This window comes from Anomaloglossus baeobatrachus, chromosome 5 (genome assembly GCF_048569485.1).
Source record: "Anomaloglossus baeobatrachus isolate aAnoBae1 chromosome 5, aAnoBae1.hap1, whole genome shotgun sequence".
In the NCBI taxonomy this organism is placed as follows: domain Eukaryota; kingdom Metazoa; phylum Chordata; class Amphibia; order Anura; family Aromobatidae; genus Anomaloglossus; species Anomaloglossus baeobatrachus.
In genome coordinates, this window is record NC_134357.1 from 547,205,850 (window position 1) to 547,782,565 (window position 576,716).

General features: G+C 46.5%; 4 protein-coding genes and 1 long non-coding RNA gene across 6 annotated transcripts in view; 4 read left to right on the forward strand and 1 right to left on the reverse strand.

The window, feature by feature from the left end:
• The first annotated feature begins 10,554 nt into the window (after positions 1-10,554).
• Positions 10,555-213,524, forward strand: LOC142312245 (uncharacterized). Of its 2 annotated transcripts, XM_075351168.1 has the most exons (9): positions 10,555-10,672; positions 60,130-60,266; positions 60,396-60,575; positions 60,659-60,782; positions 60,866-60,963; positions 61,161-61,251; positions 68,101-69,772; positions 136,931-137,952; positions 210,781-213,524. In XM_075351168.1, exons 2-9 carry the CDS (start codon positions 60,189-60,191, stop codon positions 211,530-211,532), a joined length of 4,017 nt encoding a protein of 1,338 aa, XP_075207283.1. In that variant the 5' UTR covers positions 10,555-10,672; positions 60,130-60,188; the 3' UTR covers positions 211,533-213,524. The 2 variants fall into 2 exon arrangements, with proteins under 2 accessions (XP_075207283.1, XP_075207282.1); XM_075351167.1 differs by lacking the exons at positions 10,555-10,672; positions 60,130-60,266; positions 60,396-60,575; ... (3 more) ...; positions 68,101-69,772; positions 210,781-213,524 and adding exons at positions 109,323-109,627; positions 109,709-109,832; positions 109,916-110,013; positions 110,211-110,301 and having other exon boundaries at positions 136,597-138,237.
• Positions 213,525-223,635: 10,111 nt separating this feature from the next.
• Positions 223,636-223,960, reverse strand: LOC142312289 (uncharacterized). The gene is made up of 2 exons (XR_012754353.1): positions 223,874-223,960; positions 223,636-223,790 (listed from the first exon to the last, which is right to left on the reverse strand). It is a non-coding gene; the product is annotated as an uncharacterized LOC142312289 (long non-coding RNA).
• A 5,293-nt stretch (positions 223,961-229,253) lies between these two features.
• On the forward strand, positions 229,254-439,708 carry LOC142312957 (uncharacterized). The gene is given in 25 exon segments (XM_075351946.1): positions 229,254-229,309; positions 250,577-250,655; positions 250,785-250,964; positions 251,038-251,161; positions 251,245-251,342; positions 252,924-253,014; positions 264,125-264,279; positions 307,747-307,811; positions 307,813-307,891; positions 308,021-308,200; positions 308,282-308,405; positions 308,490-308,587; positions 315,408-315,498; positions 332,426-333,950; positions 348,258-348,309; positions 364,548-364,692; positions 364,978-365,226; positions 402,114-402,196; positions 408,173-408,198; positions 424,523-424,631; positions 424,761-424,925; positions 425,007-425,130; positions 425,215-425,309; positions 425,506-425,596; positions 437,653-439,708. Coding segments are annotated over 24 exon segments (5,490 nt in total). The 5' UTR covers positions 229,254-229,309; position 250,577; the 3' UTR covers positions 439,116-439,708.
• A 79,216-nt stretch (positions 439,709-518,924) lies between these two features.
• LOC142312958 (uncharacterized) overlaps positions 518,925-576,716 on the forward strand; it is a 66,641-nt gene continuing 8,849 nt past the window's right edge. The window contains 17 exon segments of the mRNA XM_075351947.1: positions 518,925-518,980; positions 530,015-530,159; positions 530,290-530,469; positions 530,543-530,666; positions 530,751-530,848; positions 531,046-531,136; positions 548,053-548,990; positions 565,692-566,800; positions 567,828-568,700; positions 569,028-569,100; positions 569,593-569,726; positions 573,940-573,991; positions 573,993-574,091; positions 574,221-574,394; positions 574,477-574,600; positions 574,684-574,781; positions 574,949-575,039. Coding sequence (XP_075208062.1) covers positions 530,088-530,159; positions 530,290-530,469; positions 530,543-530,666; positions 530,751-530,848; positions 531,046-531,136; positions 548,053-548,990; positions 565,692-566,800; positions 567,828-568,700; positions 569,028-569,100; positions 569,593-569,726; positions 573,940-573,991; positions 573,993-574,091; positions 574,221-574,394; positions 574,477-574,600; positions 574,684-574,781; positions 574,949-575,039 — 4,330 coding nt within the window. The 5' untranslated portion in view covers positions 518,925-518,980; positions 530,015-530,087.
• LOC142312267 (oocyte zinc finger protein XlCOF29-like) overlaps positions 556,821-576,716 on the forward strand; it is a 259,631-nt gene continuing 239,735 nt past the window's right edge. The window contains exon 1 of the mRNA XM_075351199.1: positions 556,821-557,061. The gene's annotated coding sequence lies outside the window, so the exon portion shown is untranslated. The remainder of the gene's footprint in view (positions 557,062-576,716) is intronic.

Here is a 576,716-nt window from a genome sequence, read left to right on the forward strand (position 1 = left end):
TAAACCCAGTGTCTCATCCTCTGTTAAACTCCATTCTCTGGAAACTTACCAAGATCAGGTCCTCCTTTGTGGCCAGATATACCTCCTGGATGCCCTGGAGACACGTTCTAAATGTAAGGGTACTTTTCAAGAGATTCAGGATCTTGGTAGCAAGGGCAATATACCTGGGCATGGGGAAACTTAGGACACACAATAGTTAGCTCCAGGGGGACTCTGTTGGCCATAATGTCTGCAGGTCTATCCCAATAATCCTGCATACGGCAGGGGTGCTGAAGGAGGGGAGGGAGGTGCAGGTTTTGCATCAGTTATAGAAACTGCAGGGTCCCTGGGCTTTTATACTATCAAAGATTACATGCACAGCGCCATGAACGGTTTAATCTGATTTATGGTCCCATACTTTACCACATTTCAACCTGTTTTTTCTTATCTTTCAAACAGTCTTCACATTTGCAAAAAAACTTCTCCCATCTTAAAAAAATTCCAATAACATTTTGCATCAATCCATTGCTTCCTTCCGTTATAGTCTTTCTTCTATATCCTTTGTAGGGACATGGGTGGTACCTCTGAGGCTGATTACTTCCTATAGCTGCCAGTCCTCTGACTGCAACTTCAACGCCCACAGTTAACCGAAGAACATAAATGGACCACAGAGTCTCAACCGCAGAAGACTCTACTCTTCTCCCAGCACCAATTTGCTCACAAAAGAAGGATTTCTACTCCCAGAACCACTGTTCTCGCAAGAGAAGGATTTCTAGGAAGCATTAGGTGACCAGGCCTTTGTACCCGTACAATTCTGAGACAGAACCAAACAAAAAACAATTCAAAAACTCTACTACCAACAGTTATTGGGATTACTTCTACTTCTCAATATAACATATCATGGGAGAATAAGCTAATTTCCTACAAAACCCTCATCCAGCTCTGACTCAAACAGATTACATCAAGCACAAAAGAGACAGTGTATCCAGACCAGAGCATATCAGATTTCAACTACTCAAACAAGTTCCCCTTCTTATCTTGTAGAGGGCGCAGCTCCAAAAATAAAATCTACAGTACGTTTTCCCTCTCTGGCTATATGTTCTTTGGATAAACTGGATGATTAAAAACTACAACTCCTATTATGCCAATTCCTATATTAAATTCACATACAAGAGAACATTATTATTATTTATTATAGTGCCATTTATTCCATGGAGCTTTACAGTCTAAGAGGGTATACGTACAACAATCATTACCAGTACAAAACAGACTGGTATAGGAGGAGAGAGGACCCTGCCCGCGAGGGCTCACAGTCTACAGGGAATGGGTGATGGTACAATAGGTGAGGACAGAGCTGGTTGCACAGTGGTGACTGGACTGAGGGCTATTGTAGGTTGTAGGCTTGTTGGAAGAGATGGGTCTTGAGGTTCCTCTTGAAGCTTTCCATGGTAGGGGAGAGTCTGTTATGCTGTGGTAGAGCGAACATTGATACATATACTATAATAGATACTCTATTATTTCAATCATACACACAAAATCCAAACACTGGCAGAGGTTTGATAAGAATGGTCTTGTTGGACCACTACGTACCCATCTCGGAGTTGATTTTTTGAGGAACACACCAGAAACTAAACTGTCTAGACTGGAGGCTATAGGGAGATCCTTTAACCCCTTCACGACCTTTGATGGATCTAGCCGTCATGGTGCCCTGGTACTTAAAGACCCATGACGGATACATCCGTGATGGCGGAATCGCGGCACCAGAGCACCGGGCACCGCGATCGGGTTTAAAAAACTGTAGATTTGGGAAGGAGAGGACTTGTACCTGACCTCAGGAGGGGTGGTGTCTCCTTCCCGAACCTACAGAGGCTGTGATTGGCTGACGAACGCCGCTCAGCCAATCACAGCCAGTGTTATGTATCAGCCATTGAAAATGGCTGAAGCATTGAAATCCAGCTATGTCAGTGCAGCTGCAGCACTGGCCATTGGCTGGAGCTCAGTGAGCTTTACTGTACCCGCCCCCAGCTCTGATTGGAGAGATCGGCCTTGTGACCGATTTCTCCAAGCAGCACCGTGCATCTGGGACCGGGTGAGTTCGCTGTAGGAGATCGCTCTCCTTAGCTTCTCCCTCCGTGGAATCTGAGGAGAGCGATCCCTGCGGGCGCCCATCTGTGAGTCACAGCCCCCGATCCACCGCTGCCCTGCTCCATGTGCTTAGCCCCTGCTCTCCCGCTGCGCTCCTGCACGTGACGCCGCTACTTTTCCGCTTCGCCCCTGCATGTTACGCCGCTACTCAGCAGTAAGAGAGCAGCGGCGTCAGATGCATGGGGGCATCTGACGCCGCTGCTCTCCTCACGCTGCACCCCCCCCCCCCGCATCTGACGCTGCTGCTTTCTTTCTGCTGCCTGCTTGTATCTGCCGCTTCACCGCCCCTGCACTCTCCCCATCAGCCGCTCCACCGCCCCTGCATCTGCCACTGCACTCTCCCCATCAGCCGCTCCACCGCCCCTGCATCTGCCACTGCACTCTCCCCATCAGCCGCTCCACCGCCCCTGCATCTGCCGCCGCACTCTCCCCATCAGCCGCTCCACCGCCCCTGCATCTGCCACTGCACTCTCCCCATCAGCCGCTCCACCGCCCCTGCATCTGCCGCCGCACTCTCCCCATCAGCCGCTCCACCGCCCCTGCATCTGCCGCCGCACTCTCCCCATCAGCCGCTCCACCGCCCCTGCATCTGCCACTGCACTCTCCCCATCAGCCGCTCCACCGCCCCTGCATCTGCCGCTGCACTCTCCCCATCAGCCGCTCCACCGCCCCTGCATCTGCCACTGCACTCTCCCCATCAGCCGCTCCACCGCTCCTGCATCTGCCGCCGCACTCTCCCCATCAGCCGCTCCACCGCCCCTGCATCTGCCACTGCACTCTCCCCATCAGCCGCTCCACCGCCCCTGCATCAGCCACTGCACTCTCCCCATCAGCCGCTCCACCACCCCTGCATCAGCCGCCGCACTCTCCCCATCAGCCACTGCACTCTCCCCATCAGCCGCTCCACCGCCCCTGCATCTGCCGCCGCACTCTCCCCATCAGTCGCCGCACTCTCCCCATCAGTCGCCGCACTCTCCCCATCAGTCGCCGCACTCTCCCCATCTGCCGCCGCACTCTCCCCATCTGCCGCCGCACTCTCCCCATCTGCCGCCGCACTCTCCCCATCTGCCGCTGCGCCCCTGCATCTGCCACCTCACTCCCCTGCATCTGCCACCTCACTCCCCCATCAGCCTCTGCGCCCCTGCATCTGACACCTCACCCCCCCATCATCCTCTGTGCCCCTGCATCTGCCACCTCACTCCCCCATCAGCCTCTGCCCCCTCCCTGATCTGCTGCCTGCTCTCTCACATCCCCTTAATCCTCTGCCCCCTTCCTCCCTCCCGGATCTGCTGCAATCCTGCTGCCTAGATCCATTCTGTAAGGTAGCTATCCCCAATCTCACATCCCACTCCCCTTCCACCCTTCCCCTCGCCCCCCCATTCCTCCGCCGCTCCTGCATCCGTTGTGCCCTCACCCATCCTCCGCCGCTCCTCCATTCGCCACGCCCTCTCCCATCCATCCGCCGCGCCCTCTCCCATCCTCCGCCGCGCCCCCTCTCCCATCCTCCGCTGCTCCTGCATCCGTTGCGCCCTCTTCTATCCTCCATCCATCTTTTTTCCATCCCACCTAGTCCCCCCCTTTTTGCAGCACATCCGTGCGTTCGTCCTAATTTTTTTTATGTAAACTAAGAAAGAAATACAAATAAACTTAGTTTAGGGCCAGTAAAATTATACTGTAGTAATCGTCAACTACAGTATTTTTTACTGAATATTTTAAGGGTCAGCCCAGTGCCACACATGAGAGCGATGCACAAGTCTCACATCGCATCATCCGGCATGGTCGCTCTCTTCCAGACAGGAGTGTGCGGCTGTGCCGCGTGATGCGTTACGAGATTCGTGCATTGCTCTCACGTGTGGCACTTGCCTTAGTGTCAGTTGCAGGCGCTCATATATATATATATATATTTTCTTTTTTTTACTGACGTCTATATTTTTTATTTTGCCAAACTAATATTTCTTTGTATGGGGGGGGTCTAGTTTCCAACATGGGGTCACATGTGGGGGAGCTCAACTGTTTGGGCACATCAGGGGGATCTCCAAACGCAACATGGTGCGGCTAACGATTCCAGCTAATTTTCCATTTAAAAAGTCAAATGACGCTCCTTCCCTCTGGAGCTCTGCCGTGCACCCAAACAGTGGTTTTCTGCCAGATATGAGGTATCAGCGTACTCAGAACAAATTGCCCAACAAATTTTGCTGTCCATTTTATCCTGATACCCCTGTAAAAATTAAAAAATTGAGCCTAAAATAACATTTTTGTGGAAAAAAAAGTACTTTTTTGTTTTTATGCCTCAATGTATGAAGCACCTGAGGGTTCAAAGTGCTCATTACCCATGTAGATTTATGCCATGGGGGTCTAGTTTCCAAAATGAGGTCACTTGTGGGGGAGCTCAATTGTTTAGGCACCTCAGGGGGTCTCCATACGCAACATGGCGTACGCTAATAATTCCAACCAATTTTGCTGTGAAATGGCGCTCCTTCTCTTCTGAGCCCCGCCGTGTGCCCAGACAATTACTTTCCACCACATATGAGGTATCTGTGTACTCAGGAGAAATTGCACAATACATTTTATGGTGCATTTTTTCCTGATACCCTTGTGGAAAAAAAAGCTACCTGGTTGAAATAACAATTTCATGGTAAAAAAAATATATATATATTTTCACGGCTGAACATTCTAAACTTTTGTGAAGCCTCCAGGGGTTCAAAGTGTTCAGTAAACATCTAGATAAATTCAATGAGGGGTCTAGTTTCCAAAATGGGGTCACTTGTGGGGGAGCTCCATTGTTTATTTACCTCAAGGTGTCTCCAAACACAACATGGCATCCACTAACGATTCCAGACAATTTTGCTTTTGAAAAGTCAAATGTCGCTCCTTGCCTTCCGAGCCCTGCTGTGCGCCCAAACATTTGATTTCCACCACATATGAGGTATCTGTGTACTCAGGAGAAAATGCACAATACATTTTATGTTGCAATTTTTCCTGATACCCTTGTGAAAAAAAAAGCTACCTGGTTGAAGTAACAATTTCGTGGTAATTTGTTTTTTTTTTTATTTTCACGGCTCAAAGTTATTAACTTTTGTGAAGCCCCTAGAGGTTCAAAGTGCTCAATAAACATCTAGATAAATTCCATGAGGGGTCTAGTTTCCAAAATGGGGTCACTTGTGGGGGAACTCCATTGTTTAGGCACCGCAGGGGGTCTCCAAACGCAACATCGCGTCTGCTAATTATTCCAGACAATTTTGCTTTCAAAAATTCAAATGATGCTCCTTCTCTTCCGAGCCTTGTCGTGCACCCAAACAGTTGATTTACCCCACATATGAGATATCTGTGTACTCAGGAGAAATTGCAGAATTAATTTTATGGTGCATTTTTCCTGATACCCTTGTGAAAATGCAAAATTTTATGGCTAAAGTAACATTTTTGTGTAAAAAAGTAAAATTTTCATTTTTTCCTTCCACATTGCTTTGGTTGCTGTGAAGCTCCTAAAGGGTTAATAAACTTTTTGGATGTAGTTTTGAGCAGAGTGAGGGTTGCAGATTTTAGAATGGGGTCACTTTTGGGTATTTTCTGTCACCTAGGTCTCTCAAAGTCACTCCAAATGTGATGTGGTACCTAAAAAATTTTTTTTGTAAATTTTGTTGGAAAAATGAAAAATTGCTGATGAACTTTGACCCCTTCTAACTTCCTAACAGAAAAAAAAATTGTTTCGAAAATTGCGCTGGTGTAAAGTAGACAAGTGGGAAATGTTATATAGTAACTATTTTGTGTGACATATCTCACAGATTTATGGGCATAAAATTTAAAATTTTGAAAATTGCGAAATTTTCAAAATTTTCGCCAAATTTCCAAAATTTTCACAAATAAACGCAAAAAATATCGGCCTAAATTTACCACTGACATGAAGTACAATATGTCACGAAAAAACAATGTCAGAATCGCCAGGATCCGTTGAAGCGTTCCAGAGTTATAACCTGTCAAAGTGACACTGGTCAGAATTGCAAAAAATGGCCGGGTCTTTAAGGTGAAAATAGGCTGGGGGCTGAAGGGGTTAAGAACCAACTCTAATCTAGATGCAACCAAAGTCTTAGTGGCTAAAGGAGCTGTGATGACATCTGGCCCATGTACACAGACTCTTTTTTGGAATTAGCAAAATGTAATGTGTCATGTGACCCTTGACTCCTCCCCTCCATGTGACATCATTACAGGTCCTGTAAGCATGTTCGGCTGCATTTTGAACATCCCCCTATCACATGACAAATTACATCATACCTGAAAGGAGCCCGTACATTCTAGCATCTACCATATATCCAGTGTGAGGCTCTGCAGGAGGAGGTATGTGGAGATTCCCCATTACTGGGGCAGGGGGCATTAACCCCTTCAGTGTTTAATCTTTTTAGATACATTTGTGTTAGTGAATTTCAATATCTATAATGTTTTGAGTTTTTTTCACTTCCTTTTTGAACATGGACACACAGGACACATATTCCATATCCCTCACCTTCTGTATCCTCACTCATCCCTTGTAGACAGCCTGTGAGCCCTCGCGGGCAGGGTCCTCTCTCCTCCTGTACCAATCTGTGCCTTGTTTATGATTATTGTACTTGTCCGTAGTATGTGTTCCCCTTTTCACGTTTAAAGCGCCATGGAATAAATGACGCTATAATAATAATAATAATAATTGGAGTTATTTGCTAATAATATTATTTCACCTACTAAATATTGGGATAGGATCTTGGAGCTAGAAATAATCCTTTAATGACCAAAACTCAATATTAAAATCTGACCAGTGTCACTTTATGTGGTAATAACTCTGGAATGCTCCTAAATAGGGTGGTGATTGCGATACTGTTTTTTCATGCACATTGTAGTTTATGTTAGCGGTAAATTTAGGACAATATGTTTTTTTTCATTTTTGTGGAAATATTTGACATTTTGAAAACTTAGGAATTTTCAGACTTTGAATATTTATATCCTTAAACCAGATAGTCATACCACACAAAATAGTTAATAAATTACCTTCCCAATATGTTTAGTTCATGTCAACAATATTTTTCAAACTACTTTTTATTTTGTTACAATGCTAAAATGGGTAAATATATTAGCAATGTTTCATTTTTTTTCCATGGAAATTTACAAATCCAATGTTTTACTTTTCAGTTTTGAAGGGACTTTGAGGGGCCTTTTTGATCCCTACCCATTACTAATCTCAGGCTTGATGACAGCTGTAATTTTTGACAAACCACAGCTGTCATTAACCCCTTATATTACCCCGATTGCCACTCCACCAGGGAAATCAGGATGAGCTGGGTAAAGTACCAGGATTGGCGCATCTAATGGATGTGCCAATTCTGGGGCAGCTGCAGACTGCTATTTTTAGGCTGGGGAGGGCCCAATAACCATGAGGATACCAGCCCCCACATGTCTGCTTTATCAAATTGTACAAAAATACAGGGACAGACATATCAATAGTGCAATTTGTGCAGCTGCACAGGGGTCCAAGAGTTGAGAAGGCCCATTTCCACTTTCTAAACAGGTGGAATTGTGCATTTTCATGAGCTATTTGACTACAAAGGACTCATATATTGTTCTTGTACAGGGGCACTTTTCTGTCTGTGATTCTAGTGCAAAAATCATATAACACATCATTATTATTAATTGAATGAGAAAGGGAAATTACTTTAGAACTTACAGTATTTTTTGGACTATAAGACGCACTTTTAACAAGAAAAAAATCTTGCTAAGTGAGTGCCTCTTACAGTCCAGACACAGCTTCTTGTTACAATGAAGAACGTTAAGATAGTGTCCTTCCCAATTCCCAATCACTGAGAGAACTGTTGTCAATATTTGTCTAAAATAAAAAAAATGTATTTTAATATTAGATTATAAATACAATGCGTTTCGGCTGCTAACAGCCTTCCTTAGGTGTTTGTAAATGAAATGAAGAGTTGGACTCTTATGCATCTCCTCAATAGAAAAGGGTGTAGTTAATAAGTAAGAAAAAAAAGAAAACAATATAGTGTTATTAACACCACCCTTTCCTATTGACCAGATGCATATGTGAGAGAATACAAGTCATTTTGTATTATATAGAAACCATCTTGTCTTATAACTGCATGATGTCATAGGGTTCAGCTAAGGCTGCTTTCACACATCCGGTTTTTGCTGAGCGGCACAATCTGGCGCTTTGCAGAAAAAACGCAACCTTTTTTTTTGCCGCCGGTTGTGTTTTTTCCGCATAGACTTGCATTAGCGCCGTATTGTGCCGCATGGCCTTGCGTTCAATCCGGTTTTTGCCAGATGCGGCATATTGAGCACATGCGGCGGCAGGATGGAACGTTGCCTGGCACGTTTTTTTGTGCGGCGAAAAAACCATATCGCATCGGGAGCGGCGCTGTGCGGCATGGTGCATAATGAAAATCTATGCACGCCGAATCCGGTGGCATGCATCAAACGCCGGAAGCATGTACCGGATTCGGTTTTTACTTCTGAGCATGCCCAGAAGTGATCTAATTCATTGCTTGTCAGAAAATCATTCTCTCTCTCTCTCACACACTGACTCACTCACCGATCACGGGCGCCTCGCTGCACGGCTGTCACACTGACTCACTCACTCACTCTCTCTCACTCACACTGACTCACTCACTCACTCTCTCTCACTCACACTGACTCACTCACTCTCACCCACTCACCGATCACCGTCGCGGCGCTGCATGGCTGTCACAAAGCTACGGCGGCTTCTCCTGATTTGAAAAAGCCGGCCGCCCATTCAATCTCGTATTCCCTGCTTTCCCTGCCCACCGGCACCTATGATTGGTTGCAGTCGACACGCCCACACGCTGAGTGACAGCTGTCTCACTGCAACCAATCACAGCTGCCGGTGGGCGGGTCTATATCTTGCAGTAAAATAAATAAATAAATAATTAAAAAAAAACGCCGTGCGGTCCCCCCCCAATTTTGATACCAGCCAGGGTAAAGCCACACGGCTGAAGGCTGGTATTCTCAGGATGGGGAGCTCCACGTTATGGGGAGCCCCCCCAGCCTAACAATATCCCCAGCCTAACAATATCAGCCAGCAGCCGCCCAGAATTGCCGCATCCATTAGATGTGACAGTCCCTGGACTGTACCCGGCTCATCCCGAATTGCCCTGGTGCGGTGGCAATCGGGGTAATAAGGGGTTAATCATGGCAGGCGTCTATGAAACACCGCGGTGATGATGCGTGCGGGAGTGCCTGTGTATGTGTGGGGATGATGAGTGCGGGAGTGCCGGTGTATGTGCGGTGATGATGAGTGCGGGAGTGCCGGTGTATGTGCGGTGATGATGCGTGCGGGAGTGCCTGTGTATGTGTGGGGATGATGAGTGCGGGAGTGCTGGTGTATGTGCGGGGATGATGAGTGCGGGAGTGCTGGTGTATGTGCGGTGATGATGCGTGCGGGAGTGCCTGTGTATGTGTGGGGATGATGCGTGCGGGAGTGCCTGTGTATGTGTGGGGATGATGAGTGCGGGAGTGCCGGTGTATGTGCGGTGATGATGAGTGCGGGAGTGCCGGTGTATGTGCGGTGATGATGCGTGCGGGAGTGCCTGTGTATGTGTGGGGATGATGAGTGCGGGAGTGCCGGTGTATGTGCGGGGATGATGAGTGCGGGAGTGCTGGTGTATGTGCGGTGATGATGCGTGCGGGAGTGCCTGTGTATGTGTGGGGATGATGAGTGCGGGAGTGCCGGTGTATGTGCGGGGATGATGAGTGCGGGAGTGCCGGTGTATGTGTGGGGATGATGAGTGCGGGAGTGCCGGTGTATGTGCGGGGATGATGAGTGCGGGAGTGCCGGTGTATGTGCGGTGATGGTGCGTGCGGGAGTGCCGGTGTAGGTGCGGTGATGATGGGGTCTCTCTCTCTCAGCCTTTAAAAAAAAAAAAAAAACGGATCCTTTTTTACCGGATCCGTCACATCAGTTTTTACACAATAAGAGACGGATCCGTTGCATCAGGCACAAACCGGATTGTGCCTCATTGCAAAAACCTGATGTGTGAAAGCAGCCTAACACTGATGGGCGGGGAAGTTTCACATTTCTACACACACCCCTGTGGTTCTTATTGGTGCATAGTTATTTCTTTGTTTGGGATACTATATAAACTGTTCACATGATGTAATAAAGCAGAAACCTTCAGTACACCACAAAGCATGTGTGTTGTTATGATTTCCCAAACACTTGTAAACAAATCTTATTAATTCAGAGTTCCAATGGCATAGGAGGGAGTGTATTTCGCTCACACATAAGAGGGTCCAACTCTTCATTTCATCTACAGGCACCTGAGGAAAGGTTGTTAACAGACGAAATCTGATGGGTTTTTTTGCCTATTTTTAAATTGAAAAACTTATTGGAGACAAATTTTGTTCACACTCCATTGATAGGTTGCCATTGTGACAGCGCCATACACCTGGATCTCCTTTGGAGGAACTTCCTGCAGCACACCAGGTTGTCGACACTCCACTACATCTTGGGCAAATTACTTTTACTGTTGTGCCTCAGTTAGTACAACTTATTCAGGTGAGCTTTCATTCTATGTTCCACCTGATGATTGTATATTTACCGTATTTACTACGCTTAGAGAGCACCACATTTCTCTCCTTTCTTCAAGGGATTTCCATCATTTTTACAGATTTGGAGGTTCCAGTTCTGCATCATTCTGAGCCCTTTGTAACATTTCTAGTTTTAGTCTCTGGTGACCTCTGTTCCATGTCAGATCTGTAGGGGTACACATTTACACGGTGAATACGATTAAGCGGGAGCCAAATAGGTGCATTATGTTCTATGTGCAGTAAATGTGGTATTAGGAGCATTATTATCAGGTTCATCCTTCCTACATCAGATAACAATATTTTTTCCACACAATGATTCCGTGTTATAAGTTTTGCAATAACGTTTGTAGGTTTAAGTTCCCAAAGTCTAATGGGAATCTACTGACTTTTTTCCCTGGATAATTATATGGTTGTACACATTCGGTGTGATCACCATTAAACATCAGTGAAGAAAGTTCTAACAGATCAAAAAGTAATAGAACTGGTTTATGTCAGTGCATTCCCAGCCTGAAAAGCTTTCCAATGCAATCTATCTGGGGCCCCGATCTACAGAAAATCATGTTTATTCATACACACATGGATCAGCTCTGAACACACACAGCCCAGCTCCGTACACACACGGCCCAGCTCCGTACACACACGGCCCAGCTCCGTACACACACGGCCCAGCTCCGTACACACACGGCTCAGCTCTCATCATACACAGCCCAGCTCCGTACACACACACAGTCCAGCTCAGTACATACATGGATCAGCTCTGAACACACACAGCCCAGCTCATTACACACAGCCCAGCTCATTACACACAGCCCAGCTCATTACACACGGCTCAGCTCTCATTACACACGGCTCAGCTCTCATTACACACGGCTCAGCTCTCATGGTAGCACAAGGCATACCTTAATATAAATAATTCTTACATTAATAACACTACAATAGTAAATAAAAACAGCAAAGTCAATAATGGTGAAAAATGGCCGTGATGTTTTATTAAGAGTTTCGTAAGAATTAAAACAACCAGAAACATAGAAAATTAAATATTCAAAATTCCACCTTTTAACTGAATTAATAACAATTTTTTCAACCATATATCTATTTAATAAAAAACACCAAATCCACCCAGCAAAAACTGGGTGATTTTTCCCACCAGGACACGACTACACAGGCGTGGCCCCCCCCACAAAACCACACAGCCATTTTTCTACCATTGATTGGAGGCCAAGATTAAAAATGTCCATTCCTATATCCGACAAATGAACCCAATCATGTCTAAATAATCCCGGCGTAAAACCTTCAAGATCTAGGTGTCTATATGTAAAGCCACCTAACAATTTGAAAAACTTCTCTAAATCTCTATTAACCCTCTGTTACGGGGGGACCGGCAGATTAGGACCAGGGGGTATATATCCTAATCGCCAGTCGGGGCCCACCGTGCTCCAGATGACAATGGAGCTGCTGGCACCTGAGGGTTAGGCGGAGACTATAGAGCTGGATGGCTCTGAGATAACCCAGGAACTCTGGGAACCGGTCACGTGTGTTGGGACACGTCAGACCGGACGACAACCCGATTAGCGTTTTGGTGCACCTAGCGCTACACCAACCACGTGTGCAGGAAACACGTCAGGCCGGGTGGTAACCAGGTAGCGTTGACCGGAAGACCGCCACGAAAGCGCCCTGTCGGCCACGTGTGTAGGACACGTCAGGCCGAGCGGTCCTCCGATTAGTGTTTCTGGCCACCTCTCGACTGGCCACGTGTGTGTAGGACACGTCAGGCCAGATGGGTACACCAGTAGCGTTGACCGGGAAGCCGAGGAAAATAAGGAACACCCTGTTAACTCCACAGGGGTCCTGGAGTACGCTGTCCGTGCGCGTAGGGGGCACAACCGGACAGGTGGCGCAGCAGGTGCGTTGTCCGTGTGCGTAGGGGACACAATCGGACAGGTGGCGCAGCAGGTGCGTTGTCCGTGTGCGTAGGGGGCACAATCAGACAGGTGGCGCAGCAGGTGCGCTGTCCGTGTGCGTAGGGGGCACAATCGGACAGGAAGCACAGCAGCCGCAGCCCAGTTAACGCCACTGGGCTGCTATAGCAAGACTGGAACGGCAGGAGGGAAGCACGGCGCCTGACCCTGATGTGCCGAGCCACGAATCTTGGCGTGACAGGCACCGTTCGCCTAACCCTACCTACCGCTTCCCAACATAGGCTTATGCCGCAATGAGGCTCTAACATGGAGGTGTGCTCTGACTGAGCAAATGTGAAGACTGCGCACCATGTTGTCTCCAGCCCCTTTTATAACCTGGGTCTGCCCCAAACCCAGGGTGGAACCACCAAGGTCCAATAGCAGAGTGCCATGTCATCAGTGACGTCACATGCGACCTATCCGGAACCGCCATGTCATTGATGACCTCATGGCAGCCACGCCCCAAACACTTCATCAGTCATCGTCTGACGACCAATACTGAGGTGCCAGATCATAGGGGCGGGCCTCTGCGAGCCAGTCCGGAGTTGCCACGTCATCAGGACACCTGACACCCTCTGCCCTATCAGGACCTGCCACCTCACGGACATGCTCAGTGAGGTCCTTACCGGACCTAGCCTCTGATGCACTAAGTGCCTGAGCATGCTCAGTAGCCTGAGCCACAGGCTTAGAAAGCAGACTATCAGTTTGAGCATGCTCAGTAGCCTGAACTGAGGACTTAGTCTCAGACATAACACAAACAGGCTGAGCATGCTCACTAGGCAAAACACCGGGCTTAAACTCTGGCTGGGGTAAATCGGCGCACGCATGCGCACTAGCCGCCTCTCCACACTTAGACGTGGTGGAAGGAACAGCCAACTGGACGACCCGAGGCACGGCCAAGAACGGCAGCCGGCGCCTGGGCGCAACAGGAACTGCAGCAGGCTGCTTGCGGCTATGGCGGCGCCGGTTCGTAACACCCTCTTTCGAATTTTATCCATAAATTGCACTCCACCCAATTTCCACGCTAACCGCGGGATTATTTCTGAAAAAACTAGACATGTATTGGGAAAATAATTTTTTAGGGCTTCAAGGTCTCTATGCATTTCCCATAACAAATTTACAGTATTTACTTTACCTATATCATTCCCACCAAGATGAATAATGATCACATCAGGGGAAGGATAATACAATAACAACTTCCTTATTTTACCCATTAACTGTGACCAAACCATGCCTCTATAACCAAACCACAAAACCTGAATAAAGTCCAAATCAAACGACAAATTCTCTGTATATTGCCGCTGACTCGCTCTCTTCTGTGCCCAATGAACGTAAGAATGTCCCAAAATCCAGACAATTATTGGGCCTAAAAAAATGAGGATCAATTAATTTAGTAAATTAGGCCTGACATATAACTTAAATCTATTAGACTGCCACCGCCCTATAGCTTTAATACTATCCTCACTGAGACCAAACCCTGCAGCCATTGTAGCTGCACCTATTCTGAATGAGTGTGATGAAATGTTACACTTACCCATGTTCAGCTTCCATAAACATTTCTTCAATACGCTATTGAATTGAAATATTGTAGCAGGGTCACCTCCAATATGTACTAACAAAGGCCCCTTACCAACAGGCCGTACCTGAAGCCACTTTTTAAGATTAGCAATCGGGCAAATAGATGTGTAAAGCAAAGGATTCAACTTTATTAATGACCCTCTCCCCATCTGATCCGTTTTAGATCTTCTAATATTAATTAACAACTGAGTGTTAACAAAAGCCACGTCCTCCACTCTCAGCCCTGAAGGACGACTTTTGCTAGCACTAAGTAATTCACCGACTCGTAATGCAGCAAAAAACATTAAAATGAATGCTGTCTGAAACAAACAAGTCTCAAACTCATTCTTACATACAAAGTTCAAGACCTCCCATAACCGATATAATAAATCAATGGATATAGGTCTTCTTGTATCCGGCTGAAAATTCAATCTTTTCAGCCCTTTCATCACTTGCACAATTGAGAACAAACCGCTCAAAGGCTTACTGCCACTAAGCTTCAGAAAAAAGGAAATACCCGCTATCAATTTTGCCAATGAAGCATAAGTGACACCAGCCTCAAGCAGTTCATTAACAAATTGCAATGCTGACACAGAATTAGTCACATACGGATTAATATTGTTCAGAGCACAAAATTTTGTCCATTTAACCCATGCCGATGCATACCCCTTCCATGTACTATGCGCTACTGAATTTTGAATAACCATGGGAATCAGTCCCATAAAACCTGCCAAAGATGCGGTGGGCAGGCTGTATTGTCTTGATCTGCCTCTGGGCACACCCGATGAAACTCCTCCCACTGCTGGCGAGAAAGAGAGTCAGCCATGACATTAGACTTACCCTCAATATACTTCGCTTTCATCCAAATATTGAATTTAAGACAGCATAACACTATCTGTCTTAAAATCCTGACAGTCCACCGACACTTGGACCCCAATGTATTAACACTAAATACAACACCCTGATTATCTGAAAACAACAATATCCTCTTGTTTGCTAGAACACTACCCCAAAGCACTAAAGCCACTAAAACTGGAAATAATTCCAATACTAAAATATTCTTGGTAACACCTTGTCGAACCCAAGACTCATGCCACAACTCCGCTGACCAATGATTACCCAACAATACTCCATAACCAACACCTCCGGCTGCGTCAGAAAATAAAGATAACGCATCTGACGACTGAAATTCATCCTGCCAACAATTAATCCCATTGAAATTCTCCAAAAATTCCAACCAAACAACTAAATCATCTTTCATATGCTTCGTCACTCTAATATGACACCTATTAGATTTAACCCCTTTTGTTGCATCATACAAGCTCCTGGAAAAAACTCTTCCCATTGGAATGATTCTCAAACTAAAATTCAACAATCCTAGCAGAGACTGCAATGTTTTCAATGTCACTTTTTCCTTTCCAAGCAGCTCCAACACCCGCTCTTTTAATTTCACAATCTTCTCTATTGGTAAACTGCATTCCATTTTTGTAGAATCAATCAAAATACCCAAAAATTCTAAACTAGTACAAGGAAAGACTGTTTTTTCCTCTGCTAACGGGATACCAAAGAGACCACTCATTGCCATAAATTTAAAAAGCAGCTCTTGACAACACGTCGAACCAGCCTTACCCACAAATAAAAAATCATCAAGATAATGAACAATTCCCCCTATAGGTAACTCAAACTCAACCACCCATTGTAGGAAAGACGAAAAAGCCTCAAAATAATAACACGACAGGGAGAAACCCATAGGGAGACAACGATCAAAATAAAAATAACCATCAAAAGAAAAACCTAAAGAACTAAAACCATCAGGATCCACAGGTAACAACCTAAATGCCGATTTAATATCTGATTTTGCCAACAGAGCATCCCTACCAAACCTCCTCACTAAATCAACCGCCATATCAAATGACGCATATTTCACTGAGGCCACCGATGAATCTACCTCGTCATTTAAAGAAAAACCACTTGGGTAAGAAAGATGATGGATAAGCCGAAACGTACCCAATTCCTTCTTTGGCACCAAGCCCAATGGAGACACTCTAAAATTGACAAATGGTGGCCCTTCAAAGGGCCCTGCTACTCTACCGGCTTCAACCTCCTTTGCAATTTTATCCCTCACTATGTCCCTATTCTCATTAACTGAACGCAAATTTTCAAACATTAAACAACCAACCCCATTAAACCTTGGCACCGGAAAACCTGACTTAAAACCATTCAAAACAACATTACGCTTCTCCCTGTCTGGAAACATTTCTAACCATGGCAGCATGTTTTCCCACTTCACTGGCGTCACTGCTTTTAGAAATGTGTTCTTTAGTGTTATGCACCTGCTGTGTAGATTGGGATTGTTTCTTAAAACATTTTGACATGGAGTGTGCTCCGCCGCAAAACGAACACTCGTGCCGAAAACGACAATTGTTTAACCAGCGACAAGCGGATTCGTTAAAGGCAAAACACACTCCCTTCCTAATTGTCTGATTAGATGTTTGTCTCAATCCAACATTCCTTTGTGGAAGCATTAGATTGAGCCAAAGCCCAACATCCTTTACACCCCATGTTAAACTATGATGAATTGCTATTTTTTGACGAAAAGATTCATCATAATTTAACCAGGCCAAACCGCCAAAGTTACGGAATGCCTCCAATATTATATCTAAGTGCTGGAAAAGTCCGCTGCACAGCTCCGGACGTTTTTCACCTAGAACAGCAGCATAAATGGCAAACGCTTGCACCCAATTATTAAAAGATTTGTACACCTTCCTACCCTCCAAATCCTGTTTCTCATCTCTCTTATCTGATTTATGCTGCTGTTCTCTAGTACAAGGCAACAGGGAGAACAAATCAATGAACTCCCTGTTCCATATTTTTTCTTTCAAGGAGACACTCAAATGGAAACCTAAAGGAGAGATTTCACAAGTAAGTGTCTCCTTAAAACAAGTGTCCGCTACACCCGAGGGTCTGTCCTTACGTAAGGCAGACACCTCAGATGCTTTTTTAGTACAAACCCTATTCTGCAATACATGACATACAGCTTCATTCACTAATTCCCTAAACTCCATAGCATCAAAACTCGTATTTGACACATTAGACATTGTATGGGTGTTCTTACCCTTTCCATCTGTCGGCAAGCCACGGACCTCTTCACCCCTATTCACACTGGGGGCCGCGTCCAGGATCACCGGTTCTTCCTCCACGATCTGCTGCCGCCCTGTGTCCGACCGGCTATCGCTCACCGCTGTTGCAGGCGCACTGCCTGCCCAGACCCTGAGCGCCGCCGCTGCCCCAGAAAGGCTCTTTTGCATGGGCAGCGGCGCGACACTCCGGTCTCTGCAGCGGCCGCGTTCGCTGGTCGCCGCCATCTTCTTCCGGTCCGCGCTGCTTGATGACGTCGCACTTCCTGTTGACACGCCGACCGTCGCTTTTCCATGACGACTCTGTTCACGCGATGCGTTGTCCTGATCTCGCCGCCTCCCAGACGTCTTCCTGCTTGTCGTCTTCCTCGCTGGCAGCGGCGGAGGTGAGTAAACATCCCGACGGCTTCTTTTCTTCCGCAGGTTCTTGCTAGTAGCCGAATCCATACGCGGCGCGACCTCCTCTTCTTCGCTCGCTTCATCCATCGCCGCTGTTTCATTCACTTCAGGCTCGGGTAACGGTGCCGCAGTAGAGAGGCACGCCCGCAGCCAGTCTTCTCCGCCTTCTTCCCCCGCTCTCCGCACCAGCTCCTGCAGCATTTCTTCCATGCTTCTTGCTTCAGTCAGCTGGAACTGCACAGCTGACCCACGGACACTGCCTTAAATATAATTCAAATTCCCGCACTTTTTACATTCAGCCAATCAGGACCTAGAAAAACCCAAGCGCGCAACAGCTGGACAAAACCAGTTTATTCCAGCTGTCCGTGTTACCAGGTAGATTACTCCATATTATGAAATCATCAAATTAACCCTTAATGAACCGATATATTTAAAAGCTATATACCGGATGCCTGTGCGACCATGGAAAACCCACTGCTATCCGCTGTGTGGGTTTTTAACATGGTAGCACAAGGCATACCTTAATATAAATAATTCTTACATTAATAACACTACAATAGTAAATAAAAACAGCAAAGTCAATAATGGTGAAAAATGGCCGTGATGTTTTATTAAGAGTTTCGTAAGAATTAAAACAACCAGAAACATAGAAAATTAAATATTCACTGCTATCCGCTGTGTGGGTTTTTAACATTACACACAGCCGAGCTTCGTATACACACGGCTCAGCTCTCATCACACACAATCCAGCTCAGTACATACATGGATCAGCTCTGAACACACACAGTCCAGCTCCGTACACACACGGCTCAGCTCTCATCACACACAATCCAGCTCAGTACATACATGGATTTACTCTGAACACACGCAGCCCAGCTCCGTACACACACGGCTCAGCTCTCATCACACACAATCCAGCTCAGTACATACATGGATTTACTCTGAACACACACAGCCCAGCTCCGTACACACACAGCTCAGCTCTCATCACACACAATCCAGCTCAGTACATACATGGATTTACTCTGAACACACACAGCCCAGCTCCGTACACACACAGCTCAGCTCTCATCATACACAGTCCAGCTCAGTACATACATGGATTTACTCTGAACACACACAGCCCAGCTCAATACATACATGGCTCAGCTCCGACCACACACAGTCCAGCTCAGTACATACATGGCTTTGCTCCGAACACACGCAGCCCAGCTCCGTACATACATGGCTCAGCTCTGATTACACACAGCCCAGCTCAATACATACATGGCTTCGCTCCGAACACACACAGTCCAGCTCTGTACACACACGGCTCAGCGCCGACCACACACTGTCCAGCTCAGCTCAGAACATACATGGCTTTGCTCTGAACACACGCAGCCCAGCTCTAAACATACATGGCTCAGCTCCGACCACACACAGTCCAGCTCAGTACATACATGGCTTTGCTCCGAACACACGCAGCCCAGCTCCGTACACACACGGCTCAGCTCTCATCACACACAGTCCAGCTCAGTACATACATGGATTTACTCTGAACACACGCAGCCCAGCTCCATACATACATGGCTTCGCTCTGTACACACACAGCCCAGCTCCAAACATACATGGCTCAGCTCCGACCACACACAGTCCAGCTCAGTACACAGTACATACATGTGTACCGCCCCGTGGAAGCAGCCAAGCTGCTCGATCCGGGTTCGCTGTGGCTCGAGGGTCTCCGGACCCAGGGGTCATTCGGCCACTCGAGTGAAAGTGGGGTATTTACAGGGGAGTTATAGTTCGTGACGCCACCCGTGGTGTGTGCTAATTGGGAGTACCACCACTGACGTTGCAAGTACCCGGGGATGATGGAGCGGGCACAGCAAGGTGTTGTAACCGTCCACGGGTAGGGGGTGCCCCAGGACTCGGTGAGGGGTGCCGTGTGGTGCAGGGGTCACTCTTGTACTCACTCAGTTCATAAGCAGACACTGACAACCGGGTAAACCAAGTCTCTGGGTACCGCTAACACTGAGGGGAGCTCGTCCGGGTCCCGTCCCCAAGTGATTCTGCCTGGTGATCCGTGACCTGCCTCCTGGCACTTAGTTTGACTTCAACTTGATGGCCCGGTAGCATGGAACTAGTCGGGCCCCGCTCCCTACTATGGCTAAGTATGGGAGCTTGCTCTCAGGGCTCACGCTTGGGATTTTTTGGATCGTTTTGGTTGGAATGTCCTATCCCCCTCGTTGCGCTAATACCCCGATTCTGGAGCGGGTGGGAACGGATCGTAAAGGCTCTGTTCTCCTCAGGTAAATTGTAGGGCTGCCTGAAGCTACTCCCCGGCCTAGGGTCCGTGTACCCCGTCGTGCCTTCGGCCCGGACCGGTGATAGTGCTAGGCTGCCGGCAGTCGTCCTCGACAGGTCCGAGCACCTCGCCACAATTCCCTGCGACCGGGGGTCCGACTCCTCTAGGCCCAGACCACATTCTACAACCTAGGCAGTTCCTTCAGGAGCCACCACTCACGACATCCTCTGAGCTCCTCTCAGCTCGAGGGCTACTCCAACTCCCTCTCCACTCACAGACAGACTTGACTCACTACACTCCTCTCCTCCCCTCCCTGACCCCCCAGGTGGGCGACTCTATTCCACTCAAGCCATCCACTGGTGTGTCAAGTGGGTGTGGTGCAGGGTGTCTCTAGGGTTTGATTTGCTGTTGGAGGCAACACCACTTAAGTAGGGACCCAGAACCAAGAGGGAGGCGGAATACTGCATGGAAGGGCAGCTTGTGCAGTACCCTGTGACGACCTGATAGTCCAGGGGCGTCACACATGGCTTTGCTCCGAACACATGCATCCCAGCACCATACATACATGGCTCCACTCAAAACACACGCAGCCCAGCTCCGTACACACATGGCTCAGCTCCGACCACACACAGTCCAGCTCAGTACATACATGGCTTTGCTCCGAACACACACAGCCCAGCTCCATACATACACAGCTCCCCTCCGAACACACGCAGTTCTGCTCCAATCCAAACACACGCAGCCCAGCTCCATACATACACAGCTCCGCTCCGAACACACGCAGTTCTGCTCCAATCCAAACACACGCAGCCCAGCTCCATACATACACAGCTCCGCTCCGAATACACGCAGTTCTGCTCCAATCCAAACACACGCAGCCCAGCTCCATACATACACAGCTCCGCTCCGAACACACGCAGTTCGGCTCCATACATACATGGCTCCAATCTGAACACGCGCAGCTCAGGTTCATACATACATGGCTCCAATCTGAACACACACTGCTCCACTCTGTACAGAGGTGTCTCCACTCCTTATACGTTATGCATATGCATCTCCGCTTTCTACATGTACACACAGCTCCGCACACGTCATACACACACAGCTCCACTCCAAACATGCCGTGTACACACGGCTCCTCTCTGTACAGCTTGTACACACAAAGCTCCGCACAAGTCATTCACACGGCTCCTCTCTGTACACATTGTACACACATAGCTCCGCACACGTCGTTCACCCTGCTCCTCTCCGGACACATCGTTCACCCATGGCTCCACACACGTCGTTCACACATGGCTCTGCACACGTCGTTCACACATGGCTCCGCACACGTCGTTCACACATGGTTCCGCACACGTCGTTCACACATGGCTCCGCACACGTCGTTCACCAATGGCTCCGCACACGTCGTTCACACATGGCTCCGCACACGTCGTTCACACATGGCTCCGCACACGTCGTTCACACATGGCTCCGCACACGTCGTTCACACTTGGCTTTGCACACGTCGTTCACACTTGGCTTTGCACACGTTGTCCACACATGGCTTTGCACACGTTGTCCACACATGGCTTTGCCCACGTTGTCCACACACGGCTCCGATCATGCCATATACACATGGCTCTGCTCCGTACAAACATGGCTAAGCTCTGTACAAACTTAGCCCCGCTCTGTATACACGCGGCTCCTCTTTGTGCATGTACACACTGCTTTGCTTGTCATACAAGGCTCCGCTTTGTACATGTTGTACACACGCAGCTCACACACGTACATACTCAACTCCGCTTCAAACATGTCGCAAACCAACAGCTCCGCTGCACAAATGTTGTACACTGCTCCGGTCCACTCACATCGTCCACACACGGCTCTGCTACATCCACACTGTAAATCCCTCCTGACCCCACACATAAAGTCCATACTTCCCAACCATCCTGGATTCTGTGGGACTGTCCCGATTTGAGGGCTCTCTCCCGCAGTCCTGCGGCTCACAGCTGATGTCCTGGCTCCTCCCCTCAGTGCAGTGAATAAATTAAATTAAATTTTCATCTTCTCTGGTTTACTGGGACAGCCGGGACTGGAACTCGTGAACTCATTGTCCAACTCTGCTGTTTTGGTGCTTTTTTTTCTCTGGAGGTTTCTATGTGGAGCTTAAGAAAATGCAGGAAAAAGCTTCTCTGTACAATAAAAACACTGAAAAAGGCAGATTCACATCTGAACCAAAAACACATTAAATAATGGAGGAAAGGCAGAAAAAATGCAGCAAAAATGGAATAATCAGAGAAGATTGTTATTGTGTAGTTTGGTGCAAACAGTGGCAGAAACAAAAAACCACTGAATTTATGCAACGTGTGAACACTGCTTTATAGGCCCAAATAAGCAACATGTCATATAGTGACGCATATAAATATAAGAAAATTCTGGCTGCTATGAATATGAATGAACAGTCCGGGGCATCTGCTGAATGACCCTTACTGACAAATGAGTGTGGCTAGGGGCGTGGTAAAAATTTGCGGCGGTGCACAGATTTTGTCCCGTTTTCCTCTTTTCAAGAGTTGGGAGGTATGCATAACCTTCACCTCATCCAGCATCATGACAACCAGCACAAGCTAGACCGATTAATGCCAAGATGGAGGGTATAATATAGTGTGTTAAAAAACTATCACCATATATAAAAATAGGCTATTATATAAATATAAAACCGATACATAGAAAAACAGCCAAATACCAATAAAATATACATTTCTTTATTAATAACATAATTAAAAACAACAATTTATAAGCAAGGATAATGATGACAGGAGAAAGCCCACAACACAGTACTATTATATAAAAATCCAATAAATATTAAATAGACCATGAAAAGGCCACCAGATGGCAGCAAGGGCTCAAAGCAGGCGAGCACACATGGTAATGGCTGCCACAGAATACCAATATAGATTAATAAATATATATAAAGTGCATGTGCTATAAAGTATACATAAAGTGCACAACAGTGCTGATAAAGTGTATGATAATAATAAAGTGCACTATAATAAATAATATATATTATGGCAGCAAGTTCCATGTAAGGTCACATGCAAAGACACAAAGCCAGCCACCTGGGGTAAAATCCACAGATGCTCAGTCAAAATGGACTACATAAAGTGCAATATGCAAACAAGCAAATGTAAATACATTAGTCTAAATGGATATACCTGAGGCCATGAGGACCGTGTATAGGCAGCCTCCAACCCACCCTACACGTGTTTCGGCATACCTTCGTCAGGGGAATGTGTATTGAGACAGCTGGTATGGTCTCCTTTTAAACGGCAACAAGCCAATCAGCTGTTTAAAGCAATCTCCACCGCAATCATTACAGGGCGCATGCGCGGGTGGAGGAAAGGAGAGCGTCATCCGGCCAAAGACGTCATCCGGAGTCGGGGAGGGTGACGCGAGCGGCGAGCACCATATAATACGTCACGCGGCCCAACACCGATCACGTGACCCGGCCCACGTCGGATAGAGACGCCCCCAACCATGACGCGCCCCTGCTCCATCCCCGCATGCGTGCAATCACGGAACATAAGGGTATGGAAGAATAGGAAGACAAATTAGCTTAAAATAAAAAGGAGTATCATGTTGGTAGAGGAATATGTATACCCTGGAATAACAATGAAATTACTATAATATATATAGATATATAATAAGTTAATAATCACAATTAATGCATGCCAGAATAAATAGATAATAAATAAGCAATATATACACAATACTATATTAAGTGTAATACAAAGTGCATAAAAATAAGTAACCATATTTACTAGTGAAAATAGATATATATAAAAATATATATAAAAGTATAAATATATATATATACATATATATATGCATAAAAATATACACACACATGTATATAATGTGAAAAAATGTGAAAATGTGTAAAAATATTAAAAATATATAAAAATTGTGAAAAATGAAAAATATGAAAAAATATATAAAAATGTACACATTATATATATATATATATATATATATATATATATATATATATATATATATATATACACATAAAATTCCATATATATCTATATAGGTGAATAGTGATCAATTAGATATAATACACATAATACAACATTATATAAAATTACAAAAAGGCATGTATAAGAAAAAAACTCTCAATATATCAAAATTGTTTTTATATATAAAGATGTTAAAGTCCATTGTGCTCCAAGGTATAAAAATCCATTATGCTCCAAGGTGGATAGATCCAATATAGAAAAAAGCGGGGTCCATCAATAAATAATAAACTATAATAAACAAAAATAAATATTAGAAAAAATACAAAAAAATAAAAAAAATAATAATACAAAATTTATAAACAAAATTCACCATACCAAGTTAATCCACAATACATTTTAACACATAAACATGATAAAACAAAATATTAAAAATAATTTAAAATTGTTAAAATAGTGATCAGGATAAAATTCTATTGCCACAGAAAGATATCAAAGAACAATTCATCCTATTGGTTAGAATGCAAAAAAGGTCCAAAACTAATTGTCTCATTTAGGTCCTTAGGGTGTATAGTATCCAATAACCATATCCACCAGCATTCTTGTTGGGTAAGTCTCCTCGTAACATTACCACCTCGTATCCCTGTGATAATATGGTCTATGCCCCTTACTTTTAACAACGACGACTCCCCTTGGTGATATTCCAGAAAATGTCGAGGTATTGTTTTTAATGTACTGATATCTGAAGCTGTGTTAGCAGCATTAATGTCACGGACATGCTCACGCACCCTTACTTTAAGTTCCCTAGATGTGAGGCCTACATAAATGAGTGGGAATGGGCATGTGGCGTAATAAGTTACAGCCTTAGTCGTGCAAGTGATACTATGAGTGATTTTGTATCTCTTAGGCTAAGTTCACATTTCCGTTGTTTTCCATCAGTCGCATGCGTTGCTTGACGCATGTGACTGATGCGTTGTACAACGGATGACAACGGTGACAAAGAAAAGAATTTCTTTGTCGGACTCCGTTGTGTGCGGGGGTGGAGTTCGGGGGGCGGAGCTGAGGACGTCAGTGCCGAGGTCTGCATGGCTGGGGACAGGTGAGTGAGTGTGTGTGTACATGAATGTGTACATGCGGAGTGCGGGAGGGGGCGGAGCCGAGCGGGGCCGTGGAGCTGAGGACGACAGTGCTGCGGGGGCTGCAGGGCTGGGGACAAGTGAGTGTGTGTGTGAGTGTGAGTGTGTGTCTGAGTGTACACATGCGGAGTGCGGGAGGGGGCGGAGCCGAGTGGGGAAGTGTCGGCCTCCTTGCACACTGTATCCAGGGTAAATATTGGGTATAAGCAAAGCACTTTTTGCTTGGTTACCCGATATTTATCTTGGATACCAGCTTAGCGCGGTCTCCCTGCACCCGTAACCACTGTAAATATCGGGTAACTAACCGAAGCGTATTGCTTGGTTACCTGATTTTTACCCTTGTTACGGGGGGCGGGGAGCCAGAGAGTGCATGCGCAGCGAAATCCTACGGATCGCGCTGCTCAAAAAACGTTACAGGCTGCATTGCTCCCGCCCGGCGGTCAGTTAAAAAACGACTGACCGCGACGCAGTGGATGCAACGCAGGGTCATCAGTCACAGTCCGTCACTAATAGAAGCCTATGGGGAAAAACAGGATTCCTGCAAAATATTTTGCAGGATACCGTAATTCCTCAAGGCTACGGATTGTGACTGATGCAAAACAACGGAAGTGTGAACTTAGCCTTATTACCAGAGGAATCAATAAAGTCCATGGCAGTTTCCACGTTCGGGCACGCCACACACTTGCCACAAGGTTTACAGCCCCATTTAGGTCCTAGCGATGATGAAAAAGGTTTACTAATTGTCGGGGCATAATGACTACATGTTAAAAAGTCCCCAATATTACGACTTTTCCTCGCCGTAACACTCATTTGTGGCATGATATATTGTTTCACAATGGGGTCTGTCATAAGGATGGGCCAATATTTCTCAATGCACTGCTGCATCATTCGCCAATGTGAGTGGTAATCCATGACTAACCTCACAGGACCAGAATCACCCTGTTTTCTAGGAATATACAAAAGATCGTGCCGATTGGAATTCCTGGCCCTCTTGTATGCATGATCAATAACTCGTTGTTTATAGCCACGGCTTTTGAATCTTCGTTTTAAATCACTGGCCTGAGCTTCAAAGTCCACGTCACTGGAACAAATTCATCTAATTCTCAGGAATTGACCAGTGGGTATCCCTTTTATAATATGTGGAGGATGTGAGGATCCAGCATGGAGAAAAGAGTTCACTGATGTTTTTTTACGGTATACATCCGTCTGAAGAAAATTTTTTTGGTCACGTTTAATGGTGACGTCCAGAAATTCAATTTTTGTTGCACTATACTGAAATGTCAGATGAATATTAAGACTATTCTCATTAAGTGCCTGAAAAAATCCTCCAATTTAGCAGATGACCCATTCCAAATGAAAAAAATTGTCATCAATGAAGCGGGTCCTCCTGACCCCACACATAACCTTCCCCTCACCCTGCACCATGACACCCAGCACAGCAGAGTCCTGCATACACTGAGGAGCTGATCATGTGACCCCTGACTCCTCCCCTCCATGTGACATCATCACAGGTCCTGGAAGCACAGAGCTATATCTAGTGTAATGTCTACGCAAAAAGAATTGACTTGGTGCATATTCAAAAATGCAGCCAAGATGCAGCCAAAAACAGATGCCCAGTGCGGACAGCAAAATAGAAATCTCATAGACTTTGCTGGGGGAAGGAAATGTATGCATTTAAATGCATCTTTATGACCTCAAAAATGCAACAAAAACGCAGGAAAAGATGCAGTGTGTGAACATAGCCTAAATCCCAGTGGACAGAGGTACCGCTGATGACATCATGCCCATGTGATCATAAGGGGCGGAGCCTCCACCAACATTGCTGATACCAGGAAGTAATATTATTTTTCTAAGTCCAGGTGGGCAGAGAGTTGATTCTAATAGAAGCGGGAGTCTGGGGGTAAGAGCTGCAGATGGGTGGGTGGAGGGGGCGCTAAGCCTGCATGAGTATAGTGGAGGGGGAAACATTGCCATGCCCCCAACCAAGCCGGTCACGCCCAAGTTCGTTCTCCCCCCTGGAATTTAACCATAACCCTATATCCAGTGTGCGGCTCTGCAGGAGGAGGTATGTGGAAATTCCCCATTACTGGGGCAGGGGGCATTAACCCCTTCAGCTCTGAGACTTTCTTGGTGTTTTTCTCTTGCTGATTTCTGTGAAGTTTGAGGTTTTTGTTCCTTTTCCTCTGATAGATACAGACGCCCCAACTATGAGAGGCAGGAAGAGAGGAAACCCGTCTGCCCTCAGTCCTCAGCCCCTTTCCTGCCCTCAGTCCTTGGCCCCTTTCTGGCCTCAGTCCTCAGCCCCTTTCCTGCCCTCGGTCCTCGGCCCCCTTTCCTGCTTTCGGTCCTCGGCCCCTTTCCTGCCCTCGGTCCCTTTCCTGCCCTCGTTCCTCAGCCCCTTTCCTGCCCTCGGTCCTCGGCCCCTTTCCTGCCCTCGGTCCTCGGCCCCTTTCCTGCCCTCGGTCCTCGGCCCCTTTTCTTTCCTCGGCCCCTTTTCTTTCCTCGGCCCCTTTCCTTCCCTCGGTCCTCGGCCCCTTTCCTGCCCTCGGTCCTCGGCCCCTTTCCTGCCCTCAGTCCTCGGCCCCCGGGCCCTTTCCTGCCCTCGGTCCTTGGCCCCTTTCCTGCCCTCGGTCCTCGGCCCCTTTCCTGCCCTCGGTCCTCGGCCCCTTTCCTGCCCTCAGCCCCTTTCCTGCCCTCAGTCCTCAGCCCCTTTCCTGCCTTTGGCCCGTTTCCTGCCCTCGGTCCTCTGCCCCTTTCCTGCTCTAGGCCCCTTTCTGCCCTCTTCCTCCCCTCAGTCCTCTGCCCCTTTCCTGACCTCAGTCCTCTGCCCCTTTCCTGACCTCAGTCCTCGGACCCCTTTCCTGCCCTCAGTCCTCGGCCTCTTTCTTGCCCTCGTTCCTTAGCCCCTTTCTGCCCTCGGTCCTCAGCCCCCTTCCTGCTCTCTGTCCTCGGCCCCCTTCCTGCTCTCTGTCCTCGGCCCCCTTTCCTGCCCTTATTTCTCGTCTCCTTTCCTGCCCTCATTCCTCGCCCCCTTTCCTGCCCTCGTTCCTCGCCCCCTTTCCTGCCCTCGTTCCTCATCCCCTTTCCTGCCCTCGTTCCTCGTCCCCTTTCCTGCCCTCGTTCCTCGTCCCCTTTCCTGCCCTCGTTCCTCGTCCCCTTTCCTGCCCTCGTTCCTCGTCCCCTTTCCTGCCCTCGTTCCTCGTCCCCTTTCCTGCCCTCGTTCCTCGTCCCCTTTCCTGCCCTCGTCCCCTTTCCTGCCCTCGTTCCTCGTCTCTCATTCTCTTTCCTGCCCTTGGTCCTGGGCCCCTTTCCTGCCCTTGGTCCTCGGCCCCTTTCCTGCCCTCAGTCCTCAGCCCCTTTCCTGCCTTCGGCCCCTTTCCTGCCCTCGGCCCCTTTCCTGCCCTTGGTCCTCTGCCTCTTTCCTGCTCTCGGCCCCTTTCTTCCTTCTTCCTCCCCTCAGTCCTCTGCCCCTTTCCTGCCCTCAGTCCTCGGACTCCTTTCCTGCCGTCAGTCCTCAGCCCCCTTCCTGCCCTCGGTCCTCAGCCCCCTTCCTGCCCTCAGTCCTCAGCCCCCTTCCTGCCCTCGTTCCTCGCCCCCTTTTCTGCCCTCGTTCCTCGCCCCCTTTCCTGCCCTCGTTCCTTGTCCCCTTTCCTGCCCTTGTTCCTCGTCCTCTTTCCTGCCCTCGTTCCTCGTCCCTCGTTCCCTTTCCTGCCCTCGGTCCTAGGCCCCTTTCCTGCCCTCGGTCCTAGGCCCCTTTCCTGCCCTCGATCCTTGGCCCCTTTCCTGCCCTCGGTCCTCGTCCCCTTTCCTGCCCTCGGTCCTCGTCCCCTTTCCTGCCCTCGGTCCTCGTCCCCTTTCCTGCCCTCGGTCCCTTTCCTGCCCTCGGTCCTCGGCCCCTTTCCTGCTCTCGGACCCTTTCTGCCCTCTTCCTCTTTCTCCCCTCAGTCCTCAGCCCCTTCCTTTCTGCCATCAGTCCTCGGCCCCTTTATGTCCTCGGATCCTTTCTGACCTCGCTCCTCGGCCCCTTTCCTACCCTCGGTCCTCGGACCCTTTTCTGCCCTTGGTCCTCGGTTCCTTTTCTGCCCACAGTCCTCGGCCCCTTTCTGCCCTCACACAGTGTAATATTATAGTTGTAGCAGCTGGAACTTGTTCATTTTCATGGAAGATTCTCTATAGGATTTTTTGTGAGACAAGAGACAATTTGCCAAACACATCTGTAAGGTCGAGTTCACATGTAGTGGAAATGCTGCAGTTTGTCTGCTGCTTTTTATCTGAATGTGTTTTTACAGATGTACACAACAAACTACACAATAACAGCGTCTTTTATGCATTTCTAATTATATGGAAAACCTTTGATCCTGCACTTAAAAAAATACAAAATATTGTGTTTTATACAAGCGTCTTTGACATTTTTTCAAATTCAGTTTTATATACGCAATAAATAACAAGTAACAATTGTCACAAATAAGAACAAGGCTGTTGACAAAAAAAACATATATGGGACAATTGCATGAACTTTGGATATGAGAAAGTAAACTGGGAGAGTGATGAAGGTAGGATGAGGAATATATAAGGGCAGCGTACTAGTGGATTCTGGCAATCATAGCCTTCTAATCCTAGAAGATATCATTGGAAAGCGGGTACTGAAGAGAGAAAAGAAGAGAGACCTTCGAGCAAAAGGAAACATCATGGTGTTTCCCGGTAAGATAGACTAGTCAGGAAATGTATGCAGAGTAGAGATGAGCGAACCGGTCCCGGTTCGGCTCGAGGTCGGTTCGCCGAACGGAGGTCCCGTTCGAGTTCGGCTCGTCGAACGTTCGACGAACCGAACTCGAACTGCATAGGAAACAATGGCAGGCAATCACAAACACATAAAAACACCTAGAAAACACCCTCAAAGGTGTCCAAAAGGTGACAAACAACTCACAACACAACACAAACACATGGGAAAGTGACAAGGACATATACTCATGCGAAAACAAAACAGCTGGACAAGGAAAAAGAGGAGGACACACAGATATAGGCATGGCACGCCCTTCTAAAATCATGTAAAACACCGCAAGGTGACTCCAAGCGTAGTCTCCCTTTTTTTCCAAAAATTGGGCCCCACACACACCCACCCATTCAGTGGCAGCACTTGTGCCCTAGTTGTACACTTCACAGCTAGATTTGCATCAAGCACATTCAAAAATACGCCATACTTAACCGTCCCCAGGATGACTCCGGGGTAGGTAGCAAAGTCTTTGCTGAACCATGACTTGTTCATCTTGGCTCCTTTTAAAAAACACAGCAAGCAAGGGTTACTCCAAGCGGAGTCTCCCTTTTTTTCCAAAAATTGTGCCCCACACACACCCACCCATTCAGTGGCAGCACTTGTGCCCTAGTTGTGCACTTCACAGCTAGATTTGCATCAAGCACATTCAAAAATACGGCCTAATTAACCGTCCCCAGGATGACACCAGGGTAGGTAGCAAAGTCTTTCCTGATCCCAGCTCTGTTCATCTTGGCTTCTTTTAAAAACACAGCAAGCAAGGGTTACTCCAAGCGGAGTCTCCCTTTTTTCCAAAAATTGGGCCACACAGACACCCCATCAGTGGCAGCACTTGTGCCCTAGTTGCAAACATGATGTTTTGATTTGCATCAAGCACATTCAAAAATACGCCATTCTTATCCGTCCCCAGGATGACACCGGGGTAGGTAGCAAAGTCTTTCCTGACCCCAGCTCTGTTCATCTTGGATCATTTTTAAAAAACACAGCAAGCAAGGGTTACTCCAAGCGGAGTCTCCCTTTTTTCCAAAAATTGGGCCCCACACACACCCACCCCTTCAGTGGCAGCAGTTGTGCCCCAGTTGTACACTTCACAGCTAGATTTGCATCAAGCACATTCAAAAATACGCCATTCTTATTCGTCCCCAGGATGACACCGGGGTAGGTAGCAAAGTCTTTCCTGATCCCAGCTCTGTTCATCTTGGCTTCTTTTAAAAACAATGTAAGCAAGGGTTACTCCAAGCGGAGTCTCCCTTTTTTCCAAAAATTGGGCCCCACACACACACCCACCCATTCAGTGGCAGCACTTGTGCCCTAGTTGTACACTACACAGCTAGATTTGCATCAAGCACATTCCAAATCCACAAGCATTTACTCTCCCCAGGATGACACAGGGGTAGTAAATTCCTTCTGGATCCATGACTTGTTCATTTTGATGAACGTCAGTCTGTCCACATTGTCACTGGACAGACGCGTGCGCTTATCTGTCAGCACACACCCAGCAGCACTGAAGACACGTTCAGAGACAACGCTGGCAGCTGGACACGACAAAATCTCCAAGGCGTAACTGGATAGCTCTGGCCATTTTTCTAGATTTGAAGCCCAAAAGGAGCAAGGCTCCATTTGCAAAGTCATGGCATCGATGTTCATTTGGAGATACTCCTGTATCATCCTCTCCAGCCGTTGACTATGACTCGCCCACCCCAGGGCTATGGGACACCCGGTGCCGGGCCGGACTAGTCCGGGGGTAATCAGTGGTGGCGGGGCCCGACTCCGTGGCCCTGGTGGGTGTCAGTTAAATATGGCTGATGACTTGGGGTTTGTGTTCGTGACGCCACCTGTGCTATGCGGCTATTAAGCCGCCGCTGCTGTGTGAGGCCTCCGGGGTGATGATATGGCAGCAATGGTGGTACTGCTCCCCACAGGTGGAGCGGTGCCCCGGGGACACTGTTGGTGCTTATTCGTGTCTATGCAGAGAAATAACTGAGGCAACACCAGGGGTGCAGTTTCAAGGTCTTTACTCACAGTTCTTGTCAAGGCCTGCTGGAGCCTTTGGACTGCTGGGACCACCGTCAGGGACCTCCGCTGATCCCGGGTAGATCTGGGGGTTGATGCCAGTGCACCCCTCTAATTGTGTCCTTTCTCAGCTGACTTCACTGGCCACCAGCTCTGAAGCTATCTGTGGCCCTGGAATCCCTTCGTTCCCTGCTTGGTGTCACCTGGACCCTCCGAGTCCCAGGGTCTTCACCAGGAAGCGTCACTTTCTTCTTTCTTTAGCTCCTGCCTGACTAGAGCTCTTCTTCTACTCTCTGTTTCTCTCCTTCTCTGTTGCTTTCTTTCTCTGTGCGGACACTCTGAACTCACAGAGCTCCTTTCTCTTTCACAGATACATGCTGGCCCCTCACTCTCTGAGGTAAACTGAAACTCTGACCATCCTCTCTGCTCTACACTCGGCTGGCTCTCCCCACCCCCCGGTTGCTAAGCTACCACCCTATGGGAGCAGGGATGGGTCTTACGACCCCTCCCAGCATGCAGCATGGGAGGGTTACTGCCACTATCCCTTGTCCCAGTGTGTGCCTAGCAATGGGTGTAGTGCAGCTTTACCTGTGAACTGGCATGTACCCCTTTCCTTACCCAGGATGGGACATCACACCTCTGACTGGGGTGCAATGTCTCTGTGGCGACGGAAGCTTCAGGGGCGCCACATTCCCCCACAGCGAATCCCAGCACGTCCTCGGGCTGAAACAACAAAAACAATGGAAGAAACTGCAAAATTTTGTTATGCATAAAACATTAAAACTTTAGGACATTACATCCCTTTATGGGAGGCACATAAATAACACATTCACCGGGGACCACATTCCAGTCCAGTGGCCCGGTAACACATAAACAGGGGGGGGTCATCCTCAAAAAGAACAGGGGACAAGGATTCAGGACTAGGGTGTCATCTTCGAAAAGAACAATGGGCAGACATTCAGGGGCTATGTACTGTCCTGACTCCATTAACTCCTTGTCGTCCTCCACCAGGGGCTCCGACCCTTGATGGCGCCCACTGGGACTCTGACCCAGCGACGGTCAACAAGTCAGACAAGGTCCTCCTCCTTCCACCTCTTGTGCTGGGTGGCGTCTCCTGGAGAACTTAGGGACGTTCAACAAAGGCAGGAAGCATTATTTCTGGAGCAGGTCCTTTAAAACTTTCAACTCGGACGTTTAACTTCAGGGGTTATATACAGTTCAGCATCTTCTTTCCTTCTTCATTACTTGTGAGGATAGATGCGGGGGTCCCACTCTGGCATTGCTCCAGGCAGCGGGTAGGCCGAGGAGATCATCATCTGCGTCTCCTGAGTGCTGGTCGCTGGCCTACTACGGGGCGCTGCAGCCTGGGTAGGAGTGGGGCTGCTGTGGGGTGATGGTATCGGAGCTGCGTCCTCCTCTGGATGTTCAGGGGTCTGCTCTTTAGCCACAACAGTTGCTGGGATAGACGGCGTTGTGGCCTGGTCTGATCTGGCCGGATAGGGTGTTTCTGCGCCGGACGTCTCAGCAGGGACTTCAGTCAGGGTCGCAGCATGGACCTCAATGGGCATCGCAGCAGAGACCCCAGTCGGGATCACAGCAGGGATCGCATTCGTGATCGCAGTAGGGATCGCACTCGGGATCGCAGCGGGGATCGCGGCGGGCATCGCAGTGGCCTCTGGTAGTAACGCCGGCGGGGTCAGCACACCCGATCGGGCAGGGGCAGTATAGGACTCACCCAGGGTTAGGCCGGAGATGCTCTGCAGCAGGATCGCCATCGCTGGTGTGGGCTCCGGATGGTCGTGGGCGGCACCTCCACACAGGCCTTGCTGCACAGACACCTGCAGCTTCCTCATGGCCAGTACCATCTCCTTCCCCCACACGGCTGTCTCCCGTCCGCTCTGCTCGTTCATCCTGTCAGCCGTTCCCCCGACTTCAGCCTCCAGCTCAGCGGCGGTCACAGGCCTGATCCAGGTGAGGTCCTCCTGGCCTCCGCTTGCAGGAGCCATCTTCTTTCTTCCTCCATACAGCAGCATTCTTAGCGCGCCATTTTTCTCTCCTCCGCTCTGCATAGCGGGCACTGCTTCGCGCTCTTTTGCCAAGACCAAGGGGGCGGGGCTTCTCTTCGCGCCCTTTCTTCTGACACGCCCCCCTTCTTCCCGCTCTCAGCAGCGCTAATGGCGGCGGTTTCCACAGTAAAACACACAGTCTTTTTAAAGGCGCACAGTACCCGGTGGGCGCCGGGCACGAGATCCTGTTCGTGACGCCAAAATTGACTCGCCCACCCCAGGGCTATGGGACACCCGGTGCCGGGCCGGACTAGTCCGGGGGTAATCAGTGGTGGCGGGGCCCGACTCCGTGGCCCTGGTGGGTGTCAGTTAAATATGGCTGATGACTTGGGGTTTGTGTTCGTGACGCCACCTGTGCTATGCGGCTATTAAGCCGCCGCTGCTGTGTGAGGCCTCCGGGGTGATGATATGGCAGCAATGGTGGTACTGCTCCCCACAGGTGGAGCGGTGCCCCGGGGACACTGTTGGTGCTTATTCGTGTCTATGCAGAGAAATAACTGAGGCAACACCAGGGGTGCAGTTTCAAGGTCTTTACTCACAGTTCTTGTCAAGGCCTGCTGGAGCCTTTGGACTGCTGGGACCACCGTCAGGGACCTCCGCTGATCCCGGGTAGATCTGGGGGTTGATGCCAGTGCACCCCTCTAATTGTGTCCTTTCTCAGCTGACTTCACTGGCCACCAGCTCTGAAGCTATCTGTGGCCCTGGAATCCCTTCGTTCCCTGCTTGGTGTCACCTGGACCCTCCGAGTCCCAGGGTCTTCACCAGGAAGCGTCACTTTCTTCTTTCTTTAGCTCCTGCCTGACTAGAGCTCTTCTTCTACTCTCTGTTTCTCTCCTTCTCTGTTGCTTTCTTTCTCTGTGCGGACACTCTGAACTCACAGAGCTCCTTTCTCTTTCACAGATACATGCTGGCCCCTCACTCTCTGAGGTAAACTGAAACTCTGACCTTCCTCTCTGCTCTACACTCGGCTGGCTCTCCCCACCCCCCGGTTGCTAAGCTACCACCCTATGTGAGCAGGGATGGGTCTTACGACCCCTCCCAGCATGCAGCATGGGAGGGTTACTGCCACTATCCCTTGTCCCAGTGTGTGCCTAGCAATGGGTGTAGTGCAGCTTTACCTGTGAACTGGCATGTACCCCTTTCCTTACCCAGGATGGGACATCACACCTCTGACTGGGGTGCAATGTCTCTGTGGCGACGGAAGCTTCAGGGGCGCCACAACTATGTGTCAGACTTGTTGTCTCTGGTGGCCTTGCAAAGGAGGGTCTAAAAAAATTATGAAAAGATTCCATAAAATTGCTGTTACCAGCACCAGATACGGTCCTACTGGTACGGGTAGACTGTTGAAGATGACGAGACCGTCCCATGTTTGTCAAGTTACAACTGGGAGATTCACTCCCTGCACCTGCACGGTTGTTTGGTGGAAAAGCCGATCTAAGATCGAGTAACAGCTTCTGCTGATACTCCTGCATACGTGCGTCCCTTTCTATGGCAAGAATTATGTCACAAAATTTGGACTTGTACCGGGGATCTAATAGTGTGGCAAGCCAGTAGTCATTATCACTTCTAATTTTGACAATACGAGGGTCATGTTGGAGGTAGTGCAACAAGAAGGCACTCATGTGTCTTGCGCAGCCATGCGGACCAAGTCCACGCTGTGTTTGTGGCATAGAGGTGCTAACCGTTCTTTCTTCCTCTGACATCTCCCCCCAACCTCTTTCAACTGAAATTTGACCAAGGTCTCCCTCATCTGCTGAGTCTTCCATGTCCATGGACAGTTCGTCCTCCATTTCTTCATGTTCTCCTGCACCTTCCTCAACATCTCGCCTGCTACCATGCGCCCTTGTTGATCCCTGTCCCCCATGGTCCCATGCCTGGCGCCTTGGTGATGATGAACGTCTGGACCTTGGTGATGTTGTTGTGTCTTGCACATATGAATCCTCCTGTAGTTCATCCCGTTCCTGTTGTCCCACCCCCTGACTCCGAATAGTGTTTAGCGTGTGCTCCAGCATGTAAATGACTGGAATCGTCATGCTGATAATGGCATTGTCAGCGCTAAACATATTCGTCGCCATGTCGAAACTGTGCAGAAGGGTGCATAGGTCCTTGATCTGAGACCACTCCATCAGGGTGATCTGCCCCACCTCTGCATCTCGTTGGCCCAGGCTATACGTCATGACGTATTGCACCAGGGCTCGGTGGTGCTGCCACAGTCGCTGTAACATGTGGAGAGTTGAATTCCAGCGTGTCGCCACATCGCATTTCAGGCGATGAACCGGCAGGCCGAAAGACTTCTGGAGCGATGCAAGTCGCTCAGCTGCGGCGCTTGAACGGCGGAAGTGAGCAGACAGTTTTCGTGCCCTGTTCAGAAGGCCATCTAGGCCGGGATAGTGTGTTAAAAATTGCTGGACGACAAGGTTCAACACGTGAGCCATACAAGGTATGTGTGTCACCTTGCCCAGGCGAAGGGCCGCACCCAGGTTTGCAGCATTGTCGCACACGGCCTTACCAGGCTGCAGGTTGAGTGGAGACAACCATTTATTAAACTCGGACCGCAGAGCTGACCACAACTCCTCAGCTGTGTGACTCTTATTCCCAAGACATGTCAAGCTAAAGACCGCCTGATGCCGTTGCGCTCTGCTGCCAGCATAGTAATGAGGGGTGCGTGATTCCTTCTGCGCAGTGAGAACGCTGGTGGCCTGACCAGGCAGGCTTGGGGCGGAGGTGGAGGAGCCAGATGAGGTGGAGGATGCAGAAGCAGTGGCGGAACTTGGACAGACAGAGGATTGACACACAAGTCGTGGGGACGGCAAGACTTGTGCAGCAGACCCTTCACCATCTATCACCATAGTTACCCAGTGCCCAGTCAGCGACATGTAACGTCCCTGTCCATGCTTACTGGTCCAAGTATCGGTGGTGAAATGCACCCGTTCACACACAGAGTTTCTCAAGGAAGCGGTGATGTTGTGTGCGACATGCTGGTGTAGCGCGGGCACACCTTTCTTAGAGAAGTAGTGGCGACTAGGCATCTGGTACTGGGGCACAGCGACAGACATAAGGTCTCTAAAATCCTGTGTGTCCACTAGGCGGAAAGGCAGCATTTCGTTAGCCAACAGCTTACAGAGGGATAGAGTCAACCTCTTAGCTTTGTCATGGGTCGCAGGAAGTGGCCTTTTATTTGACCACATCTGAGGGACAGAGATCTGGCTGCTGTGTGTAGACGGTGTTGAGTAGGGTGTCCCTGGAAAAATGCAGGTTTGTGAGGAAAGTGCAGGCGGAGACATGATGTTGCCTTCATCCAACGTTGGTGCTATCGATGTCTGAGAGAGCTGTACACACTCACTTGTTTCCCCTTCCAAACCAACTGACGACCTACCAAGCAAACTGCCTGTTGCGGTTACAGTGGTGGAAGTTGTGGGTGGAAAAACAGGTGTGACAGCTGTCCCCACAGTCCTAGAAGATGACGAGCGCGCGGATGCACTGGAAGGGGCAGGCGGTGGATGGTTCGCTCCGCTAGGCCGCATTGCAGCACGGTGAGCTTCCCACCGGGCCATATGATATTTATTCATGTGACGATTCATGGAAGAAGTTGTCAAACTGCTGAGGTTTTGACCTCTACTAAGAGAACCATGACAAATTTTACAGATCACATAATTTGGGCGATCTTTTTCTATGTCAAAAAAGGACCAAGCTAGGCAAGGCTTAGAGGCCATGCGACCTGTTGATCCACCCCGAATAATGCTCAGAGGCAGAGTGGTGGCTGAGGATGCAGTTGTAGACGTGCTACCAGTACTCCGACTGTGTCCAGGAAGGCGCAAGGTAACTTCGTCATCAGTTGCATCCTCCTCCACCACCTCTGTTGACCTCCTCGAGTGCCTGACTGTGGGTTGACAGTAGGTGGGATCTAGAACTTCATCATCAATTGTTGTGTTTGCACTCCCCTCCCCCTCAGACCGAGCCTCTTCTTGCCCTGACCGAATATTTAAGTTGTCATCCCAATCGGGTATCTGCGTCTCATCTTCATCAGTATGTTCCTCATTGTCTATAACCACAGGTGTTACAGTTTGTGACAAAGGGTCAACATTATGCTCAGAAACTTGGTCCTCATGGCCTGAATCAGAGTCACAAAGGTTCTGGGCATCACTGCAGACCATTTCCTGTTCTGTACTCACTGTAGCTTGGGAGCAGACCTTTGATTCCCAGGCTATAGTGTGACTGAACAGCTCTGCAGACTCAGCCATCTCAGTTCCACCATACTGTGCAGGGCTGATGGAGACTTCAGAGCTGGGAGAAAGCAAGTTTGATTGGGATGACAACTCAGAGGACTGGTGTTTTTTGGATGCGGTACTTGAAGTGGCTGAGAGGGCACTTGTTGGACCACTTGAGATCCATTCAAGCATTTTCCTTTTTTGGCCATCATCTACCTTTGTTCCTGTTGTTCGTGTCCGTAAAAAAGGGAGCACATCGGATTGTCCACGGTAAGTAGTAGACATCTTACTTTTGCTGGTAGATGGTCTATCTTCAGCAGATGATAATGGAGCTTTGCCACCTTCCCCACGGAAAAAACCTTTTTTGCCTTTTCCACCACGCCTCTTCCCCTTTTCACCAGCATCTGTCATTTTGCCACTCATGTTGATTGTGACAAGATTGTGCACTGAAAATGTGGTAGTAAAAATTGAGAGGTGGTGTAGATTGCAGTGGTGGTCTAGCTTTATTAACAGCAGAATAATAAAGAATAAATATCCCTGACAATGCAACTACGGCCCTTAAACTGGCAGCAAAAATTGCTAGTATAATGGCTTAGTTATAATGAGTTGGAGTGTGCAATGCAGGTAGAGGTGCTGCAAATGTCTTTGCACTAGTGTGACTAGACAAAAGTCCAATAGCCACGTTTAGGATGCCACTAGGTACACTGAGTGTTTGCTAGTATAATGGCTTAGTTATAATGAGTTTGAGTGTGCAATGCAGGCAGACGTGCTGCAAATGTCTTTGCACTAGTGGGACTATAGCAAAGTCCAATAGCCACGTTTAGGATGCCACTAGGTACACTGAGTGTTTGCTAGTATAATGGCTTAGTTATAATGAGTTGGAGTGTGCAATGCAGGCAGAGGTGCTGCAAATGTCTTTGCACTAGTGTGACTAGACAAAAGTCCAATAGCCACGTTTAGGATGCCACTAGGTACACTGAGTGTTTGCTAGTATAATGGCTTAGTTATAATGAGTTTGAGTGTGCAATGCAGGTAGAGGTGCTGCAAATGTCTTTGCACTAGTGTGACTAGACCAAAGTCCAATAGCCACGTTTAGGATGCCACTAGGTACACTGAGTGTTTGCTAGTATAATGGCTTAGTTAAAAAGAGTTTGAGTGTGCAATGCAGGCAGACGTGCTGCAAATATCTTTGCACTAGTGTGACTAGACAAAAGTCAATTGCCACGTTTAGGATGCCACTAGGTACACTCAGTGTTTGCTAGTATAATGGCTTAGTTATAATGAGTTGGAGTGTGCAGAGGACAGGAGGGTACAGTGCCAGGATTGTGGGGCTCTGGGTAGAGGAAAGGAAGCCTGCCTTTCTATTCCCTCCTAATGGGGAAATGCAGCGACGAAATCCCTGACCTTAGCTACACAGACGCTGTCGCTGTTTTCAGGACCTGTCACCTATGGCTCTGACCCTGCCGGTACGAGCCCTTAAAAGGACTGATGGAAAGTGCTATCCCTATGCTGTCCAGCGCTGTGTATGGAGCGCATACAGCTGTATCAGCGATAGGACTCAGGACGGAGCTGCGCCAGTGATGTCTGACACCAAGGACGCAGAAGAGATAATGGCGTCCTGGAGGAAAATGTCCGGTTTTATAATGCAGGGACATGTGACATGGACATCCTATCACACATGCCGTTGCTTCTCTGGCTAAAAGTCCACTTAGCTGTGTGTGTGTCTGGGATTGGCTGACATGCTGGCCCGCCCCACAAGACGCGCGCGCTTAGGGAAGGAAGACAAGGAAAAAAAAAAAAAAATGGCGATCGCCATTATACAAACAGCAGTGATCTGAAGGCGCTGTTCACGCACACTATACACTGAAATGTCATAATAGTGTGAGTCACAGAGTGACTTACACTATTACAGCGGAAAGCCAGCTAGGAATTAGCTGTTTTTTTGCTGCTAGAACCGTTCTCGAACGTTTCTAGAACTATCGAGCTTTTGCAAAAAGCTCGAGTTCTAGTTCGATCTAGAACAGGCCCCAAAATCACTCGAGCCTAGAACTGGAGAACCTCGAACCGCGAACCGCGCTCAACTCTAATGCAGAGCCTAGGGGACTCGATACCACCTTGACACAATTTTTATAGCTGGTTTCTTGAGACTTGGTGCCTATTACTGATTCATGGGATGTGTCAGAACAATTGAACAATCAAATTATTCCTAAGTAATTTATAAATTTATTAAATATAAAATTTGATACCACACCATTTAGTGAAAATAACAGAACATCAATTTGTCTCAGGTTTTAACCCAGTTATTGGTCACCCCTGGCCTTGAATATTAAGGACAGGGTTTACATAAATATACCAGATAAATTGATACAATTCAGATGCATATAGAATACAGGTTCACACAGAGGAACAAAGGGAATCACACCATAAGGTCAGACTTAACTTTAGGACTGTAAGTATTCTTCAGGCAGAACATTAATATAAAGATCACTTAGATAATGCAATCCAGATGAGTCCAAATAGGTCACAAGGCGTATGATATCCAGTCCCACTAACAATAGGATGAACCGCCGACCATCAAAAACAGTTGGAATCAGTCTCCACCTCGACGCGTTTCACCACAGACATATGTGGTTCATCAGGAGGCTATAAAAAGTCAGAGCAGTCTATCAGAATTCAGACAGATATGGACAAGCACAGTTCACAGAAAATTAACACCAAACACGTGGATATAGTTAACAGAGAAGAAAGATGGTAACAACTACTTGCCAAAAAGGAAGATGTCAGACATGCAGATCCATAGCGCCTTTCTTTATCCAGATCAGTAGTGGCACAGAAAGATCCTGTACTGATATAAATCCACCACCGTCCTCAGGAGCGTCATGGAGCTGCATGTCCGGAAAGCATTTAAATAGCCCGCAGTCACCACATCAGCTGCGGACCATTCAGTCAATTATGCAGAGAGTGTCACCCATATCGCAGGTGCGCATGCGTGATATAGCGTTACCAGTGCGCACGCGCGATACGGAAACACACCAGGGACATAAAGAATATACACACAGGCTCATCACGCATGCGTGAGATCCCTGCTATTGCCACAACCACCGCTGCATAAGCTGCAGTCACATGATGAAAAGGGGGCGTGATGTCCTAAAGTCCACGCCGCAGCAGTGAATCAAGCACGGGACTTATCAAAGTTCCCCATCACGCACACTGCGCATGCACGGATCAAAAAGTCAAGGAGATCTAAATAGGGGCTGAAATAGCAATAACACTATGTAGAAAGTGGCATTATACCAAGGGATCCTATACTTACAGAGGCGCAATAGGTCAGAATTAATCACAATATAATGGGTACAGTTTTTTACAGGATTAAGGATATAGTAATCCGATAATTACAGGATTATGAGGACACAAGGTGATGTCACAATATTAACCCACATTCTCCTGTATATGATGAACCCACAGAAAGAATATGGGTAGTATATGTAGAATCAATATCCCACTTATGAATTCATTGTCCCAAACATTCCCAAAGGCAAATAGATAATATGAAATTAATACCCAGCAATGTGGGCAGTTCCATAAAGGAAAAACTTGTCCCAGAAGTATGCCGTAGTTGAATTACAAAACGGTAAGGGTCCCTTAATATCTATGTGGGTAGAAAACAATTAAAGGAGAGTTGCTCATTGAACCCCCCCGGGGTCAAGGATCCCATTCTAAATATCCATGCAGATTCTTTCTGAAGGAGTACCCTATCGAAATCATCCCCCTCGGGCTACGTCTAACTAATTGTAAAACTGAGAACCGGATATGTTTAATATCACCTTGATGCACAGTATTCATGTGTCGGGAGATGGGGGTATCCCGTTCATTTCGGATGTCCGACAGGTGCTCACCCACACGTCTCCGGAGTTCACGCAGGGTTTTCCCTACGTAATCGAGGGGACACGTGCAAGTGGCCCTGTAGACCACCCCTGCCATCTTACAGTTACTGAAATCCCGCAACAAAAATATTCTTCCCGTTGACGCACTTCTAACCATCCTACATTGCTCCATCGAGTCACAATAGCTACAATTCCCACAGCGGAACATGCCACATGTTTGTCTATCTAACCACGTACCTACCGGACGGGGACCCTGGTACATACTATGCACAAGTTTATCCCCTATTGTGCGGCCCCGCCTATAGGCAATACATGGAGCCTTTGGAATAAATTTCACCAGATCCGGATCCACCCTTAGGATATTCCAGCGCTTTTTGATTACTCCAAAAACACGTTCAGACTGCATGTCGAATGTGCCAATTATACGTGTAATATTGGGGTCGTCATTCCTCACCTTAGGGGTCATAAGTGTGTAACGGGGTGCCAGGGGTGCCTCGGGGGTTGTAGTCGTGGCCCCTTTTTCTGTCAGGCTTACCCCCGGCTCCGCCGTCACTATTGGGACAGGAGATTGCTTGGTGGGGCAGAGTGTGGTGATACAGAGAACGCTGTCAGACGTATAAAGATTTTGCTGACAAAGATCAGTTGAATCAGAAGGCACGTTTATTGCACACATCTTCACAACAGTGGCAGTAAGCTGATAGCGTCGTTCCACAACTCCTGACGGGGGACACCTCTTCTTTTCGTCTCCTCTCGTGGGGATGTGCCCGGCTACTCTACTTCACCTGGGCTCCCACTCCGGCTACTGCAGACCTGACCCACTCAAACCTGTTTCACCATAGAGGACACTTTCTCTTTCTCTGTTCTTCGTACGCTGTTCACCTAGCTCCCACACCCTGCCCCCACTGCTCCTTCTCTCCTGTCCCGGACTCGACTGCCTCAAACTCTCACTGCTCTCTCTACCACACACTCTCCCTCCCCCTTCTACTGCCGGCTCCTCCTTTCTCCTACCCTGTTTCTATGGGGACAGCCGTCCCACCCGGCCACTAGGGGAACCCACCTATACAGTGCAAACACAATAAAACATAAACATCAACATAAACAGCTTTGTCTACCCCAGCGGGGGTATCTTCCGGGGGGAAAACTGTGCCTCCTTGTAAGGTTTCCGTCCACCCCTTACATTCCTCCCCTCTTTTTGCCTTAGCCTCCCGGCAAGGCTCGTATCTGTAAAACACAATCTTAGCAGCATGCAAACTTTGGATAAAACTTTAAAACTTTAATGAGAAAGAGACAACCACCGACGCACAAATTCTGCGCCCGGAGTCCCTCCAAGGGAGCTCCCGGTCTTTGTAGACAACGTGCCCGGAGGCCTTCGGCAGGCACTCCCGGTCTTTGCTGGCCTTCTGCCCGGAGACTATAACAAGCGCTCCCGGTCTTTGAAGGCAGGAACACAAACAATAAAGTCCTCCGTAACATCACAGAGGGAGTCCTCGCACAGTTCAGCATCAGGCTCCTTCCGGGCTCAGTACCTTAAACATGGTTACAACCTTTAAAACTTCACCGGTTCTTCAACACTACCGGTACTTAACACAAATATGTCCCCCTTCTCCGGTCACGGGGGTTCACACAGGGTGATAAGCTCGGAGCCATTCGGCCCGCTGGGCCCGCACATAATCAGAGAGTGACTGACCTGGCAAGCGGCGCAGCCTCCGGAATGGTTCGTAGTTAACCGGTGTCTCCGATCCTTCGGGCTCCGGCTTTGGCCCCTCAGCTCCCGGCGGAGGTGACGGAGTAGCGGGTCGGGACGGCTGTGGACTTCCCACGACGACCACCGGGTGTGTCACCATACTTTGACGAATCACTAACACCACCGGCGTCTCCTTTTCCGGCTCAGCTAACAGTCCGGTAGTGACTTCTGGCGACACCGCCAGCGTGTTCCTCGGCCGGGTAGCCTCGGCCAGCACCGGTCTCCGCTGTGTACGTCTCCGGCTCTGACACTCTTCCCATTCAATTTCTTGTTGCCATAGTGTGGCCTCTTGCGCAGTGGGCATCCGGGTCACTCCTACTGCAAATAGGCCCCGGCATCCCACTTCTCTCCGGAATTTCACTTTTTCTCCCGGGTATAGGGTCTGCAGGCGTTGGGGCAAGCCCTCAGTGTCCAGGTTAACCCGGTTGTAAAAAAAATGATCCCCGGTCTCTTCATCCTCTATAAATCCATAGCCTTCCGCCTGATTGAATTTGACCACGGTGCCAACGGTGCATTGCCGATCAAACTCGTCGCTAAGGGGACCGGCCATCATCTCACGGGCCACGGTCTCGGCCAGCAACCTTTCCTGCACTGGATCAGTTTCAGGCGGTGGGGACTGTCGTCGGGTCAGGGGCGACGGTTTTACTGGATCCCAGAAGAACCCCCATTCGTCCTCCTCCAACTCCGGGGCATACTGCTCTCCCGAGGTAGGAACTTCTGTAAGGACTGGAGGTCCTGCCTGGTCGGGCGCAACCACCTCCGGACTCTGGAGGGGTGTTCCCGGTATCTCGCTTCCCGGCTGTAGTATTGTTTTATAGGTGGCCCGGACTTCCGTGGAGGTTTCACCGGTCACGGCATCCCAGGAAGTGACCCACGTTACTTTCGCGGGCCGCTCCGGGCCTCCTGGCACAGCCGGTAGTTTAATAGTCAGGGCTTCCTCGACTGTAGACTTCTTCGGGCGTCCTCTCCCCAGGATGGTTGCCACCAGCGCGCCCGCTGCAGCTCGCTGCTTCATCAGAGTCTCCATCTCACTTGAGGTCAGTTGTTGAGTTGGCGTCTCTTGCAGCTCTTTCTGTAATGGCGCCGGGGACAGTGGAGATGCTGGGGAAGGTGGAGGCGGGCCTTCTTTTCCCGCTCTTGCATATACTCCACCCCCAGTCTCGCACATCAAATCGACCCAGCATAAGCAACTCTTCTTTTTTTCTGTACTGCCACCCTCTTCACATGTTTTCAGCAACATCTTAGGGCCAGCACCTCCCCTCTTTGGACGGCGTACTCTGTACTTCTTTTTCTTCGCCGGCCAGCTCAGGGTTCTTCTTTTGGCGCCAATCTTCTGCGCACCCACTGTGTTCGTGAAGACGGCGGTCATCTCAGCGCCATCTTGTGCCCGGTCCAACGCCTTAGGCACCACTTGTTCTTCCCAATATGGAACCGGGACCCTTCGCAGATAGTCCGGATCCTGCCGACTACGCCACATGTAACGGGGTGCCAGGGGTGCCTCGGGGGTTGTAGTCGTGGCCCCATTTTCTGTCAGGCTTACCCCCGGCTCCGCCGTCACTATTGGGACAGGAGATTGCTTGGTGGGGCAGAGTGTGGTGATACAGAGAACGCTGTCAGACGTATAAAGATTTTGCAGACGAAGATCAGTTGAATCAGAAGGCACGTTTATTGCACACATCTTCACAACAGTGGCAGTAAGCTGATAGCGTCGTTCCACAACTCCTGACGGGGGACACCTCTTCTTTTCGTCTCCTCTCGTGGGGATGTGCCCGGCTACTCTACTTCACCTGGGCTCCCACTCCGGCTACTGCAGACCTGACCCACTCAAACCTGTTTCACCATAGAGGACACTTTCTCTTTCTCTGTTCTTCGTACGCTGTTCACCTAGCTCCCACACCCTGCCCCCACTGCTCCTTCTCTCCTGTCCCGGACTCGACTGCCTCAAACTCTCACTGCTCTCTCTACCACGCACTCTCCCTCCCCCTTCTACTGCCGGCTCCTCCTTTCTCCTACCCTGTTTCTATGGGGACAGCCGTCCCACCCGGCCACTAGGGGAACCCACCTATACAGTGCAAACACAATAAAACATAAACATCAACATAAACAGCTTTGTCTACCCCAGCGGGGGTATCTTCCGGGGGGAAAACTGTGCCTCCTTGTAAGGGGTCCGTCCACCCCTTACAAGTGTATGCCTATTGATATTCTTGGCATACGCATAGGATTGCTGTAGGACCCGTTTTGGGTATACTCGGTCTAGGAACCTACCAAACAGATCCGACGCTTGTATCCTAAAATCTAACTCCCTAGAGCAGTTTCTGTGCAGTGTGCGCGATGGGGAACTTTGATAAGTCCCGTGCTTGATTCACTGCGCCGGCGTGGACTTTAGGACATCATGCCCCCTTTTTATCATGTGACAGCAGCTTATGCAGTGGTGGCTGTGGCATTAGCAGGGATCTCACGCATGCGTGATGAGTCTGTGTGTATATTCTTTATGTCCCTGGTGTGTTTCCGTATCGCGCCTGCGCACTGGTAACGCTATATCGCGCATGCGCACCTGCGATATGGTAACGCTCTCTGCATAATTGATTGAATGGTCTGCAGCTGATGTGGTGACTGCGGGCTATTTAAATGCTTTACGGACATGCAGCTCCATGACGCTCCTGAGGACGGTGGTGGATTTTTATCAGTACAGGATCTTTCTGTGCCACTACTGATCTGGATAAATAAATGCACCATGGATCTGCATGTCTGACATCTTCCTTTTTGGCAAGTAGTTGTTACCATCTTTCTTCTCTGTTAACTATATCCACGTGTTTGGTGTTAATTTTCTGTGAACTGTGCTTATCCATATCTGTCTGAATTCTGATAGACTGCACTTACTTTTTATAGCCTGCTGATAGACCACATATGTCTGTGGGGAAACGCGTCGAGGTGGAGACTGATTCCAACTGTTTATGATGGTCGGCAGTTCATCCTATTGTTAGTGGGACTGGATATCATACGCCTTGTAACCTATTTGGATTCATCTGGATTGCATTATCTAAGTGATCTTTATATTAATGTTCTGCCTGAAGAATACTTACAGTCCCAAAGTTAAGTCTGACCTTATGGTGTGATTCCCTTTGTTCCTCTGTGTGAACCTGTATTCTATATGTATCTGAATTGTATCAATTTGTCCGGTATATTTATGTAAACCCTGTCCTTGATATTCAAGGCCAGGGGTGACCAATAACTCCTGAGACAAATTGATGTTCTGTTATTTTTACTAAATGGTGTGGTATCAAATTTTATATTTAATAAATTTATAAATTACTTGGGAATAATTTGTTTGTTCATACGATTATAATATTCCCTAGACTAAAGGGGGCTTTACACGGTAGCGATATCGCTAGCAATTTCTAGCGATATCGAGCCTGTAAGTACCCGCCCCGTCGCGCATGCGATTGTTTGTGATCGCTGCCGTAGCGAACATTATCGCTACGGCAGCGTCACACGTACTTACCTGGTCGGCGGCGGCGAAGTGGCTGCCGAACAATCCCTCCTTCAAGGGGGAGGGACGTTCGGCATCACAGCGACGTCTCCGCAACGTCACTAAGTGGCCGGCCAATCAAAGCGGAGGGGCGGAGATGAGCAGGACGTAACATCCCGCCCACCTCCTTCCTTCTGCATTGGGGCCAGCGGCAGGTAAGGAGACATTCCTCACTCCTGCGGTGTCACACATAGCAATGTGTGCTGCCGCATGAGCGATGAACAACATGGATAAACAACCCTTACCGATTTTTGAGTTTGGGACGACCTCTCCATGGTGAACGATTTTCACCATTTTTGAGGTCGCTTAAGGTCGCTGGTCAGTGTCACACGCTGCGATATCGTTAATGACGCCGGATGTGCGTCACTAACAACGTGACCCCGACGATAAAACATTAACGATATCGTAGCGTGTAAAGCCCCCTTTAGAGTCTTCTATGATATATATGATGTGTCAGAACAAACCTGCTGCACTACTCCAGAGTAAATGTCTGATGGAGTTCGGTCTCCCAAGCTCCGCAAAAGGGTTGAAGCGCCTTTGAGTCTGAGGGTCACAGTAGTTTGTATCTGAAATGATGTGCTGAGTACCAGAGGAGGTTGAGAACATTGACTCAAATGGGCTTATAGACCTTGAGAGCATAATAGAACTGTCAATTGACAGTAGATAACAGGGCTGTGGAGTCGGTAAACCAAACCTTGACTCCGACTCCGACACCTCAACTTCCCTGATTCTGACTCCAACTCTGATTCCTTCATACAATTGAAACCAGAAGTTTACATCCACTATCTATAAAGACACATCTGCAGGTTTTTCTCACGATCTGACATGAAATCAGAATAAACCTTTCCCATTTTAGGTCAATTAGAAACTAAAATTATTTATATTTGCCAAATGCCAGAATAATGAGAGAGAGAATGTTTTAAGGCATTTTTATTACTTTCTGCAAAGTCAAAAGTTTATATACATTTTATTAGTATTTGGTACCATTGTCCTTACCCTGTATGACTTAAGGAAAATGTTTTGGATATCCTTCCACAAGCTTCTTACAATAGTTGGTAGAAATTTGGGCTGATTCCTCCTGACAGAACTGGTGTATCTGAGCCATGTTTGTAGGTCACCTTGCTTGCACCGGCCTTTTCAGCTTTGCCCATACATTTTCAGTAGGATTGAGATCAGGGTTTTGTGATGGCCACTCCAAAACATTGACTTTGCTATCCTTAAGCCACCTTGTAACCAGTTTAACAGTATGCTTTGGGTCACTGTCCATTTGGAAGACACATTTCTGCCCAAGCTTTAAGTTCCTGGCTAATGTCTTGATATATTGCTTCAGTATTGCCACATAATCTTCTTTCCTCATAATGCCATCTATTTTGTGAAGTGCAACAGTCCCTCCTGCAGCAAAACAAGCCAACAACATGATGATCTACCAGTTTTATTATAAAGTCAGCTTGACCTTGGCTCGGGGCATACACATTAATTATAGTAAAGATTTGGCTTCAAATGGACCACAAGAGAATTAAATATCTGACTTCAATGTCAATCGTGCAATCCATTATTTGATGTGAGAGAGATTTGTGGATTGCGATAGATACTCCCATAAGCGGGTTTTACATGCTACAATATATCTAACGATATGTCGGTGGAGTCACGTTGTAAGTGACGCACATCCGGCATCGTTATTGATATTGTAGTGTGTGAAACCTATGTGCGATTGCGATTGAACGAATAAACGTTGATCGCACGCACGTCGTTCAAAACCTAAAAATTGAATGTCGGGTTGTTCAATGTTCCCGAGGCAGCACACATCGCAGTGTGTGACACCCCGGGAACGATTAACTGCAGCTTACCTGCGTCCCGCGGCTCCCGCCGGCTATGCGGAAGGAAGGAGGTGGGCGGGATATTTACGTCCCGCTCATCTCTGCCCCTCCGCTTCTATTGGCCGGCTGCCGTGTGACGTCGCTGTGATGCCGAACGTCCCTCCCACTCCAGGAAGGTAATGTTCGCCGCCCTCAGCGAGGTCGTATGGAGGGGTAAGTACGTGTGACGGCAAATAATCGTTTGTGCGACACGGGCAACAAATTGAACGTGCCGCACATACGATGTGGGCGGGTCACATCGCATACGATATCGTATGCTTAATTGTAAGGTGTAAAGCAGGCTTTAAAATGGGATCTGTGCACTTTTTTCAGGGGTGCTGATCCCTCTCTTGCATTGTAGGAGGCAATGACCATGTCCACCATTGGTGTCCTGTGGAGGGTGATTCAGAAAATAGTGTAGGGTTTCGTCCAGGTGTTGTGGTTCAAAAAAAGACAAAAGGGAGAGATTAGGGGAAGAGAAAACATAAATGAAAACAGTACAAGTATGAGCAGAGGGACAGACTCTGTAAAGGTAACTTGTGGAATAAAGTAACAATTAAGAACCATGTACGCCTTCCAGAGACATATCAGAGGCTCTCGTCCTATATAAAGCAAGGTCAGACATGGTAAAGAGGATCCCCAAAAGGGTTACTATATACTATTGATCGTAATCACCGGCATCCTGGTGCTCAGAGTGGTAATTCACAAGTGGTGAGTACAGTAAATGAAGTAGAGTCCCGCTATAACAGAAAAATCTATTCAGTTTAAAGCATAAACATAGTAAAACTAAACAACTTGATAAACATTTCATAGGTTGAAAACGGTAGAGACGACTACTTCCTATTGGGCTTTAAGGGGGCTTTACACGCTACGATATCGTTCATGTTTTATCGTCGGGGTCACGTCGTTAGTGACGCACATCCGGCGTCATTAACGATATCGCAGCGTGTGACACTTATGTGCGACCTAAAACGATCGAAAAAGCGGCCAAAATCGTTTGCCGCGGAGAGGTCGTCCTAAAACAAAAAATCGTTTATCTCTCATTAGCGATGTAGTTCCTCGTTCCTGCGGCAGCACACATCGCTATGTGTGACACCGCAGGAGCGAGGAACATCTCCTTACCTGCCTCCATCGGCAATTCGGAAGGAGAAGGTGGGCGGGATGTTTACGTCCCGCTCATCTCCGCCCCTCCGCTTCTATTGGCCGCCTGTCATGTGACGTCACTGTGACGCCGCACATCCCGCCCCCTTAGAAAGGAGGTGGGTCGCCGGCCAGAGCGACGTCGCAGGGCAGGTAAGCCGTGATGGGGAGCGCGATTTTGTGCGCGACGGGCAGCGATATGCCCGTGTCCCACAAACGATGGGAGCGGGTACGCACACTAGCGATATCGGTATCGATATCGCTACCATGTAAAGCCTCCTTTAGTGTTATATCTTGGTCCCCGGGAGTTTTGCTGTGGGCATCTTCCATTAACTCACCTTCCCTCTCTTGGGAGAAAACTTGTGCTGGATGGAGCTGTGGAATTGGTAAGCCAAACCTCTGACTCCAACTCCGACTCCTCAATTTCCCTGATACCATGACTCCGACTCCCTCATACAGTTGAAACCAGAAGTTTCCATCCGCTCTCTATAAAGACACATATGCTGGTTTTTCTCATTATCTGGCATGAAATCAGAATAAACCTTTCCCGTTTTAGGTCAATTAAGAACCAAAATTATCTATATTTGCCAAAAGCCAGAATAATGAGAGAGAATGTTTTAAGACATTTTTATTACTTTCTGTAAAGACAAATGTTTACATACATTTCATTAGTATTTTGTACCATTGCCCTTACACTGTATAACTTGGGTTAAACATTTTGAATCTCCTTCCACAAGCTTCTCACAATAGTTGGTAGAAATTTAGTCCCATTCCTCCTGACAGAACTGGTGTAACTGAACCATGTTTGTAGGTCGCCTTGCTCACACTGGCCTTTTCAGCTTTGCCCATAACTTTTAAATAGGATTGAGATAATATATAATATTTATTCACGTATATACCGTGTTTCCCCGAAAGTAGGACCCCCCCGAAAGTAAGGCAGGGTGGGGGTTTCGGGGGGGTCCGCCAATGTAGGGCACCCCCCGATTGTAAGGCAAGGTAGCGGGGGGGCCCGGGGAATGTAAGGCCGCCTATGGGTGGTGGTCGCGGCGTAATGTAAGGCCGCATATGGGTGGGGTCACTGGGGACAGTATGGCCGCATATGGGTGGGGTCCCTGGGGAAAGTACAGGAACTTACCGCTGCCGCTGTTCCCTCGCTCCATCAACGCCCTTCCTGCTCGATGCTGATTGGCCGATCAGCCTGTTCGTCACAGGCTCCCTGCTGGCCATCAGCTCGAGCTGTGATTGGCCAGTCAGCCGGCTCGCAGCTGATTGGCCGAATCAGCCGCGACGTCACCGCCTGCAGGCTCGCTCCGATTGGTCCAGCGTCCCCGGCATCCGAATCGTCAGCCCGGCACCGCAGAGGAGATCGAAACAGAAGGAAAGTAACGGTAAGTTCCGAAACTCTCTCTCTCTGTGTGTGTGTGTGTGTGTACGGTATGTGTACGGTATGTGTATGGGTGCCGTATGGGGCTGTATGTGTCAGTGTGTGTGTGTGTACGGTACCGGTACGATATGTGTGTGGGTGCCGTGTGGGGCTGTACCGGTACCGTATGTGTCAGTGTGTGTGGTGGCAGAGTGGGGGGCAGAACCACTATATGGGGAGGCTGCAGGGGGGAGGATGGGGTGGATGCCGGACTCTCAAACAATGGGGAGGCTGCAGGGGGGAGGATGGGGTGGATGCCGGACTGTGAAACAATGGGTAGGCTGCAGGGGATGTTGTTGAAAATTGTTTTTTTTTTCCAATGTAAGGCCTCCCCCGAAAGTAAGGCAGGGTGGGACTTTTGGGGGTAAAATTAATGTAAGACAGGGCCTTACTTTCGGGGAAACACGTAGTGCTATTAATTCCATAGTGCTTTCCATACATCAGCAATCAGGATCTTGTGATGGCCGTTCCAAAACATTGACTTTGTTATCCTTAAGCCACTTTATAACCAGTTTAGCAGTATGCTTCACAGTTGGTAAGGTGTTCTTAGGCTTCTTAGTTTCTCCCTTTTTCCTCCAAATGTAACGATGGTCATTATGGCCAAACAGTTGAATTTTAGTTTCATCAGACCACAGGTCATGTCTCCAAAAATTAAGATTTGTGTTCCTGTGTGCATTTGCACACATTAATCTGTCTTTTTTATATTTCTTTTGGTGTATTGGCTTCTTCCTGGCAGAGTGGCCTTTCAGCCCATGCTGATACAGTACTCTTTCACCATGGTTAATGACATAATCTTACCAGCTTCCGCCACTATCTTCTCAAGGTCTTTTGCTTTTGTTCTTGGGTTGATATTGTGATGGGGGTGTACAACAGAGCAAAGGATGGACGAGGCCGAGGGACGATCCAACAGGTTTATTAACAGGAATACAAGAACAGCACACGATAAGTCCACGTAAAACAGATTCGGGGGCCCTTCCCGACAATCCTCGGACCGGATAACAAAGCAATCGTCCTTACAGTAGTCCAAAGAGTTCCACACAATCCCACGGGCCGCCACACAGGCCTAGCTCCGTCCGTGTCCACAGCCACCCAGGCTGGGGCTCCTGCTCTCTTCAAGTTTCAGCTCACTCTGAAGTTACAAAAAGGGAAATGCATTGTCTGTGCTCCTTGACCAGCCCACCATGTTCAGGGGGTGGGGGTCACACATCCTATCATCAATGGTTTGGTCCATCACAGGGCTCCAATATGTCTGCCAGCCACAGTAGATGAAGGGATCCCCTGCTGTGCAGAACAATGACTATTCCTTCACTGGCCAATGCAATTACAGATTAGATACACAACTCTGGAAAGAAGAGGACAGGCTATTTACATAATCACATTAGATGCCAAGACTACAATTGTATGAGAGAGACACATTGAGACCAGTAGCTTCCCCAAGGAAATACATGAATTACAACTAATACAACCAGGGAAATATACATATCATGACATAGTATCACAGCATATACAGGGAGAGGGTAAATTACATCTTCACAATCCCTCCCCCTCCCAACTTGTGTACGTACTAGGGACCTCTACAGGTCACTGGTTAAGTACACACAGGCATAGCGTTACTTACATGTGGCTTCATGCAGCCACGAATTGGCATCGTAGCTCTCCCACATCATTGCCCAGGAGAACAGCTGCAGGCAGACCACCCATCACCCCAACCACACATCGCCTGACCCCAAAACCAAAGTTCAGATCCACAGTGGCTGTGGGAATAGTCCTCCATTGTCCACCAGCCAGTTCAATGACAATCCCAGGTCCTCTATGGATTGCCTCAGGCCGAACCACTCGGGGATCAGCCAGTGTGAGGAAAGCACCCGAGTCACAAAATCCAACAAGTCTCTGTCCATCCAGCACAACCTCCTGCAAGTGCTTACCTCGATGAGCAGAAGTCGTCATAACTGCGGGTCGCACCCCGTAAACTCCTGGTGGTGCAACATGGGGGGCTGAGTCACTAGGCCAGTCCTCACATAACGGTGCCACATCTTCCTCCATGGCACTGGGCTGTAAATAATTAACAATCCGATTGGGTGCAGGATCAGTCCTCATTTGAACAGCTGGGCAGGAGACTTGCCGATGCTCTGGCTGTCCACATTGATAGCATCTGAGCTGGGTCTCCCTCCATCCAAGGCGTCCTCTTGGGTAAGGGGTAGGGGAACTTGGAGGCCGGCTCCCACCTGAAGGTGCTGTAGGGGTTTGAGGATGATTCCTCCATGGCCTGGCTGGGCATGAGGCCTGCAAATGCCCGGGATGCCTACAAACATAACACCTGCGCTCTGTTACTTCCTCTCCCCGGCGTATTCCAGAAAGTGCAGTAGAAGCAACTGGAGGCACATTAACACGGGTATCAACATGTGGTGGCTTAGAGGAACGGGGAACAATGGGGACAGAATAACTGGGGGCATCCGGTGTTGTGGAGCTGTTAGGCGTCTCTCCATCCTCCAACAGAACCCTCCACTGAGGCTTGATGGTGAGAGCCTCATCAGCGAGAGCAGCAGCTTCCTCCACTGTCGCTGGTTTTCTCTCACGCACCCATTCCCGGATCTCAGCGGGGCACTGGGCAAAGAATTGTTCTTTTAGGATGACCTGCAGGAAGGTCTCCCAAGATAAGGCCTCCTCTGCCTCCAGCCAGCGATTACATATTTGTTTGAGTCTATGAGCATATATCTTAAAAGACACTTCCCCATCACAGGCTAAAGCACGGAACTGAGTCCTGTAAGTGTCTGGGGTCACAGCATAATGTTTTAGAATAGTCTGTTTAATCTCCGCATACTCACAGTTCCACCGAGGGTCCATAGCTCTATAGGCTTCAGCAGCTCCCCCCTCTAGGAGCCCAACCAGATGCCGGACACACTCCCTGTCCGGGACTTCCATTAATCGACACTGATGCTCAAAGTCCTGGAAGAAGCCCTCAATGTCGCCTGCAGCCTCATTAAACGGCTTAAAGTCTTTGCGGGACACCCTGCGAAGTTCCCTCATGATGGGTGCTGGGGTTACAGTCTGTCTGGAACCTCTCGCGGCTTCCACAGCGAGCTCCTTATCCAGCAGTGCCATCTCCTCCATCCTGCGCTCCTTCTCTTTAGCTCCACGCATGGCCTCCCTCTTATCTTCTATGGTGGTCTCCTCTCCCAGCAAGGCCATCTCCTCCTCGTACCACACAACCCACTGACTTTTTTGGGTATTTACCTCCGGCTGCCGTCTTTCTTCCGTTTGCTGTGAGGATCCTTCCTCCACGTCATTTTGCGAGCAGACTCCTTCTAGCGCCTCAATCAGCTGCTCCTTGGAGAGTCCTTTGAAACGAACTCCTACTTCACGGGCCTTTGATTGCAGGCTCCCCAAAGTCCAGGTCTTGTACTCTGCAGTGCTGGTTCCTGATGTTGAGCCATTGTCCTCCATTCCTTCTGCTCTGATCCCACCGCTGCCACCAGTTTGTGACGGGGGTGTACAACAGAGCAAAGGATGGACGAGGCCGAGGGACGATCCAACAGGTTTATTAACAGGAATACAAGAACAGCACACGATAAGTCCACGTAAAACAGATTCGGGGGCCCTTCCCGACAATCCTCGGACCGGATAACAAAGCAATCGTCCTTACAGTAGTCCAAAGAGTTCCACACAATCCCACGGGCCGCCACACAGGCCTAGCTCCGTCCGTGTCCACAGCCACCCAGGCTGGGGCTCCTGCTCTCTTCAAGTTTCAGCTCACTCTGAAGTTACAAAAAGGGAAATGCATTGTCTGTGCTCCTTGACCAGCCCACCATGTTCAGGGGGTGGGGGTCACACATCCTATCATCAATGGTTTGGTCCATCACAGGGCTCTGATATGTCTGCCAGCCACAGTAGATGAAGGGATCCCCTGCTGTGCAGAACAATGACTATTCCTTCACTGGCCAATGCAATTACAGATTAGATACACAACTCTGGAAAGAGGACAGGCTATTTACATAATCACATTAGATGCCAAGACTACAGTTGTATGAGAGAGACACATTGAGACCAGTAGCTTCCCCAAGGAAATACATGAATTACAACTAATACAACCAGGGAAATATACATATCATGACATAGTATCACAGCATATACAGTGAGAGGGTAAATTACATCTTCACAATCTGCACATGTCTGACCAAAACACGTTCATCTCTGAAACACAGAACCAGTCTCCTTCCTGAGCAGAATGATGGCTAGACATTATCATCTTGTTTGTACTTACATATAATTGTTTGTACTGATGAATGAGGCACCTTTTAGGTATCTGGAAATTGCACCCAAGTATGCACTAGACTTGTGCAAATCCACAATTCTCTTCCTGAGATCTTGGCTGATTTCTTTTGACTTCCCCATGATGCTACACATAGAAGCATTGTGTTTCAGGTGTGCATTAAAATACATCCATAAGTGTGTCTCTAATTAACTCAGATGTTGCCAATAAATCTATCAGAAGCTTCCAAAGACATGACATCATCATGTGGGCTGTCCCATATTGTGTACAGGCATAATACTCTAAGTGTTTGTAAACTTTTGACTTTGCAGAAAGTAATAAAAATAGTTTAAAACATTCCCTCTCTTTCTCATTACTCTGGCATTTGGGAAATATAAATAATTTTGGTTCCTAACTGACCTAAAATGGGAAAGGTTTACTCTGATTCCATGTCAGAGTGAGAAAACCATGCAGATGTGTCTTTATAGTTAGTGGATGTAAACTTCTGATTTCAACTGTACATAACTGGTGGAGGAAGGTTGAACTAGATGGACCTAGGTCTTTTTTCAACCTTAGTAACTATGTAACTCATGTTTGTGATAAATTTACTGTAGTAAAATGGTAACATCACTACTTATATCATATACCTAAAGTACAGCACAGATTGATCTAAACTTAAAGCCTAGATTCTTTGATGAGAAATAGAATAGACATTTATAGGACATTTCTTAACTTTCTGTAATACTATTGTATGTACTGAGGATTTCGATTGCGTTAGGGCAATGACAACCAGAGACGGGTTCTTGGTGCAAAGACGTTTTATAATATGTAACCACAATATTTACACAGAACAGAATATACACAGTAGAACATAAAGACAGAAAATACCTGCCAGGTTAGGAGCAAAGGGGAATTCCCGGGACCGCGCACCGGACTCCCCCAGGGAGACCACCAGGAGCGAACCCCTATACAGGGGCTGTCTGGCAATCACCCCAGAAGGCCTAAATGCACAGCAGCCGGGACACGAAAGGGCAACAGGTATAGTCCAAAAATGTCCGTACGTGATGTGAGTCCTAGGGTGGATATGAAACGGAAGGGACCGGGCAGAAGTGCCGACCAGAGACGGCAGACAGAGTCCGAGCACAGCTTGATGAGACAGGTGAAGTCCAGAGCTGGTGTCGGGTGGTTCAACAGGATCCAAACAGCAATCAGGAGATGAGAGCAGCAGGGCAGGAGTACACAGGAAGCAGTATACTCAGGCAACTAGACTAGGCTTAGGGGCGGGCTTTTAAACAGATGAACAGGAAGTAGGGCAACAGAACAGAAAACTCCATGTTAATAAAGGGCAAGATCCTTCAGAAGAAAACTGGAAATCCCGGAACTCTGACACTTTCTCAGATTCTTATGAAAAAATATTCAGCACATTCTGCATTGAACCGCTGTACCCAATTTATTATATATATTAGGAGTCAGTCCATTTTATACCGACTCCACCAAAATGGACACCAACTCTGACTCCACAACCCTGGCTGGATCGAGTTGTGACAAGGACCATGGGGGGTCTTCACCTTCCTTTCGCGTCTTGCATATAAGGTATCCTGTGGAACCATTGTGGTAAGGAGATCTTTGGCAGGCCAAGACTGGAGAGGAATACTAGTAAGTCCTCTGCAGAACATAGCATACGAGTCTGTGTCCCTCTCCGGACTGACAGCCAAAACGGGAACCCCCCGAAAGAGAATCCCTTTGTCTCGCAGGATGTCCAAAAGGGTTTTGACTGCTGAGCGTAGTGCCAGCATGTGGCGTGAAAAATCTGGCACTATCTTTGACATATTTTTTTACAATCTCCCCATAGAAGTCTGTAGTGAAAGACAAACAAACCCGCACAGTTCAATAGTGTTTTTAATTGTAAAGTGGTCAGGAGGTTTCATGAAATCATATCCACTTTACTTAGTTAAATGCAACAGATTTGTTGTACAAAACAGCGTACTTTGTTCCTATGCTAACATCCCCCCACACACAGTATAATGTTCCCACAGTACCGCCATCCACCCACACACAGTATAATGTTCCACAGTACTGACATCCCCCCACATATAGTATAATGTTCCTACATTAACGCCATCTCCCAACACACGGTATAATGTTCCCACAGTACCACCATCTCCCCACACACAATATAATGTTCGCACAGTACTGGCTTCCCCCCACAAACAGTACAATGTTTTTACATTATCGCCATCCCCCCACACATAGTATAATGTTCCCACAGTACCGCCATCCCCCCCCACAAAGTATAATGTTACCACATTACTGCCATCCCCCACACACAGTATAATGTTCCCATAGTACTGCCATTGCCCTCACTCATTATGTTAATGTCCCCACACTATGGTACCATCCACACCACTGGCTATAAAGTAAATCCTTACTTATCCCCATTCTGGATTTAGATACAGATGAACCTGGCATATAACACCGACCTCCTGGATCAGTTTCCCAAGTCTGGAAATCTGTGATGATTGGCAGGTGCTATAGATGAATGAGGAGCTTTTTTTTCTTTCCTTTCTTTTTCAAATAGTATAACAGATGATTTTTTTCAGTTACCTAAAATACAGTATATGCAAGATGTCTTCTCTCTTTATCAAGAACGGAGAATGTTCTCTTTTATTTCTTGGTGAAAATGAAAAACCTTTTTAGACTTTTTTTAGAAGTCCTCATTTCGTGCGATCATACAACAACCAAGCCTTTAATTGCTCAGGTGAAACACTGGACTACTGTAGTGTAGAGTATTATCCTTCCCTATCCACAGAATACTAAAGGCCCCATACACCTGAAATAACTGTTGGCTGAAAGATCATTCATCTGACGTCTATCTCACCCGACTGCGCATATACACAACTGTTCTACTTGGTAGGGATTTCCTGTGGTTTCTATGAGACAGTAGTTGGCAGACTTTAACGGAGGATTATCTGCAGGGAGAACAAATGAATCATGATCTGAATTTCAGCATGCTAGTTCCTTTTTTATCTGACATCATCTGTCTTGAGACCCTATGCATGTTATATAGTAGACCAATTCTTACTGAAATGAGAAGTGTCAGGAAACTTTAGTCTGTATGGCAGCCTTAAAGGTAAACAGAATGTTGGAAAATATTTAAAATTAACACATCTGAAACTGACCCAGCCGGTTCCTGTACAGACTGGAGATTCAGACTCCGTGGTCCCTAGTGTTTCCTTCGTGGACTGGAATAGCCCTAACCCCAGACTAATCTATGGCAATTCAGACCTATGATGACTGAATGGCCATTGAGTGCTTCATGTTCATCCTAAGGAACTGGAGGGCAGAACAGAGTATAATATACGTACAGAAATGAAGGAGTGCTGAGATAGAAAGGGTTCCCACATTGAGTTAAAACAAACCGCAAAATAACAATTTGTAACGCCCTATGCCTAAGTAGAAGCATAAGATAGGTGCATGGTGAAAAGCAAAGTGAAATAAATCTCTAGCTGGTCTGTCTGACTGGCATAAACATCGGCAGTATGGCTGAACATTCCACATAGAATATCACCTGCAGGAAATATCTACAGAGGGAAGGTATTTATAGCAGCACCCAAAAGGTGACTGGACAGATGAATAAGTAAATGAAAACAGCTGTTAACCTAAAAGACTAAAGCAAGGATAACAGATAATAAACACCCAAAGTAAAGGTGTATCTGCTGTTGCTCAGTGTACAGAGAAGCCGAACACAAAGCACAGACTCTCAAGAGTTCGAACCCCAACACGTGACATGTTGCTTGGGGCTCCCACCAGTCTCTGTATTTCCAGGTCAGCCCCAAAGAACTTGTGATTCCTATGGCCAATCAGTTGCTAAAACAGTGACCAACATAGCCAGTGATTGGGAGCATGGAGGAGATGTCTTAGTCAGCAATTCAAGTTGTGTTCCAATCTGTATGAGACAAGAGAGAATATATAATCTACACATTCTCTCCTGATGTGTTCCTCTTTGTTGTCTTTACTAATTGTGTTATTACACGGGATTCTTTATGATGTTATATCATCATCTTTTCCCCATTCAGGTCCCTGCAATATTGGGTCCTTTCATTGGAGATCTATATAAGACAATATTTCTTAAAGGATGGATACGGACAGGGACAAGATGGTGGAGAGGATATTACACCTCACCCTAGAGATCCTCTTCCGGCTTACTGGAGAGGTGAGAGATTCTGATGACGTCACATTACACCATTCTTATCTATGGGAATAACAGATGGACAGAACTGGAGAGGTGAGGACTCTGGAAATGTCTGTAGTGAGATTTATTACTGTGTCTCTCCATAACCAGGATTACACAGTAGTGAAGAAGACCTCTAGTGAGCGCTGTCAGGCCTCTGTGTCTGAGGGATGGGGAAGACCCCTGAGCCCAATCACGGGGCCTTCACCTCACCCACCGATACCTGAGGACATCAATGACCAGAAGATCCTAGAACTCACCTACAAGATGATTGAGCTGCTGACTGGAGAGGTGACACTGCTGGGAAAGCTGGGATATTATACAGTAACACTATGAAAGGATCGGGGGGGTGACGGTATCATTGTATGTGTCAGGTTCCTATAAGATGTCAGGATGTCACTGTATATTTCTCCATGGAAGAATGGGAGTATTTAGAAGGACATAAAGATCTGTACAAGGACGTCATGATGGAGGTTCCCCAGCCCCTCACATCACCAGGTAATAGACAGGACTAAATACACACGGCCTATAATTATTTGTATGCAAGGAATAAATTCAATCCCTGTATGTGTCTCCTCCAGTTCTATCCAGTAAGAGGACAACACCAGAGAGATGTCCCCGTCCTCTTCTCCCACAGAACTGTAAACAAGAAGATCCCGATGTTCCTCAGGATCATCAGGTAGATGGAGAGAAGGTGACATGGAATCTCCCTATGATATGTAGACGGCTGTGAAGGTCTTGTGCTAAGTCTTGTTTTATCCTCCAGTATTATATGTGTTATACTTGTGTAATGAGAGCGGTGGAGATGGCAGGATTAGAGCTGATCATAGATGTGACTTCTCCATCTGTCTGTGACTTTTACAATATTTGTTTCAGGGTGAAGATCTGACCCATATTAATACTACAGAGAAATATGTGAGGGGTGATGAGTGGTGTAAAGAGGAGACTCCTACATATGGCTACCCAGGTGAGTAATAACCACTAAGTACAGAGAAGTCAGATTCTTCTCTCTTCTCTGCCCGGGTGCTGATGCCCTGCTTATGTGTGGTTTCTGCTGTTCTGGCACCTCTGGGGCTCTACCAATGTGATATGACTCTATTCCAACTTTATCTGCACTCCAATATTGCTCTCCTTCCATTCTGAGCTTTTCACTCTGCCTCAAAAGTTGTTCTGAATTTCATGTAGGGTATTGGTGAACTCAGGAGAAGTTGTACAACAAACTATGCTGTCCATTTTTTTCTTATTAACCCATATAAAAATTAGAACCTTGGGGCTAAAGCTACATTTTAGTGAAAAAAATGTGAACTATTTTTATTTCACTGCTCAATGGTATAAAATTTGGTGGCACACCTGTACGGCCAATATGCTTACTGAAGCCCTAGATTTATTCATTGAGGGGTGTACTTTCTAAGGTCACTTATGGGGGAGTTTCTGCTTTCTGGCATGTCAGTGGTTCTGCCAGTGAGACATGACACTACCAAACCATTCCAGCAAAATCTGTACCCTAATATAGTGCTCCTTCTATTCCGACCTTTGCATTGTGCCTCAGAAGTAGTTTTCGACCACATATGAGGTATTGGCGTACTCAGGAGAATTTGCTCAACAAATTGTACCATCAGTTTTCTTCTATTACCAGTTTGAAAATTAAACCTTTCTGCCAAATCAACAGTTTAGTGGAAAAAAATTGTAATTTTTCATTTACAGAGCTCAATGTTATACAATTCCTTGAAACATCTGTGGGTTGATGATGCTCACTGCACAACTAGATGAATTTCTTGAGGGGTTCAGGTTCCAAAATCAGCTCACTTTTGGGTGGTTTCTGCTGTTTTGGCATGTCAGGGGATCTTCACATGTGACATAGCGTCCGCAATCTATTCCAGCCAAAATGGCACTCCAAAATTCAAGTAGTGCTCCTATTCTTCTGAGCCATACTGTGTGCCCAAACAGTAGTTTCCAACCATATGTGGGGTATTGTTGTACTCAGGAGAAAATTGCACAACAAATTGTGTGGTCCATTTTCTCCAGCTACTTTGGTGAAAATGAAAAATTTGGTGCTAAAGCAACATTTTTGTGGGAAAAAAAAGTAATTTTCACAGCACTATGTTATACAATTCTGTGATTCATGAGCGGGTTAATGATGTTCACTGCATCTCTAGATAAATTGTTTAAATCCAGAATTCAAATGGTGCTCCTTCCCTTCCAAGCCCCGCTGTGTGCCCAAACAGTCGTTTTACCTACAGCCATTCTCAGTAGAGATTTCACAAGAAATTGTCAATTTTCTTCTGTTACCCTTGAAAAAATTTGGGGCTAAACTAAAATTTTTGTGAAAAATAACTAATTTTTCATTCTTTGTTTCCACTTTAAGTCTTCACATGAATTAAAACAAACTTCATAAATATGGTTTTAAATACCTTGAAAGGTGCAGTTTTTGAAAAGGGGTCAATTTTGGTATTTTTTATTTTTTTTAACATAATGGCTCCCAAAGGTCAAGTTGTAAATTTTGTTGGAAAAATGAAAAATTGCTGCTAAAATTTTAAACCCTTGAAAATAATGCTGATGTAAAGTTAACATTTAAGAAGTGTTATTTATTGATTATTTTTAATGATATGACTATATGCTTTAGGGTTCAGTCATACGAGCGTTTAAGATGGCTGAGTGATATCCAATGCTTTGCCGTATAGCACTTGGACCCATGTTATACTATGGGCAGTGCCGACTAGTGGTTTTTTTTTTCCATGTTGATTCGCCATGAGAAAAAGTTTGCTGCATGCTGCAATTGGCAGCATATATATTGGATGGCGCGCCTATTGAAGTCAATGGGTGCATTCAAAACATCGAACTGAACTCTGATGTCATCCAAATACAATCTGATATATGCTGATATAGTTGATTGTGAATATGGAGAAATTAAGATCTCCATCTTCTCCTCACATGTGCTCTGATTCTTGCATAAAAGAAAATTGGATCACAGTAAACTGACACTCAGCTAAAACTCAAGGCCCCGTTACACGCAACAACATCACTAACGAGATGTCGTTGGGGGTCACGGAATTTGTGACGCACATTCGGCCTCGTTAGCGACGTCGTTGCGTGTGACATGTACGAGGGACCACCAACGATGTAAAATACTGACCAAATCGTTGTTTGTTGACACGTCATCCATTTCCCAAAAATCAATGCTGGTGCTGGATGCAGGTTGTTCGTTGTTCCTGAGGAAGCACACATCGCTACATGTGACACCCCAGGAACAACAAACAACACCGTGCCTGCGTCCTCCAGCAACCAGGTAACTGTGACTTCCATGCGGCTGCTCTCCGCCACTCCGCTTTTATTTGACGCCTGCCGTGTGACGTCGTTGTGACGCCGCATGAACCGCCCCCTTAGAAAAGAGGCAGTTCGCCGGCCACAGCGACGTCGCTAGGAAGATAAGTACGTGTGACGGGTACTAGCAATTTTGTACGCCATGGGCAGCGATTTGCCCGTGATGCACAAACGACTGGGGCGTGTGCTTGCACGAGCAACATCGCTAGCGATGTCGCTGTGTGTAAGGCGCCCTTCAGATCAGAGTTTGAACAGAGTGTCAGTAACATAATTGGCTAAAAAAATCTACGGCCATCTGAGCAAGCCCAAAAGGCCATAATTATTCAGACTTCCAAAAAATGAAAATGTTTTAACATTTTCATCATGTTTTTGCATAAGTAAATGCAAATCATATGTACCTAAATTTACCACTAATATGAAGTACAATGTGTCATGAAAAAACAAACCCAGAATCGCTGGGACGAGTCAAAGCTTTCCAGAAGTACCACATAAAGTGACATTGGTCGAAATTGAAAAATTTGGCCTGGTCAGGAAGGTGAAAACTGGCTTTAGCAGTAAGAGGTTAAAAAAGGTCTCCATTGCCTGACAAATGCCCAATATCTACATTTAAGACACCTCAGTTCTGCACTAATTTAAAACGTTTTCCTTAAATGTCTAATAATTCTTCAAGAAACTCATGACTGAAAGTATTACCCCTAAAATAGTTTAGATCACCAAGAGCCACGTACTCTAATTTCTCCAGAGATGTTTCACCCTAGTTACTAATATTTTACTGATGTTGAGTTTGATCGTTTCAGTAGATTTGTTATTGTCTATATTCGCTGTTTTTTACTATAGTAGTTAGTGCCTAAAATACCGTATTTTTCAGTTTATAAGACGTACCTCAAATTTAGAAAAAAAGGTAAAAAAAAAATTAAAAAATGGGGTCCAATTAATAATCTGGTGGTGTCTTACTGGTGGGGAAGCGGAATCGGTGGTAGAGCGAGGTCACAGGAGGCAAGGGCATTAGTAGAGTAGGGCAAAGCTGCGGGTGGTGCGGGTGGTGTGAGGCAGAGGCAGGCAACATCCAGAAACTGTTGGCGGTGCGGGCTCCAAAGAAATGGCACCCGGAGTCGGCGCGTGCACAGATTGAGCTATAGGCTTGATATAGAAGGGTTAATAGTTTCTCTATTTCTGCATTAAAGATTTATTGTTATTAGTAAGTATATCTGATGGTAGTTCATAGTCATGGAGCCTACGGAATAAGAGACAGGCTCAAGGATTATTATGGTCTCTAAATGTTCTTCTTATCTTCTTCTTATCTCATATGCATGACTCTACATTTTTATTTTGCTAAAACTTAAAGGTCATATGAGCAACTAGTAAAGTTCAGCTAGAAGTTTTTTTTCTTTTTCTTTTGCAATATCACATTGATCTGTAAATGGTATAAATAAACTGTACTTTGATTAAATAAACAGAAGAAATTGATCATGCCCACATGGATGCTGGTCTTTTCTCTCCAAGCGCTCGATCTGGATTAAGGTCTGAAGAGGCCTAATTCAGAGGACCTCACTGGTGATCCCATAAGCTGACTTGTGACAAAACAGAACAGCTACAACAGGCTCAATGACAAGTCGAAATCTCATCTGCACACCTCCGGGCGCATGCGAAAATGAAATCTTGAGCCGAGAGCCCCAATTCCGGGCGCCATTATTTGATGCCCGCACCGCCGACTTAAGGATGGCCCCTGCCTTACCGCCCACAGCACAAAGGCCCGTAGCCTGAGCACAGTGGCGCGCACCCCCAAAACATTACCAGCAGCCCACAGCATTGCCCCTGCCACCTGCTACCCCTCTCCACCACCTCCCGGTAAGCTGCATTCGGATTATAAGATGCAGCTCTCATTTCCCTCCCAAATTTTTCGGAGGAAAAGTGCATTTTATAATCCGAAAAATAAGGGACTCTGATTTAATTACTTTCCACAGTCTAGTTATTTGTCTCTAATCAGGCCCCATTTTTCAAATCTAAAACGTGTCATTTTATGTGGTGATAGCTTTGGAGGCTTCTTCTGATTCCGGTGATTATGAAATATTTTTTTCTATGACATTGTATTTTGTTACTGGTTATTATGTTGATATATTTTCCATTTTTTAATATACCTGAAAAGTACCAAATAATTTAGAAAGATATGTAAGTTTCAATCTTTACATTTGTATACTCTTAGAACAGATAGTGACAATACACAAAATACTGTCGGTAATAAATAACATTTAATGTATTTCTACTTTAGGTCAGCAGCATTTTTCCAACATCCCCTTTTATTTTTTAACAGTTTTTCTTTTTTTATTGGGATGATAAAAGGATTACAAGTTTAGCAACAAGTTTTATGTGCTCAGATAAATTTACAAAACCTATTTTTTTTTTCTTTTTTAACAAGTCAGTTTTGAAATTGCCTTAAGAAGCCTGGATTTTAGACAATTCTTTTCATACTATCAAAAAAATCACATTCAAGAAATACCACAATGTGAAATGCAAAAAAAAGTGTGTTTTTTTCACTAAAATATTGATGTATCCCCAATTTTCATTTTCAGAAAAGGGTAATAAGAAACAATTTGACCTTAGAAATTATTTTCCAACTTCTCCTGAATCTGACAGTAGCTGATACATGGTCATACAGTACAGTCTGGGCACATGGCAGGGCTCAGAAGGGAATGAGCAGCATTTGGCTATTAAAACGCAGATTTTCCTGGAATAGTTTGCAGGCACAATGAAACAGGGTTACTCTTCATGATCACCTGGTAGCACAAAGTATGGCTACCATGAACCGGAATGGTATTGCATTGCTTTTCACTCACCCCTATACATGGATCTGGACTTACAGAGGTAAAGGCACGACTAATCAGTAAACAGGTCATAGTCACAACAGGACACAAACCCGGAGCTGAGCACAAAGGACTGAACCAGAGGAGAACAAGGCTATATCTGGCAGCGTCTGGCAATATGTTTTGCGCTTTAGTTGGGTGTGGGTAGGCTGTGCTGCTTTCCATATTGGTGAAGCAGGGAGCTAAGTACTCCAGCTGGACTGCACACACACCCATACTACCAGACTGGATGGTAGAACAGGTCTCAGCCACCTTAATCTTAGTGGCTGGACAGATTTTGCACTACCCACAGTTTCTGGTAGTGATGAAACTCCATCACCAACGCCACTCGCAGAATGAATAAGGCCGCGCCTGGTGAGAGAAACAGATGTCACAGGAGCAGATCCCACAGGAGATGTGATACAACCTTTGCAGAAGCCCCAATGTGACAGAATGACAGGAAAATAAAGCAGTCGAAAACCCCATAAAGTGACTCCATTTTGTAAATTATAGGCCTCAATTAATTAATCTATAGCTGCAGTGATTATTTTGACTCTACAGGCACTTTCCGGACATTAGCACACAGTGGAAGTTGGATAGTAAGATTGCAAATATCCAATTTTATTTCCCAACACATAGTGTCAAGCTTGTGCTTAATGAGACAAGCCCAGTGTAAATTCAGTGGGTTCTTTTCTTTACAGCAATGGCTGAAGCATAGAGCGGATTACTCCAGCTGGACTGCACACACACCCATACTGCCTGACTGGATGGTACTATAGGTCCCAACCATCCTAATCTTAGTTGTTGAACAGAGCCTTCGCTGCCAAGAGATTTAGGTTTCAACGTCTCCACCAGCACCACCTGCAGAATGAATAAGGTGGCAAATGTCGCTGAACCAATCCCACAGAAGACAGGACACATCATTTGCAGAAGCCCTAATGTGACAGCATGGCAGAAAATTAGAGAAGTAGACAACCCTGTAAAGTGACTCCATGATAAAAATTATAACCGTCAGTGAATTAATTTATAGGCATAGTGACTGTTTTGACTTCACAGTCACTTTCCAGAAATTAGCATGCAGTGGATGTTGGGAGAGAAAATTGCAATATGCCATTTTATTACTCAACACATAATGCCCAGATTGTGTTCCAGGAGACAGGCACACCGTACATTGTGGGCTATTCTCACTAGAGCAATGCCAAATACAAGGTACAACCCAAGGCTTAAAAACAGGGGAAGAATTGACTCTGGGAGAGCGGATTTTGCTGGATTGGTTTATGGAAACTATGGTTCTATTCAAGAGCCTTTGACCAACTCTATTTTTCCCATTGACAGATGATGGAACTAAATGGATGATTGTTTTCTGTGGAATGAATAGAAATTTTTATTGCCACCATTTTGTTCTAGAAAACATTTTTGGTGGCTTTTTATTCCAATATTTTGGAGACAGAATGAACAAACAATTCATCACCACGCTGGTGTTCCACTGGTTCATGCCATAAGAGCTACTAAACTGCGAACTGTCATTATCTTGGTAAAGAATTGTATTTTGTCACATAACTTGTTATTTTTACTGACATTTAAAGTGGAAATGTTGAACAATATAAATTTTAATTATTTTATTCAAAAATAATAATTGGATTTATTCTTGGCAGATGACTGTACCAGAAGATCAGAGGATCAACTGACATCTACAATTTATAAAACAGATGAAATTGAGATCTCACAGAATATAATTGAAGCAAATGACATTACTCAGATTATCCCAAGCAAGGACCTATCATCTCATCCTTTGAAACAGGTCTTATCAAAAGAACCATTTTCATATTCGGAATATGGAAATTGTTTTTCCCTTGAAAAATCTTTAGTTCAACATCAAAAAATTCACACAGAGGAAAATAGATTTTCTTGTTCCAAGTGTGGGAAATATTTTAACCTCAAATCAAGTTTTGTTAAGCACGAAAAAATTCATAATGAGGAGAAGCCACATTCATATTCAGAATGTGAAAACTGTTTTACAGACAAATCAACTCTTATTAGTCATGAGAAAACTCACACAGGGGAGAAACTATATTCATGTTCAAAATGTGGGAAATGTTTTGTACAAAAATCAATTCTTATTAGACACCAGAAAATTCACTCAGGGGAGAAGCCATTTTCATGTTCAGAATGTGAAAAAACATTTAACCAGAAATCTCATCTTGTTAGACATCATAGAACTCACACAGGCGAGAAGCCTTTTTCATGTTCAGAATGTGGAAAATGTTTTATAGAGAAAATAAGTCTTATTAAACATCAGCGAGCTCACACAGGGGAGAAGCCCTTTTCATGTTCAGAATGTGGGAAAACGTTTAACCAGAAATCTCATCTTGTTAGACACCAGAGAACTCACACAGGGGAGAAGCCTTTTTCATGTTCAGAATGTGGGAAATGTTTTACAGAGAAAATAAATCTTATTAACCATCAGAGTACTCACACAGGGGAGAAGCCATTTTCATGTTTAGAATGTGGGAAAACGTTTAACCAGAGAGCTTATCTTATTAGTCATCAGAGAATTCATACAGTAGTGAAGCCATTTTCATGTTCAAAATGTCAGAAATGTTTTGTACATAAACATGTTTTTGTTAGACACCAGAGAACTCACACAGGGGAGAAGCCTTTTTCATGTTCTGAATGTGGGAAATGTTTTACAGAGAAAACAAGTCTTATTAAACATCAGAGTACTCACACAGGAGAGAAGCCATTTTCATGTTCAGAATGTGGTAAAACTTTTAACCAGAAATCTTATCTTGTTAGTCATCAGAGATCTCACACAGGGGAGAAGCCATTTTCATGTTCAGAATGTGGGAAATGTTTTGTATATAAGCATGTTTTTGTTAGACACCAGAGAACTCACACAGGTGAGAAGCCTTTTTCATGTTCAGAATGTGGGAAATGTTTTGTACAGAAACCTGTTCTTGTTAGACACCAGAAAACTCACTCAGGGGAGAAGCCATTTTCATGTTCAGAATGTGGGAATATTTTTAACCAGAAATCTCATCTTGTTAGACACCAGAGAACTCACACAGGCAAGAAGCCTTTTTCATGTTCAGAATGTGGGAAATGTTTTACAGAGAAAACAAGTCTAATTAAACATCAGAGGACTCACACAGGAGAGAAGCCTTTTTCATGTTCAGAATGTGGAAAATGTTTTGTACAGAAATCAGTTCTTGTTCAACACCAGAAAACTCATTCAGGGGAAAAGCCATTTTCATGTTCAGAATGTTCTAAAACTTATAACCAGAAATCTCATCTTGTTAGACACCAGAAAACTCACACAGGGGAGAAGCCTTTTTTCATGTTCTGAATGTGGGAAATGTTTTACAGAGAAAATAAGTCTTATTAAACATGAGATGTGAAAAGACACCTGGTGCAGTTAGCAACTAAACCACTAGGTGTTGCTAAAGTACAACCAAACAGGATATACTAGCAGAAACCCTAGGAGGAGCAGAACCCAGGGGAGAGTAATCAAAACAGGCCAAGGTCGATGAACACAGAGGTAACGTCAGGACAAAAGGGGAAAACTGAGACAGTGTCAGAACATGCCGAGATCAGTAAACCAAGAAGTCAGTCAGAGGGTAGGGACGAGAATGGACAACAGAGATGGGAAAGAAAGGAGAAGGAGGGTAAGACAGCTGGGGGTCTATGGAGGGAGACATGGACGGAGGAAGGCAGTCAGGGGGGCTGTAGGAGGGGTGCGATAGTGGGACAGGATCAGGGAAGACACAAGCAAAGCACTAGCTGAGCACTAACCAAAGCCAAGCCAGAAATATCACTGGCAGCGTGACAGCAGGGTCAGCTGTGCTATAAAGTGAAGGAAGGTCCAAATCAAGGTTAGAAGGACCCCTCCCCAATGGTCAGGAAGAGGCTGAAAACACGGAGGGGATCACATGCGGTAAGCCAGCTCTGCAGGGGGCCAACCAGCAGGTAAAGGCTAGAAACTGTCTCTGCAGGATGACAGGCCTGCAGAGCATGGTCATGACATCAGAGAGCTCACACAGGGGAGAATCCTTTTTCATATTCAGAAGGTGGGAAATGTTTTGTACAGAAACCAGTTCTTGTTAGACACCAGAGAACTCACGCAGGGGAGAAGCCTTTTTCATGTTCAGAATGTAGGAAATGTTTTGCAGATAAATCAAATTTTGTTAAGCACCAGAGAACTCATACAAGGGAGAAGCTGTTTTCATGTTCAGAATGTGGAAATTATGTTACAGATAAATCATAGTTTGTTAAGTACCAGAGAAGCAATAATCATGTCCGGAATGTAGGACATGTTTTATCCAAAAATGGTATCTTCTTAACCCCTTCACAACATATGACACACATTTACGTTGTATGTCATGTCGATGAATTTGAGTCCACATCTTTCCTGGCAGATGATGGCTATGACAACGGCATTAAACACGCAACAATATAGGGCACATCAGTTTTTGCGCCTATCAGTGATCCTGTGACATGATCACGGGGCACCGATTTGTTGCCATAGCAGCTGGGGTCTGCTGAAGACCTCCATGCTTCTGATAACTATTATTTTGTGAAAGCCAGCCTGTAGCTGACATTCATAGCAGATTGTGATATTCAGTATACATAGCAGTGCCAATGTACTGCTATAGATGAGATAAGCGATCAGACGACTGCGGGGCAGGGACTCGAAGAGGACTAAAATATAAAAAAAAGTAAAAAAAAATGGTTTTACAAATGTATGAAAAAAATAAAAGTTCACATCATCATCTTTTGCCTCATTAAGAATAAAACAATAATTAAAAATACACATATTTGGTTTTGCTCTATTTGTAAAATCCAATGTATCAAAATGTAAAGCAAATTACTCCAATTTGTCACCAACATAATAGGAAAAAAAAATCAAATCTTCAGGATTATGCTTTTTTTAGCCCGATGGCAACATTGCAGTAAAAATGCAATAAGAAGTGATAAAAACATGGTATCAGTAAAAACAACAGCTTACGAAGCAAAACAACAAGATATCACACAGCACTATATATCAGTGTAAATACTTTTATACCCAAGAATAACAAAAGTATTCTAGGAGGGATCCCTTTATTGACTAACCAGAAAAAATATCACTCATAGAATATTTGTGTCATTTTTTGAGCATAAAAGTATTTTCATTGATTTTTTTTCTGGCTAACACAGTACCACAATATAATCTTGTATTGTAGAGCAGTATATATCGAAAGTTGAAAGCGTACCGGGTATCGAAAAATGGCGACTCAAGCAAAAATTTCCAAATTTTTTTTCACCACTTAATTTAAAAAAAAAAAAATACAGAAAACCATACACTTTGTGTCTGCGTAATCATACATACTTACTTGGAGAATCATATTGCCAGATTAGTTTTACCGTATAGTGAATATGGTAAAAATAAATAAATTGTGAAACTGCACCTTATGTGTAGTTTTAATGCATTTGGAATTTTTTTCCCGCTTTCCAGTATATCATATGTTAAAATGAATGTTGTCATTCAAAATTGCAATTCGTCATGCAAAAAAAAGGCTCTCATATGGTTGTGTATGTAAAAACAAAAAATGGCTCTATAGAAGAAGGGAAGGAAAAAAACTAAACCGAAAAAGAAAAAAAAAATGTTAGTGAAGGGTTAAATATAAAAAAATTCCCCACACTGAGGGAAGTCATTATCCTGCTTACAGTGTGAAATAATTTATTGGAAAATCCACATTGAGAGACCCTATTATCCTACCTACAGTATGAAATAATTTACTGCAAATCATAGTTTGTTGCCCATCAAAAATAACTCACTCGAGGACAAATTATATATTTTATTGACAAAGTGTACAAAAAGAAAATTCAAAGGGACTCTGTCAGCAGGTTCCTGCAATGTAATCTGAAGACAGCATGCTGTAAGAGTTCAAACAGAAAATTCAGCCCTGTGTGTCCTATCCCATAGTCTGCTATTTTACCTGCAATGTTAGTTTAAACCCCTTATCTTTATCATTAGTGGGTCTCAGGGGCGGTTAGCTATAGTCCAACTCCACCCCTTCTGTGATTAGCAGCTTCTGTCTATGGAAATATACACTGGAAACCTGGTGTGGAGGGCAGCTGTCAGAGCTCTGCTACATAAAAAAAATAAAAACTTCACTGTGTCGGAATGGCTGCATCCACTAATCTAAGTTATACATTGTTGAATTCGGGGTCTATTTGCCTACATCATACTGCTCTCACATGAGGTAGCAAAAACCTGCTGAAAGATTCCTTTTAACCCCTTAACGACCCATGACGTACTAGATACGTCATGGATCGTGTGCCGGTAAGCCCCGCCCCCTGCCGCCGGCAGGCGGCGGCGAGACGCGCACATATCAGCTGTTATCAACCCATCAAGCCATTAACCCCTTACATTTCGCTGCCAAAGTCTTGGCAGCGATATGTATATGGGCGCCGCCATGACAGTGACTTACCCCGCCCCCACGGGAAGTCACGTGACATGATCACGTGACTTTCGGCAGTTGCCATGGTAGCACAGGGTCATGTGATGACGCCTGTAGCTAACATGAGTCACTTCCTCTCAATGCCGGAATACAGCCGGCATTGAAAGTGAAGCAGCAAATCTGCAGTTCTCAGCTCTGTAGCTGAGATCTGCAGATAGTGCAGAGCGATCGGATTGCTGATCGCAATAGCCCCCTAGGGGGTCTAGTAAAATAAAAAAAAGTAAAAAAAAAAGTTTTAAAAAATTTAAAAAAAATAAAAAAACGTAAAAGTTCAAATCACCCCCCTTTCACCCCATTGAAAATTAAAGGGTTAAAAAAATAAAAAATACACACATATTTGGTATCGCCACGTTCAGAAATGCCCGATCTATCAAAATATAAAATCAATGAATCTGATCAGTAAACAGTGTAGCGGCAAAAAAATTCCAAACGCCAAAATTACGTTTTTTGGTCGCCGCAAATTTTGCGCAAAATGCAATAACAGGCGATCAAAACGTAGCATCTGCGCAAAAATGGTACCGTTAAGAACGTCAGGTCGAGACGCAAAAAATAAGCCATCACTGAGCCTCAGATCCTGAAAAATGAGAACGCTACGGGTTTTGGAAAATGGCGCAAAACGTGCGCCACGTTTTTTGGACAAGCTTGTGAATTTTTTTTAACCCCTTAGATACAAGTAAACCTATACATGTTTGGTGTCTACAAACTCGCACCGACCTGAGGCATCATACCCACACATCAGTTTTACCATATAGTGAACACGGTGAATAAAATATCCCAAAAACTATTGTACAATCCCACTTTGTTTGCAATTTTTCCGCACTTGGAATTTTTTTGCCGTTTTCCAGTACACTATTTTAAATGAAACCATAAGTTTTACCAAAGTACAACTCGTCCCGCAAAAAACAAGCCCTCATATGGCAAGATTGATGGAAAAATAAAAAAGTTACGCCTCTCGGAAGAAGGGGAGCAAAAAACAAAAACGCAAAAACGGAAAGTGCCCGGGGGCTGAAGGGGTTAACAAGATAGTCTTATTATTATTATTAATAGAGTAAAATAAATTACTTTAGAACTTATAATAGAATTCAAAATATATGCAGGTACTAATATATGTTTCATCCAAAAACTAACTAAAAAGCAAAATTCAATATGCATTGATTACTTCACATTGATATATATATATATATATATATATATATATATATATATATATATATATATATAAAAAAAGTTCATCCATCGGTTTTATAAATTACTCATTTGAAAGCTGAAACCCTCCCAAATTTGGTTTAGGTTATGAAAACAAAGTTGCTGAAATATTGATAATTTAATGAATACAGAAAGGTCAGATTTTGGCAAGACAAAAGTTTTGTCGCCCACAGAGATTAATGTGAAATTCAATCAAATAATTAACTTCTAATACAAAGATATGTTGCATAACATTGGTGAAGTTGTGGTGCTATTAAAGCCATATTTAATATTTTGTGTGACTTCCATGAGCATGAAGGACTGCAGCCATGTGGTTCAACAATGATTCATACAATTTATTAATGAAGTCATCAGGAATAGCAAAGAATGCAGTCTTACTTGCCTCCCAGAGTTCATCTAGATTCATGGTTTTGTCTTCCAAGCTTCTTCTTTCATCCTACCCCAAACAGGCTCAATAATGATCATGTCTGGTGACTGGGCTGGCCAGTCCTTGAGCACCTTTATCTTCTTTCCCAGGAAGAACTTTGTTGTAGAGATGGATGTATGAGATGGAGCACCATCCTGCGGCAGAATTTGACCCCTTTTATAATTGGGAATGTAAGAGGTAGCTAATACTTCTTGATATTTAAGGCTATTGATATTGCCTTCCACCTTGCAAATGTTTCGCACACCCCCATACTGAATGTAACCCCAGACCATGATCTTTCCACCACCAAACTTAACTGTTTTCTGGATCCATACGGCTCCAGTAGGTCTCCTGCAGTATTTGCGGTGGCTGTGGTGTAATTCAACTGAAGATTCATCAGAGAAATACACCTTCTGTCACTTTTACAGCGTCCATCTGTTTAGCAGGCTGTGGGTCTTGGAAAATGCCACACGGTTTTTAATTGCCTTTTGTTTAGTGCTGGCTTCTGGGCACTGATTCGACCATGGAGGCCATTTCGAGAGAGAATCCTACAAACTGTTCTAGTTTACACAGGGACTTGAGGTGACCAGGCCTTTTGGAGCTCTGCTGCAGTGGAAGAGGGGCTGGCTTTGGATTTTCTAACCAACAAACATTCCACCTGAGCAGTTGTCTTGGGGGGTTTCCCGGACCTGGGCTTGTCAAAAACATCTCCAGTCTCTTCAAATCTTTTTTTAATTCTTTGTACTTGACGCTGAAACACATTAAAGGTGCCAGCCACCTCTGCAGTGGATTTGGTCTTCAGCCTCTTGATAATCAAGGCTTTGGTCACAAGGTGGATTTTTGGCATGTTGTCAGAGGTCAAGTTGCAGTTCAAGTGAAGGTCTGGGGTGCTGGTTTTTTTTATACACACCCACTAATTAACCGATCATTTAGTGAGCACAGGTGAGGATGTAAACTAGGATTGGGTGCATTATATGACAAGGCGACAAAACTTTTGTCTTGCCAACATCTGACCTTTCTGTGTTCATTAAATGATCAATATTTCAGCTTTGCAGCAACTTTATTTTCAAACCAAATTTGGGAGGGTTTCAGCTTTCAAAAGAGTAATTTATCAAACCAATGGATGAATTTAAAGTCAGGTTATAAGCTTTTATGTACATAACATGGATAAGCGACATGACTTCTGTCAGTTACTGTAGATGTATGTACAGTATATATATAAAAATGTGTATGTACATATGTAGACTACATAGAGAAATATTGCAACCTCACTCCACATCTCCATGTCTGAACAGTGTCTGTAACATCTCTACACGACAATAAGAAACATGTTCATATTACAAATTACTATTTACATTTACGATCCATTCCTTCTTTGAAACATTTGAACATCTCATAGGATCCCTTTATTAAATCCCTTTTCCTGCCAAGTATAGTATTCTTTTACCCATCATTGGTAACTGATTCCTTTCAAGACAAGGTATGGAACTTGATGAGTCGCCAATTTCATCCAAACCTGCTGATTCACAAGTTTCTGAGCTCTCAAGGCCATGAAATAAACAAGGAAATTCGGAGATGCCCATCCTCCCTCTTTTGTAGGCTTTTGGAGATGAAGCATCTTCAGGCTCCGCTCTTTACTTCTCCACACAAGGTCCTTGAACATATTTTCTAAGATTTTAAATGCTTTTTCTTTTGAATCCAAATTGTAATGTTTGAGGAAAAAAAAAAAAATAATAAAAAATATTATTTAAAAAAATGGTTCATTTTTCCACCATTTTATTTAAGGCTGAAGAGGTATTACTCTATGGCAGACGCTAGAGCACACACAGGAATCCGTTTCTTGGGCTCAAAAAAGTGAGTAGTTAATTAATAGCGATGGCTGAGCACTGTCATCCTCAGGTGCTCGGTACTCGTAACCAGCAGTTGGACTTTTCCAGGAAATTTTCCTGGGAAAATGCTTGAGTTCACCATTAAATTCCAATATACTCAGGAACTCGAGTTGCGCTTATCCGAGCATCCAACTGCTTGTTATGAGTAGCGAGCACCCGAGCAGAGAGTCATCACTATTTATTAACAGTCCACAAACTGTTGCAGCTCACAAAACAAAAAGCCTGTCTTTTGCATAAAAGGTATAACATAAAAATAAGATGATAAACAGTTCATACCTCAGGTTTTTAGTTCCAGACTCAGTCTCTAGCAGAGATTAGCTCACTGGAGGATTTTTTTCACCTCCTACACGCACCTCTTCCAGTCGTTCCTAAAACCCTGGTCCATTAAATAAATCTATCAGCACTATTAAAGTTGGAGCGTTTTCTCCAAGTTTCACATCACCAGGGCTTCGCACCCTGGTGACACATAGACTCCATCCAGGACTTGTCCCGCTGTCATCTTAAAAGAGAAATCACAATGAAATGTCCTTTAACCACTTTTACATTCTCCCCATCCAAAATGCTGGGGTACAAATATCTGTGTAGAGACCCCCTGTACAGTACATTTTTCTGAAACGCTCTTTACTCTTCAAAATTTCTCCAAAGCTCTACGTTTAGTCGGTTCAACCCAATCAAGGATGGACTGCACCTTAACGCGATCTATTTGAAACCCTGAAGCAGAAACCAGAAGACCTAGAAATTTGACCTGCTGTACTTCAAAAACACATTTCTCCAGCTTAGCAAATAAATTCTTGCCACAAAGAATCTGGAGGAACTGCCGGACATGTCCCCGGTGTCCCTTCTGAGAACATGAGTAAATCAAAATGTCAGCAAGATAGATCACCACAAATCTATCCACAAGAGAGCAAAAGATGTAATTTATGAGATTCTGAAAAACCACCAGAGGAGTCAAACCAAACTGTATCACCAAAATTTCAAAATGACCCACCGTTCGTCACTCTGGTGAACACTTATAAGGTTATATGTCCCCCTCAAGTCGAGTTTAGAAAACCATGTTTTGGCAGTAAAAAAGCAGTTGAAAAAAAGCAAATTTTTTATTGTGTTTGCACGTTTTTTCAAATGCGTTTTTCCTTACTTTTCTTTAGTCATGACGATTGTGGGGGTTCCTGCGCTGTACTCCTGTGATTGCCTCTGGGTCTCCGGCTGATGTTAAAGCTGGGACCTGGCTTTCACTGCCAGGAGTGGTGCCTGCGCTACTCCCAGTATTTTAACTCTGTGAATGCTGCGATCAATGCCATCACAGCATTCAGGAGGCAGGGAGAGGAATCGCTTACCTATCCCTGTCGATCGGGTCCCTGTAATGCAATCACAGGGACATGATTGCTGCCATGGCAACCCTGGGTTACTGAGCTAGGGATCGCCTCACAGACCAGCTGGGGGGGAACGGGCACCGTGCCTGACTGTGACAGCCAGAGCTTGGCTATTACTTATGCCGAGCTCCCAGGCTGATTGTGTGGGCACAGCTGCCGTGCCCTGCGTGATCGCCATGACGTAACCTACATGTCATCAGTCGGGAATCCCTATCTGACCATGATGGCATCACCACAGTGAGAGCCACTAAATTCTCTTAATAGCTCCCACTGGGCGTAATATTCTAGTGTCATGGCGATCATGTATTATATATTTTATTAACAAATTGTACAAAAACTCACGGACAGACATATCATTGGTGCAATTTGTGCTCCACACAGGGTTCCCAGAGGAAAGAAGGCCCATTTCCACCTTCAAAACAGGTGGAATTGTGCATTTTCTTGAGTTATTTGACTACAAAGGACTCATATATTGTTCTTACACAGGGGCTCTTTTCTGTCTGTGTCCACTAGTCCAAAAATCATATAACATAATTGAATGAGAAAGGGAAATTACATCAGAAATTACCGTATTTTTTGGACTATAACACACACTTTAACAAGAAATAAAAGCTTGCTAAGTGAGTGCCTCTTACAGTCCAGACTTCGCTTCTTGTTACGATAGAGAACACTGAGTGTCCTTCCTGCTGTGAATATCATCAGAGATGGTGCTGTTCCTGAGAGTGTTTCTGGACTCCCTCTGGTGGCTAGTGTTGGTAGTGAGTCTGATTCTGCATCTGTAACTTAGACAGGTGCAAGAGATGATTGCTGTTTCAGGGAGCCTATGGAGTCCAGCTTTGGGGGATATAGGAAGGCAGTTTTTGTCAAACCTTGGCCGGTGATACTGTTATGGTCAGGAGACCTCAAAAGATCTTGCAAAAATCCCATGAAAAATAATAGAAGATAATTATTATTATTATTTATTATTATAGCGCCATCAATTCCATGGCGCTTTACATGTGAAAGGGGTATACATAATAGGGCAAGTACAATAATCATAAACAATACAAGACACAGACAGGTACAGGAGGATAGAGATAATGCACAAGAGTAGTTGGAAACTTAGCTGGCTGCAATGCACTAACTACACAAACACAACTAGAAGTAGCAGTGGAGCGTTCCTAACAAACCTAGACACCTCGTCACTGCCGGAGAACTAACTAACCTCAAAGATGAAATGAGGAATCCTGACTTGCCTCAGCGCAGCAAAGTGAGGCAAGTCAAGATTCCTCATTTCATCTTTGAGGTTAGTTAGTTCTCCGGCAGTGATCAGGCGTCTAGGTTTGTTAGGAACGCTCCACTGCTACTTCTTGCCTCACTTTGCTCAATTCTATATCTACCATCTGTTTGTTGTTTTTTCTTACATCACCGTTGTTATATGTTGGGGGCTTTTGACTTTCTTTTTTTGGCTGCACTGAGGCAAGTCAGGATTCCTCATTTTATCTTTGAGATTAGTTAGTTCTCCGGCAGTGACGAGGCATCTAGGTTTGTTAGGAACGTGCATTATCTTCTATCATTTTTCATGAGATTTTTGCAAGATCTCTTGCGGTCTCCTGACCATAACACCTTCCCAATCACTGAGAGAATTACTCTGACTCAATATTTGTTTCCAATATATATTTTTTGTATTATTTTAATAACAGATTATAAATGCAACGCGTTTCAGCTGCTAATAGTCTTCCTCAGGAGTCTGTAGATGACATGAAGAGTAGGACTCTTATTCATCTCCTCAATAGCAAAAGGTGTAGTTAATAAGTGAGAAAAAAAAAGAAAACACTACAGTGTTATTAACACCACCCTTTCCCATTGAGGAAATACATAAGAGGGTCCAACTCTTCATTTCATCTACATACACCTGAGGAAAGGTTGTTAGCAGCCGGAATCCGATGGTTTTTTTACTCTATTTTTTAACTGAAAACCTTTAATTGGAGACAAATTTTGTTCACACTCCATTTATAGGTTGCCATTGTGACAGCGCCATACACCTGGATCATCGACTATTATTATGCACTAATCTCCTTTGGAGGTTCTTCCTGCAGCACACCAGGTTGGCGGATACACCATCACCTTAGGCAAATTAATCTTACTGTTGTGCTTCAGTTAGTACAACTTATTCAGGTGAGCTTTCATTCTATTTCTCACCTGATGATTGTATATTTACTTACTATGCTTAGATAGCACCACATTTCTCTCCTTTCCCCAAGGGATATCCAACATTTTAACAGATTTGGAGGTTCCAGTTCTACATCATTCTGAGCTCTTTGTAACATTTCTAGTTTTAGTCTTTGGTGGCCTCTGTTCCAAGTCAGACCTGTGAGATAAACATTTAGGCCCAATACACACGTCAGTGATTCTGGTACATATATGACAGTTTTTATGTGTACCAGAATCACGGACATACACAGACCCATTAAATCAATGGGTCTGCGCTAACATCAGTGATTTTTCACTGATCGTGTCTCCGTGTGGGTACATGCATGTCTGTGATTTCTGCATGGAGACTTGTCCGTTTTTTTCTGGCATCACTGATGTCCCATGGACCACACTATGGTGTGATCTGTGAAACACGTACCAGAAAAAAACGTACATTGAAAATAAAAAGCCTTTTATACTCACCTTCTCCAGCGACGCTGTCTCCGGCTGCTGCTCTCTCCTGCTTCCAAGCAGGCTATTTATTCTCATGCATATGCATTTATGCACTGCACAACTGACCCGGAAGTAGCTGCAGAGGGGTAACAGCGGTGGCCGGAAACACAGCAGAGCTGGAGATTCAAATACGTGCATTATGTAGTAAGTGCAGTATCTGTGGCATTAGGAGCATTGTTATCAATTCAGTCTTCACACTACACATAAAAATATATTGTTCGACACATTGATTTTTTTTTATTATTTTTTTTGCAATAACGTTTGTAGGTTCAAGTTCTCAAAGTCTAACATGAATCTATTGACTTTACTCCCTGGATAACTGTGTGATTGTACACATTCGGGGTGATCACCATTAAACATCTGTGAAGAAAGTTCTAACTGATCAATAAGTAATAGAACTGATTTGTCAGTGCATTGCCAGCCTGAAAAGGTTTACAAAGCAATCTATCTGGGGCTCCGATCTACAGAAAATAATTTTTATTCATACACACACAGCTCCACTCAAACATGGATCAGCTCAGAACACATGCAGCCCAGCTTCGTACATACCGTACCGTACACACATGGCTCCACTTTCTACATGTACACACAGCTCCGCTCTGCACATGTCGCACACACACAGCTCCACTCCTAACATGTCATACACTTGAAGAGGGGAGCCAGGTGATGGCCAGCAATGCTTCATTCCCTTTTCTCACTCCGGTGTTGTGCATTTGTTCCACCCCGGCTGGGGGGTGCGACTCATACTTACATCTTGAACGGCTTGTCTACCTCCCCGTCACCGTTCACGTCATAGATATCATACTTGGGCAACACATCACAGAAACAGTTTTACTTGAACTCAAACTTTAACTTTTTTTGTTCAGCATACAAGCTTTCTGGGAGAACTCTTCAGAATACACATTTCGATCTTCATATTAACCTACTCCTGGGTTACCATTCTGCTGCCACTGCTCAACAGACTAACCTTCTGTCCAGCACTCGCCCTGGGCAATATTCCTCCAGCAGCCAAGTCTGACTTCTATGGTCCCTGTCTCTTGCAGCCGTGTCGGTAGGACACAATGGAGGATTCCTCCTGAGGACTGGACAAACTCTGGAACAGAGCTCGTGGTCCCAGGACCTCCTGTGTAGCACAGAACTGCATTTTCACTAAACTGAACTGACTCATCTGGTCTGTCTGCCTCAGCAACCCTCTCTTTACTCCACCAACTGTGCTCCATCTCCTTGGTTACTATTGTATCGATTTCTAGCTGGTCTGCTAACACCTGAACTTAGCTTCTAATAACACACCACAATCTACCTCTGACTTCCTCCTGCATGCTGTAACTATGTTGTACTAAATATTATCTAAACATCCTGTCTTAACATTCCTATGCTTGTTACTTACTATGGTTTACTCCATATTATCCTGTAATAAAAATCCTTATATAAAACATGTTATACTCCTATACATTACATTCTATACACTAGAACACCAGTCAGGATAGAGTTTAGAGAAGAGCACTACGATGCAGCACAGTTACATTTATATGAACACTATAACTTATTGGCCACTAGATGGCACCGACTGCTGTGCAACTCCGGCTTTGCTACATCCCTGCACCAATATACATTTAACATCAAGCACAATTACACCGTGTGCAGAATTATTAGGCAAGTTGTATTTTAGAGGATTTTTTTTTATTGTTGATCAACAACTATGTTCTCAATCAACCCAAAAGACTCAAATATCAAAGCTTAATATTTTTGGAAGTTGGAGTAGTTTTTTTTTTATAGATTTGGCTATCTTAGGAGGAGATCTGTTTGTGCAGTCAACTATTACTGCGCAGAATTATTAGGAAACTTAATATAAACCAAATCTATTCCCATCTCACTTGTTTATATTCACCAGGTAAACCAATATAACTGCACAAAATTTACAAATAAACATTTCTGACATGCAAAAACAAAACCCAAAAAAAATTAGTGACCAATATAGCCACCCTTCTTTATGATGACACTCAACACCCTACCATCCATAGATTCTGTCATTGCTTGAGCTGTTTACAATCAACATTGCGTGCAACAGCCACCACAGCCTCCCAGACACTGTTCCGAGAGGTGTACTGTTTTCCCTCCCTGTAGATCTCACATTTTATGAGGGACCAAAGGTTCTCTATGGGGTTCAGATCAGGTGAACAAGGGGGCCATGTCATTTATTTTTTCATCTTTTAGACCTTTACTGGCCAGCCATGCTGTGGAGTAGTTGGATGCATGTGATGGAGCATTGTCCTGCATGAAAATCATGTTTTTCTTGAACGATACCGACTTCTTCCTGTACCACTGCTTGAAGAAGTTGTCTTCCAGAAACTGGCAGTAGGTCTGGGAGTTGAGCTTCACTCCATCCTCAACCCAAAAAGGTCCCAAAAGTTCATCTTTGATGATACCAGCCCAAGCCAGTACCCCACCTCCACCTTGCTGGTGTCTGAGTCAGAGTGGAGCTCTCTGCCCTTTACTGATCCAGCCTCTGGCCCATCCATCTGGCCCATCAAGAGTCACTCTCATTTCATCAGTCCATAAAACCTTTGAAAAATCAGTCTTAAGTCTTGGCCCAGTCTTAACGTTTCTTGTTCAGAGGTGGTCGTTTTTCAGCCTTCCTTACCTTGGCCATGTCCCTGAGTATGGCACACCTTGTGCTTTTTGATACTCCTTTAACGTTGCAGCTCTGAAATATGGCCAAACTGGTGGCAAATGGCATCTTGGCAGCTTCACGCTTGATTTTCCTCAATTCACGGGCACTTATTTTGCACCTTTTTTGCCCAACACGCTTCTTGCGACCCTGTTGGCTATTTGCCATGAAACGCTTGATTTTTCGATGATCACGCTTCAAAGGTTTGGCAATGTCAAGACTGCTGCATCCCTCTGCAAGACATCTCACAATTTTAGACTTTTCAGAGCCCCTCAAATCTCTCTTCTGACCCATTTTGCCAAAGGAAAGGAAGTTGCCTAATAATTAAGCACACCTTATATAGGGTGTTGATGTCATTACACCAGACCCCTCCTCATTACAGAGATGCACATCACCTCATTTACTTAATTGGTAGTTGGCTCTCAAGCCTATGCAGCTTGGAGTAGGACAACATGTATAAAAGTATCAATTGATCAAAATGCTCATTTGCCTAATAATTCTGCACACAGTGTATATCACAATACTGTAAATCAGGGAAAACACTGTATAGTAGGAGGGGGTGCGAATTGACTACCTCCTATACACACACGGCTCTGCTCCGTACAAACATGGCTCAGTACACATCGATAACACATGTCTCTGCACACAGTTTCACTCTGAACATGTTGCACACACTGTTCCGCTAGGTACACATTGTACACATGCAACTCTGCCATTTACATGTACCCACAGATCCAAACATGTATATACTCGGCTCTGCTCCATACATGTCGTACAAACGCGGCTCTGTTTTGCACACACTTCGCACACATAATGCTCTGCACACGTCAGACACCCATGGTTGTGCTCCTCACACATTGTACACATACAGCTAATCAATGTTCACACACGGCTCTGCTCTGTACACCTCGTACACACACGGCTCTGCTCTGTACACCTCGTACACACTCGGCTCCGCTCCGTACACCTCGTACACACACGGCTACGCTACGCTCTGTACACACACGGCTCTGCTCCGTACACCTCGTACACCCACGGCTCTGCTCCGTACACCTTGTACACCCACGGCTCTGCTCCGTACACCTCGTACACACACGGCTCCGCTCACCTCGTACACACACGGCTCCGCTCCGTACACCTCGCACACACACGGCTCCGCTCCGTACACCTCGCACACACACGGCTCCGCTCCGTACACCTCGCACACACACGGCTCCGCTCCGTACACCTCGCACACACACGGCTCCGCTCCGTACACCTCGCACACACACGGCTCCGCTCCGTACACCTCGCACACACACGGCTCCGCTCCGTACACCTCGTACACACACGGCTCCGCTCCGTACACCTCGTACACACACGGCTCCGCTCCGTACACCTCGTACACACACGGCTCCGCTCCGTACACCTCGTACACACACGGCTCCGCTCCGTACACCTCGTACACACACGGCTCCGCTCCGTACACCTCGTACACACACGGCTACGCTACGCTCTGTACACACACGGCTCTGCTCCGTTCACCTCGTACACACGGCTCTGCTCCGTACACCTCGTACACACACGGCTCCGCTCCGTACACCTCGTACACACGGCTCTGCTCCGTTCACCTCGTACACACACGGCTCTGCTCCGTACACCTCGTACACACGGCTCTGCTCCGTTCACCTCGTACACACACGGCTCTGCTCCGTACACCTCGTACACACGGCTCTGCTCCGTTCACCTCGTACACACACGGCTCTGCTCCGTACACCTCGTACACACGGCTCTGCTCCGTTCACCTCGTACACACACGGCTCTGCTCCGTACACCTCGTACACACACGGCTCCGCTCCGTACACCTCGTACACACGGCTCTGCTCCGTTCACCTCGTACACACACGGCTCTGCTCCGTACACCTCGTACACACACGGCTCTGCTCCGTTCACCTCGTACACACACGGCTCCGCTCCATCCACACTGTAAACCCCTCCTGACCCCACACACAACCTTCCCCTCATCCAGCACCATGACACCCAGCACAGCAGAGTCCTGCATACACTAGTGATGGGTAGCTCCTGAACGAGCCGGCTCTTCATAGTGAATCATATGAGTCGGCTCCTGGCAGGGAGCCAATTGAAATGTAAACGGCTCTTTGCCAGTTCCATTCCACAGTCAGTCCCCTCTTGCCCCGCCCCTCCCCTCTTGCCCCGCCCCTCTCGGCCCCTCCCTCCCGGCAGTAGTCACTCTGATCTTATCCAGGAGACTGAGAATGCATGCTCCTCCTGCTGCCGCACATAGCACTGACTCACAGCCCCGCCCCCTCCAATCTGTGACAAGCAAGCAGCAGTCAGGTAGTCACAGCCCCGCCCCCCTCCAATCTGTGACAAGCAAGCAGCAGTCAGGCAGTCAGGCACTTTATTAAAGGAACACTGACATCTGGATTTAGCCTGATTCTAGTTATTTACCGCCAGCTTGTACATCCTCGCTGAGCGAGGGAGAAACAGCGGATGTAAATGTGCGTCCCTTGTTCTCTCCCATTCACTTGAATGGAAGAGAACAAATGATCCGCGATGCTGGATTGAGCATCACTGGATCGCAGGCTCGGGTGCTGCAGCGACTGTGTAAATGCACCATTAGCTAGTGCAACTTGGAATGGTTCTGTTGTTTCTGGTGAATAACCTCCCAGCAGCCCCTGTTACATGATAGCAGTGCCAATCTGAGGGACCAACCTCATGCACAGAACTAGTCCTATACAAGGCAGTGCAGCCTCTCACATCACATCCGATTTTGCATACAATTGCCAGTAGTGTTGAGCTAATTGAATTGCACTTGTTTGATTTCTGCACTTTTTTTTATCAAACATTGTGTTTGTTAAAGTTTTTACAGCAAATAATATAAAATCTGGTTATTCTGGAAACTATTCTGTTTTATGTCATAAATTGGCACAAGTGTAGATTTTTACTAAAAGGTATACAATCATGGGTTAAAACATACCAGAATTGGGCTTCAAATTTAAAGCCAAAGGTAATAGGAAATGAAGAGCCGTTTTCGGAGCCAAAAGAGCCGGCTCACCAAAAAATCGCATTTTACCCATCACTAATACACTGAGGAGCTGATCATGTGACCCTGACTCCTCCCCTCCATGTGACATCATCACAGGTCCTGGAAGCACAGAGCAGCCATATATCTAGTGTGCGGCTCTGCAGGAGGAGGTATGTGGAGATTCCCCATTACTGGGGCAGGGGGCATTAACCCCTTCAGCTCTGAGACTTTCTTGGGGTTTTTCTCTCGCTGATTTCTATGAATTGTAAGATTTTTGTTCCTTTTCCTCTGATAGATACAGACGCCCCAACTATGAGAGGCCGCAAGTGAGGAAACCCATCTGCCCTCGGTCCTCGGCCCCTTTCCTGCCCTCGGTCCTCGGCCCCTTTTCTGCCCTCAGTCCTCGGCCCCTTTTCTGCCCTCAGTCCTCGGCCCCTTTCCTGCCCTCGGTCCTCGGCCCCTTTCCTGCCCTCGGTCCTCGGCCCCTTTTCTGCCCTCAGTCCTCGGCCCCTTTTCTGCCCTCGGTCCTCGGCCCCTTTTCTGCCCTCGGTCCTCGGCCCCTTTTCTTCCCTCGGTCCTCGGCCCCTTTTCTGTGCTCGGACCCTTTTTTGCCCTCGGTCCCTTTTTTGCCCTCGGTCCTCGGACCCTTTTTTGCCCTCGGTCCTCGGACCCTTTTTTGCCCTCGGACCCTTTTTTGCCCTCGGACCCTTTCTGTCCTCGGACCCTTTTTTGCCCTCGGACCCTTTCTGTCCTCGGACCCTTTTTTGCCCTCAGACCCTTTCTGTCCTCGGTCCTCGGACCCTTTCTGCCCTCGGACCCTTTCTGCCCTCGGTCCTCAGCCCCTTTTCTGTCCTCGGACCCTTTTTTGCCCTCGGTCCTCGGACCCTTTCTGTCCTCGGACCCTTTTTTGCCCTCGGACCCTTTCTGTCCTCGGACCCTTTTTTGCCCTCGGACCCTTTCTGTCCTCGGACCCTTTTTTGCCCTCGGACCCTTTCTGTCCTCGGTCCTCGGACCCTTTCTGACCTCGGTCCTCGGACCCTTTCTGCCCTCGGTCCTCGGGCCCTTTCCTGCCCTCTGTCCTCGGACCCTTTCTGCCCTCGGTCCTCGGACCCTTTCTGCCCTCGGTCCTCGGACCCTTTCTGCCCTCGGTCCTCGGGCCCTTTCCTGCCCTCGGTCCTCGGACCCTTTCTGCCCTCGGTCCTCAGACCCTCTCTGCCCTCGGTCCTCGAACCCTTTCTACCCACACACAGTATAATGTTCCTCCCTCACACCGTGCTCCTCTCTATTTTTCTCCTCGCCCCTTGTCAACATTCTTTTTTTTTTTCGGATGCAGTGAGGGGCGTTCAGTAGACGCCGGGGACAGCAGAGTGCAGGGAGAAATCAGGGAGCGTCCTCTGTATCCAGGATGATTGGGACCTGGACATTAGATTTTTTTCATTCATAGTTGTAGCAGCTGGAACTTGTTCATTTTCATGGAAGATTCTCTGTAGGATTTTTTGCTTTTTTTGTGAGACAAGACAATTTGCCAACCACTTCTTGAAGGCCGTGTTCACGTGTAGCGGAAATGCGTCAGTTTTTCTGCTTATTTTTATCTGATTTTATTTACAGCGGAACCTCGGTTAATGAATAACCCGGTTTGCGAGTATTTCGCTATACGAGCAAAGCTTGCTGTAAATTTGTAACTCAGTTTACGAGCAAGCTTTGCCATACGAGCAAATACTCACGGCACACACTTCCGGTTCCGTACTTCCACCGCGCTCTGACCCGCTCTTGCAGTCCGCACAAACATGCACAAACACGCACGCACACACACACACATATTATGCTCACCTTACCTTCCGTTCCATCGCCGGCCTCCCGCTACTTGTAGTTCGCATCTGTAGGCTGTATATCGGGTAACTATCGCGACGAGGGAGGAACTTCCGCTGTCAGCCGCTACTCAAAGGCAGCACGCTGACCAGTCAGAGGCAAGTGGCTCATGCCTTTGACGTCAGCGCGCTGGCAGCAAAAGTTCCTCCCTCTTCGCAATGGTTACCCGATGCACATCTTGTACTGGCGAACTACAAGAACTATGAGGTCGGCGAAGGAACGGAAGGTAAGGTGAGCATAATTTGTGCGTGTGTGTGTGTTTGTTTGTGTGTGTTTGCATGTGTGGAATGGCACAATAGAGGGCCAGGATGTGACATTGAACAAGTTGTGGAGCGAATTGTCTGCATTGCAATAATTTCCTATGGGAAATCTTGCTTTGCTAGACGAGTAACTTGGTTTACGAGCACACTCCTAGAACGGATTGTTGTCGTAAACCAAGGTTCCACTGTATTTTTTTTTTTTACAGATGTCCACACCAAACTGCACAATAACAATCTTGATGCAGTGTTTTTTATGTATTTCTATTTCTAATTATAGAAAAAAACTTGATTTTGCACTAAAAAAAGTGTTTGTTCCAATATTTTTTCCAAATGTAGTTTTATATAAGCAATAGATAATAAGGCACACTTGTCACAAATCAGAACAAGGCTGTTGGCATAAAAACAACAAATTTAGGACAATTACATGAACACTGAATATGAGAAAGAAAACGGAGAGAGAGGAAGGTAGGATGAGTAAAGCGGGCTTTACACGCTGCGAGATTGCTACAGTGATCTCGTTGGGGTCACGGATTTTGTGACGCACATCCGGCCGCTGTAGCGATCTGCGATCTCGTGTGTGACTCCTAGGATTGATGCAAAAACATCCAAAATCGCTCCTCGTTGACATGGGGGTCCTCTCCCAATTATCACTGCTGTCGCTTGGGCGAAGTTGATCCTCGGCTCTGCGGCAGCACACATCGCTACGTGTGATGCCGCAGGAACGAGGAACCTCTCCTTACCTGCCACACGCTAGCAATGAGGAAGGAAGAAGGTGGGCGGGATGTTCGTCCCGCTCATCTCTGCCCCTCTGCTTTGATTGGGCGGCCGCTTAGTGACGTCGCTGTGATGCCGAGCGAACCGCCCCCAGCGACGTCGCCGAGCAGGTAAGTACGTGTGACACTGCCGTAGCGATAATATTCGCTATGGCAGCGATCTACACATATCGGCATAACGATAGGGGCGGGTGCTATCACGCTCGCCATCGGCTAGCGATGTCACAGCATGTAAAGCCACCTTAAGACATAAGGAGCAGAGTAGTAGCGGATTCTAGAAATCAAAGACCACGAGGACCAATTCTATTACTAGAAGATATCATTGGAAAGCGGGTCCTGGCGAGAGAATGGAAGGACCTTCGAGCAAAAGGAAACATCACAGTGTTTCCCGGTAGAATGGACTAGTCAGGAAATCCTCCCAGTGGAGCCATCTATTCGCAATTGTTTCAGTATCTGTTTGCGATTTTGCCCTTAACCTCTCCTTGTGATGAATAAAGATGAGTGAACCGGAGGTTCGGTTTTCGAACCGACCACCAATTTAAAAAAAAAAAACAAAACAAACAAACAGAGCTCGGATGCTTTACATGTGAACTTAACATCGGTATGCTCGGGGACGCTCAATGTCCAGCCCTGTGCGAGCCTCTTGCAGTGTTTAAATGACGCACACAGGGGGTAACAACAGGATGATCGCAATAAGTATGCAACAACAAAAAAATAAAAAAGTTGTTTGAAAAACAAATTAAATTAGGCCCCTGGTGAGAATTTCGGAATGTTTTTTACACTAGGAGTAGATATTATTTTGAGGGTTTGATTGATACTGTGGAGCAGGATTTTTACATAGTTACATAGTTACTAAGGTTGAAAAAAGACCTAGGTCCATCTAGTTCAACCTTCCTCCACCAGTTCTACATTTGGTCACAAAGTAATTTATAACCAACAATATTGTGTGTACTGAGGAAATCATCCAGCCCTGATAAAAGCTGTTATAGTATCTGCCATTACTACCTCTTGTGGTCGGCATTCCACATTCTGACTGCTCTAACTGTAGAGAACCCTTTCCTATTTAGCTGTCGGAATCGCTTTTTTTCCACTCGCAGTGAGTGCCCCCTGGTCCTTAGTATTGTGTTCGGAAGAAATAAGTCATGTGCCAGTCCTTTATATTGACCACACATGTATTTATACATATAAATGAGATCTCCTCTGAGACGTCTTTTTTCTAAGCTAAACATATCTAACTTTTTCAACCTGTCATCATATGGGAGGCCTCCATTCCTTGTAGTAGTCTAGTTGCCTGCCTTTGAACTGACTCTAACTTCTGAATGTCCTTTTTAAAATGTGGAGCCCAAAACTGGATACCATATTCCAGATGTGGCCTTACAAGTGATTTATAGAGGGGTAACAATACGTTGGGATCATGAGATCTAATCTCTCTTTTTATACACCCTAGAATCTTGTTGCTTTAGCAGCTGCTGCTTGACATTGAGTGCTGCTGCTCAGCTTATTTGTAATGAGAATACTCAAGTCCTTCTCCTGTTCTGTAGTCCCGAGTTTACTTCCATTTAATGTATACGCAGTTATAGGATTCCTCCGTCCTAGGTGCATTACTTTACATTTATCAACATTAAATCTCATTTGCCAAGTATCTGCCCATTCTGACATCTTATCCAGATCTTTTTGTAATATTATACTATCAAGGTCAGTTTTTAATATCCTACATAGTTTGGTGTCATCAGTAAAGACTGACACTTTACTATCAATCCCATCCACAAGGTCATTAATAAAGAGATTAAAAATAATTGGTCCTAACACAGATCCCTGCGGCACCCCACTGCTGACTATGGCCCATTTAGAGAATGTTCCATTTATGACTACTCTTTGTTTCCTATTTTTTTAGCCAATTCCTTACCCAGTTGCATATAGTTTCCCCTAGTCCTTGCTTCTGGAGCTTTAGTATAAGGCTATTATGTGGTACAGTATCAAATGCCTTTGCAAAGTCCAAATAAATCACATCAGCTGCATTACCAATATCCAGGTTTGCACTTACCCCCTCATAGAACCCCAACAGGTTGGTTAGACACGATTTATCTTTCATGAATCCATGCTGTCTGTCAGTTATTATATTATTTTCTGCAACATATTTTTGCATGTCATCCCTTAAAATGCCCTCAAAAACTTTGCATACTACTGATGTCAGGCTTACTGGACGGTAGTTGCCTGGACCTACCCTCTTACCTTTTTTAAATATCGGTACCACATCAGCAATCCTCCAATCCTGAGGCACCAACCCTGTTACAAGCGAGTCTAAAAAGATGAGATACAGCGGTCTGTCAATTACGGAGCTCAATTCCCTCAATATTTGTGGATGAATGCCATCTGGCCCTGGGGATTTGTCAATGTTTAATTTACTCAGACGTAGGCGTACTTCTTCTTGTGTTAAATTAATTATATCGGGTGGTGAACTTTGATTTTTCACTTGTTGAATGATGCCTGGTACAGTCAGTTCCTTGGTGAACACAGAAGAGAAATGCCTATTTAATATCTCAGTCTTTTGTTTGTCCTCTATAACTAACTTGTTATTATATTTTAAGGGGCCAATACTATCCTTTGTTTTCCTTTTGGCATTAATGTATTTATAAAAGAATTTGGGATTTATTTTAATGTCATTGGCAATTTTTGTTTCAGTAGCTGGTTTTGCTTGTTTGATTTCTTTTTTGCATTGCATATTGATATCTTTATACTCCTGAAATGCTATTTCTGTATTCTCAGCCTTCAAGATTTTAAACGCCCTTTGTTTTTGTTTTATTATACTTTGTACAGTCCTATTTATCCATAGTGGTTTCTTTTTATTCCTGGACATTTTATTACCAGAGGGTATAAGCTTTTTACAGGACTCTAGCAGTATATCCTTAAACTTTCCCCATTTATGTTCGGTATCCCCAGTCACCATGACTTTGTCCCAATCTACACATTTAAGCTCTTCCCTTAATTTGTTGAAATCAGCTTTCCTAAAATTCCAGGTTTTAGCATTTCCCCTTGAAATGTTCTATTGAATATTACGTTGAAGCTTACCATATTATGATCGCTGGTGCCCAAGTGCTCCCGGACCTGTAGATCTGAAATTGTATCCGGTCTATTTGACAGGACCAAATCTAGCAAATTATCTCCCCTCGTCGGTTCATCTACCATCTGAGAGAGGTAATTGTCTTGAATGGTAGATAAGAATTTACAGCTTTTAGCAGAACCAGAAGATTCTATGTCCCACTAAATGTCTGGATAGTTGAAATCCCCCATAATAAGAACCCGATTATTATTATTAGCTGCCTTTTCAATTTGTTCCAGCATTTCACCCTCTATTTGTTCAGGTATGTTAGGAGGCTTATAGCAAACTCCAATTAGCATTTTTCCATTATTCCCCTCCCCATGTACATTTACCCATACTGACTCTACATTGTTGCAGTTCCCCCCAATGTCATCATTCAACACAGGTTTTAGGTTAGATTTGATAAATATACACACCCCACCACCTTTTTTGTCTTTCCTGTCCCTCCTAAATGTACTATAACCCTGTATGTTTGTCACCCAGTCATGGCTTTCATCCAGCCAGGTTTCCGTAATGCCCACCACATCATAATCCATGGTTGACATAAGAGTCTCCAATTCATTCATTTTGTTTGCAAGACTTCTTGCATTTGCCAGTAGACATTTAATCCTATTAACACCTTTATTACTCCTAGCCTCCCTACGTTCCTTGCATGTCCCATCCCCCCCTAATCCTTCATTGACCCCTACCATCTCACTGTCTCTATCTGCTGTATCTATCCCCTTTTTTGCTCCACTACCCTCCCTCTCCCCAGATCCTAGTTTAAAAGCTCCTCCATCCGTCTGACCATTTTCTCCCCCAGCACAGCTGCACCTTCCCCATTGAGGTGCAGCCCGTCCCTACCGTAGAGCCTGTAGCCGACTGAGAAGTCAGCCCAGTTCTCCATGAACCCGAACCCTTCCTTCCTGCACCAATTTCTAAGCCACGTATTTATCTCCCTAAGCTCCCGCTGTCTTTCTAGTGACGCTCATGGCACCGGTAGTATTTCTGAAAACACCACCTTGGAGGTCCTGGACTTCAGTTTCTCTCCTAGTTCCCTGTAATCATTTTTAAGGACCTTCCACCTGCCTCTAACTTTGTCATTAGTACCAATGTGCACCATGACCGCTGGGTTTTCCCCAGCCCCACCCAGCAATCTGTCTATCCGATCACCATCTGTCACCAGCAGTCCGGTAGGCCAATCTTTAGCACGCATCAGAATACTGCTCCTAATCTTTAAACAGCCTGAATCCCAAATGAACAGTCTAATTATATGCAGGATTTTATTCCAAAAAGACGAAGGAATGTACTTTGGGATGGTTTTTAGTAGATATAAGATTCTAGGTAGAATTGTTATTTTTGATTATATTAACCCTTCCAAACCAAGAAAATTCTCCCCTGTTTCACACCTTAAGATCCTCTTCCAGTCGTGAAAAAAATTGTTGAAAATTGAAATGAAATAGTCTGTAAAGATCAGAAGGTATATGTATGCCTAGGTATTTTATTTTGTTACATAGGGACCGTTTAAATGGGAAATTTAGATTTAAAACCGTTACTAAGTTCTGTGATAAGGATATGTTTAGGGCCTCCGATTTATCCAGGTTGATTTTAAAATTGGACCAGTCAGCTCGAACATTAAAGACGGAAGAGTTATTAGCGGCTTCATAATATAAATTAAGAGATCAATGGCAAAAGCGGAACATTTATATTCCTGGCCCACTATTTTAATGCCGCGTATGTCTAGATTGGCTCGTATGGCATCAGTTGCTCCATGACCAAAATATACAACGAGGGGCGGAGAACACACCCTTGCAGAGTCATATTATTTATGAAAATCAGAGTAGATATTGAAAAATTGATTTTTAATTTTGCTGAGGGAGAATAGTATAGGGCGACTATCTTCGATATGAAATGGGGGTCCAGTCCAATATGTTTTAGAGTTTGTAAGAGGAATGAGAGTCTATCGAAGGCCTTTTCGGCGTCTAATGATAGAATCATCAGGGGAATCTTTTGTGAGTGTGCATAGTTAATAATATCCAGTGGTTTTAAGGTGTTGTCACGAGCCTCGCATCCCGGTATAGATATGAACTGGTGCAGGTGGATGAGGTGCCATAGAAGGAGTTTCAGTTTGTTTACTATAAGTTTGGCGCAAAGTTTCAGATCAACGTTTAGTAGGGATGTGGGGCGGTAACTTCCACAAGAGTAAAGGGGGCTTTACACGCTACGACATCGCTAATGCGAACTCGTTGGGGTCACGGAATTGGTGACGCACATCCGGCCGCATTAGCGATGCCGTTGCGTGTGACACCTATGAGCGATTTTGCATCGTTGCAAAAAAGTGCAAAATCACTCACCGGTGACATGGGGGACCATTCTCAAAAATCGTTACTGCAGCAGTAATGAAGTTGTTCCTCGTTCCTGCGGCAGCACACATCGCTCCGTGTGACACCGCAGGAACGAGGAAGCTCTCCTTACCTTCCTCCCGGCCGCTATGCAGAAGGAAGGAGGTGGGCTGGATGTTCGTCCCGCTCATCTCCGCCCCTCCGCTTCTATTGGGCGGCGGTTCAGTGACGCTGCTGTGACGCCGCACGGACCGCCCGCTTAGAAAGGAGGCGGTTCTCCGGTCACAGCGACGTCGCCGGGCGGGTAAGTATGTGTGACATGTCTGGGCGATGTTGTGTGGCACGGGCAGCGATTTGCCCGTGTCGCACAACAGATTCTGGATGCGATAAAAGCGGCAGCATGCTGCGATTTGATCCAGAATACGTCCGAGGCTCGCCAATACAAGTCAATGGGTGCGAGGAAAAATCGGATGTCACACGGACGGCACACGGACCATCCTAGTGACATCCGTTTTTCTAAATACAATTCTATCATGTACTCCCTGACGAAGCGAACACTTCACCATCGTGAAACGTACGTTGGAGTCTGTACTGGGGGCTCACCCTCCCTGTCACCCCTGGTTGGCTGCACGTCCTTTGGTATTTACAGGTTTGCGGTACTTGTGGACTAGGTCCACATGCTTTTGGCTTGTCCCGGTTTTTCCTTTTTTATACTGAACCCTCATGGGTCTATCTATATAATAGGGGCCGCCCGATGCAGGTGTTCCCTTAGTATGACCACCGCTTGCCTGTTGTTTATCCTCCGTTTGGGCCTGGGTATCCATCAAATAAATTTTGGCTGTGCCTTTGATAAATGAGCCCACTGGGGCCCTTTTTTTGCCTTGTTGGATACATATGGCCTGGTGGATGGAGATTTGATTTCCCCCTAGTGACGGTCGTGCAGCCCCCAGGTGTTATTGCCTTTTATATCATCTTTTCCTCTTGTGCCTGTTTTATCTAATCTGACACTGTATATTTAATAATTTGTCAATAAATTATTTTGATATTTTTTGAAGCAAATTTACTCTGTTCTCCTGGTTTTGAAATTCTATCATGTAGCACAGAACATTGTAAATTCTCCTGTACATGACTGTAAATGAGTAACAGCTGCTGTGCAAAAAAAACGGATTGTATACTGACAGCATACTGACAGCACACTGAGTGCACACTGATGACAAGTGAGAAAAATTCGTCTGACTCTCGCAAACGAGAATGGGGCCGTTTTTTAATACGTTCGTGTGAGTCCAGCCTAATAGTTGTTTACTTCTAGCCTAGCTTAACCCCTTAGTGACGGAGCTAATTTTCACCTTAATGACCAGACCAAATTTTGCAATTCTGACCAGTGTCACTTCATGAGGTTATAACTCTGGAACGCTTCAACGGATCCCGGTGATTCTGAGATTGTTTTTTCGTCACATATTGGACTTCATGTTAGTACCAAATTTAGGACAATATTTTTTGCGTTTATTGAAGAAAAAAATTGAATATTGGCAAAAATTTTGAAAATTTAGCAATTTTCAACTTTTGAATTTTTATACCGTTAAACCAGAGATTTCTGTGACACAAAATAGTTAATAAATAACATTTCCCACATGTCTACTTTACATCAGCACAATTTTGGAAACAAAATTTTTTTTTGTTAGGAAGTTAGAGGGGTTCAAAGTTTTTCAGCGATTTCTCATTTTTACATCAAAATTTACAAAACCATTTTTTTAGGGACCACATCACATTTGAAGTGACTTCAATAGGCCTAGATGACAGAAAATACCCAAAAGTGACACCATTATAAAAACTGCACCCCCCAAAGTACTCAAAACCACATTCAAGAAGTTTATTAACCCTTCAGGTGCTTCACATGAACAAAAGCAATGTGGAATGAAAAAAAGCAAAAATTAAATTTTACCTAAAAATGTTGCTCTAACCCAAATTTATTCACTTTTAGAAGAACTAACACAACAAAATGGACCCCAAAACTTGTTCCCCACTTTCTTATGAGTGCGCCGATACCCCACATGTGGTCAGAAACCTCTGTTTGGACAAATGGGAGGGCTCGAAACAGAAGGAGCAATATTTGAATTTTGGAAAGCAAATTTGGCTGAAATAGATTGCGAGCACCATGTTGCATTTACAGGTCCGCTAAGGTACCTAAACAGAAGAAACCCCTCACAAGTGACACCATTTTGGAAACTAGACCCCTCAAGGCTTCTATCTAGGGGTATAGTGAGCATTTTAGATCCACAGGTACTTCACAGATTTTGTTAACGTTACGTTGTCATATTGAAAATTTTAATAATTTTCTCAAAAATGTTGCTTTAGCATCAATTTTCTCACTTTTTCAAGAGGTAATTCCAAAAATTTGACCTCAAGGTTTGTTAACCACTTTTTTATGAGCGCGGTGATACCTCACATATGGTCTGAAACCTTTGTTTGGACAAATGGGAGGGCTTGGAACGAAAGGAGCAATATTTGAATTTTGGAAAGGAAATTTGGCTGAAAAAGATTGCGGGCACCATGTCACATTTGGAGGACCCCTAAGGTACCTAAACAGCAGAAACCCCACACAAGTGACCCCATTTTGGAAACTAGGCCCCTCAAGGAATTTATCTAGATGTTTGGTGAGTACCCTGAACCCCCAGGTGCTTCACAGAATTTTATAACGTTGAGCCATGAAAAAAAAAAAAAAAAAATTTACCACAAAATTGTTATTTCAACCAGGTAGCTTTTTTTTTTACAAGAGTAAAAGGAAAAAATTCAGCATAACATTTATTGTGCAATTTCTCCTGAGTTTGGCGATACCTTATATGTGGTGGAAATCAACTGTTTGGGCGCATGGCAGGGCTCGGAAGGGAAGGAGTGCCATTTGACTGCAAAATTGGCTGGAATCAATAGCGGACGCCAGGTTGCATTTGGAGAGCCCCTGAGGTGCCTAAACAGTGGAGGTCCCCCACAAGTGACTCCATTCTGGAAAGAAGACACCTCAAGGCTTTTATCTAGGTGTATAGTGAGCAGTATGAATCCACGAATACTTCACAGAATTTGATAAGCTTAGGTTGCCATATTGAAAATTTTCATTTTTTTCACAAAAATGTTGCTTCAGCATCAAATTTCTCACTTTTTCAAGAGACAACAACAAACCGTGGACCCAACAGGTTGTTATCCAATGTCTTATGAGCACAGGGATACCCCACATGTGGCCAAAAACCTCTGTTTGGATAAATGGGAGGGCTTGGAATGGAAGGAGCACCATTTGAATTCTGGAAAAGTTGAAATAAATTGCGGGCACCATGTCACATTTGCAGGGCCCCTTGGGTACCTATACATTAGAAACCCCCACAAGTGACCCCATTTGGAAACTGGATTTTATTCAGGAGTATAATAAGCATTTTGAATCCACAGGTACTTCACAAAAATGTTGCTGTAGCAACCAATGTCTCACTTTTAGGCTATGTGGCCATGAGCCAGCGACACGGCGTCTAGTACACAGTGTCAGCCTCCTGCAGAGATGTGAGTGTTGTCCACGGGAGAACGCAGCTGCCCATGCCCACGATTTGGGTTCAGGCCGCTGTGGAGCTCTATGCTACCTGCAGAGAACACTCATCTCCGCAGCATAAATTGACATGCTGAGGCTCGGGAAGCTGCGCCACAGGTCAGTTTATGTGGCGGAGAAAAGAAGCACATTGGGCAAGCACATTGGGCATGGGATTTCTAAAAATCCTTCCACTGTGCTTCTACTGCACAATGCAGCGTTATGGACGCAGGGAAAACACTCTGCGCCCAAAACGCTGCAAATCCCGATTGTGGGCGCACAGCCTAAAATGCTACAATGGATGAATGGATACATGTCAAACATATATAACGTCCCACCCCCTGCATATTCTAAGCTGGCGCCCTTTAGTGCCTTTCATGTGGCACTAAAGGGTGCCTAGCCTTGTATTTAGCCCCCCAAAAAAATAATAATTAAAATAAACGACGTGGGGTCCCCCTCATTTTTGATAGCCAGCTAGGGTAAAGCAGACAGCTGTAGCCTGCAAACCACAGCTGACAGCTTCACCTTGTCTGGTGATCAATTTGGAGGGCTCCCCAGGCGTTTTTTTTAAAAAAAAAAAAAACGTGGGGTCCCCCCCAAATTAGATCACCAGCCAAGGTGAAGCGGACAGCTGGGGTCTGGTATTCTCAGGGTGGGAAGAGCCATGGTTATTGGACTCTTCCCAGCCTAAAAATAGCAGGCCGCAGCCGCCCCAGAAGTGGCGCATCCATTAGATGCGCCAATCCTGGCGCTTCGCCCCAGCTCATCCCGCGCCCTGGTGCGGTGGCAGACGGGGTAATATATGGGGTTGATACCAGCTGTAATGTCATCTGGCATCAAGCCCTGGGGTTAGTGATGTCACGGCATCTAAACAGATACCCGACATCACTAACCCAGTCAAGTAATAGACAAAAAAAAAAGACAAAAAAAAAATTTATTTGAAAAAAAAACTCCCCGAAACATTCCTCTTTCCCCAATTTATTGAAAATAAAGAAATTACGGTCGCTGTAATCCGCTGTAATCCGTGAGGTCCCACGCCGACTCTGGATCTTCTAGAATATGGGGGGCACGTTCAGGGAACGTATCCCCCATTTTCTGGAAGAGCAAGCTCTCCATGAGCAGTGTGGGTGCAGTAATCTGAGAATACTGCACTCACACTGCCCCGGTCCAACTTAGGGCAGAGTGACCTGCAGTAACCTCATTCCAGAATATGAGGGGCACGCTCACAGAACGTACCCCCCATTTTCTGGAACAGCAGTCTCTCCATGTGAGGACCACACTCCTCACATGGAGAGACTGCTGATTACTGCACTCACTCTCCCCCGGTCCACAGTGGAGCAGCCTGTGCATCAGCGACGTCAGCGTCCCTGCAAGACTGACGTCGCTGATTTACAGGCTGCTCCACTGTGGACCGGGGGAGGAATCCAGCTGACAGCCGCTGTCTGCGCATGCGCCGTCAGCATTCAAGAAGGAGGCGGCGTGATCGCGGGACGGATCACCAGACAGGTAACGTATGACCGGGGGCTGGGGGGCTGGGGGGGGTGATGGGGGGTGACCTAGTGGGACCTGGGGGGACCTGGGGACACCTTTCTGCCGCATGTGACGTGTCACATGCGGCAGAAAGAGCAGAATGAATGCGGGGGAGGGGGGGTGGCTCTGGAGACCCGGAGGGGGCTCCGGTGACCAGAGGGCTCCGGTGGACCGGAGGAGGGGTCAGGGGGAGGACATTTCCCTCCGATCTGAAATGTTTGATCATTTCAGATCGGAGGGAAATGAATGCAGAGCCGGCGGCGGCAGTTTTCAGCGCGCGTCGGCGCCATCTTGCACGCTCCGGAGGGGGGCTCTGAAGAACTGGAGGGGGCTCCAGGGACCAAAGAGCTCCGGTGTACCGGAGGAGAGGTCAGGAGGGGGACATTTCCCTCCGATCTGAAATGTTTGATCATTTCAGATCGGAGGGAAATGAATGCAGAGGCGGCGGCGGCGGGAGTTTTCAGCGCGCGTCGGCGCCATCTTGGATTTTCCGGAGGGGGGGGGGGGGGGTTGGATGGATTTCTCCGGTACCGGGGGCTTTGGGGGCACTAAGGGCTCACATTTATTTCTCATCTGACATGTTTGATCACGTCAGATGAGAAATAAATAAATTTTACCAGCCATTTTTTTTTTTTATGTTGTCGCCGGTATACGGTGTATACCGGCGATCGCATTAACGGGGTGCATACAAAACACCCCGATTCATAATCTGGGGGGTCTCAGCTACCCCCGGTAGCTGAAACCCCCGAGATTTTTCGTCACTGGGGGGCGCTACAGGGTTTTTCCGGCCTGACGTCTCAAGACGTCGGAACAGAATAAGTACCCTGTTTTTCCGACGTCTTGAGACGTTAGGCCGTCGCTATGGGGTTAAGGCTATGTGCATACATTGCGTTTTTTGTTTGCACTTTTACTTGTATATTTTAATCAATACTGCAAGGAAAAACACATCCCAGCAAAGTCTATGAGAATCCTTACTTGCTTTGCACACGCTGCTTCTTTTTTCCTTGCAGATTTTGTTGCTGAAAAAAAAAGCAGCATATCAATTTTGTTTTCTTTTCTGCGTATCTATAATCTACTGCTGTGCTTTATCACTAGGCCGGAGTCACACTTGCAAGTGTCTCGGGCGAAGCTCGTTTCGCGACACCCGGCACGGCCGCACATTCTACGTATGTATATCTATGCAGTTGACACGCTCCTGTCCAGAGAGGGTCAGGCGGATGCATGATGCATCAGTGCCCTACTCTGCTCCACTGACCTTACTTCCGCCACATGGCTACTTTGCATGCAATGCTTTAGAAGGGATTCACATGCAAATTAGCCATGTGCAGTGGCTGAATCGAAACTGCTAAGCCCCTCTGCTGCAGCTGTGATTGGAGCCTGTAGAAGAGGGGGGCCCAGGCATGGCTCGAGGCTTAATAAAGTTAGGTAATTACCCTGAGCCCTGGCCCCATACACCACTCATGGTTGTCATGCCCTGATAATGGCCCTGGGTGGGTACAGTAAATGAAATAGAGTCCCGCTATAACAGCAAAATCTCTATTCAGTTTACACCATAAGCATAGTAAAACTAAACAATTTTATAAACGTTTCGTAGGTTCAAAACAGGGGAGAGGTGACTACTTCCTATCGGGCCTTAGTATTAGGCGGAACTATTCCCATTACACTGTAATTTCATTAAGTTACCTCTTGTGCCCCGGGAGCTGCACCGTGGACATCCCCCATTCATTTGTCTTCCCTCTCTTGGGGGCAGACTTGTGCTGGATGGAGTTGTGGCCAGAACCAGAGAGGGCCTGCTCCTTTCTTTCACGTCTTCAATGTAAGGTATCCTGTGGGACCATTGTGGTAAGGAGATCTTCGGCAGGCCAAGGCCGGTGAGGAATACTGAGCAGTCCTCTGCAGAACGTAGCATATAGGTCTGTGTCCCTCTCCGGACTGACAGAGAAAATGGGAGCGAAAGAGGATCCCTTTGTCACGCAGGATGTCCATAAGGGTTTTGAGTGCTGAGCGTACTGCCAGCGTGTAATGTAAAAAATCCAGCATTATCTTTGACATGTTTTTTTTTACAATCTCTGCATAGAAGTTTGTAGTGAAAAAATTAAAAACCTCACAATTCAACAGTTTTTAATTGTAAAGTGGTCAGGGCTTTTTCATGAAATCACATCCACTTTACTTAGACAGTTAAATGCAACAGATTTTCGTACACAACAGCGTACCTTGTTCCTATGCTACCATCCCCCCACAGACGGTATAATGTTTCCACAGTATCGCCGTTCCCCCCCTACACTTAGTATAAGGTTCCACAATACCGCTATTTCCTACACATAGTATAATGTTCCCACAGTAACGCCATCCCCCACACACAGTATAATGTTCCCACAGTACCGCCTTCTCCCACACATTATGATGTTCCACAGTACTACCATACACAGGATAATATTCCGACAATACCGCCATTCCCCCACACACAATATAATGTTCCCATAGTACCAACATCTCCCCACAGACAGTATAATGTTACCACAGTATTGACATTCCCCCCACACACAGTATGTTCCCACAGCAGCGCCATCCCCCATTCACAGTGTAATTGTCTCACAGTGCTGCCATCCCCCCACACATAATATAATGTTCCCACAGTACCAACATCCCCCCACACACCGTATAATGTTCCCACAATAACACCATCCCCCTCAGTGTTACCACAGTACTGCCATTCCACCCACACACAGTATAATGTTCCACAGTATTACCATCCCCCCACGCACAGTATAATGTTCCCACAGTACCGCCATCAATCCACACAGTATTATGTTCCCACAGTCCCGCCATCCCCCCACACACAGCATAATGTTCCGACAGTACCGACATCCCCACACACACATACTGTATAATGTTCCCATAGTACCGCCATCCCCTGACACAGTATAATGTCACCACATTACTACCATCCCCCCCACACACAGTATAATTTTCCGACAGTACCAACATCCCCCCCACACACAGTATAATGTTCCCACAGTACCGCCATCCCCCCACACACAGTATAATGTTCCCACAGTACCGCCATCCCCCCACACACACAGTATAATGTTCCTACAGTACCACCATCCCCCCACACACAGTATAATGTTCTGACCGACCCACCGACATCCTCCCACACACAATATAATGTTCCCACAATATCACTATCCCCCTCACGCAGTATAATGTTACCACAATATTGCCATCTGCCCACACACAATATAATGTACCCACAGTAATGACATCCCCCTAAACACAGTACAATGTTCCCACGGTACCACCATCCCCCCACACACAGTATAATCTTCCCACAGTACCGCCATCCCTCTACACATACTGTTTTCATAGTACCGTCATTCCCACACATAATAATTTTCCCTCAGTACCTCCATCCCCCCACACACATTATGTTGCTACAAGAAGCCCCCCACACTATAGTACCATCCACACCACTGGCTATAAAATAGATCCTCACTTATACCCATTCTTGATGTAGATACAGATGAACCCGGCACATAGCACCAACCTTCTGAATCAGTTTCCCAAGTCTGGAAATGTGGATCTGTGATAATTGGCAGGTGCTATAGCTGTATGAGGAGCTTTTTTTTTCTTTCTTTTCTTTCTTTCTCAAAATAACAGATGATCTTTTTCATTTATCTCAACTATATGCAACTTGTCTTCTCTTTTTCTCTTCATCAAGAATGGAGAATGTTCTCTTTCTTTCTTGCTAAAACTGTGAACTTTATTTTTCAGTTATAAACATTTTTAGACCTTTTTAAGAAATCTTCATTCGTGCGATCATACAACAACCAAGCCTTTCTTTGCTCAAGTGATTCACTGCACTGCTGTAGTGCAGAGTAAAAATATATAAATAAATTGGCATAGGGTTTTATGATACCCAGCACAGATAAAGCATATGACTACAGACTGCAGCACACAGCCGTGCGTTTATCTTGGCTGTGTAGCAAGATAAGAGGAACCGCATGATGGGCTTTTTTAAATTATTTAAATAAATAAAAAACAGCCTGCGGTTCCCCCCAATTTTGATACCCAGCCAAGATAAAGCTGAAAGCTGAGGGCTAGTATTCTCAGGCTGGGGAGACCCATGTTTATTGGGCGCCCCACCCAGCCTAAAAATATCAGCCTCCAGCCGCTCAGGATTGTCGCATTCATTAGATGCGACAATCCCAGCACTTCACCTGGCTCGTCCCAATAACCCTTGTGCGGTGGGAATCGGGGTAATAAGGAATTAAACGCAGCCCATAAGTGCAACAAAGCCCTAGGTTAGTAATGGCAGGTGTCTGAGACACCCCCATTACTAATCTGTAATAAGTGAAAAGAAATAAACACAAACACTGAAAAAATCCTTTTAATTGAAATAAAAAAGCACCCTCTTTCACCACTTTATTAACCCCATAAACACCCCTGCAGGTCCCACGTAATCCACACGAGATCCCACGATGATTCAGCTATGCTACGTCCAAGTCACAGCGAGTGGTCAAAGAGCATAACCGTCCGCTGTGAGCTACAGGGATAGAATGAAAGAGCAGCGAACAGCGGTGACGTCACTCAGCTGATTTACGGTCACAGCTGGAGATACCTGTGACCACAAATGGCCTGAGTGATGTCACCGCTGAAAGCAGTAAATATGGAATGAAGGTAATGAGCAGCTTGGGTAGTGAAAGAGGGGCCATGGGAGTATACAGCCGCACCGGTGATTCGGTAAGTATAGCGCGCCTGCTCCAATCCCCCTGTCCTTTCCACCATTTTTAAGTGCCGGCTTCTGGTCCTCAGACCGGTGTCCGAGCAGATACCCTGGATCAATTACAGGCCGGAATCGTTTTGTTTTTTTTTATTATCCCGGTTAGACCCGGGTATCTGCGAGTCCACCCATCACTAGAGTGAAAAACCAAGGCAAAACTGCTGTAAAGAATGGACATGTTCATTCTTTAAAAACTTGACCCAAAACGCAGCTATTTTACAAAACAGTCAGGAAAAAATCCAGAGGTGTTTGTATGTGTGTGCAAGAGATTACAGAAATCTCATAGACTTTGCTGGTACTATAGAAAGCAGCGTTTTATTAGCATGGATTTGCATAAAACCAAGGCAATGAAAACGCTGCAAAAACTCCCTGTGTGAATATAGTCTTGCGTAGGATTACTTTCAGGCAGAACAAACAAATCATATTATGAAATTCAGCATGCCAGATCCTTTTTTTATCTGACATCATCTATCTTGAACCCCGTACATATGTTATATACAGTCGACCAATTCCAACTGAAATGAGACTTTTCGGCAAACTTTAGTCTAATCTGTATGGCAGCCTTAAAAGGTAAATAGAATGTTGTAAAATAATAAAATTACCACAACTGAAACTGACCCAGCCGGTTCCTGTACAGACCAGAGATTCAGACTCCGTGGTCCCTAGTGGTTCCTGCGTGGACTGGAATAGCCCTAACCCCAGACCAAACTACGGTAACTCAGCCCTATGATGACTGAATGGACATTGATTGCTTCATGTTCATCCTAAGGAACTGGAGGGCAGAACAGAGTGTAATATACATACAGAAAGGAAGGAGTGCTGAGATAGAAAGGGTTCCCAGAGTGAATAAAAATAAGCCATGAAATACCAATAAAAGGATAAGTGCATACTGCCAGAGAGTATGCCGATAACTTCCTAACTAGAAACAGAAGATAGGTGCAGGGGGAAAAGCAAAGAGAGATAAATCTCTAGCTGGTCTTTCACTGACTGGCCTAAACATCGGCAGTAGGGCTGAACATCCCAAATAGAATATCACCTGCAGGAAATACCTGTGGGGGAAGGTATTTATAGCCGCACCCAATAAGTGACTGGACAGATGAATAAGTAAAAAAAAACAGCTGTTAACCTAAAAGACTAAAGCAAGGATAACAGATAATAAACACCCAAAGAAAAGATGTCTGCTAAGCTCAGTGTACAGAGAAGCCGACCAGAATGCACCGACTCAAGAGTTCGAACCCTGACACATGACATGCTGCTTGGGACTCCCACCAGTCTCTGTATTTCCAGGTCAGCCCCAAAGAACTTGTGATTCCTACAGCCAATTAGTTGTCAAAACAGTGACCAACATAGCCATTGATTGGGATCATGGAGAAGACATCTTAGGCCCCCTTCACACGTCCGTGATACACGTGCGTGTTTGGTCCGTTTCCGTATATACCGGAGACACGGCCAAACGTGCACCAATGTTAATCTATGATTGTGGTCACACGTGCGTTATTTCATTATGTCCGTGTGTGCGTGTCCGTGATCCGTATGTGTTTGCGTTTTGCACAGATGCATGTCCGTTATCTGTACGGAGCACGCACACGTGGACACAATGAAAGTCTATGGGTATGTGCACACACGTTAGTAAACACGTATGCATCTACCTATAGTCCGTGTCCGTTTGGTGTTTTTATTTCTAGTGATGTCGGCTATTCTTTCTATTTCTGTGTATGTCGGTCAATCTCCCTGAGTCCGTCGGTCGGTCTCTCTGTCGGTCTCTCTGTCCCTCTCTCACAGTCTGTCGGTCAGTTTACCCCCTTCTCTCATACTTACCGTTCCCCGATCACCGGCGCGGCGCTGCACGGCATTCACACTGCTGCGGCGGCTTTTACTATTTTGAAAAAGCCGGCCGCTCATTAAACAATCTCCTATTCCCTGCTTTCCCCACCCACTGGCGCCTATGATTGGTTGCAGTGAGACACGCCCCCACACTGAGTGACAGGTGCCTCACTGCACCCAATCACAGCAGCCGGTGGGCGTGTCTATACTGTGCAGTAAAATAAATAAATAATTAAAAAAAAACGGCGTGCGGTCCCCCCAAATATTAATGCCAGCCAGATAAAGCCATACGGCTGAAGGCTGGTATTCTCAGGATGGGGAGCTCCACGTTATGGGGAGCCCCCCACCCTAACAATATCAGTCAGCAGCCGCCCAGAATTGCCGCATACATTATATGCGACAGCTCTGGAACTGTACCCGGCTCTTCCCGATTTTCCCTGGTGCTTTGGCAAATCGGGGTAATAAGGAGTTAATGGCAGCCCATAGCTGCCAATAAGTCCTAGATTAATCATGTCAGGCGTCTATGAGACACCTTCCATGATTAATCTGTAAGTTACAGTAAATAAACACACACACCCGAAAAATCCTTTATTAGAAATAAAAAACACACACATATACCCTGGTTCAACAATTTAATCAGCCCGAAAAAGCCCTCCATGTCCGGCGTCATCCAGGATGGTCCAGCGTCGCATCCAGCTCTGCTGCATGGAGGTGACAGGAGCTACAGAAGACACCGCCGCTCCGGTCACCTCCACACAGCAACTGAGGTGAGAAGCGCGATCAGCTGAGCTGTCACTGAGGTTACCCGCTGTCACTGGATCCAGTGACAGCGGGTAACCTCAGTGACAGCTCAGCTGATCGCGCGGCTGTCTTCATTTGCTGTGTGGAGGTGACAGGAGCGGCGGTGTCTTCTGTAGCTCCTGTCACCTCCATGCAGCAGAGCTGGATGCGACGCTGGACCATCCTGGATGACGCCGGACATGGAGGGCTTTTTCGGGCTGATTAAATTGTTGAACCAGGGTATATGTGTGTGTTTTTTATTTCTAATAAAGGATTTTTCGGGTATGCGGCAATTCTGGGCGGCTGCTGACTGATATTGTTAGGGTGGGGGGCTCCCCATAACGTGGAGCTCCCCATCCTGAGAATACCAGCCTTCAGCCGTATGGCTTTATCTGGCTGGCATTAAAATTGGGGGGGACCGCACGCCGTTTTTTTTAAATTATTTATTTATTTATTTATTTATTTTACTGCACAGTATAGACACGCCCACCGGCTGCTGTGATTGGGTGCAGTGAGGCACCTGTCACTGAGTGTGGGGGCGTGTCTCACTGCAACCAATCATAGGCGCCAGTGGGCGGGGAAAGCAGGGAATAGGAAATTGTTTAATGAGCGGCCGGCTTTTTCAAAATAGTAAAAGCCGCCGCAGCAGTGTGAATGCCGTGCAGCGCCGCGCCGGGGATCGAGGAACGGTGAGTATGAGAGAGGGGGGGAAACTTCAGTCACTCGGGGGATTAGCGGTCACCGGTGAATCCTTCACAGGTGACCGCTAATCAGTACGCGGCACACAGACAGAGCCGCGGTATGAGGATGAAGTCGGGTGAAGTTCACCCGAGTTCATTCTCATCGCGCAACTCTGTCTGCTGTCAGCCGACATTTATAAACGACATTGTGCATCACACACACGGAGATTCCACACGGACATTCCACGTACACATACACGTTAATTCCACACGCACACACGGACGTTCTACACACAAACACGGCTAGCATACGCAATTCACACAGATGCCACACGGACCATAAAAACGGACACAAAAACGGGACACGGACCCGAAAAACGGCCTGTAACACACGTGCGTGTTTTTTACGGACGTGTGAAGGGGGCCTTAGGCTGTGTGCGCACGTCTGTGTTGTGCATGCTTTTACGCTGCGTATTGCAGTACAGCATAAAAGCATGTGTCTGGCATCCCCAGCACAATCTATGAAGATTGTGCAACTTCCATCTGCACTTTGCATTTTAGAACGCATGCATTTTAAAAAGCAACATGTCACTTCTTTTGTGCGTTCTGGATGCTTTTCCCACTCTGTCTATGGCAGAGCAAGCATCCAGAATGCATTAATTCTGCAAGAATTCTGTATTCATAATGCATTCAAAACACATTTTTTCGGCTGCGTTTTGAAATGCACATGCAGTGACTTAAACGCTGCGGAATAGAACGCAGACATGCGCACCTACCCTTAAGGCTACTTTACACGCCGCAATATCGGTCCCGATATCGCTAGTGTGGGTACCCGCCCCCATCTGTTGTGCGACATAGGCAAATCGCTGCCCGTGCCGCACAACATCGCGCAGACCCGTCACACATACCTGCCCGGCGACGTCTCTGTGACCGGCAAACCGCCTTCTTTCTAAGGGGGCGGTCCGTGCGGCGTCACAGCGACGTCACTGAGCGGCCGCCCAATAGAAGCGGAGGGGCGGAGATGAGTGGCCGGAACATCCCGCCCACCTCCTTCCTTCCTCATAGCGGCCGGGAGGCAGGTAAGGAGAGCTTCCTCGTTCCTGCGGCGTCACACATAGCGATTTGTGCTGCCGCAGGAGCGACGAACTACATCATTACTGCTGCAGTAACGATAATCGAGAATGGACCACCATGTCACCGATGAGCGATTTTGCACGTTTTTGCAACGATGCAAAATCGCTCATCGGTGTCACACACAGCAACATCGCTAATGCAGCCGGATGTGCGTCACAAATTCCGTGACCCCAACGACTCCGCATTAGCGATGTCGCAGCGTGTAAAGCCCCCTTTAGTCAGCAATTCAACTTATGTTCCAGTCCGTACGAGACAAGAGAGAATACATCATCTACACATTCTCTCCTGATATGTTCTTCTTTATTATTTCCACTTATTGTTATTACTTGGGATTCTTTATGATGTTGTATCATCTTTTCCCCATTCAGCTCCCTACAATATTGGATCCTTTCAGTGGAGATCTATATACCATATTTCTTAAAGGATGGCTATGGACAGGGACAAGTTGGTGGAAAGGATATTACACCTCACCCTAGAGATCCTCTTCCGGCTTACTGGAGAGGTGAGAGATTCTGATGACGTCACATTACATCATTCTTATCTATGGGAATAACAGATGGACAGAACTGGAGAGGTGAGGACTCTGGAAATGTCTGTAGTGAGATTTATTACTGTGTCTCTCCATAACCAGGATTACACAGTAGTGAAGAAGACCTCTAGTGAGCGCTGTCAGGCCCCTGTGTCTGAGGGATGGGGAAGACCCCTGAGCCCAATCACGGGGCCTCCACCTCACCCCCCAATACCGGAGGACATCAATGACCAGAAGATCCTAGAACTCACCTACAAGATGATTGAGCTGCTGACTGGAGAGGTGACACTGCTGGGAATGCTGGGACATTATACAGTAACGCTATGAAGGGATCGGGGGTGACGGTATCATTGTATGTGTCAGGTTCCTATAAGGTGTCAGGATGTCACCGTCTATTTCACCATGGAGGAGTGGGAGTATTTAGAGGGACACAAAGATCTGTACAATGATGTCATGATGGAGGTTCCCCAGCCCCTCACATCACCAGGTAATAGACAGGACTAAATACACACGGCCTATAATTATCTGTATGTAAGGAATTAATTCAGTCCCTGTATGTGTCTCCTCCAGTTCTATCCAGTAAGAGGACAACACCAGAGAGATGTCCCCGTCCTCTTCTCCCACAGGACTGTAAAGAAGATCATCCCAATGTTCCTCAGGATTACCAGGTAGATGGAGAGAAGGTGACATGAAATCTCCCTATGATGTGTAGACGGCTGTGAAGGTCTTGTGCTCAGTCTTGTTTTATCCACCAGTATTATATGTTTTATACTTGTGTAATGAGAGCGGTGGAGATGGCAGGATTACAGCTGATCATAGATGTGACTTCTCCATCTGTCTGTGACTTTTGCAATATTTGTTTCAGGCTGAAGATCTGACCCATATAAATACTGCAGAGACATATGTGAGGGGTGAGGAGTGGTGTAAAGTGGAGACTCCTACATATGGCTACCCAGGTGAGTAGTAACCACTAAATGCAGAGAAGTCAGATTCTTCTCAGTCATCGGCTGTGGCTGCTTTATCGGTGGTGTAGTCCGGCCATATCATAATTGTGTAATCACCAATTTGCCGCTAGACCACAACATTCTCTTCGTCCCAGAATTGTTCAAATTTCTTTGGGCACTAAAAGCCCTTCATATAGAGCTTACATTTTGAAGGATCCACCTACGTCCAGGAATTAGAAGATGCTGACCCTTAAGCGGGGTTTACACGCAGTGATATCACTTGCGATATCGCTAGCGAGCGTATCGCCCCCGTCCCCCCGTCGGTTGTGCGTCACGGGCAAATCGTTGCCCGTGGCGCACAACATCGCTAACACCCGTCACACTATACTTACCTGCCTAGCGACGTCGCTGAGGCTGGCGAACCGGCTCCTTTCTAAGGGGTCGGTTCGTGCGGTGTCACAGCGGCGTCACTAAGCGGCCACCCAATTGAAGCGAAGGGGAGGAGATGAGCGGGACGAACATCCCACCCACCTTTTTCCTTCCTCATTGCGTGCGGCCGCAGGTAAGGTGAGGTTCCTCATTCCTGCGGTGTCACACATAGCGATGTGTGCTGCCGCAGGAACGACGAACAACATCGTACCTGCAGCAGCAACGATAATCGGGATAGGAACGACTGTACAACGATCAACGATTAGGTGAGTATTTTTGATCGTTACCGGCCGTTCCTGCGGTGTCACACGCAACGTGGTCGCTAAGGAGGCTGGATGTGCGTCACAAATTCCGTGACCCCAACGTCATCTCGTTAGCGATGTCGTTGCGTGTAAAGCCCGCTTTTGCCTTTCAGATCCGTAAACTTCAAAGCCAAATGACCGCGTATGTAGAATGTGTTGACAAGTTAGAAAATCCCTCGAAGAAAAATATTATGATGGGCCTCTAAGAGAAAGCGGAGGGTGATGACGCTGTTTCCTTCCTAGAATCCTGGCATCGAATAAGATGAATCTACCTTCTCTCTTATTTTGTAGTGCTGAATGTGGTCATATGGTCCCTACAAGACCAGCTCTGGAATTTCTGCCTAAACTTTACATTTATGACCGACAACATTACAGCGGGCTTTACACGCAAGGACATCGCTAACGAGATGTCGTTGGGGTCACGGAATTCGTGACGCACATCTGGCCTCGTTAGTGACGTCGTTGCGTGTGAAACGCAGGAACGACTGTTAACGATCAAAAATACTCACCATATCGTTGATTGTTGACCAGTTGTTCCTATCCCGATTATCGTTGCTGTTTCAGCACGCAGGTTGTTCGTCGTTCCTGCGGCAGCACACATCGCTATGTGTGACACCGCAGGAACGAGGAACAACATCATACCTGTGGCCGCCTGCAATGAGGAAGGAAGGAGATGGGCAGGATGTTCAGTCCGCTCATCTCCGCCCCTCCGCTTCTATTGGGCGACCGCTTAGTGACGCTGCTGTGACGCTGAACGAACCGCCCCCTTAGAAAGGAGGCGGTTTGCCGGCTACAGCGACGTCGCTAGGCAGGTAAATACAGTATGTGTGACGGGTGTAAGTGATGTTGTGCGCCACGGGCAGCGGTTTGCCCGTGATGCACATCCGACGGGGGTGGGTGCTTTCACCAGCGACATCGCTAGCGATGTCGCTGTGTGTAAAGCCCGCTTAACACTAGAACTACTGAGGTAGTCATTTTCACTACTTTGCACCATGTATTTCTATATAGGTGTCACGAGTCCAGTAGTTCTAGTGTTAAGGCTATGTGCACACGTTTTTTGCTGTTTTTTTTTTTTTCCATGCCTTTTTCCTTACAGATTTTAATCAATACTGCAAGGAAAAATGCATGCCAGCAAAGTCTATGAAAATCCTATCTTGCTGAGCATATGTTGCTTTCTTTCTACTTGCAGATTTTATTGCAGAAAGGAGAAGCAACATGTGAATTGTTTTTGATTTTTTTTCCTGCTTTTCTATAATCCACTGCAGTGCTTGATCACTGCACTGGATTATATCTGTCAGGCAAACACTCACAGCACTGACAATTCGCCTCACACACCATACATATGGCATGGTGTGTGAGGCGATCCGTAGCTCAGTAACCTGAGGTCATCATGGTGACATCTGCAGGAGATGTGCTAGCCATGGCTCTGGCTCTGGTTTATGGCATCACTCCACTTCAGAAACTCCATTATGTCTTTGATCCTAAGGAATTTCAAAGTACAGCACATCACTCCTGGAATGGGAAGCACTAATACTTTCTTTACTTTTCTGGTCAGCATCAGAGCCTGCTTCTGAGGCATCTGCTTCTGTCATCAGTCACCATCGTATTCACTCTGTAGGTGGTGCTTGTGATAGAGGAAAAGTCAGAGCCAGAAATTATGGACAGCATAGACTCTGCCTATACACTAAGGTTAGAGTGGCTGGGACCTGCAGTACTTTCGAGTCTGACAGAGTGGGTGGGTGTGTTGTTCATCTGTAGTTGTCAGCTCCTGGCTTTAGCCTATTAGAAGGTACCACACCCTACATAAGCTTCCAACTTTGTGCTGGAACCTAGATATACAGTGAGGAAAATAAGTACTTCACTGACAATTTCGCAAGTTTTCCCACCTACAAAGAATGGAGAGGTCTGTACTTTTTATCATGGGTAACTTAAACTGACCAGAAAATTACATTGTATGATTTTAAAATAATTAATTTTACATTTTATTGCATGAAATAACAATTTCATACAATAGAAAAACAGAACTTAATATTTGGTAGAAACCTTTGTTTGCAATTAGATGTTAGATGTGTCCAATAGTTTTTGACCAGGGTTCCACACACTGCAGCATGGATTTTTGCGACTGCTGCATACAGATCTTCTCCAGACCTTTCAGATTTAGGGGCTATCACTGGGCAACATTGAGTTTCAGCTCCCTCCAAAGATTTATTATTGGGTTCAGGTCTGGAGGCTGGCTAGGCTACTCCAGGACCTTGAAATGTTTTTTAAAGGGAACCAACCTCCAGGATTTTGCTATACGAAGTAAAGACAGTGCCATATTGGCACTAAGGTACTGATTCCAAGCATACCTGTTGTTCAAAGATGGGATGCTTGGTTGCTGAAATATCTTTAATCAAAGTTACAGAAATGCACCACACTTTGATTGACTTATGCATCAGGAGCAGGCCTTTGTGGGTCGGGTCATTGGTGTATATTCCTGCTCCTGTGTCTTTTATTGCACACCAACAGCAGCAATGGCGGTGTGGCGTGATATTTAAATAAAGAAAAGGAGGCATGCAATACAAGACGCAGGAGGAGAAATATACACCTAGGACCCGACCCATAAAGGCCGCCCGCAATGCACATGTCACAGTATTTCTGCAACTTTGATAAAAAATATTTCAGTTACCGGCCATGCCTTGGGTCGGGAGCTTTTTCCCGGCTTCTTTGAGATCTCACCCCCCCATTGGCGCTACCCTGGAATGCTGTTCGAGGGGAGAGGTTCGGCGCCTCCTCCTGCCGTTGCCTTCCCCCATGTCACCAATTATAGGGGATCCGGATTTCCGTCCTGGCCTCTCGGACCCAGTTTTTCGGAGTTGGGTACAGGGGGGCAGATTCAGAGCTTAGATTTCTGGTAATGGCCGCCAGGTCTTGTATCCCGCTTGGCTGGTAGTCTTCTACCCCCCCCACACTGGCACAGTGGGTTTCAAGGGTTAACGACCTAAGACACATGGAGGACCTGACATCCTCTCTCAATGACAGTCAGGAAGATTTTCGTAGGACCTGGTTCCCATGGTTGGAGTTCACTTACTCGGAAGATTACGCCAGATTACTCTCTGTTCCTCGGCTGCTGTGAGGCTCTGGAGGAGCACTCTCCCCCCCCCCTCCCCTTCCTTTTTTTTTTTTTTTTTCTTCTTTTTTCTCTTCTCTCGCTTTCCCTTCCTCTCACTTCTTTGTCCCCTATCTTCTTCTATTCTCCCCTCCCCCTATTCCCCTTTCTACCTCTTTCTCTTATCCTGTTCTAAATTCTTTTCGGGCTTTGCTTTCTCTTTCTATGTTCTGTATTCTACCCTTGTTGGGTTGGTTCATAAAAGGATTAAATTGGGCCTGACTCGAGCAGTTGCAGTAACTAGATATGTACAGGGGAGCGGAAAGGTGGGCTACATGTCAATGTTAAATATTTGAAATCTGTTATTTTGCTCTTTGTGGAGCAGTTGTTATTTTGTATGTTCTCGAGTCGGTCTTTAAAATAAAGAATTTAAAAAAAAATAAATATTTCAGCAACCAAGCATCCGATCTTTCAACAAAAGATATGCTTAGATTCAGCATCCTAGTGCAACTATAGCATTGCCTTTACTTTATATAGCAAAATCCTGGCCGTTGGTTACCTTTAAGGAGCCACTCCTTATTTTCCCTGGCTGTATATTTCGGGTCATTGTCATACTCAAAGACGCAGCCGCAACCCATCTTCAATGCTGTTACTGAGAGAAAGAGGTTGTTGGCAAAAATCTCACAATACATGACACCATCCCACTGCCCTTCAATACGGCGCAGTCATCCTGTCCTCTTTGCAGCAAAGCCTCCCCAAAGTATGATATTTCCATCCCAATGCTTCACAGTTGGTACGTTGTTCTTAAGATTGTACTCATCAATTTTCCTTAAAAAAAAGCCAAGTGGAGTTGATACCAAAAAGTTCTATTTTGGTCTTAACTGACCACATGCCTCCTCTGGATCACCCAGATGATCATTGGCGAACTTAACATGGGTCTGGACATATGGTGGCTTGAGCAAGGGGACCTTGTGTGCCTTTCAGGATTTAAATCCATGACGGCGGCATAGTGTGTTACTAACTGTAATCTTTGAGACTGTGGTCCCAGCTCTGTTGAGGTCATTGACCAGGTCCTCCTGTGTAGTTCTGGGCTGATTCCTGACCTTTCTCAGAATCCTCCTTACCCTACGAGGCGAGATCTTGCATGAAACCCCAGAGCAAGTAAGAATGACAGTCATCTTGTGTTTCTTCCATTTTCTAATAATTGTGCCAGCAGTGGTTGCCTTCTCGCCAAGCTGCTTGCCTATTGTCCTGTAGCTCATTCCAGCTTGTGCAGGTCTACAATTTTGTCTCTAATGTCCTTAAACTGCTCTTTGGTCATGGGCATGGTGGAGAGGTTGGAGTGTGACTAAGTGGACCGGTGTATTTTATACAGGTTAGATGTTCAAATAGGTGCAATTAATACAGGTAATGAGTACAGAGTAGGAGCTTGTTAAAGAAAAAATAACAGGTCTGTATGAGCCAGAATTCTTGCTGGTTGGTCAGTGATCAAATACTTATTTCATTCAATAAAATGCTAATTAATTATTTAAAAATCATACAATGTGATATTTCTGTATTTTTTTTTATTCTGTCTCTCACAATTGAAGTGTATCTACAATGGAAATTACAGACCTCTCCATTCTTTGTAGGTGGGAAAACTTGCAAAATCAGCAGAGGGTCAAATACTTATATTTTCCTTACTGTAGCTTGTCCTTCCCTGATTTTTAGGTCTCCTGCTGATTATTGGTGTTTTCCTGTTTGACTTCAGTATGTTTTTCAGATGCTTTTCCTGCCTGTCGATTTTGTAAGTTACTGTCATCTCGATTTTGGCACGGTTCACTGACTACTCTGTGGGATTCTGATTTTTTTTCCTTTTCGTGACCCCTCCGGCTTTGACACTGTTTGGCGATCATTCCTGCCTCTGGTTCGTACCTCTGGACGGCAGCCCATCCGTAGGCAGTAATCTACTGGACCCCGTTGTAATTCCAGATCCCTGCAGATGGGCTAAAAGGCATCAGGGTTTATCGGGATTCTGTCTAATTGAGTGGCTTGTGCCTAGTCTGTCCCACATACCCGTTTTGAGTTAGTGGCCTCAGACAGACATCAGAAGAACTCATAGCTGCTGCAATGGTCCATCTTACTGTCACACGGTGTTCAGAATTAAACTGGCCAGGTGTCATGGCGCTGTCTTACCCGGTTGACACTGCAGAGTCTGACACACCACCTGGTGCTTTCGAGTTGGTTAGTTAGAGCCAGGTGTCGAGCTGTTGCATGCACATTAGTGATTGATCTAGCAAGAGTTAATTTCTGCTGGCCTGTGAATTACTGCTAGGCTCATGGATTTCTGGAGACCTATCATGGCTGTCTCCTCACTTTTAAAAGATGGTATAATCTTCTCCTTCATGCTGATAATTGCTTTTGTGTTTCCGGTCTTTGTGCATGGTGATCCAGCTTCTGGTGAACTGCTGTATGCTATTCTGGTTTGTTGTGGAAATGCTCTTGTCATTTGATTATTTCCTTTATTTTGTTTATTTCCTTCTGAGCATATTTTGTTTATACCGCTGTGAGTGATTGCTGGGAGTTTGAGTTCTGTTTTCCCCCAGTCTGTGTTTCTGTGTGGGATTTACCACTCCAGTCCCAGTTCTCTTCTGGGTTGGGTGAGAGGGGGTATTAGACCTAGAAATAATCAGGAATCGGGGCTACAGTGGCCGTCCAGACCTCTTCACCTTCAGAAGTATCTCTGGGATAAGGGACAGCTAGAGCTATCTAGCCTGAGGGCCAGTTTAGGAACCCCTATTCCCAGTTACTACCTTACCATTGTGACACATACATTAGTGCAACTTAAAAAAAAAAGAAAGGATTGTCAGCTCACTATACCACAGTTGAGTTTTAGAGGACTCCAATCAATCCAGGGAGGTGCAGGGAACTTGAATCCGGAAAATCAAAATGAACATGGTGAACAGGTCGAAAATTCCAGCAGCTCGTCCAGGAGTATGTAAAAACGACTTTTATTTCGTAGATTAAAATATTTTGCAAACCATGTTTAACAAAACAACATATGGTTACCACTGAAAAACAGTCCTTACTCATAGCATAACAAAATTCAATTAAACATGTCTATATATACGCATAGCTGAAGAGAGAACGAATGAAAAAAGGAAGAGGGGAAGAAAAAGAGAGGAGGAAATGGCAGAAGAGAGAAAAAAAAAACATTTCCCAAAAGGTATACATTCAATAAGTCTAATCAATAAATATACAATAAATCTGTTTTTAAATTCATACTAAAAAGATGTTGAGTTTTTAGGTTAAAAATCCACATGGCTTCCTTGCGTTGTAATTCTTTTTTCCTCTCTCCACCTCTCTTTGGATTAGGGACAATTTCTATTACATTAACCCTACATGTGCTGAAATAAAATGCTGAGAAGCTTCAGAGGGGCTCCTAGTACTTCTGTTACATGAATCATATAAATGTTCAGAGACCCTTCTCCGTAGTGGACGGGGGGGTGTTCCCTACATATTGAACACAGCACATCTCACATGTAATAAGGTAAATTACATATGTGGAGCTGCAATTGGCGAACGTATTCATAGAATATTCTTTATGTGTGATCATGGACTTGAAAGTATTCGTGTTGTACATAAACTTACACAGACCACATAATTTTTGCCCACAACGGTAACTGCCTATAGTGGACAACCAGTTGGAATTTTTTATTCCATAAGGAAATCGCACAGTGTGATCACTGGGTGATAGAATACTGGCAATCGTATTTCCTTTTTTAGGGATAAAATTACTGCCTTTTTCTAGTATAATTCTTAAAGTGGGATCAACTTTCAGAATAGACAAGTTAGATTTAATAATTTCGGAAACCTGTCTGAACTGATTACTGTATTGGGCACATATTGTATATGAGCAGGAGAACCAAAGGAGGAGTAGAAGAAAGGAGGAGATGTATGCCTCTCAGCAGTCACAATACAGCAATTAGGCCTTGTGCGCACTAGGCGTTTTTGCCGCGTTTTTAGCGGCGTTTTTTACCGCGTTTTTGTGCTGAAAACGCAGTGACATTGCTTCCCCAGCAATGTCAATGGGTTTTCATAAGTGCTGTCCTCACACAGCGTTTTTTTGTAGCTGCGTTTTTGTGGTGACCACAAAAATGCAGCATGTCAATTATTTCTGCGTTTTTCACTGCGTTTTTCACCCATTGAGTTCAATGAGATGTTCAACAACGCAATGAAAAACGCATATAGCCGCGTTTCTATGACTAAAAATGCAGCTATAAACGCAAGGGGTGGGCAGTATAGTGACGTGTACAGGAAGAGGATTCCTTCTGTTGGTAAACACAGAAGCATGAATCATCCCGGTACCGTCACCGCTGCGTCCACCTCCCGTCCTGTGCATGTCAGCTCCGTGCGGCGCCGTGTCTGGGCGGGAGGTGGAGGCAGCGGCGAAAACAAAAGTGAACAGTAGAAAAAAAAAATGTCATATATACTCACCTGTCTGCAGGGTCCCGGTGCCATGCCCGCTCCCATCTCCTCCCGGTACCGCCGCTCTGGCTGTGTGCAGTCTCCCCGGGGCAGGACCTTGCTTGCAGGACCTGGCGGTGGATCACCTGATGCAGTCACCTGACGCATCAGCTGATCGTAGTCTCGCCGGCTTTTTCGCGCCCGGCCGGCTATCAGCTGATCCTGCCGTCAGGGGACTTCATCAGCTGATTACCGGCAGCTGCTGCAGCGATCGGACAGGATCAGACTCCTGTCCAATCGATCGCTGCAGGAGCTGCCGGTAGTCAGCACATCACATAAGTGAGTATTATTTTTTTTTTTTTTTTTTTTGCACTGATGCTTCAGCTGATTGTATAATCGGCTTTTATACAATCAGCTGATGTGTGATGTGATTCACGTCCTTTAACCTGACACATCATCTGATCGCTTTGCCTTCCAGCAAACCGATCAGATGATATTGGATCCGGATTGGACGGCGCGGGACCCTGACCCAGGATTACTGCGGAGGGGGGGTTCTTTGTTTCAATAAAGATGGAGTCACTAATTGTGTTGTGTTTTATTTCTAATAAAAATATTTTTCTGTGTGTTGTGTTTTTTTTTTTTTATCATTACTAGAAATTCATGGTGGCCATGTCTAATATTGGCGTGACACCATGAATTTCGGGCTTAGGGCTAGCTGATAATATACAGCTAGCCCTAACTCCATTATTACCTAGCTAGCCACCCGGCATCAGGGCAGCTGGAAGAGTTGGATACAGCGCCAGAAGATGGCGCTTCTATGAAAGCGCCATTTTCTGGGGTGGCTGCGGACTGCAATTCGCAGTGGGGGTGCCCAGAAAGCTTGGGCACCCTGCATTGTGGATTCCAATCCCCAGCTGCCTAGTTGTACCCGGCTGGACTCAAAAATTAGGCGAAGCTTACGTCATTTTTTTTTTTTTAATTATTTCATGAATTTCATGAAATAATTAAAAAAAAAAGGGCTTCTCTATATTTTTGGTTACCAGCCGGGTACAAATAGGCAGCTGGGGGTTGGGGGCAGCCCGTACCTGCCTGCTGTACCCGGCTAGCATACAAAAATATGGCGAAGCCCATGTAATTTTTTTTTTTTTCTTTTTGGGCAAAAAACTGCATACAGTCCTGGATGGAGGATGCTGAGCCTTGTAGTTCTCCAGCTGCTGTCTGCTCTCCTGCATACACTAGTTCTATAGCTGTCTGTCTGCTCTCCTGCATACAATGAACATTTTGAAGAAGGAAATGACATCAGACCTTTTTTTTTTTCTTTCATCAACAATCTTTAATGGCATTGTGCACTGATTAAAAACGCAGTGAGCAAAAACGCATCAAAAAACGCACCAAATCGCGGCAAAAACGCATGCGTTTTTGCCGCGTTTTTTTTTAGCCGCGGGTGCGTTTTTTGAGACAAAAACGCACATAAAAACGCAGCGTGAAAAAAACGCCTAGTGCGCACATACCCTTAATGTAGGCAGGTTTATCTGCTGACACTGTGGAATGTACCCAGAGAGTGTGAATCTGCCCCTTCTTCCCAGGTCAGCAGGGAGAGCAAGTTTGCATGTTTTCCAGCGCTCTCAAGGGGTTAATGCAGCCTCCAGATTATTTTTTTAAATCAGATCTTTTTTTATTAAATCATTAGGGATCAATACAGAGAGTATTTCACTTTTCATATAACTGATAACAATAAACAGATAAACACATATGATTTATAAATCAGGTTCTTTCTCTGCATATATGTAAATATAATAATAGAGTTCTCAAATCATAATTATATTATATAACTTGAGCCTACAAACCTCGTGGCTCTACAAATAAACAAAACTTAAATTATGCAATAATGCCTCAGACTAACAGGAACACCTCCTCCATCAGCCGTGTCGCTCCACATCATATTGCTATACTCTCCTGCTCCTCCCTCTCCGTGCAGTCATCCATGAAACCATTCCAGTCCTCTCTCACCTCTTCATTCAAAGTCCATTTCGCCACAGAAAAAACTAGTTTTAATTCCCTTCCTCACACATGCCATCACTGCAGGCACAACAGTAACCGGTCCAGCATTGCATCCCGAACCAGTGCACTAGAGGGTAGGCCCGGCAACTCCATCCATGGCCGCCAAATGTTGTAAAACTTTTTCAATGTTTTTCTTTTTAAATAAACTCCCCTTTCCAATCTTATGACGTTATTTAATTTGTTTTTGAGCTCTGGTAATGTTGGTGGTAGAGGGTCTAACCAGTGATATGCAAGTAGCTTTCTTGCTTGGTACAAGATACGTGCTATTCCCAGGGCTGTTGGAGAATCCGGATCCGCTTCTCCTTCCCATAGACTCAACAGGCACAGGCGGGGCGACGGTGGTATTGTGATATGATATATTTGACCTATAAGTCCCAGGGTTTGGTTCCAGAAATCACCAATGTGTCCACACTCCCACATAACATGCATCAAATGGGCATCATCCTGTCCACACCTAACACACTGTGTGTTTGGTCTGAGTCCCATCTTAAATAGTAGACTGGGAGTTTTATATACCCTGTGGATGAGATATATTTGAGACAGCTTTTGGCACTCCGATACCGCCAGTTTAGGAACTTGTTCCAATATATCAGACCACTGGCCTTCCGTCAGGGGACCGACGTCTCGTTCCCATTTGCTTTTAACAAGCAATGGATGTGTTTCCAGATGGGCAGGTAGTAATTTTTTATATAGTTCCGAAATAAGACCCTTAGAGGACTCAGATGTAAGCAGCCTATGTAATGTTTGATTATGTGTCACTGTGACCGGGTTTGTCCTCCCCTGTCTTTCCAGTGCGTGTCTCAGCTGCAAATAACTGATAAAAGAAGACATGCGGGAGGTGAAACTCCGTTCTCAGTTGTTCAAAGCTTTTAAGAGTATTATTTTGTAGTACTTGTGACACTAAATGGATCCCTTTATCCTCCCATCCTCTGAACCCTACTAATTTTTTAATTTCTGGCAAGTCGGGGTTCTGCCACAGTGGCTAGAGCTCTGTAGGTCCGCTTATCCCCAAAAGAGACTTACCCCTGTCCCACACCCGGAATATCATAGCCAGTGTGGGATATCGTGCCCCATTTATCTGTCTTTGTCCCACATCCAACCGGCAACCTGGGTACTTCCATACTGATCCCTCTCTCACTAGATCACCACTGGTATCATACCCTCCTTCTTTGCCCCAACCCCTCATATGTTGCATCTGGGAGGCTATATAGTATATATATGGGTTTGGTACCGCCAGTCCTCCCTCCTCCTTTCCCCGCTGTAGCACTTCCAGTCGAATCCTAGTTTGCTTTTTCTTCCAAATAAGTTCCCGGAATATTGTATTAATTTTTACAAAAAATTCCCTACATATCCACACTGGAGAATTATGTATAAGGTATAGTAATTGTGGCATCATTACCATTTTAATTAAATTGGATCTGCCGACATTTGATAGCGGCAAACGGCACCAGGTATGCACTTTTGCTCTGAATCGCTGTAACAGGGGTTCCAGATTTAGGGCCTGGAAATCCTTCGGGATTGGGCTGACAATTACTCCCAGATATTTAAACTCCCGGACCACAGGAACTGGAATCTGTAAGTCCGAAAAGTCCCCCGGAAGGGGGTCCAACGGCATTAAAGCCGACTTGGACCAGTTGATTAGTAGACCAGACCTCTGTCCAAATTCCCGAATGATATTCATTGCCGGCAAAATCGAGGAACGTACACTGTCTAAATATAAGAGTAGATCGTCTGCGTATAATGATATCTTTTGTTCCACGGCTCCACACCGAAATCCCTCTACCTCCCTGGATTTCCGTATTGCCACTGCCAACGGCTCCACTGCAGTCGCGAATAGCAAGGGTGAAAGCGGGCACCCCTGTCTAGTACCTCTTCCAAGAGGAAAAGACTCGGAGACCCTGCCATTAACCCTAACCTTTGCCACCGGTGAGTCATATAGCAGTTTTACCCAATTTATGAATCTATGTCCAAAGCCCATTTTCCGAAGTACAGCCCACATATATTCCCATTCAAGGCTATCGAACGCCTTAGCGGCGTCTAATGACAAAATTGCCCTTTCCCCCGGTACCTCAGAACTATGTTGAATTCCCAAATATAATTTCCTGAGATTCATAGATGTGGCTCTGCATGGAATGAAGCCTGTCTGATCACTCTGCACTATAGATGAGATGACTCGGGACATCCTATTGGCGAGCACCTTGGCCAGCAATTTAATGTCTGTTTGTAGGAGAGAGATTGGGCGATACGAATCCGGGATCTCTGGATCTTTTCCAGGTTTTAATATTAAGACTATTAAGGCTTCCCTCATAGAGGGCGGGAGGACCCTCTGCCTTTCAGCCTCTTCAAATACCTTAAGTAGTTTGGGTAGCAGTAAGGGTGCATACGCTTTATAAAACTCTCCAGGCAGGCCATCCGTTCCCGGAGCTTTTTCATTTTGTGTCTGGCCAAGCGCTTCCTCCAGTTCTTCCAATGAGATGTCCCGGTCCAGCAATTCCCTGTTTACATCACTCAGTGAAGGAAGAGAGAGAGCATCCAAATACCGCTCAATCTCAGTCTCCGTGAGGTCACAGTCTGATGTGTATAGCCGCATATAATACCTCTTTATTTCTCTTATTATATCCTCGCTTTCTGTTACAAAGTCACCTGATTCCGTCTTTAACCTATTTATATAAGAAGATCCTTCCTGTGCTCTAATGACTGTGGCCAGTAGGTGCCCCACGCCCTCCCCCGCCATAAAATAATTTTGTTTAAGGAAATAGCGTTTATTTTCTGCCACCGACATGAGATTTTCTTTGAGTGACATCTGTGCCTTCTCTAGAGTGTTTTTAGTTTCCACTGTTGGGTTGAGCACCACCGCAGCCTCCGCATCAGATACCTCCTGAATCAGACTCTGGGTGTAACATTTGGTTTGATTTTTGCGTATGCATATTTCTCTAATATATATGCCCCTTACCACAGCTTTCATAGAGTCCCAAACTATGTGTGGCGGTGCAGAGCACTCATTAAGATGAAAGTATTCCAGAATGTTATCATGTAAAGATCCCCCAATAAGCTGGATCCAGAAGGGATTAAGTTTCCAGATAGGCCTGGGCAGAGTGACGGGGTTTCCCCATGCAAGCGTAACATGTAATGGTGAGTGATCAGATACGCTTCTAGGTAGGTAGGCCACCTTTTGTGTATATGAGGCCATAAGTGCGTTTCCAATAGCCAGGTCTATCCGTGACATGGTGTGGTGGGAGCTAGAATAACAGGAGAATTGTTTGGTTGTGGGGTGTTGGGCACGCCAAAGATCTACAAAACCCAGCTCCGTTAGCATTCTAGCAAATGAAGTCGGGGCGGCGTTCTCCGATATGTTTCCCGAGTGTAACTTATCTAGATAGGGATGTAAGTAATTATTAAAATCCCCTATCAAAAGCGTCGGCACAGATGGAAGGGAATCTAAAATAGACAATATCCTTTTTACCGGTTCGACTGAATATGGTGGAGGGATATATATCGCAACCAGAATAAATTGTATACCATACAGCGTGCAAAGCAGACATACAAATCTGCCCCCCGGGTCAATCACTGATTTGGTACATGAGAACGGGATGGATTTGTGCACCAACACACTCACACCCCGTGCATGGGTCGAGTATGTGGAATGATATTCATGCGCGATCCATCCCTTCCTCAGCCAATGAACATTATCCCTGACCATGTGGGTCTCGGAGAGACATAAAATAGCCGGTAAAAGTTTCTGTAGATGAGTAAATATAGCACATCTTTTGTTCGCATCTCCGAGCCCTCTAACATTCCACGCTACAATATTTAAAGATGTCGCCATAAGCGTAGACTAAGATATGATCCGGACGGATACTTCATACCTGGAGGAGAGAGGCGTTCTCCACCGATTCTCAAAAACATTAGGTTGAGCGACACGACTGAGGCACACCACACTTCCCAAACAGATTGCATCATACAACAATAAACAAGAAAAACAAGGAGAGAAATAGGGCTCCGCACACCAGTGCGCAGTGCCCCTGCCCTCAAAATCAAGTGTATCTTACACATTTCTCCCAAATAGAGAGAATCAGGGCTAAAAACACGCCCCAAGTCCATGCAGGGAGGGGGTCCACAACTCGCTAGTGCAGCGGGTGTCCACAATGAACCGGCCGTCTCCCAACCTGGATCCTAGATGAATTTAACTGTAATGAGCTCATCGGCATAGCGTCCCAAACAAAAACAACGCCTGGCGGCAGAAAGGGAAATCTCAGGTATTCTTCCTCCTCAGGGATCTCTCATTGATATCCAGCCAAGACAATGCCGCCCCAGCCGTATCAAAAAAACGAGTCTCTCCGTTCGCAGCAATCCGCAGCTTAGCAGGGTACATCATGGAGTATGGCACTTGCAGGTTGTGCAGTCGTTTTTTGATCTCAATAAATTGCGCTCTTTTACGTTGCACTTCCATGGAGAAATCAGGAAATATTGATATCTTCCTCCCATCAATTGCAAGTTCTTTGATATCTCTGGCTCTGCGCAGGATAGTGTCCCTATCTTTATAGTGCAGTAGTTTAATCAGAATAGGACGTGGGGGTGCTCCCGGCTGTGGGGCACGCGCAGGGACCCTGTGCGCCCTTTCAATGGTGAAGAAAGAGGATAGTATGTCTTTTCCCATGGTGTCTTTAAGCCATTTTTCAAAGAAATTCAGTGGGTCATTGCCCTCCATCCTCTCTGGGACCCCCACCAGTCGCAAATTACTTCTGCGGGAGCGATTTTCCAAATCATCCACCTTGTTTAGCAGTGTGGAGATATTTTGCGTGGCCTTTCCCCATACCTCCCAACCGTCCCGGATACAGCGGGACAGTCCCTCTTCTGAGCCTTTGATCCCGGGTCCCGCCCGTGAGGCTGTTTGTCCCGGGCTCCACCCACCCACTGTAGCCCCGCCTCGCTGTTTCTCTTCATTACAGAGCCGAGCGCGCACCTACTCCTGTGACTGCTGCTGAGGTATGAATCACCCCCTGCAGCAGAGCGACCCCCCTGCAGCAGAGCCGCCCCCCCCCTGCAGCAGAGCCGCCCCCCCCTGCACCAGAGCCGACCCCACCCCTCCCCCAGAGCGGACATCCCCAGCCCGGAGCTTCCCTGCAGCTGTTCTCTGATTCCCCCGTGTGCGGCTTCTCACTGCTGCAGATACACGGGGAATCAGGAAGCTGAGGAGACCGTGCAATCAGCACTTCTCTCTCCTGCAGATAGCACTGGCCAGTAATAACCTATGCAGAGTGACATCTGCAGGCTTCTATTAGCTTACCGATCAGTGGTCTCCTGCCTGTGGAGCTGCTGGGTCCTAGCTTCCCAACAACTTCAGCTCTGCTTTATCCTGGCTCCTCTACCAGTTAAAGGGAACCTGTCAGCAGAAATTTCACAATAAAAATAAAAGATTCCCCTCTGCAGCTCCTGGGCTGCTTCTAGAAAGGTTCCTGTTGTTATTGTGCCCCCTTTGAGACCTACAAAAATACTTTATGAAGTCTTACCTTTTTGTATGCAAATGTGTTTTTATGGTCACGGGGGCGGGCTGTCTGGCGTCCGTTATTCCCCCTCCTGCCGCTTTACGCAGTCCCCCATTGCTCATTTACATACACAAGGACGCCTTCCTCATGTAACTGTCCTCCCGAAGTTTTGCGCATGTGAACGCTTTTTCAGGTGATTGCGCAGGCACGAGATTATGGGCGGCGCTGTGATTGTCATCAGCAGCGTTAACCAAGTACCCGCCCATAATCTCGTGCCCGCACTTTTCCCTCTGACTCCACTGTTATGCGCAAGTGCTGGCCATATGAACCATGTTACCTATTACTGCTTGCACGAGATTATGGGCAGGTACTTGGATGACGCTGCTGATGACAATCACAGCGCCGCCCATAATCTCGCGCCTGCGCAATCACCTCAAAAGCGTTCACACTTTGCACAGTGCTCAGTCCGGCGAGAGTGGCACTGGGCATGCACAAAACTTCAGGGGGACAGTTACATGAGGAAGGCGTCCTCATGTATGGAAATGAGCAATGGGGGACGGCGTACAACGGCAGGAGGGGGAATAACGGACGCCAGGCAGCCCGCCCCCGTGACCATAAAAACAGATTTGCATACAAAAAGGTAAGACTTCATAAAGTATTTTTTTAGGTCTCAAAGGGGGCACAATAGCAACAGGAACCTTTCCAGAATGCAGCCCAGGAGCTGCAGAGGGGAATCTTTTATTTTTTTTGCTAAATTTCTGGTGACAGTTTCCCTTTAAAGGGAACCTATCAGGTGCAATCTGCACTCAGAGCCAGGAGCAGTTCTGGGTGTATATTGCTAATCCCTCCCTAACCGTCCCTGTATACACTAGCATAGATAAAGGCATCTATAGAAAAAGTATTTTTAAAGAGCTTATATCTTATGCTAATTAGCGCGGGGACTAGTCCCAAGGGCGTTACTTCACTTGGCTAGTCGGCTCACATAGCGTGTTAGTACTCACACAGGGGCGTAATAACATGCTAACATGCTATGCGAGCCGACTAGCCAAGTGAAGTAACGCCCTTCGGACTAGTCCCCGCGCTCATTAGCATAAGATATAAGATCTTTAAAAATATTTGTTCTTGATCTCTTTATCTATGCTAGTGTATACAGGGACGGTTAGGCAGGGATTAGCAATATGTACCCAGAACTGCTCCTGGCTCTGAGTGCATATTGCACCTGACAGGTTCACTTTAAAGGGAACCTGTCACCAGATTTGGGGCCTATAAGCTGCGGCCACCACCAGCGGGATCTTATGTACACATTCTAACATGCTGCATACCTCCCAACCGTCCCGGATACAGCGGGACTTTCACGCTTTACGTTGTTTGTCCCGTTGCCACGGGCGGGACGGCCGGCTCCCGGGCTCCGCCCACCCACTCTCTCTCCGCCTCCCTGCTTTTCCCTCCTACCATCCTAGTAGACGTGGCATAGAGAGGAGCGCTGCCTGTGCTGCTGCTGGTACAGTAAACTAATCTCCCCAGCGCTGATTTCCCTCCCTCCCCCCTCACCCCCGGCCGGAGCCTGTCTGTGCGGTCGGCCGGCCGCCTGTCTGTGCGGTCGGCCCGCCACCTGTCTGTGCGGGCGCCCCCCTGCCGCCTGTCTGTGCGGGCGCCCCCCTGCCGCCTGTCTGTGCGGGCGCCACCCGCCGCCTGTCTGTGCGGGCGCCCTCCTGCCGCCTGTCTGTGCGGGCGCCCCCCTGCCGCCTGTCTGTGCGGGCGCCCCCCTGCCGCCTGTCTGTGCGGGTGCCCCCCTGCCGCCTGTCTGTGCGGGCGCCCCCCGCCGCCTGTCTGTGCGGGCGGCCCGCCGCCTCATTGTGCGGGCGGCCGGCCGCCTCTCTGTGCGGGCGGCTGGCCGCCTCTCTGTGCGGGCGGCCCGCCGCCTGTCTGTGAAGGCGGCCGGCCGCCTGTCTGTGAAGGCGACCGGCCGCCTCACTGTGCGAGCGACCGGCCGCCTCACTGTGGCTGCCTGCGTGTCCGTGCTGGAGGCCCGCCGGCTGCCTGCGTGTCCGTGCTGGAGGCCCGCCGGCTGCCTGCGTGTCCGTGCTGGAGGCCCGCCGGCTGCCTGCGTGTTTGTGCTGAATGGGTGTGGATGGGGAGTGGATATGGGCGTGACTGGGAAATGGGTGGGTAGTGCCTGTCAGCAAGGCCGGTGTGCAGGATAATTCAGGATCCAGGCAGGAGCTCACCCACGCTGCTTCCTCTCTACATGAGGTCCAGGCCACGCCCCCTGCCTCCAGATTATTATCTCCCCACAATATGTTGCAGTCTACAGGCCAGGGAGCCCGATCCACAGTATGTAAGAATAAAGTGACGTGCAGGAGAGGGGGGAGTGATTTTTATCCCTTTAGAGTATTATGAAGTCGTGCTTTCTTTCCACTGTGGGGTCCCCACCATGTGTCTCACTGTCTTGGCATCCCTTCACACAGCCTCAGAATGTCCCAGAACAGCACACAGGAAGCGGAGAATATAGAAGGAGGGGGAAAGTGCAGCAGGCAGGATCAACAAGATGGCCGGCGGGCTGTCTTTGCAAGTGTGAGGGGAAAGTGTGGGACCCATTTTTCAGGGCACACACCGCATTACCTCGTCTCTGCCGACGTCCGTCCGTTCACCGACTCTCCCAGGCAACTCCTCAAGCACAGGGAGGGAGGAGAAGCCGGTCGCCCAGACTGCAGCGTCTCCGCAGCGCGCAGGGAAATGGCCACCGGCTTTAGATGTCATACACACCACCGCTCTGTTTGCGGGCCCCGACGGGCCGGATCATCCAGGACAACTCCCCGAAGCTAGAGGGGGTTACCGCACACCCCAGGGGAAGGCGTACAGGAACCGGTAAGATGCTGAAGTATCAGATCTGTTCAGAATGGCAGCAGGATGGCAGGAGCTCCCTCACCATGCGACTGTTTTTCTCGCTACATCGCCCTGCCCCCCCACTGATTACTATATTGGGTAATAAAACAGGTTGTTTTTTTTAAAACTAGTCTGTTTAGATTTTTCTACCAAATAATCATCACGAGTATTTTTATCCGCTTTAATTGAATGTATTTATACCTTTTGGGAAATGTTTTTTTTGGGGGGGGGGGTTTCTCTCTTCTGCCATTTCCTTCTCCCTTTTCTCCTCCCTTTTTCTCCCCCTCCTCCTTTTTCCATTCATTTTCTCTTCAGCCATGCGTATATATAGACCTGTTTAATTGAATTTTGTTATGCTATGAGTAAGGACTTTTCAGTCTGAAACGCGTAAGCGTGTTTTTCAGTGGTAACCATATGTTGTTGTTTTCAAACATGGTTTGCAAAATATTTTAACCCCTTAGTGACAGAGCTAATTTTCACCTTAATGACCAGACCAAATTTTGCAATTCTGACCAGTGTCACTTCATGAGGTTATAACTCTGGAACGCTTCAACGGATCCCAGTGATTCTGAGATTGTTTTTTCGTTACATATTGGACTTCATGTTAGTATCAAATTTTGGACAATATTTTTTGTGTTTATGTATGAAAAAAATTAAATTTTAGCAAAAATTTTGAAAATTTAGCAATTTTTAACTTTTGAATTTTTATACCGTTAAACCAGAGAGTTCTGTGACACAAAATAGTTAATAAATAACATTTCCCACATGTCTACTTTTACATAAGCACAATTTTGGAAACAATTTTTTTTTTTTGTTCGGAAGTTAGAAGAGTTCAAAGTTTATCAGCAATTTCTCATTTTTACATCAAAATTTACAAAACCATTTTTTTAGGGACCACATCACATTTGAAGTGACTTTGAGAGGCCTAGGTGACAGAAAATACCCAAAAGTGACACCATTCTAAAAACTGCACCCCCCCAAAGTACTCAAAACCACATTCAAGAAGTTTATTAACCCTTCAGGTGCTTCACCTGAACTAATGCAATGTGGAATAAAAAAAGAGCAAAAAATAAAATTTTACCTAAAAATGTTCCTCTAACCCAAATTTATTTGTTTTTAGAAGAAATAACACAACAAATTGGACCCCAAAACTTGTTACCCACCTTCTTATGAATGCGCCGATACCCCACATGTGGTCAGAAACCTCTCTTTGGACAAATAGAAGGGCTCGGAACAGAAGGAGCAATTTTTGAATTTTGTAAAGCAAATTTGGCTGTAATAGATTGCGGGCACTATGTTGCATTTTCAGGTCCGCTAAGGTATATAAAGAGCAGAAACCCCTCACAAGTGACACCATTTTGGAAACTAGACCTCTCAAGGCTTCTATCTAGATGTATAGTGAGCATTTTGGACCCACGGGTACTTCACAGATTTTGATAACATTACGTTGTCATATAGAAAATTTTTATTTTTTTTCTCAAAAATGTTGCTTTAGCATCAATTTTCTCACTTTTTCAAGTGGTAGTTCCAAAAATTTGACCCCAACATTTGTTACTCACTTTCTTATGAGCGTTGTGATACCTCACATGTGGTGTGAAACCTTTGTTTGAACAAATGGGAGGGCTTGTAATGGAAGAAGCAATATTTGAATTTTGAAAAGGAAATTTGGCTGAAAAAGATTGCGGGCACCATGTCGCATTTGGAGGGCCCCTAAGGTAAGTAAACAGCAGAAACCCCCCACACGTGACCCCATTTTGGAAACTAGGCCCCTCAAGGAATTTATCTAGATGTTTGATGAGTACCCTGAACTCCCAGGTGCTTCACAGAATTTTATAACGTTGAGCCATGAAAATAATAAAATAAAATTTGACCACAAAATTGTTACTTCAACCAGGTAGGTTTTATTTCACAAGGATAACAGGGAAAAATTCAGCATAAAATTTAATGTGCAATTTCTCCTGAGTTTGGCAATACCTAATATGTGGTGGAAGTCAACTGTTTGGGTACATGGCAGGGCTCGGAAGGGAAGGAGTGCTATTTGACTGCAAAATTCGCTGGAATCAATAGCGGACGCCATGTTGCATTAAGAGAGCCCCTGAGGTGCCTAAACAGTGAAGCTCCTCAACATGTGGCCACATTTTGGAAAATAGACCCCTCAAGGAATTTATCTAGATGTTTGATCGGTACCCTGAACCCCCAGGTGCTTCACAGAAGTTTATAATGTTGAGCTGTGAAAATAAAAAAAATACATTTTTACCACAAAATTATTACTTCAACCAGATAGCTTTTTTTTTTTTTTACAAGACTAAAAGGAAAAAAATCAGCATAAAATTTATTGTGCAATTTCTCCTGAGTATGCTGATACCTTATGTGTGGTGTAAATCAACTGTTTGGGTGCACAGCAGGGCTCGGAAGGGAAGGAGCGGCATTTGACTGCACAATTGGCTGGAATCATTAGCGGACGCTATGTCGCATTTGGAAAGCCCCTAAGGTGCCTAAACAGTGGAGGTCCCTCACAAGTGACTCCATTCTGGAAACAAGACACCTCAAGGCTTTTATCTTGGTTCATAGTGAGCATTTCACGAATACTTCATACAATTTGATAAGCTTAGGTCGCCATATTAAAAATTTTCATTTTTTTCCACAAAAGTGTTGTTTTAGCATCAAATTTCTCACTTTTGCAAGAGGCAACAACAAAAAGTGGACCCCACAGGTTGTTGTCCAATTTCTTATGAGCGCAGGGATACCCCACATGTGGTTAAAAACCTCTGTTTGGATAAATGGGAGGTCTTGGAATGGAAGAAGCACCATTTGAAGTTTGGAAAAGTTGAAATAAATTGCGGGCACCATGTCACATTTTCAGGGCCCCTTGCGTACCTATACAGCAGAAACCCCCCACAAGTGACCCCATTTTGGAAACTGGGCCACTCAAGGATTTGATTCAGGAGTATAGTAAGCATTTTCAATCAACAGGTACTTCACAAAAATGTTGCTGTAGCAACAAATTTCTCACTTTTAGGCTATGTGGCCATAATCCAGCGACACGGCGTCTAGTACACAGTGTCAGCCTTCCTGCAGAGATATCAGTGTTGTTCACGGGAGAACGCAGCTGCCCATGCCCACGATTTGGGTTCAGGCTGTTGTGGACTTTAGCTCTATTCTACCTGCAGAGAACACTCTTGTCTCCACATCATAAATTGACATGCTGAGGCTCAGGAAGCTGCACCACAGGTCGATTTATGCTGCAGAGAAAAGAAGCAGAGTGGGCATGGGATTTCTAAAAATCCTTCCACTGTGCTTCTACTGCAAAACGCAGCATTATGGATGCAGGGAAAGCAATCTGCGCCCAAAACGCTGCAAACCCTGATTGTGGACACATAGCCTAAAATGCTACAATGGATGAATGGATAGATGTCAAACATATATAACGTCCCACCCCCCCTGCATATTCTAAGCTGGCGCCCTTTTGTGGCTTTCATGTGGCCTTGTATTTAGCCCCTCCCAAAACATAATAATTAAAATAAACGACGTGGGGTCCCCACTATTTTTGATAGCCAGCTAGGGTAAAGCAGACAGCAGTAGCCTGCAAACCACAGCTGACCGCTTCAACTTGGCTGGTGATCAATTTGGAGGGCTCCCCAGGCTGGTTTTTTTTCATTATTTATGAATAAATAATTAAAAAAAAAAAACAAAACTTGGGGTCCCCCCCAAATTAGATCACCAGCCAAGATGAAGCTGACAGCTGGGGTTTGGTATTCGCAGAGTGGGAAGAGCCATGGTTATTGGACTCTTCCCAGCCTAAAAATAGCAGGCCGCAGCCGCCCCAGAAGTGGCGCATCTATTAGATGCGCCAATCCTCAATCCTGGCGCTTCGCCCCAACTCATCCCGTTGCCCTGGTGCGGTGGCAAACAGGGTAATAAATGGGGTTGATGCCAGATGTATAATGTCACCTGGCATCAAGCCCAGCAGTTAGTGATGTCACGGCGTCTATCAGATACCAGACATAACTTGTTGACAGTAATAAAAAAAAAAAGATAACAAAAAAAAATATTTGAAAAAACACTCCCCAAAACATTCCCTCTTTCACTAATTTATTGAAAAAAAAAAAAAATAATCGAGTGCCCTGTAATCCATTTTGGAAGTCCCACGACGATTCTGGACCTTCTAGAATATGGGTAGCACGTTCAGGGAACGTATGCCCCATTTTCTAGGAGTGCAGACCCTCCATTTGAGGAGAGTGGGTGCAGTATCATTGCACCCACTCTTCCCGGGTCACAGCAGCAGAGTGCGAGCAGCAGCCAGCGTTTCTGAAAGCAGGAACCTGGCTGTCAGCTGCTCTGCACATGTGACCAGCATGCACTGTGAAGGAGGAGGGGCCCGCGGGGGATCAGCGCTGCACAAGGTACGGGGGTCACCGGAGGACACCGGGGGGGGATAGGGGGTGACCTGGCAGGGCCTGGGTAGCAGTTTTCTGTCGCATGTGCCATGGCACATGCGTCAGAAATCAGAGGAAGAGGATGAATGCGGGGGGTGCGCTGCTGTGCGCGCGGCCATCTTGGATTATGGAGGGGGGTTGGGGGTCGGGGGGGGGGGCACTTTCACGACACCGGGGGGGACCGGGGAGGAGATTTTTCTCTCATCTAACATGTTTGTTCATGCCAGATGGGAGATAAAGCACTTTTTACTGGCGCTGTCATTTGCTGTAATGTGATCATCGGTATACAATATATACCGGTGATCACGTGATCGGGGACCGGAAAAAACGGCCTGAATCATGATCTCCAGGGTCTCAGCTACCACCGGTAGCTTAAACCCCGGAGATTTTCTGTCGCTGGGGGGCACTACAGGCTTTTTTTGGCATGACGTCTCAAAGCGTCGGTACAGAACAAGTACCCTGTTTTTCCGACGTCTTGAGACGTTAGGCCGTCGTTATGGGGTTAATCTACTAAATATAAGTCGTTTTTACATACTCCTGGACGAGCTGCTGGAATTTTCTACCTGTTCACCATTAGTGCAACTTCAGTCTAGTGTTTGAAGTTCTTCCCATGATTATATTTTCTTGTTTGGGACATATTTTCTTCCATGTCTTCTTTTTTCTAATTCCTTCTGTATGTTACGTTTGATTATGGTGCAACTCATCAGAAAATATTACCCCTACGATAGTTTAGATTGCCTAGAGCCACCAAGATACATACTCTAATTACTCCAGAGATGTTTAGCCCTAGCTACATATTTTTTACTGATGAAGACTGATGAGTTTGATCATTTCAGTAGATTTCTTATTATCTATAGTCACAAATTTTGACTACAGTAGTTAATGCCCAAAATACTATGGTATAACTACTTCCTGTAGCCAATTTTGTGTTCCTAATCAGGTCCCATTTTTCAGATATTAAGTGTCATTTTGTGTTAATAACTTTGGAGGCTTTTTCTGATTCCAGTCATTCTGAATTTTTTTTCTGTAGTACATTGTACTTCTGGTTATTTTAGGTTGATATTTTGCATTTATTTTTGAAAATACTGGAAAATCTACAAATAATTTAGTAAGATTTGTAAGTTTCAGACTTTACATTTGTATTCTCTTAAAACCACACAACATATTAAATATGATTTACTGTATTTCTACTTTGGTCAGTAACATTTTTTCCCAACATCCCCTTTTATGTTTCTAACATCCTTTTTTACTTTTTAGGATTATAGAAGGTTTACAATTTAGCAACATGTATTTATATGTTCCATTAAATTTACAAAACCTATTTTTTTAGGTAACAAATCCCTTTTGAAATTGCTTTGAGGGCCTAGCGTTTAGAAAATTGCACTCTTGATAGTATCAAAAACCACATTCAGAATACTACTCTGTCTGAGCACATGGCAGAGCTCAGAAAGGTAGGAGCACTATTTAGGGATTGAAACAGAGAATTTACTGGGATCGTCTTCAGGGACAATGTAATGGGAGCACCGTTTGTGGTCATCTGCCAGCTCAAAAGATGGCTATCGCAAACAGGCTGGTAACAATCTTCTCTGCTTTCCTGGACCTCAGGCATTGCCTCGCCCTTCACCCTTTTATCCCGTTATATGGATCTGGACATAAACATGGACCACTAGGCTGGGGCTACGTAGTATGTTGCTCTTTGGTGGTGTGCAATGGAAAGCGTAATATTCAGGTAACCAGGTCAGAACCAAGAGGACAAAGAAAATACAAAACCAGAAGATACATAAGTAGTCCATAAATACGTCAGGGGTCACAACAGGAAAGAAATATACAAGCCAGGAGCTGAGCACAGAGAAGTGAACCAGAGGAGAACAAGGGAAGTGGCGAACACACCCAGACTGAAGGACATTGCTGGTCTCTGCCACCCTAATCTTTGTGGCTGGTCAGATCCTACACTGTCCATGGCTTCTGTTTCCAATGTCTCCTCCAACACCAGCACCACAGAAAGTAGGTTGTGCCTGGTGACAAAAGCTGACATCAGAGTAGCAGAGCCCTGAGAAGATGTGACACTCCATTTGCTGAATGTGACAGAATGGTAGAAAAATAAAGCAGAATAAAACCCCGTAAACTGACTCAATTTTGGAGTTTATAACCCTCAGTGAATTCATCTATAGGAGTGGTGACTCTTTTAACTCCACAAATTTCGGGAAAATAACATGCAGTAAATGTTGGACAGTGAAAATTACAAATATGCCATTTTATTACCCAACACATAGTGCCCAGATTGTGCTCCAGGAGAGACGCACACAATAAATTCAGTGGGTTCTTCTCATTACAGCAGTGCCAAATACATGGACGTCAAGTGTAGATTGGGCACACAGCAAGGCTGAGAACGAAGGGAAGATTTTGCTGGATTGGTTTATGGAAGTCATGTCACTTTTCAAGAACCTCTTAGCCACTAATAATGGGAAACCTGCTTTTCCTTTCAGAGATTACTTACGTTTCCAGTATTTTGGAGGTGGAATGAACAAACAGTTATAATAATAATAGTTTTAATTTATATAGCGCCAACATATTCCACAGCGCTTTACAATTCAGAGGGGACATGTACAGACAATAAGAGACATTACAGAATAACAATATTCCGATACCAAGAGGAGTGAGGGCCCTGCTCATAAGCTTGCAGTCTGAGGAAATAGGGGAGGCACAAAAGGTAAATTGGGGGGGAGGGGGACTTGTCATATATGGTCCAGCCATCAAAATAATAGGGGATTCAAAACCAGCTGCTAGAAGCGGTCATCGGCCACAATTTACACAAGTACAGAGTGTGAAAAAGTACATGAATAGGACTGCAACCAGAAGATACAGGGGACAAGAATTGGAAGTAAATTTTGTGAATAGCAGAATGGGAATAGTTAGATGAGGAAGGTGAGGTGATAGGCTAGTCTAAATAAATGCGTTTTTAGGGCCCTCTTAAAAGTGTGGATGTTGGGAATTCAACACAACACTCTACTGGTTCATCCTATGAGGTCTTCATTTAGTCTGTCATTGTTTTGGTGAATTTAATTTTGCTACAAAAAATGTCCATGGAAATGGAAAGTTAAGTAGAAATATTCAAAAATATACATTTTTAGGATATTTTATTCAAAAATAATAATTGCTTTTATTTTTGGCAGATGACTGTGACAGGAGATCAGAAGGAGAACTGACATCTTCAATTTATAAATCGGATGACCTTGATATCACACAGGATACAATTGAAGTGAATGACATTATTCCAGGTATCCCATCATCCCTTCACATCAAAGATCTATTATCTGATTCTATGAAACAAGTCCTCTCTTCTGATTCATCACAGACTAGTAGGAAATACGGAAGTCTCAAAAGAGGCATTAAAAAACAAACTGATCTTAAAGCAAAGCAGTCAATTTCAAATTCTGAATATGGAAATTGTTTTCCCCTAGGAACATCTTTTGTTAAACATCAACAAATTCACACAGAGGACAAGAGATATTCTTGTTCTAAGTGTGGGAGATATTTTAATCATAAATCAGTTCTTTTAAGTCATGAGAGAATTCATACTGGGGAAAAGCCATATTCATGCTCAGAATGTGGGAAATCTTTTGTACAAAAATCAAACCTTGTTACACACCAGAGAAGTCACACGGGGGAGAAACCCTTTGCATGTTCAGAATGTGGGAAATGTTTTGTACGTAAATCAAATCTTGTTACACACGAGAAAATTCATACAGGGGAAAAGCCTTTTTCATGTTCAGAATGTGGGAAATGTTTTGTTCAGAAAACAGTTCTTGTTACACACAAGAGAAGTCACACAGGGGAGAAGTCCTTTTCATGTTCAGAATGTGGGAAATGTTTTGTGCGTAAATCAAATCTTGTTGAACACCAGAGAATTCACACAGGGGAGAAGTCTTTTTCATGTTTAGAATGTGGGAAATGTTTTGTACATAAAACAAATCTTGTTGAACACCAGAGAATTCACACAGGAGAGAAGCCTTTTTCATGTTCAAGATGTGGGAAATGTTTTGTACGTAAATCAAATCTTGTTGAACACCAGAAAATTCATACAGGAGAGAAACCTTATTCCTGTTCAGAATGTGGGAAATGTTTTGTACAGAAATCATATCTTGTTATACACAAAAGAAGTCACACAGGGGAGAAGCCATATTCATGTTCAGAATGTGGGAAATATTTTCGACATAAAATAAATCTTGTTGAACACCAGAAAATTCACACAGGGGAGAAGCCATTTTCATGTTCAGTATGTGGGAAATGTTTTGCACAGAAATCAAATCTTGTTGAACACCAGAAAATTCATACAGGGGAGAAGCCATTTTCATGCTCAGCATGTGGGAAATGTTTTGCACAGAAATCAAATCTTGTTGAACACCAGAAAATTCATACAGGGGAGAAGCCTTTTTCATGTTCAGAATGTGGGAAATCTTTTGTACGTAAATCAAGACTTCTTATACATCAGACAATGCACGCAGGAGAAAAGCCTTTTTCATGTTCAGAATGAGGCAAATATTTTATCCAGAAATCGGATCTTACTATACACCAGAGACTTCATACAATAATGAAGCCATATTCTTACCTTGATCTTGAAATCTGAATTATTTGAAAATTATATTTTGCTTACCATGAAAAGTAACTTGCACGGAGAGAAATTATATATTTTTATTAACAAATTATAGAAAAAAAATGACTGTTGTATAATTAAATGAGAAATAAAAATTATTTTAGTACTTAGTTTATTTTTTTGCACTATAAAACGCACTTTTTGTAAGGAGAATCCCCTCCTATCAACGGATGACCAGAGAGACCTCGGAGTTGTTCGTAAAAGTAAAAAGGTTTATTATCTCATATATGAGAAGACAGCTAAACAAAAATCACCTTTTAAGGATCAATATGCAAAGAGTGTCTGAATTTCAGGTGTTGCATTTGCTTTTTTATAGCAAAACATTCAAAGCAGAGCTCCAAAAAGTTACGTAGCATGTTAACCTCAAGACATGAGACAGATAAGGAATTTGTCCATTTAACCCTAATCTATTTGAGAAGCGTTCATTGCTCATCTTTGCATACATCTTCCAGACTTCAGTTATATTATCTGAGAAGGAGACGAACATACGTAAATGAGTAAATAATGAATACAGACAGTTAAGATTACTTATTCAGCTATTAAGAAAATCAATACAAAGCTATGAAAATTCGTATAACATTCCCTCCTGTTATTTACTATTTAAATCAGTCTATTATTCTTCAGGTATTTTAGATCCTTCAGGTTTCACAAGCACCATCATTGTTGAGGATGAATTTAGCTCATGGTAGGGAGCTCATCTTTTTCTTGGCACTACTGTAGATCTGGTTCCTATATTATTCAACATCAAGGCAGGTGTCCTGTAGTTCGGTGTCGTCATAAAGATCTTCGATGAGGCTTAGGGGTACTTTGCACACTACGACATCGCTAGCCGATTGTAGCGATGCCGGGCGCGATAGTCCCCACCCCCGTCGCAGATGCGATATCTTGTGATAGCTGCCATAGCGAACATTATCGCTACGGCAGCTTCACGCGCACTTACCTGCCCTGCAACGTAGCTCTGGCCGGTGACGGGCCTCCTTCCTAAGGGGGCGGGTTGTGCGGCGTCACAGCGAAGTCACACGGCATGCGGCCAATAGAAGCGGAGGGGCGGAGATGAGCGGGACGTAAACATCTCGCCCACCTCCTTCCTTCCTCATTGCAGGCGGGACGCAGGTAAGGAGATGTTCCTCGGCTTCATACACAGCGATGTGTGCTGCCGCAGGAACGAGGAACAACATCGTACCTGTCGCTCCAGCGAAATTATGGAAATGACCGACACTACACAGATCACCGATTTACGACGCTTTTGCGATCGTTTATCGGTGCTTCTAGGCTTTACACGTTGCAACGTCGTTACCGGCGCCGGATGTGTGTCACTTTCGCTTTGACCCCGACGATATCGCAGTAGCGATGTCGCAACGTGCAAAGTACCCCTTACTTCTTGGTACATTGTTTTGGTTACGTCTGTATTAATCTTTGAGCTAATCCTCCGATACAAGGTACACAACAGCAACCACAGGTGATCAGAATAGTGACCATTAAACCTATAGACATCAGTACTGAAGTAATTAACCCAGTCCATCTTCCAAACCAGTTTTCTAACCAATCAGAAATTGGATTATTTATTCCTGCATGTTTTACTAGTTCCTCAGTAAAGGATGTCAATTCTTCGAGAGCTTTGATTATGCTACCATCAGGGGTAGTGTTCTTAGGGATGAAAGTACAACAAAAGGTTCCAAACATCTTAAATACTCTACCAAGCCTGGATCATGAAGCGGGGGCACAACAAAAACAGGGAGCGGGCAGAGAAGAGTCAATGAATGATAAGGGGTCAAGAAACTTAGATCAGAACACAAACACAAGCCAAGAGCACAACTGCAGAACCAAAGAGTATGACTGGTGAAGTTCTGGGAGAGCATGCTCAGTGATGAAACAGAGCAATTAGCAGGAAGGTGGAACACCTGAGTAAAAGCACCTCCCAGAACCTGCATGGAATCCTGTGCTGTCAAACAACCTGTGAGCTAGTGCTCACTGAAATACAGGAGAGCATGCAAACTGCTCTGCACAAAGGAATCATGTCACCGGGGTCGGCCTTAGCCTGAATGGTGCCGTGTGCAAAACTGCCCTTTGGTGCCCCCACCCTACTAATTTTTTTACCCAGTTTCCCAGGAAACAAACGAGGACCAGAGGCCATTTTTTTTATATCGTAACAAAAAGAATCTCTTCAAATGTACAATAAACTCCTCCAGATTTTTGCTGGAGAACCTGCATCTCAAATCAACATTAATATCACCACGTCTGATTTCGTTCTTATAGGGGGTCTTCTGATTTCAACCATTTACGCTGTATCCCTGGATATTACATCATGGATGGTACATGCGGATCTCACCAATGGGGCCCACATGTATCTGGAGAATGAGGTGCTGCTGCTCTTCGTGGAGAGATGGTATAAATTCCTGTACACTTAGGTGGGAGTTCTGTCATCTCTGGACTGAGAGTGGTGCACGTCGTGGCCCCATTGGTGAGATCAGTATCTACTATACAAATCCTGTGGATAAATGTACAAGATGATACCAGACAAAGCACCATGGAGCCAGCAGCCGATGCTGCATGTACTCCGGACCAAAAAATCCAAAATACAGATGTTAAAGGTGAATGTAAGTTAGAAAAAATCTCTGCTTTCTACATAATAAAGAGTCCTCAGGTTATATGTGTCGCTGCCTCTCCGCTTCACTGACCTGAACACACTGAGGTGCAGTACCACATACACACCATAAGGACGGGGCACTGTGTATGTGTCACTGCCTCTCAGCTCCATTGACTTGAACACACTGAGGTGCAGTACCACATACACACAATAAGGACGGTGGGTGCTGTGTATGTGTCGCTGCCTCTAAGCTCCAATAACCTAAACAGACTTAAACTGAGGTGCAGTACCACATACACACCATAAAGACGGGGGTCGCTGTGTATGGAAGAACTATGGCATATATACTGTAATCCCTTTATTAATCAGTCTGGGTTCACACCAGCTGTCAATGCTACAAATAATTTTGTTGGAAAAGTTGTAAGATATATCCACGCCGAATTCTGCAGAATATTCTGCTTCTACCTGCTCTGCTGCCCTAGACTGACCAGTGTCTCCCCTGGGTTTGACATTCTGCATATTGACCGGATCTCCAAAGTGTGTAATATACACTGTCAGGATTTCATTTGCAAATTTGAGTGGTCGTGTGATCGCTCACAAGTGATTTTCAGACTCTGTGTCATCTGCAGAATGACATCTCCTCCTATTATTATAATCTTCAATTTGAGAGAAACAGGAGGAGACGTCATTCGGCAGATGACCACACATTGCAAATCACATGTGAGCGATCAGATGACAACTACTTGAATCGGCTTGTGAAATCCTAACAAAGCGCATATTACACACCTTTAGGATACGTGACAGGTACAGGGCATATGTAGGGTGTATAATAAATATATATGTATCTATTACCCCCTACACATGCTCTGCAGCCACTCTGACCGCAGCTGCAGGGCCCACTGGCATCACGTCACAGGATGCCTGATGTCATTACACCTATCCGGGGCCCACAGCTACAGAGCAAGGGCGAAATAGGGAGCCACTGGCCATCTGCTCCTTAATGGTGTTCAACCATGCATCCGAGGAAATAGCAATGGCCACCATCACCCACAGGCCCAGTCACTGCCACTGCATAAATTACACCATATACATGACACACACATAGATATGAAAGATAATTGGATGCAGGGTTGGACTGGGGTGTCTGGGGTCCACAGGAGTTAAATCTAAAGGCCACACTACAACTATATGCAAATACCTGCAGGAGCCCTCAAACAGCCTCCTATGCAAAGCAGGAGCCCCCACACAGCCTCCTATGCACAGTAGAAGCCCCGATTCAGCCTCCAATGCACAGCAGGAACCCCCACACAGCCTCCTATACACAGCAGGAGCCTCCACACAGCCTCCTATGCACAGCAGGAGCCCCCACACAGCCTCCTATGCACAGCATAGATAATAGATCAATAGATACAGATAGATATATATATAATAGATCCAGCATATAGAAGAACAAGGCGGCAGCTCACTCTGTCAGTTACACAAAACTTTTTATTCTGCGGTTGCAGACATATACAGGAGCAGTGAAGGGGGAGAGAGGAGTGCAGGGGTGAGGAGCGGACGACAGCCTGTTTCGCGCTGTATAGCGCTTTGTCGAGTCCTAGAAAGTGCTGACAGCTGATTCTCTTTATGAGTCATCCCAGCTGACATAAGTGCCGTTAAAAAGCAGATCAAAGCTGCTAACAAATAACAAATGCTATTTGTTAGCAGCTTTGATCTGCTTTTTAACGGCACTTATGTCAGCTGGGATGACTACTAAAGAGGATCAGCTGTCAGCACTTTCTAGGACTCGACAAAGCGCTATACAGCGCGAAACAGGCTGTCGTCCGCTCCTCGCCCCTGCACTCCTCTCTCCCCCTTCACTGCTCCTGTATATGTCTGCAACCGCAGAATAAAAAGTTTTGTGTAACTGACAGAGTGAGCTGCCGCCTTGTTCTTCTATATGCTGGATCTCTGAATTCTCTTCATGCTGCTGGCTGAGCACCACTCTGCAAGGCACTATCCACACAGGCGCATGTGCATTCCTGGAACAGCTGAACCATAAAACCTGTGAGTACGGCTCCACTGCCCGGCAGACCTGCTCTGCAGTGCCCGATCTTGCTTTGTTTATATATATAATAGAGATACATAGATATAGATAGATATATAATAGAGAGGTACTCTGATGCACAGCAGGAGCCCCCACACTGCCTCCTATGGACAGCAGGAGCCCCCACGCAGCCTCCTATGCACAGCAGGAGCCCCCACACAGCCTCCTATGCACAGCAAGAGCCCCCCACACAGCCTCCTATGCACAGCAGGAGCCCCCACACAGCCTCCTACGCACAGCAGGAGCCCCCACACAGTCTCCTATGCACAGCAGGAACCGCCACACAGCCTCCTATGCACAGCAGGAGCCCCCACACAGCCTCCTATGCACACCAGAAGCCCCCACACAGCCTCCTATGCACACCAGGAGCCCCCACACAGCCTCCTATGCACAGCATAGATAATAGCTAGATACAGATAGATAGATATATAATAGAGATACATACAGTGCCTACAAGTAGTATTCAACGCCCTGCAGATTTAGCAGGTTTACACATTCGGAATTAACTTGGCATTGTGACATTTGGACTGTAGATCAGCCTGGAAGTGTGAAATGCACTGCAGCAAAAAAGAATGTTATTTCTTTTTTTATTTTTTTTTTAAAATTGTGAAAAGTTTATTCAGAGGGTCATTTATTATTCAACCCCTCAAACCACAAGAATTCTGTTTGGTTCCCCTAAAGTATTAAGAAGTATTTCAGGCAGAAAGAACAATGAGCTTCACATGTTTGGATTAATTATCTCTTTTTCAAGCCTTTTCTGACTAAGACCCTCCCCAAACTTGTGAACAGCACTCATACTTGGTCAACATGGGAAAGACAAAGGAGCATTCCAAGGCAATCAGAGACAAGATCGTGGAGGGTCACAAGGTTGGCAAGGAGACAAAACCCTTTCCAAGGAGTTGGGCCTACCTGTCTCCACTGCTGGGAGCATCATCCGGAAGTGGAAGGCTTATGGAACTACTGTTAGCCTTCCATGGCCTGGACAGCCTTTGAACGTTTCCACCCGTGCCGAGGCCAGGCTTGTCCGAAGAGTCAAGGCTAACCCAAGGACAACAAGGAAGGAGCTCCGGGAAGATCTCATGGCAGTGGGGACATTGGTTTCAGTCAATACCATAAGTAACGTACTCCACCGCAATGGTCTCCGTTCCAGACGAGCCCGTAAGGTACCTTTACTTTCAAAGCGTCATATCAAGGCTCGTCTACAGTTTGCTCATGATCACTTGGAGGACTCTGAGACAAACTGGTTCAAGGTTCTCTGGTCTGATGAGACCAAGATCGAGATCTTTGGTGCCAACCACACACGTGACGTTTGGAGACTGGATGGCACTGCATACGACCCCAAGAATACCATCCCTACAGTCAGGCATGGTGGTGGCAGCATCATGCTGTGGGGCTGTTTCTCAGCCAAGGGGCCTGGCCATCTGGTCCGCATCCATGGGAAGATGGATAGCACGGCCTACCTGGAGATTTTGGCCAAGAACCTCCGCTCCTCCATCGAGGATCTTAAGATGGGTCGTCATTTCATCTTCCAACAAGACAACGACCCAAAGCACACAGCCAAGAAAACCAAGGCCTGGTTCAAGAGGGAAAAAATCAAGGTGTTGCAGTGGCCTAGTCAGTCTCCTGACCTTAACCCAATTGAAAACTTGTGGAAGGAGCTCAAGATTAAAGTCCACATGAGACACCCAAAGAACCTAGATAATTTGGAGAAGATCTGCATGGAGGAGTGGGCCAAGATAACTCCAGAGACCTGTGCCGGCCTGATCAGGTCTTATAAAAGACGATTATTAGCTGTAATTGCAAACAAGGGTTATTCCACAAAATATTAAACCTAGGGGTTGAATAATAATTGACCCACACTTTTATGTTGAAAATTTATTAAAATTTAACTGAGCAACATAACTTGTTGGTTTGTAAGATTTATGCATCTGTAAATAAATCCTGCTCTTGTTTGAAGTTTGCAGGCTCTAACTTATTTGCATCTTATCAAACCTGCTAAATCTGCAGGGGGTTGAATACTACTTGTAGGCACTGTAGATATAGACAGATATATAATAGAGAAATACTCCTATGCACAGCAGGAGCCCCCACACAGCCTCCTATACACAGCAGGAGCCCCCACACAGCCTCCTATGCACAGCAGGAGTCCCCACACAGCCTCCTATGCACAGCAAGAGCCCCTACACAGCCTCCTATGCACAGCAGGAGCTCCCACACAGCCTCCTATGCACAGCAGGAGTCCCCACACAGCCTCCTATGCACACCAGGAGCCCCCACATAGCCTCCTATGCACAGCATAGATAATAGATAAATACAGACAGATCTGTATATATAATTGCCTTATTCTGTCTGTCTGTCTTGCTCCAAAATGACGTCATTACAGTGACAACCGTTGCCACAGCGCGTGCGCTAAAGAGCCTGCGACCAACGGCTCAGCATAAGGGTGTTTTACACGCTGCGACATCGGTAGCAATCTCGTTAGCGATGTAACATGCCAGATCGCACATACGATTTGCCGTGATTGCATATGTGACCGGCGCTACAATATGACCTATGTGCGATCTCCGCAAATCTTATCTGCGATCTGGCGTGTCACATCACTAACGAGATCGCTAGCGATGTCGCAACGTGTAAAGCACCCTTAACCCCTTAACGACCGCGGGCAGTAAAATTACGTCCTAAATGTCATAATGCTACTGCCCGCGGTCCTCCGGCGGCAGCATGCCACGATCGGCGCACATCTCAGCTGATTTTCACAGTTGAGATGTGTGCCTGCTAGGCACGAGCAGAATCGTTATCTGCTCGTGCCGATTAACCCCTTAAATGGCGCTGTCAATACGTGACAGCGCCATTATAAGCGCAATCGTTGTAAAGTTTTACTTACCGCCCAATACCGGAAGTCACGTGACGCGATCACGTGACTTCCGATAGTTGTCATGGTAGCACAGGGTCATGTGATGACTCCTGTACTACACATGACTTGCTTTCACTTTCGCTGTGCCAGCAGAGAGCGTATCTGCTGTTTACAGCTGTGTAGCTGTGATCAGCAGATACTGCAGAGCGATCGGATTGCTGATCGCAATAGCCCCCTAGGGGGACTAGTAAAATAAAACAAAAAAAGTTAAAAAAAAAGTTTTAAAAATTAAAAAAAAACCTAAAAGTTCAAATCACCCCCCATTCGCCCCATTGAAAATTAAAGGGTTAAAAAAATAAAAAATATACACACTTTTGGTATCGCCGCGTTCAGAAATGCCCGATCTATCAAAATATAAAATCAATTAATCTGGTCAGTATACGGCGTAGCGGCAAAAAAATTCCAAACGCCAAAACGACGTTTTTTTGTCGCCACAACTTTTGCGCAAAATGCAATAAGAGGCGATCAAAACGTAGCATCTGCGCAAAAATGGTACCGTTAAAAACGTCAGCTCGAGACGCAAAAAATAAGCCATCACTGAGCCATAGATCCCGAAAAATGAGAACGCTACGGGTCACGGAATATGGCGTAAAATGTGCGCCACTTTTTTCGGACAAACTTCCGATTTTTTTTAACCCCTTATATAAAAGTAAACCTATACATGTTTGGTGTCTACGAACTCACACTGACCTGAGGCATCACACCCACACATCAGTTTTACCATATAGTGAACACAGTGAATAAAATATCTCACTTTTTTTGCAATTTTTCTGCATTTTGAATTTTTTTGCCGTTTTCCAGTACACTATATGGTAAACCTGATGGTTTCATTTAAAAGTACAGTTCGTTCCACAAAAAATGAGCCCTCACATGACCATATTGACTGAAAAATAAAAAAGTTACGTCTCAGAAAAAGAATGGCGAAAAAAAAAAAACGGAAAGCGAAAAATCGGCCGGTTGTGAAGCGGTTAAGACTCCCGTATAACTTGTGTGTCCTGTATACTGTGCAATATCTACCTACCTGTCTGTCTATGTATATCTATTATCTATCTACTTATTATCTATCTACCTAGCTCTCTCTCTCTCTATTATATATCTGTCTATATCTATCTATAAATCTCTATTATATATCTACTAGAACGTGGCCCAATTCTAACTTATCGGGTAGTCTAGAATGTGTATGTAGGTTAGCAGATTGAATAATAAGGTAATGAATGGATTGGATGGGTTAGGTTTAATTTAGTATTCTTATAATTGTTTATTGGTTTTAAAATGACAAACAGAAGGAACAGTTTTAATAGCTGATGTTTAATGATGTCCATGGCTTTTAATGAAAGAAGTACATGAACAGTGTAAAGTTAAGTAAAAATATGCTGATGCTGTGATGTGGCGCAATGCTGGTATGTGCCCCTATCGTGGTGCAGCCACCATCCTGACATGTGCCCCCATCCTGCGGGGTGGGTAAGGGCACTTTCACACTTGCGTTCAGTGCAATCCGCCACTATGGAGAATAGCGCAGTCCGTTAACGCACTGTGCTATTCTCCATAGACTTGTATTGACGACGTACTGTAACGCAAGTGTCTGCGTTGCATCCGCTGGACGATGCTGAGTCGTTATTTTGACGCAGCGTCGGGCGGAGGAAACGCTACATGTAGCCTTTTTTGGGTCGTTAAAATAACGCACATTGACAGATTCCGTTGGAATCCGCCAAGGTGCCAAGATTGTCTATGGTGGCGGATTCTGCCGCTATGCGCTAAGCGGCGGAATCCGCTGATAAATTCCATCACGTTCTACTGAGCATGCTCAGCATGTCCAGCAGAATGATCTAAACCGTTTAAAATCACTCCTGTTCTCTCTCCCCCCTCTCCCCACCCTCTCTCATACTCACCGATCACGGGCGCAACGCTGCACGGCTGTCACAAAGCTCCGGCAGCTTTTCCTCTTTTGAAAATGCCGTCCGCTCATTATTCAATCTCTTATTCCCTGCTTCCCCCCGCCCACCGGCGCCTATGATTGGTTGCAGGTAGACCCGCCCCCACACTGAGTGACAGCTGTCTCACTGCAAGCAATCACAGCTGCCGTTGGGCGAGTCTATATCGTGCAGTAAAATAAATAAATAATTAAAACAAAAAGGACATGCAGTCCCCCCCAATTTTGATACCAGCCAAGATAAAGCCACACGGCTGAAGGCTGGTATTCTCAGGAAGGGGAGCCCCACGTTATGGGGAGCCCCCCAGCCTAACAATATCAGCCAGCAGCCGCCCGGAATTGCCGCATCCATTAGATGTGACAGTCCCGGGACTCTACCTGACTCATCCCGAATTGCCTTGGTGCGGTGGCAATCAAGGTAATAAGGAGTTAACCGCAGCAGCCCACAGCTGCCACTAAGTCCTAGGTTTAATCATGGCCGGCGTCTCCCCGAGACACCTTCTATAGTTAACCTGTAAGTTAAAAAAAATAAACACATACACCCGAAGAAATCCTTTATTGAAATAAAAGACAAAACAAACCCCTCTTTCACCACTTTATTAAACTCCCAAATACCCCTCCAGGTCCGACGTAATCCACAGAGGTCCCATGATGCTTTCAACTCTGCTACATGAAGCTGAGAGGAGCGGCAGTAGAACACAACCGCTGTCTATCAGCTCCATGCAGCAACTGAAGTGAGCCGCGCGATCAGCTGTGCCGTCATTCAGGTGAGCCGCGGACACAGCTCTCGGGTAGAGGACTGCAGCTGTGGCCGTGGGTCACCTGAATGACGGCACAGCTGATTGCGTGGCTCACTGCGATCACTCAGGGGATTTGCGGTTACCTCTCTCTTTCTCCTCACGACCGCAAATCTCCTTTTCCTGGCGAAACATTAAAAAAACAAAAACAAAAAAACCCCGCAAAACGTTCTTTTACAGGAATCCGTTACTTTATTAGCACACTATTTGCAACGCATCCGTCACATGCGTCACACAACGCACTGTGACGGATGCCTCACAACGCAAGTGTGAAAGCAGCCTAATGTGTGCAGGGGGCGGAGTGCAAGGTGGGTGGGGCCATGGCGCTGAGGACGTCACTGCCGAGGACTGCATGGCTGGGGACATGTGACTACCCAGGTGTGTGTGTGTGTATGTGTGTGTAGTGTATACATGCGGAGTACGGGGGGGGCGGAGCCGAGCGGGGAAGTGTCGGGAGTCGTCCTGTCGGCCCGTAGTGCGGGCTGTTCAGTTATGCTCCCTGCACACGTAGCCAGGGTAAATATCGGGTAACTAAGCAAAGCGCTTTGCTTGGTTACCCGATATGTACCCTGGTTACGTGTGCAGGGAGCCTTAGCTGAGCCGTTAGTCGCAGGCTCTTTAGCGCACGCACTGCGGCGACGGTTGTCACTGTAATGACGTCATTTTGGAGCAAGACAGACAGACAGAATTAGGCAATCTAATATATAAAGCTGAATGTGTGTATTTATGTGTGTGTGTATGTATGTATGTATGTGTGTGTGTATGCCCGGGATTGGCATATGCACTGTCGCAGCTACAGCCACAAAATTTTGCACACTCACACTTCTGGACCCCGAGAGCGTCATAGGCTATGTTTTGAAGGGAAATTTTAACCCCGCGCTTTACAGTTATTTACCCAAAAACCTGCCTCCATTAGGCTTTGCTGGCTGATGTTGTGTACCTGGATGTGGGGTTTGTGTTGGAGGGTCAAGGAGGAGGGAATCCTGCACCTGGAAGAGTGGTGCAGTCATCTGTGACACCCTGATTTTGTCAGGGCGTCACACTCCCCCTTGGTAGAACACAGCCCGTCCTCGAGCTGTCCGGCCACTGACTTTTATTAAACTGCTTCTGTAAAAATGTGAAAAGGTAACATAAAACAGGCACTTCACTTAAACATTGCAAACATTTTTGTTTCACCAGTCCACCCCAAAGAGTCCCAGTGTCCCAGAACCCTCTGGCCTGGAGCTTAGCCACTGTTTTTTCTGGTGACTGAGCCTCGACTGACTCTACCGCAGGCCCTTCCTCCAACCAGTCCTCTCCAGTGGATGTCACAGTCCTGGTGGGCAGAGGAACAAGAAGGCAAAAGGGGGGTATGTACACGAATCCAAGAAAGTTTTTGGGAGGCCTCTGCCAGTCCTGAGGCCATGGTCCATTAAAAACAAGCAAGAGTAAGGCTGGGTTAAAACAGGAAAGGGGGTAGCCGGGTTCCGCTACCTATTTACTCCTTCTCATTTTGGTGAAGGTGAATGTGGGAGGCGAGGCATGGCTTCTCATTAACCATTGCCCATTTCTTCACATCGAGGGCAAACCACCCCCGCTCTCCACAATGCCGGGTGTAGCTTACTAAGGGTACCTTCACACTTAGCGATGCAGCAGCGATCCGACCAGCGATCTGACCTGGTCAGGATCGCTGCTGCATTGCTACATGGTCGCTGGTGAGCTGTCAAACAGGCAGATCTCACCAGCGACCAGTGAACAGCCCCCAGCCAGCAGCGACGTGCAAGCGACGCTGCGCTTGCACGGAGCCGCCGTCTGGAAGCTGCGGAGACTGGTAACTAAGGTAAACATCGGGTATGGTTACCCGATGTTTACATTAGTTACCAGCGCACACCGCTTAGCTGTGTGTGCAGGGAACAGGGAGCCGCGCACACTGAGCGCTGGCTCCTTGCTCTCCTAGCTGCTGTACACATCGGGTTAATTAACCCGATGTGTACAGCAGCTACATGTGCAGAGAGCCGGAGCCAGCACAGGCAGCGTGAGAGCTGCAGAGGCTGGTAACTAAGGTAAATATCGGGTAACCACCTTGGTTACCCGATGTTTATCTTGGATACAAGCTTACCTCAGCTGTCAGACGCCGGCTCCTGCTCCCTGCTCGCTTCATTTGTCGCTTTCTCGCTGTCACACACAGCGATCTGTGTGTCACAGTGGGAGAGCGCCTTTGAAGAAAACGAACCAGGGCTGTGTGTAACGAGCAGCGATCTCGCAGCAGGGGCCAGATCGCTGCTCAGTGTCACACACAGCGAGATCGCTAATGAGGTCACTGCTGCGTCACAAAAAGCGTGACTCAGCAGCGATCTCGGCAGTGAGCTCGCTGTGTGTGAAGCACCCCTAAGTCCCCGGGTTCCAGATCCCGATCTGGATGGCCGGTTGGCAAATAAGGGGCTACATCTCTCCGGGACACGAAAATCTCAGCCTACAGTCCCGGTTTGTAGATGAACCCCCACCCTCTTTGGGGGTCAAAATGGCGGATCTGTCCTCTGTATGCCAGGCCCCTGACCCGTAAGGTGGCCTGCCGCAGACAGTCCTTTTCCCGGTAGGTCCCCCTGCGGAGCTGCTGCCGCTCCCAGTATGGGGCACAGTCCCAGTGCTCCTTCCTCCACTCGGGAGCCGGGCCCGCTCGGATGCCCTCGGTGCCGGCTACAACCGGCTTCACATATTGCTGTGGGCACCATCGATCAGCGGGCTGCTCCTCACTCCTGTAGGGACACACTGGCTGCTCCTCAGCCGGAACGGGAAGCCTGAGAGCTATTGACGCTGCAGCTGGGGTAAAGACAGGAATGGGTACCGCCTGCGTAGTGGCCTGATTCGGTGCTGTGATGGACGTCATCAGCACTGCGGCCTGGCTCGGGGCCGGATGAGATGTCATCGGGGCAACGGCCTGGCTCGTGGCCGGGTTAAGTGCAGGGGTGGTGATTTGGATAGGGCCGGAGGTCCCAGCAGCTGGATCCTCCTCTTTAGAGGCTATGGGTTCCGCTGCCGCAGGCTGAGGCAACGGGTCGGTCGGGACTTTGGCTGCGGGCAGGGGTGGCGAAGGAAGTGGCGTGGCGGACGGGAGCGGGCCTGGTCCCTCAGCCGGGCAGGCCGGTTCCTGGGGAACATAAGGGCATGGGCCTCCGCTTACCCGATCCTCAGATGTCGTCTCCACTTCACGCGCCCGGATGGTTGCAGCAAGGTCCTTCATCTCCGACGTCCACTCCGATAACATAAGGTATACTTGGGCCCTGACCTTCCGACACATCCTCTTAGTTTGCTCCTGCACCCAGTCAGCGGTCCCGGGGACGGGACTTTCCAGGCACCATCTGCTGGGCTGCACTGACATCCTGCTGCCTCGTTATCCAGGAACAGGTTTCGGCAGAGTCCTGGCGTCTCTGCACTTTATCAGCTTTGATCACATGCCGTACTCTTGCCCTCCCCCTTGGTTTTCAGCAGCAGTCTCTCTCTCAACCTCCTGCTCCAGAGATCACCGGGTTCTGACTGCGCTCACAGGAAGGTGGGCGGAGCTCCAGATCCGTGGTTTTTTTGGGGATGAAGATGGCGAGGTTGTCCTTTTTGGCGCCAAAATGGCCGGCAAGATGGCGGCAGTCCGAAAAATTGCAACCGTTCACAGGTCAGCAGTCCAGGAGAGGCGCACTTCACCCAGGTTAGTGGATGTGGTAAGTATCCTGTTCATGACGCCAAATTTGTTGCGGGCAGGGGACAGACCACGGCAGGGGGCTGCTCGAGACGCTCGGATCCGGGATCGTAGTGGTGGCTCGTGGGGAAGCCGGACTCGGGCCTGAGCACCCATCCGTCGCCCGCAAGTGAAAAGGGGATTTATTATATGAGGAGGGTTTTGTCAGTGACGCCACCCGTGGTGTGCAGTGATGGTTGGTGACACCGCCGCTGCCGCTAAGGTGATGCCCGGGACCAGTGGAGTGGGGCAGCTGGATGTTATACCCTCCACGGGTAGGGGAGGTGTTGTCCCAGGGCCCCGTTACAGGTGGGATTGTACTGCAGAGCGCAGTCTGCAGGGTTGGACCGGGTGGTATTAGTGTACTCACAGTTCTTGAATGAATTCACACAGAGTCCAGATGGTAAACCAAATTGCCAGTGACCTCCGGAGGCGTGTTCAGGTCCCACACCCTGGTACGGCAAACAGGGGTCCCTTCCTTCTGCACTCAGTGTTTGTGTCCTTAATTTCTGACTACTCCGCTTGAAACGGGGAAGTCCACTCCCGGTGATATTGCGTGTTGGGAGCTATGGCCCGCGAGAACTGACCCGTGGGATCTTAGCAGGCAATAGTGGAGCCCTATCCCCCTCGTTGGGCTTCTGTCTCGCTCTATCTGGGCCTCCTGTGGGACAAGACCTGAAATATTGTCCCCGGCTGGTCAATTAGTAAGCTGCCCTTGCTCTAGGGTCCAGGTACCCTGTCATGCACGGCCTCTGGACCGGATTCCCGTTGTCGATACCGGTGGGCTACAACCCTGCCCCGGTCCACTTAAGGTCTGCCGTGACCGGATCTCCGTCGCCTGTGGGCCTGTCTGCCGACTTCCACCTAGTCAGTACTCCAGTAGTCCAAGGGCTCCAAACCCTGACTACTCTGTCACTTTTCACTCCTCTCACTTTCTCTCCCTCTGTCCAACTGTGTCTCACTCTTCACTGTTCCACTTCCCTCTCTTGACTCTCTCTGCCCCTCCCATCACCCCTAGGTGAGCGTCAACATCTGCTTGGCTACGCCCACTGGTGTGTCCGTATTGTCATGGGGGGTGACTAGGCTTTGCTGGCTGATGTTGTGTACCTGGATGTGGGGTTTGTGTTGGAGGGTCAAGGAGGAGGGAATCCTGCACCTGGAATAGGGGTGCAGTCATCTGCGACGCCCTGATTTTGTCAGCGCGTCACATACAGACAAGAATCCAAACTCTGGCAAAGGTTCACAGAGTTTGCCTTGTTCGGACCACCAATTACGTGTCCTGGATCCCTCTAGGTAGCACTGAATTATTAGTAAGACAATGGATTACTCACTGTGGATTTATTCAGTGTTTTCCTGAGAAATCTTTGTGGTTGGATCCAAAGAAGGTCCACTTGCGACAATATCAGAGTTTCGTACCATATAGAATCGTGGAAACCCCCCTTTAGTGAGGACATTGCGGGAGACACTAAGGGTTTCAGCACATTTGCCAAGTTTGTCCAAATTAGAGCATTAATTTGTTGGACACAAGCAAAAATATACACTGTGTGCAGAATTATTAGGCAAATGAGTATTTTGATCACCTGATAATTTTTATACATGTCCTGCTCCAAGCTGTATAAGCTTGAGAGTCAACTACCAATTAAGTAAATCAGGTGATGTGCATATCTGTAATGAGGAGGGGTGGGGTGTAATAACATAAACACCCCATATAAGGTGTGCTTAATTATTAGGCAACTTACTTTCCTTTGGCAAAATGGGTCAGAAGAGAGATTTGACGGGCTCTGAAAAGTCCAAAATTGTGAGATGTCTTGCAGAGGGATGCAGTAGTCTTGAAATTGACAAACTTTTGAAGCGTGATCACCGAACAATCAAGCGTTTCATGGCAATTAGCCAACAGGGTCGCAAGAAACGCGTTGGACAAAAAAGGCGCAAAATAACTGCCCATGAATTGAGGAAAATCAAGCATGAAGCTGCCAAGATGCCATTTGCCACCAGTTTGGCCATACTTCAGAGCTGCAACGTTACTGGAGTATCAAAAAGCACAAGGTGTGCCATACTCAGGGACATGGCCAAGGTAAGGAAGGCTGAAAAACTACCACCTTTGAACAAGAAACATAAGATAAAACGTCAAGACTAGGCCAAGAAATATCTTAAGACTGATTTTTCAAAGGTTTTATGGACTGATGAAATGAGAGTGACTCTTGATAGGCCAGATGGATTGGCCAGAGGCTGGATCAGTAAAGGGCAGAGCGCTCCACTCCGATTCAGAAGCCAGCAAGGTGGAGGTGAGGTACTGGTATGGGCTGGTATCATCAAAGATGAACTTTTGGGACTTTTTTGGGTTGAAGATGGAGTGAAGCTCAACTCCCAGACCTACTGCCAATTTCTGGAAGATAACTTCTTCAAGCAGTGGTACAGGAAAAAGTCGGTATCGTTCAAGGAAAACATGATTTTCATGCAGGACAATGCTGCATCAAATGCATCCAACTACTCCACAGCGTGGTTGGCCAGTAAAGGTCTAAAAGATGAAAAAATAATGACATGGCCCCCTTGTTCACCTGATCTGAACCCCATAGAGAACCTGTGGTCCCTCATAAAATGTAAGATCTACAGGGAAGGAAAACAGTACACCTCTCAGAATAGTGTCTGGGAGGCTGTGGTGGCTGCTGCACGCAATGTTGATCATAAATCAAGCAACTAACAGAATCTATGGATGGTAGGCTGTTGAGTGTCATCATAAAGAAGGGTGGCTATATTGGTCACTAATTTTTTGGGGTTTTGTTTTTGCATGTCAGAAATGTTTATTTCTAAATTTGGTGCAGTTATATTGGTTTACCTGGTGAAAATAAACAAGTGAGATGGGAATATATTTGGTTTTTATTAAGTTGCCTAATAATTCTGCACAGTAATAGTTACCTGCACAAACAGATATCCTCCTAAGATAGCCACATCTAAAAAAACACTCCAACTTCCAAAAATATTAAGCTTTGACATTTATGAGTCTTTTGGGTTGATTGAGAACATAGTTGTTGATCAATAATAAAAAAAATCCTCTAAAATACAACTTGCCTAATAATTCTGCACACAGTGTATACTGTATATCCTAATTGAAACATTTTAAAATTAGGATTACTGTACATGTACACTGGTTACAGTCAGATTATATCTTTTAAGTTATGGTAAAAATTAGATCTATCTATCTATGGATACGTTGGGTATTCACAAACAATATGGCCCACTGAGTATTCCCTTTTCATTCTAAAAGACAGATCCTCCGGTTGGCAATTCATAGTTGTGACAGACTGTAACTTTCCCTCAGCACTTATTTAAATGTCAGTTTTTCTTGTTCAGGTTTTATCGATAGAATTTGTTTCAATTATAGTCTATGGAGTTAATCACATTTCTTTGTATTTTTGCAGACCAAGTGGTCTACACAAAGTCAGCACCACAGTTTGCAGATCACCCCACAGTCAGCGGTCTGAACCTTCCTTCATTAAATTTGCCATTTTCCAAAGTGGCTAATGAATCCGTATACTTGAGATTTTGCAAGATGTCACCACTAACAGCCATTCCTAGTCCCTATTTAATTCAGGCTTTCTGAGCCATGGATTTGGAAGTGCCAGTCGTGCTTTAGCCTCTGGTGACCTCTGTGCCAAGTCAGATCTTTGAAATCCTCATTTGTATGGTGAAAATGATTAAGCAGGAGCCAAATAGGATCATTATGTTCTATGTGCAGTAATTGTGGCATTAGAAATATTATGAGGTTCAGCCTTCCCACCACAGATACAAGTATTGTTTTCCATGCATCTATCTTTGGTTAAACGTTTTGCAGTAATGTTTGTAGGTTCAAGTCCTCAAAGTCTAATGGGAATCTATTGACTTTATCCCATGGATATTTACAGTTGTGCTCAAAGTTTACATACCCCAGCAGATTTTTTTGCTTTCTTGTCCTTTTTTCAAAGAATATGGATGATAACTTTTTTCCACTCATGGAGAGTGGTTGGGTGAAGCCATTTCTTGACAAATAACTATGTTTTTTCTTCTTAGATCATAATGACAACCAAAAACATCCAAATGACCCTGATCAAAAGTTCACATACCCCAGTTCCTAATACCGTGTATTGCCCCCTCTAACATCAATGACAGCTTGAAGTCTTTTGTGGTAGTTGTTGATGAGGCTCTTTATTTTCTCAGATGGTAAAGCTGCCCATTCTTCTTGGCAAAAAGCCTCCAGTCCCTGTAAATTCATGAAGTCAGGAATACACTTGACCTGATTTTCTCCCGACTCTAATCAGATAATGATTTTACTAACTCTCCCCTCCCGCTCTCTGACCACAGCCTTCTATTAACTCAGTGAAAATTCGCGACCCAACATCAGACCCCCACTACATGATGCTCATAAATAAGTCAATGAGCCATCAACACCCAATAACTATACCTGCAGATTGTACATGTGTGGGGGTTCATAAAGTTATAAGAGCCACTCAGATCTGAAGTGGGAACGACACTGGAAAACTTTAAAGGGCACCTGTCAGGTGCAATATGTACCCAGAACCACGAGCAGTTCTGGGTGCATATTGCTAATCCCTGCCTAACCGTCCCTGTATACACTAGCATAGATAAAGAGATCTTTAGAAAAAGTATTTCTAAAGATCTTTTATTGTATGCTAATGAGCGAGGGTACTAGCCCATGGGCGTTACAGTACCGCACACTTAGCGACGCTCCAGCGATCCCACCAGCGATCTGACCTGGCAGGGATCGCTGGAGCGTCGCTACATGGTCGCTGGTGAGCTGTCAAACAGGCAGATCTCCATAGCGATTAGAGATCAGCCACCAGCGACCTGTGTAACGACGCTGTGCTTGGTAACAATAGTACACATCGGATTACTAAGCAAAGTGCTTTGCTTATAGTTACCCGATGTGTACCTTGGCTACGTGTGCAGGGAGCCGGCTTCTAGAAGCTGCGGATGCTGGTAACCAAGGTAAATATCAGGTAACCAAGCAAAGTGCTTTGCTTGGTTACCCGATGTGTACCTTGTAGTGATGTGTCAGTCGTGAACGATCGCTAAATGTCTCTTTTCGCCGCTGAAACCCCGCCCACCCACGTCTAAACCCCTCCCACTCCGCGATCTTATTGGTCCCTTGTAAGTGGGCGGGGTTTAGCCACGGGTGGGCGTGGTTTCAGCGGCGTCACTAGACTGCCGAGACCCACCAACCGGTTCCCCCTCCCCACCGCGCAATGAAGGAGACCACACATGGAATATCTTTCTTTTGTTCTTTATTGAAGGTATCCACGTAACACCATTCAATTTTGATATAAAAAGGGGGTTGCTTGATATTTTGGCCACAGCTTTTACCACAGGCACAAATCCGCCTTAAACCTGAGGGAGGAGGCCCGATGCCTACGGCCGTCCGTGGCAGGTTGGCTCTCACCAAATCCCTCTTCCACCGGCTGTGACTTCCGAACTTGTAACAAAACCTTCTTAAGGGAGGGAGGGCGGGCGATGCTCACCCTGAGGGCAGATGTGGTAAGAGAAAGGAGGGACTCCGGCAGCTGTTTATATGCCCTGTAGGAGGTCCCAGCAGGGAAGGGGGGCAGCGGGAGGCATTGCACAGTGGGGAGGAGGGAGAGGTGACCATGGGGGGGACGTAGTGAGGGGCTCAGCAGTCAGGGGCAGCGGCAGCGGCCGCAGTGCCCTGCAGACTGCCGAGACCCACCAACCGGTTCCCCCTCCCCACCGTGCAATGAAGGAGACCACACATGGAATATCTTTCTTTTGTTCTTTATTGAAGGTATCCACGTAACACCATTCAATTTTGATATAAAAAGGGGGTTGCTTGATATTTTGGCCACAGCTTTTACCACAGGCACAAATCCGCCTTAAACCTGAGGGAGGAGGCCCGATGCCTACGGCCGTCCGTGGCAGGTTGGCTCTCACCAAATCCCTCTTCCACCGGCCACGGAGTGGCGAAGGCCCACGCCTGAGCTGCGACCCCCACACAGGGCCCTCATGGCCCGCTCAACCCCGTCCTGGATGTCTGACAGGAAAATATCCAGACCTATGTCATTGAGGCTAAAACCATCCTCTAGCACCAATCTGCTGATCTCTGATTCCAGCAACTCATGTCCCAGCACTATCCCTCTTCCTGATGCTATAAATTTGGCGATCTGCATATTGACATGCCGCCTTGACCTCTCCACAGCCGCTATGTTCCTTGCCCCTATCCAGCATAATCTTGGTAATATACTGGACCATACCACCACTACGTTGCTGAAGAAGCCGCTAAACCTATCCAGGTCTGCTTGCATGACCGCAAGCAGTTCCTGGATCCTCACATTTACCAGGTCGTTCCCACCCGCGTGGATGACTAACACTACTGGGCCCCTGGCTATCCTTGCTATGTTCACTACCTCGGGCAGGACCTGTGTCCAGGCCATGCCCCGAACTCCTCTCCAATGGAACTTGAGGTGATGAAATCCCAGCTCGCTTCCACCTGGTCTCGACTCGGCCCGCCGTGCTGCCCAGAATATGTGTGAGTGACCTAGGATCCAAATGCTAGGTCTCGCCGGATCTAGGAAGAAAAGCTGTTAGCAACTGTACTCAGCATATTTATCATAGTGTCAGCGTCCATCATTGTATTAGTGTTGTCATAGCTTTTGGTGGCGGAACTACGGGACTGAATGGTTAGCAATGATTAGTTATCTGAGATGTGGAAAGATGTAGTGCCTGCCGAGGCTGGTTCGAGGTTAAGACTTGTGTAAAATTTGGTGGTTTGCAGGGATCGGGGGGTTAAATTAGATCTGGCCTAATATAGCAGAAGAAACAGTCTGATTTCCAACGCCCTATCCGCTGTATCTCCTCGTTCGAGAAGCCGGCCCTTGCTGCCTCGGTTGCTGCGCCTATGCGGAAGGAGTGTGTGCTGTAATCCCCTGGCTGTAAGCCCAGGTTGGAAAGTGACGTTTTTAGCAAGGCTGAAAACTGCGTTGCCGTGAGCGGGGATCCATCCGCGTGCTCTAAAAAGAATTTATTGGGAACCCGAGACTCTAAGTAACACTGCAAGATAAGGATGGGACAGAGGGGGCCGGGAAACGGGAAAATGGGGAACCAAACCCCTCTACCGAGCTGATCTGTTTTAGAGCGCCTTATGCGAACCCGTACTCCACCATTGCAAATTATAACATCGTCGTGGAGCAGACCCCCGGGACGAGCTGATGATCTGCTGACTAATTCACTGATTCGCAAAGCCCCAAAGAATGCAAGCGAGAAGGCAGCCGAGAACAAGCGGACCTCGCTGTCATTGGCACATACGTCGCCTAGCTGGTTTATTATGCCTGAGAGAATGGCAAATGAAATGGGCCTTCTGCTTTCAGTGCACTGACGCTTCCGCTTCCAGCCTTTAACGGCCTGCGTAAACAAGAAGGCCTTGGTGACATCAGGCCATCCACGAACCCGGAAGTGAAAGGCTATGCCTGCGAGCCGCTGCTGCGCTACAATACCCGACACGCCATTACTATGCAAATGCGCTATATACCGAGCAACGGAGTTGCTGAGAAAATAAGCAGACACCTGGCTAGGCAGCGGTTGTGCTATATTTAACCATTCGTTCCAAGCCTTACCGTACGAACGCCACGTAGATGGAGCTAGAGATGCCTGGACCAAAGGCATCAGCTGTCCTCGGGGACCGTCCAAAGGAACTGTGGACAGTTCTGGCCAATGCTGTCCGCTTCCGGATGTAATACACGAAACTTCTGAAATTCAAAACGTGATAAGGCATCAGCAATAGTGTTATCGATCCCTGGCACGTGACGGGCCCTGAACCAGATGTTATGCTCGAGGCACTTGAGGACTAAATAGCGCAGTAAGCTGATCACTGGCGGGGAAGAAGATGCCAGGTGGTTAATGGCGTGGACGACACTTATGTTGTCGGTCCAGAAGCAGATTCGTTTATTCGCCAGCTGATCTGCCCAAAGATCCGTAGCTACAATTATAGGGAACAGCTCAAGTAAAGTGAGGTTTTTTGTCCAACCTGACAAGTGCCATTTTTGGGGCCAGCGACTAGCGCACCACTTGGGACCAAGGAAAACTCCGAATCCGGTGGACCCGGCAGCATCCGAAAATAGAGATATGTCAGAGCTGGAAACCTCCTGTTCCTGAAAACACGTGCGTCCATTGTAATTAGCTAGAAAAGACCTCCATACACGTAGGTCCTCCCGTAGGGCGCTGGTGATGCGAATCCTGTGGTGGGGGGCAGCTATGCCCCTAGTGGCCAGGCAAAGCCTACGGGAAAAGATCCTTCCCATAGGCATGACTCTACAGGCGAAGGCGAGCAAGCCTAATAAAGATTGCATTTGCGCCAGGGTTACCTTACGAACCGCACAGAACCCGTCGATGAACGATGTTGTTTTTTGGACCTTTTCCAGTGGTAACCGAAACATCATGGTAATTGAGTCTATTTCAATTCCCAAAAAGGAAAGGCATGTCACAGGGCCAACTGTTTTTTCGTTTGACAGCGGAACCCCGAATTTGTCCGCTAGTGCCTGGAATGAATTTAACGCAATAGCGCATGTTTCCGAGTTGGCGGGGCCAACGAACAGGAAATCATCTAGATAATGGGTGACTGATTTGATCTTTACCACGTCCTTAACCACCCATTCTAGGAAGGTGCTGAAGAGCTCGAAGTGAGAGCAGGATATGGAGCAACCCATGGGAAGACACATGTCATAGAAGAATTTTTTGTTGAAATAGCACCCTAGCAGGTGGTGACAATCAGGGTGCACTGGTAGCAGGCGAAAGGCGGACGCTATGTCCGATTTAGCCATTAATGCTCCTTGCCCTGCTTTGCGTACCAGTCCGACTGCTTTGTCAAAAGACGCGTAGGACACTGCTGAGTCCTCTGTGGGGATGCCGTCATTTACTGACCTCCCGGCCGGGAAGGATAAGTGGTGTATGAGGCGAAATTCACCCTTTTCTTTTTTAGGCACAACCCCTAGGGGTGAAACGCGAAGGTTTGGGAATGGTAATTTAGTGAATGGGCCTGCTACGCGGCCTAGTGCCACTTCCTTGAGTAATTTGTTTTCCAGGACCTGTGGTTGGTCCCGGGCAGATTTCAGGTTTGGGGCAAAGGTTGGTTCTGAGGAGAAATTAAAGGGGATAAAGAAACCGTGGGTGAAACCGTCTCTGATGGTGTCAGCCGCCGCCTTATTGGGGTAACGTTCGAGCCATGGCTCCATCTCGTGCACGATCACTGGGGTCCTTGGGACCTGATGGTGCATTTTTTGCATGGTGCCTTGTTGTTTGCTTATCGCATTTGGTGGAGGTGTGATTTCCCCCGCAGGATGAACACTCATGCTTGTATTTGCAGAGACCTTGATACCTGCAATGGCCTTCGTTGAAGAGCCAGCAGCAACCTGGTCTGCGAACATTTGCGGCTCCCGGTGTGCCGTGGTTTGGGGAAAATTGGCCTGGAAAGGACTGAAAGGACTTTTGCGCCATCATGAGTCTGAGCCACGAATCGGTTGCCTTTACACCCCAACCCAATTGTGGTTGGAGTGCCAGGCGTCTCCTAAATTCTTCATCATACTTCCACCACGCTGATCCCCCATGGGTTTTATAGGAGTTGTAAATGGTGTCGCAGTAAGTGAAGAGTTCTGAGCATCGTTCGGGGTGCTTCTGACCCATCACGCACCCCATAACGCAGAAAGCCTGCAACCAATTATTTATGGTCTTGGCTACGGTGGGTTTTTTAGCGAATTGGCGGTCGTTGCCTCGTCTTTCCTTGTCGACGGTGTTTTGATCCGCAGATATTAGGGACCAGATATCCACATAATCATTAGCCCAAATTTTTTGGACTGTTTCCGGGGTTAGGTGGGTTCCAAGCGGTGAAACACCACAATAGAACATGTCCCTGTGTAGGTCAGGGCGCTGATGCGCTATGTCTTGGCGTTTTACGAACGCGGGGTTAACTAGAACTAGTCCCGACGGTGAACGAACCGCTTCCCTCATTACTCCTGGATGGGTCCCCCCTGCCCAAGCGCTGGTAAAGCTGTACTCACCGGCCGATGTGGTAGGTTGGTCCTCTGGCGCCGCCATCTGGGGTAGTTCTTCGGGTAGTGGTTCGCTGCCGTGGTGGTGATTAGCAAACCTTTCGCCTGGAGGGCCGCTTAGTGAGCGGCTGCGGCGAGAGTCGGATGACGCGGTGCTGGATGGCGTGTGGTGTCTCCTGCGGGATGATCTCTTGCTGCGGTTGGATGAACGGAACTGGTGATTGTGCCGTGAGCGCCGGGAGTGACGCCCGTGGCTATCTCGGCTTCTGCTGCGGGAAGTGGACGGTGATCTTCTGTGGTTATGACCTCTAGGGGGTCTACGATGGAGAGCTGATGATCCTGGCTCGGCTGACCCCACGCGTGATGAGTGCCTTGCTTCTACCTGCGGTTGGCTTACTGGCAGGATGGGCGATGGATGGATTGCAGGGGTTGGCAGGGGGTGCAGGGGGGGTAAATCTAATGGAGGAGTACCTTGGATTTCCTGCGGTTGTAGCTGTAGGTTGGAGCATGGCGGTGTCAGGGGTAAGGATGGATCCTCTTCACCATGGAACTCATTGTTCTTGCTAGGGTCAGATTGGGGAAGGTGCCCATGATGGTCCCTGCATTCCTGGTGTGAGTCAGAGTGTGCTGATCCCTTGGCTGAAGAGCTTCTGCTTTCTGATGCTCCCATAATGTGGCCTGGATGCTGATGTGTGATTAGAGGGCAGTGGAGATTGCTGGCTGGAGGGTGGGTGCTTGACTGCTGCAGACCACCACGTTCGCTTTGTAAAGAATGCGAACGCTGGGCAGGAAATGCGGTTATAAAGCATGTTTGTTTATGACTGCATTTCCCTTTAAATTTGCCGCTTTTACTTTTAATGACATCACTTCCGGTCCGGGGGCCGAAAACCGGAAGTACAGTATAGTCACATGGTTGCCGAGTCACAGGAAGTGACTCGGCTGCCATGGATACCGGATGTGACGCAGCCTCAGCATGGAGCGGTAAGCAACATGAGGGGCGCGTCATGCTGGGCGGTGCAGAGTGCCTGGGGGGAGGCGCTCTGCATTGTGGTGGCGAGCGTGATGCCAGGGTGGGGGCAGCATTCCTGAGGGGAGGGGGAGCATCGCTGCGCGGCGTGGACGAACGCGATGCTCGGTGGGGGGCAGCATGCCTGGGTGACGGGGGTGCAGCGCTGCGAGATATATGTGAACCCGATGACCGGTGGGGCAGGGGATAGGTGGCCGGGGGTGAGAGCGGACCGGACCTTCTGGACCGGGCCGCCCTGCGCCTGGGGTCTGTTGTGGGGCTTAGGCGCTGCGGTGGACGGGAGGGTCTGGAAGACCTGCGCCCACCGCTGCTGGGAACCGGCAGGAGGGAGCTGGTGCCCACAAGGGAGGCAAGCCATTCGGCTCCCTCCCGTCCGATCCTTTCTCTTACCGCTGCTTCCAGGGGGTCCATCGGCGATGCTCACCCTGAGGGCAGATGTGGTAAGAGAAAGGAGGGACTCCGGCAGCTGTTTATATGCCCTGTAGGAGGTCCCAGCAGGGAAGGGGGGCAGCGGGGGGCATTGCACAGTGGGGAGGAGGGAGAGGTGACCATGGGGGGGACGTAGTGAGGGGCTCAGCAGTCAGGGGCAGCGGCAGCGGCCGCAGTGCCCTGCATAATCTTAAATATGTGTTCGCCTGGGGTGAACACATATTTAATAAGGAGCCGAGAACGATCCGGATGAGCCAGCTCTTTTTGGTGAGCAGAGCCATGGGAACCGGATCACCAAAAAGAGCCGGACTGCCCATCTAGGTTACCTAGGTTACCAGCATCCGCAGAAGCCGGCTCCCTGCTCATTCAGATCGTTGCTCTCTCGCTGTCAAACACAGCGATGTGCGCTTCACAGCGGGAGAGCAACAAACAAAAAATGGTCCAGGACATTCAGCAACGACCGTCGACCTCACAGCAGGAGCCAGGTCGTTGCTGGATGTCACACACAGCGACATCGCTAGCAAGATCGCTGTTGCGTCACAAAAACCGTGACTCAGCAGCGATGTCGCTTAGTGAGACGTGGCCTTTAGTTCCCTTGGCTAGTTGGCTCCATTAGCATGTTAGCACGCCCCTGTGGGCGTACTAACATGCTAATAAATACGCAGCGTTAGAGGATGAGCTCACTCACCTCTCCGCCGCCATCGCGTCCTACGGGGGATTTCTGCTCAGTGCGCATGACCCCGGAGTTTCGATCATGTGCACTACTTCAGTTTGAAGCCAGGACGCGTACACTCGGCTTCATAGTGCGCATGACCGAAACTCTGCGGTAATGCGCACTGAGCAGAATTCCCCCGTCGGACGCGCTGGCGGCGGAGAGGTGAGTGAAATCATCCTCTGACGCTGCGTATTCATTAGCATGTTAGTACGCCCACAGGGGCGTGCTACCATGCTAATGGAGCCGACTAGCAAGGGGAACTAACGCCCAGAGAACTAGTGCCCTCGCTCATTAACATACGATAAAAGATGTTTAGAAATACATTTTCTAAAGATCTCTTTATCTATGCTAGCGTATACAGGGACGGTTAGGTAGGGATTAGCAATATACACCCAGAACTGCTCGTGGTTCTCGGTGCACATTGGACCTGACAGGTTCCCTTTAACAATACAGTGGAACCTTGCTTAACGAGAACAATCCGTTCTGGGACTGTGCTTGTTAATCAAGTTACTCGTTCAGCAGAGCAAGATTTCCCATAGGAAATCATTGCAATGCAGATAATTCGTTCCACAACTTGTTAAATGTCCCCATCCTGGTCCCCTATTCTATCATTCCACAGATGCACAAATGCACACAAACATGTACAAACACACACAAACACAAAAGCACATATTATATGTTCACCTTACCTTCCGTTCCATCGCCGGTCTCCTGGGACTTGCTGTTCTCTGGTGCAGACTGTGTATCGGGTAACCATAACGACGAGGGCGGAATTTCATCTGCCAGATCGCTGACGTCAAAGGCAGAGCCGCTTGCCTCTGATTGGCCAGCGCTCTGCCTTTGAGTAGCGGTGACAGGAAACAGGAAGTTCCTACTTTGTCGCTATGGATGCCGATGCCTGGAGTGGAGCGAAGCGGCGCATTACAGGACCCAGGACACCGGCGATGAAACGGAAGGTACACATATTATATGCTCACCTTACCTTCCGTTCCACCGCCAGCCTCATGGTACTTGTAGTTCGCCGCGAGGACGTCGCGATGTACCCGGGAACTACAAGAACCATGAGACCGGCGGTGGAATGGAAGGTAAGGTGAGCATAATACTGTATGTGTGTGCGTGCGTGTGTGTTTGTGAGTACATGTGTGTGCATGCGTGTGTTTGTGTGGACTGCAAGTGCGGGTCAGAGTGCGGTGGATGTACGAAACCGAAAGTGCGTGTAGTGAGGATTTCGGTCGCACAGCAAAGCTTTCTCATAAAGCGGGTTACAAATTTACAGAAAGCTTTGCTTGTTAAGCGAAATTCTCGTTAAGTGGGTTACTCGTTAAGCGAGGTTCCACTGTATGTCTATAATCGTGAAACATTTAATGCAGGATAATATCTGGGATGCTCAAAGCCGCATCACAAATGATCTGGTCACAAAAAAGAAAGATCCATTTAGGAAATTTCTTGCTAAACTGAGAATCCTTCTAATAGCCTAAAAACAAAGAAAAAAGAAATTTAAAATAATAACACCGTCATATAATAGATGATCGGTATCTGGTAATATTATTTGTATCATCTAAGTCGAGAAAATCCACAGATACAGCTCTAGAGAAGGAGGAGCGGGGAATGAGGGACACCTCGTACACACACGGCTCCGCTCCCCGCACACCTCGTACACACACGGCTCCGCTCCGTACACCTCGTACACACGGCTCCGCTCCGTACACCTCGTACACACACGACTCCGCTCCCTGCACACCTCGTACACACGCGGCTCCGCTCCGTACACCTCGTACACACGCGGCTCTGCTCCGTACACCTCGTACACACGCGGCTCCGCTCCGTACACCTCGTACACACGCGGCTCCGCTCCGTACACCTCGTACACACGCGGCTCCGCTCCGTACACCTCGTACACACGCGGCTCCGCTCCGTACACCTCGTACACACGCGGCTCCGCTCCGTACACCTCGTACACACGCGGCTCCGCTCCGTACACCTCGTACACACGCGGCTCCGCTCCGTACACCTCGTACACACGCGGCTCCGCTCCGTACACCTCGTACACACGCGGCTCCGCTCCCCGCACACCTCGTACACACGCGGCTCCGCTCCGTACACCTCGTGTACACACGCGGCTCCGCTCCGTACACCTCGTACACACGCGGCTCCGCTCCGTACACCTCGTACACACGCGGCTCCGCTCCGTACACCTCGTACACACGCGGCTCCGCTCCGTACACCTCGTACACACGCGGCTCCGCTCCGTACACCTCGTACACACGCGGCTCCGCTCCGTACACCTCGTACACACGCGGCTCCGCTCCGTACACCTCGTACACACGCGGCTCCGCTCCGTACACCTCGTGTACACACGCGGCTCCGCTCCGTACACCTCGTACACACGCGGCTCCGCTCCGTACACCTCGTACACACGCGGCTCCGCTCCGTACACCTCGTACACACGCTGCTCCGCTCCGTACACCTCGTACACACGCTGCTCCGCTCCGTACACCTCGTACACACGCGGCTCCGCTCCGTACACCTCGTACACACGCGGCTCCGCTCCGTACACCTCGTACACACGCGGCTGCGCTCCGTACACCTCGTACACACGCGGCTCCGCTCCGTACACCTCGTACACACGCGGCTCCGCTCCGTACACCTCGTACACACACGGCTCCGCTCCCCGCACACCTCGTACACACACGGCTCCGCTCCGTACACCTCGTACACACACGGCTCCGCTCCGTACACACGGCTCCGCTCCGTACACCTCGTACACACGGCTCCGCTCCGTACACCTCGTACACACACGGCTCTGCTCCGTACACCTCGTACACACACGGCTCCGCTCCGTACACCTCGTACACACACGGCTCCGCTCCGTACACCTCGTACACACACGGCTCTGCTCCGTACACCTCGTACACACACGGCTCCGCTCCCCGCACACCTCGTACACACACGGCTCCGCTCCGTACACACGGCTCCGCTCCGTACACCTCGTACACACGGCTCCGCTCCGTACACCTCGTACACACACGGCTCCGCTCCGTACACCTCGTACACACACGGCTCCGCTCCGTACACACGGCTCCGCTCCGTACACCTCGTACACACGGCTCCGCTCCGTACACCTCGTACACACACGGCTCTGCTCCGTACACCTCATACACACACGGCTCTGCTCCGTACACCTCATACACACACGGCTCCGCTCCGTACACCTCGTACACACACGGCTCCGCTCCGTACACCTCGTACACACACGGCTCTGCTCCGTACACCTCGTACACACACGGCTCCGCTCCCCGCACACCTCGTACACACACGGCTCCGCTCCGTACACACGGCTCCGCTCCGTACACCTCGTACACACGGCTCCGCTCCGTACACCTCGTACACACACGGCTCCGCTCCGTACACCTCGTACACACACGGCTCCGCTCCGTACACCTCGTACACACACGGCTCCGCTCCGTACACACGGCTCCGCTCCGTACACCTCGTACACACGGCTCCGCTCCGTACACCTCGTACACACACGGCTCTGCTCCGTACACCTCATACACACACGGCTCCGCTCCGTACACCTCGTACACACACGGCTCCGCTCCGTACACCTCGTACACACACGGCTCTGCTCCGTACACCTCGTACACACACGGCTCCGCTCCCCGCACACCTCGTACACACACGGCTCCGCTCCGTACACACGGCTCCGCTCCGTACACCTCGTACACACGGCTCCGCTCCGTACACCTCGTACACACACGGCTCCGCTCCGTACACCTCGTACACACACGGCTCCGCTCCGTACACCTCGTACACACACGGCTCCGCTCCATCCACACTTTAAACCCCTCGTGCATACACTGAGGAGCTGATCATGTGACCCCTGACTCCTCCCCTCCATGTGACATCATCACAGGTCCTGGAAGCACAGAGCAGCCATATATCTAGTGTGCGGCTCTGCAGGAGGAGGTATGTGGAGATTCCCCATTACTGGGGCAGGGGGCATTAACCCCTTCAGCTCTGAGACTTTCTTGGGGTTTTTCTCTCGCTGATTTCTATGAATCGTGAGGTTTTTGTTCCTTTTCCTCTGATAGATACAGACGCCCCAACTATGAGAGGCCGGAAGTGAGGAAACCCGTCTGCCCTTGGTCCCTTTCCTGCCCTCGGTCCTCGGCCTCTTTCCTGCCCTCGGTCCTCGGCCCCTTTCCTGCCCTCGGTCCCCGGCCCCTTTCCTACCCTCAGTCCCCGGCCCCTTTCCTTCCCTCGGTCCTCAGCCCCTTTCCTGCCCTCAGTCCTCAGCCCCTTTCCTGCCCTCAGTCCTCGGCCCCTTTCCTGCCCTCGGTCCTCGGCCCCTTTCCTTCCCTCGGTCCCCGGCCCCTTTCCTACCCTCGGTCCTCAGCCCCTTTCCTGCCCTCAGTCCTCAGCCCCTTTCCTGCCCTCAGTCCTCGGCCCCTTTCCTGCCCTCGGTCCTCGGCCCCTTTCCTTCCCTCGGTCCCCGGCCCCTTTCCTACCCTCAGTCCCCGGCCCCTTTCCTTCCCTCGGTCCTCGGCCCCTTTCCTGCCCTCAGTCCTCGGCCCCTTTCCTGCCCTCGGTCCTCGGCCCCTTTCCTACCCTCGGTCCTCGGCCCCTTTCCTACCCTCGGCCCCTTTCCTGCCCTCGGCCCCTTTCCTACCCTCGGCCCCTTTCCTGCCCTCGGTCCTCGGCCCCTTTCCTGCCCTCGGTCCTCGGCCCCTTTCCTGCCCTCGGTCCTCGGCCCCTTTCCTGCCCTCGGTCCTCGGCCCCTTTCCTGCCCTCGGTCCTCGGCCCCTTTCCTGCCCTCGGTCCTCGGCCCCTTTCCTGCCCTCGGTCCTCGGCCCCTTTCCTGCCCTCGGTCCTCGGCCCCTTTCCTGCCCTCGGTCCTCGGCCCCTTTCCTGCCCTTGGTCCTCGGCCCCTTTCCTGCCCTCGGTCCTCGACCCCTTTCCTGCCCTCGGCCCCTTTCTGCTCCCACACAGTGTAATGTTCCCCCCACACAACTCTACAGCAGTGATGGGACACACCGTGCTCCTATTTTTCTCTCCTCGCCCCTTATCACCCATTCACTGTTGTGAATACTTTTTCCAGTTTGGGGCTCCCTCTTGTGGTCAGTGCTGGCGGTGCCTTCCTATCCTTTTCTATAAATATAGTTTAGGCCTCACTTTTGCTGAATTTGTCTCTTCTGGCTTTGTATTGTGTATTTCTATATCATTGTAGCATTTACATGTGGGGGGCTATCTATCTATCTTTGGGGACTGCTCCGAGGCAGATTAGCTTTCTCATATTTCTATCTGTGAGAATATTTAGTTGTTTTAGTCGAGATGACTAGGTCATCGTAGGCTCGTCCCACGGCTACTTCTAGTTGTGTGTCAGGATTAGGTCTGCAATCCGTTAAGGTTCCAGCCACTCTGTTACTATTTGAGATTCTGCATTTTTTTTTTTTTTTTATCCTCCTCGGTCCCTGAATCATAGCAATTCACCATTTCTCCCCCAGCAGGAGGAGTTGTCAGAGGGTCGGATGCGGTGAGTGGTGTTCAGCAGACGCCGGGGACAGCAGGGTGCAGGGAGAAATCAGGGAGCGTCCTCTGTATCCAGGATGGTTAGGACCTGCACATTAGATTTGTTCAATCATAGTTGTAGCAGCTGGAACTTTCATGTTAGATTCACTTCAAGGTTGATAAGTCTTTGACTTTGTGATCTTTTTTTGTTTCTATGGTAACTAACGTTTCATCACATGAAAGCCTTATGTGTCTAATATAAGTTTTCAAAATTTTGTGGTTGTTGCTTATGGCAACAGTGTTCTACACACGTGGGAAAACAAAATGGCGGCGTCTAATGCAATATTCACAGCAATTGAGAGCAGAGGAGTGATTAAATTCTTGCTTCTGCAATTAAAGTCCGTGAAGGATATTCATGGTGATATGTCGCAGACATTGGGGGATCAATGCCCTTCATATTTCACAGCTAAGAACTGTGTTGCCAAATTTAAAACAAGCCACTTCAGCACCAATGATTAGAAATGTCCTGGACGACCGAGAGTGGTTTGTGCTCCGGAGATCGTCGATGCTGTGCACAACCTCACACAGGAGAATTGATGAATTTCAGCTAAAGCAAAAGCAGACATGAGGACTTCCCATGAACGTGTTTGTGTCATTATCCATGAACATTTGGACATGAGGAAGCTATCAGCCAAGGGGTCCCCAAATGTTTGACCACAGATCAGAGAAGCATGCGAGTGAAAACTTCCCAGTCCATTTGTCAGCGTTTCCGAATGATGAGAACTTCTTGGATCGACTGGTCACTGTGGATGAGACCTGGATTTATCAGTATGACCCTGAAAACAAGGAGCAATAAAGAGTGGAGGCACTGGTGTCCACACCCTTGAGGTAGTGGGTGCCACAAATGTAACCCGTGAAAATCCAAACCCCGTCATAATCCGTGCCAGAGCAAATGCACCAGCACCTTCAGACCACACACCCAACCCCAAACACCACACTGGGAGACTGCCTAGTAACAGGTAAAAGGGGAGGGCACTGATTGGATAGTACCACCCAGCATGTAGGGAGAGACCCAGCGAGGGGGAGCAGCCAGTTGTCAGTTGGAAAAAGGCAGGAGGAAGTGGTGTGCAGTCTCTTAAGCCCCCTTCACACGTCCGTGTCTCCGGTACGTGTTTAGTTCCGTTTCCTCACGTGCCAGAGACACGGGCAAACGTAGACCCATTAAAATCGATGGGTCTGTGCTCACGTCCGTGTTTTGCGTCTGTGTGGAGCATACGTGTGCCCATGTGCTCCATACATAGACCTGTCCGTTTTTCTCCGGCATCATGGGTGTCACACGGACCGCACACGCACCGCATGGGTAGGATAGTCAACCCAGGTCACAGCTGGCACGGAGAACAAGGGGAGCGGATACACCAGAGCCCGGCACACCGTGGGTTCAGGTACCACCACAGAAACAGTAAACAAGGCAAATTAAACTACATTATTGGTGTGGACTGTTTCCTTGACGGCGTGCACTCACATAGGACTGTTTTCCCACTACAAACCCCATCATCCACTGCTGGGGCCTGTCCTTGCTTGCGGAGGGCTCTAACGATCCAGGCCTGCATCACTCCCATCAGCCCCAGCAGAAACCTGCAGCGGCGGCCCCACATAACCTGGCTGAACACCGCAAGTGGCGTAGTCTACAAAAACTCTATTTATTTTCTTTTATTTAAAACCCCCCTTTATTATTTTCTCCAAAAGACACCACCAGGGTAACGGAACCGGACCCCACCACGGCTGACGTGCCCGGACTAGTCCGGCCCGGTTCTGAGTCCCCCGACCCTTGGGCGGGCGTGTCAGTGGTTTTCCTCGTCCAGAGAAGTTCAGGATCCAATAATTAGCCACTAAGATGATGGTGTCTGTGTTATGGGATAAGGAGGGCGAGCTGCTAGTGGACTACCTTCAAAAGGGTTCCACCATCAATGCAAGGTATTACATTGAGCTTTTGGCCCAATTAAAGGCAGCTTTGAAGGCCAAAAAGGCGCATCAAGCTGTCCAAAGGAATCTTGTTCCTGTAATGCAATGCTTCACAACGCTTCAACGCACAAGCGACCACGGCAAAACTGGGCTTCCAGCTGGTTGACCACCCACCTTATTCACCAGATCTAGCTCCCTCTGACTATCATCTGTTTCCAAACCTGAAGAAACGCCTCAAGGCTATGTTCACACAGGATGTTTTTTGCAGCGTTCTTTTCCTGACCAAAACCTGATCTTGTGGTAGGATTTCTCCTGGGAGTCATCTGCGGTTTTTGGTTCAGTTTTTTTGGCTGTTTTACTGCTGTTTTTACGTTTTGTCAAGACCAGCAGGGGTTGAAAAGTACCAGAGTGCTGGGCTGGGCCAAGATTCACCTGGATCCGACACTCGGGCAGTAAAAAAAAAAAAAAGTAAAGCAAGCGTGCTATACTTACCAGTCTCTGGTAAATGCTAGAGTGTATGGGCTCCTTACATGTATGAGGTCATTCAACAGGCCCCTATCACACTGTGGCAGGAGGTGAAGCATTATTGTACTAGAAGCGAGAAAACATTGCTAAGCTCACCCAATCAAGCCATTCACACCCCACTAACCTGGAAGGAGCCCATACATTCTAGGCTCAACCGTACTGCTCCTGCGGCCCCTCCTACTTTTGGTGTCGCTCATTAGCTCATGCATATTCACTGCCCCCCCCCCAACGGAGTCTAAGATTGGTTGCAGTCAGACGTGCCCCCAGCCTGTGTGACATTATCTGACTGCAACCAATCACAGACCTAGTTTGCGGGTCTATAGTACAGTAGTAAATAAATAAAAAATGATGTAGGGTCCCCACTTATTATGATAAAACAGGCTGCAACCCTTAGATGTGTGCTTATCTTGGCTGTGTATCAAAATAAGAGGACCATGCTTTTTTTAAAATTATTTAAATAATAAACAAAATTTAAAAATAGCGCGTGCGGTCCCCTCCACTTTTGATAAGCAGCCAAGATAAAGCCCACAGATGGGTGCTGGTATTCTCAGGTTGGAGAGACCCAGCCTAAAAATATCAGCCTGCAGCTGTCCGGTATTGGTCGCATCCATTAGATGCGACAATCACAGCACTTTACCCCGAATTGCCCTGGTCCGGTAGCAATTGGGGTCATATCAGGGGTAATCGCAGCTCATGGCTGCTACTAGATTGGTAATCGCAGGCGTTTATGAGATACCTCCATCACGAATCTGTAATAAGGGAAAAGAAATAAACACAAACACCGAAAAAATCCTTTATCTATAAAGGTGAGTGTATGTATGTATGTATGTGCGTATGTCCGCTAAAGGAATTCCTACTGCCGCATGTACAATCACGAAATTTTGCATAGACACTCCGTTTTACTCAGGGAACATCATAGACTATGTTTTGAGGGGAAATTGTAATCCCACGCTTTAGTTATTCGCCAAAAACCTGCCTCCATTAAAGTCAATGGAGTTGGGAGCCACAGTGCAGCCAGAACTTCAGAAGAATATGCAGTCACACCCTTAAATAGAATGTTGGCATTTAACAATGCAGCCAGGGAAAGACACAGTTAAAGAGACAGACACAGGGAAAGAGACACAGGCAGAGACTGAGAGAGAAACAGAGACAGTTACTATGCCGAGCAATGCTGGGTGCTGCAACTAGTTTGAAATAAAATACAAAAATCCCCCTCTTTTACCACTTTACTAAACCCATAATGAAACCCCTGCAGATCCGACATAATCCACATAAGGTCCCACGGTGATTCAGCTCTGCTACATCTGAGGATCACAGCGAGCGACCATAGAACAGGACTGCCCGCTGTGAGCTCCAGAGAATGAATGAGCACGATCAGCGGTCACTTCACTCAGGTGATTTCCGGTCACAGCTGGCGATACCTGTGACTGTAAATAGCCTGAGTGATGTAATTGCTGAATGCGCGGTTCACTCATTCTCTCTACACTAGACCCGCAGACCAGGTCTGTGATTGGTTGCAGTCAGATGCTGGCTGCAACCAATCACAGATTAAAGCAGTGACTATGTAGTGAGCGGGAAAGTGGAGGAGCCTCGAGAGAGCCGCATCGGTGATTCAGTAACTATAGCGCGCCTGCTCCAATCCCCTATCCCCACCTCCATTTTTAAGTGCCAGCTAGATACCCTGGATCAATTCCGGACCAGAACCGGATTTTTTATTAACCTGGTTAGACCCGCAGATCCAGGGTATCTGCGAGTCCACCTGTCACTAGATTGAAAAAACCGTGGCAAAAGCGCTGAAAAGAATTGACATGTTTATTCTTTTCATAATGCAGCAAAACCGGAGGTGGTTCACAAAACCGTCAGGAAAAAATCCATGAAAAAATCAATGTTTTTTTATGCATTTTTCATAATTTTGAAAACTTTTGATTCTGCATTTGAAAAAAGTATGTTTTATACAAGCATCTTTTGACATATTTTTTTTACCGGCTCCCCATAGAAGTCTGTAGTGGAAAATAAAACATCAAAACCGCACAATTCAACAGCGATTTTAGTCGTAAAGTGCTCAGACGATTTCATGAAATCACATCCACTTTATTTACACAGTTAAATGCAACAGATTTTCTGTACAAAACAGCGAATATCATTCCCATACTACCATCTCCCCCACACAGTATAATGTTTCTACAGTACCGCCATCCTCCCCACACAGTTAATGGTTTCTCACTCTTCCCCCCCCCCCGTCTCTCGCTCTTCCCCTCCCCCCGTCTCTCGCTCTTCCCCCCCCCCCCGTCTCTCGCTCTCCCCCCCGTCTCGTCTCTCGCCTCCCCCCCGTCTCTCGCTCTCCCCCCCGTCTCTCGCTCTCCCCCCCGTCTCTCGCTCTCCCCCCCGTCTCTCGCTCTCCCCCCCCGTCTCTCGCTCTCCCCCCGTCTCTCGCTCTCCCCCCGTCTCTCGCTCTCCCCCCCCGTCTCTCGCTCTCCCCCCCGTCTCTCGCTCTCCCCCCGTCTCTCGCTCTCCCCCCCCGTCTCTCGCTCTCCCCCCCGTCTCTCGCTCTCCCCCCCGTCTCTCGCTCTCCCCCCCGTCTCTCGCTCTCCCCCCCCGTCTCTCGCTCTCCCCCCCCGTCTCTCGCTCTCCCCCCCGTCTCTCGCTCTCCCCCCCGTCTCTCGCTCTCCCCCCGTCTCTCGCTCTCCCCCCCGTCTCTCGCTCTCCCCCCCGTCTCTCGCTCTCCCCCCCGTCTCTCGCTCTCCCCCCAGTCTCTCGCTCTCCCCCCCAGTCTCTCGCTCTCCCCCCCCAGTCTCTCGCTCTCCCCCCCCCAGTCTCTCGCTCTCCCCCCCCAGTCTCTCGCTCTCCCCCCCAGTCTCTCGCTCTTCCCCACCCCCCCGTCTCTCGCTCTTCCCCCACCCGTCTCTCGCTCTTCCCCCACCCGTCTCTCGCTCTTCCCCCACCCGTCTCTCGCTCTTCCCCACCCCCCTCGTCTCTCGCTCCCCCCCCCGTCTCTCGCTCTTTCCCCCCCCCGTCTCTCGCTCTTCCCCCCCCGTCTCTCGCTCTTCCCCCCCGTCTCTCGCTCTTCCCCCCCGTCTCTCGCTCTTCCCCCCCGTCTCTCGCTCTTCCCCCCCGTCTCTCGCTCTTCCCCCCCGTCTCTCGCTCTTCCCCCCCGTCTCTCGCTCTTCCCCCCCGTCTCTCGCTCTTCCCCCCCGTCTCTCGCTCTTCCCCCCCGTCTCTCGCTCTTCCCCCCCCGTCTCTCGCTCTTCCCCCCCGTCTCTCGCTCTTCCCCCCGTCTCTCGCTCTTCCCCCCGTCTCTCGCTCTTCCCCCCCGTCTCTCGCTCTTCCCCCCCGTCTCTCGCTCTTCCCCCCCGTCTCTCGCTCTTCCCCCCCGTCTCTCGCTCTTCCCCCCCCGTCTCTCGCTCTTCCCCCCCGTCTCTCGCTCTTCCCCCCCGTCTCTCGCTCTTCCCCCCCCGTCTCTCGCTCTTCCCCCCCCCCGTCTCTCGCTCTTCTCCCCCCCGTCTCTCGCTCTTCTCCCCCCCGTCTCTCGCTCTTCCCCCCCCGTCTCTCGCTCTTCCCCCCCCGTCTCTCGCTCTTCCCCCCCGTCTCTCGCTCTTCCCCCCCGTCTCTCGCTCTTCCCCCCCGTCTCTCGCTCTTCCCCCCCGTCTCTCGCTCTTCCCCCCCGTCTCTCGCTCTTCCCCCCCGTCTCTCGCTCTTCCCCCCCCGTCTCTCGCTCTTCCCCCCCGTCTCTCGCTCTTCCCCCCCGTCTCTCGCTCTTCCCCCCCGTCTCTCGCTCTTCCCCCCCCGTCTCTCGCTCTTCCCCCCCCGTCTCTCGCTCTTCCCCCCCGTCTCTCGCTCTTCCCCCCCGTCTCTCGCTCTTCCCCCCCCCCGTCTCTCGCTCTTCCCCCCCCCCGTCTCTCGCTCTTCTCCCCCCCGTCTCTCGCTCTTCCCCCCCCCGTCTCTCGCTCTTCCCCCCCGTCTCTCGCTCTCCCCCCCCCCCCCGTCTCCCGCTCTCAACCCCCCGTCTTTCGCTCTTCCCCCCCCCACCGTCTCCCGCTCTCAACCCGTCCCGTCTTTCGCTCTCAACCCCCCCCCCCGTCTCTCGCTCTTCCCCACAGTCTCTCGCTCTCCCCCCCCACCACAGTCTCCCGCTCTCAACCCCCCCCCCCCCGTCTCTCGCTCTCCCCGTCTCAAAATTCTCCATTCTTTGGTAAACTCTGACTTCAGTGGAGACTTTCCAATCACTGAGATAGATGATGAGAGTTGCTACTTATAAGATTCTATCTAGATAAAAGGGAAAGGAGCTCTGCCTCTAGGTCCTCGCTCTGCCTCTAGCTCCTTCCTCATCCGGTCTACATAGAATTCTATCCATAGCAGCTCTCATCTCCTATCACTGTAATACATAAGTCTTCACTGAATACGAACTTTTCCTCAGAATTGAGAATTTTAATAATAACTGATCAATTTTGGCAGAGAAAGAAGCAGATTTATCGGATAAGATATATTACAAAGTTGCTTATTTTCAGGTATACTATTGAGTTATGACATAAAATTAAAACGGCGGTAACTTAAACAACTCAATGTAACTCCAATTCAATCACACTTCTGTAAAATCAACCTGTCCAGTTTTGAAGCAACACTGATTGTGAATCAATTTCTCTTGCTGTTGTGCAAATGGAACAAACATGTAGAAATGATCGGATATTAGCAAGACAACCCCTATAAAGGAGCGATCAACGGGTGGTGACCACAGACCATTTCTCTTTTCTCAGCCTTTTTGGTGGCTGTTTTGGTCACTTTTGCATTTTGTCATTGCTCTCACCCCTAGAGGTAGCATGAGGAGGTGTCTACAACCCACAGAAGTGGCTCAAGTAGTGCAGCTCATCCAGGATAGCACATCAATGTGAGCTGTGGAAAGAAGGTTAGGTTAGCTGTGTCTGTCAGCACAGTCTCCAGAGGACACTAGGAGACATGGAGGGGACCAACAACCCAGGACCGCTACCTGCTTTGTGCAACAGGCGGAGCAGTGCCAGAGCCCTGCAAAATAACCTCCAACAAGCCACTAATATCCATGTGTCTGCTCAAACTGTCAGATACACACTCTGTGAGTGCGTTGCGCTTGCAGTCCAACACCGTGCAGGGTGATTGGCATTTGTTAGAGATTAATAAAAAGGAGAGAAAGTACTGCACACGGAATGGGTGTTTCATGCCGTGTCATTTGGGTGTGTTTTGTTTTCAGTGTTTTTAACTCATTTTTGCTACAATAAAGGTTTTGCTTTTATGATAACTTGGTTGTGCTTCCCATTCCGTGTCCAGTACTTTCTCTCCTTTTTATTAATTGATGCTTCATTACTGTACTACTGCTTTCTTGGCGGTGCACCCGTTCTGCTCTTGTCGTTGCCATTTGTTAGAGAACACTAAGATTGGTAGATTCAACATTGGCACCCAGTGCTCTTCACGGATTAGAGCAGGTTCACACTGAGCTTATGTGACAGAAGTAACATTAGTAAGAGTCTGGAGATGCTGTGGAGAACGTTCGGCTGCCTGCAACATTCTACAGCTTGATTAATTTGACAGTGGGTCAGTAATGGTATGGGAAGACAGCTCTACATGTGCTAGCCAGAGGTAACATGACTGCCAATAGGTACTGGGATGAGATCCTCAGACCCATTGTGACAACATATGCAGGTGCAGTAGGCCCTGAGATCCTTCTGATGTATGACAATGCTAGGCCTCTCAGCAGTTCCTGCATGATGAAGGCATTGATGCTATGGACTAGCCTTCTTGTTCCCCAGAACTGAATCCAATCGAGCACATCTGGGACTTCATGTCTCATTCCATCTACCAACACCACGTTGCACAACAGACTGGCCAGGAGTTGACTGATGCTTTAATCCAGGTCTGGGAGGAGATCCCTCAGGAGAACATCCGCCTTCTCATCAGGAGCATGCCCAGGCATTGTAGAGAGGTTATAAAGGCATGTGAAGGCCGCCACACACTACTGAGCTTCATTTCCTTGACTCAAAGCATTTCCTCTGAAGTTGGATCAGCCTGTAATTTGATTTTCCACTTTGATTTTGAGTATCATTCTAAATCCAGACCTCCATGGGGTATTAATTTTGATTTGCATTGATAGGTTTTATGTTCTATTGTGCCCAACGCATTCCACTATGTAATGAATAAAGATTTGCAACTGGAATATTTTATTAATTGATATCTAGAATGTGGTATTTTAGTGTTTCCTTTATTTTTTTAAGCAGTGTATATGCAATGTCTTCTCTCTTTCTCTCCATCAAGAATTGAGAATGTTCTCTTTCTTTCTTGCTAAAACTGTGATCTTTATTTTTTTAGTTCTAAACTTTTTTTCAACTGCTTTCAGAAATGCTCATTAGTGCGATCATACAACATACAAAACAATTATTACTCAGGTAATACATTGCATTATTGTAGTACAGAGTATTATTCCTCCTGTCAGTGTAATACTAACGGCCCCATACACAGAAGTTATCTGTTGGCTGAACAATCATTCATTTGACGGCTTCTCACCCAACTGCTTATACACAACCATTTTACTCGGCCAGGATTTCTTGTGGTTTTTTTGAAACAGTAGTTTGTAGACTCCTGTAGTGGATGATTATCTCCAAGGAGAACAAACAAATTGGCTTCTGAAATTTAGTATGCCAGATCCTTCTCTCATCTGACATCATCTTTCTTGAGGCCACCACACATGTTATATAGTCCATCAATTCCAGCTGAAATAAGCGGTTTCAGGAAACTTTATTCTGTACGGGAGCCTTAAAAGGTAAATAGAATGTTGTAAGATAATAAAATTACCAGCTCACATGAGATAAATAGGTAAAACACTGAAAATACTGCAGCTGACCCAGCCGGTTCATGTACAGACTAGACATTGGGACTCTGTTCTTCCTGTGTGGACTGGAATAGCCGTAACCCCAGACTAAACTATGGTAACTTGGACCTATGCTGACTGAGTGGCCATTGAGTGCTTCATGTTCCTCCTAAAGAACAGGAGGGAAGGTCAGAGTGTATTATACCTACATAAAGGAAGACGTGCTGAGATAGAAAGGGTTCCCAGAGACAGTTAAAACAAGCCACGAAATACCAATAAAAGGAAAAATAAAAGGAAAAATATACTGCTAGAGAGTATGCCGTCTACGTCCTAACTAGAAACAGAAGATAGGTGCAGGGGGAAAAGCTTAAAAAGCAGAGAGAGAAAACCCCAGCTGGTCTTTCACTAACTGGCATAAACATCAGGAAATACCAGCATTGGGATGGAATTTATAGCCAAAAAGTGACTGGACAGATGAATATGTAAATGAAAACACATGTTAACCTTAAAGACTAAATCAATGATAACAGATAATAAGCACCCAAAGAAAAGATGTATGTGCTGTGGCTCAGTTGACAGACAAGCCAACCAGAAAACACAGTCTCAAGGGTTTGAACCCTGACACATGACACGATGCTTGTCTCTCCCACTAGTCTCTGTATTTCCTGGTGAGTCCCAGTTAATACAGAGACTTGTGATTCCTACATCAAATCAGTTGGCAAAGCAGTGGCCAAAATAGCCAACGATTGGAAGCAATTAAACTTATGATCCAGTCTGTATGGGACAAGAGAGAATACAATCTCTATATGTTGTTCTTTACTATCTCCTGTTATTGTGTTATTACACAGGATTCTTTATGATGTTTTATCGTCATCTTTTCCTCATTTAGATTCCTACAATATTGGATCCTTTCAGTGGATCTTCTGACACTTTTTCAAATTTTCTTTAAGGGTGAATATGGACAAGGACAAGATGGCGGAGAGGATATTACACCTCACCCTGGAGATCCTCTTCCAGCTTACTGGAGAGGTGAGAGATTCTGATGACCTCACATTACATCATTCTTTTTTTTTAAATCAGATCTTTTTTTATTAAATAATTACCGTATTTTTCGCTTTATAAGACGCACCGGAATATAAGACGCACCCCAAACTTAGACATAAAAAAAGGTAAAAAAAAGAAAAATGGGGTCCGTCTTATGCTCCGGTGTTCTCTTACCGGAGGGGGGCAGCAGTGGTGGTGAAGCGGGGTCACAGGAGGCACAGGTTGTGCTGGCAGGCGCGGCGGATCAGTGGCAGCGGGGTCTGTGGTTGCAGGTGCCGTGGCGTCTGTGGTTGCAGGCGCGGTGGCATCCGCGGTGGCAGGAGCCGTGGGGTCCGTGGTGGCGGCAGCAGCCGTGGCGGGTGAACCGTGCAGCAGGCCGGTGCAGTGAGTGTCCGCGGTCCCGGTTCAGTGGTGGCAGCGGCAGCTCAGTGGTGGGAGCGGTGGCGACTGCTCAGTGGTGGCAGCGGCAGGGACTGCTCAGTGGTGGAGTGTGTCCGCGGTCCCGGCTCAGTGATGGGAGCGGCGGCGACGGCTCAGTGGTGGGAGCGGCGGCGACGGCTCAGTGGTGGCAGCGGCAGGGACTGCTCAGTGGTGGAGTGTGTCCGCGGTCCCGGCTCAGTGGTGGGAGCGGCGGCGACGGCTCAGTGGTGGCAGCGGCAGGGACTGCTCAGTGGTGGAGTGTGTCCGCGGTCCCGGTTCAGTGGTGGGAGCGGCGGCGACGGCTCAGTGGTGGGAGCGGCGGCGACGGCTCAGTGGTGGGAGCGGCGGCGACTGCTCAGTGGTGGCAGCGGCAGGGACTGCTCAGTGGTGGAGTGTGTCCGCGGTCCCGGCTCAGTGGTGTCAGCGGCGGCGACGGCTCAGTGGTGGGAGCGGCGGCGACGGCTCAGTGGTGGCAGCGGCAGGGAGTGCTCAGTGGTGGAGTGTGTCCGCGGTCCCGATTCAAGTAATGGCGCCCGGAGCGACGCATGCGCAGATGGAGCTCTCATCCAAGGGCTCCACCGGCGCCATCATTTGAAAGTGGGACCGCGGACAACTGGTAACATGCTGCACAGCCGCCCGCACCGCATGCACAGAGTGGCAGCCAGCAGACTGCCCGCCCACCCTGCGTACAAGCCGCCGGGTACCTGTGCTTGCGTGCGGTGGCAGCCGGGTACCCATGGCTGTGTGCGGGCGGCAGCTGGGTGACTGTGTGAGGGCGGCAGCCGGGTGCCTGTGTGAAAGCGGCAGCCGGCTGCCGCCCGCACGGGCACCCGACTGCCGCTCGCACACAGCACCCGGCTGCCGCCCGCACACAGCCATGGGTACCCGGCTGCCACCGCATGCAAGCACGGGTACCCGGCTGCCGACCCCACACAGCACCCGCTGCCGCCCGCACACAGCCACGGGTACCCGGCTGCCACCGCACGCAAGCACAGGTACCCGGCCGCTTGCATGCAGCCACAGGCACCCGGCCGCCCGATCGCCTCAGACAGGACCCCCCCACCCCCGGTACCGCTTTATAAGACGCACCCCCCATTTTCCTCCCAAATTTTTGGGAGGAAAAGTGCGTCTTATAAAGCGAAAAATACGGTAGTTATCAATACAGAGAATATTTCACTTTTCATATGACTGATAACAGTAAACATCAAATAAGCACATATTGTATATAAATCAGGTTCTCTCTCTGCATATATGTAGAAACAGTAATAAGGTTCTCAAATCCTAGTTATATTATGTAAATTGAGCCTACAAACCACGTGGCTCAACAAATAAACAGAACTTAAATTATGCAATAATGCCTCAGACTAACAGAAAAACCTCCTCCATCAGCCGTGTCGCTCCACATCATATTACTATACTCTCCCGCCCCTCCCTCTCCGTGCAGTCCTCAATCAAACCCTTCCAGTCCTCTCTCACCTTGTCATTCAAAGTCCACTTCACCACAGAAAAGACTGGTTTTAATTCCTTCCTCACACATTCCATCACTGCAGGCACAACATTAACCGGTCCAGCATTGCATCTCAAACCAATGCATTGGAGGGAAGGCCCGGCAACTCCATCCATGGCTGCCAAACGTTGTAAAACGTTCTTATTGTTTTTCTTTTTAGATAAACTCCCCTTTCCAATCTTATGACGTTATTTAATTTGTTTTTAAGCTCCAGTAATGTTGGTGGTAGAGGATCTAACCAGTGATATGCTAGTAGTTTTCTTGTTTGGTACAGGATACGGGCTATTCCCAGGGCTGTTGGGGAGTCCGGGTCTACTCCTCCCTCCCGCAGACCCAACAGGCACAGGCAGGGCGATGGTTGTATTGTGATATGATATATTTGGTCTATGAGTCCCAGGGTTTGTTTCCAGAAATCACCCATATGTCCACATTCCCACAGAACATGCATCAAATGGGCATCATCCTGTCCACACCTAACACACTGTGCGTTTGGTCTAAGTCCCATCTTAAATAGTAGGCTGGGAGTTTTATATACCCTGTGGATGAGATATATTTGAGAAAGCCTTTGGCACTCAGAGACCGCCAGTTAAGGAACCTGTTCTAAGATATCAGACCACTGATCTTCCGTTAGGGGACCAACATCCCGTTCCCATTTGGTTTTAACAATCAATGGGTGTGTTTCCAGATGAGCAGGTAGTAATTTTTTATATAATTCCGAGATAAGACCCCTAGAGGACTCAGATGTAAGCAACATATGTAATGTTTGATTATGTGTCACTGTTACCGGGTTTGTCCTCCTCTGTCTTTCCAGTGTGTGCCTCAGCTGTAAGTATTGATAAAAGAAGACATGCGGGAGGTGAAACTCCGTTTTCAATTGTTCAAAGCTTTTAAGAGTATCATTTTGTAATACTTGTGAGACTAAATGGATCCCTTTTATCCTCCCATCCTCTGAACCCCACTAATTTTTTTAATTTCTGGCAAGTCGGGATTCCGCCACAGTGGCCAGAACTCTGTAGGTCCACTTATCTCCAAAAGAGACTTACCCCTGTCCCATACCCTAAAGATCATAACCAGTGTGGGATATCGTGCCCCGTTTATCTGTCTTTGTCCCACATCCAACCGGCAACCTGGGTACTTCCATACCGATCCCTCTCTTACTATATCACCACTGGTATCATACACTCCTTCTTTGCCCCAACCCCTAAGATGTTGCATCTGGGAAGCTATATAGTGTGTATGTGTATATATATATATATATATATATATATATATATATATATATATATATATATGGGTTTGGTACCGCCAGTCCTCCCTCCTCCTTTCCCCGCTGTAGCACTTCTAATCGAATCCTAGCCTGCTTTTTCTTCCAGATAAGTTCCCGGAATATTGTATTAATTTTTGCAAAAAAATCCCTACATACCCACACTGGAGAATTATGTATAAGATATAGTAATTGTGGCATAATTACCATTTTAATTAAATTGGATCTGCCGATATTTGATAGCGGCAAGCGGCACCAGGTATGCACTTTTGCTCTGAATCGCTGTAACAGGTGTTCCAGATTTAGGGCCTGGAAATCCTTCGGAATTGGGCTGACAATTACTCCCAGATATTTAAACTCCCGGACCACAGGAACTTGGATCTGCAAGTCCGAGAAGTCCCCTGAGAGGGGGTCCAACAGCATTAAAGCCGACTTGGACCAGTTGATTCGAAGGCCAGACCTCTGCCCAAATTCCTGAATGATATCCATTGCCAGCAAAATCGAGGAACTTACCCTGTCTAAATATAAGAGTAGATTGTCTGCGTATAATGATATCTTTTGTTCCACGGCTCCACACCGAAATCCCTCTACCTCTCTGGACTTCCGTATTGCCACTGCCAACGGCTCCACTGCAGTCGCGAATAGCAAGGGCGAAAGCGGGCACCCCTGTCTAGTACCTCTTCCAAGGGGAAAAGACTCGGAGACCCTGCCATTAACCCTAACCTTCGCCACCGGGGAGTCATATAGCAGCTTCATCCAATTTATGAATCTATGTCCAAAGCCCATTTTCTGAAGTACAGCCCACATATAACCCCATTCAAGGCTATCGAACGCCTTTGCGGTGTCTAGGGACAAAATTGCCCTTTCCCCTGGCTTCTCAGAACTATGTTGAATTCCCAAATATAATTTTCTGAGGTTCATTGATGTGGCTCTGCATGGAATAAATCCTGTCTGATCACTCTGCACTATAGATGAGATAACTCGGGACATCCTATTGGCGAGCACCTTGGCCAGTAATTTAATATCTGTTTGTAGGAGAGAGATCGGGCGATACGAATCCGGTATCTCTGAATCTTCTCCGGGTTTTGATATTAAAACTATTAAAGCTTCCCTCATAGAGGACGGGAAGACCCTCTGCCTTTCAGATTCTTCAAATACCTTAAGTAGTTTAGGTAGCAGTAAGGGTGCATAAGTTTTATAAAACTCACCAGGCAGGCCATCCGTTCCCGGAGCATTTTCATTTTGTGTCTGGCCAAGCGCTTCCTCCAATTCTTCCAATAAGATGTCCCGGTCCAGCAACTCCCTGTTTTCGTCAGTCAGTGTGGGGAGAGAGAGATCATCCAGATAATGCTCAATCTCAGTCTCCGTAAGATCACAGTCTGATGTGTACAGTCGCATATAATACCTCTTTATTTCTCTTATTATATCCTCGCTTTCCGTTACAAAGTCACCTGATTCTGTCTTTAACCTATTTACAGTCATATGAAAAAGTTTGGGCACCCCTATTAATGTTAACCTTTTTTCTTTATAACAATTTGGGGTTTTGCAACAGCTATTTCTGTTTCATATATCTAATAACTGATGGACTCAGTAATATTTCTGGATTGAAATGAGGTTTATTGTACTAACAGAAAATGTGCAATCCGCATTTAAACAAAATTTGACTGGTGCAAAAGTATGGACACCCTTATCAATTTCTTGATTTGAACACTCCTAACTACTTTTTACTGACTTACTAAAGCACTAAATTGGTTTTGTAACCTCATTGAGCTTTGAACTTCATAGGCAGGTGTATCCAATCATGACAAAAGGTATTTAAGGTGGCCATTTGCAAGTTGTTCTCCTATTTGAATCTCCTATGAAGAGTGGCATCATGGGCTCCTCAAAACAGCTCTCAAATGATCTGAAAACAAAGATTATTCAACATAGTTGTTCAGGGGAAGGATACAAAAAGTTGTCTCAGAGATTTAAACTGTCAGTTTCCACTGTGAGGAACATAGTAAGGAAATGGAAGAACACAGGTACAGTTCTTGTTAAGCCCAGAAGTGGCAGGCCAAGAAAAATATCAGAAAGGCAGAGAAGAAGAATGGTAAGAACAGTCAAGGACAATCCACAGACCACCTCCAAAGACCTGCAGCATCATCTTGCTGCAGATGGTGTCAATGTGCATCGGGTCAACAATACAGCGCACGTTGCACAAGGAGAAGCTGTATGGGAGAGTGATGCGAAAGAAGCCGTTTCTGCAAGCACGCCACAAACCGAGTCGCCTGAAGTATGCAAAAGCACATTTGGACAAGCCAGTTACATTTTGGAAGAAGGTCCTGTGGACTGATGAACCAAAGATTGAGTTGTTTGGTCATACAAAAAGGCGTTGTGCATGGAGGCAAACAAACACGGCATTCCAAGAAAAGCACTTGCTACCCACAGTAAAATTTGGTGGAGGTTCCATCATGCTTTGGGGCTGTGTGGCCAATGCCAGCACCGGGAATCTTGTTAAAGTTGAGGGTCACATGGATTCAACTCAGTATCAGCAGATTCTTGACAATAATGTGCAAGAATCAGTGACGAAGTTGAAGTTACGCAGGGGATGGATATTTCAGCAAGACAATGATCCAAAACACCGCTCCACATCTACTCAGGCATTCATGCAGAGGAACAATTAGAATGTTCTGGAATGGCCATCCCAGTCCCCAGACCTGAATATCATTGAACATCCGTGGGATGATGTGAAACGTGCGGTCCATGCTCGGCGACCATCAAACTTAACTGAACTGGAATTGTTTTGTAAACAGGAATGGTCAAATATACCTTCATCCAGGATCCAGGAACTCATTAAAAGCTACAGAAAGTGCCTAGAGGCTGTTATTTTTGCAAAAGGAGGATCTACAAAATATTAATGTCACTGTTATGTTGAGGTACCCATACTTTTGCACCGGTCAAATTTTGTTTAAATGTGGATTGCACATTTTCTGTTAGTACAATAAACCTCATTTCAATCCAGAAATATTACTGAGTCCATCAGTTATTAGATATATGAAACTGAAATAGCTGTTGCAAAAACCGAAATTGTTAGAAAGAAAAAAGGTTAACATTAATAGGGGTGCCCAAACTTTTTCATATGACTGTATATAAGAAGATCCTTCCTGTGCCCTAATGACCGTGGCCAACAAGTGCCCTACTCCCTCTATAAATTATTTTTGTTTAAGGAAATAGCGTTTATTTGCTGCCACCGACATGAGATTTTCTTTGAGTGACATTTGTGCCTCCTCTAGTGTTTTTAGTTTCTACTGTCGGATTGAGTACCACCGCTACCTCCGCATCAGATACCTCCTGAATCAGGCTCTGGGTATAACATTTAGTTTGATTTTTGTGTATGCATATTTCTCTGATTATAGATGCCCCTCACCACGGCTTTCATAGAGTCCCAAACTATGTGTGATCAATAGAAATAAAGAAATTTTGTCAGCTCACCCCTCTTCACTCCTGGACTCCACACCGATGCAAGGAACGCCCTGGCCCGGCCGGAGATGAATGTAGCAAGAATCAAGTATCCAGCATCATGGAGAGTTGAAAAAATAAAACTGACATTTATTTGTATACATATAAAAACATGCAGACTGTGCAGTGGGCACAGAGGCACAAGTGCAAAAGGGTGGATTTATCCGACGTGTTTCGACCAGAGAGTCTTATTCATGGCATGTGTTTTATCCAGACTGATTCAGTATTTAAAAGGTACACATAACACGTTGGGGGGTGGGATTAGTGATCAATTAAAACTAAAAGACGTGCAGGTGTGAAATTTTTAGACAACACTACCATCAGTTACGTAACAAGAATAAAAACATACATGTAGGAATCCACAATGAAAAAATTGATAAATAAGTATCACATCAGAAAATGTTGTATGAAACTGGAGTTCTCTCTCAAAATATACATGCTTGGTTGATTAAGCTAAATATAGGAGAGCATTAATAGGTGTCCCATGTGTTACCTTCTCCGGCTGAACATAGAAAATGAATAAGCCTGAAAAAATACTAGAGTAAATGTAATGATTGCATGTGCCAGGCACCAAAAATTGGAGAATAAAAACACATGAGGCACGCATTATTATTAAAAGAGAAGAAAAAAACAAACAAAACAATGATTTGGACTATTGTTCAGACTTAGCAGCAGGAGGAGTTGGACACATTAAAGAAGGAATCGTTCCCCAGTAACAGATAGATGAAAAATCTTTAGTTGGATATGCAGTCCTGGACAGGTAAGAAGCTCTGGGTCTTGCTTTCCCATATTTATTTATTCATACGGAATATTAGATGTAAAAATATATCTTCAAGTTTTGAGTAAATTTTGATATTCCATATATGAGATAAATTGGGGATTTTATATAAACAAAGTTTGTAACTGTTCATAGCAACAAGGGGAGATGAAAGAAGCCAGGGGGAGGAGAACCACGGGTGGTGTATTTGTGTATTGAATGATTAGATCATGTCTATCATGAATGATTAGATCATGGTATTCAGACCGTGCGGCACCCTCGTGCCGAACCTGAATATCCAGAAGGATTCTCTGTTCAAAAGTTTTCTTCTGTGGTCTCCACCCCTGTGAGGCCTGTTAACCCTCTCGATACCCATGAATGTGAAATAGTCAGTACATCTATTGTGTATACTGCAAAGTGCCGTGAAACCGCAGAGATGTTAAGCGCATTCACATTCAGGGTATCTGATAGGTGTCGCCTAATTCTTTTCTTTGAAGGATTCCCAGTACATCCTATATATTGAATTTTGCATGCTGTGCACTCAATCAAGTATACAACATATGATGTATTGCAATTGATATAATTTTTGACATTATATGAAAGACCCGTATGAGTAGAAACAAATTGCTTATTAATTTTAGCAAAGTTGCATGCTGTACATTGATTGTGACCACAGCGGTAAAAACCTGAACAGGAAAGCCAATATCCTGTTATTGCACATTTTCTGTTAGTACAATAAACCTCATTTCAATCCAGAAATATTACTGAGTCCATCAGTTATTAGATATATGAAACTGAAATAGCTGTTGCAAAAACCGAAATTGTTAGAAAGAAAAAAGGTTAACATTAATAGGGGTGCCCAAACTTTTTCATATGACTGTATATAAAAAGATCCTTCCTGTGCCCTAATGACCGTGGCCAACAAGTGCCCTACTCCCTCTCCCTCTATAAAATATTTTTGTTTAAGGAAATAGCGTTTATTTGCTGCCACTGACATGAGATTTTCTTTGAGTGACGTTTGTGCCTTCTCTAGAGTGTTTTTTGTTTCTACTGTCGGATTGAGTACCACCGCTACCTCCGCATCAGATACCTCCTGAATCAGGCTCTGGGTATAACATTTAGTTTGATTTTTGTGTATGCATATTTCTCTGATATAGATGCCCCTCACCACGGCTTTCATAGAGTCCCGAACTATGTGTGATGGTGCAGAGCACTCATTAAGGTGAAAGTATTCTAAAATGTTATCATGTAAAGATCCCCCTATAAGCTGGATCCAGAAGGGATTAAGTTTCCAGATAGGCCTGGGCAGGGTGAGGGTTTCCCCATGCGAGCGTAACATGTAGTGGTGAGTGATCAGATACGCTTCTAGGTAGATAGGCCACCTTTTGTGTATATGAGGCCATAAGTGTGTTCCCAATAGCCAGATTTATCCGTGACATAGTGTGGTGGGAGCTAGAGTAACAGGAGAATTGTTTGGTTGTGGGGTGTTGGGCACGCCAAAGATCTACCAAACCAAGCTCTGTGAGCATTCTAGCAAATGAAGTTGGGATGGCGTTCTCCGATATGTTTCCCAGGTGTAATTTATCTAATAGGGATGTTAATAGTTATTAAAATCCCCTATCAGAAGCGTCGGCGCAGGTGGAAGGGAATCTAAAATAGACTATCTTTTTTACCGGTTCAACTGAATACGGTTGAGGGATATATATCGCAACCAGAATAAATTGTATACCATACAGCGTGCAAAGTAAACAGACAAATATGCCCCCAGGGTCAATCACTGATCTGGTACATGAGAAAGGGATGGATTTGTGCACCAACACACTCACACCCCGTGCATGGGTCGAGTATGTAGAATGATATTCATGTGTGATTCATCCCTTCCTCAGCCAATGAACATTATCCCTAACGATATGGGTCTCGGATAGACATAAAATAGCCGGTAAAAGTTTCTGTAGGTGAGTAAATATAGCACATCTTTTGTTCGCATCTACGAGCCCTCTAACATTCCACGCTACAATATTTAAGGATGTCGCCATAAGCGTAGACTAAGATATGATCCGGACGGATACTTCATACCTGAAGGAGAGAGGCATTCTCCACCGATTCTCAAAAACATTAGGTTGAGCGACACGACTGAGGCACACCACACTCCACAGACAAATTGCATCATACAACAGTAAACAAAAAAACAAGGAGAGAGATAAGGCTCTGCACACCAGTGCACTGTGCCCCTGCCCTCAAAAGCAAGTGTAACTTGCACATTTCTCCAAAATAGAGAGAATCAGGGCTAAAAACACGCCCCAAGTCCATGTAGGGAGGGGGGGTCCACAGCTCACTAGTGCAGTGAGTGTCCACAGTGAACCAGCCATCTCCCGTCCTGGATCCTAGATGGATTTAACTGTAATGAGTACACCAGCATAGCTTCCCAAACAAAAACAACACCTGTCGGCAGAAAAGGGAACCTCAAGTATTCTTCCTTCTCAGGGACCTCTCGTTGGTATCCAACCAAGATAGTGCCTCCCCGGCCGTATCAATAAAGTGAGTCTCTCCGTTCGCAGCAATCCGCAGCTTAGCAGGGTACATCATGGAGTATGGCACTTGTATGTTGTGCAAATGTTTTTTGATCTCAATAAATTGCGCTCTTTTACGTTGCACTTCCATGGAGAAATCAGGAAATATTGAAATTTTCCTCCCATCAATTGCAAGTTCTTTGATATCTCTGGCTCTGCGCAGGATAGTGTCCCTATCTTTATAGTGCAGTAGTTTAATCAGAATAGGACGTGGGGGTGCTCCCGGCTGGGGGGAACGCATAGGAACCCTGTGCGCCCTCTCAATAGTGAAGAAAGGGGACAGTATATCTTTTCCTATGGCATCTTTGAGCCATTTTTCAAAAAAATTCAATGGGTCATTGCCCTCCATTCTCTCTGGGTCCCCCACCAGTCGCAAATTACTTCTGCGGGAGCGGTTCTCCAAATCGTCTACCTTGTTTAGCAGTGTGGAGATATTTTGCGTGGCCTTTCCCAACGCTTGTGACATTGGTGGTAATTTATCCTCTGTTGCACTCACTCGCTCCTCCAGCTCCCCCACTCTGACAGTCACCCCCTGCAGCTCACGTTTAATACAGGCTATATCCGAGGTGACAGTTCCCATCTGGCTGCTTAGAGTGGCCAAAGTGGTATTACAAGACTTAATTGCTGTCAGAATGTCCCTCAGTGTGGGCTCAGTGAGGATAGGTCCTGTCTGCTCCATATCTCCCCCTCCTCCATCTGCCAGCGCAGGCCTCAGTGTCTGCAGATCTTGTGCTACTAAGCTCACAGGGCCCAGGGTACTCACAGTCTCCCCGTCAGGTATATCATCTCCCTGCTCCAGGGCCCGTTCAGCGCCGCCATCGGGTGCCTCGTCGGAGGTAAGCTCCGTGCCAGGGGCCACTCTGGCAAACCGCTCCAGGCTGCCCGCTGCTCCCGCTGCTCCACTGCGGGACGGTGTGGACGCCGGCGGCGCCATGTTGGATTCTGCAGAGGCGCGCTCCTGCGCGTCTCTGTCCTTTTAACTGCTGCTGCGGGCCGGCATATCTCAGCGGTTCTCGCTTCCCCGGGTGTTGTGAGCAATATTGCAGCCCTTCAGGGTCAGTGGTGCTTGCCAGCAAGGCCGGTGTACAGGATAATTGAGGATCCAGGCAGGAGCTCACCCGCGCTGCATCCTCTCTACATGAGGTCCAGGCCACGCGCCCCCACATTACATCATTCTTATCTATGGGAATAATAGATAAACAGAACTGGAGAGGCGAGGACTCTGGAAATGTCTGTAGTGAGATTTATGAATGTGTTTCTCCATAACCAGGATTACACAGTAGTGAAGAAGACCTCTATTGAGCACTGTCAGGCACCTGTGTCTGAGGGATGGGGAAGACCCTTGAGCCCAATCATGGGGCCTCCACCTCACCCCCCGATACATGAGGACATCAATGATCAGAAGATCCTAGAACTTACCTACAAGATGATTGAGCTGCTGACTGGAGAGGTGACACTGCTGGGAATGCTGGGACATTATACAGTAACGCTATGAAGGGATCGGGGGTGACGGTATCATTGTATGTGTCAGGTTCCTATAAGGTGTCAGGACGTCACCGTCTATTTCTCCATGGAGGAGTGGGAGTATTTAGAAGGACACAAAGATCTGTATAAGGATGTCATGATGGAGGTTCCCCAGCTCCTCACCCCACCAGGTAATAGACAGGACTAAATACACACGGCCTATAATTATCTGTATGTAAGGAATGAATTCAGTGCCTGTATGTTTTTCCTCCAGTTTTATCCAGTAAGAGGACAACACCAGAGAGATGTCCCCGTCCTCTTCTCCCACAGGACTGTAAACAAGAAGAGCCAGATGTTCCTCAGGATCATCAGGTAGATGGAGAGAAGGTGTCATGAAATCTCCCCTTGATGTACAGTGAAGTAGATAATTATTTGATCCCTTGCTGATTTTGTAAGTTTGCCCACCGACAAATACATGAACATTCTATAATTTTAAGGGTAAGTTAATTTTAACAGTGAGAGATAGAATAGCAAAAATAAAATCCAGAAAATCACATTGTATAAATTATAAAAATGTATTTGCATTTTGCAGAGAGAAATAAGTATTTGTTCCCTTTGGCAAATAAAACTTAATACTTGGTGGAAAAAACCCTTGTTTGCAAATACAGCAGTCAGACATTTTTTGTAGTTGATGATGAGGTTTGCGCACGTCAGGAGGAATTTTAGTCCACCCCTCTTTGCAGATCATCTCTAAGTCATTAAGATTTTGAGCTTGGCAACTCTGAGCTTCAGCTCCTTCCATAAGTTTTATATGAGATTCAGGTCTGGAGACTGGCTAGGCCACTCCATGACCTTAATGTGCTTCTTTTTGAGCTACTCCTTTGTTGCCTTTGCTGTATGTTTTGGGTCATTGTCATGCTGGAAGACCCAGCCACGACCCATTTTTAATGTCCTGGCAGAGGAAAGAAGGTTGTCACTAAGGATTTTACGGTATGTGGCTTCATCCATTGTCCCATAGATGCGGTGAAGTAGTCTTGTGCCTTTAGCAGAGAAACACCCCCAAAATATAATGTTACCACCTCCATGCTTGACAGTGGGGATTGTGTTCTTTGGGTCTAGGCAGCATTTCTCTTCCTTGAAACACAGCGAATTGAGTTAAGGCCCAAGAGCTAAATTTTTGTCTCATCTGACCACAGCACCTTCTCCCAATCACTCTCAAAATCATCCAAGTGCTCATTGGCAAACTTCATTTGGGCTGACTGCACATGGGTCTTCTTGAGCAGTGGGACTTTGTGGTGACTGCAGGATTTTAATCCATTACGGCGTAATGTGTTACCAATGGTTTTCTTGGTGACAGTGGTCACAACTGCCTTGAGATCATTAACAAGTTTCCCCTGTGTAGATTTAGTCTGATCTTTTACCTTCCTCATGATCCTGAATACGCCGCGAGGTGAGATCTTGCATGGAGCCCCAGATGGATGTCGATTGACACTCATTTTCTATTTCTTGCATTTTCTTACTATTACACAACCAGTTGTCTTCTCCTCACCCAGCGTCTTACTTATGGTTTTGTAGCCCATTCCAGCCTTGTGCAGGTCTATGATCTTGTCACTGACATCCTTAGAAAGCTCTTTGGTCTTGACCATGTTGTAGAGATTAGAGCCTGACTGATTGAGTCTGTGGACAGGAGTCTTTTATACAGGCAACGATTTAAGACAGCTGTCTTTAATCTCTTTACGACCACCGTACGTATTAAAATGCGGTAGTAAAGGCTACTTATGCGAGATCGCCGTTTTAAAACGGAGGTAAAAAAAATATGGATAGCGCCCCCCAGCGTCTGAAAATCTCCGGGGTTTCTGCTACCGGGGGTAGCGGAGATCCTGGAGATCACGATCCGGGCTGTTTTTTCCGGTCCCCTGTCACAGGATCATCGGTTTACACCGTATACCGATGATCATGTTAAAGTAAAGGATAGCGCCGGAAAAAATCATTTCTCTCCCATCTGGCATGATCAAACATGTCAGATGGAAGATAAATCTTCCCGGGTCCCCTCCGGTCCCTCGGTGTCGCCAAAGTGCCCCCCCAACCCCTCACGATCTTTCAAGATGGCGTCGTGCACAACCAGCGCGCCGGACGCATTCATCCTCCTCTCATTTCTGTCGTGTGTGACATGTCACATGCGACAGAAAAGTCGGGTATCTGTTAGATTCCGTTACATCACACCTCTGGGCTTGATGCCAGGTGACATTACAGTTGGTATCAACCCCATATATTACCCCGTTTGCCACCGCACCAGGGCAAATGGGGTGAGCTGGGGTGAAGTGCCAGGATTGGTGCATCTAATGGATATGCCAATTCTGGAGTGGCTGCGGACCAATATTTTAGGCTGTCCGCTTTACCTTGGCTGATAATTCAATTTGGTGGTGACTCCACGTTTTTTTTGTTTTGTATTTTTTTAATTATTTATAAATTAAAAAAAAACAGCCTGAGGTGACATCCATTTTGGATTACCAGCCAAGGTGAAGCTGCCAGCTGTGGTCTTCAGGCTGTAGCCGTCTGCTTTACCCTAGCTGGCTATCAAAAAAAGGGGGGGGACCCCACGTCTTTTTTTTTAAAATTATTTTTTAGCTAAATACAAGGCTAAACACCCTTTAGTGCCACATGGAAGTCACTAAAGGGTGCCAGTTTAGAATATGCAGGTGGGTGGAACCTTATATATGTGTTTGACATTTGTCTATCTATCCATCCATTCTAGCTTTTAGGCTGTGTGCCCACGATCAGGATTTGCAGCGTTTTAGACGCAGAGTGTTTTTGCTGTGTCTATAACGCAGTGCAAGTACAATACAAGCGCAGTGGAAGGATTTTTGGAAATCCTGTGTCCACTGTGCTTCTTTTCTCTGCGGCATCAACTGACATTCAGCGTGGGTTCCTGAGCCTCAGCATGTCAATTTATGCTGCAGAGAGTAGAGTGTTCTCCGTGAGAAGAATAGAGCTAAAGTCCACAGTGGCCCGGGCACGGGCAGCTGCGTTCTCCCATGGACAACACTCACATCTCTGTAGACCTAAAAGTGAGAAATTTTGCTACAGCAACATTTTTATTAAGTACCTGTGGATTCAAAATGCTCACTATACCCTTGAATAAAATCCTTGAGGGGTCTAGTTTCCAAAATGGGATCACTTTTGGGGGACCTCCACTGTTTAGGCACCTTAGGGGCTCTCCAATTGCAACATGGCGTCTGCTAATGTTTCCAGCCAGTTTTGCAGTCAAATGGTGCTCCTTCCCTTTCGAGCCTTGTCGCGCGCTCAAACAGTTGATTTCCACCACATATGAGGTATTAGCGTACTCAGAAGAAATTGTACAATATATTTTATGGTGCATTTTTTCCTGGTACCCTTGTGAAAAAAACCCTACCTATTTAAAGTAACAATTTTGTGGTAAAAATGTATTTTTTTTTATTTTCACGGCTCAACACTGTAAAATTCTGTGAAGCCCCCCGTGGGTTCAGAGTTCTCACCAAACATCTAAATAAATTCTTTGAGGGGTCTAGTTTCCAAAATGGTTTCACTTGTGGGAGGTTTCTGCTGTTTATGTACCTTTTGGGGCTCTACAAATACAAAATGGTGCCCACAATCTATTTCAGCCAAATTTGTGTTCCAAAATTCAAATACTGTATTGCTCCTTCTGTTCCGGGTCCTCCCATTTGTCTAAACAGAGGTATCTGACCACATGTGGGGTATTAGCGCGCTCAGAAGAAACTGGGTAACAAATTTTGGGGTCCATTTTGTTGTCTTATTTCTTCTTTTAGAATACGTTTAGTGAATAAATTGAGGCTAGAGCAACATTTTTAGGTAAAATGATAATTTTTATATTTTTTTTTCATTCCATATCGCTTTAGTTCCTGTGAAGCACCTAAAGGGTTAGTAAACTTCTTGGGTGACTTTTTGAGCAGTTTGAGGGGTGCAGTTTTTAGAATGGTGTCACCTTTGGGTATTTTCTGACACCTAGGCCTTTCAAAGTCACTTCAATTGTGATATGGTCCCTAAAAAAATTATTTTGTAAATTTTGTTGGGAAAATGCTGATGAACTTTCAACCATTCTAACTTCCAAACCCCACAAAAATTTGTTTCAAAAATTGCGCTGGTGTAAAGTAGACATGTGGGAAATATAATTTATTAACTATTTTGTATGACATAACTCTTTGGTTTAAGGGCATAAAAAAATAAATGCTTGAAAATTGCAAAATTTTCATCAAATTTCAGATTTTTTTCACAAAAGCAAAAAATATTACATGAAGTACAATATGTCACGAAAAATCGGAATCACCGGGATCCGTTGAAGCGTTCCAGAGTTATAACCTCATAAAGTGACACTGGTCAGAAGTGTAAAATTTGGCCTGGTCATTAAGTACAAAACTGGCTTTGTCCTTAAGAGGTTAATGCAGGTAATGAGTTGATTACGAGCGTCTAAGTGAGGGGTCTCAAACTCGGCTAAGTATAAGGGCCGCACATAAAAAAAAAATAATTTAGAGGGTGCATTCTTTGCTAGACCCAGTTACCTTTCTAGTGATCGCATATTTTTTTATATACACCTTTTGGATAACGTTTTTTTAACATTTTTCGCTTGTTTATTATAATAAATGTGTACTTTTTCTATTTCAGTTTATATATTAAATGTACTTTTTATAGTAAAAAAAAATAATTCCTTATTTATTTATTTTTTATTATTGTTTTTACATTTTATCCCCTTCTTGTAAGTAATGTTGTTTTACAATTACCACCATATAGTAATTTTGGCCATCATATTGTAGTTATATTTCCATCCTGGTCCTCATCTTTTAGTAATGTCCCCATCCTGTACTAATTTGCCCATATTACCCCTTTGTAGTAATGTGCCCATATTACCCCTTTGTAGTAATGTGCCCATTACGTCACCATCTTGTAGTAATGTGCCCATATTGTCCCCTTGTAGTAATGTGCCCATATTGTGCCCTGTAGTAATGTGCCCATATTGCTCCCTTGTAGTAATGTGCTCATATTACACCTTTGTAGTAATGTGCCCATATTGTCCCCCTGTGGTAATGTGCCCATATTGCCCCCTTGTACTAATGTGCCCATATTGTCCCATCCTGTAGTAATATCCCATTATGACGTTATTCACATTAAAAAAAAAATTCACTTTTTCTTCGTTCGCTCTGTGTTGTTCTTACTTGCTTGCAACTTAGCAGGCACCTAGACCCTGTGACGATCGCTGCCCAATACATACACGAGGCCGCCGCCATCAGTGTTTTTCTACTGGTCCTCCCGCTCAGTGAGCTGGGCATTTCATTCTATGCATCCCATGGCTGTGTGTCCTGTTGGGACCCAGTCAATCTCTGCCCTTATTCACATTGAGGCCTATTTTGACCCATGGTATGGTTTTAATATTAGAGAGTGTAGGTACTATCCCAACTGGGTACACCTGGTCACTGGTGGGACGGCCTTATGCTTTTTTTTTAATCAAAAACAGTGTTTACTAAGTACCCAATGTTTATATGCACTATGCTTTTATTCAGTTACAGCAGGGTATACGTCCACAATTTTTTCCCCTTGGTTTTTCATTCGTAAAGCTGTGTAGAGGCGTGCTTCTCTGCACGGTGCCGCAAATGACACTCGCTGGAAGGAAAATGCTGACTGCGGCGGCCCCGTGTATGTACTGGGCTGCAATCATCATGAGGTCTAGGTGTCTGTGGGCCACAAGAAGCAGTCTCAAGGACCGCGTGCGGGATGCATGTTTGAGTCCTCTGGTCTAAGTGGTTTGTAGGAGCCAGAACTTTTAATGGTTGGTAGGGGGATCAAATACTTATTTCTCTCTGCAAAATGCAAATACATTTATATAATTGATACAATGTGATTTTCTGGATTTTATTTTTGATATTTTAGCTCACTGTTAAAATTAACCTACCCTTAAAACTATAGACTGTTCATGTCTTTGTCAGTGGCAAACTTACAAAATCAGCAAGGGATCAAATAATTATTTCCTTCTATGTATAGACAGTTGTGAAGGTCTTGTGTTCAGTCTTGTTTTATCCACCAGTATTAGATGTTTTATACTTGTGTAATGGGAACGGTGGAGATGGCAGGATTAGAGCTGATCATAGATGTGACTTCTCCATCTGTCTGTGACTTCTACAATATTTGTTTCAGGGTGAAGATCTGACCCATATTAATACTACAGAGACATATGTGAGGGGTGATGAGTGGTGTAAAGAGGAGATTCCTACATATAACTACCCAGGTGAGGAGTAACCACGAAATGCAGAGAAGACACAGATTCTTCTCAGTCACCAGCTGTGGCTGCTTTATCGGTAGTGTAGTCCATTCATATCATAGTCATCTGATCACCATTTTGTCACTAGACCACAACATTCTCTTCAACTTGGAATTAGTCAAATTACTTTGGGCACTGAAAGCCCTTCTTCTATAGAGCTTTTGTGCTTCTGAATGTGCTCATATGGTCCCTACAAGGACAGGTCCAGAATTTCTGCAAAACTTTGCATTTCTGATCATCAACTTTAAATGTGGAGAGAGTCAAATTTGAATTTCTGTACAATAACAACAGATTTTCACTTTATCCTGACTTTTTAATTTCTTTTAACCTCGATTAACTACCAACCAGCAAGAATTTTGGCTTACAGACCTCTTCATTTTATTTTATTTTAAGAAGCCCTTCTAGTCTGCACTCAGTTCCTGTATTAATTGCACCTGTTTCAACCTGTTACCTGTATAAAAGACACCTGTCTACACAATCAATCACACTCCAACCTCTCCACAATGGCCAAGCCCAAAGAGCTGTCTAATTACAAATGAGCAAAATTGTAAACCTTCACAAGGCCGGGATGGGTTACAGGACAATAGGCAAGCAGTTTGGTGAGAAGGCAACAACTATTCGAGCAATTATTAGAAAATGGAAGAAACAGAAGATGACTGTCAATTTTACTCGGTCTGGGGCCACATGCAAGATGTCGCCTCGTGAAGTAAGAATGATACTGAGAAAGGTCAGGAATCAGCCCAGAACTAGACGGCAGAATTGGAATGGCTTTGATTGGCCAGCACACCCAGTGACTCGGTCTGTATAAAGGCTGGAACTGGGGTCGTGCAGCTAGTTTGCTTTGACTAACGTAGGGACAGGATACTATTGGAGTGAGGGAGAGTGATAGGTGCAATTCATCCAAAATCTGTTACAGCACTGCATCATGTAAGCACAGGTAGAGATGGTATATCTTTCTAACTGCACACTGGGTAAACATATTGGAGTTTGGGCATGAGGCGCAAGGTGTTCAAGCGCATGTCCTACCACCACCTTGGATTGCTGGACACTTGTCAGTCAGTGTTACCTCCTCCTACTCCGCTTCCTCCACATCTAGTCACAGTAAAACCTGCGGCACAAACTTTAGTACAGCCAGGAGTAAACGACAGCAGGTTGTTCTTAAACTCATCTGCCTGGGGGACAAACCACACACCGCGCCGATGTTATGGACTGGCATAAAACAACATACAGATGAGTGGCTGTTGTCGATGAACCTCAAGCCCTACCTGGTGGTTTGCGGACACCACTAGGTCTTGGTGCATGTGCTGAATTTGGTGGTGCAGAGCTTCCTCAAAATGTACCCACATTATATCAGAGCTTTTGCTGAAAGTGTGGGCACTTTCGATTTGCTCATCCTAATGCTCCTTGCCTTTCGACCTTCCCGCTCACCTCCTCGACTTTGCATATAGTGGAGAGACTGTGCGAGCAGAGCAGGCAATAGTGGAGTTTCAGCTGTAGTATGCATGGCAGAATCGGTCTGTGGACCAACACCACTTCACTACCAACGATTGTGCCTCCATGCATGACCTGAGTGCCGTGTTGCGCTGCTTTGAATGCTTTACCAACATGGCTAGCGCTGATGACACCATAATCAGCATCACTATACTGATTTTTATGCCTGCTGAAAAAAACACTGCACGCTATGATGGACGAGGTGGCATGGGAGGAAGAGGAGTAGTAGGAAACAGGGCTCCGAGGTTGGATTCCTGGCCCGAAAACTGGTCATGTCCCCAATTCTCTAGCCAGGGGAAAGTTTCAGAGAAGGAGGAACCGTCTGCCCAGCAGGGTGGTCGGGAAGTTAGATCAGGGGCATCACTGCAGCGTGTGTGGGGGATACAGAGGAGCCAGTCTACACACCTGCATTAACCTGTAAGTTAAAGAAAATAAACACATACACCCGAAAAAATCCTTTATTTGGAATAAAAGACAAAAAAAAAGCCCTCTTTCACCACTTTATTAAACCCCCAAATACCCCTCCAGGTCCCACATAATCCACAGAGGTCCCACGACGCTTTCAGGTCTGCTACATGAAGCTGACAGGAGCGTCAGTAGAACATGACCGCTCGCTATCAGCGCCACGCAGAAACTGAAGTGAAACGCGCAATCAGCTGTGCTTTCATTCAGGTGACCCGCGGACACAGCTCTCGGGTGGAGGACTGCAGCTGTGGCCGCGGGTCACCTGAGTGACGGCACCGCTGATCGCACGGCTCACTGCAATCACTCAGGGGATTTGCGGTTACCTCTCTCTCTCCTCCCGACCGCAAATCTCCTTTTCCCGGCGAAACATTAAAAAAAAAAACAAAAAAAAAAAAACGCAAAACGTTCCTTTACAGGAATCCGTTACTTTATTAGCACAATATTTGCAACGCATCCGTCACATGCATCACACAACGCACTGTGACGGATGCCTCACAACGCAAGTGTGAAAGCAGCCTAATGTGTGCGGGGGGCGGAGTGCGCAGTGGGTGGAGCCAAGCGGGCCCATGGCGCTGAGGACGTTACTGCCGAGGACTGCATGGCTGGGGACAGGTGACTATCCAGGTGTGTGTGTGTCCAATGTAAACATGCGGGGGGCAGAGCCGAGCGGGGAAGTGTCGGGCGTCGTCCTGTCGGCCCGTAGTTCAGGCTTTTCAGTTAGGCTCCCTGCACACGTAGCCAGGGTAAATATCGGGTAACTAAGCAAAGCGCTTTGCTTGGTTACCTGATATTTACCTTGGTTACCAGTGTACACCGCTTAGCGCTGGCTCCTTGCACACGTAGCCAGGGTAAATATCAGGTAACTAAGCAAAGTGCTTTGTTTAGTAACCCGATGTGTACCCTGGTTACATGTGCAGGGAGCCTTAGCAGAGCCGTTGGTCGCAGGCTCTTTAGCGCACGCGCTGTTGCGACGGTTGTCACTGTAATGACGTCATTTTGGAGCAAGACAGACAGACAGACAGAATAAGGCAATTATATATATAGATGTTAGTTGTATCCCCAAGTAAGTCAAGGATGTATTGTTGTAGTTGTAATTTTCTCGCAAAGAGGACACCCGCGCCTGCGGAATATTAAATATAATTAATATTATATCCGTTTTGCTCTGATTGACCTTATACCCTGACAGCCTTCCAAATTGTAATAATAGAGTATGCAAATTCGGAAGGGTGATATGTGGATGGGACAATATCAATAAAACATCATCTGCATATAAAGATAAGTTAAACTCTTTGTTTCGCACCAATACCACACGGATATTAGGGTCCATGTGAATAGCAGCAGCCAATGGCTCAATGCACATAACAAAGAGAAAGGGGGACAACGGACATCCTTGACGAGTGCCGTTGTGTATCTGAAACGGTTGTGATGTGGCATAAGGAAGCTTGACCGAAGCTAAGGGGCATGAATATAGACTTTTCAGGGCAGTTATAAATGCACCCGAAATTCCAAAATGACGCAACGTCTCAAATCAATGGCCACCCCATACAGTCAAACGCCTTCTCCGCATCCAAACTGAGAAGGAGTGCCTCGTTCTCCGTCTTATTGACAACCTCCACTAAGTCAATAATCTTCCTGGTGTTGTCCCCTCCCTGTCTACATGGGACAAAACCCACCTGGTCTTTATTTATTAGGTGAGGGAGTAGGACCGAAAGGCGTAGGGCCAATCATTTAGTAAAAAATTTTAAATCAGCATTAAGGAGTGCTATAGGCCTGTAATTGGCACATTCCATAGCATCCTTCCCTGGTTTGTGTATAAGTGTAATATATGAATGCAACATACTTGTGGGTATAGGGGAGCCCATGAGGAAACCATTAAATAGTTTAACTAAATAGGGGGTGAGTCGATCCGCAAATGCCTTGTAATAGAAGTACGTCAGACCGTCTGGACCCGGCGACCTCCCATTAGGAAGTAATTTAAGCACCTCTCCCACCTCTTCACCCGTGATTTCTTCATTCACTGTATCTATAGCACTCCTAGTAAGAGTAGGTAGCTTACACTGCTCGAGAAAAGAGTGAATCAATTCCCTCTGTTTTCCTGGGTCTGCGGAAGGGAGCTAGGCAAGGGATACAGTTTAGACAGATAATCCTGGAAGATCTTTGCAACTTTAGTAGGATCATAGAGGATATTCCCCCCCACATCTCTTAAGGCATAAACGGATGAGTTCCCTCTATCCTCTCTAAGTTGATGAGCTAAAAGGGAATGAGATTTATTTCCTTTGTCATAGTATTTATGCTTACTATAAAGTAGTAATTTTTCTGTTGTATTGACCGCTAGGTCCTTCAGTTGGTCACGGGGTTTTACTATTTCTCTGAGGGTACGTATTGATGGATTAAGGGTCATCCTATTTTCTAATTCTCTGAGACTTTGGAGGAGCTGGTCTCTCTGATAATGTTATAAATGTTACCGGAAAAGAGCCATGCCCCAGGCAAAAACCTTCACCCCCACCCTCCCCGGCCAGGGCTAAAGAAGAAAACATTTCTATAATATAAAGCTTTAGCAATATCTTAATCCCTAACCTCCTTTACCGACTCTTCTTTAGGAGGAACCAGGGTAACTCTAACCCTATAAGGGGGTTGGCAGCTATGGACACTTTACGACCACAGCTAGTGCCAGAAACTAAATTCAAACTAACAGAGAGGGGAGTAGTCAATTTCCACCATCCTAACAGCGAATCAATGCAAATATTATGAGGAATCATAAACAAGATATACTAATAACGAGAATGTGAACAGCTACTTATAAAAAAGAGGGCAATTCAGAGACCCGAGAATAAACAAGGGAGGGCATGGAGCACACTTCCCACTACCCCCAAAGGGGCTGCAGTTCAAAATCAAAGTTTCAGACAGAGGGCTCCAGTGCCCAGAGAACAGTTGTCTCAACTTGGAATTAGTCTTGCCTTAGACCGGGATGAGGGGGATCCCCCCCTGGAATCCACCTGTTGCCAGACCGGACCGGGTGGGTTGGTTGGTAGCTCTAAGTCCCAGTCTGCCAGGGAAGGAGGAGAGAATCCCAGGTCGGTGCAGAAGGTCGGAAGATCCCGGGTAGAACGCAGCACAGCAGTATGACCATCTTTGGAAGCTATGATAGCAAACGGAAACCCCCATTGATACCAGATGCCTCTGTCCTTTAAAGAGGCAAGGAGAGGCTGTAGGTGTCTCTCTTCTGTAGGGTAATCCAAGATAGGTTAGGAAATAATTGGATCCGAGTCCCTTGATATTCAATTCTCTCCATGGTGCGAGCTTTAGCCATGATGGACTCTTTCAGTTGGAAATCATGAACACAACATATAATATCACGGGATTGATTTTGGGGCCCCCTAGGGTGTAATGCTCTATGTGCTCTGTCCAATTTTATCCTATGAGTTGCAGGGCGTTCCAGCACAGTGTTGAATATGGTGTCAAGTATGGCATGGACATCCTCATTGCCCGTGGCGTCCGGGACACCCCTCACTCGAATATTATTACGGCGGCCTCTGTTTTCCAGGTCTTCCAGGTGTTTGTTAGTGTCACTCAAAGCTTGGGCATAGGAAGTCACATTTTTCTGTAGTTTTATAATATATTGTCTGGTGACATCGTGATTCCTTTCCACAGAGTCCACCCTATTCGCTAATAGCTTAACATCCTGGCGAATTGAGTTAATTTCTGACCTACAGGCTTCTTTCACTTCTGAGATCAGGGATTTCAAGCCCTCTTTGGTAGGAAGAAGATCCAGATACTTTTTCAAGTTTTTATGGTCAGAGTGATGCTCCATATCTCCTGACTCAGTCTCTGATGGGGAGTCACGTGACCCTCCCCCGTCCTCCTGTTGAAACACCAGAGCAGACAGCGAGGGCGTAGAGTCTAAGGGGTACTTTACACGCTGCAACATCGCTAACGATTTATCATCAGGGTCACGGTGTTTGTGATACACATCCGGCGTCGTTAGCAACATCTCAGTGTGTGACACGTATGAGCGACCTTCAACGATCGCAAAAGTGGTAAAAATCGTTGGTGTTGGAGAGGTCGTCCAAAAACCAAATATCGTTGTCTGGTGAGTAGCGATGTTGTTCGTCGTTCCTGCGGCATCACACATCGCTATGTGTGACACCGCAGGAACGAGGAACATCTCCTTACGTCCGTCCACCAGCAATGAGAAAGGAAGGAGGTGGGCGGCATGTTCCAGCCGCTCATCTCCGCCCCTCCTCTGCTATTGGACAGCTGCCGTGTGACGTCGCTGTGATGCCGCACGAACCGCCCCCTTAGAAAGGAGGCGGTTCACAGGCAACAGTAACGTCGTTAGGCAGGCAAGTCCGTGTGACTGGTCTTAGCGATGTTGTGCGCCATGGGCAGCAATTTGCCCGTGACGCACAATCGATGGGGGCGGGTACGCTCACTAGTGATATCTGTCCCGATATCGCAGCGTGTAAAGTACCCTTTAGTCTATATACAATAGATCTGCCCACGCTGTTTTATTTTTCGCCTGACTGCCTTTATGGGTTGATTGTCTTTGTGACTTTGGTGGCATAGGATCTTCCACAGCACAGTCTCTCTTAGTAAGAAACTTGTCTAAGGGGGTCACAAATGGCTGTCCGCTTCGTAATCTGTATGACCAGCCTGGTCCTCTTCTCCTTCTCAGCCCAGCCAGATTGTCACCCAAACAGTGCAGAGTATAATGTCTCCTTCCAATATAGCTTATTGGTATGATGCTATTAAAATTGTAGCTGTCTACTTATGTCCTCTATACGGACGGTAGGGCAGGCCTCCCCCTCTATGCAGACATTATGCAGGGACGCACATCTCCCTCCTGTGCTCCCCTTGCAACAGGCTAATGTCACAGTGACCACCAGGTGGCGATAGAGTGGTACACAGGGAGCGAGGAGTTGTAGATATAAAAAAAAGGCGGGCTCTGAGTAACTTCTCTGAAGCTCTGTCCCGAACCCCCCCCCCCTCTCTTCTCCACTCCTGTGTCTAGGGGAAGGGAACCGGAATGTCCCCACTATATACCGCTACGAGGCAATGTCAGGGCCTCCAGGCTAGGCCAGTGTGTGGCCGTGCTACAGCTTCTTTTCAGCCCCGCTCAGGGAATCAGAACTGTCGCTCCTCACTGCTGCACTCAGGGCACCTGCTTGCCCCCCTCCTCAGATGTATTGTATTGTTCTCTGCAGGGGCTCTGCTCACCACAATTACACTCCGGGACTTTCCCTCCTCCACATGTACTTTCCAGGAGACCAGGCTTTCACGGGGTGAGTAACACGAGCGTTCCTCCTCTTCCTCCCGTTCAGCTGACGTTCCCACTCGGTGTCTCATGTCAGCCAGAGGTCTTCTAGCTGTCACTAGATGCAGATTTCAAATCCAGGAGGGTCACAGAATCCAGTAAACCGGCAATGTGTACAGGAGTCGAACTAACGTGCGTCCTCTCTGCTCTGTGTCCAGGCCACGCCCCCCCAGAGCTGTAACTTTTTGATTTTTCTGTCAACCTTGCCATATGAGCGCTTGTTTTTTGCAGGATGAGTTGTATTTTTCATTAAAACCATACGTTTTAATATATAGTGTACTGAAAAATGGCAAAAAATTGTGCAATTGCATGATTGTTTTTGAGATATTTTATTCACCATGTTCACTATATGGTAAAACTGATGTATCGGTGTGTTAACTCAGATCAGTACGAGTTCGTAGACACCTAACATATATAGGTTTACTTTTATCTTAGAGGTTTAAAAAAAAATCAGAAGTTTGTCCCAAAAAAGTGGCACACTTTTGTGCCATTTTCCGCAACACGTAGTGTTCTCATTTTTTGGGATCTGTGGCTCAGTTACTGCTTATTTTTTGTGTCTTGTGCTGATTTTTTTAATGGTTCAATTATTGCGCAGATGCTACGTTTTGATTGCCTGTTATTGCATTTTGCGCAAAACTTGTGGCGACCAAAAAACGTAATTTTGACGTTTGGATTTTTTTGCCAGTACTCAGTTTACCAATCAGATTAATTGATTTTAAATTTTGATAGATTGGGCCTTTCTGAACTCGGCGATACCAAATATGTGTATTTTTTTTTTTTTTTTACCCCCCCCTTTTTCAATGGGGCGAAAGGGGGCTGATTTGAACTTCTTTTTTTTTTTTTTCTTTACTAGTCTACCTTGCGGACTATAAGGATCAGCAGTGTGATCGCTCATTCTTTTCTGTTGATCAAAGCTACACAGCTGAGATGAGCAGAAAGGCTCACCTCTTGTCACTGGCAGCAAGTGGTCAGATGAAAGAGGAAGTGACTCATGCTAGCTACAGAAGTCATCAAATGACCCTGTGCTACCATGACAACCATCGTCTCACAGTGATCACGTCACTGCGACGCCGATGGCGGCCGGTAAGTACAGATTTACCGCGCCGGGAATAAAGTGTCTGTCACATTTTGACAGCACCATTTAAAGGGTTAACAGGCACGGGCAGAACGTGATTACACTCGTGCCTGCTAGGCACACATCTCAGCTGACATGTGCGCGGATCCCTGCCGGCAGCAGTCGGAGGGATCAGACTATGACCGCTTAGGACGTAATATTACTGCCCGCAGTCGTTAAGTGGTTAAACTTCTGCGTCTGTGGGGGAAGTCTGGCAATCTCGGCTGTGTGAGGCAACTGTTTAAAGGGAACCTGTCACCTAGAATATGCGTTCTGACCTATCAGCAGACGCATGTGTGCCCTAACTACACCTCCCTACCCATCCTTGTGTTGTAAAATTGTATAATATGAAAGTAATAAGAAACGTTTTATTACCTTCATATTTCCTATGCAAATTAGAGAGACGCTGGCCACATGGGCGGCGCCTTGCCCTATGGACGTCTGCATACTTTCCGTGGTACCACGCCCCTGTGGGCGTGATACCATGGAGTCACATGAGCGCCGTCTCCGTCGCTCATTCTATCCTGCGCACGTTTATACTTACCATTGTGGCAGGCTTCTCTTCCGGGTTCTCCTTGTCAGTTTCAGATGCGCACTGCGCATGCACAATGCGCGTCTGAAGCCGGCGAGTGAACACCCGGAAAAGAAGTCTGCCATAATGGTATCTAATATCTAATCCACTTTCCAGGACCCCAGTGATTGCCTTGCCCTTCACCCTTTAACCCCTATTCATGGATCTGGGCTTAAACAGGGAGCACTACCATGGGAGTTAGCCACGGAATTAGTTGCTCTTCAGTGGTGTGAGACGGCAAGAAGGATATTCAGGTAGCTGTGTCAGAAGATGCAAGAGTAGCCAGTAAACAGGCTGGGATAACAGCCAAGAGCTGAGCACAGAGGACAGTACCAAAGAAGAACAATGCTAGAGGAGAACACACCCATACTGCCAGACTGAGTGACATTACTGGTCCCTGCCACCCTAATCTTTAAGGTTGGTTAGAACCTACACCGTCCAGAGCTTCTGTTTCCGATGTATTCTTCAACACCAGCACCGCCCGAATAAAGTAGGCGGTGCCTGGTGGTAACAACTGACATCACGGGAGCAGATCCCAAAGGAGATGGGACACTCCATTTAATGAATGTGACAAAATGGCAGAAAACCAAAGCAGAGGAAAACCCCGTAAGTGACTTTCTTGTATAATTTGTAACCTTTAGTGAATTCTTCTATAGGAGTAGTGACTCTTTTGACTCCACACACAGTTTCTGGAAATTAGCATGCAGTAAATGTTGGAGAGTGAAAATTGCAAATTTGCCATTTTATTACCCAACACATATTGCCCATATTGTGCTCCAGGAGACAGGCACACCGTAAATTCAACAATGGGTAAAGGAAGAGAAAATCCAGCTCACCTACCGACTCAATTGAAGCAAGTAATCTCCGTTGAACCAAATGTGAATATCCAGAAATGAAGAAAAAATTCCAGTTCTAAATTCCAAATGTTTAAAAGCTTTCATCATGATTTTATTATCCATATTTTTAATAAACTTTTGGAATTTTAGAAGCTGGAATTTTTTTTTTGAACAACGTAAATTCAGTGGGTTTTTCTCACTACAGCAATGCCAAATTCATGGATGCTAAATGTGGTTTGGGCACACTGCACTTGACTTTGGGAGAGTGGATTTTGCTGGATTGGTTTATATAAATTATCTTGCTTTTCAAAAGCCTCTAAGCCACTAATAAAGGGGAAACCCTCTTGCATAATGAACAAACAGTTGGACACCACTCTCTACTGGTTCATCTTATGAGATCTTCTGTTAAGGCCCCGTCACACTAAGCAACATCGCTAGCAACATCGCTGCTAACGAACAACTTTTGTGACGTTGCTAGCGATGTTGCTGTGTGTGACATCCAGCAACAACCTGGCACCTGCTGTGAGGTCGTTGGTTGTTGCTGAATGTCCTGGGCCATTTTTTAGTTGTTGCTGTCCTGCTGTGAGGCACAGATCGCTGTGTGTGACAGCGAGACAGCAACAACTAAATGTGCAGGCAGCAGGAGCCGGCTTCTGCGGAGGCTGGTAACCAATGTAAACATCGGGTAACCAAGAAGCCCTGTCCTTGGTTACCCGATATTTACCTTTGTTACCAGCCTCCTCCGCTCTCACTGTCAGAGCCGGCTCCTGCTCTGTGCACATGTAGCTGCAGCACACATCGGGTTAATTAACCCGATGTGTGCTGTAACTAGGAGAGCAAGGAGCCAGCGCTAAGCGGTGTGCGCTGCTCCCTGCTCTGTGCACATTTAGCTGCAGCACACATCGGGTTAATTAACCCGATGTGTGCTGTAACTAGGAGAGCAAGGAGCCAGCGCTAAGCAGTGTGCGCTGCTCCCTGCTCTGTGCACATTTAGCTTTAGCACACATCGGGTAATTAACCCGATGTGTGCTGTAACTAGGAGAGCAAGGAGCCAGCGCTCAGTGTGCGCTGCTCCCTGCTCTCTGCACGTGTAGCTCCGTGCGGTGGTAACCAAGGTAAATATCGGGTTGGTTACCCGATATTTACCTTAGTTACCAAGCGCAGCATCTTCCACGTGGCGCTGGGGGCTGGTCACTGGTTGCTGGTGAGCTCACCAGCAACTTGTGTAGCGACGCTCCAGCGATCTGCCAGGTCAGGTTGCTGGTGGGATCGCTGGAGCGTCGCAGTGTGACATCTCACCAGCAACCTCCTAGCAACTTAGCAGCGATCCCTATCGTTGTTGGGATCGCTGGTAAGTTTCTTAGTGTGACTGGACCTTAAGGCCTGTTTCACACGTCAGTGATTCTGGTTCGTATGTGACAGTTTTTATACGTACCAGAATCACTGACATACACAGACCCATAATCAATGAGTCTGCTTATACATCATTGATTTTTCACTGACAGTGTTTCCATGCGGCGTACATGCGTGTCCATGTGCTCCACACGGAAACATGTCCAGTTTTTTTGGCATCACTGATGTCCCACGGACAACACTATGGTGTGATCCATGAAACACGTCCCAGAAAAAGACGGACATTGAAAATAAAAAGCATTTTTAACTCTCCTTCTCCAGCGACGCTGTCTCCGGCCTCTGCTGGCTGCTGCTTCAGAGTCGGCTAATTACTGGCATGCATATTCATTTATGCAGCCACAGCCAAACGGGAAGTAGCTACAGTGGGGGCGGAAACACAGCAGAGCAGCAGAGCTGAAGAGTTCAGCACCATGGACTGCAGGAGCAGGGACAGGTGAGTTTATCTCCATGTGCAATCACGTATCACGGCGTATGGATGACGGATTGCACATGGACAACCCACTTGTGACGTGAATCATGGCACACGGAGGGCCATATGCGTTTTTAACACGTCAGCGAAAAACGTCTGTTTTTCACTGACGTGTGAAACAGGCCTTAGACTGTAAGTTGTCATTGTCATAGTGAATAAAGTCCGTAAATGGCATGCACACAGATGGGGATGACTAGGTGCAAGTGAATAGCTCAAAAAAAGACCAGACCCAAGTCACAGAAAATCACTGCACACACAAATTTTGAGCAAAAATCTTTTTAAATGCAATCTTTATTTGTGAAATTGTGAACAAGAACAACAGTCTCTGATGTTTTAGCCCTAGAGGCCTTGATCACAGGGTTACTAAAAAAGGCATAATTTATATACAATAAATATACAAAAAAAATAAAAAAAAATGTACAATATATACAAGCGAAAAAAAATAATGTATCAGTTCATAAGGCAAAATGAAAATTAAGAAAAGGCAAAATACAACTTGAAAACATTGTGTAAAAGAATAGATCTGTCATAATGAATTCAATTGTGCTACATAAGATGTTAATAGAAATGGAAAGTTAAGTAGATTCCCCCCATAAATTGGAAGTATTTTTCTGTAATGTCGGTGTTGGAAAAAATCTAAAAAAATATGTTGTACAGAAAGTTAAGTAGAAATGCTCAAAATATAAATGTTAAGGATACTTTGTTTAAAAATAATAATTGGTTTTATATTTGGCAGATAACCGTGAGAAGACATCAGAGGGACAACTCACATCCTCAATTTTTAAATCAGATGACCTTGAGATCATACAGCATACAAATGAAGTGAATGCTGTTACTCCAAATATTCCATCATCCCTTGACAGCAAAGATCTATCTAATCCTCTGAAACAGGTCCTCTCTTCTGAATCATTACACAGTACTAAGAAAAAGAGAAGTCACAAAAGAGGCATTAAAAAACAAACTGGTCTTAAAGCCATGAAGAAAATTTCACATTCAGAACATGTTAAACATAGAAAAATGCACACCAAGAAGAGATTTTCTTGTTCCAAGTGTGGGAGATACTTTAACCAGAAATCAGTTCTTGTTAGGCATGAGAGAATTCATAATGGGAAAAAGCCATATTCATGTTCAAAATGTGGGAAATGTTTTGGATGTAAATCAAACCTTGTTGAACATGAGAGAATTCATACAGGGGAGAAGACTTTTTCATGTTCAGAATGTGAGAAATGTTTTGTTCAGAGATCCACTCTTGATACACACAAGAGACGTCAGACAGGGGAGAAGCCTTTTTCTTGTTCAGAATGTGGGAAATGTTTTGGACATAAACATATTCTTGTTGACCACCATAGAATTCACACAGGGGAGAAGCCTTTTTCATGTTCAGAATGTGGGAAATGTTTTAGACATAAAACTAATCTTGTTAAACACCAAACAATTCACACTGGGGAGAAACCTTTTTCATGTTCAGAATGTGGAAAATGTTTTGCACGTAAATCAATTCTTGTTACACATCAGAGAACTCACACAGGGGAGAAGCCTTATTCATGTTCAGAATGTGGGAAATGCTTTGTACAGAAATCAAGTCTTGTTAGACACCAGGCAATTCACACAGGGAAGAAGCCTTTTTCATGTTCAGAATGTGGGAAATGCTTTGTACAGAAATCAGGTTTTATTGCACACCAGACAACTCACACAGGGGAGAAGCCATTTTCTTGTTCACAATGTGGGAAATGCTTTGTACAGAAATCAAATCTTGTTGCACACCAGACAATTCACACAGGGGAGAAGCCTTTTTCATGTTCAGAATGTGGGAAATGTTTTGCACGTAAATCATATCTTGTTGAACACCACAGAATTCATGCAGGGGAGAAGACTTTTTCATAATCAGAATGAGGCAAATATTTTATCCAGAAATCGGATCTTATTATATGAGCTCATTTCCACTTCTGTACCGCTTCCGATGAGGGAGCATCGGAAGCCATATGCTAATGACCCTCTGTTGCGGGTGTCAGCCGAGGGTCATGCAACTGTTACGCGATCTTGCGATCGCATCACAGGATCGGAGAAGATGGAGGGAGCACTTTCTCCTCTTGTCTGTCTCTGCGTGCACCGCACTGCAGCCGCATAACATGTGAGTGCAGTGCGATTTTACACACGCGTAAGCCGAGACTCTGTGCAAACTGCAGCATGCTGCAATTGCACCGAGAGCATGATTCGTGTGGAGAAAAAACAAGACAGAGGAAACTGCTTCATTGATTAACACTTGTGCGAGTGCAATCCGATTTTTTTTTTTATCGGATTGCACTCGCAGATGGAAAGAGCCCTATACCTGAGAGTTCACACAGGGGAGAAGCCATACTCCTACCTAAATTTATAAATCTGAATTATTGGAAAATCATATTTTGTTTACCATCAAAAATAACTTACACAGGTAGAAATTATATATTTTGACAAATTGTACAATAAAAAATAAGACTGTATAATTAAATGAGAAAGGAATATTATTTTAGTAATTACTGTATTTTTTTGCACTATAAAATGCACTTTTAACAAGAAACAGTTACTGATAAGTGAGTGCCTCTTCGGATATGTGCACACAGTTAGAATTTGGTGCAGAAATTTATGCATCTCCTGGCAAGAAAAGTGTTCGGTTTTGCTATGTTTTCAGTGCATCTTTTCCTCACGTTTCTAGTGCAGATTTTTAACATTCATTAGGTTGGATGAAATCTGCAAATAGAAAATACTTAAAGGGGTGGTTCACCCATTTTTTTTATTTTCTCTATGAATGTACCTTACCATTATAGGCGTTTTCTGCATTGCCTTCTATTTGCACTTCTGGCACTGAGCGGCGCTATCCTGCACGCTCAGTGCCGGTCACATGACCCCCTGGTGCTGCGGCTGCTAGTATCCTCTTACGTTCCGTCAAGTTCCGGGCTCTCAAACTTGACGGTTACGTCAGAGGATGCTGGCACCATTCACATTGATTGATAGGGCTGTGGGCGGTGACTACCGCACGTCACAGCCCAGCATCGAGGGGAGGATCCGGAGGGCGCCAGTGTGGAGCGGTGAAGACAGCTTAGCGTCCGGCAGATGGTGAGGCACGGGGCGCCTGTGTGGAGTACAGGGGGGGTTCTTCATCTGAAATCCCCCCTGGTCACGTAAATACTGATCTCACTCTCCACCCGCCCGCTCTGCTGCGGTGTCAGGAGAACGGGCGGTGTCGGGCAGGGTGATCATGTGCTCCTCCCACCAGCACTACAGGACACAGCAAGACACTGACAAGCTGGTGACATGCAGCACCGCATGTGTCAGAGCAGAGCATGTCACCGCTCTGCTCTATCACCTGTCCAGCTGCATGGGACCAACTGTCTGCACTCTGTCACCTGCACCACAAGTCACAGAGTGGAACAAGTTGGTGACAGAGCACCTCTCTCCCCCCCTCTCTTCTTTCCCCCCTCTTCTCCCCCCCTCTTTCTCCTCCCCTCTTCTCTCCCCCCACTCTCTTCTCCCACCTCTTTTCTCCCCCTCCCCTCTTCCTCCTCTTCTCTCCCCCCTCTTATCCCTCTCTTTTCCCTCCCGCTCTCTTTTCCCTCCCGCTCTCTTTTCCCTCCCGCTCTCTTTTCCCTCCCGCTCTTTTTCCCTCCCTTTATCTTTTTCCTTCCCTTTCTCTTTTTCCCTCCCTTTCTCTTTTTCCCTCCCTTTCTCTTTTCCCTCCCTTTCTCTTTTCCCTCCCTTTCTCTTTTCCCTCTCTCTCTTTTACCTCCCTCTCTCTTTTACCTCCCTCTCTCTCTCTTTTACCTCCCTCTCTCTCTCTTTCCCTCCCTCTCTTTTACCTTCCTCTTTTACCTCCCTCTCTCTACCTCCCTCTCTCTCTCTTTCCCCCCTCTCTCTTTCCCCCCTCTCTCTCTTTCCCCCCTCTCTCTCTTTTCCCTCCCTCTCTCTCTTTTCCCTCCCTCTCTCTCATTCCCCTCGCGCTCTCTCTCTTTTCCCTCCCTCTCTCTCTTCCCTCCCTCTCTCTCTTTTCCCTCTCTCTTTTCCCCCCCTCTCTTCCCTCCCTCTCTCTTTTACCTCCCTCTCTCTTTTACCTCCCTCTCTCTTTTACCTCCCTCTCTCTTTTTCCCTTCCCCTCTTTCTCTCTTTTCCCTCCCTCTCTCTCTCTCTCTCTTTTCCCTCCCTCTCTTTCGCTCTTTTCCCTCCCTCTCTTTCGCTCTTTTCCCTCCCTCTCTTTCGCTCTTTTCCCTCCCTCTCTTTCGCTCTTTTCCCTCCCTCTCTTTCGCTCTTTTCCCTCCCTCTCTTTCGCTCTTTTCCCTCCCTCTCTTTCCCTCCTTTCCCTGCCTCTCTTTTCTCTCTTTTCCCTGCCTCTCTTTTCTCTCTTTTCCCTGCCTCTCTTTTCTCTCTTTTCCCTTCCTCTCTTTTCTCTTTTCTCTCTTTTCCCTGCCTCTCTCTCTCTTTTCCCTGCCTCTCTCTCTCTTTTCCCTCCCTCTCTCTCTTTTCCCTCCCTGCCTCTCTTTTCCCTCCCTGCCTCTCTTTTCTCTCTCTTCCCTGCCTCTCTTTTCTCTCTCTTCCCTGCCAGTACAGAAATCTCTCGATCGTAGAGGGGTGAGAGGGAGTAATAAACATGGAGTCCCTACTGTGTCTGTGTATTTATATCTAATAAAGTTTTTTTCTCTGTGTGATGTATTTTTATTTTTTTTTAAACCCTTTATTGGAGATTCTTAATGGCCAGGTCAAAGTTGGCTTGACATTAAGAATCTCGGGCTTTATACCAGCTGGTAAAACATAGCTGGCATTAACCCCTTATTACCCAGCGTGCCACCTGCCACCAGGGCCACTGGAAGAGTTGGATAGAGCGCCAGAAAATGGTGCTTCTATGAAAGCGCCATTTTCTGGGGCGGCTGTGGACTGCAATTCGCAGCGGCCACCCTGCACTACGGATTCCAATCCCCAGCTGCCTAGTTGTACCTGGCAAAACATAAAAAAAATGAGCAAAGCCCACGTTTTTAAATTATTTCATGAAATTCATGAAATAATTTAAAAAAAAGGGCTTCCCTATATTTTTGGTTCCCTGCCGGGTACAAATAGGCAGCTTGGGGGTTGGGGGCAGCCTGTACCTGCCTGCTGTACCTGGCTAGCGTACAAAATATATGGCGAAGCCCACGTCATTTTTTTAAAAAGTTTTTAGGCAAAAACCTTTCTAAAAAAAGGCTTTCCTGAATTTTCCATTGCTAGTGAAGGTAACACCAAGCAGTGGGAGTTAGCAGCCAGTAGCTGCTTGGGTTACCCTTAGCAATAGAAAATACAGCGAGAGCCCCCACTTTTATTTTTACCCCTAACCCTAGGGTTAGGGTTATGTGATTGTTTGGTTTTTTGTTTTTTTTTTATTTTTAATGCATTTTTTTAAAAAAAAAAATCGACATGGGCTTCGCCCATTGAGCACCAGAGCATTTTACTGCTCACTCATGCCTACTCCTGACCACAGTGCCAGCAGAACAAGTACTCAGATGACTCCAGTGTCGGCCGATTACTTGTTCAGTGTCCCCCTGCATCCATTGCAGCATGTGCGGGCTGTGAGGTCACCTGAGTTCAGTCCAGCACTGGAGTCAGCAGATCTGAACTCAGCTGAACTCCAGCCCGCACACGCTGCGATGGATGCAGGGGGACACAGAACAAGTAAGGCCTAAGCCACACGGCGAGAAAAACTGTGCGAGTGGAGTGCGATAAAACATCGCATTCCATTTGGACCAATATTAGCCTGTGTATCAGCGCACATGAGCAATTATTTTCTCAGCCCTAATCAGACCGAGAAAACAATCGCAGCATGCTGCAATTGTAATGCAAGACTTTCTCTTTTACCCATTCAAGTGTATGGGGTGAGAGAAAAATCGCAATGCACTTGCGGTACATCGGTGTACCGCGAGTGCAGAGTGAGAATCGCAATAGCCGACTACAGAGGAGAGAGGGAGAGGAATCCCTCCCACCCCTCCTCAGTGCCGGCCCGCCCCTCCTGAGTGCCGGACCACCCCCTACAGCTGAGGTCTGCCCGCACAGTCAGACCTCAGTCGCAGGGACACACGCATGACACTCGGCTCACGCTCAGTACAGCAGAGCTGAGTGTCATGCGAGGGGATTGTAGTAATCCCCGTGTGAACCCAGCCTAATCGGCCGACACTGCAGTCAGTTGATCTGAACTCCTGTACACACAGCCCACACATGGTCACATTTGATCGGCAGCAGGCAGTGACTGCTGTTAAGGCTACATTCACATGACCATTCCGTTTTTGCGGGCCGCAAAAAACGGTCCTTTTTTTCACAGATACATCCGTGTGGCATCCGTGTGCCTTCCGTTTTTTTTGCGAACCGCAAAAAACGGAAGCAGCAAGAAAGATAAATAGATGAGTAGATATAGAGATGGATAGATATAGAGAGAGAGAGGGATGAATGAATGAATGGAGGGATAGATAGATGAGAAAGACATATAATGTCCCACCTCCCTGAATATTCTAAGTCAATGTCCCAGTCAGTGAAGAACAGAATGTTCCCCATTGGCTGAGAGAGACGTGCAGTGACCTGAGCTAACATCAATAGGTCAGCCCAGGTCACTGCAGGGCATGACAAGTGCTGCTGTCAGGAGGTTAGCGAGGTACATTACCTGCGGTGATCGCTGAACTGATTTTAATGATCACAAACCAAGTATCGTCACCGCTAGTCACAGTCTCGGGTCGACAGCGAGAGGTGATGTGACAAGCAGCGGGCATAGAAGGCAGTGACGAGCGCTGATGTCAGGAGTGCAGGACTTCATCACCGCAGGTAATGAACTTACTAACCTCCAGACGGTAGCGCTTGTCATCCCCCCGGCTGCTGACACTGCAGTGCGGGCAGCTGCTGACACTGCTCTGCGGGCAGCCGCGGGGCTGGGGCTGGAGCGGGACACAGACTGCACGGGCACCCGACAGAAGTCACACGGAAGTGCTTCCGTGTGGCTTCCGGGAATTTTGCGGACCCATTGACTTGTATTGAGTCACGGTCCATTATTACGGAACAGAATAGGACATGTTCCATAATAACGGAACGGACATACGGCATACGATGTGTTTTTTTGTAGGATCGGATGCACATGGAAGTGCTACCATGTGCCATCCGATCCTACACAAAAAACATTGAAAAGATGGTCCTGTCCATGGGTCCGCAAAAAAAACAGGAACTGACGAGGACAAACGGAACAGTCATGTGAATGAGCCCACCTGCAGCTATTGCAGCGTTTGCGGGCTGTGAGATCAGGCGATAAATTCTGTGTCCCGCTGCAGAAGGATCCGGTAAAATAACAGTTGCATGCGTTGCACATTTAATCCACAGGATCCGGTCATATGCAGTTTGCGTTTTTTTACCTACAAGCAAAAAAACACTGATGTGAAAGTAGCCTGCAAAATGCATGCCACACGAATGATACGGACGACACACAGACTAGGCAAGAGGGAAAAAAAGCAATCTCATGACCCATTCACTTTTTTTCCCCTTAATTATTTTTTTCACATGTTGCGCCGGCTAATAATCATAATTTCTGTACACACACACACACACACACCTCTATATGAGAACAAGCAGAAGATAGCCCCTTTCCTCCCCTGGTTGTGCAGAGCTTGGAGCTTTGGCTGTCTCTGCTGTGATTGCTCTCAGTGCATCCACACTGGGAAGAGGCTGAGTGGGTATGTTAGACACAGTGGGTGTGTTAGATACAGCCCAGAGCCACAAAGAATTATGGGAGTTGTAGGAACTGAACCCAGGAAGTCAGAAGAGAGATTAACCCCATCAGAGCTGGAGCCAGCAATGAGGATGTGCTGCTAGAACACAATAAAAGGTAATATTGCTGAAAAAACATAATAGATGTGTGGAGAAGCACATATTAGCAAAGATTTATCAGAAAAAAAAAAATCAGTTTTGGTAACTGGACAACTTCTTTAATGCGAGAATTAACCTACAGGATTCTCATAGACTTTGCTGGCATCAGGAATCCATACAGGCTTTGTGACTAATTTGCACTTAAAAACGCGATGAAAACGCTACTTGTGCACACAAGGTCAAAAACATGCAAAAATGCTAAAAAAAATTGACATGCTTCAGATTTTTTTCTACATCAAATCTGCAAGGAGAAAAAGCTCAACATGTGCACTACACTTCAGGTTCCTCATTGACTTTGCTTGGATTACAATTTTCTTGTAGTTTTGGGACAAAGCTGCACTAAAAAATGCATAAAAAATTAGTTAAAAGCACAGCCTTATAGTCCGGAGATGTGCTGCCCCCACGTCAGTAGCAGGCGGGCTGCTCGGATCCGGATCCGCAGTGGCTCGAGGGATTTCCAGACCCGGGGGTCGCACGGACACTGAAATAAAAGGGATTTTAATTTGTACAGGGGATTGTTGTAGATAGTTCGTGACGCCACCCACAGTGTGTGGTAATGTGGAGTACCACTGCTGCTGTTGGGGAGCACCCGGGGGCGATGGAATGGCAGCTGGATGTTAACCCCTCCGTGGGGAGATGTGGATGCCCTGGGGCTCAGTGTCCAGAACACGGGAGGTGATGGCTGTTGGTGGTGATGCACCGGGCCGGACCGGAGGGTGTTGGTGTACTCACGATTGAATAAATACACACAAGTCTGCTGTTAAGGTGTCAGGGGCCGGCAGCCGCTTCAGGGTGTATACGGTTCCCACACCCGGCTGGTATATCAATGTCTCTTCCTCCGGCACTTTGTATTTTCCTTCCATTTTAGACCACCTCGTATGGAACGGGGAAGTCCACTCCCGGTTTGGTTTTGGTTGGGAGATGTGCCCGCGAAAACTGACCCTTGGGATCTCAGTGGGTTGTTGTGGATACCCTATCCCCCGCGGTGGCCTGCCGTTTCGCTCTATCTGGGCTAACACACTGGAACAATGGCTGGAACCTTGCTCCCGGCCTGGTTAAATAGAGAAGGGGCTTGCAACCGTCTTTTAACTAGAGTCCAGGTACCCCGCCAGTGCACGGTTTCCGGACCGGATCTCCGCTGTCGGTACCAGCGGGCTCCAACCCTGTCCTGGTCCCCTTTGGGATTTCCCGCGACCGGACTCCCATCGCCTTTGGACACGGTCCACTGCTTGCCACCTAGCCAGTAGGCCAGGGCCACTCCCCTGGCTACACTTCACTAGGCTCAGACTTCCACTTGAACTCCCACTTCAACTGCACTCAACTCAACTGGCAGGTTCCCTCCCCCGGATCCTCAAGACCCCTAGGTGGGCGCTCCCAATCCGCCTGGTCCTGCCCACTGGTGTGTGCTTCCTACCCTGAGGGGGGTGGTAGGATTTTGTGGCTGATGGAACCTGGTGTGGGATGGTGTTGTGTGGGGTGTGTGTTTTTCTGTGACTACCTGGCGGCGCCAGGCCGTCACATAAGCGCAACACCCACTTGTGGATGTCAGGTCCTCATACCACGCTCATGGAGTCTGTTTCTGGTAATTTGAGCAAACACATGTATATTAGTGGCCTGCTGGAGGTTATTTTTCAGGGCTCCAACCTTGTGGAGAAACAGAGGTTCATACAGTTAGGTCCAGAAATATTTGGACAGTGACACAAGTTTTGTTATTTTAGCTGTTTACAAAAACATGTTCAGAAATACAATTATATATAATATGGGCTGAAAGTGCACACTCCCAGCTGCAATATGAGAGTTTTCACATCCAAATTGGAGAAAGGGTTTAGGAATCATAGCTCTGTAATGCATAGCCTCCTCTTTTTAAAGGGACCAAAAGTAATTGGACAAGGGACTCTAAGGGCTGCAATTAACTCTGAAGGCGTCTCCCTCGTTAACCTGTAATCAATGAAGTAGTTAAAAGGTCTGGGGTTGATTAGAGGTGTGTGGTTTTGCATTTGGAAACTGTTGCTGTGACCAGACAACATGCGGTCTAAGGAACTCTCAATTGAGGTGAAGCAGAACATCCTGAGGCTGAAAGAAAAGAAAAAATCCATCAGAGAGATAGCAGACATGCTTGGAGTAGCAAAATGAACAGTCGGGTACATTCTGAGAAAAAAGGAATTGACTGGTGAGCTTGGGAACTCAAAAAGGCCTGGGCGTCCACGGATGACAACAGTGGTGGATGATCGCCGCATACTTTCTTTGGTGAAGAAGAACCCGTTCACAACATCAACTGAAGTCCAGAACACTCTCAATGAAGTAGGTGTATCTGTCTCTAAGTCAACAGTAAAGAGAAGACTCCATGAAAGTAAATACAAAGGGTTCACATCTAGATGCAAACCATTCATCAATTCCAAAAATAGACAGGCCAGAGTTAAATTTGCTGAAAAACACCTCATGAAGCCAGCTCAGTTCTGGAAAAGTATTCTATGGACAGATGAGACAAAGACCAACCTGTATCAGAATGATGGGAAGAAAAAAGTTTGGAGAAGAAAAGGAACGGCACATGATCCAAGGCACACCACATCCTCTGTAAAACATGGTGGAGGCAACGTGATGGCATGGGCATGCATGGCTTTCAATGGCACTGGGTCACTTGTGTTTATTGATGACATAACAGCAGACAAGAGTAGCCGGATGAATTCTGAAGTGTACCGGGATATACTTTCAGCCCAGATTCAGCCAAATGCCGCAAAGTTGATCGGACGGCGCTTCATAGTACACATGGACAATGACCCCAAGCATACAGCCAAAGCTACCCAGGAGTTCATGAGTGCAAAAAAGTGGAACATTCTGCAATGGCCAAGTCAATCACCAGATCTTAACCCAATTGAGCATGCATTTCACTTGCTCAAATCCAGACTTAAGACGGAAAGACCCACAAACAAGCAAGACCTGAAAGCTGCGGCTGTAAAGGCCTGGCAAAGCATTAAGAAGGAGGAAACCCAGCGTTTGGTGATGTCCATGGGTTCCAGACTTAAGGCAGTGATTGCCTCCAAAGGATTCGCAACAAAATATTGAAAATAAAAATATTTTGTTTGGGTTTGGTTTATTTGTCCAATTACTTTTGACCTCCTAAAATGTGGAGTGTTTGTAAAGAAATGTGTACAATTCCTACAATTTCTATCAGATATTTTTGTTCAAACCTTCAAATTAAACGTTACAATCTGCACTTGAATTCTGTTCTAGAGGTTTCATTTCAAATCCAATGTGGTGGCATGCAGAGCCCAACTCGCGAAAATATATATATATATCCCCTATAGATAATTCATAGTTGTGACAGACTGCAACTTTCCCTCAGTACTTATTCAAATGCCAGTTTTTATTGTCCAAGAGCTCGTATCTATTATTGTCTAAGGAGTTATTCACATTTCTGTGTATTTTCACAAACCATATCAAACTGGTCTATAGGAGTCAGAACTCTTAATGGATGGTAAAGGGATCAAATGCGTCTTTCTCTCTGCAAAATGCAAATAAATTTATATAATTTATACAATGTGATTTACTGGATTTTATTTTGGATATTCTCTCTCTCTCACTGTTAAAATTAACCTACCCTTAAAATTATAGACTGTTTATGTATTTGTCAGTGGGTAAACGTACAAAATCAGCAAGGGATCAAATAATTATTTCCTTCACTGTATGTTCTATGTGCAGTAACTGTGGTATTATGAGCATTATTATCAGGTTCAGCCTTCCCACTACAGATAAAAATATTTTTTCACAGGAATTATTTTTTTGTTAAACGTTTTGCAATAATGTTTGTAGGTTCAAGTTCTCAAAGTCCAATAAGAATCTATTGCCTTTACTCCCTGGATAATTATATAGTTGTACGCATTCGGTGTGATCACCATTAAACATCAGTGAAGAAAGTTCTTAGAGATCAATAAGTAATAGAACTGATTTATGTCTGTGCATTGCCAACCTGAAAAGCTTTCCAAAGCAATCTATCTGGTGTCCAGAAATACATGTTTCTTTCATATGTAAATTAAGGCCGCTTTACACGCTGCGATATTGGTACCGACATCGCTAGCGTGGGTACCCGCCCCAATCTGTTGTGCGACACGGGCAAATCACTGCCCTTGCCGCACAACATCGCCCAGACCCGTCACACGTACTTACCTGCCCGGCGACGTCGCTGTGACCGGCGAACCCACCTCCTTTCTAAGGGGGCGGTTTGTTCAGCATCACAGCTGCGTCACTGAACCGCCGCCCAATAAAGCGGAGGGGCGGAGATGAGCGGGACGTAACATCCCGCCCACCTCCTTCCTTCCGCATAGCGGCCGGGAGGCAGGTAAGGAGAGGTTCATCGTTCCTGCGGTGTCACATGGAGCGATGTGTGCTGCCGCAAGAATGAGGAACAACTTCGTTACTGCTGCATAACGATATTTGAAAATAGACCCCCATGTCACCGATGAGCGATTTTGCACGTTTTTGCGACGATGCAAAATCGCTCAAAGGTGTCACACGCAGCGACATCGCTAATGCGGCCGGGTGTGCGTCACCAATTCCGTTACCCCAACGACTTCGCATTAGCGATGTCGTAGCATGTAAAGCCCCCTTTAGACTTGCAAGTGCTCTGGTGGGGGTATCTGTGCACTTGCAGTCCTCAAGTTTTCTCAGCACCACTAGTAATGTTAAAATATGTGCGCACTGAACACAGATTATCAGGGAATGGAGAGCAAATGATTTGTCCCAGATCAGTTTTGACTATTTATTTTGTTGAGTTGCTTTGTGCTAGGCTGTCAGTCTGAACATTGGTGGTGTGGAGGGTAGATGGAGGCACAAGATTAAATATACAGCTCTGGCAACAATTAAGAGACCACTGCAAAATTGTCAGTTTTTCTGATTTTTCTCTTTATAGGTATATTTTTGTGTAAAATGTAAATTGTTCTTTTATTCTTTAAACTACTGACAACGTCTCCGAATTTCCAAGCAATAAATTTTGAATTTATTTTCTGAAAATGAGAAATGGTCAAAATAAAAAAAAATGCATTGCTTTCAGAGCTCAAATAATGCAAAGAAAACAAGTTCATAATCATTTAGAAATAACAATACTAATAATGTTTTACTTCCGGAAGAGTTCAGAAATCAATATTTTGTCGAATAACCATGATTTTTAATCACAACTTTCATGCGTCTTGGCATGCTTTCCAACAGTCTTTGGGGTACTTTGCACGCTGCGACATCGCTAGCAATCTCGTTAGCGATGTGAAATTCTTGATCGCAAGTGCGATCTTTCGAGATCGCACATAGGTCATTTTACGTATATGCGATCTCAAAAGATCGCACTTGCGATCTAGAATTTCGCATCGCTAATGAGATCGCTAGCGATGTCACAGCGTGCAAAGTACCCCTTTCACACTGCTTTTGGGTGACCTTCTGCCACTCCTAGTGCAAAAATTTAAGCAATTCTTCTTTGTTTGATGGCTTGTGACTATCCATCTTCTTCTTGATTGCATTCCAATCCCTGCATGACTCTGTAAAAAGCACCAACATGCAGGGAAGGGGAGCCAAGCATGTGCCCGAGCATGTCGCCGTTACACGGCGCTCGACGAGTCATAGCCATGTGACCGGTCTGTAACCAACGAGGTAATACAATATTCACACCTGACTGGTCACATGGCTATGATGTCATGGAAGGTCCTATCGTCAGTGCTGGTCACTGGGAGGGCACAGCGATGATTGGATGCAGAAGCGGCGGGAGACAGAGTCTGTAGGATGCGTCGCGGGACCTGTAAGTATAATGACAATGTTTATTATTAGTTATAAAGATGGACACTAGTGCTCCCACAAGGAATGGGAAAGGGGCTATAAATAACTCAGGGGGTATGGAGGTGATGCCAGGGAGGGGACACAGGACTGACGGTATCTGTGAAATAAAAGGGGGGGGGGGACGAAAGCTGCAGGCAGTTGGCAGGGTCCGCGTAAACCTGTCTAAAAGAAGAAATAATTAAAAAACTACCGCGCTAACTGGATGAGTGGGAAAAGGGAGTGAATGGGTAGACCTAAATTTAGGTATACAAATATGTAGAGACACAACAGGGAATTAGTAAAATGTATACTGCTTTATTGTATAATAATTTAAGATAAAACATAAGGTTTTAAAATTATAGATAAAAACAAAACAAAAAACCTCTGCATGGAGGTATTGTTGAGAGGGTCCTGGTCAGGAACTTAGGGACAGAAGGGGAGACTTGGGACCTGTTAGGAATATAAAATGGCAGGAATGAATGCAGGTAAACTGATAATAGGAAAAATGAGGATCTGGGTTAAATACTAATTACCTGGTGGTTATGAACAGATTCAGGATGAACATCTAGAATTTGTGAAAATGACAAGAGGAGGCGAGAACAACTTTTGGTGTTTCATCTTTATGTAGGAACCTGTAAACCAAAGTGAGTAGATTAATCTGTGCTGACCGTAAGCTCCACAGTGTGGGGGCTTCCTAAAAGGGGGGGAGGGGAGAGGGGGAAACCTACCACTCTTTTGAGTGCCTATGTATTTGCTTTTGGAGACCTGATAAATTAGCAATATTTGGGAAAATGTCCTGAAAGTATTAGTAAATTGAAATTAGTATTAATAGATGAACCACAGGAATACGAATGTTACTGGTGGTGATAGGAAAAAGACCTGATGAGATGAAGCGTGTCTATAGGATATAGTATGTAGTGCTGGTTTCAGCAACTACATAGGATAAAGATTGTAGTATCACCTGGTAAAAATGGTATAAGATATTAAAAGAGTATGAATGAAAATGATATAATCACATGAAATAACCATAGGAAAATAAGGGGCAGTATAAAAATTGATATTAATAACGTATAATAAGTGTAAATACCTGATAGGGTGTTTGTTTGGTGAATATAAAGAGATAAAAAGAGATGATGTTCATATGATTACTGAGACTGGATAATTTAGCTGGTGCCACCTATTGAAGATAGGCAATACAGGTCAGAGTTGAAAATGGTTAATACAACTTAGACTAGTGCTGTAAATAAAACTAGGTGATGAATTCGAAGTTACCTGTCAATAAAACTAGGTAGTGATTTCAAAATTACCTGTCTGTGAGCACTGAGTACAGCTGCAGAAAAATGCTTGGGCGAGCACCTTGTACCAGCGAGATGCACTGACAGTACAGTACCTTGAATGACGTCATAGCCATGTGACCGGTCTGTAACCAATGAGGTAATACAACATTCACACCTGACTGGTCACATGGCTATGACGTCATGGAAGGTCTTATCGTCAGTGCTGGTCACCGGGAGAGCACAGCGATGATTGGATGCAGAAGGGGCGGGAGACAGAGTCTGTAGGACGCGTTGCAGGACCTGTAAGTATAATGACAATGTTTATTATTAACTATGCTCTTTATTTTACGGTCCCCCGCCCCATCCCATAACTGTAAAGTCCAAGTTCGGTGTTCGGACGCAAGTTCGTGTTATCTCAGAACCTGAACTTTACAAAATGTTTGGGCGAGTCTCCTGAACACAAACATCGGGGGAGGGGGGGGGGGGTGTTCACCCATCACTAGCTATTGCACCTAGAAAGGGGTCGATAGGCTGTTATGAGCTCAGCCTGAAAAGGTGTGGGTTGCATTTGCCAGAGAAAGGAGGAACTGATAAGTTGGTCAGTAAAAAACTGTGTCCTCGGTACCCTGGTGTAAGCAATTTACAGTGAAGAGATGAAAAAAAAGGGATGGCAGAAGATTTTATTTGCCTTTTGTGTTCTAGGGAACGTGTATGTAGAGAGGAGGTTGGAAACCCTTACTAAAGATGGCGCTGGAGGCATAGTTTGAACTGAGCATGCACGGATAGTATTGTGGTCATTGGTGCAGAGACAAGTCTTATCATTTTTTTTTAGTTAGCACATCACTTCCGGGACGCTGCACATGGAGCGTGCTCTGAAAGTTTGTTGTCATGACGGGTGAGCAGTTTTTAGATTAATCATCTTTCAGCTGTGCAATAATTGTTGATTGATTGATGGAATTATGTATTTTTGCAGAAAAAGCACTTTATGTATAAGCACATGTTGCACTGTGAATTTTGGATAATGTAATGCTGTTTGTATCTATAGCAATATGAACAATGTATGCATAAAAACTTTTATGATATTTAAAAATTTGACATAATTATGGTTGATGAGCAATATGTAAATGAGTCACTATAAAAAACTCAAATTTTTGTAACCAAATTGTCAGAAGAAGGTTCAAGTGAGATCCGAAACGTCACTATGCACCTATGTGACTAATAAAGGTGAAGTAATTAAAAAAATTTTGCAGTGCTGCCTGCCTATTGTTGTCTTTTACATGGATGGCTATCTGAAGAAACCGCAAGGTGGGAATATTGCACTTTAAAAAGTTTTTTGTTTTTGTGCTGCTCCAAACGTTTTTTTAATTTGTTTTTTTTTTTTAGATATATAGATAGATATATACATACAGTGTTGGCCAAAAGTATTGGCACCCCTGCAATTCTGTCAGAGAATACTCAATTTCTTCCTGAAAATGATTGCCATCACAAATTCTTTGATATTATTAACTTCATTTATTTTGTTTGCAATGAAAAACACAAAAGAGAATGAAACAAAAATCAAATCATTGATCATTTCACACAAAACTCCAAAAATGGGCCAGACAAAAATATTGGCACCCTTAGCCTAATACTTGGTTGCATAACCTTTAGCCAAAATAACTGCAAACAACCGCTTCCTGTAGCCATCAATGAGTTTCTTACAATGCTCTGCTGGAATTTTAGACCATTCTTCTTTGGCAAACTGCTCCAGATCCCTGAGATTTGAAGGCTGCCTTCTCCAAACTGCCATTTTGAGATCTCTCCACAGGTGTTCTATGGGATTCAGGTCTGGACTCATTGCTGGCCACTTTAGTAGTCTCCAGTGCTCTCTATCAAACCATTTTCTAGTGTTTTTGGAAGTGTGTTTTGGGTCATTATCCTGCTGGAAGACCCATGACCTCTGAAGGAGACCCAGCTTTCTCACACTGGGCCCTACATTATGCTGCAAAATTTGTTGGTAGTCTTCAGACTGCATAATGCCATGCACACGGTCAAGCAGTCCAGTGCCAGAGGCAGAAAAGCAACCCCAAAACATCAGGGAACCTCCGCCATGTTTGACTGTAGGGACCGTGTTCTTTTCTTTGAATACCTCTTTTTTTTCCTGTAACCTCTATGTTAAAAAGCTCTACTTTTGTCTCATCTGACCAGAGAACATTCTTTCAAAACGTTTTAGGCTTTCTCAGGTAAGTTTTGGCAAACTCCAGCCTGGCTTTTTTTATGTCTCGGGGTAAGAAGTGGGGTCTTCCTGGGTATCCTACCATACAGTCCCTTTTCATTCAGACGCCGACGGATAGTACGGGTTGACACTTTTGTACCCTCGGACTGCAGGGCAGCTTGAACTGTTTGGATGTTAGTCGAGGTTCTTTATCCACCATCCTCACAATCTTGCGTTGAAATCTCTCGTCAATTTTTCTTTTCCTTCCACATCTAGGGAGGTTAGCCACAGTGCCATGGGCTTTAAACTTCTTGATGACACTGCGCACCGTAGACACATGAACTTTCAGGTCTTTGGAGATGGACTTGTAGCTTTGAGATTGCTCATGCTTCCCCACAATTTGGATTCTCAAGTCCTCATAAAGTTCTTTGGTCTTATTTCTTTTCTCCATGCTCAATGTGGTACACACAATGACACAGGACAGAGGTTGAGTCAACTTTAACCCATGTCAACTGGCTGCAAGTGTGATTTAGTTATTGCCAACACCTGTTAGGTGCCACAGGTATGTTACAGGTGCTGTTAATTACACAAATTAGAGAGTCCACCCCCTTTTTTATGTTTGTGGAATTATATCCAATTTGGCTTTATGACAATTTTTTTTTTCATTGAAGACAAATTAAATGAAGATAATAATACCAAAGAATTTGTGATTGCAATCATTTTCAAGAAGAAACTGAGTATTATCTGACAGAATTGCAGGGGTGCCAATACTTTTGGCCAGCACTGTATAGCTAGCTAGATAATAGATAGATACATACATGATTCATAGATAGATGTTTGAAAAAATAGTGGAGTACTGCCTGCCTATTTTTGTCTTTTATCTATATATCTGTCCCTCTATACATCTTGTATCTCTCTATCTATCCGTTTATCTATCATCTTTGTAGCTGAATAATCTGGTTCTGGATTCTCTACTGTAATACAGAGGTCAAGATTACCAAATCTTCCTATGTCTTGCAGTAGCTCAGTGGTAGAGCTGCTGCCTATGGACACTGAGTTCACGAGTTCCAGTCCCGGTAAACCAGAGCAGATGAGAATTTAATTTAATTTATTCACTGCACTGAGGGGAGGAGACGGGACATCAGCTGTGAGCCGCAGGACTGCAGGAGAGAGCCCTCAAATTGGGACAGTCCCGCAGAATCCGGTTGGGAGGTATGCTGTAAGGCTTTGTGCGCACGCTGCGTTTTTTGCCACATTTTTGTACGTTTTTTGGGTGCAGTCTTGGTTCCAAAACTGCATGCATTTCCTTCCCCAGCAAAGTCTATGAGATTTCATTTTTTTTGGCTGAGTCTTTGTGGTGACCACAAAGATGCAGTATGTCACTTCTTTCTACGTTTTTGCCAGCGTTTTTGAACCCTTCTAGTCAATAGATTTGACACTTGCGTTGTTTTCCTTCAGTTGCAAGCCGCCATTTTGGAAAACAGCGGAATCCGTTAACGGATTCCGCTGTTTCCCATAGACTTGTATGGACGACGGATTGCAAGTAATGGACCTGTGTTGCTTCCGCTGGCCGACGCTGCGTTGCTTCCACCGGTCGGAAGGAACGCAGCATGTAACGTTTTTGAGCAGGGGAATCCTTAAGATTTTGCAGCTCATGCTCTCTGGCTCCCTGCACACGTAACCAGGGTACACATCAGGTTAGTAAGCAAAGCGCTTTGCCTAGTTACCCGATATTTACCCTGAGTACGTGTGCAAGGAGCCAGCGCTAAGCGGTGTACGCTGGTAACCAAGGTAAATATGGGGTAACCAAGCAAAGTGCTTTGCTTAGTTACCCGATATTTACCCTGGCTACGTGTGCAGGGAGCCCGGCACTTCCCCGCTCGGCTCCGCCCCCTCCCGCACTCCGCATGTACACACGCACACAGAGAAGAACACACACACTCACCCGTCCCCAGCCATGCAGTCTCCGTGGCACTGATGTCAGCTGATCACCCGGCAACCGGCTGCTGTGAACGATCGTTCACAATAGTCTGCCGCCGGTAACACTGTAAAGAAAAAAAACAAACAGATTCCGTTGTTTTGAACAATCTGTTGCATCCGTTGTGCCATATGCAACACATCCGCACACAACGCAATGCAACGGATGCCGTTCAACGCAAGTGTGAAAGTAGCCTTAAAAAATGCACTAGGCAAAAACGCTGTAAAAAAGCGCATTAAAATGTGGCAAAAAATGCATATAGAGGGAGCGTTTCTTTGGGACCAAAAATGTGCATCTTTCTGGTAATTACAACAGCGTTTGCACAGCCACAGCCCAAACCCCCCCTGACCCCACACATAACCTTCCCCTCACCCAGCACCTGACACCCAGCACAGCAGAGTCCTGCATACACTGAGGAGCTGATCATGTGACCCCTGACTCCTCCCCTCCATGTGACATCTTCACAGGTCCTGTAAGCACAGAGCAGCCATATATCTAGTGTGCGGCTCTGCAGGAGGAGGTATGTGGAGATTCCCCATTACTGGGGCAGGGGGCATTAACCCCTTCAGCTCTGAGACTTTCTTGGTGTTCTTCTCTCGCTGATTTCCATGAATCGTGAGGTTTTTGTTCCTTTTCCTCTGATAGATACAGACGCCCCAACTATGAGAGGCCGGAAGTGAGGAAAACGTCTGCCCTCAGTCCTCGGCCCCTTTCCTGCTCTCGGTCCCCGGCCCCTTTCCTGCTCTCGGTCCCCGGCCCCTTTCCCGCCCCCGGTCCCTTTCCCGCCCCCTTTCCTGCCCTCGGTCCCCGCCCCTTTCTGCCCTCGGTCCTCGGCCCCTTTCCTGCCCTCGGTCCTCGGCTCCTTTCTGCCCACGGTCCTCGGCTCCTTTCTGCCCACGGTCCTCGGCCCCTTTCTTGCCCTCGGTCCTCAGCCTCGGCCCGTTTCTTGCCCTCGGTCCCCGGCCCCTTTCTTGCCCTCGGTCCCCGGCCCCTTTCTTGCCCTCGGTCCCCGGCCCCTTTCTTGCCCTCGGTCCCCGGCCCCTTTCCTGCCCTCGGTCCTCGGCCCCTTTCTTGCCCTCGGTCCCCGGCCCCTTTCTTGCCCTCGGTCCCCGGCCCCTTTCCTGCCCTCGGTCCTCGGCCCCTTTCCTGCCCTCGGTCCTCGGCCCCTTTCCTGCCCTCGGTCCTCGGCCCCTTTCCTGCCCTCGGTCCTCGGCCCCTTTCCTGCCCTCGGTCCTCGGCCCCTTTCCTGCCCTCGGTCCTCGGCCCCTTTCCTGCCCTCGGTCCTCGGCCCCTTTCTGCCCTCGGTCCTCCGCCCCTTTCTTACCAGTCTCCAGTAGATGCTAGAGTATATGGGTTCCTTCCAGGTATAACGTCATTCAACAGGCCTCTATCACACAGGGGCAGAGAGTGAAGCATGATTGTAGTGGAAGGGAAAAAACATCGCCAGGCTCACTAACTAAGCCATTTCTGCCCACTAACCTGGAAGGAGCCCATGCATTCTAGGTTAAACCGTACCTGCTCTTACAGCCCCTCCTACTTTTGGTGTCGCTCATTAGCCTCATGCCTATTCACTGCTCCCCCCCAACTGAGTCTGAGATTGGTTGCAGTCAGATGTGCCCCCAGCCTGTGTGACACCGTCTGACTGCAACCAATCACAGACCTGGTCTGCAGGTCTATGGTACAGAAATAAATAAAAAATTACGTAGGGTACCCCCTTATTATGATACCCAGCACAGATAAAGCCCTCAGCTACAGGCTGCAGCCCCCAGATGTGTGCTTATCTTGGCTGTGTATCAAAATAAGAGGTACTCAATGCTTTTTCTTTTAATTATTTAAACAAATAATAATTTTTTTAAAAAAAAAAAGCGTGCGCGGTCCCCCCCCCCCAATTTTGTTACCCAGCCAAGATAAAGCCCACAGCTGGGTGCTGGTATTCTCAGTTTGGAGAGACTCAGCCTAAAAATATCCTGCAGCTACCCAAGATTGTCACATCCATTAGATGTGACAATCCCAGCACTTTACCCAGCTGTTCCCGAATTGCTCTGGTGCGGTGGCAATCTGGGTCATATCAGGGGTTAATCACAGCTCATATCTCCAACTAAGCCCTAGATTGGTAATGGCAGTCGTCTATGAGACAACTCCCATCACCAATCTGTAATAAGTGAAGTGAAATAAACGCAAACACCGAAAAAATCCTTTATTTGAAATAAAATACAAAAAGCCCCCTCTTTCAATACTTTATTAACCCCATAATCACACCCCTGCAGGTCGTAATCCACATGAGGTTCTACGTGATTCAGGTCTGTTACGTCTGCAGGTCACAGCGAGCGACCATAGAACAGGACTGCCCGCTGTGAGCTCCAGAGAATGAATGAGCCACACGATCAGCGGTCACTTCACTCAGGTGATTTCCGGTCACAGCTGGCGATACCTGTGACTGTAAATAGCCTGAGTGAGGTCATTGCTGAATGCGCGGTTCACTCATTCTCTCTACACTAGACCCGCAGACCAGGCCTGTGATTGGTTGCAGTCAGATGCTTGGGGCGCGTCTGTCTGCAACCAATCACAGATGAAAGCATTGAATCAGGGAGCGTCCTCTGTATCCAGGACGGTTGCAAACTGGACATTAGACTTGTTCATTCATGGTTGGAGCAGCTGGAATTTTCATGATAGATTCACTTCAAGGGGCTGTTGATAAGTCTTTGACTTTGTGATTTTTTTTTTTTGTTTCTATGATAACTAATATTACATCACATGAAAGCCTTATGTGTCATATATGTTTTCAAAATTTTGTGTTTGTTGCTTATGGCAACAGTGTTCTATGCACGCGGGAAAACAAAGTGGTGACGTCTAAAGCGGGCTTTACACGAGACGATAGATTGTGCGATATGTCGTTGGGGTCACGGTTTTCGTGACGCACATCCGGCATACCGCACGACGTGGTTTCGTGTGACACCTCCTAGCGACGTAGTATCGCTCACAAATCGTGAGTCGTGTACTCATCGCTAGGTTTCATATAATTGTTTAATTAAAATGGCGGCGGTTGTTAATCGTTTCCGTGGCATCACACGTTGCTCCATGTGACACCACGGGAAGAAGAAAGACATTACTGAACTTGAAAGGGTTCAGAGGCGGGCTACTAAAATAATAAATGGAGTGGGTGCATTACAATACACGGAAAGGTTATCAAAATTAGGTCTATTTACTCTAGAAAAGAGAAGTCTTAGGGGAGACCTAATAAATATGTACAAATATATCAGAGGGCCATATAGAGATCTCTCCCATGATCTGTTTGTACCAAGGACTATGACAAGAACAAGGGGGCATTCTCTTCGATTGGAGGAAAGAAAATTCCTACATCAGCATAGAAGAGGGTTCTTCACGGTAAGAGCAGTGAGGCTCTGGAACTCTCTTCCTGAGGAAGTGGTGATGGCCAACTCACTGAATGAATTTAAGAGAGGAATGGATGTTTTTCTTGATAGCAAAAGTATAGAAGGTTATAAATAGCATAATCTTACAGGTAGATAGAAGAGCGACCAAGATTATTAGAGGAATGGGTGGCCTGCAATACCAAGACAGGTTATTAAACTTGGGGTTATTTAGTTTGGAAAAACAAAGGCTTAGGGGGATCTAATCACAATGTATAAATATATGAGGGGACAGTACAGAGACCTTTCCAAAGATCTTTTTACACCTAGGCCTGCGACTGGAACACGGGGGCATCCGCTAAGTCTTGAGGAAAGAATGTTTAATCATAATCACAGACGAGGATTCTTTACTGTACGAGCAGTGAGACTATGGAACTCTCTGCCGCATGATGTTGTAATGAGTGATTCACTACTAACATTTAAGCAGAGCCTGGATGCTTTTCTTGAAAAATATAAAATTACCAGTTATGTATATTAGATTTTATGACAGGGTATTGATCCAGGGAACTAGTCTGATTGCCGGATGTGGAGTCAGGAAGGAATTTGTTTCCCCATTGGAGCTTGTTTGACACATTGGGGTTTTTTTGCCTTCCTCTGGATCAACATGTTAGGCTACGGGTTGAACTAGATGGACTTAGGCGGGCTTTGCACGTTGCGACATCGCAAGCCGATGCTGCGATGTCGCACGCGATAGTCCCCGCCCCCGTCGCAGGTACGATATCTTGTGATAGCTGCCGTAGCGAACATTATCGCTACGCCGGCTTCACATGCACTCACCTGCCCTGCGACCGTCGCTCTGGCCAGCGACCCGCCTCCTTATTAAGGGGGCGGGTCGTGCGGCGTCTCAGCGACGTCACACGCAAGGCGGCCAATAGGAGCGGATGGGCGGAGATGAGCAGTATGTAAACATCCTGCCCACCTCCTTCCTTCCGCATATCCTACGGGAGCTGCAGTGACGCCGGTAGGAGATGTTCCTCGCTCCTGCGGCTTCACACACAGCGATGTGTGCTGCCGCAGGAACGAGGAACAACATCGGACCGTCGCGTCAGCGTAATAATAGATTACGCCGACGCTGCACCGATGATACGATTACGACGCTTTTGCGCTCGTTAATCGTATCATCGAACCTTTACACACTACGAAGTCGCATGCGATGCCGGAAGTACGTCATTTTCAATTTGACCCCACCGACATCGCACCTGCGATGTCGTAGTGTGCAAAGCCCGCCTTAGAGTCTCCCTTCAACCTTAAAAACTATGAAACTATGAATATGTTAGGAGCGGGCAAGTGGAGGAGCCGCGGGAGTGTACAGCGGCGTCGGTGATTCAGTAAATATAGCGTGCCTGCTCCAATCCCCCTATCCCCACCACCATTTTTAAGTGCCAGCTAGATACCCTGGAACAATTCCAGGCTGGAATCTGGATTTTAACCCGGTTAGACCCGCAGATCCAGGGTATTTGCGAGTCCACCTGTCACTAGGTTGAAAAACCGTGGCAAAAGCGCTGAAAAGAATTGACATGTTTATTCTTTTCATAAAGCAGCAAAACCTGAGGTGGTTCATAAAACCGTCAGGAAAAAATCCTGACATGTTTGTGTGTGTGTGTGTGCATGAGATTTCAGAAATCTCATAGACTTTGCTGAGACTGCAAAAAGCAGCGCTTTATTATAATGGATTTGCATAAAACCAAGGCAAATCCGTAGCTAAAAAAATGCTGCAAAAACGCCCAGTGTGAACATAGCCCAAGGGTACCAAATTTCACACCTTTTCTGATGCCATGGCTGCTACGGATGCCTGGTTTTAGGCACAACCGAAATCCTTCTTTTTGCTAGGCTTAGGCGGCTTTCACACAACGTTTTTTTAACATGCGTCCTGAACGTTTTTTTAACGCAGAAATGGATCCAGTGCAAATGCGTTTTCATTTCAATGCATTTGCAATGGACTCGCGTTAGCATGCGTTCACCTGCGTTTGCGTGCGTTATAGTGAGGATCCAGCGACTTGCAGTTTTTTAACATCTTTCAAAAACGCTACTTGTAGCGTTTTTGAGCTGCGTCCAACTTCTGCATATTGCTGGATCCTGACTAAACAGCATGCAAACGCATGTGAACGCTGGCATGCTGATAGGCAGGATCCTGCTTGCTCTACTGAGCATGCACAGAAGCCAGCCTCCGTGATCAGTCCCTCTCTCCCCCTCCCTCTGTCTCTCCCCCTCCCTCTCCTCCACCTGAGCGCTGCGGACACTCGTAACCAAGGTAAATATCGGGTAACCACTTATCTTAGTTACCCGATGTTTACGTTGGTTACGTGTACAGGGAGCCCGGCTCCTAGCAGCTGCAGACGCTTGTAACCAAAGTAAATATCGGGTATCCAAGCAAGTATACCCGATGTTTACCTTGGTTACGAGCCTCGCAGCTGTCAGATGCCGGCTCCCAGTCTGGCACGTTTAGTTCCCCTCACTCCCGATCACATGACTCCAATGCCCGCCCCTAAACATCCAGTGACAGGATCCTGCAAAGTAACACATGCGTTTGCATGCATTTTTTGCTGTAAAAGCAGGATCCGCTTTTGCAGCAAAAAACCGTTCAGGACGCATGTTAAAAAGACGTAGTGTGAAAGCAGCCTTACAGGACTTGGAATACCGATGTAAGAAGTGTGTTGACATCAGTGGAGAGTATGTGGAATAAATGTAAAGTTTCATCCTATCTCATTTCTTTCTGGTGTGAGACTGTGACCGGGGTTATCTATGACGGCCGGTATGTCTCGCCCCGGTTGTGCTCACTCCATGATAGAAAGTAGATCCACTCTAGGGTTAATGCTGTTTCCCTACAGGCTGAAGGAAGGGTTAAATGGAAACAGGAACGAGGGCAGGTGTGCCGGGTGTGAGGGAGTGAACAGAACTCCCTGAGTCTCTGCTGGAGAGGCACATGTATATTGGTGTGGACTTTTGTTTGGACATTAAAACCGTGTGCTGTGAACCTTAATGCCTGGATCCCGTGTCTTCTGCTGCGCAGCCGACCGTGCTACCTCACATATGGTGGAGAATCGGCGGGCATGACAGCCGGTGAGGTGTAGCTTCCATCCCTGGTGACCCAGTAGCACATGTCCTGGATTCGAGCGGCTATACTACAGCCCAAACCCGGTGACGCCATGGAGGACATACTAAAGCAGCTGGCTCAGGCTACTGCACAGCAACAACAGATGAATACACACCTGATCCGGACGTTGGATCATCAGCAGCAACAGCACCAGCAATCCTTGCAAATGCAGGAAAAAAAACTCCAAGAACAGATGGATCAGGCCAATGCACGTCAGCAGCAATCCTTGCAATTGCAGGAAAAAAGGCACCAAGAACAGATGGTTCTCCTGGCCAAGTCGATCCGTGCCGGACCGGCAGCAACAGCCCCGGGACCGGGTGACGACGGCAGCGTCCGGAAAGCGGTGAGACAAGCGTTGCAAAAGATGACCCCGGGGGATGATGTGGAAGCGTTCCTGGCGGTGTTTGAGCGGGTGGCCGAGTGGGAAAAGCTGCCGACCCCGCAGTGGGCTGAGGTATTGTCGCCCTATCTGACGGGGGAACCCCAAAAAGCGTACCTGGACCTCTGTACCGAGGACGCCATTGACTATGTGACCCTGAAAGCCGAAATACTGGCTCGGTTGGGGGTGAATACCTATGTACGGGCTCAGCGGGTAAATCAGTGGTTCTTTGAGGAAGCCAAACCCGTACGCTCCCAGGCCTATGACTTGTTGCATCTTGTAAAAAAGTGGTTGCAGCCTGACACTCTGAGCCCGGCGCAAATGGTGGAAAGGGTAGTAGTGGATCGTTTTGTGCGCACTTTACCCGTCACCGTTCAACGGTGGGTGGGCCAGGGCGACCCAAGTACCCTGGATCAATTAGTGTCCCTGGTAGAGCGGCATGTGGCTACGCAGGACTTGATACGGGACACTGAGACTTTGCGTACAGCCCGTCGGTCCGGCCCCTCCAAGCCTAGGGCCAAGGACCCACCGCTGACAACGGTGCAGGAGTCCCCTACCGTCCCGTCGGAGGCCGCGGCCGCCGTTCCTGAGGTCCGGAAGGTTCTGTACCCTAAACGACAACCCGTCAAGGGGGTTTCCGTCCCCATTAGATGTTGGCGGTGCCAGCGGGTGGGACATATGGAAGCCCAGTGTCCACTCACCACGGAGCCCATGGATTGTGGGGTTACCCGGTGGGGTTCAATGTATGCTCAGGTGGTGTGTACCGCTGACCTGGTCTCCCCAGAGACGGAGCCCCACTTGTGCCAAATAAAGGTGAATGGATGTCCGGTTACAGGCTTGTTGGATTCCGGAAGCTTAGTGACCCTTGTGCGATCCACCTTGAGGGCTAAAGTAAAGGCCACAGGACGCACCGTGGGGGTGGTTTGCATACATGGGGACCGCTGCGACTATCCCACGGGGATTGTCACCATCACAGCACCTTGCGGTCAGGTGCAACATGAGGTGGGACTTCTTAACACTCTTCCTTATGACGTGATCCTAGGAAGGGATCTGCCCTATTTTTGGACTTTATGGAGGGGACCCCCTAAGTCCCCTCAGAGATTGGTCGGTCCGGGACCTGAGCCCTACAATCCTGACTCCGGGACACCTGCCGTAGGGGTCACCATGATAGGGACAGAGTGTGAACCCGATAGGTCACCCCTAGAGGTATTGGCAGGAGAGGCTGAGACGGTCGAGCCCATCCCGGAGTTGGAGGCGTCCCCGGATACGTTTGGGACAGCCCAACTCCAGGACCCTACGTTAATACATGCCCGGAGTCGGGTGACAGTAGTTGACGGGGTGGCACAGCTGCCCGGTGCCCAGGTAAGGTACCCCCATTTTGCTCTTAAGCAGGATTTACTCTACCGGGTAGATGAAATACGGGGCGTGGGGGTAGAACAGTTGGTGGTTCCCCAGCCGCATCGCCGGCGGGTCCTCGACTTGGCTCATAAACACCTGATGAGTGGCCACCTAGGGGTCAAGAAAACGCAGGAGCGAATATTGCAAAGGTTCTATTGGCCCGGGGTCTTTGGGGAGGTAAAACGGTTCTGCGAAACCTGCCCGGAGTGTCAGCTTACCGCACCCCTGACCCATTTTCGCAGTCCGTTGGTACCGTTACCCATTATAGAAGTCCCTTTTGAACGGATAGGGATGGATCTGGTGGGGCCCCTCGTAAAGTCCGCTCAAGGGCACCAACACATCCTAGTGATAGTTGACTATGCCACCCGGTATCCCGAGGCGATACCTCTCAGACATACAGCAGCAAAGCTTATAGCTCGGGAGTTGTTTGCTGTGTTCTGCCGGGTGGGGTTGCCCAAGGAGATCCTTACGGATCAGGGGACCCCATTCATGTCTAAAGTGACCAAAGAGCTATGCCAGCTACTCCAGATCAAGCAGTTGCGTACGTCTGTGTATCATCCTCAAACGGATGGTTTAGTCGAGCGTTTCAATAAAACCCTGAAAACCATGCTAAGAAGGGTGATCTCCAAAGACGGGAAAGACTGGGATATGATGCTTCCCTATTTGATGTTTGCCATACGAGAGGTGCCACAGGCATCCACGGGGTTTTCGCCTTTTGAATTGTTATACCGGCGACATCCCCGGGGATTGTTGGACCTGGCAAAAGAAACCTGGGAGCAGGAGCCCACCCCCCATAAAAGTGTGATTGAACACATTTTGGGTATGCAGAACCGCATAAGCGCGGTCATGCCAATTGTGAAGGAGCATTTACAGGAGACTCAGGCCGCGCAAAGCGGCCGCTACAATAGACAAGCCACCGTGCGGACCTTTAAACCCGGGGATCGGGTGTTGGTATTAATCCCCACGGCGGAGAGTAAATTCCTGGCTCAGTGGCAAGGCCCCTACGAGATAAAGGAAAGAGTCGGGGTGGTTAACTATAAAGTATTGCAGCCCGGTAGGCGGAAACCTGAACAAATATACCATGTCAACCTATTAAAACCCTGGCAGGAACGGGAAAGCCTGATGGCTGTTTTTTCCCCATCTCCCTCCTCTTCGGGTCGTTCACATCCGGCTCCAGCGACCTCCGGAGAGGACGAACCGGAAGTAAGGATTGGAGAAGCCCTCACCAAGCAACAGAGGCGAGAGGCCAGACGGCTGGTTCAGCAGAACCCCGATGTCTTCTCTGAGCTGCCCGGTAGGACCAGTCTGATACGACATGATATTGTCACCGAGCCCCACCTGAAGGTACGCCTGAAGTCATACCGGGTACCGGAGGCTCGACGACAAGCCATATCGGAGGAAGTAAAGACAATGTTACGCCTGGGGGTCATCGAAAAATCCCGAAGTGAATGGGCTAGTCCGATTGTCCTAATACCAAAACCCGATGGCTCCTTAAGGTTCTGCAATGACTTTAGGAGATTGAACGAAATATCCAAGTTCGATCTCTACCCCATGCCCCGGGTGGATGAGCTGATTGATAGGCTGGGACAGGCGCGATATTTCACCACGCTCGACCTGACCAAGGGGTACTGGCAGGTGCCACTGACGGAGTCCGCCAAGGAGAAAACCGCTTTTGTTACGCCGGAGGGTCTCTTCCACTATGTTGTCTTGCCTTTTGGGTTACATGGCGCTCCGGCCACGTTCCAGAGGTTGATGGACTTAGTGCTGGAACCCCACCAGGCGTATGCATCAGCGTACCTGGATGACATCATTATTTACAGCTCCGATTGGCAGACCCACTTGGAACAGGTACAAGCGGTGGTGGACGCGCTTCGAACAGCCGGATTGACAGCCAATCCCAAGAAATGTGCGTTGGGACTCACGGAAGCCCGCTACTTGGGCTACGTGATAGGCCAAGGAGTGATTAAGCCCCAAATTAACAAGGTTGAGGCGATCCAGAAGTGGCCTAGACCCCTGACCACGAAGCAGGTTAGGGCCTTCCTGGGTATCGTGGGGTACTACAGGAGGTTTGTAAAAGATTTTGCGGGACTATCAGCCCCCTTGACGGACCTTCTCAAAGGCAAGAAGTCCGTCATGGTGCGCTGGACTCCGCAGGCCGAGGACTCCTTCCGGGCCCTGAAGGAGGTCCTGTGCGGACAGCCCGTTCTGGTCAACCCTGATTTCCGGAAGGAGTTCATAGTACAGACTGACGCCTCGGAGGTCGGCCTGGGGGCAGTGCTGTCTCAGGTGGTCCAGGGGGAGGAACACCCCATCACCTTCTTAAGTAGGAAGCTCACCCCTCCCGAGCGGAATTATAGCGTAGTGGAGAAGGAGTGCCTGGCGATTAAGTGGGCCTTGGAGTCCCTACGCTATTACCTGCTGGGACGTCAGTTTCGCTTGGTGACGGATCACTCTCCACTGGTCTGGATGAGGTCCGCCAAGGAACGGAATGCCCGAGTTACCCGGTGGTTCCTTTCTCTGCAGAACTTCCGGTTTACGGTTGAACACCGGGCCGGTGGGTTGCAGGGCAACGCCGATGCCTTGTCCCGCGGCCCGTGTTTGATGGCAGGAGTTCAACCCCGCACGCTTGAACTGAGGGGGGGGGTATGTGAGACTGTGACCGGGGTTATTTATGACGGCCGGTATGTCTCGCCCCGGTTGTGCTCACTCCATGATAGAAAGTAGATCCACTCTAGGGTTAATGCTGTTTCCCTACAGGCTGAAGGAAGGGTTAAATGGAAACAGGAACGAGGGCAGGTGTGCCGGGTGTGAGGGAGTGAACAGAACTCCCTGAGTCTCTGCTGGAGAGGCACATGTATATTGGTGTGGACTTTTGTTTGGACATTAAAACCGTGTGCTGTGAACCTTAATGCCTGGATCCCGTGTCTTCTGCTGCGCAGCCGACCGTGCTACCTCACACTGGGTAAAGCCAAAGACTTAGCAGCAGCCCCTCGTACATAATTTCTTGATTTTTTTTGTGTGAGATAAGACACAATTTGCAATACACATCTGTAAAGCCTGCTTTACACGTTGCAATTTCGCATACGATGTCGTATGCGATTTGCAACGCCCCCATCATATGTGTGGCACTTTCAATTTGTTGAATGTGCCGCACAAACGATTAACCCCCGTCACACATACTTACCCGTCCATACGACCTCGAGGTGGGCGGCGAACGTCCACTTCCTGGAGTGGGAGGGACGTTCGGCGTCACGCGGCAGCCGGCCAATAGAAGCGGAGGGGTGCAGATGAGCGGGACGTAAACATCCCGCCCACCTCCTTCCTTCCACATTGCCGGCTTGAGCCGCAGGATGCAGGTAAGATCTGTTCATCGTTCCCGGGGTGTCACACACTGCGATGTGTGCTGCCTCTGGAACATTGAACAACCTGACGTGCAATTCGTCAGGATTCAACGACGTGTATGCGATGAACGTTTTAACGTTCAATCGCAATCGCATGTACCTGTCACACACTACAATGTACCTTACGATGCCGGATGTGCGTCACTTACGACGTGACCCCGCCGACACATTGTAAGATATATTGTAGCGTGTAAAGCGGGCTTAAGGCAGAATTCACATGCAGCGTAGATGCTGCAGTTTTTCTGCTGCTTTTTATCTGAATGTTCTCTGCAGGTGTCTGCATCAAACTACATAATAACAATCTCTTCGGGTTATTCCATTTTTACTGCATTTACTTGTGGAGGGTTTCTTCATGGCATTATTTCATGTTTTTGTTGCAGATTTGAAGCAGTGCTTTTTATGCATTTTTAATAAGTTTGAAAATTTTTGATTCTGCATTTGTAAAAAGGGGTTTTATACAAGCATCTTTTGACATATTTTTTTTTTTTACCGACTCCCCATAGAAGTCTGTAGTGGAAATCAAAGCCGCACAATTCAACAGCGTTTTTAGTCTTAGGGCGGCTTTGCACACTACGACATCGCAGGTGCGATGTCGGTGGGGTCAAATCGAAAGTGACGCACATCCGGCGTCACTTGCGATGTCATAGTGTGTAAATCCTAGATGATACGATGAACGAGCGCAAAAGCGTCGTTATCATATCATCGCTGCAGCCTCCGACATTTCCATAATGCCGGTGCAGCGACAGGTGCGATGTTGTTCCTTGCCCCTGCGGCAGCACACATCGCTGTGTATGAAGCCGCAGGAGCGAGGAACTTCACCTTACCTGCCGCCGGCTGCAATGAGAAGGACGGAGGTGGGCGGGATGTTTACATCCTGCTCATCTCCGCCCCTCCACTTCAATTGGCCGCCTGCCGTGTGACGTCGCTGTGACGCCGCACGACCCGCCCCCTTAGGAAGGAGGCGGGTCGCTGGCCAGAGGGACGTCGCACGGCAGGTATGTGCGTGTGAAACTGCCGTAGCGATAATAATCGCTACGGCAGCTTTCACTAGATATTGCACGTGCGACGGGGGCGGGACTATCGCTGCAGCATCGGTAACACATTGTTACCGATGTCGCAGCGTGCAAAGCCCGCCTTAAAGGGCTCAGAAGTTGTTATGAAATTACATCCACTTTCTTCAAACAGTTAAATGCAACAGATTTTCTGTACAAAACAGCGAATATCATTCCCATGCTACCATCCCCCCACACAGTATGATGTCCCCAGAGTATCACCATCCACCACACACAGTATAATGTTCCCACAGTACCGTGATCCTCGCCACACACAGTATAATGTTCCCACAGTACCGCTATCCCCCCCACACAGTATTATGGTCTTTCGCTCTCCCCCCGTCTTTCGCTCTCCCCCCGTCTTTCGCTCTCCCCCCGTCTTTCGCTCTCCCCCCCGTCTTTCGCTCTCCCCCCCGTCTTTCGCTCTCCCCCCCCCGTCTTTCGCTCTCCCCCCGTCTTTCGCTCTCCCCCCGTCTTTCGCTCTCCCCCCGTCTTTCGCTCTCCCCCCGTCTTTCGCTCTCCCCCCGTCTTTCGCTCCCCCCCGTCTTTCGCTCCCCCCCCGTCTTTCGCTCTCCCCCCGTCTTTCGCTCTCCCCCCGTCTTTCGCTCTCCCCCCGTCTTTCGCTCTCCCCCCGTCTTTCGCTCTCCCCCCGTCTTTCGCTCTCCCCCCGTCTTTCGCTCTCCCCCCCGTCTTTCGCTCTCCCCCCCCGTCTTTCGCTCCCCCCCCCCGTCTTTCGCTCTCCCCCCGTCTTTCGCTCTCCCCCCGTCTTTCGCTCTCCCCCCGTCTTTCGCTCTCCCCCCGTCTTTCGCTCTCCCCCCGTCTTTCGCTCTCCCCCCGTCTTTCGCTCTCCCCCCGTCTTTCGCTCGCACTCTCTCTCCCACCCCCGTCTTTCGCTCGCACTCTCTCTCCCACCCCCGTCTTTCGCTCGCGCTCTCTCTCCCACCCCCGTCTTTCGCTCGCGCTCTCTCTCCCACCCCCGTCTTTCGCTCGCGCTCTCTCTCCCACCCCCGTCTTTCGCTCGCGCTCTCTCTCCCACCCCCGTCTTTCGCTCGCGCTCTCTCTCCCACCCCCGTCTCGCTCGCGCGCTCTCCCCCACCCCCGTCTCGCTCGCGCGCTCTCCCCCACCCCCGTCTCGCTCGCGCGCTCTCCCCCACCCCGTCTCTCTCTCTCTCTCTCTCTCTCTCTCTCTCTCTCTCTCTCTCTCTCTCTCGCTTATCAAAATTCTCCATTCTGTGGCAAACTCTGTCCTCAGTGAAGACTTTCCAGTCATTGAGATAAAATCTTTTAAGTAGCAGCTCTCATCATCTATCTAGATCAGGGGTCTCAAACTCAGCTGGATGTATGGGCCGCACATAGAAAAATAAATTGAGGGGGGCCGTATTCTTCGCACATCCTTGTGCCCTGTAGACTGTCTCCCATTCTTGTGCCCTGTAGTATTGTGCCCATCCTTGTAATATTGTCCATACTTGTTACCTGTAGTATTGTGCTCATCCTTGTGCCTTGTAGTATTCTGACAATCCTTGTAGTATTGTGCCCATCCTTGTAGTATTGTCTATCCTTGTGCCTTGTAGTATTGTTCTCATCCTTGTATTATTTTGCCCATCCTTGTAGTATTGTCCATACGTGTGCCTTGTAGTATTGTGCCCATCCTTGTAGTATTGTGCCCATCCTTGTAGTATTGTGCCCATCCTTGTAATATTGTGTCTATAATGCCTATAAACTCAATTGCATAGAATAACACACATAGAAAACCTAAGTATTCGGCTAAAAATATTTTTTTATTGAAAAAACTTCATTAAAAATAGTGTTCAATACAAAAAGGCTGCTAATAAAAAGCCATAAGGCCCGTTTCACACGTCAGTGAAAAACACAGATGTTTTTCACTGGCGTGTAAAACACGCACATGTCCCTGCGTGTGCCGAAAATCACGGCACACGTGGGTTGTCTAAGTGCAATCCGGGCTCCGTTCTCCGTGGCCCGTGATTGCACTTAGAGATTCACTCACCTGTGCGCGCTCCCGCTGTCCGTGGTGCTGAATCCTCCCGCGGTGCAGCATCCGGCCGGCGGTGACCCCCGCAGCAGCTGCTTCCGGGTCGGCTGTGTTGCGCATAATGAATATGCGCGACAGTAATCAGCCGGCACAGAAGGAGCAGGGAGAACGGGCTGCAGAGGACATCGCTGGACGCCGTGTGAGTTAAAATGTTTTTTATTTTAAAAGCACGTTTTTTTCTGGCACGTGTTTCACGGACCACACCACTGCGTGGTCCGTGGAACATCAGTGATGCCAGAAAAAATGGACATGTCTCCGTGCAGCAATCACGCACACGCGGGTACGCTGCACGGAGACACGTGCAGTGACAAATCACTGACGTGTGAGCAAACCCATTCATTATAATGGGTCTGCGTATGTCAGTGATTCTGGTACGTTTAAAAAAAAAAGCACAAACGTACCAGAATCACTGACGTGTGAAAGGGGCCTAATATGGTGGAAGTTTACCGTAAATCATTCCAAATAGATTACACATATATAAACTGGCACCATCTATCATATATAAAGTATAGTACTAGTGCAGAAAATATATATATTTTAATTTGGATTCCTAAAAGTGTATACCAGTATATAAAAATATACAAAACAATAATAATAAATAACAATCACTGTGAGAAATCAAACTGCAAAGTGCAAGTTATTCTTAATAGGAAAAATAGCCAGTGCTAAATTAATGGTAATTAAAACCAATTCAAAAGTGCATAGTGCATGTATTATGATGAAACAGAGTTACACTTCTAGGAATAAGCTGACCACCAGACCCGGCCACTACAACATATGTTTCAAAAGAATCTTCTTCAGGAGATGAGGGTTTGGTTTTTTGTTTTTTTTAGCAGCCTTTTTGTATTGAACACTATATTTAATGAAGTTTTTTCAATAAAAATGTATTTTTAGCTGAATAATTAGGTTATTTATGTGTGGTATTTTGTGCCCTTCCTTGTAGTATTGTGTTCATCATTGTGCCCTGTAGTATTGTGCTCATCCTTGTAGTATTGTGCCCATCCTTGTAGTATTGTGCTCATCCTTGTAGTATTGTGCTCATCCTTGTGGTATTGTGCCCATCATTGTGCCCTATAGTATTGTGCTCATCCTTGTGGTATTGTGCTCATCCTTGTGGTATTGTGCTCATCCTTGTGCCTTCATCCTTGTCCCCTATTATGCCGCTCTTCACAAACGCAAAATAAAAAAAAAGTCTCCTCACCTGTCCTCTGTTCCCTCCTATTAGGCTGTGTGCTGATCAGTGTTTGCAGCGTTTTGGAGGCAGTATGTTTCAGATGCGTCCAGAGCGCTGGGTTGTACAGTACAAGCAGAGTGGATGGGATTTCTAGAAATCCCATCCACTGTGCGTGTGCAGCCCACAGGAAACACTGACCTGCGGTGCAGCTTCAGAGTCGCAAGTGTCCTCCGTACTGAGCATACAGCGAAGAGACCATAGCTGTTCGAACCCAGATCGTGAGCATGAGCAGCAGCAGTCTCCTGTATTCTCCTGCGGAGGAGACTTGCGGCCCCGCAGTGAGGACCCGCCGTGTCTAGGACACAGCGGGCCCTGATCGTGGGCACATACCTGCTTTTTGCGGCCTGGAGACCCCGTTATGATCGCAGCTTTTGCGGTGCCACGCAGAGGAGCTCTGAGCTCTATACCAATGGCTGCCGCCGGCCAATCAGATGCAAGGAGGTGGCGTCATACAGTGACATCACCTCCTTGCATCTTATTGGCCGCATCATCCATTAGTATAGTGCTCAGAGCTCCTCTGCGCAGCACCGCAAATGATTCAACTGTACTATAAAACCCTGCCTGCCGGCGCCGGCTCCCTGCCTAGAGCTGCGTTCGTCACGGGGTCTGCGGGCCGCAAAAAGCAGCCTCAGGGGCTGTATGCGGCCCCTGAGTCGCATGTTTGAGACCTCTGATCTAGATAAAAGGGAGGTGAGCTCTGTCTCTAGGTCCTCCTCCTCCCTCTAGCGCATCCCTCATCCGGTCTACATAGAATTCTATCCATAGCAGCTCTGATTTCCTATCTCAGTAATGGGAAAGTTTTCACTGAATACAGACTTTACCTCAGAATTGAGAATTTTGTTATTGTCTAATCAATTTTGGCAGAGAAAGAAGCAGATTTGTCTGATTAGATATATTACAAAGTTTCTTATTTTCAGGTATACTATTGATTTATGAAATAAAAATTAAAACGGCGGTAACTTAAACAACTCATTGTAACTCCAAGTCAGTCACACTTCTGTAAAATCAACCTGTCCAGTTTTGAAGCAACACTGATTGTGAATCAATTTCTCTTGCTGTTGTGCAAATGGAACAGACAACATGTAGAAATGATCGGATATTAGCAAGACAACCCCTATAAAGGAGTGATTCTGCAGGTGGTGACCACAGACCATTTCTCTGTTCTCATCCTTTTTGGCGGCTGTTTTGGTCACTTTTGCATTTTGTCATTGCTCTCACCCCTAGAGGTAGCATGAGGTGGTGTCTACAACCCACAGAAGTGGCTCAGGTAGTGCAGCTCATCCATGATGGCACATCAATGTGAGCTGTGAAAAGAAGGTTAGTGGTGTCTGTCAGCACAGTGTCCAGAGCACACTAGGAGACATGGAGGGGGCCATAAGGGGGACAACAACCTAGGACCGCTACCTCCTTTGTGCAACAGGCGGAGCAGTGCCAGAGCCCTGCAAAATAACCTCCAGCAAGCCACTGATATCCATGTGTCTGCTCAAACTGTCAGAAACACACTCCATGAGTGTGTTGCGCTTACAGTCCAACACCGTGCAGGGTGATTGGCATTGGTCAGAGAACACTAAGGGGTACTTTACACGTTGCGACGTCGCTAGCATTTGCTAGCGATGTCCAGCGCGATAGTGCCTGCCCCCGTCGTATGTGTGATATCTGGTGAATGCTGCCATAGCGAACATTATCGCTACAGCAGCTTCTCACGCACATACCTGGTTGGCGACGTTGCTGTGACCGCCGAACAATCCCTCCTTCAAGGGGGAGGTGCGTTCGGCGTCACCGCGACGTCACTAAGCGGCCGGCCAATAGAAGCGGAGGGGCGGATATGAGCGGGACGTAACATCCCGCCCACCTCCTTCCTTCCACATTGCCGATGGAGGCAGGTAAGGAGATGTTTGTCGTTCCTGCGGCTTCACACACAGCGATGTGTGACGCCGCAGGAGCGAAAAACAACATTGTATCTCCTGATGGAGCGACATTATGGAAATGAACGACGTTACACAGATCAGCGATTTTTAACGCTTCTGTGCTCGTTCATCGTCGCACCTAGGATTTACACGTTGCGATGTCGCTACCGGCGCAGGATGTGCGTCACTAACGACGTGACCCCGACAATATATCGGTAGCGATGTGTGTAAAGCCCGCCTAAGATTGGTAGATTCGACATTGGCACCTAGTGCTCTTCACGAAGGAGAGCAGGTTCACTGTGAGCACATGTGACAGAAGTAACATTAGTAAGAGTCTGGAGATGCTGTCGAGAACATTCGGCTGCCTGCAACATCCTACAGCTTAATTAGTTTGACAGTGGGTCAGAAATGGTGTGGGGAGGCAGCTCTCCATGTGCTAGCCAGAGGTACCCTGACTGCCATTAGGTACTGGGATGAGATCCTCAGACCCATTGTGACAACATATGCAGGTGCAGTAGGCCCTGAGATCCTTCTGATGTATGACAATGCTAGGCCTCTCATTGCTCTAGAGTGTCAGCAGTTCCTGGATGATGAAGGCATTGATGCTATGGACTAGCCTTCTTGTTCCCCAGAACTGAATCCAATCGAGCACATCTGGGACTTCATGTCTCATTCCATCTACCAACACCGCGTTGCACAACAGACTGGCCGGGAGTTGACTGATGCTTTAATCCAGGTCTGGGAGGAGATACCTCAGGAGAACATCCGCCTTCTCATCAGGAGCATGCCCAGGCATTGTAGAGAGGGTATAAAGGCATGTGAAGGCCGCCACACACTACTGAGCTTCATTTCCTTGACTCAAAGCATTTCCTCTGAAGTGGGATCAGCCTGTAATTTGATTTTCCACTTTGATTTTGAGTATCATTCTAAATCCAGACCTCCATGGGGTATTAATTTTGATTTACATTGATAGGTTTTATGTTCTATTGTGCTCAATGAATTCCACTACGTAATGAATAAAGATTTGCAACTGGAATATTTTATTCATTGAGATCTAGAATGTGGTATTTTAGTGTTTCCTTTATTTTTTTAAGCAGTGTATATGCAATATGTCTTCTCTCTTTCTCTCCATCAAGAATTGAGAATGTTCTTTCTTTCTTGCTAAAACTGTGATCTTTATTTTTCAGTTCTAAACTTTTTTTAGACCTTTTTCAGAAATCCTCATTAGTGCGATCATACAACATACAAACCTATGTTGCTGACGTAATCTACTGCGTTATTGTAGTACAGAGTATTATCCCTCCTGTCAGTGTAATACTAACGGGCCCATACACTGGAGATATCTGTTGGCTGAACAATCATTAATCTGACGGCTTCTCACCTAACTGCCCATACACATAACCGTTCTACTCGGCCAGGATTTCTCATGGTTCCTATGAGACAGTAGTTGGCAGACTCCTGTAGTGGAAGATTATCTCCAACTAGAACTGTGGCGCCCCTGACCTGGTCAGGCACCACTGAGTACTGCACCCATGCTGGGGACAGTACAATACAGGTAATCCAGAAGGCTGACCGAGGTGTGACTACACAGGCGCATAGTGATCAGGTCTCACACATGTACCTATGAGAGGACCCCTGGGGATCCCAGGAGGGGGAAAAGCCTTCGCCTCCACTGGAATAGTGGAGGGGGCCAAAAGCCTCCATCTCCTCTCAAGGGGTGTGGTAAGAGAATCTGGTTGCTAGGTGGCGTAGGCAGGCACAAAAGGGAAAAGAGAAGGAGGAGTAAACAGTCTGCAGCAGAGTGTGGAGGAGTGAGGAGCAGGAAAGTGAAGCTCTGACAGGAGCAGCAGTGAAGGTCCCAGATGTGAGCCGGTTCAGAGCAGAGTCCAGGGAGCTCCGAGGAGAGCTGACCCCTTCCCCTGGGCTGCTGTAGTCTGACAGCGTCCGCGCAGTGGCTACCGACGGGGGAGAACGGTCACCTAGGAGGGCTACCCGAAACCCATCTCCAGCTAGAGAGAGAGCACAGAGTGGGAAGTAAGGAGACTGCTAGGGAGAACCAGGCCCAAACGGGCGGCAGATCCCGGAGCGGGGATAGATCCACCTTTCCCTGCTAAACCTGCCGGTGTGGGGCCCTCAAAGCCCACACCACAACACCTAAAAGCCGCAGCCACGTAGCCACAGTTAGGGCCCATAGTTCACAGGAGGCAAGCAGCTGGAGTGATCTGGCCCAGGCAACAAGCAAACGGCAATCGAAGGGGAGAGAGGCTTCAGCAACTTCCCTGGGTGACCCCCATAGGGACTAAAAGTCGGGGTTACCCCAAATCACCAAGGGCTAAGGAAGGCGAGTTGGTAGTCACCATCAGAAGTCAGCCTGAAGGATACCTGGTTCCCGCCTGGTTCATCCCAGCTACGCCCGGGTTACTCACCCTGCCACCTGAAGTGAGTAAAACCCCTGAAAGACATCCTGCGTGTGTGGAGTTATTCTGCGCCTTGTGGTACTACGCACCTACATAGGGCCCTGGGGCTTGCCTCACTCTCAGGAGGCTATTCCAACTAACTGCACTCACCATCAGCCCCAGGCGTCCCTCAACCTGCAGTGGCGGTCCCCACTGACCGCAATACTGAGAGTGGCGTCACGACAAATAGAAGATTCCCTACCTGTGACGAGATCCAGCCGAGTGGAGTCCCTGAAGGTAATGCACCGACACAACACCCGTGGGGCTTCACAGAACAAACAAATTGGCTTCTGAAATTTGGTATGCCAGATCCTTCTATCATCTGACATCATCTTTCTTTAGGCCACCACACATGTTATATAGTCAACCAATTCCAACTGAAATCAGCGGTTTCAGGAAACTTTAGTCTATTCTGTACGGGAACCTTCAAAGGTAAATAGAATGTTGTAAGATAATAAAATTACCACAGCATTGTCAGCTCACATGAGATAAACAGGTAAAACACTGAAAATACTGCAGCCGACCCAGCCAGTTCATGTACAGACTAGACATTGGGACTAAACTATGGTAACTCGGACCTATGCTGACTGAACGGCCATCAAGTGCTTCATGTTCCTTCTAAGGAACAGGAGGGAAGGGCAGAGAGGAATATACCTACAGAAAGGAAAAAGTGCTGAGATAGCAGGGTTCCCAGAGTGAGTTAAAATAAGTCATGAAATCCCAATAAAAGGATAAATGTGTACTGCTAGAGAGTATGCCCCGTACTTCCTAACTAGAAACAGAAGATAGGTGCAGAGTGAAAAGCTTAAAAAGCAGAGAGATAAAACCCCAGCTGGTCTTTCACTAACTGGCAAAAACATCAGGAAATACCAGCATTGGGATGGAATTTATAGCCAAAAGGTGACTAGACAGATGAATATGTAAATAAAAACGCATGTTAACCTTAAAGACTAAATCAAGGCTAGCAGATAATAAACATCCAGAGAAAAGATGTATGTGCTGTGGCTCAGTTGACAGACAAGCCGACCAGAAAACACAGTCTCAAGGGTTTGAACCAAACATATGACACGATGCTTGTCTCTCCCACTAGTCTCTGTATTTCCTGGTGAGTCCCAGTTAATACAGAGACTTGTGATTCCTACATCAAATTCAGTTGCCAAAGCAGTGGCCAAAATAGCCAACGATTGGAAGCAATTCAACTTATGATCCAGTCTGTATGGGACAAGAGAGAATACAATCTCTATATGTTGTTTTTTATTGTCTCCAGAAATAGTGTTATTACACAGGATTCTTTATGATGTTACATCGTCATCTTTTCCTCCTTTAAGTCCCTTCAATATTGGATCCTTTCAGTGGATCTTCTGACACTTTTTCAAATTTTCTTTAAGGATGAATATGGACAAGGACAAGATGGTGGAGAGGATTTTACACCTCACCCTAGAAATCCTCTTCCGGCTTACTGGAGAGGTGAGAGATTCTGATTATGTCACATTACATCATTCTTATCTATGGGAATAACAGATGGACAGAACTGGAGAGGTGAGGACTCTGGAAATGTCTGTAGTGAGATTTATTACTGTGTCTCTCTATAACCAGGATTACACAGTAGTGAAGAAGACCTCTAGTGATCACTGTCAAGCCCCTGGGTCTGAGGGATGGGGGAGACCCCTGAGCCCAATTACAAGACCTCCACCTCACCCACCGATACATGAGGAAATCAATGACCAGAAGATCCTAGAACTCACCTACAGGATGATTGAGCTGCTGACTGGAGAGGTGACACTGCTGGGACATTATGCAGTAACTTTATGAAGGGATCGGGGCGTGACGGTATCATTGTATGTGTCAGGTTCCTATAAGGTGTCAGGATGTCACCGTCTATTTCTCCATGGAGGAGTGGGAGTATTTAGAAGGACACAAAGATCTGTACAAGGACGTCATGATGGAGGTTCCCCAACCCCTTACATCACCAGGTAATAGACAGGGCTAAATACACACGGCCTATAATTACCTGTATGTAAGGAATGAATTCAGTCCCTGTATGTGTCTCCTCCAGTTCTATCCAGTGAGAGGACAACACCAGAGAGATGTTCCCATCCTCTTCTCCCACAGTACTGTAAACAAGAAGATCCCAATGTTCCTCAGGATCATCAGGTAGATGGAGAGAAGGTGTCATGAAATTTCCCTATGATGTACAGTGAAGTAAATAATTATTTGATCCCTTGCTGATTTTGTAAGTTTGCCCACTGACAAATACATAAACAGTCTATAATTTTAAGGGTAAGTTAATTTTAACAGTGAGAGATAGAATAGCAAAAATATATCCAAAAAATCACATTGTATAGATTATAAAAATGTATTTGCATTTTGCAAAGAGAAAGAAGTATTTGATCTCTTTGGCAAACAAAACTTAATACTTGGTGACAAAACCCTTGTTGGCAAGCACAGCAGTCGGACTTTTTTTGTTGTTGAGGATGAGGTTTTTTGCGCACAGGTCAGGAGGAATTTTGGTCCACCCCTCTTTGTAGATCATCTCTAAGTCATTAAGATTTTGAGGCTGTCGCTTGGCAACTCGGAGCTTCAGCTCCTTCCATAAGGTTTATATAGGATTAAGGTCTGGAGACTGGCTAGGCCACTTCCTGACCTTAATGTTCTTGTTTTTGAGCCACTCCTTTGTTGCCTTTGCTGTATGTTTTGGGTCATTGTCGTGCTGGAAGACCCAGCGACGACCCATTTTTAATTTCCTGGCGGAGGGAGGGAAGTTGTAACTCAGGATTTTATGGTGTACATGGCTCCATCCATTGGCCCATTGATGCGGTAAAGTAGTCCTTTGCCCTTAGCAGAGAAACACCCCCAAAACATAATCTTTCCACCTCCATACATGACAGTGGTAACAGTGTTGTTTGGGTCATAGGCAGCATTTCTCTTCCTCCAAACATGGCGAGTTGAGTTAAGGGAAAATAGCTAAATTTTTGTCTCATCTGACCACAGCACCTTTTCCCAATCAGTCTCAGAATCATCCTGGTGTTCATTGGCAAATTTCAGTTGGCCTGCACATGTGCCTTCTTGAGCAGTGGAACTTAACGAGCATTTTGAATTTCTTCCATTTTCTTACTATTGCACCAACAGTTGTCTCCTTCTCACCCAGCGTCTTACTTATGGTTTTGTAGCCCATTCTAGGCTTGTGCAGGTCTATGATCTTGTTGCCGACATCTTTGGATAGCGCTTTGGTCTTGCCCATGTTGTAGAGGTTAGAGTTTGACTGACTGAGTCTGTGGACAGGAGTCTTTTATACTGGTGACAATTTAAGACAAGTAACGAGTTGATTAGGAGCATCTAACTGGTCTGGAGGAGCAAGAAATCTTAATGGTTGGTAGGCGATCAAATACTTATTTCTCTCTGCAAAATGCAAATTAATTTTTATAATTTATACAATGTGATTTTCTGCATTTTCTTTTGGATATTCTATCTCTCACTGTTAAAATTAACCTACCCTTAAAATTATAAACTGTTCATGTCTTTATCAGTGGCAAACTTATAAAATCAGTAAGGGATCAAATAATTATTTCCTTCACTGTACAGACAGCTGTGAAGGTCTTGTGCTCAGTCTTGTTTTATCCACCAGTATTATATGTTTTATACTTGAATAATGAGAGCGGTGGAGATGGCAGGATTAGAGCTGATCATAGATGTGACTTCTCCATCTGTCTGTAACTTTTACAATATTTGCTTCAGGGTGAAGATCTGACCCATATTAATACTACAGAGACATATGTGAGAGGTGAGGAGTGGTGTAAAGAGGAGATTCTTACATATGGCTACCCAGGTGAGTAGTGATCACTAAATGCAGAGAAGTCACAGATTCTTCTCAGTCACCGTCTGTGGCTACTTTATTGGTGGTGTTGTCCAGACATATAATCATGTGATCACCAATTTGCCGCTAGACTGCAACATTCTCTTCCACTTGGAATTTTTCAAATTACTTTGGGCACTGAATGCCCTTCTTCTATAGAGCTTACAACCTGGAGGACGCACCTACCTCCTGGAATTAGAAGATGCTGACCCTTACCTGCCCAGATCTGTAAACTTCAAAGTTAAATTATAGCATACCTAGAATGTACTGAGAAGTTAGAAAATCACTTGAAGAAAAGTACTGTATTATGATGGGCCTTTAAGAAAAAGCGGAAGGTAATGACACGGTTTCCTTCATACAATCCTGTCATCATATAAGATGAATCTACCTTCTCTCCCTTTTGTGCTGCTGAATATGCTCATATGATCCCTACAAGACCAGGTCCAAACTTTCTGGCTAAACTTTGCATTTCTGATCAACAATATTAAATGTAGAGAGAGAGTCAAGTGTGAATTTCTGTGCAATAACAACAGATCTTTCCTTTATCCTGACTTTTTAATTTCTTTTAACATTGATTAAATACACAAAAAAACATTTCACCTACGCCATGATACAGTGGGGAAAATACAGTATTTGATACACGGACAATTTTGCAAGTTTTCCCACCTACAAAGACTAGAGAGGTCTGTAATTTTTATCATAGGTACACTTCAACTGTGACGGACAGAATATAAAAAAATCCACAAAAAACACATTGTATGATTTTTTTTAATAATTAATTTGCATTGTATTACATGAAATAAGTATTTGGTCAACTACCAACCAGCAAGAATTCTGGCTCACAGACCTCTTAATTTTATTTTAAGAAGCTCCCCTAGTCTGCACTCAATTCCTGTATAAATTGTACCTGTTTCAACCTGTTACCTGTTTAAAAGACTCTTGTTTACACAATTAAGCACACTCCAACCTCTCCACAATGGCCAAACCCAAAGAGCTGTTTACTTACACCATGAGCAAAATTATAAACCTTCACAAGGCCTGGATGGGTTACAGGACAATAGGCAAGCAGCTTGGTGAGAAGGCAACAACTATTACAGCAATTATTAGAAAATGGAAGAAACACAAAATGACTGTCAAATTTACTCAGTCTGAGGATCCATACAAGATTTCGCCTCGTAGGGTAAGGATAATTCTAAGAAAGATACTCCACGGCAGAATTGGAATGGCTTTGATTGGCCAGCACACTCAGTGACTCGGCCTGTGTAAAGGCCAGAAATGGAGTCGTGCAGCTAGTTTGCTTTGATTAACGTAGGGACAGGATGCTATTAGAGTGAGAGAGATTGATAGGTGCAATTCATCCAAAATCTGCTACTGCATCATGTAACCACAGGCATAGATGGTATATCTTTCTGACTGCACACTGGATAAACGTAGTGGCATTTGGGCATGAGGCGCAAGACGTTCCAGCACATGTCCTACCACCACCTCGGATTGCTGGACACTTGTCGGTCAGTGTTACCTCCTCCTCCTACTCCGCTTCCTCCACATCTGGTCACCGTAAAACCTGCAGCACTAACTTTAGTACATCCAGGACTAAACGACAGCAGGTCATTCTTAAACTCATCTGCCTGGGGGACAAACCGCACACCGCGCAGAAGTTATGGACTGGCATAAAACAACATACAGATAAGTGGCTGTTGTCGGTGAACCTGAAGCCCTACCTGGTAGTGTGCGGCCACCACTAGGTCTTGGTGCATGTGCTAAATTTGGTGGTGCAGAGCTTCCTCAAAAATTACCCACATATGTCAGAGCTTTTGCTGAAATTGTGGGCACTTTCGACGTTCTCATCCTAATGCTCCTTGCCTTTCGGCCTTCCCGCTCACCTCCTCGACTTTGCATATGGTGGAGAGACTGTGCGAGCAACATCAGGCAATACTGGAGTTTCAGCTGTAGCATGCATGGCAAAATCGGTCTGTGGACAAACACAACTTCATTACCAACGAGTGGGCCTCCATGCAGGACCTGAATGCCGTGTTTCGCTGCTTTGAATATTCTACCAACGTGGCTAGCGCTGATAATGCCATAATCAGCATCTCTATACTGTTTTTTATCCCTGGTGAAAAAAAACACTAAAGGCTATGATGGACGAGGTGGTGGCACGGGAGAAAGAGGAGCAGTAGAAATAGGGCTCTGTGGCTGGATTCCTGGCCTGAAAGCTGGTCATGTTCCCACGTCCACCTGATCCTACTTTGTCCTTCTCTAGGTTCCTTTTTTAAGTTTTGGGGGGATTAGAGCTTTATGTAAGTAATGTTCAGAAACAAAGGTAAAACCTAAAATAATTTAAAAAAAAATATTAAAATAATAAAATACATTCGCCCTTCTCTAGCCGGGTTTGTGGCTTTTTTTTTAAATTAACCCCTTCATGACCGCGGGCAGTAAAGTTACGTCCTATTTTAATGTGACTTAATGACCAGGGACGTAACTTTACTGCCTATAGTTCATTTGATTGCTGTGGCCATAACAACGGCTTTCAAATGATGTCCCCTGCTGTTTCTTACAGCAGGGGACCTTTGCTTGACCCCAGGGGGGTGGCATCGCCACCCCCCATCGACGATCGTTATGATTGGCTGTTCAAATCTGAACCGCCAACCACATCGATTGCACTGGTTTTGGCTATAACAATGCCTGAACCAGTGAGATTCTGAGAGATCCTGCTATGAGGTGCTGCAGCAGATCATAGCTGGAGCTCAAACACGGTGGCCCCCAGCCCCTGCAGCACTGATTTGGAGCGATCGTGCTATGACGCGCAATCGCTACAATCAATGTGCAGTGGGGTGGTCTGATCTGGAGGTGACCGCCCTCCCCTGGCTTGTGTTGGTCTGGAAGCCCTCCCCCAACATGTCTGCAGCGTGCAGCGGCTGGTACTTGTAGTACCACGCCGCTGCTCGATTGTCGCTCCAGGTGAGTATGGCTCCCCCTGATGGCCCCCTGCACGCTCCCGTGATGGCCCCTGCCTGTGCCCCCCCGCGGTCTGCCCCAGACATCCCGATCTGCTCCCCCCGCAATCTGCCTGCCTCCCCCGTGATCTCTATTCTGCTTCTTTGCTTCTGCCTCTACTTCTCCGGTCTCTCCCTCCCCCTCTCCATCTGCTCTCCCTCTCCGATGTCCTCTTACCTGTCTTCACCGGGTCGTCCGAGGTCTTCACTGGCTCGATCATATCTGCCTCCATCGCTGGGTCCTTCCTGGGTCTTCTGATAAGCTGTCCAACCTCCTGCCTGCTGCTCCTGTAAAGCTTTCCATCTCGCTGCCTTCTATTCCTCCTGCAGTTCCTCTGGTCAGTGATCCTCCTGCTAATCCTCTGGGTCCTGTGAGTATAATTTTTTTTTTTTTTTCCTGTATCTCCTCTCCATTTTTATACCTCATCCGTCTGTGCGTTCCGCCGAGCGCTGATCAGGGATGCAGATAACGTATCTGCATCCGTAGTCAATTTTCGGCGGGACTTTTTTTTTTCCGTATCCCCAACGCTTTTTGTATCGCATCCGTCCGTGCGTACCGTCAAGCGCTGATCAGGGATGCACATAACTGATCGGCATCCCTGCTCAATTATGCTCAAAAAGCTACTTGGTTGAAGCAAAAATGTTGTGGTTAAAAAAAAAAAATAATTTTCACGGTTCAACGTTATCAACTTCTGTGGAGCCCCTGGGGGCAAAAGGGACTCACCAAACATCTAGATAAATTCCTTGAGGGGTCTAGTTCCAAAATGGGGTCATTTGTGGGGGAGCTCCACTGTTTAGGCACCATAGGGAGTCTCCAAACATGACATGGCGTCTGCTAATGATTCCAACCAATTTTGCTGTCAAATGGTGCTCCTTCTCTTCTGAGCCCCGCCATGCGCCCAAACAATTACTTTCCACCACATATGAGGCATCGTCGTACTCAGGAGAAAATGCACGATACATTTTATGGTGCATTTTTCCTGATACGCTTGTGAAAAAAAGCTACCTAGTTGAAGCAACAGTTTTGTGGTTAAAAAAAATGTTTTTCTTTTCACGGTTCAACGTTCTAAACTTCTGTGAAGCCCCCAGGTGTTCAAAGTGCTCACCAAACATCTAGAAAAATTATTTTAGGGCTCTAGTATCGAAAAATGAGGTCACTTGTGGGGAGCTCCATTGTTTAGGCACCTCAAGGGGTCTCCAAACCCGACATGGCATCCGCTAATAAGTCCAGCTAATTTTGCACTCAAAAATTCAAATGGCGCTCCTTGCCTTCCGAGTCCTGCCGTGTGCCCAAACATTTGATTTCCAACACATATTAGGTATCTGCGTACTCAAGAGAAAATGCACAATAAATTTTATGGTGCATTTTTTTCCTGATACGCTTGTGAAAAAAAGCTACCTAGTTGAAGCAACAGTTTTGTGGTTAAAAAAAATGTTTTTCTTTTCACGGTTCAACGTTCTAAACTTCTGTGAAGCCCCCAGGTGTTCAAAGTGCTCACCAAACATCTAGAAAAATTATTTGAGGGCTCTAGTATCGAAAAATGAGGTCACTTGTGGGGAGCTCCATTGTTTAGGCACCTCAAGGGGTCTCCAAACCCGACATGGCATCCGCTAATAAGTCCAGCTAATTTTGCACTCAAAAATTCAAATGGCGCTCCTTGCCTTCCGAGTCCTGCCGTGTGCCCAAACATTTGATTTCCAACACATATTAGGTATCTGCGTACTCAAGAGAAAATGCACAATAAATTTTATGGTGCATTTTTTTCCTGATACCCTTGTGAAAAAAAGCTACCTAGTTGAAGCAACAGTTTTGTGGTAAAAAAAATGTTTTTCTTTTCACGGTTCAACGTTCTAAACTTCTGTGAAGCCCCCAGGAGTTCAAAGTGTTCACCAAACATCTAGAAAAATTATTTGAGGGCTCTAGTTTCCAAAATGGGGTCACTTGTGGGGGAGCTCCATTGTTTAGGCAAAAATTTTTTTTAGAAAATTGCGCTGATGTAAAGTAGACAAGTGGGAAATTTTATTTAGTAACTATTTTGTATGACATATCTCAGATTTATAAGTATACATTTTCTAAGTTTGAAAATTGCAACATTTTCAAAATTTTTGCAAAGTTTCCGAAATGTTCACAAATATGCGCAAAAAATATCGGCCTAAATTTACCACTGACATAAAGTACAATATGTCACGAAAAACAATGTCAGAATCGCTAGGATCCGTTGAAGCGTTCCAGAGTTATAACCTGTCAAACTGACACTTGTCAGAATTGCAAAAAATGGCCCGGTCATTAGGGTGTTTTAGTGGCTGGGGTGAAGAAGTTAAAGCTATAGCTACTATGCATCAGGATCTGTCCACTTAATTTGTCACAAAAAAAGTTCCTCTTACCACTGTGCAGCTACCTCTACTTATCAGCAGGCTCTGTGGCCTTAGGTTTTAACAAAATTCTACCTGTTGCCAGTGCGCAGCCGGGTCTATGGCTTCAGTTAAAAAAAAAAGAAAAAAATTAGTAGTCACTGTGCACCAGATATAGTAAGCTTAATCTGTCACAATCCTGTAACTATACTGCAGCAGGCACAGTGTTGCGGAGCTCTGAAAACCATCTGTATTACAGCACTGTGCGAAAGTGTTGGATCTAGGGCAATCTTGGCTACTTACGTGGGGGCGGCACACTAACACCACTGAGGATTGGAGCACATTTCTCTGTCCATGTTGCCTCCTTCTCCTACTCCGCTTCCACCACGTCCTCCAAATCCAGTCAGTGTAACACCTGCACGATTAACCTCAGCCAAGCCAGGGGGAACCAACAAAAGCCATTCTGAGAAATCACCCACCACACCAGAGCTTTGGAGGGAATCCGTATGGGCCTTTTTATACATGTTTCTTGGAGAGGCAATCTTAAAATTTTAAAGGCAAAATGGCTGGAACTGACAGTAGGAAGTCTAGCTGGCGTAACGCCAGCTTAATCCCAAATCAAACTACAAACTTTTTAAATGCAAAAAAAGTTTTAAGAAGTCGTGCTCTGCTTAAAGTGCAGAGTTGGCACCTGAGGACAATGAGCATGTTTCTTCAACATCACCCCCTTGAAAACGTGCAAAGCAGTGTGAGCCTCAACAAGTCAGACACCTGTCACTTCTGTTTTTTGACCACTCCGTTGATTGGGGTTCTTTGACCAATCTGTTTAAAATTGGGGGCTTCCTGTGTGGAGGATCTTATGCAATGTTAGCTGTGAATGTCAACAGGGTAAGGAAGTTGTTTAGGGGCCTTTTTATACATTGGGTACTCTGTGGTGGATCTCGGGCAATCTTGGCTGTGAGGGTTAACCGGTTAAAGAGTGTCACACTGCTCTTGTAGGGGCACTGAAATTTTAGTCATCAGGCCAAGTCAGCACCAGGATGTCAGTGAGAAACCAGGGGGAGATGCAAAACGTGGTCAGGCGCTAGCTGAAGGTCGGGAACCAGGAAGAGTCACTCCAATGTCAGGAGGGAGAAGTGGAGCCGAAGTAAAGTACAAACAAAGCAAGGTCAGAGGCCTGGAGATCAGAGAAACACACAGGAATGGGAACGGGAAGTCAGGAGAGGCTGGACAGACAGACAGTACAGGGAGATGCAGGAATAGGAGAGACACAGGACGGGAGAATCACAGGATGGGACTGGGAAGTCAAGGGGGTGAAAGACAGACAGGCGGTTAAGGGATGGCATAGGTCAGGATGGTAGCTGGGAGGTAGGATGGATCAGGGAACACTAATGGGAGCCAGACTCACGTGCTGCAGAGCACAAACTATTACTGGCAGCGTTCCAGTAATGGCAGCACAAGAATATAACGTTCTGCCCACCGAAACGAGGCAGGTAGGAATAAGCCCCTCACATGGCCTATAGCCCTGGGGAGAGATACATGTCATGGCTCAGTGGTCTCTGAGCCTGACACGAATCATGACAAAGAGGCTATTTAGGGGCCTTTTTTAAAATTCGGTGGTCTGTGGTGGAACTCAATCCTGGCTGTGTGAGTAAACTAGGAATACAGGTTACATGGGGCAAAATTGTTAACCCCTTCACCCCCGGCCGATTTTCTGGGGGTTTTTTGCTCCCCTTCTTCTGAGCGCCGTAACTTTTTGATTTTTCTGTCAGTCTTGCCATATGAGCGCTTGTTTTTTGTGGGATGAGTTGTACTTTTAAATGAAACCATAAATGTTACCCTATATTGTACTGGAAAATGGCAGAAAAATTGCTAAAAAAAAAGTGCAATTGCATGATGGTTTTTGAGATATTTTATTCACCGTGTTCACTATATGCTAAAACTGATGTGTTGGTGTGATAACTCAGGTGAGTACGAGTTCGTAGACACCTAACATGCATACGTTTACTTTTAATGTAAGGGGTTAAAAAAATCTAAAGTTTGTCCCAAAAAAGTGGCACACTTTTGCACCATTTTCCGCAACACATAGCCTTCTCATTTTTTCAGGATCTATGGCTCAGTGTCAGCTTATTTTTTGTGTCTCGAGCTTACGTTTTTCATGGTACCATTTTTGTGCAGATGCTACGTTTTGATCGCCTGTTATTGCATTTTGCATAAAATTTGTGGCGACTAAAAAACTTAATGTTGGCGTTTGGATTTTTTGTTACCGCTACTCCGGTTACCGATCAGAGTAATTGATTTTATATTTTGATAGATCGGGCAATTTGAACTCGCAAATACCAAATATGTGTATATTTTTTATTTTTTTAACCCTTTTTCAATGGGATGAAAGAAGGCTGATTTGAACTTTTAGGTTTTTAATTTTTTTAAATTTTTTTTATAACTTTTTTTTTATTCATTTTACTAGTCCCTCTAGGGGACTATAAGGATCAGCAGTGTGATCGCTCATTATTTTCTGTTGATCACAGCTACACAGCCGAGATCAGCAGAAAAACTCACCTCTTGTCACTGGCAGCAGGTGGCCAGATGAAAGAGAAAGTGACTCATGCTAGCTACAGGAGTCCTCACTTGACCCTGTGCTACCATGATAACCATCGGCTCACAGTGATCACGCCAATGGTGGCCAGTGAGTACAGATTTACCGTGTCGGGGATTTAAATGGCTCTGTCACATGGCTCTGTTGCAGTCCACTAGCCCTTACTATGACCATTTTACAGCACAGTTGGGTCCCCATAGACTTGTAGGTGGTTCCTTGTCCAGGTTCAAGTTTGATTCCCAAAATGAACTTTTTTTTTTTTTTTGTACTCCATGCAAGTTCGGTGAACCCGAATATCCACAGGTCAGCTCATCACTATTCAGGACTCATGGCAGCTCCAATGGTCCATCATAAATGAGTGCTACTCCAGTTTAGTGTTGGAGTTCTCCCCCCTCGATTATACGTTCTTGTTTTGGATGTTACATTTTTACTAATTTTTACTGCTGAATAAAGACGGTTGAGTTTGATTATTTCAGTAGATTTGTTATTATCGATAGTCACAGATTTTGACTACAATAGTTAGTGCCAAAAATAGTCTGATTTTACCACTTTTCGCAGTTTTGTTTTGTTTTTTTTAAACTTCGTTTTTATTAACAACTCAAACACGGTACAACTGATATTTGTACATCATGAATCAATCAAGTACACGGATGGTGACATTTGAGACATAGTAGTACAGTCATGTATTTTCATGCCTGCTATACCTAGAATAAAATAGTGTTGTTGTCTATACCCCTAGCATTTACACATTTAACAGGCTTATATTAAGTATTCAAACAACTTAATCAATCCGATCAAATAATCTAAACAAAACAAAATATAACAATAACCGCTACATAGCATCTAAATATCAGTGTCAATGCACCGCTGGACAGCATTCTAACGCCCAAAGGGATCTATCAATATCACAATGATTGCGTTTAAGCCTCTGTGAGTGTGTCGGGAGAAGAGTTCCACAAGCTCCATACTTTGTTGAATTTTTCTGGGCATCCCCTTTTATAATACACTACCCACTCATAGAGTATAGTTGAATTAATTAATTTGACCCAGGCATCCACTTTTAGATACAAACTCCCCATGCACCTTATGGCTATCATCATCCTAGCCATAAACAAGGTCTCAGTAAGAATTATTTTCTTGTAATGATCCCATGACTCCTCCACAAATGGTTTTTTGTTCCTAACCATGCCCCATTTTTAATTTCTGACATGTCACTTTATGAGGTGATAACTTTGGAGACTTCTGATTCCAGTGATTCTGAGATTTTTTCTGTTATACATTACACTTCTGGTAATTTTAGGTTGATATATTTTACATTTATTTTTGAAAGTACCAAAAAAATTAACAAATAATTTAGAAAGGTTTTTAAGTGTCAATTTTTCCATTTGTATGCTCTTAGAACAGATAGTGATACCACACAAAATAGGTAATAACTAACATTTACCGTATTTTTTTTTATTTTTCAAACATTTTTTTAGGATGATAGAAGACTTATAGTTTTATTAACAAGTGTTCAATTACATTTACAGAACTTATTTTTTTTGGAGTAAGAAACCACTTTTGAAATTGCTTTGAACGCCTAGATTTTAGAAAATAGCATTCTTCATAGTATCAAAAAACACATTGAGGAATTAAAACAAAGTGGAAGGCAAAAATTTAAAAAAAATTGCCTTTAACCCCTATACATGGATCTGGACTTAAACAGGGAGCACTACCGTAGGAGTTAGCTATGGAGTTAGTTGCTCTTCAGTGGTGTGAGACGGCAAGAAGAATATTCAGGTACCTGTGTCAGAAGACGCAAGAGTAGTAAAGAGTAAACAAGAGTAAACATGTTAGGGTCACAAAGGGATAAATTATACAATCATGGAGCTGAGCACAGAGGACAGTACCAAAGGAGAACAAGGCTGGAGGACAAACCACCCATACTGCCAGACTGAATGACATTACTGGTCTCTGCCACCCTAATCTTTGAGGCTGGTCAGAACCTACACCGTCCAGAGCTTGTGTTTCCGATGTATCCTTCAACAGAAGCATCGCCCGCAGAAAGTAGGCGGTACCTTGTGATAAAAGCTGATGTTGCAGGAGCAGAACCCAAAGGAGCTGTGACACCACTCCATTTATGAATGTGACAGAATGGCAGAAAACCAAAGCAGAAGAAAACCCCGTAAAGTGACTCCCTCTTCTAATATATAACCTTTTGTAAATTCTTTAGTAGTAGTGACTCTTTTGACTCTACATACAGTTTTTAGAAATTAACATGTAGTAGATGTTGGAGAGTAAAATAGCAAATATGCCATTTTATTACCCAACAAATAAGGCCCAGATTGTGCTCCAGCAGACAGGCACACCATAAATTCAGTGGGTTCTTCTCACTACAACAATGTCAAATACATGGATGCTAAATGTGGTTTGGGCGCAATGCAAGGCTCTTTCACACTGCGTTATTATCTATGTTCACTGGTGCCGTCGGGGCTACCGTCCGAACTCCCAGCAAAACGAGTTTCAGACGCATGCGCCGACGTGGCCATTCACTATAATTGTGCAGACACAGTCACTGTGTGCTCTGTCTTTCACCCTTTTCGGGCGTATACACTCTCTGCAGGTGGACACCCAGACGCAGTAGACTGCGTCTGGGTGTCTGCCCACAGAAAGCGTATACACCCAAAAATTGTGCAAGATCGAGAACACGGTGACACCATCTGCACCATTATAGTGAATGGCCCAGTCAGCACATGCGTCCCAAACCCGTTTTGTGGTGGGTTCTGATGGAGGCCCTAACGGGACCAGTGAACGTAGGTAACAACGCAGTGTTAAAGCAGCCTCAGAAGCGAGGGGGATATTTGACTTTGGGAGTGATGATTTTGCTGGATTGGTTTATGGAAACCACCTTGCTTTTCAAGAGCCTCTGAGCCACTAATAATGGGGAAACCCTCTTGCATAATGAATAACAGTTGAACACCACTCTCTACTGGTTCATCCTATGAGGTCTTCTATTAGTCTTTGAGCTGTCATTGTCATAGTGAATTCAATTGTGCTACATAAGATGTCCAAAGAAATGGACAGTTAGGTAGAAATGCTCAAAAATATAAATTATAAGGATACTTTGTTTAAAAATAATAATTGGTTTTATATTTGGCAGATAACAGTGACAAGAGATCAGAAGGACAACTGACATCCTCAATTATTAAATCAGATGACCTTGAGATCATACAGCATACAATTGAAGTGAATGTTGTTACTCCAGATATCCCATCATCCCTTGAGAACAAAGATCTATGTGATCCTATGAAACAGGTCCTCTCTTCTGATTTATTACACACACCTAAGAAAAAGAGAAGTCACAAAAGAGGCATTGAAGAACAAACTGGTCTTAAAGCTATGACGTCAATTTCACATTCAGAACATGTACATAATTTTCTCCTAGAAACATCTTTTGTTAAACATCAAAAAATGCAAACCGAGAAGAGATTTTCTTGTTCCAAGTGTGAGAGATACTTTAACCAGAAATCATATCTTGTTAGGCATGAGAGAATTCATAATGGGAAGAAGCCATATTCATGTTCAGAATGTGGGAAGTGTTTTGTTCAGAAATCCGGCCTTGTTGCACACAAGAGACGTCACACAGGGGAGAAGCCTTTTTCATGTTTAGAATGTGGGAAATGTTTTGGACATAAAACTAATCTTGTTGAACACCAGAAAATTCACACAGGGGAGAAGCCATTTTCATGTTTAGAATGTGGGAAATGTTTTGTACAGAAATCAAGTCTTGTTAAACACCAGACAATTCACACAGGGGAGAAGCCTTTTTCATGTTCAGAATGTGGGAAATGTTTTGGACGTAAATCAATTCTTGTTACACACAAGAGAAGTCATACAGGAGAAAAGCCTTTTTCATGTTTAGAATGTGGAAAATGTTTTGGACATAAAACAAATCTTGTTGAACACCAGAAAATTCACACAGGAGAGAAGCCTTTTTCATGTTCAGAATGTGGGAAAGGTTTTATACGTAAATCAAGACTTGTTCTACATCAGAGAACGCACAGAGGGGAGAAGCTTTTTTCATGTTCAGAATGAGGCAAATAGTTTATCCAGAAAATCGGATCTTATTATACACCAGAGAGTTAACACAGGGGAGAAGCCATACTCGTGCCTAAATTTTGAAATCTGAATTATTGGAAAATCATCTTTTTTTTACCATCAAAAATAACTTACACAGGGAGAAATTATATATTTTATTGACAAATTATACAAAAAAAAGCAAGACTAATGTATAATTACATGAGGAAGTGAAATTATTTTAGTTCTTACTGTATTTTTTTGCACTATAGGATGCACTTTTAAAAAGAAACAATTGCTAATAAATGAGTGCCTCTTCGGGTATGTGTACATGTTTAGTATTTGGTGCAGATATTTCTGCATCATTTCAACATCTCTTGGCAGGAAAAGCACGCAGTTTTGCCATATTTTCAGTGCATCTTTGCCTCACATTTTTTGTGTAGCTTTTTCCCATTCATTAGACTGCATGAAATTTGCTGCAAAAAATGACATGGTGCAGATTTAAATCTGCACCAAACCTGCAAATAGAAAATACTCAATGCGTGCATTAGACTTCAGGATTCTCATTGACTTTGTTGGCATCAGGGTTACTTTCTACTACTCGCATATTCGTTCCAAATAGCATATGCAATGCAAGTCAATGGGGAATACTCACAATGTAACAAGTAACCCGAATTCCGCACTATTCACTACTCGCATGAATAGTACAGCATTCGGATTACTCGTTACTTTGCGAGTTTTTCCCCATTGACTTGCATTGCACGCGCTAATCGGAATGAATACGCGAGTATTTGACAGTACTCGTTATGAGTATAGCGAGTACGAATAGTTAGGTACTCGCTCAACTCTAATCAGGACTTCGTGCAGGCTTTCTGACTAATTTGCACTCAAAAACGCAACTTGTGCACAGATCATCAAAAACATGCAAAAATGCTCTAAGAATTGACTTGCTTCAGATTTTTTTCTACATCAAATCTGCAAGGAGAAAAAAACTGAACATGTGCACTGCATTTCATGTTTAGCATTGACTTTGCTTGGATCAGGAGTTGCTTGCAGTTTTAAGAGAAAACTACACCAAAAAAATGCATAAAAAAATAGGATAAAAAAAGCATTGTGTGCTCACAGCCTTATACACGGTGTGCATAATTATTAGGCAAATGAGTATTTTGATCACATGATAATTTTTATACATGTTGTCCTACTCCAAGCTGTATAGGCTTGAGAGCCAACTACCAATTAAGTAAATCAGGTGATGTGCATCTCTGTTATGAGGAGGGGTGTGGTGTAATGACATCAACACCCTGTATAAGGTGTGCTTAATTATTAGGCAACTGCCTTTCCTTTGGCAAAATTGATCAGAAGAGAGATTTGAAGGGCTCCGAAAAGTCCAAAATTGTGAGATGTCTTGCAGAGGGATGCAGCAGTTTTGAAATTGCCAAACTTTTGAAGTGTGATCACCGAACAATCAAGCGTTTCATGGCAAATGGCCAACAGAGTCGCAGGAAGTGTGTTGGGCAAAAAAGGCGCAAAATAACTGCCCATGAATTGAGGAAAATCAAGCGTGAAGCTGCCAAGATGCCATTTGCCACTAGTTTGGCCATATTTCAGAGCTGCAACGTTACTGGAGTATCAAAAAGCACAAGGTGTGCCATACTCGGGGACATGGACAAGGTAAGGAAGGCTGAAAAATAACCACCTTTGAACAAGAAACATAAAATAAAACATCAAGACTGGGCCAAGAAATATCTTAAGACTGGTTTTTCAAAGGTTTTATGGACTAATGAAATGAGTGACTCTTGATGGGCCAGATGGATGGGCCAGAGGCTGAATCAGTAAAGGGCAGAGAGCTCCACTCCAACTCAGACGCCAACAAGGTGGAGGTGAGGTACTGGTATGGGCTGGTATCATCAAAGATGAACTTGTGGGACCTTTTCGGGTTGAGGATGGAGTGAAGCTCAATTCCCAGACCTATTGCCAGTTTCTCGAAGACAACTTCAAGCAGTGGTACAGGAAGAAGTCGGTATCGTTCAAGAAAAGCATGATTTTCATGCAGGACAATGTTCCATCACATACATCTAACTACTCTACAGCCTGGCTGTCCAGTAAAGGTCTAAAGGATGAAAAAATAATGACATGGCCCCCATGTTCACCTGATCTGAACCCCATAGAGAACCTGTGGTCCCTCATAAAATGTAAGATCTACAGGGAGGGAAAACAGTACACTTCTCAGAACAGTGTCTGGGAGGTTGTGGTGGCTGCTGCATGCAATGTTGATCGTAAATAGATCAAGCAACTGACAGAATCTATGGATGGTAGGCTGTTGAGTGTCATCATAAAGAAAGGTGGCTATATTGGTCACTAATTTTTTGGGGGGGTTTTCTTTTTGCATGTCAGAAATGTTTATTTCTAAATTTTGTGCAGTTATATTGGTTTACCTGGTGAAAATAAACAAGTGAGATGGGAATATATTTTGTTTTTATTAAGTTGCCTAATAATTCTGCACAGTAATAGTTACCTGCACAAACAGATATCCTCCTAAGATAGCCAAATCTAAAAAAAAAACCTACTGTAACTTCTAAAAATATTAAGCTTTAATGAGTCTTTTGGGTTGATTGAGAATATAGTTGTTGTTCAATAATAAAAAAAAATCCTCAAAAATACAACTTGCCTAATAATTCTGCACACAGTGTAGTCCGGAAATAGCTTCCTGTAATGATGAGAGAATGCGGAGACAGTTTCCTTCCCAATCTTAAAGAACTGTTCTCTCCTCCTAATTTATATGATCGGTGCAGAGCAGGAGAGGACGCTACTGAAACCTCAACAGACGCTGCATTTTCTGAGTGAGCAGCTGAAAGACCTTCCACCAAACTATGTCCAGATTCTTTCAGGTTATGTAATCCCCTTTTTCTATTTTCCCAATCCAAAATGCTGATGGACAACTATCTATACACAGGTCCCTGTATAGAAATATCAGGGTTACAGAAATATCACATATTTTATACAGGCTAATAGCACTATATCCATAGTTCTTTATACACTGCTCAAAAAATTTAAAAAAAACCCCCACTAAAATAGATTTCAATGAATTAATTATTCCAGTTGCACATCTTTATTCATTACATAGTGGAATGCGCTGAGAATAAGAAAACATAAAAATAATCAAAATTAATATTTCATGGAGGTCTGGATTTGGAATGATACTCAAAATCAAAGTAGAACATCAATTACAGGCTGATTCAGCTTCAAATTACAGATGAATCCAACTTCAGTGGATATGCCTCAAGACAGGGAAATGAAGCTCAGTGTGTGTGCCTGTATGACCTCTCTACAACACCTGGGCATGTTCCAGATGAGGAGAATAATGATGTCCTGAGAGATCTCCTAAACCTGGATTAAAGAATCAGTCAACTCCTGGACAGTCTGTGGTACAACGTGCCACTGGTGGATGGAAGGAGATGTGATGTCCCAGTTGTGCTCAATTAAATTCAGATCTGGGGAATGGGCATGACATTGTATCAATGCCTTCAGCATTCAGGAACTGCTGACACATTTCAGCCACATGAGGCCTAACATTGTCCTGCATCAGAAGGATCTCAGGGCCTACTGCACCTGCATATGGTGTCACAATGGGTTTGAGGATCTCATCCCGGTACCTAATGGCAGTCAGGGTACCTCTGGTTAGCATTTGGAGGGTTGTGAGGCCCACCGAAAAAATGCCTCCCCACACCATTACTGCACCACTGCCAAACCTGGAGAATGTTGCTGGCAGCAGAACATTCTCCACAGCATCTTCAGACTGTCACATGTGCTCAGTGTGAACCTGATCTCATCCATGAAGAGCACATGATGCTAATGTTGAATCTGCCAATCTTGTTGTTCTTTAGTTAAGGTCAATTGCCCTGCAAGGTATTGGGTTGCAACATCAACACTCACTTGCGGACGTTGGACCCTCATACCAAACTCATGGAGTCTATTTCTGATAATTTGAGCAGACAAATGGATATTAGTGGCCTGCTGGAGGTGATTTTGCAGGGCTCCGGCACTGCTCCTCCTTGCACAATGGAGAAGACAGCGGTCCTGCTGCTGGGTTCTTGCCCTCCTACGGCCTGCATCACGTCTCCTGGTGCACTGGCCTGTCTCCTGGTATCTGCTCCATGCTCTGGACGTTGGGCTGACAGACACAGCTAACCTTTTTGCCACAGCTCGCACTAATGTGCCATCCTGGATGAGCAATTTCTGTTTGTACACACCGCCTCATGCTACCTCTAGAGGTGAGAGCAATGACAAAATACAAAAGTGACCAAAACAACAGCCAAAAAGGATGAGAACAGAGAAATGACCTGTGGTCACCACCTGCAGAACCATTCTGTTATAGGGGCTATTTTGCTAATTGCCTATCATTTCTCCCTATTGTTTGTTCCATTTGCACAACAGGAGGTGATATTAATTCACAATCCAATCAGTGTTGCTTCATAACTGGACAGGTTGATTTCACAGAAGTGTGATTGATATGGAGTTACATAGTGTTTAAGTGTCCCCTTTATTTTTTTGAGCAGTGTACATGGACATATAGATCAGACAAGCTCCTCATATTTAGGCAGTTTTTAGTTGACTCAAATGATTTTTAGATGAACAAAATCAGTGAGCCTCATTATACAGAGTAGAGAAGCTCCAGGGACAAAGACCCCGTCTCATAACTAACACATAGGAAGAAGTATCCAACATATCATGTGCCCAGATTCTCTCATTTAACCTGAACTTCATTTAAAGTCACCGATTTGCAGTTTGGATCTCTGCCCACATGCAGCCAGCCATAAACAGAACACTTACAGGGGAGGGAGGGAGTTTAGTTTTTTCCCCATTTTTTGTGTGTAGTACACATTACATCCAATCACGCTACTGTTACCTTGAGTGCGAACCGCTCAAACACTGCAAGCGGCTCACATGGGACCGAGTATACCGAAGCACAGCGATGCTTGCGCAAGTGGGTTACATGTGTAAAACATACAAAGGGTAGGTTAAAATTAACAGTGAGAATATCCAAAATAAAATCAAGAAAATCACATTGTCTAAATGACTTATTTCTCTCTGCAAAATGCAAATACATTTATATTTGATTTCTGTCTTAAATTGTCACCTGTATAAAAGACTCCTGTCCACAGACTAAATTAATCAGTCAGACTCTAACCTCTATATCATGGGCAACACCAAAGAGATTTCTAAGGATGTCAGGGACAAGATCATAGACCTGCACAAGGCTGGAATGGGCTACAAAACCATAAGTAAGACGCTGGGTGAAAAGGAGACAACTGTTGGTGCAATAGTAAGAAAATGGAAGAAATACAAAATGACTGTCAATCGACAGCAAAATCTCACCTAGTGGGGTATCCAGGATCATGAGGAAGGTGAGAGATCAGCCTAAAAGTGGCTTTACACGCTACAAGATCACTAAAGCGGTCTCGGAGTCACGAAATTTGTGACGCACATCCGGCCGCTTTAGCGATGTTGTTGCGTGTTACACCTATGAGCGATTTTGAATCGTCGCAAAAACGTTCAAAATCACTCATCGGTGACATACCCCCCTATTCCCAAGTATCATTGCTCCTGCAGTGTTGTTGTTTGTTTGTTGTTTGTTGTTCCTGCGGCAGCACACATCGCTATGTGTGACGCTGCTGGAACGACAAACATCTCCTTATCTGCGTCCACCGGAAAAGGAGGAAGGAAGGAGGTGGGCGGCATGTTCCGGCCGCTCATCTCCTCCCCTCCTTTTCTATTGGGCGGCGGTTCAGTGACGCTGCTGTGACGCTGAACGAACCGCCCCCTTAGAAAGGAGGCGGTTCGCCAGTCACAGCGATGTCACAGAGCAGGTATGTGCGTGTGACGCTGCTGTAGCGATAATGTTCGCTACGACAGCGATCACATATCGTGCCACTGACGGGGGCGGGTGCTATCGATGTCGCAGCGTGTAAAGCACCCTTAATACTACATGGGGGAAACTTGTTAATGATCTCAAGGCAACTGGCACCATGGTCAGCAAGAAAACCATTGGTAACACATTACGCTGTAATGGCTTAAAATCCTGCAGTGTCCGCAAAGTCCCACTGCTCAAGAAGGCACATATGCAGGCCCATCTGAAGTTTGTCATGAACACCTGAATGATTCTGAGAGTGATTGGGAGAAGGTGCTGTGGTCAGATGAGACACATATTGAGCACTTTGGCCTTAACTCAACTCGCTGTGTTTGGAGGAAGAGAAATGCTGCCTATCAGGGCTCTTTTCCATCTGCGATTTTCATGGGCGAGTGCATTTGGATAAAAAAAAAAAAATCGGATTGCACTTGCACCAGTGTTAATCAATGAGGCAGTTTCCTCTGTCCTGTTTTTTTTCCATATGAATCGTGCTCCCAGTGCAATCGCAGCATGCTGCGTTTTGCACCGAGTCTCGGCTCATGCATGTCTAAAATCGCATTGCATTCGCATGTTATGCGACTGAAGTGCGATATATGCAGAGACAGACAGCAGAGGAGATGGGGAGAAGGTGTTCCCTCCCTCTTCCCCGCTCCTGTGATGCGTCCGCAGCAGAGGGTCATTAGCATATCGCTTCCAATGCTCTCGCATCGGAAGCGGTACGCAAATTGAAAAGAGTCCTAACCCAAAGAACACCGTCCCCACTCTCAAGCATGGAGGTGGAAACATTATGCTTTGGGGGTGTTTCTCTGCTATGGGCACAGGACTACTTCACCGCATCAATGGGACAACGGATGGAGCCATGTACCGTAAAATCCTGAGTGACAACCTCCTTCCCTCCGCCAGTAAATTAAAAATTGTGCATGGCTGAGTCTTCCAGCACAACAATGACCCAAAACATACAGTCAAGACAACAAAGGACTGGCTTAAAAAGAAGCATGAACTGAGAGCAAATGATCCATTCCAGATCAGTTTTGACGATTTATTTTGTTGTGTTGCTTTGAGCTAGGCCGCCAATCTGAACATAGGGATGGGGGTGTGGAGGGTGGATGGAGGCACAAGATTAGTGATATATGCAGTCTATGGAAGTGTGGAGGAAAATTTTTATATGAGGCCTACTTGCATAGTGGAACCTTTGGGATGCCAAGGATGGAGTACAGACCTACAGTGCAGTGTCCATGAGCAACAGCTGCCGGGTCAGTCAGAAAACAGCAGTTCACACTACAAATTCAGGAAATAAAAAAACATGATCAAATAGACAGAGATTTTGGGCAGGGAGAAGACTGAAGAACGGGATCAGGGACAAGCCAAGTCTTTACCAGTCCCAATAAAGAATCAACTCTACACACAATGAAAATCACAAATTCCTGAGGCCAGTTTCAGATGTCCGTGTTTAATCAGGTACAAGTCACACGCATGGTTATGGTCATACGTGTATCACACGTATGACATCCGTGTTTGCATATGTGTCACATGTACTGGAGAAAACATGGGTCTTTTACAGAAAATTTTCTATATTTATCTGTATCCAGAATTGTTTTCTTTGGCTCTGCTGCCCCCCGCTCCTGACCGTCGCTCATTATATTCATTGATTATGCACCGCAGTGAGGAGTTGGGAGCTGGAGCATCGCGGGGACAGCGACGCCGAAGACAGCATCACAGTGACAGGTGAGTATTCAGGGATGTCCAGGAGGTCATTGGAGTTCCCAATGAACTCCTATGACATCCTGATGACACCCCCACGACACCCGCGCTACAGTGAGTGTTAGGATGGTGACTTCATTGGTTCATCAGGGTTCTTTGGGAACTCTGATAAGTCATCGATGCTGTCCCTGCGATACTCTGGTTTACACACACACCACACACATATAGCACACACACATGTATACACTGAGCACATATACACACACATACACACATGCATGTATATACTGAACACACAAACACACACGTCTTCACACACACACACACACACACACACACCTGGATACTCACCTGTCCCCAGCGATGCGGTCCCCGGCACTGAAGTCCCCAGCATTGCCCCGGCTTCCAGCTCCTCAGTGGAGTGAATATTCAGTGAGTATAATGAGCGGCGGTCAAATAGCTTATTTTATTAAAATGATAAGTGATATAATAGTTATGGTTCAAATAACATTAAATTATTGATTTTCATTAATTTAATTGTCGGACTATGTGTGTGTGTGTGTAAAGGGACATATCATGCCCTTAATATACTGTCAAAAACGCATGCCTTTATTTTGTCAAAAAGCATACTTTATGCATCTAAAAAGCATGTCAAAAACGCTAGGATTTTTATTTAGGATGCATTTTGAACTTCTCATTGACTCCGTTAGCAAAACGCTGCCAAAATGGCAAAAACAATTGACATGTTGCTTCTTTAAACGCAGAGATTTTGACAAATTTTCTGCAATTGAAATGCTGCGTATTTAACAGCATTGTGCGCACAAGAAAGCCCTATTTCCCATAGACTTTGCTTGAAAATCAAATCGCATGCATTTTTGCATTAAAACGCTGCAGTTGAAAACGCTGCGGAAACCCATCAAAAAAAGAAAAGTGTGCACACAGCCTAAGGCCTCTTTCACACGTCAGTATTTTGCATCAGTGTTTCATCAGTATTTGGATGCCAAAACCAGGAATGTCTCCAAAACACAGAACACGTGTCAGTCTTTCAATTATAGTTGTTCTAGTAAGTTCCACTCCTGGTTTTGGCATCCAAATACTGATGACACACTGACGAAACACTGATGCAAAATACTGACGTGTGAAAGAGGCCTAAGGCTCTGTGCCCACGGGGAAAGTGTCCTGCGGTTATATCCGCAGGACATTCCGCAGGAGCTCACAGAAAACCGCAGCACAACTTTGTCTGTTTCCATGCTGCGGTTTATTTGCGGAAGGTCCTGTGGATATGCTGCGGGCATTCTGCATTGAGGATACAGTACCATGGCTTCGGCACTGCATCTTCAATGCAGAACAAGTGCTGAGTGATCGGGTGTTCATACTTACCTCCATCATGCAGCACTTCACTTTCCGGCGTCTGTCAGCGTCTGCACTGTCCAGGAGAAGGTGGGCGGGCCTGAACTAGCTCTGGCTGTCACATGACTGGAGCTCGTGCAGGCCCCGCCCACCTCATCCTTCCTGCTCCTGGCTCCACCGCGCTCCTGTGCACCGGAAGAAAGTGACGGGTGTCTGCTATTAAGGCAGGCAAGTATGGGACCAAGGCAGATTTCCGCAGGTAATTCCGCAGGAATAATTGACATGCAGTTATGTGCGGCTGCGGGACATCCGCAGCATATTCCGCAGCCGCACATACCGCAGCATGGACACAGTACTCTCCATGTCCCATAGGGTAACATGGGGAGTGTCTGTACTTGCTGAATCCTGCGGATTTATCTGGAAAATCCAGATAAATCCGCAGGTTTTCCGCAGCAAAATCCGTAGGGCCAAGCTGCCGTGGGCACATAACCTAACTCGCCAACTCATGAAGACAGGAATACACTGGGCCTGATCTTCTCCCGACTTTGCACAGATAATGATCTTACTAACTCTCCCCTCCCGCTCTCTGACCACAGCTTTCTATTAACTGAGTCAGAATTCACCACCCAACATTAGACCCCCCCTACATGCTGCTTATAAATAAATCAATGAGCTATCAATACCAAATAACTATACCTGCTGATTGTACATGTGTGCGGGCATAAAGTTATAAGAGCCGCCCAAATCTGAAGTGGGATTGACACCGGACAACCCCTTTAACCTCTTCACGACAGATGGCGTACTGGGTACGTCATGGATCGTGTGAGGTTAATTACCGCTGCCTGCTGTGGGCAATCTGCGGTGATCCGCGCACATATCAGCTGATTTCAACAACTGACTTGTGTGCCTGCCAGGCACGAGTGGAATCGCGTTCCACCTGCGCCTATTAATTCCTTACATCTCGCTGCCAAAATCTGACAGCGAGATGTATCAGCGCGCTGCCATTAGCATAACTTACCCAGACCCATTGGAAGTCACATAACGTGATCATGTGACGTCCGGTGGTTGCCATGGTAGCACAGGGTCATGTGATGACTTCTGTAGCTGTCATAAGTCACTTTCTCTCACTGCCGGCAGACTGCCGTGTGTGAGAGGAGAGCTGCTTTTCTGCTGATCACAGCTACACAGAATGGAATAGCGATCAGACTGCTGATCGTTATAGTCCCCTAAGGGACCTAGTAAAATATATATAAAAAGAAAAGTTAAAAAGTTTAAAAAAAAAAACCCTTAAAAGTTCAAATCACCCCCCAATCGCCCCATTGAAAATTAACGGGTTAAAAAAATATAAAACATACTCATTTGATATCGCCATGTTTAGAAACGCCCGATCTATTAAAAGATAAACTCAATTAATCTGATCAGTAAATGGCGTAGCGGCTAAAAAATGCCAAACCCAAAAATTACATTTTTATGTTGCCACAAATTTTGCGCAAGATGAAATAAGAGGTGATCAAAACGTAGCATCTGCGTAAAAATGGTACCATTAAAAACGACAGCTCAAGACACAATAAATAAGCTGTCGCTGAGCCATAGATCCCAAAAAATGAAAACGCTGTGGGTTTCGGAAAATGGCGCAAAATGTGTGCCACTTTTTTTGGACATGCTTGTGAATTTTTTTTAAACCTTTTAGATAAAAGTAAACCTATACATGTTGGTGTCTACGAACTAGTACCATCCTGAGACATCACACCAACACATCAGTTTTACCATATAGTGAACACTGTGAATAAAATATCCCAAAAGCTGTTCTGCAATCGCACTTTTTTTGTTTTTCCACACTTGAAATTTTGTTGCTGTTTTCCAGTACATATAGAGTAACACTTATGGTTTCATTTCAAAAAGTATAACTTGTCCTGCAAAAATCAAGCCCTTCTATGGCAAGATTGACAGAAAATAAAAAAGTAACAGATCTCGGAAGGAGAAAAAAAAAATGGAAAAGCGCCCGAGGGTGAAAGGGTTAACAAGATTTCTAAAATCATGAGGCATTTAATGCAGGCAAATGTCTGGGCCCTCAAAGCCACATCACAAAAAGAAAGATCCATTTAGGAAATTTCCTGCTTAACTGATAATCCTTCTAATAGCCTAAAAAAATATAAAAAAGAAATTTAAAATGATAATGCCGCCATATGGTAGCTAGAGTTGAGCGCGGTTCGCGGTTCGAGGTTCTCCAGTTCTAGGCTCGAGTGATTTTGGGGCCTGTTCTAGATCGAACTAGAACTCGAGCTTTTTGCAAAAGCTCGATAGTTCTAGAAACGTTCGAGAACGGTTCTAGCAGCAAAAAACCAGCTAAATCCTAGCTTGGTTTCTGCTGTAATAGTGTAAGTCACTCTGTGACTCACACTATTATGACATTTCAGTGTATAGTGTGCGTGAACAGCGCCTTCAGATCACTGCTGTTTCTATAATGGCGATCGCCATTTTTTTTTTTTTCTTGTCTTCCTTCCCTAAGCGCGTGCGTCTTGTGGGGCGGGCCAGCATGTCAGCCAATCCCAGACACACACACAGCTAAGTGGACTTTGAGCCAGAGAAGCAACGGCATGTGTGATAGGATGTCCATGTCACATGTCCCTGCATTATAAAACCGGACATTTTCTTCCAGGACGCCATTATCTGCCTTCTGCGTCTTTGGTGTCAGACATCACTGTCGCAGCTCCGTCCTCCTGAGTCCTATCGCCGATACAGCTGTATGCGCTGCATACACAGCGTTAGACAGCTTAGGGAGAGCACTTTCTAGCAGTCCTTTTAAGGGCTCAAACCGGCAGGGTCAGAGCCATAGGTGACAGGTCCTGAAAACAGAGACAGCGTCTGTGTAGCCAAGGTCAGGGATTTCCTCCCTGCATTTCACCATTAGGAGGGAATAGAAAGGCAGGCTTCCATTCCTCTACCCAGAGCCCCACAATCCTGGCACTGTACCCTCCTGTCCTCTGCACACTCCAACTCATTATAACTAAGCCATTATACTAGCAAACACTCAGTGTACCTAGTGGCATCCTAAACGTGGCTATTGGACTTTGCTATAGTCACACTAGTGCAAAGACATTTGCAGAGCGCGTCTGCCTGCATTGCACACTCCAACTCTTTTAAACTCAGCCATTATACTAGCAAACACTCAGTGTACCTAGTGGCATCCTAAACGTGGCTATTGGACTTTTGTCTATTCACACTATTGTAAACATATTTGCAGCACGTCTGCCTGCATTGCACACTCAAACTTTTTTAAACTCAGCCATTATACTAGCAAACACTCAGTGTACCTAGTGGCATCCTAAACGTGGCTATTGTACTTTTGTCTATTCACACTATTGTAACGATATTTGCAGCACGTCTGCCTGCATTGCACACTCCAACTTTTTTAAACTAAGCCATTATACTAGCAAACACTCAGTGTACCTAGTGGCATCCTAAACGTGGCTATTGGACTTTTGTCTATTCACACTATTGTAAACATATTTGCAGCACGTCTGCCTGCATTGCACACTCCAACTTTTTTAAACTCAGCCATTATACTAGCAATCACTCAGTGTACCTAGTGGCATCCTAAACGTGGCTATTGTACTTTTGTCTATTCACACTATTGTAAACATATTTGCAGCACGTCTGCCTGCATTGCACACTCCAACTCTTTTAAACTCAGCCATTATACTAGCAAACACTCAGTGTACCTAGTGGCATCCTAAACGTGGCTATTGTACTTTTGTCTATTCACACTATTGTAAACATATTTGCAGCACGTCTGCCTGCATTGCACACTCCAACTCTTTTAAACTCAGCCATTATACTAGCAAACACTCAGTGTACCTAGTGGCATCCTAAACGTGGCTATTGTACTTTTGTCTATTCACACTATTGTAACGATATTTGCAGCACGTCTGCCTGCATTGCACACTCCAACTCTTTTAAATTCAGCCATTATACTAGCAAACACTCAGTGTACCTAGTGGCATCCTAAACGTGGCTATTGTACTTTTGTCTATTCACACTATTGTAAACATATTTGCAGCACGTCTGCCTGCATTGCACACTCCAACTCTTTTAAATTCAGCCATTATACTAGCAAACACTCAGTGTACCTAGTGGCATCCTAAACGTGGCTATTGTACTTTTGTCTATTCACACTATTGTAAACATATTTGCAGCACGTCTGCCTGCATTGCACACTCCAACTCTTTTAAACTCAGCCATTATACTAGCAAACACTCAGTGTACCTAGTGGCATCCTAAACGTGGCTATTGTACTTTTGTCTATTCACACTATTGTAACGATATTTGCAGCACGTCTGCCTGCATTGCACACTCCAACTTTTTTAAACTCAGCCATTATACTAGCAAACACTCAGTGTACCTAGTGGCATCCTAAACGTGGCTATTGGACTTTTGTCTATTCACACTATTGTAAACATATTTGCAGCACGTCTGCCTGCATTGCACACTCAAACTTTTTTAAACTCAGCCATTATACTAGCAAACACTCAGTGTACCTAGTGGCATCCTAAACGTGGCTATTGTACTTTTGTCTATTCACACTATTGTAACGATATTTGCAGCACGTCTGCCTGCATTGCACACTCAAACTTTTTTAAACTCAGCCATTATACTAGCAAACACTCAGTGTACCTAGTGGCATCCTAAACGTGGCTATTGTACTTTTGTCTATTCACACTATTGTAACGATATTTGCAGCACGTCTGCCTGCATTGCACACTCCAACTTTTTTAAACTAAGCCATTATACTAGCAATCACTCAGTGTACCTAGTGGCATCCTAAACGTGGCTATTGTACTTTTGTCTATTCACACTATTGTAAACATATTTGCAGCACGTCTGCCTGCATTGCACACTCAAACTTTTTTAAACTCAGCCATTATACTAGCAAACACTCAGTGTACCTAGTGGCATCCTAAACGTGGCTATTGTACTTTTGTCTATTCACACTATTGTAAACATATTTGCAGCACGTCTGCCTGCATTGCACACTCCAACTTTTTTAAACTAAGCCATTATACTAGCAAACACTCAGTGTACCTAGTGGCATCCTAAACGTGGCTATTGTACTTTTGTCTATTCACACTATTGTAAACATATTTGCAGCACGTCTGCCTGCATTGCACACTCAAACTTTTTTAAACTCAGCCATTATACTAGCAATCACTCAGTGTACCTAGTGGCATCCTAAACGTGGCTATTGTACTTTTGTCTATTCACACTATTGTAAACATATTTGCAGCACGTCTGCCTGCATTGCACACTCAAACTTTTTTAAACTCAGCCATTATACTAGCAAACACTCAGTGTACCTAGTGGCATCCTAAACGTGGCTATTGTACTTTTGTCTATTCACACTATTGGAACGATATTTGCAGCACGTCTGCCTGCATTGCACACTCAAACTTTTTTAAACTCAGCCATTATACTAGCAAACACTCAGTGTACCTAGTGGCATCCTAAACGTGGCTATTGTACTTTTGTCTATTCACACTATTGTAACGATATTTGCAGCACGTCTGCCTGCATTGCACACTCCAACTTTTTTAAACTCAGCCATTATACTAGCAAACACTCAGTGTACCTATTGGCATCCTAAACGTGGCTATTGTACTTTTGTCTATTCACACTATTGTAAACATATTTGCAGCACGTCTGCCTGCATTGCACACTCCAACTTTTTTAAACTCAGCCATTATACTAGCAAACACTCAGTGTACCTAGTGGCATCCTAAACGTGGCTATTGTACTTTTGTCTATTCACACTATTGTAACGATATTTGCAGCACGTCTGCCTGCATTGCACACTCAAACTTTTTTAAACTCAGCCATTATACTAGCAAACACTCAGTGTACCTAGTGGCATCCTAAACGTGGCTATTGTACTTTTGTCTATTCACACTATTGTAACGATATTTGCAGCACGTCTGCCTGCATTGCACACTCCAACTTTTTTAAACTAAGCCATTATACTAGCAAACACTCAGTGTACCTAGTGGCATCCTAAACGTGGCTATTGTACTTTTGTCTATTCACACTATTGTAAACATATTTGCAGCACGTCTGCCTGCATTGCACACTCAAACTTTTTTAAACTCAGCCATTATACTAGCAAACACTCAGTGTACCTAGTGGCATCCTAAACGTGGCTATTGTACTTTTGTCTATTCACACTATTGTAACGATATTTGCAACACGTCTGCCTGCATTGCACACTCAAACTTTTTTAAACTCAGCCATTATAATAGCAAACACTCAGTGTACCTATTGGCATCCTAAACGTGGCTATTGTACTTTTGTCTATTCACACTATTGTAAACATATTTGCAGCACGTCTGCCTGCATTGCACACTCAAACTTTTTTAAACTCAGCCATTATACTAGCAAACACTCAGTGTACCTAGTGGCATCCTAAACGTGGCTATTGTACTTTTGTCTATTCACACTATTGTAACGATATTTGCAGCACGTCTGCCTGCATTGCACACTCCAACTTTTTTAAACTAAGCCATTATACTAGCAATCACTCAGTTTACCTAGTGGCATCCTAAACGTGGCTATTGTACTTTTGTCTATTCACACTATTGTAAACATATTTGCAGCACGTCTGCCTGCATTGCACACTCAAACTTTTTTAAACTCAGCCATTATACTAGCAAACACTCAGTGTACCTAGTGGCATCCTAAACGTGGCTATTGTACTTTTGTCTATTCACACTATTGTAAACATATTTGCAGCACGTCTGCCTGCATTGCACACTCCAACTTTTTTAAACTAAGCCATTATACTAGCAAACACTCAGTGTACCTAGTGGCATCCTAAACGTGGCTATTGTACTTTTGTCTATTCACACTATTGTAAACATATTTGCAGCACGTCTGCCTGCATTGCACACTCAAACTTTTTTAAACTCAGCCATTATACTAGCAATCACTCAGTGTACCTAGTGGCATCCTAAACGTGGCTATTGTACTTTTGTCTATTCACACTATTGTAAACATATTTGCAGCACGTCTGCCTGCATTGCACACTCAAACTTTTTTAAACTCAGCCATTATACTAGCAAACACTCAGTGTACCTAGTGGCATCCTAAACGTGGCTATTGTACTTTTGTCTATTCACACTATTGTAAACATATTTGCAGCACGTCTGCCTGCATTGCACACTCAAACTTTTTTAAACTCAGCCATTATACTAGCAAACATTCAGTGTACCTAGTGGCATCCTAAACGTGGCTATTGTACTTTTGTCTATTCACACTATTGTAACGATATTTGCAGCACGTCTGCCTGCATTGCACACTCAAACTTTTTTAAACTCAGCCATTATACTAGCAAACACTCAGTGTACCTAGTGGCATCCTAAACGTGGCTATTGTACTTTTGTCTATTCACACTATTGTAACGATATTTGCAGCACGTCTGCCTGCATTGCACACTCCAACTTTTTTAAACTCAGCCATTATACTAGCAAACACTCAGTGTACCTAGTGGCATCCTAAACGTGGCTATTGTACTTTTGTCTATTCACACTATTGTAACGATATTTGCAGCACGTCTGTCTGCATTGCACACTCAAACTTTTTTAAACTCAGCCATTATACTAGCAAACACTCAGTGTACCTAGTGGCATCCTAAACGTGGCTATTGTACTTTTGTCTATTCACACTATTGTAAACATATTTGCAGCACGTCTGCCTGCATTGCACACTCCAACTTTTTTAAACTCAGCCATTATACTAGCAAACACTCAGTGTACCTAGTGGCATCCTAAACGTGGCTATTGTACTTTTGTCTATTCACACTATTGTAAACATATTTGCAGCACGTCTGCCTGCATTGCACACTCCAACTTTTTTAAACTAAGCCATTATACTAGCAAACACTCAGTGTACCTAGTGGCATCCTAAACGTGGCTATTGTACTTTTGTCTATTCACACTATTGTAAACATATTTGCAGCACGTCTGCCTGCATTGCACACTCAAACTTTTTTAAACTCAGCCATTATACTAGCAATCACTCAGTGTACCTAGTGGCATCCTAAACGTGGCTATTGTACTTTTGTCTATTCACACTATTGTAAACATATTTGCAGCACGTCTGCCTGCATTGCACACTCAAACTTTTTTAAACTCAGCCATTATACTAGCAAACACTCAGTGTACCTAGTGGCATCCTAAACGTGGCTATTGTACTTTTGTCTATTCACACTATTGTAAACATATTTGCAGCACGTCTGCCTGCATTGCACACTCAAACTTTTTTAAACTCAGCCATTATACTAGCAAACACTCAGTGTACCTAGTGGCATCCTAAACGTGGCTATTGTACTTTTGTCTATTCACACTATTGTAACGATATTTGCAACACGTCTGCCTGCATTGCACACTCAAACTTTTTTAAACTCAGCCATTATAATAGCAAACACTCAGTGTACCTATTGGCATCCTAAACGTGGCTATTGTACTTTTGTCTATTCACACTATTGTAAACATATTTGCAGCACGTCTGCCTGCATTGCACACTCAAACTTTTTTAAACTCAGCCATTATTCTAGCAAACACTCAGTGTACCTAGTGGCATCCTAAACGTGGCTATTGTACTTTTGTCTATTCACACTATTGTAACGATATTTGCAGCACGTCTGCCTGCATTGCACACTCCAACTTTTTTAAACTAAGCCATTATACTAGCAATCACTCAGTTTACCTAGTGGCATCCTAAACGTGGCTATTGTACTTTTGTCTATTCACACTATTGTAAACATATTTGCAGCACGTCTGCCTGCATTGCACACTCAAACTTTTTTAAACTCAGCCATTATACTAGCAAACACTCAGTGTACCTAGTGGCATCCTAAACGTGGCTATTGTACTTTTGTCTATTCACACTATTGTAAACATATTTGCAGCACGTCTGCCTGCATTGCACACTCCAACTTTTTTAAACTAAGCCATTATACTAGCAAACACTCAGTGTACCTAGTGGCATCCTAAACGTGGCTATTGTACTTTTGTCTATTCACACTATTGTAAACATATTTGCAGCACGTCTGCCTGCATTGCACACTCAAACTTTTTTAAACTCAGCCATTATACTAGCAATCACTCAGTGTACCTAGTGGCATCCTAAACGTGGCTATTGTACTTTTGTCTATTCACACTATTGTAAACATATTTGCAGCACGTCTGCCTGCATTGCACACTCAAACTTTTTTAAACTCAGCCATTATACTAGCAAACACTCAGTGTACCTAGTGGCATCCTAAACGTGGCTATTGTACTTTTGTCTATTCACACTATTGTAAACATATTTGCAGCACGTCTGCCTGCATTGCACACTCAAACTTTTTTAAACTCAGCCATTATACTAGCAAACACTCAGTGTACCTAGTGGCATCCTAAACGTGGCTATTGTACTTTTGTCTATTCACACTATTGTAACGATATTTGCAGCACGTCTGCCTGCATTGCACACTCAAACTTTTTTAAACTCAGCCATTATACTAGCAAACACTCAGTGTACCTAGTGGCATCCTAAACGTGGCTATTGTACTTTTGTCTATTCACACTATTGTAACGATATTTGCAGCACGTCTGCCTGCATTGCACACTCCAACTTTTTTAAACTCAGCCATTATACTAGCAAACACTCAGTGTACCTAGTGGCATCCTAAACGTGGCTATTGTACTTTTGTCTATTCACACTATTGTAACGATATTTGCAGCACGTCTGTCTGCATTGCACACTCAAACTTTTTTAAACTCAGCCATTATACTAGCAAACACTCAGTGTACCTAGTGGCATCCTAAACGTGGCTATTGTACTTTTGTCTATTCACACTATTGTAAACATATTTGCAGCACGTCTGCCTGCATTGCACACTCCAACTTTTTTAAACTCAGCCATTATACTAGCAAACACTCAGTGTACCTAGTGGCATCCTAAACGTGGCTATTGTACTTTTGTCTATTCACACTATTGTAACGATATTTGCAGCACGTCTGCCTGCATTGCACACTCAAACTTTTTTAAACTCAGCCATTATACTAGCAAACACTCAGTGTACCTAGTGGCATCCTAAACGTGGCTATTGTACTTTTGTCTATTCACACTATTGTAACGATATTTGCAGCACGTCTGCCTGCATTGCACACTCCAACTTTTTTAAACTAAGCCATTATACTAGCAAACACTCAGTGTACCTAGTGGCATCCTAAACGTGGCTATTGTACTTTTGTCTATTCACACTATTGTAAACATATTTGCAGCACGTCTGCCTGCATTGCACACTCAAACTTTTTTAAACTCAGCCATTATACTAGCAAACACTCAGTGTACCTAGTGGCATCCTAAACGTGGCTATTGTACTTTTGTCTATTCACACTATTGTAACGATATTTGCAGCACGTCTGCCTGCATTGCACACTCAAACTTTTTTAAACTCAGCCATTATACTAGCAAACACTCAGTGTACCTAGTGGCATCCTAAACGTGGCTATTGTACTTTTGTCTATTCACACTATTGTAACGATATTTGCAGCACGTCTGCCTGCATTGCACACTCAAACTTTTTTAAACTCAGCCATTATACTAGCAAACACTCAGTGTACCTATTGGCATCCTAAACGTGGCTATTGTACTTTTGTCTATTCACACTACTGCAAATCTATGTGCAGCACCTCTGCATGACAACCTCCTGCTCTGTTTTTAATAAGCTATAATGATAGCACAAAATACTGCCATTTAGTGGCATCATAGAACTGGCTGTTGTATTCCATTAGTGCCCCACTGGTGACAAGCTATTTCTAGCACCTCTACATCACACCCTCATGCACATTTTGCTACGCTAATGTTATAGCAAACTCATGGAATTCATTGCTGCATTTCATAATTCGGAGGGATAGAAAGTCAGGCTTCCTTTAGCTTTTCCTTCTGTTCATAGACAGCATCTCCAAGAGCAATTTCCCCTCCACGTCTAAGTGTGGAGAGGCAGCTAGTGCGCATGCGTGTGCCGATGTACCCCAGCTGCAGCATAATTACAGTGTTTCGCGTAGTGAGTATGCTCAGCCTGACTGTGTTATTCCTGACGCTAAGTCTTCTTTTCGGGATACAGCGCATGCTCCCACACTAAGTGTGAAAAGCCTCTTTGCACAGGTGCTTGCATTCCGTGCCGGGTCTAAGTCCTGTTTTGTGCCTAGACACCATGCTAAAGCTGATAGTCTTTTTTCAGAGACTGTATTTCATGCTACTGAGCATGCTCAGGCACTTCCTGCATCAGAGACTAGGTCCGGTAATGAACTCTTTGGCCCTGGCCCTGATGTGGGGGTCCCATATAGACCACAGGGCATCAGGTGTCCTCCCAAATGGCTTGCAGAGGCCCACACCTATGACTTGTCACCGCATTATTGATGGTCAGACGATGACTGGTGAGGTGTTTGGGTCATGGCAGCCATGAGGTCATCATTGAAGTTGCGTTTCCAAATAGGACGCTAGTTATGCCACTCATGACGTGTCACTCTACTTTTGTCTCCAGGAGGTGCATTGTGGTTCACCCTGGTTTGGGGCGGACCCAGGTTATAAAAGGGGCTGGAGCCAACAAGGAGGTGCGCAGTCTTCTATTATGCTCCGAAAGAGCACACCTCCATGTGTTGAACCCATTGCGGCTTTAGGCCAGAGGTAGGCAGGGATAGGGTGGTGGATGCAGGCCACCACCACAGTTGGTAACGCAGAACGGTTAAGACCAGCTCCTGTCCTACCAGTCCTGCTTGTGCAGCCCAGTGGCATTAACAGGCCTGCTGCTGCTGATGCGCCTGCTGTCCACAGGTGTGGCCCCTACGCACACGGTCAGCGTACTCAATGGCCCCTGTGTTGTTAACAGGGAGTTCCTGGGCTGGGTGGGCATGTGGACCCTGTGACGCTAACAGGGCTCACAGTCTCCAGATCCGAATGGCGTCTAACTCGGTTCAGGCTACTATTAGTTTCATAGCCACACAGCTCTGTATCCTCCACCTAACCTTCCAGTTGCCAACCTCTCCTTTTCCAACTGGGAGCACGGTGGACACTGACTGCTGATGGGGATATATACCTTTCTCTTTCTTTTCTTATTAATTTTCGTTATATAGCGGTCACAGATTATATACCACTTTATCCAAATCTGCCAGTCCCACTGTAACAGATGGTGTTTCTTCAGCAAATGTTACAGTTGCTTAACCACCAAATCCACGGACCAAAACTTTTTTCCCCTTTCCAACACACCTGTTCCCCTTTCCAACAGCATCTGTCCTTTTTCAACTCATTTTGGGATATGACCAAAAGTGCAACTCTGCAGGGACACCGTACTCAACGCCATCTCAGCACAGCAGCCATCCCTCGGTCCCTCCGATGTGGACAAGTAAAAGACCATTTCCTCCTATCCATGACAAAGCGTTGAGATTCACTCTGTGCAGCACTGGTGTTTAGTGGAAAAGTAGATCTAAGATTGCGTACCACATTCTGCAGATACTCCTGTATACGTGCGTCCATTTCTATGGCAGGAATTAGTTCGCCAAATTTTGTCTTGTACCGGGGATCTAACAGTGTGGCAACCCAGTATTCAGGATTACTTCAAATTCATACAATCCGAGGGTCATGTAGGTAGTGCAGCAAGAAGGCGCTCATGTGTCTTGTGCATCCAGGAGGACCAAGTCCTTGGTGTGTTGGTGGCAGAGAGGTGAGAATCGTGCCTCCTTCCTCTGCCCTCTCCCCACAACCTCGCACAACCGAAATGTGAGCAAGCTCTCACTCATCTGCTGAGTCTTCCATGCCCATTGCCAGTTCGTCCTCCATTTCTTCATGGGCTCCTGGACTTTCATCAACACTTTTTGCTGATACTATGCGCCCTTGTTAATCCCTCTCCCTCACCATGACTGCCGCATAGGTGCCGCTGACCATCTGGACCTCGTAGATCTTGTTATCCCTTCCGCATATGACTCCTCCTGTACTTCCTCCCCTTCCTCTTGTCCCAACACCTGACTCCGAATAATAATTACAGTGTGCTCCATCATGTAGATGACCAGAATTGTCACGCTGAGAATGACATTGCCAGTGCTAAACATCTTCGTCGACATTTGTGAACTGTGTAGCAGGGTGCATAGGTCCTTGATCTGACACCACTCCAGCAGCGTGATCTGCACCACCTCTTGATCAAGTTATCCCAGGCTATATGTCATACCGTATTTCAGCAGGGCTCTGCGGTGCTGCCACACACGCTGCAACATGTGCAGATTCCAATTCCTGCGTGTCGGAACATCGCATTTCCGGCGTTTAACTGCCAGACCCTAAGACTTCCGGAGTGATGAAAGTTGTTGAGCTGCTGTGTGCGCACGATGGAAGTGAGCACATAGCGAGCGTGCCCGCTGCACAAGGCCATGTAGGCCGTGATGGTGTTTTAAAAATTGCTGGAGAATTCGGTTCAACACGTGAGCCATACAAGGCACGTGTGTCACATTGCCCTGAGGATGGCCCGCAGCCAGGTTTGCATCATTGCCGCACACGGCTGTTAAGTCACCAACGGAGTCCGCTCCGTCAATTTGTACTCCGGTCGCCAGGTGACAACGTGTTCCTTTCATGAATAGTGCTGATGATGGGAGAGTAGTCGATGCCAGCGGCGCAGGTGGACGCAGGTTATGCTCACCCACTGGGCTGCATTACCTTGACAGATGCAGAATCTCTGGCTGAATGTAGCTGGTGGGTATCTCACAGATGAAATACCATCATTCAGCTACAACCAATGGGAAGACACCACACCCTTTTTTATGCCCATCCTGTCTGCAGACCACTGCCAGACATAGCTATGAACCTCTGGTTAATTTTACCCCCAGTTCAGTTTTATGATTTTGTGTGCTTGTTACCTGACTACTTTTCCTGCTTGCTGTTTATGTACCTTGTTGGCCGATCCGCATTTCACCTCTGCTTGTTTTCTGATTAAGTCCTGGCCGTCCCATTCTGTTCCTGTTCCTCAATTAATGTTTTGACCCTGCCTGACTACTATTCTCTGGAATAGCGGTGTGACTCACATTTCCCATACATTTCAAAGTAAAACTTTGACCGCCTGATGGCATTGAGCTCTGCTGCCAGCATAGTAAGGAGGTGTGTGGTAGTCCTTGTGCGCAGTTGCAAGGAAGGGTGGCCTGACCACACAGGGTTTGCGCCAAGGTGGAGGACCCACACGAGGTTGAAGAGGCAGAAGCAGTGTATTAACTTCTACATACAGAAGAAGGATTGAAACAACTCGTGGGGACGGCAAGACTTGTACAGCAGACCTTTCTCCATCTCTCACCATAGTTTGCCAGTGCCCAGTCAGTGACATGTAATGACCCTGTCTATGCTTACTGGTCCAAGTATCTGTGTTGAAATGCACCCTGTCGCACACAGATTTTCTCAAGGAAGTGGTGATGTTGTGTGCGACATGCTGGTGTAGCGCGGGCATGCTTTTCTTGGAGAAGCAGTGGTGATTGGGCATCTGGTACTGGGGCACAGCGACAGACATAAGGTCTGTAAAATCCTGTGTGTCCACTACGCGTAAAGGCAGCATTTCGGTAGCCAACAGCTTACAGAGGGATAGAGTCAACCACTTAGCTTTGTCATGGGTCGCAGTAAGTGGCCTTTTATTTGACCACATCTGAGGGACAGAGATCTGGCTGCTGTCTGTAGACGGTGTTGAGTAGGGTGTCCCTGGAAAAATGCAGGTTTGTGAGGAAAGTGCAGGCGGAGACATGATGTTGCCTTCATCTTGCCTTCAGATCTGTTCATCTTGTATCATTTTTAAAAAACACAGCAAGCAAGGGTTACTCCAAGCGGAGTCTACCTTTTTTCCAAAAATTGGGCACACAGACACCCCATCAGTGGCAGCACTTGTGCCCTAGTTGCAAACAGGATGTTTTGATTTGCATCAAGCACATTCAAAAATACGCCATAATTAACCGTCCCCAGCATGACACCGGGGTAGGTAGATAAAGTCTTTGCTGAACCATGACTTGGTCATCTTGGCTCCTTTTAAAAACAATGTAAGCAAGGGTTACTCCAAGCGGAGCCTCCCTTTTTTCCAAAAATTGTGCCCCACACACACCCACCCATTCAGTGGCAGCAGTTGTGCCATAGTTGTACACTTCACAGCTAGATTTGCATCAAGCACATTCCAAATCCACAAGCATTTACTCTCCCCAGGATGACACAGGGGTTGTAAATTCCTTCTGGATCCATGACTTGTTAATTTTGATGAACGTCAGTCTGTCCACATTGTCACTGGACAGACGCGTGCGCTTATCTGTCAGCACACACCCAGCAGCACTGAAGACACGTTCAGAGACAACGCTGGCAGCTGTACACGACAAAATCTCCAAGGAGTAACTGGATAGCTCTGGCCATTTTTCTAGATTTGAAGCCCAAAATGAGCAAGGCTCTATTTGCAAAGTCATGGCATCGATGTTCATTTGTAGATACTCCTGTATCATCCTCTCCAGCCGTTGACTATGTGTCAGACTTGTTGTCTCTGGTGGCCTTGCAAAGGAGGGTCTAAAAAAATTATGAAAAGATTCCATTAAATTGCTGTTACCAGCACCAGATACGGTCCTACTGGTACGTGTAGACTGTTGAAGATGACGAGACCGTCCCATGTTTGTCAAGTTACAACTGGGAGATTCCCTCCCTGCACCTGCACGGTTGTTTGGTGGAAAAGCGGATCTAAGATCGAGTAACAGCTTCTGCTGATACTCCTGCATAAGTGCGTCCCTTTCTATGGCTGGAATTATGTCACAAAATTTGGACTTGTACCGGGGATCTAATAGTGTGGCAAGCCAGTAGTCATCATCACTTCTAATTTTGACAATACGAGGGTCATGTTGGAGGTAGTGCAACAAGAAGGCACTCATGTGTCTTGCGCAGCCATGCGGACCAAGTCCACGCTGTGTTTGTGGCATAGAGGTGCTAACCGTTCTTAATTCCTCTGACATCTCCCCCCAACCTCTTTCAACTGAAATTTGACCAAGGTCCCCCTCATCTGCTGAGTCTTCCATGTCCATGGACAGTTCGTCCTCCATATCTTCATGTCCTCCTGCACCTTCCTCAACATCTCGCCTGCTACCATGCGCCCTTGTTGATCCCTGTCCCCCATGGTCCCATGCCTGCCGCGTTGGTGATGATGAACGTCTGGACCTTGGTGATGTTGTTGTGTCTTGCGCATATGAATCCTCCTGTTGTTCCTCCCCTTCCTGTTGTCCCACCCCCTGACTCCGAATAGTGTTTAGCGTGTGCTCCAGCATGTAAATGACTGGAATGGTCATGCTGATAATGGCATTGTCAGCGCTAAACATATTCGTCGCCATGTCGAAACTGTGCAGAAGGGTGCATAGGTCCTTGATCTGAGACCACTCCATCAGGGTGATCTGCCCCACCTCTGCATCTCGTTGGCCCAGGCTATACGTCATGACGTATTGCACCAGGGCTCTGCGGTGCTGCCACAGTCGCTGTAACATGTGGAGAGTTGAATTCCAGCGTGTCGCCACATCGCATTTCAGGCGATGAACCGGCAGGCCGAAAGACTTCTGGAGCGATGCAAGTCGCTCAGCTGCGGCGCTTGAACGGCGGAAGTGAGCAGACAGTTTTCGTGCCCTGTTCAGAAGCCCATCTAGGCCGGGATAGTGTGTTAAAAATTGCTGGACGACAAGGTTCAACACGTGAGCCATACAAGGTACGTGTGTCACCTTGCCCAGGTGAAGGGCCGCACCCAGGTTTGCAGCATTGTCGCACACGGCCTTACCAGGCTGCAGGTTGAGTGGAGACAACCATTTATTAAACTCGGACCGCAGAGCTGACCACAACTCCTCAGCTGTGTGACTCTTATTCCCAAGACATGTCAAGCTAAAGACCGCCTGATGCCGTTGCGCTCTGCTGCCAGCATAGTAATGAGGGGTGCGTGATTCCTTCTGCGCAGTGAGAACGCTGGTGGCCTGACCAGGCAGGCTTGGGGCGGAGGTGGAGGACCCAGATGAGGTGGAGGATGCAGAAGCAGTGGCGGAACTTGGACAGACAGAGGATTGACACACAAGTCGTGGGGACGGCAAGACTTGTGCAGCAGACCCTTCACCATCTATCACCATAGTTACCCAGTGGCCAGTCAGCGACATGTAACGTCCCTGTCCATGCTTACTGGTCCAAGTATCGGTGGTGAAATGCACCCGTTCACACACAGAGTTTCTCAAGGAAGCGGTGATGTTGTGTGTGACATGCTGGTGTAGCGCGGGCACACCTTTCTTAGAGAAGTAGTGGCGACTAGGCATCTGGTACTGGGGCACAGCGACAGACATAAGGTCTCTAAAATCCTGTATGTCCACTAGGCGGAAAGGCAGCATTTCGGTAGCCAACAGCTTACAGAGGGATAGAGTCAACCTCTTAGCTTTGTCATGGGTCGCAGGAAGTGGCCTTTTATTTGACCACATCTGAGGGACAGAGATCTGGCTGCTGTGTGTAGACGGTGTTGAGTAGGGTGTCCCTGGAAAAATGCAGGTTTGTGAGGAAAGTGCAGGCGGAGACATGATGTTGCCTTCATCCAACGTTGGTGCTATCGATGTTTGAGAGAGCTGTACACAATCACTTGTTTCCCCTTCCAAACCAACTGACGACCTACCAAGCAAACTGCCTGTTGCGGTTACAGTGGTGGAAGTTGTGGGTGGAAAAACAGGTGTGACAGCTGTCCCCACAGTCCTAGAAGATGACGAGCGCGCGGATGCACTGGAAGGGGCAGGCGGTGGATGGTTGGCTCCGCTAGGCCGCATTGCAGCACGGTGAGCTTCCCACCAGGCCATATATTTATTCATGTGACGATTCATGGAAGAAGTTGTCAAACTGCTGAGGTTTTGACCTCTACTAAGATAACCATGCCAAATGTTACAGATCACATAATTTGGGCGATCTTTTTTTATGTCAAAAAAGGACCAGGCTAGGCAAGGCTTAGAGGCCATGCGACCTGTTGATCCACCCCGAATAATGCTCAGAGGCAGAGTGGTGGCTGAGGATGCAGTTGTAGACGTGCTACCAGTGCTCCGACTGTGTCCAGGAAGGCGCAAGGTTACTTCGACGTCGGTTGCATCCTCCTCCACCGCCTCTGTTGACCTCCTCGAGTGTCTGACTGTGGGTTGACAGTAGGTGGGATCTAGAACTTCATCATCAATTGTTGTGTTTGCACTCCCCTCCCCCTCAGACCGAGCCTCTTCTTGCCCTGACCGAATATTTAAGTTGTCATCCCAATCGGGTATCTGCGTCTCATCTTCATCAGTATGTTCCTCATTGTCTATAACCACAGTTGTTGGAAAGGCAGCATTTTGGTAGCCAACAGTTTGCAGATGATGAAAGTCAACCTCCAAGCCATGTCATGCCCTTCTAAAAGCATGTAAAACACAGCGAGGGGACTCCAACCACAGTCTCCCTCGTTTCCACTAAATGGGCCACACACACCCCTCTTGACTGACATCAGTTGATGCCCCTTTTCAAAAAGAAAAAGATGCTTTGCATGAAGCACTCTCAAAAATACGCGTGCCTTTCCCGTCCCCTGGCTGACCCAGGGGAAGAAAAGTCCTCTGAGAGCCATGACTTGTTCATCTTGGTTCTTTTAGAGACACAGCGAGGGGACTCCAACCACAGTCTCCCTCGTTTCCACTAACTGGGCCACACACACCCCACTTGACTGGCATCGGTTGAGCCCCCTTTTGAAAAAGAAAAAGATGCTTTGCATGAAGCACTCTCAAAAATACGCGTGCCTTTCCCGTCCCCTGGCTGACCCAGGGGAAGAAAAGTCCTCTGAGAGCCATGACTTGTTCATCTTGGTTCTTTTAGAGACACAGCGAGGGGACTCCAACCACAGTCTCCCTCGTTTCCACTAAATGGGCCACACACACCCCTCTTGACTGACATCAGTTGATGCCCCTTTTCAAAATGAAAAAGATGCTTTGCATGAAGCACTCTCAAAAATACGCGTGCCTTTCCCGTCCCCTGGCTGACCCAGGGGAAGAAAAGTCCTCTGAGAGCCATGACTTGTTCATCTTGGTTCTTTTAGAGACACAGCGAGGGGACTCCAACCACAGTCTCCCTCGTTTCCACTAAATGGGCCACACACACCCCTCTTGACTGACATCAGTTGATGCCCCTTTTCAAAATGAAAAAGATGCTTTGCATGAAGCACTCTCAAAAATACGCGTGCCTTTCCCGTCCCCTGGCTGACCCAGGGGAAGAAAAGTCCTCTGAGAGCCATGTCCACATTGTCAGTGGACAGACACGTGTGCTTATCTGCCAGCAGACCCCCAGCAGCACTGAAGACAGGTTCCGAGAGAACGCTGGCTGCAGGACACGACAAGATCCCCAAGGCGTACGTGGCGAGCTCAGGCAATTTATCCAGATTGGAAGCCTAAAATGAGCAGGGCTCAAGTTGCACATTAATGGAATCGATGTTTCCTTGCATATACTCATATATCTGTGTGTCCTCCTCTTTTTCCTTGTCCAGCTCTTTTGTTTTCGCATGAGTATATGTCCTTGTCACTTTCCCATGTGTTGTGAGTTGTTTGTCACCTTTTGGACACCTTTGAGGGTGTTTGTGATTGCCTGCCATTGTTTCCAATGCAGTTCGAGTTCGGTTCGTCGAACGTTCGACGAGCCGAACTCGAACGGGACCTCCGTTCGGCGAACCGACCTCGAGCCGAACCGGGACCGGTTCGCTCATCTCTAATGGTAGCTGATCAGTACCTGGTAATAATTAACATTTGTGTCGTCTATTTATCATCCAAGCCGAGAAAATACCACATTACATTCCACAGATAAAGCTCGAGAAAAGGGCGAGCGGGGGAATAGTGAGAGAAGGGAGGAGCGGGGGAATAGTGAGAGAAGGGAGGAGCGGGGAATAGTGAGAGAAGGGAGGAGCGGGGAATAGTGAGAGAAGGGAGGAGCGGGAAATAGTGAGAGAAATGAGGAGCGGGAAATAGTGAGAAAAGTGAGGAGCGGGGAATAGTGAGAGAAGGGAGGAGCAGGGGAATAGTGAGAGAAGTGAGGAGCGGGGAATAGTGAGAGAAGGGAGGAGCGGGGGAATAGTGAGAGAAGGGAGGAGCGTGGGAATAGTGAGAGAAGGGAGGAGCGGGGAATAGTGAGAGAAGGGAGGAGCGGGGGAATAGTGAGAGAAGTGAGGAGCGGGGAATAGTGAGAGAAGGGAGGAGCGGGGGAATAGTGAGAGAAGTGAGGGGCGGGCAATAGAGAGAGAAGTGAGGAGCGGGGAATAGTGAGAGAAGGGAGTTGCGGGGAATAGTGAGAGAAGGGAGTTGCGGGGAATAGTGAGAGAAGGGAGTTGCGGGGAATAGTGAGAGAAGGGAGGAGCGGGGAACAGTGAGAGAAGGAGGAGCGGGGAATAGTGAGAGAAGGGAGGAGCGGAGAATAGTGAGAGAAGGGAGGAGCGGAGAATAGTGAGAGAAGTGAGCAGCGGGGAATAGTGAGAGAAGGGAGGAGCGGAGAATAGTGAGAGAAGTGAGGAGCGGGGAATAGTGAGAGAAGGGAGGAGCAGGGGAATAGTGAGAGAAGTGAGGAGCGGGGGAATAGTGAGAGAAGTGAGAAGTGGGGGAATAGTGAGAGAAGAGAGGAGCGGGGGAATAGTGAGAGAAGTGAGGAGCGGGGGAATAATGAGAGAAGGGAGGAGCGGGGAATAGTGAGAGAAGGGAGGAGCGGGGGAATAGTGAGAGAAGGGAGGAGCGGGGGAATAGTGAGAGAAGGGAGGAGCGGGGAATAGTGAGAGAAGGAGGAGCGGGGAATAGTGAGAGAAGGGAGTTGCGGGGAATAGTGAGAGAAGGAGGAGCGGGGAATAGTGAGAGAAGGGAGTTGCGGGGAATAGTGAGAGAAGGGAGGTGCGGGGAATAGTGAGAGAAGGAGGAGCGGGGAATAGTGAGAGAAGGGAGGAGTGGAGAATAGTGAGAGAAGTGAGGAGCGGGGAATAGTGAGAGAAGTGAGGAGCGGAGAATAGTGAGAGAAGTGAGGAGCGGGGAATAGTGAGAGAAGGGAGGAGCAGGGGAATAGTGAGAGAAGTGAGGAGCGGGGGAATAGTGAGAGAAGAGAGGAGCGGGGGAATAGTGAGAGAAGTGAGGAGCGGGGGAATAGTGAGAGAAGGGAGGAGCGGGGGAATAGTGAGAGAAGGGAGGAACGGGGAACAGTGAGAGAAGGGAGGAGCAGAGAATAGTGAGAGAAGGGAGGAGCGGGGAATAGGGAGAGAAGGGAGGAGCGGGGAATAGTGAGAGAAGGGAGGAGCGGGGAATAGTGAGAGAAGGGAGGAGCGGGGGAATAGTGAGAGAAGGGAGGAGCGGGGGAATAGTGAGAGAAGGGAGGAGCGGGGAATAGTGAGAAGTGAGGAATAGTGAGAGAAGGGAGGAGCGGGGAATAGTGAGAGAAGGGAGGAGCGGGGGAATAGTGAGAGAAGTGAGGAGCGGGGGAATAGTGAGAGAAGTGAGGAGCGGGGGAATAGTGAGAGAAGTGAGGAGCGGGGGAATAGTGAGAGAAGAGAGGAGCGGGGGAATAGTGAGAGAAGAGAGGAGCGGGGGAATAGTGAGAGAAGTGAGGAGCGGGGGAATAGTGAGAGAAGTGAGGAGCGGGGGAATAGTGAGAGAAGGGAGGAACGGGGAACAGTGAGAGAAGGGAGGAGCAGAGAATAGTGAGGGAAGTGAGGAGCGGGGGAATAGTGAGAGAAGGGAGGAGCGGGGGAATAGTGAGAGAAGGGAGGAGCGGGGGAATAGTGAGAGAAGGGAGGAGCGGGGGAATAGTGAGAGAAGGGAGGAGCGGGGAATAGTGAGAGAAGGAGGAGCGGGGAATAGTGAGAGAAGGGAGTTGCGGGGAATAGTGAGAGAAGGAGGAGCGGGGAATAGTGAGAGAAGGGAGTTGCGGGGAATAGTGAGAGAAGGGAGGAGTGGAGAATAGTGAGAGAAGTGAGGAGCGGGGAATAGTGAGAGAAGTGAGGAGCGGAGAATAGTGAGAGAAGTGAGGAGCGGGGAATAGTAAGAGAAGGAAGGAGCGGGGGAATAGTGAGAGAAGTGAGGAGCGGGGGAATAGTGAGAGAAGAGAGGAGCGGGGGAATAGTGAGAGAAGTGAGGAGCGGGGGAATAGTGAGAGAAGGGAGGAGCGGGGGAATAGTGAGAGAAGGGAGGAACGGGGAACAGTGAGAGAAGGGAGGAGCAGAGAATAGTGAGAGAAGGGAGGAGCGGGGAATAGGGAGAGAAGGGAGGAGCGGGGAATAGTGAGAGAAGGGAGGAGCGGGGAATAGTGAGAGAAGGGAGGAGCGGGGAATAGTGAGAGAAGGAGGAGCGGGGAATAGTGAGAGAAGGGAGTTGCGGGGAATAGTGAGAGAAGGAGGAGCGGGGAATAGTGAGAGAAGGGAGTTGCGGGGAATAGTGAGAGAAGGGAGGAGCGGGGAATAGTGAGAGAAGGAGGAGCGGGGAATAGTGAGAGAAGGGAGGAGTGGAGAATAGTGAGAGAAGTGAGGAGCGGGGAATAGTGAGAGAAGTGAGGAGCGGGGAATAGTAAGAGAAGGAAGGAGCGGGGGAATAGTGAGAGAAGTGAGGAGCGGGGGAATAGTGAGAGAAGAGAGGAGCGGGGGAATAGTGAGAGAAGTGAGGAGCGGGGGAATAGTGAGAGAAGGGAGGAGCGGGGGAATAGTGAGAGAAGGGAGGAACGGGGAACAGTGAGAGAAGGGAGGAGCAGAGAATAGTGAGAGAAGGGAGGAGCGGGGAATAGGGAGAGAAGGGAGGAGCGGGGAATAGTGAGAGAAGGGAGGAGCGGGGAATAGTGAGAGAAGGGAGGAGCGGGGGAATAGTGAGAGAAGGGAGGAGCGGGGGAATAGTGAGAGAAGGGAGGAGCGGGGAATAGTGAGAAGTGAGGAATAGTGAGAGAAGGGAGGAGCGGGGAATAGTGAGAGAAGGGAGGAGCGGGGGAATAGTGAGAGAAGTGAGGAGCGGGGGAATAGTGAGAGAAGTGAGGAGCGGGGGAATAGTGAGAGAAGTGAGGAGCGGGGGAATAGTGAGAGAAGAGAGGAGCGGGGGAATAGTGAGAGAAGAGAGGAGCGGGGGAATAGTGAGAGAAGTGAGGAGCGGGGGAATAGTGAGAGAAGGGAGGAGCGGGGGAATAGTGAGAGAAGGGAGGAGCGGGGGAATAGTGAGAGAAGGGAGGAACGGGGAACAGTGAGAGAAGGGAGGAGCAGAGAATAGTGAGGGAAGTGAGGAGCGGGGGAATAGTGAGAGAAGCGAGGAGCGGGGGAATAGTGAGAGAAGCGAGGAGCGGGGGAATAGTGAGAGAAGGGAGGAGCGGGGAATAGTGAGAGAAGGGAGGAGCGGGGGAATAGTGAGAGAAGGGAGGAGCGGGGGAATAGTAAGAGAAGTGAGGAGCGGGGAATAGTGAGAGAAGGGAGGAGCGGGGGAATAGCGAGAGAAGGGAGGAGCGGGGGAATAGTGAGAGAAGGGAAGAGCGGGGGAATAGTGAGAGAAGGGAGGAGCGGGGGAATAGTGAGAGAAGGGAAGAGCGGGGGAATAGTGAGAGAAGGGAGGAGCGGGGGAATAGTGAGAGAAGGGAAGAGTGGGGGAATAGTGGGAGAAGGGAGGAGCGGGGAATAGTGAGAGAAGGGAGGAGCGGGGGAATAGTGAGAGAAGGGAGGAGCGGGAAATAGTGAATGAAGGGAGGAGCGGGGGAATAGTGAGAGAAGGGAGGAGCGGGGGAATAGTGAGAGAAGGGAAGAGCGGGGGAATAGTGAGAGAAGGGAAGAGCGGGGGAATAGTGAGAGAAGGGAGGAGCGGGGGAATAGTGAGAGAAGGGAGGAGCGGGGAATAGTGAGAGAAGGGAGGAGCGGGGAATAGTGAGAGAAGGGAGGAGCGGGGAATAGTGAGAGAAGGGAAGAGCGGGGAATAGTGAGAGAAGGGAGGAGCAGGGAATAGTGAGAGAAGGGAGGAGCGGGGGAATAGTGAGAGAAGGGAGGAGCGAGGAATAGTGAGAGAAGGGAGGATCGGGGAATAGTGAGAGAAGGGAGGAGCAGGGAATAGTGAGAGAAGGGAGGAGCGGGGGAATAGTGAGAGAAGGGAGGAGCGGGGAATAGTGAGAGAAGGGAGGAGCAGGGAATAGTGAGAGAAGGGAGGAGCGGGGGAATAGTGAGAGAAGGGAGGAGCGGGGAATAGTGAGAGAAGGGAGGAGCAGGGAATAGTGAGAGAAGGGAGGAGCGGGGGAATAGTGAGAGAAGGGAGGAGCGGGGAATAGTGAGAGAAGGGAGGAGCGGGGAATAGTGAGAGAAGGGAGGAGCAGGGAATAGTGAGAGAAGGGAGGAGCGGGGGAATAGTGAGAGAAGGGAGGAGCGAGGAATAGTGAGAGAAGGGAGGATCGGGGAATAGTGAGAGAAGGGAGGAGCGGGGGAATAGTGAGAGAAGGGAGGAGCGGGGGAATAGTGAGAGAAGGGAGGAGGGGGGAATAGTGAGAGAAGGGAGGAGCGGGGAATAGTGAGAGAAGGGAGGAGCGGGGAATAGTGAGAGAAGGGAGGAGCAGGGAATAGTGAGAGAAGGGAGGAGCGGGGGAATAGTGAGAGAAGGGAGGAGCGGGGAATAGTGAGAGAAGGGAGGAGCAGGGAATAGTGAGAGAAGGGAGGAGCGGGGGAATAGTGAGAGAAGGGAGGAGCGAGGAATAGTGAGAGAAGGGAGGAGCGGGGAATAGTGAGAGAAGGGAAGAGCGGAGAATAGTGAGAGAAGGGAGGAGCGGAGAATAGTGAGAGAAGGGAGGAGCGGGGAATAGTGAGAGAAGGGAGGAGCGGAGAATAGTGAGAGAAGGGAGGATCTGCTCCGTACACATCGTACACACTCGGCTCTGCTACATCCACACTGTAAACCCCTCCTGACCCCACACATAACCTTCCCCTCATCCAGCACCATGACACCCAGCACAGCAGAGTCCTGCATACACTGAGGAGCTGACCATGTGACCCTGACTCCTCCCCTCCATGTGACATCATCACAGGTCCTGTAAGCACAGAGCAGCCATATATCTAGTGTGCGGCTCTGCAGGAGGAGGTATGTGGAGATTCTCCATTACTGGGGCAGGGGCATTAACCCCTTCAGCTCTGAGACTTTCTTGGGGTTTTTCTCTCGCTGATTTCTATGAATCGTGAGGTTTTTGTTCCTTTTCCTCTGATAGATACAGACGCCCCAACTATGAGGGTTGAGTTTAGAATGTACAGGCTGCAGTCAGGAGGAGCCCATACATTCTATCTGATTCACTATTGAAGACACTAGAATGTACGGGCTTCTTCCAGGTGTATATTACTGAGGATTTCAGATATATGGGCTTCTTCCAGGTCCTGACTGCAGCCCGTACATAGTAATAGAATCACTACTGAAGATGCTAGAATGTACCGGCTCCTTTGAGGTTCTGACTGCAGCCCATGCATTGTAACAGACTCACTAATGAAAACCCTACAATGTATGGGCTCCTTCCAAGTGTATATTATTTTCTTATTTATTATTATAGCACCATTTATTCCATGGCGCGTTACAAGTGAATAGGGTATACATAAAAACAAGTACAATAATCATGAACAGGGCCGCCATCAGGGTATTACAACTGTGACTGTACGATATATCGGGCGATATGTCGTCGGGGTCACGGATTCCGTGACGCACATCCGGCATCGTTGGAGATATCGTACCATGTGACACCTCCGAACGACTGTGAACGAGCAAAAATACTCACCTTATCGTTGCTCGTCTTCAGGAAGAGGATGTTCGCCGCCCACAGCGACGTCGTCCAGGAGGTAAGTGCGTGTGACAGGGGGTTAACGACTTTGTGCGCCACGGGCAACTAATTGCCCATGACGCACAAACGACGGGAGCGGGTACGATCGCACGATAGATGTTACCGTGTGACGCCGGCCTAAGAGACTGTGCAGGGACTGCATTCAGCAGACTCTGTCAGAGGAACAGCCGGGATTTGCCTCAGATCTGAGATCCATCATAAGGGAAGAGGTCAGGGAATCCTTTCGATCCCTGTCAGGGTTAAAAGCTCTGTGACACCTAAGCCCCCTTCTCCTAGCCATGAGAACTCTGATAGATCTGATGCGAATGTGAGTCTTCCGCCTCTCCACCCTCTTCTTTAGATAGCGACTCCGGAGGTCGCCAATGCTTCCTGGTCGAGAATATGAGAAAGTTAGTTAAGGCAGTCCAGTCCACTATGGGTATCCCAGACGAGAAGCCTGAAAAATCTATCCAGGATCGGATGTTTGGGGGCATGGAGCAGAAGAGACGGCGCACCTTCCCGGTCGTAGATAAAGTGCAAGCTTTCATTACGTGAGAATGGAAAAAACCTGAAAATAAACGTTCTTTTGCAGGCGCCTTTAAGAGGAAATATCTATTTGAGGACGCTTCCTGCTCCACCTGGGATAAGGCTCCAAAACTGAATGTTGCGGTCGCCAAGGCATCTAGAAAATTTGCCTTGCCATTTGAGGACATGGGATCATTGAAGGACCCGTTGGACAAAAGCAGATCACTTCCTGAAAAATACCTCGGAGGCTTCTGCCGGAGGACTGAGACCCGCCATTGCGGCTACCTGTACGGCTAGATCCCTGACGATATGGATCGATGAACTGGAAGACAAGTTTAGATCAAAGGCACCAAGGGAGGAGATGGCTTCGACCCTTTCCAGATTGCAGGGAGCAGTGGCCTTCCTTGCAGACGCCTTGGCAGACTCCACTAAGTTGGCAGCAAAGTCGGCATCCCTCTCTAATGTCGCCAGAAGAGTTCTTTGGTTAAAGTGCTGGCCGGGGCATAAGCAAACAAAATCTAAGCTTTGCAACATCCCTTGTCAAGGAGAATATCTATTCTGGCCGGTCTTGGATGACATCCTAGAAAAGGCTAGTGATAAGAAGAGTGGCTTTCCCTTTCCGTCTTCCATGCGGTCCTTTCGGAGGAAGCAAGTTCGCCGGAGTGCCCCACACAGGGATCGGAATAGCTGGTCCGATAGAAAGAAGCCAGGAAAGGGGTTCATGTACAAGGGACCCTCTAAAGACCTGAAAAAGTCATCTCAGTGACTCACTTCCCCAGGTTGGAGGGAGGCTCTCTCGTTTCCTTCTGGCTTGGGAAAAGATGTCATCAATTTCATGGATCCTGGGCCTAATAAGATCTGGGCTCCAGCTGTCCTTCCATCACCATCCTCCCCGACGATTCGTGATTACTCCTCTAAGGCGATCTCCTGCAGAACAACTTGCTTTGGAAACAGAGATTCAACAACTCCTCTTCATAGGGGTTCTGATGGAGGTTCCCAAACAAGAACAAGGGGAAGGTTTCTACTCCACCCTCTTTCTGGTGAGGAAGCCCGATAGTTCATACCGAACTATAATAAACCTGAAAGCTCTCAACCAGTTCCTTCGGATAGACAGCTTCAAGATGGAGTCGGTGAGATCCATAGTGAAAATATCTGTATCCCCAATGTCACATGGCAGTCATAGACTCGCGCGATGTGTACTATCATGTCCTGATCCACCCTCTATTCCAAAGCTTCCTCGGAGTAGCCCTGCACATGGGCAGACGGGTCTGCCATTTTCAATACAAAGCTCTCCCTTTTGATCTGGCAATAGCGCAAAGGATTTTCACGAAGATAATATCAAAAGTGACTGCTTATCTGCGTCAGAGGGAAGTCCTTCTCATTCCCTATCTGGACGACTTCTTGATCGTCGGCGCCTTACTCAACATTGCGCAGCCCTTTACAGCAAGTACAGGCTTCCCTGCTGGCATTAGGCTGGCTGATAAATCAAGAGAAGTCCAGATTAATCCCGTCCCCGGTTCAGGTGTTTCTGGGCTCTCTTGGGACTCAAATGTGTCACCTACCAGATTCCAAAGTGGAAGCTCTCCAGACCCGGATGGAGCGGGTTCTATGGACCAATCGCATCTCTCTCAGAGGTGCAATGTCCCTTCTGGGCTCCCTGATTTCAGCCATCCCGGCAGTATAATGGGCTCAATCACACACCAGGGTCCTCCAGTGGGATGTCTTGTAACATCAGGACGCTCGGGGGATCATCTAGACAGTCTCATTGTTTTCAGCCCTCACACTCTGCAATCCCTCTGTTGGTGGTTAAATCCAGTCAATTTAAAAAGGGGGGCGCCTTGGATAGTACCAGAGCCAGTGGTGGTGACAACCGACTCAAATTTGTATGGTTGGGGAGCACATTTGCGCGATCTTTTCATTCAGGGAAGATGGTCTGGAGAAGAAGCTCAAGGTTCCTTGAATACAAGGGAATTACTGGTGGTAGAAAGAGCATTAGGTCACTTCCTACCATCCCTGATGGGTTGCCACGTCAAAGTTCTGTCAGACAACCAGGCAACGGTAGCATATCTCAACCACCAGGGGGGTAATCGGCTCCAGGCCTCTAATGTCCATTGCAAGCCGAATCCTAAAGGGCGGATTCCCTCTCTCGCCGTCATGGGTTCAGAAAAAACACATTACCGGTAAATAATTACGTATTTTCTCATGTATTTTGAGCACTTATTATTAAAGCACCACTGGAGCAGATTTTTTGCAGTGCTTAAGTGGTGCTTTACATGCAGGTTCCCTTACCCCTGTATTATGCTCTCCGTCCAGTGCTTTCAGGCTTTTTCGGTATCGCTCCAGTCACAAGCTCGGAGGAAGTCTATGAGATCCAGAACAAGGCACTGAGAGTTGTATTGAGTTGTGACCACTGGCCCACTCCATGAAACATTGGCATAGCCAGGAGATCACAAGTCACAGGAGACGAACCGGCGGTGACAGATGTCTCCTGAATATGAGTATAATACAGGGGCCAGCGGACATAAATTTAAAGCTTCCCTCCAGCATCATACACCCTCACCCCAAATCCCAGCATCCTACACCTCACAAATCACACCATATGGTAACCTCCAGCTTCATACGACTACAAACCCCACATCAGGCATCGCCCCCAGCATCTTAACCCCCCAAATCCCCATATCTTACGCAACCTCAAAATCACCACAGCATTTTACACCCCCACAAATCCCACCACAGGCATCACCCCCACCATCGTACATCCCCCTAAATCCTCCCAGCACCATACATTTCTCCAAATCCCCAGCATTGTACATCACTCCAAATCCCACTGCATACACCCCCCCCCCCAAATGCCACCATAGGAATTCTCCCCGGTATCGTATACCCCCCGACAATCCCCCCAGCATTGTGCACTCTGTAAAAATGCCACCAGAGGCCCCCCTCAGTAGCATACAACCTTCGCCCAAATTCCGTTACAGGCAAACCCACTGCGTCATACAGCACCCAAATTCCACCGCAGGCATCTCCCCAGCGTCATACACCGCCCAAATCCCACTACAGGCATTCCCCAAGAGTCGTACCCCCGAAGCATCGTACCACCCCCAAGCATCATACCCCCAACCCCCCCAAGCATCATACCCCTACCCAAAGCATCGTACCCCTCCCCCCAAATGCCAGCATTGTCCACCCCCCAAATGCCAGCATTGTACACCCCACTAAATGCCAGAATTGTGCCCCTCCCCCCCAAGCATTGTACCCCCCAAATGCCGGCATCGTACACTTCTCCACCATTCCAGCATCGTACACTCCCCCCTCTCCAAATGCCAGCATCGTACACCCTCCAAATCCCATCGCATGTAAACATACCCCCCCCCCCAAAAAAAATAATCCCACTGCAAGCATCCCCTCTAGCATCATACACCCCTCCAATCTCATCACAGAAAGCCCCCGGTGGCATCAACCCCCCACCTAACAGAGAACCCCCAGCATAAAGCCTCTTTATCCACCGAAAAAAACCAACTCCCGTTTTTCACACTCAGAACAGTAACCTCACTTTGTGCAGGCAGGAGATCATGTCTCTCTTGGCGCTTTCTTGGGAGATAAGAAAGTAGAGTCCACAAATGGTGAACTACAGGAGGCAATGGCATTGTTTCGTGCCTTGGGAAATCAGAACATGCCCCTAACATGTGACAGAACATTCTACCATCTCCTCAACTATGAGAGGCAGGAAGTGAGGAAACCCGTCTACCCTCAGTCCTCGACCCCTTTCTGCCCCCACACAATATAATGTTCCCCCCTCACACCATGCTTGTCTATATGTCTCTCCTCGCCCCTTATCACCCATTCATCATTTATTTCTCTCACGGCAAGAGGAGTTGTCAGAGGGTCGGATGCAGTGAGGGGGGGTTCAGCAGACACCGGGGAGAGCAGGTGCAGGAAGTGATGGTATATTTGCAGTATTGAGGACTGGAAGTGACTGGGCGTGACCGCCAGGAGATAGAGGGCAGGGCAGAGCAGAGACAGTGGGCGGGACCGGCTGGAGTGGGAGTGGTGATAGTGGGCGTAAGTCCATGTGGTCATGGAATTCTTTAAAAAAGAAGTAGGGGCTGGAGCTAAGAAGCAGGTATAGTTGGTGTGAAGCCGAACCTTGCACTATTAACTTAATAATTATGCAAGGTGAACCCCCCCCCCCTGCATCCCACCCATCTAGTGGACTAACCCCCATACCCCCGCTTCTATTATAAATAACTCCATGACCACATGGACGTAAAAAATTGTTTATTCCAGTGCGCTGCAAAAGGAGATGCCTGGCCACCTTAGGGTAGTATCACACTTGAAGTTGAACGGCATCCGTTGCATTGCGTTGTGTGACGGATGCAACGGATGCGTTGCATATAGTGGCACAACGGATGCAACGGATCGTACAAAACAACGGAATCTGCTTTTTTTTTCTTTACAGTTTTACTGGCGGCAGACTATTGTGAACGATCAGCTGATCACCCGGCTGCAGGGCAATCAGCTGAGCGTTCTCAAAAGCTGGCTGCCGGGCGATCAGCTGAGCGCTCTCAAAAGCCGTCTGCTGGGCGATCAGCTGATCGTTCGGCCACTGAGAGACAAAATAAAGTTTGTGATTTAAAAAAAAAAAAAAAAGATGAGCATGCGCAGTGAAAAAATAAAGGATTCCACCACTCAAAAAACGTTACATGCTGCATTCCTTCCGCCCAGCGGAAGCAACGCAGCGTCGGCCAGCAGAATCAGCGCAGATCCATCAGTCGCAATCTGTCGTCCATACAAGTCTATGGGAAACAGCGGAATCCGTTAATGAATTCCGCTGTTTACCAAAACGGCGGATTGCGACTGAAGGAAAAAAACGCCCAGTCACTTGTGGTCCCCGATACTGCAAGTATGCCAGAGAAATCAGGGAGCGTCCTCTATTTCCAGGACGGTTGGAACCCGTGTATTATATTTAGTTTATTTATAGTCTCAGTAGCCGGAGCGTGTTCATTTTCATGGAAGATTCTCTATAGGATTTCTTGGGGTTTTTTTTTTTGTTTTTTTTTTGTGTGAGACGAGTCAATTTGCCAACACATCTGTAAGGCCGAGTTCACATGTAGCGGAAATGCTGCAGCTTTTCTGTTACTTTTTATCTCAATGTTTAATACAGATTGTCCATAGCAAACTAAGTAGTCGACCAATTCTAAGTGAATTGAGCAATTTTAGCAAACATTAGTCTAATGTGTATGGGAGCCTTAGGCTACTTTCACACATCCGGTTTGAGCAGTGCGGCTCAATCCGGCTGTGAAACCTATGCAACGGATGTGGCGAAAACACCGCATCCTTTGGATAAGTTTTTACATGCGACCCGTCCGTTTTTTTCCGGTTGCGGCATGCTACTGAGCATGCGCAGTGGAAGAAACCTCTTGCGGCGGCCGGATGCGTTTTTTCCGCATCGCGCCGCATCCGGCGTCCAAAGGCATGCATTGAAAAATGCGCCGCAGCGGCCGGATGCGGCGCGATGCGTTTTTTTTTGTCGGAGCAAAAAACGTTCCAGGCAACGTTCCATCCGGCCGTGGCATCGGCTAAATCTGACGCATGCGGCAAAAACCGGACCGAACGCAAGCCCATGCGGCACAATACGGCACTAATGTAAGTCTGTGCAAAAAAACCCGCAACCGGCGGCAAAAAAAACGGTTGCGGTTTTTCTGCAGAGCGCCGTATTGTGCCGCAAAGCAAAAACCAGATGTATGAAAGTAGCCTTAAAGGTAAACAGAATGTTGTAAAATAATGAAAATACCACCGCTGTGTTATGATGGTGTAATCAACTCACACGGCATAAATAGGTAAAACACTGACCCAGTCGGTTTCTGTACAGACTAGAGATTATTATTCTGCAGTCACTAGTGGTTCCTGCATTGACTGGAGTAACCCTAACCCTAGACTAATCTATGGCAACTCAGACCTATGATGACTGAATGGCCATCGAATGCTTCATGTTCGTCCCAAAGAACCGGAGGGCAGAACAGAATGCAATATACATACAGAAAGGAATGAGTTGTGAGATAGACAACAATCCCAGAGTGCGTAAAAACAAGCCACGAAATACCAATAAAAGGATAAATGTGTACTGCTAGAGAGTATGCCGCCCTCTTCAAAATTCAGGAGAAAGACTTGCTGTACAAACGGGATCAACCTGTGAACAGAATAAAATATAAATACATTTTATTGGTACAAAAAGTTTATGCATACACAAAAATAACACACAAGAAAGTGATTAATTGAAAACAATTAAACAGTCAAATGGACTATCACAAAACACCCCATGTCTGAACCCATGATGGGGTACTAGTACAGAGATCCTTATTCACAATACAAAGAAATTCACCAAAAGTATTATGTTGTAACATACAGCTATTGATGTAAAAGCCGTGCACAATGGATCCTTCAAATAGAGGCTATATGGTGCTAATAAAGTAACATTGCCATATCTGGCACCACCATCTAGACCCCAATTACTAAGCCAAGCTAAATGGTAGCAAAAAAGACCCTATAATAAGGGAAATAGCAAAACCAGTACAACACTAAATAAATATGGACCACATCCAAATCAGAGCTATCCAAAAAAGGTATATAAACATGCTACCTAAGATCATATAATACAACCTGCTGGGAGACAAAGAGGGCTAGAAGGTGTAAAAGCCAAGGATCAATGCATACATGTGGTGTTGCCCCACACGTATCGCCACTGGATGTGGCTTCCTCAAGGGCCAGAAAAAGAATGAGCCCCCTAGGAATAGGTGCCCCCTAGTCCTTGAAATATGCCGCCTACTTCCTAACGAGAAACAGAAAATAGGTGCAGAGTGAAAAGCTTAAACCAAAGAGAGATAAAACCCTAGCTGGTCTTTCACTGACTGGCATAAACATTCGCAGTATGGTATTCATGGTATTTATATCCGCACCCAAAAGGTGACTGGACTGTTAACCTAAAAGACTAAAGGAAGGATAACATAATAAACACACAAAGAATAGATGTATCTGCCGTGCCTCAGTGGACAGACAAGCCAAATACAAGAGTTTGGACTCAAGGGTTCGAATCCCGACACATGACACGCTGCTTGGGTCTCCCACTAGTTTATATTTCCTGGTTATGTTGCCAAAGAAGTGACCAACATAGCCAGTGATTGGGAGCATGGAGGAGATGTCTCAGTCAGCAATTCAACTTATGTTCCAATCTGTACGGGACAAGAGAGAATACAAGTTCTACACACTGTATCTCTTCATATGTTCCTCTTTATTATTTGTACTAATTGTGTTATTAGACGGGATTCCTTATGATATTACATAATCATCTTTCCCCTATTCAGGTGCCTACAATATTGGATCCGTTCAGTAGAGATCTATATAAGACAATTTTTCTGATTTTCTTAAATGATGGAAATGGACAGGGACAAGATGGCGGAGAGGATATTACACCTCACCCTAGAGATCCTCTTCCGGCTTACTGGAGAGGTGAGAGATTCTGATGACGTCACATTACATCATTCTTATCTATGGGAATAACAGATGGACAGAACTGGAGAGGTGAGGACTCTGGAAATGTCTGTAGTGAGATTTATTACTGTGTCTCTCTATAACCAGGATTACACAGTAGTGAAGAAGACCTCTAGTGAGTGCTGTCAGGACCCTGTGTCTGAGGGATGGGGAAGACACCTGAGCCCAATCACGGGGCCTCCACCTCACCCCCCGATACATAAGGATATCAATGACCAGAAGATCCTAGAACTCGCCTACAAGATGATTGAGCTGCTGACTGGAGAGGTGACACTGCTGGGAATGCTGGGACATTATACAGTAACGCTATGAAGGGATCGGGGATGACGGTATCATTGTATGTGTCAGGTTCCTATAAGGTGTCAGGACGTCACCGTCTATTTCTCCATGGAGGAGTGGGAGTATTTAGAAGGACACAAAAATCTGTACAAGGACGTCATGATGGAGGTTCCCCAGCCCCTCACATCACCAGGTAATAGACTGGACTAATATACACACGGCCTATAATTATCTGTATATAAAGAATGAATTCAGTCCCTGTATGTGTCTTCTCCAGTTCTATCCAGTAAGAGGACAACACCAGAGAGATGTCCCCATCCTCTTCTCCCACAAGACTATGAAAAAGAAGATCCCGATGTTCCACAAGATTATCAGGTAGATGGAGAGATGGTGCCATGAAATCTCCCTATGATTTGTAGACTGCTGTGAAGGTCTTGTGCTCAGTCTTATTTTATCCACTAGTATTAGGCTGTGTGCGCATGTTCCGTTTTTCCCACGTTTACGCAGCGTTTAAAACAGCAGCATAAATGCATGCGTTCTGCTTCCCCAGCAAAGTCTATGAGAAGTCAGCAAATTCCATGCGCACATTGCTTTTTTAAACGCAGCGTTTTGGATGCAAATATTTGACAAAATCGATGCGTTTTAAAAAGCAGCATGTCACTTCTTTTGTGCGTTTTGGTTACATTTTGCACCCACTGAAATGAATGAGGTGTGTCAAAACACAACCAGGAGCTTAGCACCAATAAGGCAACGAGACCCGACGGTTTTAACAGCGACTTTTATAAGGAACTGAAGGATCTGATCTCAGCGGATCTAACCTCAGTCTTCAATGCAATCCTGGGAAGAGAAGAAATCCCTAAACATGCCAAAATAGCATACATCAAATTACTTCCTAAGGCCCTGTGCGCACTTACCGGATTTTGCCGCAGATTTTCTGCGAATTTGCTGCATGTTTCGCTGCAGAAAATGTTCATAACATCGCTGCAGTGAATCACCAGCAAAACCTATGGGGAAAAAAAATCCTGTGCGCACTAGGCGGATTTTGACAGCTGCATGTTTTGCTGCAGGATTCCCGCAGCAAAAACAATTGCATGTCAATTCTTTTCCGCATGTCGCTGCGGGATTTCACTCCATTGACTCCAATGTAATCGTGAAATCCCGCAGGGAATAACGCAGGCTGCAAATCTTCTGCGGTTCACTGTGTTTTCCTGCGTTATTCCCTGCGGTATTTCGCGGTTTACCTCCGGTAATGTACATCGCTTGCCTGCGGTTTTGCAGGGAAGTGATGTCATTACAGGAAGAGGAAGCCGTGCAGAGAGTAAACACACACACAGATCACAGACACAGACATCACAGACATAGAACACAGACACATAGAACACACATAGAAAGCAAACGGAAATATAGAAAACAAAACACGTGGGCTCCGCTGTATATTTACCGTCCAGCCGAGGTAAACACACAGCGGCGGCCCGGTATTCTCAGGCTGGGGAGGGCGAGGGGCAGGGTTAATGCCCCCCACCTCACTCCCCCTCCCGCAGCCGAGAATATCAGCCGCAGCTGCCCCGGCACTGTCGCATGCATTATGCGGCACTACCGGAGTGTCCCCGGCTCTTCCTGCAGCCGTGTAGCAGTGGCAGTCAGGGTAATACAAGGAGTTAATGGCGGCGGATCACCGCCATTAACTCCAGGCTTGATCATGGCAGCGTCTATGAGACAGCTGACATGGTCAACCCGTAAGTAAAGTGAAAAAACACACCGAAAAATCCTTTATTTTAAATAAAACACAAAACAAGCCTCGTTCACCCTTTTATTAACCCCTCCCGAAACAAAGCTCCAACGTAATCCACAGCTCTGGCGTCCTGCGATGCTTACATCCAGCCGCGACTGACACAGACACTGCTGAATGCAGCCTCGCAGCGAGACAGCAGAGGTAACCACAGGGCATTTCCCACGGCCGGTAATGTGAACTCACTGCCGACCGTGAGAAATGCAGAATGTGCTCACAGGGACTCTGTCTATTCTATCTATTCTTCTATCTATCCCTCTATCTATCTATCCCTCTATCTATCCCTCTGTCTGTCTATCTATTCTTCTATCTATTCTTCTGTCTATTTCTCTATCTCAGAATGAAATGACTTTTTTTTTTTTTTCAATGTGCTTTATTGCATTGAATGCAATAAAGCACATACCAACCCGCACGCGGCAAAACCGCGGCAATACCGCGAACAATACCGCGGTAAAACCGCAGCAAACCGCGGCAAACCGCATGCGGTTTTCGGGTGCGGTTTGCCGCGGTTTTTTACCGCGGGTGCGGTAATCTTTGAATACCTGCGGAATTTTCTTGAGAAAATTCCATTTTCCAGTACGCACAGGGCCTAAGGAGACCAAAGACCTGGACGATCCCTCTAGTTACAGAACTATATCGCTCATCAATCAAGATGTAAAAATAATGTCCAAAATCATGGCTAATAGACTGGCCATGATTCTACCCAGGATAATTACAGATCAACAGGTAGGGTTTATTAAAGGGAGAAATGCTGTTACCAACATCCGGAAGACAATTCTAGTGGTAGATGCGGTTAGATTGGGGCGTCCTGAGGGAGGGGCAAGATCTGCTCTAGTTACACTCGATGCCAAAAAGGCGTTCGATAACGTAAATTGGAGTTGGCTGGACAAGGTAATGGAGGCCACAGGGATTGTGGGTAAAATGAGATTGTACATTAGGAGTCTATACGTCAACTCACATACCCTGGGCTTTCTCTCGGACGTGTTTCCTTTGATGAAGAGGACAAGACAGGGCTGTCCGTTATCTCCCCTATTATTCAATCTAGCAATCGAACCACTATCAAGAATACTACAGGGACATAATAGTTTTAAAGGGATTAAGATAGGGAGATCAGAAATAAAGACAGTGCTTTTTGCTGATGATGTTATACTGTATATGAGGGACCCTAGCTCGGATTTGCCACAGACTCTTGCCTTGATTGAAAAATTTGAATCATTCTCAGGTTTCAAGTTAAACAAAAAGAAGTGTGAGATCCTGTTCTTAAAGGGGTATCACGGGACAACAGGGAGAAATTCAAGTGATGGTTGTCTATGTATGTGGGATACTGTACCTATAGCACAACATCAATCAAATATTTGGGAGCACATATAGGAAGAACGGTGGAAACAATATACAAATTGCACTATGGTCCACTAATCAGGAAAATTATAGCTCAATTAAAGGGTAGAGGTCTACCTCTACCATTATTGGCAAGATGCCATCTGATAAAAATGATGAGTTTTCCTAGGCTTCTGTACCCCTTTCAGACAATCCCGCTACTGCTAAAACTAAATGATGTTAATAGATACAACTCAGCCTATGCGGATTTTGTGTGGAGGGGGAAGGAAACCCAGAATAAAATGGCGTACACTGATGAAGTCAGTGGAGGTGGGAGGACTTAGTTTCCCAGACGTTCGGGGGTACAACCTTGTGTGTATCATGAGACACATGATTGATTGGCTGGGAGGAACGAGTAGACACTCAGACCATGGCATGGAAAACAAGTATGCATCACCATCGGATCTGACGTCCATTCTTCATCCCCAATGTCTAGGGCTCAAGGGCACATAAGAAACTCAATTATATTCCGTGATACCATGCTAACCTGGAAATTGGTAAGAAGGAAACTGGGGCTTTCATGGAAAGTGTCTAAGTAACTAATTCCCTGGGCATTCCCAAACTTCCCTCAGGGACGAGACAATAAGTTATTTATTAGATGGAAAGAAAAGGGCATCAAGAGAATGAAAGATGTTCTGAATGTGGAAGATAGACGGTGGATGACAGGACGGGAAGTTCTCGATAAATTTGACTTCAATAGCTCACATATTATCCAGTATGAACAATTGAAGTACGGAGTAATGAGAGATCTTGGAAGAGAACTGAACAAAAGTCCGATTGATGAGCTTCTGGAATGTGATGTAGCAAATGTAAATGTCTCTCAAATATACCGAACATTTAGGGGTGTGCTTATATCTCGGGAAGCTAGTCGTACCCTAACAGCGTGGGGGAAACAATTAAAAGGACGAGAAGTGGTAGGTGATATACTGAAAGGATGGGTACAAGTGCGGAAACACGTCACCAACAAGGGATGGAGGGACACTCAATTTAGGATCTTACACAGGGCCATTGTGAGATTTAACATACCGGGAAGGGATGCACTGTGTCCTAAATGTCAAAAAGAGAAAACTGATATGCTACATGGATTATGGGAATGCAAGGAAATCCAGAGGTTCTGGAACCAAGTCAGAATATTTGTCCAGTCAAATGGTTAATATCTTGCAAACTAGAGTTAATGGTGTGGATTTTCCACTTCTTTGATGGAGGAGTTGGAGGGGGACCAAACATGCAGGACAAGAAGAAATTTGAAATAATAAATGACATAGCCATGGTAGCTAAACGGTGCATCTTAAGACACTGGATACAAAGGGAGGGCACATCTACAAAGGAGGTCATCGGCGAACTACACAACCTTCTGAGGTTGGAGAAATTAGAAGCGGAAAGGGACAAAGAGAAGATCACAGCTAGGTTTTTTGGGAGGTGGAGAATTTTTATTGAAAGTCAATCCACACAGGAAGAGATAAATAACCTTATGACACCTTTTATACACTCGGAGCGGTACCTTTTGGACGAAATCCAGGATAGTTTGGGCAAATTGAGGACTACCTAAGATGGGACTCTGGGCGGGGGGGGGGGGGGGGAAGACAAGGAATTATTAAGACATGCTATTAAAAATGGAAACATTTAAGGACGACACAGGGGCTTAATGTTTTGTATTACATGTGTCCTATTTCAACACTCTTGTTTTGGTTCAGTATGTATCATCCTAAATTGAAGAACAGTTTGGAATTTCAAGCGGGGGTATAACCCCTTTCTATGACATTATTTCAGATTAATGTTCTTCTTATGTAATTATACCTATTTTTTATGTTTTTACAAAATTGAAAAGTCAATTAAAAAAAGTTTGGAAAAAACGCAACCAAAATGCGCTTGCACTGCATTTTTGTTGCATTTTGCACACTTTTTTGACAAACAAAACGCAGGTCTTTCAACTCTCTCTCTCTCTCTCTTTGTCAATGTCGGTCAATCTCTCCCTCTGTCTGTCGGTCAGTCTCTCACTTTCTCTGTCAGTTGGTCGCTCTGTCTGTCTATCTCTCTTTCTGTCCGTCGGTCGGTCTCTCCCTCTCCTTCTCTCTATCACACTCACCGATCACCAGCGCGGCGCTGAACAGCTGTCACAAAGCTCCGGCGGCTTCTCTTTTGAAAATGCCAGCTGCTCATTATTCCATCTCGTATTTACTGCTTCCCCCACCCACCGGCGCCTATGATTGGTTGCATTCAGATGAGTCCCCACACTGAGTGACAGCTGTCTAACTGCAACCAATCACAGCCGCCGGTGGGAGGGTCTATATCGTGAAGTAAAATAAATAAATTAATTAATTAAAAAAAAAAAACGGCGTGCGGTCACCCCCAATTTCGATACCAGCCAAGGTAAAGCCACACGGCTGAAGGCTGGTATTCTCAGGAAGGGGAGCCCCACGTTATGGGGAGCCCCCCAGCCTAAAAATATCAGCCAGCAGCCGCCGGGAATTACCGCATCCATTAGATGCAACAGTCCCGGGACTCTACCCTGCTCATCCCGAATGGCCCTGGTGCAATGGCAATCGGGGTAATAAATAGTTAATGGCAGTCCATAGCTGCCACTAAGTCCTTAGTTAATCATGGCAGGCATCTCCCTGAGATACCTTACATAATTAACTTGTAAGTTAAAGAAAATAAGCCCATACACCCAAAAAATTCTTTATTTGGAATAAAAGACAAAAAAACCACCCTCTTTCACCACTTTATTAATACCCAAACACCCATCCAGGTCCAACGTAATCCACACGAGGTCCCACGACGCTTTCAGCTCTACTACATCAGAAGCTGACAGAGTGGCCACAGACCACGACCGCGCTCTGTCAGCTCCATGCAGCAACTGAAGTGAGTCGCACTGTCAGCGATGACGTCACTCAGGTTACCCGCGGCCACCACTGGATCCTCCATCTGTGACAGCAAGTTGCCCGAGTGATTGAAGTGAGCCGCACAATCAGCGGTGCCCTCACTCAGGTGATTTGCGGTCTCGGGTGGAGGACTCCAGCTGGCCGCAGGTAACCTAAGTGACTGCACCGCTGATTGCGCTGATCACTTCAGTCACTCAGGCCGCGACACAGAGACAGATCAGCGCAATGACATTGAAGTCGGATGAAGTTCATCCGAGTTCATTCTCATCATGCGGCTTTGTCTGTGTCTGCTACCAGTGGGCATGTAGCAGAGCTGAATTGCTGTGGGAGCGCAATGTCAAAAATGCATCCAAAATGCATGTCTTTTGGATGCATTTTTTTTGTCAAACACAGTTTTAAGCCAGCTTTACATGTTACGATTCTGCATACGATATCATATGCGATCGTAACCGCCCCCATCGTATGTGCGGCACGTTCAATTTTGTTGAATGTGCAGCACAAACGATTAACCCCCGTCACACATACTTACCTTCCATACGACCTCGATGTGGGCGGCGAACGTCCACTTCCTGGAGTGGGAGGGACGTTTGGCGTCACATCGACGTCACGCGGCAGCTGGCCAATAGTAGCAGAGGGGCGGAGATGAGCGGGACGTAAACATCCCGCCCACCTCCTTCCTTCCGCATTGCTGGCCGGGAGCCGCAGGACGTAGGTAAGATCTGTTCATCGTTCCCGGGGTGTCACACACTGCGATGTGTGCTACCCCGGGTACGATGAACAACCTGACGTTCAATCCATGAGGAATGAACGACGTGCGTGCGATGAACGTTTTACCGTTCATTCGCAATCGCACGGAGCTGTTACACACTACAATGTACCTTACGATGCCGGATGTGCGTCACTTGCGACGTGACCCCACCGACACATCGTAAGATATATTGTAGTGTGTACAGCGGGCTTTACAGTTGTCCAGTCTGCCAGAAGGTGCATTTTTTTCTGCACTTGACAGAACGCAGTGTGCGCACATACCCTTATAGTATTATATGTTTTATACTTGTGTAATGAGAGCGGTGGAGATGGCAGGATTAGAGCTGATCATACATGTGACTTCTCCATCTGTCTGTGACTTTTACAATATTTGTTTCAGGGTGAAGATATGACCCATATTAATACTACAGAAACATATATGAGGGGTGATGAGCGGTGTAAAGAGGAGATTCCTACAGATAACCGCCCAGGTGAGTAGTGACCACTAAATGCAGAGAAGTCACAGATTTTTCTCAGTCATCGGCTGTGGCTGCTTTATTGGTGGTGTTGCCCAGACATATAATCGTGTGATCACCAATTTGCCGCTAGATTATTCTATTCCACCCGGAATTGTTCAAATTACTTTGGGCACTGAAAGCCCCTCTTACATACAGTAGAGCTTACAACCTGGAGGATCCACTTACCTGGTAGAATTAGAAAATGCTCACCTGCCAATATCTGTAAACTTTAAATCCAAATGGCAGCGTACATAAAAAGTGCTGACAAGTTAGAAAATCACTTAAATAAAAATATTATGATGAGCCTCTAAGAGAAAGCGGAGGGTAAGGATGCAGTTTACTTCCTAAAATCCTGGCGTCATATAAGGGTTGCATTTTCCCCCGTTGTCCTGTCGTAGTCCACGTGTGCTCTTGCTCTCTCCTTCTCATAGAGCCTGTGTACGCTGTACAGGCTCCCAGGAAATGTGCTTGGAGCATGCTCACACATCAGCCCTCATCTTAAAGGGCTGGAGCGCCATTTCCCGAGAAATGCCTCTCTGCCTATGACTGAGAAGCACTGTGTGTTAACACTAGAACTACTGGACCCTCTCTCGCCCAATTTCTCTACTACCAACAGATGTTAAATTACTGGCCAAGGTGCTTGCCAATAGGATGTCCCGAGTTATCTCATCTATTATACAGACTGATCAAACAGGATTTATTCCATGTAGAGCCACATCTATGAACCTCAGAAAATGATATTTGGGGATTCAACATAGTTCTGAAAAGCCAGGGGAAAGGGCAATTTTGTCCTTGGACGCCGCTAAGGCGTTCGATAGCCTAGAATGGGGGTATTTGTGGGCTGTACTTCGGAAAATGGATTTTGGACATAGATTTATAACTTGGGTGAAGCTACTATAAGACTCACCGGTGTCAAAGGTTAGGGTTAATGGCAGGGTCTCCGAGTCTTTTCCTCTTGGAAGAGGTACTAGACAGGGGTGCCCGCTTTCGCCCTTGCTAATTGCTACTGCAGTGGAGCCATTGGCAGTGGCAATGCGAAAGTCCAGGGAGGTAGTGGGATTTAGGTGTGGAGCAGAAGATATCATTATACGCAGATGACCTACTCTTATATCTAGACAGGTTACATTCCTCAATTTTGCCGGCAGTTGATATCATTCGAGAATTTGGGCGGAGGTCTGGCCTTCGAATTAACTGGTCCAAGTCGGCTTTAATGCCGTTAGACCCCCTCCCGATGGATTTCTCGGACTTGCAGATCCCGTTCCTGTGGTCTGAGAATTTAAATATTTGGGAGTAACTGTTAGCCCAATTCCGAAGGATTTCCGGGCTCTCGATCTGAAACCCCTGTTGCAGCGGTTTAGAGCAAAGGTACATACCTGGTGCCGCTTGCCGTTATCAAATATTGGTAGATCTAACTTAATAAAAATGGTAATGATGCCACAACTATTATACCTTATACATAACTCTCCAGTGTGGATATGTAGGGAATTTTTTGCCAAAATTAATACACTATTCCGGGAACTCATCTGGAAGAAAAAACAGACTAGGATTCGATTGGAAGTGCTACAGTGGGGAAAGGAGGAAGGAGGATTGGCGGTACCAAATCCATATATATATTATATAGCCTCCCAGATGCAACATCTTAGGGGTTGGGGCAAAGAAGGAGCATATGATAACAGTGGTGATATAGTAAGAGAGGGGTCGGTATGGAAATATCCAAGCTGCCGGTTGGATATGGGACAAAGACAGATAAATGGGGCACGATATCCCTCATTAGTTATGATATTCAGGGTATGGGACAGGGGTAAGTCTCTTTTGGGCATAAATGGGCCTACGGAGTTCTGGCCACTGTGGCGGAATCCGGACTTGACAGAAATTAAAAAAATAGTGGGGTTCAGAGGATGGGAAGACAAGGGGATCCATTTAGTGTCACAAATACTAAAAAATAGTACTCTTAAGAGCTTTGAACAATTGAGAACGGAGTTTCACCTCCCGCATATCTTCTTTTAGCAATACTTACAGCTGAGACACGCACTGAACAGACAGAGGAGGACAAACCCGGTGACAGTGACACATAATCAAACATTACATATGTTACTTACATCTGAATCCTCTAAAGGTCTTATCTCGGAATTATACAAAAAATTACTACCTGCCCATTTGGAAGTGCACCCATTGATTGTTAAAAGCAAATGGGAACGTGACCGTTGACCCCTTGACAGAAGACCAGTGGTCCGACATTCTAGAACAGGTTCCTAGGCTGGCGGTCTCTGAGTGCCAAAGGCTGTCTAAAATATATCTTATCCACAGGGTATATAAAACTCCCAGTCTACTATTTGGGATGGGACTTAGATCAAATGCACAATGTGTTAGGTGTGGACAGGATGATGCCCATTTGATACATGTTATGTGGGAATGTGGACAGATTCGTGATTTCTGGAAACAAACCCTGGGACTCAGACCAAATATATCATATCACAATACAACCGTCGCCTCGTCTATGTTTGTTGAGTCTGTGGGAAGGAGAAGTGGATCCGGATTCTCCAACAGCCCTGGGAATAGCCCGTATCCTGTACCAAGCAAGAAAGCTACTAGCATATCACTGGTTAGATCCTCTACCACCAACATTACTGGAGCTTAAAACAAATTAAATAATGTTTTAAGATTAGAAAGGGGAGTTTATTTAAAAAGAAAAACATTGAGAAAGTTTTACAAAATTTGGCAGCCATGGGTGGAGTTGCAGGGCCTACCCTCCAGTGCACTGGTTCAGGATGCAATGCTGGACCAGTTACTGTTGTGCTTGCAATGAATGAAATGTGTGGGGAATAAAACTAAAACTAGTGTTTTCTGTGGCGAAGTGGATTTTAAGTATCATTGTGGGAGGGGCCGGAAGGGTTTGATTGATTGACTGCACGGAGAGAGAGAGAGGTAGGATGGTATGGAACTATGATGTGGAGCGATACGGCTGATGGAGGAGGCTTTTCTGTTAGACTGAGGCATTATTGCATAATTTAAGTTTTGTTTATCTGTGGAGCCACGCGGTTTATAGGCTCATTATCTACAATATGACTGCGATTTGAAAACCTTATTACTAGTTTTATATATATATATATATATATATATATATATATATATATATATATATATATATATATATATATATATATATACATACAGAGGAAGAACTTGATTTACATACAACATGTGCTTATTTGATGTACAGTCATATGGAAAAGTTTGGGCACCCCTATTAATGTTAACCTTTTTTCTTTATAACAATTTGGGTTTTTGCAACAGCTATTTTAGTTTCCTATATCTAATAACTGATGGACTGAGTAATATTTCTGGATTGAAATGAGGTTTATTGTACTAACAGAAAAAGTGCAATCCGCATTTAAACAAAATTTGACTGGTGCAAAAGTATGGGCACCCTTATCAATTTCTTGATTTGAACACTCCTAACTACTTTTTACTGACTTACTAAAGCACTAAATTGGTTTTGTAACCTCATTGAGCTTTGAACTTCATAGGCATGTGTATCCAATCATGAGAAAAGGTATTTAAGGTGGCCACTTGCAAGCTGTTCTCCTATTTGAATCTCGTATGAAGAGTGGCATCATGGGCTCCTCAAAACATCTCTCAAATGATCTGAAAACAAAGATTATTCAACATAGTTGTTCAGGGGAAGGTACAAAAAGTTGTCTCAGAGATTTAAACTGTCAGTTTCCACTGTGAGGAACATAGTAAGGAGATAGAAGAACACAGGTCCAGTTCTTGTTAAGCCAAGAAGTGGCAGGCCAAGAAAAATATCAGAAAGGTAGAGAAGAAGAATGGTGAGAACAGTCAATGACAATCCACAGACCACCTCCAAAGACCTGCAGCTTCATCTTGCTGCAGATGGTGTCAATGTGCATCGGTCAACAATACAGCACACGTTGCACAAGGAGAAGCTGTATGGGAGAGTAATGCGAAAGAAGCCGTTTCTGCAAGCACGCCACAAACGGAGTCGCCTGAGGTATGCAAAAGCACATTTGGACAAGCCAGTTACATTTTGGAAGAAGATCCTGTGGACTGATGAAACAAAGATTGAGTTGTTTGGTCATACAAAAAGGCGTTATGCATGGAGGCAAAAAAACACGGCATTCCAAGAAAAGCACTTGCTACCCACAGTAAAATTTGGTGGAGGTTCCATCATGCTTTGGGGCTGTGTTACCAATGCCGGCACCGGGAATCTTGTTAAAGTTGAGGGTCGCTTGGATTCAACTCAGTATCAGCAGATTCTTGACAATAATGTGCAAGAATCAGTGACGAAGTTGAAGTAACGCAGGAGATGGATATTTCAGCAAGACAATGATCCAAAACACCGCTCCAAATCTACTCAGGCATTCATGCAGAGGAACAATTACAATGTTCTGGAATGGCCATCCCAGTCCCCAGACCTGAATATCATTGATAATCTGTGGGATGATTTGAAGCTCGGCTCGGCGACCATCAAACTTAACTGAACTGGAATTGTTTTGTAAACAGGAATGGTCAAATATACCTTCATCCAGGATCCAGGAACTCATTAAAAGCTACAGGAAGCGACTAGAGGCTGTTATTTTTGCAAAAGGAGGATCTACAAAATATTAATGTCACTTTTATGTTGAGGTGCCCATACTTTTGCACCAGTCAAATTTTGTTTAAATGCGGATTGCACTTTTTCTGTTAGTACAATAAACCTCATTTCAATCCATAAATATTACTCAGTCCATCAGTTATTAGATATATGAAACTGAAATAGCTGTTCCAAAAACCCAAATTGTTATGAAGAAAAAAGGTTAACATTAATAGGGGTGCCCAAACTTTTTCATATGACTGTATCCTGTTATTAGCCATATGAGAAGTAATATATTCTCTCTGTATTGATTTCTAACTCTTTAATAAAAAAAGATCTGATTTAAAAAAGAAATGTCTCTACTTTTTTGATCAGGACTCATAGCAGCTCCAATGGGCCATCATAAATGAGTGTAACTCCAGTCTAGTGTTGCAGTTCTCCTCTTGATTATACCTTCTTGTTTGGGATGAGACTTTTTTTACTCTTTTATTTTTCAGGTTCATTCTGTATGTTATGTTTGATTGTTGTGATACTCATATGACAAAAATACTAGCCCCGACAATAGTTTAAATCGCCAAGAGCCACATCCTCTAATTACCCCAGAGATGTTTAACCACTAGCTGCTAATTTTTTTTTTTACTAATGAAGACTGATGAGTTTCTTCATTTCAGTAGATTTGTTATCGCCTATAATGACAGATTTTGACCATAGTAGTTAGTGCCCCAAATCCTCTTCTTTAACCCCTTCACCACCCAGCCTATTTTGACCTTACTGACCTCGCCATTGTGCGCAATTCTAACTAGTGTCTCTTTATGAGGTTATAACTCTGGAACGCTTCAACCGATCCTAGCGATTCTGAGATTGTTTTTTCGTGACATATTGTACTTCATGAAAGTGGTAAATTTTGCCGGATTTTTTTTTTTTTTTTTTTTAAATTTCGGAAACATGGCGAAAATTTTGAAAATTGCGCAAATTTGAAAGATATGTCACACAAAATAGTTACGAAATAACATTTCCACAAGTCTACATTACACCAGCGCTATTTTCGAAACAACATTTTTTTTCGTTAGGAAGTTAGAAGGGGTCAAAGTTGAGCAATTTCTCATTTTTCCAACCAAATTTACAAAAAACTATTTTCTTTGTCGCTCCTAATTGGGAGACCCAGACAATTGGGTGTATAGCTACTGCCTCCGGAGGCCACACAAAGTATTACACTTAAAAGTGTAAGGCCCCTCCCCTTCTGGCTATACACCCCCCCGTGGGATCACGGGCTCCTCAGTTTTATGCTTTGTGCGAAGGAGGTCAGACATGCACGCATAGCTCCACTGTTTAGTCAGCAGCAGCTGCTGACTATGTCGGATGGAAGAAAAGAGGGCCCATACGGGGGCCCCCAGCATGCTCCCTTCTCACCCCACTTGCGGTCGGCGGTGTTTGTTAAGGTTGAGGTACCCATTGCGGGTACGGAGGCTGGAGCCCACATGCTGATTCCTTCCCCATCTCCATTAGGGCTCTGGGTGAAGTGGGACTTGACCGGTCTCCGGGCACTGAGACCGTGCTCCATCCACAGCCCCTGGAGGATCTGCTGGATACGGAGCGGAGTTTCCTCAGGGACAGGACCCTGCTTCATTAAGGTACTCCGTGTATCGTGCTTACCGCACGCACACTGCAGCATTGCTGGGTGTGTTAGTGCGCCGGGGTAAACAGCGCTGCTGCGCTTGTGCCGTTACTCACTACAGCTCTGCTGAGTGAGGAGACTTAGTACGATCGGCCGATCCGGCCGCTGGGGTCAGTGTTTACTGCGTCGCGGCTGGGATTTGTGGTGCGCCGGGGACTTCCGCGCTGGCCGTGCATATATGACGGCCGCGCTAGATTACTACAGTCCCCGGCTTTTGCGGCCTAGTTCGTATCGTTCCCGCCCCCAGACCTGCCAGTCAGGAGAAGGGCGGGACGCTGTACAGACCAGCAGCGCTAAGAGCTGGAGTCTGTTTTACATACTCCAGCCCTCACACTAGGCACAGTGGGACGCAGTTTCCCGCACTTTTGTTTGTGGCACGCCCACGGTCCGCCCCTCTTCACAGGACGCCGGCAGCCATTCCTGCCTGCACGCTGAGCTGCAGAGGGGAGGCTGGGAGACCCAGACAAGGGATTCTACGACCTCACACCCGCTTTTCAGCGGGCGGTAAGCAGCCCTCAAGGGCTCTCCCCCACTTGTGCCATAGTGTACTTTGTACGCAGAGCCCTGTGGTTGAGAGAATGGAAGGCAGATTCTTCTTCCAAGAAGTGCTTAACCAGTTTGCCTTTTTCTCGTGACCGATTGTTTGGTGAGCGTTTGGATGAAATCATTAAACACTCCAAGGGTAAGGATTCAGCCTTACCGCAACCCAGACAAAACAAACCCCAACAGAGGAGGGGACAGTCTGGTTTTCGGTCCTTTCGAGGCTCAGGCAGGTCCCAATTCTACTCGTCCAAAAGGACTCAAAAGGATCAGAGGAGCTCAGATTCTTGGCGGACTCAATCACGCCCAAAAAAGCCAGCCGGAAGAACCGTTACCAAGACGGCTTCCTCATGACTTTCAGTCTCCTCTCTCCGCATCCTCGGTCGGTGGCAGGCTCTCCCGCTTTGGCGACATTTGGCTGTCACAGGTCAAAGACCGTTGGGTGAGAGACATTCTGTCTCACGGGTACAGGATAGAGTTCAGCTCTCGTCCTCCAACTCGTTTCTTCAGAACTTCTCCACCGCCCGACTGAGCCGATGCTCTGCTGCAAGCGGTGTCCGCTCTAAAGGCGGAAGGAGTGGTGACTTCCGTTCCTCTTCAGGAACAAGGCCACGGTTTTTACTCCAATTTGTTTGTGGTGCCAAAGAAAGACGGGTCGTTCCGTCCCGTCCTGGATCTAAAGCTGCTCAACAAACACGTAAAAACCAGGAGGTTCCGGATGGAATCTCTCCGCTCCATTATCGCCTCAATGTCTCAAGGAGATTTCCTAGCATCAATAGACATCAAGGATGCTTATCTCCACGTGCCGATTGCACCAGAGCATCAGCGTTTTCTACGCTTCGTTATAGGAAGCGAACACCTGCAGTTCGTAGCTCTACCTTTCGGGCTGGCGACAGCCCCTCGGGTCTTCACCACGGTCATGGCAGCAGTAGTAGCAGTCCTGCACTCGCAAGGTCACTCTGTGATCCCGTATTTAGACGATCTACTTATCAAGGCACCCTCTCAAGAGGCATGCCAACACAGCCTGAACGTGGCACTGAAGACTCTCCAGAGTTTCGGGTGGATCATCAACTTTTCAAAGTCAAATCTAACCCCGACCCAATCACTAATATATCTTGGCATGGAGTTTCATACTCTCTCAGCGATAGTGAAACTTCCACTGGACAAACAGTGCTCGCTACAGACAGGGGTGCAATCTCTCCTGCAGGGCCAGTCGCACCCCTTGAGGCGCCTCATGCACTTCCTAGGGAAGATGGTAGCAGCAATGGAAGCAGTTCCTTTTGCGCAGTTTCATCTGCGTCCATTACAATGGGACATTCTCCGCCAATGGGACGGGAAGTCGACGTCCCTCGACAGGGAGGTCTCCCTCTCTCAGGCAGCCAAGGAATCTCTCCGGTGGTGGCTTCTTCCCACCTCATTGTCAAAAGGAAAGTCGTTCCTACCCCCATCCTGGGCGGTGGTCACGACAGATGCGAGTCTATCAGGGTGGGGAGCAGTGTTTCTCCACCACAGGGCTCAAGGTACGTGGACTCGGAAAGAGTCCACCCTTCAGATCAATGTTCTGGAAATCAGAGCAGTCTATCTTGCCCTACAAGCCTTCCAACTGTGGCTGGAAGGCAAGCAGATCCGAATTCAGTCGGACAACTCCACAGCGGTGGCATACATCAACCACCAAGGGGGAACACGCAGTCGGCAAGCCTTCCAGGAAGTCCGGCGGATTCTGACGTGGGTGGAAGACACGGCATCCACCATATCCGCAGTCCACATCCCAGGCGTAGAAAACTGGGAAGCAGACTTTCTCAGTCGCCAGGGCATGGACGCAGGGGAATGGTCCCTTCACCCGGACGTGTTTCAGGAGATCTGTCGCCGCTGGGGGATGCCGGACGTCGACCTGATGGCGTCACGGCACAACAACAAAGTCCCGGTTTTCATGGCACGGTCTCACGATCACCGAGCTCTGGCGGCAGACGCCTTAGTTCAAGATTGGTCGCAGTTCCGGCTACCGTATGTGTTCCCACCTCTGGCATTGTTGCCCAGAGTGCTCCGCAAAATCAGGTCCGACTGCCGCCGCGCCATTCTCGTCGCTCCAGACTGGCCAAGGAGGTCGTGGTACCCGGATCTGTGGCACCTCACGGTAGGCCATCCGTGGGCACTACCAGACCGTCCAGACTTGCTGTCTCAAGGGCCGTTTTTCCATCTGAATTCTGCGGCCCTGAACCTGACTGTGTGGCCATTGAGTCCTGGATCCTAGCGGCCTCAGGTTTATCTCATGAAGTGGTTGCCACCATGAGACAGGCTAGGAAGCCATCCTCCGCCAAGATCTACCACAGGACGTGGAGGATATTCCTATCTTGGTGCTCTGCTCAGGGAGTTTCTCCCTGGCCTTTTGCATTGCCTACTTTTCTTTCCTTCCTGCAGTCTGGGTTGGAAAAAGGTTTGTCGCTTGGCTCCCTTAAAGGTCAAGTCTCCGCGCTATCCGTATTTTTTCAGAAACGCCTGGCGCGACTCCCTCAGGTACGCACGTTCCTGCAAGGGGTTTGTCATATCGTCCCCCCTTACAAGCGGCCGTTGGAGCCCTGGGACCTGAACAAGGTTCTAATTGCTCTCCAGAAGCCGCCTTTTGAGCCTATGAAGGAGGTTTCCCTTTCTCGTCTTTCACAGAAAGTGGCTTTTCTAGTGGCGGTCACGTCTCTTCGGAGAGTGTCCGAGCTGGCGGCGTTATCATGCAGATCTCCATTCCTGGTGTTTCACCAGGACAAGGTAGTTCTGCGTCCAATTCCAGAATTTCTTCCCAAGGTGGTATCTTCCTTTCATCTCAATCAAGATATCACTTTACCGTCTTTGTGTCCGCATCCAGTTCACCAATTTGAAAAGGGTTTGCATTTATTGGATCTGGTGAGCGCACTCAGGATCTACATTTCCCGCACGGCGTCTCTGCGCCGCTCGGATGCACTCTTTGTCCTTGTCGCTGGTCAGCGTAAAGGGTCGCAAGCTTCCAAATCCACCCTTGCGCGGTGGATCAAGGAACCAATTCTTCACACCTACCGTTCGGCTGGGCTTCCGATTCCATCAGGGCTGAAGGCCCATTCTACCAGAGCCGTGGGTGCGTCCTGGGCATTACGGCACCAGGCTACGGCTCAGCAGGTGTGCCAGGCGGCTACCTGGTCGAGTCTGCACACTTTTACCAAGCATTATCAGGTGCATACCTACGCTTCGGCGGATGCCGGCCTAGGTAGACAAGTCCTTCAGGCGGCGGTGGCTCACCTGTAGGAAAGGGCTGCCTGACGGCCCGATCACGAGGTATTCTTTTACCCACCCAGGGACTGCTTTTGGACGTCCCAATTGTCTGGGTCTCCCAATTAGGAGCGACAAAGAAGAAGGGAATTTTGTTTACTTACCGTAAATTCCTTTTCTTCTAGCTCCAATTGGGAGACCCAGCACCCGCCCTGTTTTCTTAGGAAGTTTGTTTTTTTCGGGTGCACATGTTGTTCATGTTGAACAGTTCAGTTCTCCGAGGCTGTTTCTCGGGTTGAATTTGTATTTAAAACAGTTATTGGCTTTCCTCCTTCTTGCTTTTGCACTAAAACTGAGGAGCCCGTGATCCCACGGGGGGGTGTATAGCCAGAAGGGGAGGGGCCTTACACTTTTAAGTGTAATACTTTGTGTGGCCTCCGGAGGCAGTAGCTATACACCCAATTGTCTGGGTCTCCCAATTGGAGCTAGAAGAAAAGGAATTTACGGTAAGTAAACAAAATTCCCTTCTTTTAGGGACCCCATCATATTTGAAGTGACTTTGAGAGGCCGAGGTGACAGAAAATACACACAAGTTACCCCATTCTAAAAACTGCACACCTCACACTGCTCAAAACCATATCCAGGAAGTTTATTAACTCTTTAGGTGCTTCACTGGAATCAAAGCAATGTGGAAGGAAAAAAATGAAAATGTACTTTTTTTACACAAAAATGTTATTTTAGCCATAACATTTAGCATTTTTACAAGGGTATCAGGAAAAAATGCACCATAAAATTAATTGTGCAATTAATTTGTGCAACACAGATACCTCATATGTGGTGGAAATCAATTGTTTAGGCGCACAGCAGGACTCAGAAGGGAAGGAGCGTCATTTGAATTTTTGAAAACAAAATTAGCTGGAATTGTTAGTGGATGCCATGTTGCGTTTGGAGACCCCCTGAGGTGCCTAAACAATGAAGCTCCCCCACAAGTGACCCTATTTTGGAAACTACACCCCTCATGGAATTCATCTAGATGTTTAGTGAGCACTTTGAACCCCTGGGGGCTTCACAGAAGTTTATAACAGTGAGCCATGAAAATAATAAAAAAAAATTTTTACAACAAAATTGTTACTTCATCCAGGTAGTTTTTTTTCACAAGGGAATAAGGAAAAATTGCACCATAAAATGTATTGTGCAATTTCTCCTGAGTACACAGATACCTCATATGTGGTGGAAATCAAATGTATTGGCGCACAGCAGGGCTCTGAAGGCAAGGAGCACCATTTGACTTTTCAAACGCAAAACTGCCTGGAATACTGCCATGTTGCGTTTGAAGAGCCCCTAATGTGTCTAAACAGTGGAAACACCACACATATGACCCCCCCCCCCCAAGGAACCTATCTGTGGGACATTGTGTACAGTGTGTGGGGCGTGTAAAAAAACAAAACTGTGTGTGTATGTATATGTGTGTATACATACACACACTTTTATTTTTGTATTTTTATGTGTGTGTATGTATGTATGTATATGTGTGTGTATGGGTGTGTGTATGCATGTATATGTGTGTTTGTGTGTATGTATGGGTTTGTGTGCATGTGCGTGCGTGCGTGCGTGCGTGCGGGCGTGTGCATCTGTTTTCTTTGATTTAGAAAAAAGCCTAGAAAGAAAAAGAAAATAGAAAGGAGATTCAGATTTGGTAACATAAAAAAGAAATATACTAAACGTACGTCGGGAAAAAAAAATCCAGCCCAAAATTGCACACAGATGTCGATCTGATCGATCACAGATTGGCGGCTGCAGGACGCACGGACGGATGGGGTGGAAAAAGCGACGTAGGATAACTGAGAAAAAAAATACTGACCAAACTTGCGCACGGATCGCGATCTTTCGTGTGCACCACGGATCGGCGATCAGCAGCTGCAGGACGCACGGACGGATGGGGTGGAAAAAGCGACGTGGGATAACGGAGAAAAAAAAATTATACTCACAGGACCAGAGTATTTGCAGGAGAATCACTGAACAGAGGAACTGCAGGAGTTATAGCAGGCAGAAAGATGGACGGCTTATTACAGGAGCAGGCAGTAAGAAGACAGCCCTGCAAAGACCCAGAAAGGCCCCAGCAATGGAAGCAGATGCCATCGGATGTCGTACGCAGAAGATCTCGGACGACCAGGTGGCAGCAGGCAGGGGACGTCGGAGGTGGACAGCAGAAGCTGGGGTGAGTAATCGCACCGACCGCAGGAGAAGAGAACTCGGGGGCAGATCGGCGGGCGTCTGTGGCAGATCGGCGGGCAGATTGGCGGGCTACAGCGGCAATACTTACAGTGCCAGTAAGATCAGGAAGTGGCAATCGGCAACGGTATGGTACTACAAGTACTATCAGGGAATGGGGCAGATATGTTGGGGGAGGGATCTCCAGGCCAAAACAAGCCTGGGGAGGGCGGTCACAATCAGGTCAGACCTGATTGACCAAATCTTGACATTTGTATGCTGTTCAAACAGATAAATACCACATAAAATAGTTAATAAATAAATTTGCTGTATTTCTTCTTTAGGTCGGCAGCATTTTTTCTAACATCCCCTTTTATTTTTCTAACATTTTTTTTTTAGGAGGATAGAAGGCTTACAATTTTAGCAACAAGTGTTTAAATATTTCATTACATTTACAAAACCTATTTTTCAGTAACAAATCACTTTTGAAATTGCTTTGAGGAGCCTAGATTTTAGAAAATTGCACTGTTCATAGTATTAAAAACTACATTCAGGAAACAAAACAAAGTGGAATGCAAAAATGATTATTTTTTTCACTAAAATGTAGATGTAGCCCCATTTCTTTCATTTTCATAAAGGGTAATAGAAAACAAATATAGCTTACAAATTGTTTTCCAACTTTTTCTGAATCTGACAATCAATGCCCGATATACGGTTGTACAATACTCTCTGGGCACATGGCCTGGCTCAGAAAGGTAGCGCACCATTTACAGTAGGTATTGGAACAGAGAATTTGCTATAATTGTTTCCATTCATAATGTAATGAGTGCACTGTTTATGGTAACCTGGTAGCACAAAAGATGGCTATCATGAACAGGCTGGTAACTTATCTACTCTGCCTTCCAGCACTTCAGGGATTACCTTAAATAAATAAATAAATCTTTATTTTTATATAGCGCTAACATATTCCGCAGCGCTTCACATACATCAGGAACGCTGTCCCCATTAGGGCTCAAAATCAAAATTCCCTATCTGTATGTCTTTGGAGTGTGGGAGGAAACCGGAGTACCCGGAGGAAACCCACACAAACACGGGGAGAACACAAACTCCTTGCAGATGTTGTCCTTGGTGGGATTCGAACCCAGGACCCCAGCGCTGCAAGGCTGCAGTGCTAACCACTGAGTCACCGTGTCGCCAAGACTTCAGGGATTACCTTGCCCTTCACCCTTTAGCCCCTATACATGAATCTGGACTTAAAGAAGGACCACTATACTGAGGCATACAGAGTTAATTGTTCTTTGGTGGTGCAAAATGGCAGACTATTCAGGTAGTTGGGTCAGAACATGGAGAACAAAGAAAATACAAAATCAGGAGACGAAAGAGTAGTCCGTAAATAGGTTGGGGTCACAACAGGAAACATCCGCAAGCCGGGAGCTGAGCATAGAGGACTGTACCAGAGGAGAATAAAGCTACAAGAGAAAACACCCATACTGCCAGACTGAATGACGTTACTGGTCCCAGGTACCCTAATTTTTGTGGCTGGTCAGAGCCCACACTGTCCATGTCTTCTGTTTTCAATGTCTCTACCAGCATCGTAGAAAATAGGTGTGCAGGTGACAAAAGTTGACATCACAGGAGCAGATCCTAGAGAAGATGTGACATTCCATTTGCTGAATGTGACAGAATGGTAGAAAACCAAAATGTTACAGACGCCGATGGGAGGTGAGTGTCCAGGAGTGGACCCACTGGGCCGTACACTGGACTCCCTTGAAGGAGCAACCAGTAGCAAACCCCTAAACACAGGATCTCTGGCACAGCAACAGGGGGCCTAAATGCACGACTGCTAGGAACCAGTGGTGATCGGCTCTTACGGACTGGTATAGTCTCTCAGTGTCTGGTGCTTGTGTGCTGGAATGTGGCAGCACAAAGGTGGTGGCTCAGACGTGGCAGCACGGAAGTGGTGGTAGAGAGCAGCCTCTAGAACGACACATGAGTTAGGAACGCAAGACTGGTACTAGGACACAAATAGCAGAAGTGTAATGGGACCTGAGAAAGAGCAACACACTAAACCCGGGGTCAGACAGGGGACTAGTGCGATCCTCGCATGACACTCGGCTCACGCTGGCAGCACAGCGGGAGCCGAGTGTCACTGCGACTGAGGTCCGATCTTGCGATCGGATCTCAGCTGTGGAGGTCGGGCCGGCTCTGAGGAGGGGCTGGCAAGTGCTGTGGAGGGGAGGGAGGGATTTTCTCTCCCTCTCTCCTCCGTAGCCGGCTATTGCCATTCTCGCTCTGCACTCGCAGAACACCGGTGTACCGTGAGTGCAGTGCGATTTTTCTCTCGCCCCGTAGACTTAAATGGGTGCAAGAGAAACCAGGAACGCATTACAGTCGCAGCATTGTTTTCTCGGTCCGATTAGGGCTCAGAAAAGAATCACTCATGGGTGCTGACACATAGGCTAATATTCGTCCGAGTGGAATGCGATGTTTTATCGCATTGCACGCGCATTGATTTTCATGCCGTGTGTCTTAGGCCTAAGTAGTAGGCAATACTACTCAGGCGCCGCTTCAAGGGGGAGGCGATCTTAAATACCTTTCAGGGTGAGCTGACCTCTAGGAACACTTCCAGGTAATAAGATACCTGGCCCTTTAAAAAAAAAAAATGGGCAGGGCCGTATGCACCCTCTGAATACTCCCAAATGGCTTGCGTGTGGCCTGGAAGTGGTATGAGGCCGCGGCAGAGCTCGGAACAGGCGCGGAGCACATGGAGGCGGGAGAGGAGAAGGGGCCGCGCTGGGATCGGGCACTGAGCACATAGAACCAGGAGGCAAGTGAGTGGAAGGGCGCTCGTTCTGGAGACCAGGAGCGTGCGGGGATGCTGCGCTGGGACCGAGCGCTACACAAAGCCGAAAAAAACCTCATAGAGTGACTTCACTTTGGAATATATAACCCTCAGTTAATTAATCTATAAGAGTCGTGACTCTTTTGACTCGTCATGAAATTTCCAGATATTAGCATGCAGTAGATATTGGAGAATGAAAATTGCAAATCTGCCTTTTTATTACCCAATACATAGTTCGCAGATTGTGATCCAGGAGACATGCACACCATAAATTCAGTGGGTTCTTCTCACTACAGCAAAGCAAAATACAGGTATGCTAAATGTAGTTTGGGCACACTGCAAGACTTGGAAGTGAGGGGTGAGATATGACTTTGGGAGAGCGTAATTTGCTGTATTGGTTTATAGAATCCATGTTGTGACGCGCCTCAGGGATTTGGGGTATTCTGTCTTGGGCCTGGTATCCGTGGAAGTGTTGCCCGGTTCGGTGACCCTAGGGGTCACTTTAAAGAACGGTATTTGCAGAGAGATATAATAAAGTGTTTTTCGTGACACCACTTGCGGTATGCGGCTGTAGGGGAGAAGCCGCCACTGCAAAGTCTCTCACCGCTGGGGTGGTGTTATTGGCAGCTTGGATGTTGTGGCCCTCCGCAAGTAGGGATAGGCCCCAGGGGGTGAATGATGGTGTTTGTATCATGTACGTCGGTGTTACTGGAGTGCAGGAAGAAGTTAGACAACACAAGGGGCTGCAGTTTAACTGATGCTTTACTCACGGGAACGGAGCTGCAACCCGATGGAGTTCGATTTCCACCAATTGGTCCCCTTAGTTCCAGTGCCGGTTTGGTGACCTGGTGGGCTTTACTTCCATGCACCCGTCAGTAGTTGGTGGGTCCCCGTGGCCTGAGGCATCTTGGGGTCCTCTCCTGGTAGTCTTTCAGTCTTGGCCAGTATGGCAGGCAGCTTGAACCTCTGTTGGGTCGGACCTCTGTCCCCGCTCTCAGGTTCCCTCTTTGCTGCTGTGCCCCGAACACTAAGGTCGGTAAGGTCCTTGATGATCCCCTCACTGGGCAGATTTATCAGGTGAGCCTGAAGCGTCGTCCTGAATTAGAACCCTGCACCCCGCTGGAGCTTATGGTCCCGCGAGTACTTCACCTTACTCTCCCAGCAACCACACACCTTGTGCCTGTCAGGTCACTAGCACACTTTCCTGTCAGTACCTTTTACATCCGTCTCCTTCCACCTCCACTCACTGACTACTTGACCCCTCCTCCTGCCGAGTTGCTGACTAGTGGACAGGATCGGTCCCACCCCTAGGTGGCCATCAATTGGGTCCAACCCTAGCCTGTCACCCAGTCTGGGGGTGGGAGGGGGGGAAGCATGGGCCTGTGTGTTTGAGTGTTGTGTTGTGGTGTTACCGACACTGGTCTTCTAGGTCCCTGGGGTGAGTACTGTAGCTATGACTAGATGCAATACCCTGTAGCACCTGATGGCTCTGGGGCGCTACAGTTGCTTTTCAAGAGCCTCGGAGACACTTGGAGAAATCCACTGATTTTTCCATTGACAGATGATGAACTTGAGTGGGGATTGTTTTTTGCAAGCTGAGTGGAAGTTTTTAGTGGTTTCAAAAACAAATTCAACACCACACTCTACTGTTTCATCCTATGAGATCTTCTATTAGACTGAACTCTCATTGTCTTGGGGAATTCAATTTTGCTACATACAATGTCCATAGAAAGGGAAAGTTAAGTTAAATATACATTTTAAGGGTATTTTGTTTAAAAATAATAATTGTTTTTATTTTTGGCAGATGACGGTGACAGGAGATCAGAAGGACAACTTACATCTTCAGTTTATAAATCAAATGACCTTGAGATCACAAAGGATACAATTGAAGTGAATGCCATTTCTTCAGATATCCCATCATACCTTCATAGCAAAGATCTATTATCTGATCCTATGAAATTGGTCCTCTCTTCTGATTCATTACAGACTACTAAGAAAAATAGAAGTCACAAAAGAGCCTTTAAAAAACAAACTGCTCTTAATGCAAAGAAGTCAATTTCACATTCAGAATATGGAAATAGTTTTCCCCTAGAAACATCTTTTGTTAAACATCAAAAAAATCACATCGAGGAGAAGAGATTTTCTTGTTCCAAGTGTGGGAGATATTTTAACAAGAAATCATATCTTGTTAGTCACCTAAAAACTCACACAAGGGAGAAGCCCTATTTATGTTCAGAATGTGGGAAATGTTTTGTTCAGAAATTGCATTTTGTTAGACACCAGAGCAGTCACACACAAATTCAAAGCAATAAAAGGGATAAGGCATATTTATGTTCAGAATGCGGAAAATATTTTAACTGGAAATCAGAACTGGTTAGTCACCAAAGATCTCACACAGGGGAGAAGCCTTTTTTATGTTTAGAATGTGGGAAATGTTTTGTACGTAAATCAAATCTTGATATACACAAGAGAACTCACACAGGAGAGAAGCCTTTTTCATGTTCAGAATGTGGGAAAAATTTTGTACGTAAATCAAATTTTGTTGAACACCAGAAAGTTCACACAGGTGAGAAGCCTTTTTCATGTTCCGAATGTGAGAAATGTTTTAAACATAAATTACATCTTCTTGAACACCAGAAAATTCACACAGGGGAGAAACCTTTTTCATGTTCAGAATGTGGGAAATATTTTATTCGTAAATCAAATCTTGTTGAACATCAGAGAATTCACACAGGGGAGAAGCCTTTTTCATGTTCAGAATGTGGGAAATGTTATGGCCAGAAATCAGCTCTTCTTGCACACAAGAAAAGTCACACAGGGGAGAAGCCTTTTTCATGTTTAGAATGTGGGAAATGTTATGGACAGAAATCAGTTCTTCTTGCACACAAGAAAAGTCACACAGGGGAGAAGCCTTTTTCATGTTCAGAATGTGGGAAATGTTTTGCATATAAATCACATCTTGTTGAACACCAGAAAATTCACACAGGGGAGAAGCCTTTTTCATGTTCAGAATGTGGCAAATGTTTTGCATCTAAATCACGTCTTGTTGGACACCACAAAATTCACACAGGTGAGAAGCCTTTTTCATGTTCAGAGTGTGGCAAATGTTTTGCATATAATTCACGTCTTGTTGAACACCACAAAATTCACACAGGTGAGAAGCCTTTTTAATGTTCCGAATGTGAGAAATGTTTTGCATATAGATCACATCTTGTTGACCATCAGATTATGCACACATGGGAGAAGTCTTTTTCATGTTCAGAATGAGGCAAACATTTTATTCAGAAATCGGATTTTATTATACACCAGAGAGTTCACACAAAGGAGAAGCCATACTGATACCTAGATTTTGAAATCTGAATTATAGAAAACAATTATATTTTCTTTACCATCAAAAATAATGCACGTGGGGAGAAATTATATATTTTTACAGATTCTACAAAAAAAAACCAGACTAATGTATAATTAAATGAGAAAGGTAAATTAGTTTAGTACTTACAGTCAGGGCTGTGGAGTCGAAGTTGGTAAAAAATGAACCGACTCTGACTCCTAAAATATATAATAAATTGGGTACAGCGGTTCAATGCAGTATGTGATGAATATTTTTTCATAAGAATTTTTTGGAAAGTTATGAAATCTCCTATAAATGTCTGTTCTATTCCTGATCAAAGAATCTAGGCTTTAGTTGAGATGAATCTGTGCAGCACTTCAGCTATATGATATAAGTAGTGATTTTACCATTTTTTACAGTAAATTTATCACAAACAAGAGTCACATACAGTTGAAACCAAAAATTTACATACACTATCTAAAAAGACACATGCATGTTTTCCTCAATATCTGACATGAATGCAGAATAAACCTTTTTCGTTTTAGGTCAATTAGGAACCAAAATTGTTTCTCTTTGCCAAATGCCAGAATAATGAGAGAAAGAAAATGTTTTAAGGCATTTTTTTTTCTTACTTTCTGCAAAGTCAAAAGTTTACATACACTGAGTACTGTGAGAGATTACAAGCTATTATGTATTGTATAGAAACCATCTTGTCTTATAACTGAATGATGTCATAGGGCTCAGCTAACACTGATGGGCTGGGAAGTTTCACATTTCTATACACCTGCGGTCTTAGTGGTGCATAGTAATTTGTTTGCTTGGGATACTATATAAACTGGTAACATGATGTAATAAAGCAGAAACTTTCCGTACACCATACTAGGCTGTGCTGTATTTATTTTCCAAGCACGTGTAAACAAATCTTATTAAGTTCAGTTTATAATATGCTCTTAACATTGATTATTCTAACAAAGAGAAGCTAGAAGAGATAGAGACACGCACCACTGCCCCCACTTCTGTAGGGTGGGGGATAGGCATAGAATCATAGACTATTAGAGTTGGAATGGACCTCCTGGGTCATCTAGTCCAACCCCCTGCTCAAAGCAGGATTCACTAAATCATCCCAGATTGATGTCCATCCAACCTCTTTTTAAAGACTTCCATTAAAGGAGAACTCACAACCTCTCGTGGCAGCCTGTTCCACTCATTGATCACCCTCACTGTCAAAAAGTTTTTTCTAATATCTAATCTGTGTCTCCTCCCCATCAGTTTCATCCCGTTGCTTCTAGTCTTTCCTTGTGAAAATGAGAATAAAACTGATCCCTCTACAGTGTTACAGCCTTTAAGATATTTGTAGAAAGCTATTAAGTCTCCTCTCAGTCTTCTCTTTTGCAAGCTAAACAATCCTAAATCCTGTAACTGTTCTTCATAGGACATGGTTTGCAGTCCAGTCACCATTCTGGTTACTCTTCTCTGAACTTGCTCCAGTTTGTTGATGTCTTTTTTAAAATGTGGTGCCCAGAACTGGACACAGTATTCCAAATGAGGTCTGACTAAAGAGGAGTAAAGGGGGAAAATGATTTCACGTGATCTAGACTGTATGCTTCTGTTAATACATCCTAGAATGGTGTTTGCCTTTGTTGCTGCTGCGTCAGACTGTTGACTCATGTTCAGTCTGTGATCTATTAGTATACCTAAGTCTTTTTCACACATGCTTTTGGATAGCTCTATTCCTCCCATGCTGTATATGCTCTTTTCATTATTCTTGCCAAGATATATGACTTTGCATTTCTCCCTGTTAAAACCATTATATTAGTTACTGCCCATTGTTCCAGCTTGTTTAAATCTTGTTGAATCCGCTCTCTCTCTTCTCTAGTATTAGCTATTCCTCCTAACTTTGTGTCATCAGCAAATTTAATCAGTTTACCCTTAATACTTTCATCTAAATTATTGATAAAAAATGTTGAACAAAACGGGGCCCAGGACAGAGCCCTGTGGTACCCCACTTGAAACAGTCTTCCAACTGGATGTGTAGCCATTTATGACCACTCTTTGACTCCGATCACTAAGCCAGTTACAAATCCATCTAACAGTTGCCTTGTCCATTCCACACTTGGTCATTTTTTCAATAAGGATTGTATGAGATACTTTGTCAAATGCTTTACTGAAGTCAAGATATACGATATCTACTGCATTTCCCTGATCCACCCAGTCAGTGATTTTGTCATAGGAGGAAATTAAGTTAGTCTGACATGACTTATTAGTTACAAACCCATGCTGGCTCTGGTTAATCACTTCATTCTCATCCAGGTACTTGCATAAATGTTGTTTAATAATTTGTTCAAAGATCTTTTCTGGTATGGAAATCAGGCTCACAGGCCTGTAGTTCCCTGGGTCCACCTTCTTCCCCTTTTTGAAGATAGGGACAACATTTGCTCTTCTCCAGTCTTCTGGAACTTCTCCTGTTCTCCAAGAATTTTCAAAAATTATGAAGAGTGGTTCTAATATTTCCTCTGCTAACTCCTTCAGTACTCTGGGGTGTAATTCATCTGGACCTGGGGACTTGAATTCATTAATGTTAGCTAAGTATTCCCTCACTATCTCTTTGTTTATTGATGGCCTGTATTCTTCTAATCCTACAATAGAATGGTGAAGATCAGTTGATTTTACTTTTTCAGAGAAAACAGATGCAAAATAACAATTTAAGAGTTCGGCCTTCTCAACATCATTTTTTACAACTTCACCATTCTCATCCTGTAAAATTCCTATAACATCTTTGACTTTTATTTTATTTTTGACATAACTCCAAAATCCTTTGTTATTGCTTTTGACATGTCTTGCAAGCCTTATTTTATTATCAGCTTTGGCTAATCTGATGTGTGCCCTGCAGGTTTTGCAGACTGTGTTATATTCTTCTTTAGATATGCCTCCCTCTTTCCATTTAATAAACATTTCTTTCTTCCTTTCTTTGTCGCTCCATTGGGTGACCCAGACAATTGGGTGTATAGCTACTGCCTCCGGAGGCCACACAAAGTATTACACTTTAAAAAGTGTAACCCCTCCCCTCTGCCTATACACCCCCCCCCCCCCCGTGCATCACGGGCTCCTCAGTTTTTATGCTTTGTGTTGAAGGAGGCACACATTCACTCATGCTCCCATTTTAGTCAGCAGCAGCTGCTGATTGTATCGGATGGAAGAAAAGAGGGCCCCTAACAGGGCCCCCGGCATGCTCCCTTCTCACCCCACTAAGTCGGCGGTGTTGTTAAGGTTGAGGTACCCATTGCGGGTACACAGGCTGGAGCCACATGCCGTTTTCCTTCCCCATCCCTTAGGGGCTCTGGGAGAAGTGGAATCCTATCCGGTCATCCAGGCACTGGGACCGGGCTCCCTCCGCAGCCCCTTTGGGATTCTGACGGACAGGAGACTGAGTATCATCAGGGACAGGGCCCTGCATCTACAGGTACTCTGTGTCCCCTTGGGGACGGTGCATGGAGCACTTTGGCCTCAGACGCTGCAGCGACTGCGGTGTTGGTATGAGACCGGGACTACCGCGCCGACCGCGCCTGCTTGCCGGCCGCGTTTTTAACTTTAGTCCCCGGCTTTTGCGGCCTAGTGCCTTAAACTCCCGCCCCCGGGCCTGCCAGTCAGGGGAAAGGGCGGGACGGTCGGTCTGACGCCGACAGTGAGGGCTGGAGCACACTTGGCTGTCCTCCTCCCCCCTCACTATTCACTCTGGGGCACCAGATTCCCGCACTTTTGTAGTTACGCCCACGGCTCCCTCCTCCCCTGTGAACGCCGACAGCCATGTTTTAAGCACATTCTGCCGGTGGAGGACTTCTGGCTGCAGCTCTGGGAGACCCGAGGCAGGGAATCTGGTGGCCACACACCGCTTGAGCGGTCGGTAAGCCACACCGGTCACCCGGTGCTGGTCCCCCTAGAGTGCCGAACTGTATATATATATATTATATTTGTATACATTTTCTCGGTTCGGCTGTACTGTTAGCTTGTGGCTATATATCCCTCTGTGATCATTCTCCTGGGAGACAACAGCATGTCGTTCACAAGGAGCAAGGGTGCCAAGACACAGGGTTATTTTGCAACCTGTACCTCTTGTGCGGCTATGCTACCTGCAGGTTCCACCTACCCTCACTGTGAGCAATGCTCGGGCCCTGTGGCACTCGCTCAGCCGGAGCCTGGGGCACTGGTGGGACCCTCGGCCCAGGTAGAACCGCCGGCTACCCCTGTACAGGTGGCAGGGACAGAGTTTGCAGTTTTAGCTGAGAAACTCTCTGAGTCTCTTTCACAATCCATGGCTCAGTCTATGGACAAATGGTCTGCTAAGATACTAGAAGTCTTGCAGTCCAGACCGGCCCTTACACAGGCCCCGGGAACTGCGGGATCGCCCCCAGGCCCCTCTCGGTCTGCGACGAAGCGTGCTCCTGGGGTGGCCTCTAGTTATTACGTGGAGGACTCCGGCACGGACCGCAGTCCCAGACCGGCTAAGCGGGCTCGCTTAGAATCTTCCCCGACTTCATCACGCTGTTCGGGGTCTCAGCTTGAGGACTCTCTAGAGGATGAGGCGGAGGTCGCAGCCCAGGACTCTGACCCTGACGTTGCTCTCAATCTTGATACACCTGAAGGGGACGCCATAGTAAATGACCTTATAGCGTCCATCAACCAGGTGCTAGATCTTTCTCCCCCAACTCCACCTATAGAGGAGTCTGCCTCACAGCAGGAGAAGCACCAGTTTAGGTTTCCCAAACGTACTCGGAGTGCTTTCTTCGATCACTCTAACTTCAGAGATGCTGTCCAGAAGCACAGGGCTTTCCCGGACAAGCGCTTTACTAAACGCCTTAATGACACACATTACCCCTTCCCCCCTGACGTAGTTAAGGGTTGGGCTCAATGTCCCAAGGTGGATCCTCCAGTCTCTAGACTGGCGGCTAGATCCGTAGTAGCAGTGGCTGACGGTTCATCACTCAAGGATGCCACGGACAGGCAGATAGAGCTCCTAATGAAATCCATCTATGAAGCCATAGGCGCGTCCTTTGCCCCAGCCTTTGCAGCAGTGTGGGCACTCCAGGCTATCTCAGCTTGTCTGTCTGAGATTAATGCGGTCACCCGTACCTCTGCTCCGCAAGTGGCGTCTTTGACTTCTCAGGCGTCGGTATTTTCATCCTACGCCATGAATGCTGTCCTGGACTCGGCTAGCCGTACAGCGGTAGCATCCGCCAATTCGGTGGCAGTCCGCAGGGCCATGTGGCTACGCGAATGGAAGGCAGACTCTGCTTCCAAGAAGTTCTTGACCGGTTTGCCTTTTTCTGGCGACCGATTGTTTGGCGAGCAATTGGATGAAATTATTAAGCAATCCAAGGGAAAGGACTCGTCCTTACCCCAGCCCAAACCAAAGAGACCTCAGCAACGAAAAATTCAAGCGAGGTTTCGGTCCTTTCGGCCCTCAGCCAGATCCCAATCCTCCTCGTCCAACAGGCCACAGAAGAGCCAGAGAAACTCTTCTGCATTGCGGTCTAAGTCACGTCCTCCAAAGACCGCCGGAGGCACCGTCTCCAAGGTGGCCTCCTCATGACTTTCGGCCTCCCCAAACCGCATCCTCGGTCGGTGGCAGGCTCTCCCGCTTTTGCGACGCCTGGTGGCCACATGTCCAAGACCGATGGGTGAGGGACATTCTGTCTCACGGTTACAGGATAGAGTTCAGCTCTCGTCCTCCGACTCGTTTTTTCAGAACATCTCCGCCCCCCGAGCGAACCGTTGCACTTTTTCAGGCGGTGGACACTCTGAAGACAGAAGGAGTTGTGATCCCCGTTCCCCTTCAGGAACGTGGTCGCGGTTTTTACTCCAACCTGTTCGTGGTGCCAAAAAAGGACGGTTCATTCCGTCCCGTTTTGGACCTCAAATTGCTCAACAGACATGTGAGAACCAGGCGGTTTCGCATGGAATCCCTCCGCTCTGTCATCGCTTCGATGTCCCAAGGAGACTTCCTAGCATCAATCGACATCAGGGATGCCTATCTCCATGTGCCGATCGCTCCAGAGCATCAACGCTTCCTGCGTTTCGCCATTGGGGACGAACACCTTCAGTTTGTGGCACTGCCTTTCGGCCTGGCGACAGCCCCACGGGTCTTCACCAAGGTCATGGCATCCGTTGTGGCAGTCCTACACTCTCAGGGCCACTCGGTGATCCCGTACTTAGACGATCTCCTAGTCAAGGCACCCTCCCGGGTGGCATGTCAACACAGTCTGACCGTTGCTCTGGAGACTCTCCAGAGGTTCGGGTGGATCATCAATTTCCCAAAGTCAAAATTGACTCCGACCCAATCACTGACTTACCTCGGGATGGAGTTTCATACTCTCTCAGCGATAGTCAAGCTACCGCTGGACAAACAGCGTTCGCTGCAAACAGGGGTGCAATCTTTCCTTCAGGCCCAGTCACACCCCTTGAGGCGCCTCATGCACTTCCTGGGGAAGATGGTGGCAGCAATGGAGGCAGTTCCCTTTGCGCGGTTTCATCTGCGTCCACTCCAATGGGACATTCTCCGCAAATGGGACAAGAGGTCGACGTCCTTAGACAGGAACGTCTCTCTTTCTCTGGCAGCCAAGACCTCTCTTCAGTGGTGGCTTCTTCCCACTTCTCTGTCGAAGGGAAAATCTTTCCTGCCCCCATCCTGGGCTGTGGTCACGACGGACGCGAGTCTGTCAGGGTGGGGAGCGGTTTTTCTCCACGCTCAGGGAACCTGGACTCCGACAGAGTCCTCCCTTCAGATCAATGTTCTGGAGATAAGGGCAGTGTATCTAGCCCTAAAGGCGTTCCATCGGTGGCTGGAGGGCAGGCAGATCCGCATACAGTCGGACAACGTCACGGCGGTCGCGTACATCAACCACCAGGGTGGCACTCGCAGTCGTCAAGCCTTCCGAGAAGTTCGGCGGATTCTGCTGTGGGCGGAGGCCACAGCCTCCACCATCTCCGCGGTTCACATCCCGGGCGTAGAAAACTGGGAAGCAGACTTTCTCAGTCGCCAGGGCATGGACGCAGGGGAATGGTCTCTTCACCCGGACGTGTTTCAAGAGATCTGTTGCCGCTGGGGAACGCCGGACGTCGATCTCATGGCGTCTCGGCACAACAACAAAGTCCCGGCATTCATGGCACGGTCTCAGGATCACAGAGCTCTGGCGGCGGACGCCTTAGTTCAGGATTGGTCGCAGTTTCGACTGCCTTATGTATTCCCTCCTCTGGCAATGCTGCCCAGAGTGTTGCGCAAGATCAGGTCCGACTGCCGCTGCGCCATCCTCGTCGCTCCAGACTGGCCGAGGAGGTCGTGGTACCCGGACCTGTGGCACCTCACGGTGGGTCAACCGTGGGCGCTCCCAGACCGACCAGACTTGCTGTCTCAAGGGCCATTTTTCCATCTGAATTCTGCGACCCTCAACCTGACTGTGTGGCCATTGAGTCCTGGCTCCTAGCGTCCTCAGGGTTATCTCAAGAGGTCATTGCCACTATGAGACAGGCCAGGAAACCAACGTCAGCCAAGATCTATCACAGGGCTTGGAGGATCTTCTTAGCCTGGTGCTCTGATAAGGGGTTTACCCCCTGGCCGTTTGCCTTACCCACTTTTCTTTCCTTCCTTCAATCCGGAATGGACAAGGGTTTGTCTCTCGGCTCTCTCAAGGGACAAGTATCGGCGCTTTCCGTGTTTTTTCAAAAGCGCCTAGCCAGGCTTCCGCAGGTCCGCACGTTCCTGCAGGGAGTTTGCCACATAGTCCCACCTTACAAGCGTCCGCTGGAACCCTGGGATCTCAACAGGGTTCTACGGGCTCTTCAGAAACCACCTTTTGAGCCGCTGCGGGATGTCTCTCTATCACGTCTTTCGCAGAAGGTGGCATTTCTAGTGGCAGTTACATCACTCCGAAGAGTGTCAGAGCTTGCAGCGCTGTCATGCAAAGCCCCCTTCCTGGTATTTCACCAGGATAAAGTGGTTCTGCGTCCGGTCCCGGACTTTCTCCCTAAGGTGGTGTCCCCTTTTCATCTCAATCAGGATATCTCCTTACCTTCATTTTGCCCTCATCCAATTCACCAATGTGAAAAGGATTTGCATTTGTTAGATCTAGTGAGAGCACTCCGGATCTACGTGTCTCGCACGGCGCCACTGCGCCGTTCTGATGCGCTCTTTGTCCTTGTCGCTGGCCAGCGTAAGGGGTCGCAGGCTTCCAAGTCAACCTTGGCTCGGTGGATCAAGGAACCGATTCTTGAAGCCTACCGTTCTTCTGGGCTTCCGATTCCTTCAGGGCTGAAAGCCCATTCTACCAGAGCCGTGGGTGCGTCCTGGGCATTGCGGCACCGGGCGACGGCTCAGCAGGTGTGTCAGGCAGCTACCTGGTCTAGTCTGCACACTTTCACGAAACACTATCAAGTGCATACCTATGCTTCGGCGGATGCCAGTCTAGGTAGGCGAGTCCTTCAGGCGGCGGTTGCCCACCTGTAAGAGGAGGGCCGTTGTCGGCTCTTTTTATCGGGGTATTCTTTTACCCACCCGGGGACTGCTTTTGGACGTCCCAATTGTCTGGGTCTCCCAATGGAGCGACAAAGAAGAAGGGAATTTTGTTTACTTACCGTAAATTCCTTTTCTTCTAGCTCCTATTGGGAGACCCAGCACCCGCCCCTGTTCCCTTCGGGCTGTTTGTTCTTTTGTGTACACATGTTGTTCATGTTGAATTGTTCTTTTGGTTCATGGTTTTCAGTTCTCCGAACATCCTTCGGATTGAATTTACCTTAGACCAATTTATAAGTTTCCTCCTTCCTGCTTTTGCACCAAAACTGAGGAGCCCGTGATGCACGGGGGGGTGTATAGGCAGAGGGGAGGGGTTACACTTTTTAAAGTGTAATACTTTGTGTGGCCTCCGGAGGCAGTAGCTATACACCCAATTGTCTGGGTCTCCCAATAGGAGCTAGAAGAAAAGGAATTTACGGTAAGTAAACAAAATTCCCTTCTTTTAGCATCTGTTTTAAGTTCTGTGTTCATCCAACCTGATTTCCTTAAATGTTTCTTATTCTTCCCTCTTTTAGGGATTGTTAACGATTACGTTTTGAGAATCTCATTTTTCAAGATGTCCCATCCTTCTTGGACATTTCTGTCCTTAACCCCTTCAGCCCCAAGCCTATTTTGACCCTAAAGACCAGGCCATTTTTTGCAATTTTGACCAGTGTCACGTTATGAGGTTAACGCTTCAACGGATCCCGGTGATTCTGAGATTGTTTTCTCATGTCATATTGGGCTTCATGTTAGTGGTAAATTTAGGCCAATATTTTTTGCGTTTCTTTGTGAAAAAAATGGAAATTTCGCGAAAATTTTGTAATTTTCAAACTTTTAATTTTTATGCTCTAAAACCAACGAGATATATGACACAAAATAATTAATAAATAACATTTCCCACATGTCTACTTTACATCAGAACAATTTTGGGGGAAAAAAAAAAATTAAGGAAGTTATAGGGGTTCAAAGTTTATGAGCAATTTCTCATTTTTACAACAAAATTTACAAAGCCACTTTTTTTAGGGACCACATCACATTTGAAGCGATTTTGAGAGGTCTACATGACACAGAACACCCAAAAGTGACACCATTCCAAAAACGGCACCCCTCAGGCTACTCAAAACGACATTCAAGAAGGTTATTAACCCTTCAGGTGCTTCACAGTAACTAAAGCAATGTGGAAGGAAAAAATGAACATTTTACTTTTTGCAACAAAAATGTTAATTTAGCCTCAAATATTGCATATTCACAAGGGTAGCAGGATTAAATGAACCCCCAAAATTTGTTGGGCAATTTCTTCTGAGCACGCAGATACCTCATATGTGGCGAAAAAACACTGTTTGGGCGCACGGCAGGACTCGGAAGGGAAGGAGCGCCATTTGACTTTTTGAACAGAAAATTAGCTGGAAACGTTAGCTGCACCATGTTGCGTTTGGAGAGCCCCTGAGGTGCCGAAACAGTGGAGCTCCCCCACATGTGACCCCATTTTGGAAACTAGACACCTCATAGCATTTATCTAGATGTTTATTGAGCACTTTGAACCTCTGGGGGCTTCACAAAAGTTAATAGAGTTGAGCCGTGCAAATAAAAAAAAATTTTTTTACCACAAAATTGTTACTTCAACCAGGTAGCTTTTTTTTCACAAGGGTATCAGGAAAAATTGCACCATAAAATGTATTGTGCAATTTCTCCTGAGTACACAGACATCTCATATGTGGTGGAAATGAAATGTTTGGGCGCACAGCAGGGCTCAGAATGCAAGGGGCGTCATTTGACGTTTCAAACGCAAAATTGTCTGGGATAATTAGCGTATTCCATGTTGTGTTTGGATACCCCCTGAGGTGCCGAAACAGTGGAGCTCCCCCACATGTGACCCCATTTTGGAAACTAGACCCCTCATGGAATTTATCTAGATGTTTATTGAGCACTTTGAACCTCTGGGGGCTTCACAAAAGTTGATAGAGTTGAGCCGTGAAAATAAAAAAATTTTTTTTTACCACAAAATTGTTACTTCAACCAGGTAGCTTTTTTTTCACAAGGGTATCAGGATAAATTGCACCATAAAATGTATTGTTCAATTTCTCCTGAGTACAAAGACACCTCATATGTGGTGGAAATCAAATGTTTGGGTGCACAGCAGGGCTCAGAATGCAAGGAGCGTCATTTGACTTTTCAAACGCAAAATTGTCTGGGATAATTAGCGTATTCCATGTTGTGTTTGGAGACTCCCTGAGGTGCCAACACAATGGAGCTCCCCCACATGTGACCCAATTTTGGAAACTAGACCCCCATGGCATAGAAAAAAAAATAGGGCGCACGCACAAATGTTCTGCAAAAAAGGGGGGGGGGACTAGGTGGGATGGAAAAAAGAAGTCCTGTCCAAAGTCGAGTACGACTGCAGGATGATTGCTGATCAGGTACCTAATTGTACATGTTTTGTTTTTGTTTTTTTTATTTGGGGTGCACAAAAAAAAGCAAAAACTAGAGCAACAATTACGTACCTGATCAGCCAATCACGTAGCTGATCAGCACTTGGCGGCAGGCAGGCAGGTGGGGGAGGAGGGGAGGGAGAGGGAGTGGGAGATGCGATTGGGGATAGTTAGATAAGAGCCACGAACAATACTTACAGGATGGATCAGAACAGCGGCAGAATGGGGGGCGGCAGATTGGGTGGCGGCAGATGGGGGGGCAGCGGCATATAAAGGGAGCATCTGTGAATGTGAGACGGTGGCGGCTGGGATAGGGTGGGTGCAGATGGGAGAGGGCGCAGTGGATGCAGGAGCGGCGGAGGATGGGGGAAAGGGGGGGATGAGGGGATGGGAGGGAAGGGGAGTGGGAGGTGAGATTGGGGATAGTTACCCTACAGGATGGATCTAGGCAGCAGGATCACAGGAGATGGAGGCAGCAGATCGGGGAGGGTGAGAGGTGGGAGAGGGAGCGCAGCGCAGATCACGGGGGTGAGAGGTGAGGGAGCGCAGATCACGGGGGAGACAGGTGAGCAGAGCGCAGATCACGGGGGTGAGAGGTGAGGGACCGCAGATCACGGGGGAGACAGGTGAGCAGATGAGCAGAGCGCAGATCACGAGGGTGAGAGGTGGAGGGAGAGCGGACAGCAGATCACGGGGGTGACCGGTGAGGGAGCACAGATCACGGGGGTGACAGGTGAGGGAGCACACATCACAGGGGTGACAGGTGAGGGAGCACACATCACGGGGGTGACAGGTGAGGGAGCACACATCACGGGGGTGACAGGTGAGGGAGCACACATCACGGGGGTGACAGGGGAGGGAGCACACATCACGGGGGTGACAGGGGAGGGAACACACATCACGGGGGTGACAGGGGAGGGAGCACACATCACGGGGGTGACGGGAGTGGTAGCCGACCACGGGGGTGAGAGGTGGGGGGAGCGTGCAGCACATCACGTAGGGGAGGGGGCGAGCAGCACATCACGTAGGGGAGGGGGCGAGCAGCACATCACGGAGGGGAGGGGGTGAGCAGCACATCACGGAGGGGAGGGGGTGAGCAGCACATCACGGAGGGGAGGGGGCGAGCAGCACATCACGGAGGGGAGGGGGCGAGCAGCACATCACGGTGGGGGAGGGGGAGAGCAGCACATCACTGGGGGGAGGGAGCGAGCAGCACATCACGGAGGGGAGGGGGCGAGCAGCACATCACGGGGGGGAGGGGGCGAGCAGCACATCACGGAGGGGAGGGGACGGGCACCGATCACGAGGGGGGAGGGGCCGGGCAGCAGATCGGAGGGAGCGGTGGCACTATGGCAGATGGATGAGGACAGGGATCGCGCAGCACATCACGGAGGTGAGGGGGCGGGCACCGATCACGAGGGGCAAGGGGCCGGGCAGCAGATCGGGGGGAGCGGTGGCACTGTGGCAGATGGAGGGTGGCGGTGGCGGATCGGGAGGCTTTTCGCCGGTTTCATACAGTGGAATGGCAGCGCGGCAACTTCCGGGTCCCATGCTCCGGTCTCATAACAGCATGGGACCGGAGCTTGTCGCCCTGCCATTGCACTGTGTACACTCACTGTGCTGGCGTGCTGCAGGGAAGTGAAGCTGATGGGGGCGGTCGCCGGCAACAGGTCCACTGTTATTGGAGAGATCGGTCACAAGGCCGATCTCTCCAATCAGAGCTACTGGAGCTGGGGGAGGGTGATCCAGTGAGGTCACCCAGCTCCAGCCAATGGCCAGTGCTACAGCTGCAATGGCCAGGGCTGGATTTCAATGTTTCAGTCACTTTAAATGGCTGGAACATTACAGTGGCTGTGATTGGTTGAGCGGCGTTCGTCAGCCAATCACAGCCTCCGTAGGTCCGGGGAGGAGGCACCACCCCTCCTGAGGTCAGGAACAGGTCCCCTCCTCCCTGAATCTGCAGTTTGTGTTAACAGATTGCAGTTACCGGAGGCTCCGGTGCCGCGATTCCGCCATGACGGAAAGATCCGTCCTTGGTCGTTAAGGCCCAGGGCACCATGACGGATCTTTCTGTCCATGGTCGTGAAGGGGTTAAGGACATACGGCCATTTAATCCCTGCTATTCTCTTTTTGAGTCCCTTAAAATCTGCCTTTCTGAAATCCAGCCTTGAAGTCTGAGTTTTCACTGGTCTTCCTCCTCTAGTTATCCAAAACTCTATGATAGCATGGTCACTGCTTCCCAGGGTCCCAGCCACCCTTACCTCCTCAACCATTTCCTCCCTGTTTGTAAGGATTAGATCCAAGGTAGCAGATCTCCTTGTTTTCTCCTCTACCTTTTGGAAGATAAAATTGTCCGCAACAGAGGATAAGAATTTCTTGGAACTGTTACTTTTGCCTGAGAGAGAGTCCCAACAAATGTCTGGATAGTTGAAATCTCCCATGATTACAACATCATATTTTTTTGTGACGTTGGTCATCTGATGTATAAAGAGTTCATCCATATCCTCCGCTTGTTGAGGCGGCCTGTAGTATACGCCTACAATGGTGTTCTTCCCCTTGTTTTCTCCTTGTATTCTTACCCAAACAACTTCCACAGATCTCCCAGTCTCTGAAGCTTCAATCTCTGTGGAGATATAGGATCTTCTAACATACAATGCGACACCACCTCCTCCTCGTTTATTATGTCTGTTTCTTGCAAATAAGTTGTATCCTTCTAGCCTTGTATTCCAATCATGTGTATCATTCCACCAAAACCCGATACTCATTGAGTTCGTGGAGATTTTTTTGCTTATCCCAGAATGCCCTGGGAATATGCAGTTTTTCCTCGCAGGACTCCTCCCCTTGTTTTCAGAAGTCTTCCTTTCAGCTGGACGACCAAAACCCGATGCTCTTTGAGTTCGGCAGCGCCTGAACAGTTGCAGAAGTGGAAAAAAACCCTGACTGAGTGTTAAATGAACAAATAATTATGCTGGGTTTACTAAGTTGAAGCACTTTTTGATAATCAGAGATTATTGGGATTCATTCAGCCTGGTGAGACTATAGGAAGTTTATAAATTCAAAATCTCTTTGTTATTTCGAATCCCTGAAGGGTAGACCCTTTGTTGTGTGCTGCATACGTATCATGCATAAATGTAGGTGTTCATGGAAGAGTAGCAAATAGTAAAGCACTTAACTGCATAATAATGTAGACACTCCCAGTATACACCCAGCTTATCCAGGCCCCTCTAAATAGTTCTCTTTCAAAGCTAAAATCCTACCCCCTATAAAGTTTTTTGAGGGGGGTTTTCCTGGCATTAACTTAGTCATTTAAATAGTATATTCGCTTAATTAGACACCCAATAAATGCAAGTCAGATATATGTAGGTGAAAACCTTGAAGAATTGGTAAGTACAAAATAGAAAGTTGAAACTGCCCATATAAAATAATCAGTATTTTAAAAGTACTGTATCGCGTTTTTTTTATTTTTGTATTAAAAATAGTGATTATGAAATCAACTATTTTTAATACAAAATGAAAATCGCAGCTTATTTAGTTTTTATGTAATTCTAATTTTACTGGAGGCACTGGGGGCCATGTTGGATTTGCTGTGTGTGTAACGACAGTTACACACTCCTTTGTGGCAGCCCCTGTGCATAGAAAACTGCAGTCGTGATCCGACCCCATTCACTAACGTTACAGTGGGCGTCTTTTGTGACCTGGACGCGCCCCCTGGGCTGTCCAGATCACAGCAGAGGGAGGAGATCAGCGCCATCATCGTGGAGCTCACAGCGTATGCTGTTTGCTCCACTATACCCCTGTCAACCGCCGGTATATGTGAGTACGGGCCGCCTACCCTCCCCTGCCCTCCCCTCCCCCCGTTACCATCTGCGATGACATCCCATTTCTCCACTCTCCTCAGCCCCCGCCCCTCCCCCCCGCTGTTACCGTCTCAGATGACTTCCCCTCTCCGCTCTCCCCAGCCACCGCTGTGTGTGTATGTGTGCCCGTGCCCCACTGCATGTGAGTACCGCCGCTGCTACCGCTGATATTGTCTGCACGGCTGTGTATCTAATCCTGTCCTGTGTGATACAGTCTGCTGAGCTGTATATCTAATCCTGTCCTGTATGATACTCCTGCTGTCCTTGGTGACACTTTAGACATTTGTGGTCACCAACAAAATGGCTCTGCACTGTGTCCCTACATAGTTTCATAGTTTTTAAGGTTGAAGGGAGACTCTAAGTCTATCTAGTTCAACCCTTAGCCTAACATGTTGATCCAGAGGAAGGCAAAAAAACCCCAATGTGTCAAATAAGCTCCAATGGGGAAAAAAATTCCTTCCTGACTCCACATCCGGCAATCAGACTAGTTCCCTGGATCAACACCCTGTCATAAAATCTAATATACATAACTGGTAATATTATATTTTTCAAGAAATGCGTTCAGGCTCTGCTTAAATTTTACTAGTGAATCCCTCATTACAACATCATACGGCAGAGAGCTCTATAGTCTCACTGCTCGTACAGTAAAGAATCCTCATCTGTGATTATGATTAAACATTCTTTCCTCAAGACGTAGCGGATGCCCCCGTGTTCCAGTCGCAGGCCTAGGTGTAAAGAGATCTTTGGAAAGGTCTCTGTACTGTCCCCTCATATATTTATACATTGTGATTAGATCCCCCTAAGCCTTTGTTTTTCCTAACTAACTAACCCCAAGTTTAATAACCTGTCTTGGTATTGCAGCCCCCCCCCATTCCTCTAATAATCTTGGTCGCTCTTCTATCTACCTGTAAGATTATGCTATTTATAACCTTCTATACTTTTGCTAACAAGAAATGCATCCATTCCTCTCTTAAATTCATTCAGTGAGTTGGCCATCACCACTTCCTCAGGAAGAGAGTTCCAGAGCCTCACTGCTCTTACCGTGAAGAACCCTCTTCTATGCTGATGTAGGAATTTTCTTTCCTCCAATCGAAAAGAATGCCCCCTTGTTCTTGTCATAGTCCTTGGTACAAACAGATCATGGGAGAGATCTCTATATGGCCCTCTGATATATTTGTACATATTTATTAGGTCTCCCCTAAGTCTTCTCTTTTCTAGAGTAAATAGACCTAATTTTGATAACCTTTCCGTGTATTGTAATGCACCCATTCCATTTATTATTTTAGTAGCCCGCCTCTGAACCCTTTCAAGTTCAGTAATGTCTTTCTTCAGCACCGGCGCCCAAAATTGCACACAATACTCCAAGTGTGGTCTGACTAGTGATTTGTACAGAGGGAGAATGATGTTTTCATCTCGTGCCCCCAGACCTCTTCTAATGCATCCCATCACCCTATTTGCTTTGGTGGCTGCTGCCTGACACTGGGCACTCCAATTTAGATTCTTATTCACTAAGATGCCTAAGTCTTTTTCCATGTCTGATTTCCCCAGCAGTTTCCCATTTAGTAAGTAATCGTAGCATCTGTTTCTCCTTCCCATGTGCATAACCTTACACTTATCTGTGTTAAACCTCATTTGCCATTTTTCAGCCCAATTCTCCAATTTACTCAAATCCATCTGTAGTTGCAAACTGTCCTCCTTTGTGTTAACTACCTTACATAGTTTTGTATCATCTGCAAATACTGATATTTTACTCTGTAAACCATCCACCAGATCATTAATAAATATATTAAATAGTAGGGGGCCCAATACAGACCCCTGTGGCACCCCACTAGTAACCCTGGCCCAATCTGAGTATGCACCATTAATAACCACTCTTTGTTTTCTACCACTAAGCCAGCTACCTACCCATCTACACACATTTTCCCCGAGCCCAAGCTTTCTCATTTTACTTAGCAGTCTTTTATGTGGGACAGTGTCAAATGCTTTACCGAAGTCGAGATAAATGACATCCAATGATTCTCCTCGGTCCATGTGAGAGCTTACATCCTCATAGAAGCTGATCAGGTTAGTTTGACAGGAGCGATCCTTCATAAATCCATGTTGATATGGAGTTAAACAGTTATTAACATTGAGACATTCCATAATAGTATCCCTTAAAAACCCTTCAAACATTTTACCCACAACAGATGTTAAGCTTACCGGCCTATAGTTTCCAGGTTCCCTTTTGCACCCTTTTTTGAATATTGGTACCACATTTGCTAGCCGCCAATCCAGTGGAACAGACCCAGTTTCTATAGAGTCTTTAAATAAAAGGAATAGAGGCCTGTCTATCACATTACTTAACTCCCTTAATACCCGAGGGTGAATGCCATCAGGGCCTGGTGATTTGTCAATTTTAATGTTACTAAGTCGGTTCTGCACTTCTTCCTGGGTTAGGCAGGTCATACTTAATGGGGCATTTACATGATCACTCTGCATTTCCCCTGGCATATGCTTTTCCTGTGTGAACACAGTTGAGAAAAAAGTATTTAAAACATTTGCTTTTCCCACATCGCTTTCTATGATTTTACCCTCATTATTCTTTAAAGGGCCAACACCATCAATTTTAACCCCATAGCGACGGCCTAACGTCTCAAGACGTCGGAAAAACAGGGTACTTATTCTGTTCCGACGTCTTGAGACGTCAGGCCGGAAAAAGCTTGTAGCGCCCCCCAGTGACGAAAAATCTCGGGGGTTTCAGCTACCGGAGGTAGCTGAGACCCCCAAGATTATGAATCGGGGTGTTTTTTTTGGACCCCGTTAATGCGATTGCCGGTATACACCGTATACCGGCGACAACATTAAAAAAAAATAAATGGCCGGTAAAATTGATTTATTTCTCATCTGACGTGATCAAACATGTCAGATGAGAAATAAATATGAGCCCTTAGTGCCCCCAAAGCCCCCGGTACCGGAGAGTCCCCCCACCACCCCTACCCCCCCCTCCGGAAAATCCAAGATGGCGCCGACGCGCGCTGAAAACTGCAGCCGCCGCCGGATCTGCATTCATTTCCCTCCGATCTGAAATGATCAAACATTTCAGATCGGAGGGAAATGTCCTCCCCCTGACCCCTCCTCCGGTACACCGGAGATCTCTGGTCCCCGGAGCCCCCTCCGGTTCTCCAGAGCCCCCTCCCCCCTCCGGAGCGTGGAAGATGGCGGCCGCATTCAGCCTGCTCTTTCTGCCGCATGTGACATGTCACATGCGACAGAAAGGTGTCCCCAGGTCCCCCCCGTCACCCGTCACCCCCCCCCGCCCCCGGTCTTACGTTACCTGGCTGCTGGTGCTCCGGCCCCGCGATCACGCCGCCTCCTTCTTTGAAAGCTGGCGGCGCATGCGCAGACAGCGGCTGTCAGCTGGATCCCTGCTTGCAGGGATGCTGACGTCGCTACCGCACAGGCTGCTGCACTGTGGACCGGGGGAGGGTGAGTATGGTAATCTGCAGCCACACTCCTCACATGGAGAGACTGCTGTTCTAGAAAATGGGGGGTACGTTCTGTGAGCGTGCCCCTCATATTCTAGAATGAGGTTACTGCAGGTTGGACCGGGGCAGTGTGAGTGCAGTATTCTCAGATTACTGCACCCACACTGCTCATGGAGATCTTGCTCTTCCAGAAAATGGGGGATACGTTCCCTGAACGTGCCCCCCATATTCTAGAAGATCCAGAGTCGGCGTGGGACCTCCAAACTGGATTACAGCGATCGAAATTTATTTATTTTCAATAAATTGGTAAAAGAGGAATGTTTCGGGGAGGTTTTTTTTCAAATAAATTTTTTTTTTGTCTTTATTTTTTTCTTTTACTTGACTGGGTTAGTAATGTCGGGTATCTGTTTAGATGCCGTGACATCACTAACCCCAGGGCTTGATGCCAGGTGACATTACAGCTGGTATCAACCCCATATATTACCCCGTCTGCCACCGCACCAGGGCGCGGGATGAGCTGGAGCGAAGCGCCAGGATTTGCGCATCTAATGGATGCGCCACTTCTGGGGCGGCTGCGGCCTGCTATTTTTAGGCTGGGAAGAGTCCAATAACCATGGCTCTTCCCACCCTGAGAATACCAGACCCCAGCTGTCCGCTTCACCTTGGCTGGTGATCTAATTTGGGGGGGACCCCACGTTTTTTTTTTTTTAAAAAAAACGCCTGGGGAGCCCTCCAAATTAGATCACCAGCCAAGGTGAAGCTGTCAGCTGTGGTTTGCAGGCTACAGCTGTCTGCTTTACCCTAGCTGGCTATCAAAAATAGGGGGGACCCCACGTCGTTTATTTTAATTATTAATTTTTTTGGGGGCTAAATACAAGGCTAGGCACCCTTTAGTGCCACATGAAAGGCACTAAAGGGCGCCAGCTTAGAATATGCAGGGGGTGGGACGTTATATTTGTTTGACATCTATCCATTCATCCATTGTAGCATTTTAGGCTGTGCGCCCACAATCGGGATTTGCAGCGTTTTGGGCGCAGAGTGTTTTCCCTGCGTCCATAGCGCTGTGTTGTGCAGTAGAAGCACAGTGGAAGGATTTTTAGAAATCCCATGCCCACTGTGCTTCTCTTCTCCGCAGCATACACTGACCTGTGGTGCAGCTTCCCGAGCCTCAGCATTTTAATTTATGCTGCGGAGATGAGTGTTCTCTGCAGGTAGCATAGAGCTCCACAGCGGCCTGAACCCAAATCGTGGGCATGGGCAGCTGCGTTCTCCCGTGGACAACACTCACATCTCTGCAGGAAGGCTGACACTGTGTACTAGACGCCGTGTCGCTGGATCATGGCCACATAGCCTAAAAGTGAGACATTTGTTGCTACAGCAACATTTTTGTGAAGTACCTGTGGATTCAAAATGCTTACTATACTCCTGAATAAAATCCAGTTTCCAAAATGGGGTCACTTGTGGGGGGTTTCTGCTGTATAGGTACCCAAGGGGCCCTGCAAATGTGACATGGTGCGCGCAATTTATCTCAACTTTTCCAGAATTCAAATGGTACTCCTTCCATTCCAAGCCCTCCCATTTATCCAAACAGAGGTTTTTGGCCACATGTGGGGTATCCCTGTGCTCATAAGACATTGGATAACAACCTGTTGGGTCCACGGTTTGTTGTTGTCTCTTGAAAAAGTGAGAAATTTGATGCTGAAGCAACATTTTTGTGAAAAAAATGAAAATTTTCAATATGGCAACCTAAGCTTATCAAATTCTGTGAAGTATTCGTGGATTCAAACTGCTCACTATACACCTAGATAAAAGCCTTGAGGTGTCTTGTTTCCAGAATGGAGTCACTTGTGGGGGACAGCCACTGTTTAGGCACCTCAAGGGCTCTCCAAATGCAACCTGGCGTCCGCTATTGATTCCAGCCAATTTTGCAGTCAAATTGCACTCCTTCCCTTCCGAGCCCTGCCATGCGCCCAAACAGTTGATTTCCACCACATATAAGGTATCGCCAAACTCAGGAGAAATTGCACAATAAATGTTATGCTGAATTTTTTCCTTTTACTCTTGTAAAAAAAAAAGCTACCTGGTTGAAATAACAATTTTGTGGTAAAATTTTTTTTTTTTTTTTCATGGCTCAACGTTATAAAAGTCTGTGAAGCACCTGGGGGTTCAGGGTACTCACCAAACATCTAGATAAATTCCTTGAGGGGCCTAGTTTCCAAAATGGGGTCACTTGTGCGGGGTTTCTGCTGTTTAGGTACCTTAGGGGTCCTCCAAATGTGACATGGTGCCCGCAATCTTTTTCAGCCAAATTTCCTTTCCAAAATTCAAATATTGCTCCTTTCGTTCCAAGCCCTCCCATTTGTCCAAACAAAGGTTTCAGACCACATGTGAGGTATCACTGCGCTCATAAAAAAGTGGGTAACAAACCTTGAGGTCAAATTTTTGGAATTACCTCTTGAAAAAGTGAGAAAATTGATGCTAAAGCAACATTTTTGAGAAAATTATTAAAATTTTCAATATGACAACGTAACGTTAACAAAATCTGTGAAGTACCTGTGGATCTAAAATGCTCACTATACCCCTAGATAGAAGCCTTGAGGGGTCTAGCTTCCAAAATGGTGTCACTTGTGAGGGGTTTCTTCTGTTTAGGTACCTTAGCGGACCTGTAAATGCAACATGGTGCCCGCAATCTATTTCAGCCAAATTTGCTTTCCAAAATTCAAATATTGCTCCTTCTGTTCCGAGCCCTCCCATTTGTCCAAACAGAGGTTTCTGACCATATGTGGGATATCGGCGCACTCATAAGAAAGTGGGGAACAAGTTTTGTGGTCCATTTTGTTGTGTTATTTCTTCTAAAAGTGAATAAATTTGGGTTAGAGCAACATTTTTAGGTAAAATTTAATTTTTGCTTTTTTTCATTCCACATTGCTTTTGTTCATGTGAAGCACCTGAAGGGTTAATAAACTTCTTGAATGTGGTTTTGAGTACTTTGGGGGGTGCAGTTTTTATAATGGTGTCACTTTTGGGTATTTTCTGTCATCTAGGCCTCTCAAAGTCACTTCAAATGTGATGTGGTCCCTAAAAAAATGGTTTTGTAAATTTTGATGTAAAAATGAGAAATCGCTGATAAACTTTGAACCCCTCTAACTTCCTAACGAAAAAAAATTTTGTTTCCAAAATTGTGCTGATGTAAAGTAGACATGTGGGAAATGTTATTTATTAACTATTTTGTGTCACAGAAATCTCTGGTTTAACGGTATAAAAATTCAAAAGTTGAAAATTGCAAAATTTTCAAAATTTTTGCCAATATTCAATTTTTTTCATAAATAAACGCAAAAAATATTGTCCTAAATTTGGTACTAACATGAAGTCCAATATGTGACGAAAAAACAATCTCAGAATCACCGGCATCCGTTGAAGCGTTCTAGAGTTATAACCTCATGAAGTGACACTGGTCAGAATTGCAAAATTTGGTCTGGTCATTAAGGTGAAAATTAGCTCCGTCACTAAAGGGTTAATCTTTTTTCTGTTTATATAATTAAAGAATAGTTTGGGATTTGCTTTGCTTTCCTTAGCAATGAGTCTCTCAGTTTCTACTTTTGCTAAATATATTTGTTTTTTACACATTTTATTTTTTTCTCTATATATTTTTAATGCTTCCTCGCTGCCTTCTTGTTTTAGCTTTTTAAATGCCTTTTTCTTATTATTCATTGCCCCTTTTACATCCTTATTTAGCCACATTGGTTTTCTCCTGTTCCTAGCCCTCTTATTTCTGTATGGTATGGCTAGCTCGCAGTGGGTGTTTAATACCGATTTAAAAATTTCCCACTTATTTTCTGTGCTCCCATTTTTGAGGACATTGTCCCAATCAATTTGGCGAAGGTCTTCTCTAAGCTGATCAAACTTTGCTTTCCTGAAATTCAGCGTTTTTGTAACCCCCCTCCAAGGCACCTTACTGTCATTGTCTGTTATCCTTTGTAAACACTCAGATTGGGAGGGGGGAGGCGTGCCATCACACACAGGAGAGCAGACTCCGCCCACTTTACTGCAGCTGTAATGTGAGCTTTTTATACAGTTGCATTTCTGTAGGATTTCAGAAGCTGCTCCCCCTAGTGTTTAACAGTGGAAACAGTGGAAAATATTAAACTTTTTAATTTTTTTTTATATTTTGCTCAATTAAAAAAAAAACAATAATATTTAAACAAAACATTAAAATATTATTACTTTACATTTTTTCAGTTATTGAAAAAAAAATTTTTCTGCCGATACATTCCCTTTAACCCCTTCACGACCGTGGGCAGTAAAATTACGTCCTATTTTAACGTGACTTAACGACCAGGGACGTAATTTTACTGCCTAAACTTCATTTGATTGCCATGGCCATAGCAACGGCTTTCAAATGATATCCCCTGCTGTTTCTTACAGCAGGGGACCTTTGCTTGACCCCAGGGGGGGTGGCATCGCCACCCCCCATAGGCGATCGATGTGATTGGCTGTTCAAATCTGAACCGCCAACCACATCGTTTGCACTAATTTCGGCAAAAATAATGCCCGAATTAGTGCGATAATGTGAGATCCTGCTATGATCTATTGTAGCAGCTACAGCAGATCATAGATGGATCTCAAACATGTCGCCCCCAGCCCCTGCAGCACTGATTGGAGCGATCGTGCTATGACGCGCAATTGCTCCAATCAGTGTGCAGTGGGGCGGTGTGATCTGCAGGTGGCCGCCCTCCCCAGGCCTGTGCTGGTCTGGGGACCCTCCCCCAACATGTCTGCAGCGTGCACTGGCTGGTACTTTTGGTACCACGCCACCGCTACTGCCGCCGCAGACGCCGCCTCTGATGTCACCGCTCCTGCTCCAATGGTAAGTATTGCGCTCCCGCGATGGACCCTGCACGCTCCCGTGAAGGCCCCTGCGCACTCCCGTGAAGGCCCCTGCCCGTGCCCCCCCGATCTGCCCCCCTACGCCCCGATCTGCCCCCCGGCATCCCGATCTGCTCCCCACGCGATCTGCCTGCCTCCTCTGTCATCTCTATTCTGCTTCCAAAGTTCCTTCCTTCTGCCTTTGCTTCTCCGCCCCCTCTGCTCTCCCTCTCTGCCCCCCCCTCTCCCCATCCCCCTCTGCAACCCCCTCCCCCCCCCGACGTCCTCTTACCTGCCTTCACGGGTCGCCCGAGGTCTTCACTGGCCCGATCGCATCTGCCTCCATCGCTGGGTCCTTCTGCTGATCTGTCCAACGTCCTGCCTGCTGCTCGTGTAAAGCTGTCCATCTCACTGCCTTCTTGTTCCTCTGCAGTTCCTCTGGTCAGTGATCCTCTTGGTACTGTGAGTATAATTTTTTTTTTCTTGTATCCTGTCCATTTTTACACCTCATCCGTCCGTGCGTCCCGCCGAGTGCTGATCAGGGATGCAGATAACGGATCTGCATCCGTGGTCAGTTTTCAGCGGGACTTTTTTTTCCCATATCCCTGACGCTTCTTGTATCTCACCTGTCCATGCGCCCCGCCGAGCGCTGATCAGTGATGCACATAACGGATCGGCATCCCTGCTCAATTTTTGGCGTGACTTTTTTCCGTATTCGCGATGCTTTTTGTATCGCATCCGTCCATGCGTCCCGCCGAGCGCTAATCAGGGATGCACATAACGGATCGGCATCCCTGCTCAATTTTTGGCGTGACTTTTTTCCATATCTGCGACGCTTTTTGTATCTCATTTGTCCGTGCGTCCCGCCGAGCGCTGATCAGGGATGCACATAACGGATCGGCATCCCTGCTCAATTTTTGGCGTGACTTTTTTCCGTATTCGCGACGCTTTTTGTATCGCATCCGTCCGTGCGTCCCGCCAAGCGCTGATCAGGGATGCACATAACGGATCTGCATCCCTGCTCAATTTTTGGCGTGACCTTTTTTTTTTTCCGTATCCCCAACGCTTTTTGTATCTCATCCGACCGTGCGTCCTGCAGCGGCCAATCAGTGCACCGCGTCTGTGCGTTTGAAAAGTTAAATGGCGTTCCTTCTATTCTGAGCCCCACCATGTGCCCAAACAATTACTTTCCACCACATATGAGGTATCTACGTACTCAGGAAAAATTGCACAATACGTTTTATGGTGCATTTTTTCCTGATTACCGTTGTAAAAAAAAAAAAAAAAGCTACCTGGTTGATACAAAAATTTTGTGGTTAAAAAAAATATAATAATTTTCACGGTTCAACGTTATCAACTTCTGTGGAGCCCCTTAGGGTACAAGGGGCTCACCAAATATCTAGATAAATTCCTTGAGGGGTCTAGTTCCAAAATGGGGTAATTTGTGGGGGAGCTCCACTGTTTAGGCACCATAGGGGGTCTCCAAACGTGACATGGCGTCCGCTAATGATTCCAACCAATTTTGCTGTCAAATGGCGTTTCTTCTCTTCTGAGCCCTGCCATGCGCCCAACAATTACTTTCCACCACATATGAGGTATCTGCGTACTCAGGAGAAATTGCACCATACGTTTTATGGTACATTTTTTCCTGATACCCTTGTGGAAAAAAAAGCTACCTGGTTGAAGTGACAGTTTTGTGGTGAAAAAAAAATTGTATTCATGGCTCAACATTATCAACTTCTGTGGAGCCCCTTGGGGCTCGCTAAACATCTAGATAAACTCCTTGAGGGGTCTAGTTTCCAAAATGGGGTCACTTGTGAGGGAGCTCCACTGTTTAGGCACCATAGGGGGTCTCCAAACGTGACATGGCGTCCGCTAATGATTCCAACCAATTTTCCTGTCAAATGGCGCTCCTTCTCTTCTGAGCCCCGCCATGCGCCCAAACAATTACTTTCCACCACATATGAGGTATCGTCGTACTCAGGAAAAAATGCACTATACATTTTATGGTGAATTTTTTGCCGATAACCCTTCTGAAAAAAAAGCTACCTAGTTGAAGCAACAGTTTTGTGGTAAAAAAAATGTTTTTTCTTTTCACAGCTCAACGTTACAAACTTCTGTGAAGCCCCCAGGTGTTCAAAGTGCTCACCAAACATCTAGAAAAATTATTTGAGGGCTCTAGTTTCCAAAATGGGGTCACTTGTGGGGGAGCTCCATTGTTTAGGCACCTCAGGGGGTCTTCAAACCCGACATGGCGTCCGCTAATGAGTGCAGCTAATTTTGCACTCAAAAATTCAAATGGCGCTCCTTGCCTTCCGAGCACTGCCGTGTGTCCAAACATTTGATTTCCACCACATATGAGGTATCTGCGTACTCAGGAGAAAATGCACAATACATTTTATGGTGCATTTTTTCCTGATACCCTTGTGGAAAAAAAAAGCTACCTAGTTGAAGCAACCGTTTTGTGGTAAAAAAACTTTTTTTTTCTTTTCACGGCTCAACGTTATAAACTTCTGTGAAGCCCCCAGGTGTTCAAAGTGCTCACCGAACATCTAGAAAAATTATTTGAGGGCTCTAGTTTCCAAAATGGGGTCACTTGTGGGGGAGCTCCATTGTTTAGGCACCTCAGGGGGTCTTCAAACCCAACATGGCATCCGCTAATGAGTGCAGCTAATTTTGCGTTCAAAAATTCAAATGGCGCGCCTTCCCTTCCGAGCTCCGCTGTGCGCTCAAACAATTGATTTTTGCCACATATGAGGTATCAGCGTACTCAGGAGAAAATGCACAATAAATTGTAGGGTTCACTTTCTCTTTTCTCCCTTGTGAAAATGAAAATTTTATGGCTAAAGTAACATTTTTGTGTTAAAAAGTAAAATTTTCATTTTTTTCCTTCCACATTGCTTTGGTTCCTGTGAAGCACCTAAAGGGTTAATAAACTTCTTGGATGTGGTTTTGAGTGAGGGGTGCAGTTTTTAGAATGGGGTCACTTTTGGGTATTTTCTCTCACCTTGGCCTCTCAAAGTCACTTCAAATGTGATGTGGTCCCTAAAAAAAATTATTTTCTAAATTTTGTTGGAAAAATGAGAAATTGCTGATGACCTTTGACCCCTTCTAACTTCCTAACGAAAAAAAAATTTGTTTCGAAAATTGTGCTGATGTAAAGTAGACAAGTGGGAAAGTTTATTTAGTAACTATTATGTGTGACATATCTCTCAGATTTATAGGCATACATTTTCAAAGTTTGAAAATTGCGAAATTTTCAAAATTTTCACAAAATTTCCTAAATTTTCACAAATAAACGCAAAAATTATCGGTTTAAATTTACCACTGACATGAAGTACAATATGTCACGAAAAAACAATGTCAGAATCGCCAGGATCCGTTGAAGCGTTCCAGAGTTATAACCTGTCAAAGTGACACTGGTCAGAATTGCAAAAAATGGCCCGGTCATTAGGGTGTTTTAGTGGCTGGGGGTGAAGGGGTTAAAGTCCAGCAGCATTATATTTGACAGAATAGGGGCCAGTAAATATATATCTTTGTACCGTATTAGCCAATCCAAAAGTCTTAAAGGACTCACCAAAGAGGTGATAGAAGGTATTTTATCAAAGGAAATCTAGTACATATGAGGCACCATGATTTACATCAAAGGTCTCAAACATACGGGCCGCATGCGGCCCCAGAGGCTGCTTGTTGTGGTCCGCAGACCCTGTGACGATCGCGGCCCTATGCTGGGAGTCGGCACTGGCACGACTTTACTGCAATTGAATCCATTTGCGGTGCTGCGCAGAGGAGCTGTCTGCTCTATTTATTCCAGTGTCTGCTGCCCGCCAATCAGATACAAGGAGGTGACGTCATACAGCGATGTCACTTCCTTGCATCTGATTGGCAGGCAGCAGCCATTGGTATAGTACAGACACAGTTCCTCTACGCGGCACCGCAGATGGATTTAATTGCAGTAAAGTCTTAGCGGCGCCGACCCCCAGCATAGGGCCGCGATCGTCACGGGTTGCAACTAGTAAGTAAGGTACGTGCTCTCTATTAGAACTCGCTGCGTCCTGAACACGGCGGGTCCTGATCGGCAGGGCCGCAAGTCTCCTCCGTAATGAGACTGCAGCTGCCCATGCCCACGATCAGGTTTCTGTGCGCTGCAGTCTCCTAGCTGTGTTCTGCCTAGGGAGGATGCTTCCACCTCCCCAGCATAAATTCACATGCTGCGGCCTCTGAATGCCGCGCCGCTGGTCTGTTATCACTGCTGGCTGTACACACACAGTGGGCATGGGATTTTTAGAAATCCCATCCACTCTACTTGTACTGTACATAGCAGGGTTTTGGATACAGTTGAAGCATGCTGAATCCAAAACTCTGCAAATACCGTGTTTCCCCGAAAGTAAGGCCCTGTCTTACATTAATTTTACCCCCAAAAGTCCCACCCTGCCTTACTTTCGGGGGAGGCCTTACATTGGAAAAAAAATGACAATCCTCCCCCCTGCAGCCTCCCCATTGTTTGAGATCCGGCATCCACCCCATCCTCCCCCCTGCAACCTCCCCATACAGTGGTTCTGCCCCCCACTCTGCCACCACACACACTGACACATACGGTACCGGTACAGCCCCACACGGCACCCACACACATATCGTACCGGTACCGTACACACACACACACACTGACACATACAGCCCCATACGGCACCCATACACATACCGTACACACACACACACACACACACACAGAGAGAGTTTCGGAACTTACCGTTACTTTCCTTCTGTTTCGATCTCCTCTGCGGTGCCGGGCTGACGATTCGGATGCCGGGGACGCTGGACCAATCGGAGTGAGCCTGCAGGCGGTGACGTCGCGGCTGATTTCGGCCAATCAGCTGCGAGCCGGCTGATTCGGCCAATCAGCTGCGAGCCGGCTGACTGGCCAATCGCAGCTCGAGCTGAGGGCCAATCAGCTGCGAGCCGGCTGACTGGCCAATCACAGCTCGAGCTGATGGCCAGCAGGGAGCCTTGCGGGGGCCATTCACCGGAGGCGGACCACGGGTGGCACGAGACTGGAGAAGGCCTGGATGGAGCGAGGGAACAGCGGCAGCGGTAAGTTCCTGTACTTTCCCCAGGGACCCCACCCATATGCGGCCTTACATTACGCCGCGACCACCACCCATAGGCGGCCTTACATTCCCCGGGCCCCCCGCTACCCTGCCTTACAATCGGGGGGTGCCCTACATTGGCGGACCCCCCCGAAACCCCCACCCTGCCTTACTTTCGGGGGGGTCCTACTTTCGGGGAAACACGGTACTGATCGTGGGCACACAGGGAACGGAGGAGAGGTGTGGAGTTTTTTGGGGGTTTTTTTGCGTACTACTAAAGGATGGGCACAATACTACAGAGCACAATACTGCAAGGAAGGGCACAATACTACAGGGATGGGCAGAATACTACAGGGATGGCCAAAATACTACAGATCACAATACTACAAGGATGGGCGCAATACTACAGGGATGGCCACAAAACTACAGAACACAATACTACAAGGATGGCCACAAAACTACAGGGATGGCCACAATACTACAAGGATGGGCACAATACTACAGGGATGGCCACAATACTACAAGGATGGGCACAATACTACAGGGATGGGCACAATGCTACAAGTATGGCCACAATACTACAAGGATGGGCAGAATACTACAAGGATGGGCACAATACTACAGGGATTGCCACAATACTACAGAGCACAATACTACAAGGATGGGCAGAATACTACAAGAATTGGCACAATACTATAGGGATGGCCACAATACTACAGAGTACAATGCTACAGGGATGGGCACAATGCTACAAGGATGGGCAGAATACTACAGGGATGGCCACAATACTACAAGGATGAGCACAATACTACAAGGATGGCCACAATACTACGGAGCACATGCTTGGCTCCCTCTCCCTGCATGTTGGCACTCTTTACAGAGTTAGCCCACATGCAGGGATTGGCTGCCACAGCTGATCAATAGCGGCACCGTGACTATGGCAACGGTGGCAGTGGTGACGTCACCACTTACCAACCCACAGCCTTTGCTCACTCATTGAGTGATTATACAGCACGGGGAGGAACAGCGTTCTTCCTCGCCCGTGTTTTGTGATATAGCAGAGTTGCATGGGTTGAAGAAGACAGAAGACCAGGATTGTGGAGGGATGAGGAGAGTAATAAAGATGGAGTCCCTAAGTGTGTCTGTGTAATTATTTCTAATAAAGTATTTTTTCTCTGTGTGGTGTCTTTTTTTTTTTTTTAACTGTTTATTGTAGATTCTTAATGGCAAGGTCAAACTTGTCCTGGCATTAAGAATCTCAGGCTTAATACTAGCTGGTAAAACAAATCTGGTATTAACCCCTTATTACCCAGCGTGTCACCCGGCACGAGGGCCGCTGGAAAAGTTGAATACAGCGCCAGAAGATGGCGCTTCTATGAAAGTGCCATTTTCTAGGGCGGCTGCGGACTGCAATTCGCAGCAGGGGGGCCCAGAAAGCTTGGGCCAACCTGTGTTGCGGATTCCAATTTCCAGCTACCTAGTTGTACCTGGCTGGACACAAAAATTGGGCGAAGCCCACGTCGTTTTTTTTGGTTTTTCTTAATTATTTCATGAAATAATAAAAAAAAGAGCTCCCCTATATTTTTGGTTCCCAGCCGGGTACAAATAGGCAGCTGGGGGTTGGGGGCAGCCCGTACCTGGCTAGCATACAAAAATATGGTGAAACCCACTACATTTTTTTTTTTTTTTTTTTAAGCTTTTTGGTAAAAAACTTAAAAAAAAGGTCTTCCCTGGATTTTCCATTGTCAGTGAAGGTAACACCAAGGAGTGTGGGTTAGCAGCCAGTAGCTGCTTGGATTACCCTTAGCTAGCAATAGAAAATATAGCAGGAGCCCACGTATTTTTTTTTTTTATTTTTTTTAAACAACTAAATAAGAAAATAAAAATATGGGCTTCCCTGTATGTTGATTGCCAGACCAGATAAAGCCAGGCAGATGTGGGTGGAAGTCCATTACCGTCTGCTTTATGTGCGCTGAGAATCAAAAATACAGCGGAGCGCATTGTCATTTTTTTTTATCTATTTATTTTTATATAACTATATATTGTGTGTGGATATATATATATATATATATATATATAATATATATATATATATTGCTCTCTCATCAGACCCTACAAGCACCTTAAAGAAGAAATTGGATTGCACAGTTGAGACAGCCTTTATCCGTGGTATCATTCGCAAAGGTGAGCATAAGTTTATGACCACTCCCAAACCAATTACCCTTACTCTCTACTTGGTACCTAAAGTACATAAATCTTTGTCTGTACCTCCAGGAAGACTGATAGTAGCAGGTATTGGTAGTCTAAATGAAAGAGAGTTTTTGAGTACATTGACTATTTTTTACAGCCACGGGTTCTCAAACTAAAATCGTATGTACGGGACACTATGCTTCTCCTACAAAGACTTAAAGATCTGACTATACCACCTAATACAATACTAATCACTCTATATGTGGAAGCATTATATACTAGCATTCCACATATTTTAGGATGTAATGCAGTCGGGTTCTTCTTGGAGGTTCCACGGAACCAACGACGCATCATAATCTTTCTTTTTGAGCTGCTGACTTATGTACTGCATCATAACTTTTTTTTGTATTTGATCGCATGTACTACAAGCAAGTATCTGGCACAGTGAAGGGGGCATGATGTGCCCCATCGCATGCCAATCTATTTTTGGGGTGGTGGGAGGAGCAACAGATGTACCCACAGGAGTATTTCCAACTATGTCATTCAATGGTTCAGATATATTGACGACTTTCTCTTGATATGCTCAGTTCCGGTCCAGTCTTGTCTGGACTTCATTAATGGAAACAACACCAATATGGACAACATAGTCCTGACCTCCTCCATGAGTAACACAGTTGAATACTTGGATGTAGAGTGGTCAATTGAAGACAACAGAATCAAATCTACACTCTTTCATAAACCAACCTCCACCAATAGTCTTTTGCACTTCTCCAGTTTTCATCCACAACATCTGAAAAGAGGCATTCCATATGGCCAATTCAGAGTCAAGCGAAACTGTAATAAATCTGATTTTCATTCACAGGGAGAGACGTTGGCATGCAGATTCGGCAAGAGAGGTTACCCTAAATGGATCATAGATCGGGCACTTGAACGGACCACTGAAATTGAGAGAACCAACTTGTTGAGTCCTAAAGCTAAGAGACTAGACAATTCTGTTCACCTATTAACGTTTAAAGGGGTTATCCGGCTTGTTTTGACTTTTTTTATTATTTCCCTATTGGGCTACATTGGGGCAGGTAAGTAGATAGTGAGCACTTACCTGCCCTGCTGTCAGCCCCTCTCCCCCGGGCTCAGAGTGGTCAGGTGACTGCTCCTGTGCGATTTTGCTGCTTCCGGTCATTTCATGTCAACATGGGCAGGACCATGTTGACATGCAAATCTGGGAACAGCATGTTGCCGTCTTGCTGGGCGGGTACAGTGCATGAGTCCCCGCCCCCCTTCCCTGCACCCTCCCACACATTCCCCCGCACCCCGTACTCTCCCCGCAACCTCCCCGGCACTGCTGTGGGACCCATGAGCTGAGGGGAGGAGCCTGGCGGCGGCTGTCCATGGTGTCACTGCCAGCACCGGGCCCCCTGCTCAGGATCGCACATTCAAATGTACCGGCATCACAGATGCCGATATATTTGAAAGCACCGATGAGAGGGAGCGCTGCGCTGCTTCTCATCACTGTCCCGCTCTCTGTGTCTGACAGTTCAGGACAGAGGTGACATCACTACTGTCTGATATGTCCAGACCAGACAGCGTGCGAACGTGCATGAGTGGCGGGGACCGAGGAGGGGTAAGTATGTATTCCCTATATGTGTTCCCTATGGGGGTAGGGGGGTCGGTACAGAACGATGGTGGGGGGGTCGGTACAGAGCGCCGTGTCTGTGTGTGTGGGGGAGGTTGCAGAGCCCGATGTGTGTGTGCGGTGCAGAGCCCTATGTGTATGTGCGGAGCAGAGCCCTATGTGTGTGTGCGGTGCAGAGCCCTATGTGTGTGTGCGGTGCAGAGCGCTATGTGTGTGTGCGGTGCAGAGCGCTATGTGTGTGTGCGGTGCAGAGCCCTATGTGTGTGTGTGGTGCAGAGCCCTATGTGTGTGTGCGGTGCAGAGCCCTATGTGTGTGTGTGGTGTGCAGAGCCCTATGTGTGTGTGGTGTGCAGTGCCCTATGTGTGTGTGTGGTGCAGAGTCCGATGTGTGTGTGGTGCAGAGCTTGATGTGGTGGGGGGTGCAGAGCCCGATGTGGTGGGGAGTGCAGAGCCTGATGTGGGGCTGTTATTTCCAATGCTGTAGTGATAACAGGTCAGTGCCGGGGCAGAAAACTGACAGGGAATGTGTGCAGGGGGCGGGCAAGGGGGCGAGGCTGGAAACTGGGGCGAGGCTGGACATTGAGGCCGGGCGGTGCCAGCTGTGACTAGGAGGTTTTGCACAGGAAGTTATCATGTTTGCTGGAGCTGAATGTAAACAAAGAGCCAAAAGTTAGAAAACAAAAAATAACAATGTAGGGGTGATTTATATGACAATACAGCACAGATTAGCTTAACAAAAATTTTTGAGTTTATGTCGGACAACTCCTTTAATAATCAATGGCAAGATCTTCACAAAATTCTCAACAAAAATTGGAATATTCTCCTCACAAAGCCTAAACTGAAGGACATTGTTCCAGCTACCCCAAAAATCACAGCCAGGAGAGCATGAAATTTGAAAGATCATTTGAGCCGCAGTCACTTTACATGTCCAAGAATCAATTTACAAAGAGGTTGTACTCTACAGGGATCTTTTGCATGTGGTAGCTGTTCAATATGTTCTTTTTTTGCTAGCTACTCATCAGTTTGTACATCCCAATAATCAGCAAATATTCAAATTGGTCAACTATATTAACTGTCTGTTCAAAAACATTGTATATGCCCTTGTTTGGCCTTGTCCACTCATATATGTAGGTAAAACTACACAGGAGTTGCATAAGAAATTACAACATTACCTGTTAAACATAGCATTGGCGGACAAACATCTTAAACAGGACAAACAAATTTCAACAGCAGCCATGCATTATCATAAGATCCATAATGGCAGAATTAGGGACACCTATGCAGTAGGATTAGAACAAATTCACACATCCATTAGGGGAGGAGATCCTACACCGCCTCCTTTATGCAGCAAATCCAGATGGATTTTCAAACTGGATAGTGTACACCCTAGAGGCATTAATGAGGATCTTCTCTTTACATGTTTCCATAAGCGATAAACGTTATAATATCAGCGCTGATACAATGTTGAAGTGGTCTGTTCAGACACTACAGCATTGAACTCAAATTTGGCTCCATTATGATGTTGGTGTGGGTTTTATTCCCAAACATCCTGGGTTAATGTGGTCTAATGTCCTGAGATTAATGTGGATTACATGTAACCTCTCTATATGTCAGGAACTACCGTATTTTTCGCTTTATAAGACGCACTTTTGTTCCCCCAAATTTTGAGGGAAAGTATGGGGTGCGTCTTATAATCCGAATATACGTGAGGGGGGTGTATATATATATACAGAGTCCAGTGGAGGTGTGGGCAGCTCTGGAGCGGTTCTGGGGGCTGGTGGGGGCAGGTGAAGCTGCGGGCGGCAGCGTTTGATCTCCTGCTCTCGCTCATAATATGCACAGCTGCTGTCCATCACCATAGTGCTGAAACTGCACTGCGGCGATGGGCTGAGGGAGCTGCGCATATTATCTGCCTGTGCTTACCTTTGATCGCACATGCCCCCCTTTGTTAGATATGGCCCCCATGCTGCTGCCCATAGTAAAATAATAAACTCTTTACTCACCTCCTCCAGCGTGTCTGCCCGGTCTCCCTCCTGCTGCTGTGATCAGGCACGCAGAGATATCTCTCTGCTGTCCCGATCACATGACCGGCACTAGAACCAGGAAGTAGGAAGTGCAGGAGACAGGAGGAGCTCAACCCCGAGGAGGGACAGTGCTGCAAAAGGTAAGGAAAGAGTTTATTTTACTAAAAGCAGCAACATGGGGGCGATATCTAACAGAGGGTGATGTGTGCCAGCCACAGTGGGCCTGTGTGCCTGCCACAGTGGGCCTGTGTGCCTGCCACAGTGGGCCTGTGTGCCTGTCACAGTGGGCCTGTGTGCCAGTCACAGTGGGCCTGTGTGCCAGCCTCAGTGGGCCTGTGTGCCTGCCACAGTGGGCCTGTGTGCCTGCCACAGTGGGCCTGTGTGCCTGTCACAGTGGGCCTGTGTGCCAGCCACAGTGGGCCTGTGTGCCTGCCACAGTGGGCCTGTGTGCCATCCACAGGGGCCCATGTGCAGCAATAGGGAGCCTGTGTGCCAGCCACAGTGGGCCTGTGTGCCAGCCACAGTGGGCCTGTGTGCCAGCCACAGTGGGCCTGTGTGCCAGCCACAGTGGGCCTGTGTGCCAGTCACAGGGGGCCGTGTGCAGTATTAGTGGGCTGTGTGCCAGCCACAGTGGGCCGTGTTCCAGCCACAGTGGGCCGTGTGCCAGCCACAGGGGGTCATGTGCAGCAATAGGGGGCCTGTGTGCCAGCCACAGGGGGCAGTGTGCAGCAACAGTGGGCCTGTGTGCCAGCCAGAGTGGGCCTGTGTGCCAGCCATAGAGGATGTGTGCCAGCCATAGAGGAAATGTGGCATCACTGGGGGACGTGTTCAATATAACGTGGGCAAATCCAGATTGAGGGGGCTAATTTTAGGATGAGGGGGCTATGAGGGACATATACCCTATATTATTTGTTAGACGGACCCCATTTATTAAAAAATTCTCTATTCCTTCACCAAATTTGGGGGTGCGTCTTATAATCAGGTGCGTCTTATAAAGCGAAAAATACGGTAGTTCTCTACAATAATTCACATGATAATGATATATTTGTATAAGAATTTAACCATATTTAACAACTGTATAATGCATTTAGAGGTTATCAACTTAAGCATATCTGTATTTATATTGTTAATCAATCATAACTATGGATTTTTATGTATAACTATTTGTCATTGCATGTGAATGACAGGCACTGGTATAGATTACTAACATAACGATTTTTGCTGATAGGCGGAACTATAGTTATGTTCCCAACATTCCCAGGATATGTAAAGAATGAGGGATTTCCTGGGGACAGATGAGAGAACACTCCAGTCACGGGTTATGAATCACACATTTGTGTCCTACACACTGTATTATACATCGCCGGCCATACTTGTTCCAGTCCCAAGAGCGCAAGTTGTGTGCCATCGGGATCACATGATATTTTTGTCACGTGGTTTCCGGCCTGTGGCGTGCACATTGCGTTCCATTGATAGTCACTCGGGCAGTTCCGGATTTTATATATGGCAGAGACGATATAATACAATGCATTACCGGCGTCTGTCATTGACACATGCTGTATCTAAGGTAAAACACCTGGAAAGGGTGAGTTTCTTTCTAATTGGTCCTTTACCCTGATTGGACAAATACATGATGCAAGGTATATATATACACCCCATAGCGATTCTGGTGGCATTCTCCTGATGAAGCCAGCTTGACTGGCGCGACGTGTCGGATCTCTCCACTTCCATTTTCCATTTTTTACATCCGTTCTTGCAGGGCCCCAGGGCTTTCGTCCTTATTTTTGCATGTGGCTCCTTTGCCTGCATTTACCTTTACATTGCATTTGCCAAATTTATTTTATTTTTTTTGCAATGTAGCCATACTCTCTTGCAGTATTGTTTGACGTTGCAGTACACATGCATTTAGATTAAGCTTGGTAGTTTGGGTATTTTTAACACCCAGTAACTGGGATCAGGACATGTTGTCACTTATCCTGTTAACTCCAAGGTGTGATCTGTACGCTGGTAGGTTTAGTATACACATAGGATACTAATTTATATACGATATGTTATCATATCCACAGCCATTCAGCGTTTCAATTTTCTACACATAGACCGTTTATATGTAACTATTTAGTGTAATTTATATTGCGTTACTTCGGATAGAAGTGAATTGTTATTGTCCATTTTTTAAATGTTTTTAAATGTGTGCCACTTTTGTAATATGAACAAATAAAAACTTTTTATGTATTTGCACAACTTAGGTCCATCATGTAAAGCATGGTGCCTCATGTGTACTAGATTTCCTTTTGAATTTGTCCCTCTTTGGTACATAGCACATAGTCTTTTCTTGATAGCAGGTGGTGCCTAGCCCTTCTTGATTGGTTCAGAAGGTATTTTATCCATTTGTAAAAGAATTAAATAGATCCAACGGAAATGTGTTTTTGAAGAAGAAAAGATGCAAAAAAAACCTTTGTTACTTGGTTGATGGGAGGAGGCAGAATCTGCTTCAAACTTAAAACAGATGTTATTTTTTACTCAGACCAAAAAGAGAGGAGAGAAGAGGAGCAATAGGTGTTTTTTTTTTTCTTTCAAACTTTAAACAAAGGAAGATGTGTTTTTGTCTTTTTTTTTTTTTTAAACTACTCCTAGTAGTGAAAGAAACTAAGACAAGCGTGGAATGCAAGCCCTCCCAACTTGTGGAGCAAGGTCTTATTGTCTATTCAGTTAGAATTAAGGAATTGACCAATTAAATTAGCAATAGTTTCACCGGAATGATTAAATTAACTTTGCAGAGAAAATTAGATTGCTTGAAGTATTGAATACATTTTTTTTGTTGGAAATCATCAAAGCATTTTACTGTGATTTACTTGGAAAATACATTTTTATTTTGTGCCTCTACTCAGAAACTCAGTATTTTATTTTGTTTTCCTTCACAGATATTGATTACAGTATATACACGGACCGTGTTAATACAAGGTGCCGAAAATTCACCAGCAATGTATAGTTACAATGACATAAATTCTGAAATATATATAAATGGACTTCACTATATTTGGAGGTTGTGTTGCTTTAGTTTATAGTATAAAGGTAATTTATTGCCTGCTGTCCTATTGACGTCTTACGAAATGAGTTATTTAATTTCCTTTTTTTTTTTTTTTAATTTTAGGAAAGGAAGGTTACAGAATAGCAGCCTAAAGAGGCCATGAACCATAGATTTTGTTAAATTGGGTTAAAACAATGCCAAACCACTCCCTCCCCGCCTATCTGTACAGGAGGCAGTGATAAAGATGCCCTCTCTGGGACAAGTAGAGCAAAAATGGGTAAGATAGTCAAATGGGAATGTAGGCAATAAACCTTTCCTAATGTCACAAGAGAAATCTATAAAGACCGCAGTGTGTACAAGCCCGGATGGAGGCTCTCCTGTTATCAAATGAGACTGTTATAGTGAAGCTAACGCTCAGATCTGAGCCAACAGTGATGGAGCCAGAGGACATGGTTCCCAGATACGGCCGACAAGGAACCAGCAAACAGGCCTAGAGTTGAGAGTCTTTCACCAATACAGACCAGTACCTCAGTGGCACCTGTCATTCCGCATGTTCTTTTTTTAAATCAGATACATTTTTATTAAAGAAGTATATATACAACAGTGTCACAAGCCAGTATTCATACAGATTTGTCATATCAATTACACCCTTCTCTCGCCCCGTCCCCCTTCATCCCCTCCCAGACAGCATTTCTACTCCCAAGATACTGCATCACATTTGGTATACATATAAATAACCCTCCATCCTTAAGACATAAAATACCGGAACATTCTAAGTTATAAAATAGTTACTTGTAATACAAAGAACGCAAAACATATTTAGAGATCCACAATAGATTCACAGTCACAAGATAGCACATTAGTCCATCACTCCGCCTAACCATATTGCAGCCAGGGAGTCCATAGCTTCTCATACATTTTAGAATTCCCCCTTCTTTCATACACTCCCTGTTCCAGCTGTGTAATACATTTCACCTTTTTAATGTATTCTCCCCTAGATGGGGGATCTTCTTTAGTCCAAGACCTAGCAATTATCTTCCTTGCCACATATAGCAGTCTGGCAATGGCAATTTTCATAGTATTTTCCACCCCAATCTCCTCAACATATCCCAATAGGCATATCAGTGGTTCCCCTGGAAGGACACATCCATATGTTCTTCCTATCCTATGGATAACCATAGTCCAAAAGGAGAACAGTCTTGGGCAAGACCACATCATGTGAAAAATTCCAGCGTCACTTCCCTTACATCTTGGACAGTTAGTGTTACTTTTCAGCCCCATTTTAAACATCATTAAAGGAGATCTATATACCCGGTGAATCACATATAGGTGAGATAACCTGGCCGGTTCACTCATAGAAAGTTTAGGTACGTACTCCAAAATAATTTACCACACCTCCTCCGTATCGTCCCAACTTCCTCTTCCCATTTAGATTTAGTTTTTTAAGTGGGTAGTCCAGAAGAAAGGTATGTAATGTATCTTTATATGTACCAGAAATGATCCCTTTAGTGCTTCCTCCCCCATTACACACATAGTCCAGTACCAGGTCAGTCTGTATCGCTACACTCTTTTTAACCTTTTGAGCTGCAATCGCATATTTCATTTGACTGTAGTGAAGCCACTCCAATGCCGGAAACTGAAACTCACTCTGCAGCTGTGGGAAGGACTTCTGGGCCCCTCCATCTATTATTTGAGGCATATATATTATGCCCTTGCGTCTCCACTCCTCGATATTACCCATTTTCTGAATTTCCGTAAGGTTATTGTTGTCCCAAATAGGTGTGAACTTGGTTAACCAGGTCACCCCTCTCACCCTCTTCAGCCTGTCCCAGGTCTTGTTTATAAGTGCCATTGTAGGAGATGTCCCACCGAGGAGCCCCACCGTGCCGTCCTCTATCCCCATTATCAATGGACTTCTGTCCATGATCTATTCCAACACCTCTTTAATGCCACCATCTTTCTCCCGATCAGACCACCCTCTGAGGTGCTGACACTGTGCCACCAGATAGTATAATTCTGGGTTTGGTATTGCCAAGCCACCCTCATCCTTCGGTCTCTGCAGGGTCTCTAATCTCACCCTAGGCTGTTTTTTACCCCACACCAGGTCCCTGAACCGCAAATTTATCCCTTTAAATCACTTCTTTAGCTCGATTTAGACCAGTTAATGGTTAGTCCCGAAACTTCTCCGAATTTCTCTATTGTCTGCATGGCATGATCCAGTGATGCCGATGGGTCTCCCAAAAATAATAGTAGGTCATCTGCATAAAGAGCTATTTTCTCCTCTAGGTTTCCATATCTAAATCCATGAATCTCCTTAGAGTTCCTAATGGCCGCAGCCAGGGGTTCTATTGCAATTGCAAAGAGGAGTGGTGATAGCGGGCATCCCTGTCTTGTTCCCCGGTGCAACTCAAACGCTGAAGATATCATACCATTAATTCTAACTTTAGCAGTAGGTCGATTATACAACAGCTGTACCGACTTTATGAACTGTGGACCGAAACCCATATGTTGCAATGCTTTGCATAAATATCCCCATTCAACACTACCGAAGGCTTTCTGGGCGTCTAGCGAAGCGATCACCCTCCGGCCAGGGTTGTTAGGCGGTAACTGTAGATTGAGATATAGTCTCCTGATATTAGCAGCTGTTGACCTATTGAGCATAAACCCTGATTGGTCCATATGGATTAAGTTGGATATAACACCAGTCAACTGGTTTGACAACACCTTGGCCAGAAGCTTCACGTCCGTTGTTAATAGCGATATAGGTCTATATGAGTCCGGAAGCCTTGGATTTTTGCCTTCCTTATGAATTACTACTATTATTGCTTCCCTCATAGACTCAGGCAAAATTCCTTTTCTCTCTGCTTCTTCAAATACTTTCAATAATTTAGGCAATAGTGTTTCTTTTAACTGTTTATAAACTTCGACTGGTAGCCCATATTGGTTGCACCTGGGGCCTTATCATTGTTCATGCCATGTAGAGCTGTCTCCAGTTCATCAATGGTAATAGGTGACTCCAATTTATCTATAGAACAAAGCTCCGACACACTCCGAAAAAATAGAAGAAGATCGTAGTATTTGAGTATTTTTATTTACTTTGTGCATAGAAAGGTCCAACGTTTCGACCTTTTATCAGGTCTTTATCAAGGACATTCTGATAAAAAATAACGGAAACAAAAGGGAACATTATTTTAGACAGTGAACAAAAAAGATATGTTCACACAATCAATATTTCACACATGATATATGCATCCAAAAAATGTTATATGTACCATAAATAAGGGACACAAATTAAATACATGTTCCATGTGAGAACTGAGATATCATAGTGTTTCCAATCTCTATGCATACATTTCAAACAAAGGGAAAAAACAGGAAAATGACACACATCGAAAAAAAAGGAAAGGGTACTATATCTCAACCCACCTAAGCACTGTCAATAATTGAAGGTTGCTAGGCAACGGCTGTTGCATCAGACAAAGGTAGTTATAAGGTGGTATGCCTGAGATAAATAGAACAACATGAGAATACAAGAAGACAAAAAAATCCACATAAATGAGACATAGAAGAACAATCAAGGTCCACTAGGGGGTACAGTGACTAGGAAGGAAGAACCAAGAAGCTTCCAAGGCATAGGATAAATATCTACCTTATAAAGTTGTAAGTAGGGAATAAGGACACAGAGGTCCAAAGGAAGAACTGATATATTGGCTCTTTATATCTAGAAAAAAAAATGCATGATTGCATCAAGTATTAGCAAATGTAAGATTAAATGATCATAACTTCCTGTATGAATATAATACCTTATGTCAACAAATAGGATGAACATCCAGGAAAGGGAAAAATGGTGAGAGCGCTGTATGAGTGCCAACCACTCCCCAAGCTCCTTAAGTGTCTCTAGGAACAAATTAATGATGCATGTTATAAAAGGCGAATAAAAGGAGTGCAAAAAATAGAGTGGTGTGACAAGTGAACTTACTTAGGTCTGATTAATGAGCAAGATGAAGGTACTGTGGCTGCAGAATTATCTTATGGAATTTTGCAAAAAACGCAGCTACATGTTCAGCCTGGAGATCATAATAAGATACAATTTACTACAATGGGAAATGCAAGTAATAATGTTACTAGGGCAAAGTGCTATGAGCCCCATGGAATATTGTATGATATGACCGCAGGTGCAAATACCATGATAAGTTGGTAATTGTATAAACTGCACATATAGGCAATGTGGCTATGGGGAACAAAACTGCAGCATATATATAGGAACATTATTTTCAAGAACATCTCAATATCATAATATGGGATGCAGTTGTATATAGACAATGTATAACACTAAAAGCATGAATAGTGTGTTAAAGTAGGGCATAAGAGACACTCAAACAGGAACTATCACTGTGGAATGCCACTATATAAAGACAATGTGTCATGTTGGAAGCACAGATCCATAGGGGCATGGAGAAACAATCAGACATATATGCTTGTATCATAATGCAGTGAGGGCAGTGCCAAGAGAGGCTCTAGAAATTACATACCTTCAGTGGTGGTTCAGGGCGTGATACCTGTGAGAGGGGAGTGTAGGTCTGTAGGTGCCAGACCTATTTATATCAGAGCGGTGAGGAGCGTCCACTTCCCATTTCCTGGGAGTGGAACGCAGCGATCCGGTCGGTGAAACGCACGCCGCACATGCGCAGAGCACGCCGCCGTGCGGCGCATGCGCGGTGAGCGGCAGACAGACCGGATGCATAGAAATAGATAAGGTAAAAGCAATGGATAACGTCCACTCCCTGTTTCCAGGGAGTGGAACGCAGCGTGCTGGTCGGTGAGACGCACGCCGCGCATGCGCAATGCACACCACCGTGCGGCGCATGCGCGGTGCACGGCAGACAGACCAGACGCATCAAAGTAAAATTCAGTGAATGCGGAGTGCCAATCGGATAGTAAGGAAGCCGATAGTGTCCTCTAGTGATGCTGACAGCTGGTGTACGTTAGTGACAGTGCCAATCAGTGGTGCCTGATTAACGGAACATTATTCAGGTGACACGTAGAGCCTGGAAAGGGGGAGAAAAAATAGGAATTAGTATAAAAACAAATAATAAATAAAATTGATTATAGGGTAAAGTCTTAAGTAATATGTAGATACTTATACGAATACCTGCAAGGGAACTATACAGGTTTAAAGAAACACATGTTACAAACATGTGAATACATATATTATGTTTCAATGACATATGAACACAGACAGGAGAATATAAAAACGTTAGTGAGATGCTCATAGGATAATCTAGTGAGTCCTTAGTTTCTGAGGAGGCCTGTGTAGTACACAAAATCCGAATACATGCAAGAATAGATCACGTAAAGCATATATGGTCTAAACAAACACCTCATACTCCCTATTAAGGCCCCTAGGCTCTAACGCCTTTAGTGTATGTATCCAATACGCTTCTTTTTCTTTTAAGATGCGTACCCTATTGCCGCCCCTACGCATGGGGGGCACATGTTCTATTATTTGATATTTTAATTGCGCAATAGTGTGCCCATGTGTAATGAAATGGTGGGGTATAGGGAGGAGGGTCTGTTTACACCTAATTGTTGACTTGTGTTTGCTAATTCTGTCTCGAATATGTTGGGTAGTCTCCCCAACATATCCGAGACCACAGGGGCATTTTATCAAATAGACAACGAAAGAGGATTCGCATGTGAAGAATCCCTGGATCGGGAACACACGTTCCGATAGGGGATGGCTAAACGTGTCGCCTTTATTCAAATTATTGCACTGTATGCAATGATGGCAGGGAAAATTGCCTTTCCTGGAAGTACCCAGAAAAGTCTGACAAAGGACTCCCTTTTGAGGACCTATATAGGCTCTGACCAAGTTATCTTTGAGATTCCTTGATCTCTTATTACAAAAAAGCGGAGGTTCGGAGAACTCATGTATCATAGGGTAGGCTTTTTGTAAGAGTGGCCAGTGTTTAAAAATAATATTTTTGACTAAAGGTGAGAACGGGTGATATGTGTTAACACATGGTATCCTCGCCGAATTCTGTGTAGCATTTGTCCTGCGGGTGCCGTTAGACCTAGCGACATCCTCAGGATAACCTCTATTTAAAAATTTCACAGTCATCTCTTTAGATCTGATGTTACGTAGATCAGGATCAGATACTATTCTTTCAACCCTTTTGTGTTGGGAAATGGGTAGGCCATGTTTGGTGTGTTTCGGGTGACAGCTAGTGTAGTGGAGAAGATTATTCCTGTCTGTGGGCTTCACATAAAGGTCTGTTTTTATGCTTCCATCGTCAGTGAGGATAACCAGGGTGTCAAGAAAATTGATCCGATGAGGGTCAGAATGGATCGTAAATCTAAGGCGCGCTCTGTATGAGTTAATGTCTTGGTGGAATTGATTCAATGAATTTCGTGTTACCATGCCATATAGTGAAAATATCTATGTACCTATACCAAATAATGGCATGGCTGGTCCATAAGGGATGATTATAGATGAAATCGTTTTCAAAGTGCGCCATATATATATTGGCATAGGGGGCGCTAGGTTTGATCCCATTGCTGTCCCTTTTCGCTGTAAGAAAAATTGATCCTGGAAGAGGAAAAAGTTGTTTTCAAGGACCAATTGAAGAAGTTCTTTACAAAAAGATTTCTGAGTGCTGGAGAAGGAACTGAATTCTCTCAGGAACCAGTCAACTGCTGAAAGGCCATTATGATGCTCAATGCTAGTATATAAGCTGTTTACATCAAACGTGACAAGGAGGCTACCTGATGGAATAGACTCTAAATGATTAAAATGGGATAAAAAGTCTGAAGTGTCTCTCAGGAAGGATTTGATTTTGGGAAGCAACGGAGTTAGAATTTTCTCGACGGTAATGGCCAAAGGGGAAACAACAGAGTCGGTCGAGGCCACTATGGGACGACCTGGTGGCTGTTGGAGATTCTTACAGATCTTGGGAAGGGTGTAAATTACTGGTGTGATGGGATATGCTTTAATGAGATATTCAGATAATTTATTATCAATTGTTCCATTATGCAGATATGAGTCAACCAAATGTCTAATAAGCGATTGTATATGGGACGTGGGGTCCCTGGAAATTGGTTGGTATGTGTCCCCATCTGCCAGTTGACTTTCTATTTCCTGAATATAATAAGTTCTATCCATCACCACAATGGCCCCTCCCTTATCCGCAGGTTTGATAATAATGCGTGAATTGTTTTTAAGGTCCTGAATGGCCCTACTCTCCTCTGCCGTGATATTGTGTCTGATTTTGAATTTACCTTCCTCTGTCGGTTTAATGGTGTTATCAATATCATTTGTCACTAACGAGATATATGTTTCAATCGGATGGTAGTTTCTGGGTGGATTAAAGGAACTTGGATTCCTAAGGTTCAACTGTCTTAACTGAAACATATCCCCCTGTGGTACAGCAGTTGATTGGGTTGGTGTAGTATTCTCAATACCAAAGTGTGCCTTAAGTCTAATTGTTCTAAAGAACCTTCTCAATTCCTGATTAAGCTGAAATGAATTGAAGGTCGGTGTGGGGCAGAAGGATAACCCTTTCTGGAGAACCTGTGATTCAGTTGGAGACAGATTATAAGTAGATATATTGTACACTAGGTTTGTTGTACCTGCGATCGCGTCTGAATATGATAAGATGTCGAGGTTCCTGGTTTTCCTTTTGCTACACCGTGTCTTCGTCACTGCTCTTGTCTTTGACCTAAAAAACGAGCTGGGCGGATGGAATAGTGGTCACCGTCTGAGCTAGATGAGGAAGGGTATCGGCTATATGTAGTTGCTCGTCTTGGAATATCATCCGCAAACTTCCACCGATACACACAATCCTTAGAATAATCCTCTTGGTCACGTAAGAATTTGGTTCTTTTCCTTTCTTGAAGTACTTTCTTATATTCCGTGATGGTTTCTTTAGATTTGGTTTTGATCCTTTCCCATTCAGAACCGGGAATGGTATGGGCCAGTTGTTCTTCAATTAAGCGTACCTTAGAACCCAACTCATCAATTTCCTTCTGTAAGTGCTCGATGGTTAAGATGATAATGTCCATCGAGCATTTATTAATAATGCTCTCAAATTTGCTGCAATATTCAGGGTTGTTAGAAAATAAAGTGGGTCTTAAGGACACCCTTAACCCCCTGGGGATCCTCTGCACTTTATGGTATTCAGCTAAAGTTGCACAATGCATCTCCAATGCCGTCTGCTTCTTTAGTTCCCTCTCATAGTCCCGTGAACGCACCTCCTCAGTGGGAACTGATAGAAAGGCATTAGGTATATTAACCTTTGACAAAATACTTGTCACTTCCTCGGTGTTGTATGAAAAAGTAGTAAAAGACATATGGACTTTGGATATTTGAGATTCCAAGGAGCTCAGGTGAAAAAATAGTAAAATAAGGTAAGATAAACCTGCCTCACTCAATAAGTGGGTGCTCGGAGAAAAATAAGGTATAGAGTCTAGAACAAAGCTCCGGCACACTCCAAAAAAAATAGAAGATTGTATTATTTGAGTATTTTTATTTAATTTGTGCATAGAAAGGTCCAACGTTTTGACCTTTTATCAGGTCTTTATCAAGGACATTCTGATAAAAAATAACGGAAACAAAAGGGAACATTATTTTAGACAGTGAACAAAAAAGATATGTTCACACAATCAATATTTCACACATGATATATGCATCCAAAAAATGTTATATGTACCATAAACAGGGACACAAATTAAATACATGTTCCATGTGAGAACTGAGATATCATAGTGTTTTCAATCTCAATGCATCAATATACATTTCAAACAAAGGGAAAAAGCAGGGAAATGACACACATCGAAAAAAAAGGAAAGGGTACTATATCTCAACCCACCTAAGCACTTGCAATAATTGAAGGTTGCTAGGCAACGGCTGTTGCATCAGACAAAGGTAGTTATAAGGTGGTATGCCTAAGATAAATAGAACAACATAAGAATACAAGAAGACAAAAAAAATCCACATAAATGAGACATAGATTGGTCTACTAGGGGTTACAGGGACCAGGAAGGAAGAACCAAGAAGCTTCCAAGGCATAGGATAAATATCTACCTTATAAAGTTGTAAGTAGGGAATAAGGACACAGAGGTCCAAAGGAAGAACTGATATATTGGCTCTTTATATCTAGAAAAAAAATGCTTGATTGCATCAAGTATTAGCAAATATAAGATTAAATGATCATAACTTCCTGTATGACTATAATACCTTATGTCAAGAAATAGGATGAACATCCAGGAAAGGGAAAAATGGTGAGAGCGCTGTATGAGTGCCAACCACTCCCCAAGCTCCTTAAGTGTCTCTAGGAACAAATTAATGATGCATGTTATAAAAGGCGCATAAAAGGAGTGTAAAAAATAGAGTGGTATGACAAGTGAACTTACTTAGGTCTGATTAATGAGCAAGATGAAGGTACTGTGGCTGCAGAATTATCTTATGGAATTTGCAAAAAACGCGGCTACATGTTCAGCCTGAAGATCATAATAAGATACAATTGACTACAATGGGAAATGCAAGTTATAATGTTACTAGGGCAAAGTGCTATGAGCCCCATGGAATATTGTATGATATGACCGCAGGTGCAAATACCATGATAAGTTGGTAATTGTATAAACTGCACATATAGGCAATGTGGCTATGGGGAACAAAACTGCACCGTATATAGAGGAACATTATTCTCAAGAACATCTCAATATCATAATATGGGATGCCGTTGTATTTAGACAATGTATAACACTAAAAGCATGAATAGTGTGTTAAAGTAGGGCATAAGAGACAATCAAACAGGAACTATCACTATGTGGAATGCCACTATATAAAGACAATGTCTCATGTTGGAAGCACAGATCCATAGGGGCATGGAGAAACAATCAGACATATATGCTTGTATCATAATGCAGTGAAGGCAGTGCCAAGAGAGGCTCTAGAAATTACATACCTTCAGTGGTGGTTCAGGGCGTGATACCTGTGAGAGGGGAGTGTAGGTCTGTAGGTGCCAGACCTATTTATATCAGAGCGGTGAGTAGCGTCCACTTCCCATTTCCTGGAAGTGGAACGCAGCAATCCGGTCGGTGAAGCGCACGCCGCGCATGCGCAGAGCACGCCGCCGTGCGGCGCATACGTGGTGAGCGGCAGACAGACCGGATGCATAGAAATAGAGGTGAAAGCAATGGATAACGTCCACTCCCTGTTTCCAGGGAGTGGAACGCAGCGTGCTGATCGGTGAGACGCACGCCACGCATGCGCAATGCACACCACCATGCGGCGCATGTGCGGTGCACGGCAGACAGACCAGACGCATCAAAGTAAAAATACTACGATCTTCTTCTATTTTTTAAGTGTGTGCCGGAGCTTTGTTTTAGAGTCTATACCTTATTTTTCTCCGAGCACCCACTTATTGAGGGAGCCAGGTTTATCTTACCTTATCCAATTTATCTCTGTCTGCCACAGATAACACAGGGATCACACCCCGTTCAAGAAATGTATCCACCTCCTCCGCCCTCACCACTCCACTTGAAGAATACAATGTGCGATAAAAATCTTTAAAGACCACCAGAACATCCTCCACCTCAGTAACCTGTGTCCCCTCTATAGTGTTTATACTATGCACAAGTGAACTACTCCTTTGGGCTGCTGCTATGACGGATAATAGATGTCCCCCTCCTCATAGAAATTGAGTTTTTGGAATGCCTGTTTCCTTGCCGCCTTCTCGAGAAGTATCTTATTAGCCTTCTCATGTGCCTTCCGAAGTTTTTGCTTCGCTTCCGTTGTGTTACTCTGGATTTCTTCCATCTCCGCCTTATCTAAAGCCTCAAGACTATTTTTCTCATCCAGCCTTGTTTGTGTTTTACTTCTGCATATATCCCTGACCAAGAGCCCCCTAAGGTATGCCTTCATCGCATCCCAAACTACCAGAGGATCTGCGCTTACATCATTGTGAATAAAAAATTCCCCCAGATCTTGCTTTATGTCCCTCATCTTTATATGACGGATCCATTCTGGATGAAGCTTCCACTCTCCCCTCCTTCCCCCTCTCAGGATCCCTCGTCTGATGGACACAAGAACAGGGCTATGATCTGAAATCACTCTTGTCAAATATTGCACATCACCTATCATTGCATCCATCAAATCACTAGCAAGGGCCATGTCAATGCGGGACAAAGTGTTATGTGAAGCCGAATAACATGAGAAGCAAGATATCCCTTCATTCCTTATTCGCCAAGTATCTACCATTCCAAGTTCTCTAATAGAGTGCCAAACGGTGTTATATGGCTGTCCTGAATGCCTTGGGGTCGACTACTCCTATTCCTCATGTTCTTAAATCCCTACAGGAACAAGCTATTCAACAGGGAGTGGAGTGTGAGACACAGGGAGCCCAGCTGTCTGAGGAAGGTCTTTGGATAAAGGGTGGTAAGCTTTCCTTGCCATAAGTTCTCTTCTCAGTAATGGCCCATGTAACTTATGGACTAACACATCGTTGATTGAAGGTATGGGTGGCACCACAGTTCAGTACTCAGGTGGCTAGGCTCACCCAGTCCTGTAAGACGTGTGCCTAAAACAAGGTAGGAAAAACTGTAAAGATTTTGCAGAAACACACCCCTCATCCGCTCTGCCCATGCCAGAGATTACAGATTGATTATGCATGTTGTGCAATCTTCTTTCCATGCTTGATCTGAGGCATATCAAGTACAGAGAACTACATTAATGCTGAAAAGCACATGATGGAGGTGGTAAGTAAAAATGGGGTTCCAGAAGTGGTAAAAGTGCATATTTTATAGGAAGAGGATTAGAGAGATTTTACAGTATCTGGGAAGTAGCAGCTTTCTACACTCCTCACCCTCCACAGATCAGTGGGAAGGTGGAAAGGCTGAATGGGACAGTCAAGGTAGAAATATAGGGGGTAAAAGGTGGAAACTGGCAAGTCGTGGACCGAATGCATGTTTTGTTTTCTTAATAAATAGGTCTCTATATAAGATATTTTTTGGTTTAGCACAAGAACATAATTATATTTCCCACGGACACTTGAGATTCAGCAGGCTATAGTGACCAGGGATGTACACGTTTCATATAATTGACTAAATAGTGTGATAATCAGGTGTATTCTCGAGATTCTAAATCAGTGCCAGTAGCACATGGTCTCAAGCCAGGAGACTGAGTGATCCTAAAAAGACAAGAGAGAAAGAGCAACTAGTCAAGATTAGATGGGCGGATCCACCTTCTCCTAACTACAGAAACTTTGAATAAGCTTGAGGAAAAACCCATCTGGATACACAGCAGTCGTTGTGAAGAGTACAGTACAGTGAACAGCACCAGCAGAATGATTATCTCAACACACCATAATGGTGGACTATCTCACATGGGACCTTATGGGATATCTTCAGATTGGGGCTGATATATTGGAAATAGCCAAAATAAGGAAACAATGGTTACAGGAACACAATGAAAACAAGAATTCATTGTGGGGTAAACATTCTCTGTCCTGAACTATCCAATTAGTTTAAGGGTTTAAGTGAGTGATTTTCATGCATAACACACACATGTATATAACCGGTATTGACTTGTTTGTATATTTAGCTGTAAAAGTACTACTCTCTGTTACACAAAAAGGTAATCAGGTCCACATGTAAGGGAAATCCTGTCAAAGAACTTCTAGTTGTAGGATACGGAAACAAGACGAGATCCATTAGTGTTGTGATTATAATTATGGGTATCCAGGTAGGGAACTGTGGTGAAGCCGGCAGGAAAGTCCCGAGGATGTGGGTAGCGTGTTCCTATATACCTCCTGATATACCCAATATTAGTCACAAAAGGGGCGATTGTCAGAGAATACAAACCATTTTGCATTGTATAGAAACTATCTTGTCTTGTAACCGAATGATGTCATAGGGTTCAGCTAACACTGATGGGCGGGGAAGTTTCACATTTCTACATACAACCCTGCGGCTCTTATTGATGCATAGTAATTTCTTTATTTGGGATACTATATAAACTGGTCACATGATGTAATAAAGCAGAAACTTTCAGTACACCATACTAGGCTGTGCTATATCAATTTCCCAAGCGCTTGTAAAAGAAATAATATTCATTTGGAGTTCCAATGGCATAGGAGTGTATTTCGCTGCCAGTACTATGCCTTTATTGCCAAAATCTGAGTTAATTAGAGATACACCTGTGGATGTATTTTAACCCTAGAACGCGCAAGCAATTCAATCTACCATAGAAAACAAATGACCTAGCAGGCCTGCGAGGCCCCAGGTATGCGTTCTAGGGTTAATACACATCTGAAATACACTGCTTCTTTGTGTAGCAGATGGGTTCTGTGTATCAGAGATGAACATGCTTTGGTTCACATGAGCATATCAACCCAAGAACAAAAGCAAAAAACCTTATGAAGATGCTATCAGAAGCTGGTAAGATTGTGTCATTATCCACAATGAAACGAGTACTGTATCAACATGGGCTGAAAAGCCACTCTGTCAGGAAGAAGCCATTACTCCAAAAGAAATATAAAAAAAAAGACAGATTAATGTTTGCAAATGCACACAGGAACAAAGACCTTACTTTTTGGACATGTCCTGTGGTCTGATGAAATTAAAATTGAACTGTTTGGTCATAATGACCATTATTACAGTTGGAGTAAAAAGGGAAAAGCTTTGAAACCTAAGAACACCATCCGAACTGTGAAACATGGGGATGATAGCATCATGCTGTAGGGTTGTTTTGCTGCAGGAGGGACTGGTGCACTTCACAAAATAGATGGCATCATGAGGTAAGAAGATTATGTGACATCTCAAGATATCAGCCAGGAACTTAAAGCTTGGGTGGAAATAGATCTTCAAAATGGACAATAACCCAAAGCAAACTGCCAGACTGGTTACAAAGTGGTTTAAGGATAAGAAAGTCAATATTTTGGAGTGACCATCACAAAATCTTGATCTCAATCATATTGAAATGTATAGGCAATGCTGAAAAGGCAGGTGCGAGCAAGGCGACCTACAAACATGGCTCAGTTACACCAGTTCTGTCAGGAGGAATGGGTCCAAATTCCTACCAACTATTGTGAGAAGATTGAGGAACGATATCCAAATCAGTTGATCCAAGTCATACAGTTTAAGGACAATGGTACCTAATACTAATGAAATGTATGTAAAGTTTTGACTTAAAACATTCTATCTCATTATTCTGGCATTTGGTATATATATATATATATATATATATATATATATATATATATATATATATATATATATATATATATATATAAAATTTTGGTTCCTAATTGACCTAAAACGGGAAAGGTTTATTCTGATTTCATGAGAGTGAGAAAAACATACATATGTGTCTTTTTAGACACTGTATGTACACCGTGTGCAGAATTATTAGGCAAGTTGTATTTTAGAGGATTTTTTTTTTATTATTGATCAACAACTATGTTCTCAATCAACCCAAAAGACTCATAAATATCAAAGCTTAATATTTTTGAAAGTTGGAGTGGGTTTTTTTTTTTAGATTTGTCTATCCAAGGAGGATATCTGTTTGTGCAGTTAACTATTACTGTGCAGAATTATTAGGCAACTTAATAAAAAACACATATAGTCCCATCTCACTTGTTTACTTTCACCAGGTAACCCAGTATAACTGCACAAAATTTAGAAATAAACATTTCTGACATGCAAAAACAAAACCCAAAACAATTAGCGACCAATATAGCCATCTTTCTTTATCATGACACTCAACAGCCTACCATCCATAGATTCTGTCAGTTGCTTGATCTGTTTACGATCATCATTGCGTCTAGCAGCCACCACAGCCTCCCAGACACTGTTCTGAGAGGTGTACTGTTTTTCCTCCCTGTAGATCTTGCATTTTATGAGGGACCACAGGTTATCTATGGGGTTCAGATCAGGTGAACAAGAAGGCCATGTCATTATTTTTTCATCTTTTAAATCTTTACAGGCCAGCCACGCTGTGGAGTAGTTGGATGCATGTGATGGAGCATTGTCCTGCATGAAAATCATGTTTTTCTTGAATGATACCGACTTCTTCCTGTACCACTGCTTGAATAAGTTGTCTTCCAGAAACTGGCAGTAGGTCTGGCAGTTGAGCTTCACTCCATCCTCAACCCGAAAAAGTCCCACAAGTTCATCTTTGATGATACCAGCCCATACCAGTACCCCACCTCCACCTTGCTGACGTCTGAGTCGGAGTGGAGCTCTCTGCCCTTTACTGATCCAGGCTCTGGCCCATCCATCTGGCCCATCAAGAGTCACTCTCATTTCATCAGTCCATACAATCTTTGAAAAATCAGTCTTAAGATATATCTTGGCTCAGTCTTGACGTTTTATTTTATGTTTCTTGTTCAAAGGTGGTCGTTTTTCAGCCTTCCTTACCTTGGCCATGTCCCTGAGTATGGCACACCTTGTGCTTTTTGATACTCCAGTAACATTGCAGCTCTGAAACACGGCCAAACTGGTGGCAAATGGCATCTTGGCAGCTTCACGCTTGATTTTCCTTAATTCATGGGCAGTTATTTTGCGCCTTTTTTGCCCAACACGCTTCTTGCGACCCTGTTGGCTATTTGCCATGAAACGCTTGATTGTTCAGTGATCACGCTTCAAAAGTTTGGCAATTTCAAGACTGCTGCATCCCTCTGCTAGACATCTCACAATTTTGGACTTTTCAGAGCCCGTCAAATCTGTTTCCATCTCCTTCAAAGGGAGTAAGGCTTCTTGTTTTGCTGCTTGGTCGGACAAGCGATTTCCCCTTGCCTTGAGTGTTTGAGCCTTGGTGTGGGCAGCAACCTTTATGATTGCTAGCTGCTTTGGTATCAAGGCTACTTCCATTAGTTTTTTCACTGAGGCTCCATGCCTGATGGGATTTCCTGTCGCTGTGAGGAATCCTCTAGTCTGCCAGATAGTGCCAAAATCGTGCACAATGCCGTGTGCATAGGCTGAGTCCGTGTAGATGTTCGCTGTTCGTTCTTCCAGAAACTCAATTGCCCAGATAAGGGCAAGAAGTTCTGCTTCTTGAGCAGATATGCGTGGAGGTAGCGGTTGTTTGGCTAAGACTGCATATAGAGTTACTACCGCAAATCCGGTGTGGAACTTGCCTGTGTCATCGGCATATCTGCTTCCATCCACAAAATGTTCAAAGTCTGGATTCGTAAGCTGTGTTGCCTGAATATTGTGCAGGGGCTTTGCCTCATGTTCGATGAGTTCCTGACAATCGTGATCAAAGGGTGCGCTGGTACATTTGTCACTCTCTTCTTCTGTCCTCTCTTCTGTCCCCCCTTCTAAACTTGTGAAGATCAGCAGGTCAGTAAGGTTTAGACTCGTAACTCGAGCAAATGAGATGTTTGAGGGTAGCAACAGCGTGTACTGAAGTCTTGACTTGTCTTGCCATGGAGGGGTGTTTCAGCTGCACTTGATTGAGAATAGCATAGATGTCATGGCTTGTAAGAATGGTAGTCGGGAAATCGAGTGAGATTTCAGATGCTTTCTGCAGTATGTTTGAAACTGCTGTAACAGCACGGACACAGGTTGGTGCTGCTTTGGTGACGTTGTCAAGTTGAGAGGAGTAGTACCCGATTATGTGATGTTTGTCCGTCTTCTGGGTGAGTACTCCTACGGCAAATCCTTGAAGCTCTGCTACAAACAGATAGAAGGTGAGATCATAGTTTGGTAGTGCCAGAGCTTTTGAAAGCTTTGTCGAGCTTCTTCTGTAAGAGAAAAAGGAATATTCTTTGTGCAATCATACAGCGGTTGCATGAGTAGTAACGCATTGGGAATCCATTGTCTGCAGAATGAGATCAATCCTAAAAATCCTCTAAGTTGCTTGAGATTCCTAGGAATGCTTGCTTGTCTGATCACTTCTTGTCGGTCCGGGCTGAGATGTTTTTGTCCCGCAGAAAGGCAATGACCCAGGAAAGTCACCCTCGTTTTGCAGAATTTTAATTTATCTCTGCTTGCTTTGCATCCAGATTCTGCTAGAAAGATAAGAAGGCTTATTGAAGCCGTTTTACATTCTTCTTCACTAGGCAGTACAGTAGTAAATCATCCACGTACTGGAGGAGAACACAGTGGTCTGGGGGCTGCCAGCCTTGAAGGACACTACTCATAGCCTGAGTATATAGCGTAGGAGAATGCTGCATTCCTTGAGGCAGTCTTGTCCATGTATATTGGTTTTGCTTGTGCGTGAATGCAAAGAAATCTTGGCATGCTGGGTCCAGTGGTACTGAGAAAAAAGCATTAGCAAGGTCTATGACTGTGTAATGGGTGGATGTAGCCGGCACCTGTGTGAGCAGTGTATGTGGATTTGGTACAACAGGGGTGAGGGGCTCCAGTATTGAGTTCACTGCCCTCAAATCGTGTACCATTCGGTACGTGACTGTGTCACCTTTTTTCACTTGTCTCTTCTTAACAGGAAACAGCGGAGTGTTGTACGGAGACTTAGTAGTTCTGAGGGCTCCCGACTTCAGCAGTTCTTTTATTTGGTAATCCAGGGCAGCTTCCTGTTGAGCATTGAGAGGATATTGTCTCAGCTGCGGTGGTGTAATTCCAGGCTTGAGTGAAACTTTTACGGGGGGCACGGGTAGTGTGCCGAGGTCAGTTTTTGATGTGGACCAGAGTTTTGCAGGAACTTGTAGAAGTATTGGATCCGTGTTTACTTGACGTGTAACATCAGATTCTGATTGATCTTCGATCATCTGGATGGTGCACAGAACTTCTTCTGCGATATCTTCTGGAATTTGCAGGATAGCAGATCCGTCTTCATTGTAGACTATCTGAGCTTGTAGTCTTGATAGTACATCTGCTCCCACTAGGGAATCTCCACCCTGGGGGGACACTAAGAATTTAGATGCGAACATGTGTGGTCCCAGTTTCACCTTCAGTGGATGGGTTATTGGGATTATCTGGGCTTGTCCATTAAAACCAGATACTATAGTAGCTTCGGATGAGATGGATCCTTCAGGCACCAGGTTCCTGGGGAGCACGGAGTGTGAGGCTCCTGAGTCCACCAAAGCTCTTATTTCTTTGTTGCCAATGTGAAGGGGGACGTGTATAAATGGACCTCTGGCATCCCTATCCCATGCTGCCGCAAGTCAGGCAGTCTTCTCCTCCTGACTCTCGGGTTGGTTTTGAGTGTCCCTCTTTTTCTTTCTACAGTCTCTGATCACATGTCCTCTGATTCCACAATAGTAGCAGGTCGGTGCCTTCTTTCTTGTACCTTCTGGCAGACCATCCACTCCTGCTATGACAACTTTCTTGTTGCTCCTTTTAGCCTTTGCGTCGGTTTCTAAGCCACTTGCTTTGTTGACTAGAAGATCTATGTCTTCCATGTTTCTCCATTCTGCGCAGCACGCTTTCAATCTTTCTGCCAGAGGTGCCTGTATTCCATCCATGAAGGATCTTACCATCAGGCGATGTATTGCGGCTGCTTGTATGTCCAGCCCTTCATCTGCAAATTATACAAAGGATAAGGCTGCACATCAAACATAGATAATGGTATAATGCCTCAAGCATATGGAAAAATATTGGAATATACAATGAAAAATGCTACTTGCTAATTTGAACATGTGAATAATGAATTGCATACCTGCTATGAATATTAGGAAAAAGGAGATATTTAGCAATCGCATTGATCAATGTAACTGAGCCCCAAAGCCTCGTCAAGGCATATCTCTATATTGGGGTCCCTAGCTCTGTGACCCTAACTGTGTGTCATCTCATTGCAATTAAAAACTGCTGTGGGTGGAGAGGGGTAACTAAGGACTTTCTTATATAGGAGATGGAAAAAACATGGCCGAAAGGGGCGGAGCTGTGTTCACATTCAGAAAAAAAACTACATATAACTGAATAGGATAACTGAAGTGAGCACTAATATATATATTATGAGTGCAAGCCAAAAAATACATACTATACAAAGGATAAGGCTGCACATCAAACATAGATAATGGTATAATGCCTCAAGCATATGGAAAAATATTGGAATATACAATGAAAAATGCTACTTGCTAATTTGAACATGTGAATAATGAATTGCATACCTGCTATGAATATTAGGAAAAAGGAGATATTTAGCAATCGCATTGATCAATGTAACTGAGCCCCAAAGCCTCGTCAAGGCATATCTCTATATTGGGGTCCCTAGCTCTGTGACCCTAACTGTGTGTCATCTCATTGCAATTAAAAACTGCTGTGGGTGGAGAGGGGTAACTAAGGACTTTCTTATATAGGAGATGGAAAAAACATGGCCGAAAGGGGCGGAGCTGTGTTCACATTCAGAAAAAAAACTACATATAACTGAATAGGATAACTGAAGTGAGCACTAATATATATATTATGAGTGCAAGCCAAAAAATACATACTATACAAAGGATAAGGCTGCACATCAAACATAGATAATGGTATAATGCCTCAAGCATATGGAAAAATATTGGAATATACAATGAAAAATGCTACTTGCTAATTTGAACATGTGAATAATGAATTGCATACCTGCTATGAATATTAGGAAAAAGGAGATATTTAGCAATCGCATTGATCAATGTAACTGAGCCCCAAAGCCTCGTCAAGGCATATCTCTATATTGGGGTCCCTAGCTCTGTGACCCTAACTGTGTGTCATCTCATTGCAATTAAAAACTGCTGTGGGTGGAGAGGGGTAACTAAGGACTTTCTTATATAGGAGATGGAAAAAACATGGCCGAAAGGGGCGGAGCTGTGTTCACATTCAGAAAAAAAACTACATATAACTGAATAGGATAACTGAAGTGAGCACTAATATATATATTATGAGTGCAAGCCAAAAAATACATACTATACAAAGGATATCTTCATCTGCAAATGACTGCATCAATCTGTAGTAAAATGAGCTGACATTCTCCACAGGACCTTGATGCACTGGTCCCATTGTGCCCTTAGTTCTTTGCTCCTGGGCGCAGAAGAGATTGAGTCTTATCATGAATTCTTGGCCCGATTCCACATTATGGGTATCGTCTGGAACATGTCCTGTCAGATGGGCAGTGAGTTTGGCATACAGTTCGGGAGACATTTTAACTCTACACAAACCCTCCATGTCCAACCAAGTGCTTCTGTAGGAGACCTGGATTTGGTTTAGGTAACGTGAAAAACTGACTGGGTTTCTAGTCGGGTCTGGAGCATTTTGCAGGAAAGCCATCTGCTTGGCTGGAGTCCAGGGTACGTAGTCTTCATACGTACGAGGAACTGCATCTCTGGGAGCATTTGGGTTTTGTGGATCAACAGGTGGTCTTATCAGGACTCTTCTTTCCACTACGGGATAAAGGGGCACTGGTCCTGTGGCTTGTAGCTTGTGCTCTGGGGCTCCACAGGCTAGGCATGTTTCACTCCAATCCGGATTTTGTTGGCCACAGTTTGTGCAGGTCCATTCCGGGGATCCTGCTATTTTTGGAGTTGTTGCAGGAGTAGCTGACAGGTGCGGAGGAGGCTGCTGATCCTTATTAGCCTTCTTCTCAGTTTCTTCCCATGTGTCTGATTCTTCATGGTATATCTAACCTTGATCGTGGGCTGTTTTTGCCATGTCAGAAAGACTTCTGACCAGTTTAGTCCATGATTTATCTGCTATCACTCCTGCTCTAGTAGTTCTTATTGTGTCCCATTTGTTGGGGTCCAATTGATCCTTCCCCTTCAATCCAAATGTCTTAAAAACTTCCTTTGACTGACTGGCTGTTCTTTTGCCATGATAACGCGTAATGAGATGTTGTAGGGTGCATCCAGCTCTTCTGTCTTTTGATATTCCTTGCCCCATTCTTCGTCTATCTTCTTCAGCTTTTAGACCCTTGAATGTCCTTTGGACTAAACCTACCTATCCTGGAAGTACTCAGAGACTAACTCCTTTTGTATTCCTACCTAAGCTGAGGTCTAGAACCACCTTTCCTGGAAGTACCCAGAGACTGACTCTTGATCTGTATTCCTATTGAAAGGTGGTGTCCTAACTGTTCAGAGGGGGCTGAGAATGTTGAATGGCGCTGGGTTACCCTTCTTGTACCAAAGGTACACTCTATATCCGATGGCAATGGCAAACAGGGCTATTCCCACTAACACTAGGGCAGTGAATATCACATCCATTGGACAGAGCAGGTACACTATTCCCTTTCAACACTCACTGATGTATTGGATCTATGACAACCAACAAGGACAACAGCACAGAAGCAAAACGCAGGAGAGCAGACACTCCGTGCACAAAGCACAGAGGGGCAGAGAAACAAACAAGGCACAGAAAACATCTGCTGGCAAAAGCTCTCTCAGAGTTCAGTAGAAACCCGCCAATAACCCAGTTTCTACTCACAGTGTACCTTTTGCACGTTGAAGAGGGAAGAGAACAGAGATGGGGAGCAGAGCAAAGAGCAGAAAGCGTTCAACTCTTACCTGGCCAGGTATTTCTGGTCCCCACGTCTGGTCACCTCGTCCTCGGTTTGGCAAGACGATCCACCGTGTCCTGGGATAAACACGGGTCCCCGCTTTCGGGCGCCAGATAATGTTAGGTTGAGCTAACGGTCACAGCTGTTGCCAGCGATGTCCGAATGTGGAGAGAGTACCGGTAACCCCCCCTCTGCTATTCCAGCTCAATGAAAACAGGCAGACGCTGTTATACACATAAGACCTGGAGATGTGTGGCTCCCAAATAGAACTGTATTGATTTTGTTTACGTTACAAAGTTATACAAAGTTGATTAGGGCGTAACTATGCAACATACAGTTAGGTCCAGAAATATTTGGACAGTGACACAATTTTCGCGAGTTGGGCTCTGCATGCCACCACATTGGATTTGAAATGAAACCTCTACAACAGAATTCAAGTGCAGATTGTAACGTTTAATTTGAAGGTTTGAACAAAAATATCTGATAGAAATTGTAGGAATTGTACACATTTCTTTACAAACACTCCACATTTTAGGAGGTCAAAAGTAATTGGACAAATAAACCAAACCCAAAAAAAAAATTTTAGTTTCAATATTTTGTTGCGAATCCTTTGGAGACAATCACTGCCTTAAGTCTGGAACCCATGGACATCACCAAACGCTGGGTTTCCTCCTTCTTAATGCTTTGCCAGGCCTTTACAGCCGCAGCCTTCAGGTCTTGCTTGTTTGTGGGTCTTTCCGTCTTAAGTCTGGATTTGAGCAAGTGAAATGCATGCTCAATTGGGTTAAGATCTGGTGATTGACTTGGCCATTGCAGAATGTTCCACTTTTTTGCACTCATGAACTCCTGGGTAGCTTTGGCTGTATGCTTGGGGTCATTGTCCATCTGTACTATGAAGCGCCGTCCGATCAACTTTGCGGCATTTGGCTGAATCTGGGCTGAAAGTATATCCCGATACACTTCAGAATTCATCTGGCTACTCTTTTCTGCTGTTATGTCATCAATAAACACAAGTGACCCAGTACCATTGAAAGCCATGCATGCCCATGCCATCACGTTGCCTCCACCATGTTTTACAGAGGATGTGGTATGCCTTGGATCATGTGCCGTTCCCTTTCTTCTCCAAACTTTTTTCTTCCCATCATTCTGGTACAGGTTGATCTTTGTCTCATCTGTCCATAGAATACTTTTCCAGAACTGAGCTGGCTTCATGAGGTGTTTTTCAGCAAATTTAACTCTGGCCTGTCTATTTTTGGAATTGATGAATGGTTTGCATCTAGATGTGAACCCTTTGTATTTACTTTCATGGAGTCTTCTCTTTACTGTTGACTTAGAGACAGATACACCTACTTCACTGAGAGTGTTCTGGACTTCAGTTGATGTTGTGAATGGGTTCTTCTTCACCAAAGAAAGTATGCGGCGATCATCCACCACTGTTGTCATCCGTGGACGCCCAGGCCTTTTTGAGTTCCCAAGCTCACCAGTCAATTCCTTTTTCCTCAGAATGTACCCGACTGTTGATTTTGCTACTCCAAGCATGTCTGCTATCTCTCTGATGGATTTTTTCTTTTTTTTCAGCCTCAGGATGTTCTGCTTTACCTCAATTGAGAGTTCCTTAGACCGCATGTTGTCTGGTCACAGCAACAGCTTCCAAATGCAAAACCACACACCTGTAATCAACCCCAGACCTTTTAACTACTTCATTGATTACAGGTTAACGAGGGAGACGCCTTCAGAGTTAATTGCAGCCCTTAGAGTCCCTTGTCCAATTACTTTTGGTCCCTTGAAAAAGAGGAGGCTATGCATTACAGAGCTATGATTCCTAAACCCTTTCTCCGATTTGGATGTGAAAACTCTCATATTGCAGCTGGGAGTGTGCACTTTCAGCCCATATTATATATATAATTGTATTTCTGAACATGTTTTTGTAAACAGCTAAAATAACAAATATTTGGACAGTGACACAAGTTTTCTGGACCTAACTGTACATATTCATTAAAGGCGTGGATTACATGTTCCCAGCAAGAGAAATTAACATAGTGACTTTTATTCCCATAACAGTCTATAACATTTCTTCCCATAATAAGATGTTTTTCAGTTGTTTCTAAGTCAAAACATTCTGTGTCCTTGAGTTTGGTCTCAAAACTTATTACGTATATAAGTCTGGTCTTGTTCTTGCAAAGGAGAATCAATTTCTATTATTTTTCTAACCAGTGAAAAAGGTTAACTCTTTCCTCACAACCCGATGTGTACTCTGGCTAGGAGTGCAGGGAGCCAGCGTGAAAGTTGGAGCCAGATTGATGAAGAGTACTGTTTGTCACTCATTAAGTCCATGCCTCAGAGACTGCAAGCTGTTATAAAAGCCAGAGGTGGTGCAACAAAATACTATTGATGTTTTGGGGTGTTTTATTATTTGTTTGTATTTCATGATTCCATAATTTTTTCCTTATAATTGAGTGATTCCATAATTTTCCCCCTGTTTGGTTTTGAAAAGTAAAAATAGCTAGGTAACCAGCCAAAAACGCCTAAACATTAACTTTTAATAATAAATATTTAAAATATCACTGACAAACAACATAAACAACTATCCATAGCATGTTGAATTAAAACCAGAATATGTAAAAAACAGCAGCACTCAAGCCTGAACCAGTTGAAGTCGGGTGTAAGGCTATGTGCGCACGTTGCGTTCTCTGCAGTGCGGAAAAGAACGCACCCTCTGGCAGACTGGACACTGCGTTTATAAAATAAAATGCATCCACAACGCATGCATTCTGGATGCTTTTTCCATGCGTTTTGCATGCGTTTTTGACAGTGCGTTCCCCCGGCAATTCAGCTCTGCTACATGCCAGCTGACAGCCGAGACAGACAGAGTCGCGCAATGAAAATGAACTCGGGTGAACTGCACCCGACTTCATTGTCATACCGCAGCTCTGTCTGTGTGTGGCATCCTGATTATCATCATCCCCGCACACATCCCAACATTACCGCCGACATCCCCGCACACATCCCGACATTCCCGCACACATCCCGACATTACCGCCGACATCCCCGCACACATACCGACATCCTCGCACACATCCTGACATTACCGCCGACATCCCCACACACATCCCGACATTACCGCCGGAATCCCCGCACACATCCTGACATTACCGCCGACATCCCCGCACACATCCCGACATTCCCGCACACATCCTGACATTACCGCCGACATCCCCGCCCACATCCCGACATTACCGCCGACATCCCCGCACACAACCCGACATTCCCGTACACATCCCGACATTACCGCCGACATCCCCGCACACATCCCGACATTACCGCCGACATCCCCGCACACATCCTGACATTACCGCCGACATCCCCGCACACAACCCGACACTACAGCCCTCATCATCACCGCACACACACCGGCATTACCTCAGTGACGTCCCCTCTGACAGCACGATTCACTTCATTTGCTGCGTGGAGCTCACAGGGGCGGCGGTGTTCTACGCCGCTCCTGTCAGCTTCATGTAGCAGAGCTGGATGCGTCACGGGACCTCTGGATTACGCCGGACCTGGAGGGGTATTTGGGGATTTTAATAAAGTGGTGAAAGAGGGTGTTTTTTTGTCTTTTATTCCAAATAAATATTTTTTTCGGGTGCATGTGTTTATTTACTTTCACTTACAGGTTAATTATGGAAGGTATCTCGGGGAAACGCCTGTCATGATTAACCTAGTAGTTAGTGGCATCTATGGGCTGCTGCCATTAACCCCTTATTACCCCGATTGCCACCTCACCACAGCAATTCGGGATGAGCCGGGTAAAGTCTCGGGACTGTCGCATGTAATGGATGCGGCAATTCCGGACGGCTCTTGGCTGATATTGTTAGGCTGGGGGGCTCCCCACAACGTGGCACTCCCCATCCTGAGAATACCAGCCTTCAGCTGTGTGGCTTTATCTTGGTTGGTATCAAAATTGGGGGGGACCGCACGTCGTTTTTTTTAATTTATTTATTTATTTATTTATTTTACTGCACGATATGGACCCGCCCACCTGTGGCTGTGACTGGTCGCAGTGAGACAGCTGTCACTCAGCGTGGGGGCGTGTTTGACTGCAACCAATCATAGGCGCCGGTGGGCGGGGAAAGCTGGGAATACAAGATTGAATAATGAGCGGCTTGCATTTTCAAAAGAGGAAAAGCCGCCGGAGCAGTGTGAACGCCGTGCAGCGCCGCGCCGGTGATCGGGGAACGGTGAGTATGAGAGAGGGGGGGAGATTGACCGACGGACAGAGAGAGGGACAGACAGACAGAGAGACCGACCGGCAGAGAGAGAGACAGACAGACAGAGCGACCAACTGTCAGAGAAAGAGACCGACCGACCGACAGACAGATGGAGATTCACCGACATCCACAGACAGAAATTGACCGACATCACAGAGACTGAAAAGACCTGCATTTTGCTTGTCAAAAAAGCATGCGGAACGCAACAAAAATGCAGTCCAAGTGCATTTTGGCTGCGTTCTGACCCACATCATTGATTTCAATGAGTAGAGAACGCAGCTACAACGCACAAAAGAAGTGACATGCTGCTTTTTTTTCCGCAGCGATTTTGGCATCCAAAACGCTGTGTTTATAAACGCAGCGTGTGCATTGATTTTTCGGCTTTCTCATAGACTTTGCTGGGGAAGCTGAACGCATGCAGTTACGCTGCAGTTCAAAACGCAGCGTTTCCGCGGGAAAAAACGCAACGTGCGCACATAGCCTAAAGCTGCAAATGGTAAATAAGAGTCCTTGTGCACTCAGCCTCCTGGGGATACACATTCAAAGAAACAACAATACCACTGTGCTAAATACACACAGACTGACAGTGAATTAGCCGCGGGGCTAATCGCATATACTATGGTGAGTGAAGTTAAATGTATAACATTAGGAAGATAGACTCATATCATTGATAGTAGTCTTACCTAAGCTGTAGATCAGGACTAGCATCACCTGTATATAGGGCCGGAAAGGGTTAGATAGTGTTAGAATGAAGCGCGGTTAGATAGTGTGCAGATAAATGTCTGATGAATGGTTTCTGAAGTCTGTGATCAAATTAGGTAAACAGAGAATGTTGTATAGTAATTAGCATATGATAAGAATTATGGATGAATCGTGATTAGCATAGATAAGGATTCAGAATAGTGGCGGGATGAAGTGAGGATGCTGATAAAATAGCAAGGTACAGCAAATCTGATAATCAAGCAATCTATGGAATAACGTGATGAGTGTTATAACTTAGGGTGCTGTCACACACAGCGACGACGACAACGACGTCGCTGCTACGTCACCATTTTCTGTGACGTTGCAGCGACGTCCCGTCGCTGTCGCTGTGTGTGACATCCCGCAACGACCTGAAGCGAGCAGGGAGCAGGAGTCGGCATCTGGCAGCTGCGGTAAGCTGTAACCAGGGTAAACATCGGGTAACCAAGGGAAGATCTTTCCCTGGTTACCTGATATTTACCTCCGTTACCAGCGTCCGCCGCTCTCGCTGCCAGTGCCGGCTCCTGCTCTCTGCACATGTAGCTGCAGTACACATCGGGTAATTAACCCGATGTATACTGTAGCTACGAGAGCAGGGAGCCAGCGATAAGCAGTATGCGCGGCTCCCTGCTATCTGCACATGTAGCTGCAGTACACATCGGGTAATTAACCCGATGTGTACTGTAGCTAGGAGAGCAGGGAGCCAGCGCTAAGCGCGGCTACCTGCTCTCTGCACATGTAGCACAGCGACGCCCGTCGTTATGTTGCTGTGTTTGATAGCTAAGCAGCGATCATAACAGCGACTTACAAGGTCGCTGTTATGTCACAGAAAATGGTGACGTAACAGCGACGTCGTTGTCGCTATGTGTGAACCCAGGTTTACTTTCACATGTAGATGGGAGAGCAGGGGTCCGAGAGTCCGCTGTGCTGTGCAGGCGGTTGTGCCATCCAATAAAATCCCCAATATAGGGGAAATTAACAGGCTGCTAGGGGAAAAAAGGTTGGCGCTAGCTGCGTCCAGATACATCGGCCGGATGTAATTCCGGACTCCAGCTTCGCGCGCGATCAGGCTGGCCGGGTGACGTCACACACTAGCTGATAGCGATGAGCTACAGGAGCTTGGTTGGGGCAAAAATGTCCTACGCGTTTCGGAGGGAAAACGTACCTCCTTCCTCAGGGAAGGATCTAAGCATGTATATGGGGGTATTTATATGATGGACGGAATATAACGAGATTGATGTAGTTGGTGTATGGCGCCCTCTGATGCTTCTATGATTAATACCATAGTGGAAGCATGTAGTGGACTATGGATTGAGAAAAACATGAAGTGTAAAAAAAATTTTTTATTTTATTCTAAAACAATCATGTATAATTGAATGTATATTGGAAGATAAAAATGACTATATATTTTAATAATTAGGAATAAATAAATAAATGTAATGAAAATATAATGATATTAAGAATATATGTATATATGCAGAGCACAAAAATATATATACATATATGATTGAAAAAATAGTAGATTAAAATTGAAAATAGAATTAAAAAATTGAAATTAAAATAACTATGTGGGGGGTATGCCTAGACTTAAATAGATCCATGTACGCATGTATATATACAAAGGTACAGATGCATATATGATTATATGATTATAGACGTGGACATAAAAATCAGCATATGCCCCTAATTTGTGTATGATGGTTTATCAAAACCTGATGTTGAGTATAATACGAGTGGTGTCCAATTATTTAATAATTGAATATAGTGTTTGTATGGACTAATCAATTAGGAGGTACCCCCCCCCATCCCCAGCTGCCCCACACACACACACACACATACCCCCCCCATCCTTCTTTGAGACCCTCCTGTTTAGTCAAAAGCAAATATTTCTAATTCTGAGTTTAGACCGTTGGGTATTAGCGTGTCTAATGTAAATATCCATTTGGATTCAGCTCTGGACATTTGTTTGATATAATCCCCCCCCTCGCCAATGTTTTGGGATTTGTTCAATACCCCAAAATTTTATATTCTTACAAGATTTACCACTTACTAATGTGAAATGGCGTGACAGTGGATGACCAAGGCAGCCATTATTGATGTTCTTAAAATCTTCTTTTATCCTGACGGCAAGGGGTCTCTTGGTTCGTCCCACATCCATTTTGTTACACGGACATACAATAGCGTAAATCACTCCTGTAGTGTTACAATTGATATTTTGTTTGATCTGGTAAGGATCAGATCCTGAGGAGTTTCTGAATGAGGTTATTGGTTGTTGTTTTTGTTTATGACAATTATAACAAAAGCCGCATGGGAAAAAAACATTAGATACATTTCTAGGACCATATAGTGTGTTAATTCTCCCGGATGGTGGATCCAATCCGTGTTTTTTTTGGTGGTAGGGGTTATTAGACTTCTCAGTGTCTGTGTTTTGCGAAAAATGAAGCGCGGTCTCTCCGGCATTAGACGACCTATATATTTGTCTTCTAGTAAAAGGTACCAATATTTCTTAACAATGTTTCTAAAAACACGATTGTTGTCATGATATTCCGTAATAATGGCTAAGTTGCTGATTTCGGACGTCACATTGGGATTGTCAGGGACTTTAATGGAATCAGAAATCAGGGTGATAGAAAAATTGTGGAACATATTGTACACTGGGTTTGAACTGATGGGTCCCCAAAATCCCCCGAAAGGGCCTTATAGACTTGTAAGCCTTTGGGGACCATATTATAAGATAAATACTTTTCCAGTGATGTAACTTCCCATAAATTGCGCAATTCATTTTGTACAACTTTTTCCAAGGATCTAAATGATGATTTATTATGTTCAGCATCCTTTCTGACTAGATGATGCATGGAATGAGATCAAATACTTTCTGTGCTGTGGATAACCGAGTGTTTCTTTCTACATTTAATGATTGTAAGGACATGGCTGAGCTGCTACGTGTATTGCACGATGAATTAAAACCAGAATATGTAAAAAACAGCAGTGCTCAATCCTGAACTAGTTGAAGTCGGGTGTAAAGCTGCAAATGGTAAATAAGAGACCTGGTGCACTCAGCCTCCTGGGGATACACATTCAAAGAAACAACAATACCACTGCGCTACATACCCACAGACTGACAGTGAATTAGCCGCGGGGCTAATCACATATACTATGGTGAGTGAAGTTAAATGTATAACAACAGGAAGATAGACTCATATCATTGATAGTATCTTACCTAAGCTGTAGATCGGGACTAGCATCACCTGTATATAGGGCCCGAAGGGGTTAGATAGTGTTAGAATGAAGCGCGGTCTCTCCGGCATTAGACGACCTATATATTTGTCTTCTAGTAAAAGGTACGAATATTTCTTAACAATGTTTCTAAAAACTCGATTATTGTCATGATATTCCGTAATAATGGCTAAGTTGCTGATTTCGGACGTCACATTGGGATTGTCAGGGACTTTAATGGAATCAGAAATCAGGGTATCCCTTGACATAGAGGACACCGCACAGAGTTCCCTCTCTAAATGAATGGGGTCATACCCCTTACTAATAAACTGATCCTTTAGTCGAATAGCCTCTACATTAAAATGGTGCAGGTGAGTACAGTTCCTGCGAATTCTCATAAATTGGCCCCTTGAGATATTTAATAGCCATGTTGGTAAATGGCAACTAGACCTATGGAATTCCCCCAGCAGCCTGTTAATTTCACCAATATTGGGGATTTTATTGGACGGCACGACCGCCTGCACAGCACAGCGGACACCCGGACCCCTGCTCTCCCAGCTACATGTGAAAGTGAGTTATAACGCTCATCACGTTATTCCACGGATTGCTTGATTATCAGATTTGCTGTACCTTGCTATTTTATCAGCATGCTCACTTCATCCCGCCGCTACAGCTTAGGTAAGACTACAATCAATGATATGAGTCTATCTTCCTGATGTTATACATTTAACTACACTCACCACAGTATATGCGATTAGCCCCGCAGCTAATTCACTGTCAGTCTGTGTGTATTTAGCGCAGTGGTATTGTTGTTTCTTTGAATGTGTATCCCCAGGAGGCTGAGTGCACAAGGTCTCAAATTGCTGAGTGCACAAATTTTTACTTTTCAAAACCAAACAGGGGGAAAATTATGGAATCACTCAATTATAAGGAAAAAACTATGGAATCATGAAATACAAACAAACAATAAAACACCCCAAAACATCAATAGTATTTTGTTGCACCACCTCTGGCTTTTATAACAGCTTGCAGTCTCTGAGGCATGGACTTAATGAGTGACAAACAATACTCTCCATCAATCTGGCTCCAACTTTCGGTAATTGCTGTTGCCAGATCAGCTTTGCAAGTTGGAGCCTTGTCATGGGCCATTTTCTTCAACTTCAACCAAAGATTTTCAATTGGATTGAGATCTGGACTATTTGCAGGCCATGACATTGACCTTATTTGTCTTCTTTCAAGGAATGTTTTCACAGTTTTTGTTCTATGGTAGGAAGCATTATCATCTTGATAAATGATTTCTTCATCCACAAACCTCTGCGAATGGAGAGGACATGATTGTTCCTGATCAGTTTTGACTATTTACTTTGTTGTATTTTTTTGTGCTAGACTGCCAGTCTGAACATATGGATTGGGGTAGAGTGGTGGATGAAGGCACAAGATTAGTGATATATGTAGACTGTGGAAATGAGGTGGGAAATTTCTAATACGAGGCCTAGTTGCATAGTAAAACCACTGGGATTTCATGGATGGAGAACAAAGCTACAGTGTAGCATCCATGAGCAACGGCTGCCGGGTCAGTCAGAAAACAGCAGTTCACACTACAAATTCAAGAAATGGAAAACCTGGACAAGTAGGCAGAGAGTTAGAGCAGGGAGAAAACTGAAGAATGTGGTCATGGACAAGCCAAGTCTTTACCAGTGATCACAAGAGAGAATCAGCTCTGCACACAGTGGAAATCACAAATTCCTAATGCTGAGTACGTAGATGTGAAGCCCCACAAGTGCTGTGTCGGTGCATTACCTTCAGGGACTCCACTCGGCTGGATCTTGTCACAGGTAGGAGATCTTCTTTTAGGATTGTCGTGACGCCACTCTCAGAATTGCGGTCAGTGGGGACCGCCACTGCAGGTTAAGGGATGCCTGGGGCTGATGGTGGGTGCAGCCAGTTGTAATAGCCTCCTGAGAGTGAGGCAAGCCCCAGGGCCCTGTGTAGGTGTGTAGAACCACAAGGCGCAGAATAACTCCACACAAGCAGAATGTCTTTCAGGGGTTTTACTCACAGTTGATGGCAGGGTGAGTAACCCGGGCGTAGCTGGGATGAACCAGGCTGGAACCAGGTATCCTTCAGGCTGACTGATGAGGGTGGCTACCGACTCGCCTTCCTTAGCCCTTCTGTGGTTTGTGGTAACCCCGACTTTTAGTCCCTATGGGGGTCACCCAGGGAAGTAGCTGCTCCCCTCGTTTGTTTGCCGTTTGCTTGTCGCCTGGACCAGATCACTCCAGCTGCTTGCCTCCTGTGAACTATGGGCCCTAACTGTGGCTACGTGGCTGCGGCTTTTGTGGTGTTGTGGAGTGGGCTTTAAGGGCCCCACACCGGCAGGTTTAGCAAGGAAAGGTGGATCTATCCCCGCATCGGGATCTGCCGCCCGTTTGGGCCTGGTACTCCCTGACAGTCTCCTTACTTTCCACTACACTGCTCTCTCTCCAGCTGTGTGTGGTGTTCGGGCAGCACTACCAGGTGACCGTTCTCCCCCGTCGGTAGTCACTGCGCGTACGCTGTTAGACTGCAACAGCTCCAGGGTCTGCTTCTGCTCTTCCTGAGCTGCACACTAAACTGGCTCACTCGTGGGACCTGCACTGCTGCTCCTGTCTGAGCTCCACTTCCATGCTCCTCACTCCTCCACACTCTGCTTCAGACTGTTTTCTCCTCCTTCTCTTTTCCCCTTGTGCCTGCCTACGCCACCTAGCAACCAGGCTCTCTACCACACCCCTTGAGTGGAGATGGAGGCTTCGCCCCCTCCACTCCTCAAGTGGAGGTGAAGGCTTTGCCCCCTCCTGGGATCCCCAGGGGTCCTCTCAAAGGTACATGTGCGAGACCTGATCACTATGCGCCTGTGTAGTCACACCTCGGTCAGCCTTCTGGATTACCTGTTTGTACTGTCCCCAGCATGGGTGCAGTACTCAGTGGTGCCTGACCAGGTCAGGGGCGCCACATAGACCCTAAGGGGTGCTTCACACACAGCGAGCTCACTGCCGAGATCGCTGCTGAGTCACGCTTTTTGTGACGCAGCAGTGACCTCATTAGCGATCTCGCTGTGTGTGACAATGAGCAGCGATCTGGCCCCTGTTGGGAGATTGCTGCTCGTTACACACAGCCCTGGTTCGTTTTCTTCAAAGGCGCTCTCCCACTGTGACACACAGATCGCTGTGTGTGACAGCGAGAGAGCGACAAATGAAGCGAGCAGGGAGCAGGAGCCGGCGTCTGACAGCTGAGGTAAGCTTGTAACCAAGATAAACATCAGGTAACCAAGGTGGTTACCCGATATTTACCTTAGTTACCAGCCTCTGCAGCTCTCACGCTGCCTGTGCTGCCGGCTCCGGCTCTCTGCACATGTAGCTGCATTACACATCGGGTTAATTAACCCGATGTGTACTGTAGCTAGGAGAGCAAGGAGCTAGCGCTCAGTGTGCGCGGCTCCCTGCTCACACAGCTAAGCGGTGTGCGCTGGTAACTAATGTAAACATCGGGTAACCATACCCGATGTTTACCTTAGTTACCAGTCTCCGCAGCTTCCAGACGGCGGCTCCGTGCAAGCGCAGCGTCGCTTGCACGTCGCTGCTGGCTGGGGGCTGTTCACTGGTGAGATCTGCCTGTTTGACAGCTCACCAGCGACCATGTAGCGATGCAGCAGCGATCCTGACCAGGTCAGATCGCTGGTCGGATCGCTGCTGCATCGCTAAGTGTGAAGGTACCCTAAAATAGCAGACAGATAAAAGACTTTGATATCCCCAGTGATCCGCTCTCACCATCTGCGATTAACCCCTTCACCACCTACGATTTTACGTTTTTCATTTTTTTTCCTCAACCTTCTTCCAAGAGCCATAACTTTTTTAGTTTTCCGTCAATATTGCCATTTGAGGGTTTGTTTTTGACAGGACGAGTTGTACTTTTCAATGACACCATCAATCTGCCACATATTGTACTGGAAAACGGGAAAACAAAATCTCCATGTGCGATGAAATTGCAAAAAAGAGCACAATTGCACAATTGTTTTTTATTTACCATGTTCACTATATGGTAAAACTGACCTAGTAATATGATTCCCCAGGTCAGTACGAGTTTGTGGATACCAAACATGTACAATTTTACTTTTTGTGGTAAAAAAAAAAAATCTGAAGTTTACAACAAAAATAAAATGGCGCTGCTGTCGCCATTTTCGGAGACCCGTAGAGTTCTAAATTTTCGCGATCTGGTGCTCAGTGACGGCTTATGTTTTGCATCTTGAGATGACATTTTAATCACACCATTTCTAGGTAGATACGATGTTTAATTACGTTATAGGATTTTATTGCAATGCTACAGAGACAAAACAAATGTAATTCTGGCTTTTATTTTTTTCTCCTACGCGGATTACCGATCAGATTAATTGATTTTTTATTTTGAGAGATCGGCCATTTCTGAACGCTACGATACCAAATATGTATAATTTTTATTCTTTTATTTTTAGTTTGGTAAAAGGGGGTGTTTTTTATATTTTCATATTTTTAAAAACCTTGTTTTTTACATTTTTATTGATTTTACTCGTCCCATTAGGGGACTCTTAAGCCTGCACTATCCAATTGCTTCTGATGATCAGAGCGATGCTTCAGCATAGCTGATCTCCTGTGAATGCCGGCGCTCTGATGAGCGAGCCCGAATTTCGGTGTTCATGCCAAAACAGACTGTTTTTCTTTTTGTAAAAACGAGTTTGGGTTTGGTGTTCAGGTGCTTTACGTTGAACATTACTTGAGCGAGCATTGCTGTCCTCGGGTATGCTCAGTCCTCTGTTGCTTTATCGGAGACTAGCTGGTTGATCGGATAAGTGTGAACTGTTTATGGCTGCATGTGGGGGGAGACCCGACCTGCCCAATTACTGACTTCAATTGGGGTTCAGGCCAAGTTCGTGTCCCAAACTGATCTTAATTTAAGGTTCGGCTGAATCGTCTGAACCGAACTTCCACGGGTCCGATCATCTCCACTTATCCTCCTAATGCCTTGAAATAAATAAAATATAAAGATATTCAAAATAATAACACCGCCATATAGTAGAGGATCAGTGCCTGGTAATAATTATCATTTGTATCTTCTATTTATCATCTAAGCCGAGAAAATCGCACATTATATTCCACAGATAAAGCTCCAGAAACGGAGGAGCGGGGGGATGTTAGTCAGTCACATTGTACACATGGCTCCGCTCCATACACGTCGTACACACACACACGACTCTGCTCTGCACACCTCGTACACACACGGCTCCGCTCCGTACACCTCGTACACACACGGCTCCGCTCCGTACACCTCGTACACACACGGCTCCGCTCCGTACACCTCGTACACACACGGCTCCGCTCCGTACACCTCGTACACACACGGCTCCGCTCCGTACACCTCGTACACACACGCCTCCGCTCCGTACACCTCGTACACACACGCCTCCGCTCCGTACACCTCGTACACACACGCCTCCGCTCCGTACACCTCGTACACACACGCCTCCGCTCCGTACACCTCGTACACACACGCCTCCGCTCCGTACACCTCGTACACACACGGCTCTGCTCCGTACACCTCGTACACACACGGCTCCGCTCCATGCACCTCGTACACACACGGCTCCGCTCCATGCACCTCGTACACACACAGCTCCGTACACCTCATACACACACAGCTCTGCTCCATACACCTCGTACACACACGGCTCTGCTCCGTACACCTCGTACACACACGGCTCTGCTCTGTACACCTCGTACACACACGGCTCTGCTCCGTACACTTCGTACACACACGGCTCCACTCCGTACACCTCGTACACACACGGCTCCGCTCCGTACACCTCGTACACACACGGCTCTGCTCCGTACACCTCGTACACCTCATACACACACAGCTCTGCTCCGTACACCTCGTACACACACGGCTCTGCTCCGTACACCTCGTACACACACGGCTCTGCTCCGTACACCTCGTACACACACGGCTCTGCTCCGTACACCTCGTACACACACGGCTCTGCTCCGTACACCTCGTACACACACGGCTCTGCTCCGTACACCTCGTACACACACGGCTCTGCTCTGTACACCTCGTACACACACGGCTCTGCTCTGTACACCTCGTACACACACGGCTCTGCTCTGTACACCTCGTACACACACGGCTCTGCTCCGTACACCTCGTACACACACGGCTCCGCTCCGTACACCTCGTACACACACGGCTCCGCTCCGTACACCTCGTACACACACGGCCCCGCTCCGTACACCTCGTACACACACGGCTCCGCTCCGTACACCTCGTACACACACGGCTCCGCTCCGTACACCTCGTACACACACGGCTCCGCACACCTCGTACACACACGGCTCCGCTCCGTACACCTCGTACACACACGGCTCCGCTCCGTACACCTCGTACACACACGGCTCTGCTCCGTACACCTCGTACACACACGGCTCTGCTCCCCACACCTCGTACACACACGGCTCTGCTCTGTACACCTCATACACACACACGGCTCTGCTCCCCACACCTCGTACACACACGGCTCCGCTCCGTACACCTCGTACACACACGGCTCTGCTCTGTACACCTCATACACACACGGCTCTGCTCCCCACACCTCGTACACACACGGCTCCGCTCCGCACACCTCGTACACACACGGCTCCGCTCCGTACACCTCGTACACACACGGCTCTGCTCTGTACACCTCATACACACACGGCTCTGCTCTGTACACCTCATACACACACGGCTCTGCTCCCCACACCTCGTACACACACGGCTCTGCTCCGTACACCTCGTACACACACGGCTCTGCTCCCCACACCTCATACACACGCGGCTCCACTCCATACACCTCGTACACACACGGCTCTGCTCCGTACACCTCGTACACACACGGCTCCGCTCCGTACACCTCGTACACACACGGCTCCGCTACATCCACACTGTAAACCCCTCCTGACCCCACACAGAACCTTCCCCTCATCCAGCACCATGACACCCAGCACAGCAGAGTCCTGCATACACTGAGGAGCTGATCATGTGACCCCTGACTCCTCCCCTCCATGTGACATCATTACAGGTCCTGGAAGCACAGAGCAGTCATATAGCTAGGGTTGAGCCTAGAATGTACAGGCTGCAGTCAGGTCATGGACGTGACCGTTTGAGTTGGGGGCGTGGCGATTTTTTTCTGTCCACTGTAAGCATGCAGGCTTCGCCCCCCATCATCTGCAGCTCTTACCCCCTCCCCCGCTTCTATTATAATCAACTCTATGCCCACATGGACTTAGAATAAACATTGTTTTTTGTATCGAAACAGGTTGCATTTTGAACACGCCCCATCACATGACAGGTTACGTCATACCTGTCAGGAGCCCGTACATTCTAGCATCTACCATATATCTAGTGTGCGGCTCTGCAGGAGGAGGTATGTGGAGATTCCTCATTACTGGGGCAGGGGGCATTAACCTCTTCAGCTCTGAGACTTTCTTGGGGTTTTTCTCTCGCTGATTTCTATGAATCGTGAGGTTTTTGTTCCTTTTCCTCTGATAGATACAAACGCCCCAACTATGAGAGGCCGGAAGTGAGGAAACCCGTCTGCCCTCAGTCCTCGGCCCCTTTCCTGCCCTTGGTCCTCGGCCCCTTTCCTGCCCTCGGTCCCTTTCCTGCCCTCAGTCCTCGGCCCCTTTCCTGCCCTCGGTCCCTTTCCTGCCCTCGGTCCCCGGCCCCTTTCCTGCCCTCAGTCCTCGGCCCCTTTCCTGCCCTCGGTCCTCGGCCCCTTTCCTGCCCTCAGTCCCCTTTCCTGCCCTCAGTCCTCGGCCCCTTTCTGCCTTCGGTCCCTTTCTGCCCTGGACCCAACTATGAGAGGCCGGAAGTGAGGAAACCCGTCTACCTTCGGTCCTCAGCTCCTTTCCATACCTCCCAACCATCCTGGATTCAGCGGTTCTGTCCCGATTTGAGGGTTGTCTCCCACAGTCCCGCTGGTCACAGCTGTTGTCCCAACTCCTCTCCTCAGTGCAGTGAATAAATTAACTGAGTTCAGTGCATAAATTTAAATTCTCATCTGGTCTGGTTTACCAGCCAGGACTCAAACTCTGAACTCATGATCCATAGGCAGTAGCTCTACCATTGAGCCACTGCCTCTATTGAAAAACATAAAAAGATTTGGTAATCTTGACCTGTATTGCAGGCAGAGAAACCAAAAGCAAATTATTCAGCTACAAAGATAGACAGAGGGATAAATAATAGATACATGATAGATAGAGTGATAGATCTATTATATAAAGCTCAGTGTGTGTGTGTGTGTGTGTGCGCGTGTGTGTGTGTGTATATGTGTGTATCTCCGCTAAAGGAATCCACACCGTCGCATGTACAATCACGAAATTTTGCACAGGCTCTCCATGTTACTTAGAGAACGTCATAGACTATGTTTGGGCGGGAAAATTTAACCCTGTGCTTTCCAGTTACTTTACAAAAATTTATAGCTGCAGGCTATAAATAGCAACTGTCAATGTTTGCTATAGGAACAAAATAAACTGTTAGTATACGAAGCTTATGTGTGAGGTAAAAAGATGTCGGTGGTGAGACGGATAAAGAGAGACAGACACAGACAGACAGATGGGGAAAGAGACAGATCGGGAAAGAGACAGAGTGGGAAAGAGACAGACGAGCAAAGAGAAAGCCAGGCAAAGAGACAAATGCCCAAAGAGACCGACGGGAAAAGAGACAGACCTGGAAAGAGACAGACCTGGAAAGAGACAGACCTGGAAAGAGACAGACCTGGAAAGAGACAGAGCGGGAAAGAGACAGAGCGGGAAAGAGACAGACGGGGAAAGAGACAGACGGGCAAAGAGACAGACCTGGAAAGAGACAGGCCTGGAAAGAGACAGGCTTGGAAAGAGACAGGCCTGGAAAGAGACAGAACGGGAAAGAGACAGAGCAGGAAAGAGACAGACGGGGAAAGAGACAGCCCTGGAAAGAGACAGCCCTGGAAAGAGACAGCTCTGGAAAGAGACAGAACGGGAAAGAGACAGAGCGGGAAAGAGACAGACGGGGAAAGAGACAGCCCTGCAAAGAGACAGACGGGAAAAGAGACAGACGAGCAAAGAGACAGCCCTAGAAAGGGACAGCCCTAGAAACAGACAGCCCTGGAAACAGACAGCCCTGGAAACAGACAGCCCTGGAAACAGACAGCCCTGGAAACAGACAGCCCTGGAAACAGACAGCCCTGGAAACAGACAGCCCTGGAAAGAGACAGCCCTGGAAAGAGACAGCCCTGGAAAGAGACAGCCCTGGAAAGAGACAGACTTGGAAAGAGACAGACCTGGAAAGAGACAGACCGGGAAAGACACAGACCTAGAAACAGACAGATGGGCAAAGAGAGAGATAGAGACAGACAGATACAGAGATTGAGACAGATAGACTGATGCAAATACAGACAGAGAGATAGAAACAGACAGACAAGGAAAGAGACAGACAGCGACACACAGACAGAGACTGGGAGAGAGACAGAGAGACAGTTACTATCCCGGGCAACGCCCGGGTACTACAGCTAGTAGGTAATAGATGATAGAGTGATATATAATAGATAGATAATTAGAAGATAGATAATAGAGATATACTGCATCTCTATGTACGTTAAGGAAAAAGTCAGATAGTCAGATTCTTTTGTTCCCATAAAACTACTATAAAGAAATACACACACATATATATATATCTAATATATAAAGCTGAGTGTGTGTATGTATGTCCGCTAAAGGAATCCGCACCGTTGCATTTACAATCACGAAATTTTGCACAGACGCCTCATGTGACCCAGGGAGCGTCGTAGGCTATGTTTTGACAGAAAAATTTAACCCCGTGCTTTACAGTTAATCTCTAAAATCCTGCCACCATTAAACTGAATGGAGGTGGGAGCTATAGGTTATTAATAGCAACTGTCAGTGGTTGCTATAGGAACAAAATAAACTCCTAGTTGAAGCTTATGCATGAGGTTATATGATGTCGGTGGAGAGATGGATAGAGAGACAGAAAAAGACAGACAGAGACACAGACAGAAACAGATGGGGAAAGAGACAGACAGAGACAGATGGGGAAAGAGACAGACAGACAGACGGGGAAAGAGACAGCCCTGGAAAGAGACAGCCGGGCAAAGAGACAGCCGGGCAAAGAGACAGCTAGGCAAAGGGACAGACGGGCAAAGGGACAGACGGGCAAAGGGACAGACGGGCAAAGGGACAGACGGGGAAAGAGACAGACGGGGAAAGAGACAGACGGGGAAAGAGACAGACGGGGAAAGAGACAGACGGGGAAAGAGACAGACGGGGAAAGAGACAGATCTGGAAAGAGACAGACGGGCAAAGACACAGATGGGCAAAGACACAGACGGGCAAAGAGACAGACCTGGAAAGAGAAAGACCTGGAAAGAGACAGACCTAGAAAGAGACAGATGGGGAAAGAGAGACGGGGAAAGAGACAGACCAAGACAGACGGAAAAGAGACAGACGGAAAAGAGACAGATGGGGAAAGAGACAGACGGGGAAAGAGAGAGACAGACACACACATAGAGACAGACACAGAGATAGAGACAGACAGACACAGAGATGGAGACAGATAGACTGATACAAATACAGACAGAGATAGAAATAGTCAGAGAGAGACATAGACACAGACAAGGAAAGAGACAGACAGAGAGACAGACAGCGACACACAGACAGAGACTGGGAGAAAGAGAGAGAGACAGTTACTATCCCGGGCAACGCCCGGGTACTACAGCTAGTATATATATATATATATATCTAATATATAAAGCTGAGTGTATGTATGTTTGTGTATGTCTGTCCGCTAAAGGAGTCCACACCGTCGCATTTACAATCACGAAATTTTGCACAGATGCCTCATGTGACCCAGGGAGCGTCGTAGACTATGTTCTGACAGAAAAGTTTAACCCCGTGCTTTACAGTTAGTCTCTAAAATCCTGCCGCCATTAAACTGAATGGAGGTGGGAGCTATAGGTTATTAATAGCAACTGTCAGTGGTTGCTATAGGAACAAAATAAACTGTTAGTTGAAGCTTATGCATGAGGTTATATGATGTCGGTGGAGAGATTGATAGAGAGGCAGAAAAAGACAGACAGAGACAGATGGGGAAACAGACAGACAGACTGTCGGGAAAAGAGACAGCCGGGCAAAGAAACATACCTGGAAATAGACAGACACACACATACAGACCGATACAAATACAGACAGAGATAGAAATAGTCAGACAGAGACATATTCACAGACAGACAGTTGCTATCCTGGGCAATGCCCGGGTACTTCAGCTAGTATATATATATATATATATCTTCTTTATTTTCACCCCCTTGGATTCAAACCAGCAACTTCCAAACACATGTCCAGAAGCCCTTAGCTGTTGAGCCACTAGGAACGATTATGTCAGAGAGAGGATTTTATATAGATGAACCTACACTGCAGCCTCTTACACAGCAGATTACACAGGACCTAGAGCTCCTCAGTGTCCTGTGTTCTAGAGGGAGAGGAAAAGAGATTTGTTTTCTTCTAATAAAATTACTAAAAACAATACAAAAATTAGAATAATGTAATTTTGATTGCGCTTTTTTTAAAATAATTAACATCACAATTCAGCAAATAACTTGGATACACTTGGTGTCCTTGTAATCGTAAAGACCCAAACAACACAGCGATCAGATTATTTATGTGCATGTAAATGCAGTAAATGGAGCAAAATAAATGGGTGGCGCAATTGATTATTTTTCTCTATTAAACCCATAGAAAATGTATCACTGAGGTCGTGTTCACATGTAGCGTAAATTCTGCGTTTTTTCTTCAGGTGTCCGCACCACGAGCGCAATAACAATCTTCTCTGATTATTGCATGTTTGCGGTATGTTTTATGCATTGTTCCCCTTATTTGATACATGTTTGGTGCAGATGTGAATCCTGAAGCTGCTAAAGAAAAAAAAACACCAAAACCAAACAGTTCAGCAGCGTCTTTAGACCGAGGATGGAGATGTCATGACATCTCATCCACTTTCTTTGGACATTTAGTCCCTGTTCACATGTAACGTAAATGCTGCATTTTTTTCCTGCTGCTTTTTTTGCACATAAATTCTCTTGTGTTTAATTTTTCAAGCAAAGTAAATGTGATTCCATGAAAGACACTGAACTCTGCTGTTTTTTTTATCTATAGAGATTTCTATGTGGAGCTTAAAAAATGCAGGAGAAAACTGCAGTTACTTTACGTGCAGACTCAAAGCTTTTCTGTATTATCAAAAACACTTAAAAACGCAGAATCACATCTGCACCAAAAATGCATGAAATAGTGGGGAAAAGGCATAAGAAATGCAGCAAAAATGGAATAATCAGAGAAGAATGTTATTGTGTAATTTGGTGCATACACCTGCAGAAACAAAAAAACACCTGATTTATGCAACGTGTGAACACAGCCTTATAGGCACAAATAAGCAACATGTGTGAAGTGATGCTTATATAAATATAAGAAAAGTCTGGCTGCTAAGACTATGAATGAACAGTCCAGGGCATCTGCTGAATGACTCCTACTGCCAAATGGGTGTGGATAGGGGTGTGGCTAGAGGCATGGTCAAAATTTTCTTCGCCAGTTGTTCCCTCTTTCAATTGTTTAAAATTTTGGAGGTATGTCCTTTCAGGCCTCAGCACTCGGCCCCTTTCTGCCCTCAGCCCCCTTTCTACCCTCAGCCCCCTTTCTACCCTCGGTCCTCGGCCCCTTTTCTGCCCTCGGGCCCTTTCTGCCCTCGGTCCTCGGCACCTTTCTTGCCCTCGGCCCCTTTCTGCCCTCAGTCCTCGGCCCCTTTCTGCCCCCACACAGTGAAATGTTCCCCCCTCACAACTCTACAGCAGTGATAGAAGGACACACCGTACTCCTCTATATTTCTCTCCTCGCCCCTTATCACCCATTCACCATTTCTTTCTCCCCCGGAAGACGGAGCTGTCAGAGGGTCAGATTCAGTGAGGGGCGTTCAGCAGATGCCGGGGACAGCAGGGTGCAGGGAGAAATCAAGGAGCCTCCTCTGTATCCAGGACGGTTGGGAACTGGACATGAGATTTTCTTCATTCATAGTTGTAGCAGCCGGAGCTTGTCCATTTTCATGTTAGATTCTCTATAGGATTTTTTTGAGACAAGAGACAATTTCCCAAACGCATCTGTAAGGCTGAGTTCGCATGTAGCGGAAATTCTGCCGTTTTTCTGCTGCTTTTTATCTGAATTATTTCTGTAGGTGTCCGAACCAAACTACATGATAACAATCTTCTCTAGTTTTTTTTCCATTATTTCATGTTTTTGGTGCAGATTTGAAGTAGGGTTTTCCATCATTTTTACTAATACAAAAAACCTTTGTTTCTGCACTTAAAAAATCAACGGTGTGTTTTCTAAATGAGTGTGACGACATGGACTCTCATGGGTTAAAGTTTCTTAAAATTCAGCCAGACAGCATGATAGATTGTCTATAGACGGGGGAGAAGTCCCTCATTGTTTTTACAAGACTCTTGTTGACTCAATGTAATTGTGTTGGCCACTGAAAGCCAGATGTATTGTTCTCCAGACTTTTCCAGTAACCATTGTATTGTAGTTGTGTATTGCTAATGTGATTACCTTAGTAGCCATTGTTGAGTCTGTGACTTGCAGACTCCATGTAGATATCTTCAGTCTTTCTGTAGACATCATTTGGATGAACATTGTCCATGCAGCTTGAGATTCATCCAATGGGAGAGGCGCCTTGTTCAGCCAATCGATGAGGACGCAGTGTATCTAAGTGGAAGGCTGTGGCTATAAAAGGGACTTCTTTAAGCCACCAGGTTGTTGATGGATGCTGATGGATCCAGTCTAAGCTCTTTGGAGCTGACTAGAGGATCAGGATATCTTATGGCTTCAATCTAGGGACTCCGGTTCCGGTTGGAGACCATATATACAGCCTAGGGATTTCGACTCCGGCTGCCAGGATTGTATCATCATACCAGGACTACCTAAGGAGGACACTCAGGTTGGCACAGTTCAGTCACCTGTTACAGACTTTGCAGACCTCAGCCAGCTTCCTAAATCTGGCATTATTCCTTTCTCGGTGGGTGCCCGCCAAAAGCGGGGTGCTGCTGGATTGGAGTAAGCAGCCCTGGAAGCTCTGAGGCATGGACATTCTAAATCCCTGATGAGCCAGCGGAAGGGTGAGACTCTGTTGCCTGTTACATTTGTGTGTTTTGCTGGTTATGTGTTATGTGCCGTTAATTGTTTGGGGATCCAATAAAGTCTAATTATTGTGGTTCCCTCACCCTGTGTTGTCTGAGTAGTGTTACGCCCACGGTTAAGGAGGCCGGCGTTCAGTTGGGATGAGCCCTGAGCCACGCTGTCTTTCTAAAGGCGGTGGGTTTTAGTGGATGAGAGCACCCACTGAGCCCCGTGTCTCCACAATTGGTGGCAGCAGTGGGATACTACTCAGCCTGGTTTACCCAGGGGAGCTGCAGCGGACTGGTGTTTTCGGACACCGTCCAGGGCTCAACAACCAGGGAGGCACATAAGCATACCCAGCAGGCCACAGGGGAGGCATTCAGGTTTCGGACGCTGCCATGTCCAACCCCACCAGCTCAGCCATGGGACAAGGACAAGAGAGGAGTTACGACCGCTGCAGTAAATGGATGCTACAGGATCTGTGCCAGAGGCGAAAGATTATCTACTGGAACACTGAGACTCGGTCAGATTTGATCCAGAAATTAGTCCGTTGGGATGCCCAGAATGATGCAGAGGATGATGAGGATCTCGCCGATATTGACCCAGAGGATTTACACTATGTGCCACATTATGGATCTAGTGACAATTGGGAATCAACTTTGTCCAAAATGGCCCAAGCTACAGTGTTGTTGGATGCATTGGGGCCTAGATCCTCAAGAGAAGAGAGGGCTTATGTTCTGGAATATGTTTATGGGATTCCAGCTGCAGTACTGCTAACACCAGCCGGTCGAGAAGGATTGTCCCGCTACCCAGCAGAAGCTGCACGAAAACAAAGGACTACAAACAGGGCCGGTGACTTGCCCAATCTATGGCGCTGTTATACATGTGGGCGCCATGGACATATAGATAAAGATTGTCTCCAAAACCGAGGCCGCATGCTTGGAGCCCATCTACCAGCTCAGCCGGTCAAGAGCCAGGGACTACGAGACACTGGTTCCTCCATTACCCTGGTAAGCCCAGTTATTGTTTCCCCAGAAGACCCTGTACCAGATTCCCAATTATCCATCTCCCTGGCTGAGGGCCAGCGCTCAGACATTCCTCTGGCATGTGTGCAGTTGGACCTAAGGACCGACCAGGGAGAGGTCGAGGTGGAGCTTGTGGACAGCCTCCCCACACCTGGTATTTTGGGGACCAACCAGGAAGTGATCGATGTGGGGATTGTGAACAGCCTCCCCATACCTGTCATTGTGGAGACTGACCAGAGCAAGGCTGATGTGGAGCTTATGGACACCGTCCCCACACCAGTTATTTCGGGAAAGGACCAGGGAGAGGTTGATGTGAGACCTGTGAACAGCCTTCCCACACCTGTCATTGTGGAGACTGACCAGAGCAAGGCTGATGTGGAGCTTATGAACAGCATCCCCACACCTGTTATTTTGGGGTCTGACCAGGAAGAGGTCCATATGGAGCTTATGGACAGCCTCCCCACACCTGTTGTTTCAGGGACTAACCAGGAGGAAGTTGATGTAGGGCTCATGGACGGTCTCCCCACTTCTGTTGTTTCGGGGAGTAGCCAGGAGGAAGTTGAAGTGGGGTTCATAGATGGCCCCACCAAGCCTGTTGTTTTGGTTACCACTCAGAGGGAAGTGAAAGTGGGGTTTAGGGATTACCTGCTCACACCAGTCATTTTGGAGAATGACCTAGGACAAGGACTATCCAGTCAGTTTGAAGCAGCCATCACCCACTTCCAAGCCAAGCAGGACCCTGATGTGGATCTTTCTAACATCTTTTCCAAGGATAATTCACATTCCCAGTCTCCAGCATCCACTTCTGAGCCAAGAACCGTGAGTAAGCCTAACCACACTGTGGCTATTGACTGGGGGAGGATTGATAGTGGGAGATTTGTGCAGGCCCAACTCATGGACTCCACCTTAGTGCTTGTTCACAATATGGCTGCTCAACTTGGGGGAGGTAATCAGGGGGAGGTGTATAGATGCAAGCCTATGTTGCTGACCTCACCATTAAAAAGGACAATGCCGTCAAGAGGAGAAGGATGATTGGAAGCCTATCATGTCTGGCTAATATTAAGAAGGGGGAGGAATGTGATGACATGGACTCTCATGGGTTAAAGTTTCTTAAAATTCAGCCAGACAGCATGATAGATTGTCTATAGACGGGGGAGAAGTCCCTCATTGTTTTTACAAGACTCTTGTTGACTCAATGTAATTGTGTTGGCCACTGAAAGCCAGACGTATTGTTCTCCAGACTTTTCCAGTAACCATTGTATTGTAGCTGTGTATTGCTAATGTGATTACCTTAGTAGCCATTGTTGAGTCTGTGACTTGCAGACTCCGTGTAGATATCTTCAGTCTTTCTGTAGACATCATTTGGATGAACATTGTCCATGCAGCTTGAGATTCATCCAATGGGAGAGGCGCCTTGTCCAGCCAATCGATGAGGATGCAGTGTATCTAAGTGGAAGGCTGTGGCTATAAAAGGGACTTCTTTAAGCCACCAGGTTGTTGATGGATGCTGATGGATCCAGTCTAAGCTCTTTGGAGCTGACTAGAGGATCAGGATATCTTATGGCTTCAATCTAGGGACTCCGGTTCCGGTTGGAGACCATATCCACAGCCTAGGGATTTCGACTCCGGCTGCCAGGATTGTATCATCATACCAGGGCTACCTAAGGAGGACACTCAGGTTGGGACAGTTCAGTCACCTGTTACAGACTTTGCAGACCTCAGCCAGCTTCCTAAATCTGGCATTTTTCCTTTCTCGGTGGGTGTCCGCCAAAAGCGGGGTGCTGCTGGATTGGAGTAAGCGGCCCTGGAAGCTCTGAGGCATGGACATTCTAAATCCCTGGTGAGCCAGCGGAAGGGTGAGACTCTGTTGCCTGTTACATTTGTGTGTTTTGCTGGTTATGTGTTATGTGCCGTTAATTGTTTGGGGATGCAATGAAGTCTAATTATTGTGGTTCCCTCACCCTGTGTTGTCTGAGTAGTGTTACGCCCACGGTTAAGGAGGCCGGCGTTCAGTTGGGATGAGCCCTGAGCCACGCTGTCTTTCTAAAGGCGGTGGGTTTTAGTGGACGAGAGCACCCACTGAGCCCCGTGTCTCCACAATGAGTCTTTGACAGATTTCTTTACAGGCTCCTCACAGACGTCTGTACTAAAAAAAAAAAATTAAAACCACAGCACTCAACAGCATTTTTAGTGCTCAGGAGTTTTCATGAAATCACATCCACTTTACTTAGGGGTACTTTGCACACTACGACATCGCAGGTGCGATGTCGGTGGGGTCAAATTGAAAATGACGCACATCCGACATCGCAGGCGACATCGTAGTGTGTAAAGCCTAGATGATACGATTAACGAGCGCAAAAGCTTCATAATCGTATCATCGGTGTAGCGTCGGCGTAATCCATAATTACGCTGACGCGACGGTCCGATGTTGTTCCTCGTTCCTGCGGTAGCACACATCGCTGTGTGTGAAGTCGCAGGAGTGAGGAACATCTCCTACCGGCGTCACCGCGGCTCCCGTAGGATATGCGGAAGGAAGGAGGTGGGCGGGATGTTTACATCCCGCTCATCTCCGCCTCTCCGCTCCTATTGGCCGTCTGCCGTGTGACGTCGCAGTGACGCCGTACGACCCGCCCCCTTAATAAGGAGGCGGGTCACCGGCCAGAGCGATGTCCCAGGACAGGTGAGTCCATGTGAAGCTGCCGTAGCGATAATGTTCGCTACGGCAGCTATCACAAGGATATCGCAGCTGCGACGGGGGCGGGGACTATCGCGCTCGGCATCGCAGCATCGGCTTGCGATGTCGCAGCGTGCAAAGTACCCCTTAGACAGTTAAATGCAGCAGATTTTCTGAACAAAATACGTAATTACTTACTGGTAATGTGTTTTTTTCGGAACCCATGACAGCACCATGGAGATAAGGGATCCGTCCTTCTAAGACAGGAAACCTACTGAATAAAAAGGCGGTACCTCTCCCACGCATCAGTTGGATAAGGCCTGTTTCACACATCCGGCATTTCGCCGGATCCGGCACACTCCAGTACAGTGTATTACAGTACAATGGCATTGCAGCAACCTCCAGTCACATGCTGTCATGTGACCGGAGCCTGCCGCGATTCCATTGTACAGTATTACACTGTACTGGAGTGTGTCGGATCCGGTGAAATGCCGGATGTGTGAAACGGGCCTTACAGAGCATGCGAGGACCTCTGGATACACATTGTTAACCTAACCTACACCTAATCACCTAAGGCCCTGTGCCCACGCTGTGGATTTTGATGCAGATTTTCAGAAATCTGCAGCAAAATCTATGAGAATTCAGAAGTGCTGTGCCAATAGGTTTTGTCCTCCGTGTCCACTATATTACATATATACATGTGTAGATCTGATATCCCCTTTTGTTTTGTTTTTTGTTTTTTTTATTTTTGTGTTTAATGAAGCACCCTACACATGAAGGTAGGGAATATACCGGTGCTATCATGAGTTCCGAAATAAACACATTACCGGTAAGTAATTACTTATTTATTCTACTACCCACGACAGCAGCACGAAGAGAATTACACCGAACTCAGCTAGGGAGAGACAACTGCCTGTAGAACTCTTCTACCAAAAGTGAGATTAGAGGAGGATGATAGATCTAGCCAGTAGTGCTTAGAAAAAGGTAGAGGGTGAAGACCATGTTGCCGCCTTACAAATGTGCTCGATGGAGACATCGGACTTTTCTGCCCAGGAAATTGCCTCCGCTGTATGTACATACAGCTGTATGGGCTGTATTCTATAAAGGTTCATCTTGCTACTGGCCCCCCTTTCAGACCTTAATAACAACTTTATAAAATATTACCTTTTGCTATGGTACTGAGGTTTGCTGGCCCCATGGGCGGGCTGTATTTTGTCAGTTATCCCCCCTCCTGCCGCTGTTCGCTGTCCCCCAGTGTTGATTTACATAGATGAGGCCGCCGCCTTCATGTTCCGCAGTGCTCCTGAAGTCTCGCGCATGCACAGTGGCACTATCGCGGGACTGAGCACTGTTTTCAAATTGAGAGCGCCGGTGATGTTATTGCGCAGGCGCGAGATTATGCGCCGCGGGTAATTGGATGACGCTGGTGATGACATTCACAGCGCCACCCATAATCTCGCGCCTGCGCAATAACATCACCGGCGCTCATGATTTGAAAACAGTGCTCAGTCCCGCGACAGTGCCACTGCGCATGCGCGAGATTTAAGGAGCACTGCTGAACATGAGGGCGGTGGCATCATCTATGTAAAAGAATACTGGAGGACAGCGAACAGCGGCAGGAGGGGGGATAACTGACGAAATACAGTCGCCCACGGGTCCAGCAAACCTCATTACCATAGCAAAAAGTAATATTTTATAAAGTTGTTATTTAGGTCTGAAAGGGGTGCCAGTAGCAAGATAAACCTTTATAGCAGACACCCGAGTCACTTTCTCCGTCCGGTGTACAGCAGAGTGGTGGATCCAGGTACAGGAAGGAAGAGGTGGGCGGGGCCTGCACAAGCTCTGGTCATGTGGCAGCCGGAGCTAGTTCAGGCCCGCCCACCTCCTGCACAGTGCAGCAGACGATGATAGAGTGACACGGCCGCCGGAAAGCGAGGTGCTGCATGATGGAGGTAAGTATGAACACCCGATCACTGCAGCACTTGTTATGCATTGAGGATGCAGTGCCGAAGCCATGGTACTGTATCCTCAATGCAGAATGCCCGCACAATATCCGCAGGACATTCCGCAATAAAACCGCAGCATGGAAACAGACAAAGTTGTGCTGCGGATTTCTGGGAGCTCCTGTGGAATGTCCTGCGGATATATCCGCAGGACACTGTCCCCGTGGGCACATAGCCTAAATCTACTCCCAAATAGGTCTATGACTGGTTTCCCCCACAAGTCAACTAATTGGGAAAACACCCATTTCCCTTGTCTTAGCCGATTTTGGCTCAGAAAATTTGCTTTGCTTTGAGGTGTAGTACTGTTAGGCTATGTGCGCACTCTGCGTCGAGGTAGTTGCAGTTCTAAACGCATCCTCTGGCAGAAATGGTTGGTTTTGACCACAGAAACGCTATAAATACGCTTGCGTTTTTACCGCGTTTCACCTGCTTTTTCATTGCTTAAAGTCAGATGCGTTTTGAATACAAATACAATGCTAAATAAAGTTTAAACATACAAACACTATGAAAAAAATGGGAAAAAAGATAATAAATATGAAGATTATTATCAATCAAAAGATGGCTAATTTTATTAAAATGATAACTTTGTGATAACAATTATGCATAAAATTACATTTATTTATGGATTTTCCTAAATTTAATTGTCGAACTATGTGTGTGTGTAAAGGGACATATCATGCCATTAAAATTTTGCCAAAAACGCATGCAATTAATTGGTCCAAAACGCATGTTTTCTGCATCAAAAAAGCATTTTAAACGCTAGAATTTTGTTTAAGGTTGCGTTTTGCAACTTCTTATTGACTTCAATGTTATCAAAATGCAGCCCAAATGGCAAAAACAATTGACATGTTGCTTCTTTGAACGCTGAGTTTTTGCCCAAATTTATGCAAATTAAACGCAGAGTTTAGAAAAGCAAAGTGCGCACAAGAAAGTACAATTTCCCAGTGACTTTGCTTGAAAAGCAAAACGCAAGCATTTTGGCATGAAAATGCTGCAGTTCAAAACGCAGCTGAAACGCAGGTAAAAACGCAAAGTGCTCACATAGCCTTAATGACTGCAGGTGTTGCTCTACTAGTTGAAATATACGGACATTCGTCTGTAACAGGTCTCTGGAACAAGTTCCCCCTTGACAGTTGATATAGGCCACCGTTACTGAATTGTCCGAGAGAATTTGCACGTGACACCCTACTAGAAGGGGTAGAAATTTTTATACTGCGTGTTCTACCGCCATCAGTTCTTTTAGGTTTGAAGAGGTCGCGTGCTGCGATTTTCTGCGAGAGTCGTATCACTCGCACCCACTCAAGTAAATGGAAGCGAGAGAAACATCGGACTGCACTCGGATGTTATCCCAGTGCAGTGCGATATACGCACAGGCTGACAATGGAGGAGATGGGGGGATTAACCCCTCCCTCTCCTCTGCAGCGCCCGCCCATCATCTTCGCAGCTGTGACCCGATCGTAAGATCGGGTCATAGTCGCATGACACTCAGCCCAGGCTCGCAACAGAGCCTGAGTCGGGGCTCATTAGCATATCACATTTGTTGCTCTCGCATCGGATGCCATACGCTAATGTGTCTGCAAGTTTAGGTTAACAATGTTTATCTGGAGATCCTCTCATGATCTGTAATACAACTGACGCGTGGGATAAGTACTGCCTTTTTATTCAGTAGGTTTCCTGTCCTAGAAGAGCGGATCCCCTCTCTTCGTGGTGCTGTCATGAGTGCTAGGAAAAACAGCGTATATTGATCCCATATTACCATCCCCCAATGAATAGTATAATGTTCCCACAGTACCGCCATCCATCCCCATGCAGTATAATATTCCACAGTACCGCCATCCCCCCAACACGTAGTATAATGTTCCCACAGTACCGCCATCCCACCAACACACAGTATAATGTTCCCACAGTACCGCCATCCCCCAACACACAGTATAATGTTCTCACAGTACCACTATCCCCACACACACAGTATAATGTTCCCACAGTACTACCATCCATCCCCATGCAGTATAATGTTCCCACAGTACCGCCATCCCCCCAACACACAGTATAATGTTCCCACAGTACCGCCATCCCCCCAACACTCAGAATAATGTTCCCACAGTACCGTCATCCCCCCAACACACAGCATAATGTTTCCACAGTACCGCCATCCCCCCAACACATAGTATAATGTTCCCACAGTACAGCCATCCCCCCCAACACACAGTATGATGTTCCCACAGTACCGCCATCCCCCCAACACACAGTATAATGTTCCCACAGTACCACCCTCCCCCACACACAGTATAATGTTTCCACAGTACCGCCATCCCCACACACACAGTATAATGTTCCCACAGTACCGCCATCACTCCCAACACACAGTATAATGTTCCCACAGTACAGCCATCCCCCCCAACACACAGTATAATGTTCCCACAGTACCGCCATCACGTAACACATAGTATAATGTTCCCACAGTATTGCCATCTCCCCTCACACATTATGATGCTACAAGATGTCCCCCACACTGGCAATACACACCACCAGCTAATAAATAAATCCTCACTTATCTCCATTCTTGATGCAGATACAGATGAACTTAGCACATACCACCGACCTCCTGGATCAGCTTTCCAAGTCTGGAAATGTGGATCTGGGACGGTCAGCAGATGCTAGAGGTGTATGAGGGGTTCGTTCTTTTTCTTTCTGGATAATTTTTTTCAGTTACCTCAAATATATGCAAGATGTATTCTCTCTTTCTCTTCATCAAGAATGGAGAATGTTCTCTTTTCTTTATTGCTAAAACTGTGATCTTTATTTTTCAGTTAAAAAAATCTTTTTTTTACCCTTTTCAGAAATCCTCATTAGTGCGATTATACAACATCCAGCCTGTGATTGCTCAGGTGATACACTGCATTACTGTGGTACAGGGTATTATCCCTGCCTGATCGTGTAATACTAACAGCGCCATACACATGAGATAACTGTTGGCGGAATGATATGTCATCTGATGGCTATCTCACCTGACTGCCCATACACACAACACAACTGTTCTACTTGGCTGGGATTTCCTGTGGTTTCTATGAAATAGTAATTGGCAGCCTCCTCTAGTGAAGGATTATCTCCAAGGAGAAAAACAAATCACAATCTGAAATTCAGCATGCCAGATCTTTTTCTCTGACATCATCTCTGTCCTGAGACCCCACGCATGTTATATAGTTGACCAATTCCAACTGAAATAAGCAATTTCAGCAAACTTTAATCAAATGTGTATGGCAGCCTTAAAGGTAAAATGAATAATGTAAAATAATAAAATTACCACCGCTGTGTTATGATGGTGTAATCAACTCACACAGGATAAATTGGTAAAACACTGACAATTCTGCAACTGACCCAGCCGGTTTCTGTGCAGATTTGGATTCTGCGGTCCCTAGTGGTTCCTGCGTTGACTGGAATAGCCCTAACCCCAGACTAATTTATGGCAACTCAGACCTATGATGACTGAAGGGCCATCGAGTGCTTCATGTTCATCCTAAGAAACCAGAGGGCATGTGACATGTTCCTTGGATCTCCCACCCGTCTCTGCATTTACTGCTCAGTCCCAAAGAACTTGTGATTCCTACAGCCAATTAGTTGCCTAAGCAGTGACTAAAATAGCCAGTGATTGGTAGCATGGAGGAGACGTCTTAGTCAGCAACTCAACTTATGTCCCAATCTGTACGGGAGAAGAGAGAATACAATTTCTTCACATTGTATCTCCTGATATGTTCCTCTTTATTGTCTGCACTTATTGTGTTATTACACCGAATTCTTTGTGATTTTACATCATCACCTTTTCCCCATTAAGGTCCCTACAATATTGGATCCTTTCAGTGGACAGGGAAATGGACAGGGACAAGATGGCGGAGAGGATATTAGATCTCACCCTAGAGATCCTCTTCCGGCTTACTGGAGAGGTGAGAGATTCTGATGACGTCACATTACATTATTCTTATCTATGGGATTAACAGATGGACAGAACTGGAAAGGTGAGGACTCTGGAAATGTCTGTAGTGAGATTTATTACTGTGTCTCTCCATAACCAGGATTACACAGTAGTGAAGAAGACCTCTAGTGAGCGCTGTCAGGACCCTGTATCTGAGGGAAGGGGATTCATTGGACCTCTTCCTCACCCTCTGATACATGAGGACATCAGTGACCAGAAGATTCTAGAACTCACCTACAAGATGATTGAGCTGCTGACTGGAGAGGTGACACTGCTGGGAATGCTGGGACATTATACAGTAACGCTGTGAAGGGATCGGGGATGACGGTATCATTGTATGTGTCAGGTTTCTATAAGGTGTCAGGACGTCACCGTCTATTTCTCCATGGAGGAGTGGGAGTATTTAGAAGGACACAAAGATCTGTACAAGGTCATCATGATGGAGGTTCCCCAGCCCCTCACATCACCAGGTAATAGACAGGACTAAATACACACGGCCTATAATTATCTGTATGTAAAAAAAATAATTCAGTCCCTGTATGTGTCTCCTCCAGTTCTATGCAGTAAGAGGACAACACCAGAGAGATGTCCCCATCCTCTTCCTCAGGACTGTAAACAAGAAGACCCCGATGTTCCTCAGGATCATCAGGTAGATGGAGAGAAGGTGTCGTGAAATCTCCCTATGATGTGTAGACGGCTGTGAAGGTCTTGTGCTCAGTCTTGTTTTATCCATCAGTATTATATATTTATACTTTTGTAATGAGAACGGTAGAGATGGCAGGATTAGAGCTGATCATAGATGTGACTTGTCCATCTGTCTGTGACTTCTACAATATTTGTTTCAGGGTGAAGATCTGACCCATATTAATACTACAGAGACATATGTGAGGGGTGATGAGTGGTGTAAAGAGGAGATTGCTACAGATAACCACCCAGGTGAGTAGTGACCACTAAATGCGTAGAAGTCACAGATTTCTCAGTCACCGGCTGTGGCTGCTTTACTGGGGGTGTTGTCCAAACATCTAATCGCCGCTGGATCACAACATTCTTTTCTACCTGGAATTGTTCAAATTACTTTGGGTACTGAAAACCTTTCTTAGGCCTGCAACACACATCCGTGCCTCCGGTACGTGTTTGGTACGTTTTTGCATGTACCGGAGACACGGAGACCCATGTTATTCTATGGGTGATGGCACACATGTAAAATCACACGGAACGTGTGTCCGTGTGATAAGTACGTGATTGCGTTTTCCCGCACGGACAACATGTCCGTTTTTGGCGGTCAGCACGCAGGCACGGACCCTCTAAAGTCAATGGGTCCGTGCCTGCACGGACGGCACACGGAGCATGTCCTTGTCCAGCACGTTTCGTCCGTGTGCGTTTTTAAACGAGCGATCTATTTTTTTTTCTTTTTTATTAAAGTCAGTCTACCTACCTTTTTTTCTGCTGTTCTCAGTCATAATTACATTGGCGCTCGGTCTTTTTCTTCACCCGGCTCATACGTACCAATCCCCGATCACCAGCGCGGCGAGGAACAGCTGTGCCGAAAATACGCGGCTTCAATTCATTTAAAAATGCCGGCTGCTCATTAATCAATCTCGTATTCCCTGCTTCCCCCGCCCACAGGCGCCTATGATTGGTTGCAGTCAAACACGCCCCCACGCTGAGTGACAGCTGTTTCACTGCACCCAATCACAGCAGCCGGTGGGCGGGTATATACTGTGCAGTGAAATAAATAAATAATTAATTTAAAAAACCGACGTGCGGTCCCCCCCCATTTTGATACCAGCCAAGATAAAGCCATACGGCTGAAGGCTGGTATTCTCAGGATGGGGAGCCCCACGTTATGGGAAGCCCCCCAGCCTAAAAATATCAGCCAGCAGCCGCCCGGAATTGCCGCATACAATAGATGCGACAGTTCTGGGACTCTACCCGGCTCTTCCCGATTTGCCCTGGTGCGTTGGCAATCGGGGTTAAATGGAGTTAATGGCAGCCCATAGCTGCCAATAAGTCCAAGATTAATCATTGCAGGCGTCTATGAGACACCCCCAATGATTAACCTGCAAGTTAAAGTAAATAAACACACACAACGAAAAAAGCCTTTATTTGAAATAAAAAACAATAACAAATTCCCTCGTTCACCAATTTATTATGCCCCAAATACCCATCCATGTCCGGCGTAATCCACGGAGGTCCCGCGTCGCTTCCAGCTCTGCTACATGAAGGTGACAGGAGCTGCAGAAGAACACCGCCGCTCCTGTCACCTCCACGCAGCAACTGAGGTGAGTAGCGCGATCAGCTGAGCTGTCACTCAGGTTACTCGCGGCCACCGCTGGATCCTCCAACTGTGACAGCAAGTCGCCCGAGTGACAGCGATGAAGTCACAGTTGAGTTGCGGTCTCGGGTGGAGGATCCAGCTAGCCGCAGGTAACCTGAGTGACGGCAGCGCTAATCACGCTGCTCACTGCAGTCACTCAGGGGATTAGCGGTCACCAGTGAGTTCTTTACGGGTGACCGCTAAACAGTACGCGACACAGACAGAGCCGCGGTATGAGGATAAAGTCGGGTGAAGTTCACCCGAGTTCATTCTCATCATGCAACTGTCTGCTGTCTGCCGACGTGTATCAAACGACATTTCACCACACACACGGACATTTCACACGGACATTTCACGTACACATACACCGACATTCCACATGCACACACGGACATTCCACACGCACACACGGATAGCATACACCATCACACGGATGTCATACGTACCGGAGAAATGCCCAAAAAAGCCGGAACACGGACCCGAAAAACGGACCATGTCACACGTACGTTTTCTATGCGGAAGTGTGTTTTCGGCCTTACATAGAGCTTACAACCTGGAGGGTCCACCTACCCCCAACAATTAGAATATGCTGACCCTTAAGCGGGCTTTCCACACTACAATATATCTTACGATGTGTCGGCGGGATCACGTCGTAAGTGACGCACATCCTGCATCGTAAGTTATATTGTAGCGTGTGACAACTACATGCGATTGCGATTGAACGTTAAAACGTTCATCGCATGCACGTCGTTCAATTGCTAAAAATTGAACGTGAGGTTGTTCAATGTTCCCGACGTACCACACATCGCAGTGTGTGACACCCCGGGAACGATGAACAGATCTTACCTGCGTCCCGCGGCTCCCGCCGGTAATGCGGAAGGAAGAAGGTGGGCGGGATGTTTACGTCCCGCTCATCTCCGCCCCTCCGCTTCTATTGGCCGGCTGCCGCGTGACATCGATAGACGCCGAACATCCCTCCCACTCCAGGAAGTGGACGTTCGCCGCCCACATCGAGGTCATATGGAAGGGTAAGTACGTGTGACGGCAAATAATCGTATACTTAATCGTAATGTGTAAAGCAGGCTTTACCTGCCCAGATCTGTCAACTTTAAAGACAAATGATAGCATATGTAGAATGTGCTGGCAAGTTAGAAAATCACTTGATGAAAAATATTATGTTGGGCCTCTAAGAGAAAGTGGAGGGTAATGAAACAGTTTCCTTCCTAAAATGCTGGCATCATATAATGGTTGTGTCCTTCCCCCGTTGTGCTGCGGACGTCCACGTGTACTCTTGCTCTCTCCTTCCCCCGACACCTGTGTACACCGCACAAGTTCCCTGGGAATGTCTTCGGGTGTGCACATAAACTGACCCTCCTCTTAAAGGGCTGGCGCGCCATTTCTCGGCTGAGAGGCACTGTTTATTTAAGGCACCCTCCCATTAGGGGAGGTGCCTACGCAACACCTGTAGTTAGTCTACAGTCTGCTAGCTAGTTGTCAGGTCCTCGCCATACATTATAATTCACTCCCCATAGTTCTCCATACATTATAATACAATCCCCATAGTTCTCCATACGTTATAATACACTACTCATAGTCCTCCATACATTATAATACACTCCCCCTAGTCCTCCATACATTATAATACACTCCCCATAGTTCTCCATACATTATAATACACTTCCCATAGTTTTCCATAAATTATAATACACTGTTCATAGTCCTCCATACATTATAATACACTCTCCATAGTTTGCCATGCATTATAATACACTCCCCATAGTATTATGTACCCTCATGTAGTATACAGCTCCCGTACTGTTTAATAGACCCCCTTAGCCCTCTGGTCACCATGATTAAATACATATACTTACTTCTCCTAGTTTCCCTCCTGTCCAGTCTCCTCACCGCGTCCACCGTTTTGCTGCTCTGCACAGCGCACAGTGGTGACGTCATCGCGCTCTGCTGAGCTGTCAGAGGCAGACTGCAGACAGACACAGCAGGAGAATGATGACAGAGGGAGTTCTCCGTCTCTCACCATTGCTTTCAATTGTCTTTGCACCTGCAATGCTGATACAATTGGAAGTGCGATCCTTGGAGGGGGGGGGCCTGATGCCAGTCCGATGCCAGCGCTGGCACCGGGCTCTCCTGAGTCACAGGCTCTACAGTATAGTGGTGGCGTGGCCTGCAATCATTGCCCTTGCGCCACTAGCTGAGGTCCTCGGGACCCCTGAACCCCCAGGCCCAGTCGCAATGGCACCCCCTGTGCTCCTCTCACTGACCACCAATGAAAGAGGTGCCCTTCTGGAAGTGCGGCGGGGGCCGGGTAAATGGCCTCAGGGGGCTGCATACGGCCCGCAGGCCATAGTTTGGGGACCCCTGATCTACAGCTTTAAGTGTTCAGTGAGAGCCAAGTGTGAATTTCTGTACAATAACAACAGATTTTCCCTTTATCCTGACTCTTCAATTTATTTTAAAATTGACTAACTTTAAAGGTGATTGCGATAAACTACACAAAAAATATTACACCTGTGCGATGATATATCTCTGAGCTGTGCGTGGTTGATATACATTTATTCACATCTGCAGGAGACACGTTGCCTGGCTCTGGCTCTGGTTTTGGTTTTATGGCCATTTCAGAAATGCCATTATGTTTTTGATATTAAGGAATTTATAAATGCTGCACAATCGCTCCTGAAATGGGAAGCACTAATACTTTCTCTACTTTTCTGGTCAGGACTCATAGACGCTCCAATGCTCCATCATAAATAAGTGCAACTCCAGTCTAGTGTTGGAGTTCTCCTCTCGATTATACGTTTTTGTTTGGGATGTGACTTTTTTTTTTATCCTAGGTCTTCTTTTTTTCAGGTTCATTCTGTAAGTTATGTTTGATTGTGGTGAAACTCATCTGACAGAAAATACTAGCCCCTACGATAGTTTAGATCACCAAGAGCCAGCAAGCCACATACTCTGGAGTAATTAGAGATGTTGCACCACTGGCAATTTTTTTTTTTACTGATGAAGACTGTTGAGTTTGTTAATTTCAGTAGATTTGTTATCGTCTATAGTAACAGATTTTGACTACAGTAGTTAGTGCGTAAAATACTCTGATGTAACCACTTCCCGCAGACGGTTTTGTGTTCCTAATTAGGCCCCATTTTTCAAATACAGTGTCACTTTATGAGTAGGGCTGTAAAAGTCCGGATACACGCGGTTTCAAAGATGCCCAGGTGCCAGACCCGGACCCGGGATTCCGGGTGCACGATCTGTGGCGCCCCTGATCTGGTCAGGCACCACTGATTACTGCACCCATGCTGGGACAGTACTTCCAGGTAATCCTAAGGGCCAGAATGAGGTGTGTACGCACAGACACATAGCAACCAGGTCTCTCACACCAGTAGATAGGACCCTTGGGTAGTCTCAGAGGTGGCTAGCTTTCAAATCTCATCAAGGGGTGGAGCGGAGAGGCTGAGAGCTAAAGTGCAGAGGTTTTCAGGAAGAGAGGAGAGCCAGTCTGGTGGTGGAGCGCGGCGGTCGCGAGGCAGATACGTGCGCTCACACTAGTCAGACCCTGCGCGGTGTAGTGACAGTTAGCGGGGGAGAACGGTCACCGAGGAATCAGAGAAAAGAGGTGCTCCTGGTGACTAGGCACGTACGGGGTACAGGTTCCTAGAGCAGACTCCAGTTTAACGATCTGCTAAACCTGCCGGTGAAGGGAACTACAGGTACCTCACCAACATCACAGAGTCCGAGCCTCAGCAGCAACACAGGGACCCATAAGGAGACAGAGCTTGAAGCCATCTCACCTGGTCTATGCTGCCGGCAAACCAAACACAGGGGAGAAAAGGCAGTAGCGACTCCCTGGATAGACCCCCATGGTACTTCAGGTCAGGGGGTTATCCGAACACAAGTGCTAGGAAGGCGAGCTAACCAGTTACCCTCAGACTGGCCCGAAGGAGTCCCTGGTTCTACCTGGTTCATTACAGCAACACCCGGGTCAGCTCACCATGACATCAAAGTGAGTAAAAACCAGTTAAAAAGACTTTTGGACTCAGCCTGTGTTATTCCGGACCCGCTACTCTGCTCATCCGAGCCCCTGGGGCCTGCCTCGCTCACGGAAGGCTACATCATCTGACTGCAGACCCCATCAGCCCCAGACGCTCGTAAAATCTGCAGTGGCGGTCATGCACATCCCTGACCGCAAACCGTGAGTGGCGTCATGATATATATAAAATTAACAGTACCTATTGCCATACCGAAGAAGCCCTTTGGTGTCCCTAAAGAGAATCAGCATCCCTGGGGCCACACAGCTTCTCTTTTGGCGTCACGAACAGGATTCTGGACTAGACCCGTTCAGACGGGTGACAGTGTGCCTCGGCGGTCCAATCGCAAAATTTGAACCGCCGCCATTTTCTTTGCCACCGTTGAAAGTGTGTCATAAAAAGGCTGCAGCGCGCACAGAAGAAGTAACCGCCCACGGAGAGGAGTGTTCGTCCCAGGATCCCCAGAGCGCTCTGACCCCGCGAGAGGAGGAGGTGACCTGCAAAGGAAGACAGGAAGTGCCCAGATTGGAGGAAGGAAGCGGAACTCTGAGGGAAGATGGACACAGTGAGTACTACTACCCCCAGCCAGGGCACTGCAGCCTAAGTGACGCCTGACCCCAGCGCGGTGAGCGCAGCAGCGCCTAGCTCTGGTGCGGCGGCCGCAACCGCGCCGGCTGAAATCTCCCCAATCATGCCGATCTCCTTACCGTACGTACCAGGGGCGACCTGGCTGCCCCAATACGTGGCGTGGGACCTCATGTGGATTACACCAGACCTGGAGGGATGTGGGGGTTAATAAAGTGGTGAAGGAGGGTGTGTTTTTGTATTTTATTCCAAATAAAGGATTTTTTTCTCTGTGTTCGTACTTATTTACTGTCACTTAAAGATTAGTGATGCAGGTATCTCATAGACGCCAATGTCTTCACTAACCTAGGGTTTAGTAGCAGCTGTGCGCTGTTATTAACCCTCATTACCTCGATTGCCACCGTACCAGGGCACCGGGAAAAGCCAGTAAAGCACTGGATTGTCACATCTAATGGATGCAGCAATACCAGGAGGCTGTGGGCTGGGCATACCAGCCCCCAGCTGGCTTTATCTTGCCTGGGGATGAAAATTAGGGGGGACCACAGGTCGTTTTTTTTTAATTATCTATTTAATTTAAAAAAGCTGCATGCGGTTTCTCTTAGACCGGAGTCATACTTGCGAGGGTTACTCTCGCACGAGTCTGACATCACATCACCCTGCACGGCCGCACACTCTTCTGAAAGGAGCGTGCATGTGTTTCTATTTGCATGCATGCTCATGTTCAGAGAGTGGCAGGTCGTGCCGTGTGATATCATGCCAGACTCGCACGAGACTAACATCGCATCACCGGCACTACCGCACACTCTTCTGACAGGAGCGGACCGAATGTGTTTCTGTCTACTTGCACACTCATGTTCAGCGAGTGGCAGGCTGTGCCGGGTGATGTCATGCCAGAATCACACGAGTCTGACATCGCATCACCCTGCACAGCTGCACACTCTTCTGATAGGAGCGTGCATGTGTTTCTGTCTACATGTACGCTCATGTTCAGAGAGTGGCAGACCGCGCCCGGTGATGTCATGCCAGACTCGTGCAACCTTTTTAATCTGTGGATTCTGGTCCCTATAGACTTTTATAGGCACCGGATTTCGGAGCGGCTCAAGTTTTTTGTAAAAAAAAAAGTGATCCGCCGATCCCCGTTTTTTGTGAGTCTGAGCAGCTCTATTTATGAGGTGATAACTTTGGATGCTTCTTCTCATTCCAGTGATTCTGAGATTTTTTTCTGTGATACACTGTACTTCTGGTGATTTTCGGTAAATATATTTTGCATTTAGTTTTTAAAATACTAAGAAAATATACAAATAAGTTAGTAATATTTGTAAGTTTCAAACTTTACATTCGTATACTCTGAAAACAGATAGTGATACGACACAAAATAGGTAAGAAATAACATTTACTGTATTTCTTCTTTAGGTCTGTAGCATTTTTTCTAACATCCCTTTTGTTTTTTTAAAAGTATTTTTTTTTTTAGGATGATAGAAAGTTTACAATTTTAGCAACAAGTGTTTAAATGTTCCATTAAATTTACAATAGCTATTTTTGGAGTAAGAAATCACTTTTGAAATTGCTTTGAAGGCCTAGATCAGAGGTCTCAAAGAGGTGGCCCGTGGGCCGCATGCAGCCCCTGATGCTGCTTGTTGCGGCCCACAGACCCCGTGGCAATCGCAGCTCTATGCCCGGGAGCTTGGGGATCCAATAAAGTCTTAATATTGTGATTCCCTCACCCCGTGTTGTCCGAGTAAAGTACCGCCCATGGTTAAGGAGGTTGTGCGTTCAGTTGGGATGAGCCCTGAGCCATGCTGTCTTTCTAAAGGCAGCCGGGCCAGCGGACGAGAGCACCCACTGAGCCCTGTATGACGTCACCTCCCTGCATCTGATTGGCCGGCGGTAGCCGTTGGTATAATGCAGGCAGCTCCTCTGCGCGGCACCGCAAATTATTCAATTGTAGTAAAGTCCTGCCAGTGGTGGTCCCCGGGCTTAGAGCTGCGATCGTAACGGGCCGCAACAAGCAGGTACGTGCTCACGATCAGGACCCGCTGTGTTCGCAGGAGACCGCAGCTGCCCGCGATCAGGGTTCGGGGTGCTCCTCCTCTCCTCGCTGTTTTCTCCCTAGGGAGGGCAAGCGATTCCGCAGCATAAATTCGCATGCTGCGGCCTCTGCAAGCCGCACCGCAGGTTAGTTTTCACTGCTGGCCGCACAAGCACAGTGGGCATTGGATTTTTAGAAATCCCATCCACTCTGCTTGTACTGTACACCGCAACGTTTTGGACGCAGCTGAAGCATGCTGCATTCAAAACGCTGCAAACACTGATCGTAGGTGTGGAGACACGGGGCTCAGTGGGTGCTCTCGTCCACTGGCCTGGCCGCCTTTAGAAAGACAGCATGGCTCAGGGCTCATCCCAACTGAATGCACGACCTCCTTAACCGGGGGCGGAACACTACTCAGACAACACGGGGTGAGGGAATCACAATATTAAGACTTTATTGGATCCCCAAGCAATTAACGGCACATAACACATAACCAGCAAAACACACAAAAGTAACAGGCAACAGAGTCTCACCCTTCCGCTGGCTCACCAGGGATTAGAATGTCCGTGCATCAGAGCTTCCAGGGCTATTTACTCCAATCCAGCAGCACCCCGCTTTCGGCGGGCACCCACCGAGAAAGGAATAATGCCAGATTTAGGAAGCTGGCTGAGGACTGCAAAGTCTGTAGTCAGATGACTGGATTGTCCCAAGCTGGATTCCTTCCTTAGGTAGTCCTTGGTATCACAGCCTGATCCTTGCATTCAATGCTGAAGTCCATATAGTGTTATAATCCAGGTTATGGCTTGCCAATCGGATCCGCAGGTCCTAGATTGGTAAGCATGTAGCAAGAGACTCACTGGGCAATGGACAGTCCTCCTTCTTATACCCCTGAGCTCTCCATTCAGACCATTTGGGGTCTTCACGATTGGTGGATAAGACTGGGCTCTTATTGGCTAGATTTCAAGCCGTATACAGAATATTCCAGTAATAATGGTCAATGGTAGACACGAGGAAGAGACAGCTAAGTTACATCGCATCCAGCAAACATATCTTAATACAATGAGTGCCTGGCCTTCAGTGGCCAAACAATTACATGAGTCAACAAAAACTTCAATACTAAACTCCCAAGAGTCTTGTGGAACAATGAGGGCTTATCCCCCATCTATAAACAAACTATCTTCATGTCTGGCTGAATATTAAGAACGTTAACCCATGCTAGGCATTGAGAGTCCATGTCGTCACAGTAGGCACACAGGGAACGGAAGAGGTGAAGGTGAGGAGAATTTTTTTTTTTTGCGTATTACTAAAGGATGGGCACAAGAATGAGCACAGTACTGCAGGACACAATACTGCAGTGCACAAGATTGAGCACAATACTACAAGGACGGGCACAATACTGCAGGGCAAATGACTACAAGGATCGGTACAATACTACTGGGCACAATACTACAAGGATAGGCACAATACGGCAGAGCACAAGGATGAGCACAATACTACAAGGATAGGCACAATACTGCAGGGCACAATACTACAAGGATTGGTACAATACTACTGGGAACAATACTACAAGGATGGGCACAATACTACTGGGCACAATATTACAAGGATGGGCACAATACTACTGGGCACAATACTACAAGGATAGGCACAATACTACTTGGCACAAAACTACATGGATGGGCACAATACTACTGGGCACAATATCACAAGGATGGGCACAATACTACTAGACACAATACCACAAGGATGGGCACAATACTACTGGGCACAATACCACAAGGATGGGGGACATTACTACAGGGCACACAGATGGGGACATTACTACAATATGTTGGCTAAGATTACTATATGATGCTAATTTTAAAACAATATTACAAGAAGGTGATAAAATTCAAAATAAAGCATGAATTTTTTTTGTGCCATTAAAAATGCTTTTTTTATAAATAAACTTAACTCAACAAAAAAAGTGCACGTTTGTTCTAATAAACAAGCAAACAATGGTCAAAAAAGTGATGCAAAGATGTGCGGAAAAAAACCATGGATTCATTAAAAATGTCACTTTGTCCTGCAAAGAATGCGGCCCCTCTCAAATTTTTTTTTTTTTATATTCCCATACACCCAGCTGAGTTTGAGACCCCTGGCTTCATAGTATGGAAAAAACACATTCAGGAAATAAAACAAAGTGGAATACAAAAATGAATATTTTTTTGCAATAAAATGTTGCCGTAGCCCCAATTTTTTTCATTTTCATAAGAGGTACTAGGAAACAAATAGACATTACAAATTATTTTCCAACTTTTTCTGAATCTTATAATGCTTAATATACGGTTGTACACTACTGTCTGAGCACATGGCAGAGCAAAGAAAGGAAAGAGGACCATTTAGGTATTGGAACAGAGAAGCTGCTGCAATTTTTTCTATTCATAGTGTAATGGGAGCACTGTTTGTGGTCACCTGGCAGCTGAAAAGATAGGTATCACGATCAGGCTGGTAGCTATCTACTCTGCTTTCCAGGATCTCAGGGATTGTCTTGCCCTTCCCCCATTAGCCCCTATACATGGATCTAGACTTGAACATGGACCACTAGGCTGGGGCCATAGAGTTAGTTGCTCTTCAGTGGTGCGAAATGGCAGATTATTCAGGTAGCCAGGCCAGTACCAGGAGGACAAACAAACTACAAAATCAGAGGACAAAAAAGTAATTTGTAAACAGGATGGGGTCACAACAGGAAACAAATGCACAAGCCGGGAGCTGAGCACAGAGGACTGAACCAGAGGAGAACAAGGCTAGAGGAGAACACACCCATACTGCCAGACTGAATGGCATTACTGGTCCCAGCTATCCTAACTTTGTGGCTGGTCAGAGCCTACACTGTCCATGGCTTCTGTTTCCAATGTCTCCTCCAACCCCATCACCGCAGTAAGTAGGCGGTGCCTGGTACAAAAGCTGACATCACAGGAACAGATCCCAGAGAAGATGTGACACTCTATTTGCTGAATGTTACAAAATGGCAGAAAACCAAAGCAGAAGAAAACCCTATAAAGTGACTACATATTGGAATTTATAACACTCAGTGAATTCATCTATAGGAGTCATGACTCTTTTGATTCCTCAGGAAATTTCCAGGTATTAGCATGCAGTAGATGTTGAAGAGTGAAAATTGCAAATATGACATTTTATTACCCAACACATAATGCCCAGATTGTGCTCCAGGAGACACACACAAACCGTAAATTCAGTGAGTTCTTTTCACTACAGCAATGCAAAATACATGGATGCCAAATGTGGTTTGGGCACATTGCAAGGCTGTGAAATGAGGGGTGAGATATGACTTTGGGAGAGCTTAATTTGCTGGATTGATTTATGGAATCCATGTTAGTTTTCCAGAGCCTCTGAGCTAGGGTGGCACATTGGCTAATTAGTTAGCACTGCAGTCTTGCAGCGCTGGGGTCCTGGATTCAAATCCCACCAAGGACAACATCTGCAAGGAATTTGTATGTTCTCCCTGTGTTTGCGTGGGTTTCCTCTGGGTACTTTGGTTTCCTCCCACACTCCAAAGACATACAGATAGAGAATTTAGATTGTGAGCCCCAATGGGGACAGTATTGCCAATGTATGTGAAGCGCTGTAGAATTAATAGCGCTATATATAAATGAATAAATATTATTATTATTACTAATAATGGAGAAACCCACTGATTTTCTGTTGACAGATGATGGACCTGAGTGGGGCATTGTATTTTGCAAGATGATTATACATTTTATTGGTATCATTTTCAACTGCACAAAATTTTTTCTCAGCTTCATTTTCCAATATTTTAGAGGCAGAATGAACAAATAGTTCAACATGATGCTCTACTGTTTCATCCTATGAGGTCTTCTATTAGGCTTAACTGTCATTGTCTTGGAGAATTCAATTTTGCTGCATAAAATGTCCATAGAAATGGAAAGTTAAGTAGACATGTTCAAATTTTAAAAATATTTTGTTAAAAAAAAAATCATAATTGGTTTATTTTTGACAGATGACGGTGACAGGAGATCAGAGGGACAGTTAACATCTTCAATTTATGAATCAAATGACTGTGAGATCCCACAGGATACAATTGAAGTAAATGCCATTTCTCCAGATATCCCATCATCCCTTCACAGCAAAGAACTATTATTTGGTCCAATGAAACAGTTCTTCTCTTGTGATTCATTACAGACTACTAAGAAAACTAGAAGTCACAAAAGAGGCATTAACAAACTAACTGCTCTTAATGCAAACAAGTCAATTTCACATTCAGAATATGGAAATCGTTTTACCCTCGAAACATCTTTTGTTAAACATCAAGAAATTCACATGGCGGAGAAGAGATTTTCTTGTTCCAAGTGTGGGAGATATTTTAATAAGAAATCATATCTTGTTAGTCACCTGAAAGATCACACAGTGGAGAAGCCATATTCATGTTCAGAATGCGGGAAATGTTTTGGACAGAAGTCACGTCTTCTTAGACATCACAGAAGTCATACAGGGGAGAAGCCTTTTTCATGTTCAGAATGTGGGAATTGTTTTGGACAGAAATCACATCTTATTAGACACCAGAGAAGTCACACACATATTCAAAGAAATCCTAAAACGTATAAGGCGCATTCATGTTCAGAATGTGGAAAATATTTTAGCTGCAAATCAGATCTGGTTAGTCACCAGAGATCTTACACAGGGGAGAAGCCTTTTTCATGTTCAGAATGTGGAAAATGTTTTAGACACAAATCAGTTCTTCTTACACACCAGAGAATTCACACAGGGGAGAAGCCTTTTTCATGTTCAGAATGTGGGAAATGTTTTAGACACAAATCAGTTCTTCTTACACACCAGAGAATTCACACAGGGGAGAAGCCTTTTTCATGTTCAGAATGTGGGAAATGTTTTAGACAGAAATCAGTTCTTTTTACACACAAGAGAAGTCACACAGGGGAGAAGCCTTTTTCATGTTTAGAATGTGGGAAATCTTTTGGACAGCAATCAGTTCTTACACACAGGAGAACTCACACAGGTGAGAAGCCTTTTTCATGTTCAAAATGTGGGAAATGTTTTGGACAGAAATCAGTTCTTGTTAGACACCTGAGAAGTCACACAGGGGAGAAGCCTTTTTCATGTTTAGAATGTGGGAAATGTTTTGTACGCAAATCAAATGTTGTTGAACACCAGAAAACTCACACAGGGGAGAAGCCTTTTTCATGTTTAGAATGTGCGAAATGTTTTGTACGTAAATCAAATCTTGTTGAACACCAGAAAATTCACACAGGGGAGAAGCCTTTTTCATGTTCAGAATGTGGGAAATGTTTTGGACAGAAATCAGTTCTTCTTATACACAAGAGAAGTCACACAGGAGAGAAGCCTTTTTCATGTTCAGAATGTGGGAAATGTTTTGCACAGAAATCACATCTTGTTAAACATCAGTCAATGCACAGAGGGGAGAAGCCTTTTTCATGTTCAGAATGAGGCAGTTTATCCAGAAATCAGATCTTATTATACACCAGAGAGTTCACATAGGGGAGAAGCCATACTCATTCTTAGATTTTGAAATCTGAATTATTGAAAAATCATATTTTTTTTACCATCAAAAATAACTCACACGGGGAGAATTTATATATTTTATTGACAAATTGTACAAAAAAACAATTAAGACTAATGTATAATTAAATGAGAAAAGCAATTTTTTTTCAGTACTGCCTAAAGTTTGTGGACTATAAGACACACTTTGAACAAGAAACAATTGCTAATAAGTGAGTGCCTCTTAGAGTATCTGTACACATTTAGTATTTTGTGCAGAAATTTCTGCACCATTACTGCATGTCTTGGCAGGAAAAACTCAGCAAGAAAAACGTGCGGTTTATTCCACATTTTCAGTGGATTTTTGCCTCACTTTTTAGTGCAGATTTTTCCCATTCATTAGATTGGATGAAATCTGCAGCTAGAATTGACATGTTGTAAATTTAAAGCTGCACCAAATCTGCAAGGAAAAAATACTCAATGTGTGCATTAGATTTCAGGATTCTCATAGACTTTGCTGGAATCAGGAATCCACTCAGGCTTTGTGACTAATCTGCACTTAAAAATGCAATAAAAATGCAGTGTGCACACAGCCATACAGTCTGGAGACTGCTTCCTTTAACAATAAAGAATGCGGAGACTGTTTCCTTCCCGAACACTGAGAGAACTGCCTTCTCTCCTCCTACTCTTAGGGGTACTTTACACGCTGCGACATCGCTAGCATTTTCTAGTGATATCCAGCGCGATTGCACCCGCCCTCGTCGCACGTTTGTGGTGATCGCTGCCGTAGCAAACATTATCGCTACGGCAGCATCACACGCAGATACCTTCCCTGCGACGTCGCTGTGACCGGCGAACCGCCTCCTTTCTAAGGGGACGGTTCGTTCAGTGTCACAGCAGCGTCACTGAATCCGCCGCCCAATAGAAAAGGAGGGGCCGAGATGAGCGGCCGGAACATGCCGCCCACCTCCTTCCATCCTCCTTTTCCGGTGGACGCAGGTAAGGAGATGTTTGTCATTCCAGCGGCTTCACACATAGCGATGTGTGCTGCCGCAGGAACGACAAACAACATCGTACCTGCAGCAGCACCGATATTATGGAAATTAACGACGTGTCAACGAGCAACGATTTTTCACGTTTTTGCGCTTGTTGATTGTCGCTCATTTGATTTACACGCTGTGATGTCGCTCCCGGCGCCGGATGTGCGTCACTAACGACGTGACTCTGGCGATATATCGGCAGCGATGTCGCAGCGTGTAAAGTACACCTTACTGAGCAAGAGAAGAAGCTATCGAGATCTGCACAGAGGCTCTGCATGTTCTAAGGGAGTATCTGAAGAACATTCCACCATACTCGGTCCAGGGTCTTTCAGGTTAAGTAATCCCCTTTTTCCATTTTCCCAATCCAAACTGCTGGTGGACAATTATCTATACAGAGACCCTTGTACAGAAATATCATGGGATACAGCAACATCACATTTTATACAGAAGAATAGCGCTATCTTCATAGTTCTTTATACTAGGACATATAGATCAGATTAGGTCCTCATAATGTCACACAGTGACTACTGGGGTTCCACCAGATACACGGGAACTCCCTGCAAGTGCTGCAACACAGGGTACATGTTACAATGGTGGACACTTGCGCTAGGGAAAGGGGAGCAGGATCACCTCCTAAACTCACCTGAGACTTGCCCCTGCACTCCCTAACGTCCCTATACAGGTTCTTTCTGCCTATCCCTGTCTTTCCTTGTATTGTGCGTAAGGCAGCGGGAACGCTAGCCCCGCTCTTGGTTAAAGACACAGAGAGGATAAGACAGACAGGGGAAGAAAAATAAACAGCAATCATTCAAAGCACTCAAAACAACAAGAGGTACTAATGAAAAATGGACCAGAGGGGAAAAAGCAAAGAGTACTAAGGAAAGGAAACAACACAGCTTTCACACAACAAACGTTCTCTGAATGGCTTCCTGGTCTTCAGCTCACAGGTTCCCTCTAGAGGCAAGAATAGTGTAGCGCCCCTGAATACATCAGGGTGCTACAGGGAACTGTATCCTCTCAGGGTGCAGGACCTATCCTCCATGGTTCCAAGTTCCCAGAAATCGGTGTCACCTCCATCAGCACCCCAAATCCCAATCAACACCTCACATCATGACCTGTCAGACACACCAGTGGGTTGTTCTAGCTGGAACAGGGCCATCCACCTAAGGGTCAGGCAGACTGGTAGGAGGAACAAAGGGAAATCTACTGAGAGTACTCAAAGAGAGAGGAGCTGGGGAGTGTTAGCTCCCGGGGAGCTAGAAGGACCGAGGTTGGGTTGCAGACAGTGGTCCGGGACCAGAGGAGTCGGGGATCGGTAGCAGTGACATTGGATAAAGGTGACGGACATAGTCTTGGAGGAATGTCGGCACCAGAAAGCCCAAAAGAACTGACCGGTACCGAGCACGATAGGGTACAGGACCCTAGGTCAGGACCGATTCAACGTCCTGACATTTTATCTGCAGAGGAAGGGGACCTTCAGGGACCTTTCCAGAGAGCTCAGAGACTGAGGGCATCAGCACATCTGGCTGCTTAACGCCATCTGCCCTGGTACCCCTTACACCAGCGGCAGTATTCCCATTACCGCAACCCACAGGTGGCGTCACAAACTTATCCCCTGTAAATACCCCCTTTATATGGATCAAAGTGTCCGCTAAGCCGGGTCCAGACTCCCTCGAGCCACGATCCTGGATCCGAGCAGCCTGACTAACACTGGGGCGTTATAATAGCACAAACTATCACCAGCAGTTTACCTGGACTAGGAGAGAAGCCTTTATAGCAAAGCTGATTAGCAATAGAAAACAGCTTATTATTGCTTACACTCAGTTTCAGTAGACCAGAGGTTCTACTTAACTCTAGCAGCACTGAATAAAGGATAATATGCACAGCCAGCAGTATTAACCTGAACAAGTGTGTATGAAGCCCTGCACTCTGATCTCCTGACAGCAGAAATAGCAGGGAACAATCTCCGTCTTTTTAGCCCCCATGACAGTAATTCCTCTCCTAAGAGGGGACTCTGGACCCTCAGGAGCAGGTCTGTCTGAATGTGCGGAATGAAAATACCTGACCAGCCTGGTGGCATGGACATCAGATGCTGATACCCACATTCTATCCTCTGGACCGTAACCCTTCCAATGTACCAAGTGTTGAAGTGACCGGCGTACCAAGAAGGAATCAATGATCTTGCTATCTGAAATTCCAGATTTCCATCCACAACAATCGGAGGAGGAGGAGGTAACGGAGCTGGTTCAGAGGAAGCAACGTGTTTTTTGAGGAGAGAACAATGAAACACATTATGAATCTTGAATGAAGGCGTCAATGCAAGTCGAAAAGTTACCGGATTGAGAACGGCGACTATCTTCTATGAACCAACGAACCTGGGTCCCAGCTTCCAAGAAGGGACCTTTACCCTAATGTTCTTGGTAGACAACCACACCAAATCATCAACACACAGGTCTGAACCATCCTTACCCTTATGATCAGCCATATCTTCGTATTTGGGATCACCTTCAAGTTATTCAGAACCCTTCGCCACACTGCAGAAATGGATGAAGATAATTTCCATTAAAGATGCAAAATTGAGGATGAGACCCATATTCCCCGAAAAACAGGACTTACCTGTAGATTCATGATGGTTATTTAATGCAAACTCCGCAACAGGTAATTAAGAAACCCAAACCTCTTGATTTTCAGAAACAAAACACCTTAAATATGTGTGAAGATATTCATTGTCCAATTCAGTATGCCCATTGGACTGAGGGTAAAAGGCGGACGATAATGAAAGATCAATCCCTAGACGAGCACAAAATGCCTTCCAAAACTTTAAATCCCACCCCCACTGTATTTCCACACCCTCCACCCCCTCTGATGTCACCCTGCCTCCACTCAGTGATGCAGTTATCCATGTGGCAAGCTCCTCCCCAGATGGCCATCTTGGTACACCCAAGTCCCAGCCGTGTTCCCCTATATCCATTACTTGCAGCTGATGGAAGTTACTACATTCCTCCAGAACATGTAGCAGCCATGTTGAAGAAAAAGAAAAGAAAAAAAGAAAACCGAAGATATTATCCTAGGTCACCATGACCACTATCTTTGCCCCAGATGATTTCAAGGCTATTACATACTAGTAAATACTTTTTTATATGGAATATCCTCTCCAGGCATATGGACATTGACTATGAAGACTCAGACACCCAGGAACATTATTGCCTTGAACTTATGCAATCTGAGTTCTCCCACCTGCCCACAGTTACAGAGACACCATTGCCAGATGCTGATGTGACCTTCTTTACGGACAGCTCACGCTACATGGATGGCGCCTCCAGATATCATTATTGCAGAACCATTGCCTCCACACAAGTCAGCACAGGAAGCCAACTTACGGCTCTCACTAAATCTGCGAACTGGCAGAAGGAAAGACGTCCAATATCTACACAGACTCCAGATACGTGTCTCTGTGGGCACTACGAGGCTACAAAACAGCCAGTGGAGCACCCATAAAGAACTCTGAAGCTATTGAAGCATTAAACACAGCTCTCAAACTACCAACGGCCATGGCAGTCATAAAACTAAAGCACACGGGAAACTAAACTCAAGGATAGACTTAAGGAATCAAATAGAAAAATATTTTAGGGAGGACTGTGAGAATACAATATATTTTTCTATGTGCTTTTCTACTGTGAGAATACAATATATATTTTTCTATATGTTTTGTATAACCAAGCTTTCTTTTGTATATGAATATAACAAGATGGAGTCAGCCGAAGATGTCTAACACAAGGGAACAGAATGAAAATATTGATAATGATAACTGCCTGCGTCTGAGTAAGTTTGGGTGGCACGATGGCTCAGTGGTTAGCACTGCAGTCTTGCAGCGCTGGGGTCCTGGGTTCAAATCCCACCAAGGGCACCATCTGCAAGGAGTTTGTATGTTCTCCCCATGTTTGCGTGGGTTTCCTCCGGGTTCCTCCCACACTCCAAAAACAAACAGATAGGGACTTTAGATTGTGAGCCCCAATGGGGATAGTGTTCCTGATGTATGTAAACCGCTGCAGAATATGTTAGCGCTATATAAAAATAAAGATTTGTTTTGATTTGAAGTTTGGATCTGTCCCAAGTGGGCTATGTGATAAGGACTTTGTGAGCTATGGCTAGAGAGGAAATTCCAAATATGAATAAATATTACATGCTTTCTCCATATGCTTTTAATATAACCAATGGCATACTTAGGAATTTTGCAAAAATATTAACCCATTATTGTTTTATAAAAAGGCTTGTAATAATAAAGCACGTCACATGTGCACCTTCACTGAGAAGGAATTTATACAAGTTTTGTGTGGTCTGAATTTCTCTGCCAGCGCTCAGTGACCTTCAATTTGAGATTACATCAGACATTCACTGTTAAGAAGAAGGAGATTTTAAGAAACTGTGGAATTTCTCCTTAACAATAGTAGATCCCAGATTCAACATGAGCTAACAGTGCCTAAAAAGGCTAACAAAATTCTGGGATGTATGAAGACAAGCATTGAATCTATATCAAGAGAGGTAATTATTCCTCTTTAAGGGCCATTTACACGCTGCAACATCGCTAACGATATATCGTCGGGGTCACGGTGTTTGTGACGCACATCCGGTGTTGTTAGCAACGTGTAACATGTATGAGCGACCTTAAACGATCGTAAAAGAGGCAAAAATCATTGGTATGTGAGACGTCGTTGCCTATTCAGTAGCGAGGTTGTTTGTCGTACCTCCGGCAGCACACATCACTATGTGTGACACCGCAGGAACGAGCAACAACCTCGTACCTGCGGCTGGCCGCAATGAGGAAGGAAGGAGGTGGGGGGGGTGTTTGTCCCGCTCATTTCCGCCCCTCCGCTTCTATTGGACGGCTGCCGTGTGACATCGCTGTGACGCCGCACGTACTGCCCCCTTAGAATAGAGGCGGTTTGCCGGCCACAGCGACGTCGCAGGGAAGGTAAGTCTGTGTGACGGGTGTAAACGATGTTGTGCTCCACGGGCAGTGATTTGCCTGTGACGCACAACCGACAGGGGAGAGTACGCTCGCTAGCGATATCGGTACCGATATTGCAGCGTGTAAAGTACCCTTTACTCTGAATGTTTAGTTTGCAAAAGAGAAGGCTGAGAGGAGACTTAATAGCGGTCTACAAATATCTGAAAGGTAGTCACAGTACAGAGGGAACTACACTATTCTCATTAGTACAAAAAGCAATGGGATGAAACTAAAAGGAAGGAGATACTGATTAGACATTAGGAAAAACTTTCTGACAGTGAGGAAAGTCAGAGAGTGGAACAGGCTACCACAGGAGGTAGTGAGAGTGAGCTCTCCATCAATGGAAATCTTCAAGCGGAAGCTGGATAAACATATAGCTGGAATGATTTTAGAAAACCTGCACTCACAGGGGGTTGGACCCGATGACTTTAAGGTCCCTTCCAACGCTTTCATTTCATGATCTTTTTATGATCCTGAGCCCTTTGTAAGACTTCTAGTTTGAGTCTCCGGTGACCTCTGTCAAGTCAGATCTCTGAAATACATATATCATGAGAACGATTAAGCGGGAGCCAAATAGGTGCATTATGTTCTATGTGCAGTAACTGTGGCATTAGAAATATTGTTATGAGGTTCAGCCTTCCCAATACAGATACAAATATTTTTTTCCATGCAATTATCTTTTGTTAAAAGTTTTGCAATAACGTTTGTAGGTTCAAGTTCTCAAAGTCTAATGGGAATCTATTGACTTAATTCACTGGATAATTATAGGGTTGTACACATTCAGTTCGATCACCATTAAACATCAGTGAAGACATTTCTAATAGATGAGTAAGTAATAGAACTGATTTATGTCAGTGCATTGTCAGCCCGAAAAGCTTTTCAAAGATTTTGGGCAGAAATACATGTTTTATTCATATGTAAATTAGACTTGCAAGTGCACTGGTGGGGATATCTGTGCACTTGCAGTCCTCAACTTTTCTCAACACTTAAGGCTAAGTTCACATTTCCGTTGTTTTAAATCCGTCAGGTCCGTCAGCAACGGATCCGTTTTAGATGTCAACTGACGCAACAGATGTGTTTTTCACAGGAATCCTTTCACAGGAATCCTGTGAAAAAACGAATCCGTTGCATCCATTACATCCGTTATGCGTCCGTTAAGCGTCCGTTTTAAACGGATCCATCGTAATCCGTTTTTTTTTGCTTTTGTTTTTTTTTTTTTGTTTTGTTTTTTCTCTTCTTTTTGTACAGCCCAAAGGGAGTGGCTGAACTTTTGGAGATGTATATAAATGTGTTTGCACAGCTCATCTACAGGTTGGAGAAGAAGAATCAAGATGGATGCAGTTACTTCTAAAATTAGGTTGGCTTTCATGGAATACTCTCATCAAGCCAACATGTTGGCATATAGGGTTGCAGAGGAGCAGCATAAACGCCATCGTTTGCGTCGGCGTTTTTGGATCCACCCGATCAACTCAGTGAGGATGTCCCTTGGGGTTTATAACACCCTGTGTTTGGAACTGAGAAGCCACCCAGAAAAATTCCACAGTTACGTACGGATGTCTGGCCAAATGTTTGACGTTTTGGTTGAGAAGGTGGACCCATTGATACGACGCATGGATACATTTTGCCGCATGGCAATCCCTTCAGCAGAGCGGCTAATGATAACAATCCGGTAAGCCAATTGTATTGTAGCTTCTGTTCTACCCATACAGTAATGAAATTTATTGCCTGTCTTGTTGGTGATTGTTGATTTTTTTTCTTTTTTTTTTTCAGCTTTTAGGCAACAGGGGAGTCTTTTTCATCTCTGCACTTCCAATTCCGTATTGGAAAATCAACAATTGCTGGAATAGTGATAACGACATGCCAAGCATTGTGGGATAGTCTGCATTCCGAATATATCCCACAGAACAAGATTGGTTGGCAGTTGCATCCAAATTTCAGGAAATATGTCAGTTCCCAAGCTGTTGCGGGGCTGTAGATGGCAAGCATATTAGGATCATCAAGCCGCCTCGCTCTGGCTCCGAATACTTTAATTACAAAAAGTGCTTTTCAATTGTGTTGATGGCTATAGCTGACGCAGAGTATACGTTTATAGCTGTTGATATAAGAGCTTATGGCAAAACTAATGACTCTCAGGTTTTCAACCTATCAGCAATGGGACGGAATTTGTACGGAGACAGTTTCTCATTCCCTGCAGCAACACCACTTCAAAACACTGATGGACCACCGATGCCTTTCGTTTGTGTGGGAGATGAGGCATTCCAACTAGACAAACATTTGATGAAACCGTTTTCCAGCCGGGCTCTAACACACACCAGGAAAATATTCAATTATCGGTTAAGTCGAGCTCGCCGCATGGTTGAATGCGCATACTAACTTTTGGCATACTTTTGGCATACTAACATCGAAATGGCGAGTTTTGACAAGTGCAATAAATTTGAAAGTTGATAATGTTGACCATGTAGTGAAAGCGTGTGTGGTTTTACATAATTATCTTTTATCAAACAGTGACATTGCTACTGAGGAACAAGTTTCTAATCCATTGCCAGAGTACACAAACATCACCTTTCGAAGCAGTCGAGATGTTTTGCAATTCCGTGAACAGTTCGCCACTTACTTTGTTTCTCCAGTTGGCAGACTGGACTGGCAGGATCAAATGGTGTGATACTTTGTAATTTTAATTTATATTATTTCAACCAGCTTTCACAGTTAATGTTTTAAGTTTACATATTTTTTGCTAAATTACTATAATATTGACTAATCTGGCAAATTGTTTTTGACCTTATGTGTTTGTAATGTATTCTTTTATTTTTATTGTACACTTGATTTTGGAAAACACTTTTAAATTTTAAATTAAAATGTATTTGAAAAATTTGTGACTTTATATAAAAAAAACAGACACAAAAGTAAATTTTAATAACACATGATTTATTTGAAACTTAACATTTTCCAAAAATTTTTATAAATTCTCATAAGTTCGTGGGGTGGAGATAACGCTGGAGAGGCTCGCAGGGCTGCCCCCTTCAACAGATGGAGTATGTAGAGAGGACAGGGAAGGGGAAGGTTGGGCAGAGGGTAATACAGAATGGGAAGGTGTGGCAAAGGTAAGAGAAGTGTTTGGAAGAAAAGGGTTTTGAGAGACAGAATATTGATGAGGGCTGGGAGAAGGCTGAGGGCTGGAATATGGTGGATTTTGTAGTAAGAGGGAAACAGACACAGAATGATGGTACGGGAAATGCGGTGTTGGTGGAGCGTACATTGAGGATGGGGATGTAGTTGGGGCAGACATTTGTGGGCTAGAAAGTGGGGATGGAGAAGGAACATAAGTTTGAATAGAGTGTGGATGATGGATGCAGTTGGGATTGCTGAATGGTACTGGACAAGTGAAGGGTAATGGCCAGAGGGCTGAAACTGTGCAGTTGTTTGCTGAGGAGGGGCTGCTGGCTAAGGTGGTTGAGTAATGGAGGCTGGGTGAGGTGGTGGCGGAGGGGCTGCTGGTTGAGGTGGTAGAGTAGGGGCTGCTGGTTGAGGTGGTTGAGTAGGGGCTGCTGGTTGAGGTGGCAGAGTAGGGGCTGGAGGCTGAGGTAGTGGGGAAATTAACAGAAGAAAGGGAACGCACTTTGCAAAGAGCTTCCTGGCAGGCCTGCATCACATACAGTTGATGGTCAGAGGTTAGGCTTTCCAGCTGTCAGACTATGGATTGGAAATAGTGTTGAGTGGGTCTTAACTCTGAACGCATCAGATACATCTTGCTGGAGAACTCCTGTAAGCTATGGCTTATCAGGTTGAAGCTAGCAATCATTTGCTCTGATAATACCTTCATTAAGCTATGGATGGATGCATTCAGAGTCAAGATTTCGGAGCTGCCCCTATCCTGTCCCCTTGGTCGCTGTCGCACCGAACCAAAAGTTGTTCGAGTGTCAGAAGTGTCCAAGGGGTTGGTTAAGGGAACACCTACTCGCTGCTGAGCAGCAGCTGCATGCACTGAGGTCTGCCAGTAAGCTGCTGGGAAAGATGGGATGGAAGGTAAAGATGTAGAAGAAGTCAAGGCGGAAGGTTGGGACCCATCAGAAGTCGAGGTGGAAGGGATGGAGGGATCAGAAGTCGAGGTGGAAGGAAGGGAGGGATCACAGGGACTGTTGGAGGGGGAACCGGTGACGGTCTCTTCTGTCATCGTTCCAGGAGGGGGGCTGGACTGCTGCAGGCTCCATCGTGCTACTGAATGTTCTGTGGGAGTAAACAAAATTAAAATTAATTTAAATTTTTAATCAGCATTCTGTTGTCCAAAAAGAGCAAGCACAAATACTTTACAAATGAACTCAAAGTTAGTGCAATTACCTTCTAGCAATCATGGACGATCGCAGGAACGCAAGGGCTCCGGCATACTTGTACTTAGAGCCCTTGCGTTTCCCGAACCACTAGGAGCCTGCATTTCCAGATTTAACTCCCTCCTGAATCGATCGCGTAGGGACCGCCACCGGGTGATCAGCCTTGTACCTGAAAATAGATAATACACAAGGTTCAGCGAATTACAGGGTAAAGCCGACAAGTACATTCAATGAATTATCTATACTTACGTGCTCTGTTTTGGGCCCTTTTGTCGAGTGCCTCCCATCTATCAATCATGATTACAACGATTTGGTCCCAGAGCCATCGTGTGACAACTGCATCAGCATGGCGGTGGTCTTGCATGGATCACAACGGCTGCCTTTCATGGACGAGGTCGATGAGGAGGTCGACATCAAGTCCCGATTCCTCCTCATCTGAATCCCCGTCCTGCCGCCGCTGTGAACCCTGTGTAATCAGAAACATATTGAACATTAAAACCATTAATGTGATACATCCTTTCAGAATAAAGTTGAAGAACTCCTAATAACAAGTTTATTAAAAAACACAAACGCACACGCTGTCAACCACCGCCGTGCACACGACCCCGGGCATCGCTGGGAGGTAATCTAGGACGGGCACCACTCTGCACCTAAAAATAGAATTAAAACATTAGCACCAACAACATTTTTATTTTGTGGTGTAATGTTTGTGATATAAGTTATATGAATATACTTACATGTTGCGAGCCTTCAACAGACATCTCGCTACCCCGTTCGCCTTCTTCTGGGCTCCCCTGTGCTTCAGCTTCCTCCTGCTCTTCCTATATTCAAGTTAAAACATTTTTTGTTAGATTTTATCTCAGATTACAAAGTCAATCGGTTGATAATAATTACCTCCAATCGCTGTTGCCTTGAAGGGGGGCTCCCAGAAGAAGACATGAATAAATAACAGCTATAAAAATGTAAAAAAAAAAAAAAAAAGTTAGTAAAACACCGGTTGCTAATCACCGGTACATTGGCCTGCAAACATACATACTTACATGTGTTGTCAAAGTGTTGGTGCACCAATGGAAAAGTTGCTGAACCGTTCAAAAACTCGCTTGGTGAAGCACTTGACAAGTTGTCAACCACCGATCAAACTTCTACGGAGAGACAAAAAAGACGTTAGTAAAACAAACCGGGCGGCATGGTGGCTCAGTGGTTAGCACAGCATGCATGCAGTGCTGGGGTTATGGGTTCAAATCCCACCAAGGACAACATCTGCAAGGAGTTTGTATGTTCTCCCTGTGTTTGCATGGGTTTCCTCTGGGTTCTACAGTTACCTCCCACACTCCAAAGACATACAGATAGGGACTCTACTCTAGATTGTGAGCCCCAATGGGGACAGTGTTGCAAATAGATGTAAAAGCGCTGTGGAATTAATAGCGCTATCAATGAAAAAAATTATTATTAAACCGGTTGCTAATCACCGGTACATTGGCCTGCAAACATAGATGCTTTTTAATATACCCACCATAAAAGAATACCTCACTATCCCCACCCACAATAATACCATTAATAACCCAATTCACCAATCCCATAAACTGATGAAATCTATAACCTCACAGCACAATACCTTTTTCCAAAATTTCCCTCCCTCTGCAATTCTATTTTTAAAACCTCATCAAACACCATTAAAACTACCCACACACACATGTTTTCACGTTTAACCGTAAAAATATAGATCCCTATGCAACAAAGTGCATTAACGTTTTCTTGTGACCATTGCGGATAAATCCAACCCAAAAAATATCTTTGAAAACCAAAATTTTAAACCATATAAAAACACTAAACAGGCGCAAAATTAGGCAAAATGAACAGATTGTGCATATTTTTATTTTTGTTTTTTTTCTCTTTTTTTGCGATTTTTCTCAAAAAAATAAACAAAGGAGCATAAGCTCTTTATTGAAGAAATTGACAGTACAAATAAATACAGAAGAATGCAAAAAAAAAATTAAAAAAAAAAATGTAACCACAAAAAATACCAAATAAAAATACTAAATAAACATACAAAAAAGTAAAAAAAATCTAAACCACAAAAAGAAAAATGAATAAAACCTCAAATAAAAAAACCTCAAATACAAAAAGATAAAAAATACAAAAAAAACCCATCAAATACAAAAAGGAAAAAAAATAAAATATAAACCGAAATAAAAAAAAACAAAACATCAAATGAAAATAAAAACTACAAAATAAAACACAAATAAAACAATAAAATGAAAAAGAAAACAAACAAAAACAAACCAAATAAAAAAATAAAAATTTATAAAAAAAAAAAAATGTGGGCCAACAGATTGCAGAAACACCTCACCCTGGCAATGGCTGTTCCTCCTTGGATATAGCTGGTGTCTTGAAGGTCTGCTCTGGGTCTTCTCTGGGTCTGCTCTGGCTGGTTTGTTCTTGCTGGGGTCAGGTAGCATTGTCTGATTGTTGATAACACCTTCTTTATATACCTTTAGAAATTTAGAAACTTCCTGGGCATGACGGATTTCGACGGAATCCAGCACCATAGACATGCATTACAAGCGTGACGGATGGCGATGGATTCCTGCGTGGTGCGTCATTTTTGACGGCCAGAAAAATGTTGCATTCTGCGCTGCTCCCGCCCGGCGGTCAGTCAAAAAACGACAGACCACGACGCAGCGGACGCAACGTAGGGTCATCAGTCGCAATCCGCCACTAATGCAAGTCTATGGGACACAACGGAATCTGCTAAACAGATTCCGTTGTTTACCATAGCAGCGGATTAAGACTGATACATTTTAACGGAAATGTGAACTTAGCCTAAAGGGGGCTTTACACGCTGCGACATCGCTAATGCAGAGTCGTTGAGGTCACGGAATTTGTGACGCACATCCGGCCGCATTAGCGATGTTGCTGCGTGTGACACTGATGAGCGATTTTGCATCGTTGCAAAAACATGCAAAATCGCTCATCGGTGACATGGGGGTCTATTCTCGATTATCGTTACTGCAGCAGTAACGATGTAGTTCGTCGCTCCTGCGACAGCACACATCGCTATGTGTGACGACGCAGGAACGAGGAACCTCTCCTTACCTGCCTCACGGCCGCTATGAGGAAGGAAGGAGATGGGCGGGATGTTCCGGCCACTCATCTCCGCCCCTCCGCTTCTATTGGGTGGCCGCTCAGTGACGTCGCTGTGACGCCGCACGGACCGCCCCCTTAGAAAGGAGGTGTTTCGCCGGTCTCAGCGACGTCACCAGGCAGGTAAGTATGTGTGACGGGTCTGCGCGATGTTGTGCGGCACGGGCAGCGATTTGCCCGTGTCGCACAACAGATGGGGGTGGGTACCCACACTAGCAAAATCGGGACCGATATCGCAGCGTGTAAAGTAGCCTTAACTCAGCACTAACAGTAATGTTAAAATATGTGTGCACTGAAGACAGATTTTATCCGTGAATTGAGAGAAAATGAACCATCCCAGGTCAGTTTTGACTATTTTGTTGTATTGTTTTGTGCCAGGCCGTCAGTCTGAACATGGTGATGGGTGTAAAGTGATGGATGGAGGCAAAAGATTAATTATATATGCAGACTGTGGAAGTGAGGTGGAGAATATATAATATGAGGCCTGCTTGCATAGTGGAACCTCTGGGATGCCAAGGATGGAGTACAGACCTACAGTGCAGTGTCCATGAGCAACAGCTGCCGAGTCAGTCAGAAAACAGCAGTTCACACTACAAAATCAGGAAATGGAAAATCTGGTGAAATATGCAAAGTGACAGCAGGGAAAAGACTGAAGAATATGGTCAGGGACAAGCCAAGATTTTCCCAGATACCAATAGAGAATCAGATTTGCATACATTGAAAATCACAAAATCCTAATGCTGAGCTTGCAGACTCTTAAATAGAGGACAGCGAACACTTTGACATTGCCACTGATCCGCTTTCACCATCTGCGATTAACCCCTTCCCCACTTGGCAATTTTCCGTTTTTCATTTTTTCCTCCCCTTCTTTCGAGAGCCATAACTTTTTCTATTTTTCCATCAATATAGCCATTTGAGGTTTTGTTTTTGGCAGGACGAGTTGAACTTTTCAATCATACCATTCATTCTGCCACATATTGTACTGGAAAACGGGAAAAACTCCATGTGCGATGAAATTGAAAAAAAAAATTGCAATTGCACAATTGTTTTTTGGGTTTTTTATTTACCATGTTCAATAAGGCTATGTGCCCACGGGAGTGTGTGTCGTGGGCGGGGGCGCAGACCATGTCAAGGGGCCACTCGAGGCGCTTGGATCCGGGATCGTGGCTGGGGCTCGACTGGCAGCCGGATCCGGGGCTTGTGCAGTGGCCCGTTGCCCACAACAATAAAAGAAAAAGGGAATATTTACAGGGGAGAGAGTTTGTCAGTGACGCCCCCCGTGGGTTGCGGTGATGGTTGGTGACACCGCCGCTGCCTTGGTATTGCACGCCCGGGGCTAATGGAGTGGGGCAGCAGGATGGTATCCCCTCCACGGGTAGAGGAGGTGTTGTCCCGGGGCCCAGGTGTATGGGGAAGGATGCTGCGGAGCGTATTCTGCAGGGCTGGACAGGGTGGTATCGGTGTACTCACAGTTTCATAGGAATTCACACAGAGTCCGAATGGTAAACCAAATTGCCAGTGACCGGTGACCTCCGGCGGGTGTATTCGGGTCCCACACCCTGGTTCAGCAAACAGGGGTCCCTTCCTCCTGCGCTGAATGTTTGTGTCCTTAATTTGACTACTCCAGTTGGAACGGGGAAGTCCACTCCCGGTGATTCTGTGTGTTGGGAGCTGTCGCCCGCGAGAACTGACCCGTGGGATCTTAGCAGGCAATTGCGGAGCCCTATCTCCCTCGTTGGGCTTCCGTCTCGCTCTCTGGGCTTACTGGGGGGACAAGACGTGGAAGCTTGTGCATGACCTCCGGACCGGATTCCTGCTGTCGGCACCGGCGGGCTACAACCTTGCCCCGGTCCACTTAAGGTTTCCGGCGATCGGATCTCCGTCACCTGTGGCCCTGTCTGCTGACTGCCACCTAGTCCTCGTCCGGTAGTCCAGAGGCTCCAACCCCTGACTACCCTGTCACTCCACACTGCTTTACTGTCTGACCCAGACTCTCTGTGTCTCCACACTCACTTCCACTTCAACTCCTCTCTTAGACTGTCTTGTTCCCTCCCAATACACCTCAGAACCCGTAGGTCGGCGTCACCATCCGCTTGGCCCCGCCCACTGGTGTGTCCCTACTGTCATGGGGGGTAATTAGGCTTTGCTGGCTGATGTTGTGTACCTGGGTGTGGGTTTGTGTTGGTATGCCAAGGAGGATGGAGTCCTGCACCTGGAAGATTTGTGCAGTCTCTGTGACAACCTGGTTTTAGCAGGGCGTCACACTTGTTCCTGCAGATAGATCTGCAGGTACATCCGCAGGTTTCCCGCAGCTGCTCGCCAGAATCCACAGCTATTTTTAGCTGTGGTAGTACAGCGAAATAGCTGCGGAAAACCTGCGGGCATTCGTGCGATTTACCTGCGGAAGTCCCAGCCTCTATCTCCATAGTGGAGGGCCCGGATTTCTAGGTAATTCTGCAGAAATAATTGACATGAAATTACATGCAGCTGCGGGACATCTGCAGCATGTTCCGCAGCCGCACGTATCTGCAGCATGGATACAGCACTCCCCGTGTCCCATAGGATAACATGGGGAGTGTCTGTACATGCTGAAATCTGCGGATTTATCTGGAAAATCCAGAAAATCCATGGATTTTCCGCAGATAAATCCACAGGTTTAATCTCCCGTGGGCACATAGCCTAAATGGTAAAACTGACATTATAATTCCCAAGGTCAGTTCGAGTTCTTAGATACCAACATGTATAGTTTTTCTTTTATCTAAATGGTGAAAAAAATTAAGAGGTTTGTAAAAAAAAAAAAAAAATGCTCTTTTGTTGCTATTTCCTCAGACCCGTAGCGTTCTAATTTTTCGAGATCTGGGGCTCTGTGATGGCTTATTTTTAGTGTCTTGAGCTGACATTTTTAGTCATACCACGTATAGGTAGATACAATGTTTTTTATTGCAATGCTACAGAAACCAAAAAAATGTAATTCTGGCGCTCATTTTCTTTCTCGCTACGCCGTTTACTGATCAGATTAATTGATTTTTATTTTGATAGATAAGGCATTTCTGAATGCGGCAATACCAAATATGTGTATTTTTATTTTCAATGCTGCCACCTCTCTTGATCCGAAAATCCATATGTTTCATCCACAGGTATGTTTCTCTGCTGTAATATTCCAGATATCCTTCTACCTCTTTGACCCTAGTTCACAACTGTCTACTACATCTGCTCCATCTTAGGGGTCTACCTCTCTTGCTGTGAAGCAGTCCAAATATTCATATCAGCTTCCACCTACTAATTCACCCCCTGTTGTGATTTTGTGACCTGCCATCCTGTGATTCCTCCCTCCTGCTCACACCTGGGCTTTCTTCTGTGCATTTTGATATGTATTAGGCCCCCTTCACATGTCCGTGAAAATCACGCACGTGTTTCACGAATGTGTCAAAGGTGCGTTTTCCCCTCGGTGTGCTCTGTGTATGTCTCTACGTGTGTTCTCCGTGTGTTATCAGGGATAACACACGGAGAATGAGAATTTTCAACTCACCTGTCCCTGGCGTCACTGTCCGTGGTGCTGAACGTCAGTCTCCAGCCCTGCCGACTCCCCGCTGCTGCTGCCGGCCGCAGTGAAGTGAATATTAAATGAGCACAATGAGCGGCGGTCGGCAGCAAGTGACAGCAGCGGCAGAGACAGGAGGGTTGGAGCAGGTGAGTAAAGATTTGTTATTTTTTTTTTCTGACACGTGAGTTTTCTCCGGCGCGTGTCACACGGGACCGCATCCACACTACATCCGTGTGGTCCGTATGCGGGACCGTGTGACACCCGTGATGCCAGAGAAAACGTGGACATGTCTTCGTGTGGAACATACGAGAACATGTATGCTCCACACGTACACACGTTTTGTTAATGTTGGCCATCAATTTACTTTGATGAAATCTAGTCATGCATCCCTCTTAAACTGTCTGCAGTCCAAATTATGAGTCACTTGTGGTTGCATGCATACCACTCTCTTTCACTCACACCAGAGACGTACTCGGATATGAATAGAAAGTAAGACTGATTTATTCCGGAAGTTGGACAAACATTTAAACGGAGTTATTAGCTAGGTGCCAAGAATACGTAACACGTCTCCTATTGGATAAAATAGAACAGCTTATTCTGTGATATACAATATACTGTAATGTGCTTGCTTCCTCATTTATATTAAGCAATGTCAGCATGATTCACTTGTCACAAGACTCTGTCTGTCTGAGTCTTATGCCAAGAGATATATGTGTGGTACAGTTCAAACACCATCTTAAATCCTGCTCTTTATGGATATCTCCATATAACTCTTATATACTCATAATAGTTCATAATCTTGTCCTTAACAGTCCCCCCTTTGGAGATAGCCAAAAAGTCTTTCCTTACTTTTCCCGAGTCTATTGATCTGTCCTAATGCCGATGGTTACCTCACTCACATACGAGATAACCCATCCCTTTTGGATGGGTCTCCCCACCCAACAGACTATGCATAGGAAGCCAGATCCTGACCGTATTCTCTAGACTGTCCTCATAGCTATGTTCCACTGGCACACGTTATTCAGGAAGGGGGAACATGACAGTAGTCCTCTAATTGGCTAATATTTATCAGGGTTGGTTTCACTCAGAGTCTCATGCTCCTCAGTCCTCAGGAGGTAATGGTGGGACATCATCAAAGGTGGTGTGGTGCCCTGGACAAGCCAGGTCATCACAGAACAACACCAACACACCCCACACCCCATTCAGGCACACCAAAGCCAAAACACAAAATCCTTGTTGCCTTCCTCCAGGGGCTGATGTCCACACCAGGGGGTGGGCCAGGCGGTTGGTCCCGCCCACCGAGGAGTTCACAGTCCTGGAGGCGGGAAAAGGAAGTCAGTCAGATAGAGTTTGAGGTGAAAGTGAGAGGAGAGTGAAGTGGTAAAGGAGCTGACAGAAAGCGGTCCGGGTGTGTGGCCCGGACGGTACAGCAAGGTTGGCAGACGGTGGTGACCGTCTGCAGGAGAGGCCGATTGGAGTGAGCCGTAAGGACCGTGGACGGGCGGTGGCCCGGCGGTACCGGACCGGTGAACAAAGAGAAGCCAGCACCATCCAGCAGGGCTTACGGACCCCGACAAGGCTAGGAGCCGCCGTTGAAATTGTCAAATCCGTTAGCGAAGGGAACCTCCGGGGTTTCCCAGCAGTCAAGTCCCAATAGAAGGCGACAGCTCAAACCGTGAAGGGAAACACAGTCACCGCCAAGGCTAAAGTTCCCATTGGCCAGAGCCTGCGGGCAAAAGGGGCTCCTTCAGCACCCATCCAAGCTGGGGAGCGGGTTACCGGTGGGAACCCATCGGAACCGTACACACTACATAGGTGCAGGGAAAGGCAGTCATCATCAACCTGCCGGGAGGAGAAACACCGCAGCCGCCTGTGGGACCCGTCCATCCAGCCGTTTGTTTGACCAGAGACTCCGTGTAAATTACTGGCTGAGTGAGTACCACCATGCCGTGCGACACCGCGCTGCCCCTGCAACCCTGCACCTAACCAGGCCCCGTAACCCGCCTGCCATCCCTACCCCTCACCGAGCCCCGGGACAACCAACCCCCCTACCCACGGAGGGGAGAAAACAACATCCAAGCTGCTCCCTGTCATCGCTCCCGGGATCCCCGTCCAGAGCAGCGGTGGTGTCACAACCTCAACCGTGGGTGGCGTCACGGACAATATCCCTAAACCAAACCACCCCCTTTCACTCACGGGCGAGGAACGCCGTTCGAGTCCCCGGGATCCGGCCCATCGCTCGAGCCACCGAGCAGCAGCCAGACCCGAGCAGTGGGTGAGCGCAGCGTCCCCTCCTCCGCCCGCGACAACTTGGCATCACGAACAGGATCTTACCGCTCTGCCATCTGGTAGAGGTGCGCCTTGTGACCGCCGGAGGTGTCCGGCCGAAAATATGGAGAAGTCGCCATCTTGGGCGCGAAAAATTCCCGCTCGAGCGTCTCCTCGAGCAGTGCAGGCACAAAGGCCTAAACCCCGCCCCTGTAGAGGAGGAGCCGGAAAAAGACTAAGGGGGACGGATGGCGTCTGGCCGCATGTAGCCGGCGGCTATAAAAGCAGGGACGCCAGGACCCTGCGGCCATCTTTCTGTTCCTGGAAGAGGCCGCCGGAACGATGTACATGCCGTCCCGCAGCACCGTAGCCCCCGCGCCTGGAACCGCGGCGTGGGTGGAGGTCCGGACCACCCAGATCCAACAGCGGCTGCAGGTCAAGATGCAACTCCTCTTGGAGGAGTGGGAGGCCGACATGGCGGAGGTGGTGGCAGCCGTACGGAGACGCGAGGAAGAGGGAGTCTTGGAAGGGAGGGTAAGTGCCCACGCCTCCGTACCCCTAGTGGGTCGGTCATCGCAGCCGAGGGACCCGGTCCATACCCGCTCGCCCTGCTACCTCACCCGCTACTCGTGTTGGCTACTTCTACCCCGCCACTAGGCCCGCTACCACCACCACCGGTAGCGGTACCCCGCCCATCCGCCCAGGCAGACCGGCCTGCAGCTGGAGCCCGTGACCGATCGGAGCTGCTCCCGTGGAAGGTGCCAAAGCCCGAACCGGAGGCACCCATGGAGGCTTCCCCCGAACCGGGGCCGACAGGCCGCTCCGTGCAGGAGGTCCAGCGGGAGACGACCTCTGTGCCCATTCCCCACGCCTCGGCTGAGGCCGCGCTGGGTTGCCGCTGCAGGGCAGCACCCAAGGCCATTACATCGCGGGACCTTCCCCCCAGAATGCCAATCCTGGACAGCGTGAAGGAGGTCTCGCGGGGCCCGACCCGTGCGCCGGAGCCTGCAATGGCCCCTTACTGGGACAGAGGACAGACCCCGCTGGGCCAGGAGATCGCTGCGAGGGAGCAAAAGAAGGCGGAGCTGGTGGTTCGTACGATCCGAGAGAAGGAGAACCTTCGCCAGGCCACCTTCCGTGTCCGGGGCCCGTTCTATGAGGGGCAGGTGAGGAGGTTTGACGTCCGTCGGGGCTATGGATTCATCTATGAACCGGGCCTGGAGGCCGAGATCTTTATTGCCCGACGAGACGTCCACGCCCACCTGCCGGAGGACCATCCGGGCCGCAACCTAATGCCGGGGGACCTGGTCCGATACACCAGGCACTGCGGGGAGCGGGGTTGGTTCGCCCTGGATGCAAGGCTGAGAGGCAGTCAGGAGGCCCAAGCCGTGACCCAACCCCCTCCTCAGGCCGACACCGTAGATGAGCAGTGAAGTCGGCGGTCCTCCGCCTAAAAGTTCTCCCCGTTGGGACCACCAGTAATGTTGTTTAGAAAAGTTCTGAATGATAAGAAAAGATGATTAATGAAGAAGTTTACCTGATTTGCAAATTGATTAAACCGGTCGTTGCCGGCAACTGGTCCCCGGAGGGACCTATTGTACCCACCGTATAGAAACTGCTACGGACAAGCCCGAGAACTAGCAGGGCAACCACGAACTTGTGGTATGTAAATAAAAATGTTGGCTTGAAACCGTGACCGCCTCCGGAGAGGCTGATTTGGAGGATGGGCCTGGAGGAAAGTGATGGCCCAGGCCCGCCACTACTGTAACCGGTGGCGATCCTCCGGGGGGGTTCAGGGGTTCCCCATGGACGTGGGTCCCCTGAAAGGGACAGAACCCTCTCGGGCAACTTGGTGCTGGACTGGGGTCAAGGGGTGCTGCCCATTTGCTTAGGGGCAGCATCAGGGCCAGGTTGTTTGGGTGAGAGAGAGCGGAAGCCGTAACCGTTTTTTATTAAAAATGTTGGTAACGTTTAAAGTAATGTGCCTCCCGATGTGGGAAGAGTGAAAAGTATGCTTATGTTTGTTATATGTTTTACCATTTTAACTTTTCCAGTTTGTGAAAATAAAACTGGTGATGGACGGGCAGCCCGCGGACGGTCTGCATTTTACTAAGGGGGAATGTGGCGCCCTGGACAAGCCAGGTTGTCACAGAACAACACCAACACACCCCACACCCCGGTCAGGCACACCAAAGCCAAAACACAAAATCCTTGTTGCCTTCCTCCAGGGGCTGATGTCCACACCAGGGGGTGGGCCAGGCGATTGGTCCCGCCCACCAAGGAGTTCACAGTCCTGGAGGCGGGAAAAGGAAGTCAGTCAGATAGAGTTTGAGGTGAAAGTGAGAGGAGAGTGAAGTGGTAAAGGAGCTGACAGAAAGCGGTCCGGGTGTGTGGCCCGGACGGTACACCAAGGTTGGCAGACGGTGGTGACCGTCTGCAGGAGAGGCCGATTGGAGTGAGCCGTAAGGACCGTGGACGGGCGGTGGCCCGGCGGTACTGGACCGGTGAACAAAGAGAAGCCAGCACCATCCGGCAGGGCTTACGGACCCCGACAAGGCTAGGAGTCGCCGTTGAAATTGTCAAATCCGTTAGCGAAGGGAACCTCCGGGGTTTCCCAGCAGTCAAGTCCCGATAGAAGGCGACAGCTCAAACCGTGAAGGGAAACACAGTCACCACCAAGGCTAAAGTTCCCAGGGCCAGAGCCTGCGGGCAAAAGGGGCTCCTTCAGCACCCATCCAAGCTGGGAAGCGGGTTACCGGTGGGAACCCATCGGAACTGTACACACTACATAGGTGCAGGGAAAGGCAGTCACCATCAACCTGCCGGGAGGAGAAACACCGCAGCCGCCTCTGGGACCCGTCCATCCAGCCATTTGTTTGACCAGAGACTCCATGTAAATTACTGGCTGAGTGAGTACCACCGTGCCGTGCGGCACCGCGCTGCCCCCGCGACCCTGCACCTAACCAGGCCCCGTAACCCGCCTGCCATCCCTACCCCTCACCGGGCCCCGGGACAACCAACCCCCCTACCCACGGAGGGGAGAAAACAACATCCAAGCTGCTCCCTGTCATCGCTCCCGGGTTCCCCGTCCAGAGCAGCGGTGGTGTCACAACCTCACCACAACCGTGGGTGGCGTCACGGACAATATCCCTAAACCAAACCACCCCCTTTCACTCACGGGCGAGGAACGCCGCTCGAGTCCCCGGGATCCGGCCCATCGCTCGAGCCACCGAGCAGCAGCAGCAGCCGGACCCGAGCAGTGGGTGAGCGCAGCGTCCCCTCCTCCGCCTGCAACAGTGGGATGCACAGTCATCTTCTGGTCCACATGCTTAGATATCATTGTCCTGGCACAAAGTATCGGGTAGAAGAGGGAATACAGCCATCTCCTGGTCTCAGGTTCGACATCTCTTTGTTGTGGAATGCATGGATCTTCATCCGAAAAAAAAAAGAGTGAGAGAAGAGAGAGGAAGAGAGAGAGAAAGATTGACAAAAGAGGAAGAGAGAGAGATTGAGAAGAGAGGAAAGAGAGAGAAAGATAGGAAAAGAGGAGAGAGAAAAAGAAAAGAGAAAAATCTAGATCTGGTTGGATCTGGAGGAGAAAACTCAAAAACGTATATTAGGCAAATGTTTAGTTAAACAAACAACAAGCTTAGTTGAAGTATCTGGGGGTACTTCTAAACAGGATTTCATAGGGTCTCAACCTAGTGGTCCCTGCTGGGGTGTGTCTGACACTGAACAATTCAAGGGGAAGACTCTCCTGCCCTTGCTTTCTACACTGCCCCATCCTCCCAACCTTCCCTCTATTCTGTGGCTGGTATGGGGTGTGTAGAGTCAGTTCTGTGTCTAAGGCCTGCCATATCTCTTTGGCTGGCAGTGAAAGCAGGTCACTAGCCACTGTCTATGGTTCCCGGGAGCCCACAGCTGCTCCTATCTCAGTCCTCTTCTCTTGAAATCATCTCAATATCACATCCTGTACCTTAAATCAATTCTCATCTAATCTCCCCCCTTGGGAGAATTCTCTTTTTCAACATACGTGTGTCATTTACAATTAAAACTTCACAGAACTTCATTCACAGGACGAGCCCCCATGAAATAGAAACTAACACTTCTCTTTTTTTTTTTCAATTTCAACCCTACGGTGTTCCACACCAAAAACTGCGTACATTATACATACAAACATCTTCCATGAAAAACTAGAGCACCGGTGTCACTTGGGTGATAATAAAGTACACTCACCACCCACCCCCTACTGTAACACTTGTGAGGTAGCGTGGTCGGCTGCGCAGCAGAAGACACGGGATCCAGGCATTAAGGTTCACAGCACACGGTTTAATGTCCAAAACAAAAGTCCACAACAAGATACATGTGCCTCTCCAGCAGAGAACTCAGGGAGTTGTGATCACTCCCTCACACCCGGCACACCTGCCCTTGTTCCTGTTTCCATTTAACCCTTCCTTCAGCCTGTAAGGAAACAGCATTAACCCTAGAGTGGATTTATTTTCTATCATGGAGTGAGCACAACCGGGGCGAGACATACCGGCCGTCATAGATAACCCCGGTCACAGTCTCACATACCCCCCCCCCCCTCAGTTCAAGCGAGCGGGGTTGAACTCCCGCCATCAAACACGGGCCGCGGGACAAGGCATCGGCGTTGCCCTGCAACCTACCGACCCGGTGTTCAACCGTAAACTGGAAGTTCTGCAGAGAAAGAAACCACCGGGTAACCCGGGCATTCCGTTCCTTGGCGGACCTCATCCAGACCAGTGGAGAGTGATCCGTCACCAAGCGAAACTGCCGTCCCAGCAGGTAATAGCGTAGGGACTCCAAGGCCCACTTGATCGCCAGGCACTCCTCCACTACGCTATAATTCCGCTCGGGAGGGGTGAGCTTCCTACTCAAGAAGGTGACGGGGTGTTCCTCCCCCTGAACCACCTGAGACAGCACTGCCCCCAGGCCGACCTCTGAGGCGTCAGTCTGTACTATGAACTCCTTCCGGAAATCAGGGTTTACAAGAACGGGCTGTCCGCACAGGACCCCCTTCAGGGCCCGGAAGGAGTCCTCGGCCTGCGGAGTCCAGCGCACCATGACGGACTTCTTGCCTTTGAGAATGTCCGTCAAGGGGGCTGATAGTCCCGCAAAATCCTTTACAAACCTCCTGTAGTACCCCACGATACCCAGGAAGGCCCTAACCTGCTTCGTGGTCAGGGGTCTAGGCCACTTCTGGATCGCCTCAACCTTGTTAATTTGGGGCTTAATCACTCCTTGGCCTATCACGTAGCCCAAGTAGCGGGCTTCCGTGAGTCCCAACGCACATTTCTTGGGATTGGCTGTCAATCCAGCTGTTCGAAGCGCGTCCACCACCGCTTGTACCTGTTCCAAGTGGGTCTGCCAATCGGAGCTGTAAATAATGATGTCATCAAGGTACGCTGATGCATACGCCTGGTGGGGTTCCAGCACTAAGTCCATCAACCTCTGGAACGTGGCCGGAGCGCCATGTAACCCAAAAGGCAAGACAACATAGTGGAAGAGACCCTCCGGCGTAACAAAAGCAGTTTTCTCCTTGGCGGACTCCGTCAGTGGCACCTGCCAGTACCCCTTGGTCAGGTCGAGCGTGGTAAAATATCGCGCCTGTCCCAGCCTATCAATCAGCTCATCCACCCGGGGCATGGGGTAGAGATCGAACTTGGATATTTCGTTCAATCTCCTAAAGTCATTGCAGAACCTTAAGGAGCCATCGGGTTTTGGTATTAGGACAATCGGACTAGCCCATTCACTTCGGGATTTTTCGATGACCCCCAGGCGTAACATTGTCTTTACTTCCTCCGATATGGCTTGTCGTCGAGCCTCCGGTACCCGGTATGACTTCAGGCGTACCTTCAGGTGGGGCTCGGTGACAATATCATGTCGTATCAGACTGGTCCTACCGGGCAGCTCGGAGAAGACATCGGGGTTCTGCTGAACCAACCGTCTGGCCTCTCGCCTCTGAGTCTTGGTGAGGGCTTCTCCAATCCTTACTTCCGGTTCGTCCTCTCCGGAGGTCGCTGGAGCCGGATGTGAACGACCCGAAGAGGAGGGAGGTGGGGAAAAAACAGCCATCAGGCTTTCCCGTTCCTGCCAAGGTTTTAATACGTTGACATGGTATATTTGTTCAGGTTTCCGCCTACCGGGCTGCAATACTTTATAGTTAACCACCCCGACTCTTTCCTTTATCTCGTAGGGGCCTTGCCACTGAGCCAGGAATTTACTCTCCGCCGTGGGGATTAATACCAACACCCGATCCCCGGGTTTAAAGGTCCGCACGGTGGCTTGTCTATTGTAGCGGCCGCTTTGCGCGGCCTGAGCCTCCTGTAAGTGCTCCTTCACAATTGGCATGACCGCGCTTATGCGGTTCTGCATACCCAAAATGTGTTCAATCACACTTTTATGGGGGGTGGGCTCTTGCTCCCATGTTTCCTTTGCCAGGTCCAACAATCCCCGGGGATGTCGCCCGTATAACAATTCAAAAGGCGAAAACCCCGTGGATGCCTGTGGCACCTCTCGTATGGCAAACATCAAATAGGGAAGCATCATATCCCAGTCTTTCCCGTCTTTTGAAATCACCCTTTTGAGCATGGTTTTCAGGGTTTTATTGAAACGCTCGACTAAACCGTCCGTTTGAGGATGATACACAGACGTACGCAACTGCTTGATCTGGAGTAGCCGGCATAGCTCTTTGGTCACTTTAGACATGAACGGGGTCCCCTGATCCGTAAGGATCTCCTTGGGCAACCCCACCCGGCAGAACACAGCAAACAACTCCCGAGCTATAAGCTTTGCTGCAGTATGTCTGAGAGGTATCGCCTCGGGATACCGGGTGGCATAGTCAACGATCACTAGGATGTGTTGGTGCCCTCGAGCGGACTTTACGAGGGGCCCCACCAGATCCATCCCTATCCGTTCAAAAGGGACTTCTATAATGGGTAACGGTACCAACGGACTGCGAAAATGGGTCAGGGGTGCGGTAAGCTGACACTCCGGACAGGTTTCGCAGAACCGTTTTACCTCCCCAAAGACCCCGGGCCAATAGAACCTTTGCAATATTCGCTCCTGCGTTTTCTTGACCCCTAGGTGGCCACTCATCAGGTGTTTATGAGCCAAGTCGAGGACCCGCCGGCGATGCGGCTGGGGCACCACCAACTGTTCTACCCCCACGCCCCGTATTTCATCTACCCGGTAGAGTAAATCCTGCTTAAGAGCGAAATGGGGGTACCTGACCTGGGCACCGGGCAGCTGTGCCACCCCGTCAACCACTGTCACCCGACTCCGGGCATGTATTAACGTAGGATCCTGGAGTTGGGCTGTCCCAAACGTATCCGGGGACGCCTCCAACTCCGGGATGGGCTCGACCATCTCAGCCTCTCCTGCCAATACCTCTAGGGGTGACCTATCGGGTTCACACTCTGTCCCTATCATGGTGACCCCTACGGCAGGCGTCCCAGATTCAGGATTGTAGGGCTCAGGTCCCGGACTGTCCAATATCTGAGGGGACTTAGGGGGTCCCCTCCATAAAGTCCAAAAATAGGGCAGATCCCTTCCTAGGATCACGTCATAAGGAAGAGTGTTAAGAAGTCCCACCTCATGTTGCACCTGACCGCAAGGTGCTGTGATGGTGACAATCCCCGTGGGATAGTCTCGGCGGTCCCCATGTATGCAAACCACCACCACAGTACGTCCTGTGGCCTTTGCTTTAGCCTTCAAGGTGGATCGCACAAGGGTCACTAAGCTTCCGGAATCCAACAATCCTGTAACCGGACATCCATTCACCTGTATTTGGCACAAGTGGGGCTCCGTCTCTGGGGAGACCAGGTCAGGGGTACACACCACCTGAGCATACATTGAACCCCGCCGGGTAACCCCACAATCCATGGGCTCCGTGGTGAGTGGACACTGGGCTTCCATATGTCCCACCCGCTGGCACCGCCAACATCTAATGGGGACGGAAACCCCCTTCACGGGTTGTCGTTTAGGGTACAGACCCTTCCGGACCTCAGGAATGGCGGCCGTGGCCTCAGACGGGACGGTAGGGGACTCCTGCACCGTTGTCAGCGGTGGGTCCTTGGCCCTAGGCTTGGGGGGGCCGGACCGACGGGCGGTACGCAAAGTCTCAGTGTCCCGTATCAAGTCCTGCGTAGCCACATGCCGCTCTACCAGGGACACTAATTGGTCCAGGGTACTCGGGTCACCCTGTCCTACCCACCGTTGAACGGTGACGGGTAAAGTGCGCACAAAACGATCCACTACTACCCTTTCCACCATTTGCGCCAGGCTCAGAGTGTCAGGCTGCAACCATTTTTTTACAAGATGCAACAAGTCATAGGCCTGGGAGCGTACGGGTTTGGCTTCCTCATAGAACCACTGATTTACCCGCTGAGCCCGCACATAGGTATTCACCCCCAACCGAGCCAGTATTTCGGCTTTCAGGGTCACATAGTCAATGGCGTCCTCGGTACAGAGGTCCAGGTATGCTTTTTGGGGTTCCCCCGTCAGATAGGGCGACAATACCTCAGCCCACTGGGAGGTCAGCAGCTTTTCCCGCTCGGCCACCCGCTCAAACACCGCCAGGAACGCTTCCACATCATCCCCCGGGGTCATCTTTTGCAACGCTTGTCTCACCGCTTTCCGGACGCTGCCGTCGTCACCCGGTCCCGGGGTTGTTGCTGCCGGTCCGGCACGGATCGACTTGGCCAGGAGAACCATCTGTTCTTGGTGCCTTTTTTCCTGCATTTGCAAGGCTTGCTGCTGACGTTCCAACGCCCGGAGCAGGTGTGCATTGGTCTGTTGCTGCTGTGCATTAGCCTGTTGTTGCTGTGCATTAGCCTCTTGTAGCTGTGCATTAGTCTGTTGCTGCTGCCTTAGTATGTCCTCCATGGCGTCGCCGGGTTTGGGCTGTAGTATAGCCGCTCGAATCCAGGACATGTGCTACTGGGTCACCAGGAATGGATGCTACACCTCACCGGCTGTCATGCCCGCATTCTCCACCATATGTGAGGTAGCGTGGTCGGCTGCGCAGCAGAAGACACGGGATCCAGGCATTAAGGTTCACAGCACACGGTTTAATGTCCAAAACAAAAGTCCACAACAAGATATATGTGCCTCTCCAGCAGAGAACTCAGGGAGTTGTGATCACTCCCTCACACCCGGTACACCTGCCCTTGTTCCTGTTTCCTTACAGGCTGAAGGAAGGGTTAAATGGAAACAGCATTAACCCTAGAGTGGATTTATTTTCTATCATGGAGTGAGCACAACCGGGGCGAGACATACCGGCCGTCATAGATAACCCCGGTCACAGTCTCACACACTGTAAACCTGGTTCCATTACTGGCCAGGAAGAATCCCCAGCTTTAATTTGGGTGAGCCCATACAAATCAGTTTTGGTGGTGGGGTGAATCATTGTTAAATCATTGTCATCTTCCTTACCCTTCCCCCCGTGGCTTCGGCTGCTCCAGCCACAAATAGGCCAGTGGCCTTGGGACTTAAGATGGCTGGAAAAGGGAAATAGGTGCGGCCCGACCTGAAATGATGTCTGGAGAGGCTAGGGAGGGCATTTGGTGGGCAGGGGGACAAACTACACAAGTCCAACCCTCTGGGGACAACTTATGAGGGGGGCGTTGCTTCCTAATGGGCTTGGCCATTTCCTGAGCTGCCATTTTCTGAGTTGGTGCAATATAGCATTATCTACTATCTCCATCCCATTCCTCTTTCCATGCCAATTTTCATGCCAATTTTCTAACATTTTTTGACGTTCTATACCATGCCTCAGCATCCATAAGGAGATCTTTATCTTTCAAAATCCCTCGCTTATTTAACAAGACATCTTTCCATTCTTGCTCCTCTAATCTCCCTTTCTTTACAGTCATCCCTGCCACCTTCAGGAGCGACTTCATATTTCTAACATATTTCCTTCCTTCTCGTTCGCTTACTAATTCTTCTGCCGTTAACTTGACAGGTGTAGATTGATTAGACCCCATATTCAAAAGGATAAACAACCTAAACTAACACGTCAACCTGGATGTCTGGTCTGTGCCGTGGTGCACTTCCTCTCCTGGACCAGCAACTATACACATCCACAGAATAGCCAGATTTCTATCTCAGTCCTACCATGAAGAAGAAGCACATGGGTGATAGAAACTAAATTCACCCTCACTATATCTTACTTCAAGAACTAGTAACCTCTGTTCACCTTATATACACCACATAAGTACGGTCCATCCAGACCATCAATAACCGTGATTAAGACCAAAATTTAGGATTTTCCCCAATGTATTCAATCCTAGGTAATCAAATACATTGACATCCACTAAAACAAGACCAATGAGTACGCATACAATGTTCAACTCACTGCTTAGCAGGAAAACCGTACCAGGTAACAGTCAGGGCTATCTCACCCTCCTTTCATAACACTGCACCTGTACATAGAAAACCCTTCCAAATCTTCTATTCCCGAAGATCAGGTCCAAGGCCTTATCAAACATCAACTATTGACCGGACACGTCGTCACAAATCGGTGTATCTCGCAGTATACACAGCAGTATACATAAACAGTTAACCTTCTCAAAGTAAAGCTGCTCGTTTTTTTTTTTCTCTTTCACTCAAAAGACAGCTCTATACATTATCGTGACACTTCCCCTTTTTCCGCCGTAACTGAACAAAACAGAACTTCCCGTTTCTCGTAAGCCAGCAAGTACTCCACCTGCTGCAAATAAACAGACATTTCAACAGGTAGACACAGGTAAACACAATGACATAACAATAAGGACACTATATATACCATCCAGGTGGCTGATCTCACCTGCAGATATAATTATTATTATATAATATTATATCCATATAACCAGCGTATATAACAACTTCCTCATTTTCCTCTGCAGTTAATTCAGAGAAAAATGAAACTTAGAACTTCTGCTTTCTCCCAGAGCAGACAAAAACCCCAAACCACATTACATTATGTGATTTAGAATTACATTTATACAGACAGCTTAAGGTGAACCTGACCACCTTGGTGTGGGATCTCTTAGGACGGCTTATCTCATGCGAGATGGCGGTCATTTGGTGTCTAGACTGGGACAGCCCAACCCCCCCCCTTTCGAAATGCAAGTACACGCATGAGGTTGCAAGGTGAGATTAGACAAATGTTCTCACCTGCATATGGAGTGCGCATCTCCCCTCTCATGCAGTTGCCGTTCGAATCAAGGTGTCACCACGGCCGTCCGCCATCCAGAGCTCCGTCCTAAGGTTCGTTGGGCGCCACTGTTAATGTTGGCCATAAATTTACTTTGATGAAATCTAGTCATGCATCCCTCTTAAACTGTCTGCAGTCCCCCCTTTGGAGATAGCCAAAAAGTCTTTCCTTACTTTTCCCGAGTCTATTGATCTGTCCTAATGCCGATGGTTACCTCACTCACATACGAGATAACCCATCCCTTTTGTATGGGTCTCCCCACCCAACAGACTATGCATAGGAAGCCAGATCCTGACCTTATTCCCTAGACTGTCCTCATGGCTATGTTCCGCTGGCACACGTTATTCAGGAAGGGGGAACATGGCAGTAGTCCTCTAATTGGCTAATATTTATCAGGGTTGGTTTCACTCAGAGTCTCATGCTCCTCAGTCCTCAGGAGGTAATGGTGGGACATCATCAAAGGTGGTGTGGTGCCCTGGAAAAGCCAGGTCATCACAGAACAACACCAACACACCCCACACCCCATTCAGGCACACCAAAGCCAAAACACAAAATCCTTGTTGCCTTCCTCCAGGGGCTGATGTCCACACCAGGGGGTGGGCCAGGCGGTTGGTCCCGCCCACCGAGGAGTTCACAGTCCTGGAGGCGGGAAAAGGAAGTCAGTCAGATAGAGTTTGAGGTGAAAGTGAGAGGAGAGTGAAGTGGTAAAGGAGCTGTCAGAAAGCGGTCCGGGTGTGTGGCCCGGACGGTACAGCAAGGTTGGCAGACGGTGGTGACCGTCTGCAGGAGAGGCCGATTGTGATTCCTCCCTCCTGCTCACACCTGGGCTTTCTTCTGTGCATTTTGATATGTATTAGGCCCCCTTCACATGTCCGTGAAAATCACGCACGTGTTTCACGAATGTGTCAAAGGTGCGTTTTCCCCTCGGTGTGCTCTGTGTATGTCTCTACGTGTGTTCTCCGTGTGTTATCAGGGATAACACACGGAGAATGAGAATTTTCAACTCACCTGTCCCTGGCGTCACTGTCCGTGGTGCTGAACGTCAGTCTCCAGCCCTGCCGACTCCCCGCTGCTGCTGCCGGCCTCAGTGAAGTGAATATTAAATGAGCACAATGAGCGGCGGTCGGCAGATTTCCAGGCATAGTCTATGGAAATTAGGGCTTTCTTGTGCGCACAATGCTTTTAAAAATGCAGCGTTTTAGGTGCGTAAAATTTGTCAAAATCTCTGCGTTTGAAGAAGCAACATGTCAATTGTTTTTGCCATTTTCGCTGCGTTCTACACCCATTGAAATCAATGACTTGTAGAAAAACACTGCCAAAATGTTACGTGCGTTTGCATTGCATTATTGTTGCGATCCGCATGTTTTTTTTAACATAACAAAGGCAGGTCTTTCGTCTTTCTCTCTCTGTCGGTCGGTCTGTCGGTCGGTCTCTCTCTCTATGTCTCTATCTCTCTCTGTCCATGTCGGTCTCTCCCTCCCACCCCCTCTCTCATACTCACCGATCCATGATCACCGGTGCGGCGCTGCATGGCGTTCACACTGTGGCGGCTTCTATTCTTTGAAAATGCCGGCCGCTTATTAATCCATCACGTATTCCCTGCTTCCCCCGCCCACCGGCGCCTATGATTGGTTGCAGTCAGACACGCCCCCACGCTGAGTGACAGCTGTCTCACTGCAACCAATCACAGTTGCCGGTGGGCGTGTCTATATCGAGCAGTAAAAAAAATAAATAAATAATTGAAAAAATGACGTGCTGTCCCCCCAATTTGGATACCAGCCAGGGTAAAGCCACATGGCTGAAGGCTGGTATTCTCAGGATGGGGAGCTCCATGTTATGGGGAGCCCCCCAGCCTAACATTATTAGCCAGCAGCCGCCCGGAATTACCGCATCCATTAGATGTGACAGTCCTGGGACTTTACCCGGCTCATCCCGAATTGCCCTGGTGCAGTGGAAAATGGGGTAATAAGGAGTTTATGGCAGCAGCCCATAGCTTCCTTTAAGTTCTAGGTTAATCATGGCAGGCGCCCTGAGATACCTTCCATGATTAACCTGTAAGTTAAACAAAATAAACACACACATCCAACAAATCCTTTATTTGGAATGAAAGACAAAAAAACACCCTCTTTCCCTACTTTATTAACCCCTCAAAAACAACTCCAGGTCCGACGTAATCCACGCAAGGTCCCACAACGCTTTCAGCTGTGCTACATCGGAAGCTGACAGGAGTGGCAGTAGAACACCGCCGCTCCTGTGAGCTCCATGCAACAACTGAAGTGAGTCGCGCGATCAGCTGAGCTGTCACTGAGGTTATTCGCGGCCACCGCTCTCAGGTGGAGGACTGCAGCTGTGGCTGCGAGTAACCTGAGTGAAAGCACAGCTGATCGCGCGGCTCACTGCAGTCACTCAGGGGATTTGCGATCACAGGTGAGTCCTTCATGTGTGACCGCAAATCAAGCGCACACGCACAGAGACGCGCGTTCACAATGAAGTCGGGTGAAGTTCATCCGTGCAGCACTGTCTCGCAGCCAGCCATGCTCTTTTTGACAGTGCGGTCCCACTCTGCTCTGCTGCAAGTCTATGGGGATGCTGAAGAGCCGAGTGGGACCGCACTGTGAAAAATGTGCATTCTGGATGCTTTTCCCACTCTGTCTATGGCAGAGAAAGCATCCAGAACGCATGAATTCTCCAGGAATGTGCGCACGTTGCGTTCTGCCGAATGCGTCTCAGAGCGCAGCTTTTTCGGCACAGTCAGTGACTTACACACTGCGGAATAGAATGCAACGTGCGCACATGGCCTAAATGTGATGGCCCAAGTCTGTTATGACTGTGGTCTGGGTGTGACTTTACCAAGTGGGACTTTTTAAATTGGCTATCGGAAATATACAACAAATGCCCCAGAAGTGACCAATAGGTAAGAGTTACATCTCTTTAACTGTGCTTCCCGCTTACATTATTCCAAATTTAATGTCACCATGCTTTCCTAAGCCTAGTTTACAGTCTTTGCTCCACTAAACCTCACCCTCCTTCATTATCTCCAAAGCCAAGCACTTTTTAAACAAATAATTATCTCCCCTTCCCTCTTAAGGCCCAGTCACACACAACGACTTACCAGCGATCCCGAAAACAATGCGACCTGATAGGGATCGCTGGTAAGTCGCTGGGACGTCGCTGGTGAGATGTCACACAGTCAGACCTTACCAACGATGCAGGAATAATACAAGTCGCAGTAGCGACCTGTATAACGATCTCAGCAGTCACTGTGACCCTGTCACACAGTGTCAAACACAGCTATGTGTCCTGCCCAGCAGGACATCGTCTTTGACGAAAATGGCCTGGACCATTCAACAACGACTATAGATCTCACAGCAGGGGCCTGATCGCTGGTAGGTGTCACACATAACGAGATCGCTAAAACCATGATTCAGCAGCGATCTCGCTAGCGATCTCGTTATGTGTGACGGTACCTTTACCCCCACCTGTCCTCCTCTGCTGACCTGCTCTTAAACCTCAGATCTCTCCTAATAACACGCAGAACATGCCATCCAACTTCCTTCTCCCACCTTCTCTCCCTTTCTCTACTTCTCACTACTGGTGACATATCTCTCAATCCTGGACCCCAGATGGTACGCACAAATTTATCACACCCTTATCTCGCCTCACCTACTAGAAACTACCGCAATCTCTAAAACATAAAATCCATTCCCTTGATGCCCACTCCACTGCTCCCTTTCTCTGGAGCACTCTGGAATACCTGTTCTGTCTGTAATAAGCTGCAGGTCATTCACGACCTCTTTAGCTCTTGCACTCAATCCTTCCTGGGCCTCATCGAAACATGGCTGACACCCTCTGACACTGCCTCCCCTGCTGCACTGTGCTATTGACGCCTTCACCCATACTCCTCACCCTGGCAATAGACAAGGTGGAGGAGTGAGTTGTCTTCTTCTAACTTCTTCAGCTTTAACCCGCTTCTACCCTCCCTTGTCCTGCCTTCTTTTGAAATGCGGTCTGTCCGCATCTACTCTCTCCCTACAACCTCCAAGTGGCGTCATATACCGATCCCCAGGCCCGGCCACTGCCTTCATTGACCAGTTCTCTGCCTCGCTTCTACACTTTCTCTCTGCTGACATACCCACTATCATCATGGGTGACTTCAACATCCCTACTGACACCCACCAGTCGGCAGTCTCCAAACTCCTGTCCCTCATTATATCCTTTGGCCTAAGTCAGTGGTCCACCTTTGCCACCCATAAAGATGGATACACACTGTACCTTATCTTCACCCGTCTCTGTTCCCTATCTGACCTCATAACCTCCCCTCATCCCCTATCTGACCACCACCTACTGACCTTTTCAGACCTGTCCACTCCACCTGCTCCCATTTGTACAGGACCTATCACAACCCTGCAGAATCCTTGCACATCTCAACACTGACACCCTCTCTGACTCTATCCTACTGCTGTCCTCCATATCTTCACTATATGACACAGACAGTGCCACTGTTTTCTACAATGCCACTCTTGCATCAGCTATTGATTTGGTTGCTCCTCTCGTGTATGGTAGAGTCAGTGAGATGAGTCAATAGACAATCCTGGCACAAGAGCCTCACTAAAAAGTTTTAGTTTTAGCAAGTGTGTCAGGTTGTTGAGCAGCAGTGGAAGAAAACGCACTCCCAGGAAGACTTCACCACATTATAAAAAGCAATTCACGCATTTTATTCGGCCCTCATCTCTGCTAAATAGAATTACTTCAGAACCCTCGCATCTTCTTTATCCCATAACCCCAAACAGTTATTCAATACTTTTAACTCCTTCCTCCGCTACCGCCTCCAATCTCCCTCACCTCCGCAGAAGACCTTGCCGTATATTTCAAAGATAATATCGACCAAACAAAGGAAGTCTTTTCTGCTCAATCACCGCAACCTCTTCATATAGCAAACGACTACCCCTCCCCCATAAACTTCCTGCCCACTATCACTAAAAGGAGAGCTTGCACATTTTCTCTCAAAATTGCACCTCACCACCTGTGCACTTGATCCCATGCCGTACAACCTTCCTTCGATCCGACCTCCACTACTACCGTGTTTCCCAAAAAATAAGAGCTCCCCTAAAAATAAGTCCTAGCAGGAGTTTTCTGCAAGGCCTAAATATAAGACAGCCTCCGAAAATAAGACTTAAGGGTGCTCTACACACTGCGACATCGCTAGCAATCTCATTAGCGATATGACACGCTAGATCGCAGATGCGATCTGCCGAGATCGCACATAGGTCATTTATAGCGCCAGTCGCATGTGCGATCTCGGCAGATCGCACCTGTGATCAGGCGTGTCACATCGCTAACGAGATCGCTAGCGATGTCATAGCGTGTAAAGCACCCTTTAGTCACGGTTCAATAATGGAGTGTCCAAGCAGCTAAAAAAGTTAAAGATACTGTAGGACACTTCATTATAGAAAGCAGACACACTCAAAAGAAAGAAGACAGAAGACCCCACGATCATACTCACCAGACACCGACCAGGAGCAGGACCTGTGGTGGAACACACACATCAAATCACCCACACATCAGATCACACACATACAATCACACATCAGATTGCGCACACACACATACCACATCCAGTGATATCGATTGCTTCTCGGCCGCTTAAGGACCTGTGACGCTGTGCACTGTGCAGTGGAGCTTCTAGGGCCTGCGGGTTGAAGCATCATGTGATGCTGTACACTGTGCAGTGGAACTTTCAGGACCTGCGGGTGGAACTCATCATGTGACGCCGTGCATTGTGAAGTGGAGCTTCCAGGACCTGCGGATGGAATCATAGAGACAAGAGAGTCCCCTGATGACTGGAAGTGGTAAGTGTGCGTGCGCCATTGTATGTGCGATATCTATTGTGTGTATGCAACCTAATGTGTGAGTGTATGCAATCTAATGTGTGAGTGTATCCAATCTGATGTGTGAGTGTGAGTGTGCGTGTGTGTGATCTGATGTGTGTGTCGGCCAGGAGCAGGGTAGGACGGGGTGGAGCATACCTGCTGGTAGCACCCGTCGGAGATCACAGGGGGACCTGGGAGCCACGCAGATGCCCGGGGTCTGGTATGATGACCCTGGGAATGGGGATCTGCATTTTTTGGGGGCTAAACTTACCTCAAACCATGTCTCCTTGAAAATAAGCCCTCCCTCGAAAATAATACCTAGTGCTCTTTTCGGGGCAAAAAAAAAAATAAGACAGTATCTTATTTTCGGGGAAACAGGGTAGCTATCACCCCATATCGCTGCTTCTGTTCATTCCAAATTCTTGGAACAGGACGTCCATGATGAACTTTCCTCCCACTTCTCATCTAACTCTATCTTTGACAATCTACAATCAGTCTTCCGTCCACATCATTCTACTGAAAGTGCCCTGACTATAATTACAAATGACTTACTGCAAAACTAACAAACATTTCTCTATACTCCCCATCTAGACCTGTCCTCAGCCTTTGACACTGTCGACCACTCCTTCCTATTACAGATCCTATTTTCCATTAGTGTCAGACACCTATCATTCTCCCGGATATCTTCTTAGCTTTTGAACCACACTTTTAGTGTCTGCCACTCACACAACCTCTTCATTCTGCCCTCTCTCTGTTGGTATCCCTCAAGGCTTTGTCTTGGGACCCTTAGGGGTACTTTGCACACTGCGATATCGCTATCCGATGATAGCGATGCCGAGCGCGATAGTGCCCGCCCCGTCGTACATGCGATAACTTGTGATAGCTGCCATAGCGAACATTATCGCTACGGCAGCTTCACACGCACTTACCTGCCCTGCGATGTCGCTCTGGCCGGCGACCCGCCTCCTTCCTAAGGGGGCGGGTCGTGTGGCGTCACAGCGATGTCACACGGCAGGCGGCCAATAGAAGCGGAGGTGCGGAGATGAGTGGGACGTAAACATCCCGCCCACCTCCTTCCGCATAGTTGCTGGACGCAGGTAAGGAGATGTTCCTCGCTCCTGCGGCTTCATACACAGCGATGTGTGCTGCCGCAGGAACGAGGAACAACATCGTACCTGTCGCTGCAGCGAAATTATGGAAATGACCGACTCTACACAGATCACCGATTTACGACGCTTTTGCAATTGTTTATCAGTGCATCTAGGCTTTACACATTGCGACGTCGTTACTGGCGCCGGATGTGCGTCACTTTCGATTTGACCCCGACGATATTGCAGTAGCGATGTCGCAACGTGCAAAGTACCCCTTACTCTTCTCCATCTATACATTTGGTTTGGGACGACTCATAAAGTCCCATGGCTTTCAGTACATCCTATATGCTGATTACTCTCAGATCTACAGTACCTCTCTGGCCCAGATGTCACCTCTCTGCGGTCCAGAATCCCAGAGTGTCTATCAGCCATATCCTCCTTTTTCTCCTCTCGTTTCCTAAAGCTCAATGTGGCTCAAACTCAACTAATCATCTTTCCCCCTTCTCACCTATGTTTCCTAAATGAGCTATCTATTACAATAAATAACATCACACTCTCCCCAGTACTGAAGGTCTGCTGCCTCGGAGTAACAGTCAACTCTACCTTGTCCTTCATACCACACATCCAATCCCTCACCACCTCCTGTCATCTTCAACGCAAAAATATTTCCAGAATCCATCCTTTCATCAATTCTCAATCTACGAAAATGCTAGTGCATTCCCTCATAATCCTACCTTCATTACTGCAACATCGTCCTCTGTGGCCTCCCTGCTAACACTCTCGCACCTCTCCAGTCCATCCTTAACTCTGCTGCCCGACTGAGCCATCTTACTTCTCCCTACCTCTCCACTTCTCCCCTCTACAAGTTTCTCCATTAGCTCCCAATCCTCTACCGTATCCAATTCAAACTACTAACACTGACCTACAAAGCTGTCCATAATCTATGTCTTTCATATATCTCCGAACTAATCTCCTGATACACTCCAATATGTAATCTCCGGTCCTCGCAAGATCTTCTTCTCTCCTCCACACTCATTTGCTCCTCATCCAACCGCCTCCAAGACTGTACCAGAGTATCCCATCTTCTGGAACACGCTGCCTCAACATGTCAGATTATCTACTATTCTTTCAAGCTTCAAAGGAACTTGAAAACTCAGCTGTTCAGAACTGATACACAGCCAACATAAGCGCATGGCTGGAGGCTGCATCCTGTAGCCCTATGCTGGTTATCATAATATGGGGGGACCCTATGTAAATTTAAAAAAAAAAAAATGTAATTTTACTATACAGGTCTGTGATTGGAAGCATCAGACATGCTGTCGGGGCGTGTCTGATTGCAATCAGTCGCAGACAAAAATAAGTGCATGTGCAATGAAGGTAATAAGCAGCCCCGGAAGTGAATGAGAGGCCACAGGAGCAGTTACAGCCGCGTCGGTGACACAGTAAGTCACGTATTATCAAAAATTCCAAAATGCATGGTAAACGCATGTGTTTTGGGATGCATTTTTGTAACCACAGGCTGTTTTTTTTTACCACAGGGTGCAATTTTGTGGTGAATACAAAAATGTACAGAACCTAAATGTCTTTTTAGCATCCCCAGATCATCACCGATCCTACACCAAATTTCACAGTGGGTTCAAGACACTGTGGTTTGTACGCCTCTCCAGGTCTCAGTCAAACCATTAGACGACCAGGTGTTGGGCAAAGCTGAAAATTAAACTCAGAGAAGATCACCTTACTCTAGAAATTGGGCAAATTAAACTTTGCGAAGGATGTATGAATCAAGCCGCATACAAGGTTACCCTGGAAAAACAGTTCCTTCCTTCTGCTCAGGGAATGTTCCCCAACTCTGAGGACTGTTTTTTCTAGCAGGATAATGTGCTTTGCCACACAGCTAGGTAAATCAATGTGTGGATGAAGGACCACCACATCAAAACCCTGTCATGGCCAGCCCAATCTCTAGACCTGAGCCCCATTGAAAACCTCTGGAATGTAATCAAGAGGAAGATGGATAGTCACAAGCCATCAAACAATGAACTGCTTAAATTTTTGCACCAGGAGTGGCATAAGGTCACCCAAAAGCAGTGTGAAAGACTGGTGGAAAGCATTCCAAGACACATGAAATCTGTGATTAAAAATCATGGTTATTCGACAAGATATTGATTTCTGAACTATTTCTGAGGTAAATCATTAGTATTATTGTTTGTAAATGATTATGAACTTGTTTTCTTTGCATTATTTGAGGTCTGGAAGCAATGCATTGTTTTGTTATTTTGACCATTTCTCATTTCCAGAAAATAAATATAAAATTACTTGGAAATTCGGAGACATGTTGTCAGTAGTTTATAGAAAAAAAGAACAATTTACATTTTACTCAAACATATACCTGTAAAGAGAAAAATCAGAAAAACTGAAAATTTTGCAGTGCTGAATATATACTGGACTATTGACTTATGCAGTTTATTGAAAGCTTAAGCTGGAGTCACACACAACGACAGCGACGTCGCTGTTACGTCACCATTTTCTGTGACGCAACAGCGACCTTGTAAGTCGTTACATGATCGCTACTTAGCTGTCAAACATGTACTTTAAAGCAACGACGCAGCAGCGATCATAACGACAAGCGTCGCTGTCACGCCCATGTCACTACCTTCAGACCCATGTCACTGCCTTCAGCATCGTCGCGATCGTCGTTGGTACGGTGTCAAACACAAGGATTCATGAGGCGCAGAGGGATAGCAGAGATCAAAAAATGAACTGGGACATTCAAGTACGAGCAGCGATCTCGCAGCAGGGGTTAGATTGTTGTTAGATGTCACACATAGCGACGACGACGGCAAGGTCGCTGCTACGTCACAGAAAATGCCGACTTAGCAGTGACGTCGTTGTCGTTGTCGCTGTGTGTGACATGGACTTGCTTTAAGAAGTGCTTACCCTTAATCCTACTTTCCTGTTCACTCTACAGTCTCTCGCTGTTCTGAGATGATTGCAGGTATTGTTTATGTCTTAGTTTTTACCCTTATCTGTAGTGGAGGAGCTTCACTACTTATACTGTATCATTTAGCTTAGAGGTATATCTAGGCTTTCTGGCACCCGGGGAAAGACTTCAGTTTGGCACCCCACTCCCTATGTGACCAATTATTCATATGTGATTTGCACACTCACAGTCACATGATGGCGAGCTGCTCTTAATAATTTAATTCTCTCAATGTTCAAAGAGAAACATAGGAAGAAAAGCCAGTTGTCACATGCAAGCATGAAAATCACATATGAGTGGCGTGGCCGCATGATGACTGCTGGAACCAGAAGCAGAGCTGAATCCTGACAGGGAGTATATTACATGCTGTTATGATTGGGCTACAGTGCTTAATTTTATAAGTAAAGGGTTTGTCCAGGTTTGAGATGAAAATCTGCGGTCATTATATGACTGTAGACTTCTGAATTCTCACAGTGCACACACTGCCCGTTGTCAGGATACTCTGGAGCCGATGGTGAGAGTGGGAGGTCAGGAGACTGCAAGTATGTGATTTACATAAAGTACAGACCAAAAGTTTGGAGACACCTTCTCATTCAAAGAGTTTTCTTTATTTTCAGGACTCTGAAAATTGTAGATTCACATTGAAGGAATCAAAACTATGAATTAAAACATGTGGAATGAAATACTTAAAAAAGTGTGAAACAACTAAAAATATGTCTTATATTCTAGGTTCTTCAAAGTAGCCACCTGTTGCTTTCATTACTACTTTGCACACTCTTGGCATTCTCTTGATGAGCTTCAAGAGGTAGTCACCGGAAATGGTTTTCCAACAGTCTTAAAGGAGTTCCCAGAGATGCTTAGCACTTGCTGGCCCTTTTGCCCTCACTCTGTGGTCCAGCTCACCCCAAACCATCTCGATTGGGTTCAGCTCTTGTGACTGTGGAGACCAGGTCATCTGGCGTAGCACCCCATCACTCTCCTTCTTAGTCAAATAGCCCTTACACAGCCTAAAGGTGTGTTTGGGGTCATTGTCCTGTTGAAAAATAAATGATTGTCCAACTAAACGCAAACTGGACGGAATAGCACGCCGCTGCAAGATGCTGTGGTAGGCATGCTGGTTCTGTATGCCTTCAATTTTGAATAAATACCCAACAGTGTCACCAGCAAAGCACCCCCACACCATCACACCTCCTCCTCCATGCTTCACGGTGGGAACCAGCCATGTAGAGTACATCCGTTCACCTTTTCTACAAAGACACGGTGGTTGGATCCAAAGATCTCAACTTTGGACTCATCAGAACAAAGCACAGATTTCCACTGGTCTAATGTCCATTCCTTGTGTTCTTTAGCCCAAACAAGTCTCTTCTGCTTGTTGCCTGTCCTTTGTAGTGGTTTCCTAGCAGCTATTTTACCATGAAGGCCTGCTGCACAAAATCTCCTCTTAAGGCTGGGGCCACACGGGGACTACTGCGATCCACTTGCATGACACTCGGCTCACACTGGCAGTACAGCAGAGCCGAGTGTCATGCGTGTGTCCTTGCAACTGAGGTCCGTTCGTGCGAGCAGACCTCAGCTGCGGGGGGCGGGCCGGCACTTAGGAGGGGAGGGAGGGATTTATCTCCCTCTCTCCTGCATAGCCGGCTATTGCCATTCTCGCACTGCACTAGCGGTACACCGGTGTACCGCGAGTGCAGTGCGATTTTTCTCTCGCCCCATTCACTTGAATGGGTGCGAGAGAAAGAGTCTCGGATTACAATCGCAGCATGCTGCGATTGTTTTCTCGGTCCGATTAGGGCTGAGAAAATAATCGCTCATGTGTGCTGACACACAGGCTAGAATTGGTCCGAGGGGAATGCGATGTTTTATCACACTCCACTCGCACTGTTTTTCTCGCCATGTGGCTTAGGCCTAACAGTTGTTCTAGAGATGAGAAGGTGTGTCCAAACTTTTGAGACGTTCCGGTGCTGCCACAGCCGATCTTTATGTTCCACGGCTGTGGTATTATGACCTACTTGATTTCACACGTGACCAAGAGATTCCTAGGTCATCAACAAACATGCTTTCGATTCAGGAGTCCCAAAATGTGGAGATTGGCACTGAGCAAGCGTCGGAATTGGTATATTTTTATTAATAAGACATACTATTACCTTATATTATTATTACATCATTCTATAAATAGTTAATTATCCATTGTTCTATCTAACAACAATTGTTTGGCATAATGTTTCTCAATATATTGTTGTTTAATGTTTGAAAATAATGTGTTGTTTTTTTTTAAATCTGTGATTGTTATTTTTTACGCATAGGGGTTTTTTTTTTACTATTTTTTTTGTTAAAGAAAACTAAAAAATATAACATTGTATTTGTTATTTTTTAAATATAATAAGAAACACATGTGTTTTATTTTTAGGAACCAGCTAGTGTGAACACATCTCCAGAGCTGCAAACAACAAACAGCTCCCAAAATCCAACTATTTCGGAGTCTGACCAAACACCTGGCCCATCCAGAGCTTTTTTTCGCCAATTACCAAGGAGAATGAGAAGACCTACGTTATTAGCTCGTGGTAACGAATTGGCGTCTCTTTGCCGCTCTATACTGGAAAAACATGACCGTTCCCCTATATCAGGTTTTGCGCATTATGTAGACGATGTTTGTAAAACCATTGAAAAGACTCATAAAATGCATGCCGAACGCATCATCTCAGAAGTCCTACATGCGATTCAAGATAATCGCCTAACATCTGCGACTGTTTTAAAAGAAGACGACGCTCAAGAAAATACAACTGTTGTGAGTGAAGTTGCTAACATTGGGGACTCTGTCTCTCAATCTCCACCACGAAAATCAAAAAGTAAAAAGAGACGTTAATTTTTATTTTTTTTTTGTTTTTGGTTAATTAATGGCAAAATTTTTCATTGATAACTGAATTCATGTATCAAATAATGTCTTCGTTTTTTGTTTATAAATTTAATCAATATGACAAAGAAAAAATTTGTCTGCATTATGCTAACTATAATTTGTTATGTGTAACCATATAGAATTATATATTTCTCATCTAAGTAAAGTTATTTAAAATACAAAATTGTGTCCATAATTCCTTATTTTTTGATCCTAGTAAAATGTAGCACATTTGCAAACTTACAGTAACCTTCATAAAATTCAAGATAAGGTTCCATTTACAACAATATTTATTACATAGTATTTGTTTAAAACATACTCATACTATATTAATAATAATATTTTTAAAACAGAAAAACAACTTCAGAACATCCTTAGGGGTTTTCAAAAAATAAAATAAAAAAAATTAAACTAAGGAATTTTCCTCCAGGAATTTGCGAAGAATTTTCACATGATCATTTGCAGCCTTGGACAATCTGCATGCTGACCGGTACACTTCCTCCATCCTTGTTCTGTCATCTGTGGTATTAAAAGGTATTAAAAATATATTTTACTTATTTTAAACAAAAAAAAAAAATTGTGAAAATGTTTTAGTTTTTATTTAAAAAAAAGAAAAGAAAAAAAACTCACAATGCCTTACTTTACTGAAATCATGGTCAGATTCAGATTCTGAGCTGATTGTCCAACCAGCAGCATGGACACGTCTTGCAACATTAGGATTAGCGACTTCTATGTGATGTATGGAAAAAATAACATTTGTAAGGCATTATTTATGTAAGTTTTTTTTTAAAAAAATTTAAAAAAAAAAAAAAACAAAACAAAAAACTACCTTGAACAAAAGGAGCATCTTGAGCCAAAAGTGGTGTATTTCCCGCAGATGTTTCTGGAGTATTGGGTATGTCGCTCACTTGGGCCTCCACACGTGCTGAGAATCCATATATAAAATTTCAACATTTTTAAAACCAAAAAAAAAAAGTCAATATAACAAAACAATTAGAAAGTCAAATGGCTAAACAATTATATTTAAAAAATAAACAAAAGAAAAAAAACTTTCACATAATTTATCAGTGTATCATAATAATACCTATATTAGTGGCGTTCCGTGCACGAATTTCTGCTAGACGTCCCTTTGCTCGATATTTAAGATCTGCCATTTTTTCCTGATTTGGGATTTGGAGCGGTGTAAGCCAAAATTACGTCGAAGGGCTTTCTTTATCTTTTTTAGAACATGCGTTTTATGTGCCCTTGGTCGTCCATTAGTATGTCGGCAATCATAATCTCTATTATCCATTTTGGTCACAAGGAGCTGGATTTCGGCATCTCCCCAGACACTTGCTCGCAGGTTAGAAGACATCTTTGTTTATGAAATATCAAAACCGGAACTGTACATTGCAGGCCCAGTGCAGATTAAGGAAGTGATGTCATTATGTTATCTTCATGCAGTGGATAAAGTTTAGAAAATTTGAATATCTTATTACTTACATATTTTGATATATTTTTACATTCATATATCATTTTATATATTGTATTACTTTTTAAAAATTTATGTTCTACGTGTCTCGAACTTAATGTTATTTTTTTATTAAAAAATGTATTCATTTTCTCAATGTGCTAACATTGTATGCTTTAAAAAAACAAACAATAATTTTTAGTATTTTTATAGATGAATACTTTATAATGATTACTACTGTATAATAATTTTTGATTTCAAAATCTTGAATTTCAAAAAAAAACCAAAACACTAATTAAAACAAAAACCGAAAACACCCACATTACCAAAAAAAAAATGAAAAATTAAATCATAGACGCATTTAAATAATCACAAAAACGATCCCGATTAATAATGGCATCATAGCCGACCTGAAGATGGAAGTGTAGGCAAGGATGGCAACTGGGGATCCCGAAAACGCCACGCTCCAGGGACTACATCTGAAACACCACTGACAATGTTATCTACATAGCCCGGGGGCATGTAGGCTGGTGCATCCATTTTGCGTAAAAAATTGTGGAGCACACAGCTGGCAAGCACAACACTATCTATGGATTCAAGTTAAAGATTGATTGGTGTTGCGAATACACGAAAATGACTTGCCATAATTCCAAAGGTATTCTCAACAACCAACCTTGCCCTGGAGAGACGGTAATTAAAAAATTGGCGTTCGGAATTTAAAGACGACTGTGGATACGAACGCAAAAGATGGCTTTGAAGAGGGAAGGCCTCATCCCCTAAAAAACCAAAATTTTAATTATTTTCATTAACTGAATTTGGAGGCAAAGGAAAATTTGAACGTAATAATCACTTCCCAAAATCAGTTTGTTCTAAAACGCCACCATCTGAAACCCGGCCATTTATCCCAACATCCACAGTTAAAAACTCATAATTTGCATTAACCACTGCAAATAAAATGATACTAAAGAAACCTTTATAATTATAAAAAAAGAATCACTATTTGGGGGCTTAATTATTCTAATGTGCTTGCCATCGATCGCACCACCACAGCAGGGAAATTGCCACCGCGTGGAAAAATCATGGGCAATATCACACCATTCTGAAGTTGTCTTGGGGAGTGGCATGAAATCTGCTAACGCATGTATTATTGCCTGACAAGTCTCCGGAATTAATGAACTTAAGAGTGATCTCGATATACCAGCAGAATACTGTAAATCTGTGAGGCTACGGCCTGTAGCAAGATAGCGCAAAGTCACCAGCAACCTTTCTTCCGCAGGAACAGCCTTACGCATTAAAGTATCTCTGCGCTTTATGTATGGGCTGATACGCGACAGGACTAATGAGAAAGAATCTTCCGATATACGGAGATAGTTGCGGTAATCATGCGGATTTCTTTCTTGTAAATCATGCACTAGACGCACGTGTTATATCTCATCCCTTCAAAGCAGCCATTGGCGTGACCATAATCTTTTTGGCCGAGGATTAATACGTGTATGTTGGTCCATGTCCTCCTCCTCCTGCAATATCTCGGTCATAATGAGACCCACAGACAAAATGTCAGTTTCCACATTGCTGAACATCCCGGTACCTTAAATTTTAGAAAAAAAAAGCGTAAGAATGACGCCAACTGAAGGACTAATGAGGACCTAATATTTGATAGCCATAAAAAAACTTACCGCAAAAACGGTAGTGCAAGGACAGAAGGCGAAAATTCCCGCGAAAAAGAACTTTTCGGAAGAATTATGAACAATGTACTATTAACGACTGTGCATGACGGCAAGCCTGAATGGAAAACATCAGGACTACAGCTCTGGCTTTTAACTCAGGATTAGCCTATCAAAACGCATCTGCTACAACCAATCCAAATATATTAGGCGTGGCTATTTAAAACATCAACTACGCCCTGAACGCTAATGACGTTGCAAACAACTACGAGGATGGCCGATTACACGGTGTCACACTTATCAATGTGACTTTCAGAAAGACAGAAATAAACGATTTTATGAAATTAAACGATGAGTACACGATGGCCGATTTTTAAACGATTAGGGATCATTTGGAATCGCATGGAGCTGACACATGAGAAGATGTCGTAACGAACGACGGAAGTGCGTCACAAAATCTGTGACCCCAACGATGCATCGCACAATATATCAAATCGTGTAAAACAGCCTTAAGTAAAGGGGTTGTCCAATCTTACAATTTATGAAGTGCTACTTGTGTACAGGATCAGAGCTAATAACAGCAGCAGAACCATCAGAGGTACAGAAATACATAATTATAACACCTAACAGCACAGAAACACAGCATCACAACCACCAGCAGTACAGAAATTCATCATCAGAACCACCAGCAGCACAGAAATACATCCATATAACCCCATCAGTTCAGAAACATCAAAACCCTCATCGGTAAAGAAATACATAATCAGTACCACAAGCAGTACATGATACATCAATTGTAATGTCAGGTCAGATCCATACACATTTGTATTGCATGAACCGACAACTTAAAGTACATCCAGGGCCGGCTCCAGGTTTTTGTGGGCCCCGGGCGAAAGAGTCTCAGTCGGCCCCATACACACATAGAAACGGACATATACATATTTAAAGACAAATTCACAAAAATACATCTAAATAGACAAATCTATACACAGTCATATACACTAACATACATAGATACACATCATACATGCACACACAGACACAATAGAGGTATTAATAGGGGGAAGTCAGCAGCAGTCGACTTACCTCCCCCACTTGTCTCCAATCCATCTCCTCCTGGGCATGTGGCTGTGCCGTGCTTATTGGTGGCCATGGCTAACAGACATGGCCGCACACACTGCATACTGACACTGCTATATACATCACAGGAGAGACTGGAGACATACAGTAATGGGGGCACATACAACTCCAGTGGGGGGCATGCAGCTCTGAAGTGGTATACAGCACTTGGGTGGGGGGACATTTATAGGACATTTCATAACTATCTCAAAATTTTATGAAAAAATATTCATCACATACTGAATTGAAATGCTGTACCCAATTTATTATATATTTTAGTAGTCAGTCCATTTTATTCCGACTCCACGACTCCGACTCTACAGCCCTCATTTGCGTATATAAAACACCCAAACTCTGAACGTCTGAGTGTGGCGCCCCTGACCTGGTCAGGCACCACTGAGTACTGCACCCATGCTGGGGACAGTACAATACAGGTAATCCAGAAGGCTGACCGAGGTGTGACTACACAGGCGCATAGTGATCAGGTCTCACACATGTACCTATGAGAGGACCCCTGGGGATCCCAGGAGGGGGAAAAGCCTTCACCTTCACTGGAATAGTGGAGGGGGCCAAAAGCCTCCATCTCCTCTCAAGGGGTGTGGTAAGAGAGCCTGGTTGCTAGGTGGCGTAGGCAAGAACAGGAGAGGAGGAGCAGTGAGCCGGTTCAGTGCAGAGTCCAGGGAGCTCCGAGAGGAGCTGACCCCTACCCCTGGGGCTGTTGCAGTCTGAGAGCGCCCGCGCAGTGGCTACCGACGGGGGAGAACGGTCACCTAGGAGTGCTACCCGAAACCCGTCTCCAGCTAAAGAGAGAGCACAGAGTGGGAAGTAAGGAGACTGCTAGGGAGTACCAGGCCCAAACGGGCGGCAGATCCCGGAGCGGGTATAGATCCACCTTTCCTTGCTAAACCTGCCGGTGTGGGGCCCTCAAAGCCCACACCACAACACCCAAAAGCCGCAGCCACGTAGCCACAGTTAGGGCCCATAGTTCACAGGAGGCAAGCAGCTGGAGTGATCTGGTCCAGGCAACAAGCAAACGGCAAACGAAGGGGAGAGAGGCTTCAGCAACTTCCCTGGGTGACCCCCATAGGGACTAAAAGTCGGGGTTACCCCAAACCACCAAGGGCTAAGGAAGGCGAGTTGGTAGTCACCATCAGAAGTCAGCCTGAAGGATACCTGGTTCCAGCCTGGTTCATCCCAGCTACGCCCGGGTTACTCACCCTGCCATCAACTGTGAGTAAAACCCCTGAAAGACATCCTGCTTGTGTGGAGTTATTCTGCGCCTTGTGGTTCTACACACCTATACAGGGCCCTGGGGCTTGCCTCACTCTCAGGAGGCTATCCCAACTGACTGCACACACCATCAGCCCCAGGCGACCCTCAACCTGCAGTGGCGGTCACCACTGACCGCAATTCTGAGAGTGGCGTCACGACAAATAGAAGATTTCCTACCTGTGACAGGATTCAGCAGAGTGGAGTCCCTGAAGGTAATGCACCGACACAGCGTTCTCGGGGCTTCACATCTGGCGTCACGAACAGGATAAGGACTAGACCTGTTCAGACAGGTGACCATGTGCCTGGGCGGTCCGCTTGGAAAATTGGAAGCGCCGCCATATTGCCACCATGAAAAGCGCGCTGAAAAACAACAGCAGCCCGCGCTGGGAGAAGTTACCGCCCACGAAGAGGTGTGGCTACCCAGAGATCCCCTGCAGAGTCCTGACCTCGCAAGTGAAGAGAGCGGAAGCGTCCAGAGACGGCGGAACGGAAAAGAAGCCAGCAGCTTGTTGTTAGAGAAAATGGCGTCTGAATGCAGAGACCCAGAGCCAGGCTCCGCTGCCTGGTGGTGTCGGGAGCTCGCCGAGTTCTGCGATCAACTGGAGGCCAGGGTCGGAAGGCTGATCAGAGAGGGACGTGCGGAGTTCCTGGGAATGACCGCGGCGGTTCAGGCCTACGAAGAGAGAGCCGCGCGCCGAGTGCCAGACCGGGCGGTGACGACTCAGACCCCGATGCTGCCACCGATGGGTGAGTCCAGTGATGCCCCTGCCAGCGCGAGTGCCCCGACCCCTGCTGCCACGTCCGCGGTCCCTGAAGAGGCGTCCGGCGCGGCGACGCTGAAGCAGGCCGCAGCCACGCCAGGTGCAGCCCGCCAAGCTCAGGCCGCCGCAGCGATGCCCTGCTCGGCCCACCAAGACCCGGTCCCTGCAGCGACGCCCAGTCCGGCCCGCAGAGAACCGGCTGCCACCGCGACCCTCATCCGCGCCGCAGGTGTGACGCTGACCCAGGCCGCCGCCATGCTAGGCCCGGCCCGCCGAGACCCTACCGCAGCCGCAACGCTCGTCCGCGCCGCAAGTGAGGTGCTGAACCAGGCCGCAGCCCCGTCAGGTGCGGCCCGCCAAGCCCAGATCGCTGCAGCGACGCCCAGCCCAGCCTGCAAAGACCCCATCGCAGCTGCGACGCCGATCCAAGCTGCGCCAGAAACGCCCATCCGGGCCGCCGCCATGCCAGGCGCGGCCCGCCAAGACCAGGCCGCCGCCATATCGGGCGCGGCCCGCCAAGAAAAGACAGACGTACCATTGTTTACCCCGGCCTGCAAGGCCAGAGCAGACACCGCTCCCCAGTCTAAGGAAGTCCCTGCTAGGAAGTCCCTGGTAGGTGAGGACCCCGCATACTGGCAGCTGAAGGCTGACCTGGAGGCCAAGTTCCCACAGGAGATGGTGGACCGGTACATGCTCCCTCCGCATACCCCCAAGACGACTCCTGCAGCAACCATGCCGAAGAGATCCCCGCCTGGGCCGGCTGAGGAGCACCCATCCCCAGCACTGCCACCACCGGAGTGCTCAGAAGAACTAAGGGGGAGGGGAGGCCAGGAAGCTGAGGAGCTGACTCAGGAGCCACCAGCAGTGGATCCATGCCCAGAGCCGGAGATGTTGCCATATTCCCGCTGGGATGAGGAAGACCTAACACCGTCTGCTGAAGAAGATCTGCCCAAAAGCCTCACCTGGGAGCTTGTAAGCTGTACCTCGCAGAATCCAGCCCGCAAGACACGGCGCCGTAACAGAACCCAGTCTTTCCCTGCACCGCAGTCCCCAGAGCAGAGAGATGACATAACGGCCAGAGACCTAGAGGAGAAACGGTTCCTGAGAAGAGCCAAAGCCCAGGTCAGAGGACCCCTTTGTCGAGGAGTAGTCGAAGATTTTAGCCTAAAATCAGGATACGGCTTCATCGTAGCACCTGGTATGAAAGAAGGCATTTTTGTCAACAGAAGAGACGTTAGAGCTCATTTGCCCAGAGGACATCCTGGAAGAAACCTAAGGATGGGAGACACAGTGCAGTTTACCATGCATCAAGGCGAAAGAGGCTGGTATGCGCTAGATGTAACACCATGTCCTAAAGAAAAAGAAACAGACACGGAAGAAGAAAGAGATCGAGAAACCAACAGGTGCCACAGCCCTACAGGCCCAAGCCCTGGTGAGGAGGAATCCACATAAAGTACAGAAAGAAGCATAGAAGTTCCCAGTTTGACAAGTTTGAAGTTTTGCAACGTTTTCAAGTTTAAGAGATGTGCCCACATAAACTAATGTGAGAAATGAACCTTAAGGCTATGAACTGGCTATAGCCACAAACTCTCGCAGTGTAAATAGTTACACCAGAGGGCACCACCACCACCAGAGTCAGCCTGTTTAGGGGCTTGGCTCGTCTGCAACCAGGGAGCACGTCCGTATATAGGGCCTTGGCTTACCTGCAACCAGAGAGCATGCCTGTTTATGGGGTCTGGCTCTCCACCACAAAGAGGGTACCTGGTCAGCACCAACTGTGGAGGCCGCCTCTGGATCCTGCCAGAAGTGGCTGAAGGCGCGGCTTCACCAGGCCAGGAATGCCCTGAAGACCACCAGACCATGAAAGCCGCCTCTACATCCTGCCAGAAGTGGCTGAAGGCGCGGCCAACGTGAGAGGGTTTTGGGTGGGTTAACGGACTTGTGGGTGGAGGGTGGTGATGTATGGTACCTGGTGGTTTTAAATGTTTTACCATGTTTACTGTTTTATGCATTTTAAAATGTTGTCTTGCAGCCCGAGGACGTGCTGGTGATAACTAAGGGGGAATGTGGCGCCCCTGACCTGGTCAGGCACCACTGAGTACTGCACCCATGCTGGGGACAGTACAATACAGGTAATCCAGAAGGCTGACCGAGGTGTGACTACACAGGCGCATAGTGATCAGGTCTCACACATGTACCTATGAGAGGACCCCTGGGGATCCCAGGAGGGGGAAAAGCCTTCACCTTCACTGGAATAGTGGAGGGGGCCAAAAGCCTCCATCTCCTCTCAAGGGGTGTGGTAAGAGAGCCTGGTTGCTAGGTGGCGTAGGCAAGAACAGGAGAGGAGGAGCAGTGAGCCGGTTCAGTGCAGAGTCCAGGGAGCTCCGAGAGGAGCTGACCCCTACCCCTGGGGCTGTTGCAGTCTGACAGCGCCCGCGCAGTGGCTACCGACGGGGGAGAACGGTCACCTAGGAGTGCTACCCGAAACCCGTCTCCAGCTAAAGAGAGAGCACAGAGTGGGAAGTAAGGAGACTGCTAGGGAGTACCAGGCCCAAACGGGCGGCAGATCCCGGAGCGGGTATAGATCCACCTTTCCTTGCTAAACCTGCCGGTGTGGGGCCCTCAAAGCCCACACCACAACACCCAAAAGCCGCAGCCACGTAGCCACAGTTAGGGCCCATAGTTCACAGGAGGCAAGCAGCTGGAGTGATCTGGTCCAGGCAACAAGCAAACGGCAAACGAAGGGGAGAGAGGCTTCAGCAACTTCCCTGGGTGACCCCCATAGGGACTAAAAGTCGGGGTTACCCCAAACCACCAAGGGCTAAGGAAGGCGAGTTGGTAGTCACCATCAGAAGTCAGCCTGAAGGATACCTGGTTCCAGCCTGGTTCATCCCAGCTACGCCCGGGTTACTCACCCTGCCATCAACTGTGAGTAAAACCCCTGAAAGACATCCTGCTTGTGTGGAGTTATTCTGCGCCTTGTGGTTCTACACACCTATACAGGGCCCTGGGGCTTGCCTCACTCTCAGGAGGCTATCCCAACTGACTGCACACACCATCAGCCCCAGGCGACCCTCAACCTGCAGTGGCGGTCACCACTGACCGCAATTCTGAGAGTGGCGTCACGACAAATAGAAGATTTCCTACCTGTGACAGGATTCAGCAGAGTGGAGTCCCTGAAGGTAATGCACCGACACAGCGTTCTCGGGGCTTCACATGAGTTCATACTGAACACCGAACTTCAGGTTCGCTCATCTCTAGTAATGACTTTGTAATCCTGCAGCACTTATTTAAATGTCAGTTTTTCTTGTTCAACTTCTATCTATAGAGCTCGTATAGTACCTATTATAGTCTATGGAGTTATTCACACTTTTGTGTATTATTGCAAACCAAGTGGTCCACACAAACTTACCACCACAGTTTATGTATCAGCCCAACAGTATTACTCACAGCAAGTTGGGCTGCAGTGTGTACATCGCCCTGGCCAAAAACTGATGCTCTACCAGGATACAGCATTTTTTTTGTTTGTACAGGATACAGCCAGGCCCCTTTCTGTTGGGCCTTGCATTGTAGAGTGTTTTTCCGTGCGTGATACACAGCCCGCCTGATCTAATAGTATGGGCGTCACCTAATAGGCTGCGGGTTTGTGACTGTGTTATCTGCATGTGTGAACAGCGCTCTATGCAAGCCACTAGTGTGCAGTTTTATCATCTAGCATTCACCTCCCCTCCATTCCATGGAGGTGTGTGTGTGATCTGCTTCTCCTGCACCTGTGATGCTTCCACATTAGTGGGGGTTTAGCTGTATCCTGGTAGAGCATTAGTTTTTGGCCTGGGCGATGTACACACTGCAGCCCAACTTGCTGTGAGTAATACTTAATTTTTGGAGGATGTTATCCTCTTTTCGTTGCTATTTTTATAATCAGCCCAACAGTCAACGGAGTGAACCTCCCCTCGTTACATTTGCCATTTTCCAAAGTGACTAATGAATCCGTATACCTGAGATATCACAATATGTGACCACTAACAGCCATTCCTAGTCCCTCTTTAGTTCAGGCTTTGTACTGTAAGGTAATAGAGCCATGGATTTGTAAGAGCCAGCCCTGCATCATCCTGAGCCCTTTGTAACACTTCTAGTTTTAGTCTCCAGTTAATTTTATAGAGCTGAGCGAATTCAAGGTTTGATATTCGAACCGAACACCAACTTAAAAAAACAGGGCTTGGGATTGGAGTTCGGATGTTTACGTGTGAACTTAACTTGCACGAGCAACACTGTGCTCAGGTACACTTTGTGCTCAGCCTTGTGCGAGCCGCTTGCAGCGTTTGAATGGCTCGCACTGGAGGTAATGACTCGCCCACCCCAGGGCTATGGGACACCCGGTGCCAGGCCGGACTAGTCCGGGGGTCGTCAGTGGTGGCGGGGCCCGACTCCGTGGCCCTGGTGGGTGTCAATTAAATATGGCTGGTGAATAAAGTTTATGGTTGTCGTGACGCCACCTGTGGTTTGCGGCTATTAAGCCGCCACTGCTGTATGGGGCCTCCGGGGCTGATGGTATGGCAGCTTGGATGGTCCTGCTCCCCACAGGTGGAGCGGTACCCCGGGGCAACAGTTGGTGCTCGTGAGAGTCTATGGTGTGATGTTGTGTGAATAATAGGGTGCAGGGCCGACAGGCAGTGAAAGAAACAGGCACAAAGAGTAGTCTCTTTACCTTCTCCTCTTTTACTTCACAAGCGGTTAGTCCTGGGAGACCGTTACAGGTGGTAGAGGGCTCCGGCCGGCCTGGAAGTAACTGAGGTATCTTTTTGGCCAGATGAGTATGAGGCCTACTCCTGTTCTTTCCTTACTGTTATAGGACCCTGCTCTCTGGATTGGCAATGGCCCTCTTGCTGCTGGGACCTGTGGTTCGTCCCTTTTTCTGTGTGGTAGGCTGCGCAGGCCCTCTCTGGTGCTTCTCTGCTGGAGTCCACACCGGGCCCTTGGTATGCAGCTGTACCTTCAGATTGCTTCTGGGCCAGGGGGCTTGCAGCTCTCCTGCCCTCCGGATTCGGCTACCAGGAAAGGATTTTACACCCTGGCAACCACAGACTCCGATGTCCGAGTCTCTTCTGTGCCTCTCTGCTCCTCCTGCTTCACTGGGCCAAGCTACTCCAGCTCCAGGCCCCAGTCTGCAGGACAGTACTACTCTGCGTCTGCTTTCTCTCTACAGACTGAACACTAACTCCTCCCTCAGGTCAGACTTAAGGAATGCTCCCTGGAACTCCAGGTTCAGAGCTCCCCCTGCTGGCCTGAGGGAGAAACTGCGTTGGATGTTGAACTTACTGGCCAATAGACCTCCCAATTACCTCCAGGCTCAGCATTAACCCTTTGGAGGGGCAATGCTGTTGTGGCGACCAGGTCCTGGGGCGCCACAGTAACATCAGCATGATCAGATGTAGTGTGTAACAAAACAAAAAAAATGTTTTAAACAGGCTGCCCACTCTCCCCCGGAAGTGATCTGCTGATAGCTGGTTGTATGTGCTGCCAGTGAACCGAACCTCTAAAGATTCGATCATCTTTAGACCTGTGTCAAGTCATATCTCTGAAACAGACATTTATATGGTAAAAATGATTAAATGGGATTAAGCCAAATAGGTGCATTATGTTCTATGTGCAGTAATTATGATATTAGGAGCATTATTATCAGATCCATCCTTCCCACTACAGATACAAATAGTTTTTCCTACACAATTATCTTTTGTAAAAAGTTCAAGTTCTCAAAGTCTAATGGGAATCTATCGCCTTTAGGCCGGCTTCTCACTTGCGAGTTTCTCGCAGTAGTGCAATGCGAGAAATTCTCGCATTGCACTCGGACACATGTTATTCAATGATTCAGCTCTCATCTGCGATTTTTTTCTCAGTCCAAATCGGACTGAGAAAAAAATCGCAGCAGGCTGAGTTTTGGTGAGTTTCTCGTGCGAGTCTCTCCAATGCAAGTCTATGGGAGCGGTAAATAATCGGATGTCACACGGACCGGCACTCACACCATCCTAGTGACATCCGATTTTCTAAATACATTTCTCCCATGTTTCTGAAAACACTGGAAAGGAGTGAGGTGTCACAATGTCGGTCAATCTCTATTCTCTGTCAGTCGGACTCTCCCTCTCGGTCTCTATTCTCTCTCTGTCGGTAGGTCTGTCGGTCTCTCTCTCTCTGTCCCTCTCTCTCTGTCCATGTCTGTCTATCCCTCTCCCCATCTCTCTCATACTCACCGATCCCCGGCGCGGCGCTGCACGGCATTCACACTGCCGGCGGCTTCTCCTCTTTTGAAAATGCCGGCCGCTCATTATTCAATCTGGTATTCCCTGCTTTTCCCGCCCACCGGCGCCTATGATTGGTTGCAGTTAGACACGCCCTCACGATGAGTGACAGCTGTCTCACTGCAACCAATCACAGCAGCCGGTGGCCGTGTCTATGCTGTGCAATAAAATAAATAAATAATTAAAAAAAAACGGCGTGCGGTCCCCCCCAATTGTAATACCAGCCAGATAAAGCCATACGGCTGAAGGCTGGTATTCTCAGGATGGGGAGCTCCACGTTATGGGGAGCCCCCCAGCCTAACCATATCAGCCAGCAGCCGCCCAGAATGGCCGCATCTATAAGGGTATGTGCGCACGTTGCTTTTTACCTGCTTTTTACCTGCTTTTTTGCTGCTTTTTCTTCTGCGCTGTTTAATGCCAAAATGGATGTGTTCTTCTATTCAAGCAAAGTCTATGGGAATTTGGGTTTCTTGTTCACACTATTGTTGTTCAAAATGCTGCCTTTTTGTGGCAGAACTTTGATCAAAAACTCAGCTTTTCAAAGAAGCAACATGTCAATTGTTTTTGCCATTTGGGTTTTGCACTGCAAAGCTGAGTTTTTGACCAAAGTTCTGCCACAAAAAGGCAGCATTTTGAACAACATAGTGTGAACAAGAAACCCAAATAAACATAGACTTTGCTTGAATAGAAGAACACATCCATTTTGGCATTAAACAGCGCAGAAGAAAAAGCAGCAAAAAAGCAGGTAAAAAGCAGGTAAAAAGCAACGTGCGCACATACCCTTAGATGCGACTGTTCTGGGACTGTACCCGGCTCTTCCCGATTTGCCCTGGTGCATTGGCAATCGGGGTAATAAGGAGTTAATGGCAGCCCATAGCTGCCAATAAGTCCTAGATTAATCATTGCAGGCGTCTATGAGACACCAACAATGATTAACCTGTAAATTAAAGTTAATAAACACACAAACAGTTAAAAAATCCTTTATTAGAAATAATAAACAATAACAAAGAGCCTCGTTCACCACTTTATTAAGTACCCAAAAAACCCATCCATGTCCGACGTAATCCACGGAGGTCCCGCGTCGCATCCAGGTCTGCTACATGAAGGTGACAGGAGCTGCAGAAGACACCACCACTCCTGTCAGCTCCACGCAGCAACTGAGGTGAGTATCGCGGTCAACTGATGATGTCAGTCAGGTAACTCGCGGCCACCGCTGGATCATATAACAGTGACAGCAAGTCACCCGAGTGACAGCGATGAAGTTACAGGTGAGTTGCGATCATGGGGGGAGAATACAGCTTGCCGCGTGTAACCTGAGTGACGGCAGCGCTAATCGCGCTGCTCAATTCAGTCACTCAGGAGATTAGCGGTCACCGGTGAGTCCTTCACGGGTGAACTCTAATCAGGACGTGACACAGACAGAGCCGCGGTATGACAATGAAGTCGGGTGAAGTTCACCCGAGTTCATTCTGATCATGCGGCTCTGTCTGTGTCTGCTGTCATCTGCCATTCAGCTCTGCTACATGGCTGTCTGTGTCTGATATCAGCGGCCATGTAGCAGAGCTGAATGGCAGATGACATAGTAAAAACGGATCCCCTACGCATTACACACGCATTACACACTCTCTGCTATCCTTGAAATAATTAAAAAAAAGGAACGCACTTGCATTGCACATTGACCTAACGTGAACTAAAATTGGTCGAGCTTTTTTCAGACAACTCGGACCGATTTTACTCGCATAAGTGTGTTTCCAGCCTTAGGGGTACTTTGCATGTTGCGACATCGCTAGCAAATGCTAGCGATGCCGAGCGCGATAGTACCCGCCCCCCGTCGCACATGCGATATCTAGTGCGAGCTGCCGTAGCTAGGCTTTACACATTGTGACATCGTTACCGGCGCCGGATGTACGTCACTTTCGATTTGACCCGACGATATCGCAGTAGCGATGTCGCAACGTGCAAAGTACCCCTTACTCTCTGGATAATTATATGGTTGTACACATTCGGTGTGATCACCATGATACATCAATGAAGAAAGACAAACTTGAACGATTTGCTTCAAGTTCGGCAGTTCGAGTTACTGTTCGAACCATCCCCAGCACAATCCCTCTCTCTTTCCTACTCACAGATTACGGGTGCAGCGCTGCACGGCTGTCACAAAGCTCCGGCAGCTTTTCCTCTTTTGAAAATGCTTCATTATTCAATCAGGTATTACCTGCTTTCCCCGCCCACCAGCGCCCATGATTGGTTGCAGTCAGACACGCCCCCACGATGAGTGACAGCTGTCTCACTGCAACCAATCACAGCCGCCAGCGGGCGGGTCTGTATCGTGCAGTAAAATAAATAAATAAATAATAATAAAAAAAATGCGGTCCCCCCTAATTTTGATACCAGCCAGGATAAAGCCACATGGCTGGAGGCTTGTATTGTCAGGATGGGGAGCGCCACATTATGGGGAGCCCACCACCCTAACAATATCAGCCAGCAGCCACCCGGAATTGCCACATCCATTAGATGCGACAGTCCCAGGACTCTACCCAGCTCATCCCGAATTGTCCTGGTGCGGTGGCAATCGGGGTAATAACGGGATTAATCATGACAGGCGTCTCCCCGAGATACCTTCCATGATTAACCTGTAAGTTAAAGTAAATAAATATCAAAAACGAAGAAACTTCAGCTCTCCCCTCTTCACAACCAAATCTTACCTCCGTTGCACGGAAACACCCTGACCTGGGTGGGAACACATGAAGAAAGGAAGAAATTCCAGCAACTCCAGGAGAAAGTAGAATTTTCTTAAAAAACAGTTTCTTTATTGGTAATAAAAATATTAATATTCCATCCAAGCAAGACAAAAAATGGAGAGGCAAGACAGAGGAGCTGTTTCCTACGCGTTTCAACCTGAATAGGTCTTAATTATGATTAAGACCTATTCAGGTTGAAACGCGTAGTAAACAGCTCCTCTGTCTTGCCTCTCCATTTTTTGTCTTGCTTGGATGGAATATTAATATTTTTATTACCAATAAAGAAACTGTTTTTTAAGAAAATTCTACTTTCTCCTGAAGTTGCTGGAATTTCTTCCTTTCTGAAAGTAAATAAACACACACAACGAAAAATCCTTTATTTGGAATAAAAGACATAAAAACCCACCCTCTTTCACTATTTTATTAAAATCCCCAAATACCCCTCCAGGTCTGGCGTAATCCACAGAGGTCCCGCGACGCATCCAGCTCTGCTACATGAAGCTGACAAGAGCACGGTAGAACAGGAGCACTCTGTGTCAGATACATGGAGCAATGAAGTGAGCCGCGCTGTCAGTGGGGACGTCACTGAGGTAATGCCTGCGTGTGTGCGAGGATGATGAGTGTGAAGCGACCGACGGGAGGGCCGCGGGTGTGTGTGTATGCTCTATTCCAACAAAATCCCCATACTCAGATTTTACCGGTAGTAACATTTCTTTACTAGGAAACATGTTTATAATACAATCAACTGAGCTATCTGCACACATGGGTATAGGAAGCCCCTGGACTTTCACTTCTTCCGGGTATGCAGCAAGAAAAAAACAACAACAAAAAATGGCGGCAACTTTCCCTAACTTTCCCTACAAACACGTACCAGTCTATCCCGAAAGAAGATGTCGCTCCCACGTCGCAGGCCTGGGGTCTCGCGGTGATGGGTCCCGGTGCAGCGCTGGAGAGATGAAGCTCCTCGGTCTTTTCTTTTCTTTTATCTTCCCCAGCTGGTGACGGATTATAAGTAGTCTTTTGGTCCCGGAGCACGCCGGGCAGAAGAAGGCAGGTCACAGTCCCTGCAATTACACTCAGATGGCGGTGCTCGGTAGTCCGGTTAACTCCCTGAGGAAAACAAAGTTCTGCAGACTGGGAGTGACAGAAACTGCTTTCACCGGGTGATTTCTTCCTGACTTTTGCGGCAAAACGAGCCCTCTCTTCAGGGAGACCACACGCAGGACTCTCCTCACTGAGCTCCGGAGCTGAACAACACTTTCCCGCGTCTTCTCTTCTGGTTTTTCACACACCAGCTCCTGTGGGGAATTTCCCAGCTCTGTGTTTGTCGTTGTACAGTACGACGCTGCCCCCTTGTGGGCAATTGCTGGAACAGTATTCAAAGCCATTTCTACAGAAGGGATACAGTCGGACTTGTTGACCCCATTACAAGTGCCATAGTGCCTGCGTGTGCGGTGATGATGGGGGTTGTAGTGCCTGCAAGGATGAGTGCCGTAGTGCCTGCATGTGCGGTGATGAGTGCGGTACTACCTGTGTTTACCCGCCCATCCATCCAACCGCCCATCCATCCATCCATCCGCCCATCCATCCACCCGCCCATCCATCCACCCGCCTATCCACCCGCCCATCCATGCATCCATCCATCCGCCCATCCATGCATCCGCCCATCCGCCCATCCATCCACCCATCCATCCATCCATCCATCCATCCGCCCATCCATTAATCTGCCCATCCATCCATCCATCCATTCATTCATCCATCCATCCACCCATCCATTCATCCGCCCATCCATTCATCCGCCCATCCATTCATCCGCCCATCCATTCATCCATCTATTCGCCCATCCATCCGTCCGCCCATCCAGTCCATGGGAAAAGAGACGGAAGGCACTCACCAAATATGCGGTAAAAAAAGCTGTTTTATTTGACCATCAGGTCAGGGGGAAAGGCGTGGCATTTCATTGGAATGAGCACCGTGGCCAGAATGCAAGGAAATTTACAAGCCATATAATGTGTGTATAAACCTGAAATAGGAATATTGAGCGGTTAGCTCGCTGAATTCAGTGTTTCCTCCTTTCACCATCCATCCATCCATCCTTGCAGCTAAACAATCTGCTTCTAGATTCTCTACTGCAGTACAAAGGTCAAGATTACCAAATCTTCCTATGCTTTCCATTAGAGGCAGTGGCTCAATGGATAGAGCTACTACATAAGGAGAATTAGTTCACGAGTTCGAGTCCTGGCCGTCCCGGTAAAGAATTCAAATTTATTTTAAATTATTATTTATTTATAATTATAATTTAATTTAATTAGGGGAGGAGCCAGACATCAGCTGTGAGCCGCAGAACACACCTCTAAAATCGGAGCAGTTCACGGAATTAGGCTGCATTGCTCCCTTCTCTCTCTCTTTTTCTCTCTCTCTTTCTCTCTCTCCTCTCTCTCTTTTCTGTTTTTTCTCTTTCTCAGACCTGCCGATGATCAGCTGATGCGATCACCTGACAGAATCAGTTGACACTATAAGTCGAGCGGTGAGGCCGGCTTTTTACCGCCTGGCGGGCTAAACTATCAGCTGCTAGTGTCGGGCAGGAGTCTGCACAGAAGTGTGTAGTTTGTTTTTGTATTGTTTTGCACTGATGCATCAGCTGATTGTATAAAAGCCGTGTCCAGGTCCGGGTCCGGGTCCGGCGCTGCTGCTGCTCGGTGGCTCGAGCGGTGGGCCGGATCCGGGGACTCGAGGGGCGCTCCTCGCCCGTGAGTGAAAGGGATGGTTTGGTTTGGGGATGTAGTCCGTGACGCCACCCACGGTTTGTGGTGATACTGGGACACCACCGCTGCTCTGGACGGGGATCCCGGGGCCCGGTGATAGCGACATGAGGGTGGATGGCAGGAGTTGGGGAGGTGCAGGGTCGCGGGGGCAGCGCAGTGCCAGACGGCACGGTGGTACTCACTCAGCCAGTAACGTACACGGAGTCTCTGGTAAAACAAACGGCTGGATGGACGGGTCCCACAGATGGCTGCGGTGGTCACTCCCGGTAGGTTGGCGGTGACTGTCTCTCCCTACACCTTTGATGTGTTTTCGGCCCCAATGGCTTCCCACCGGTGACCCGCTCCCCAGCGGTGTATTTGCCAGAGGAGCCCATTTTGCCCACAGGCGCTGGCCCTGGGAACTCTAGCTGTGGCGGTAGCTGTATTTCCCTTCACGGTTGAGCGGTTGCTTTCAGTCGGGTATTTGCTGCTGGCAAACCCCGGAGGTTCCCGTCGCTGACGGATTTGACCGGTTTAACAGCGACTCCAAGCCTGGTCAGGGTCCGTATGCCCTGCCGAATGGTGCTGGCTTCTCTTCGCTCCCCGGTCCGGTATCGGCGGGCCACCGCCCGACCCCGGTCCTTACGGTTGTGCGTCAATCGGCCTCACCTGCAGACGGTCACCACCGTCTGCCAACCTTGCTGTAGGTGCCCGGGCCATGTACCCGGACACGGTCAGACTGCTCCTTTACCACTTCACTCCTTCACTCTCCCTCTCTCACTGTTTTCTCACTGTTCTTCTTTTCCTTTTCCCGCCTCCAGGACTGTACACCTCGATGGGTGGAGCCAACCGCCTGGCTCCGCCCCACCTGGTGTGGACATCAGCCCCTGGAGGGAGGCAACAAGGATTTGTGTGTGACTCTGGTGTTCCTAACCGGGGTGTGGGGTGTGTTGTTGCTGTACCTGTGACGTCCTGGCTTGTCCAGGGCGCCACACAGTATGTCAATTCTTTTTGCGTTTTTAAGCTCTTCCAGTCAATAGATTTCACTTAAAAAAAAACGCTTTGGGCAAAATGTGGTAAAAACGCGTCAAAAACGCTGCATCTGTGTGGTTAAGAAAAGATGCACTATGTGAACATAGCCTTAAGAGTACTTTACACGCTGCGATATCGCTAACGATTTATTGTCGGGGTCACGATGTTTGTGAGGCTCATCAGGCGTCGTTAGCGACATCGCAGCGTGTGACACGTACGTGAGACCTTAAACGATCGCAAAACAGACAAAAATCGTTTGTTTTGGAGAGTTCGTCCAAACACCAAATATCGTTGTCTACTTAGTTGCAATGTTGTTCCTTATTCCTGCGGCATCACACATTGCTATATGTGACACCGCAGGAACGACGAACATCTCCTTACCTCCGTCCACCTGCAATGAGGAATGAAGGAGGTGGGCGGCATTTTCCAGCCACTCATCTCCTCCCCTCCTCTGCTATTGGACGGCTGCCGTGTGATGTCGCTATGATGCCGCACGAACCGCGCCCTGAGAAAGGAGGCGGTTCGCTGGCTAGAGCAACGTCGCAGGGAAGGTAAGTCCGTGTGACGGGTGTTAGCGATGTTGTGGGCCACGGGCAGCAATTTGCCCGTGTCGCACAACCGACGGGGGCGGGTACGGTATCGGTAACGATATCGCAGCTTGTAAAGTACCCTTTAGAGTAGATGTTCAGTGCCTGGTAATAATTATCATTTGTATCGTCTATTTATCATATAAGCCGAGAAAATCCCATATTATATTCCACAGATAAAGCTCTAGAGAAGGAGGAGAAGAGAATAGTGAGAGAAGTGAGGAGCGGGGGAATAGTGAGAGAAGAGAGGAGCGGGGGAATAGTGAGAGAAGGGAGGAGCGGGGGAATAGTGAGAGAAGAGAGGAGCGGGGGAATAGTGTGAGAAGGGAAGAGCGGGGGAATAGTGAGAGAAGAGAGGAGCGGGGGAATAGTGAGAGAAGTGAGGAGCGGGGAATAGTGAGAGAAGGAGGAGCGGGGGAATAGTGTGAGAAGGGAAGAGCGGGGGAATAGTGAGAGAAGAGAGGAGCGGGGGAATAGTGAGAGAAGTGAGGAGCGGGGAATAGTGAGAGAAGGAGGAGCGGGGGAATAGTGAGAGAAGGGAGGAGAGGGGGAATAGTGAGAGAAGAGAGGAGCGGGGGAATAGTGAGAGAAGGGAGGAGAGGGGGAATAGTGTGAGAAGGGAAGAGCGGGGGAATAGTGAGAGAAGAGAGGAGCGGGGGAATAGTGAGAGAAGTGAGGAGCGGGGAAGAGTGAGAGAAGAGAGGAGCGGGGGAATAGTGACAGAAGTGAGGAGCGGGGAAGAGTGAGAGAAGAGAGGAGCGGGGGAATAGTGACAGAAGTGAGGAGTGGGGGAATAGTGAGAGAAGTGAGGAGCGGGGGAATAGTGAGAGAAGGGAGGAGCGGGGAATAGTGAGAGAAGGGAGGAGCGGGGAATAGTGAGAGAAGGGAGGAGCGGGGAATAGTGAGAGAAGGGAAAAGCAGGGGAATAGTGAGAGAAGGGAGGAGCGGGGAATAGTGAGAGAAGGGAGGAGCGGGGAATAGTGAGAGAAGGGAGGAGCGGGGAATAGTGAGAGAAGTGAGGAGCGGGGAATAGTGAGAGAAGGGAGGAGCGGGGAATAGTGAGAGAAGGGAGGAGCGGGGAATAGTGAGAGAAGGGAGGAGCGGGGGAATAGTGAGAGAAGGGAGGAGCGGAGAATAGTGAGAGAAGTGAGGAGCGGGGAATAGTGAGAGAAGGGAAAAGCGGGGAATAGTGAGAGAAGGGAGGAGCGGGGGAATAGTGAGAGAAGGGAGAAGCGGGGAATAGTGAGAGAAGGGAGGAGCGGGGAATAGTGAGAGAAGGGAGGAGCGGGGAATAGTGAGAGAAGGGGGAGGATTGGGGAATAGTGAGAGAAGGGAGGAGCGGGGAATAGTGAGAGAAGGGAGGAGCAGGGAATAGTGAGAGAAGGGAGGAGCGGAGAATAGTGAGAGAAGTGAGGAGCGGGGAATAGTGAGAGAAGGGAGGAGCGGGGAATAGTGAGAGAAGGGAGGAGCGGAGAATAGTGAGAGAAGGGAGTAGCGGAGAATAGCGAGAGAAGGGAGGATTGAGGAATAGTGAGAGAAGGGAGGAGCGGGGAATAGTGAGAGAAGGGAGGAGCGGGGAATAGCGAGAGAAGGGAGGATTTGGGAATAGTGAGAGAAGGGAGGAGCGGAGAATAGTGAGAGAAGGGAGGAGCGGGGAATAGTGAGAGAAGGGAGGAGCGGGGAATAGCGAGAGAAGGGAGGAGCGGGGAATAGTGAGAGAAGGGAGGAGCGGGGAATAGCGAGAGAAGGGAGGATTGGGGAATAGTGAGAGAAGGGAGGAGCGGAGAATAGTGAGAGAAGGGAGGAGCAAAGAATAGCGAGAGAAGGGAGGAGCGGGGAATAGCGAGAGAAGGGAGGATTGGGGAATAGTGAGAGAAGGGAGGAGCAGGGGAATAGTGAGAGAAGGGAGGAGCGGGGAATAGTGAGAGAAGGGAGGATTGGGGAATAGCGAGAGAAGGGAGGAGCGGGGGAATAGTGAGAGAAGGGAGGAGCAGGGAACAGTGAGAGAAGGGAGGAGCGGGGGAATAGTGAGAGAAGGGAGAAGCGGGGAATAGTGAGAGAAGTGAGGAGCGGGGAATAGTGAGAGAAGGGAGGAGCGGGGGAATAGTGAGAGAAGTGAGGAGCGGAGAATAGTGAGAGAAAGGAGGAGCGGGGAATAGTGAGAGAAGAGAGGACCGGGGAATAGTGAGAGAAGTGAGGAGTGGAGAAAAGTGAGAGAAGGGAGGATTGGGGAATAGTGAGAGAAGGGAGGACCGGGGAATAGTGAGAGAAGCGAGGAGCAGGAGAATAGTGAGAGACGGGAGGAGCGGGGAATAGCGAGAGAAGGGAGGATTGGGGAATAGTGAGAGAAGGGAGGAGCGGAGAATAGTGAGAGAAGGGAGGAGCGGGGGAATAGTGAGAGAAGGGAGGATTGGGGAATAGTGAGAGAAGGGAGGAGCGGAGAATAGTGAGAGAAGGGAGGAGCGGAGAATAGCGAGAGAAGGGAGGATTAAGGAATAGTGAGAGAAGGGAGGAGCGGGGAATAGTGAGAGAAGGGAGGAGCGGGGGAATAGTGAGAGAAGGGAGGATTGGGGAATAGTGAGAGAAGGGAGGAGCGGAGAATAGTGAGAGAAGGGAGGAGCGGAAAATAGCGAGAGAAGGGAGGATTGGGGAATAGTGAGAGAAGGGAGGAGCGGAGAATAGTGAGAGAAGGGAGGAGCGGGGGAATAGTGAGAGAAGGGAGGATTGGGGAATAGTGAGAGAAGGGAGGAGCGGAGAATAGTGAGAGAAGGGAGGAGCGGAGAATAGCGAGAGAAGGGAGGATTGGGGAATAGTGAGAGAAGGAAGGAGCGGGGAATAGTGAGAGAAGGGAGGAGCGGGGAATAGCGAGAGAAGGGAGGATTGGGGAATAGTGAGAGAAGGGAGGAGCGGAGAATAGTGAGAGCAGGGAGGAGCGGGGAATAGTGAGAGAAGGGAGGAGCGGGGAATAGCGAGAGAAGGGAGGAGCAGGGAATAGCGAGAGAAGGGAGGAGCGGGGAATAGCGAGAGAAGGGAGGATTGGGGAAAAGTGAGAGAAGAGAGGAGCAGGGGAATAGTGAGAGAAGGGAGGAGCGGGGAATAGCGAGAGAGAAGAGGAGCGGGGAATAGCGAGAGAAGGGAGGAGCGGGGGAATAGTGAGAGAAGGGAGGAGCGGGGAATAGCGAGAGAAGGGAGGATTGGGGAATAGTGAGAGAAGGGAGGAGCGGGGAATAGCGAGAGAAGGGAGGATTGGGGAATAGTGAGAGAAGGGAGGAGCGGGGAATAGTGAGAGAAGGGAGGAGCAGGGGAATAGTGAGAGAAGGGAGGAGCGGGGAATAGTGAGAGATGGGAGGAGCGGAGAATAGTGAGAGACGGGAGGAGCGGGGAATAGTGAGAGACGGGAGGAGCGGGGAATAGTGAGAGAAGGGAGGATTGGGGAATAGTGAGAGAAGGGAGGAGCGGAGAAAAGTGAGAGAAGGGAGGAGCAGGGGAATAGTGAGAGAAGGGAGGAGCAGGGAATAGCGAAAGAAGGGAGGATTGGGGAATAGTGAGAGAAGGGAGGAGCGGGGAATAGCGAGGGAAGGGAGGAGCGGGGAATAGCGAGAGAAGGGAGGAGCGGGGGAATAGTGAGAGAAGGGAGGAGCGGGGAATAGCGAGAGAAGGGAGGAGCGGAGGAATAGTGAGAGAAGGGAGGAGCGGGGGAATAGTGAGAGAAGGGAGGAGTGGGGAATAGTGAGAGAAGGGAGGAGCGGAGGAATAGTGAGAGAAGGGAGGGACGGGGGAATAGTGAGAGATGTGAGGAGCGGGGAATAGTGAGAGAAGGGAGGAGCGGGGAATAGTGAGAGAAGGGAGGAGCGGGGGAATAGTGAGAGAAGGGATTAGCGGGGGAATAGTGAGAGAAGGGAGGTGCGGGGAATAGTGAGAGAAGGGAGGGACGGGGGAATAGTGAGAGAAGGGAGGAGCGGGGAATAGTGAGAGAAGGGAGGAGCGGGGAATAGTGAGAGAAGGGAGGAGCGGGGAATAGTGAGAGAAGGGAGGAGCGGGGGAATAGTGAGAGAAGGGAGGAGCGGGGGAATAGTGAGAGAAGGGAGGAGTGGGAAATAGTGAGAGAAGGGAGGGACGGGGGAATAGTGAGAGAAGGGAGGAGCGGGGAATAGTGAGAGAAGGGAGGAGCGGGGAATAGTGAGAGAAGGGAGGAGCGGGGAATAGTGAGAGAAGGGAGGAGCGGGGAATAGTGAGAGAAGGGAGGAGCGGGGAATAGTGAGAGAAGGGAGGAGCGGGGGAATAGTGAGAGAAGGGAGGAGCGGGGGAATAGTGAGAGAAGGGAGGAGTGGGAAATAGTGAGAAAAGGGAGGGACGGGGGAATAGTGAGAGAAGGGAGGAGCGGGGAATAGTGAGAGAAGGGAGGGACGGGGAATAGTGAGAGAAGGGAGGAGCAGGGGAATAGTGAGAGAAGGGAGGAGCGAAGGAATAGTGAGAGAAGGGAGGAGCAGGGAATAGTGAGAGAAGGGAGGAGCGGGGAATAGTGAGAGAAGAGAGGAGCGGGGAATAGTGAGAGAAGGGAGGAGCAGATAATGGGGGAAACGGTTTAAAGAAGTAGGGGGTGCACAGCCACTTGGGGGGAAACGGGACTAAAGGCCACTTTACACACAGAGATAAATCTGTGGCAGATTTGGGGAATAGTGAGAGAAGGGAGGAGCAGGGGAATAGTGAGAGAAGGGAGGAGCGGGGAATAGTGAAAGAAGGGAGGATTGGGGAATATTGAGAGAAGGGAGGAGCGGGGAATAGCGAGAGAAGGGAGGAGCGGGGAATAGCGAGAGAAGGGAGGAGCGGGGAATAGCGAGAGAAGGGAGGATTGGGGAATAGTGAGAGAAGGGAGGAGCAGGGGAATAGTGAGAGAAGGGAGGAGCGGGGAATAGTGAGAGAAGGGAGGATTGGGGAATAGCGAGAGAAGGGAGGAGCGGGGGAATAGTGAGAGAAGGGAGGAGCAGGGAACAGTGAGAGAAGGGAGGAGCGGGGGAATAGTGAGAGAAGGGAGAAGCGGGGAATAGTGAGAGAAGTGAGGAGCGGGGAATAGTGAGAGAAGGGAGGAGCGGGGGAATAGTGAGAGAAGTGAGGAGCGGAGAATAGTGAGCGAAGGGAGGAGCGGGGAATAGTGAGAGAAGAGAGGACCGGGGAATAGTGAGAGAAGTGAGGAGTGGAGAATAGTGAGAGAAGGGAAGATTGGGGAATAGTGAGAGAAGGGATGACCGGGGAATAGTGAGAGAAGCGAGGAGCAGGGGAATAGCGAGAGACGGGAGGAGCGGGGAATAGCGAGAGAAGGGAGGATTGGGGAATAGTGAGAGAAGGGAGGAGCGGAGAATAGTGAGAGAAGGGAGGAGCGGGGGAATAGTGAGAGAAGGGAGGATTGGGGAATAGTGAGAGAAGGGAGGAGCGGAGAATAGTGAGAGAAGGGAGGAGCGGAGAATAGCGAGAGAAGGGAGGATTGGGGAATAGTGAGAGAAGGGAGGAGCGGGGAATAGTGAGAGAAGGGAGGAGCGGGGGAATAGTGAGAGAAGGGAGGATTGGGGAATAGTGAGAGAAGGGAGGAGCGGAGAATAGTGAGAGAAGGGAGGAGCGGAGAATAGCGAGAGAAGGGAGGATTGGGGAATAGTGAGAGAAGGGAGGAGCGGGGAATAGTGAGAGAAGGGAGGAGCGGGGAATAGCGAGAGAAGGGAGGATTGGGGAATAGTGAGAGAAGGGAGGAACGGAGAATAGTGAGAGAAGGGAGGAGCGGGGAATAGCGAGAGAAGGGAGGAGCGGGGAATAGCGAGAGAAGGGAGGAGCGGGGAATAGCGAGAGAAGGGAGGAGCGGGGAATAGCGAGAGAAGGGAGGATTGGGGAATAGTGAGAGAAGGGAGAAGCAGGGGAATAGTGAGAGAAGGGAGGAGCGGGGAATAGTGAAAGAAGGGAGGATTGGGGAATAGTGAGAGAAGGGAGGAGCGGGGAATAGCGAGAGAGAAGAGGAGCGGGGAATAGCGAGAGAAGGGAGGAGCGGGGGAATAGTGAGAGAAGGGAGGAGCGGGGAATAGCGAGAGAAGGGAGGATTGGGGAATAGTGAGAGAAGGGAGGAGCGAGGAATAGCGAGAGAAGGGAGGATTGGGGAATAGTGAGAGAAGGGAGGAGCGGGGAATAGTGAGAGAAGGGAGGAGCAGGGGAATAGTGAGAGAAGGGAGGAGCGGGGAATAGTGAGAGATGGGAGGAGCGGAGAATAGTGAGAGACGGGAGGAGCGGGGAATAGTGAGAGACGGGAGGAGCGGGGAATAGTGAGAGAAGGGAGGATTGGGGAATAGTGAGAGAAGGGAGGAGCGGAGAATAGTGAGAGAAGGGAGGAGCAGGGAATAGCGAGAGAAGGGAGGAGCGGGGAATAGCGAGAGAAGGGAGGATTGGGGAATAGTGAGAGAAGGGAGGATCAGGGGAATAGTGAGAGAAGGGAGGAGCAGGGAATAGTGAAAGAAGGGAGGATTGGGGAATAGTGAGAGAAGGGAGGAGCGGGGAATAGCGAGAGAAGGGAGGAGCGGGGAATAGCGAGAGAAGGGAGGAGCGGGGGAATAGTGAGAGAAGGGAGGAGCGGGGAATAGCGAGAGAAGGGAGGATTGGGGAATAGTGAGAGAAGGGAGGAGCGGGGAATAGCGAGAGAAGGGAGGATTGGGGAATAGTGAGAGAAGGGAGGAGCGGAGAATAGTGAGAGAAGGGAGGAGCGGGGGAATAGTGAGAGAAGGGAGGAGCGGGGAATAGCGAGAGAAGGGAGGATTGGGGAATAGTGAGAGAAGGGAGTAGCGGAGAATAGTGAGAGACGGGAGGAGCGGGGAATAGTGAGAGAAGGGAGGAGCGGGTAATAGTGAGAGAAGGGAGGAGCGGGGGAATAGTGAGAGAAGGGAGGAGCGGGGAAGAGTGAGAGAAGGGAGGAGCGGGGGAATAGTGAGAGAAGGAAGGAGTGGGGAATAGTGAGAGAAGGGAGGAGCGGAGGAATAGTGAGAGAAGGGAGGAGCGGGGAATAGTGAGAGAAGGGAGGAGCGGGGAATAGTGAGAGAAGGGAGGAGCGGGGGAATAGTGAGAGAAGGGAGGAGCGGGGAATAGTGAGAGAAGGGAGGAGCGGGGAATAGTGAGAGAAGGGAGGAGCGGGGAATAGTGAGAGAAGGGAGGAGCGGGGGAATAGTGAGAGAAGGGAGGAGCGGGGGAATAGTGAGAGAAGGGAGGAGCGGGGGAATAGTGAGAGAAGGGAAGTGCGGGGAATAGTGAGAGAAGGGAGGGACGGGGGAATAGTGAGAGAAGGGAGGAGCGGGTAATAGTGAGAGAAGGGAGGAGCGGGGAATAGTGAGAGAAGGGAGGAGCGGGGAATAGTGAGAGAAGGGAGGAGCGGGGGAATAGTGAGAGAAGGGAGGAGCGGGGGAATAGTGAGAGAAGGGAGGGGTGGGAAATAGTGAGAGAAGGGAGGGACGGGGGAATAGTGAGAGAAGGGAGGAGCGGGGAATAGTGAGAGAAGGGAGGAGCGGGGAATAGTGAGAGAAGGGAGGAGCGGGGGAATAGTGAGAGAAGGGAGGAGCGGGGGAATAGTGAGAGAAGGGAGGAGCAGGGAATAGTGAGAGAAGGGAGGAGCGGGGAATAGTGAGAGAAGAGAGGAGCGGGGAATAGTGAGAGAAGGGAGGAGAAGATAATGGGGGAAACGGTTTAAAGAAGTAGGGGGTGCACAGCCACTTGGGGGGAAACGGGACTAAAGGCCACTTTACACACAGAGATAAATCTGTGGCAGATTTGGGGAATAGTGAGAGAAGGGAGGAGCAGGGGAATAGTGAGAGAAGGGAGGAGCGGGGAATAGTGAAAGAAGGGAGGATTGGGGAATAGTGAGAGAAGGGAGGAGCGGGGAATAGCGAGAGAAGGGAGGAGCGGGGAATAGCGAGAGAAGGGAGGAGCGGGGGAATAGTGAGAGAAGGGAGGAGCGGGGAATAGCGAGAGAAGGGAGGATTGGGGAATAGTAAGAGAAGGGAGGAGCGGGGAATAGCGAGAGAAGGGAGGATTGGGGAATAGTGAGAGAAGGGAGGAGCGGGGAATAGTGAGAGAAGGGAGGAGCAGGGGAATAGTGAGAGAAGGGAGGAGCGGGGAATAGTGAGAGATGGGAGGAGCGGAGAATAGTGAGAGACGGGAAGAGCGGGGAATAGTGAGTGAAGGGAGGGACGGGGAATAGCGAGAGAAGGGAGGATTGGGGAATAGTAAGAGAAGGGAGGAGCGGGGAATAGCGAGAGAAGGGAGGATTGGGGAATAGTGAGAGATGGGAGGAGCGGAGAATAGTGAGAGAAGGGAGGAGCGGGGAATAGCGAGAGAAGGGAGGAGCGGGGAATAGCGAGAGAAGGGAGGATTGGGGAATAGTGAGAGAAGGGAGGAGCAGGGGAATAGTGAGAGAAGGGAGGAGCGGGGAATAGTGAAAGAAGGGAGGATTGGGGAATAGTGAGAGAAGGGAGGAGCGGGGAATAGCGAGAGAAGGGAGGAGCGGGGAATAGCGAGAGAAGGGAGGAGCGGGGGAATAGTGAGAGAAGGGAGGAGCGGGGAATAGCGAGAGAAGGGAGGATTGGGGAATAGTGAGAGAAGGGAGGAGCGGGGAATAGCGAGAGAAGGGAGGATTGGGGAATAGTGAGAGAAGGGAGGAGCGGGGAATAGTGAGAGAAGGGAGGAGCAGGGGAATAGTGAGAGAAGGGAGGAGCGGGGAATAGTGAGAGATGGGAGGAGCGGAGAATAGTGAGAGACGGGAGGAGCGGGGAATAGTGAGAGACGGGAGGAGCGGGGAATAGTGAGAGAAGGGAGGTGCGGGGAATAGCGAGAGAAGGGAGGATTGGGGAATAGTGAGAGAAGGGAGGAGCGGAGAATAGTGAGAGAAGGGAGGAGCGGGGGAATAGTGAGAGAAGGGAGGAGCGGGGGAATAGTGAGAGAAGGGAGGAGCGGGGAATAGCGAGAGAATGGAGGATTGGGGAATAGTAAGAGAAGGGAGGAGCGGGGAATAGTGAGAGAAGGGAAGATTGGGGAATAGTGAGAGAAGGGACGAGCGGAGAATAGTGAGAGAAGGGAGGAGCAGAGAATAGCGAGAGAAGGGAGGAGCGGGGAATAGCGAGAGAAGGGAGGATTGGGGAATAGTGAGAGAAGGGAGGAGCAGGGGAATAGTGAGAGAAGGGAGGAGCGGGGAATAGTGAAAGAAGGGAGGATTGGGGAATAGTGAGAGAAGGGAGGAGCGGGGAATAGCGAGAGAAGGGAGGAGCGGGAAATAGCGAGAGAAGGGAGGAGCGGGGGAATAGCGAGAGAAGGGAGGAGCGGGGGAATAGCGAGAGAAGGGAGGATTGGGGAATAGTGAGAGAAGGGAGGAGCAGGGGAATAGCGAGAGAAGGGAGGAGCGGGGGAATAGCGAGAGAAGGGAGGATTGGGGAATAGTGAGAGAAGGGAGGAGCAGGGGAATAGTGAGAGAAGGGAGGAGCGGGAGAATAGCGAGAGAAGGGAGGATTGGGGAATAGTGAGAGAAGGGAGGAGCGGGGAATAGCGAGAGAAGGGAGGATTGGGGAATAGTGAGAGAAGGGAGGAGCGGGGAATAGTGAAAGAAGGGAGGATTGGGGAATAGTGAGAGAAGGGAGGAGCGGGGAATAGCGAGAGAAGGGAGGAGCGGGGAATAGCGAGAGAAGGGAGGAGCGGGGGAATAGTGAGAGAAGGGAGGAGCGGGGAATAGCGAGAGAAGGGAGGAGCGGGGAATAGTGAGAGAAGGGAGGAGCGGGGGAATAGTGAGAGAAGGGAGGAGCGGGGGAATAGTGAGAGAAGGGAGGAGCGGGGGAATAGTGAGAGAAGGGAGGAGTGGGAAATAGTGAGAGAAGGAAGGGACGGGGGAATAGTGAGAGAAGGGAGGAGCGGGGAATAGTGAGAGAAAGGAGGAGCGGGGAATAGTGAGAGAAGGGAGGAGCAGGGGAATAGTGAGAGAAGGGAGGAGCGGGGGAATAGTGAGAGAAGGGAGGAGCAGGGAATAGTGAGAGAAGGGAGGAGCGGGGAATAGTGAGAGAAGAGAGGAGCGGGGAATAGTGAGAGAAGGGAGGAGCAGATAATGGGGGAAACGGTTTAAAGAAGTAGGGGGTGCACAGCCACTTGGGGGGAAACGGGACTAAAGGCCACTTTACACACAGAGATAAATCTGTGGCAGATTTGGGGAATAGTGAGAGAAGGGAGGAGCAGGGGAATAGTGAGAGAAGGGAGGAGCGGGGAATAGTGAAAGAAGGGAGGATTGGGGAATAGTGAGAGAAGGGAGGAGCGGGGAATAGCGAGAGAAGGGAGGAGCGGGGAATAGCGAGAGAAGGGAGGAGCGGGGGAATAGTGAGAGAAGGGAGGAGCGGGGGAATAGTGAGAGAAGGGAGGAGCGGGGAATAGCGAGAGAAGGGAGGATTGGGGAATAGTAAGAGAAGGGAGGAGCGGGGAATAGCGAGAGAAGGGAGGATTGGGGAATAGTGAGAGAAGGGAGGAGCGGGGAATAGTGAGAGAAGGGAGGAGCAGGGGAATAGTGAGAGAAGGGAGGAGCGGGGAATAGTGAGAGATGGGAGGAGCGGAGAATAGTGAGAGACGGGAAGAGCGGGGAATAGTGAGAGAAGGGAGGGACGGGGAATAGCGAGAGAAGGGAGGATTGGGGAATAGTAAGAGAAGGGAGGAGCGGGGAATAGCGAGAGAAGGGAGGATTGGGGAATAGTGAGAGAAGGGAGGAGCGGAGAATAGTGAGAGAAGGGAGGAGCGGGGAAGAGCGAGAGAAGGGAGGAGCGGGGAATAGCGAGAGAAGGGAGGATTGGGGAATAGTGAGAGAAGGGAGGAGCAGGGGAATAGTGAGATAAGGGAGGCGCGGGGAATAGTGAAAGAAGGGAGGATTGGGGAATAGTGAGAGAAGGGAGGAGCGGGGAATAGCGAGAGAAGGGAGGAGCGGGGAATAGCGAGAGAAGGGAGGAGCGGGGGAATAGTGAGAGAAGGGAGGAGCGGGGAATAGCGAGAGAAGGGAGGATTGGGGAATAGTGAGAGAAGGGAAGAGCGGGGAATAGTGAGAGAAGGGAGGAGCAGGGTAATAGTGAGAGAAGGGAGGAGCGGGGAATAGTGAGAGATGGGAGGAGCGGAGAATAGTGAGAGACGGGAGGAGCGGGGAATAGTGAGAGACGGGAGGAGCGGGGAATAGTGAGAGACGGGAGGAGCGGGGAATAGTAAGAGAAGGGAGGTGCGGGGAATAGCGAGAGAAGGGAGGATTGGGGAATAGTGAGAGAAGGGAGGAGCGGAGAATAGTGAGAGAAGGGAGGAGCGGGGGAATAGTGAGAGAAGGGAGGAGCGGGGGAATAGTGAGAGAAGGGAGGAGCGGGGAATAGCGAGAGAAGGGAAGATTGGGGAATAGTGAGAGAAGAGACGAGCGGAGAATAGTGAGAGAAGGGAGGAGCAGGGAATAGCGAGAGAAGGGAGGAGCGGGGAATAGCGAGAGAAGGGAGGATTGGGGAATAGTGAGAGAAGGGAGGAGCAGGGGAATAGTGAGAGAAGGGAGGAGCGGGGAATAGTGAAAGAAGGGAGGATTGGGGAATAGTGAGAGAAGGGAGGAGCGGGGAATAGCGAGAGAAGGGAGGAGCGGGAAATAGCGAGAGAAGGGAGGAGCGGGGGAATAGCGAGAGAAGGGAGGAGCGGGGAATAGCGAGAGAAGGGAGGATTGGGGAATAGTGAGAGAAGGGAGGAGCGGGGAATAGCGAGAGAAGGGAGGATTGGGGAATAGTGAGAGAAGGGAGGAGCGGGGAATAGTGAGAGAAGGGAGGAGCAGGGGAATAGTGAGAGAAGGGAGGAGCGGGGAATAGTGAGAGATGGGAGGAGCGGAGAATAGTGAGAGACGGGAGGAGCGGGGACTAGTGAGAGACGGGAGGAGCGGGGAATAGTGAGAGAAGGGAGGAGCGGGGAATAGCGAGAGAAGGGAGGATTGGGGAATAGTGAGAGAAGGGAGGAGTGGGAAATAGTGAGAGAAGGGAGGGACGGGGGAATAATGAGAGAAGGGAGGAGCGGGGAATAGTGAGAGAAGGGAGGAGCGGGGAATAGTGAGAGAAGGGAGGAGCGGGGAATAGTGAGAGAAGGGAGGAGCGGGGAATAGTGAGAGAAGAGAGGAGTGGGGAATAGTGAGAGAAGGGAGGAGCGGGGAATAGTGAGAGAAGGGAGGAGCGGGGAATAGTGAGAGAAGGGAGGAGCGGAGGAATAGTGAGAGAAGGGAGGAGCGGGGGAATAGTGAGAGAAGGGAGGAGCGGGGGAATAGTGAGAGAAGGGAGGAGTGGGGAATAGTGAGAGAAGGGAGGAGCGGAGGAATAGTGAGAGAAGGGAGGGACGGGGGAATAGTGAGAGATGTGAGGAGCGGGGAATAGTGAGAGAAGGGAGGAGCGGGGAATAGTGAGAGAAGGGAGGAGCGGGGGAATAGTGAGAGAAGGGAGGAGCGGGGGAATAGTGAGAGAAGGGAGGTGCGGGGAATAGTGAGAGAAGGGAGGGACGGGGGAATAGTGAGAGAAGGGAGGAGCGGGGAATAGTGAGAGAAGGGAGGAGCGGGGAATAGTGAGAGAAGGGAGGAGCGGGGAATAGTGAGAGAAGGGAGGAGCGGGGGAATAGTGAGAGAAGGGAGGAGCGGGGAATAGTGAGAGAAGGGAGGAGCGGGGAATAGTGAGAGAAGGGAGGAGCGGGGGAATAGTGAGAGAAGGGAGGACGGGGGAATAGTGAGAGAAGGGAGGAGTGGGAAATAGTGAGAGAAGGGAGGGACGGGGGAATAGTGAGAGAAGAGAGGAGAGGGGAATAGTGAGAGAAGGGAGGAGCGGGGGAATAGTGAGAGAAGGGAGGAGCGGGGGAATAGTGAGAGAAGGAAGGAGCAGGGAATAGTGAGAGAAGGGAGGAGCAGATAATGGGGGAAACGGTTTAAAGAAGTAGGGGGTGCACAGCCACTTGGGGGGAAACGGGACTAAAGGCCACTTTACACACAGAGATAAATCTGTGGCAGATTTGGGGAATAGTGAGAGAAGGGAGGAGCAGGGGAATAGTGAGAGAAGGGAGGAGTGGGGAATAGTGAAAGAAGGGAGGATTGGGGAATAGTGAGAGAAGGGAGAAGCGGGGAATAGCGAGAGAAGGGAGGAGCGGGGAATAGCGAGAGAAGGGAGGAGCGGGGGAATAGTGAGAGAAGGGAGGAGCGGGGAATAGCGAGAGAAGGGAGGATTCGGGAATAGTGAGAGAAGGGAGGAGCGGGGAATAGCGAGAGAAGGGGGGATTGGGGAATAGTGAGAGAAGGGAGGAGCGGGGAATAGTGAGAGAAGGGAGGAGCAGGGGAATAGTGAGAGAAGGGAGGAGCGGGGAATAGTGAGAGATGGGAGGAGCGGAGAATAGTGAGAGACGGGAAGAGCGGGGAATAGTGAGAGAAGGGAGGAGCGGGGGAATAGTGAGAGAAGGGAGGAGCGGGGGAATAGTGAGAGAAGGGAGGAGCGGGGGAATAGTGAGAGAAGGGAGGAACGGGGGAATAGTGAGAGAAGGGAGGAGCGGGGGAATAGTGAGAGAAGGGAGGAGCGGGGAATAGTGAGAGAAGGGAGGAGCGGGGAATAGTGAGAGAAGGGAGGAGCGGGGGAATAGTGAGAGAAGGGAGGAGCGGGGGAATAGTGAGAGAAGGGAGGAGCGGGGAATAGTGAGAGAAGGGAGGAACGGGGAATAGTGAGAGAAGGGAGGAACGGGGAATAGTGAGAGAAGGGAGGAGCGGGGGAATAGTGAGAGAAGGGAGGAGCGGGGAATAGTGAGAGAAGGGAGGAGCGGGGGAATAGTGAGAGAAGGGAGGAGCGGGGGAATAGTGAGAGAAGGAGGAGCGGGGGAATAGTGAGAGAAGGGAGGAGCGGGGGAATAGTGAGAGAAGGGAGGAGCGGGGGAATAGTGAGAGAAGGGAGGAGCGGGGGAATAGTGAGAGAAGGGAGGAGCGGGGGAATAGTGAGAGAAGGGAGGAGCGGGGAATAGTGAGAGAAGGGAGGAACGGGGAATAGTGAGAGAAGGGAGGAACGGGGAATAGTGAGAGAAGGGAGGAGCGGGGGAATAGTGAGAGAAGGGAGGAGCGGGGGAATAGTGAGAGAAGGGAGGAGCGGGGAATAGTGAGAGAAGGGAGGAACGGGGAATAGTGAGAGAAGGGAGGAGCAGGGAATAGTGAGAGAAGGGAGGAGCGGGGAAGAGTGAGAGAAGGGAGGAGCGGGGGAATAGTGAGAGAAGGGAGGAGCAGGGGAATAGTGAGAGAAGGGAGGAGCGGGGAATAGTGAGAGACGGGAGGAGCGGAGAATAGTGAGAGACGGGAAGAGCGGGGAATAGTGAGAGACGGGAGGAGCGGGGAATAGTGAGAGAAGGGAGGATTGGGGAATAGTGAGAGAAGGGAGGATTGGGGAATAGTGAGAGAAGGGAGGAGCAGGGAATAGTGAGAGAAGGTAGGAGCGGGGAATAGCGAGAGAAGGGAGGAGCGGGGAATAGCGAGAGAAGGGAGGATGGGGGAATAGTGAGAGAAGGGAGGAGCAGGGGAATAGTGAGAGAAGGGAGGAGCGGGGAATAGTGAGAGAAGGGAGGAGAGGGGAATAGTGAGAGAAGGGAGGAGTGGGGAATAGTGAGAGAAGGGAGGGACGGGGGAATAGTGAGAGAAGGGAGGTGCGGGGAATAGTGAGAGAAGGGAGGAGCGGGGAATAGTGAGAGAAGGGAGGAGCGGGGAATAGTGAGAGAAGGGAGGAGCGGGGGAATAGTGAGAGAAGGGAGGAGCGGGGAATAGTGAGAGAAGGGAGGAGAGGGGAATAGTGAGAGAAGGGAGGAGCGGGGGAATAGTGAGAGAAGGGAGGAGCGGGGAATAGTGAGAGAAGGGAGGAGCGGGGGAATAGTGAGAGAAGGGAGGAGCGGGGAATAGTGAGAGAAGGGAGGAGAGGGGAATAGTGAGAGAAGGGAGGAGCGGGGGAATAGTGAGAGAAGGGAGGAGCGGGGAATAGTGAGAGAAGGGAGGAGAGGGGAATAGTGAGAGAAGGGAGGAGCGGGGGAATAGTGAGAGAAGGGAGGAGCGGGGGAATAGTGAGAGAAGGGAGGAGCGGGGAATAGTGAGAGAAGGGAGGAGCGGGGAATAGTGAGAGAAGGGAGGAGCGGGGGAATAGTGAGAGAAGGGAGGAGCGGGGGAATAGTGAGAGAAGGGAGGAGCGGGGGAATAGTGAGAGAAGGGAGGAACGGGGGAATAGTGAGAGAAGGGAGGAGCGGGGGAATAGTGAGAGAAGGGAGGAGCGGGGAATAGTGAGAGAAGGGAGGAGCGGGGAATAGTGAGAGAAGGGAGGAGCGGGGGAATAGTGAGAGAAGGGAGGAGCGGGGGAATAGTGAGAGAAGGGAGGAGCGGGGAATAGTGAGAGAAGGGAGGAGAGGGGAATAGTGAGAGAAGGGAGGAGCGGGGGAATAGTGAGAGAAGGGAGGAGCGGGGGAATAGTGAGAGAAGGGAGGAGCGGGGAATAGTGAGAGAAGGGAGGAGCGGGGAATAGTGAGAGAAGGGAGGAGCGGGGGAATAGTGAGAGAAGGGAGGAGCGGGGGAATAGTGAGAGAAGGGAGGAGCGGGGAATAGTGAGAGAAGGGAGGAACGGGGAATAGTGAGAGAAGGGAGGAACGGGGAATAGTGAGAGAAGGGAGGAGCGGGGGAATAGTGAGAGAAGGGAGGAGCGGGGAATAGTGAGAGAAGGGAGGAGCGGGGGAATAGTGAGAGAAGGGAGGAGCGGGGGAATAGTGAGAGAAGGGAGGAGCGGGGGAATAGTGAGAGAAGGAGGAGCGGGGGAATAGTGAGAGAAGGGAGGAGCGGGGGAATAGTGAGAGAAGGGAGGAGCGGGGGAATAGTGAGAGAAGGGAGGAGCGGGGGAATAGTGAGAGAAGGGAGGAGCGGGGGAATAGTGAGAGAAGGGAGGAGCGGGGAATAGTGAGAGAAGGGAGGAACGGGGAATAGTGAGAGAAGGGAGGAACGGGGAATAGTGAGAGAAGGGAGGAGCGGGGGAATAGTGAGAGAAGGGAGGAGCGGGGAATAGTGAGAGAAGGGAGGAACGGGGAATAGTGAGAGAAGGGAGGAGCAGGGAATAGTGAGAGAAGGGAGGAGCGGGGAAGAGTGAGAGAAGGGAGGAGCGGGGGAATAGTGAGAGAAGGGAGGAACGGGGAATAGTGAGAGAAGGGAGGAGCAGATAATGGGGGAATCGGTTTAAAGAAGTAGGGGGTGCACAGCCACTTGGGGGGAAACGGGACTAAAGGCCACTTTACACACAGAGATAAATCTGTGGCAGATCTGTGGTTGCAGTGAAATTGTGGACAATCAGTGCCAGGTTTGTGGCTGTACAAATGGAACAATATGTCCATGATTTCACTGCAACCACAGATCTGCCAAAGATTTATCTCTGCGTATAAAGTGGCCTCAAGAGTCAGTCACGTCGGACACACATGGCTCCTCATATGTAGTACACACACGGCTCTGCTCCGCACATGTCATATACACACAGCTCTGCAGCTCTGCTCCATCCACACTGTAAACCCCTCCTGACCCCACACATAACCTTCCCCTCATCCAGCACCATGACACCCAGCACAGCAGAGTCCTGCATACACTGAGGAGCTGATCATGTGACCCCTGACTCCTCCCCTCCATGTGACATCATCACAGGTCCTGGAAGCACAGAGCAGCCATATATCTAGTGTGCGGCTCTGCAGGAGGAGGTATGTGGAGATTCCCCATTACTGGGGCAGGGGGCATTAACCCCTTCAGCTCTGAGACTTTCTTGGGGTTTTTCTCTCGCTGATTTCTATGAATCGTGAGGTTTTTGTTCCTTTTCCTCTGATAGATACAGACGCCCCAACTATGAGAGGCCGGAAGTGAGGAAACCCGTCTGCCCTCAGTCCTTGGTTGAGCCTAGAATATACAGGCTGCAGTCAGGATCTGGAAGGAGCTTTAACATTCTAGATGACTCACTACTGATGAAACAAGAATGTACGGGCTCCTTACAGGTGTATGTCACTGACATTTCAGATATACGTGCTCCTTCCCGGACCTGACTGCAGCCCGTACCATGTAACAGACTCCCTACTGAAGCCGCTAGAGTGTACGGGCTCCTTCTAGGTCCTGACTGTTGCCCGTACATTGTAATAGACTCGATACTGAAGCTGCTAGAATGTACGGGCTCCTTCCAGGGGTATATTACTGAGGATTTCAGATATACACGCTCCTTCCAGGGGAATATTACTGAGGATTTCCGATATACAGGCTCCTTACAGGTGTATATTACTGAGGATGTCAGATGTACGGTCTCCTTTCAGGTGTGTATTACTGAGGATTTCAGGTTTACGGGCTCCATCCAGGTGTATATTAGTGCGGATTTCAGATATACGGGCTCCTTCCAGGGGAATATTACTGAGGATTTCAGATATACGGGATCCTTCCAGGTCCTGATTGCAGTGCGTACAGTGTAACAGACTCGCTACTGAAGACACTAGAATGTACGGGCTCCTTCCAGGGGAATATTACTGAGGATTTCAGGTACACGGGCCCCTTCCAGGTGTATATTACTGAGGATTTCAGATATACGGGCTCCTTCCAGGTGTATATTACTGAGGATTTCAGATATACGGGCTCCTTCCAGGTGTATATTACTGAGGATTTCAGATATACGGGCTCCTTCCAGGTGTATATTACTGAGGATTTCAGATATACGGGCTCCTTCCAGGTGTATATTACTGAGGATTTCAGATATACGGGCTCCTTCCAGGGGTATATTACTGAGGATTTCAGATATACATGCTCCTTCCAGATGTATATTACTGAGGATTTCAGATATACAGGCTCCTTACAGGTGTATGTCACTGACATTTCAGATATACGTGCTCCTTCCCGGACCTGACTGCAGCCCGTACCATGTAACAGACTCCCTACTGAAGCCGCTAGAGTGTACGGGCTCCTTCCAGGTGCATATTACTGAAGATTTCAGGTATACGGGCTCCTTCCAGGGGTATATTACTGAGGATTTCAGATATACGGGCTCCTTCCATGTGTATATTACTGAGGATGTCAGATGTACGGTCTCCTTTCAGGTGTATATTACTGAGGATTTCAGATATACGGGCTCCTTCCAAGTGTATATTACTGAGGATTTCAGATATACGGGTTCCGTCCAGGTGTATATTACTGAGGATTTCAGATATACGGACTCCATCCAGGTACTGACTGCAGCCCCTACATTGTAACACTCACTACTGAAGATACTAGACTGTACGGTCTCCTTCAAGGTGTATATTACTGAGGATTTCAGGTTTACGGGCTCCGTCCAGGTGTATATTAGTGCGGATTTCAGATATACGGGCTCCTTCCAGGTGTATATTGCCAAGGATTTCAGATATACGGACTCTTTCCAGGACCTGACTGCAGCCCCTACATTGTAACCGACTCACTACTGAAGACACTAGAATGTACGGGCTCCTTCCAAGTGTTTATTACTGAGGATTTCAGGTTTACGGGCTCCGTCCAGGTGTATATTAGTGAGGATTTCAGGTATACGGGCTCCTTCCAGGTACTGACTGCAGCCCGTATATTGTAACAGACTCACTACTGAAGACACTAGAATGTATTGCCTCCTTCCAGGTGTATATTAGTGAATATTATTATTTATTAATATAGTACTCTTTATTCCATTGCGATTTACAAGTGAAAACGGTGTACATAAAAACAAGTACAATAATCATGAACAATACAAGGCACAGACAGGTACAGGAGGAGAGAGCACCCTGCCTGCGAGGGCTCAGTCTAATTACTGAGGATTTCAGATACATGGGCTCCTTCCAGGTCCTGACTGCAGCCCATATATTGTAACAAATTCACTACTGAAGACACTAAAATGTACGGTCATCTTTCAGGTGTATATTACTGAGGATTTCGGATATATAGGCTCCTTCCAGTTCCTGACTGCAACCCGTACATTGTAACAGACTCACTACTGAAGCCGCTAGAATGCACGGGCTCCTTCCAGGACCTGACTACAACCCATACATTGTATACATTGTAACAGATTAATTACTAAAGACGCTAGACTGTGTGGGCTCCTCATATATTACAAAGCTATTAGAATAGCTGCTAAATAATACAATGAAGTTGTTTAGGACGGTTGAGCAATATGCATGTTGTACCGTAAGGAGGAAGTCACTTCAAATGGCCCCGCCGCTCAACATGTGTGCTGATAGACCTCCTAACATAATATTGCTGGCATAGATAGGTTAGCAATTTTACAGAACAGGTTCATGAACAATCTGATATGGTTACCTGTCCTGTACCTTGCAGAGTGGGAGATTGTGTATCAGTTTTCTACTTTCCAATAGCTTCATGTGATACAAGGCTCTCTGGACTGAACAGGTGAAGGACCAGACTTCAGTGACCTCCTGCCAGACTTTGCTCGTTCTCCATTTAGCTATGCGTTTATGGTTTTGAATCATCAAAAAACAGGATTCGTTCTACCTCATTACCTCCCTCTTTATGACCCATAAAATTGAATGAGACAAAGGGAGTCCTAAGTATGAAACTTCAGCCTCTGCCTAGTCCATGCTTCTTTCTGGCAGTGTCCGTATTCTCACACATACAGAATCATATTATTTACTATACTTATATGTCCAAAAAACAGAGGCACAAATCTAGTTCAGTGTTTCATACCTTATTTACTCTTGTGGCTCAATTAGGGACAGGTCTGAATTACAAATCCTAGATGTCACAAACGCAATGCCAAAAATAGTGTGAGCGGCATTTAGTTATGCACATGGTGACCCACCCAAAATGATCACCTCCTTTGACTTACTAAAAAGACAGTTCTTGGTGTTGTATTGTGGGTGTGGTCAGATCTGCTGCTGTGGTCACATTTTGGTGTTGTATTGTGAGTGTGCTCAGATCTGCTGCTGTGGTCAGATCTTGGTGTTGTATTGTAGGTGTGCTCAGATCTGCTGCTGTGGTCAGATCTTGGTGTTGTATTGTGGGTGTGCTCAGATCTGCTGCTGTGGTCAGATCTTGGTGTTATATTGTGGGTGTGCTCAGATCTGCTGCTGTGGTCAGATCTTGGTGTTTGTATTGTGGGTGTGCTCAGATCTGCTGCTGTGGTCAGATCTTGGTGTTATATTGTGGGTGTGCTCAGATCTGCTGCTGTGGTCAGATCTTGGTGTTATATTGTGGGTGTGCTCAGATCTGCTGCTGTGGTCAGATCTTGGTGTTGTATTGTGAGTGTGCTCAGATCTGCTGCTGTGGTCAGATCTTGGCGTTGTATTGTGGGTGTGCTCAGATCTGCTGCTGTGGTCAGATCTTGGTGTTATATTGTGGGTGTGCTCAGATCTGCTGCTGTGGTCAGATCTTGGTGTTATATTGTGGGTGTGCTCAGATCTGCTGCTGTGGTCAGATCTTGGTGTTATATTGTGGGTGTGCTCAGATCCTGCTGCTGTGGTCAGATCTTGGTGTTATATTGTGGGTGTGCTCAGATCTGCTGCTGTGGTCAGATCTTGGTGTTGTATTGTGAGTGTGCTCAGATCTGCTGCTGTGGTCAGATCTTGGTGTTTGTATTGTGGGTGTGCTCAGATCTGCTGCTGTGGTCAGATCTTGGTGTTATATTGTGGGTGTGGTCAGATCTGCTGCTGTGGTCAGATTTTGGTGTTATATTGTGGGTGTGCTCAGATCTGCTGCTGTGGTCAGATCTTGGTGTTATATTGTGGGTGTGCTCAGATCTGCTGCTGTGGTCAGATCTTGGTGTTGTATTGTGAGTGTGCTCAGATCTGCTGCTGTGGTCAGATCTTGGTGTTTGTATTGTGGGTGTGCTCAGATCTGCTGCTGTGGTCAGATCTTGGTGTTATATTGTGGGTGTGGTCAGATCTGCTGCTGTGGTCAGATTTTGGTGTTATATTGTGGGTGTGCTCAGATCTGCTGCTGTGGTCAGATCTTGGTGTTGTATTGTGAGTGTGCTCAGATCTGCTGCTGTGGTCAGATCTTGGCGTTGTATTGTGGGTGTGCTCAGATCTGCTGCTGTGGTCAGATCTTGGTGCCATAGCAAGGATCAGTCGAATATTGGGATCAGCTGCCGTGTATCGGCCGGATGTCTTCTTGCTACTTCAGTCCTATAAAAGCTAGGACTCCTTGCCAAGTGACAATGTTTATTTTTCACAGTCACCATGGTTGCACCCATAGCTATGTTGTATAGATACAGTCATTCTTATATCTGCAGGGCCTCAGACTAGACCTTTCGCTATCTCTTACTACTAGCAACAGAGGAGCAAGTTACCAGCACACATCTATTAGGGTTTAAGCCCAAATTCACATGATGTTAAGAACCCCACATCAATGGCTCCATCCAAGCATATTTGATGTGCTACTGGACATAATTTTTGACCGTATCCGCCTCTTTGAGATGGGCAAGGGCATTTTCGTGCCTGACTGAAATGAGCAGATACGGCGTAATAGGATATTGAGCAAGAGCACAGTGACTCCGACTGCATCATTACAGTCAATGGCCTTGTCTGCACTTATGCCCAAATTAAAGTTTTCCAGGGTTTCAGATGTAAGCCCCGACTGAGCCACTGACGTAGAGATCCAATACAATGTGAACGTGGTCTCATACACAGGGCTTTGGTTCATCAAATACTGAAGAAATACCCCAATATTTTTCATTTTAGGTATTCTCAGCAGAGGCCCTACTCCTAATTTTGACTTGCATACTGAGGAAAAAATACTTTCACAGCACATTGCAGACACCCAGGTTCTGCCACCAATTCACTGCTGGCAATTCCGCATGTTAGCAAGGAGTAAGGACGGGACTCAACACCAATTCCAGGATAGGAAAAATGTAAATCCAACGAAAAATATATATAAAAAAAATGTAGAAACTTTATTCAACGATTAAAAATCCAAGAAAAACATCATCGGTTCCATGAAAACATCATGGCTTGACGCGTTTCGGACAGTTGAATGTAGATAAGTCCTTAATCATAAGCATAAAAATACACAGTGGAACCAAACATATAAAGCTTACCATGGAGAATGAAGGGCTGACAAAAGGTGAGTGTAGTCCCACGAAAATGTAAATGAGAACATGATGAAATTTAACCCTTGCGTAGAAGGTACCGTATTTTTCGGACCATAAGACGCACTTTTTTCCCCCAAATGTTGGGGGAAAGTTGGGGGTGCGTCTTATGGTCTGACTGTGGCTGCGGGGAATGAGGTGCTGCGGTGGAGCGAGTCATCGGGGGCACGAGCAGGCTGTAGCAGCGTGCTGTGACCACGTGGGCCCGCTCATTACATATGCACGCCCATTCTCCCGCCCATTTCTCAGCGCTGAAGCCGGCACTGACAGGTGGGCGGGAGGACGAGCGGGGACGCGCACATAGTAAAGAGCCTGTCCGCATGATCACCCCTGGCAATTACAGCCTGGAGTGATCATGTGCGGCTGTATTCACTGCTCCCCGCGCGTCATCATCAGCGCGGGGTGCAGTGAATCAGTACACTCACCCATCCCCGTGTGTGGAGCCGTCCCCCTGCAGCACGCGATGTCTTCCTGTCTGTGCCGGTCAGCTGATCTGTGCTGGTCAGCTGATCGGCACAGACAGGAAGACATCGCGTGCTGCAGGGGAACGGCTCCACATACACAGGTCAACGGCGCAGAGAGGAAGATGATCGGCTGCAGGGAGTGAGGAAAAGGTGAGTATAAACGTTTATTTTTTTTTTCTCTGTGCTATAGGATACAGGCCATATACCAGGATGGTATATGAGCACGATGGGGGCATATAGTAGGATGGGAGTATATGAGCAGGATGAATGGGGGGTATATGAACAGGATGGGGGTATATGAACAGGATGGGGGTATATGAACAGGATGGGGGTATATGAACAGGATGGGAGTATATGAACAGGATGGGGGTATATGAACAGGATGGGGGTATATGAACAGGATGGGAGTATATGAACAGGATGGATGGGAGTATATGAACAGGATGGATGGGGGGTATATGAACAGGATGGGGGTATATGAACAGGATGGGGGTATATGAACAGGATGGGGGTATATGAACAGGATGGGGGTATATGATCAGGATGGATGGGGGAATATGAGCAGGATGTATGGGGGGTATATCAATAGAATGGGGGTTTATGAACAGGATGGGGGTATATGAACAGGATGGGGGTATATGAACAGGATGGGAGTATATGAACAGGATGGGAGTATATGAACAGGATGGGGTTATATGAACAGGATGGGGGTATATGAACAGGATGGGGGTATATGAACAGGATGGGGGTATATGAACAGGATGGGGGTATATGAGCAGGATGGGGGGTATATGAGCAGGATCATATACAAGGCAGGAGGATAATTACCAGGATGGGGTACCTTAGTAGAGAATTTGAGGACATTACCCCCATAACAGTGTCAGCAGCAGATCCTCACCCCATAACAGTGTGTCATGACCACATTTTTTTGCTTAAAGTTTTATTTTCCTATTTTCCTCCTCTAAAACCAGGGTGTGTCTTATAGTCCGGTGTGTCTAAGGCTATGTGCGCACGTTGCGTACAGTCACTGCAGAAATTTCTGCAGCGATCTGAAGAGCACATGTGCGCTTTAAATCGCTGCAGAAATGTCCGTAGTGAGCGCCGATTCCATGCGCTCTGCCTGCAGCTCCTGCCATAGACAGAGCAGGAGCTGCCGGCAAAGCGCAGGAAAGAAGTGACATGTCACTTCTTAGAACGCAGCGCTTCGGCAGTAGCCGAAGCGCTGCGCTCTAAAACACCACGTGCGCACGGCCCCTGCACAATCTCCATAGACTGTGCAGGGGCCGCAGGACGCATGCAGTTACGCTGCGCTACAAAGCGCAGCGTAACTGCATGTATTTACGCAACGTGCGCACATAGCCTTATAGTCCGAAAAATACGGTAAATACCTGTTTGGATGTGGGAAAAAAAGTAAAAGGGGGGAAAAAAAAAAAAAAGGAAAAATAAAGAAAAAGTGAGAATAAAAATATATAAATAAGGATGTATGTGAATAAGAAGTATTTATGTGCATGAGGTATGTTCGCATGGGACCCATATGGGAGGCTGTGCAGAAAAGCACTAGAAACAAACAAAAAAAAAAAGCAGCAAGAATCAAAATTTTTGCTGCTTGGTGCTTTTTTTTTTTTTTGTTTCTAGTGCTTTTCTGAACAGCGTCCCATATGGGTCCCATGCGAACATACCTCATGCACATAAATACTTCTTATTCACATACATCCTTATTTATATATTTTTATTCTCACTTTTTCTCTCTTTTTCCTTTTTTTTTTTTTTTTTTTTTTTTTTTTATGATTAAGTACTTATCTACATTCCAACTGTCCGAAACGCGTCGAGCCATGATGTTTTCATGGAACCGATGATGTTTTTCTTGGATTTTTAATCGTTGAATAAAGTTTCTACGTTTTTTTATATATTTTTCGTTGGATTTACATTTTTCCTATCCTGGAATTGGTGCTGAGTCCCGTCCTTTCTGCTTGCTATTGCCTCTACGGACCTGCCTGTCTGGTGGACATCCTGCATCCCATCTGAACTGAGCGGATACATATACGGGTGAGCTGAATTTTTCTTTCTCAATTCCCCATGTTGCCTGTGTCATTCCAGCAGTGTCAATACTCTCTTTCCCTGGGCTCGTATGTCCCGCGAGCCCTGCACCCAATCAGCGTCAGCCTCCCTGTCTCCGCCTTTGGATGTATAAGTAAACAAGAGGAAGTGAGAGCTGTGGCTGGACGGTCTTTTTCTCCTGATTACTTTTCTGTCTGAAGGCGGGACAGTGATGCTGGCGCTAATTGGATGCCGGGATTGCAAGACATAACCTCACGTATGCCCCAAGAATGCGAGAGCCAGCACAGGTGGAATGATAGCGGGACAAAAGCTGGCGCTCAATGGATGCAAGGCCACGGGAAATAACCTCACGTACGCCCTGAGAATGTGAGAGCCAGCACAGCTCATCGCACCTCTACTCCCCCCCCCCCCCCCAAGCATCACACTTCCCCCCCCTCCCCCCCACCCCCCAAGCATCGCACCTCTCCACCCAAGCATCGCACCTCTACACCCAAGCATCGCACCTCTCCCCCAACTAAGCATCACACCTTCCCCTTCCCCCAAGAATCGTACCCTTCCCCTTCCCCCAAGAATCGTACCCTTCCCCTTCCCCCCCCCAAGCATCGTACCCTTCCCCCCAAGTATCGTACCCTTCCCCCCCCAAGTATTGTACCCTTTTCCCCAAGCATCGTGCCCTTTTCCCCCCGAGCATCATTCACCTCCACAAATAATCTAAGTGCAAGTATCTCCACCAAAATTGTACACCACCTGCAAATCCCACCAGGGAGCCCACAATCGCATCAACCTCCACCCCACAGAGAGCCTCCAGCCGCATCAACCCCCTACCCCACACCACCACCGAAAAAAATAAAGAATTCCCATTTTTCATACTGACCACAGTAACCTCACTCTGTGCAGAAGACGAGGTCACTCTGCGCTTTCCTGAGAAATGTGAAAAGAGCATCCACAAATTGCAAACTACAGGAGGCAATGGTGTTAATTCGTGCCTCAGGAAATCAGAACACGCCCCTAACATATGACAGAAATTATGTCATACCAGGAAGGAGCCCGTAAATTCTAGCATCTGCCCTCAGTCCTCGGGCCCTCTCTGCCCTCAGTCCTCGGCCCCTTTCTACCTCCACACAGTATAATGTTCCCCCAGAAAGTTTTTTTCTGTTTTACTAAAACTGTGATATTTATTTTTCACTTAAAAACTTCTTACTTTTTTCCACACCCCTTATTAGTGATCACAGAATATACGGCCTGTGATTGCTCCAGTGACGCCTGCACCACTGTAGTGAAGAGTATAGTCCTCTTGTCAGTGTAATATAAATGGCCCCATACAGCAGGACTCGGTAAAGTGCAGCTCGGGGGCCTCATCGGCCCTCTGGCTGTTCCAATCCAGTCCGCGGATCGAGATAGCCGATTGGCTGAAAACAGTGGTCCGCTTGCCACATCATATCCTCCACCGCCCTATGTCACCACTGAATTTATTGGTGGAGGAGGGGCTGCCGACCTTCTACGTCCTACAATCAGAGTGTGAGACAGCTGTGGGGAGGGGGAACTTTAGAGTTTCAGCTCCTCCAAAGATTGCGATCTGGAGACTGGCTAGGCCACTCCGGGACCCTGAAATGCTTCTTACTGAGCCACTCAGTTGCCCTGGCTGTATGTTTCGGGTCATTGTCATGCTGGAAGACCCAGCCACGACCCATCTTCAATGCTCTTCCTGAGGGAAGAAGGTTGTCCAAAATCTCAAGATACATGACCCCCATCCATCATTCCTTCAATAAAGTGCAGAAAAGCACCCCAAAAGTATGATGTTTGCATCCCCATGCTTCATGGCTGGTATGGTGTTCTTGAAGTTCTACCCATCCTTCTTCTTCTCATTCCAAACATGGCGAGGGGAATTGATACCAAAAAACTCTATTTTGGTCTCCTCTGACCACATGACCTTCAGTCAATTGCCACTCACTTTAGTCTAATGTGTGTGGGGCCTAAGAGCTTATTGAACGCTGCTTCTGGCAGAGCTTAATACATTCTTATTAGGTCTCTAGTTACTATAGTATAGCAACCAAGATGATATCCATAAGAAATGATGGGGAAAGGGGGAAATGAGAAACTGCATAATTTTCTGGCATTATTTATGCAATATACAGAAGAACAAATGGAAAAATGCCCTCCCCCCCCCAAAAAAAAACACATATCCCAGCATAAAAGAAATGCCAAAACTAAAACACTGTACATGTAGACATTTTAATCTACAAATATCATGAAGTAGTTATTTCTCGTTTCACGTGTAATGAATATCTCCTGCAGTTTTGCTGATGCCGATTCCAGTGTCGGTAAATGAGAGGAGAATTAGTGATATGGAAGATGAGTCTATGAGAAACTGATTCAGCTGCCGACTCCGAGGAGGAAACTGCTTGTTGTGTGTGTGTGTGTGGCCTAAATATATAGGATTTATTAGTAGATGTCAGGAAAAAACTGGATGTTGTAAAATAATAAAAATAGTAACACATTAATAATCCCACATTACTCCTGTGCCACCACAGTGATAACAAACGTCAATCAGTGGCTGAAGCAGTGACCAAAATAACCAGTTATTATGTGCATGGAGAAGACGTCTTAGTCAGCAATTCAATTTATATTCCAGTCTATACAAAACAATAGCGAACAACTTCTACACATCCTGTCTCCTCATATGTTTCCCCCTTAGGCTATGTGCGCACGTTGCGTATTTGCATGCAGTTACGCTGCGATCTGCACCGTAGCGTAACTGCATGCGTCCGGCGTCCCCAGCATTATCTATGAAGACTATGCAGGAGACGTGCGCATGTGGCATATTAGAACTCAGCGCTTCGGCTGCTGCCCGAAGCGCGCATTCTAAGAAGTGACATGTCACTTATTCCGTGCGCTCTGCATGCAGTCCCCGCTCTGTCTATGGGAGGGGCTGCACTCAGAGCGCATGAAATCGGCTTTTTTTTTTTTTTCATTACGCTCTTTCTGCAGCGATTTGAAGCGCACGTGCTATTCAAATCGCTGCAGAGATTTCTGCAGGGACAGAACACTACGTGGGCACATAGCCTTATTATCTCCAGAAATTGTAGTATTACACCGAATTCTTTATGATGTTACATCGTCATCTTCTCCCCATTCAGGTCTCTACAATATCGGATTCTCTCAGAGTGGAGATCCTCTTTATAAGGCAATTTTCTGGTTGACCCATCAAGGATGAACAAGGACAAGATGGCGGAGAGGATATTACACCTTACCCTAGAGATCCTCTTCCGGCTTACTGGAGAGGTGAGAGATTCTGATGACGTCACATTACATCATTCTTATCTGTGGGAATAACAGATGGACAGAACTGGAGAGGTGAGGACTCTGGAAATGTCTGTAGTGGGATTTCTTACTGTTGTCTCTCCATAACCAGGATTACACTGTAGTGAAGAAGACCTCCAGTGAGCACTGTCAGGTCCCTGTGTCTGAGGGATGGGGAAGACCCCTGAGTCCAATCACTGGGCCTCCACCTCACCCCCTGATACATGAGGACATCAATGAGCAGAAGATCCTAGAACTCACCTACAAGATGATTGAGCTGCTGACTGGAGAGGTGACACTGCTGGGATATTATACAGTAACGCTATGAAGGGATCGGGGGGTGACGGTATCATTGTATGTGTCAGGTTCCTATAAGGTGTCAGGACGTCACCGTCTATTTCTCCATGGAGGAGTGGGAGTATTTAGAAGGACACCAAGATCTGTACAAGGACGTCATGATGGAGATTCCCCGACCTCTCACTTCACCAGGTAATAGACAGGACTAAATACACACAGTCCTATAATTATCTGTATGTAAAGAATTAATTCAGTCCCTGTATGTGTTTCCTCCAGTTCTATCCAGTAAGAGGACAACACCAGAGAGATGTCCCCATCCTCTTCTCCCCCACGGCTGTAAACAAGAAGATCCCGATGTTCCTCAGGATCATCAGGTAGATGGAGAGAAGGTGTCATGAAATCTCCCTATGATGTGTAGACGGCTGTGAAGGTCTTGTGCTCAGTCTTGTTTTATCCACCAGTATTATATGTTTTATACTTGTGTAATGAGAGCGGTGGAGATGGCAGGATTAGAGCTGATCATAGATGTGACTTCTCCATCTGTCTGTGACTTCTACAATATTTGTTTCAGGGTGAAGATTTGACCCATATTATTACTACAGAGACATATATGATGGGTGATGAGTTGTGTAAAGAGGAAATTCTTACATATGACTACCCAGGTGAGTAGTGACCACTAAATGCAGAGAAGTCACAGATTCTTCTCAGTCCCTGGTTGTGGCTGCATTACGAGCGGTGTAGTCCGGCAATAGAAAATATCAATATTCTGCTGCTGGACCACCACATGCTCCTGCACACAAAACTGTCCCCATTATTTTGGGAATTGGACACTCCTGTTGAAGTGAGATCTGTTTCAGCCAGAGTACATAGGTAGGATCCACCCTATCCCTGAAATTGGAAGATGTTGACCCTTAGCTGCCAGATCTCTAATCTGCAAAGCCAAATGACAGCGTACGTAGAATGAGCAGACATCTAAGAAAATCATGGGAAGAAAAATATAATTGGTGGACTCCTAAGAGAAAGTGGAGGGTGTAATGATGCTGTTGCCTTCCTAGAATCTTGGCATCTTCTTGATGAATCTACCTTCTCTCCCTTATGTGCTGCTGAATGTGCTGATCACTTTTATGACGAGACACCATTCCATCAGTAGTGAAATTCCTATTTTTTTTCCTACCACTCATGACAGCATCACGGAGAGAGGGGATCCACCCTTCAAGGACAGGAAACCTACTGACTAAAAGGGAAGTACCTCTCCCACGCATCAGTTGGTTTCCTGTCCTTGGAGGGGGAACCTTTGATGCGGTACTCATTGGATCCAAAAAGAACCCAGGCCTCGCTCGCTGTGACGGGCAGTGGAAGGCTCCATTCTACGGCTGGAGCGAGGGGTCCTGTAAGCGCCGCGGTGGGCCCAAGGGGGTTTTTCACAACTCGTGCGGGCGCGAGCCACGGCATCCTCTGGGTGTTCAGTTGGGCTGCTGCATGCACAAGACGTGCTTCCTTATTGGCGTGCTCTGATGACGAGCACACCTTGGATCATGTAATCGTAGTCACATGGTCAGGAAGAGGAGGTCACTTCCGGGCACCAGTGGAGGCATCCTTGGGTAGGAGCTGTACCTGGCAGGTCCTGCACTTGTTTAAAAGTGCGGTCTGACCGCCAGTAGAGCACTTTGCTCCAGCCACACATCTCCCCCAGTGAATATGGATTAGGAGCAGAAGCAACCACAGCAGGACCACCAGCAGACCAGACCAGGTCTGCAGCAGAAAGCCCAGCAGCAGTAGGGGGTGACATGGTAAGGATGTCATCTGCTCTGGCGGGCGGTCCATGCAGAGTGCCAGCAGGAACAGCCAGCATAGTCACAGCACCAGCAAGATGGATCAGGAGAAGAGGTCTGATTCTACTGCCTCCAGAGGAAACTCCTCACCTGACCCAATTTCTTCTCCTTATCCAGTACCATCAGCAATAATCTTTTGGTAAGTGATCTCTTTGAACGTTCGCTTATTAAGGGGGCATAGTTTTCGATTGGAGGAAAGAAAATTCCTACATCAGCATAGAAGAGGGTTCTTCACGGTAAGAGCTGTGAGGCTCTGGAACTCTCTTCCTGAGGAAGTGGTGATGGCCAACTCACTGAATGAATTTAAGAGAGGAATGGATGCATTTCTTGTTAGCAAAAGTATAGAAGGTTATAAATAGCATAATCTTACAGGTAGATAGAAGAGCGACCTAGATTATTAGAGGAATGGGGGGGGCTGCAATACCAAGACAGGTTATTAAACTTGGGGTTAGTTAGTTAGGAAAAACAAAGGCTTAGGGGGATCTAATCACAATGTATAAATATATGAGGGGACAGTACAGAGACCTTTCCAAAGATCTCTTTACACCTAGGCCTGCGACTGGAACAGGGGGCATCCGCTAAGTCTTGAGGAAAGAATGTTTAATCATAATCACAGATGAGGATTCTTTACTGTACGAGCAGTGAGACTATGGAGCTCTCTGCCGTATGATGTTGTAATGAGGGATTCACTAGTAAAATTTAAGCAGAGCCTGAACGCATTTCTTGAAAAATATAAATATTACCAGTTATGTATATTAGATTTTATGGGTGTTGATCCAGGGAACTAGTCTGATTGCCGTATGTGGAGTCAGGAAGGAATTTTTTTCCCCATTGGAGCTTATTTGACACATTGGGGTTTTTTTGCCTTCCTCTGGATCAACATGTTAGGCTACAGGTTGAACTAGATAGACTTAGGCAGGCTTTGCACGTTGCGACATCGGTAACAATGTGTTACCGATGCTGCAGCGATAGTCCCGCCCCCGTCGCACGTGCGATATCTAGTGAAAGCTGCCGTAGCGATTATTATCGCTACGGCAGCTTTACACGCACATACCTGCCGTGCGACGTCCCTCTGGCCGGCGACCCGCCTCCTTCCTTAGGGGGCGGGTCGTGCGGCGTCACAGTGACGTCACACGGCAGGCGGCCAATTGAAGTGGAGGGGCGGAGATGAGCAGGATGTAAACATCCCGCCCACCTCCGTCCTTCTCATTGCAGCCGGGAGGCAGGTAAGGTGAAGTTCCTCGCTCCTGCGGCTTCACACACAGCGATGTGTGCGGCCGCAGGAACGAGGAACTACATCGTACCTGTCGCTCCCCCGGCATTATGGAAATGTCGGAGGCTGCAGCGATGATACGATGACGACGATTTTGCGCTCGTTCATCGTATCATCTAGGATTTACACAGTACGACATCGCAAGTGACGCCGGATGTGCGTCACTTTCGATTTGACCCCACCGACATCGCACCTGCGATGTCGTAGTGTGCAAAGCCCGCCTTAGAGTCTCCCTTCAACCTTAAAAACTATGAAACTATGAAGGATTCTGATGAAGATTAAGCATTGGGAGTGCGGCCTGTAGGGAAGGGTTACCTAGCGCCTGGCCCAAGCGTCTTTGCTAGTCTTGCATTCAACAGACTGTGAGGAAACCCTGGAAGAAACCAGAAAAGAAGGTTCCTCTTCCATCTTCATTCAAGAGAAAATACCCCTTCGATGAGCCCGCCACAACATCTTGGAATAAAGTTCTGAAGCTGAATGTGGCAATCTCAAAGGCGTCCAAAAGATCCACCTTTCCTTTCGAGGATTTGGGAATCTTCAAGGACTACATGAATAAAAAGGTGGATAACTTCCTAAAAGAGACCTGGGAAGTTTCAGCAGGGACCCTAAGACCGGCCATCACTGCAACGTGTAAGAGCAGGTCCTTTTCAATAACCTGGAAGAGTAACTTCGCAACAAGGTAGCCAGGGAGGACATCCTATCCAAGATCCCGTTGATGCGTGGCGCGTCAGCATTCCTGTCCAATGCGTTAGCTGATTCAACAAGGTTGGCAGCAAGATTGGCAGCGCTATCAAATGCAGCCTGTAGGGCTCTTTGACTTAAATGTTGGCCAGGAGACATGCAAGATAAAGTGAAGCTATGTTCCATTCCTTGCGATGGGGAATTCCTCTTCGGCCCCGTATTGGACGACATCTTGGAGAAGACTAGTGACAAGAAGAAGGGGTTCCCAAGTACGTCCTTCCCATCTTACCGGGGTTTCTTTCAGAGTACAGGAGGATCCTGTAGAGGACCCCCCCACCCTAGAGACCAGGGAAGATGGAATATGGATCGAGGAAGGAAAGACCAAGGCCAGCATGTTTTAAAGGCCCTTCCCCCAAAGGGAAATAAATCTTTTCAGTGACTCGTGTCTCCAGATAGGGGGAAGACTCTACCTATTCTTTCCTGCCTGGGAGAAAATTTTAATCAGCTGCTGGATCACTGGTTAGTGAAGCCCAGCCTAAAGTTGGAATTTTCAAAACTCACTGCCGCGGTGGCTTGTACTAACATACCCCATACATCCCTGTTGGAGCAACAGGCATTAGAAGAGAAGGTGCTAGGCCTAGTAAAGAGATCAGTTCTCTTGGAGATCTCGATGCAGGGGAGGGAATATTATTCCCCTCTCTTCTTAATAAAAAAACAAAAAAACAAAAAACAGACGGGTCCTTCAGGACCAATAAACCTGAAGGGTCTGAACGCTCATAAAATTGGAGACCTTCGGAGATTTTTTTTTTTTTCCGGTATGTTATATGGCCTTCCTGGATTTAAAGGACATTTATTATCATATGCCTATACATGTGGAATATCAGAGATTTCTCAGTGGCCCTATAAATCAGAGGAACGATACGACACTTTCAACACAAAGCCCTCCCTTTCGGGTTGTCCGTATCTTCGCGCATCTTCACCAAACTGATATTGGAAGTAACGGCCCATCTATGGGAGAGGAACACGCTAATCCCTTACCTGGACGATTTTCTGATAGTGGACAGGTCCTATCGTCAATGCGTTACCCAAACACATGAAGTCTGTGTCGCGGGCGGGGAGGACGCCGCCGCGCGCTCGCTAACGCTCGGGTCCGGCGCTGCTGCGATGGCTGCTCGGTGGCTCGAGCGGTGGGCCGGATCCGGGGACTCGAGCGGCGCTCCTCGCCCGTGAGTGAAAGGGGTGGTTGGTTTGGGGGATTTAGTCCGTGACGCCACCCACGGGTCGTGGTGAAGATAGGCACCACCGCTGCTGGTGACGGGGATCCCGGGAGCGATTGTAGGGAGCAGCTGGGATGTTGTTTTCCCCCTCCGTGGGTAGGGGTCGGTGGTCCTGGGGCCCGGTGATGTTGTGACAGGGAGGCTATGTTGGTGAGGTGCAGGGACAGCGCGGCGCCGGATGGCACGGGTGTACTCACTCAGCAAGAAAGGTACAAAGTCCTCGGTAAACCAAACTGCTGGATGGACGGGTTCCGCAGCCGGCTGCAGTGTCTCTCTCCCCGGACAGGTGATGGCGGCTGTCTTTCCCTGCACCTTGATGTTCTTCTTTCTGACTACTATGGATTCTCAACGGTAGTCCACTCCCCAGTGTATGGGTATTGGAGGAGCCAGTTTGCCCGCAGGCGCTGGCCCTTGGGTCTCTAGCCTTAGGCGGTAGCTGTATACCCTCACGGTGTGGGCGGTTGCCTTCAATCGGGACTTTTGCTGTTGTGAAACCCCTGGGGTTCCAGTCACATTCGGATATGACTATTGTCGTCGGCTCCAAGCCTGGTCGAGGTCCGATGGCCCTGCCTGTGTGTGCTGGCTTCACTTCGCTCCCCGGTCGGTACCGGCGGGCCGTCGCCCGACCCCGGTCCTACGGTTTCGCGTTGCTCCACCACTCCTGCAGATGGCCACCACCGTCTGCCAACCTTGCTGTCAGTGCCTGAGCCACAAACCAGACACCCAAGTGTTTTCTCCTCACTCTTCACTCTCCAAGACTGTTCTGTCACTTTTCCCGCCTCCAGGCCTGTGAACTCCTCGGTGGGTGGAGCCAACCGCTTAGCTCCGCCCCACCTGGTGTGGACATCAGACCCTGGAGGGAGGCAACAAGGATTTTTGTTTGGCTGGTGTCCCTGTCTAATGGGGGTGGGGGTGTGTTAGTGTGTTTATCTGTGACGACCTGGCTAGGCCAGGGCGCCACATCTGCACCACCATGGAGAACCTGGGTTGGCTACTAAATATAAAAAAAATCAAGATTAGAGCCAAGCAGGGTACAAGTGTTTTTAGGACTCATTCTGGATTCCAGTACCCAAGAGTGTCTCCTACCACAGTACAAAGTAGTAACTCTCTACAACCAAATCTTGAGAGCGATCACATTATTATTATTAATAATAATAATAATAATAATAATAATAATAATAATAATAATATTATTATTATTATTTATTATTATAGCGCCATTTATTCCATGGCGCTTTACAAGTGAGAGAGGGTATATGTACAACAATCATTAACAGTACAAGACAGACTGGTATAGGAGGAGAGAGGACCCTGCCCGCGAGGGCTCACAGTCTACAGGGAATGGGTGATCACATTGATCGTTATGTCACTCAGGCGATCCATGTCCCTCCTAGGGTCACTAACCTTGTGCATCCCGGCAGTTCCCTTGGGCTCAGTTGCATACCAGAGAATTGCAATGGAATATTCTTTTTTTTAAATCCGATCTTTTTTATTAAACAATTAGGAATCAATACAGAGAAAATATTTTCCATCTTATATATCTAGTAAAGGTGTACATTGAAAAAACATATGCTGTCTATAAATCAGGTTCTTCCTCTGTATAAAAAAAAAAAAAAAAAATTCTTAGGGGTACTTTGCACACTACGACACCGCAGGTGCGATGTCGGTGGGGTCAAATCGAAAGTGACGCACATCCGGCGTCGCTTTCGATATCGGAGTGTGTAAATTGTTTCTGATACGATTTCGACGCTTTTGCGCTCGTTAATTGTATCATCGGTGTAGCGTCGGTCATTTCCATAATGTCTTAAGGACCGATGTTATGATGTTGTTCCTCGTTCCTGCGGCAGCACACATCACTGTGTGTGAAGCCGCAGGAGCGAGGAGCAGTGAAATATTCTGAAAAGCAAAGTGATATTGAAGGGACAATTATCAGCTTAGTTAACACTAAAACCATAAACAATTCAGTCCCTGTTCTGTTGGAGGAACACAGAAAATCTGTCAAGGGAGGTAGCCTGGACATATTCAGAGTTAAAGGTTGTCATTATGGACACAAGCTCCAGCAGCTTGGGGCTCATCTACAGGAACATCTAGTTCAAGGGGAGTGGTTGTTGTGGGAGAAACTGGCCTTCTCAAATCTAAAAGAACTGATGGCAGTAGAACATGTGATGTTAGGTTTTCTATCTCTTTTAGTGGGATGACATGTGTGGATTCTCTCAGACATTTCTGTAGCAGTGGCTTACACCAATCAAGGGGAAACTCATTCCAGAGCCCTGTTAGAGACTACCTTCCGTGTATTTCAACTGGCAGAAGAACACTTGCAGTCACTGATGGCCCTACACATCAAGGGAGGAGAAAACAACAAAGCGGATTTTCTGAGCCGCAATCGGCTAAAACAGGGGGAATGGGTCTGTCAATCCGTGCTTACCCAAATAATGGACCTGTGGGGTCAACCATTAATAGGCCTGTTCGCAAACAGGCAGAACCAGAAGGTAAAAACATTCTGTTCCCTAAACTCCAGAGAGAATCCCAATGTAATAGACTACTTCATGGTAACCAACACACCTGACATGAAAAAACTGAGACCACACGATCTCTCCCCCACTATATCAGTACTCTGGTTTTACTGGGATCCAAGCAAGTGAAAAGGTTTTGGTACCATGTTAGCCAGTTATTTTATTTTAGTTAGCCATTAAAAGGTATCACAAGATTATAATTTTGTTCATCTCTTTGGGATCCAAGCAAAACACTAATTTAGAGGAAGCACTGAAATTAATATCAATCATGACAAAACAAAAATACATTGCAAAGTATGGAGCTGGGTACACAAATTCCCAACAGGGAATAATATAATAATATTTATTCATTTATATAGCGCTATTAATTCCACAACGCTTTACATACATTGGCAACACTGTCCCCATTGGGGCTCACAATCTAGAGTCCCTAACTGTATGTCTTTGGAGTGTGGGAGAAAACCGGAGTACCCGGAGGAAACCCACACAAACACGGGGAGAACATACAAACTCCTTGCAGATGTTGTCCTTGGTGGGATTTGAACCCAGGACCCCAGTGCTGCAAGGCTGCAGTGCTAACCACTGAGCCACTGTGTCGCCCTATAAGCCAAGTCCACCCAGAAGTCCACACAAACAGAAACCAGGAAACAAGCCTTAATACCACAGAAATAAAAATGACAAAGTGGAAACAATCCAGCAAATAGTACAAAGACAAAACTTATCTGCAAGGAGTTCAGGTGGAAACAGAAGATAGGGCAGGCTGTCCACAAAATGTCCACAGGAGACAACATTGATCACCGGCCCAGACCAAGAGAACACTACTGCATTATATAGGCCCAGTCTGAGAAGCCTGATTTCCAATCATCATCAGCTGTCTGGCTTCTGTTAAGCAGACTAACTCTACTACCAGAACTGGCCACAAGAGGGAGCCCCAAACCGGAACCCAGTCCAAATGTGTTCACAACAGATAGGAGAGCGATAGTGTAGAATCGGAATGTGTAATGTAGGGAAGACTGTTTGCCACAAATTGGCAGTTAGATCCTTGTCTCCCCCCCCCCCCCCCTTCCCCGCGTCACAAATGTCCAACCAGCAAACTGAATGTGGGGAACCACACATGGACGAGTCTGCAGAGCTGTTCTCACACATTCTATGCCAGGTCTGCTCCAAATATTCCCAGACTCAAGAGGGAGAAAGCCTCTGCACTGATGCCCAAAATGTTTGTCAGTTGGATCCTGGCTTGGACAAAGTAGGGTCCGAGCAGCGTTCTCATGGTTACCATGACAAAGTAGGGTCCGAGCAGCGTTAATAACTCAGATACCTGAGGCGCATACGTACTGTTATGTAATGTAAGGTCAGAAAGAGGAGGAGTGGGACAACCTAAAACCTGATGATGAAGTTCTAGATCGCACTTTGTGTGAACCTAGAGGCACTCAGTTGTATGTGTAGCTCAGCAGAGAATGAGGAGGAAGCTGAGGAGGTTACATTGGCAATTCCCATACAAACACGTAGTGATGCAAGTATGAGAAGCACTGCATCCTCAACCACAACTCTGGCAGTGGCCAGCAGGTATGCAGGTTTCAGGAAGGGTTGACAAGCCTGGCAAGGATGACCCAACTTTCATTATCTACCAACATTGTAAGCAACGAGTCAGTAGAAGCAAAAATGAAAATAGAATACTACATCAATGAATCGGACCATGCGCAAGCAACATGCACTACTGTGGGAATGTTACTGCGCTAAAATACTACCGGACCTATCCAACCACCGGCCACCAAATAACCGTGTCTGCTAATGCTTCCTACTCCTGCATCACCGTCAAAACTATTCTGATACAGGTCTCCGACCGCATAATTTTTACTTGTTTACCCGCTACATTAGGTGTCAGAGCAAATTCGTTAGGTGTTACAGGTTTACCCGCTACAGTAGGTGTGAACGACAGTCCATCAGGTGTTACAAGTGACCATGCCTGCTGTTTTTGACCCATGTGAAACACCGAGGCCACATTCTGTGTTTTGTATGGACTTTACTTCCCTTGGTGTGCAAACAGACTATGGGAAATGAAGAGGGGGAGACATTAATGCCGCTGTCTTTATTTCCCGCTGTCTACCAGAAGGATTTTTAAAAATGAAGTCTCCAATCCGGGTCTCCAAGTTGTCTTTTGTGTAGTGACGACAGGGTTCTGTAAACAAAAGGCCTATGCTTGTCACTCATTCATCTCTTAATTTTTTTAAATGAAAATGCCAGTCCACATCCTGTATGTTGCATGGACCATACTTCCCTTGGTTGCAAACAAACTATGGGGAAGGGGAAATTGATGCCTCTGTCCTGCTGTCTGCCTCAAAAGTTTTTAAATATCAAGACTCCAATATGGGTTTCCAAGTTGTGTCTTTTCTGTAGTGCCAGGGTTGTGGGAGCATGAGGCTTATGCCTGTCACTCCTGCATCTCTTGATTTTTTTAAAATGGAAATGCCAGCCCACATCATGGAATCATTCGTCACATGAACGCCTTCTTGCTGCAATATCTGCAAATTGATGTCCATAATGTTAGTATTAGAAATAGTGCTGACTACTGGGTTGCCACTCTGTTAGATCCATGGTACAAGACTAAATTTAGCAAGTTGCTTCCACTCTGGAAAAGGACGCGCAGATGCTGGAGTATCGAAACAAGCCTGTAGACCATCCTAATAGTACTTTTCCACAAGACAGCACTGAGGCACTGAGCATACATTCTAGAATTCAAACAATGGGAATGTCACGTAGTCAATGCCCAAACATTAGCAGCAGTTGAAGTGGCACAAGCAATTTCTGTGAGTTTTGGCACACATTCTTTTAGACCATCGCATGCACCAGCAGAACAGAATAGAAGTCTGATACATAGTGAACGACTGGAGAGGATGGTGTAGGCGTATGTAGAGCTGAATATCGATGCCATAAGGGGGAAATTGGACCCTTTTGAATTTTGGCCTTCAAATATGGAAGAGTGACCTGAGATTACCAGTCACGTCTTGGAAGTTTTGGCCTGCCCGGCAGCCAATATTCTCTCAGTACTTGTCTTCAGCGCTGCTGGTGATGTATTGACACATAAGTGCATCCGGCTGTCCCCTGAAAGCGTAGACAGCTTAACTTTTATAAAGATGAACAAGTCATGGATGTCCAATGACTTTGCCACCCCAGGCACAGACTGAGCAGACTAGGCGATGGTGTACTGCCATGTTTATGAGAGCACCAGCCATATACTTGTCTGTCATCTTGCTGTCTCTGTTGAAGGTAGAAATGTTGATTCAGGCCTTGTTACAGGGCCGGTCCTAACCATCCAGGTTGCTTTGTTGGACTATTTGTAGTCTGTTGCCAAATTCTCTGTTGACGTCAGCAGAAAGTGAATCTCGCCCTGTCAGCTGATTTGAACAGCTGATATGTGCGGCTATCAGGTGCGGGTGGATCTGCGATCCACTCGCAACTGTTAACCCCATAGATTGCGCTGCCACATTTTGACAGCGCAATGTAAATGGCCGCTGCGGGGTATGCGCCTTTCCCCGCTGCAATCGGAGGCCCTGTGACGTGATCACGAGGAGCCGATGGTTGCCATGGTAGCACAGGGTTATGCAATGGCTCCTGTCGCTATCATGACTCACTTCCTCTTACAGCCAGCAGAGCAGCATTTCTCCTGGTCTTAGCTGTGCAGCTATGATCAGGAGAAATGAACAAGCAATCAGACTGCTGATCCTTATAGCTCCCTAAGGGAACTAGTAAACTAAAAAAAAAAAGTTTAAAATTCCAAACGCCAAAATTACGTTTTTTGGTCAACGTACATTTTGCGCAAAATGCAATAAAAGGTGATCAAAATGTAGCATCTGCGCAAAAATGTCAGCTCGCGATGCAAAAAATAAGCTGTCACTCAGCCCCATATGTTGAAAAATGAGAATGCTACAAGTTTTGGAAAATGGCGCAAAAAGTGTGGGACAAACGTCTGAATTTTTTTAACCCCTTAGATAAAAGTAAACCTGTACATGTTTGATGTTTACGAACGCCGACGCATCAGTTTTACTATATAATGAATAACAGTGAATAAAATACCCCCAAAACAATAGTGCAATCTCACTTTTTTGCAGTTTTTCCACACTTGAAATTTTTTTGCCATTTGCCAGTACACTATAAGGTAAAACTCTTGGATTCATTTTAAAAGTACAACTCGTCCTGCAAAAAATGAGCCCTTTTATGGCAAGATTGATGGTAAAATAAAAATGTTATGGCTCTCGGAAGAAGGGGAGAAAAATAAAACGGAAAATCACCAGGGGTTAAAAGGGTTAATTTTTGGAAATGTGTTGACTCCAAGTAGGGTCTCCAAATTGTCTTTTGTCTGTACTGCCAGCTGGGAGAAAGAGGCCTATGTCTGTCTGTCTTCTTGCTGTCTCTGGTGAAGATAGAAATGTTGGTTCGAAACTTGTTACAGGGCTGGTCCCAAGCATCTATGTTGCAGCGTTCCACTATTTTTAGTCTGTGCCAATTGTTACCACTTTTCCTGTTGTCTGACCTTAATTTTTGGCAATGGGGAGACTTCAAGTAGAGTCTCCAAATTGTGTCTTATCTGTACAAGCAGAGTTTTGGGAACAAAAGGCCTAATCTTGTCACTCATGCACATTTTCAATTTTAAAATTTAAATTCCAGGCCATGCCAGGACATTCCAGGCAGTTGTGAAATTATTATGCATTGAAGAATGCAGTCACACAGCTGCAGAGCTGTGTACCACTATCCAGGCCGAGTTTGAACAATGGCTGTCTTCACTAAACCCGAAGCCAGAGAAGGCCTTGTGCAATAACAGTGCAAACATGGTGATGGCACTATTCCTGGGCGACATCACATGTGCCTTACAATCTGGTTGTATAGAAATTTCTAGGCCACTATTCTGGCCTGGATGCACTGCTGCAGAAGGCACAATCGCTGTGTGCTCCCTTTTAAAAATGGAAACCAGGCCACATCCTGTGTGTTGCATGGACCATACCTCCCTGCTGTGCAAAGACACGATGCGGGGGCATAAATGTTGTTTTTAAATATCAAGACTCCAGGATGGGTCTCCAAGTTGCGTCTTGTCAGTACCGGCAGAGATATGGGAGCACCAGCCCTACAACTGTTTCATAGCCACCTATATATTGCTTATGTCAAATGTCATTTTGCTGTTTTGGAAGAGTTTCAACCACCCCAAAGGTGTTTTCTCTGCCTTACGTTTGACCTCCCATTGTATCCAGTGGGGTTCAGATAGGTTTGATAAGGTTCGGTGCGGTGAACCTACTATTTTTGTTAATTTGGGCTCAGCGACTTGAGCCTTGAAAGGTTCGCTCATCTCTAGTCGTAAGGCTCTGCGAAGTTAAAGTGTGCTCCTGGCCAGATCTGTGAGGATAACAATGTCACAGCCTTCCAGTTGTATGTTATTTTTAGATCTTACAGCTTGCAAAATAGTTCACTTGTTCTTGTAAAAGTAAATGCAGCACACAACGTCATGTGATCTGAGGCCAAGGTGGATTTGGGACCAATAGCTCTGTGAATTATATCTATTTCAATGAGAGTCCTCTTTCCTCCCAAGTAAATCACAGGATAAAGTATTAATGGTTTTCTCTAGCATATGGGAAGAGAGTTCTTTAGACAGGCCATAAACACTAAGATTGTTTTGTATGTGATAGTTCTCTATGCATTCTATAAATGTTAGAACGTCTGAGATCTGAGTGTTATGTTCAGATATAATAAGATATTAGTCCTCATGAGATAAAGAAACTGTCAGACTTTAGGATATCCACTCTGTTGTCCATTTGCACGATGTCCTGTTTAACAGAATCCAAGGCCTGGGTCTGATTTTCCTCTAGTCTATTGTGAGAGTGCTGATATTGCAAATACTCCAGCTGCAGTGGCTCTTTCTGTCCAGCAGAGGGAGGTCTTCTCAGGCTTAGGCCCGTTTCACACATACAGCATTTTGCCGCATGCAGTACAGTAGATTAATTTACAGTCGAAGCGTGACACCATGTGGACAAATGTGGTTGTGCATGAAGCACACAACTGCATGGTGTCGCGCTTCCACTGTAAATGCGTGCCGGATGTGTGAAACTGGCCTTAAAGGAGAATGCTGTGAGGAGAAAAGACAGAAGTGGGAAGGAGAGAGGAGAGACTCAGAGCAGAGAGAATGGAGGGAGACGTCGCTGCCGGTGTCCTGGTCCATCCTAGCAGGCCTGGAATGAGAGAGAGGCCGCTGACTGCTGTACGAGCAGAGTCCACTTAACTGCTTGTGAGTGAATATTAACGGCTGCCAAAGAGAAACAGCAGCTGCAGAAGCGAACCCGGAGGAGATCTTTATCTGAGGCGTTGCTATCAGTCTGTCTTCAGCCCTAGCAGTACTGTCCCTGGTGATTGTCGGTGCCATATAGAACTGTTGCAGAGCCGGATATCCCTTTGCCTGGAGATAAATGGGTGTAACAGTGAGTCCTGAGCTCAGGTCTGGCCTAAATCTTTGTTTTTGCGGACAAGTGTGCACACTGACTCAATACTGGATTGGCGCCAGACCAGGTCTAATATATACTACGCAGCCGCCATTACTGCAGTACTGTTGGTGTATCTCTGCTAGGAATTGGTTAACCCCAGGGTACTTTCCTGTGTTGCTTATATGTGTGGGGTAAGGGTGGGAAATTAGAGTTTCTGCTAAGATTGGTAATTGGTGTGCTGGTCCAGGAACATCTCCTTTTATACACCCAGTGATTTACATCTTGTAGTGTTTCTAGAAGTTCCTGGCTAGGTAAACTGTTCCTGTTGGTTCCTGTCTTATTGGAGTCAGTCCTTAGCCCAGCACGCTGTACATGCGCCTTTACATTTCTTTGTGTTTATATTTGCTTTACATCCCCATTGCCTTTATCGGGTTCTAAAAAGTTTTCGTTTAAACCCAGTCTGGTCTTGTTCCTCGTTTGTGACCCGTTGTATCCTGGGATTAACCTCTCGGTTTCACACTATTAAAGGGAATCTGTCACCAGGTTTTTGCAACTTCATCTGAGAGCAATTAATACATATCCAGATTTGCATTATCAAGAATAATATGCTAACTCCACTACAATATTTTTAAATAGAGGGGACTCCGGAGTAATTACGCATTTCAATAGTACAAAATTTTATTACACATGTATACACTGACAATAATAAAACCATACATGAACATTAAGAAATGAAGTGTAACAGTGTACAAAACACACATAGATGCGGAGGACAAAAATACACGCTGAATCTCTGTTGCAGTAAAGTAATTGATGTAACAAACAGGAAGGACCTACATAAGTCTATTCTTCCTGCTAATACAAAGCAACAGATATGTACAAATCACCTAGATGATACAATTAAAGTGCTTAGTGCAAACAACAGGTTAATAATTGCTATGTTGCCCATAGAGTGAATATAGTCATAGTGTCTGGTCAAAAAAGGATATAGAAAAATACAATCACCATGTATATGAACCAGTGTAGGTTAATATTACATCTCCAAATTGAACATAGGGATAATAGCTGGGCAAATATGGACCCACACATGTAAGTCCACTGTCATTATTCAGATATACATTGTATAATCGACATAATAGCACATGTGGTCCAAATCACTCAGTCTAGCATAGCAAAATAATATTACCCATTGTGGATAGGTGAATCGGCTCAGTAAGACCTCCACCCCAATATACATTTCGCAGAAAAACGCTTCCTCAGGGGGCTGCCATTAATCTATGCACCCACACCTTTTTTGCATGCTTCCTATGAGTTTATCTCAGAATTCAGTGTAGCAGAGCTGGGTGCTGTCCCAGAACATGACACCTACGCCATGCTAAATCGTTAAGCTGTGTATGGTTGATGGCTCTAAAATACATTTACTCACATCTACAGGATCATCATGAATTCTATTATATTTTTCATCCTATGGAATTCAGATTACTGCACAATCGCTACTGAAATGGGGAGCACTAATAATTACTCTGCTTTTTTGACCAAAACTTGTAGCTTCAATGGTCCATATTAAATAAGTACAACTCTTGTTTCCTGGTCTGTGTTAAAAATTTCTTTCTAAATGTCTAATATTTCTTCAAGAAACTCATCTGACAAAAATAATTGGCCCCTACATTAGTTTGAATTGCCGAGAGCCACCGAGCCACATACTCTAATTACTCCAGATGTTTCACCACTAGTTACTAAATCATTGCCTATAAAGGCTGTCGGGGTGGAGGGCGATCATTTTAGTAGAGGACTTATTTCTATAGTCACAGTTTTTCTCTATAGTAGTTAGTACCAAAGCCGCTCTTATTTCATCACTTTCCACTTCAGTCAGTTTTTTTGCTCCTATCCAGGCCCCATTTCTCCAATCTGACATCTGTCACTTTACATGATAACAACTTTGTAATGCTTAATCTTATCCCAGTGTTTGAGATTTTTTTTCGTGGCACATTGTACTTTTTCTTATTTGTAATTTAAGATTTTGTTTCTTGTTCACTTAAAAAAAAAATCTGAAATTTGTTAAAAATGTAAAATAATTAGAAGTTTTCAACCATTGCACTTTAGTCTAAATGACTATTTCGACTCCACAGTCAGTCTCTGGAAATTAGCATGGAGTGGATGTTGGAGAGTGAAAATTTCAAATATGCCATTTTATTGCCCAACAGATATTGTCCAACTTGGGCTCCAAGAAACACACAATGAAAATTTTTATGTGGGTTCTTCTCTGTGGCAATATCCCAAACATGTAGATACTAACAGTGTTTGGACCATTGCAAGGCTGAGAAGCATCGAGGCCATTTAGCTTTGGACTTGTTCCTCTTTTGGATTATTAAGCCATATCACTTTTCAAGAGTCATTCAGCTATAACCAATGTGAAAACACCTATTTTTCCATTGACTGAGGCTGGTTACAGACATCTGTTGTTAATCAGATACAAGTCAAACGCATGAGTATTTTCATACGTATCACACGTGTGACATCTGTGTTTGCATATGTGTGACACGAACTGGAGAAAACACGCATCTTTGAATTAAAAAGAATTTCTATATTCACCCGTATCAAGCGCTGCTGTCTCCTGCTTCTCACCCCCGCTAATTATGCTCATTGAATATTCACTGCATCTCGGACCTGGAAACAGAAGTATCGTCGGTGACAGGTGAGTATCCAGCAAGCAGTGTGTGCAGTGATGTTCAGGAGGTCATCGGAGTTTCCAATGAGCTCTGATGACACCCACGCTACAGCGGTTGTCACAACTATGACTTCACGGGTTCATCAGAGTTCATTGAAAACTCCAATGACCTCCTGCACGTCACTGCACATACACTGCTTGTTTGCTTGCTGGATACTAACGTGTCACTGGCGATGCTGTCCCTGGCGATGCTCCTGCTTCCAGGTCTGAGGTGCAGTGAATATTCAATGAGCATAATTGGCAGAGCCGAAGAAAGCAGCAATGGATACAGGTGAATATAGAAAATCTTTTTATTTCAAAGACACGTGTTTTCACCAATACGTGTCACATGGATCACATCAGTGTGCGATCCGTGTGACACCCATGATGCGGCAGAAAAAACTGACATGTCTCCGTGTGTACATGCAGGGCCACGCAGGGTCACACAATGCATGTGAAAACACGGACGTGTGTGTAACAACGGAGAATAACATCGGTATGTGTGGCATCCGTGTTAAAAACTGTTGTCACAAGTGCCTGAAACATGGATGTCTGAAACCGGCCTCAGTAGAAGTTTTATGGTATAATTTTGACAAGAAAACATTATTTGGTGGATTATTATTCAAATATTTGGGATGAAAAATTATGAACGAGGGCTGAACATCATGCTCTAATTGTACCTGCTCTGAGGTCTACTGTTAAATTGTGAACAGTTTTTGTTTCAGTACATAATTATAATTATAGATTGCTACATAACTAGCAATTTATTAGCCATTTTAGAAATTATATCCTACATTTTTATATATTAAAAATATTTTTTATTTTTGGCAGATGACTGTACCAGGAGATCAGAGGGACTACTGACATCTTCACTTTTTAAATCAGATGCCCTTGATATCACACAAGATATAACTGAAGCGAATACCATTTCTCCAGATATAGCATCATCTCTTCAAAGCAAAGATCTATCATTTGATTTTTTTAAACAGGTCCTACCTTCTGATTTATCACAGACTATTAAGAAAAATAAAAGTCACAAAATAGGCATTCAAAATAGAAGTGCTCTTACAGTAAAGACATTTTCAACTGAAAAAATACATAAAAAAATTCACACAGGGGAGAAAAGATTTTCTTCTGAGTCTGTTAGTTACCGGAGAACTCACACAGGGGAGAGGCCATTTTCATGTTCAGAATGTGGGAAATATTTTAAGCAGAAATCACACGTTGTTATACATCAGAGAACTCACACAGGGGAGAAGCCATTTTCATGTTCAGAATGTGGTAAATGTTTTGCACATAAATCAGATTATGTTACACATCAAAGAACTCACACAGGGGAGAAACCATATTCATGTTTAGAATGTGGGAAATGTTTTACACGTAAATCACTTCTTGCTAAACATCAAAGAATTCACACTGGAGAGAAGCCCTTTTTTTGTTCAGAATGTGGTAAATGCTTTACATGTAAATCACATCTTATTATACACCAGAGAACTCACACAGGGGAGAAGCCTTTTTCATGTTCAGATTGTGGGAAATGTTTTGCACGTAAATCCCATCTTATAACACACCAGAGAAGTCACACGGTGGAGAAACCTTTTTTATGTTCAGAATGTGGGAAATATTTTGCAGACAAATCACATTTTGTTACACATCAGAGAAATCACACAGAGGAGAAGTCTTTTTCATGTTCAGAATGTGGGAAATATTTTACACATAAATGCAATCTTATTGAACATTACAAAAATCACACGGGTATAAACTTTTTTCATACCTAGATGTTTTAGAAATGTTTTACTTGAAAATTATAACTTGTTGACCACTAAAAAATTCACACAGGAAGAAGCCATATATTTGACAAAGTGAACAAGAAAACACAAAAGAGACAGCCAAAGAAAAGGCAAGTTAACAACAAAGGGAAAGCACGTTACATTAGAATTAAAATATATGCATTTACTAATAGTTATGTTTTCTAAATATCAAATAAAAAGCAATATTCCATGTGCAGTGACCATTTCACATTTTTAAACACTGATGAGCAAAAGGGTAAAAATGTTTATAACCTTTCACTTTCAGGGTCCATATCTCCCTCTTACTTCTTTGAACGTGAGACTACCATCATTTTTATAAGCAATCATCTTGGCTATCTCATACATAAATTTGACTTGTAACTTTTTATCATTTGATTAATTATGCAGATTCTTGTCATGTCACTGCATTTTTCTGTTTTCCTCATAAAAATCTAAATTTTTATCAATTTGTTGGTGTTTTGTAAATTCATTTTGGCTTTCAACATGGCCTGAATCATTCTCTGCAGGTTTTTGATTATATTCAAGCATGTCTCAACCGAAATCTGATCTCAGGTCTCTTCTACATGGTCCCAATGTTTGTGCATACTCGTTTACTCTATTGGGTATGTACAGTTAGGTCCAGAAATATTTGGACAGTGACACAATTTTCGCGAGTTGGGCTCTGCATGCCACCACATTGGATTTGAAATGAAATCTCCACAACAGAATTCAAGTGCAGATTGTAACGTTTAATTTGAAGGTTTGAACAAAAATATCTGATAGAAATTGTAGGAATTGTACACATTTCTTTACAAACACTCCACATTTTAGGAGGTCAAAAGTAATTGGACAAATAAACCAAACCCAAACAAAATATTTTTATTTTCAATATTTTGTTGCGAATCCTTTGGAGGCAATCACTGCCTTAAGTCTGGAACCCATGGACATCACCAAACACTGGGTTTCCTCCTTCTTAATGCTTTGCCAGGCCTTTACAGCCGCAGCCTTCAGGTCTTGCTTGTTTGTGGGTCTTTCCGTCTTAAGTCTGGATTTGAGCAAGTGAAATGCATGCTCAATTGGGTTAAAATCTGGTGATTGACTTGGCCATTGCAGAAGGTTCCACTTTTTTTGCACTCATGAACTCCTGGGTAGCTTTGGCTGTATGCTTGGGGTCATTGTCCATCTGTACTATGAAGCGCCGTCCGATCAACTTTGCGGCATTTGGCTGAATCTGGGCTGAAAGTATATCCCGGTACACTTCAGAATTCATCCGGCTACTCTTGTCTGCTGTTATGTCATCAATAAACACAAGTGACCCAGTGCCATTGAAAGCCATGCATGCCCATGCCATCACGTTGCCTCCACCATGTTTTACAGAGGATGTGGTGTGCCTTGGATCATGTGCCGTTCCCTTTCTTCTCCAAACGTTTTTCTTCCCATCATTCTGGTACAGGTTGATCTTTGTCTCATCTGTCCATATAATACTTTTCCAGAACTGAGCTGGCTTCATGAGGTGTTTTTCAGCAAATTTAACTCTGGCCTGTCTATTTTTGGAATTGATGAATGGTTTGCATCTAGATGTGAACCCTTTGTATTTACTTTCATGGAGTCTTCTCTTTACTGTTGACTTAGAGACAGATACACCTACTTCACGGAGAGTGTTCTGGACTTCAGTTGATGTTGTGAACGGGTTTTTCTTCACCAAAGATAGTATGCGGCGATCATCCACCACTGTTGTCATCCGTGGACGCTCAGGCCTTTTTGAGTTCCCAAGCTCACCAGTCAATTCCTTTTTTCTCAGAATGTACCCGACTGTTGATTTTGCTACTCCAAGCATGTCTGCTATCTCTCTGATGGATTTTTTCTTTTTTTTCAGCCTCAGGATGTTCTGCTTCACCTCAATTGAGAGTTCCTTAGACCGCATGTTGTCTGGTCACAGCAACAGCTTCCAAATGCAAAACCACACACCTGTAATCAACCCCAGACCTTTTAACTACTTCATTGATTACAGGTTAACGAGGGAGACGCCTTCACAGTTAATTGCAGCCCTTAGAGTCCCTTGTCCAATTACTTTTGGTCCCTTGAAAAAGAGGAGGCTATGCATTACAGAGCTATGATTCCTAAACCCTTTCTCCGATTTGGATGTGAAAACTCTCATATTGCAGCTGGGAGTGTGCACTTTCAGCCCATATTATATATATAATTGTATTTCTGAACATGTTTTTGTAAACAGCTAAAATAACAAAACTTGTGTCACTGTCCAAATATTTCTGGACCTAACTGTATATAGCTTGTTCTGATGTATGTACAGCGCTGTGGAATTAATAGCGCTATATAAATGAATATATAAATATTATTATATTATTGTTCAGTTGTACCGACAATTATTAAATTGCATTGAGGACTGGGGACTGTGAGGGTCAATCCAGCACTTCTACTTTGTCAGTGAACCATTTCTTCACTAATCTCGAAGTATGCTTCAAGTCGTCCTGCTGCAACACTGTCGTTCTTTTCATACTCCTAGTACTCGAGTGTACGAAGTAACTTGTAGGATACTCACATATAGCTCCACATTGAAATCACCATTGATCCCGATCAAGTATGTAATGCCTTGGGCTGTGAAACAACCCCATATCATCAGGCTTCCTCCATCAAACTTGATAGTTCCCTCAAATTTTCCATCCATTACACAATTTTTAACATGTTTCTTCCTGACTCATTTGAACGCATCAGAGCTTAGTCTATTGACTTTCGTTTCATCACTCCAAATCACCAGTTTTCAGTTTTCTACTGTCCACTTTTCATACCTTTTTGCAAACTCAGGTTGACACTTCTTATGATGAAATTGAAGTACATGCTTCTTCACCTTTTTTGGGCCACCATTTAGTAATGTGTGTCGCACAGTACTTGCATGTCTGTGATCTGACTATTATAAAACATATGAACCACCTCCACTTACGAGTTTGTTGTACTGCAACTGGTAGACCTTTTTTATGAGCGACTTGTTGACTCCGATATTTTTCCTCGGCCGTCCACCTCTTGGCCTTTGCAGTTTGGCAGTTTTCTTGGCCGAAACACTGCTCTTGATGAACTGGATGATGCTTTTTCTCTTTTCTTGGGATATCTTCATGGCTGCACATCAATTCTTACCAGTGATCTTTCTCATGGGAATCAACCTAATAACACACTGAGCTATTAGGGAATATTATTATTATTCTTTATTTATAGAGCACCATTGATTCCATGGTGCTGTACATGAGAAGGGGGTTACATACAGAATACATATACAAGTTAGAATAGACAGACTAGTACAGAGTGAAGAGGGCCCTGCCCTTGCGGGCTTACATTCTAAAGGTGGTGGGGTCATTGAAGATTATAGGCAGTTCTGAACAGATGAGTCTTCAGGTTCCGTTTGAAGTTTGCAAGTGTAGTAGATAGTCTGACGTGTTGAGGCAGCGAGTTCCAGAATTCTGGGGATGCTAGGGAGAAGTCTTGGAGGTGGGTGCGTGAGGAGCAAATGACAGAAGGAGATCTTGGGAGGACCGGAGATTACGTTTTGGAGTGTAGCGAGAGATTAGTTCAGAGATATATACGGAGGAGACAGTTTATGGATGGCTTTGTAGGTCAGTGTTAGTAGTTTGAATTGGATACGATGGAAGATTGGGAGCCAATGGAGGGATTTGCAGAGAGGAGAAGCAGGGTGGTATTGAGGAGAGAGGTGGATCATTCAGGCAGCAGAATTAAGGATAAAAGGAGAGGGGCGAGCGTGTTAGCAGGGAGACCACAGAGGAGGATGTTGCAGTAGTCGAGGCAGGAGATTGAGGGCAGGCACTAGCAATTTTTGTAGATTGAGGATTGAGGAAAGGACGGATTCTGAAAATATTTTTGAGTTGAAGACGACAGGAGGTGGTGAGGGATTGGATGTGTGGTATGAAGGACAAGGCAGAGTCAAAGGTCACTCCGAGGCACCGAACTTTGGGTGCTGGGGAGAGCATGATGTTATTTATTGTAATAGATAGATCAGGTAGAGAGTGTAGGGGAGATGGAGAAAAGATGATCAGTTCAGTTTTGGCCACATTGAGCTTTAGGAAGTGAAAGGAGAAGAAGGAAGATATAGCCGATAGGCACTCTGGGATTCTGGACAGCAGAGAAGTGACATCTGGACCAGCACGGAGAGACAGGTGGAATCACACCATAGATTATCAAGAAGGAAAGAAATTTATCCAACTTAATCGTCAAGGTTCTAGTAAAATGTAACTTTTATTCTTCATGTACAAAGAAGCCACCATGTGAATGTGACAGAATGTCTTAAAAAGCGATCAGCAGCAGACTACGCGTTTTGGCGACTTATTGCACCATCAACATGGTCTAAGGCTATGTGCGCACGTTGCGTATTTGCATGCAATTACGCTGCGATCTGCACCGCAGCGTAACTGCATGCGTCCTGTGTCCCCAGCATAACCTATGAAGATTATGCAGGAGACGTGCGCCGGTGGCGTATTAGAGAGCAGCGCTTCGGCTGCTGCCCGAAGCGCGCGTTCTAAGAAGTGACATGTCACTTATTCCGTGCGCTCTGCATGCAGTCCCCGCTCTGTCTATGGGAGGGGCTGCACTCAGAGCGCATGGAATCGGCTTTTTTTTCTTTCTGCAGCGATTTGAAGCACACGTGTGCTGTTCAAATCGCTGCAGAAATTTCTGCAGGGACAGAACGCTACGTGCGCACATAGCCTTAGTGTGTAGTGAAACCCCCCTACTTTAAAAAAAAAACCAAAACGCCAGAAGTTCACTAGCTTTTATGATATAACTATCAATTTTCTGGATGTGACTTTAATAGGTGATGCTGTGTCAAGTACCTGGCTAGAACTGAAAGGCTTTTTTTAAATGTGGAGCCAACAGATGTAAACGCTGCTCCTATGCACATAAAATAGATGAATTCTCTTCCTTTACCAACAATAAAAAATTCAACATATCCTCCTTCATAAACGGTAATTGTAACTGTAATACTGTCGCATACTCACAGGGTGGCTTGATTGTACATGAATAAAAAGTTGCATTTTACTAGAACCTGGATGATTAAGCTGGATGAGTTTCTTTGCTTCTTGAAATACAGATTTGAATAAGCAACAGAATACAGCACAATAACAGCAGCAGCAAAACTAAGGACCATAAAAAGTAGCAACATATAGAGCTTCTTGCCCAGGCACCTCCTTTAGGGTACTTTCACACTTGCGTTCAGCGCAGTCCGTCACTATGGAGAATAGCGCACTCCGTTAACGCACTGCGCTATTCTCCATAGACTTGTATGGACGACGCACTGTAACGCAAGTGTCAGCGTTGCATCCGCTGGATGACGCAGCGTCGTTATTTTGACACTGCGCCGGGCGGGTGGAACGCAGCATGTAACTTTTTTGAGCAGCGCAATCCGTAGGATTTCACTGCGCATGCTCTCTCTGGCTCCGTGCACCCGTAACCAAGGTAAATATCGGGTAACTAAGCAAAGTGCTTTGCCGATATTTACCCTCGCTACGTGTGCAGGGAGCCCGACACTTCCCCGCTTGGCTCCGCCCCCTCCCGCACTCCACTCCACTCCACATGTATGTACACACACACATACATACACACACACACACACTCACCTGTCCTCAGTGCCATGGCTCGCTCGGCTCCACCCACTCCGCCCCCCGCACACATTCTCGGCGGCCCAACGATCAGCTGATCGAACAGCCACCGGCATGTGAGAGCGGTCAGCTGAGCGCCCGGCCACCAGCATCTGCGACATCGTTCACAATAGTCTGCTGCCGGTAAAACGAAAGAAAGAAAGAAAAAAAAAAAAAAAAGCTTTCCGTTGTTTTGTACGATCCATTGCATCCGTTGTGCCACTATATGCAACGCATCCGTTACACTTCCTGGTCAGGGCATACTGGCCCTTTAAGAAAAGGCACATGTCCTTGAGTATCCTACGAGCATTCCCAGGAGGACTGTGTAGCGTGTGCATGCCTTGGGAGACCGCAGCATGGAAGGGGGGGGGGGGGGGGCAGAACAGCGCAGGGACGCCGGTATGGGAGTTACAGTACCCCCTCTTTTACAGGAATATGCTAAGGAGAAGAGAGAAGAGGGACACTAATATTCTCCCTTGTCTTCCATGAACTCTCCTCAGGGCCAAACCCCATCCAGTTGACAAAGAAGTAGCTGCTTGACACTGCTGCTCCATGCTGTCACTGGCTCCTCCTGTTACTGGGGGCATCTCTTGTTTTGACACTATCTTAAAACTGTTTACATTAGCATTTTTTTGCTGACCTTGGTCTTTTTTGCATAAGACACTGCTCTATACTGTGCTAATATATATTGCTGCATATATTTGTTCCAGTATGTACAAAGTCGTCTGATGAAGGCCATTACGTGACCGAAACGTCACATGTTCACAACAAAATTCTTTTGAAAATAAACTTTGTTTAAAGTATACCCTGAAGAATGCCTTGTTTTATCTTGGATATCTATTGTCTGGAAACAAGTCAATATTGGGACAATAAAACTCACACCACTAATCAAAGCTAATTAAGGATTCACTTTCCAAGCTCAGTGTTTGTTTATTTAAATGTCCTTTTACTATGCATCCCTCTGCCCTGTTTTGTGTATATATTTGTGTTTCTTCAGATATTTTGTCATACCATGCCTGATGAAGAGACGTGAGATGTCTCGAAAGCTTGCTTTATAACATCATATATTATTTTTAGTTAGCCATTAAAAGGTATCACAACTACAAAATTTTAATTTTGTTTCTCTCACTGAGAGCAATCAATCAGTACATGTACAGACATGGTTTCACTTCTCACACATCGTAAACAAGGCTCTGCTCTGCACACTTCATACACAAACAGCTCTGCTCCGTACACCTCGTACACACACGGCTCCGCTCCGTACACCTCGTACACACACGGCTCCGCTCCGTACACCTCATACACACACGGCTCCGCTCCGTACACCTCGTACACACACGGCTCTGCTCCGTACACCTCGTACACACACGGCTCCGCTCCATACACCTCGTACACACACGCCTCCGCTCCGTACACCTTGTACACACATGGCTCCGCTCCATACACCTCGTACACACACGGCTCCGCTCCGTACACCTCGTACACACACGGCTCCGCTCCGTACACCTCGTACACATTGGCTCCGCTCCGTACACGTCGTACACACACGGCTCCGCTCCGTACACCTCGTACACATTGGCTCCGCTCCGTACACGTCGTACACACACGGCTCCGCTCCGTACACCTCGTACACACACGGCTCCGCTCCGTACACCTTGTACACATTGGCTCCGCTCCGTACACCTCGTACACACACGGCTCCGCTCCATACACCTCGTACACACACGGCTCCGCTCCGTACACCTCGTACACACACGGCTCTGCTCCGTACACCTCGTACACACACGGCTCCGCTCCGTACACCTCGTACACACACGGCTCCGCTCCGTACACCTCGTACACACACGGCTCTGCTCCGTACACCTCGTACACACACGGCTCTGCTCCGTACACCTCGTACACACACGGCTCTGCTCCGTACACCTCGTACACACACGGCTCCGCTCCATACACCTCGTACACACGGCTCTGCTACATCCACACTGTAAACCCCTCCTGACCCCACACATAACCTTCCCCTCATCCAGCACCATGACACCCAGCACAGCAGAGTCCTGCATACACTGAGGAGCTGATCATGTGACCCCCTGACTCCTCCCCTCCATGTGACATCATCCCAGGTCCTGTAAGCACAGAGCAGCCATATATCTAGTGTGCGGCTCTGCAGGAGGAGGTATGTGGAGATTCCCCATTACTGGGCTCAGGGGGAATTCTCGGCCTTTGGCTCAGGCTGAGGTTCTGCCTCGGTCTGGGCCGGAGGTGCGTGTCTCTGCAGACTCCGGAGTGGAGCGGAGATCTTGTGCCTTGGGCATTTAATCATGGCGGCTATAAAGAACACGGTCCGTTTGGAGGTGATTGAGGACAGCGGGGTGCAGATCGGGTTGGAGTATGTGGTGCGTAATGTGGTCATGGAATTGGCCGGTTTCACATTGGACAAGATTTTTTGCATTCAGGAGTTCAATAGAGCCGGTAATTTTGACATCTCTTTTTACCAAGAGGAGGATGCGACCAGATTCAAGTTAGTCTGCAGTTAGACGTTAGCTATTAGATATTCATTCATCTATGGTGCACCAACTGTTTTAAAACAAACTGATCATACATAATTTTTATTTTGATCAAGGTGCCTGGTCCACAAGTGCTCAAAATGAATGTCTCAAGGTTTCTATATGAATTTGAAATTCTAAGATATATAATACTATATAAAAGCGTAATCAAACGTACTCAATCGTCCATACGTTTAATTTGAAAAGAGGTACCCTGGACCACAAGTACTCAAAATTAACCCCTCAATGTCCTGAATAATATTTGCTAAAAAAATTATCAAGTCTATGTGTAGTTCAGAAGTTATTCACGTAAATCTATGTTATATAATGCTATACACGCGTAATCAAACGTACTCAATCGTCCATACGATTAATTTGAAAAGAGGTACCCTGGGCCACAAGTACTCAAAATTAACCCCTCAATGTCCTGAATAGTATTTGCTAAAAAAATTATCAAGTCTATGTGTGGTTAAGAAGTTATTCACGTAAATCTGTGTTATATTACGACATACACGCGTAATCAAATGTACTCAATCGTCCATACGATTAATTTGAAAAGAGGTACCCTGGACTACAAGTACTCAAAATGAACATCTCAATGTCCTGAATAATATTTGCTAAAAAAATGATCAAGTCTATGTGTAGTTCAGAAGTTATTCACGTAAATCTCTGTTACATAATTCAATACGCGCATAATCAAACGCACTTAATCGTACATAAGTTTAATTTGAAAAGAGGTACCTTGGACGACAAGTCCTCAAAATGAACATCTTAATGTCCTGAATAATATTTGCTAAAAAAATTATCAAGTCTATGTGTAGTTTAGAAGTTATTCACGTAAATCTGTGTTACATAACGCTATACGCGCATAATGAAACGTAAACAATCGTACATAAGTTTAATTTGAAAAGAGGTACCTTGGACGACAAGTCCTCAAAATGAACATCTTAATGTCCTGAATAATATTTGCTAAAAAAATTATCAAGTCTATGTGTAGTTTAGAAGTTATTCACGTAAATCTGTGTTACATAACGCTATACGCGCATAATGAAACGTAAACAATCGTACATAAGTTTAATTTTAAAAGAGGTACCCTGGACAACATGTACTCAAAATGAACATCTCAATGTCCTGTATAATATTTCATAGAAAAATTATCAAGTCTATGTGTAGTTTAGAAGTTATTCACGCAAATCTGTGTTACATAACGCTATACGCGCATAATCAAACGTACTCAATCGTCCATACGATTAATTTGAAAAGAGGTACCCTGGACCACAAGTTTTCAAAATGAACATCTCAATGTCCTGAATAATATTTGCTAAAAGAATTATCAAGTCTATATGTAGATAAGAAGTTATTCACGTAAATCTCTGTTACATAATTCAATACGCGCATAATCAAACGCACTTAATCGTACATAAGTTTAATTTCAAAATAGGTACCCTGGACAACAAGTACTCAAAATGAACATCTCAATGTCCTGAATACTATTTGATAGAAAAATTATCAAGTCTATGTGTAGTTCAGAAGTTATTCACGTAAATCTGTGTCACATAACTCTATACACGTGAAATCAAACGTACTCAATCGTCCATACGATTAATTTGGAAAGAGGTACCCTGGACAACAAGTACTCAAAATGAACATCTCAATGTCCTGAATACTATTTGATAGAAAAATTATCAAGTCTATGTGTAGTTCAGAAGTTATTCACGTAAATCTGTGTCACATAACTCTATACACGTGAAATCAAACGTACTCAATCGTCCATACGATTAATTTGAAAAGAGGTACCCTGGACCACAAGTGCTCAAAATGAACATCTCAATGTCCTGAATAATATTTGACTGAAAATTTATCAAGTCTATGTGTAGTTTAGAAGTTAATCACGTAAATCTGTTACATAACGCTATACATGCGTAATCAAACGTACTCAATCTTACATACGTTTAATTTGAAAATAAGTACCCTGGACCACAAGTACTCAAAATGAACATCTCAATGTCCTGAATAAAATTTGCCAAAAATATAATCAAGTCTATGTGTAGTTCAGAAGTTATTCACATAAATTTGTGTCACATAACTCTATACACGCGTAATCAAACGTACTCAATCGTCCATACGATTAATTTGAAAAGAGGTACCCAGGACCCCAAGTCTTCAAAATGAACATCTCAATGTCCTGAATACTATTTGATAGAAAAATTATCAAGTCTATGTGTAGTTTAGAAGTTATTCACGTAAATCTGTGTTACATAACGCTATACGTGCATAATGAAACGTAATCAATCGTACATAAGTTTAATTTTAAAATAGGTACCCTGGACCACAACTGCTCAAAATGAACATCTCAATGTCCTGAATAAAATTTGCCAAAAATATAATCAAGTCTATGTGTAGTTCAGAAGTTATTCACGTAAATCTGTGTCACATAACTCTATACACGCGTAATCAAACGTACTCAATCGTCCATACGATTAATTTGAAAAGAGGTACCCTGGACCACAAGTACTCAAAATGAACATCTTAATGTCCTGAATAATATTTGCTAAAAAAATAGCAAATCTATGTGTAGTTTAGAAGTTATTCACGTGAATCTGTGTTCTATAATGCTATTTGCGCAGAATCACATGTACTCAATCGTCCATACGATTAATTTGAAAAGAGGTACCCTGGACCACAAGTGCTCAAAATGAACTTCTCAATGTCCTGAATAATATTTGATCGAAAATTTATCAACTCTATGTGTATTTTAGAAGTTATTCACGTAAATCTGTGTTATATAATGCTATACACGCAGAATCAAACGTACTCAATCGTCCATACGATTAATTTGAAAAGAGGTACTCTGGACCACAAGTACTCAAAATGAACATCTTAATGTCCTGAATAATCTTTGCTAAAAAAATGATCAAGTCTATGTGTAGATAAGAAGTTATTCACGTAAATCTCTGTTACATAATTCAATACGCGCATAATCAAACGCACTTAATCGTACATAAGTTTAATTTGAAAAGAGGTACCCTGGACAGCAAGTACTCAAAATGAACATCTCAATGTCCTGAATACTATTTGATAGAAAAATTATCAAGTCTATGTGTAGTTCAGAAGTTATTCACGTAAATCTGTGTCACATAACTCTATACACGCGTAATCAAACGTACTCAATCGTCCATACGATTAATTTGAAAAGAGGTACCCTGGACCACAAGTACTCAAAATGAACATCTCAATGTCCTGAATAATATTTGCTAAAAGAATTATCAAGTCTTTGTGTAGTTTAGAAGTTAATCACGTAAATCTGTGTTACATAACGCTATACATGCGTAATCAAACGTACTCAATCGTCCATACGTTTAATTTGAAAATAAGTACCCTGGACCACAAGTACTCAAAATGAACATCTCAATGTCCTGAATAAAATTTGCCAAAAATATAATCAAGTCTATGTGTAGTTCAGAAGTTAGTCACATAAATTTGTGTCACATAACTCTATACACGCGTAATCAAACGTACTCAATCGTCCATACGATTAATTTGAAAAGAGGTACCCTGGACCCCAAGTCCTCAAAATAAACATCTCAATGTCCTGAATACTATTTGATAGAAAAATTATCAAGTCTATGTGTAGTTTAGAAGTTATTCACGTGAATCTGTGTTCTATAATGCTATACGCGCAGAATCACATGTACTCAATCGTCCATACGTTTAATTTGAAAAGAGGTACCCTGGACCACAAGTGCTCAAAATGAACTTCTCAATGTCCTGAATAATATTTGCTAAAAGAATTATCAAGTCTTTGTGTTGTTTAGAAGTTATTCACGTAAATCTGTGTTACCTAACGCTATACGCGCATAATCAAACGTAATCAATCGTACATAGGTTTAATTTTAAAAGAGGTACCCTGGACCACAAGTACTCAAAATGAACATCTCAATGTCCTGAATAAAATTTGCCAAAAATATAATCAAGTCTATGTGTAGTTCAGAAGTTATTCACGTAAATCTGTGTCACATAACTCTATACACGCGTAATCAAACGTACTCAATCGTCCATATGATTAATTTGAAAAGAGGTACCCTGGACCACAAGTACTCAAAATGAACATCTTAATGTCCTGAATAATATTTGCTAAAAAAATGATCAAGTCTATGTGTAGATAAGAAGTTATTCACGTAAATCTCTGTTACATAATTCAATACGCGCATAATCAAACGCACTTAATCGTACATAAGTTTAATTTCAAAAGAGGTACCCTGGACAACAAGTACTCAAAATGAACATCTCAATGTCCAGAATAATATTTGACTGAAAATTTATCAAGTCTATGTGTAGTTTAGAAGTTATTCACGTAAATCTGTGTTACATAACGCTATACGCGCATAATGAAACGATGCTAAAGTTGGTTTCTTATTCGTCCAGTTTCTTATTCGGGGCTGAATTTGGTTTCTTATTCGTCAGTTTCTTATTCGGCAATTTAGTTTTTTCAGTTTTTTATGCATTTATCAACAAAAATAACACATCACAATAATAAAATACAATGCACTGATGTGCCCTAATATATATACACTCAAACTCAGCTGTGAAAAATATAAAACTGGCAAAAAAATGGGCATCAAAGTGGGCACCAAAGTATGTTAGTGAAAGGGTTAAATTGCTTTGGGCCACTGATCTAATACCACAAGTGCATATCTAGTGATGCCCCTAATCAAACTCAAGTGACTCCAGCCTGGCCGAACGGGGTTCTGGGCATCAAAACTGGCATCAAACTGGGCACACAACCAATTTTCACAGATTTGAATAAGTAACTGGTGTTTTTGAGGGGTTAAATGGCTTTGGGCCACTAATCTCACACCACACTTACATACCTAGTGATGCCACACATCAATATCAGATCAGTCCAGCCTGGCCCAAACAGGTTCTGGGCATCAGAACTGGCATCAAAGTGGGCAAATGGCCAGTTTTCACAGATTTGAATAAGTAACTGGTGTTTTTGAGGGGTTAAATGGCTTTGGGCCACTGATCTCACATTACATTTACATACCTAGTGATGCCACACATCAAATTCAAATCACTCCAGCCTGGCCCAAACAGGTTCTGGGCATCAGAACTGGCATCAAAGTGGGCACACAGCCAATTTTCACAGATTTGAATAAGTAACTTGTGTTTTTGAGGGGTTAAATGGCTTTGGGCCACTGATCTCACAACACATTCACATACCTAGTGATGACACACATCAATATTAGATCCCTCCAGCCTGGCCCAAACAGGTTCTGGGCATCAGAACTGGCATCAAAGTGGGCAAATGGCCAGTTTTCACAGATTTGAATAAGTAACTGGTGTTTTTGAGGGGTTAAATGGCTTTGGGCCACGGATCTCACACCACATTTACATACCTTGTGATGCCACACATCAATATCAGATCAGTCCAGCCTGGTCCAAACAGGTTCTGGGCATCAGAACTGGCATCAAAGTGGGCACACAGCCAAATTTCACAGATTTGAATAAGTAACTGGTGTTTTTGAGGGGTTAAATGGCTTTGGGCCACTGATCTCACACCACACTTACATACCTAGTGATGCCACACATCAATATCAGATCAGTCCAGCCTGGCCCAAACAGGTTCTGGGCATCAGAACTGGCATCAAAGTGGGCAAATGGCCAGTTTTACAGATTTGAATAAGTAACTGATGTTTTTGAGGGGTTAAAAGGCTTTGGGCCACTGATCTCACAACACATTTACATACCTAGTGATGCCACACATCAAATTCAGATCACTCCAGCCTGGCCCAAACAGGTTCTGGGCATCATAACTGGCATCAAAGTGGGCAAATGGCCAGTTTTCACAGATTTGAATAAGTAACTGGTGTTTTTGAGGGGTTAAATGGCTTTGGGCCACTGATCTCACAACACATTTACATACCTAGTGATGCCACACATCAAATTCAGATCACTCCAGTCTGTTTGGGCCAGGCTGGAGTGATCTGAATTTGATGTGTGGCATCACTAGGTATGTAAGTGTGGTGTGAGATTAGTGGCCCAAAGCCATTTAACCCCTCAAAAACACCAGTTACTTATTCAAATCTGTGAAAATTGGTTGTGTGCCCAGTTTGATGCCAGTTTTGATGCCCAGAACCCCTCTGGGCCAGGCTGGAGTCACTTGAGTTTGATTAGGGGCATCACTAGATATGCACTTGTGGTATTAGATCAGTGGCCCAAAGCAATTTAACCCTTTCACTAACATACTTTGGTGCCCACTTTGATGCCAATTTTTTTGCCAGTTATATTTTTCACAGCTGAGTTTGAGTGTATGTATATTAGGGCACATCAGTGCATTGTATTTTATTATTGTGATGTGTTATTTTTGTTGATAAATGCATAAAAAACTAAATTACCGAATAAGAAACTGACGAATAAGAAACCAACTTCAGCCCCGAATAAGAAACTGGACGAATAAGAAACCAACTTCAGCATCGTTTCATTATGCGCGTATAGCGTTATGTAACACAGATTTACGTGAATAACTTCTAAACTACACATAGACTTGATAAATTTTCGGTCATATATTATTCAGGACATTGAGATGTTCATTTTGAGCACTTGTGGTCCAGGGTACCTCTTTTCAAATTAATCGTATGGATGATTGAGTACGTTTGATTATGCATGTATAGCGTTATGTGACAGAGATTTACGTGAATAACTTCTAAACTACACATAGACTTGATCATTTTTTTAGCAAGTATTATTCAGGACATTGAGATGTTCATTTTGAGTACTTGTGGTCCAGGGTACCTCTTTTTAAATTAATCGTATGGACGATTGAGTACGTTTGATTACGCGTGTATAGCATTATATAACATAGATTTACGTGAATAACTTCTGAACTACACATAGGCTTGATAATTTTTTGAGCAAGTATTATTCAGGACATTGAGATGTTCATTTTGAGTACTTGTGGTCCAGGGTACCTCTCTTTAAATTAATCGTATTGACGATTGAGTACGTTTGATTATGCGCGTATAGCGTTATGTGACACAGATTTACATGAATAACTTCTAAGCTACACATAGACTTGATAATTTTTTGAGCAAGTATTATTCAGGACATTGAGATGTTCATTTTGAGTACTTGTGGTCCAGGGTACCTCTTTTCAAATTAATCGTATGGACGATTGAGTACGTTTGATTACGTGTGTATATCGTTATGTAACACAGGTTTACGTGAATAACTTCTTAACTACACATAGACTTGATAATTTTTTAAGCAAGTATTATTCAGGACATTGAGATGTTCATTTGATTACTTGTGGTCCAGGGTACCTCTTTTCAAATTAAACGTATGGACGATTGAGTACGTTTGATTACGCATGTATAGCATTATATAACATAGATTTACGTGAATAACTTCTGAACTACACATAGACTTGATTATGTTTTTGGCAAATTTTATTCAGGACATTGAGATGTTCATTTTGAGCACTTGTGGTCCAGGGTACCTCTTTTCAAATTAATCGTATGGACGATTGAGTACATTTGATTACGCGTGTATAGCGTTATGTGACACAGATTTACGTGAATAACTTCTAAACTACACATAGACTTGCTAATTCTTTTAGCAAATATTATTCAGGACATTGAGATGTTCATTTTGAGGACTTGTGGTCCAGGGTACCTCTTTTCAAATTAATCGTATGGACGATTGAGTACGTTTGATTACGCGTGTATATCGTTATGTAACACAGATTTACGTGAATAACTTCTTAACTACACATAGACTTGATCATTTTTTTAGCAAATATTATTCAGGACATTGAGATGTTCATTTTGAGTACTTGTAGTCCAGGGTACCTCTTTTCAAATTAATCGTATGGACGATTGAGTACATTTGATTACGCGTGTATGTCGTAATATAACACAGATTTACGTGAATAACTTCTTAACCACACATAGACTTGATAATTTTTTTAGCAAATACTATTCAGGACATTGAGGGGTTAATTTTGAGTACTTGTGGCCCAGGGTACCTCTTTTCAAATTAATCGTATGGACGATTGAGTACGTTTGATTACGCGTGTATAGCATTATATAACATAGATTTACGTGAATAACTTCTGAACTACACATAGACTTGATAATTTTTTTAGCAAATATTATTCAGGACATTGAGGGGTTAATTTTGAGTACTTGTGGTCCAGGGTACCTCTTTTCAAATTAAACGTATGGACGATTGAGTACGTTTGATTACGCTTGTATATAGTATTATATATCTTAGAATTTCAAATTCATATAGAAACCTTGAGACATTCATTTTGAGCACTTGTGGACCAGGCACCTTGATCAAAATAAAAATTATGTATGATCAGTTTGTTTTAAAACAGTTGGTGCACCATAGATGAATGAATATCTAATAGCTAACGTCTAACTGCAGACTAACTTGAATCTCGTGAGGATGCGGTCAATTTCTATGAATTTTTGAAGGGGAAACGTGACCACGAGTACATGCAATTCCTCTTACCGAAGCCGCTGTTCTCCAATGTAGAGAAACCTCTCACAGTCCATATGTACAATCCCTTTGTGGAGATTCCTATGATCAGGGCCTTTTTGTACCGCTATTGTACCTCAGTGAGGGGTGGAATACCTCAGAAAAACATTTTCGCCATTTTTAATGGGAATGTTAAGTTCTGGGTTCGGTTTAAAGCCGACCCAGAGGGTATTGGTGGGATCATGCACCCACCTGCTAACTTCTCCATTGGAGGTAATAGAGGATTCCTGCATTACCCTGGCCAGCCCTCCTTCTGCAGGAGGTGCTATCGCTATGGTCACATTTCTGAGGACTGTGGTGTGGGCATTTCCTGTAGGAATTGTAAGAACCCTGGGCATGAGGCATCCACGTGTCCTTTTCCACCCAACTGTGATTTCTGTGGTGCAAGTGACCATACCTGTAGGGCCTGCCCTAATGTCAGCGGGCCGATGTTTGGGAGCTCTGGTGGTGAGAGGCGCGTGGCACGTGAGAGGAGACCTGTGCAAGCCCAACCAAGTGAGCGTCCTAGTGCTACTATGCCTGTAGACCCTGTTCCTGTGGTGTCTGAGATGGAAGTGGTGGAACCTACCCTGTCTGTGGTGGAGGACAGCAATACTTCTGTGGTGGTGGAGGACCCTGTGGCTCAGGAGCTGGTTGCTGTGGCTGCAGATCCTCCACCAGTGGAGCCCCCAGTAGTGGAACTCCCCTCTATGTCTGGTGGGGCATTGTCCCTGGGTGATTTTCCTGGAGGGGTGGAGAGCCCAGGGGCAGTGTCCTTATCCAGTTCTCTTGATATCCAGTGGACTTTATCTCCTGAGGAAAGAGAGGAGAGCAGGATGCCTAAGCCTGAGAGTGTTGCTATTTTCACTAAGGTACTTGCAGCTAGGCAAAGGGGCTCTAAAGGGTTAAAAAGGTTGAAGAAACCTCTGCATGATCCTCTCACAACATCTAATCGTTTTGACGCCTTAGTATCGGATTCTGAGAGTGAGTCGCCCCCTGCTGGGGCTTACGACCCTCTACCTGTATCTCTAAGTGAGGTGTACCTGGGCGAGGAGGCTGTGGCTGAGTTGGTGGATCTGCTGCAGTTCCCTCCAGAAACCTGAGGAATGATCTTCTAAAATCTCATCTGTCTCAATAGCTGTCTGCCATGGTCCTACAACTAAAAATCACCTCTCAAAATGTGCGTGTGTTTGCTTCTGCCACTAGGCGGGCTGCGGTGCTAGACTATCTGGCCTCTAAAGGCAGCGATGTAATATGCGTACAGGAATGTGGTTTGTCCAGATTTCCGAAAAAGACCGAATGGAGCCATGGTGAAGCAGTGTGGTCATTTTCCAGCAGCAATAGAAACGATGGGATTGGTATTCTTATACAAAATAAGGACATTTATGTAATGCAGAAGACGATTATACAAGAGGGTAGATGTATGTGTCTGATTCTGTCCTATATGGGATGGGAGTTCCGGTTATTTTGCATTTATGCGAATGCTGTCCAGAATGAACGTTTGGCACTTTTTGAACAATTGAGATTTTTTCTTCCTGGTAAATTACCTTTGATTATTGTGGGTGATCTTAATTGCATTCTTTCCAAAGAAGCCAGAGCAGGAACATGGGAGTCCAGGGTGGATGGTACTGGCCATCTTTGGAATAGGATTGTTGGCGATTTTTCCCTACAGGACGCAGTGTCAGTAAAGCCAGCCCCGTTTACTTACCATGCGGAGGATGGACTGGCAAACTCGAGGTTGGACTATTTTTTTCTTCATCTTCAATTCAATGTGTCTCCTATGTTCAGGAAAAAGTCTGGTTTTCGGATCATGAATGTTTGGGTGGGGTGTTTGAGGTGCAGGGTTTTGTGTATGGTAGAGGTAGATGGCGGATGAACGTGAGTGCGTTGGGAGATGTGAGTGTGAACAGAGCTTTCCGCTTGAAATATGCGTCTTGGGCGAGAATGAAACATAGGTTTACTAATATTGTGCAGTGGTGGGTGTGGGTCAAGGGAAGGGTGAGGCTTTTCTTTAGGAGGCTTGGGTACAGCACAGCTAAAAAGAAGCGGGTGTTGTATGCGCGTGTGAACAGGAGAATTTCCTTCTTGCATAGTTGTAAGTCTATGGGAGTGGATGTCAAGGAGGAACTGGCGAGGATGAAGAGAGAAGTGGATGACTGGATGCGAGAGCGCAGGAGAGAAATCATGTTCAGGTCCAGAGTGAGGTTTCGGGAGCAGGATGAGAAGTGCACGCGGTTCTTCTTTAGGAAAATGTGTGGTGGCAAAAGGGAAATGAATGTGCTGATTACCGAGGAGGGGAATGAGGTGCGAGGTGACGGTGTGCTGCAGGAAGTGGGGAGGTTTTATGGGGAGTTGTATGGTAGGAAGGTGTGTGACTTGGAGAATGATGAGGAGTTTCTACATGTGATTACGAATGTTGTGGCCGAGAGTGCACATGAAGGGTTGTTATGTGATGTATCAGAGCAGGAGTTGTATGAGGCAGTATGTAAATCACCAAAAAACAAAGCCCCGGGGCATGATGGGATACCTTGTGATTTCTATGGAAGTTACTGGAGCATAATCTCCCAAGATCTCCTAGAAGTTGTGCGTGCATTGTTCTCTGGTGTCAGTATGCCTGAAAGCATGAAAGAAGGGTTGGTTGTGTTGTTATTTAAGAAAGGTGAGAGGAAGAGGTTATCCAATTGGAGACCGATTACGTTGCTTAATGCAGATTATAAAATATTTGCTAAGATCTTAGCCGGACGTATGAGAGGAGTGATCGATACTGTGATTGAGGAAGAGCAAGTGTGCGCGGTGCCTAAACGTCAACTGCATGAGAATGTTTGCCTGGTGCGGGATATGATTGAAGATTGTGGGAGCCGGAAGAAGAGTGTGATTGTGTGTGCGCTGGACTTTGAGAAAGCCTTTGACCGTGTGGCACATTTCTTTTTATTTAGTGTGTTGGAGCGGATGGGGTTTCCTGAGAGGTTAGTAAGACTGATTATGGGGATGTATGGGGGTGCTAGGAGCAGGGTGCAAGTGAACGGGGTCCTGACTGCATCCTTTGAAATTTTGTCTGGGGTGAGACAAGGCTGTCCTCTGTCGCCCATATTATTTATTTGTGTGATGGAGCCTCTGCTTCAGCTAATTAGGAGGGATAAAGTCTTTAAGGGTCTATTGGTCCTTGGCAGCGGTGGTAACACGATTAAGGTGGTGGGCTATATGGATGATGTATGTGTGCTGTGTGAGTCTGAGAGTGATCTTGTAAGAGTGAAGCTGTTAGTCAACCTATTTTGTATTGCCTCGGCATTCAGAATCAATTGGGGGAAAAGCAAGGTGAAAGTGTTTTTCAGCAACTCTGTATTGAGGGATGCGGACATGGAAGTGGTGAGTGGTGGGATCAAAGTGCTGGGTGTGTGTCTGAATGAGGACCTGAGAGGTGAAGAAAGCTGGAAGGAGTTAGGAGGGAAGATTGCGAGGAAGTTGGACATGTGGCGGTTGCGAGAGCTTTCTTTTGCTGGGAAAATTTTGATAATTAAAAGTGTTATCCTGCCCATGCTGATTTATTTGGCATTGGTTTTCCCCCCTTCTGTGGAGATGTTAAAAAAGATCAATAGGCTTTTATTCATTTTTTTCTGGGGCAGCGCTATAGAAAAGGCCAAAAGGGAAATACTGCTTAAAAGCAGGAGAAATGGTGGTGCTGGTTTCCCCAATCTGGAATCCTTTATTGGCATTAATTGCATCTGTTTTTTTGTTGAGCTGCTTTCAAAGCACACAAAAGCGGCTTGTATGGCCAGATATCTCTCAGGTACCATGGTGTATCGGCTGAAATGGCTGCCGCCTGATAATGCTAAGCCTATTGCTTTTTTATGTCCCCAGTGGTATTTGCGTATGGAATGTTTTATAAAAAAATACCGATTGGAAAAACTGCAAATGGTGAGTTTCTTACGGAACAAGGCTGTGGTGAAGAGGATGTGTGTGGATGACATGTTGTGTAATATCAATGGCCTCAGGTCTGCGGAGGCTGAGGAGGTATGGAGGAAGCTTGATCGGTGTGATATGTCTCATAAGCAGAAAGATCTGGTGTGGATGTCATTACATGGGTTTCTGCCTGTTAAGAGTGTGCAAAAGAGGAAAGGTTTGGCTGTATCTGAACGGTGTCTGAGAGAGCGGTGTGGAAGTAAGGCCTTGTGCGCACTAGGCGTTTTTGCCGCGTTTTTAGCGGCGTTTTTTACCGCGTTTTTGTGCTGAAAACGCAGTGACATTGCTTCCCCAGCAATGTCAATGGGTTTTCATAAGTGCTGTCCGCACACAGCGTTTTTTTTTAGCTGCGTTTTTGTGGTGACCACAAAAACGCAGCATGTCAATTATTTCTGCGTTTTTCACTGCGTTTTTCACCCATTGAATTCAATGAGATGTTAAAAACGCAATGAAAAATGCATATAGCCGCGTTTCTATGACTAAAAACGCAGCTATAAACGCAAGGGGTGGGTACTACAGTGACGTGTACAGGAAGAGGATTCCTTCTGTTGGTAAACACAGAAGCAGGAATCCTCCCGGTACCGTCACCGCTGCTTCCACCTCCCGTCCTGTGCATGTCAGCTCCGTGCGGCGCCATGTCTGGGCGGGAGGTGGAGGCAGCGGCGAAAATCAAAGGGAACAGTAGAAAAAAAAAAAATGTCATATATACTCACCTGTCTGCGTCTGCAGGGTCCCGGTGCCATGCCCGCTCCCAGCTCCTCCCGGTCCCGCCGCTCTGGCTGTGTGCAGTCTCCCCGGGGCAGGACCTTGCTTGCAGGACCTGGCGGTGGATCACCTGATGCAGTCACCTGACGCATTAGCTGATCGCGGTGACGCGGGCGCCCGGCCGGCTATCAGCTGATCCTGCCATCAGGGGACTTCATCAGCTGATTACCGATAGCTCTTGCAGCGATCGGACGGGATCAGACTCCTGTCCAATCGATCGCTCCAGGAGCTGCCGGTAATCAGCACAGCACATAAGTGAGTATTATTATTTTTTTTTTTTTTTCTACTGATGCATCAGCTGATTGTATAATCGGCTTTTATACAATCAGCTGATGTGTGATGTGATTCACGTAGTTTAACCTGACAGATCATCTGATCGGTATGCCTTCCAGCAAACCGATCAGATGATATTGGATCCTGATTGGACGGCGCGGGACCCTAACCCAGGATTACTGCGGAGGGGGGTTTATTTCAATAAAGATGGAGTCACTAATTGTGTTGTGTTTTATTTCTAATAAAAATATTTTTCTGTGTTGTGGTTTTTTTTTTATCATTACTAGAAATTCATGGTGGCCATGTCTAATATTGGCGTGACACCATGAATTTCGGGCTTAGGGCCAGCTGATAATATACAGCTAGCCCTAACTCCATTATTACCCGGCTAGCCACCCGGCTACAGGGCAGCTGGAAGAGTTGGATACAGCGCCAGAAGATGGCGCTTCTATGAAAGCGCCATTTTCTGGGGTGGCTGCGGACTGCAATTCGCAGTGGGGGTGCCCAGAAAGCATGGGCACCCTGCACTGTGGATTCCAATCCCCAGCTGCCTAGTTGTACCCGGCTGGACTCAAAAATTAGGCGAAGCCCACGTCATTTTTTTTTTTTTTTAATTATTTCATGAAATAATTAAAAAAAAGGGCTTCTCTATATTTTTGGTTCCCAGCCGGGTACAAATAGGCAGCTGGGGGTTGGGGGCAGCCCGTACCTGCCTGCTGTACCCGGCTAGCATACAAAAATATGGCGAAGCCCACGTCATTTTTTTTTTCTTTTTGGGCAAAAAACTGCATACAGTCCTGGAGGATGCTGAGACTTGTAGTTCTGCAGCTGCTGTCTGCTCTCCTGCATACACTAGTGAATGGAGGATGCTGAGACTTGTAGTTCTGCAGCTGCTGTCTGCTCTCCTGCATACACTAGTGAATGGAGGATGCTGAGACTTGTAGTTCTGCAGCTGCTGTCTGCTCTCCTGCATACACTAGTGAATGGAGGATGCTGAGACTTGTAGTTCTGCAGCTGCTGTCTGCTCTCCTGCATACACTAGTTCTGCAGCTGTCTGCTCTCCTGCATACAATGAACATTTTGAAGAAGGAAATGACATCAGCCTTTTTTTTTTTTTTCTTTTTTCATCAACAATCTTTAATGGCATTGTGCACTGATTAAAAACGCAGTGAGCAAAAACGCAGCAAAAGACGCACCAAATTGCGGCAAAAACGCATGCGTTTTTGCCGCGTTTTTTTTAGCCGCGGGTGCGTTTTTTAGACAAAAACGCACATAAAAACGCAGCGTGAAAAAAATGCCTAGTGCGCACATACCCTAATGAGGAGGTGCATCATGTGCTGTGGTCGTGTAGATATGCTAGGGACGTCTGGGACAAGCTGAGTGGTTTATGTGGTGAGTTGACTGGGGTACAGAAGCTGAGTTATGGCATTGTGATGTTTGGGCTATGCAATTTAGGGCGTGCGAAAGACAGGGTGTTGTGGTTGTTTCTTGCGTGTGTGAAGGAAGTGTTATGGAATAGTAGAAATTTGTATGTGTACAAGAAGGAAACCTTTGATGTAGATGAATGTGTAAGTATGGTTCTAGACAAACTGTACTTATATTATAAATGTGATGTGAGAGGCGGGCTGGATGCGGAGGGAGTGTGGAAATTCCGAAAGTGGCAACAGATAATTATGAGGTAATAATTGTCTGGATTATTTTTTGTTACTTCTGATTCTTATTAAACGTCCTTCAAAACCTGCATGATGATTTAAGTGGTGTCCATCTCTTGTCTCCCTTTATGGGTGAATCGGATGATGGTGGACCGTCAACTTAAACCTGAAATGGTTTTTAAAAAAAAAAAAAAATTAACCTCTTCAGCTCTGAGACTTTCTTGGGGTTTTTCTCTCGCTGATTTCTATTAATTGTGAGGTTTTTGTTCATTTTCCTCTGATAGATACAGACAACCCAATTACCTTGTTTTTCCAAAAATGAGACACTGTCTTATACTTTTTTTGCCCCGAAAAATGTGCTAGGGCTTATTAGGGTAGGTCTTATTTTTGGGGAAACCCGGTTGGCGGTAAGCTTACCAGCCCCCCTAAAGCAAACCTCCCACTTCCCAGGAGAATCATACTTACCAGACCCCCGACGTCTACATTGTTCCCAGGTCCTCCTGCAATCCTCGGCGGCACTCCCAGCATACATACTGCACGCCGTCCTCCCCTACTTCTGGTTGGCACATACATACTCATACACATAAGTTCACACACTCACACACACCACATTCGGCGATAGCGATTGCTACTGGCCAGCAGAAGAAGATGGGACACAGTGCACTGGAACGTATGGAGGAATCGGCGGTGAAACACATAGATGCGTTCCACCTCACTGCGTCCCAGGATTCTCTGCCGGCCAGAAGCAATCTCTATCGCTGGATGTGTGTGTGTGTGTGTGTGCACCATCTGACGTGTGTGGGTGTGTGATCTGCTGCAGGTCCTCCCGTTTGGTGATTATGATCTCGGGGCTCTCTCTTTTCTGCTCTCTTGGAGGTGATTTCCTGTGTTTTTTTTAGAAGATAATAATTGTCAGCCTCCTCTACTGGAGGATTATCTCCAAGGAGAAAAACAAATCACAATCTGAAATTCAGCATGCCAGAGCCGTCTCTTATCTGACATCATCTGTCCTGAGACCCCACACATTATATGGTTGATCAATTCCAACTGAAATGAGCAATTTCAGCAAGCTTTAGTCTAATGTGTATGGGAGCCTTAAAAGGTAAAATAAACTATGTAAAATAATAAAATTACCACCACTGTGTTATGATGGTGTAATCAACTCACACGGCATTAATAGGTAAAACACTGACAATACTGCAACTGACCCAGCCGGTTCCTGTACAGACTAGAGATTCGGATTCTGTGCTTCCTGCATTGACTAGAGTAGCCCTAACACCAGACTAATCTATGGCAACTCAGAGCTATGCTGCTTGAACGGCCATTGAGTGCTTCATGTTCATCCTAAGGAACTTGGGAAAAAAGGCAGTTTGCATGTGAAGCTAGCCTTAGTCAGCAATTCAACTTATGTTCCAGTCTGAATGGGACAAGAGAGAATACAAGTTCTACACATTGTACCGTTTCTCCTGATATGTTCCTCCTTATTGTCTCCAGTAATAGTATTATTACAGCGGATTCTTTGTGATTTTACATCATCATTTTTTCCCCCATTCAGGCCCATAAGATATTTGATCCTTTCAGTGCAGATCTATATAAGACAATTTTTCAGATTTTTTTTTTTTTTAAAGGATGGAAATGGACAGGGACAAGATGGTGGAGAGGATATTACACCTCACCCTAGAGATCCTCTTCCGGCTTACTGGAGAGGTGAGAGATTCTGATGACGTCACATTACATCATTCTTATCTATGGGAATAACAGATGGACAGAACTGGAGAGGTGAGGACTCTGGAAATGTCTGTAGTGAGATTTATTAATGTGTCTCTCCATAACCAGGATTACACAGTAGTGAAGAAGACCTCTAGTGAGCGCTGTCAGGACCCTGAGTCTGAGGGATGGGGAAGACCCCTGAGCCCAATCACGGGGCCTCCACCTCACCCCCCGATACATGAGGACATCAATGACATCCTAGAACTCACCTACAAGATGATTGAGCTGCTGACTGGAGAGGTGACACTGCTGGGAATGCTGGGACATTATACAGTAATGCTATGAAGGGATCGGGGGATGACGGTATCATTGTATGTGTCAGGTTCCTATAAGGTGTCAGGATGTCACCGTCTATTTCTCCATGGAGGAGTGGGAGTATTTAGAAGGACACAAAGATCTGTACAAGGACGTCATGATGGAGGTTCCCCAGCCCCTCACATCACCAGGTAATGGACAGGACTAAATACCCATGGCCTATAATTATCTGTATGTAAGGAATCTATTCAGTCCCTGTATGTGTTTCCTCCAGTTCTATCCAGTAAGAGGACAACACCAGAGAGATGTCCCCGTCCTCTTCTCCCACAGGACTGTAAACAAGAAGATCCTGATGTTCCTCAGGATCATCAGGTAGATGGAGAGAAGGTGCCATGAAATCTCCTTATGATGTGTAGATGGCTGTGAAGGTCTTGTGTTCAGTCTTGTTTTATCCACCAGTATTATGTGTTTTATACTTGTGTAATGAGAATAGTGGAGATGGCAGGATTAGAGCTGATCTTTTACAATTTTTTTTTCAGGGTGAAGATCTGACCCATATTAATACTACAGAGACATATGTGAGTGGTGATGAGCAAAGTAAGGAGCAGATTCCTACATATGACTACCCAGGTGAGTAATAACACTAAATGCTGAGGTTACAGATTCTTCTCAGTCACTGGCTGTGGCTACTTTATCGGTGGCATTGTCCAAACATATAATCTCATGATCACCATTTTACCACTAGATCACAACATTCTCTTCCATCCGGAATTATTCAAATTACTTTGGGTAATGAAAGCCCTTCTTCTATAGACCGTACAACCTGGAGGATCCACCTACCTCCTGGAATTAGAAAATGCTCACCTTTACCTGCCCAGATCTGTAAACTTTAAAGCCAAATGACAGCGTATGTAGAATGTGCTGACAAGTAAGAAAATCAATTGAAAAAAAATATTATCATGAGCGTCTAAGCGAAAGAAAAGGGTAATAAAGCTGTTTCCTTCATAAAATCCTGACATCATATAAAGGTTGTGTACTTCTCCATTGTCCTGCAGTTGTCCACGTGTGCTCTTGCGCTCTCCTTCCACCGGGGCCTGTGCACACTGCACAGGCTCCCCGGCAAGACACTTATGACGCTCGCACACACAGCCCTCCTCTTAAAGGACCGGCATGCCATTTCCCTGAAATGTTTCTCAAGCTATGGCTGAAAGGCACTGTATATTTAAGGCACCCTCCAATTAGGAGAGGTGCCTGTGCAACCTATTTAGTTAGTCTACAGTCTGCTAGCTAGTTGTCAGGTCTTTTGCTTCTATCACATTACCTGTTCCTTAGTTTGACTTGCAATTTCTATCTGTCGCTGTCGTGCCCATCATACCTGTGTGTACCCGCCTTCCCGTCTGACTCAGCCATCCCGCCTGTACCTGCCTGCAGCTGTGTCTGTACCTGAGTCTGTTTCCTGTCCTTTGAGTCAGCTACAACACTCCTGGTCACTGCCCTAGGAGTGGTACCTGACATCTGCCTCCTGGCAGGCGGTTAGTTAAGCGCCTCCCACTAAAGGGTAAACCCGGGTCACCCCGGAGGTCCAATGGGTCCACTGTTGCTTGTCGCCTTAACAACACTAGCGGTGAGAATTACAAGATGTGTTCATATGATCCCTACAAGAACAGATCCAGAATTTCTGGCCAATCTTTGCATTTCTGATCTATAACATTAAATGTGCAGTGAGAGCCAAGTGTGAATTTCTGTATGATAACAACAGAGTTTCCCTTTATCCTGAGTTGTTAATTTCTTTTAAAATTGATTAACTTTAAAGATGATTGTGTGCCGCCCCCGTGCCAGCAGCCGGCGCTGCTCGGATCCGGGGCCTACGGTACGGCTCTAGCCGTCGCCCGGACCCGGGGGTCGCGCGGACACTCCGAATGAAAGGGGAACGTATTTATACGGGGTTGTTTGTAGAATGTTCGTGACGCCACCCACGGTGTGTGGTGAAGTGGGACACCACCGCTGCTGTTGTGGGGCACCCGGGGGAGGTGTAGTGGCAGCTGGATTAAACCCCTCCATGGGTAGGGATTGTTGCCCCAGGGCCCAGTGTCTCTGTGCAGGGTATGGCGATGGCAGGGGCTTGCACTCCCAGATGTACCAGGGGATCGTTGTTTACTCACACTTAAATTAATCACACGAGTCTTTTGGTAAACCAAGGTGCTGGTGGCCGGCCGCCGCGGACGGTTGTACTCTGGTCCCCCACCCGGGCTGGTGGTCGCCATCTGTTCCTCTGCACTACTTGTGATTGTGTGTTCTGACTTCCCG

Coding starts and splice junctions, on each gene's coding strand:
- LOC142312245 (XM_075351168.1), top strand. CDS start 60,189: ATGGATACGGACAGGGACAAGATGGTGGAGAGGATATTACACCTCACC. Junction 61,252..68,100: donor TCCTACATATGGCTACCCAG/GTGAGTAATAAC, acceptor TATTCTTGGCAG/ATGACTGTACCAGAAGATCA. Junction 137,953..210,780: donor AAAGCCTTTTTCATGTTCAG/AATGAGGCAAAT, acceptor ATTCATGTTCAA/AATGTGGGAAATGTTTTGGA.